Source organism: Drosophila santomea, chromosome 3R (assembly GCF_016746245.2).
Source record: "Drosophila santomea strain STO CAGO 1482 chromosome 3R, Prin_Dsan_1.1, whole genome shotgun sequence".
Lineage (NCBI taxonomy): Eukaryota > Metazoa > Arthropoda > Insecta > Diptera > Drosophilidae > Drosophila > Drosophila santomea.
In genome coordinates, this window is record NC_053019.2 from 8309084 (window position 1) to 8813961 (window position 504878).

At 42.8% G+C, this 504878-nt stretch overlaps 66 protein-coding genes, 3 long non-coding RNA genes and 7 other non-coding genes across 111 annotated transcripts; 37 read left to right on the forward strand and 39 right to left on the reverse strand.

Annotated features, from left to right (window-relative positions):
* The first annotated feature begins 24199 nt into the window (after positions 1-24199).
* On the forward strand, positions 24200-28509 carry LOC120452567. Of its 2 annotated transcripts, none has more exons than XR_005616477.1 (3): positions 24200-24340; positions 24405-24693; positions 27975-28509. It is a non-coding gene; the product is annotated as an uncharacterized LOC120452567 (long non-coding RNA). The 2 variants fall into 2 exon arrangements; XR_005616478.1 differs by having other exon boundaries at positions 28197-28509.
* A 20770-nt stretch (positions 28510-49279) lies between these two features.
* Positions 49280-50914, reverse strand: LOC120453920 (odorant receptor 85b). The gene is made up of 4 exons (XM_039638855.1): positions 49955-50914; positions 49747-49902; positions 49638-49681; positions 49280-49394 (listed from the first exon to the last, which is right to left on the reverse strand). Exons 1-4 carry the CDS (start codon positions 50912-50914, stop codon positions 49280-49282), a joined length of 1275 nt encoding a protein of 424 aa, XP_039494789.1.
* A 425-nt stretch (positions 50915-51339) lies between these two features.
* On the reverse strand, positions 51340-52629 carry LOC120451665 (odorant receptor 85c). The gene is made up of 3 exons (XM_039635539.1): positions 51673-52629; positions 51458-51613; positions 51340-51396 (listed from the first exon to the last, which is right to left on the reverse strand). The coding sequence occupies exons 1-3, from the start codon at positions 52627-52629 to the stop codon at positions 51340-51342; spliced, it is 1170 nt and encodes a 389-aa protein (XP_039491473.1).
* A 4716-nt stretch (positions 52630-57345) lies between these two features.
* On the forward strand, positions 57346-60937 carry LOC120452120 (transmembrane protein 135). Of its 2 annotated transcripts, none has more exons than XM_039636199.2 (5): positions 57346-57893; positions 59146-60089; positions 60144-60284; positions 60350-60516; positions 60577-60937. In XM_039636199.2, exons 2-5 carry the CDS (start codon positions 59160-59162, stop codon positions 60701-60703), a joined length of 1365 nt encoding a protein of 454 aa, XP_039492133.1. In that variant the 5' UTR covers positions 57346-57893; positions 59146-59159; the 3' UTR covers positions 60704-60937. The 2 variants fall into 2 exon arrangements, with proteins under 2 accessions (XP_039492133.1, XP_039492134.1); XM_039636200.2 differs by lacking the exon at positions 57346-57893 and adding an exon at positions 58564-58699.
* Positions 60938-61043: 106 nt separating this feature from the next.
* LOC120452122 (transmembrane protein 135) lies at positions 61044-63090 on the forward strand. Its single transcript, XM_039636204.2, has 3 exons — positions 61044-61759; positions 61822-62598; positions 62653-63090. Exons 1-3 carry the CDS (start codon positions 61607-61609, stop codon positions 63088-63090), a joined length of 1368 nt encoding a protein of 455 aa, XP_039492138.1. The 5' UTR covers positions 61044-61606.
* Positions 63024-68430, reverse strand: LOC120452121. 2 transcript variants are annotated; one of them, XM_039636201.1, is made up of 2 exons: positions 68234-68430; positions 63024-63118 (listed from the first exon to the last, which is right to left on the reverse strand). In XM_039636201.1, exons 1-2 carry the CDS (start codon positions 68418-68420, stop codon positions 63087-63089), a joined length of 219 nt encoding a protein of 72 aa, XP_039492135.1. In that variant the 5' UTR covers positions 68421-68430; the 3' UTR covers positions 63024-63086. The 2 variants fall into 2 exon arrangements, with proteins under 2 accessions (XP_039492135.1, XP_039492137.1); XM_039636203.2 differs by lacking the exon at positions 63024-63118 and adding an exon at positions 65796-66038.
* Positions 63409-65694, forward strand: LOC120452119 (transmembrane protein 135). The gene is made up of 4 exons (XM_039636197.2): positions 63409-63639; positions 63721-64161; positions 64325-65101; positions 65180-65694. The coding sequence occupies exons 2-4, from the start codon at positions 64009-64011 to the stop codon at positions 65615-65617; spliced, it is 1368 nt and encodes a 455-aa protein (XP_039492131.1). The 5' UTR covers positions 63409-63639; positions 63721-64008; the 3' UTR covers positions 65618-65694.
* Positions 68431-93747: 25317 nt separating the features above from the next.
* Positions 93748-95105, forward strand: LOC120451809 (putative odorant receptor 85d). Its single transcript, XM_039635766.1, has 3 exons — positions 93748-94773; positions 94834-94989; positions 95049-95105. Exons 1-3 carry the CDS (start codon positions 93748-93750, stop codon positions 95103-95105), a joined length of 1239 nt encoding a protein of 412 aa, XP_039491700.1.
* Positions 95106-101330: 6225 nt separating this feature from the next.
* On the reverse strand, positions 101331-102996 carry LOC120453099 (pachytene checkpoint protein 2 homolog). The gene is made up of 3 exons (XM_039637633.2): positions 102838-102996; positions 102420-102783; positions 101331-102303 (listed from the first exon to the last, which is right to left on the reverse strand). Exons 1-3 carry the CDS (start codon positions 102897-102899, stop codon positions 101464-101466), a joined length of 1266 nt encoding a protein of 421 aa, XP_039493567.2. The 5' UTR covers positions 102900-102996; the 3' UTR covers positions 101331-101463.
* A 118-nt stretch (positions 102997-103114) lies between these two features.
* On the reverse strand, positions 103115-103794 carry LOC120453100 (28S ribosomal protein S18a, mitochondrial). The gene is made up of 2 exons (XM_039637634.1): positions 103606-103794; positions 103115-103521 (listed from the first exon to the last, which is right to left on the reverse strand). The coding sequence occupies exons 1-2, from the start codon at positions 103700-103702 to the stop codon at positions 103151-103153; spliced, it is 468 nt and encodes a 155-aa protein (XP_039493568.1). The 5' UTR covers positions 103703-103794; the 3' UTR covers positions 103115-103150.
* A 249-nt stretch (positions 103795-104043) lies between these two features.
* Positions 104044-104696, forward strand: LOC120451857 (protein KRTCAP2 homolog). The gene is made up of 2 exons (XM_039635857.1): positions 104044-104127; positions 104184-104696. The coding sequence occupies exons 1-2, from the start codon at positions 104124-104126 to the stop codon at positions 104603-104605; spliced, it is 426 nt and encodes a 141-aa protein (XP_039491791.1). The 5' UTR covers positions 104044-104123; the 3' UTR covers positions 104606-104696.
* A 401-nt stretch (positions 104697-105097) lies between these two features.
* Positions 105098-110054, forward strand: LOC120452196. Of its 2 annotated transcripts, XM_039636313.1 has the most exons (9): positions 105098-105255; positions 105323-105566; positions 105627-105836; positions 105898-107232; positions 107334-108711; positions 108788-109435; positions 109514-109656; positions 109719-109827; positions 109891-110054. In XM_039636313.1, coding segments are annotated over exons 1-9 (4134 nt in total). In that variant the 5' UTR covers positions 105098-105253; the 3' UTR covers positions 109956-110054. The 2 variants fall into 2 exon arrangements, with proteins under 2 accessions (XP_039492247.1, XP_039492245.1); XM_039636311.1 differs by having other exon boundaries at positions 105323-105836.
* Positions 110055-122911: 12857 nt separating this feature from the next.
* LOC120453302 (dopamine D2-like receptor) lies at positions 122912-158315 on the forward strand. The gene is made up of 7 exons (XM_039637935.2): positions 122912-123631; positions 127619-128359; positions 147382-147614; positions 147916-148144; positions 149895-150033; positions 150119-150508; positions 153966-158315. The coding sequence occupies exons 2-7, from the start codon at positions 127951-127953 to the stop codon at positions 155296-155298; spliced, it is 2733 nt and encodes a 910-aa protein (XP_039493869.1). The 5' UTR covers positions 122912-123631; positions 127619-127950; the 3' UTR covers positions 155299-158315.
* Positions 158316-163675: 5360 nt separating this feature from the next.
* LOC120452263 (putative odorant receptor 85e) lies at positions 163676-165971 on the reverse strand. Its single transcript, XM_039636393.1, has 3 exons — positions 165184-165971; positions 163816-164356; positions 163676-163750 (listed from the first exon to the last, which is right to left on the reverse strand). Exons 1-3 carry the CDS (start codon positions 165969-165971, stop codon positions 163676-163678), a joined length of 1404 nt encoding a protein of 467 aa, XP_039492327.1.
* A 6373-nt stretch (positions 165972-172344) lies between these two features.
* On the reverse strand, positions 172345-172437 carry Trnay-gua. Its single transcript has 2 exons — positions 172401-172437; positions 172345-172380 (listed from the first exon to the last, which is right to left on the reverse strand). It is a non-coding gene; the product is annotated as a tRNA-Tyr (tRNA).
* Positions 172438-172709: 272 nt separating this feature from the next.
* On the reverse strand, positions 172710-172802 carry Trnay-gua. Its single transcript has 2 exons — positions 172766-172802; positions 172710-172745 (listed from the first exon to the last, which is right to left on the reverse strand). It is a non-coding gene; the product is annotated as a tRNA-Tyr (tRNA).
* A 166-nt stretch (positions 172803-172968) lies between these two features.
* Positions 172969-175420, reverse strand: LOC120454079 (probable cytochrome P450 313b1). Of its 2 annotated transcripts, XM_039639090.2 has the most exons (7): positions 175173-175420; positions 174728-175117; positions 174604-174673; positions 174426-174552; positions 174194-174373; positions 173531-174143; positions 172969-173475 (listed from the first exon to the last, which is right to left on the reverse strand). In XM_039639090.2, the coding sequence occupies exons 1-6, from the start codon at positions 175324-175326 to the stop codon at positions 173556-173558; spliced, it is 1509 nt and encodes a 502-aa protein (XP_039495024.1). In that variant the 5' UTR covers positions 175327-175420; the 3' UTR covers positions 172969-173475; positions 173531-173555. The 2 variants fall into 2 exon arrangements, with proteins under 2 accessions (XP_039495024.1, XP_039495023.1); XM_039639089.2 differs by having other exon boundaries at positions 172969-174143; positions 175173-175419.
* Positions 175421-178500: 3080 nt separating this feature from the next.
* LOC120450922 (dual specificity mitogen-activated protein kinase kinase 4) lies at positions 178501-181021 on the reverse strand. Its single transcript, XM_039634188.2, has 5 exons — positions 180707-181021; positions 179704-180545; positions 179506-179646; positions 179138-179223; positions 178501-179066 (listed from the first exon to the last, which is right to left on the reverse strand). Exons 1-5 carry the CDS (start codon positions 180735-180737, stop codon positions 178892-178894), a joined length of 1275 nt encoding a protein of 424 aa, XP_039490122.1. The 5' UTR covers positions 180738-181021; the 3' UTR covers positions 178501-178891.
* A 242-nt stretch (positions 181022-181263) lies between these two features.
* LOC120450925 (28 kDa ribonucleoprotein, chloroplastic) lies at positions 181264-181722 on the forward strand. The gene has a single exon (XM_039634191.2). It carries the CDS (start codon positions 181342-181344, stop codon positions 181615-181617), a length of 276 nt encoding a protein of 91 aa, XP_039490125.1. The 5' UTR covers positions 181264-181341; the 3' UTR covers positions 181618-181722.
* On the reverse strand, positions 181615-183162 carry LOC120450923 (dihydroorotate dehydrogenase (quinone), mitochondrial). Its single transcript, XM_039634189.2, has 2 exons — positions 182966-183162; positions 181615-182911 (listed from the first exon to the last, which is right to left on the reverse strand). Exons 1-2 carry the CDS (start codon positions 183011-183013, stop codon positions 181739-181741), a joined length of 1221 nt encoding a protein of 406 aa, XP_039490123.1. The 5' UTR covers positions 183014-183162; the 3' UTR covers positions 181615-181738.
* Positions 183163-183227: 65 nt separating this feature from the next.
* On the forward strand, positions 183228-184124 carry LOC120450924 (protein SYS1 homolog). Its single transcript, XM_039634190.1, has 3 exons — positions 183228-183536; positions 183606-183727; positions 183813-184124. The coding sequence occupies exons 1-3, from the start codon at positions 183372-183374 to the stop codon at positions 184006-184008; spliced, it is 483 nt and encodes a 160-aa protein (XP_039490124.1). The 5' UTR covers positions 183228-183371; the 3' UTR covers positions 184009-184124.
* Positions 184063-184961, reverse strand: LOC120450926. The gene is made up of 2 exons (XM_039634192.1): positions 184845-184961; positions 184063-184401 (listed from the first exon to the last, which is right to left on the reverse strand). Exon 2 carries the CDS (start codon positions 184373-184375, stop codon positions 184139-184141), a length of 237 nt encoding a protein of 78 aa, XP_039490126.1. The 5' UTR covers positions 184376-184401; positions 184845-184961; the 3' UTR covers positions 184063-184138.
* Positions 184962-185200: 239 nt separating this feature from the next.
* LOC120452810 (ATP-dependent RNA helicase bel) lies at positions 185201-190682 on the reverse strand. Of its 2 annotated transcripts, none has more exons than XM_039637213.2 (4): positions 190192-190682; positions 188217-188589; positions 186178-188037; positions 185201-186110 (listed from the first exon to the last, which is right to left on the reverse strand). In XM_039637213.2, the coding sequence occupies exons 1-4, from the start codon at positions 190234-190236 to the stop codon at positions 185992-185994; spliced, it is 2397 nt and encodes a 798-aa protein (XP_039493147.1). In that variant the 5' UTR covers positions 190237-190682; the 3' UTR covers positions 185201-185991. The 2 variants fall into 2 exon arrangements, with proteins under 2 accessions (XP_039493147.1, XP_039493148.1); XM_039637214.2 differs by having other exon boundaries at positions 186187-188037; positions 190192-190672.
* A 469-nt stretch (positions 190683-191151) lies between these two features.
* LOC120452809 (Hermansky-Pudlak syndrome 5 protein homolog) lies at positions 191152-194128 on the reverse strand. Its single transcript, XM_039637212.2, has 3 exons — positions 193864-194128; positions 193281-193781; positions 191152-193222 (listed from the first exon to the last, which is right to left on the reverse strand). Exons 1-3 carry the CDS (start codon positions 193945-193947, stop codon positions 191327-191329), a joined length of 2481 nt encoding a protein of 826 aa, XP_039493146.2. The 5' UTR covers positions 193948-194128; the 3' UTR covers positions 191152-191326.
* Positions 194129-194343: 215 nt separating this feature from the next.
* On the forward strand, positions 194344-197605 carry LOC120452813 (peroxisomal N(1)-acetyl-spermine/spermidine oxidase). Its single transcript, XM_039637216.1, has 5 exons — positions 194344-194958; positions 195686-196091; positions 196154-196928; positions 196986-197106; positions 197166-197605. The coding sequence occupies exons 1-5, from the start codon at positions 194692-194694 to the stop codon at positions 197346-197348; spliced, it is 1752 nt and encodes a 583-aa protein (XP_039493150.1). The 5' UTR covers positions 194344-194691; the 3' UTR covers positions 197349-197605.
* A 753-nt stretch (positions 197606-198358) lies between these two features.
* Trnay-gua lies at positions 198359-198451 on the reverse strand. Its single transcript has 2 exons — positions 198415-198451; positions 198359-198394 (listed from the first exon to the last, which is right to left on the reverse strand). It is a non-coding gene; the product is annotated as a tRNA-Tyr (tRNA).
* A 477-nt stretch (positions 198452-198928) lies between these two features.
* On the reverse strand, positions 198929-199022 carry Trnay-gua. The gene is made up of 2 exons: positions 198986-199022; positions 198929-198964 (listed from the first exon to the last, which is right to left on the reverse strand). It is a non-coding gene; the product is annotated as a tRNA-Tyr (tRNA).
* A 341-nt stretch (positions 199023-199363) lies between these two features.
* Trnay-gua lies at positions 199364-199456 on the reverse strand. Its single transcript has 2 exons — positions 199420-199456; positions 199364-199399 (listed from the first exon to the last, which is right to left on the reverse strand). It is a non-coding gene; the product is annotated as a tRNA-Tyr (tRNA).
* Positions 199457-199890: 434 nt separating this feature from the next.
* Positions 199891-203975, forward strand: LOC120452812 (transketolase-like protein 2). Its single transcript, XM_039637215.2, has 3 exons — positions 199891-200200; positions 201948-203546; positions 203615-203975. Exons 1-3 carry the CDS (start codon positions 200097-200099, stop codon positions 203790-203792), a joined length of 1881 nt encoding a protein of 626 aa, XP_039493149.1. The 5' UTR covers positions 199891-200096; the 3' UTR covers positions 203793-203975.
* A 325-nt stretch (positions 203976-204300) lies between these two features.
* Positions 204301-205422, forward strand: LOC120451698 (39S ribosomal protein L19, mitochondrial). The gene is made up of 2 exons (XM_039635593.1): positions 204301-204443; positions 204496-205422. Exons 1-2 carry the CDS (start codon positions 204380-204382, stop codon positions 205350-205352), a joined length of 921 nt encoding a protein of 306 aa, XP_039491527.1. The 5' UTR covers positions 204301-204379; the 3' UTR covers positions 205353-205422.
* Positions 205423-205474: 52 nt separating this feature from the next.
* LOC120451699 (protein unc-50 homolog) lies at positions 205475-206822 on the reverse strand. The gene is made up of 3 exons (XM_039635594.2): positions 206380-206822; positions 205761-206120; positions 205475-205707 (listed from the first exon to the last, which is right to left on the reverse strand). Exons 1-3 carry the CDS (start codon positions 206708-206710, stop codon positions 205571-205573), a joined length of 828 nt encoding a protein of 275 aa, XP_039491528.1. The 5' UTR covers positions 206711-206822; the 3' UTR covers positions 205475-205570.
* A 300-nt stretch (positions 206823-207122) lies between these two features.
* On the forward strand, positions 207123-208452 carry LOC120451696 (putative transferase CAF17 homolog, mitochondrial). 2 transcript variants are annotated; one of them, XM_039635591.2, is made up of 2 exons: positions 207123-207261; positions 207327-208452. In XM_039635591.2, the coding sequence occupies exon 2, from the start codon at positions 207328-207330 to the stop codon at positions 208372-208374; it is 1047 nt and encodes a 348-aa protein (XP_039491525.1). In that variant the 5' UTR covers positions 207123-207261; position 207327; the 3' UTR covers positions 208375-208452. The 2 variants fall into 2 exon arrangements, with proteins under 2 accessions (XP_039491525.1, XP_039491523.1); XM_039635589.2 differs by having other exon boundaries at positions 207133-207261; positions 207310-208452.
* Positions 208453-208500: 48 nt separating this feature from the next.
* On the forward strand, positions 208501-209166 carry LOC120451700 (cysteine-rich DPF motif domain-containing protein 1). Its single transcript, XM_039635595.2, has one exon. The coding sequence runs from the start codon at positions 208501-208503 to the stop codon at positions 208963-208965; it is 465 nt and encodes a 154-aa protein (XP_039491529.1). The 3' UTR covers positions 208966-209166.
* Positions 209161-210234, reverse strand: LOC120451697. The gene is made up of 3 exons (XM_039635592.1): positions 210157-210234; positions 210069-210094; positions 209161-210014 (listed from the first exon to the last, which is right to left on the reverse strand). Exons 1-3 carry the CDS (start codon positions 210215-210217, stop codon positions 209163-209165), a joined length of 939 nt encoding a protein of 312 aa, XP_039491526.1. The 5' UTR covers positions 210218-210234; the 3' UTR covers positions 209161-209162.
* An 11574-nt stretch (positions 210235-221808) lies between these two features.
* Positions 221809-228286, reverse strand: LOC120452316 (protein hunchback). 2 transcript variants are annotated; one of them, XM_039636467.2, is made up of 2 exons: positions 227788-228286; positions 221809-224491 (listed from the first exon to the last, which is right to left on the reverse strand). In XM_039636467.2, the coding sequence occupies exon 2, from the start codon at positions 224471-224473 to the stop codon at positions 222194-222196; it is 2280 nt and encodes a 759-aa protein (XP_039492401.1). In that variant the 5' UTR covers positions 224474-224491; positions 227788-228286; the 3' UTR covers positions 221809-222193. The 2 variants fall into 2 exon arrangements, with proteins under 2 accessions (XP_039492401.1, XP_039492403.1); XM_039636469.2 differs by lacking the exon at positions 227788-228286 and adding an exon at positions 224741-224875.
* A 12506-nt stretch (positions 228287-240792) lies between these two features.
* Positions 240793-243114, forward strand: LOC120454572 (sterol O-acyltransferase 1). Its single transcript, XM_039639971.2, has 2 exons — positions 240793-241585; positions 241995-243114. Exons 1-2 carry the CDS (start codon positions 240940-240942, stop codon positions 243023-243025), a joined length of 1677 nt encoding a protein of 558 aa, XP_039495905.1. The 5' UTR covers positions 240793-240939; the 3' UTR covers positions 243026-243114.
* On the reverse strand, positions 243045-246491 carry LOC120454576 (cyclin-dependent kinases regulatory subunit). The gene is made up of 3 exons (XM_039639976.2): positions 246259-246491; positions 243593-243668; positions 243045-243522 (listed from the first exon to the last, which is right to left on the reverse strand). The coding sequence occupies exons 2-3, from the start codon at positions 243649-243651 to the stop codon at positions 243291-243293; spliced, it is 291 nt and encodes a 96-aa protein (XP_039495910.1). The 5' UTR covers positions 243652-243668; positions 246259-246491; the 3' UTR covers positions 243045-243290.
* Positions 244084-245959, forward strand: LOC120454575 (transmembrane protein 216). The gene is made up of 3 exons (XM_039639975.2): positions 244084-244470; positions 244802-245248; positions 245759-245959. Exons 2-3 carry the CDS (start codon positions 245032-245034, stop codon positions 245950-245952), a joined length of 411 nt encoding a protein of 136 aa, XP_039495909.1. The 5' UTR covers positions 244084-244470; positions 244802-245031; the 3' UTR covers positions 245953-245959.
* On the forward strand, positions 246143-248374 carry LOC120454574. Of its 2 annotated transcripts, none has more exons than XM_039639974.2 (2): positions 246143-246293; positions 247844-248374. In XM_039639974.2, exons 1-2 carry the CDS (start codon positions 246152-246154, stop codon positions 248035-248037), a joined length of 336 nt encoding a protein of 111 aa, XP_039495908.1. In that variant the 5' UTR covers positions 246143-246151; the 3' UTR covers positions 248038-248374. The 2 variants fall into 2 exon arrangements, with proteins under 2 accessions (XP_039495908.1, XP_039495907.1); XM_039639973.2 differs by lacking the exon at positions 246143-246293 and adding an exon at positions 246893-247614.
* A 1073-nt stretch (positions 248375-249447) lies between these two features.
* LOC120454573 lies at positions 249448-250966 on the forward strand. Its single transcript, XM_039639972.2, has 2 exons — positions 249448-249640; positions 249699-250966. Exons 1-2 carry the CDS (start codon positions 249619-249621, stop codon positions 250835-250837), a joined length of 1161 nt encoding a protein of 386 aa, XP_039495906.1. The 5' UTR covers positions 249448-249618; the 3' UTR covers positions 250838-250966.
* A 150-nt stretch (positions 250967-251116) lies between these two features.
* Positions 251117-253540, forward strand: LOC120453267 (transcription factor Ouib). The gene is made up of 4 exons (XM_039637894.2): positions 251117-251294; positions 251365-251882; positions 252069-252317; positions 252383-253540. Exons 1-4 carry the CDS (start codon positions 251175-251177, stop codon positions 252615-252617), a joined length of 1122 nt encoding a protein of 373 aa, XP_039493828.1. The 5' UTR covers positions 251117-251174; the 3' UTR covers positions 252618-253540.
* LOC120453268 (transcription factor Ouib) lies at positions 253540-254669 on the forward strand. Of its 2 annotated transcripts, none has more exons than XM_039637896.2 (3): positions 253540-253749; positions 253846-254237; positions 254295-254669. In XM_039637896.2, the coding sequence occupies exons 1-3, from the start codon at positions 253540-253542 to the stop codon at positions 254647-254649; spliced, it is 957 nt and encodes a 318-aa protein (XP_039493830.1). In that variant the 3' UTR covers positions 254650-254669. The 2 variants fall into 2 exon arrangements, with proteins under 2 accessions (XP_039493830.1, XP_039493829.1); XM_039637895.2 differs by having other exon boundaries at positions 253540-253737; positions 253798-254237.
* Positions 254670-254873: 204 nt separating this feature from the next.
* Positions 254874-256409, forward strand: LOC120453446 (transcription factor Ouib). Its single transcript, XM_039638154.2, has 4 exons — positions 254874-255088; positions 255146-255693; positions 255762-256007; positions 256061-256409. The coding sequence occupies exons 1-4, from the start codon at positions 254969-254971 to the stop codon at positions 256341-256343; spliced, it is 1197 nt and encodes a 398-aa protein (XP_039494088.1). The 5' UTR covers positions 254874-254968; the 3' UTR covers positions 256344-256409.
* On the reverse strand, positions 256380-257700 carry LOC120453447 (transcription factor Ouib). Its single transcript, XM_039638155.1, has 4 exons — positions 257510-257700; positions 256894-257450; positions 256596-256841; positions 256380-256538 (listed from the first exon to the last, which is right to left on the reverse strand). The coding sequence occupies exons 1-4, from the start codon at positions 257627-257629 to the stop codon at positions 256427-256429; spliced, it is 1035 nt and encodes a 344-aa protein (XP_039494089.1). The 5' UTR covers positions 257630-257700; the 3' UTR covers positions 256380-256426.
* Positions 257701-257763: 63 nt separating this feature from the next.
* On the reverse strand, positions 257764-259496 carry LOC120453355 (transcription factor Ouib). The gene is made up of 4 exons (XM_039638028.1): positions 259259-259496; positions 258487-259190; positions 258184-258429; positions 257764-258080 (listed from the first exon to the last, which is right to left on the reverse strand). The coding sequence occupies exons 1-4, from the start codon at positions 259397-259399 to the stop codon at positions 257915-257917; spliced, it is 1257 nt and encodes a 418-aa protein (XP_039493962.1). The 5' UTR covers positions 259400-259496; the 3' UTR covers positions 257764-257914.
* Positions 259497-259896: 400 nt separating this feature from the next.
* On the forward strand, positions 259897-263694 carry LOC120451326 (VPS35 endosomal protein sorting factor-like). 2 transcript variants are annotated; one of them, XM_039634899.1, is made up of 12 exons: positions 259897-259984; positions 260051-260141; positions 260205-260318; positions 260376-260550; positions 260610-261265; positions 261326-261492; positions 261551-261833; positions 261889-262199; positions 262262-262593; positions 262652-262960; positions 263018-263286; positions 263351-263694. In XM_039634899.1, exons 1-12 carry the CDS (start codon positions 259914-259916, stop codon positions 263456-263458), a joined length of 2886 nt encoding a protein of 961 aa, XP_039490833.1. In that variant the 5' UTR covers positions 259897-259913; the 3' UTR covers positions 263459-263694. The 2 variants fall into 2 exon arrangements, with proteins under 2 accessions (XP_039490833.1, XP_039490835.1); XM_039634901.1 differs by having other exon boundaries at positions 260379-260550.
* Positions 263695-263736: 42 nt separating this feature from the next.
* LOC120451327 (PP2C-like domain-containing protein CG9801) lies at positions 263737-275547 on the reverse strand. Of its 2 annotated transcripts, none has more exons than XM_039634902.2 (3): positions 275217-275547; positions 266644-266957; positions 263737-266573 (listed from the first exon to the last, which is right to left on the reverse strand). In XM_039634902.2, exons 2-3 carry the CDS (start codon positions 266775-266777, stop codon positions 264578-264580), a joined length of 2130 nt encoding a protein of 709 aa, XP_039490836.1. In that variant the 5' UTR covers positions 266778-266957; positions 275217-275547; the 3' UTR covers positions 263737-264577. The 2 variants fall into 2 exon arrangements, with proteins under 2 accessions (XP_039490836.1, XP_039490837.1); XM_039634903.2 differs by lacking the exon at positions 275217-275547 and adding an exon at positions 273363-273553.
* Positions 275548-275775: 228 nt separating this feature from the next.
* LOC120451742 (protein NASP homolog) lies at positions 275776-282209 on the forward strand. 2 transcript variants are annotated; one of them, XM_039635652.2, is made up of 6 exons: positions 275776-275852; positions 275920-275960; positions 280168-280505; positions 280613-281223; positions 281281-281558; positions 281618-282209. In XM_039635652.2, exons 3-6 carry the CDS (start codon positions 280189-280191, stop codon positions 281897-281899), a joined length of 1488 nt encoding a protein of 495 aa, XP_039491586.1. In that variant the 5' UTR covers positions 275776-275852; positions 275920-275960; positions 280168-280188; the 3' UTR covers positions 281900-282209. The 2 variants fall into 2 exon arrangements, with proteins under 2 accessions (XP_039491586.1, XP_039491585.1); XM_039635651.2 differs by having other exon boundaries at positions 275793-275960.
* Positions 277255-283922, reverse strand: LOC120451741. Of its 2 annotated transcripts, XM_039635649.2 has the most exons (4): positions 282591-283922; positions 282263-282502; positions 278843-278980; positions 277255-278776 (listed from the first exon to the last, which is right to left on the reverse strand). In XM_039635649.2, the coding sequence occupies exons 1-4, from the start codon at positions 283768-283770 to the stop codon at positions 278496-278498; spliced, it is 1839 nt and encodes a 612-aa protein (XP_039491583.1). In that variant the 5' UTR covers positions 283771-283922; the 3' UTR covers positions 277255-278495. The 2 variants fall into 2 exon arrangements, 1 of the variants encoding a protein (XP_039491583.1); XR_005616405.2 differs by lacking the exon at positions 277255-278776 and having other exon boundaries at positions 278847-278980; positions 282296-283922.
* A 25-nt stretch (positions 283923-283947) lies between these two features.
* Positions 283948-297003, reverse strand: LOC120451743. The gene is made up of 3 exons (XR_005616406.2): positions 296931-297003; positions 296146-296591; positions 283948-284319 (listed from the first exon to the last, which is right to left on the reverse strand). It is a non-coding gene; the product is annotated as an uncharacterized LOC120451743 (long non-coding RNA).
* Positions 297004-298197: 1194 nt separating this feature from the next.
* On the forward strand, positions 298198-299977 carry LOC120453601. Its single transcript, XM_039638367.2, has 4 exons — positions 298198-298833; positions 298900-299175; positions 299233-299418; positions 299494-299977. Exons 1-4 carry the CDS (start codon positions 298330-298332, stop codon positions 299848-299850), a joined length of 1323 nt encoding a protein of 440 aa, XP_039494301.1. The 5' UTR covers positions 298198-298329; the 3' UTR covers positions 299851-299977.
* On the reverse strand, positions 299967-301499 carry LOC120453602 (phenoloxidase-activating factor 2). Its single transcript, XM_039638368.2, has 4 exons — positions 301311-301499; positions 301047-301249; positions 300734-300990; positions 299967-300673 (listed from the first exon to the last, which is right to left on the reverse strand). The coding sequence occupies exons 1-4, from the start codon at positions 301477-301479 to the stop codon at positions 300085-300087; spliced, it is 1218 nt and encodes a 405-aa protein (XP_039494302.1). The 5' UTR covers positions 301480-301499; the 3' UTR covers positions 299967-300084.
* A 729-nt stretch (positions 301500-302228) lies between these two features.
* Positions 302229-302626, forward strand: LOC120453914. Its single transcript, XM_039638848.2, has 2 exons — positions 302229-302394; positions 302461-302626. The coding sequence occupies exons 1-2, from the start codon at positions 302263-302265 to the stop codon at positions 302584-302586; spliced, it is 258 nt and encodes an 85-aa protein (XP_039494782.1). The 5' UTR covers positions 302229-302262; the 3' UTR covers positions 302587-302626.
* A 487-nt stretch (positions 302627-303113) lies between these two features.
* LOC120453911 lies at positions 303114-308632 on the reverse strand. Its single transcript, XM_039638845.2, has 5 exons — positions 307954-308632; positions 304148-306723; positions 304010-304087; positions 303799-303942; positions 303114-303738 (listed from the first exon to the last, which is right to left on the reverse strand). Exons 1-5 carry the CDS (start codon positions 308534-308536, stop codon positions 303451-303453), a joined length of 3669 nt encoding a protein of 1222 aa, XP_039494779.1. The 5' UTR covers positions 308537-308632; the 3' UTR covers positions 303114-303450.
* On the reverse strand, positions 306591-329402 carry LOC120453910 (intracellular protein transport protein USO1). Of its 3 annotated transcripts, XM_039638844.1 has the most exons (12): positions 328898-329400; positions 326801-327518; positions 325683-325914; positions 322879-322992; positions 322012-322275; positions 315606-315833; positions 315437-315538; positions 314467-314745; positions 313036-313188; positions 311105-312817; positions 310949-311047; positions 306591-306723 (listed from the first exon to the last, which is right to left on the reverse strand). In XM_039638844.1, the coding sequence occupies exons 2-12, from the start codon at positions 327373-327375 to the stop codon at positions 306709-306711; spliced, it is 3774 nt and encodes a 1257-aa protein (XP_039494778.1). In that variant the 5' UTR covers positions 327376-327518; positions 328898-329400; the 3' UTR covers positions 306591-306708. The 3 variants fall into 3 exon arrangements, with proteins under 3 accessions (XP_039494778.1, XP_039494776.1, XP_039494777.1); XM_039638842.2 differs by lacking the exon at positions 306591-306723 and having other exon boundaries at positions 309598-311047; positions 328898-329402; XM_039638843.2 differs by lacking the exons at positions 306591-306723; positions 322879-322992 and having other exon boundaries at positions 309598-311047; positions 328898-329402.
* Positions 308776-309452, reverse strand: LOC120453913. Its single transcript, XM_039638847.2, has one exon. The coding sequence runs from the start codon at positions 309382-309384 to the stop codon at positions 308863-308865; it is 522 nt and encodes a 173-aa protein (XP_039494781.1). The 5' UTR covers positions 309385-309452; the 3' UTR covers positions 308776-308862.
* Positions 323601-325666, forward strand: LOC120453912. Its single transcript, XM_039638846.1, has 3 exons — positions 323601-323848; positions 323966-325126; positions 325188-325666. Exons 1-3 carry the CDS (start codon positions 323601-323603, stop codon positions 325609-325611), a joined length of 1833 nt encoding a protein of 610 aa, XP_039494780.1. The 3' UTR covers positions 325612-325666.
* A 1674-nt stretch (positions 329403-331076) lies between the features above and the next one.
* LOC120452068 (T-complex protein 1 subunit eta) lies at positions 331077-335912 on the forward strand. Its single transcript, XM_039636131.1, has 5 exons — positions 331077-331234; positions 331413-331673; positions 331744-332563; positions 332657-332980; positions 335473-335912. The coding sequence occupies exons 1-5, from the start codon at positions 331232-331234 to the stop codon at positions 335697-335699; spliced, it is 1635 nt and encodes a 544-aa protein (XP_039492065.1). The 5' UTR covers positions 331077-331231; the 3' UTR covers positions 335700-335912.
* LOC120452067 lies at positions 333073-335270 on the reverse strand. The gene is made up of 2 exons (XM_039636130.2): positions 334776-335270; positions 333073-334709 (listed from the first exon to the last, which is right to left on the reverse strand). The coding sequence occupies exons 1-2, from the start codon at positions 335080-335082 to the stop codon at positions 333175-333177; spliced, it is 1842 nt and encodes a 613-aa protein (XP_039492064.1). The 5' UTR covers positions 335083-335270; the 3' UTR covers positions 333073-333174.
* Positions 335913-335973: 61 nt separating the features above from the next.
* LOC120454356 lies at positions 335974-337119 on the forward strand. The gene is made up of 2 exons (XM_039639578.2): positions 335974-336256; positions 336311-337119. The coding sequence occupies exons 1-2, from the start codon at positions 336043-336045 to the stop codon at positions 336859-336861; spliced, it is 765 nt and encodes a 254-aa protein (XP_039495512.1). The 5' UTR covers positions 335974-336042; the 3' UTR covers positions 336862-337119.
* Positions 337120-338651: 1532 nt separating this feature from the next.
* On the reverse strand, positions 338652-339529 carry LOC120454358. Its single transcript, XM_039639579.2, has 2 exons — positions 339354-339529; positions 338652-339293 (listed from the first exon to the last, which is right to left on the reverse strand). Exons 1-2 carry the CDS (start codon positions 339489-339491, stop codon positions 338724-338726), a joined length of 708 nt encoding a protein of 235 aa, XP_039495513.1. The 5' UTR covers positions 339492-339529; the 3' UTR covers positions 338652-338723.
* Positions 339530-344191: 4662 nt separating this feature from the next.
* Positions 344192-350235, reverse strand: LOC120454355. Its single transcript, XM_039639577.2, has 2 exons — positions 349486-350235; positions 344192-348776 (listed from the first exon to the last, which is right to left on the reverse strand). Exon 2 carries the CDS (start codon positions 348213-348215, stop codon positions 347364-347366), a length of 852 nt encoding a protein of 283 aa, XP_039495511.1. The 5' UTR covers positions 348216-348776; positions 349486-350235; the 3' UTR covers positions 344192-347363.
* A 1267-nt stretch (positions 350236-351502) lies between these two features.
* LOC120454108 (vasotab-like) lies at positions 351503-362722 on the forward strand. Of its 2 annotated transcripts, XM_039639137.2 has the most exons (4): positions 351503-351648; positions 351987-352184; positions 352242-352303; positions 362639-362722. In XM_039639137.2, the coding sequence occupies exons 1-3, from the start codon at positions 351621-351623 to the stop codon at positions 352298-352300; spliced, it is 285 nt and encodes a 94-aa protein (XP_039495071.1). In that variant the 5' UTR covers positions 351503-351620; the 3' UTR covers positions 352301-352303; positions 362639-362722. The 2 variants fall into 2 exon arrangements, with proteins under 2 accessions (XP_039495071.1, XP_039495070.1); XM_039639136.2 differs by lacking the exon at positions 362639-362722 and having other exon boundaries at positions 351504-351648; positions 352242-352629.
* Positions 352311-353655, reverse strand: LOC120454105 (iron-sulfur cluster assembly scaffold protein IscU-like). Of its 4 annotated transcripts, none has more exons than XM_039639134.1 (4): positions 353447-353655; positions 352824-353267; positions 352734-352767; positions 352311-352503 (listed from the first exon to the last, which is right to left on the reverse strand). In XM_039639134.1, exons 1-2 carry the CDS (start codon positions 353531-353533, stop codon positions 352890-352892), a joined length of 465 nt encoding a protein of 154 aa, XP_039495068.1. In that variant the 5' UTR covers positions 353534-353655; the 3' UTR covers positions 352311-352503; positions 352734-352767; positions 352824-352889. The 4 variants fall into 4 exon arrangements, with proteins under 4 accessions (XP_039495068.1, XP_039495067.1, XP_039495066.1 ...); XM_039639133.2 differs by having other exon boundaries at positions 352727-352767; XM_039639132.2 differs by having other exon boundaries at positions 352734-353267.
* On the forward strand, positions 353886-357320 carry LOC120454103 (armadillo-like helical domain-containing protein 3). Its single transcript, XM_039639126.2, is given in 6 exon segments — positions 353886-354093; positions 354173-354374; positions 354437-354893; positions 355094-355395; positions 355398-356048; positions 356103-357320. Coding segments are annotated over 6 exon segments (2121 nt in total). The 5' UTR covers positions 353886-354039; the 3' UTR covers positions 356558-357320.
* Positions 358606-360581, reverse strand: LOC120454109. The gene is made up of 2 exons (XR_005616590.2): positions 359819-360581; positions 358606-359104 (listed from the first exon to the last, which is right to left on the reverse strand). It is a non-coding gene; the product is annotated as an uncharacterized LOC120454109 (long non-coding RNA).
* On the forward strand, positions 361840-362722 carry LOC120454107 (vasotab-like). The gene is made up of 3 exons (XM_039639135.1): positions 361840-361983; positions 362322-362519; positions 362577-362722. The coding sequence occupies exons 1-3, from the start codon at positions 361956-361958 to the stop codon at positions 362633-362635; spliced, it is 285 nt and encodes a 94-aa protein (XP_039495069.1). The 5' UTR covers positions 361840-361955; the 3' UTR covers positions 362636-362722.
* Positions 362708-364080, reverse strand: LOC120454104 (iron-sulfur cluster assembly scaffold protein IscU). Of its 2 annotated transcripts, XM_039639129.2 has the most exons (4): positions 363872-364080; positions 363249-363692; positions 363152-363192; positions 362708-362928 (listed from the first exon to the last, which is right to left on the reverse strand). In XM_039639129.2, the coding sequence occupies exons 1-2, from the start codon at positions 363956-363958 to the stop codon at positions 363315-363317; spliced, it is 465 nt and encodes a 154-aa protein (XP_039495063.1). In that variant the 5' UTR covers positions 363959-364080; the 3' UTR covers positions 362708-362928; positions 363152-363192; positions 363249-363314. The 2 variants fall into 2 exon arrangements, with proteins under 2 accessions (XP_039495063.1, XP_039495061.1); XM_039639127.2 differs by having other exon boundaries at positions 363152-363692.
* Positions 364081-364322: 242 nt separating this feature from the next.
* Positions 364323-367169, forward strand: LOC120454102 (armadillo-like helical domain-containing protein 3). Of its 2 annotated transcripts, none has more exons than XM_039639123.2 (5): positions 364323-364518; positions 364598-364799; positions 364862-365318; positions 365519-366474; positions 366529-367169. In XM_039639123.2, exons 1-5 carry the CDS (start codon positions 364465-364467, stop codon positions 366981-366983), a joined length of 2124 nt encoding a protein of 707 aa, XP_039495057.1. In that variant the 5' UTR covers positions 364323-364464; the 3' UTR covers positions 366984-367169. The 2 variants fall into 2 exon arrangements, with proteins under 2 accessions (XP_039495057.1, XP_039495058.1); XM_039639124.2 differs by having other exon boundaries at positions 364865-365318.
* Positions 367170-367527: 358 nt separating this feature from the next.
* LOC120454101 (tight junction protein ZO-1) lies at positions 367528-454326 on the reverse strand. Of its 11 annotated transcripts, XM_039639112.2 has the most exons (15): positions 453150-454326; positions 418770-418845; positions 406136-406649; positions 383520-383689; positions 379801-381363; positions 379141-379738; positions 375982-376215; positions 375090-375676; positions 374879-375027; positions 374715-374814; positions 373495-373735; positions 373129-373420; positions 372916-373048; positions 368965-371147; positions 367528-368406 (listed from the first exon to the last, which is right to left on the reverse strand). In XM_039639112.2, exons 1-15 carry the CDS (start codon positions 453688-453690, stop codon positions 368183-368185), a joined length of 7605 nt encoding a protein of 2534 aa, XP_039495046.1. In that variant the 5' UTR covers positions 453691-454326; the 3' UTR covers positions 367528-368182. The 11 variants fall into 11 exon arrangements, with proteins under 11 accessions (XP_039495046.1, XP_039495047.1, XP_039495048.1 ...); XM_039639113.2 differs by lacking the exon at positions 375982-376215; XM_039639114.2 differs by lacking the exons at positions 418770-418845; positions 453150-454326 and adding an exon at positions 406757-407193.
* Positions 403169-403241, forward strand: Trnar-ucg. Its single transcript has one exon. It is a non-coding gene; the product is annotated as a tRNA-Arg (tRNA).
* Positions 404224-404296, forward strand: Trnar-ucg. Its single transcript has one exon. It is a non-coding gene; the product is annotated as a tRNA-Arg (tRNA).
* Positions 454327-457519: 3193 nt separating the features above from the next.
* LOC120454527 (maternal effect protein oskar) lies at positions 457520-460877 on the forward strand. The gene is made up of 4 exons (XM_039639897.2): positions 457520-458134; positions 458377-458818; positions 458926-459690; positions 459750-460877. Exons 1-4 carry the CDS (start codon positions 457558-457560, stop codon positions 459850-459852), a joined length of 1887 nt encoding a protein of 628 aa, XP_039495831.1. The 5' UTR covers positions 457520-457557; the 3' UTR covers positions 459853-460877.
* A 244-nt stretch (positions 460878-461121) lies between these two features.
* Positions 461122-465645, forward strand: LOC120454531 (succinate--CoA ligase [ADP-forming] subunit beta, mitochondrial). Of its 3 annotated transcripts, XM_039639901.2 has the most exons (10): positions 461122-461219; positions 461282-461356; positions 462235-462338; positions 463093-463245; positions 463311-463473; positions 463536-463803; positions 463922-463924; positions 464023-464447; positions 464508-464677; positions 465284-465645. In XM_039639901.2, exons 2-10 carry the CDS (start codon positions 461288-461290, stop codon positions 465441-465443), a joined length of 1515 nt encoding a protein of 504 aa, XP_039495835.1. In that variant the 5' UTR covers positions 461122-461219; positions 461282-461287; the 3' UTR covers positions 465444-465645. The 3 variants fall into 3 exon arrangements, with proteins under 3 accessions (XP_039495835.1, XP_039495837.1, XP_039495836.1); XM_039639903.2 differs by lacking the exon at positions 463922-463924 and having other exon boundaries at positions 461125-461219; XM_039639902.2 differs by having other exon boundaries at positions 461219-461356.
* Positions 465643-467665, reverse strand: LOC120454529 (beta-catenin-like protein 1). The gene is made up of 4 exons (XM_039639900.1): positions 467564-467665; positions 466073-467506; positions 465824-466019; positions 465643-465762 (listed from the first exon to the last, which is right to left on the reverse strand). Exons 1-4 carry the CDS (start codon positions 467591-467593, stop codon positions 465677-465679), a joined length of 1746 nt encoding a protein of 581 aa, XP_039495834.1. The 5' UTR covers positions 467594-467665; the 3' UTR covers positions 465643-465676.
* A 7001-nt stretch (positions 467666-474666) lies between these two features.
* On the reverse strand, positions 474667-485873 carry LOC120454528 (ichor). Of its 2 annotated transcripts, none has more exons than XM_039639899.1 (2): positions 485854-485873; positions 474667-476769 (listed from the first exon to the last, which is right to left on the reverse strand). In XM_039639899.1, the coding sequence occupies exon 2, from the start codon at positions 476682-476684 to the stop codon at positions 474888-474890; it is 1797 nt and encodes a 598-aa protein (XP_039495833.1). In that variant the 5' UTR covers positions 476685-476769; positions 485854-485873; the 3' UTR covers positions 474667-474887. The 2 variants fall into 2 exon arrangements, with proteins under 2 accessions (XP_039495833.1, XP_039495832.1); XM_039639898.1 differs by lacking the exon at positions 485854-485873 and adding an exon at positions 485512-485643.
* Between the last annotated feature and the right edge of the window lie 19005 nt (positions 485874-504878).

Here is a 504878-nt window from a genome sequence, read left to right on the forward strand (position 1 = left end):
GATTTTGGCCAGCCAAGTCCGCAATTCTCCTCAAATGAAATTACCTTGAATAATGGCCACCCCCAACCAGCGAAGAGGATTCCCGGGTCCGTCCTAAGTATGCCATAAAATGCTACACAAAATGCCTTATGAGAATTTACGTATTTAAATGATTGCTGCAGCAGCAGCAAGGAGGCATTGAGATAAAAGAGAGCAAAAAGGGTCCTGCTTAATTTATGAACATTTTCCAGCTACCGAAATATATTCGAAACATATTCGGGTGCGTGGCACATCGTAAATTAAAGGCTAATTGCAGGCTTTGAAGATGATGAATTTCGGGGCTGGCGGGACCCGGCATATTAAAAATTAATTAACATTTTTTAATTTATTTATTCTGCGTCTTCATGGACAGTGTCCACTTCCACCGGCAAATCGCGAGTGGAAATTAACTTGCTGCTGCCACTGTAGCCTTAGGCGAGGTCAGAGAAAAAGCGCTCGGAAAAGCTGCAGATGAGCAGATGAGCTCTGCGGAAAAGAACTCGAAAGCGGAAAAACAAACAGCAGATATGCGAAAAGCATGTCATGACCTTTAAAACTTAAAGATTATGCGAATTCGTAACTTATCAGCAATATATGTATAAGCTTCATTATTCACAAAGTGAATACCAATAAAAGGACAATTTGTCCAATTCTCAATAGGCGGTTCATATTTACATAAATAACACAAAGCCGTATTACATAACATCAATGTGGGCCATTGTGTGGTACAATTGTGTGGTGCTATTATTGTTTAATTGTTTAATAATAAACAATTATTTATTGCTGGAATAACCATGGGCTCATGTGAAGTATTCAACATCACCGCATAATCTAATTTAAGCTATTTGAAAAATATGTGATCTTATTAGTTGCTTTTGTTTTTGAAAATATGCTGTATATTTCCTTGGGGCATCAACAAAGGAATTTAAATTAAATGAAGATCGAACATAAATATTTGAAATGAAAATGTTGACACATATGCACAATAATTCAGGTTGCTATATTCACAAGTTTATACATGAAGGTTCAGCAATTATATTGACATGTCCATTTATATTTATAATTGCCAGGATATTGAAGCTTCCGCTGACGAGTTTTTTCGTTCTTCCGCGTTTTTAATGGAAAATATATATTTTTTGCAGTGCTCGATTGATTTAAAATAGCGCCGTCGTGACCCCCGGCCACATCCGGATCCACTTCCATCTCCACCACCACCACCACCACCTCCACCAGCAGCTCCAATTTCCCAATCCTCCAGCGCGGGCAGACGAAAAGTTTGGCGTGGCCATGCAGCCAACTTTGACACTTCCCGAAATTAATTACTTTAAACCAAGTTCGCCCAGTGCCACGCCCACGGATACAGGGACACTGGAACACTGGGACACAGCAGCCGCCGCTGTCCGAGCAAAATTAAATAATAAATTATTATTTCTGTGCGAGCCAATGAAGTGTGGCAAATTTAATGGGGCGCCACGGCCCTGCGAGTACATAGTTCGGCTAGTGCGCCACTTCAAAGTAATTGCGAAGGACTCCCATCGTCCCAACGACCAACAATCCTGTCGGGGATCCACACGAGCGCATGGCAACGGCAGAGTACAAAACACAAAAATAAATAAATTATAATAAATGACTTTAATCTTTCAGCATAATTTCAGTGCAGGGCAATTATTGACGCCCGGCTGCCTTGGCTCGCTTTAAATTAGATTTTCATTTTGTTTTATTTATATACTTTCGAGCGTTTCCCCCCATTCAAGATTTATCAGAGCGAGCATCGAGGGTACTGTCGAGTTCTGGCAAAAATTTCCAGCGAAATGTGTCCCTTACTTTTGCTGTTTTGCACTACTTTGCACTACTAGCCTCCCCTCCCATCGTCAACAGGTGCAACGATTTGGCCAGGCTTTACGTTAGAATGCACACCTTGTCAAGCACTTGTGGCATTGTCAGCCTGGGCCTCGGAGGCTTGGAGGCAACTTACCAGAAACCATTGCTGCCTCCTCCAATCGCGATCTATGCGATTCCATCACTTGGCTTACCTGTAAGCAGAAAATGCACTCTGGTTAGTGGGCGAAGATATAAGGAGTGAGGGAGTTGAAAGAAACACAAAAGAGGCAGCCAAATGAGAATTGATTGCAGGCCCAAAAATATACACCACCGTAAACCGTACACCACATCCTATTCCCACTTCCAGGACACCAAGGACAATCCCATTAGACTCGCCCGCGTGTGTCTGTGCGTGTGTCTTCGTGTGGAAAGAAAAAAAAATCGGCTTAGAGCCCCAATAAGAATCAACACAAAATGTGTCAACACCTTTATGTTGCCACACCCCAAAGAAACAACTCCGAAAAATGTGTCCCTCTTCGCCAATGCTTGGCTGCTCCTTCGATTTCGGCTCCCCTGCGTGCCTGGCTTTTAGGGACAACATGTTTTGCGATGGCTCGGGACGCATATTTGTGCCAACGCAGTGGGTGGAAAGGAAAATCTATATTCATGGGGCGCAAACACAAGGGGACAGACACATCTACATACGCATAAGCAAATTATGAGCCATCGCTCCCCAGTTGAGCGAGCAACCGAAGAAAAGCCAAAATTTTGTTTCGGGTTAACGTCCTTCCTTTAAGAGCGCCACACAAAATATGCTTCCGTAATAAAGAAATATTTAAAATCCCAGAAAAATTGTTGGGAAAATTTTGTAAGTTGTATAAATTTGCATTTCCATATCGATTTTTGCATTCAACTATAATCAAGTATAATTTCTATTATGCACTTTGCACAACTGCAAACATTCTTTTAAGTGAAAAGGCGACTCATGAACAAAATATACTTTTTATAAAAAGATTTTCACTTTATAAATACATCTTCATTCCATATGCCATCCCTTAGGTGACGAACCCTTTCGGGAGTGTAATCTGTTGAGCTTCTTCGTTCCACTGCGGCAGTAACAAGTCATCCGTGTGAGTTCCACCTGCTGAACCCTTTGCCCTTTTCCGCTGGCAAAGGTATTTGCATTTAGTGGAAACCAAATTTGCGAGATGGCCTAAAAACAGGTTGCCCTTAGCCCCGTCGATAAGTAGGCGATGGGTAATGGGTGGTGGTGGTGAATGTGGGAGTTGGGTGGTGGGTGGTGGGCAGGAGCCAGGTGGTCCTTAATCCAGCGACTGTCATAATTTGACGTGCACACGGATACTTGGCAACAGGATGTGTGTGCGTGCGTGTGTGCTGCCTTTATGGGTGTGTGGGTGTGTGGGTGCGACCGGCACAGTGAGGCGTAAAATTCTGTTGCCAGATTCATTCGTTCAATCCGCGCCAAGCTTTCTGTCATCCCTTCGACCCCGCAATGTCAATGTCAACTCGTCCACCTCCTCGTTTCCGCCTTTTCCACCTGCTGTCAAGGTGTTTGGCTCTCTTTTATCGCCGCTTTTGTTGTTTTGTTCCAGGACATTTTTTGTTGTTTTGTGTGTGTGTGTGTGTTTGTGTGTGTGGACTCTGTGGCCTGTGCGATTTGCGTAATTTTCAGGTTCATTTAGCGTTTAATGCTTGTAAAGAAATTTTAATTTTATGGCCAACAGCCAAAGGCGCTCGAAAAGCGGCCGTCAGCAGCCAGCAACCAGCAGCCAGAAAGGTGAAAACAAATTTCATAAAGGATTATGTGCGCCTCGCTGGATTTTTATGCCAACCAGCTGGATTTTAAACGAGGATACACTCGTATCCTTGAGCAGCGAAAATGGAAGCCAGCTAAGCGATATCGCATTAGCCGCTTAAAGCTACGGTTCCCACGACAAGTTGACAAATTATTTGGGTAAATATTTGCGTGATTTCGATAATGATGTTAGATTCAGTTCGGTTGGCTTGAGTTTCGCTTGTGTGCGTATGGGCTTGGAATTGTTGTGGTCGCCGCGGTTCCGCTCGCATACATGCGAACACACACATATATGTACATATACACATACGTACGTATGTCTATAAGTTCGAAATTCGAATGTGTGCGAGCAGTCAAGCCAAACACTATTAATTAGCTGATAGTCAGGGGCTTCGGGGGTGCTTCTCACATATTGAATATTAATTACACCACCCCACGGCCCCCGTGGCACCGCCAATTGTCCTAGCATTCAAAAGCTAATTAAGCGACCATTGACAACCACAACAGCCAAATGTGAGCAACGCCAACAATTTAATTCGAAAACACTTAGGGCATTCGCTTCAATCAAGATAGCTTAAGCACGCACGAAATCCTTTTGGGGGTGTGCGGTGTAATTAGCACCTAGATCCCTCCACTGAGATCCTAACTGGCCACTGGCCACGGGAGATTCAATGGGGAAGTTGACCCGCCAACGAAAGAGTAACTTCAAACTCATCCTTGGAAAGAAATAAAAAGAACCCATTGGGTGGTTCGCATAAAGAATGATTGGGAAACAGAGTAAATAGTTAATTGGAAACTATATCACGCTATTTTTGTAGGTACCCAAAATAACTACAAAGACGTTATTGGAAAGGTCAATGTCTAATGCCGGAAATAACCAAATAATTCTTCCAACTCATTGGAGTTGCTTTAATAGAAAAATCTCAATCTCATCTCTCTGTAGCAAGTATGCAATAATATAAAAATCTATACTATATAATATGAGAAATGGAAACCCGTGTGAACTTATCACTATTTTCTAGGTTTTTCTGCCGGTGTATCTTATCCATGACCGTGGCGCAATAGTTAAGCCATTGGTTGTGCACAGCCCCGCATCAGACAAAACACTTTCTAATGAACTTTTCGGAAACAATTCTGCAGAAAATCTAAATCTAAATCTGAATACGAATACAAATGCGAATGTGGCAGGTGAAAAAAAGAAACAGGTAAATTACGTGGCCATAGACCATAAAGCCGCAAACAGAGAAAGGTGTACTACACACCGAGTTATAGACAAGGCGGCAAAGATTGGTTGGAAAGGGGGGATGGGGGTTAAAAGCAGGGACTGGGTGCCTAACAATGGCGAAAACTGTTAGCCAGCCATGACGATGACAACGACAGACGGACGGACAGACGGACTGTGGCGCAAAATTGAATGCAAACTGGTAACAGAAGCGAGTAAAGGGACAGGAGGGCGTGGGTGGGGTGGGGGGTCACGTCACAGAACGAAGGACAAACTTTTGTGCGACCTCAGATATAATTTTTTGGGAAAGTAATATAAAGGGCAAAAGTGCAAATTCCACACCGCATACGACCCCCCCTGTTCCGCATTTCACTTGACTATCTGTGGCCATCTCTGCGATAATGATGACTCTGGTCGAGCTTTTGGAAATTAAAATTGCATAAATTATGCAAAAATGTTTGAAACTCCGGTCGTCGCCGGTCGCCGGTCGCAAGTCGCAACTGCAGCTGCCACAGGTCACACAGATGAGTCGAGCCGAGGATCGGGGATGCGAGTAAATCACTTTGATTGCCCTTGGAGTGGGAGCAGTCCCCGGAGGGAGTGCATTATTTTCTGCTTATTATTCCCGCACACACAAAACGGCCAAGAAGCAAAGCAATCAAGCCACAGGCGGCAAAAATCGGTTAAGGGGTATGGGTATGGATCTGTATATTGGTATGGGTATGATGGGTATGGGTATCGGTTTGGTCATGAAGCGCTGCCAATTGTTGATTCATGCGAGGAGTGGGATCCATCATCGATATTCATGCTCCAGCCGGGCTAACATTTCAACTTGAGCTGACTTCGGTGTGCTCACGAAAAAGTTCATTTAAATTGGTCATACACTCGTTAAAGCATAAGTATACTTATGTATATACAATGCAGCAATTGGGCTTAAAGTGTGACTAACTATGCATATTTCAAAAATGTTTTGTTATAATTAGCTGATTGGCTCATTGTATATGCTTGTTCATTTGTATATGCAAATAATAATAATCGTTGTGCTTACCAAAAGCACACATTTTCACTTGCAATTGCAATTTACAACATTGAACTATAAATTTGAACACTTTTCTCTCTGTGCACTCATAGCGAAAGAATCCATAGGAGCGTCGCGGCCGAATTCGCTGAATTGATAATTGGCAGGCGCCCAGCCTCCGCTTTCCGATTTTCGTCCGATTTTCCGTCTGCCCCGAGGGCATTAATTATTTATAGACAGAGCAAATTGTTTGAACAGGACTCTCGCTATGAATGACAGCGTTTTGTTGGGCAATTGCTGGTCATTACCAGGAGGTGACTCAGGGTCTGTCCCTCTACCTGTGTTTCGCCTGTTATCAGAGGGAGTGGAGTGCATTAAATGTGCATTAGTGCGCCTACCTGAGGTCACACTGTCGTTGGCTGATTGCCCTGCACACTGGGAGAGAAACCCTCAGAGTTTACTGCCCAGGCACAAAATTGATAGGGAACTGATCTGAGTCCCTAGCCTATTTTCTTGAATGTCACAACCATGTGGTATGATTTTCTCGCAGTGCACACACAGTCGCAGCCCGAAGTCAACGGCCCGGCTTATCAGGCTCGCGTTTCCTCAAATTGTCGTGCTGTCATTTCCGGCGCACGTGTGTAATCAGGGAGGCGTAAAGTGTCGGCCGGAATGCTGCCAGCGCATAAATCCCGCTTCCTTTGGCTCCGATGCTCCGTCGATCCGGACGAGGGATCCAGCCCAGTGTTTCGGTGTCCGAAAACCAATCATGACATTCCCTGCGACCGAACAATTAAAGGCATTCACAAAGAAACTAATTTCGCCTGGCAATAACAACAAACTCATCACTCAGCGCTTTTGTTATGTTTATCGAGCGGGGCGCTGGAGGGGGCGGGGCTGCAAAATGAGTCAAGCTGTGCGAACAAGACCGGATTTCATTTTTCATAGCCAAAACAAACGAGCCTCACATCGAGCGGGGCTTTATTTTGTAATTTCGCACTTCATTTAGCGTTAAATTAACAGCAACAAACATTCGAGACATGGACTTCTTTCATTCGAGAAGAAGGCACGAAATAACCATAAAGCGTCGGAGGTTCTTTTCTGCATTCGGATTCTGAATAAGCCAGATGCTCCAGACGGAGCAGATTCACTCGCACGAAATGCCATTTAATCATAACTCAGCAAAAGTCGGCTCCGATTGCAGCTAATCGGAGTAGGAAAACCGGGGGAACGGGGACACAGTGCATCCGGAGCACCGAAGAGCCGGAGAACCTGGAGCGGGACGCTTCTGGAGGGAGTGTGTTGCAGCATAAATAAGAATCAGCACGCGGCTGCAGCAGCGGCACATGAAAAACGGAGGAGAAGGAGGATGGCGAGGGGGAGGGGGAGTCGGCCGTCAGCGGTGATGCGCTTCACTGCAGCGGAACGGCAACAGCAGCAACAACAAATGCAGCTACAAATGCAACAGCAACTGCAACAGCAACAACCACTGAGAGGCATTGCTTTGTGCCATGTTGTACAAGTCGGCAAGAAAGAAACGAAGAACGATAGAAAAAACAATAAATAAAGAGGCTAATTTGTAGGCCGACGATACGGATACCCTTAGTTACACTTAGTCAGAATTGGGGGTTCTACTGAAGTAGATATGGAAACCTATGATAAATCAGCAAACAGAACTTAGAGATTGGGCTTTGCACACTTAACCAGTGTTTCTGTTTGTTTATTGGTAATTTAGGTACTATTAAAGTAACCTTATATAATGTGTAGGCTATTTCGCATTAAGTGCTGAACAGCACCTGTGGGAACTAATGACTACTCATGAATGTAAGCTGTTCCTCCAAAACTTCCTGCTGCAAACTAGCTTGCAATCGATTAAATAATCCCTGCTAAACGCACGTAAGCAAACTTTATGGACTCGCTTGTTATTTAACCCCTTCGCTGGAAAAGGTCGCCATGTGAACCGCCAGCCTGATCTACCTCAGGTAATTCCAGTTTCGCAGTGATCGCCGATCGGTGATCGGTGATCGGGCAGAAGAGCCAAACGAGCGCGACTCGCCAACGACATCTAACATCCAAACAGAGCCTCATAAATGCGCAGTCGCAACAGCAACAGCAGCAGCAACATTTACAAGAGGCAACTGCTACAGCAGCAACATGAATGGATTGTTAAATGCGAAGGCCGCATGCCTCAGCAAAGAAATGCCAAACGATGCCCAGTCGCTGGGAGACGATTCCGAATAGCCAAATGCAGCTGTGCCCGCCGACTACACGGAGAAAAACCAATCATTCGAAATGCGATGTTTAGAATTTACAAAAAATAATGCCTAGACTGGAGGATCAATTGCCTTAAATGGCTCATTACAGTATGACACTAAAAGCTAGAACTTTAATATTTAAATGAACCAGCCATTTCAGTTAAAATATATAATTCATTAAAATATTAATAAATAAACTTGAATACCTAGTAAGTAGAAACTGTTATATATTCATCTGATCGGTTCATAGATTTGTGATAATTGCGGAATATATTTCCCTGTGTGGCAGACACGACGACCCGCGATGAACGACGCTAACGATGCTGGCTCTGCTTTTCCAGTGCTTGTGCTGTGCTGGCTGCGCATTAAACGCTCAGATTTCTTCGGATTGAATAAAGAGTTGCCCATTCTTCTGGCGACTGGGCTACCATTGCTGCTGTGGCTGCTTCTGCTGCTTTGGCTGCTTCTGCTGGCCAGGCAGGCATCCTTTCATAATCGCAAATTGATGTGCCAGCGGAGCAACATCTTCGTCGCTGGCTCGTCTCCGCAGCTTTTTCCCCCACAGCTGTGCAGTGGAGCGTGGGAGCGCTTCGAATGTGGAAACTGGTCAGGGTGGCGGGGTCCATCGGGTGGCAGTGGGGGCAGTGGGTGGTACAGACACCAAAGGGGGGACTTGGGGGGATCATTGGCTAATGCCATCTATAGTGTACTACGGCGATGGCTGCTCTCGGCCAGCTGTGCGTCGGAATTGATAACCGCGAAATAACAAAAGCGTCTACCAACTGAAATTCGCTTCATTCAATTTTTATTTATGACTTCTTTCGGCTTTCATTTCAACCAAGTTTCGCATTGGCATTGGTTTCAATACACTTGCGACGGGGTACATTTCATACAATGTAAGTTAAGGAAATATACATTTTTAAAGTGGCATTATACCTTAAGTTTAAGTATACCTTCCAGTACCTTTTTAAAGTAGCTTTATATCTTAATTTATTCAATAATTTATTAATAATGCGGCTTAGTTACTTTAAGCGATCCATTCTGATATTAAATTTACTGGTATTTAAGTGCAATATATTCCAATTTAACAATATTCTTTAACCATAAAAACTACTAGGGTATACCCAACTTCGGACAGCGATGACTGGCCAGCTTGACTTCTCTGAGATTTTGCTTGTTTTGGCTTTTCGCATTGATTTCTTGTTAATTTTACATTTGCAGTTCGCTGGCTTTCCTTGGGACTTTTCCCCCCAATCTACGCCCCCTTTCCCATTGTGTTTCTCTGCAACTGGCGCCCGCTTTTGTCGGCTTTTGTTTTCGCTTTTCTTTTATGGGGGTTTTCTTTTGCTCATTTTAGTGTTATTCTTCTGCTCGTCCGCCTCGACAGGGGGATGGGTAGTTATTGTTTTAGTTAAGTTGACCATTTGTATACGATTCGCTTATCTGTGGCGCCCCAGCATCCCCCTGCCATTCGGCATTTGCGGCCTCATTTATTTTCATTTTCTTTGTCATAACAATCTTTTTATTCCACTCATTTCTGATGGTGCGGTCCTTCTTTCTGGTTGCTCCGCCTGACCTTAACACATTTTTCGTGTATATTGCTGGCCCGGTTTTTTATTCGGTTCTTGTGCTAATGCAATTGCGGCAACAAATTTTATTTGACCATGGAATGCCCAGCGAAAAAAAGCGAATGTAAATGGCATCAAATCAAATTAACATAATTGCCACAGATTTTGTGACTTCTCAGGGAGATGGATGGAAAATACTTGTGACCAAGCCGCTTTCTTCAGCTGTCCAGGCTCATTAGCAGTCATCTCCGAAGATCCATTCTTCTGGCGATTTTCTGCTGCATTCCCAGGAATCCCATAAGCGGCTTAATTTTGTTCGTTTTTTAGGGGGTAGGTGGCAGGGGGCACGAACGAGGCAAGATAATAATAAAGTTAAATAAACGGACAAACAATAATAACAATTGAAGATTTATGAGGCCCCGAACGAGGGCGAAGAGGTCTTCTCATCTTCTTTTGGGATGAAAAGAAACCAGTTGTGATGAAGCATTTTAGCATTCAGCAGCCGCACGAAGTTGTCGGATCATTACAAGCTGCACGTTGCAAGTTGCAAGTTGCACGTTGCAAGTTGCAAGTTGCCCGTTGCACGCTGCACGTTGCACGTTGCACGTTGCTAATTAGATTGCAGCCAGAAATGTGAACGTTGCCGAGCCGAGGCTCCACTGCTCCTACACATTTGAGACGTGATCGGTGATCACTGTACCACGCGGAAAGGCAAAAGTGTGTCAATGTCTGTGAACTGGAACTGGAGCGTTGAATCGCCGATTTCGACTCTACTCTACTCAACTAAACTCAACTCAGCTCGACTCGCTTCTCTGCTCTCCTCTGGCTGCATTTTCATATAATTTACGGGGAGCAGCAGAAGAAGGCCCTGAAATGGAGCCAACTGAAAGCAGTTAGTCCGTCTGCCGCTCTTTTGTATATTTGCCTGAGATTTGAGAGGGGGCGGTGGGGGTGGCGAGAGTGTGGGGCATTAAATTGCCCACATGTGTGTACCTGGTGTACAGGTGCACATGCAGCAGAGCGGCAAGATCCCAGTTCCGAGCTCCACTCCAAGCTCCACTCCACGCTCGACTCCAGCAGCGTGACCTGCCACTTTAGCCCACTCTGATGGCATTGGAGTCACGTCGTCGCAGCAAATTGCATTCCGAACATCCATTGGCAGACTTTAGCTGAACTTCGGCCATCCTCACATCTCACATCTCACTACTCACAATCCAATCCTATACTACCTCTCAACCGCCCCGCACAGCCCCGCTAATTAATGTGGGCGTGGCGGGCAAACAAAGTGCTAAATTTATCTGCTCGGCTCCTCCTTTAACCAAATGATATGTGCTGTGTCCAAGAGGTCCATTGAGACTCTGCCTCTGCAACTGGCTGCACTCGGAGAATTTGCAGATATCTTATGCTTACCCCCATTCGAATACAAATAGTTCAATTGAGAACTGGAGAGTACTTATTTTTTTACAGCGCACTATGGAGCAGTACTCGGCAGTTCAAGGGTCGAACTGAAGGCGTTTCTGCAACACGTGCCGCAACATTCGCAGTGCGTGGCAAATTGGGCGTGGAAAATGTGAAAGCGTACGACTGAAGATCGGAATCTTGGGAAGCTTAGGCCAAATGATTTTGATAATGGCCACAAATGAGATGACAAACCATGAGCTGGCACAAATGGGGGGGATCGCGGCCCATCAATCAGAGGCAGCGACAAATTATGGAGCTGCTGCAAACGAATGTTCGGCTGCCAAAAGGCATTAAAACCCAATCAGAGACGAGACAACGGAGGGAAAGGGAATGGGAATGGGGTGCGTGGTGCCACCATCAAAGTCATCAGCTAATGAGACTTTGACTGCGCTTAGTTTTCGATTTGCCAGACAAGGCGGCATCGTCCAAACACAAAAAAAAATAGAAAAAACTATGACGGGCCCAACTGTCAACGCGTGTCAAGCGCGGTAGAAACCATTTGGACAGCACACCTCCATCTCCTTGAAGGCGGGGCGGAGTCGCTCAATTAAAGCTTCTTTGGGCCGCTGGCCACTGGCCGCCTCCTCTCGGCCCAAAAAGAAATCAATTAGTGCGAAATTAGCCAGGCGATGCCAGTCAGGGTCAAAACCGGACAAGCCCTCACATCGCTTGGGAGTAAATCGGTTAGGTCTCGTCCAGTGGTCCATTGTGGCTTTGGGGCTTTGAGGCTTTTGATATGGGTCCGGCGATGGGCGATTTGTATCTAATGAATTTTTAAGCTGAAAATTATTAGACATTTGACTCCAACTCGCATTTGATTGCCATCAACGTTGGAAGAGGCAATGCAAATTGAAAGCTCGACTTTACAGATACCTAAATCAATCCGTGTAGCTACAGGTCAGTGTATGACCATGCATATTATTATTTTACTATTAAATGTTATATTTCAATTATCTGCCACACTGAGCTAGTGCCATTAGCTGTTTTGGAAACACTGTTTCCCAAAACATATTATACCCAAGACAGTCAGTCAAAGGCGAGCATCATCATCACAGGCCACAACAACAATAGGGCAGCACAGTGATAAGTTAATCTTAAGTGGATTTGGCTTTTAAATGCCAGACACATGATGGCATCTCATAGTCGGCCGGTGGTGCTCTTCAAGTGGCATTATGCCCAACTCCCCGATATTGCCGCCTAATTGCAGCAGCCACTGTTTTTCCGACATATCTGTCCGGGGTGGAAAACCCCCAACTGAAAACTCCATTCTGCACTCGGGACTGCTCTTATGATCGCATAAATCACAGTCGAGTGCATTTAATTAATTTGCGCCTAGTGGAAAAAGGAAAACAAATATCAAATATATGTGAAATGAAAAGTTGGGGAATGTGAGTGCGCGCGGGGAGGGGTGTGGAAAGTTCGACAAAAATATGAGAAAAATACAAAATAAACTGGAAGCACAATGGAAAAGTTGCGCATGCAGCTGCCACACACAGAAATTTGTTTTTATTTGCATCTGGTTGTTGTGCTGTGTTTTTCTAAATGGAAATTTGAAATTTTAGCCGCAGACGCTGTGGCAGGTGCCATTCTAACGGTTACTGCTCACTTTTTGTTTTCCATTTCCATTTGGCTCTGCTTCTTGTTCTTCGGTATTTTTCTTCTTTTTTTTTTGCCACTTTTCTATTTGGCTGTTAGGTTGTTTGTTTGTTTGATTGTTTGCTTTCGCAATCTTTTCACGGTGGCTAGTTCGGATTTCCAATTATTGGATTTCAACGCCCCCTCAGCGCTGGAGTAGTAGCTCATTAGATCAAGTGCATTTGGCAGGGAAAATCGACTTCGCATTGCCCGTATTGTCCGTATTGCCCGTATTGCCCGTATTCAATATGCAAATTGATGGGGCCAACTAAATCGCATCTAATTGCCACTCTTTTTCCGCGAAGACAAAAGTCAATGCAATCGATTTCGCGGAAAGCACTTTCAAACGTACTTTCAAAGGAAGCGAAAGCGACAGAAATTCACGGGAAATTCGCCAACTAGAGTAGGGCAGTTATTGACTCAAGGACTCGTTGGCGGTTGCAAGTCCGCTGCTCCTGTGCATATCAATAATTCCCATTAATTGCTCTGTCCATGCAAGCGTTTCCCTTCCACTTCTATCCCTCATCACCAAGGCATTTCCGTTTCCGGCGAACTAGAGAACTATGGAGTGGGGGCGGACCACTTGCTGCACTTGGCTAATTCTGTTTTAATATTCAAATTTGGTTAGCACAGACGAGAAAATGCTAGGGGGTGGATCGGGGTTCAAGTTCTGTTCTGCAGCTCCATTTGTTGATGCAACATCGAGCGATTGCAGCATGGAATGCACGGGGGGTGGAAATTTCTGTAGGTTTCCCAAACTTACGCCACATGCACTCGGAAAATTGTATAGTATTTTCTATATATTTTCTATATATTATGCAATAAGCGAAATTCCATTAGGATAATTACATTTTTGGGGTCACATATTTTATGTAGATAAGGAAGATTAGATTTATGACCTATTGAAGCCTTGAAATATGCAAATTTTCGCTGCTTTTCTCGACCAGCAATAGCAAATAATTTTTCCCTGTGCACTAACTGCTGGCTGAAAGTGAACCAAAAGTGGAATAAAATCCAACGCAACGCCGAGGCGTTCTGCTTGGCTAGTTTCCTGCAACAACAAAAGGTAAAATCGGCATGTGAGTGTGTCGGCCGAATACATTCATAAGCGGGCGAGTTTAACGAACTAGGCTTTGTTTTTTTGGTCCACTCTACAGTCGCACTCGCCAAACAAAACTAATTTGGCCCCTTTCCCCCACTTCATGCTCCTCTGCACACACACACACACGCCCGCACACACATGGAATTGTTCTCCATTTTCACAATTTTACAATTTGGCAAGTCTAAACATTTTCATTCGTTTTCATTTGCAGGTAAGTCGTATCTGCGACTTCTACTTGGTATTGTAAAAACCAATTTAATTGCCAAAATTTTTAATTCGATTTGCTGTAAGCCTCCTCCACACTGCGATGTAAAAGGACATTGTAGCAAAGAAATCAAATACACAAATCAAAAATTAAATGTGCCATTTCAGGCAGTTATTTGTTATTTGCCTCAAAGGTCGAATGCCGTGCGAAATAATTTTTGTCCTGCTGTTTGCTTTGCAAAATGCTGATTGGATGTCAGCTCAAGGGGGTAACTAAAATAGGGACGGTGGATAAGGAGAAAGCCTTTCTCTAACTTGCCGCCACATGTGCAAAAGATAAAACCCCCGATATTCGGGCGGTGCTGCAACATTTTTCTTATTTACGAGCCACGTAGCCATAAAAGGCGACATAAATTTCCTAGAACCGCTCCTTCTGCCACCAAAAAAAAAATATTAGGGGATTTTTCGTTTGCGAAAATGCAGGCAAAAGGCAGTCGAAAGCCGTGAGGAATAAAGAAATTGATATAAATGCCAGGAAAAACTCGCACATCCCAGAGGAATAGGAGATGGGGGTCCTCGAATAAGGATGGATCGCACACATTGCGTTGAAATTGCGCGAAATGTCGTCAAAGTTTGTCAAAATATTTAAATGAATGTCTGTTTGAAGGCGCGCGCGTCATGATGATTCAATCTCTGCACCAGCCACTTGCGGGAATCACATTTTCCAAAGAGTCTTTAAGTTTTCCAAGGCGCTTTTCCTAATGGCATAACAATCTTCGATTATAACACCAACCATAGCACTCCTGCCACTCACGGCAATAACCATTAATAAAAATGTTTGGCTTTTAAAATTAAACGACTCCGGCCGCACGTGCCACCAGTATTTTCGGGGCAGACAGAAACTTTGAGGCAATTTCATTTCAATTCCAAGTGTGGAATTTAAGGCCATTTGCATATCAAAACCGAGGGGAAAACTCTGCGGAGCGAGAGTCCTTTTTGCCGCGCAGCTGGCGACGATTGCGAATCGCCTTCTCGACGGAAAACAATTAGCGGAAAATTCTCACAACTTTGGCAGCGGAATTCGCGCCCAACGATTCGACGTAATTGCAGATACTTTTCGGCATCCCAGAGGGGGGGAGGCTGTCCAAATATCATTAACATGAATTTATAAACAATCGCGGAGAGGCTTAATTAAATTTCCCCTTTTCCAGCCGAAGGAGTGGAACTTCATTGCGGTATGCGAGCACTATGGCGATTATACAAAGCGTTCACAGACCATAAATGTGAGCAAACTTCGGCGAATGGCAATTTTTTAAATAATTGTCCATAAATATAAGCGGACATAAAAAGGGCAACCGAGCGTTTAATCCGTTGTCGCATTTAATATATTGGCCATCCCGGCGAACGGCGAATGGCGAATGGAGTAAGTAAAGTGAGCTCAGAATCCTTTGGCTCATAAAATGTCAAGGAAATTTTTATTGATGAGCCAAAGGCGAAACGACGACGACAATGAAAACACAGCGCTCTCGCATCGCCGAGATTTTCTCGTCCTTGCTGGTCCTTTTCCACGCTTACTGGTAGTTGTAACTTTTTTTTCCCCGTTTTCGAGGACACGCCATAACCGATGGCCGGGAGTTGGGCACGATGCGAAAGTGTGTCAAAGTATATCCCGGCACCTCCACACACACACTCATACATATGCACATAGCACTCGGTGGATGCACTTGCTAATAGCAAAACCAACAAAACAATTGAGCTACAAAGTCCACTGTCACGTGTATCCAAAAAACAACACACACTTTTTATTTACCATACATCTTTGGCTATACCTTTTTCAATATCCATGCGATTCGCCGTAAATGCAAAAATTCTCGGGCTGTTACTCGTTCACTGTCTGATTCACTAGTCACTGTTCACCGGTCACGGTTTACTGGTCACTGGTAACTGGTTTCCTGCAGCGTACGAGTCGCGTGAACGCAGCGCCAGACGTTCGATCCGCACGATGTCCCGAAATCTACTGAAACTTGGAACTGAAACTGCGTACTTCAAAGATATGCATTTCAAAGATACGAAATGTTACGCCTCGGCGTTCGCTAACAGAGCTCAAAAATGTTAAGCAGTCGTTCGTGTCTGTGAGCCGAACGAATACGAACGACCTACGGCAACGCGCTCAAACCTGTTGGCCAACTGAGTGTGCGGCCAACATGTTGTGTTTACGTTTTTTCATTGGCCTAAACGGTTTGAGCGTGTTGCTGTCCTCCATCGGCATGTTGCACATCACGGGCTTGGCAACAACTGCACTGGAAAATAAGAAGGTATACGAGGTACCCTTCCTATTTAACTATATTTATGGTTGTACTTTTACTCTCTGTTAAATTGTAAAAGGTTGCCAATAAATATTGCATAAAGAAAAAAATACATAAATTACGTACTTACTAATATTTTCCCGAAGCAAGAACTCAAGATTTTATAAATGTATCAACTCATCTATTCAGCTAAAGCTGCGTTATTCATGGCCTAATTCAAATCAGGCATTGCATCGAAAAAAAAACAAATTCTGTGACAGACACAAGAAAGCTCTGACACGGCAAAAAACTAGGACAAAATCGGTTCAGGAGAGATGGTCATTGTGGGTGGACGCGTACTGCGGGGAGCTGTAACTTTTCTAATTGGCATTTTTCCGCAATGATTGCAGTTGAACACGCTGCGATAAAAGCTAATCGAATTATGCTTTTGGCAAATGCCACAACAGCTGCACGAAACCAGCAAAAACTAACAAACAATTATGGGTTCCTCAAACGGGGAATGGGGGAAAGAATCGGAGTAGGATGGTTGGCTGGTAGGATGGCATATAACTCTGGTTCTTCGCCTGCCATGTGCGGCGTCATGTCAACGCCCAGCCAAGCAAAGCGAGGAGCAAAAGGAGACGCAGCGGTTTGGAGTTTCCGGCAAAAAGTTAGTGGGCAAAGGAAAGAGCCAAAAGGGATTTGTGTATGCGAAAAAATTTTACAAGCCATTAACAAAAATGTTGCGCCTCGGCATATGCCACATAAAATTCACTCAGCAGCAGAAGCAGCAGCAGCACTGGCAACACAATGGAGGAGTACGGCGCCTAAGTCAGGCAAACGCAGATGGAAAGCGAGTGGAACGGTCGGAAAATGCGAGGGATAACCGCATTCCGAATACGCTAGCCCACTTATTATGGCTCTACAAAAGAGTTGCAACCGGTCTTTCATCTTGAGATGATCGTCCATTTTATTTCAGTTTGAGAAAATAAACTTTATCTGTTAATTGCAATACTTTAATAGCTAAACAAAAACACTTTCGAGTCATGTCAACAATTGCTGAACTTTTCTAAAATTTCGCAAAGTTACTTTATTTTATTTCAATTTTAATTCTTCTCTTGAACACGCTCTGGTTGTAAAACGAAATGACTGCTGAAATACTTTCCTTGTGGGCAGTTATGTATATGAATGGAGAAAACTCAATTATCCTTTGTGAGGGTATTGAAAAGAACGAAACAGAGATAGTCTGATGCAAAAGAAGGAGAAGGGACGAAAGCGAGTCCAATGCCAAAATGTGCAATGGAAGCGATCATGGCGCCACTGCGTCCATTGTGGGTGAAAGTCCGAGCATTGGGATGTGGCAGGTGGGTGGATTTGGGTGGTGCATATGGGGCAGGGAGCGGCGAACGCCTGCCGGAAACAGGAAAAACAAACAAGAGAATGTTGTGGAAGGAAGAAAACACTAACAACAACAGAAAAACACATAAAAATAAAGCTGCGATACGAAAAGGCATGTTGGAAACAACAGAATCGGGCAAAAAACAAAACGAACACAGCAACAAGCCAACAAAAATGGCTGGAAAACTCGCGCCTGTCGTGGAAAATGATAAATTTAAACGCAGTGACATGACAAATCGCCGCTCATTTGTATTAATCAGACAAAAAAAGCGAAAAAAAATGGGGGAAAATCGGGGAAATAGTGGCGAAAGCAGAGAAATGGCGGACTAACCCTTTTGGCCCCTAACTGATGTTGCAATTATTGTTTTACGGCTTGCTTGGCTTAGCCTTCTTGCTGCAAGTGAAGCTTCCTTGGGTCCCTAAGTGCATTTTCGGGCGAAGAGTGGTTGGCATTTGCATTGCACAACGTAATAATTTGAGCAGAAGTTAATTTTGCGAGAAATTAAAATTCCTTTTCGCAGTTGCAACTGCAGCTTCGCTCGTTAGGGGGCGGAAATCGGACGTGGGGGAGGGGACTGTTTGGGCGGCTTGAGTGGGCCAAGTTCATTATTTGGGCCAAAAGCATTTACTTCCGAGTGATTTATGCCCCGACTCGAGCCAGTGGAAGCAGCCACAATGTCCGATTCCTTTGCAGTTGCTGCCTACTCTTGTGTCCCGTGTCCCGTGTCCTGTGTCCATGTACTGCTCCAGCTCCTGGCACTCCATTCCATTTGCTCTTATCTGGCTGCTGTCAGCATGTGTCAATTTAATAAATAAACAAACAAGAACAATGATAAAACGACTGGGCGGCCAAGGCAAGTGGGCTTGGGAGCCGGAGAACGGCACAAAGATACGTGTATGTGGAGGAGTTCTCTGAGTGACTTCAAAAATGAAATGAAATAATTCCAAAAACATGAACTGAAAACGGAAACGGAAACGGGCAAGTGTCAAATGAAGAAACATGCCCCGGACAAAAGGACTTACCCACACACTCGCACACCCGCACACAAAAAGAAAATGATGGAGAGAACACACACATGGCGAGAACAGAAATAATGCCAAAAACAAGAACACCTCGACTGCCCCATACCAGTTACCAGTGGATATATGCATATTGTTAGAGGGCGTTGGAGTGGGAGTGGGTGTGGCTTAGTCGCCACTTTCTACCAATTACAGTTCGCGAGATCAATCTTTTTTATTGATTTAAATAGTTTGAAGCTCTTGCAATTGAAATTAAAAGCTGTAGCTCAATGTACTTTGCCCAATTTTGCCAACTCTTGATTCTGAAGCATAATTGTTTCAGAAATACTAGTTAAAAGAATCTATCGTTTCTTCCAGTGGAAGCACAAGTAATATTTGTGATTAATTTGGTTTTCCTTATTGTTGGTTTATTTCTCCCCATATTTTCGTACGTCTGGTCAGCGCGTGCAGCAAAATATTACGCAAACGAAACCAGCAGGAGCGACAGGCAGCGGATCAGGATTTTTGGGCAACGTGGACGTCATCAACATGGTCCGTCGAACGTGAGCTGTCAACAACTTCTGTGTGCCAGCGATGGGTTGGGGGTGGGGGTGGTGGTGGCCATTGTTGTTGCTGTTTCACTGGCGGACTTCACGAAGTCATCAGTCGCAGACACCACCCACTACCCTCTTTTGCGGCGCTGTGTTGACTTTTGGTCGACTGACGAAATTAAATCGATGCCCAGCAAATGTCAATGCAGCTGGCGAAAAGTCCTTAAAGCCGAAACAACTTGTCTAAAATTAAATCCCAACGAAGTTTGCGATAAATTTGCTTACGCTGGCAACTTAATGGCGAGTTTGTCGAGCAGCTTGCACTTTTTTCCGAGACCACAAACGGCAGCCGGAAACCAGAGAACTAAAAGTCAACAGAAAGCCATAAGTAGCCAGCGCCAAGAAGTACACAAAAGCTTAACAGCAAATCACTGAACAGTGTGAAAAGCGAGTGAGACAGACAGGCTAAGACAAGATTTTGCAGTTGTCTAATAAAGCTTAGGGCCAAATCCCAGAATTCAAATGAAACTAAGTCGAAGAATGGAGTCTTAATTGTGGCCCTTGTCTGCTGACTCACTTGAAAAAAAGTACACCAGACGGACGAAGATATTTCAAGCTATTCAATTGCGAGTAAGCTAAGCGACTTTCTGATGGAATAGAATTGATAGATAATTTCCCTGCCCAGAAAACTAAACGCTGCACGATGAACTAGTTTTAAACATTTCCAATTATTCCCCTTAGCTCGTAATAAATACTCACAATGTTAATTCATAATTTTTATAAACTCTACTTTAAAGTATATAAACTCAGTGAAACATTTTCAGCAGCTTGACGAGTAACAAAATACATTTCCTCTAATTTACTTTGAATTAAATGTAACCCTCTTTTCATTCCTCATCCTTAAACACGCCGCTTTCTGCCTGTTGTCCTTTAAATGTGCTTGTGCACGACGCAGAGGCGCAAAACGGGAGTTGCCACGCCCCCCCGGCCCTACCCCTTTTTTTGCGCCCCCCTGTGACCACTTGTAAGCGCACCTGAGCGGCAGGCCAGCCGACAAGCGTCGACTGCCATTTAAATTGTGCACGCCGCAGAATGAGAAAAAAGTTTCAAATACTTCTCGCCACATGTGGACACTTGTGGGGAGTGCAAGAGGTGAAGGGGGGGAGAGCGGAGTGGGGCACCAACACAAGTGCCGCGGCGGAGTGCAACGACTTCTGCCGCTGTGACAGTCCAAAACAATTTGGGGATGAATTAATTTCAGCTAGCGCCCTGCTGAATGCAACACTTTTGAGCGTTTTTTACTTTGCACTGGCGTATGTGTGCAGGTGTGTGTGTTTGCCTGTGTGGACTGTCTAAAGTGAATTTACCATCAGCCTAATCTCAGACAGGCTAGATCCCCCTGCCCCCCACCTGTTCATCCCCTTTCACGAGGGGATGACCCGACCCAACTCCCGTGGGGCCAACGAACGACTTCATCGCACTTAGTTAAATGAGAAAGGGCAGCAAATGAGCAAAAATGTTCGCGCTTCCTGTTGTGCAGCACGTGTGTGTGTGTTTGTAACAGTGTGGGTGAGGGGTGCATTGGTGTGGGTGTGGGGCCGACAGTGGAGCTCGTCTGCCCGACAGGTGGAAAGCACTTAAAGGCATCAGGCTGCATCTCAGTGCTGTCAGAATTCTGCAGAACATCTGAAAAAGATCTATTGCTAAGTGGCCCAAAAATGAGATACCCGCTACGGCGTAGATAAAATAGGCAACTTACCTAGTCCTTTGCAGTTGTCTATTAATAATAAATAAATTTGTTTACAATATCGTGTCCTTTACCACGTCCGGATAACGCTTTTTTGTACATGAAGATAAGTATATTTTTAGAAACTCCTCATATTTTTGCTTTAGCTTGTGCATTAAAAAAGGATAAATAAATGCCCTTTAAAAGTATCAAGCCTTAGAACGCGGATATATTTTATAAATTTTCCCAGGCTGAATAGCTAAAAAAATGCCAAACAAAAATACCAGAACGGCAACCGTGCTGCATGTCTATACAAAAGCGAGTTGCCACGAGTTGCAGGGGCGGGTTAAGCATTCGCGGCTTTCCAAGGGTTGCCCCTTGTTGTTGTCACCGGATGGTTGATTATGCTGCATAATAAAAAGGGAAACGGCACCAGGCCACTTGCCGCCCTTGGTCGCAATTATTTCTATGTTTTTATTGGTAAATTTCGGTTTTCATTGGTTTCAATCGCGCAGTAAAAGCAGAATACATACATTCCCATGCTTTTCCCCGCTCCAACCCTGAACTTTGCTTTGCGGTCACCGAGAAGGGCGCTGTGTGCGGCGGAAAATGGGAAAAGCGGAGAGCGCTAACGGAAAACGTTCGACAGTCGGCGGTTCAGTCGAGCGGACCGGCGAGTCAAAAATCGTAACTGGCCTGGCCGCCTCCCACGTTTCCACCCCCTACGAATGTCCCGCCATTCGGCTTGCACTGAAAATGAAGGCCTAGGTGGTTTTCTTCTTTACCGCTTTGCAAGAGCTCCTCATATGTGACAATACATTACATAGAAATAAATTTCTATTGAGAAAGGCTTTCCAAAGGTATGATTGCTGGATTTTTATTTATTAGGAGGGCCTTTTTAAAGGTGCATCTTTGCTAAAAATTTATTTACAGTGTACAATCCCATATTTTGCCGGTGACGTCGGCAACGGCGCGCAAACGCAAAACCGCTGAGGCGTGAACTTCTGGCGACGAACGACCCGCCGCTTTTGCCCGTCCGTTTATCTAGCCTGTTTACACTGGCGAGGCTTGTCTAGCATAAAGTTACCTTCTTGGCTGCCTCTACCGCTGCCACTGCCGTTTGGAGATTCATTTCGCCAAGTCTTGGATACATATTCAATTTTATGCTTGGCATGTGCCGCCAAGGTAAACTTTGCCCCAGCGTCTGCCGTTGACTCAGATTCGGATTCGCATTCAGATTCAGATTCAGATCCGGGGACTCAGTTGCGGAATCGGACTCAGAGGTAGATTCCAATTGCCGTTCAGAAGCGACTTTGCTTGCTGATTACTTGACATATGTTCAAGGTGTTTGCTTTGTGCGGCGGCGTGTAAAACTGTTTTGGTTACTTCTTCCGGTTCCTCTCGGCTTTTTGGGGGCTGGTCGAAGGTTAATTTCGGCCAAGCTGCGCTCGTAAAGTTTCTTCCGGCCCCCCCATTATTCGCCCCACTCAACTCACCTTCTGGGAGTCACGGTTCTTGGTCTGGCGAAACTTGACAGCTGCGTGATAAATGAAGCGCATGAACGACACAGAATGCAACAGCAGCAGCAGCAGCAACATCGCAAGACGCAGCAGCAACAGCAAGCGACAAAACAGCAAGGCAACCCCATTGACCTAGGCCAAGAGCCCTTCCAGCTGGCCAAGAGCACCCGCCAGACACCCGGCCCCCTTTTGCCATGGCAAGTTTGTAACAAAATTTACTAATTTAATTTTTGCAATTTGGTCGAGTTTTTGCGTGCTCTTTTTGCCGTTCTACCCGCTTCCTTTGCATATAGGGCAACCCAAACACCAGCGACGCCCATCCACCGCCTACCATGCCCCTCCCCAAACAAGGATATTTGCAACGTGCTGCCAGTGGCACTTGCAACATTTCGCGACTGATGCAAGTGGCACGTTTCGTGAGCTGAAAACGCCGAGGCCACCTACATAAACTACACAAGAGAAAAACTGTTACTATGTTTAATATCATTATCAACCATTCGCTATAATTTGATTATTATATATGAATAATCTGTTAGCAATAAGGTACTAACGTTAAGTTGCAGGAGATACCAACTAAAATAATAAAACATTTATCAGTGGATGTATGGCACATCCACCATAACTATAAGTATTCCAAGTAAACGTTATTTGAATTGTTATAAGTATTTAATAGTAATAAGCTGATGATTATACATTTAAGCTGGTAATCCCACTAATATTTCTTTGTGTATGTATATGGCAGCCCCGTCAACGCGGCAACTAATGTTGCATTATTAAGTTTTGAACTTTGTTGTGAGGCGACATCGTGCATCCGCTCGGCAACACCAAAAACAACAACACCAACAACAGCAACTGCAGCAGCAGCAGCAGTAGCAGCAGCAGGAACAACATCCTTTCGCCTCATTGCTGGGAAAATGCAGCTGAAGGTGTCAATGTTGTGTATATACACCCATGTATTTAGATTGTGTGTACCTTGTTAGATCATTAAGAGTCCATTAGTCATTAAGTACGCTGGCGAATGTCAGTGCAGCTGTTGCCACACCCATCCTTAAGCCCAAATGCGCCCTCTACCGGCGAATATATGAAATTCCATTTGATTTTAATGGGAAATTTGTTGGGTAAGCGAGCCAGAGGGAAAGTTTCCTGGCATGATGATGGGTGGTGGGTTGGTGCTGGGTGGTACTGGGTGGTGCTGGGTCGCGATGGCATGCTTCAAAAATCTTGGCAGTTAATAGACACCTGACTGCCTCCGCTCATGTGGAAGGCCCGATAGGCCCTTCTCATGTGAGTTATGTGAGATGCGGCTTATCTGCGCTGGAAAATGGGTTAGCGGGGTGCTCTAGGTGGGTCGTCTACTTGAAATTAGTTTGGAATTGAAAAACAGCAACTAAGACCATAAAAATCCCAGTTACTTTCGGTTACTTTAACGGTTTTACGACCATCGTGCGGGCCCCAAAACGGTTAATTAAACGTTGTCTCCTTAACAACAGGGTGTGTATGGCCGATACGGCGGGTTCGGGGCCTCAGGGTTTCGTGGCAGGGGCAGGGAGAGGGACAGGGGCACAGAGAGCCGCTCGAGCGTGAAAACTAATTGTAGACCAGAGTGAGCCAAGTCGAGAATGTATTCGGATTACCCACTCGAAAGAAGGTTGGCCGCATAGCCAGCCAAGCGTTTAACGTGACAAAAATGATGAGTTGGGGCAACCAACTACAAACATAAAAATCGGAAATATATGACAAGGTGAGTAAGATATAAAATAATAAATTATTTCTTGCATTAAATAATAATATCGTGTATTAAGTAGACTTCTGCTGACATAAAGGTCCAAGAAACTCACTGACAAAGTCCGAAAGACAATTCATTGACTGATAGACATAATCCTTGTTTTTGAACATGATACCACTTGTAGTGTTAAATACCGAACGAGTATCGACGGAAACAACGATGCAATAGCGAACTACGGAGCATTCACCCCACACATATACACAGATTTTTGACAAATTTGTGCACCATAAATTTCAGTTGTAAAGCAGCAGAAGCCACTATGAAAATTGACAGCAGAAACGGCAGGTGGAGGAGGAGTTGAAAGGCAGGTAACTAAAACTATCCTGCAATGCACACCTGGAATAACATGAGCTACCCCACATCCCTCTCATGAAATGATCCCCCGCAGGAGTTGGTCTAAATTAAATTTAGCCGAGTTTCGTTTTCACTTTAATCAAAAACTTTCTGCCACGCCACCGAAATTTGCATTCATTTTCTTTTTACGCAAAATAACTTATTATCTAAGCAGCGCTTAGGTGCGTGTGTGTGCGAGTGTATGGAAGTGTGTGTTGTGTATTGTGCATGGGAACGTGAGGCGTATTTAGCAGTAAAGGATGTTAGGCGAAATGTTGGTGGCTGTGAAAGTTGATGAGCCGAGAAGTGGAGCTTTTGGGAAATGCACTCAAAATACACAAGCTCAAATACATCAAGGGAAAACGATATTAAAATTGTCAGTTGGTTCTGAATTACTTAACACGGTATTCCCAATATATTAGGAAAGTATAGGTTGTATACAGAAAAGAGGTTTTTAAGTGAATAGAATCCTTTATCCTTTAAGTGCAATCCTTTTCTAACGCGAATTGACTGATTTGTGGCTCACATTCGAGACCAATCCCTCGACTTCTTCAAGTCCTGGCAATGACATGAAAACATTTGCCCCAAAAAGAGGTTGCCATTAATAAGCTGCACTTGCAACTTGTGGGCGTGGTTGGCGGAACCCAGTGGATGGATGTGGTAGATGGATCGGGAGTGGAGCAGCTGCCATGTTCGCGTTCCACTTTGACTGGCTGAGATTAGTGCTGCGGAGCGACAAGGAAGGACACATGTTGCCTGATGGCTGAATGCCTTGGCGCTGTTATTAGTGTATCTCTCTGTCATTTAAGTTGCAGATATCCCGCCCAGATCTCGTCCCAGCTCCTTCACAGCCATTTGTTGTGCACTTTCTTCACCCTCTTCATCTCGTCCTGGCACATTTGCGGTTTGGCCCATGGGAGGAGGGGTTGCGGCGGTGGATACTGCTGCGTTTTTGATAACATTTTAATGAAAACTGTCAGTTGCAATGTGCCAGCGAGTTGGCAGTGTTCCGCTGCTCCCTCGCCAACTTCACGCCACGCCCAAACGCCCCCAGGCAGCTGCTTTGTCAAGTGTGAATTCAACACTTGTGACTTGACATTTTTAGGCGAAATGCAGCGGCAACGTAGACCCAACACCCTACACCCAACAGCCAACACCCAACAGCCAACACCCAACAGCCAACACCCAACAGCCAGAAGCCAAGAGGCAACAAAAAGCGGCAAGCAACATCAACAGCCGCGGCAATCTTCATAAGTTGCGCATACGCCCCGTATGCCGGCCGCCCTTCAGACCACAGCTGTGCATTAGGCAAACTCGCCTCCGAAATGACTTAAAATGAATGCGCGAAACAATTCGGCGGGCTGCTTTGTTTGCCCGGACGAGAACTCTCGACTTGAACCGCGGCAGCAGCCTCTGTGTTTCCACTGCCTCATTTTGCCCTGCTGCTCATTTCGGTGGCTAAATTAAAATTGCATCCCAGCAAATGCGCTGAGGTCGTCGAGGGTCTGGTTTGGGTGTGCAGCATGGAAAAGCGTTGGGGGAAAACTCAGGGGAAAAATGGCAGCGGGATGCTTGTCTTATTTAAGTTTTACGCTGCCACCGCCGCAGCCGCATGGCGATATTTGCTTTCGCTTTTTGCGCTCTAGCTGCGAGAATTCGCCTTAATTAACGAAAAATTTAGCTTCATCCTGATGCAATTTGAACTAAAAAAAAAGTGTGTAACAAATGTGGTCGAATGTGGCAATACTCTCGTGGATACTATGGTATGGTAGTGTAGCTACAAACAAGATAACAATGTACATATGCAATGGGCTTAGGACCAACCAGCAAAGTTTAATATTTAAATGCTTGAAAGAGTAATCGCCACTCGGATTTACTATCTCTACTAACGCACCCTTATAGTTACCTTGGGATACTACAAAGAAATGATTAGCATAATCATGTTCTTGTCCACGATGGCTGCCACCTGCATCCGGTGGATTAACATTTTAATTGTAGCACCGGAAATGAGCTTTGGCGCAGTTCGGCTTGCGGTGGAAGGCGTCAAAAAGCGTAGCCAGAAGCCCGAAGCAGGCAATCAACGTGACCGCAGGCAAAAATTGCATTTCCGAGCCCAAAAGAGGATCAGGGCCAGCGCAGCAGTGTACCTGGAGCTGAGTTCGGCTTTTGTTTGCGCATCAAATTGCAATTGCAATTGCTTTGTGTGCATACATAAGCAAAGGCTGCAGGTGCTCGCACATGTATGCAGATGTGTGTGTGCCTGTGTATGTGTGTGTTTGTGAGTAGCCCAAGCGGAAATAAAACCAAAACGGATATGCTTACTAAGTACCCGAACACAGCGGCCACATCCGGCGGCGCTCGATGCACGCTGATATATGAATGTATGCGTATGTGTGCTGTATGCGGCTGTTGGCTTTTGATGTTGTCGATGTGCTGATGTAGACCTCAACGCTCCCCTCCGCCCCCATTCTGCTACACCCCTGGACAGGTGAGCTTCAGGCAGCCGGTGTCTGTTTGCATTCACTGCGGTATTTAGTCCATTGATTTCCCCTCATCGTCCTCGTCGGATTTTATATCTATCAAAATTGATCTGGGATGCGAAGCGAATGGAAGGAGTTTCTCCAGCTCATTGCATTGCCATTGAAGGGCGAAAAACACTGGCTGAGTAAATTTAAATCCACTCAAGCAGCAAGCGCAAGACGTACTCTGGCAAATTGCTGTCGGTTCAGCTCAGTTCGGTTCGGTTCAGTTCGTTTCGGTTTGGTTTGGTTCGGTTCGGTCAATGGAGTCGATGTCGAGGCAGAGTCCTCCAGGGACACTCACAGATTGAATGTCAGAAGGAATATCATATGCGCGACAAAGCAAAGTTTGCACAGCAGATAGTGGGTGTTGTCTGCTCTGGCAAAACTTGCGGTGCCAAAAGTTTTCAGCAAAGCAGAAACTTAGTTTCCCCCCATTCGTTGTCCTTTTTGCAGTTGCATGCGATTTTTGGCTGCCGCTGCATTTGCTATTTTCCCGAAAATATATATCACACCTTTAACGTACACCACCCACAGACTGCCAATTATTCTAAAATAAGGCCATGGCGGCTTAGTTCTCGTTGCGTTGCTAAAATTGCGCTGGCGAACCGTTAAGCACCGCAGAGCTTACCCAAATTAATCCCTTTAAATGAGTTTCCAGCGAGACAGCTGCTGCTGATCCTGCTGCTACTGTTTTTCTGCTCATTTCACGCTGCCTGACCTTCTTCACATTTCAGCAAATAAATTTCATAATTTCGGGCGCCATGGGAAATAAAAGCAAGACCCCCGGGCACATTCCGCAAACTGGATATGGTGAGAACAATAAATTGAATATCATTTGTTTATTCGGTCCAATGCCTTTGTCAACTGACATGGACGCCGTCGCCAATGCCGTCCAAACGCACACAAACGCACACATGAGCTGGCGCATAAAATGTAATAAAATGCGAGCATTGCAGGTGTCAACCCAAAAACCGACGACCAACTGTCCACTGCGAGAAGCCCAGAGATGCAACAACGGGAGATGAAGCGCAGCGTTCCGAAGGCCACACTTTGAGGCCAAAAATATGCAACACAGCACACGCACGATTGCACTGCGAGAAAACTGGTCTGAAACTGCAGCCACACCATAAAGAATGCCATTCACTTTTTGTATTTAAGATTTTTATAGAAAATTCATTGTCTTCACAAGGTGCCTTTCGATTAGCGTTTAAGTTCTGTACTGGAACAAATTTCGGATGTAAATGAAAGTAGAATCTCGTAAGTGACAAAGTTATCTTCATATCTTAATTTTTAATTTATTAGCATGTTTCCAAGAATTTTCCCAGTGCGCTTGGAGCACACACAATGATGTGCTCATATTTATGCAATTTAAAGTAAAACACAAAACTGTTGCCGCTGTTGGTCAACATGGCGTATAAGCAATGTCTGCCATGCAGCCCGTCACACACACACACACACACCAGCCAACACACACGTAGAGTGATGGAAAGAGATAGAGCGAGAAAGGAGGCGAATGGAGGGAATGCGTTTTCAGTGAAAGATACGCAGCGTGATGGCATCCTGCTGCTCTCGCTGTCGTCCTTGCTCCTTATATTTTTTTCAATTCTGTGTAAAAATGTCGAACGCGCTTAGGTCTTGGCTTGGGCGGCCAGCGGCGACGCTTTGACACGAAACAAATTTAACTTTTCATCTCCAGCGCTCGTCACTGCCGGCGTGCACATGTGTGTGTGTGTGTGTTTGGACCGTGTGTGTGTGTGGGGTGTGTGTGTGAGCGTGAGTGAGTGGGCGGCTGTTTGGATTGAAACACCAATCGGTATGCCGCCCTTTTGCATGCTTCACGCTTTGCTGCATACTTTCAGGCGCAAAGCGATTTTGCGTTTTTGGAATAGGACAGTGTGCAATGCGAGTGGGTCAGAAGAAAAAGGATGAGGAACGGCAGCGGTGCAAAAAACGGGGAAAAGCGAAGTGAGCAACGTTGGGAAAAATGCATAAAATATGCGCATATATAATTTGACTAGGCGTGCGTCCAGCTAAAGGTGTGTGTGTGAGTGTGTGTGTGTGGGAGTACGTATACGTACACGAATACGTACAACAAAGGTGTGCGAAAGCCACTGTTGTTGTTGCCTTTGGTTGCATTACTTTCATAAATATGCATGCGGCATGCGGCAGTTTGTGCTTTTAATTAAAATGCAACGCCGCTGCAGCAGCAGCAGCAGAAAAAAAGAAGGGAAACTACAAAAAAGAAGAAAAGCGGAACTGCACACATATTTGAAGTTCGCCTTGCAATTGATTGAATTCCTTGAGCTTGTGGCCCATTTTCTAGTTTCGCCTGGGCAGCATATTTCAATTACGGAGAGTGCGAGGATGGGCGTGGCTCCTTGGTCAGCTAATTTCTGTCACTAGTCCAATGGATTTCCCTTCAAAACTTCCAACTATGAGTTCGGTTCGTTCGGCAACGAAACTTTTCCTAATTAATTCATGCAAATGTCCCCTCTTGCGCAACAACTGTCAAGAGTTTGAGGCTAATTATGCGGAGCATTCTCCAGAAAACCAGTTTCCTCGGCCCGGCGAAAAGCATTGACATTTTGTCAATGTTGTCAGCATAAAATCCCGAGCAAGAGTGTCATAAACTCCGGGAACAGCGCGCTGTTTTGTAAAATTAATTAAACAAAAATGTAAGAAAAGTACAAATAATTTTCCGGCGCTATCACTTGAAAGTCACTGTCAAAAAGGGAAATGGGGTTGGGGGAACAAGGGTAAAGGGAAAACTCGTCGAAAGTCCAACTTAAATGAAATTCGGGTGGGGGCGATGAGATAAAAAGGGGGAAAGCTATTGCAAGGATCTGGAAAATATTTATGGAGCGGGCAGGACGAGATAGCAGTCATATGCCCTGCTTCCTGCTGCAGCAAACTGTTCATTGGCTCTTTGATATTTTTAAACAAACCCCAAACCCTCTGGCACGATCATATTTATGGTGAGATTAGTGCGGGAGCTGTTTGGCTGGCTTGCTGGCTTGCTCGGGAAATGCTGCTCCAGCTCCTGTCTAAGTCGGCCATAATAATAATGTAATTTGCAACAAAAGGTTGTACACGGCAGCGAGAAGAGCTGAGCTGAGCAGAGCAGAGCGGAGCACAACAGCCAAATAAACTCGGGCAAAACAATGGAAATTGCACTTAAGAAAATGAATTGCATGCAAATGAGGTGCAAGGAGGCGGTGGTTCCACGGGCTTCGCGGTTGAGGGGGCGTGCCAGGCAGCCGCAAAACAAGACCACAAGTCAACCAGGGAACAACCAGCAACAACAATCACTAGAGAGGTGTGCACACAGGAGGGGTTTCCCAGGACTTCAGACGGCAGGACGGGGTAAGGGGGACCGGGGGGATTGCGAAAGGGGGGAGAGCTGTGGTCCCAACCAGGCGTTAAAATGGCATTTACAGCGCGGCTCTCGATGCTGCCATTTTGCACCGCTGGCGGAGCGTAATAAATTTTCCATGGAAAATTTCGTACATTTGATTTTCACCAGCTTTAACGACATTTTAATGTGCGTGGAAAACACAAACAGGAAAACAACTTCCACCTCCCCCCACCGTCCACCAATCGCCCCCTTTTCCGTCAATCCCACGTTCGCTGCACTTCCGCTTGGGAAAAAGGAAAAGGCGGAGTGCTGAAACGGGAACTGTAAAGTTTTCCGCGTGTGCTGCTGGGAAATAAAAGTGCGGACTTTTAATCAAATTAATAGTTTTGGGTGCCGGGGCGCAGGTCAAGTATCAACATGTATGCACAGGGAAAAAAGGTCCAAAATCCATGTCACTAGATCATTGGATATTGTTCTGGAATCAATACCATCTTGCACTGACGAAAATAGTTATATAAATTTAGATGAAATATCTAAATATCAAAAAAAGTCTCTATTTTCCATGAGTTTTTAAACCATTATTAAATAGAGATTGGAATCATTGCGGAAATTAAAACTTAAGGTTCGAATGAGCAGATTTATAAACATTTTTTTGTAATAATGCTTATCATTTATTTGTTAATGATTTTCAAGTTTACTGCCTGACACTTATTGGCTTTTTCCGAGTGCATAAGTGTGTGAAACTCTAACTGTAAAAATCGCTTTTGGCAATCAAATGCGAAATCAAAATCCGAATTGAAATACGCAAACAAAATTGTAAAGTGGATTTGATGTCGAAAGTGTTTAAAATTCGTTTGTGCATCCGCCGGCTGCCAAAAGTTGGAAAAACCAGAACTGGGAAGTGGGATGTGGGATGTGGGATCGGTTGATGCTGGTGGTGCCGTGTGAATGTGGCATTAAGTGCTAACTACGGGTGGGAAAACTTTCGGCCAGTGGCAGGGCCGAAACGGGCTACTTTCTGGCTCAAAGATTGAACCGTCGGACAATGCGGGCCTCTAATCAATCAGTGAAAACCGAACGCCAGCAAATACGCAAAAGTCCACCACCGCACTCGATTTATTGGTTAGATGTCCTAATTACTTTAAAAAGCCGCTTTGCCGCGGCAAATGGTCCTTCGACCCAAATTCGCCCTGTCCCCATAACCGTGATTATTTTTGCCAGCTTTGCGTTTTTATTGAATGTTTGCAAATGAGCATAAATAAATAATTTAATTCAATTTGGAATTTCGCTCGTTCTGTGGGCAAGCCCCTCGCCCCCCACCACTTTTCCCACCGCTCTCGACCAATAAATCAGTCATTAAAGAGACCCACAACTAATGCGACAAATGTGCGAGGCGGCCGCATAAATTAAAATTAACATTTGGTCGGCGGCAGTCCTCCGAATACTATACGCATACTATATGTGTGAGCCATCATGTGAATTAGTAAAATTAAACCCCAAAATGCCGACCGCAAGCTGCCGCAACAGCAGTGCACGCAGTTTAATGAGTTCGGTTGCATTTGCAGTTGCAGTTGCTGCTGCTGCAATTCCACGTTCCACTGCAGTTGGGAGGCACCCCTTTCGACAGGACATGCACACACACACTGACCGCAACTGCCGTCATGGCCAAGGATTTCTCTCATCTAAATCGATTTAAATCGCAAAGTGAAGTTCGCACTTCCAATGACTTCAGTCCTTGTTATTGCGCTAAAGTGCCTTTAATTCACATGGCTAGCTGGCCAATTTCTGCTCGCCTGTGTTGTTCTTTCTCTATTTGCCTTAAGCCAGATACTAATTGCAGGACACACTATCGGTGTCATGAATACAGATAAATATTCCGATCCTAATCCTATGCATATCTACATTTAAAACCATAGTTCGTAGTATTTTATTATATGCCTTGTCAATATTAACTTATGCCATTTATCTTACGGCAAAAACCCATTAGCGTGCAATTCAATTTCGGAAAAATATTGATATGAAAATCCTTTCACTGGGTAAACAAGCACTTGTCAAGTTATGCCAAGTTCGTGAAAAATAAAAATAAACCAGCATCAGACCCAAATATTATAAATAATTTATGTTAAACGTTTCAAAGGGACATTTCGTTAGCAAACCGCCTGAGGAAACGAGGGACTCAAGGCTCCAGGCTCCAGGCTCCAGGCCACATAACCCATTCCCCAGTCCCACGTTTTATGTCCCAAATCCCCGGTCTACAAAAAAAAAGGCACCTGACCAAGCGGCAAACTACAGGAACACCAAAACTACGACAAACAAGTTAGCAGCCTCAAGGCGATGAAAATTCTTTGACATGAATAAATTATACAGGAGATACGAGGCTGAGAGGCTAGGAGGGCTCCTTGGGCCACTTTTGAGGACTTTTGTTTATGGCTCTGCTGTTGTTTGCCTCCTTGGCGATCCTTTGCCTTGAGTGAGTTGTTTTTGCCACGCCGGCGGTGCGATTTGAGATGAGTTGCCAAGCCAAACACTTTCAATTTGCGGCAGTACTCGTACGTGTGTTTTCCTAGCCCCCGGAATGCATTTTAACGACTTAATTAGTTGCATTGTTTGCTTTAAATTTGGATTTTCCCATTGCATTGCGTATATTATTACCAATAATAAAACGGCAAATATGCAAATGGAATTGCTTTTTCCGTATACATTTTGAAATGATATATAAACATTATTTATTCGCCAACGCCAACGCCAACTGGCCACTAAAAATGCTCTAATTTATGCCTTATTATGCCGCCGTGTTTCCTTCGTTCGTGTGGGTGTGTGGGTGTGTGTATTTCGAGCGAATGCAATCAATCGCAACAAATGGCTTCTCGTCTTTCATAAAATATTCAATAGCCGGTATATTTTTTGCTCGGCTTGATTTTAATTCCAAATTCATTTCGTCTATAAATGCAATTTTCTAAATTGCATTGATTTGTGTGCCCAAAACACACAACACAGCCAGACGGCAAAGCTGCAAAACCAATGGCAAATACCGAAATTGATTTCTGTGTGCCATCAATAATTCGAAAATTGCGTATTTTTAATGCTAATTTAAGGGAATTTAATTTGAAATTCCATCGACGGCCCTGTTATTAAATTGTAAATTGTGCGCCGCCGAAATGGGCAGTGCAAACAGCCACGGGGGATCGGAGATTAGGCATAAACGAAAAGTTGAAAACATATTGCAACTTTGTGATCCTTTCGGTGCCGGCCAAATCAAGCTGGCTCCAAGCCAAACATCAATCAATCAACAGCCTCGAATTCTGAGACTCGTCCCAGCTGCGGCTTTCGGTGGCCCAGAAAGTATTTACAACATATGCAAGTTGGACGTACAACGGGGCGTATGATGAATACATAAGGCCATAAGGCCAGGAAAAACCAGGGGGAGCATTTCATTATTACACATGGCCAGCACACGCCGCAAAGCTTTGGCAAATTGTCTAGTTGGATAAGTCCAAGGGATCAACTTTTCGGCAAGGGGCAAAACTTTATTTTCTGCCTGGATTCAGGGGTTTCCGAAGTTTTCAGCTCGGATTTTCTGCCTTGGCCCCACTTCTACTATCTACGCTCTACTCTCTACTATCTACAATCATCTTGCAACCAGCCAAAATCCGCCAAGAACTTCCACTACTTATTCTTTCTATTCATGAATAATTAACGGCATTGTTGTTGTTCAATGGCTTTTCTGCGGTTCCGCCTACGAAATGACTTTGAAATTCCCAGCCAAAAAGTAGTTAAAGAATTGCAGACTTCTAAGATGTGTGTGTGTGTGTGTGTGGGGGGGGTAGGTAAACTTTTAACTGAACTGCACCCCTGGGGCAGGCGAAATCGTTCTATGCAAGTTGTAGGGCTTATAAAATTTAATTGGTTTTTCGCCGAGGCAACATCCGTATGAATTGATTGCCCGCTAAGAGGCGGGAAAGTGTTAGTTGCTGCGAATCGAGAAAAAAAGAACCGAGAGGGTGAAAATCTGCTTTTACTTCGGCTTTGGCCAGTGCTCTTGGCCAGCTGGCCACTCATCTGTGAACGCACTTTGGCACAATGCAGCCAGCACTTAGCTAACTGGCGCCTTTTATTGCCCCTTTTCCTCATTCATTGCTGGCCGGCAACAAAACGGTTTAATTTAGTTTCCTGCTCCGATGAAGCTGCCACTGGAACAGCTCGAATGGTGCACGTGATTTTTGATATCCCGGCGAGCTTTTCCGTTGAAAGCAGCACATTCACATCGCTCTGAATGGCTGCGGGGTAGGGGGGAATAGGGTTAGGTCGCTAAACCCACCGATAAAACCCTGAATGCTGCCAACCCCCAGAGCGGCTGCCTTCGTCTATATGGGTAGCATTTACAGAAGCGCGAAATTTAACACCCTGAATTGAGCTGCCTCGCTAATTAAATGAATTCACACAATGTCAGGACTCGCGGATGACAAAGGCAATACCAACACAAACAGCATCAGTAGCAGTAGCAGCAGCAGCCAGCCAACTTCCATATCCGTTTCCGCTACGTTTCTGTCTCAGTTACTGTTACAACTACAATTACAATCGCGCGGCATTAAATAATTCAATTATTTAAAAGTGCGCCCAAATGAACACCGACAATGGCAATCGCAAGCAGGCAGTCTTCAGTTTTCGGTTTTGTAATTATTAAAGAGCACGGCTGTTCGAGGGTTCAAGAGTTTCCCAGGGCCGACAAAATGAAGTCTTAAATCACAGCATGTTATTTCCGCTGCACCATTCCGAGTTCCCCTTTCCGGCTCACCCAAACAAGCATATACCCAACACCCCCACCCATACACACACCCACACAGATCACAATCGCTGGAGAAGAGAGAATTGTTTTCGTGCTGGTGCGATTGCCTTGTTTGCCTTTACGTTTTATCAGCAGCGCCTTTTATGTCATCATAACCGCAGCGGGTCCGAATCCGAATCCGAATCGGACTCCTCGCCGGGATTCAGTGTCCGGCGAATGAGAATGAGAATGTCCGTTTACATAAATTTCCACTGCGCAAAAAGGGAAGAAAACTGTCGAGCGAGCAGAAAAATGAGATGACAAATGAAGTTTGTCGGCTAATGGCAGCGGAAATGCGCGATGGCAACGGGACGTAGAGTAGAGGCAGAAAAAGGGGAAGCGTGCCAGATCGTTTGAGGTATGCGCCATATAGCTTACACTTTTTGCGGCGTGGCAATGAACGGAAGTTGAAACAAACAAGTAAATAAATGGCGCCAATTTGGGGCTTCCATGGCGACAGCGTACCCTCCAATGGATAATCGCTGGACAGAGAGAGAGAGAGAGGGGGAGAGAGGGAGAGGTGGTAGAAGGACCCGATAGCAAGTCTTGTTGTTTTAAAATTGGTCAGGGAATGTGGAAAATTTATTCGGTAAGCCGAGCTGACTCAGGCGAAGCGATTATAACGAGGGTAAACAGAATCCATTTTCGCGTATGATTGGTGGCCTCTCTTTCGGTCCACCATGGCGCTTATGGGCCATCTGATCTGCTCCCTAACGAGCTGGACTGCTTGCTTAGCTCCACTCAAAAGTTGTCCAGACAAACAAGTAACTCAATATTAAAAACCAATATGTCCAACTTCCGCAACACTTTATTACACTAGCCGAGAAAGCAGCAGCTGCAAGTGGAACAGGATAGCCGCTTATTACGTGTGTGTCTGCAAGGGTTTGTGTGTGTGGATCTTTTGAGTGTGCCATATGATAATATGCTCAGGAAGCACATGTAACTACCCACCCTTAGTCACTGGCAAATATAATGGTTGAATCCAGTATAAATGCCACTGGAATACCCTACCAATTCTAAGAATAAAGTTGTAATTCTAGAGAAATAACAAAGTTTGTAGCATACAGAATTGCAAGCATCTAAAGTCAAAATGTACGTCTACTAAAATTCTAGAGGAAATTCGCCCACTTTATTGGTTACGTACACCCTTCAGACAGTTGAAAATGTTATGTCAAGTCAACCATCTAATCGTTGATTGCGATCAAAGTGTACTTCTGCCGAGATATTGGGTTATACATTAAATTCTGAGCTCGACTAGCGACTCCAAGGCGGCCGGACACATTGCCGTCGATGGTCACTAAGTACCATCGGGTTGTCCGCCTTCGTTGTGTCCGCTCGGGCCAACGTTGCGTATACGTAATTTGAGGGGCGTCGTGTGCCATAATGGGCCATCAGGCTGGATATTCGCCGTTCTATGACTGGACATTAAGTATGCCATAAAGTTGACTTTGTGCTTGTGTGTGAGTTCAGCTGGGTGCCAATGAGTGTGTGTGTGCGGATGTCTGTGTGTTTGTGGGAAACCTTTGGGCATTGTAAATATTATTCTTATCATTCCCAATAAATCTACATATGACAATTTTCGCTTTAGTTTGCCAACGGGCAGAGGGAATCAAATCCAGCTGGTGTCCGAACAACATTAAAGCTTTTAAAGCTGCCACATTTTTCTCTCCTCCATTTTAATTAGCTCATCTGAACCGCCAACCTTCAATATTTTCTGCTCGGCTGCTTACCACTCAAGCATTCGTTTTGGCCTTTGATGGCCAGCAAATTTAATTGGTTGCCACCGCCCGACTTTGCTTCAGTTGCAATGCCCTTCATTAAAAAAAAAAAATGAAAATTGTATTCCTCGCAATTCGCTGCTGCACCTGATGGAGATGCAGCACAAAAGCGGCTAACGAAGTGCCACAAGCAGCTGACCATTGCTGACTTTGGCTTTGACTTTTCCCATCCGGCAGCCTCTCCCCATCCAGATCCTGTGGTCCCGACCAACTAACTAACCATCCAGCCAGCCCAGCTGAAGGTTATCTAAAATATTACCAACTGCCGGCCGCCGCAGCAATTCAATGGCTGCTCTGAATGCTGCATCCACAATGCACACAGAAGTCGCTGCAACATGTGTCAGCCTGGCGGAGCGATAACTTATTTTTGCGGTTGCTGACCAAGATGGAGGTGAGCCAGGTGGGCCAGAGTGGGATAGCTTAGGAAACCACGCATTCACAAAAATGTATTCATCGAAATTCATGCATTTTATATATGTACATAGTATATGTATATAGGATTGTGAATACGGGTGGTACTTGTGAGTTGAATCAAGAATCTGTTGAAATCCATCCAGAAAATCCATCTAGGAGGAATTTCACCTTTGAATGGATGTAAAGATTTTAAGATTTTATTATAAAAAAACTCAATAAAACCCTATTATTTAATTTCATATCAAATTCACAGTTTTTTGTCACTAAAATCCATACTGTATTTGACCAGCTTTGAGTTTATGAAATACCTAATATATGTCCATGTATATAGGTACTGACACTTTCCAATTTAATCAAGAAAACATTTTTTTATGACCCATCTCGTCAGTATCTGGGCAGCAAATGCAGCAGAGTTAACAACTGCTGGAACACTGACCTGGTGGCAGCCCCCAAAGCAAAACAAACGAGGCAACCAAAGGTGAAATGGGTGAAAAGGATGAAAGGGGTGGAAGTGGTGAAGGGTGGACCACAATCACATAGACTGGCGGAACAACAAAGTAGATAAAGGTGGTCGCTGATAAGACGTAAAAGCGTTTGGCCTCCCCGTGAGCAGCTGCCTCGTTGATTGCCTGGCGAAAACAAAACAGTATGAAATAGTCAGGGAATAGGAGCAGGTTGGGATGGGGGTGGTGGCACCGCAAAGTCGGGACTCCCTTCATCCACCATCCACACGGTCCCGATTCGTGACTGCCAGTTAACTTTGTCTTGCCTAACGAACGCGCGTTAGTTAGCCAACTTGTGCGTGTGTGCGAGTGTGCGAGTGTGCGATGTTGCCAGTGGGTGTATGCCACCGTTTTGCCTTATCAGCGGTCAACGCAACGTGGCCTTTACAATGCAGGACCTTCGCCACGTCCGGGATTCAGTCGAGTCGGGCTTTTTTCCGCACTCGGCTGGCTGGATGGCTTGGCTGGGCTGGCTTGGCTGGGCTGGCAGGGCAAGTTGTTGACACTTTTATGAACTCCACAGATTGGCCATGTTGCGTGGCTTTTGTTGCGGTCTGTTGGCCCGTTACGGCGACCGCAGGCCAACAACAGCTACAGCTGCAGCTACGGCTAGGGTTTCAGTGCTGCTGCTGCTACCAACAGCAGTTGGCAGTAAATTCTGCAAAGCGCTCGCGCTAATTTGAGGCTTTATTTCGGATTGGTACAGCGATAGCCGTCTAAGGGAGTCCGGCCACGTCACCTGCATCCTTATCAACGATGAAACTGCCTCAGCTGCCCACCTGCGCACCTGAACACCTGCCACCTGCCACCTGCCACATCTGCCACTCCTACGCAACTCCACGCCTCGCCACTTCGACACCTCAATGTCATTGTTTTGGCCCGATGCCATGGGTCCTTAATGCTTAGATGGCCGCTTTTGCCGGTGACACTGTCACTGACCGCGAAGTGTCCTTTCCCCCTCACATCGCACTCTGAATTTCCGGCAGACCAGATGGTGAAGTTACCCAAAGGTTGGTTGGTGGGCATACCTAGGTACTCGAACTCCGTGTTCTGTTAGTGCAAGTATATATTCGAACTTTAACATTGAAGAATATTTTCATGCTAGAGGGGCAAACCCTATAACAAAATTGTAAATAGCCAGTAATTAACATATATCTGAGCACTGATACTTATTACTTGAAGAGAACCACCTCATTCCCATAATTGGTGTTGGAACTGAATGTACTCCCGAAAACATGGACAAGCACACACAATAGCATTGCCTTAAGGCACCCAAGCGGTTGCTGGCCACTAATGAACGAATCCCAGCAGTCTAGGGTACATAATTGCTGTGCTGGCAATGATGATGGCCCATAAAATACGTCAATTTTAATAAATAGCCATAAAAAATCTTCAACACCCCCTGGTAAGCCGCGCTGACATTTTCATTACCCAGTACGGCTGCAGTTTCGCCGATCTCGAATATGCCACCGCTTCTTGTCCTTCGCCAGTCGGTTGTCAAGTGCGCTTTGTTTCCTATGTCTCTGAATGGCATTGACTGTGATTCTCCTTGGCAGGACGAAGCCACGAGCTGCAGGAGCCACACGAAGATGGAACACTGAATAAGACCCAGCCACCCGGGCACTCAGCCCACCAACATTGTGCATAATGTCGTTTGCAATTTTTTAATTAAAAATTTTCCACAACTTGGTTGGCTTCTATTTGGCTGCTCATTTTGTGTTTTCTTTTTTCCCATTGTTTACAATGCATTGCGTACTGAATAGTCAATTTTAAGGGGCAATAGTGGGAGTCAAGTGACAGGATGACAATTGTCACACAAGCACTACTCGAGTACACAAGGCCAAAAGCATTCTCCACTGCCAAGAGCTCAGTACTTTACACTTTACCAGGCAGAAAGAACAAGGCCAGGCAACCGATTTGTCAGGCTTGAGAAATTACCCCGAGCTCACACATGTAATTTGGGAAAACAAAGTCAGTACACCTATCAGTTAAGTTTAAACCAATGCAGTAAGACTTCCATTTAACAACCTCTTTTGAGAATGTGAGGTTCTAATAGTACATCTTTAAAGATTCTTAGCCTGCATTCGACTTGATTGGTAATCGGTAAAGTAAACTTAAATTAGTCTCTAACGAATGTATCCGCTGAAAAACAAATTTCAAAACAGGACGTCGCCTACGCAGTGTGCGTTACTTTAGGCCAAAAACCAGAGCCACGATCGCAGTACAGGCGGCTAGTAACCCACTTACATGACACAACTGACGGCCAACATGGCGTATGCGTGTTGACTGCTGCCAAGTTGCGAATGCTGAAGGGAATCGCAATGGTTGGATGGTTGGGGTATGTGTGCGCGTTTGCTTTATTAATATTTGCCTGTTTTCCGACAAACAGCAATAATGAAAAAGAATTCCACTCTTAATTGCAACACCAACTGAGCGAAACCAGCTGCTAAAAAGTAATTAAAATTTGTCAACATTTCTGCAAGAGGAACTCTGTCGACTAGGCCTAGATGTGTGTGAAGTGCTTAGAACGAAATGGGACAATTTAGGCAGCCTCAAATCTGCCACATAAAAAAAAGCTGAAAGAAAAATTGTTTTTATAACTAAACACAATTTAAGCCGGTCAAAACGCAAGTAGGCGTCAAATGTTAATTTATAATCATTATATGTAAATATTTACCTGGCCCTAATGCTGCCAAAATTATTCCATTTTAGTTCACTACTCGCAAATATTATTATATTGTGGTCGTAAATAAGAGACACTGATTCGAACCGAAAACGGGTTCAACTATAATTAAGTTGATTCGATTCCATAACGCTTCGCAGTCATTTTGCATTGGATTAGTGTAAACATATCATTTGTAAATAAATGTACGAATACAAATACACCAATGTTGGCATAATCGTATGTATATTTTCCAGTTTATCCAACCGTGCGCATAATTTAAATGAGAGTACCAAATTTATTGTGCATAACCGCTGACAGTTGGTGGCCGATTTTGGGCTTATAATTATTTACACGTCCCAAGTTTCAATAAAAAGCTAAAACACCCTAATATCAAGTGTACAAATTGGGGCAATGGGTAATGCTTTGATCCCAGGCATAAGTATGTGAATAAATCATTTTGACAGCTGGTTGCCAATTATCCAAAACGCTGCCTCTTTTATTCCGCAGTTTATTTGAGGAAACATATCCTTTAGAGTACCAGTTTGGACAGCTGCCAGACATGACTGACTAAAGTTTACATAATATTACTTCAAAATGTAATATCACTGAGTTATCCCACCTATGTTTCCCTAAATCGAATGTTTTCTGTGGAATTCATAAGTTCGTCTAATTTCAGTTTGCAATTAAATCGTCTGTTTGCCTGTTTTGCTTGTGCAATCAGACCATCTGCAACTGTATCTGTATCTGTATCTGTATCTGTGAGTGAGTGTGAGTGTTTGTGAATGTGTGTCAGTGTGTCCCTGCAAGCCTAATTTAATTACAATATCCAGGGAGGCAAAAAAATGGTGCTTCGATACTTTTGGCCAATAACTGCGAATTTTAATTAAATTCACATGCGTGCAATGAGTGTGTGTTTGCTTGTGTTTTTGCATTGGTATTGGTGTTGTTGCTTCCGCCGGTCTGAGTGTGTTTTGTGAGTGTGTCTCTGTGTTTACGTGTTAGCCTGTTGGTTATTGCATATTAAATTTGCACAATTTGGGGCTGTTTGATGTTTGCGTGTGACTTTCGACTGGCCACAGCAGCTGAGAGACGGGCGCCCGAAAGTATGCAGCAACATTTTCAAATCAAATTTTTGGCTATTTGATGCAATTATGCATGCAATTGTGGTGTGCTTGTTTGTACTCATGCTGGCACATGTATTTGTATATGTGTGATTGTGTGCGTGTGCGAAGTATGTACATATGTGCGTTCGTATTTGCCGCATTTGATTTGATTTCGTTTGTGGCCATTTTAAATTTCGCAGCAATAACTTTACGGTTTTTTGCTGATGCTGATGCTGATGCTGCCGCTACTTTGGCATCGACCGTCCACAGGCGACCATAAATGCCACTTCAAAGTAAATTATGACACACGCACGCAGAGGGAGATATACAGCTTGTAGCGGCAGCTGCGGTAACACTGCCACCACGACTACACGAAAAATTCGCCTGCTCGCCACTTCGTCCCCTTTGGCGGGTGAAAACATGGAAAAGTCCTTCGCATCCTTCGTACATCAACATCAACGCCTGTTGGGCGCATGTTAAACACTCGAATGCAATTTGTTAGACAAGATATGTGGCAAGCGCGCCACGAATGTTGCATCCTAGTCCGCCGCCCTTCCACCTCCTTCCACTGCCTTTCACCCTCCCATTTTGCCACCCATTTCATTTTCCCAGCTTTTCCCGCCGCTGCTGCTGCATTGCCCGAAGCAATGCTGGCTGGCAGTTGGGAAATTTATGCAAACGCATGCGGCAGCCGAACGCATAATTCACATAATTTGTAGCAGTTGCATTTTTGCGCCAAATGCCTCGTGGTCGTTATTGCTGTTGCTGTTTTTGGTGTTGCACGCTGGCTGTCGCTGAGTTTTTGATGCGTTCTGCCAAGACGATGCTGCAACTGCTGGTGCTGCTGTTGCATCAGCATCAGCATCAGTCGCTGATGCATTGTTGATGGTCCGAAAATTTGCCACAACTTTAGCATAAAATCCAATGCAAATTGCCCCCACAAACACATACACACACACACAAGCGCATCCGAAGAAAGAAGGACATCGGTGAAGATATCTGCCAACCTTTCTGGGGCTCAGCTTGTAATGATTTGTGGCATATATTCCTCATGCTCCACTGACTCACAGACATATAGAAAAATACAGAAAGACACGGGGACTTGCCCCAGGGATGTCACCTGAAATGGAGCAAAACTGTTGGGGAACTCAAAAGAAAATGACACAGATCAGTGAGCAACTTAGAAAAAAGTTCAACCGCACCACTCCGAGTTTCGCTAACTTTTGAGATTTCCACTCAGACGAAACTTTGCAGAGTATTTATAAAAAATGTGGCATATGTGCTATAAATATCTACAGTGTTAACGTACACACGTATTGACTAAATTATTCAAAACTTAAATTAAATGCTTTTTAATAACATTATCTAGCGAGGTTTATTAAAACTAGAACATGTCTTCAGCCTGTTTAGGCTGACTACACATCCAACATCTGATGAAAAGGACATTTCAAAGGAAGGGTCATTTTGGGTTGACACATACATATGTCAGACACACTCACATACACCTGCAGCCTGATCCTGGGCCAGGGATAGCCATAATTTAGGGTAAGCAGTTGACACATGGATCCCAACCGTTATCCCCCATTAATCAATCGACGAGCTGTGAGTCCTTGCCGCAGGATAATTCGGCTCGGCTCTATCAATAATGCAAATTTATGACTCAAGGCTTGCCGTGCCTTTGAGCCGCTCCCAAGTTTTAATTAAAAATCTGCCAATAAATTAGTTCAAAGAAATTACAAGAAGAATCGTTGCCTCGTTAACTGATTATGCAAAACACAAGAGCCACGCCCCTCCGCCCTTGCCGACGACCACCGCCCCCTAGCCGACAAGTGCAATTATTGTCAGGCATTTGCTATGCAAAGTTTTTCTAATTGAAAATGCAAGCTCAAGAAGGCCATGGCAAAGTGGGCGGCATGGGGCGTGGCGCGTGGCGCAGGCTTTGCTGGATTATGGGCGTGGACCGCAACAAAGCGCCTGGAACGACCACAACGGCAAATACAAATAATAAATTTGAAATGGCCGCCAAATGGCTGCGAAGCGGGAAACACAAACGCAGACAAAGGCGAGCGTGAAAGCGCGAAAATACAAAACAACTGGGACAAAATGGGGAATGGGGAATGGGGAAACGGGTGGCGTTTTCCGAAGGGAAGGAAAACCCAAAGAACAAAAGGGGTGGGGCTGGAATGGGATGGGGTGGGAAGTACGACCATGATGCAGCCGCAATGCAAGTGCCTGGCAAGTCAAAGTCTTAAATTGAAAATGAAACTTAAATTAAAATGCCAACTGGAGTGGAACGAAAATGATATTAAAACTGAACCAGCAGCACTGGCTGTAACAACCAACAATAACAACAAAAGGAGCGACAACGCTCGTCCTGTCCGCCTGCATTTTCATTGATAGCTGACAGTGGGCGTGGGCGTGGGTGTGGCCAAGTGGGCATGGTCGTCTTAGTGGCTGGCCACAAAAGCCTCGAGTTTGTCAACAAAAATGAAATTACTCGATGCTTTTGTTGTTGAATATCCTGATATTGTTGTATCTATTGCTGCTGCCAGGCCACAGTTTACTCGAAACACTTTCCTAATTAAACAACAAAAGGTATGCACACCGAGCTGCTTTTCACCAGAACTAAAAGAAAGTGGGTTAAGGAGGCGAGCACCTGCATTCCCGTTCCCGTTGCCGTTCCCGTTCCCGTCCACCAGGCAATAAGTTCCACTCATTTCCGTTGGCCGGGCTCCTTTGGCTCGTTAAATGCATAAATAACCAGGATACAAAGGGGAAAGCGAAACGAGCAGCGGACGAAGGAGGCACGCACTCCTGTGTCTCTGCCACTGAATTATGAATTTTCCTGCACAAATACGAACATTTCTCATATCAAAAGCACTGATAGCAGTCGCTCGGCTACATGGAGAACAATTATTCACTATTTTCGGGGAAATATTCATATATATATATAATCTAACATAGTTGTGTCTTCGTGGTGTATTTTATAATGAATCCAACTGAATGCCAAGTTCTTGCTTAAAAGTTCTTTAAATCGAAACATCAAGGCACTTCACATTTGATTCCTTGCTTCGTTAAATGGGTGAGTTACTCAGTTATGCTGAATTCTTTCACCGTGTACAGTTGGTGTTCCTTGGCTGAAAACAATGGCCTGGCCATCGACTGGGAGGAGCTCGCTTTAAAGCCTTCGACCAAGCCTCTTACGGGGCCACAGACAAACAGTTTAGAGTTGGAGCAAAGGCATTCGATGGAGTTGCGTCCGATGTCTGTGCCTGCAGTGCAGTCAATAAAAATAAATGTCATAAGGAGGAGCTTAGGCGACAAATGCATCAGTGTGCAAATAGACCAGATGCAGCAGGACGAACAGCTCCTGTCCACTTTCAACACATTGAGCCGACAAACAAACAGACAAAGAGCCTTCGAACTGGATGCCGATGAAAAAGCTTTCGCTTGACATTTGCTATTTGGTCAGCTGGCAAGTGGGGCGATGTGCGAGTCCTTCGGATCTGTACAGTCGCAGCGAAGAAGTCAATTTGGTATGCAACGACTAATCAAGCCGTTGCCACTTTAATGCAAACTCAATTTGCTCTGGCTGTAAGAAAGGTGTCGCAGTCGCAGTCTTATGCCGCACCGCCGGCAAAGGGAGCAAAGGAAGAAGCAGTAGCTGCAATCATAATCATCAAGCCTTTCCTGAGGCGCCTCTATACATACTAATGATGTGCATGCCACACGAGGCTGATTTAATTTCCTTTTCACCTGCAACACACTCACACACACACGCACTCGCACTCGCTGCCGTGCAACGGACACCACCGCAAGTCTCAACACTTACAGGAGCCACAAAAGTCAACACGAGGAGCGAACGGAGCGAAACTTTTCCGAGCACATATATCAAGCTACTTACACTGCCAGAAATTATTGCCACCCAATATGTAAAGGTGAGTAAATAAAATAATTAATTTCTTCAATAAATGAAAATTTATAAATATTAAATACTAAATACTAACGAACGTTATATGTTTTTCATTTTTCAGGATGTTAAGTAGTACAATATAAGTCATTGAAATACATGTCAAGTGTAATGGTGTGCGAGTTTGGGAGTTTTGCATCAAACTTTAACATAAACTTGGATGTCGCTTCCGTTTCCGCTGCTAGCGCTGCGGACGATGACAAGCCCCCATTCCACCCACCCACCCACACACACACACGCACACTCTCTCTAAATGCTCTTCTCGCAACTTTCGAGATGGTGGTGTGAGTGCGAGCGTAAGTGATGCGGTTTGTAGATGTGTAGGTGTGTAGGTGCACCTCGTAGGCAGCCGTCATTTTTGTTGCCGCTGTAATCCGGCATAAAAAATGAATTATGTGCACATGCATTTCTTATGTGCCCGCTCACAGCCGCACTCTTATTACTTCCTTTCTGCAGAAAGGCTCATCGCCGCTCCTTGTAAGCCGTTGAGTAATGAGCAAATGAAATCCCCTCGCTTATCTCAGCGCGTCTTTGTGGCCGCTTTGTGCGTGGCTCAGCAGCCTACTTAGAGCCTAAGCTCTGCTTACGCCCCCTATGCCATTGGTATACGCTCATTTTCGCATTTGACGCGTTTTAGTGGTTGGTGAGTATAACTTTTGTATAGATTTCGACTGTCGCTCGCATTTCTGTCACAATTATCCGGATAAAGGCAGACGTCCAATGTCGCCACCCTGACAAATCGTTTCGAACATGAATGCTATTAGTTGGCCAGGACAATCCACTATTAATAGCCTATAAGAAATCAATAAGCCAGCGCTAAATCATCGGCAATCATAGCTCAAAATAGCAGCCACAAAGAAATGAAACCATTAGCAAATGCTATCTCTTTCCTGAAAATCCAGACTGGGGAATGCCTTTCACTCCGATCCGTATTCCGTATTCATGGACTAGAATGCCTTACCATTTGCCTAATGCAAGGCCATAAAAATATCGGTGCGGCCTCACTGCGTATGAGTAATAATGCTGGAAAACTAATTTAGAGGCTTTTAGTCCCCATTTAGAGCGATTCCATTTATACATTCGGCTATTGAAAAAGATTCCCCATATATAAACGTGCGGATTTTCACACATTCAGGCAACGCCAAAAAGCACGATGCCTTTGATGCGAAAACTAAATAAAAACCTAAACTATTTTTATGCAATTTTCGTGTGGCTATCTTTAAATATTTTAGCATTTTTTCTGTGCACATACAATCGTTTGAGCCCCAGTCAACTTTTGACAAGAAAAACTCTTTTCAAAATCAATAAATCACAAATGGTGTGCGCAGAGGAGCTTAGATTGGCGCTAAGCCGAAACTAAAATCCCCCGAGAGGAGGAGAAAAAGTATCGCAGAAATAGCGTCAGGGGCAGCTCGGCAACATATTGTTTCAATATTTGAATTCAATTTAATGGCAGCTAATTGAAAAAAACAGAGCGGCCAGTGGGGCAACAATAATACACTGCCCGAGTTTGTCCATTGGGTCACACAGCTTTTATATTTTGTATATTCCTCTTTTTTTTTGCCTCTGCTTTTCTGCAACAATGGCAGCGATTTTTTGCCAATTGGCCACTGAACACGCTCCACTGGGTCATCAGTTGCCATCACGTGTTTGTCCCTATCCCGGGAGTTGAGTTATTTGCACGTTTTGATAAGTGGACTTAACAACCGCTGGCGCTGGGTGGAAAAGCATTGTGGGCGGCGGTGGAGCGGCATCAGTACGAAAAAGGATACGATTTTTTACAGGCTCGCTCTGCTCTGCTGGTCACGATGCATTTCGCATGGAAAATGTAAATTCATATTTGCCCATAAATGACAAAAATGTTTCTGTTGATAGCCATTCGGCTGTTCATGGCCTTTAAAATGGAAAATGGAGGTAATAAAACAGAAATCACAGTGAAGTTCTCCGTAATGATGATGAAGTAAGGGGATAACTGTTGTATTTCATTGCATGAAGCCCTTGGCTAATGAATTGAAAGCTCAAAAAACAGCTTCTATTGTGAATGTATAACTATACCTTGTTTCATACGAAATAGTACTCTACTCAAAGGATTAGGTTCCATTGGCTTTATCAATAACGCTTAGTATCAAAGCAATAAATCTAAGTGGAAATGATAAAAAAGTTGTAAAAGCAAACAAATTTTTAATGACATTATAATAGCGTTTTGTTATTATTCAATTATTTTCCAATTAAGAGCTACACAATGCATTCACATATTTAGTTATCGGTATACATCGACCGCAAACGCATCACAGTAATTTTGAATAACCGAAAACACGGCACTTATCATCTACCCTGAACTTAGTTACGTTGTTAGGCTATTAGCTAATTTGTTATTGATTTATAATATGAATTTGTTTAATTGTTCTTCGGTTCGCCACAGTTGCATGCTAATTGGCAATGTTTGTTGTTGGTCCCTGTACGATTTGCGTGGCGCCAGGATAACCATGACAGTATCAGTAATTGACTTCACCTGATATGATCTTTATCCTGGGCACGGAGTTGGGATGGACAGATAGGCGGACACATATAAACATGATAATAAACGTGACCATGTTTGGGGCGACTTAAATTATGCAATATGACAGCGTGAGATATTGAAAGACTTTTTCAACCTCATTTACTGTGGTTGCTGTAACTGTTGCTATTTGAAAATCGCCCAGAACGTGACCAGAAATTAAATTGTAGCACATTGGGAGCTTTGTAAAAATTTCAAATGAAAAATAAATCCCCCCAGAAGAGCCAAAGCACACATAGGGCTGGAAAAAAGCACAAAATAAATAAGAATGTAAACCTGGCACATAAAAAATATGTCGCATTTTAGGCAAGGGAAATTGACAGGGTCTTCGCTTCGTTTTGAACTGGGATGGCTGACCAAAAAATACGTTTTCATAAATTTTATGCACACGGCCTTCTCAAACAATAACTATGCAGGTGCTGTCGGATTCCGTCAAAATGAAAATATTATGCGAGAAACTCCCACATCCTGTCCCGTCCTCATTCCCGTCATTCATTTTTGCACAGGACACGCTCCAATGCATAAATTGCTAATATTGTTGAGTGCGTACATACAGCCACACATCATGGGAAAACTGCATTAGATGCCATCAAACGGTTTTGTTGTCCACTGCCTTCGCAAGGAGCTTTCCCCTTTTCTCATTTTCTCGCAACACTTTTCTCCACTTTTCGCCAAACTCAAAGCTGTAAAAAATATCCGTATACCAATGGTAAACCAAGCTGAATCTAGTGTAGAAGCATTGAACACCCTTTGAGGCACAATTATAAGAAATATAAAGTGCAATATATTTAAATAGTTACTTTGTTATCGTTTATTTCGCGCCATCTAAGATGCTGCAACTTGAAAGTATTTCAAAATGAGCCAAGCTTTCATTTTTCAATTCGAAAGGAAATCAAGACGCCTCCAATGTAGAGCGTAACGAGCAGTGAAAACTCATAAGCGCAACTTGTGTGCAGTGAAGTGTAAAATGTACTCTGCAATTTTCTTTTGTAGCAACATATTTTCTCGCTCTCCAGTGGAGCCGTAGAACTGCCTTTTCAGTGGCAGCTCGCTGCGCTAAAAAGATTACTACGTTTTTTGCCTGAGTCGAGGAAGCGATGGACATGCGTGGAGCTCGTGCCTCCGCATAATTAAGTTCGCGTTGAGCCTTTGAAAGCATTGTACGGGGAACATAGATACGGGATTAGGGATTGAAGGATCTTCTCTGGTCATCCCTATTGGGTGTACATGGTGCGCAGCAGGGCGAAGAACTTGTATGATACTTGAAGCAGCTGGAAGAAATACAACCTTTAAATTCAAACTCGGTGACTTTACATAGTGTATATACTTAGCGTACATCGGTCATTGTGGACCTGGTAATATCCAAAAATATAGTGGCCTTCAGAAAAATGACCTTCTGCGATCTAGCTATTATAATGACCAAGGCTCGTTTATAGCGCACGTCGGCTTTATACCAGTTCTGATTATAAGTCGCAACCGCAAATCCATGGCTCTAAAAACACAAAAATAATTAAATCAAGGCGGTTCCATAAAGGTAAACTTACAGCATCGGCCACCAGTTGACCATAGTGACAAATCAAGTAAACCTGACTCATCGAAGAGACAAGGAAGAGGAATAGCTTCACAACTATATCCGGCGGAACTCCTACAGTCATCTGGAATCCCACAAAGCAGATGACGAACGATGATACCATGAAGTTGAGTAGTATTGGTATTCCGAATATATCGTTCATTACATCCGAAAGGCGGAGGATACGTTCGTGATACCGAACAATATCCACCAGGAATCGGGAGTCCTTCTTCCAATGTCCACTCAGTTCGTGGCGTTCCATACTCTTTGAAAGGAAGTCGAAGTGCATTACCAACTGAGTGGCAACAGCGCAGAGCAAGATATCGGTTGAAATTTGTCCAGCTGCAGAAGTAAGTCCTGCGAAATTCTGAATGAATAACAGTGGGTAATACGACCAGTTATCCTGCCATTTCCAAGGAATATACATGAGGTACGGCAACTGTTTGCCCACTTCTCGAACGTTGAGCCACTTGTCGTAGACCCAATACTCCATTACACAGAATAAGTTAAATGTCCAGATCAGAACAGAGTAGAGCGAGGAATATGTTAGGATGATTCTGGAGTAGGTGCCCAGGTACATCGGCAGGTTGTATTTTTCCTCTTGGATTGAACCCCTCGGATAGATCTCCTTCAGTTCATCTATCAGTTTAGTTATAGCCGTTTTCTTCCACCGGATGAAGAACATCTTGCTCAAGCCAACGAAGACGAAGCCAATGTAGGACATTACAGTGACGGCTTCCAGGAACTTATTATCCTTGAAGGCACTGTATGCGTAGATGCTCTCACATATTCCAACGAAGCTCAGGTTGATCACATTGGCCCAAAAAACAATGCGATATCTAAGTCTGTCCATTTTCGACTCTTCACCATTGGTATAGGGCCGTATACCGACTACTGTGTAGAAAAAGCTGGCGTACTTCAATAACTTCTCCATCTTTAGGTCAGTCCGAACCGAGCTAGAGAATTGTCCTTCTTGAGTGAGTGTCCTTTGGAAGGTCCAGGGGTTTTATAGCCATGTGCAAAACAGCTCTGGTGCGATTAGGAATGCGCTAAATATTATATAAGAAAGTAATAACTGACCACCCGTGAAGGTAATGCTTGGGTATTTGCGAATTCTTTTCGCGTGCTTTGTAGATTTAACAGCTGCAACGATTCCAGATGGTTCAAGACCAAAGAATTTCCAAATGATACTAGTTACAATGGGCACGTCATTTTTAAACGATGACATCGTTATCTCTACTTCTTACATTTTCGTTAACAAAAACTTTTTACTTTACAAAACCCAATAAAATTAATACATATAATATATGTTTTATAATTTTACTCAAACTTAATCGCATGTAAACTAAGACCAGATATTTACTTAATGTACATTGTACGAAGCAGAGCGAAAAACTTGTAGGATACCTGAAGAAGCTGAAATCATAAATAGAACATATATTTAGGGTTTAGGCTTCATAATATATCATATTCTTACGTCTGTCATAGTGGACCTTGTTACATTCATGAATACAGTGGCTTTTAGATAGGTTGTCCTTTGAGGTCGAGCTATAAAGAATACCAGAGCCCGACGATATCGGATGTCAGCATTGTGCCAGTTCTGCTTATATGCAGAAATCGATATGCTAGAGCTCTAAAAATATGTATGTTACATATTTACTCCAAACTTATAAAAACGATAAAAGCTCTCACCGCATCGGCAATCAGCTGGCCATAGTGGCATATCAAGTACACCTGCGACAAGGACGAGAACAGGAACAAGGAGAGCTTTATCATGATATCCGGCGGGACACCAACGGTCATTTGGAATCCCACAAAGCAGATGACAAATGTGGAGACCATGAAGTTAAGCAGTAGGGGTATGCCGAATATATCGTTGAGAACGTCCATAAGCCGAAGAATTCGCTGATGATATTGTACAGTTTTCACCAACAATCTTGAGTTTTCGTTCCAATCCTCATTCAACTCTTGGCTCTCCACCACCTTGGCCAGATAATCGAAATGCATGACCACCTGGGTAGCCAAGGCACAGAGCAGAAGATCCGTTGAGATCTGTCCCGATGCCGAAGTATGTCCTGCGAAGTTTTGACAGAACAGCAAAACATAATACGTCCAGTTGTTCTGCACGTTCCAGGGAAGGTACATCAGATATGGTAACGTTTGACCGACCACTCGGATTTTGAGCCACTTTTCATATACGAGGAATTGCATGATACTGAACAAGTTGAACGTCCAGATGAGCACTGAATAGAGCATTGCGTAGGTAATGCTAATACGTGAACATGATCGCAGATAGCTATCCAACCGGTATACCTCCTCCTCAGCTTTACCAGTTGGATAGATGTGCTCCAATTCCTTGACCAAATTGCTAAGATCGGTCTTCTTCCACCAAATGAAAAACATTTTGCTCATGCCCACTATCACGAATCCTATGTAAGACAATACAGTGACGGCATCGATGAACTTTCCATCGGAAAACGCCACTCCCAGATAGAGGACCTCTCCGAAAACAATGACACTCAAATTAATCACATTGGCCCAAAATAGGAGATTTGACCACAGGCTGACTTTTTTGGGCCGAGAGTCACTCGTATACGGCTCAATACCCACGGAGGTGTAAAATAAAACTGCGTACTTCATGAACTTCATTTTCCAACTTGGCAATAATCGAATAAGTTATGGCTGGAACTCCTTTATAGACTTCTGCTCAAGGAACACGCAGCATTTGTTATGCGAAGTAATGACATAATTATAGAACTGTTTACAGTTAATGTATAGACTCGAATTTATAATGCATCTAATTTAGGGCTTCGTTCACAACTTAATTATTGATTTCGCTTACATAAACAGTCGATAATTGTTATGCCTAGGCAAACGCAATCACGATTCCCATCCAAGTCTCCAGTTCCCACACCACCCACGACTCCTTCCTTCTCGTTCGCCATTCTAAGCAACACAATAAATCACTTGAAGATTGAATCCGACGGAAAGCAATTGAAACGTTTGAATAAATGCAATTCGAAAGCGAATCGGTAGCAGCGCATCAAACCCGAGTCTAATCCCACCGAAGTGAAGTCTTTTCCCGCTCTCACTTGAAATAAATTAAATCTTTTCAGATTTCAACAATACTATACAGTTTAGACGGGGTGGGACCATATACACAGAACAGAATGAGATACTTCAACAGAACACGTTACCACAATTATATAGCGCGTCTCAGTTAAACATCCCTAGCAAAACCCATCCAGACAGACAATCTACTAAATTTTCAAAGAATAAAAATTAATACCATTAAATAAAAAAATAAAATTAGTGCCGTATCTTTGCGGTTTTTTTTTTATTTGGTTAATTTTATTGCTTTAGCAGTGGTACGCAGTTTTTACTTAGCTGGTTTTGACTGTACGCAAAAGTCCAGCCGTTGAGATACTAAGTCCAGCTATGTGCGTTGCCCAACTAAACTATGCCATGGAAATGCAAACAGGGCGCTTACAAGTGATGAAGATACAAGTGGGGGCGGTAAATTCCACCACTACTGGCCAAAAGAGATTTTTGGGCCAAATTGAAAGACAAAAGCCCTGAAATGTTGCTTCCACCGCGGACAGCGAAACGCAGTGCTAAAAGCGAACCAACCGGCTCAAAAGCAAACGAACGAATTTTCCATTTTTGCCATTTATCACGCATGGAAATTGAAGGCGCGGGTGGTAAAAAAAAAGTGGGCGAATTGGGGCGGAACAGACAAGTACAACCTGGAACTTGAAATACAATTAAAGCTCTGGGACCCACTGGCCAGTCTGCCGCACCAAACTTTTCTTCTTCCCGGGTGAAGAGCCATGCAGGGTAACAAGATTTCCGGTGGCTGTTCCCACCCACCATATACCCCAAAAACACATCCACCCACCGGCGGCAGACCAAAGTTATTATATGCACACATACCCCCAAAAGTTTACCTGGACTCTCAGGATCGCAGTGGGTGTGGGTGTGGATGTGGGTATGGTATGTGGGCAGCGGAAACTTCGTGGAAAAGTTTTATGAGCAGCAAACTAATTTCGTTTGACTTTGCTTCGGAAATATATCGCACCTTGGGTGGGACAAGGGGAATTGATTTTGGACCTGTTTACGCCGCTGTTGTTCCTCCCATGTAGACACATTTGCATATGGTAGCCACGAAGGGACATCACACTCAATTTTGAACCATCGCTGGCATTGCTCATTGCCTGATTTTAAATTATATATTGCAAATATTGTAAACCGTAAAGTGTAATGAACAGTTAAAGCGCCAAGTTGCCAGATAATCAATGTGGGCATAACAACACGAAAAAGGGTCAAAATATGAAATCTAATAGCTCGATTAGCTCGTAATTACATAAAAGAATGGCACTCAAATAAAAAATTTTTTTTTTTCGATTTTTTGCAACTCCTTATCAAAAATGAAAACAATTTACCGAAAAATTCATTTTTAATGGTAGGGATCGTTAGCATTGGTAATCAGCTCTACAAAACAGTTATTATTTTCAGTTTATGGTAATTTTGTATGGTAAATTTTTGGACCAAAATTATATTTTGAAAAACTTTTAATTCTTAAAAGGCTGTGAGAAGATAATATTCCTCGTTTTGAGCACAATTCTTTTTAATTGGAAACTTCATAATCTTTCCGTTTTCCAGGAAAAACCAGCGGGACAGTTAAACGTAAGAAGCGAACATAATCCATGGTAAATTTTACATTTGCCGACATTTTCCGGCCAACAAGAATATGGCTGGCATTGTGGAAATTGTCTCTCGGTTTTCCATGGCTGTGCGACATTTGACACATTTACTCCCTGGTGAACATGTGTGACTTTTGCGCAAGAAACCAAAATAGGTCCTGGGTTGGGATTGGGTTTTTTTTGGGTGGGATGGAGAATGTCTGTTTTGGCACTCCGTTCGTTAGCAGAAGCCACAACATTTATAATTTGATGTGAAGTCAGTGCGGTCTTGGCCACACTTTTGGTCTTTTTGGTCTGCACAAGTGGAAAATGGGAAATCGAGATGGTTACCACTACCGTTTCGTGCTGACTCTTTGGTCAGAAAGCCAGGTCACATATATTGACGATTCAGAACCATTGTTTTGACGCAGGCTAACACCAATACCACGTTCAGGTTAACCACATTGTGAGCGAGGACGGGGGAAATAAGAAATAAACGAATGAAAGCAATTAATAAAATAACAAGTTTGTGCAAAATTAATTGTGTATTATGCAAAAGGCTTGCTAATGGCAGGATATGCATCAATGTACGCTGCTGGTCCCCATGAAATATTACAGTGACGACAATGTCTCCATCGGCCGTAGATCCTTACCCCCTGATCCTGCTGTTCTCGTAATGGCCGTGCGCACCAATGAGCAAATGAACAATTTATTACCGCTTAATTGAACACATTTGGACGCAACCACACACGTAGAGGGCCTAAACAAATGGCCACATGCAGGCGGCATCCTCGACAGGACCTCCACATTAAGCAGTGCCCGGAGGGGGGTTTTTGGGTCCTCGGCTTGGTTTGCCAGCCAGGATAAATGAGCCCAAGACAAGTCTATAAATGCCGGAGAGACGGCGAGTTTGGGGAACAAGCGAGGGAGTGGGTGAAGTAGTTGGATGGTTGGTGTGGTCAGGCAACTCAATGAGCAATCCAACCCAAACATAATCCCAAGTTGGCTGCGGATTCGGAAAATCCGTTCCTTGGAGCTCGCTGCATATTAAATGCAGGGATCGCTGGACAAATTGATTCCTAAGTGGCTGCCGGATTGACAGTTCACAAGGTCCTTGTGTGTGCGCCTGCCGGCTATTTTCACAATTATCCTGCACTCGACCTGCAACCGGCAACCTGCAACCTGGTCTCGCCTGCACCTGGTGTGTCCTGCAACATGGTCCCTCGTGCAACCGGGCTAATTGCCAATTGAACCCCAAAGAAAGCGGGACAAGCTTAGATTAGCAGCAACAATAGGGTCCTTGCCTTTTAAGTGCTTACTTAGCGGCACGTCAGAAACAAAGATTTATCCGGGGATATCAGGAACGGAGAAGCAACCCCAAAACACCTCCAGTAAATTAAGTGAGTGCCAGGTCCTGACAGAGTCAAGTATATTTGATATACATGGCACTCTACCACCTCCCTCCCCCCAAAAAACAACACCACACTTAAGCCGCAGCAAAAACAGGCAAATCACACAAAGCGGCCGCAATTTCGCTAAGCATTTGAGCGGGAAACGGCAAAAGTGGAGCTACGCAGCGACCACAAAGGTGGAAAGGATCTGAGCCAGGACTCACTCCATCTCCCATCTCAGTTTAGGCCTGAAACCGAATGAACTACTTAAGCGCTTTTGGCTTTTCAAAATAAGCGGTGCCACAGGTAAATGGCAAAAGCAACAGCCAGAGCAAAAGCAGCGCCATGGGAGCAGCCACAAACAATAACGAAATATTTTGTATATCCGCTGAGCATTGTCAACCGCACCGAAAGAGCTTCTCAGCATTGAAAAAAAATGTGTTAAATGAGGTGGAAATTTACGACAAGTTCACAATAAAGAGATGGGTGTGCTCAATAAATTTGATGTTTAGTTTTACAGTATGTCTCTTTACAAAAACGGAAATATTAAATAATTTGTATAAGGATATTCTTTCAGTGCATGCGTAAATGAAAATGAAAATGGGCAGGAGCAGGAGCCAAAGGACGCTGGAATTGAAAGTGGAACAAGAGCTCAGCCAGAGACATGCACAGATACACTTTATGAACTACAACCGAAATCCAATTGATTGCGCAGCCAGAGACTCTTTGCCTGAGTCTACCATTTTGGCAGGCCAAGTGCTTTGGTAGTCGGCAGTCTGAGTTGATTGTGGCACGAATTGTGGCCTCAGATGCCACAGAACTCACAAATGAAAATTCGAGCAACGCGTGGGCGGCAGGCCGCAACTTGGCAGGATAATTCTCAGGCAATTAAATCCAGGTGAAATACATTGCTTAATTAGGAACGAAGAAAACTACTACTATTCATAAACAAAGGAGTTGTTTGTTTCACGTTTCCAATCCCATTCATATTTCTTCACAATTACTATAGACTTTATTCGGCAAATATGAGTATTAAATACCCATTTTTGAAAATTATATAATAATTTTGTGTATTACATTATTCAAGAAGTAACTGTGTGTCGTTTATTCCATTTAATAATAACGTAGCATTTAATTAACACTGACTCGGATTGATACAACCAGTTCCACTAATTCGGATTTAAAACGCGCGCGCTCTTGAAACGATCAAAAGCTGTTTGCTATAGCACTGGCTACTTGTGTCCCGGACTGTCTATCGATAACGCGATAGGCAACGGGCGCAGCCGATAGCAATCAGTTCGTCTTATTATTGTTTACAAAACGCAATTACCGTCAAAATAAAGCTGATAAATTAGTGATTAAAGTCGCGCGGCGACTGGAAAAAATGCAGTCGAAGGCCTGCTAAAAGGCGCAGCATTTGCTGCTCAACGGCAGCGGACTCAGAACGCGTTTACCACTCCGCCCAACCACTTGTTGTTGTTGGACTCTGCCCGCCCCATATAACGCCATCCATTATCCATTATAATACCCCCGGCCGATTTGGCATCCGATGGTGAGGGGTGCGTGGTCCGGAATCGGGGCAGTCAGTGCGATACCCTCACATCTCAATGCGGAACTTCAGTCGGCGTCACTTTGCTGTCACAAAGTCACATATTGTCAAATTCTCAACTCGAAGAGCTGGAACAGCTGCAACTCTCTATAAATCTCAGATCGCACAAGCATCACACAGCTTATTAAATAACCAATATTGGACCATAATAACCAAGGTGTAAACAAATCGGTGAAACGGCGATTAGAGAGTGATCAGTTTTGCCGCCGTCAAGTGTTCAGAAGCTCCAGCGTAAGTGCCCCTCTTCACTTCGACAATGCAGATTAGCTGGCTTTTCTGTTTTGTGTTTTCTTCCAGTTTTGTATTTTACTAGTAGCTCTCTGTAAGATTGCGCAAAGATCACGGGGTTGACCCCGCGGCCAGTGACTTGGCCTGATGCATAGTTTCTCATGCAAATCGCGAGCAAGGAAAGTCGGTTGCTAAGGTCGAGAGATAGCAGCTCGTGGCAGGTGGTTCGATTTTGAGGGCCGATTAAAACATAGTTTTTGTTTATGACTGTAATCTAAAGTGCCTTCGGTTTACGATAATCTTGACCACAAATACTACTAAAAAAAAAAGACCACAGTGCGCAATAATTCAACTAATCTTATCACAGCATAATAACTTTAATGATTCTTTGATTTTTCCTTTAATTGGTATTGATAATAGATGCGTTTTACTCGTGGATATATATTTTAAAAGATATTCCATCATTTTCATTCACTCCTTCATCAACAAATATTACCAAACCCACGTATTTTGTGAAACCTTTGTTCTTGCATTGGGCAAATCCCCCGCAACGACTAATCTGGCGTGTATCTTATCGATTGACAGCAGTAAATTGCCACAGATACCCGACGAACAGCTGTAATCCGCCAATATAACCCAGCGTTCCCGGTTTTGCCTCTAGAAGTAAGTCAGTTCTGGCCAGGCCAGCAGTTGTCGCAGTTCTCCCCCGGGAAATACAATATATATTTGCCAAGCCAAATCGAAATTTGGATCTATTTTCAAGATCAGTGGAACAACCGATAGCGTCGAAAGAAGAACAATAATAGCTTGTACGTTCGAAGCTCGAAGATAAGATTAAAGGTTAAGAAACGGACTCGGACCCGGCCACCTCATATGCAGTGACTAACCATTAAATTTATTCCAACCACTAAAAGTATATGTAAATTTTTATTAAATTTACCATATTAACTATATATTAGAAGCACAGCTTACTACAGCTTCTTATCTATAAGTGTTTTTTTTTGTCGAAAGCAAATGACTATATTATCTTATCTACTACAATTAATGTATTAAGGTGGCAAAATTTTAATTTATAATTGTGAACTGATTTCGAGAGAGGTAATTGGACCTGGCAGGTTCATTGTTGTATCAGTCCAAAAGTGAGCTTATGCATTTTATAATCCAATACAAAGGCTTTAACCAAAAATATTATATTATTTATCTTTTAAATTATGTAATCAGTTATTAAAAATTGAACCACAATTTCTTCACACAGATCTACATTCCAAAATGGCGGGACAAAGCAAGCTGATCGATCCCCTGTGCATCACATGCAAAGAGTTCCAGCACCCATGGACGGACCACTGCGTGAACGCCACCGCTGGTATTCTGCTCTCGGCCACGCCCTACTGCCTGCGAGTCTACACTATAGTCTACGCCCTGTCCTTGCTGATGCGCCACCGCATTCCCAGTCGCGAGGATCTGCGCAAGACGCTGTTGGGGATCATCCAATCGACGGCTTTCCTAGTGACCAATGCCTACACCTTCATCCTGTACAACTGTGCGCTGCGGCACATGCTGGGCAAATATCACTTCTCTACAGTGGCCTTTGTGCCCTGCCTATTTGCCTCGTTTTCGGCCATTTTGGTGGAGAGACCAGCCCGCCGACCACTACTCACTCTCTACGTTGCCAATGTAGCCACTGAAGCGCTGTGGAAAATGGCAGAATCTCGGGGCTGGGTGCGCTCCATTCCTAATGGGCAGACACTCATCTTTGGTGTGAGTATGGCGGCGCTGCTCTACCTCTATCGCACTGGCACTACCAAGGATTCCATCTTCAACATCCTTCGCATATTCGTGGGCAAGGAGGAGGCGGGTCCGGTTGCCAAGTCCGGCCCCGCAGTGCCCGGTGAGCAGCCTGCGCCTGACCGCCGTCGTCCCACCGTTAGTTTTTCTACTGTATCCGACTGGGTGCGCGTGTATAGCAATCTCATTCGCGCAAAACACGACAGCTGTCGGCATCAGCAAAGCTGCATTGCGTACTCCCTGATGGGTGGAATTAAACCCTTTGTGGGCGGAGTGGGTCTTCAGGTTGCGCTTAAACTGGTCATGAACGTCAAACGAATCACGTCTGGAAAAATGCCGTGGAAGAAGCTGGTCTTCAACCGTGGGACTCTTCAACTGGGCATTTTCATGGGCAGCTTTTCATTTCTCTATAAGGTAAGCTCTTTGACATTGGAGATCAACAGTACGTAATTTTGTCGTCCTTGACAGTCGGTGTCCTGTCTGCTGCGACACAGTTTTAACCGGGACGATGCACGGTTCGCAGTTCCTGCGGCGTTAATTGCCTCGGTGTCCTTCACACAGTATCCGGATAACACGGTAGCTTTGTATGTCATGTGGAAGGCACTACAGGTGAGCATGAAGCATTATTGGCATTGTTTAATCAATATCGTTATCAATAACTTTTTCATCTTTAGATTCTTTGCACAAAGGGCCAAGAGCTTGGAATCGTGCCACACATCCCCAACTTTATGCTTTTCTTGTACTCCTTCTTCACGGCTGTGCTTTTCCACGCGGGAATTCTGGAACCCAAAAGTCTGCGCCCCAGTTACTACAAGTTTCTGCAGGCCATTTCGGGCGATCGGTGAGCAAAGTTCGTACGCGCTACGTATGCTGTAGATTAAGAATCCCCTATCATTTGCAGACTGAGCAAGTTTAATCTGAGCGCCTTTGATGTATTCGGCCTGAGCAGTCAGCAACAGGCGCTGGACACCATCAAAGCACTAAACATAGTAGAAAAGTCGATGCCCGCCTACTCCTTTGCCTCCTGAGCCAGCAGTAGTCAATTTGGATTTAGTCAGTCGTCTTCAACAGAGGACCCTCTATATCTCCTAATATCCGCGTTCAACTGCGAGCTGTATATACATACGTCAAGAGTCTCCCTCGCTCAAAGAGCGTCCAACGATTATTAAAATAAGATAGTATTGGTGAATTGTAAAATATGTTGACCTTTTTTATTTCGTGGTATTAATAATTCATAAAATATACATTTTCTTGTTTATATATAGTATAAACTTTAAATTTGTAGTGCTTAAATGCGAAATTCGGATCTACCTTTTTGATTTGAAAGCTTAAATTATTCGGAGTAAGCTCTACAGAAAATTATTCAATAAAGCTCTTTGAAATAGCACACTTTTTGGCCGAGAGCCTTAGGAGAAACCCAAAAATTTTGATGAATCAGCGTAAACAAACCATAAGAAAGCGATCAACCAAAAATTTTGTCTGGCTTGGGTGTGATAAGCATAGGTTTTACTAACACCCTAAGGTAAAGTAGTTCCCCATATCGACGAACTTGACGCCCACCTGTTGATTAGCAAGCATTTGAGATGGAGGTGCGTAAACCACTAAACCGCTCAGAATTTCAGTCAGTTGTACTGACTGGTTGATCCGGTCCAAACTTGCGGTAAAAATCTAAGTTATTGGTTTACCAGTAGCAGTTCAATAGAAATAGGTTCCACTGATAAGCAGTTACCTTTAGATTAATGGTTGGCATATTTGAAGTAACACTAGTGCATATGCATGCAAATAATCAGAGTCAATTCGAGAGTTGAGTATTAGGTTAACTAGATTTGGTTCTCGTTGGCTGGCTTTCTACCGATTAAGTTTATCAGTCGTCTGCATTCGATAAGCAAGTCCAGACGTTTCCAATCCTTTCCGCGTATTCAAATTGGATAATGGCAGCACAGAGCAAACTTGCTGAGATCGCCTTTAAATGCAGCTGCCAGGAGTTCGCCCATCCTTGGACGTCGAGCTGCGCCTGCGCGACGGCTGGCATGCTTTTATCCCTAATCCCTGGCACATTTAAGACTTATAGTATGGTCTACATGGTGAGTTAATCAATGTTTTCCCCTATTCTATGCGTTTTAGTTATATATTGAATAACTTTCAGTTGGCACTTTTAATGCGCAGGCGCATTCCTTCGCTCAAGGACCTACGAAAGACCTTAACCAGTACTCTGCAGTCGACGGCTTTCCTGTCTCTAAATGGAAGCCTCTTCATCCTAGCCATTTGCCTGGTGCGGCAGTATCTCGGTGGTTTCTACTTCGGTACTACAACCTGGTTGCCAGCACTCTTGGTGAGCTCCATATCGCTGGCAGTCGAGCGTCCGGAGCGACGTACTCCACTCGCTTTGTATGTGGCCAACGTGGGCATCGAAACGCTTTGGAAAATGTTAGAGGCCCGTGGTCTGGTGCGATCCATTGCCAACGGCCAGGTGCTCATCATGGGAGCCAGTATTACCGCATTGATGTATCTATATCGTGCCGGACTGCATAGGACTGTTGCCAAGGATGCGACCTTTAAGGGATTGGGTCTGGTCATGGGCAAGGAGGAGGAGGGTCCCCTAATGCCGCCTACGGTTATCACTCCTCAGAGATCTGATCTTGGAAGACAAAACTTCCGCTGCATCACTTCGTACCTTAGGGTCTATGACCACCTGACTACCCTCAAACATCCTTGCTGCCCTCACCAGCTTGGCTGTGCGGCGTATGCCCTCCTTGGTGGAGTTAAGCCTTTTGTGGGCGGAGTGGGTCTTCAAGTGTGTTTGAAACTGCTGCTCAACACTTCAAAGATACTCCAGCAAAAGATGCAGTGGCGCCAGCAGATCTTCAGCAAAGGATCCCTGCAGTTGGGCCTAGCGCTCGGATTATTCTCACTGCTTTTTAAAGTGAGTAACAATTAGAAAATAGATTTCAAACTAAATTAAGAACTAACTTTTTAGATAACTTCTTGTGGCTTGCGTCACTCTTTTGGATATGATAATGCGCTCTTTGCCATTCCATCTGGGTTGATAGGATCATTTGGGCTCCTACACTTTCCCAACACCACGGTGTCTCTGTATCTGATGTTGAAGTCATTACAACTCCTGTACAACTGGGGCGTCGCCGAGGGAAAGGTTCCCGAGGTGCCACAATTCTCCATGGCTATGTATGGATTCTTCACGGCCGTACTTTGTCACTCGACTGTTCTGGAGGCACAATCCATGCGGCCCAGTTACTTTAAGTTTATCGAAAACATCTCGGGAGGTCGTCTTAGCCGGTTCAATCTGAAACCCTTCGAGGCTTTTGGAGTTAAGAGTCAGGATCAGGCTGATTATGTTATCAAAAAACTGGGCATTGTTATGACCTCCGCAAACCCTCTATTTCCACTGGCTGTTTAGCAGGTCTTACCACTGTATCTAATTGTGACTGAGAAATAAAGATTTATTAGTTGGTTTTATAAAAGTCAACGTACTGAAGGTTATAAAATTAAAATGTATCTTAAAGATATTTTTCTTTCGTTCCGCTGCAACTGAGAATGACCCCTTAAGAGAAATTCTTAAGAGAATGCTAAGAACATGCCGGGTGCTTGTGGAAATTGATAAGGAACATTCAACTGAAGATGACGCAGCGACAACAAACCGTTCGCCATTGAGCAAGTAAGCCAACTTTCGGCTCGCGTGTACACGATAAGTAAGTGCCCTCTGCATTCGACGCACTTCAGCCGAACCACTTGCGGTATTGGGAATTTGGGGGAGTGCTGATTACGACGACCTAGGAATGGAGCTCCTAAAGTGCGTCTACACACGGATTGTACTTGGTCGGCGAAATCGTGAATAGTTGTCGGCAGTCAGTTGTATTTGATGGCCGACCAGGCCATAACGTGATTCCCAAGCTGGACAAAATATTATTAAATAACCAACGCGCCATAACAACTACATAAACATCCGGTAAGCATTGTATCTTTGCTGAAGTTTGACTTATTTGCTAGTTGTGATATAATTTTCTACCTTATGGAATCCGATCTTCAGCTGAAACCTAGTGGATCAGCAGCTGCAGCTGATTCGAGAAATGCCCAGCGTAACTTACTGGGAATCGAGCAAGTTGGATCATCGTATTTGTAAAGGCATTTTAAGCTGAAATTGCACTGGATTACAATCGTAAATCCGGGAAATTGAAATTAACTAGGCCATCGGGAACACGGCGTGCCACGTTCGAACTTTTGGCGATAAGCCCCTTCTCGATAAGCTTTATCATCCCCACGGAGCCAATTCGATAATCGCAGACGTCGGAGCATAAGTCAATATTCAAAGTGGATCATGGGCGCCCAAAGCAAACTGGCGGAGATCGCCTTCAACTGCACCTGCTATGAGTATAACCATCCGTGGACAAAGAGCTGTGCCTGTGCTGCGGCAGGTATGATGCTCTCCGAGATCCCTCCCAGTCTGCGCACCTACGCCACTGTTTATGTGGTAAGTTGAACGGGGGAACATAGGCAAAAACTTTAGACCTGCCGGAAGTTCAGCTGATAATTTTTCAGTACAAAGGTTATATTCTAAATAACCCATAAAAGTTTTAATGAAATGATATATAACTTCAATAAATCTTATTGTAACCTTCTATTCCCTGCTCCAGTTTGCTCTGATCATGCGAGGACGCGTTCCATCGCTGAAGGATCTGAGACGCACTGCATCTGGAATTCTGCAGTCGACAGCGTTCCTTTCGATGAACGGAGGCCTCTTCATCTTTGCCGTGTGCTACTTGCGACAGATCTTGGGTGGATTCTACTTCGGCACAGTTGCCTGGTTGCCCTCATTCTTGGCCAGCTTTGCGTGCCTTGCCTTCGAGCGTCCGGAACGACGTGCTCCGCTCGCATTGTATGTGGCCAATGTGGGTATCGAAACGCTGTGGAAGATGATGGAGGCACGAGGCTTGGTTCGATCCATTCCCAATGGACAGGTGCTCCTCATGGGAGCAAGTGTGACCGCCTTGATGTACTTGTATCGCGCCGGATTGCACAAGACTGTGGCCAAGGATGCGACTTTCAAGGCTCTTGCCCTAATTGTGGGCAAAGAAGACGAGGGCCCATTGAAGACGCCGGTGGTCACCACCTCGCAAAGCTCTCGCCAGGCTCCCTTCAACTTCCAAAGCATTCAATCCTACGTGCAGCTCTATGACAGCCTCCTAAATTCCAAGCATCCCAGTTGCCCACACAAGAGGGGTTGTGTTCCCTACGCACTTATTGGAGGACTAAAACCGTTCCTGGGCGGTGTTGGCCTATCGGTGGGTCTGAAGCTGCTGCTCAACATTCCCAAGATCATCAAGTCCAAGATGCAGTGGCGCAAGCAGATCTTCAACAAGGGTTCATTGCAGTTGGGACTGGCACTGGGCATATTCTCACTTCTTTTTAAGGTAAGCAATAGGATTTTATCCATTTAAATGATATTCAATTTTCAAACCAATTAATATATCTTATCACTTCCCATTCAGTCGACTTCCTGCGGACTGCGTCACTCGTTTGGATTCGACAACGCTCTCTTCGCCATTCCGGCTGGCCTCATCGGATCGATTGGCTTCCTCCGTTTCCCGAACACCACGGTGGCCTGCTATCTGATGTGGAAGTCCCTGCATCTGCTCTACAACTGGGGCATCGCGGAGGGCAAGTTACCCGAGGTGCCGCACTTCGCGATGCTCATGTATGGATTCTTCACGGCCGTGCTCTTCCACTCGGCAATCCTGGAAGCTCGTTCGCTGCGGCCCAGCTACTACAAGTTCCTCATGGGCATCTCCGGAAACCGCATCAGTCGCTTCAATGTGAAACCCTTCGAGGTTTACGGTCTGAAGAGCCAGGACCAGGTCAACTATGTGATCAAGAAACTGGGCATCGACATGACCTCACCCTACCCCCTCTTCGCCCTGTCTGTCTAGATGGTGTTCCCCTATCCCTCTTCGCCTACCAACTGTACAATAAAAAACCAGAAACAATAAATGTGTAGCACAACGTTGCAGCAAAACTTTAAATTAAATGCGCGACGCAGAATGGCCATTAAGGACTTTTAAGTGAGGAGCCGCAGAGTGGGCCAACATCAATCACGGAGTCAACAAGCCGCTGGCACCCTTAAAGTCCCCCTCTTGAATCCCCCTCAAAAAAAACCCTCTCAGCCTCTGCCTTTTCCTCACCGCTGTGACAACTCTAGACGGCGGCTCCGCGCCGCTCAATTATTTACATTTATATGTCATATAAATTTATTGCCCACCATAACTCAGCAGGCCCAAAGAGGAGAACTGGGATGAGCGGAGAGTTGAGCTGAGACCAACTCGAGATACCCGAAATGCAGCTACAAAATCACTAAAAATAAAAATAATAATAAAGCACAGAGCCAAATGAATAAAATTGCACAACTTGTTTCAAGAGCCACGAAACAGGGGATACCCTGAAGTTTTTCGAAACTCAATGGGGAAAAGTTTATTTCAGCTGATGTCTGCGGGGTTGGCAATAGCCCTAATACATACAATCTGAATGTAAATTCGTCATTCTGAGCAAAATATATAAAAATATAACATACTTGTAAAGAGCTGAACACCCAGTCCAAATATATGATTGTACAAAATATTAGAAGAGATAATACATAGCAACATATTGGAATTTATAACCGGGCAATGTAATATTCAGTTTTAATGCTTCCAAAGAGTACAGTCCCAACCACATCATCCGTGCGCAGTATCCCATTCAGGATAACACCAGAATACCAGAACAACCAGGCTATAATAAGCTCGACTCGTCCTTGGCCCCCGTCTAATGATCATCTTGGCCAGCAATGGAAGCGGAACCCGAACTGGCAGTGGAACCGAGACCGGGGCGGACTTAACAAATGAATTATAGGCTCGGGTAAATTTAATGTGCCACTTAGTTATCGGTGCGGGATGAGGCGAATTTGGGAGGTCCTGGCCTTTATTGTTATGCGAATCATAATATGGCACGCCAGCTAAGAGACTTCCTTCCGCTTCGCAGCCCCGTGACCCGTAACCCCTGGCTGCAGTCCCGACTCCTGCAATTGCAGGCTCCTTGGCATTTATGAAATTTATATGCATGTCAGTGGGCTCCCGAGGCGAAGGGGGGTGGGGCTGTGTGCTTCAGCCCAGTCAACAGCTCGGAAAATACAAATGAAGCCAGTGACAAATCTCATTAATCACAGCGCCAGATAAGAGGCGTTCGGGAGGGGGGCGTGGCTCTGCCTGAATGGGTGCAGCTGTTGGCGCCTTCAAATCCGGGATTATCAGCTTAGCAGTTGCAGTTGTTTCTGTTGCTTCTGTTGTTGCTTTTGTTTCCGCAGCTCCTACTACTTGTTGGTGCTCCTCGATGGAGCCTCGAGGAGATTGGAGATGCAAGAAGTGCATATAAATTGAATATTATAAATTTTCTTATTTTGCAACTGCTGCTTTCACTTAGCTGCCGCTGTTACTGCTGCTTTTGCTGGTACTGCTGCCAAGTTGTAACTTCATTTAAGTCAATCGCTCTTTTCTGTGGCACACAAATTGTAAACAAGGGAATTATGCAAATGAATAAACTCCCGTCCCATGGCAGCGTAATGAAATATTATTGAGGACTGTAGCCCCAAGCTCTCGGTGCGCAAATCGAACGGAAAATGAACTTTCAACTGTCAAAATAGGTGAAATGGAGAAGGCAAAAAGCAGTGGGGCAAACTGAAGTGGAGGAGCAACTTTTTACTACTCGGCCAAGACTTTCGACTTGCCATAAATTTCGTTTTATATATTTCTATGAACTGACAAGGTATGTCATCGCAAGATAAGCAAACCCAAGCTGTCCGAATTCTGCCCCAAATAAATGACACTTTTTTGTGCGTCCGGAGAAGAAATGAATTTTTAATTAAAATTTGCAGTTGTGCTGTGCGAAGATTGAATGGGAAATTCTACAGTGCCAGATAACCTAGAGATGCATAATAAATAAATGAAATTTCTTTGGCTCGGAATGCATTAACTACTCCGTGCTTCCAGCTGAAATTTGTAAGAACTCGATTTCAAGAAGGTTTTTGGCTTTAAGAAAATGCCCCAACATTGCTCACAATGAGACAATCTACTGATGATTGCATGTATTATCTTAACTCGTTTTCCACTGTTTTCTGTCTTTTCGTTCAGTTTTATCTAGAGTCATCAACCTTTAAGGTTTAAATAAATACGACAAATCTTAAAAAGGTGCATTGTGTAAATATAATATAAAATATCTTATGCTACGCGTTTTACTTGTTTAATTTTCATTCAACTAAGTCTCTGCTTTAACTTCCATAAACCTGCTCGTAAAAACTAGTTTATTTCCATGATACTTTGTATTTGTAGGTAAAAGATAAGATTATAAAAAACGTGCAAGTACAAGCCATACCATTCTTAGAGGTATACAATTATTCAGTGTTTTCATTTCTTTGTTTACATAACTAAGAATTTAGGGTATATTAGAGGTAAAGTGGGTAGTTCTAATGATTTTAAGCAATAATTCAAGATAAATCAGTCTTTAAAAAGCGAACATACGAATGCTGATGGCGCCCAGGGTGCACTCGCCCTCGATTGCCCGCTCCTCGTCCTCGATCTCTCTCAGACGCACCAGGTGAAGGGGTACGAAATCCTTTAGGAACTCCAGGCCAGCATTGATGACAGACAGTTGGATCCAGATCAGTGACAGCCAGAAGCAGGCCACTCCGTCGAAGGGAGACGTCATTCCGGCGACGAGCTTGGGAACCCACTGAGGTGTATACAATCGGTGTGGAATCGGTGGGATCAGGCAGGGCTGAACTCCCCACCATCCCATTGAAAACGTGCCGCCTTCGAGTGATAAGGGGTCGAAACAAAATTGCCGCCAGGGGCGATAGCAAGGCCATTATCTTTTGAGTCTCAACACTCAGCTAGCAACACTGCCATTACAACTTGAGTGGCAACATTTTCGGTTGGTGTTGCGGGGAAATACGCTCAAACTGCTCCATCGAACCTCTGCGACAGCGTTCCAAAGTTCGTTCGTTTCGACGTGTAATCCTTCGGCTCGTGCAATCGTGTGCTTTCGCAACAGGATGCGCATTGTGCCGGGACACATGTGGCCCAGCTCCACACGTCGCACTCTCTGGGGAGATTCCACTGCCACTCGGTCCGCGACTAACTGGGTTAGTGGTACAAGTTCAGTTTGACGCATTCGCCTTATCGATGGTTCCTCTCCCGCACGTTCCGTTCGTCGGGCTCATTCGGCCAGGATGCGTGCATCCCGATGGTGGTGCACATTATCCTTTTGCCAGGCTAACTCTGGTCTAAGTGAATAACCGGCGTGCTGTTATGCACCCGTCTTTCCGTTCTCAAAGGAAACCAACTTCATCAGCAAAGCGACTCCTTATCCCGCTTTCTTGCGCTTCATTGCACGGTGCAGCCGCCATTTTCCCGGCACATCCTTAATTGAAAGTACATCGTTTACCTACTTGTAAGCCATCCTATCAGCAGTTTCTGTGGCGCGGTCTTTGTCCTTATCTCTTTGCCTTTTGGAGCCTTTGTTTGTTTTCCCCCGACATACTCGTACTCGTATAGTCATTGGCGGAGGAGCGCGGATGCAGCTGAGAATGCATCATTGGGCGTTGACAGGGACCACTCCCATCGCTTATTGGCAAAAGACTTCCTGGGATCCATCTCAGTGACGCCTTTGTTCTGTTAATCCTCCTTGCCAGCCCTCCTATTTTTACTACCAAAAAACGATTCCTTTGTTATGCCAGCCGCTCGACGACAATTGCACTTGCTGATTGCCCTCATTTCAGTCTTGAAATAATATTAAAAACTTTTACTCCGTCTCGCCAACGTACTACACTCGGTTCGTCTCTTTCTCTTTCTCAGACCCATCTTCCCTCCCTCTCGCTCGTGTCCTCTATGTGTGCGGTTCTTTTGTCTTTGTCTTTGCCTATGCTGCATGCCGCCTGCTGCCTGCTACTTGCTGCCTGCTGCTTGTTGCAACTGCAGACGCGTGTTGCAGCACAAGTCGGAGCCCCTATCCCCATATCCTTGCATCCCATCGCCGGACTTTGATTCCCGAGCTTGTTCTAGTTCTTGTTCTTGTCCCGTCTTTTATTTACCACATAAATCACATGCCGGCGGATGGGACGGAAGGACATTTCTATATCTATCTACTTAAGGTTTTCACTGCCCATCTAGGAGCACTTTCCTTCGCCGGCACTGAAACAAATTATTTTTGAGAAGTTTAAAGCATTTTCAGGCTCTAATTTGGAAACATAATATTTTCGTTTACGACTATTCCTATCGTCTTTTCTTACCAAATTCAAAGTTCATGTGATGATTCATTTGTGATTCCTTTCCAGAGTGAGGCGTTTATTCTCTTTCTGCTCAGCTTATCTCCTGTTCTCGACTTCGACAAAGTCTCAGTGTGGCCGAGTCCTTTTGGACTGTTAGTTGCTATTTTTACGATTGCCCATTGTCTGGCCGAAGTTCTAAGGTCCTTCCGGCTACTCCTCGTCGACCTCATATCTGTGTTCCTCTCTGCTGCTTTTCGGGATGCGATAGGACACGTATCCGCTTTTGGCGATTTCTTGGCAATTGCAGTTGTTGTAACGGAGCAATGCTCGTGCGTGGGTGGGAGTTGGCTGCTTTTTGTTGGGTAATTGATGATTTACAACTTATTTACGCTTGGATTGTGCAATAATTGAAAATTGCTCTAAAATTATTTGGGCATTCTTTGGGCCATGTCCTGCCTGTTTTGCCAATGGCAACGCAAACGCCAATTGGCTTATGAAGAAATGTGGAAACCAATCTGCCATCTTTTGGACATACAAAAACAGACGTAGTGGTATAAAAAGCGGTTAAATCAAATTATATAGTAATATAAATTATTTAAGTTCACACTTCCCTGGCATATTGACTTATTTATTAAACTCACTTACTAAAGCCTATTAGCCATCCAAATTTATTCTGACACTTTAAATTTAACATGTAACATGGATTTTCGCTGCGTATCCCGTCTTAGAGACTCACATATCCCTTTAGCAGGGTATAATTAATCTAGTTGCCGCATATTAAGCTTCCTAAAACACATGGCTGCCATCGCCCCGATATGCAGCATGGAAAATGGGAAATGCAAAGGGCCAGCGAGCGGATTAAGCCGTTGTAGCACAAAGGAAGCAGGAGCTGCAGCTGCAACAGCTGCGGTAAAAACGTTCAACTCTGCGCTGTCTGGCAAACGGACAAAAGCGAAATGTTGATCCCGGGGCGGACAGAAAGCGGCAGAACGAGATGCTCAGAAGCCGGTGCCCCGAATCTTGGCATTGAGCCACCACCACCGAAACACACACACATACACCCTGAGACTCAGCGATCCTGAATCCTGGCGAGAACACTGACTTTAAATTCAATTTGAAGTAAATGAAGCAGCTCAGGCAAATTTCGCAGGGCTGGCGCTTTAACAGCTTTCGACAAGACTGCGGCTGCCAGCAAAATGTGGCTATAATTTGCGGCAACATATGCCCCAGATTGTGGCAGCTGGTAGCTGGTAGCTGGCAACTGCTACTCTGCACGCCCAATTGGCTGCAAAAATGGTCGCCCGCACAGGGAATCGTAAATTAATTGCAGCCTCAAAGTTTCTTTGTTGCACTTTAAGCTGCACTACGGCCGTCCTCCAATTATGTCATTAGACAAAGTCCAGATGGGCAGCCATAAATTTCCACCGGGGCAACCATAAACAACAGTCAGGTACGACAAATGTTGGCCCGACACGAAAATGTTGACAAATTTTTCCTTCAAAGCCCAATGCTCCAGCCGTCCCATGCGGCGTATACGCAACGTTGACAAACTCAACTGCAATTCGTCGCCAAGGGAAGCCTCATAAATCCACCCAAACCACCCAACTGCACTCCTCTTTCGTGTTGGCCCCTCCAACCAACCAACCAACCAACCAACCAACCAACCTACCTACCTACCTATCAGATCCGTATCTGAATCAATTAATTTACCCGATACGGATGAACCCTGCAATATTTAACTACCACCGCAGTGGGCCTACAATCTGAGCCAGACACTAACAGGTGTTCTAACTAATGGAAAGTATAAAATCGTGGTTTTATTAATTTGAAAATTTACCAAGTTTTATGAAATATTCGTTGGCGATATGAAAGTGCGCTGTGTAAACGGTTTATATGCGAAATAGATATTTAAATTTCTGCCTAAACTCTAATGCAAAAATGGTTTTGCATACATAAAATATGATAACATGATTTTACAGTTATCCAACTGAAATTCTCGTTGAACTTATATTTCACTAAAAACAATACGTTTTAGGCTACGTCAAAATAAAGGAGCATGCATATATTGATGGGGTGGGGTATGAGCAATACAAGTTTTCACTTTTTTTTAATTTCATTTTTATATAAATAATTCTTTCTAAAGAAGGCAGCACAATAGACAAATCATTTTAAGTGAACCTCTCGCAAGCCATAACAATGAAAATTTCATATTTCCAGCTTATGTGCAAACTTTCCACTCCTTTAAAGCCGACTGTGAACTTAACTTTTGCGTGGGGGAAATAGTTTTAAATGCCCGTTCCTTCCCGGTCAATTCTTGTGTCGCCATGGGGCAAAACACACTCCAGGACTCTTCAGGACACTCCTCGTGCGGTCAAAAATAATGCTCGCGGCTCATGTGGCGCGAAGCGAAATGGCTGTGGTGAAAACAGCGGCACTAACAGATGCATTAGCTGCAGAACGGCCAAAGCCTGAACGGCCAGAACGGCCAGAACTGGCCAGAATGCCATCGGATAGGGACCGAAACTCGGCACATGGCTATTAGATTACGATGCGGCCATTGAGCAGGCAGCTGTTGCCGGCGACGTCGAGCGATGGCAGCTTTTCAGGCTGGGCCGGTTCCAAAACTCCACGCACGATTGATCCAACGAATAGGAATCGGTATCGGAATCGGAGTTCGAATAGGAATACGGATGCCATTCGCATAGCTGCTCATGATATGTGAGTTAGTGGCCCCAATCATTCCGACCCCGTCTCACTTGGTATTTCCGCTCTGGTGATTATAGTTGCGCTCCATTTTGAATGCAATAAAGTCGCGGACCGAAATTAACCCAGTTTCTGGATGACTTCGCCTGGACATCGCCATCTGGCATCTACCGTCTGCCATCTGCAGCGGGCACTCGCATCAATCTGTTCGCGCTGTCCTTTCAGTTGAGTTCATTTCAGAAACAGTACCTCATGGCGTATACACGATATTCATAGTGAACTCAAACGTTCAACTGATTGTAAGTGGGTTTTGGGGCGCCACTAACTGGTGATTCCACTCAACATCAAATGAAACGGAATCGTTTGCCCTGCTGTACGTAATTAAATGTTGCACTTCCGTTCGCGGCGGAAGTGGAGGCGGCGATTTACGGCTTAAACAGCGGCTAAGTGCAGCAATCATTGTCGGCCAGCAACAGAAACTGAACGGATCCGAAAAAAAAAGAATAAAAGTCGCCAAACCGGGTGAAAACACAGCAAATTAAAATTGTCGCACACTTGGCCAAACATTTGTCCAGCTCTTATCAATTGCTCTAGTCGGCGTCGCAGTCATCGCAATTTGTAACTAACGAGTTCGAGTCGATTTTACAGCCACTTGATAGACTGCTTCACCATCTACAGTTAAGCCTCTGCAGATGGAAGACATAAAATGTTCTAGAAAAGAACAAAACAAACAATAATAACGCAGTGTTTAGTATTGTATTGGTAAATCCAATAAAAGCACAAGCTTCCATTCAACTTTTTACAACAAATTGTATTAGTTTAAGCATGACTGATAAATATAGTTCAAAAATGCGAACAAATAATTCGATTTATTTTAAAAATGTTTTATTTGTACAGCAAATTATTTCTAACCAATTTCAGCCAATTAGTTGTTGTTAAATCGTTTTCAAAACTTATTTATCATTTTAAATGTACACTTTTTTTTCATAAGCTGATGAGCAATGACTAAATCCAGAGACATTTTTATTCGAAACTATAAAACACATTTATTTATGCAAAAAGAATAATTAAAATTCCGCAATTCTAATTAGTTATTCTTAGCGCCCTGATGTTTTTTGTCAAACGCAAATTATAAATGTAATTAAATCTTATTGTTTGAAAATATTTTTTGCTCCCTCGGGCCATGGTTCAAACAGATAATCAGCACATGACAGATGCGGTAAAAAAAAGCGAATATATGGTACTAAGAGGATCATACATTTCGCTGTCCAACCTGAGCAGGTATGACTATTGAATGCCGTTAGTCGCCATCGCCGCTGCTCGCCCACTAAGTACTTAAAACGGAAACGGAAGTGGCAGTGGAACGGCGAGTGAGCGAGCTGCCATTGTCAAGCTCAGAGGAAAACTCGGACTCGGCCTGGCCGACTTCCATGAGCCATGTGCCATTTACCATTTACCATCTACCATTTTCCATTTCTGCTGTTTTGGCTTCTGATTCTTTCCTATTCTCTCTCTTTTTTAAGCCATCGCCTAAATACTTGGACTAGAGCGTGTTAAAGTACATTTGATTTGATTTGATTTGTTGTCGACGTCATGGCTATCGTTAATGGACATTTGGCCAGACCGAGGCGACACTAATCGCTCACTTACCCAGATCCAACCCCTTCCATCCACCCCGCCGGCCACTCATGTATCTGTCTGTCAACACAGAGACGGCTAAAAGGGGGATGGGTTTTAAAGGGGGGGAGGAGAACTGTTCGAGTGCCATGGAATTTTTAATGCAATTTGTCTGATTTGTTGTTGACGTTGCTGTTGCCTTGTTGGCTTGTCGTGATTTGTTGCTGATTTTGTCAGTCATTTAGTCATTATAGAGTTTTTCTACACCCCGTCCAATGGGGTTGGCAACGGTGGTTTACATTGGCAGCCATCACTAATTGTCATTCAAAATTAAGTGGATTTCTCGTTTTAATTGAAATCTTTTGCTCTCCGGGGGTTGCCTGACCATCCACAGACATCGTCTGCCCATAGTCCTTAAAGCCAAATCAGACTTATTCAAGGGTGTCGCAATTAGGCTCGATGTCAGTTGCATTAAAGCCACCTTATACATTTCGACCAGGACAACAATCAACTGTCTGGAAATTATTTCCGTACAGATTGACCAGCTCCAGCCATAACCACCTGCCACTCGAAACCCGCAGAAATTTCCTTTTGACAGACAAAAGCCAATATGGAGTTTTACTTTAAAGGTCTAAAATGAAAATACTCTAGCAGTTGAAAATTGTATATATAGTCTTAAAATAAAGATATAACAAATTAAAATTGTAAAATGGGTAAATGTTAATTACACGAAAGTAATATCATTTTTATGACCGATGGTTCGAAATTAAGAAACGTCGGTACCTTTTAAATACTTTAAAACATGTTTATATTACAGCTTTAGCCATATAGCCTTATAGCTTTACTCTTTCTGATTGATGCTTATGAGTATTAAAACTCATTATGTGACATGTAAAAGCCAAAATTCCCAGCCAACTGCAACACCCAGTCGACAGGGCATAATGACATGACAGCTTGTCCTCTACTGCCCTGCATTGCAGTGCAAGGACCCAAATATACAGTCGTCGGGAGCTCAGGACTCAGGGCTCATGGCTCATGGCTCATGGCTCATGGCTCTGAGCTCAGAGATGGGGCATTTGGGCCAGGAGCAGACTTCTTCCGGAGCTCTAATGTGGTTCGGTCGGTGCGTGTGCAGCAGACAATTACATGGACGGCAACACCACACCTTCCCGGCTCTAACCGACAGCAATCACGGCTGATGAGGCGAATGGAAAAGCCTGGTCATTTTCTTAAGTCAAGGTATGGCATTATGCCGTGATGAGCCTCATTCAGCCATCAACGCTGTGTGGATTTAAAGCGCAAGCGGAGGCAGAGTAGATAGAGTAATGCTCCATCCGGTGGGCTTCAGGGGAAGACAACTGCACTTTCAGCTGCTTAAATGTCTGTGAAGCAATAAAAACCTCAAAACTTTTTGCCTACTAAACTAAAAACTTGATTGTTGAAGGGCTAGAGAGTTGAGCATGCAGTGAGCGAGCAGGAAATTGTTGACAGGATGTTAGGGGGCGGATGCGATTTAATTTGTATATTCAAGCTATACTGGGATTGTTCTCGAAAACTTTTCGCCCAGCCCAAGGACACTCGGCTGGCGGAAGTGTCTGTGTTGACTTCATTTGTTGCAGTTACAGGAAATTATTTAATTATTCCAACAGCCCGGATAAAGGACCCAATGGAGAGGCGTCGTCATTCATTCGTCACACAACTTAATGAAACTACTGTAGCCAGCATAACGTGGCCAAAAACGAAGTTATGGCTTCATATCGTTCTACTCTGGCCCGATATGTGGCCAACATGCTGGCTTTTCTTTTCCTCGGCCCAGCATGTGGCGGCCTTAGGAACATCAACACCTAATGATGGACACCATCAGCACATCGTGGCTGCCATCTGGCAATTATGGCCGGACTCGAGTCACGTCCTTCTCCAAATGATTTCATCGGAAAGATGACTCCCCATCGTGAATGTGAGTGTGAGTGTGGATGGTACTTTTGAAATTCTTCTAGGCGGTTAATTTAGCTTTTATGACCTTTTAAAGTTTCCCCGGAGCCACTTGTTGGGCTCCAGTTATTAAAGAATCTTTACAAATGGCCTCCCAAATAAATTAAGCAAACGTAGCGTGCTAGATTCTCCTTGTGTCATTAATCAATTGCTGTCAGCAGGGGGAATTTCTCGAGATGGGCCGATGTCCGCCCCAGGTCCAACTACAATAATAGCCCAAAATGCCCATATAAACGGATCCCGAATTCGTCGAGGGGGTCTTGGTCTCCCTATCAGGTAAACAGGCCCAGATTGGACGACAAAGGACGTCTTCTTATCGCAGTCAGCCAGGACATCGTTGTCCTGGCTTCGTCCTTTGCCAGTGCCAATAAATAAAATGTTGTGTGTACGCATAGTAAGGGCGAACGAGTATTTGCACAATGTTTTAAATCAATTTATCAGCAGGAGGCCCATAAAAAGGGAAGCCTGGAAATGGGAACTGGTCTGAAGTGTTTGCTGGTTTACAATGCAATTGTAATAATACACAGTGTAAGCACCGATGAGCAAATGACAACAGAAAGCGAAACGATTTCCATCTCCATTTCCATCCACACAGAGAGGAAAATTGTAGCCAAATGGTGATGGTTTATTAAATAAACTATCTTAAATACTGAGATATGCAGAGGAAAACTAGGAGACGAGGAATTTTTAGCTTGGAATTGAGTTTCGGTTTTATGTTAAAGGACATATTCCTTGGCCGATCTCTGTATTAGTTGGTATAAAGTGCGGATATTCTAATCAATTTTCCAGTGCATTATCCAGAAAGAGTCATTGGCGTTTATTGATACGACTGGCAAAGCCAAACAGTTTTACAGTTATGACTGAACACCCGATTAAATCCTAATATGAATTTTATCGCGATGCCACCTCGGCAGTCAGTTAGTGAAGCTGTCATTAAACGCGTTTATTGTGATTATAAGGCAGCAGAGTGCCGAAATGAGTAATGGTTCGCCTGACTGAGATGGCTGTGAAGGCTGAGATGGAATGGAATGGAATGGAATGGGCAATTCACCGGCGTTTTTATTAACGCCTGGCAAGTGGAAAATATTCGACGATTTGATAGAGATTGATTGATGGCTGCCAGCTCTGTACTCCGGAAAGCGAGTCCTGAAGCCTTGTTGTTTGCCAAGACAAATTGAGTTGTCATAATTTGAATTTCGGCGCCTGGTAAGATTTGGGAAACCTTAATCAGAGCCAGTCATAATGCAGTCCCTGTGCGCCTTATTATCGTCGTATAAGCGAGGCTAGAGCACAATAAATTCACATCCACAAATTACGACTCATGCCAACGGCTGTGGCTGCAGTTAAGCGTTTATTCCACATGCCACGCCCCCCACCGCACCTATCGCCGCCCCCAACAGCAAACACATTAAGTGCGTAAACCGTTCACGGGCTAAATTAAATACTACTGCACAAGCACAGAGCAATGAAATGTAATTTAAACGCAAAAAATACATCGTACTTGTGTACAGGAAATTAAGTATGTGGTGTCGCCACCTGGCGGGGCCATCTCGCAAACAATGTGCAATCACAACGCAACGCAAAGCGGGGCAAAACGCGAATTCTTCAGGCCGAGCGTGACTAGAGAACTCCTGCACTGCTGCACTGAATCCATTCGCCTGAATGAGGCCACTGATTGCCAAGTGCTGGTTGATTAACGCAACTATGTTGAATGACTTCACTTCTCTTAGCTTGCCGCTTGCCGCTTGCCACTTGCCCCCTCCCCACACCACACGTGCAGCAATGGCGACCCACTCCATTTTCAGCGCCCACTCGTGTGTGTGTGGTCACAGGGGTGGACCGCACATGCATTAAAAGCTGAAGGTCAAAGGCGCACAAAGTAGTTCTTTGTTAATGCAAGGTTCATAGTAGTAACTATGTGCCTAGTAAGGCACAAACATAATTACTCTATAATTAAACATGAAATTTGTATAAACTTAGTGCCTTAAGTGTCTGAAAGCGTCTAAATCAAATCTCACCGAATAAAGGTCCACCCCGGTGAACATGCAAATGCATTATGATGTTTTGGGGGAGCTCGCAGCTTCGGGAAATCAAAGGAAAGGCGAACACCGCCTTGCCAAAAGAAAGCAATGTCAGACATTCGCAATTGTTGCCAACTGTCAGGCCACTTGTCGCTGTCGTTGTCGCTTTTGGATGTCCTCTGGATTTTCCTAGTGCTTCTTTTGGTGTTTTGGAGTTTTGCAGAGAAAAGCAAGCGACTGCAGCCGAAATGGTTTATTGTCTCAGCCCGCAGCTCACCCGCTCCTTTGGCATCGCTTTCTGTCTCAGCTGTCAGTCCACTCAGCCCAGTCAGCGCTGGTGAAAAGGAGTTAAAGTGTTAAAGCCCTTTTGGCCCGTATCAGCCGCATCCGAATGTTGGTTCTCATATTGTTTCATATTGGCTCCTGCCCCTGCTAGGCTCCTTTGGCATTAGGCTGACTGTGGGCTGCTATTAGTCCGACCCGAGCTTCTGAACAATCTATGAACTTTTAAGCACCACCCGTAAATGCATTGAATACTTTCATTGGATTTTGGATACCCCGTGTGAGGGCGTTGAATGGGTGTTGGCTTTCGGGCTCATCTTGTGACGACGTGGGAGTTCTGAATAAAAATTAGAAGTTGCAATATCAGGTGGTTAGCTTTAATTGATGGCTAAAAGCTGTCGAAGAGTATGCTACTATATTACTCTTCTTGCGGCCTAGAGTCTTTTAAGGGGTACCACTCATTCAGGAATGTTCCAATGTTTTTGTGGCTGGGTAAGCAAAAGCCGCTTTGGCACCCAGACCAACGCACTTTGCTGCTATTAACAGCAACGGAGATCGTCCAACGAATATGGAAATGGACTTAAGCCTGGCAGTTGTCTTAAAGTTGACCCAGACCATACCACACACACTCACGCACAGGGTCGTTTCTCTGCTCTTGTAAATAAATATATTTAAAATAACTTTTCCCTGTGCTGTGAAGTGCATTTAAGCTTTTGACTCCTGGCCCCGGTGCACTGTTACAAATGCAGAAGTTAGCAAACCACAAGCTCACACACACACACACACACACACACACGTCGAAAATCGTACCTGGAAAAGGAGAGGTTTCTGGCAAAAACCTGCACCTGTTTGCATCAAATTACGAGTTGAGTCCAGCTCCGGCTGCAACTCCACAACTCCTTCGACCAGATTCCCATACGAGTAGCAACCTCAACTTACCGGTGCTGAACTCATCTGGCATTTGTCTCTACAAAACTTGCACAAGACCACCCCATGCACTTTCCTTACTCACTCAGCACAGCACCCAACGCACTTTGCTTCACATTTTGGAGCGCCTCTGTATATATTAAGTTACCTCTGTTCAAATATAAATATTTAACATTTCAGTGCAAATGGTCGAAATTCCGTTTTAAGCTGCAGTCCTGAAATGACCAGAAGGACACGTTTCATGGACAAGTTTGTTGCAAAATATTGTTTTGAATACATGTCAAATAAACGTTTGTCTGTCACACACAAACGTGTGCACACACAAACGCAGAGCTATGGAAAAGGACAAACAGATAATCAAACAAGGCAAATATCTGGCCAAAGTTAAGCAAGCCAAAACTTTGGCATCTCCCAGTTTTCAGTTGCTGTTCTCATTTCTCTGCCAAGTAAGTGCTACCAACTGCAGAAAAATATATCAAAATATATGCAAGCTAAGAGCTTACCGACTTGTTTGACTTCCTTAAAATCCTCAACAATATATTTAGAAACTGAAATAATGGTGGATCCCTTTTAAGCATTATTTGAAGCACACTTCCTAACAGCATTGAAGGTAATATCAAACTACAATTGATTTCATATCCTTTTTTTTAATTATTATAATGAATACTTTGCCAATGATGAATATACCCGACCATCCAAGTATAGGGGCCCACAAAGATACTAGACCAAAAAAGTAAGCACAAACAACTTGGCCACGCTCCAAGGTTGTGGGAGTCAAGTGGGTGGCAAAAAGCTTTTGTTGGTCAGCCGCAGGTGATAAAAAGTTGAGAGGGCGGCGGTGATTCCCCCAACTAATGCTTTTTGGTATGGCATCTGCAAACGTTTACATTATGTTTAACAGCATTTGCGGCTGCAGTTAGCCAAAACAAAAATTCGCAGCAATTCGCCAAATAGTTTCATTCCCGGCGCTTTGTGAACTGGCAACCACTGCCTTTGACCAATCGCCGAAAAATGCTCGGCACCGCAGGAAACCGCAGAATCATAAATATTTTATGCTGCGGCTTCTTTTATTTGATTCAAAGTTCGCCATCTCTGTTAAATGCTTTCGTTTGCCATGAATTGTTTCAGTCGCGCGGCATAAAAAGCGGAAAAGTGCAAAACAAATTATTCAAATTCTATTCTATTCGGCTTTAATTAGAGAGAGTGTTCTGGCCACCGTAATTAGCGCAGTGCAGCAACCAAGCCAGCATTCGTGTCCTAATCCGCGCCACAAAGGGGATGATATGCCCCTTTTTTCTACCCACTCTGATACCCTAGAATTCATTATTTAAAATAGACAATAGAAAATATTTCCCCTCTTAATAACAACTTGAAAATAATAGTTCTTCACAGCAATATGTAGTTGATTAAACATTATGTTATAATTTGTTTTCTTTTCTATGTGATTTGAATGTGAATGGGTAGCCGAGCAGTCGACTTACTACGTAACTTGCCCCTCTTTTAAGGTTTTTTCTTTGAGGTTGCTCATTAAACAAAGAACATTAAGTAATCAGGCTCATTGCACTGGCCAGCGTGGAGATAATCCAAAAAGGATAGCGGAGTAGCATGCAAAGGGGGAATTAGACAGAAGGATAGAACAGCCTGGAGCTCCGGCGAAGTTTCCCGCAGTTTGTCATCTTCTGGCTGCAATTTCGCAGCACAATCATCCAGCCTTTCGACGTTTAAACACCGATTGACCCATCAGCAAGGTGACCCAGAGAGCAGAACATCCTCGTCTGAGGGGCAAACGGGTGGGGGTGGGCAATTGTGACAACGCAGGACAACACGGGACCAAGCATCCTTGGGGGACGCATTCGGGCCCATTGTGCAGCAGCAGCAGCTGCAACTGCAGCTGCATCGCATCCATTGCCATTGTTGCAGCTGCACAGCTGAGACAGTGGAAACTTTGTCCTTGTCGGCCGAAATGCAGCAATTACCATGCACATGGCGTGTCCTTATGGCCAGTGATGAGCCGGATCTTTCAGCTACAACCAGAAAGTCCAGACTAGCATCTAGTTTTCGAAATATCTGTTAGATAGGTAGATGCGAGTAGAAGTAGGCAAGAATAATCATTAGCTTCCGCGATTTTTTTGTATCGATGAGATTGATGTATGATATGTTTTATTTATATATAGTATTCAGCTTTTCTAAGATTTAAATTATTTTTTTGAGTGATCCGTGTCGGGCACATTAACTGATCATCACTGCTTATGACTGTTGGTTTGGTCCCACGAAGAGTTCAATATGTAAATAGGTGGGCGAGCGTGGTGGGGTCTGTCAACACATCGGCAAACGAAAATGAAACAGTCACCTTGGGAGCCATTGCTGCGGCAACTGTGACATGCACATTTTGTGGGTCACTGCCTCGGTGGTTCAGTGGTTCAGTGGATCGTTGAGCCGGGGAATCAGGGAATCGCAGTATGGGGGAGGCATGTCAGCGGGCGGCTCGCAGCTAATGCAGAATTTAAAGAGCTCAACTTGAACTCGAATGCTAAAATCCACTTTGGCACACATGCACCGAATGGCGGTGGCAGGAAATCATGCCTAAAATGTTTAGTACTCGGAAAATTTGCAAGAGTGCGTGGAAATGCACAAAAATTGAGATGCCACATACTCACTCATATTCACAGTCAGAAACAGGCACACACACACACACACATGTTTCACCCACAACTCGCATTAATTAAGCAGCGATGCCACTCAGATATTGTTGCTGCTGGAGCTGCTGTTGCAATTCCTGTTGCTGCTGGCACTGCGTGTTGCAGCAACATGCAACACAGCCATCACTGCGGTATCCACTCCACATGCCGACTTAATTAAAGAAAACTTAATTAAATGATAACACAGCAGCAGCCAAATAAGTTATGCCAACTATTTTCACTCCTCGGGTGGCTCTGTTCACGTCTATCACACAGTCTGCCGATCACATTGTGTTGCAACAACAACCAGTGGCCAGTGGGACAGACATGTCCAAAAATAATTGCGGCCCACCAACAACAGGTGATGGGTTGGAATGGTCCGGCTTGGGCATTTGCTCTCCATTATGGCCACAATTATTGTCTGAATGCCGGTGATTACTCGACCAGCACAATAAAGATGAACGAAAATGGGTGAACTGAATACCCTGAAATAGGAAGGATGTATTCGTATGATAGGTAAGCTATCTTCCTTTCGTTTTTTTAATCTTTATATGCGATATTAAAGCTATATCTATTTTAAAAGTTTATCATTCAAAAGTATTTGTAAATAACTGAATAAGTAAGCTCATTTCTTAATGGTTTTTCCACTTCCTTCCCAGGTTGATTTTCTATTATCCCAATGGAGCTAGTCAATTCACATTAACACAAGATAAAAACATATTTTCCATGATCTTCATCGGTTGAGTTAAATGCTCTGCAGTCGTATGTCTGTCCATTTCATATGCGATGCAGGTTGGGAAATCTGAAAGGGGCTGGCAATCGCTTCCAATTGCCAAAGCCCCGAACAATCCTTTCCACTCCAATCCTTTCGATGCCACAACTCACACACATACACACACACCTCCCTCACATCCGCCCATCCGGCAGAACAAAGAAAACAGATATATTAGCGACCAAATGCATACATGCACTGGAGTATCTGGGAGAACGAGTGGGCCAGGGGCTGTGAATGGCAGCACTTTTAGACGACTATGCCGAAATGGCTCTATAAGTGTTTATGCAACTGTCCTCGATGCCAGTGGGTGCCAGCCTACTGCCCCCCAGCCACCTCCCACTCCAATGCTGGCCAAGAAAACAGTGACACTTTTCTGCCTGTTACGCCTGTTGTTAAAATTGTTTGCATTCGCACACCTACAGTTTTGGCTAAAATTATAGGTACGCCCACATGTGCCTTACAGTTTTAATTATTCAGCTCAAAAAGAGTTGTGAATATTTTTGAAGTCTCTTGCATGATTCACGGCTTTTAACCGATTCTCAGCCTAAATAGGAATCTATTGCAGTTTGTTTATGAGATCCTTCTCTATTCACCTCCCTTTTTCAACTCTTAATGTAATTAAAGATATATTTCATGTTAAAGAACTAGTATTTTGAACGCGACTGTACGGGACTCACAGTGACTCGCATGCAGTAGAGCATCTGCATGCATTATGCCATTGTCTCTGTCAATATTGTTGTTTCGTGGCACTGTCCTCAATTCTACGTCTATGTTTGCGTGTGTGGGTGAGCGTGTGCGCTTGTGTTTGAGTGTAGCACGAGTGTGTGCATTCAAGTAAGCCCCAAAAACATTTGTTGCAGACTTTCAGGTTCCAGGCGCCATTGCTCGTCCTGCTGCTTGCTGGTAATTTGTGGGCCGTTTTAAAGTGCTCATCTCTGCATTTAAATGATGCAGCGATACGGTTACATTTACTTAATGCTATCATTATCCAATTTTTACTAACTTTTACGTTCTGTCAAAGATGTTTTCCATATCTGATTATCAATTTCAGATCCTAGAACCTCGCAAGGCCGCGTTATTGGCACTTACGTTCAGCCAGCGACACAGGACTTCATGTCGACAGCAACCAACATCCGTTTCCGGCGGAATTGTGCTCGGATGCTCGGCGAGCAACTGGCTTCCATCGTTATCCTGACTTTTCCTCGCTCTCTGGTCGCATCCATTGTTATTTATGTGCTGTGACACTAATGCCAATGGCGGCAATAATTCCAAATGGAATTTAAGTACCATCAATAATCTTTAGCAGGGGGAACCACTTGTTTTCCACGAAGTGATCATGCAAATTTAATCAAACATCTGCAGCCAGTAAGCGGCAATAAAATAGCCACCAAAATTCTTTCGACCTTAACTTTTATTCATAGTCAAAACACAGTTTAAACTTTAAAGTTTAAACTTGCTCGTGTGTATTTGAAAGCTGGATGGTATTTCAATATTTTTGTTGCTATACTTTTTCCTTTTTTTTTTTTGGTTTATAAAGCTATGTATGTTTGTGGATATGACTGTGCAGTCGTTTTGTGCAGTTGGTTCAGTTTGGCTTGTAAATTGCAAATGACGATTTGCACTCACCCACTCGTTCTGGCTTTTTCGCTTTCAGTATCGCATTCTGCAACTGTTTTTTATGGCATGTGGAAATTAGAAAATCATTTTGTTTGGCTTGCCGAAGGCAGCTTGTAGTTTTTGTGCTGCATTTGTTGGTGAACTTTCCATAAATAGTTGCAAAATCATCATCACGCACACAGTGCGACGCACAAACTCACACCAGTACAGATGTCAAATTAAACTTCCTGTCTGTCTGTCTGTCTCTCTGTCGCCCGGCCGAATGGAAAAGTTTACACAAATGTGTACACAATTCGCATTTATTTTATTGCATAAATTTGTCGCTCACCTCCCCTCTGTCACTTGCTCCCACTTCGCCGCAACTCAACTTTGGTCCTGCCCAGGACCCTCCATTAAATCGCAAGCAAACATTTCTTTCTGCTCTACTAGTCCAAGTGAATGTGGTACAAATTGATTTTTGATAAGGCAAAACCAAGGAACACAGGCGCCCAGTCCAAGGAGGGCGCAGATGAGTGGGGGGAATCAGATTAAATCCCAATAAACAGCGAAACAAAGCCAGAAAACAAGGCCAAAGTAAGTTCGAGGCGGAAAACCCGGAGAAGATATATGACAGCCACAAAAATATATATTTTGCTGGCAAAGTTTTATAAGCAACATGGCGCTATCGCGTCGAAAAAGCGGTGGCAACCTCATAATGAAAATGCGTTTTCATAGACAACTTTTCGCTGGCGGCGAACGTTGATTGATTTTGCGTTTTGGCCCGGTTGACAGACAGCTGTCAGTTGTGGCAGAGTACGGCGTTTTCAGCAGAAGGCTCAGCTATCACTTATGTATGGCGGTCTCTTTATGGGTCGACGATTACTTAATTAATAGCGAACACGCTGGTATGGACTGGGCAGTACTCATTTGCCAGGACCTACAAAATATTTCAATTAAAGCCATAATTCAGCAGTACATTTAAGTTTTAACAGCAACCTTTTGCAGTAGTAGTAGATTCCAAGAAGTATCACTTTCGATTATGTAAATATTGTTCATAAATCTTCCCTTTTTACCAGGTTACTCACTCGCACAGGTGTGAGCCAGTAACTGAGATAGCCAAGCTAAGGTGAGCAGAAACAAACCGGAAACACTGTTTGTAAGGAAAAAGTTTTTAATGAGTTGCGACAGGGCGATGCCAGCGGTAGTATACATATATAGAGGAGCCACGGGCGGACAGGAGCGTGCTGCTCGCTGGCTGCTGATTTTTTCCAATAATTTAACTCACGTTGCGTATACGCCGCGTAAACGTCGCCCGAAAACGCAACCGCACATGCCACTTGCTGCACAATCCAATCAAAAGTTTACAATTTACGCTCGAAATGCTGCGCCTGGAACGCGGCACACATTGATAGGCGTCGGCAACCACCCACCCACATTACCACCCAACCACCCAAAGACCCACCCCACTTCATCTACTTCGCCATCTGAGTGTGCAGGGCGTAAAAAATGTATTCATCGCTTTAAATATGTGAAGGCCCAAGTTTCGCCGGCAGGCCTACTCCGCACATCCTGCTAGTCCGTTAAAGTGAACCTGTTTGTAATGTAACAAAAAATATTGGTGATCAAATAATACAATTAGGAAAAAATAATGCAAAGTTTATGAATGGATTTAGAAAGAGTTATTTTCTTAATTTCTTTAATAAAAACAGTAAAATCATCGCTTTCAAAAAAGTCCTAAATACATGTGTTAGTTTTGAAAATTTGTAAAAATGCAAAACATGGTCCATCCTAATATCCGCAGAGCGCGACAAATCCGCTTACCGCCCTCCCACTCAACGCGGAAAAACCAAGCTAAGGACAAAAGTCTCAAGAAAAAGAAATATTTGGAAGAACCTAGACAGTCGTTTACACGGCTTATTCATCTTCATTTCAACATCAACGATGATTATGATTTAAGGTAAGTGGCCATGGCCCCTTAAAATACATGCATGAGTATTTATAAGCCCTCAAGTCCGTACACATGTTTTAACACTCAATTACAATTTACTTTTCTCGCATCGTTTGAAGGAAGTTTTATTGTGCAAATGCTACTGAACTGTAAGTCAAAGGTAGCACAAACGCACTTTCACCTCTGACCTGGCTGCCAGTGATTGTGGCCAGTCCTTTGAGCGGCGGCCAAAGGTTATCCAGCCCATAATTAATTACTTACTTTCCTTGCAGGTCATCCACAAAGGCGTCCAGTAATGCTGGTTGCAATGCAATGACAGAGGGGTTGATGAGTGCAATCGAAACGTAATTAGCGTCTTGGGAGACATACGGAATTATAGCAGACAGTTGCTCGACGACCTTTGAACCGACCAATGTGCAAAATTACTTTAAATGATCAAAATCAAGCAAGTATTCTGAAGCCAAGGAATGTGCATTCCTTCTGTACGCTTTGCAGCAAATGCTATTACAGTCAAATAGTAATACAAATAAATTTCATAGCTTTAGAGCTGCAATGACTTACTATCAGCAATGAAATTCAATATTCAATATTTCGATTTTTGCACACTCCAGTTGTAGCCCGTGTGTATAGCGCTGCTTGCAACATTGTGGCAACTGCAACTCTATTAGGATCCATCAATGTCAGCCAATTTATGCGCATATTAAAAATGCGGTCTGCCGATGACAAACACAAGGGGGGCAAGGCTACAAGGAACACGAAGTAGTGCTGCTGCAGGAAGCTGAAAGAGAAGGACGCGACAAGGACTTGGCCAGGACGCACGTGGCGCTTACATTGGCAAACATATGACGATGCGCGAAATGGAGGAACTACTCGCCAACGTGACAGCAGCAGAAGCGCAAAGAAAACCTGAAGCAGCTGGAGCACTCGGTACCGCCATTAAAAAGGGTTCGAAATATACTGGGAAAAATTTAGAGCTAGTTAGTAAGAGAAGGATATAAGAAACCTCTACTTAAGCTTTTAAGAAAATGAGCAACTCTACAATAACATCACATCAATTTATATATTGATAAAAGTAAATAATGAAAAAACCTGAGCTTAACACTTGATTTTTTCATCTTTTCATAATACAAATAAGTAAGATTTGAAAACGATATTCCCGGCGTATAAAGAGTAGTGAACCAGGAACTTTGGCTAGCAGCAGTGCTACTTTAATGCAACTCGGGGATGCAACTCCTGACGCGATTAGTTCGCGTGTGTGCGTTTGTTTACTGGAGGCAGAGGGGAAACGGAAACGGAAATCGGAAGGGGTGGGGTTAGCACACTCAGTTGCCTATTATGACAAATGCATGAAATCGAGTTCAAGCCGAGCATCCCCATCGACGCCATGGGGACACCAGTCGAATGCGGATTTCCCATCTGCTTATCGCAGTGTGCAGGTGTGTCCTTTCGTGTGCGTCCTGAATCGTTGAATCCTTGCAACCCCTTTTTCCTTCCCCTTGAAAATCCTAGAGTAACTAGATATAATTTAATCTTCGTTCGATTTTCTGGCGAGGCTTCCGCTTTAAAGGATTATTAAGTCTAAAAGGCAGCCCAAGGCACCGGAAGCGAAAGGTGCAGAAGGGGTCAAAATTGAGGCGGTAGTCCACAACACATATCAAAATGCAATTCATTAACTTTATAACCTCAGAAACGAGCTGACCACAGACCAATAAAACCAGAATGAAATATTTACAAAAAGGTCTTGTCGCAAGTGCAGCCAATTTCGCAACTGAAGTCAAGCTGTGACACATATACATACATGCATATATCTGTGCTAGTCCTATGTAGACAACTATATGCATATGTATGTATGTGTGGCACGTCTATAAATGTGTTTGTACATACGCGGTGGCCATGGGTGGATGGGAAAATCTTTCAGAATAAATGGGTGGGATGATATCATATCGAATGGGACTGGAAATGACATTGCTGTCAAATGAGCCAGACAATAATGATGATTATGTGCATACCATAGAATAATTATTAATTTGCTTGGCTGCTCAAGCACAAATACGAATATAATATACCCATCCACTTACACACGTATGTATATCACAGATGCATTTAAACTTCAAGTGTGTTTTACAAGGGAATTACCGCAGAAAGGTTACTTTAAATATTTGTTTAAAGGCTTGATGGATTAGCAATATGTAAATAGTACCCTATTGATTGTAAGTCTAGTTTTTCGTATGCATGCAATACGGTCAATTTAGGTCAATTGCTTGAAATATATGTGCCAAAGTTCGGGGTTCCTCTTTAATTTATGCAAATTTGGCCCACAGACAGACGACGGGCTTTGTTTATCTACCCATTGTATTTGCCCCTCAAAATGCATTCTGCAGCCTACATCTGTTTATATATATGTACATGTGTATGTGGTTGTTTAATACCTTGCAGTTCCACATTTCATAGGTACTCGAAAGCATCACAAAATACCCGCAAGTGCAGGGTATTTAAACAATAATTTGCTGCTCGTCTCCAGGGAGAAGCTGCATGTCCATGGACGAATTTGGGTCATGGCGAGCATTTGTTATGATTACTAATAATGCCACTAATGGTGTCGAGTTTTTGTTGTTGTCCCCAATATGGGTATTAGACAAATTCACACTGCATTTGCCGGGCTTTGCACAGCAGTTGCAACAGAATTGAAAATATGCAGATTCTTAGTTTGATGGGGAAATAATTAAAGCCATTAAAGCATTCATCTTTTGCTTGCTTGAGCGCATGGCTCATCGGGTGCACACATAGGGAATTTAATTCCGACTCATTATCTCGTTTGATTTGATTTGCCGCTAGTCAAAACACAAAAAGACTTCAAAACACACACACACATCCGTCTATGTGTCTGCTCCTATTTTGCAAGGACACTCATTGTAAGGAGTCGACAGCTGGCAGACATAACACCACCCACTTATGTGGCGCCTGGCAATTTACACGCCCAGTCAAATTCAGAACGCGTTTGCAAAATATTAACCAAATTAGTTAAATACCAGAAAAATGCATTTAAAATCGAGTTAAGCCCTCAGACGTGAAAGCTCTTTCGCCCACGTAAAAGCCCAATAAACTGGGTGTGCGAAATTTTGTTTCGTCTCTGGAAAAAAGTTTGGATAACTGAAGGCAGCTGAATGGGTTGAAATATGGGGCAACTTGTTTTTGGAGCGTGCCCACGTTAGGATTATTAAATCACACAAGGTGTTGCAGATCTCGCTTGGGGCGAATGGGTCTGGAAACAAGGGAAAGGGCATTAAATATTCATAAGCCAACACAAAGTCAATTATATATTCTGAACCTTAAATGTGTTGAGATCTAGCGCGCGATTATTAATATTATAAATGCATTGCATACGTTAAACTTATGCACTCGGTTACATGAAATTCTTTCAACAAGTTATTTGGATTCTATTCAATAGTTTATAATTTGCAACATCTCAACTCAAATTAGGTTTATTATGCTAGCCACGTGGAGGGAAAAGAAGATACCCCTAGCATGTGTGCCCTGCCACAGAATGTGGCACATTGCCAGCAAGAGGGCAATGGCAGCTAGTCGAAAATAATAGAGGTATGGGGTGGAAAAAACAGCATGGCTATGGTAAAATAAAAACACATCGCGGCCTTATCATTGCACATTTCAGTGTTAGTGTAACAATTACGCCAAAGCCAACAACATTTGGCAAACATTCAAAAACGCCAGAAGCCAAAGCATATACACACACCGCATTTTCCCCCCGATCAGCACAACCCAAAAAAATGCAGCCCTTCGACCAACTCAAACTCATCCAGCTCTGTGTTTTCCTGCTACAAATGTTTTTGATAATATGCAACATTGCAACAAACTAACCAACAACGAGAGTTTCCAGCAAACACACACGAAAATAAATGAAAATGTTTATACTCAATGTAGATGCACGTACACTCGAGGTCACATCAGTGGCACTGCCATTGAATTTTCACAATATTTGAATAGTTAGGACTTTTCAATTTAGCCAAGTATGCTTGTGACTGGCATTTCTTTGGATATACCAGTTAAAACTGTTTTATTTGCACTCCAGTTTTAAGTGCTATAACTTTTAGTTCAATTGTACACATCTGATGGTATGCACGTTGCATATACACATAATTGCTTTGTTTACGGGGGGCTGGGGCACAATGGCAAGGAAATGAAAGGAAAGGGAGCGGAAATAGGCACACGGAGCCCTTTTTTGTCTCTGGCCCTCGCCGTAGATAAACCCGTCCAAAAGGGTCGGCCCCAAAATGCAAACGGAAACTCAAGGACCTTGTTCCACAGCCGAGGGGCGCTATACCACACATATGCTATATGCCATGTGCTATATGCTGTTTGCTATATGCTATATGTATGCAGATTAATCTGCATAAGTATTAGCTGGAAACGGGGTGCCAAAAAAAGGGAAAGCTTGTTTTCCCGAAATGCGAGCAAATGTTTTCCCAACAAACTAAGCTCATAGGAAAATGCATAAATGCAAGTGTGGTATTTATCAGCTTGCTTGTGTAATAATTACATAACTACTGATAGCACTAATTCCAAATAAGTCGGAATATATTTAGACTAGTTTTTTTTTTCATTTTTCTTAATCAAAATAATAGTTTTTCCAACGCACTCACAAAATAATGTGCACCTACTTTGCGGCATTACTTCGGCACGCAAAACCGTACTTTATTAACCTTTTTTGCGTCTGTCAACAACTAGTTAAATAAAAGAATTAAAATCAATAAAATCAGCTGTGAGTGCGTTTTTATTTGAAGTTATTTTTAATCACTTTTTCTATAGAGAAATCGTTAAACATTCGGTAAAAAAGGTTGGTAAAAACATGTTGGCTGCAAAAACTTTAAGTGGCAAATAGAAACGCATTAATATTACATAACTGACAGACGGCAACAACAATTTATTAAATTAATTTTGGTTTAACATTACAAATGCCATTAAGGAGTGAAAAATTGTGCAACGCATGGGATGAATTTAAAATGCTAATTGCATTTGAGAATAAATCTCGTATGGCAAAAAACACATATTCCACATATATTTATATATACGAGTACGTATGTATGTATGTATATGCAAACAGCTGTGTATAAATGCTCTTCATTAACATTGCTGCGGCGCAATAGTCATGTAAATTTCATTAGGAATGCGATACGCAAATGGGGTCAGCTAGTCAGATTCTGATTCTGGAAAGGAATGAGGCTGAGGATGAGGAGATGGATAGTCTGCTGTGAATCGAATTTAATTGCAACATTCCAAGGACTTTTTGCATTAAAAACAAACGAGCGAATAAACATGCAGTGAAAAGAATGCCAGCATATTTTGCATTACTCGAAGGCAGCAAAACAGTTGATCCAGACATAAACTGGGTGTCATCTGGCCAGAAGAAATGGAAATTCCCATATTGTATGTGTACATATGTACATCTTTGTCCAACTGAATGTGTGTAAACAGGATATAGGCAAAAAGCAAGGACTCGTGTCACTGACACACAATATCATCCAGGCAAGTGTGTCAACGAGCAAAAACAAGGACGAAACAAATGCAATGCAGCCGTTAAGAAAACACATAAATGGTTTTCCAAATACAATAGAATCCGGTTATAGCGACTTTCAAGGGACCAACGATTTTACGTCGTTATACCCGGAAGACAACACTAACAGAAAAATGGAAAAAAAATTTGTTTTGATTATTTTATGATTGCCATGTTCGTAATATGTTTTAACATAAAACAAATTAATTTTTTAATCAAACAAAAAATTTAATAAATTTGTATTTAATAACATGGGGTTTTCATAAGAAACAAGAGAGAACGCTATAGTCGAGTTCCCCGACTATCTGATACCCGTTACTCAGCTAGTGGAAGTGCGAAGGAGAGTCTTCAACACTGACAGTTTTTGGCGGTTTGTGGGCGTAGAGTCTATGTCTCTGGAGCATGTATGCTTAATCTAAACATTCTAGCTTTTGTAGTTCCTGAGATCTCGACTTTCATACGGACGGACAGACGGACGGACGGACGGACAGACGGACGGACGGACAGACGGACGGACAGACGGATAGACAGACGGACGAGCGAGATCGGCTATTAATCCTGATCAAGAATATATATGTATACTTTATATGGTCGGAAACGCTTTTCAACAAATCTAGTATACCCTTTTACTCTACGAGTAACGGGTATAAAAAGCAGAAAAAAACTTTATTAGAGGCACAAAACAGTCTTTATTTTAGCTGTGCGGCCAATTTTGGCCAAGTTATGGCGATAACGCCGATTGAAAATATCAGATTTTTTACACCATTTTTTTTTTCGATTTTTTGATAAAGAATAATCGGTTTTTTTTCGGTAGCATTGAAAATAGTTGGAATGCCATACCTCGTTGAATTCGTAACAGAATTTTCTGTCCTGTTTGTCATTTTTTCCTTATTTTGATGATGGTTTGATATTTTTTTTTTACATTTTTTCATTTTGAAATTTAAAAGAGTATGGATAGACATAGTTAGCTATGTTTATTAGCTGTTCGGCCATTTTCGGCCGAGTTATGGCGAAAACACCGATTGAAAGTACATATGTTCCTTTAGATATTTCAAAGAAAAACAAAACACACCAACAATAAATGTCCAAAAGCACAAAATATTCGCTGCCTGCAAGAAAAAAATAAAAGAAACTAATACCGCAGAAATTTAGATAATGAATGAAGTACTGTACTAACGATGGAAAAAATGGTTTAGCCGTGAGATTAGTTTTAATAAATATAACCAATTATAGATTATACAGATGCACAATTCATATACAATACAATAATATAAGGCATTTACAACGCCTTATAATTTAGCTAATTTAGCTTGGGAATTAGACCTTTCAATGCTTAGGCATTTGTCCATGCGATTGTTCACCCGAGGTCGAACTAATCGCTGACATTTGTGAGCAACTGGAAGCCACTTAATCGTAGGAGTCATCGATTTCGAGTTAGGCCCAATTAACCACGCCCCTAGAAGACCAACTGACGGGTTCACAACGCCCTAATTGAGAGATGCTCGCCGTGTACATGCTAATCAAGTGGGCGTGACATTTGTCCAGAGTGTGTGGCAATAGTAAATTATTAAATCATCGACTTCGCTGGGGTCTGGGCTCCACATTAATTTCGGGATATATAAAGCGAGCCAACGGCTCGGTAAATTAACAATTACAACATGACGGCTAAGAAGGATACTCAAAATACTAAGGAGCAGGAAAAATTGAAGACCATTCCATTGGAGAGCTTTCTAAAGTATGCCAATGCGTTCTATTTATCGATTGGAATGCAGGCCTACGATCACAAGTTTGGTGAAAAGTGGAAGATGGTCCTGCTCCGCTGGACTTTCATTGCCCAGATGGTCAACCTGAACGCCGTGCTCGTTTCGGAGCTGATTTATGTTTTCCTGGCTATCGGCAAAGGTAGCAATTTTCTGGAGGCCACGATGAATCTGTCCTTCATTGGATTTGTCATCGTTGGTGACCTCAAAATCTGGTACATTTCACGACAAAAGAAGAGACTCACCCATGTCGTCAACCGATTGGAGCAAATGCATCCGGAAAGCGTGGCTCAACAAAAGCCCTTTAATATGGAGTTTCATCTGCGTGGATATAGCCGATATAGCAAATTTTACTTTGGCATGCATCTGGTGCTGATCTGGACGTACAACCTCTATTGGGCGGTCTACTATCTGGTCTGTGATTTCTGGCTGGGAATACGTCAGTTTGAGAGGATGCTGCCCTACTACTGCTGGGTTCCCTGGGATTGGAGCACCGGATATAGCTACTACTTTATGTACATCTCGCAGAATATCGGTGGTCAGGCCTGTCTGTCCGGTCAGCTAGCAGCGGACATGCTAATGTGCGCCCTGGTCACTCTGGTGGTGATGCACTTCATCCGTCTTTCCGCTCACATCGAGGGTCATGTTGCGGGCATTGCTCCATACCAGCGGGACTTGGAGTTCCTCCAGTCGACGGTGGCCTATCACCAGAGGCTGATCCAGCTCTGTCAGGACATCAATGATATCTTTGGTGTATCGCTGCTGTCCAACTTCGTGTCCTCGTCGTTTATCATCTGCTTTGTGGGATTCCAGATGACCATTGGCAGCAAGATCGACAACCTGGTAATGCTCGTCCTTTTCCTATTTTGTGCAATGGTTCAGGTCTTCATGATAGCCACCCATGCGCAGAGGCTCGTGGATGCCGTAAGTTCTATACTACTACATTTTGTATACTTTGTCTTAAAATATATTTATAATATTCAGAGCGAGCAGATTGGACAGGCGGTGTACAACCATGACTGGTTCCTTGCTGATCTGCGGTATCGTAAGATGCTGATCCTGATTGTTAAGAGGGCCCAGCAGCCGAGTCGACTTAAGGCCACCAGGTTCCTGAACGTCTCACTGGTCACCGTAACGGATGTAAGAAAGAAAAGTTCAGTTTTAATTCGATTTCATTTCGATTAATCCATTTTTGGCAGCTTTTGCAGCTCTCGTACAAATTCTTTGCCCTTCTGCGCACAATGTATGTGAATTAGTTGGCATTTGTGATTATGGCCACAATTTCAATTTAACGGCCAACATCATGTGGCAGTGACATTGTGCCAAAAGGACAAAAGGGGCCAATCATCGCCAGCCAATAACTTACGCCATTTTCAGTACAGAGCTGTGGTTTTTAATTAAAGTAGTTGCTCAAATGATTACCGCGATTCGCAGGTCATGGAGCAAATCGAAGAGCAGTCAACTAACCGCTATAGAAATGATTAATTATCGCCATTTCGCTTGCACAAAGGGCCAGTGCCAGATGCCAGATGCCAGACAAATCACCGCTGCTTTTACAATTAGCCGAAACCCCCCGATTCCCCGAAACCCTTGCAATTCACCTGAGTTTCGCACTTTTGGACCCCTTGAATTAGGGATCTCCCGAATAATTCACTTACCTACAACGCTAGATTTGATCTAGACTAACACCTGAATAATCGTAGTAAAAAAACGAACTTCAAACTTAGGAATTTGTCTGCTAAGCAATTACATTTTCCATTTTCCATTTTCCATCCTTTTTTCAAATCAATCGCATAATCCCCATTTAGACACGCTGCGTGACCTTATGCAGCACTTAAAAGTAATTTCGAAATATCTTTCCGCCCACCGAAGTGGCTGGCAAATTGCATTTTTTATGAATATTTAATTGAAAAGTTGACACAAACAGACAACAGTCGGCGGATTTGCGGGCGGGGGGGTTTGGGCCAGGCTAATTACATTTCTACGGCTGTCGACCGATAAAAGAACGCAGCAGTGGGCCAAGACCAGGACCAACCTGCCAGTCAGATGGATGGCAAAATTGAAGAATTTTTTCAATTAAAATTACTAAAAAAAAAAAAAAAAAAAGAAGGGAAAGGAAAAAGTGGGCTCACGACCAAATGGAAATCAAATTGGGACCTGACTGGGCAGGATGGGATCTAAACAGCAAACAATTGGGCTTAAGAGGTTTCGTATAAAATATAAAGTATCATGTCTCACGTTGTTTGAAGAAAACAAATTCAAAAATAAACATATACAAAAGTTCTTTAAAAATACAAAATTTGGAATATTTTTGATGGTAAGTAATGATTTCTTTAAAAGATTTCGCTGTTACTTTATATAGTAAACAAAAGTGTATATTTTTTCCTCTGTGCAAAAATTACTATAGGTGTGGTCTTTGAGTCCCTGCCCAATATAATTAGAAATAACGCGCGTCACGAACTTGACTTTGCGAGTCCAGTGTGAATGTAAAATCGGTCGAGGATGCCGCATCCTGCCGATGCCTATGGAAATTGGGAGTGGAGGAGTGGATGGGATGACCTATGGAAATCGGGAGTGAATGGGTGGATGGAATGACCCGCCTCATTGCCACGGAAATGCCCAAATAGTTTCGACTAATTTCATTTGCGTTGGCACTTTTCGCCTGGCAGAGTTGAGCGAGTAAAAAGTTTCCTTTCGACTGTCATTGCCAGTTCACTGGTTTCTTATTCACACTATGCAGCAAGTATTTAGAACGGGGCGTGTGATTGGGGTTGGCAACCGCAGGCATTCTTAGTGGGTGCCAAGCCGCCATTAATCAGTGTAATTGCAGCAACTCAAATGGCAGTGACCAGAAAAAGGTGGATCAACCCGGCCACCTCAGCTAATTAGAGGGCAATGCAGGTGGCAATGGCCCACTCTCGGCATCTAAAATTAAGTTTTCAGTAAATATTTCTTGCTATTATATGATGCGGGGTACTTGAAATCTGACAATTAAGTGCATCAAGATACATTTCAGAATAGGGCACTTCTAAAAATTTAAGGGCACTCCTGCCATTAATTTAAACTTTTGCTCTGTTCCAGTTTTTATTCTTCAACTGAATATTCGATTCACCATTCGTGGATGGGCCTCATTCCATTTATATTTATACATTACAGAAGTCAAATAAATTAATCCGTGCAGCCAACTTTGGACGTACTTAGTGTGTGTGTTTCTTCTCCGCGAAAAAAGGGAACCCAATGGGTCTGCAAGTCGGAGAAATATTGGCTTTTAAAAATGTCAATATATAGCGAGCAGCGTGCGCTGATTTGGCAAGAAAATTGCAATTGCAACCAACTTTTTTGCGTTCAGTTGCGTTGCTCGTTGAGAAATTGTATTTCGTTTCATCAAATGAAGAAAAATCGCACATTTTTATAAGGCCAGTAGAATGGGCATGTTGCAGGACCATCGGGACGACGAGCGGTTGTAAGGGGCAACAGAGTTGGCTACCATTGTCCAGAGTTTTGGCGCCAGTCGCTGCTCCATCTTCTCCATCGTCAGATTCATCCTGGACATGGGGGATCCAAGGAGTGCGGACCAGGAAGCACGTCACTTGGCTGTTATTGAATTTGACATATTTCCGCAGTGTGTGTGTTGGTCCAATTGTGGAACACAGTAGGAACATGTTAACTGAAAAAGGACCTATCCAAATTCCAATTTTACATGTGCAGATTAATAGAAAATCAAGCCACAACACTTTTTGTAATACAATAAAATCATTAAAGTGCCCTTAAAGTTTGATCTCAGCATGTGCGATTTGAAAATAGTTGCCAGAAAAATCAAATGCATATAACTGGATAATAAAACCACAAATGTTTCGAGATAGCTGCCCCGAAATCGCATTTCAAAAGTCCAAGCTATGAAAAATGCCAAGCGATTCGAGGTCACCTTTCTGTAGAATTTGAGTTGTAGATAACCGATTTGGACGAGTGCCCACTGTACTTGTGCCAATGCATGTGTATGTATGTGTGTGAGATGCGCCGGCTAAGGGATTAGCGTCATTGCCATTTTTGGCGTATTTCTCATGTGCCCTAAGCTCGCTAGTCGATGTGACCCTGCCACGCCTCCTATACCAGCCGCCCTTGCACTGCATTTAAAGCGTCCCAGTGTGGGTGCCCTCCTATGTGTGTGTGTGTATTTGTCAATTTTCACTCACTTCATTTAAGTAAACACATTTGCTGCATTTCATATTTCCAGTCACGTTCTAAGCATAAATAACACACACCCCAAACGCCGACATACAAATGGGAAAACGCGTTTAGCTAGTTCCTAGTTTTGAATTCGCCAATTAAATATATATTTAAAGGTAAAATGTTCAAAAATGTTTTGTAAGCTTAGTTATATAGCTTAGCTTAGACCTATATTAAGTCGTAATATTTCGGCAGTTTCTGATTTAAATGTTGAAACTGTAACGTTCTGGGAACATTCTTCACGTGCTGGTTGCACTACATACTTGGATTGACTACGTTTTGTTGACGATGGTTGTTAAGGATCAAAAGAAACCGAGCATCTAATACTGAACTTACGTACTTTTTGTGGGCTGAGAAAGTCGATTCTGTTTACAATCCATTTTCAAACTCCCTCCTCCTACAAGTTTTTGTAAAAATGTGAACTTTGAAAATATTGAAACCGCGTTTTGGTGGCGGGGGAAATTTAATTTAAGACGACTTTGTTGCTATTCCTTTTTGAAAATTTTGCGGCTGGCGCGAGCTTTTCGCCATATTTTCCTATTATTTTTTGTTGGCCAAAAGTTGGCAGAGGAAATTCCTGGCCAAAGATACATAATTAACGACCCTTTTTCAATAACTAAACAATTTCGAGTTTCCTTAGCCCGCGAATATTTTTGCAACGGCTGCACTTTGTGGGCAAAAGAGGAATGGAATATTGCTTCGCAATATCGATATTGTCTGGCGCCAGAGCCCACCACAAAAATTTAAATAAATCTAAACTGCATCGAACTTTGGCGGAATAAAGTTGTTATGAACAGCCAAATTTAAGCAATACAAAATGGGATAATTGTATAGCACAAATTACACAATTTTAGTTCTTAAAACCCCTGAATGAGTTACACTTTCTAATTTATAGCTAAACGCATTAAACGATTACCAACTTAAATTAAGTTCCTTAAATTAAGGTAATTACTCCCCTTACAAATTGGAAATGTTACTTGTGATAATTTTCCTGTTGGTCAGGAAGCCAATATTTTCTTTGCATTACAAACATTTTGCCCAAAAATTAATTGCCTTGCAAACAGCAATTTTCTCCCCAATGAAATATTAATCCATACTTACAACAATAAAACATACTGGGTCCAAATGTAAGCTCAGGTATTTTGTGCAAATGTAAATAGCAAATGCATCTGTTTTTCAGTTTTCCAATTGCTGGGGAAAACTCGAGCCAAAATTAAAGCATTTATTGTTGTGTTGCTTGGGTGGAAATTTAAATTTCTTAACGCCGCAAAACGGTAAGCTTACAAATCCAAACAATAAACAAGAAACAATTGCTCCCAAGAAAGAAAAACACGAGGAACAACAATATCGACAGCAGTCGCATTGGATTACAATGGGAATTTTCCATATTGCTGAAATGCAATTGCAAAATGCTGCTTACAGGCTTCCCACACACACACACACACACCATCCACATGCAAACACACAAAAACACACAGAGCAAGGAAAACATAAATAAACGTAACCATCAATGGTTCAATTCTCCATGCAATCGCATGATTGTGCAGGGAAGGAACTTCCGGAGGGGATCCAGGATCCAGGATCCAACTTTCAGGCATTCCAATCGACCGAAAAATATTACACATTTATTTCGAAGTTTACTCAGAACCTGCTCGTACTGCATAGTTATCCAATTTTCGAGACACTGCATTTTCTTTTTTCATTTCAGATACAAACATTTTGAAATGTTTCACTTCTTAATAGGTTTGTATTTTTCAATCCCTTCGAATAGGCATATAATTCGTAACTAACTTTACTTTAAAATCTGCAATATTGTTGGGCTGTTAATATCCTGCGGTGTGGAATTGTAATGCTTTTAGATGCCTGTTTACCCATCTGTACTCGTATTCAATTGTTTGCATAGAGAAAATGGAACCAACATGCCATATTCCAATTATATTCATAGCTGAAATCGTAGTCCTTGCTGCCCAAATAATTCGTTAAACAATAAGTAAAAGTTGCAACACCCGACTGCTGCAGGCAAACAACGCGTTTTGCCATTAAATGTTGGAATCAACAACCGAACCGATGTCATGGTTTCTCTTTTAGGATAAATACGGAAAAACTGTCAAAGATTGAAACTCTCTGAAAATAAAGATATACAGAGAACTTTCATCATTATAAAAATAGAAAATATTGGTTTTCACGTTCCTTTAACTGCTTGCCATTTAGATGCTGATACGAGTTCGTAGCCGTGTGACTAATAAACCCCGTATATTTTATATGTCCTGGCAGGAGGGCAATGGGTGGAATCACACATTTTCATCAACAGGAATCGGGTTTATCGCACTTTCCCATTCCCGAGCACACATCTACATTTTATTAGCCCTGCAGCTATCCGTTCACATAATTCGATGGCGCCTTTTCCCCCGTCTATTTTTACTGTCTTCTGGTTTATTGCCACCACCTGTCCCCCGTAACCACTCTCTGCTTTGCCGTTTCAATGAACAAATAAGGATGGGTATTTGTCCTGATTTAATTAAAGTCACCCTGCTCAAAAACACACCTTTAAAGAGTGAGTAAATGCTGAAAAAACTGCGCCCTCTTTCAGCTTTAATATTTCAATAAATATACAATTAAATATTAAAATAATTGCAAGCAACCATTTTTTCAAACTAACAATGCCATTTTATTTCATTAACACTACTTTACCAACCACACCTCTTCCAAGCTATTATTTATCCTTATCAAGTCAATTAGTAGTTGATGGAGAAACGCAATCTAGCAAATCTGTGTGTTGGTCTACCACTCCACCGTACATATTACAATATTATACGACTCAGGTAATGCAACGACTGCGATTGACTGAGTGGCTTCAAAATGGATGATACGGATCAACAGGCAGCATCAACACAGAATCAAATCGTCAAAAAATTTGATTAGTCGACACTTGGTCCTGCAATAGTTGGGTGTCCTTGGCCCCCCAAACTTACCCCATCCTTCGGCAGCTGGGGCAGCAGCATCCGATAGCTTCGTTGTGTGCCGGACTTGAGAGTACTCATGCACTCCAGTGTGAAGGACAGGCGAGGCAGAAGTGCTGAGATTGCGTAGGGTCCGATGTCCGTGCATATCGATGTGGGTGGTGTAAGGATAGTGGATGTAGGGGCTAGCAAGCAAATAACAAGATTTCACGCTTGATTTTCACATCAAAAGCCGGATAAAGAAATGGGAAAATCTCTGTGTCGTGTGCAAATGAAACGAGGCAGCAAACAGAATGGGTATTGGACCCGTGCCTCTGCACCGGATTGTTTTTCATAGCAGCAAATTGAAGTTTACAAAGTATCGCATTTGATGAACATAGAGTGGGTTTAGTAAATTCATTTTTTCAGTCTGTGTTTCGCTCTTGTTTTATAGCTCCTCCATGGACTCCAGTTTCAGCAGGCGTTGCTCGCCCAAATGCTTCTCCAAAGCCTCCAGCATGGCGTCTAGAAAGTCCGATAGACTGATCTTCTGATCCAACTCGAACAAGGCGCTGCTGGTGTACTGGACATGGGCCAAAAGAGGCAGCTTCCGCAATGTGCGGCCACTTAACCCAATGCTGCGCTCTGCCAATTGGGACAGCAAACCCTCCTCGGCGTCCTCCGCCTCCAGAACCTCGCGTTGCAGAACACCCGAACACATTAGTTCAGCCAGCATGCTCTTGTATATTTCTCGGATAGCGGGAATGCTGGGAAACCCAATGAACAATCGGATATCAGCGCGGTCCACAAAGGCCAGGTCAATGCTTTGAGCCAGGTTAGATGTGGCCAGGATCAGTACATTGGGACAGCTCTTAATGGCATCCAGCTGGGTGAGCACAGCGTTCACTACCCGCATGGCGTCTCTTGGTTCATTACTAGACATGGCACTCCTGGCGTAGGCCAGCGACTCAACCTCGTCAATCAGCACGCAAACCAGGTTGTTCTGATCTGACACTAGCTCTGTTATCTTGTAAAACAGTCGCGCCACCAGCTTGCCGCTCTCTGAGAACCACTTTGAGAACAGGCTGTGGCTGTTAATCTCCACCAGGTGGGTGTAAGAATAGCTCCCTTGGGTACGGATAGCAAATTTCTGGGCGAGGGCCTTGCAGAGGCTCGTCTTTCCTGTTCCAGGTGGTCCGTGGAGCAGTATCAGTCGGTTACAGGCGATCACATTCGTGTCCACACGGTGTAGCGAGAACATCAGTGCCGAAGAGGCAAACTTCAGGAGCTGTAAAGAAAGGTTTCTTTGATTTTAGCTTAGACAATAGAACACGATTGCCCCTATGATAACTACAGCAAGTTAAACGCTATAAGAGGCATGCTTATTGCATTTCCCCCTCTCACCTTCTCCTTGAGTCCTGGCTCGTAGATGAGGTTCTCCCACAGACCCACAAACTGAGCGGCCGGTAGGAGCGCATGACTGGCCGCCACGACGCTATCGATGCCATCTGATCCTTCTTCGTTTGAAAAGAGGCCAAGTTGCGCTTCCTCCGGCTCAGTGGTATAGAAATGGAAGCGATATTTGGTCTCGGCGGGCTTCAGAGGCTGTGCCTCGCCATTGTCACGCTCCAGGAGAACGGAGCGCACAAGTGCTGTGTGCTCATGCGTGAGACCCGGCTGGAATGCCACATTTCGGGGCAAGTTTATTGCCGTCTGAAAATAGCCCTTTAGGGCACTCTCAATATTGTATCGAAGTGCATTTGGGCGACTGAAAATAGAGATAATTAATTTAAATTCCTATCTGACGATAGATGATACTCACGCATCATTACCTCGCAGGCGAACTTCCACATGTATCGTGTCGCTATTGCTCAAAAAACTCATTTTAATGCCGGAGAAGCTTTAAAAAGTCGCGGGAAACAAAGAAATTATAAAAAGCGACGCCAGCGTAGTGTGACCAAACTGGACGAGGAAAAAATACAGCGCCCTAAACCTATGCAAAAAATTAAGCACAAGTACCGTAATATTCGATTTAAAAATTTGTTTTCTGATATTGCCGTCGTGTTTGCTATACAAATTAAAATCAAAAAGCATCTCAATAATTTTTTCTATAACAACATTTATTGTATTTAACTCTAGTATTTAATTGTGGACTCCAGGAAGTACTTGTTAAACTTGCGCCATCCAAAGCGCTTCTTGGGATCTCTTTTGCTCCACTCGGGCGCCAGATTGGGCATCAGTCCTGCCTTCTGGGCCATGGTCACTAGAGTGCCCATCTTCTTCTGCTGTCGGTGGCACAATCCGGTGATCCTTCTGGGCAACATGCAGCCGTCGGAACGGACATATTGCGACAGGATAAGCACATCCGTGTGCTTGATGTCCAGACCCAAAGTGCATTCCGGGCAAAACTTGGTTTGGCAGGCGGATTTGAGCATCAGGTTAGCACGCGGCGATTCCACATTAACGCCCTCGAAGATCTTTACACTGTTCTCCTGCTTCTCCTGAACTGGAAATTATTATTATTTAATTATGGAAATGTACACTTATTAGAGGGGTTATGAAACACGTCTCAGAGGTCTCTGGAACTCACTTTCTTTTATTGGCCTTGGCGTTGTGGTGGCCACGCCACGCACCTGCACCATGGAGCTTCGGACTGTCCTAGTGGCCAATTGCAGCAGGGCGGACATATTAAAGGCGTTTTTATTTACAATTTATTAAAATTGTGCACAAGTGCAATGTTATTACTATGCTAGCCAGTCACCACGAAAGCCGCAGCGTTGCCATATCAAATGACTTAAAATATGTACTTTCGAGGAGGAGTATCGATGTCACTCTTAACATAACGATACCCGTTATTTATTTTTCTATAAAGCTATATGAGCTATATTTTAATTATAATTATTGTAGATATGTATTACTTTTTTTTTTACTTAGTATTTAATAATGACTGAAACTTGTAACGAAGTCTGCAAAAACATATCTAGTTGTTACATCAGGGAATATCCCTATTATAAGCAATAATCGCTTTCGATAGTTCGATGATTATAAAAATCGACAAAAATTATCGCTACACGTATAACAAAGACGCCGGCTGGTAGAAAAATAAATATGTGTAAGAATATGCAAGAAAATTACGGCCAACAGAAACCAAACTCCGAACATTTGCAGCCGCCTCGATGAGCAGCAAGAGCACCCTGGTGTCCTCCATCATCTCGGGCCTCCTGAGCATCGTTCTGTTTGGCACACTGCGTTTCTGCTCGGAATGGTTCAACGACTCGCAGCTGAGAGTTCTTTTGGGCGGATACCTCTTCTCCTGGGTGTTCATTCTGAGCCTTACGTGTATCTCCAATGCGGAAATGGTCGTCTTCGGCCAGGACTTCCAGGCCAAGCTGCTGCCGGAGATCCTATTCTGTCTGTCCCTCACGGTGGCTGCCGCGGGAATCGTGCATCGCGTCTGCGCCACCACCAGTGTCCTCTTTTCCCTGGTAGGGCTTTACTTCCTCAACAGGATTTCCACGAAGTATTACTCTGTTCAAGTGCCCGCCGTGGATGCTCCTGCGACGAGGAAGGGCGGTAAGAAGTTCAAGTGAACCTTTCGCCTGGTCCTTACTTGCTTAACACAACATTCGAATACCTATATTTATCTTTAATAAATAACAAACCCATACAATGAAATTTAAACCAATTGGCCTTATTAAAGACACAATTACTGTTGGTCCGCTTATGAATACTAGTGAGAATGAACTGCTTTTAGTTTTTTTTAAGTTAATTCGACTGGTTTAATATCTTAAAAATCGGGTTAGTTTGCTACAAACATTTTGAATTTGTTTTGTCAACAAGAATTGTGGATATAGTGTGACCAATCGGCGTTTAACGCTTTTAGTATATTTCAGTAGAAAAATGCAGCTGGAAGTTGGCAAATAGTTGAGGCCTTCGACAATATTTTTATTCAATCGTTTTTAATAAAAACTTCTATTACATTTTAAACATATCATGCATTAGGACATTGCACAGTATGTTATTTATATGTGGCACTTTTCTGATATGGTACTATACGCGCATTCTGGCAACACTGTACCTGGGCGCGTCTTCAGAAGTTTCTGGCAACGCCACTTGAATAGCGTCGCGTCTTTTTTGTAGTTTAAAATTTTGTGAAATTTCGGCGAAATAAGTTAGGTTTAATTAAGTAGTGTATATAACACCGGTCAGAAATTGATAGTCAAGTTATTACTGCCAAGATGTAAGTTGCCAAAACGAGTACAAGGAAGAAAACACTGCAAATCCAAGTACACCAAATTGTTTTTTAGGTCGAAGCCCCAGAACAACGACACTCTGGAGCTGGACGACATCCTCAGCCAGCCGGTGAAGGACAAGGAGCGCTTCGCCGCCTTTATGATGCGCAAGCTTGCCGAGAATAAGCCGGCACAGAATGACAACCTCTTTGGAAACTTCAAACTTGACTTTGACCTGGATTTCGAGGTTCCACTGATCAAGAAGTCTCAACCCAAAGCCAAGTCCAAGGCACCAGAAATACAGCCCCTGGGGGAAAAGGTTAGTGCAACCAATACCAATACAGCCACCGAGAAATTCAATGAGCCTCCTGTGGACCAGGCATCCAATGAGAATGCCCCTCCGCGTCGCTCGCCCACTTTGTCGCCAAATCATCGACGTTCCTTGCGGCGCAGTGGAAATGTACCGGGATCTGATAAACTACGCCGACATGCCATACGCCGGCGATCCAGGAGCTGTGGACGCCAACTTCTACCAGAGTTCGAGGAGGCCGTAAATTTGACCCGCAGCATGTCAAGTCCTGTAAACTTCGTAAGTTCAGCACATATTCCAGAAATACTTAACCCTTATGCTTTCAACGTTGCTCTTTTAGTTGCCAGAAATAAGCAGCACACCTTGCGCAGAGAAACCAAAAGAGGATGTTAAGAAAACATTAAAAAATATAACAAAAGAAGAAACTGTCAAAGCAGCGGAAAAACCTAAGAAACTATCAGAAAAAGCAGAGCCAGAAAATCCGCTGCAGAAGTCACCTGCCAGGAACTCCATTCTTGCCACTGAAATTGAACGAATCTGCAGAGAGGGGCAGAACTCTTTTCACAAGAATGTACTGCAGCTTGACTATTCTGGTAGGGCACCGTACTCGCGTCCCACTCCTCCGTCATCACCATCTCCTGCGGGCTTACGACGTACCTACACAATGGAAAAGGGCCCAGCTCCAGGCCAGCTGCTGCTTTCGCCATCACATAGCTTTAATACACCCAGCAAACAGCCAGTGGTAAAGATAAAGCGGTTCAATCATGAGATAATGGTACCCGACACGCCACAACGACCAAGCCACGAGCCTGCCTGGCAATCACAACCACAACTGGAGTTCGTAGTGCCGGAAACCCAGCCGCAGGATCTGGGTGAGTTGGTGCAGACCCTGTCGCGGAACGCCAGCAGTCCAATTGTGGTGATAAACACATCCAATTCGAATCGTAGTGTAAGGAGAGATTCTACCCCTATTAAATCTATTCCGACATCGCCAGTTGCGGCGACTTCTTCACTACCGATTGCGTCTTCTCCTAGGCGATCCGCCGCTGCCCCTCCCCAGAAATCCATTCCACAACCTCCGAGGGTTGAAGAAAATATGGATGCCATAATGACCGACGACGAAAGCGACGAGCAACCCAGCACTGTGCCATTAAATCTAGCTCCTTCAGGTGGGAACACAACCCGCCAGCGACGCTTGCGCAGCAACAATCGGGCTCGAGTTACTATCGAGTCTCAGGAGAGTTCGATGCGCTTGCTTAACCTTCATCAATCGGTCAATGCCAAAAAGTCTAAGCCGCGAAAGACTGCTATACCGCTGAATAAGGCCCCAAGTGCACCCATTAATGGCGAGCAGTTCGCCTACGAGCTAACCCGCATGAGCAACTACGAGATTTTGGATTTGCGCAAGCGCAACTCGTTGAACGAGATATATCCTTTAAACGGGCACAGGAACCGTCGTTCAGAGAAGCTTATCTTAGAAGAAGAGATTCAGAGGGAGCTGCTACGTAGAAATCTGATGGATGAGGCGGAAGGTTTGCCAATAAAACCGTCCTCCGATGATTCGGATGGGGAGTATTTGCCGGTACCGCGCAAAACACGGAGTCTTCAAACTAAAAGCAGTGATCGATCGCAGGGACGAGGGCGACCACGATGTAGGCGCCGTGATATTCCTATGGTAAGTTATCGCATAGCAACATCAGTTTATAACAAAAACTGTTAAGGTCCTTAATTTGCCATAAATGATAAAAAGAAAACTTTTCTTTATTTTGTTTGCAGACAACCGAACTGATAAACTATTTGGGTCTCTCGCAGACTTTAAAAAGTCAACGCAAATCATCAAGGGACGGAAAGCGTAGTCTTTACACAAAAGGGGACTCGGACAGTTCATCATCGCCGGTAAAACTGCCAAGACTTAGCAGAAGCATCCAAATTGTTCCGCCACCTCCAGCTTCTCTGCGCTATTCACAGAATCTGCGGTGCTCCGGCAAATTTGATTTCGATAATGTCGTAATGGCAGCCCCTCCTGATTTCCATGATAGTTTAAATAGGGATACGATCGATATTGCTCCTCCGCCGCCTGAGTACGTTCTAAATACAAGGGACGGAAGCACAAATGGACCAAACAGCAGTAAAAATTACCTGGATTCACCTCCACCGGAGTACGAAGGGGGCCAGGAACAGGATGAACACGATGAGCGACCAAGCAGATCGCGTAGCAGAGCCAAGTCACAATCCACTCCGAAGGTACGAAAGGCGATGGAGAACGAACTGTTACCACCCCCTATCGAATATGTGGAAAAAGAGGATCGAATCGATGAGCGACCAAGGACGTCAAAGAAAAATAGCAATCCTGTTGACATAAATACACATGACACAGTAGAACATTGTGAACCCCCAGAGACTCCAGAGTATGACGATAGTGACCATGATCAACCAAAGATTTTAAGGAGAAGTGGAAAAAAGATCAAGCACTCCAAACAAAAAGTACAAAAGTCCAATAAGGAACCTATTGTTGCACCTGCTTGCGATGAAGAATACGGAAAAGGGTACAATAACAATGAATCTCAAAATAAAAATGAGACTAAAAAAAAGAGCGATAAGGATAATATGGTATCACATACATTAGATTGTATTGAAGAAAACCATACAGATTGTAATTTGTCATCCAACAAACCGAGCAGTAATCACCAGAACGCATCCGAAAGCAAAGGAAATGATCACTTAGCCAATCGTTCATCCAAGTCCCAGGACCTCTCGAATTCCCGTCAGGACGCAGTTGATAAAGAAAAATCCGTATCTCCTGGCAATCGAGGGGAGGAAATAATAGAGAAATCAGATGTTATGGAATCCCTTCGCGTAAACACACCCACTCCGCCGACCAATCAAATGTCAGATGATATTCCCAGTAGAAATCCATCCCCCAGTTCCATACTTCTGTCCGACGATGTGCCCAGCACAAGTAGAGCGGCGTTGGAGGTTTTGCAGCGCAGTCAAAATATGCCAAAGGGTCGGCTCCACGATGCGTCAAGCACGGATGTGGTGTTCAAGAAACCATTGGCCCCAGCTCCACGAGCGAAATCGAAAAAATCTAAGTCTGAGGTAGACAGATTGAAGCTGGCCAAAATTCCGGTGCAGGAAGAGGAACTAAATACAAGTAAGTATATTTTTTGTATTAGGTACTTTATTGAAATGCAAAATATTTATTGTATTATTATTTTATGTTTCTTCAGCCGGTATTCGTCGATCAAAGCGGGGTCAAGTTCCACTTCAAATGAGCTGGTGTCACACCATGGATCCTAACCAGTTTGGCTTTATGCGTGCACAGATTCCTAACAAAACAAACTTAAAGGCGAAAAAGGGAAATCCGAGTAAGACTAAGAAAGCCAGTGACACAAAGCTAAAGTCAACCGTGCAAAAGACCTTACCAAACAACCGGGGGCCACTGTGCAGCAGTACCCCAAGAATTTCTGAAAAGCTGCCGGTGGCAAAACCGCATTCCGAATCGCTTGGCCTAAGTACCTTGACATGGGAAGAAACTGCACTGCCACCGGAGCCGGAGAAAGTTCCCAAGAAAAGGGGACGATCAAAGAAGGGAGTTGTAGTTGTACAAACTGACACGGAGCCTGAGCCTGAGCCTGAATCAGAGCCAGAGCCAGAGCCAATGGTATCTCCGGTTGGTCCACTTCGAAGTGATCAAGAAAAGCCCGAAGTTTCTTGCAAGCAGGCTCCCAGTGCGGGTGTTGCGCCAGATCCCGTGGTATTCTCAACTCCCCTGAGAGACAAGCAGGAGGAAGCCTCGTCTCAACTGATGCATTGGCTGCGAGGCGTTGGAGAGGCACCACCCAGTGCAAGTATGTCGGATGAAAACGCGAGTGTCTGTAAGTCCGAAAACCACAGAAATTTTACAATTATTGCATGTATTTATTAATTTATCAATTGCTCTTTCTCCTTGCCAGCTCCTGCAAACGAATTGATTTTCTGTCAGGTAGATGGTATCGACTACGCTTTTTATAACACGAAGGAGAAAGCAATGCTGGGTTATATGCGATTCAAACCCTACCAGAAGCGTAAGACGAAACTAGCCAAAGTCCATCCTCTTGTAAGTAATAAATGTGTTTCCTTCTTATTCTACTTAATACTTAAAACCAATTCTGTTTTTAGAAACTCCTTGTGCAATTTGGCGAATTTAACGTGCAGACCGTAGCTATGGGCGACGAAGAAGAAGTTCAAGCACTTCTACGCGTTGGTGACATGATCGAGATAGATACGGGTAAGATATTACTTAATTTACATTTTTATTGATTTATAATTGTATTTTTCTTTTCTTCTTCAGGCACTAGATATAGTATTCAAAACGCGATAGATAAAGTCAGTGTGCTGATGTGTATACGCACTTAATAATTGATTTGTAATTTGTACACTAAGTATTGAGCCGAATAATATTTTTTTGGTTTTCATCACAGAAAATAAAAATAATAGTGTTGTTTTGTTAAAATATGTGGTGTTTATATAAAAACGATTTTGTGTTTTCATGTATTTTTAGTAGCAAAGGTGATAGACCTACGCAATGTCTTCGTGAGTGGGCATGCAGTTTGTTTTTTCAACACAAGCTGCTTAGAATTTCAAGTTCATTTAATTTCCATTTTCTTTGAAATTCACAATATACTCGCCGTGATGTGGATGTCATTGGAGACTTCAAAAGCGAAATGGCAAGCAGGCGAAACAACGCCAGAAAGAACAAACAAGCAGGCAACTTTCGAAACAATCTGCACGTCTGCTTTGTATGGCAATTTTACAAAAAACCACACACAAAAATCACACGCAGCAGGAACACAAACATAAATTCGAAAAAAGAAAATTGAATCAACAGAAACTTTTCCGGCAGGTGTGCCTTCCCTGCATTCCCACACGCTGCTGGAAACAGCGTTTAAAATTAACGAAACACCATCTAACATTTTTTACAGCAGTGTCAAGCCTTTGATCATCGCACCCGCCGCACTCCATTGTTAGTTTCCACGAAAATACACTACAATTAAAATGCTTTAATAGAAAAATAATATTTCAAATATATTTTCTTTAGTTTAGCAAAACTTTGGTTTTGTGTGGGATTGAATGATGTTTAAGAAAACATTTCTGTTACGTTTATTTGTTTGGACTTGTTCTTCGTTCACATATTTTTTCCGAGTGTGTAATCATAATAGAATCGGAATTTCCCAGGTCTCGCTCAGCTGTACAGACGGGTTGGAATCGGCAGCTGGACTCCACGCCCACCGCCATGTGCAGCTCATGCATGGCAATCAGCGGGAAACCTGAAGTGTTTCTTTGAAGTCCTGCAATCCCATGGAATGCCTGACAAACCAAAGAGTAGAAAAGAAGACATCCCAGAAGGTGGACAGATATTGGTGCCTGGTTAGCTAGATGTCCGACCAGTTGCTCCATTTGACGTTCAATTTATATTTTCCTGCCGGCAGGAGTCTTCAGCGGTAGGCATGCCAACAGAAAGGACACCGAACCTTCACACATGAAAAAAATGTTGCAAGAAGCAAAGAATATCTTGTTAATATGGATGATACGGACAAATGAGCTGATTCTGCTAAATAAATGTCGTCAATATATTGACAATTTAACACCCACCGCATTAAATTGGAAATGCATTTGTTTAAATGGTTGTCAAGCTACTTCGAGATAAGCACCTAGCATAGTACACAAACAGAATGATTGATGGCCAATAATGAGTATGACCAAAGCTTATTGTCAAGGAAAACAGGTGTGCTTCAACGTACAAGTTGGTAGGCTTTTGTTGGCAACACTGCTGTTTTTGGCCAGAAGGCTGCAATAAATTTTATTTTAAATGGACGAAAAAAGTTGCCCTGCTGAAGTATTTTGGGTCACTGTCTGGTGTATAAAGTGTATACTTACTGACCCCATTCATCTTGCAGCTGGCATTGTTTTTTGTGTGGCGTTGAAGGGAGATATCTGTTATCAAGTATACGCCGGGTATGGCCTGACCATTGGCAAAAAGGTGCTCATGCATATTTAAAAAGTTCTCGGCGTGAGTATGTGGTTTTTTGTTGGGGTGTCAACGAATCCATTTTAAAGGTGGCCAAGAACCCTGTCATTGCTCGGCTAGAACCACATGCATTTGCATTACAGACAAGAGTCACAGAAGTTTTTTTTTATTTTTGTTTTAAAGGCAGCTGCCGAGTGTCTCATGTGACTGCCACATAATAGACCCATATCAAAATTTAATTTTGCTGTGGGTCAGCCGTGTATACTCGTACGCAACTGAATGGACATCTACATCGAAAATATACAAATTTTCCTCTGCTCCGGAATGTATATCTTCATTTATGTGTGCCTTAAAGAGCTGACCGCAGAGAATTGGTTAACCATAAATTCCTATTTAATTGCTTGGCTTGAATTCGATTATGTACAGAAATGTAGTTACGATAATGTTTGCAAAAGATTAAGATATAAAATTATGTCGCCCAACCCAAAAAGAAATAAATGTAAAATTTTAGAGGTTTTTAATCAAGTCCATGGACTTATTACAAAAAACGCTTCTATAACAGCGAACATATGCATTAATAAATAGTTTTATTGACTGGCGTTCAAATTGAATTTAATCAGCATAATCAAGTAGCAATGGTTAATTGAACATTTCATTATTCAATCATTTTTGCTTGATTTGCTCTGCTGACTAAACAGCGAAACATATTTTTTAATTGAAATAAAAGCTTGTTCATATTTCGGTAAAATTGCAGCCGCAGAAGCCACATTCACTAAATCGACCACATAATCTGACTACGTGTGACATTTTCTCCTGCATATTTCGCTTTGATATTGCGTGACTTGCCAGTTCTTTTACACTAACGCTAATTAACAGCAGCAGCTTCGCTCATTGCATTTGCGGCTGATTAAAGCATTGTGTGTGTCCACCATCAGGTCAGCCTCGCAAAAATTCTAAATCTATGACAGCGTCAGTCGGTCAACTGCGGCTATTCCCCAGTGCACACAGTTCAGAGTGCTAACAATTTGTGCAAAATTGTTTGAAATATGAGAAAAAACTTAGACGCTTAGCTGCGGCGAACATTGCGTATACGTAATATAGCTTGAACTCTTGTTGTATCCTTTAAACTACGTAGTTTTTAAATTTTGATATTTAGACAGTTGTGTACGTATTCCTCATCGTATAACTGCTTTGCATGCTTAGAGTTTACTCTGTTGATTACTGGTGAGAAATCATTCAATTTTTCCAGTGTTCCGTGGCCAAATTAGTTTTGCTTTAGAAGTGCAGCCGCGAACCGCTTTTGATGACCACTACGAGTTTGGAATAATGTTAATCAGGAGTACATAAAATTACCATGATAAAACCGACGGCTACATCGTCTGACTAACAGGTTGTTCTACAAGACTCGTGCTTTATTTTTCTGGGGTTTTTGAATTTTTCGCTCCGCCATTCATTTTAATTAATGTTGTTTCTGCTCTTGACGTTGTTGCCGTGTTTGGCGAAAGTATATTATTCAAATTAGTTCTCGCTTTGCATTGAAATGGGTTTGATTTTTGGGGGGAGAGTTTCTCATTTGCGGTCAGCTTGGCGATAGCACTTAAAAACATTTATACATATATATTCAAATGAATTCACATGTGTCCCTTTGGCCTAATGAAAATGCTGAAATTTCAAGAAGCTTTTAAAGTCATTGTGCCCCGCCGCCGAATGCCTGCCAACCCAAGAAGGGTTCAAGGAATTTGGTCAAGGGTTGATGGTGGGGCTTAACAAGAGTGCAGGATGTCAGTCCTTATGCCAGTCTCTTAAGCTATATTTTCGAGAATTCCCTGCACAGCCCACTAGTGTAGCCTACTTATTTGGGCTCGAATAAAAAAGAGTTTCACTTTTATTGCACCTTTTTGGATTCAATTACGAAATCGGTGGAGCATCGATATGCATAGGAATTCTAATGCAATCGGAAGTGCAAATAAAAAGCCGCAGTGCTCGAAAATTGAAATCGAATTCAGGGATTTTGGCACGTGCCCAGATTCGTTTTTTCCAAATTTGCGTCCAGATATAAAGAGTAAATATTTGTAATTTGATTGTGCAGCGGAAATGCATCGATGCATTCGAGTGATTTATGCATGGCAGCATTTCTGTTTCCTGTCGCCGATAAATGCCGCATTAGAGGGGGCGTGGCGTTCAATGGGGCAGGTCAATCGATGAACCGAAACATAAACACACAACTTCAATTTGCCCAAAAATATCGCACTGCCATGGAGCCATGAAAACCTCTTAGCTCGGGCCATTTGGTGCGACAGCAGCGTCGAAAGTGCTAACTCAGCAGCACCGGGAGAAGTCGCCTTTGATGATGACCACGACCTTTGGATGAACCTCGGCGACCAGGTGCTGGTCAAGTGTCCATCCAGAGTGATTTGGTATGTAAGATGCACACGAACGTGTGCAAAAACGCTGCATGCAAATGCCTTGTCCAACTTCCCACAACCAGGATAGTGCCGTAGTGCCGTGGGTGGCCAGGTTCTGCCCACATTCCTATGCACAGGAGCAACAGATAGTTTTCCCGGCTTCCAGGAGGGGAAACCCGGCCATATGTTGGGGAATTCGGCGCAAGCGCAAAGAAAGTTGGAGGGGAAATTCAAAACAGTGGACTAGATTGTTTGAGCAAAGTATTCCTGATATTATTTAGATAATAATAATAAAACGTATGTGCATTTAAAAATAACGAGAAAATATAATATTTTTTAAAAAAGGGAATATTTAATAAATGTTTTTTAAACAGCTAACTCTTCTCTGCAAATGTCTAAAGAGTTCGCGTATAGTGATATCCCTTAGTTTCATTTAAAACAGGACCAAAAAGCAGGAAGTTAACCACTAATGACGACTGACGTGGCGCCCACTTTGAGCCCGCTCATCAGCTGTTTTGGCCCTATCACAGCAGCTGGTGCCGCTGATAAGAAGCCACCTCCCCATGCCACCTGCTCGTTGGAAGCGGTGCTGCAACTGGAAGGTCACGCATCCTCGGCATTTTGTTCAACGGTCGGCCCTTCGTCGGCTGTTGTCGGCTGCCTGCTTTTGGCCACAGTCGCAACAGTTTGGCCAAAACATCCGCACATTTCAGTTCCTGTACGGCGTTGCACGTTGACGGTATTAGCGGCGTTTCAAGCGGAATAAAGTTGGTGGCGGTTGCCAACAAGTGACGTTTACAAATACGATTGGTAATAGTGATCAAATGTGTTAGCAACGATCTGAAAAAAAAATTATTCCAAATTTGTGCTCTGAACAATTTGGAAACTCAATTCGTGTTAGAATGTATTTAATTATTTAAAAAAAAATAGTTTGTTCAAAATTAAACTGCACAAGGTGTCTAGCGTATACGCCGCACGTTATATTAATAAAAAATTTGCCTGCGTCTACACCAGCAACATATGTAATATAAATTGACAGGAAACTAAAGCCGATTGCTTGTAAGTCATGTTTATTTAATTGAATATCTCAACTTAAGTGGGCGATTCAACTAGAGATATTAAATATGTATTTTTGAATATTCAAATAACAGTAATTGTTATGGTGAAGTAATCAAGTCTTGGAAAAGCGACAAAGTTTTTAAAAGCTGTTATTGAAAAATGTATTATAATTTGGAAATAAATTTGGAAATTCTTAATTGATAGTCATTTTATAAAAATGGGGGAAACAATTACCTGTCACAAAAGATCCAACCCACTTTGAAATTAACCTCAGATGTTTTAAGATATTTAGTTCGAGTTAAAGTTTAATTTAATGAAATGCATTATAAAAGTTAGTTAGCTATCACATTTGAATATAATAGTTACTAACGTGAAATTATTCTTATAACCTGTGAATATGTAGTCACTTGCCTTGCATAATCCTGGCTTAGCTGTTCCAATGGCGAACGATGTACGTGGGTGCAAGCCAGAAAAACTGAAGTCGAAGGACTCCGGCAAGGCTAAATAATGCGGAACCACGCCAACAAGTCGCATTGCATCCTTAAGCGCAAAATGCCGTGCCATGTCAACGGGCAAGCAACAACGAACCACAATATTGCGAGACCATTAAGAACCAGCAAACACTAAAAACCCCAAAATAACAATAATAATGGCATAGTCGAGGGCCAAAAAGAAATGGTGGGAATGCAGGAAATTCACTTTCTCCAGCGACAAGCAAAGCAATTTATTCCCTTTATGTGCCGAACTCGTTGAAAAACCACCGAATGAGGAAAGGCAGGGGGCGGAAGGGATGCGGAGATTGGGGAGGTAGCTGGCATCCACAAATGCATTTTCGGCTTTTCCCACCCACTTTCCCAACACCCCACAGCCACACCTTCGTCTCCTTCATGTTTTCTTTTCATTTCGCTCTGCTTGTGCCTGCAATTTGTTTTTCAATGACTTTGTAATTGAGTTAAAAGTTTTGTTCTAATTTCGTCTGCACTTTTGCGGAATTTCAATAACAATAGACTTTTGACAGCAGCCAAATCGATTCAAACCGAAAATCACCGCGATAATATACACAACCATATCTGCGTAAAGCTACCACCCAGTTGATTAAATTATATGACATGAGCTTCATAAAACTCGTTTGTGGCTCAATAAATTAAACAATTAATGGTCCGGCGAAGGACATCAATGAAATTGCAGCATCATTCCTCAAGCGGCGGCCAATGAATCCTCGATTCTGCGTGTCGGCTTATCCATTGCCAGGATAAGGACTATAAGGACTATAAGGACGATGAGGATGGGAACAAGGACGAGTGCGAGCCGATTCCAAATGCGTGGCGGACAATTAAAAAAAGCTCATAAAAGAGAGCGAAAGACGAGTAAACGACCATCGAACAATTTACAGGCGTAACCAAAACGGGCAACGTCATCCGGACAATGGCAGGAAAATCGTTGGCCATCAGAGCTCCATGTCACGTTTTTTTTTTGTTCGCCTTCATCTCCACCCCGCCGCCAGTTTTTCCTCTTGCATTTCCCGACCTTCCATCCAGCAGCTTCACTCGGCCAGTTATTAAGGGTAAAATTTTTAATTAAATTCTCGCTTGAATTAGCCTCGTTTCAGTCACGTGTTAATAATAATAATCAAATGTCCAAGACAACTTCTCGGACGTAATCATCCTCATTCTCATTCTCATTTTTATCCATTGTGGCCATGACGCAAGATCCCTCCTCTTTTGGCCGGGAAAATCCAGCATAACAAGTTAAACTCACTACGGCCAATTGATACTTTTTTTTTTTTTTTGGTGCTTACGTACTTTTTTGGAATTCTGAGCTTTTTGCGGCCTCTATTCGTTTGTTCGAGATTTATGGCCAAAGGTTCGATCGGGCGCAGGGCTACCCTGATTAAAATATTGTTTGACGTTGGCCTGTTGTTGATTAAGGCCAGTTATAATCGCCCATTGCGGCAGGTTTATGGCAACCGAACTGAACAGAACAGAACTGAACTGAACTGGGAACTGGAATAACGCAGACTGGCTTATTTATACGAGCCTTTATTGACAATTGAGGTAGGTGCCGAAAGGCAATATTGTTGTTTACGCCAAAAATATGACTATTTTCGTTTCATTGCAAGGCAAACATTTATCCAGTGCGCTGAGCTGCGGCAAACATAATTAAACCAAAAAAAATGCGTCTGTGTTAAAACCCGTGTTTATCACTTGATTACATTTTTAATTTGTATAAACTTCATATGCCTTTGCTGAATTCCATTTTGGTACTATGGGTACTATTTGTATGGCATATAATATAAAAACTAGCTAGCTACTTGTGTTGCCACTGAAAAACTTTGGCTTAAAATATGTCAGCAATGTGGGCGCCATATATTTGCATATGCTCCAAAGGAAACACGGAATTCTGTCTAGCCGCCCATTCTTTAGACCAAATATTTTATGACAAAATACTGGGAAGTATTCAAAGATGCCGCTGCTTGCTTCGTGGAATTCGTGAATATCCTTTATGCAAATATTTAAGCAGTAATGCTTGACAGCTTAAGGGGGTAGCTGTAGACTTCTGATTAGCAGGGAGACGGGCTCCAACTTTAAAGAGGATCCCGGCAACGCTAAGTACGCACCTAGCCACCTCCACCTCCACCAGCACCATGCAGCATCCACCATCGCTATCACCATCACCAGCTCCATCTTCATAGCCCACGTACCCACATAAGCATCCGTACAGAAGCCGCCACGTCCTTGCCGCCGTGTTTAAATCAATTTACGCGCGCTTTGGCATATTTAGTGGCATAAAACAGCACAACATGCTGGGGCTGCTGTGAAAGGGGCTGCCCTTCCAGCGAAAGTGAAAAGTGCCGTTGACAGATTTTTCTCGTTTTCGGCTGGCTGCCATCTCACATCTACCATCACGCACCATGCTCCGCGGCAAATGGTTGGCGGGAAAAGTGGGTAAAGCTGGGGCACTGACATGCCGCAGACACTGCAAAATTTATGAGCGCCAGGAAAAAATAACACCAAAGTGGCGCGGAATGCGATGCCTCGCAGGTGGAGCTGTGTTGGCCAGAAATCTGAATGATATGCCATACTTGTGTGCATGTGAGACAGCAGTTAATTAGCCGAATTGTATGACACTTTTATTGGCCTGAAAGGTGCTCATTTATTTTAAAGTGGCCTCAAGCATTCAAATTGAAATTTATGAATTCACTTACTGTTAAGATTAAACATTTATAAGGTGGAGAGATATTTTAAAGAAAAAACGCAATATTTTGGATTGTTCACTTAAACTTAAGATAAACTTCTTCATTTTATTGAAGCACGTACCGCAGCTAACAAACTCATAACTGACCAAAGATGAGCAGCCACAAATAAATCCCAAATTCACCATTCCAGTTTTATAGTTTCCGAGAAGAAGAAGTTCGTGCGAAGCTCTGGAACAATATAATTTTCGGGCTTGAGAACTCCAAATTCATATATAAAGCAGCTGCAAACTAAAAATTTAAAGGCAAATTAGAAATATGCGTATCCTATGTGAAGAAAAAAAGCCCAAATAAACACATGGATATTTTATCAGCACATATGCCTATATATATGTACGTACATATTTACATATTGATAGGTTCAATTAAGTGCTTGGACGCTCTTGGGTTCAATTTGCTTAGGCGACCCTTATGCTATACGCCCATACCCCGAAAACTTTTTATTGCCAATTTTTGAGCCTTTTTCTCTTCCGTGTTATTGTTGCCCAGCCTAAGCCACAGCATAAATATTTAAATTTGTTGTAGCCGCCGGGTGAGGAAAATTGATAGGATTTAATGGCATTAGGCAGGAGACAGCCACGCCATCGATGCTGGCGCTGCGATGTTAAGTTCCCGATAAGCCTACGCATAATGCGATACTACCACTGCATATGCTGATGCCTTTGCCGATGTGTTAACTCATACGAACTGCCACCCATTAGAGCCGCCCCCTCATCCAAGGCTTTGATTTATGGCCCGCACATTTTGGGGGCTCATTAAAAAGCCATAAAGTGCTGCCATTAGACAATAACCCAATTTCAACCAATAATAGCCTCATTAGCTTAAGTGTGAAAATGGTCTGAATAAAGATTTGCATGAAATGAAGGGGCCTTCTTAGGTATTCCCTATTAAAGAACATAGTGTCCATTCTTACCGACACCAATAGAAATAACTTTACGTTATCTATTTGAACTATTTGCAAATATCTCAAGTCCAATTCAATCGTGCGCAATCCGGCAACATAAATACTTGTATGGCGATATCACTCTATCTAAATGCAATTTACAGTGTTTGCAACACAAAACGCTGTGCAAATATTTCAAATTGCACTTATCAATATTTGTTGCCATTGCTTTTTATGGCTAAGTACTTGTGTGTGTGTGTGTGTGTGGCAGTTATTATTATCATTTGTACTTTTACCGTGCGCTCACTCGTTCGTTCGTCGATTTCTGACGTAGGTTAAACGGCCAGTCATTCACATACATACATGTAGATATATATATATATATATATATATATATATATATATATATATATATATGGCCAAAACGGGCTAAAGACGAGACTTTCATATATATATATATATATATATATATACATATATGAAAGTCTCGTCTTTAGCCCGTTTTGGCCACGTTCATGGCAGCAAAGAGTCCAGTGGGGAAATCACATGGAGAGCATTTACAACATGCATGCGAATGCCGAGTGCCAGCTATTTGCCGAGCTGGCAACTTAATTAAAAGGCCAAGCCGGACCAAGTACACAGTTCGACAATTATATTTGCCAATGAATATTTGATTTCATTTTAAAACTCTGGGTGTGGGCAAAGTGGTGGCAGAACTTTTAGCAATTGCTACCATGTAACTGCAAATTAGATGGCTTTGGTTTCTCGTATTCTTGGCATAGAAATGCAAAAAATACTTTTAAATATGCATCGCACGGTTTTCGTTGCATATTCGTAGGTCCAAAAGGAAAAGAAAATATTAAAATTTGAATTAAACTGCTGCCATACAGTATCATTTACTTGACTTTTGCTCGTTTTCGCATCGCCTGACAAATCGCCTTGAGAATGTGTACCTCTCTGGAATTTTCAAGTGCCAAGTATAAAAGTATAAAATAAATTCTTTATGGGACACTTAACAAACGAGATGCGTTTGTGCAGATCAATTCATTCGAAAATGCATGACTCCCAAAGTTTCGTTGCACATGAAAAGGGGTCCTGAATGCATATGCTACACGTGTGGTAAGTACACTTTGGATGCATTGTTGTGAATTTATAAGGGTGCATGAGATTTAAATTTAAATGGGTGCACACGAAAAAATTTCAAAGAACAGAAGTTATTTTAGATAGCTTTGATCATAGTAAACTAGTTGTAGTTCTTTTTAATTATGCTCAAATCAGATCTTATAAGTATATACTAAACCTTATTTAACTTACTAAATCCTATTGCTCTCGATTGTGATTGTAACATGTCGCTCAGTGTAAAAATCAGTCTTCACATTGTAGCTGCAGCTAGAAAGTAACAAAACTGTGTGGCACGACTGGCAGGACGTGGTCGCAGGACATCTGACTGTGAAAACTAACCAAATTGTAGCGATACATGTTGCATGTTCGCCAGTGCGGAGTGTGCGAATGGCTGGCTTGCCGCATTATTCATATGTCGGCTGTGGGAAGCAAGACTCACTATGCGGTTGCCACCGATTTCAATTCGTAGTCTCTATGCCGTTGTACGTACTACGTAGGTGGTTGCAACATGCGGGCCACGGATGCATCCACAATTGATTGTCATGATTGCCTGGGAGCCAACATTGTCGGGTGTTTACTGGTGTTTGTGCTCCTGCGATGTCTGCACTTGTTGTGGCCATAATTGAATTTTATGGCCGCTTATTTTTATTGCCATCCCCCCCCACACCACCCACTTCGTTGCACACAGATGCCAATTTATGACACAAATCGAAATTGACACAGGGAGTTGGCGGCGGTGGAGGTGGTGGAGGTTGTGTAGGTGGTGCGAAGGCGTTGTGCCCCACGGGAGTTGTATAAATAATTGATGCACGCAAATAGGTAAATATCCCATCAAAATTTGCTACGAAACTCGTGTTCAGAAACGTAATGAGGAAAATTGGGAAATGCGGTCAACTATTTGATAGCTTATTCACTTCCTGTTCTTCACTAACCGCATGAAATCATTCAAGAGTCCATCGACTTCAACAACTATTAAGACATTATAAGTATAGTAAGCCACTGTTTAAGCCATTTAAGCCGCTGTTGTATAATTGAAGACATTTGTATATGAAAATTGGTTTAGTTGAGTACTCTACAAAATGCATAAACCTATTTGCCATTTCTAAATGTCCATTCGAATACTCAATAAAACACGTTGAAGAAAGGGTATTTAACTGCCATGCCAGATGTACTTCCTGCAAATTTTCTTGTTTTGTCACTGAGCAAATCAATACAATAAATTATACGTGCTGATATAATACTTTCTCCTTTCGACTTGGCCGACGATGAAAACTTTCCCCTATGCGCCGTCCTGGGTTTTTCCACTCCGGCACACTGCCTCCTTCACACCTGCGAGTCCTGGCCAAACAATAATGGAAGACACAACGTGAAAAATTGAAGCCAGCTGTCTGTCCGGCCTAATGGTGAATATGGCTAAAAACAACAACAACTACAACAGCACGGACAGGATCTACAGTGGCAGGACAGAAAAGGACGCGGACTCGGACTCGGAGTGACCTAGGCACACATCAGTGGACTCATAAATCTCAATTTGATTTGGGTTTCCCGTGCTTTGTCTCCGCGTTCCTTCGACTTTGCACATTCAACGATTTTTGTGGCGCCCAGCTCGCCATAATTTATTTGATTTTCCCGGATATGTCTCAGTTTGGCCTTGACTCCTCTCGTCGAAATCCTTATTTCTGGCCGGAGGCTGGGTAAAGGCGGTTTTGTGTTTGTCTGTGTCTGTGTGTGAGTGTTTGCCTTGGCCACGCCCCATTGTGCCCAGAGTGACAGTGTCCTTCTAATTGTTTTGCCATTGTCAATTTCCCGTGTAATTGCCTAGCAATTAGGCGGCTGTTAAATGAGCTTACATAACTCATGTGGGGGAGTAGGGCGTGGGCTCTGTGCGTTTCCTTTACTTTCGTGCAAAGCAATTAAATGGGAAATCCAGGAAGAAAAAAGAGTAATACAACTGGGGCACTTTCAAGAAAGTTCTCTTATAAAACTATAGTAATCACGAAATAAAATACGACAAACATAAGCCTCATTATTACGGATCCTCAGACAAAGTCATTTTATTTATAGTAGTCGTTTTAAAGTACCATGCTATCTTGTTTACATTCTGTGTGATGCAGGCTGACATTAGCCGCAAGTGAAGGGAGTTCCGATGAGCTCGATCCCGGCTTTGGTTAATTAGTTTAGCTCGCTTACTAATTGCATCAGCGAGTGTCGCAGCTCCAGGCACTGCGCCACTGGAAACTTGCGCCTGACAAGCTAATGAAATTGTCAATGGAACCACACGGGTAACCATCGCCAACTTCTCCACTGTCCTGCATCCCGCTCCTTGTCACACATCCGTGCCTTAATTGCCAGCCCTCTCGCATAAGAATTTAATTTATAGCCCAGGACCTAAGCCGTGGAAGAAGCTCAAGGGTCACCGATGTCGTGGGTGGGCGAGATTGCTCCGTGTGCTGTGGGGGAAACTATGACAAGGATACTGAGAAAGATGTCCCTCTAGATTAGCAGCGATTCATTAGCTATTTATAGCGGCAGAGGCCCCATTGAATGCTAGTTATTACTGCATCATTTTACCCATATTAACATTTCATCTTTTTAAACAAACTAGTTTTTTCAAATATTTTTTATATTATATCAAATATTTATAAGTCCAATGAAATCCTTTGCTTTCCCTGTGTAGCTGATGCACATTAAATTGTCCTGGCCAAGCTGCGAACTGTGGTGATCCTCTTTCGTCGCGAAAGAAATGGCTGGGCAACAGTAAAGAAATCAATTAAGTGTGTGCGACCATGTGGGCAGTGGGTGGTTGGTTCCGTGGAAAAGTGGGAGCCGGGAAGTTTCCAAGTTTCCGGCGTTTGCTGCGATGGCGATAGATAATAATGAACGATAAGTGTTAGAGTTGCCGCCTGCCATCAGTCACCACGCCCATTCAGGGCCATTCGGGCCATCCATCCGGATCCAGCCACCGATGGATGGGGTTGGAGGTGAATCCTTGAGCTCTTCGAGAGCATTGTTTGGCATCGCCAGCCCGCCTCTTCATTTGTTGACTTCGAGCTGAGTGCATGTGTAAATTTAGCTAACATTTTAAGTGTCAACTTGCTATGACAACTAGTTGGGCTCCCGCCTCGCCCAGGAAGTCCGTATCCGGAAAACGGCACTGGAGGCAGCTTTGTGTGATTAATGGCACGGCGCAGCGCTTATTACGATGGAAATGGAAATAGCATGGAATATTTCTGAGCATTGAGCCTGAAACTAAAATTTCCCTACCTTGCGGGCATATGAGTCTTTAGTTTTGCATGATTTATGTTAGACAAAATACTTGGAAAGAGGAAACATATGTACGCCGTAAGTTGAGTTGACATTTGGTAAATCATATCCTTTAAAACTGACTTTTTAAGAGATTTCAATATACATTTGTAGATACTTGGAAGTACTAGTTTTTCATAGATATTTTCTTAATAGTAACTATAATTTCCAAGCTTAACTCTTATCTGATTCCACAGCGCAGAGCAACTGCGTGGAAATACCTGCAAAAGTGTTATGCGGTATAGTCACTGTGATTAATCGTTGATGGTTACACCGCAGAGGGTGCGGTTCGCTAAGTTGACGGAGTGAAATTGTTTTCGGCAAGCCGGAAAAGTCTAGTTAACGGAATATTACGCATTACATCAGCGCCCAAAGTAGTCGACATGCATGCACATAATTCTTGGTGACAGAGGGGGGATGGATGGAGATGGGCCAAAATTTTCACATTTTCTGGTGAGGGAGCTGGAAAATTGTTTCCTGGAAACAAAGCTTGATAGTTCTTAAGACGATTTAAGCCCTTTGTCGGCTGCTAATATGACTTTGTGTTTGGTTCACTTTCGAGCGTCATATAAAATTCATTCAATTGCGAATTCGCAATGGAATCTCACAAGGGAGCAAATGTCATCGCTCTCTACCATACTGAGTTTACAAATTCAAATTTCATTGGCCCCGGAAATTTTTGTGGGCTTCAGTTCGCTTTGATCGTTGCAGAAAAAAAAGAACCATAAATAAATAAAGCGAACAGAAATTAAATCAAATTGCGTGCTTAAGCTGCCGGGGCAAATAAAAATACCGAGCGACCGCACCTGTCTCAGTTTTCCATTTTCCGTGTTTCCGAGCGCCCGCGTTTCCCGGAGTTTTCCCTTTCCGCCATTTCCCCCGTGGCCGCTTGTCGCTGACATGTGGAAGATATTTTAAAGCAAATATTTGCGCAGTGTTTGCGGTTCCTCGGATTGTATCTCCTTTTTTTCTTCTTTTTTTATGCCCCATAGGCAGTACACATTCGCAGAGCGACTGAAACAGATATGCGCCCTTGGGCGGGCCGACGTGGCGTATGCGTGATGCGGTGTGTGCGATGTGTGCGCCACCCTGGCAAGCCGGCAGATTACGCTGCGGATAAGCAATGTGAGGGGGAATGGGCGGCAGATGAGCAATGAGCATGCGATTAGTTGCACTCCTGCCCTCGGGAAACCTCAATGGACTTGGAATGGCATTCTCCCGTTGTGGAATTGAGTGGAAACACTGATCGGATTGGGGACTTGAACTTGATTTCCCCGGAAGTAATGTCGATTTCTGGATTTTAAAGTTTTTTTTACTTTTTTATAATAAACGAATATGTCTATGTTTGAATAGCAATTTAGATATAAAAGAAAGTGATTACATTTTTCTAAAGATAACAAAGCAATATAAACTTGTGAATAAATAAAATATTGTATCGATCGTAAATAAGCAGTTGCACTATCTATCATTTATTACAAAACTACAAAAATAGGGAAAAAAACCATTTCCTCCATTTTATTTGCTTTCTGCGCTTTGACCAACTTATGTAAACGCCTAGAACACCTCAAATTAGTGCCATTTACTTATTTATTGACTTTGACGGGGCGGCAAACAGCCGAAATTGACCCACATAGTCGGTTTATGTCCATCAATGAAGTGACAGACAAACAAAAGTCGTCCTGCGTCGCCTCGCCCGAGTTGAGTTTTTTTTGAGTTGTGGACCGGCTGCCTCGCATTTTGGCTCCCTTTCGCTGTTTTACGACTTAATGACTCCACCGGGATTAATATGACTAATGGTGCTCCGCTTTTTTTCGATACCTGCCCACCTGGCCACCTGGCTACCCATAGCCACGGCCATAACCATAGCTCGAGCGCCACAAAAATATGGCTTTTCTGCAATTCATGTCCATTGGTGGTCGGGTGTGGGGAGTGAATAATAATTATGGGCTCTCGGGCTGACTTTGTTGGTTCTGTTATGTGCTGACATGCTATTTTTCGCCTGAAAAGCATTTCACGTTATTTTTACTCTTTAAAGAACGGAATTTGGTGGGATGAGGAGATATTCTTGAAATTTATAAGCATTTCGTGTTGTTGCTGGCGAAATTACAATAAATATCAGTTTTCCAGAAATATATAATTTATACCTTTTCTTAGAGGGTCTATAAACCTTACCCTTTCGGAATACATAATTATATTTATAAGTATTGAACCTTAAAAGGTAATAAGCCACGTAGCCCTTGAGCCGTTCTATCTGTCGCAAATGCCTGTTTCGTGGCCTGTATAACCATAATCTATAAATATAACTGTAGCAGCTGGAAATTTAAACACTTGACACCCACACAAAGGCAAACAAGCACGCACACACCGAGAGGAGTACTCGACACGCACCCGACCTTTGACCCATGTACGAGCCCATTTCAAGTGGCCGTTTGGCTGTCATTAGCTGGCTGCAGTGACAGAGTTAACAGCAGCAGGAGCAGCAACAGCAACTACAACTTGGCCAACAGCGGGGCAAACAAACAGTTTATCAAGTAAAGGGTCAGCCAGAAGCCACAAGTCAGAAACCAGAAGTCCGAATTGCGATGTGGGAGCCCCACTTATCTGGTGGCATGCATCAGTCAGTTAGTCAGTCAGTCACTCAGTCAGTCATTCACTCATTCAGATAGCCAGTCAGTCGGGAAATTAATTAACAACAACATTGACACTTGAGCATTTGGCAGGACGTGCAGACAGGGCCCAGCTCCTTGCAAAGTCAACAAGGTGTTGTCAAGTTGAGGTCCTTGCCGAAGTTTCCTCGACTTGCTGTACAACGCCAGCCCAACCCAATCCACTCCATTTCATTCCTTCGATCTCGGCAAATGTTGTGTATTGTTTTGCAACGTTGAGCCTCCTGTTATGGCAGCACTGAGGGAAAATGCAGCAAATATTTCAAATAAAATGTGTTGTAATAAATGTAATATAATTGTATATGATATATATGCTAAGCTGCATTGCAGAGCTTTAAAAGATTCTTTTGTACATTATTTGTATTTCTTATACGCTGCACTTTTCTCCAAGTGTAGCGTACCTAGCTGTGTGTGTGTCCATCCTGGAACAGCTTCTAAAATAGCCCACTCGTGTCCCTACCCCCCAACGTGACCACTCTAAGTTATGCTTCTGCGGCTGGGGCATTGTGTTATTTGTTTGTTTTGGAAATAAATTCGATGTTAGTGCTGTTTTGGGGCCAGATACTCCACCGCCGACCGTGGTCTCCGTTTGCGGTTTCCTGGGCTTTTAGGGCTGTTTTGAATTCGGATATTGGCCCTGCCATTGTTTCTGTGTTTTTGGGGGTCTGGGGGCCTGGGTCTGTGCCTGTGTCTGTTTCGTGAAATATGTCTCAATTAATTATCCATGTTCGTGACATACGCAGGCGGGGAATTGATTTGATTTCTGTTATTGTTGCTTATCACTATCGATTTCGATTATTCAAAGTCCCTTTTTGCCCTCCGGCCAGTGGCGATTGCCCACAGTTCCTGCAAATCAAATGCAATTATGTCGTTCAATCGCCTGAATGCTGAACGGTAAATCGAGTAAATAACTGTGGGCGGAGGTGGTCTAAATAATTTATGACCGCACATTAATTATTACTCATAGAGCGGTGCTATGACTTATCGACTTTAAGCCAAATTGGGGCGGGGCTTAGGCGCGCAGGCCAACTCGATCAAAGCCAAAAATCAAAGTGTGGGCATTAGTGTGTATTTCGAAAATTAGAAGGCCAATTTGAAAGCAATTCCTGTTTGTGATACAACTGCTGAGCTCCATTGTACTCATAGCGCCTCTAGGAATTCATTAAATGTATCCAATTTGCTGTCAAGGTGATTTACTTGGCGAACAATTAAGTTCGGGTAGTTATGTCTATAAAATAAACTTTGTATAAATTGTATGTTCTATTCTTAATTAAGCGACTAGACTGTAGGTTTTCCTTATGAAGAGCATATTAAAATAGTTTTCATTAATGTTTTCATTCTATCCTTTTCTCGATTGCAGCTCAAACTTCCGGCGCTTTGGTGGCGTAAAATGTTTGCCACCAATATCCGTTCGGTGGCCGTAGAAATCGTCCTGGTGTTGCCGTGAGCGCTAGTCCTTTTTCCTTTCGCGAGTCCTGAATCCGCGTCCCTCGCTCATTTCCGGTTCGCCGTTTTACATTTGCAATTCGAATCGGATTTGAATCGGAATCAGAATCAGAATCGGCGCGAGGACATTTCCATTCCTTTTCATTTTGTTTTTTTTTGCGCTTTGCGTTGCATATGCGAGGGCTAATTAGCATGCTGCATTTCCAGCAATCAGAGTAGAGCGCACCATAGGAATAATAACGCGGAATGGAAGAGGATGTGTATGCCTCGCTAGGTGCCTACAACGACAGCGGTGGCGAGGATTGGACCAGCTCCGAGCACCTGGTCCTCTGGGAGGAGGATGAGGCGCAGCGGGCTACGGTTAATGCCAGCAATCGGCATAATCATTTGCATGTGGCCAGGTGGAATGCCAGCGGCAATGCGAGCATCACCGCGAACTTCGAGGATGTGCCCTTCGATGCGAACAACTACTGGGCCCTGTTGGCCCTCGTCCTCGTCCTGGGAACGGCGGCCGGGAACATCCTTGTCTGCCTGGCCATCGCCTGGGAGCGCCGGCTGCAGAATGTGACCAACTACTTCCTCATGTCGCTGGCCATCACCGATCTTATGGTCGCCGTGCTGGTCATGCCGCTGGGCATCCTTACGCTGGTGAAAGGTGAGTCCTTTGTCCCATTCAATGTTCGGAACAGAGTTATTTTTTTCAACCTTTTGTTGAGGGACTCAATGCGCACTTGAGTAAGTCACTTGTGCGCCAGGATAGGCTTGGGGTTGGCGTCGCTAATCTTAGTTGGAAAAGTTCTTTTTCCATAATTTTATAGTTTACTCTACCGAAAAAGAGTTGGTCGAAAAACTTGTTGAAAATTAATATTAATTATTGGGGCAAGGGAATTAAGAAAGGAGTGAAAAGTTTTGATAGTCGTTAATTTCCAAACGCTTTAAAAGAGTGCATGAGTATACTCAGTAATGATGCCAGAAATGGAAAAAAAAATTTACATCATTATTTTTTTAAAATCTAAACTCAATTTGCTCACCTTGGTTACTATAAGGCAAAGTCTTGCAAATGAGTGGTTTAAAAAAAGTGTCTGCAATTCGTGGTGCATACGAATCAATACGAATTGAATAATGTACACAGAATTGAAGGAAAATATGGATATTTACGGATTCCTTTTGCTGCATCTCAATCCGCATAATAATCTCTCCAAGTGGAAGAGTATAATAATCAAAGCCAGCGACAGGAGCGTGGCAAGGACATTCAGGCCAGGACCTCCTGCGATGTTGGCGACAACACGAGGCAGGAGTTGCATTTAATGAAGCTGCTGGTGGGAATGGCGTTGGCGGTGTGCAGATTGCATTATGTCTCAGATATTTCGATCAAAGCTGGCAAACGTAAGCCCGGATAGAAAAATGGCATCGCTGGCGTGTCCATGGGATGGCAGGGCGAAGTGGAGCTGAGCGGCGTCGTTAGACAATTTAATAAGTGCGCCCGCCTTTGTAGCCTGGCCAGGACGAACCGCTGGCGGAGACAGGGAAGCCCAGAAACAATGCCAACGAGATGGCAACGGAAGCTTCCAAAGCCTTTGCAGGCGACGGAGCAACTGCAGCATAAGAATTGCATTAGGGGCAAACGAGCGCCGGCGAATTTCGCTTCGACTTAGTTCGGTTCTGGAAACTGGGAACATCTGCCGACACTTTTCTATCCTGCAATCACACTGGACAAAACACTTTTAAATGCAGCACTATTTCAATCATTTCTTTACTGCGTTTCATCGTGTGCATACGAATTTGCACTTGAAAGCTTGAAAATATTCAATAGTTTTATTGTTGTTCTTCAGTCTAGAAAGTGGTGTTTTAATTGAGCTTTGAACTATAGTTTATTTATGTTAATACTTTTATTTTAAATCCAAACTCTCAAACTCCCAGCTGGCTACACAAATATCATACCAAACAGAAATTGGAAAAGCTATTGCCGTGACTTTCAAAATGCGTTATTCGATGCTTATTTCGTTGCTGCATTTATGTGAAAGCTGCTTCCGGCGCCAGTTGTACGTTTTTTCTTCGATTTTCGAGAACGAATTGCTGATTTAAGGACTGCATTTATCTGAGTGCTGCTTCCGCCTCCTGTGGCAGTCCTTTTTGTGCCACCCCCTGCAGATGCTGCAACACTGATGACAGTTTTGTTTGTGCGCTTTGGGAGCCATTACAAACACAAACACAGACACGAGCACGGGCCCCAATACAAACAGAAAGGGCGACGCACACACGCACACTCGTACACACACCTGGAGCAATCCTTGGCAAAGTGGGCAATGTAGCAAGGAGGACCAACAAATGGCTGCTTGTTATATCAAGTGTGAAAAATATTGCAGTAGCAGTGGCAGTGGCAGTGGCAGTGGCAGTGGCAGTGGCAGTTGTTGCTGTAGTTGCACGGGCACACGCCCGCCGACTGAAGGCAGAAAAGGACGAAATCGGGATTTGCCTGCTGTCGAGGGCTTTGCAGAGGGTCCTGCGACGGAAGATGAAATCTCCAGCGAACAGCAGGTATTAGATTCCAAGCATTAAGCTCTTTCAATTCAAAGGCACAATGACACAAGGAGCAACTGGATATGAGTAAGCCGTGCAGTACATTAATTGCATCGGTTACGTAAGTTACTTGTGGCACACAATGGCATTGAAACCGACCCGCATTTCTATCTGCTGTTAAAAAGTATGCAAATCCTACTTTCTTTATAGGCCGAAAATTATGCCTATGGCCAATAGGCGTAGGAGTAATATTACAAGTCAAAAGTTTTAAAAGCAATATAATATCAAACATAATTCAACAAATTCATTCAGTGTATGCATTCGGTGTAATAATAATAAATATTAAATTTTTGGCAAAAACAATTTGATTTGTTTAGTATAATCTACTTAAACATAACCAACTATAGAAATGAATGAAATTGTTAAAATAATATCAGCAGTAAAGTTAACTAACAGTTTAGTAGAAATTAAAATTGTATTTTTACTTAGCTACAGAGTAAAATGTTTATGCTATCATGCAAAATTCTCGGGAAAAGCCCAAATGCCTACATCCTTTGATTTTGAACTCTGAACATACTTTCCACTTGATCAATCGACCTCTTGACCACAAGACCAAATCAATTAATCGGCGAGGGCGATGCGTTGATGCCATTTTAAGCGATTGCAGTCGCAGTTCGAACATGTGAATTATGATTACGCAAGAACAACGTAATTAATGCATAATTAATTTCATTTTAAAATCTGCATTAAACGCCAGTTAATTAATAACAGTAAACGCAATTACTGCATAGCCATCAAAAGCCATGAAAAAGACTGTAAATTGAATTACAGCATACCGTCAATGGTCGTGAATATTTAAGTAAACGCGAAAAGCTCGCAAATGTTTGCAACTTAATAAATTATGCTTGGGACGAAAAATGATAAACAAGAGAAGAGCCGCAAATATAAAAAAGAAAAGCCAAGCGAAAAAAGGCGGGAGACGAGAAGCGGGAAAATTAATTGAGCGCAAATTGTTGAAGCTGCGATTTTCGGCGTCAAACACAACACAAAAATAAGGAAAACAAAATAGGCAATGAAATTTTACACAGATATCTTACTGTGCGGAAAATGGAGTTTGGGGCAATGGAAAATGGGCAACTGGGAAATGGGCAAGTGGGATGTCAAATGAAGGGGATTTCTCTGGGAATGGGGGCTGCTAGACGGCGCGTGGCTTACACGAGAAAAACCATCTAAAAACAGTGGGAGGGGGAACGAATTTATCATTCTACCACTGGCATCAGACAGTTGGTTGCTACTATTATTGTTGTTGCTATTCTCGTTGTTATGCTTGCTGTTTTTGTTGTCAAAAAGCATTTTAAGCGCTTAAGCCAGAGCATAAGCTGCGACACGCACAAATCTCGAGAAGAAGGGTGGCCAGGACCCCACTTTAAACCAGTGATGCCAGGGATCCTAAAAAAGTTAAAAATCAAATTTTCCATATTTTACTTCAATGTACTAAAGTATCTATGTAATGTTATTATATCAAAAAAATAATTAGATTATATTATAACTTTTTCCTTGACTTTAAAAATAATTTGAAAAATGTAGAAAATGTAGAAAATGTAGAAATACATAAAAAAATAATCTATAGATCATAATTATTTATATAAGCATATATATCAACTTTTATCTTAGCTAGTACCTTTTCCATCACTGTCAATAGAATACGGAACCGTTCTGCTAGCAAACACAAAAATATGGAAATGCCCCTTCATCGAATTAATGCACAAACTGTCATCAATAAAATACAATCAATTTCTGTGCTATTTGACATTTTAATATTCAGAAAGCTGCATAAATTCAGATAAATCTTCAAGCAAACTTCTCGATATTTCAGTTGAAAGCCCCCACTGGGAATGCTTCGTTTGGCAATCAGATTCCTTCATTTCATAGATAAACGAGCCGCAATGAGCCAATGCCGTAGTTAAGGCCAAAGTTGGCTAAACTTTCTGGGTCACCCCGCCCCCATTTTGGTCCCACTTTCTCCTCACCGAGCCCACTAGTTGGCTTAATCATAAATCTTTAAGCGACCTGGAGGCCCTGGTGGCCAGATGGTGGGTGGTGTTTTTTGGGCGTGGGGAATTGACATGTCTACGCATAGCAAATGGCAGGCACAAAATGGCAGCTGTCGGCCGGCTCACAGCAGCCAATTAATTTTTGGTCAGCTCCCGAAAGAAGGCAGTTCCACCACCCACCCATACACCCAACTTACCCATCGTAACATTCGGATTTGGGGGCCTAATGAAGTCGGCCTCCCAAAATCGGTTGTGTTTAAAGCACCGTTATGGAGTGCGACGTAGGTGAACTGGGGCGTGGCCACGAAACCCTTTTGGCAATCAGTGCGGAATTTGTTTTGTTTTTGCGATCAGCCGGAGTAAAGAGCTCATCCGGCTGGCTGGCGGTTACGATGGGTGTGGGGTGTTGGGTGTTGGGTGTTGGGTGTTGATGGCGGCGAAGGATGATGGAGGATGTCCACTGGAGCAGCTGCTCGCCGCCCGCACATCCATCAAGATGTCATGGAGAGGACTCAGCAACTCACATGTCGTGTCCCGGAAACTATACACTGGAAAAAAGCGAAGCATTTAGAAGTCATTATAGCTAAAACTAAACTCACAGCAAAATTATGAGATAACCCGTTTAAGGAACCACGTATTTAGTGAATAAATTATTCATTGAATGCAGATAGTATAAAATGTTCAACTATTTTTCCCTATGATATTCACTATGATTTTCACTATGACTTTTCTCTCAGTGCAGCACTATCCTTTCGGTGGCCTGAGCGCGTGTGTGCAGCTATGTGTAAAAAGTCAGGGGGATCTCTCGCACTGCTGCGCATCGCTGGCAACGCTTTAGTTTCAGCTTTTGGCCTGGTCCGCCTTCGTCCTGCGTTCAGGATCTTAAAGTCCTCGCTGTGCCGCAGACACATGCATGCAAGGCGGCTGGCGCGGCTCGCCTTCGCTCATTACTTATGCAAAGTCCTTTTTAGCTGTTAAGTGTTTTGTGTCTACTTACAAATGTAGCTGTAAATCAAGCGGAAGTCGTTTTTGCGGGGAAACCCCCTTTTTGGGAAGGGGTGGCGTGCTCCAAATGGGGCGCAATTGACTGCACGGGTTGTGGAGCCATTAAATTTTTCATGCGTTTACTATTTCCGGAGCGGCAAAAGTACAGCTCTTCATGGCCAACTTATAAGAAAAAAGGGCTGAAGAAAGAAACTTTAAAGGTTCCCCCATGGCCCCCATATATGCAAATCTTTTCCTCTTGAGATTGGGCACGAAAATTGATTATAGCTATATACCGCCTGGCGTGAGGACAAAAGTTTTGTTGAGTCCATTAGGCCGATAAGCCCGCCCATTTGTTTCGATGATTTAAAGTCAGGTACTTAAACCATGAAAATCAAATCACTTTTCACTATACGCAAGTTTTCTTGAAATCAGTTGGCCTGCAGAGGAAAAGGGATATGCAAATACTCCAGGTCAAGTGTCTGTATCCATTAAATTCGTCTATTACTCAGTTTTAAATTTTGATAGAAGCCCTTAAATTCTAGGGCACTCATTCATATTATTTTCTTTTTGACAGCGACAATTGTGAAATTACACAATTAATGATTAATTGCACAAGTGGTGCCAAAAAGCATTCCAGAGCAGAGAAAGCGAAACAGCACAGCAGAGCAAATGCTAAAAGCCATTACTCTAATAATATTTGACTTGAATCGATAACTTGTCTAAATTGCAAATAGCCAGAATAAGAGGTGGGGCAAGTCGCAAGGGGATAGACACAAATAAACAAGGAGCTGGCAGGATAAACAGCCGGCAGACAGGGCAGAGTGGAGAATAAACAAGGCAGGCAGGTGCAGTGAGACGAGTCAAGGAAGTGGAACCGAACTAAAAACCAGCTAAAGGTAACCAAGACCCAGACCGAAGCCAAAGCCAAAGCCAAAAACCAAGACCAAGACTCTCTCTCTCACCGGACCGCCTTGACAGTCAATGCCAAAACAATTGAGCTTGGCCCGGCGCAGGAATGGGGCTCTTTGGAGGGTCGGCAGAGAGAGTCAGAAGGACGAAAGGACGTAGGAACGTGTGATGGGAACAGACATTTGGTCGAGGAGCACGTATGTGTGTGCCTTTGTGGCAGTTGCCTCGAGACTAGAGGCCCGCACTGGGACAGGGCCAACGCCATGGAACACCCAGACCAGACCCAGGTCGAGGTCGCCAAGAAACAGACTGACTGGCCGCCAGTCCTCCCACCAAATGAATGACACACTTCCGTAACTTTGGCAAAGCAATGACGTATTTCATTGATTCTATACTAGAAAGACTATTAAGAGTTCTGAACTAATTTAGACAGGATTCAAATCTATTCTGCAGAAATCTTGCTATGATTAGGATCTATTCTGTAGAAATCTGGGCATGATTAAGATCTATTCTGTAGCAAGATAGCAATGATTAAGATCTACTCTGTAGAAATCATTAAGATATTTCCTGTAGAAATCTTGTTATGATTAAGATCTATTCCGTATCAATATAGCAAGGATAACTTGTGAATTGATAATTAGCAAACCGATTTAAGTTCTTAAAGAGCTTGCCATAATGAGCTTGGTGCAGATGCGGAAGTTTGGAATGCACTTTTGCAAATTGCCTGACAGATTGCTGTTGTCGCTCCATCGTCTCCGCATGTGAGCTGCCGAGTAAATTGTGGAAGGATGGAAGGGTGCAAGGACTCTGCCATTATTCATTCATCGATTGTTTGCATGCGATTGTCTGAGTGTCCCGAGGACTCACGAGGTGGGGAGCTGGAGAGAGTGGAATGCTCGTATATTATTTTTAAGTAAATGGCAACGCTAATGGATTAAGAAATGCATTTTTCATAGTCGTCACTGGCTCTGGGGGGCTTTAATATTTAATTCGGGCAATGGTATTGTGAAAGCACTTTTGCACTTTAAGTGGCCGCAGGTTCATTTTGCTGGGCGCAAAGTAAGTGCCATGTAATTTATGTGCCGGCTGGCTGACATTGCGAAAGAGTGCGAAAATTGCCGCAAGTAAGAGCCCCATCGCGCAGTGGCTTTGCCATCCTTTCATGGCGACTTGAATGGCGCCCCCAGTGTCCTTTTGTCGCTTGCTTATTCAGCGGCAGCTTAAAGCGTTCAGGGGATTTTTCTGTTTTCTGCTTCTCGCTTTCTTTTTTCATTTTATTTTGAATGCACGCTTTCACAGAGTGTTTATTTAATTAAGGAGTCAAAGAAGTCGTCGCATGTAAAATAGCCTGCATGCAAAGTAGCCAGCCCGCCAACAGCTGGGGTTGGGGAAATCCATTGGATTCCGGGATTTCCAGGCCCATCATTGGCCACTTCATTTATCAAGCTTTGACACTGACAGGCCGTCCGAGTTTGCATCAAGTTTCGGCTATCCTTTTTCGGGATTTGATTAACGAGCCGTGGCGCCGGACAACTTTTGGCCAGCTCCGTACTAGTTAGCCCAGCCAAAAACAGCAACTGTTGAGCAGCGGCAGTGCGGAATTGTCAAGTCATATTTCATTTTTGGCCAACGCCCACGTCGGACAAATTCGAATGAAACATCATATCGCATTTGTATCTCGCTGCTTGCCACGACTACAAGGGGTTTTTTCAGGTTTCTGGGGTTCGAGTGTCAGGCGACAAACATTTGCGACGCATTTGCGTGACAAGTTCGGCCCTGTCGGCCTACTTCAAGTTGACTGTCAACAAGCGCGACGACCTTGCCGCAAACTTACCTGAACACGGCCAAAAAATAGCTGAACTATAAATAATTTTACATGAATAATCCATCATCGCATCAGTTACCTCAAGTTCACTTCCTTTTATGAGGTATTTAACCTCGTTTGGAACATTTTGGCGTAAGATATATGAAAGATTTGCTTAAAATGTATAATGAAACGGAAAAGTATTACTGGCTAGTAATATTTGAATTATTCTCATCAAACTGTATGCAAAGTAGGCGTAACTATACACCCTTTAAAAAGAGATATTGTTCTCTGTGTATCTGCACACGGCCAGCTAAGCGCACTTAAGAACTGAAAGCCCAATTCAGGCGGCAGCAGCACGTGCTTGCCCTTTGACAACGTGGCGTATGCGTAATGCGGTATAAGAAGCTCGCAATGCGCGTCCTCTGTCGTTCTGCCGGCACTCCTACTGTTTTGGCACGTGAGTTATAAATAATTATAGACAACCGAGCAACCAAAAATTATACCGTTAAGCATGAATAAAATGCCAGGCACGTTTTAGCTGCCTTTGGCTTAACTACGCCTGCGATTCGAATAATTGGAGAGGCCGAGGCTCTCGAGGCAGCCCACTTGTACATATTCAGCGGTCGCGACCGCCACAGGACGTGACAGGCCCAAATTGGAATTATTGCCATCATGTCACTCGATTAGTGGCGTTAAATTGCCAAAGCCACCTCCCATCGCAGGATCTCAGGATTCCAGGATTCCAGGACCCGCGATATGGCATCATTTGCATCTGCTTTGATACGCTCGCTTCGTTCGGTCCAAAAAAAAAAATGCGTCTGCTTCGCATTCTGTTTAGCTGCCGGCTATCATTTAATATCCTGTCACTTAGCGAATGGCTGGACAGACAGGACCTTTTTCGCCTCTGTGCTCAATTTAAAGTTGAAAAATATTTGCAAAGAGTTTAAAGGCACATTAAGGTGCGGTAAAATGAAAGCTTTAAGGTGTCTGTTGCAGCTGTCTGTGCAAATATTATTTAATTGATTTGACATTGGGCTAGTCACGTTTATATTTATTTCAGACTTTGCCCGTAGACCTATTTAAATTATACCACTTACCTCAATGCTATATGAATTTCCGAAAAAGTTCTAAAAGCAATTAAACAACTGTTTACGCATTTGTACGTTACAGTAGTACGTTACATTGTCTACGATATATAAAATATCATTGATGCACATTCTAGCCATGTCAATTTATGTTATGTTACTGGCCTCTGTCTAAATTCGCTTCTGTTTATTTTGGCCTTGTTGAGAATGTGCAGTGGCATTGCTTGTTTTGTGCAACCAAAATCTCCGGTTGCAAACATAAGCAACAATCTCAGGATACCAAAAGCCACAATGGGAAAATGCATATCGTGTAAATTACATCTCCATATGTGCATTGGTCTTTAGCTCTAGAAATTTCCCATTTAATTAAATCACATATCCGATGTGTGGGCAGCATTCTCCCTCTCCGCTTTTCAACATTTCGTTCGACATATTGTTGATTTTTTGCTTGACCATTTTGAGCCTTTCATTAAAATTGTAGAACAAGCTACTATGCAAATATAAACAGAAGCCACCGGCACTTGGGAGTGTCTTTGCACATAAAACTTAATTTTCCTCTAGTATTTCCGGCCTGACTTGCCAAGTCAGCAAGTCAGCAACTTGTGAAGTGCCTCTTTTAAATTGTAATATAGGTAACAAACTGGAAATTTTACCACACACATCCTGCTGCTTGGGTAAATATTGAAACTGACACGTGTCGAAAATCGCCAGGGAATTAAAAAAAGGCAACTATGAATTGTATAAGAGTGTGCCTGGGACATTTTCATGGAGCATGTAGCAAATATAGCTCATGATTTAGGCCAGATTCGACGGTATTAGCTCCGGCAATGTGTAGTATTTTTAGATCAGTGGCTTTGAGTTTATAATACCAAATCGAGCATACAAAGCCAGGGCGTCGGAGCAAAGTCAATTCAAATTATGCATAAATCTTAATATAATTGACATTGAACGACAAACTTTTGCTACTTTGCGTTGAAATTTTCCCGAGACTATTTTTACCATTTGAGAGGGCGTCCTTTGGCCGCAGACGGGCCATTATATCCGAGTCAAGCCCAGTGACTCACAAACAGTGTCGAAAAGTTGGCCAACGTGAATGAAAGGATGAATCTGGCTTACACCCAGCACCCACTGACTTTTCTCATATATGTAGTAAATATATATAAGTCCCTTCGTGTGTACATGTTCATTGTGAAAATTATGCGAAAACTTTTTCGTTTCTCTGAATACGACGGCTGAAAGTGTATTAAATTTTGCATTGCACTTGGCATGGCCAGTTGCACTTTCGCAAAATCTCAGCCATACAAAAGCCTCTAAAATAGCTCAAAAGCATTTTGCGGTTTTGGCTTTCCGGCCTGGAATGAGTGTCCATTGAGACTGCTCTGTGGTTGTCGGGCTGTTTAAAAAAAAAAAGATACGAGAAATGCCTTTTCCCCCAAAGTTTTCGGTACTCTTCCGGTCTTTAAATGGGTGCAATGGGTGAATATGGCTGGCACTTGTGAAATTATGTTTAACGGGCCATCAAAACTTTTTGTTGGAAAATGGTTTTTGGTTGGAAGTTCGAAAATAGTTTAAAGTTTTTATTCCTTTCGAATATTCAACCCAAAGATAACATAAGAAGCCGAGTTGATATGTTCTAGGATGAACGAAATATTCAAAATGACTTTAATTCCAGTTTAAAAATCTGGCAAAAGCCTCGAGAAACCATAAAACTAGTCCTTGTAACATTAAAATGCCTGCTTTTGCAGCCTTTTTGATTAACTGGAAACGTGGGTTGGGGGAAAATGCGAATTAAGCTGTGCCAGGGAAACATCTGCAGATGAAATTCTTGTCATTGTGGTCGTCGCATAAATGTCTCAAAAATATGCTCTTGTGCGGCCGCAAAACAAAACCATAAAGATGAGATATGTGTGTGGGATTCGTGCATTGCTCACATGCTCATATGCTAAATTCGCCCCGGCGTCGACATCTTGTAATTTTATTTTATTATGCCCAAAAAGGACGAACTGTGTGTATGTGTATGTGTGTGTTGGTGTGTTGGTGTGTGTGTGTGTGAGTGTGTGTCTCCTGTGTTTTCGGACCTTTTATATCCGCAAGGAGAAAAGTTTGTAATATCTTGTGATGTTCCGGTTGTCTCAACAAATTGGCAAGGAAACATACTAAATAAACTGCCGGCAGCCGGTATTGATGGCATGGCTAATGACCTTGAAAGTGATATGGTATCCCTTTTCGTACCTTATTGTTTTGGGGTTTGTTTGTGCAAAGTTTGATCATAATTTGATTGAAAACAGTTTGACGACCCTGACCAAATCGCTAGCAGTCTGTGGCGCCGGGGGTTGTCCTTTAAATTATTAAATAGCTTTATTTTCCTTCTGAAAGCTTTGCAACATGTTTTGATTTTGTATATTATTATGAGAATTTTGTTGAAGACAGTTCTTGGAACTTAAAGCCAGCTAAACAAATGCTACAGATGTTCGTGCCCTTTAACAAAACAATAGCAAACTTTTCCAAAACCCTTTAAAGTGATGGCACGGACTTCCGTATAAACTTCGTTTTGTTGTTTGAAAGTTTTCCTAATGATTGGTTTTCTTCATTGATAAATAAAAAGATTGAAGAAAAATACTTTTAGGAAGCCTATAAAGGCAATCCTAAACATTATTTGTTTTTCTCCGTAAAACTTTAGTTATTGGCATGTTTTCCTTACAGATATAAACTAAGGAAAGTTTTCAGTTGGCGCGAGTTGTAACTAATAGATGCTGCTGGTGAAAATGCTGAATGGGTTTTCATTGGGTTTATATATTTAAGCAGAGTTGCAATAACTATGCGATGCACAACGGCAGCGGGGGAAACAAAGGTATTACAAGTGCTTTGTAATCTATTTGAAAACTTTTCCCCCAGTCGGAAAACACACGCAAGCCAGCCAGCCAGCCAGCTAGAACCCAAAACGAGAATAATAAAGCTGAAAATGGAAGAATGAAAGGATGGCAGGATAGGTGGATGGGGTGGAAAAGTGTGCTAAAGAGTCCATAAGAAAAACTCTCGTAATAGACAAACAATGAGTATAATGAAACGTTAAGGCGTCGTGTAATGACGCAACGGAAGCGAAGCAATTTACGCAAGCTTCCACAGCGAGTTAGGAGTTTAATGAATGCCAGGAATAGAGCGCTCAGCGTAATGACGCTGCTGAATGCCGCCGAATGGTGGAAAATCGCTGGGCGGAAAATCGAAGCAGTCGCCACTTTATATGCCACATTAGAGCAATGTCAATAGCAGGAGCAAAAGTTGCGGCCCAAAATGAAAGCCGGAAGGAAGCATCTCACCCAGAGACACCTCAATCTCCGCCATTTTCCCCTCGATTTTTTGCGCCAAGCGAGGTGGAAACAATACAAAAATAAAGCTGTGTAAATACAAAAAGTTGGCAGGAAGGGAATAGAATGGCGGCCAGGGCGAAATGGAGGGCCAATAGCACTCGACGAGACATCGAGAGCCACAACAATTATGGCAAAAGTTAAATGAGTGGGGCTATGCAATGTCGAACTAACAAATACCCTATAATATGGACAATAAGATTTATATTTCTGAAATACCTTTTAATATAGTAACCATATTAATGTAGTAAGTTAAAGAAACTCAAATATAAGGTTTATGCTACATAAGCACTGTAAAATCGTATCTTATTCTTGCTTATTTTATAAAAATTTAAGTTTAAGGTAACATTTTATATCAACCATTACACCGTACTTTATTAATTCCTCCCTAACCAAGCTCCCTCATTAAAGCTGGACAATAAAGGACCTGTTGAGTACACGGCTCGCCCAACATGGGTTCAACTTTTCAGGGTGTCTGAGCTGTCAAAAACGAACAAAAACGCGGACAACATAGATACGTATTAAAAATTCAATACAAAACACGAGGAATGTGCTTAAAAAAAACTTGTTAGAAATTTAATTGAATTTCGTGTCTTGTCCTTTATCTGTCTGTGCTCACCATGTGATTTTCCAACACAAACAAGCATTTATTTATATACATATATTTGCTTGGGGACCCAGACGAGGACCATGGACCCAAAAGGACACCAGCTTCCACTCATATGGATGTATGAAAATTTGTTGTAGTTTCAGTTTTCCGCCCTTGCTAAGCTGGCAGCTGTCAATGGCGCGAGTTTTGGGTAGAGGAAAAGCGGTGAAGGTTTGCTTACTTGCGCTCGGAAAAGTTGAAGACCGTGCCGAGTTTTCCTGAGCATATGGATAAACACTAGCTTCATCTTGAGACATAAGAAAAAGGCGAGAAAGTTGTCAGTGGAAAATTTTGATAAGCCGCTCCTATGGCTCTTGTGGGGTAAGCTGATTTTGTATTTCATTATTCCCAAAAAGGGGAAAACTATTCAAGAATTTGCTGCACACTGAAGGCTTTCGGGGGATTTGATGACCTCGTACAGATAATATTGAACTTTTATAATTGCTTTCTCATATTTTATGTGCTAAAACTGAGGGTCTTTAAATGACATTTAAATGATGTATTCGAATTTGTGGGTCAATTATGAACACAATGAATGAATAACATACAAAATACGAAAACGAATTAAGTTTCTTTGTAAGCGGCTCCATAAATCAATCACGCTATCGACCGCAGTATTTAAAATGCAAATGCAATCAAAAACCATTGCAAATTCATAGCGTTTTCCATATTAAGGATTTAACCATTCGGCTGCCAGCGGGCAGACATCAAAGCAAATCAGGAAGCACTCGGTTCGCTAAAAATAAAAGTGTCAGCGGCACTAGAAAAATTCCCAACAAAGGAATCAAATGGTAGAAGCAAAGGCCAAAGTCAGAGCCAAGCACCTGGCAGCCAGGTGAGGACGAACTTGTGGGTCACACGGAAGGCGAAGCCCAAGCCAAAGCCAAAGCCAAAGCCAAAGCCATTTGCATTATTATTGTCGGCGGACACACTGGTGGTGTGGTGGTTGGGTGGGTGGTACGATGGGAACTTGAAACGAAATCAAAAGTCAAAGAGGGCGACATGGAGGTAGTGGCAGGGTGGCAGGGTGCTGGGGCTGAAAATGAAGATGACTCTGTTAGGGCGAATTGCGTAAGGAAAACGATTTCACCGGGCCTGATAAGAAGGACGTTCGTGGTGGGCCATCCCTAATCGACCTCCAACCACCAGCAGTGGTAACCTCGATTCAGTGAACAGCTTTCGATTTCCGTCCGAGATCCGATGGCCTGGGAAAATGCGTTTATGGCACATCGATGGAAATCGAAAGGCCATTAAATAGTTTACTTTATGCATGGCAGGCAGATTTCTACCCTAAGGTTATTTACTCGCCCATACATCCCAGACTCATCAGCATGATGTTGTTTGCGATGATGATGATGATGATGATGATGGACCCGTCAAGCGCTTTGAGCCAACTTAACATCAACCACATGAACAACTTTTCTTTTCTTATTTTCCACTTTTTTGGCCTAGCACGTAGTTACCGCATGTTCGCTATGAGTTCCTTGCCTTTCCGGATTCCTAAGTGTCCTGGCCAGCAAGTTGTGCGGAAGTGTCTATCATATGCATGCTAATAGCTTCCCCTAAGGCAGTTCCTGGGCCCAACTATATTACGTAGTGATTATGGGTGTATTTTCTATGCATTCAAAGCCATTCACGTTTGTAAAGCGGCTCAGGTGATTCGGATGTGTGTTAGTATTCATAAAAATAAAATGTGTACTTTATAAGGGTTCTTTACCTATTAATTATTGTTCACCACAAATACTTTCATAGATAGAATCCCAACTCGTCGAGTGCATCAACCGCAAGGAAAAAGTCGCATTGTTTGTAACGGGAATCCCTTTGCGGATTTTCCGCATGGCGTTAATGTTTTTGCATGCTGTCAACACAAATATTTGACCACATTACAAAAAAGCTGCGGAAACAATGCAGAACAACTAAAGTTTTTTTTGCAAGCTGACAACAGATTCATATGTGCGACAGTACTCGAATTGTATGTGGCCATCAAACAATAATTGTGGTGAAAAATTGTTGCAATTTCTATTTTATATTATTCAAACATGTTGCATGAGTAAACTCATTGTATTGGTAGTCTATCTATCTGTAAACATTAAATAAATAGACCAGGAATTATGAAGAAGTTTTAAGCAAGTCTTTTATACCCTTTGTTACCTATTCAGTAAGCTACCCAAAGTACAACTCGCAGGGGTCGAAGGTCGCCGATTCAAGCAGACTCAAATATATTCACATGTATTCACATACCCATGCCATACATCTGCGTATGAATAAACATATGCATGACCATGCAAATGTGTCAGCGGGACGCGCGAAATGCAAATGAAAATGATATGTGTTTACATGCTAAGGGCGAAGGGCGAAGGGCGAGGGGCTAAGAGCCAAAAACTGTTGTCAGTCAGCGAAATAAAAAGGGAGCTGCGAAATCCCCGCCGGACTAAAAACAGTCATCTCTGGCCTCTTTTCGCAGCTCCCCATAAATTTGGATGACAGCCGAGGTGACAACGTGTCAACAAGCACCGCGGGCGGCTGCCACGCCTCCTCAATCATAGCGCCCACGCCCATTCACACACACACACACACCCACGCACACACACATCCACGCACATGAGGGGTCATAAAGCGAGCATCAAATGTCTGGCAAATCGGGCAATTAAGTATCAGCTTTAAGAACACGAGTGTGTCGCAGAACAGGCGCTCTCTTTAAATGATTGATTATTCGCGTTCGGAAATCAAGGGGAGCATATCGATGGGGATTCTGGGACTGACCCCCCGCCATCTATGTTCTTTACCTGAGGCGATATCTGGTGAGGAATACAGTGGTGTTGTTAATAAAAAGATGTATACAGATATTGGGAAGTCATTACTGACTTGAGTTTACCCATAACCAACTTTTAAGAGATTTAGTATACAGATGGATATCTAGAAGAGGGCGCATTTAGATAGGTTTTCACGAGATGTTTTATGTAGATCCCCCCTTGGTTAGTTTCCTACGCCCCTGTCAATATTTCTTATCACTGTTATCGTGACTGTTGTAAGTGGCTGTCGCTGTCATCTGCCAGGAGCAGAAAAATAAAGGAAATGGAATCAAATTCGACACTTGGTCCCCTCGCTGCTGGTTCAATTTGTTTTCCTCATCTTTCTGTGATTTGTTATTGAAATTGTTATTGTTGCTGGTTGTTGCCCCCCTCAAATGTGACAGCAGCAACAGCAACAGCAGCAACACGGGCTTATTTTATAATCACAGCAATTTTCAGAGCTTGGCTCAATGATTCTTTTTTTTTTGTTATCTCACATATTTGCATTTTATTATCGCTCGCCCTTTTTATTGACACAAATTATTTGGGCTTGGGTTTATGCACGTTTTACTTTTTGCTCGCGTATGTGTGACTTTTATTTGTCGTCAGGTATTTGATATTTTATTTCTGATTGCCTCGGGATTTACGTTGATGTTTATTTTGTTTGCTTATTTGCCAAATATTTTCAAAGGATTTCCCACGAATTGTAACCAATTTAAAGTGACAAAAATACAAGCACAGATTGAATTATTTCCATTGACATGCGATGTAAATTTTGTGAATGCTATTCTGTAGCTTAAATCTAATTTAATGGAAATAAAACATAATTATTATTTATGCCACACACCTAATGCGGTTAAATGGATTTAAATTGGCAATAAAAAATGTTACAGTTTAAGGGTAATTATAGGATTTATTTTCAACTGCAGATGAGCTCATTATTCCTGTTGTTGCTCGCTGGGAAATACATTATGAAACTTCTCGCAATCGGTTGACCTAAAAAAGAAGAAACGCAAACCCTTTTTGGCCAGTCATTTCCCTGCTATTAAGTCCGTTTGCTGGGCAAACACAATTTTCAGAAGACTTGTATCTAATTGATGACGGGATGCTGTGTTTGAACCAACTGAAACTAAAATTGAAATCGATGCCGCCAGAGAAAGCAAAGTAGGAAAGTCCAACAAAGGCACGTTCACACACACAAATACACACAACAAAACACACACACGTGTGCGAAATCGCCATTCATAAATCATCATATTTTCACCCGATTTTTCCCCATTTTTCCGACCGTTTTCAGACCTCTGCGGGAATTGTTTGCCTTTGGCTCAGCAACGCGGGAAAAAAGTACAAATATTTGTTATGGTAGCTCACACAAAGGCTTATGTTGTCATGGACCGCGTTGTATGCCATACATATATCTTCTATATTGTATTCACTGTTTTCATGGACAGTGGCATGTTTTGTCATTCACTCAATTTGGCAAACAACCGAATCATTAGCCCGACTGGACCCTACTTTCCATTGCCATTCTGCTGCTGCCGCCTCTATATCCACTTAAACTTACAACAAATTAAATAAGTTTCAACTCATTTACCAAGTCATTTTCCTGCCAACTTTGCTCGTCATCAGCTTCGCCGGCTATTTGTGTTTCAGTTTAGTTTTATGACGAGCCCTCCGCCCAATTTTAGCCCCATTTTATCCCCATTTTGGCCCCATGCAAAGCGTATTCTACACAAAAGAAATCAGCTAAAAATGTATTTACCCTGACTTTGGCAGCGGAACTGGAAAACGTGAAAGTTTTGCGCTTTTGTTTGAAATTTGTTTCGCATTTGTAAGTTGAAATGCTTTCCCCAAGAAACGAAGCATCTCAAAAAATAAAAAAAGAAACAAAACACAAAAAACCAAAATAAAGACAGAAACACAAATAAAAGCTTTGTCCTGCTGCTCAAAGGAGAAGTAAGCGACCGGGGCACTGAGGTTCCAGGAAAACCATCCCTCACCAGAAAACCAGACCCCAAATCTCAGGTTCCGTTTGCTGTTTTCCCTGATCAGAATGTTCCCAAAGTTTCCCTTTTTTTTTTTTTTTTTTGCTGGCAAGTACCGGCTTTTATTCAATTTAACTTGCGCCCCCGTTTCCATTCCATTCTTTCAGGTTACGGCTTAAACAAATTTCGTCCATTTTAAAGGTTCGGCTACCGTCTGCTGCCCAAATTGATCTTATTGACACTTTACTTACGGACCAAATGGGCCTGGACGGCCCTATTTTTAGCCAAAACCAATGGCCGTGTCATTTGTAACATTTTCGCTACGGACTCGAGGACTCAGCATTATTGCAATTTGAGGGCTTGATGGGCGCGAAATCGGGGGCTGGAAAATATTGCCTGGCCATAAAGAAATCCTTATGGTTGTTTCCGAAAAGAAAGAATGAGAAAAGCTTCGGCATTCAACAGATGCCAGTGCCTTCTCAAGGGCATTTCGTTAAGAATGAATTCTGAAAAATGAATAAAATGAAATGGACTCGTCATTAGGTCAATTTGTTTGGAATCAAAATTTACAAATAAAATGGTTGTACGATTCGGAAAATGAACCTTAATTTCCGCAATGAATACTTATCGGAATATTGGCCTTAAAGCGACATTAACTTATGAAAGTTATATTGAAATACATACAGTTTCAACTGAAACTGTTCCTACGCCTTATCGATCCATCTTCCCCCAAACTTATCCCACTTTCTGTGGGCTATCTCGTTAAGAAATTCCTTTTCCCAGCGGCAATATGGATTCATGTTGGACCAGATTCTGGACACAAATCCCGCGCCCAAATCTCAGGGCACACGCAACAACAGAGTAAACACAAGTATCACTCACCAAATATGTGGCACACTCAACCTACAAACCTGCAAACTAGCTTCACTCAGAAAAATTAAAAAAGGAAAATGAATGTTGTCTATAAGTTCTATGTAAGATAAGAAGATTTTAGATAATAGTCTAGGAATAGTTTGTATATCATCCTTATATTTCATATAAGTTGGCTGAGAACTTTTTTAATATTATTCTAAGGAGTTTTTTGCAGTGCATGCACAATTGTACTTTTATGGGAATAGGGCGAGAGTGGTGCGCTGAGTTATGACGTCCAACAGCTGTGCAAAACGATGGCCACAGCATCGGGAATAGCCGCTCATATGTGGGCCAGTTGGCCTGAAATATGCTGCATAAGCTCCCCTCGGGAGGAGGGGCAATATCATTTGGCAGCTCACGAATGAACCGTGGCTCCCGGGAAAATATGGCCAACATATAAAAAAACGAAAAAGCCGGACAGTATTAAATAAAAATGGCTAGCCGCCAGTATGTTCTTGCATTGTTCGTCCGACCAACCCAATCGTAAATCGTGTGTACACATACCCGTATAGGTAGAAAATGTATTGCAGCCACTTGATACAGTCATAAGTCGGCCAGGGAACATTTACAAGCTGGCCAAAGAATACAATGCAGAATCTGTTTCCTTTGCAGGCTACTTTCCCTTGGGCTCGGAGCACTGCCTGACCTGGATCTGCCTGGATGTCCTCTTCTGCACGGCCAGCATCATGCACCTGTGCACCATCTCCGTGGACCGCTATTTATCGCTGCGCTATCCAATGCGTTTTGGCCGGAATAAAACACGTCGACGGGTCACTCTCAAAATTGTTTTCGTTTGGCTGTTGAGCATCGCCATGAGCCTGCCCTTGAGCTTGATGTACTCAAAGGTGAGTAATCTAGCTTTTCTTTCATTTACTAATATTTAATTACTTAAATTAACAAATATTTTCTAAATATGCGACCGAAAAATAGTGCCCTTTGGCATTCTATGTTTTACATTAAAATAATAGTGAAAATTCATTAAGAAAATTCATTGTAATTAAAGTGTAGAGTAAAATTGACAAAGACTGTGCCAACGCAATAGTTAAACCCGCAGGGAGACAAATGTCTGAAATATTTTGTGCATATGTCCTTTACTTAGCCAAATTAATTCCGTGCTCGCCCTGCTATCTCCCCGTTTGATTCCAGAATCACGCCTCGGTGCTGGTGAATGGAACTTGCCAGATACCGGATCCGGTGTACAAGCTGGTCGGCTCCATTGTGTGCTTCTACATTCCGCTGGGCGTGATGCTGCTGACATATTGCCTGACCGTCCGCCTTTTGGCCCGGCAGCGCCAGAATCTGGGTGGTGGACAGCAGACGGCGGCGGCCACTCCCGGATGGGCCAGTGGATGGCTTGGCCAGGCACCGGCCTTGGGTAAGGATGCTAGACACCACACTTGTCCGCCCACTTTTAACCCAGAAGAGTCCACGAAGTGCTGCAGCAGCTTAATATGATTTTCAGTTTGCCTAAAATTTGCATTTTGTTCTCCGGGTTGCACTTTTTGCACTGCAGAACTTTACACAACACTCGACAAAAGTAGAGAAAATGGGCGGATCAGAATCCAAATCAGGATCAGGAATGGGAACGGGAACGGGAATGGGAAAGTGCTGAAAGTGGAGGAAGGACAACACTAGACAAACAATGCAGAGACATGTGCCGGATACGCCCTGAATCCGTGTCCCTGGGATTTCTGAGGCCCAAAGTGCGACTAAGCCGCAGCAATGCACACAAAATCGACATTGTCGTCGACATTGAACCGGATGGATGGGGGGCAAACACCGCAGGACAATCACCCAGCACACCCACCACACACCCATTCTTACAAATGGGATGAAAATCGGGCCCACATGTGTAGATAGCTAATTTCCACGTTGCCATGAATCGAGCGAGAGCCAGCAACGTAAATGGCTTGTAATGCTCTAAGAGCTTTTCTATAGTGCTCAACTAGTTTTAAAACCGAAGTTTTGAGCACCAACTTTTCGACGCAGGCTCGTTATAAACTCGTTGCGATGGTAGTTTTTAAAAACTCAAGAGCTAGGCTATACTTGGAGTTATGTTAACCACTTTTTGAAATTTCCATTAAACTTTTCCGCAAATCCAACAAATATAAGGAGATCTATGAACTCGTAGCTAAGACTCGAATTTGAAAGGCTTCTACAGGCAGATCTTTTATATTTAAGGAGTCTTAATTGTTTTGTACATCCCTAATTAGCCGTCTCGTATTTAGCCCAGTTTACTTGAGCTTTTGGCTAAAAACAATTCAAGATTCTTCGCTTCCATTATCCCTTTACAATTCAATAGACCAGATTCAATTTATTTTAAGCATAACTAAGTGGGTCCTAATGCCTTTGTCTGCCCGCAGAATTTATTCAGCGCTCCCATTTCTCCATTTCTCATCCGATTGGATTGCCTTGAGCCCCAAAGGGGACAGAGAGTAATTTTCTGGGGGACAAGCTAGAGCTGTGGATGCCGAAAGTCAATACAGTTGGCGAATATTTAATGGACTGCTGGTGGTGAATGGTAAATGGTGATGCTGATGCTGATGGTGATGGTGACTGCAGCTGAATCGCGTGCACTGCAGGGCATTTTTGCGGTTCGCAGCAATCATTTAGGGGCGCTTCGCAGGACACGGTGTTCCCGATTCGTCTGAGTGGATTTGAAGCCTCAGCTGCAGGCATTAGGGTGTGTATGTGTGGGTGGGTGCGCATCTGTGAGAGCTCGAGTGCGACTGTGTTGGTGCCGTGGATTTTGGCAGTTATTTTAAGCCAAATCTGTGCTGTAAAGCGTCCGCATTTCGGTCAGGCACGTAGTTCGATTTGCCATATTGTACTTTTTACACGGAGAGAAATATCCTGACATCTCTCATACAAAGAATCAATATATTTAATTAATATAACAATGATATTTAACGGAAGTTGGACTAGCGTTAAAAGCTAATTCACAAGAACTGAACTGGGCTAGCGTGAACATTTTTCTCAGTGCATATGTTGAAGGGGCATTTGAGTGTGCTCGTGCGAGTTTATTAGCGAATTTGTGACTTCTCGTAGCGCACTATTGCGCTATTGGACTGAATGCAATTTAATGGAAACCGTAGATCCGTTTAACCCCTGTTCGTGCTCCACAGAACGACGATGCACCTGGCGACGCCTTTTGAAGCCGGGTCCGGGTAACGCCTCCACGGTGCTGCACGCCCACTCGGCCAATTCCACGGATACGGATCTGAGCACTTTGGACAACCACGAGCTCTGGCTGCCCGATTCCAGGTGAGTTATCGAGTGGGCCAATCAGTGTTGTAGTGCAAATTACCATATGCATATATATATATATATATGATTTATGTTTATGTAGCATAAAGGAGCCAACGCCCACGACCATGACGGCCCTGCATCAGTTCGGTGCCGAGATGCTGAAGCTATCCCGTGGCCTGGAGTCGGTGGCCTCGTCATCCACCACCGGTTCACCCACCAAATCCGAATTTTCCCTATCGAACCACCTGCAGCTGCAATACCCCAGCAGCCCCCAGCGATATGCCACCCACCAGCAGACCCACCATCAGCACCATCAGCACCAGCATAACCACCAGCAGCATCCGGCCGGAGTTTACCACCAGCAGGCATCGCCCAAGGGTCGCCACGGAACCACAGTCCTGGGCCTGTCCACCACCACGCTGGGCATCGAACGGGAGAGCACCCGGAATTCCCTGGCCAGCAGTCGCATGGGCGGCGAACAGAGCGATGGGTGAGTCCATAAACAGTAACACTCTGAAATATGAAATACTATTCAATAATGGGCTTTATCCTGCAAGGATGTAAATTACTGAGTACCAATAACTTGTAATACAATATTATTACAAGTCTGGAAAATGGCGTTACTGCAATTATAAACCACGGTTGCACTTTGTTCTTCTAAACCTTTACAACTTCCTAAAGATGTAATGTGATGCGAAAATATACCACTTAACCAAAGCAAGCAGAGTCTCTCTAGTCACAAATAATATTAACACAGACAATTAAATTCATTTAACTTTATCCTGCTTGTGGGTCGCAATTTTCAGTAGTATTGTGGCAAATTCCTCGAAAAGCGTAGACAATTCGGAAAGGTACCTGGGAAAAACGTAAAGTTTTCTTGGTTCTTCACCTGACAAAAGGACAAACAGCTGCGATGGGCAAACCGTTTTGCCAGAGTGATCCTTTCTAGGCGCTTGCAGGACCTTTTGTTGTCGCTGTCTCAGCCGGTTTTCGAGTTGGCCAAGTGTGCTGACCACACCAAAAGCTAAGAAAATGCTCACCTCGAGTCCTTTTTGTGACTCGTTTCTCCTTTTCCATTTATTTAGGTTTTTTCTGTGAGCTCCTTTTTGTGGCATTGCCTTTTATTGTCCTTCCGCCTTCGACTCGTTGTGAAATTTTTCGTAATAATTAATTTTTTTCGCTTTCGTTTTCCTTTTTCATTTTGTCGGTGGAAACTGTTTTTTTCTTTTTTGCCCTAAAGGGAAAGGCACTGCCTTTTTATTTGGCATTCGAGCCGCTCAAGTGATTTTGGCGTCGACTGAGGCCTTTTGCCGAAATGCGTTTTTCATTAATTTTCTAATTTTAGTCGACTGGCTTATGCTGGGATAAGTGATGCGACGAGAAATTCAATTAAAAAACTGAATTCATAGAAAACGAATGTTTTGAAATTCCCAAGAATTTAATAAGACATCAAAAAATGTATATACAAATAGATAAGGCGGTGTATGTTTATGGCCATTCAGGTGGAACTAATAGCAACTATTTAATTGCGTATGATATGAAATTCTATAGAAAAGCCTGAAAAATTTAAAAATTACTTTTCTTGACACTTGTTCACGCATTTATTTTGATTTAATTGGGCATCAGATTCTGTCTGCCAAATGCATCCAATAAAAGATTAAATTTTTCGCAACGAACACCACTGCAAAAACGAACATTGATATCTTTAATTCCCAGCTCGATTTTAAGCTTGAATAAAAGGCAGCTCAACTTACGAAATGACTGCACATTTTATCTCGCTCATATTTTCCCATTTAACCAATCCCTTATTCACGTTTGTATCATACTATAGACTATATTTCATTGTGACTGTGCGCTTTTCAGCCAAATGGGTGGAGTATTGGAAGCACTATGTGCCACATTGTTTGACAGTTGAACGAATTTGCACAATCAATAAAATGGATTTGGCTTTGGCTTCCTTTTGTCCGCAATGGATGGGATGCCAAGAGGGAAAGGACGAAAACAAATGGAACGGGGTCAAAGTCGAGTGGCTTTTAATTGTTGCACAATTTGCCGTCTCATGCGGGAAAGTTGACAAATGATGCTGGCGATATTCTAATTTTTGAACTTGGCTTGGCACTCAAAATCAGCTTAACACTTTGCCACATAAGATTGTATACTATATATATATGTAAATTCTCGTATATGCATGTGGAGTCGGTCCCCTGTGATGTCCTGATGAGCTTGGCGGCTGTTTAATTCCTTTGTGGGGGAAACAATAACAAAGTTGGCATCAGCTTGGCTTTGTTTCACTTGCATAATGAGAGGCTGGCCCCAATCCCCCATCCCCAGTCCCAACTGCTTAGCCCTGTTCCAACGCATCTCAATTTATGCGCACGTCTCGTGCACACAAATCAAAAACGCGAAGGATGCATAATGAGCTGACATCCTTATCCTGCGTCTTGGCAGCACCGAGCATCCCTGCCCTCCGCCGCTCAGCCACCTCCACTTGGCCTTCTGTCTGCTAACGCCTTCATTAGCAGCTAACCACGCCCCCATCGCCACCGCCCCTCCGTCTTGGCCAAATAAAGTTGGCGCGCATTTGCATGCAGGGAAAACGGGCGGCAGGACACAAAACCGCAAAGGCAGCTCGCAAATTTATTCGCTTTATTAAAATGAATGCAAAATGAGCCGGTACAGAGAAAAAGTTCATATATTTATATGCACACACTTTCAAATTAAAGCTACAAATATTTTTTATTAAATATTCAATATTATACCAGACTCTAAATTGCTTTAAAGTACAGTAAAGTTTACAAAATGTTTTTAATTCAATTTTAATGGAAAATTTAAAATATGCCTATAATTCAAACTCCTTAATTGCAGTAAAATAAGCTTAAAAACACAAGAAAAAAAAAAAAAAAAACACTTAACGTGGCAGCTTTGGGCGGTTTGTGGGCGTTAGAGTGGGCGTGGCAAAATTTTTTTGACAAATCGATAGAAATTTACAACACCAATACAAAAATGAAAAAATATCAAAACATTTTCAAAAGTGTGGGCGTGGCAGTTTTGGGCGGTTTGTGGGCGTTAGAGTGGGCGTGGCAGCATGATTCGACAAACTTGCGCTGCGTCTATGTCCCTGGAGTCTGTATGCTTAATCTCAACTTTCTAGCTTTTGTAGTTCCTGAGATCTCGACGTTCATACGGACAGACGGACAGACGGACAGACGGACAGACGGACAGACAGACGGACGGACAGACGGACATGGCCAAATCGACTCGGCTATTGATCCTGATCAAGAATATATATACTTTATATGGTCGGAAACGCTTCCTTCTGCCTGTTACATACTTTTCAACGAATCTAGTATACCCTTTTACTCTACGAGTAACGGGTATAATAATACTGTAGAAAATAATGCATGATTTTTCTAAGTGTAGCGCGAACAACGGCGCAAATGAAAGGAAAACCTCTCAAGAAAAAATGTTAGAAGGCGGTAAACCACAAAGAGCAAACACAAAAAATGTTGCCTACTATTCGCGGCAAAACAGGTGAAAGAAACGAGATGACCGCAAGGCGTGTTGCCTTTTGTTGAATTGCTGTTAGCGAGTGTTCACTGCATTGTTTTAGGCACCTCGCCTTCGAATAGAGTTTTGCCAATTGGCTGCGCAATTTTAATTAAAAATGTACGTCGCCAAAGGGGAGAAGGAGAAAGAAAATGGCTGGATATTGGGTACTAAATCAATAAATCGGTGGGGTATGACATAGACATATTTTTTATATATTTTCGTTATTAAAACCACATGGTGTGCTATGCACCATACAGCTTTCATTTGGAGCGGGGAAATCGTTTAATAAACCACAGTTTTAACAAGAATTTTAAAGACTTTGACTTGATATATGCTATATATTTATATTATATTATATAAAGTTTTGATTATTTAATTAAAAAAGTTGTGTTTTTTAGTACTCTTTCACAGCTTTCTCAGCGATTGCGTGCGTATAAAAAGCGACGAAGAGCTTCGTCAGCTGTTCCAGGACGCGACAGACGTTCGGGGCACGAGGACGCAGACGAGGATGTGGACACGCCCACGTCAACGCTGCGCCGTCACAAGCGCCATAATAGTCTGCCCAAGAATGCACTCTATCCGCGACACACCACTGTACAGGAGAGCCTCGATGATGACGACGACGACGAGGAGGAGGAGAGTCCGCAACAGAAGGAGCAACAGGCGAAGGCGAAGGGCTGCCACTCGGACACTGAGCTAGATCCTCCGCAGAAGGCGAAGCAGTGCCACATCGCTGGCCAGAATCACCAGACGGACTACCTGCAGCTGCCCTCCGTTTGCACCTGTCCGTACTTCGGGGACAGACCACTCCAGAATTGCGTGAAATCGGCGGAGGTCAAGATTATCTCGTCCGCCTTCCGAGTGACCACCACCACGACGGCGGTGAGCAGCTCGCCCAGCGAAATGGAGCTACTCATGTGCAGTGGCGGCAACAAGAAGTCACTGACCTCCAGTGTGAGTGCCGGCACGACTGGTGGACCAGCAGGAGCAGCTCCTGCCACAGTTGGCTCCACCCTGAGTCCACACTCTGCCCACAATCAGGGCAGTTCGCTAACTGTTCAGAGCGATGGTAGTGGGTACTTGGCTGCGCCGGGAACTCCTTGTCCTGGCCGACGAAAGCTGAGCATCTCAAAGACCGCATCGGTGGTTACGTGGGATTCAAGTCGTCATCGGCGGCGGGGCAGCAGTTTTGGTGGAGTGCGCACATCCCTGCTGCTGACGCCCACCAAAACAGCGACCGCCTTCAACTCATCGACACCCTTGAGAAGATCGGCCACCTTGAGGAGTCACCAGAACATGAACTACCAGGGAGCAGGCGATTGTGGGAGCAAGACCAGGACGACCACCTCCTCGCCCTGCATGTTGCAGCGGCAGCAAACGGTGCGATCTCATCACTCGAGGAACTCCAGCGTGATCTCCAGGAACTCCTCGCGCCACGGCCGGATCATCAGGCTGGAGCAGAAGGCCACCAAGGTGCTGGGAGTGGTGTTCTTCACCTTCGTCATCCTGTGGTCGCCATTCTTCGTCCTAAATCTCCTGCCCACTGTGTGCGCGGAATGCGAGGAGCGAATCAGCCACTGGGTCTTCGATGTGGTCACCTGGCTGGGCTACGCCAGCTCCATGGTGAACCCCATCTTCTACACCATCTTCAACAAGGTGTTCCGGCAGGCGTTCAAGAAGGTCCTGTTGTGCCGGTATTCCAGCACGAGTGCCTGGCGACCGAGCAGATAGCAGACGCCCGTTAAACCGGGCAAACTCAAGACGAATACGCACAAGTGCGCCAGTGTGGATTTTCAGGATTCCACTGCTCCGGTGCGGGGCGTTCTGAAAAGAAGTGTGGCAGTGGCAAGTGACATATAAATACGGCAAGGAGCGGTCATTTCGCCTGCGGTCCACCGCACAACGTGCCGTATACGCAATCTCGAAGGGACGATAATGCCCACCCACCCAGCACTCCACACTGCTCACACGTGTGTCCTTGGGGCTTAAATGCTTATGTGCCTCTAATTAATTTCAAATTCAATTTGCATGCCATTGAAAACACATGTCCCAGGCGTAAGAAGTGGAGCTGAGTGAATTAGTTTGAAGTGAATCGGAGTCGGATTCGGATCCCCGCAGGATTGCCAAGGGTTGGGGATTAAACTGGACGCAGACAACAACATAACGAGCTTGGTACTCGCCCCATTGTGGTTCCTTTGCAAACCACCATTTCCCACAGCTTTCAGCCTTCAGCAAAACGGCAAGGATGCAATTAATTGCGGAATGTTTGCTTTCGAATAACGTTGTACCGTCAAACACATTTGCTCTTCGACCAAGTTCTTGCGCACAGAAATTTCGTGTCAATCTGAAGATATATAAAACCACTTACTGCGAATTTTTTTTAGATTCACTACGTACTATAAAAGAGAACTTCTCTTTGAAGAGAGTTTGAAAAGAATTTTGGTAAGTTTAAAGCTTGTCTATAAGGCCAAACTTTAAAAATTCCTAAAATAAAAAAGCGCCAACGTCGCTTTGCAAACTTCGATCGATAAACGCTATTTTGTTCGGCTTTTGGCAATTATACATTAAATTTATGGCAAATTCGCAAGCCGCAAATGCACAAAGAATTTCATCGGTAGCCATTAATGAAACCGACACGTACACAAATCCACGGCAATTTGTGACTTTTGTTGTTTGTTTGTGTGGTTGGACCGGCAGATTGCTATTTTTATTTGAAAAGTTCATTCATTTTGTTTTATTTCTGTGGCCAAATGAAAAATTTCAGCTGGTCACGTAAGAATTTGACGGTCAGGATGTGAATGGCGATTTCGGTGGCCAGAAGGCAGCTGAGAATCCTGTTGGCCGAATCGAAACCGAAGTCGGAGCAGCTGGCTGAATGCTGAAGGACATCAAACAACAAGGGGCCAACTGTAATAACGAAAGCCGGATGAAAGTTTCGAATGTGCTGCCAAGTTTTAAAGTCCCAGATGAGCGGTACGCTTTTTGCTTGGTTTGGGTGGTGGCAAATGATAGGTAATGACGCCATTAGTGACAGCCACTCAAAGCCCCTGTCTCGATGACACCTCACCAAAAAAGAAAAAAAAACAGACGGCAAAATTTGCGCCATTTTTGCTGACAAATTTGTAGCGTCCCCGCACCGAAACTTCGCACAGCAGGCGGCTGTGGAAAATGCTGAGAACAGACATAAGGAAACCCCCGTGGCACTTGGAAATTTATAGCAATTTTATCGCCGGCGGAAATATTTTTTCCACTTCATTGAATCCTTGGCAGGAGCAGGTCGCGACCCAGTCTCAAAGTGTCGCACTCGTGGAACTTCATTGAACTTTAATGGCAGGCCGTCGGGCAAACAACAAAGCCAGGCCATCAGAGACACTCGATGGACCTGGCTGTAACCCAACTTCCGTGTCTCCTATCACCTCGCCTTCCGCTGATTCTGCAACATATGTAAGCCCGTTTGGGCCAAGAAAATAAAAAACTAACTGGGGGCGCACAGCCATTACAGTGGCCCAAATACCTGGGAAAAGTTTTTGGAACTCATTTTAGGGCCGCAAAATGCAAAGAGTGTAAATGGTCGGCTATCAAAAACTTTCTTCGTTGTTTCCTTCGCTGGTACATTTCTTCATTCATAGAACACTTTACCTTTCAAAAGTGATTTCCCTAACAAAAGCATTCTGGGAAAGTCTACCTTCAGGGTTGTTTAAATCATATCAACTATTTTTCCCTGACCACTACCAAAAGTTTTTTCAACTTTATTGGTCTGATTAAAAAGTTGAAGAGCTCTTATAGTTACTAAACGGCAAAATACATACACAATAGACAAGTTTCGATAGTAGAAAATACTCAACAACACATGGCATGAAACCATTGTCTGAAGCACATAAGCCCTAAAACAACTTCACAATAGCATAAGTTTAAAACGAATTTAAAACCAACTCACACAGCACAGTAAATATAACTTGTAATAGATGTTTTGAAAGCGAATTATGTACTACCCACTAAGAAGATAGAACTCTGTAAATTGTAGATTGATTAATCACTGATTTAATAAGATAAATCAGGAAAGGGGAGCATTGTGACAAAACGCTTTTACCAGTAGTTATAAGGAGTGGCACTTAGCAGTTGCCAACTCTGGACCTAAACTGACCTATGGAATAAGTAACTTTTGTATATACTTCAACCAAATAACAATAACACCCTTGGGGCAATCAAGTTGTGTATTATTTGTGTTTAGTCTAACGACCGGATGATTGGAGTAGAAAAACCCGTCAAGCCCTGCCCTGATTAGATTAGATTGTAGTGTAGCTTGATGGGGATGTTTTGTGATTTGTCGACAGATGGAACATGTTTACTATTAAATAACTAACTATCAAAACACCTCCAACAATGGACAATGAAAAGCCGAGCGCATTTTTTGAGGGTTCAAACTTAAGGTTTCCACGAAGCGAAACTTTCGAATTTGTAAAAGAATTTAGTACACCCAAACCGAAACCAAGCTTAAATTGCTTGCGTGTTTTACATGATATTTAACAATAAGCAGCCGATCTAATCAAAATTGCTTTCAATGATACAACAAAGAAAAACATATTAATAAACAATACCAAAAAATCTAAATAGCCCGAAATGACATATCCCCATGTATAAGTGTGTATTTTATGATATAGCCATAGCGTATCCTTCCTAATCTAAGTCAAAGACACTGAAACGTAGATAAAGAAATATGTGAAACATATTAGCTATAATGTTTTATGATTTGTACAAATGTTTTCTGATTGTATTCGGTTTGTATTAAATGTGCATTACATAAATTGCCCGCCACTGCGTTTTATTGGAAAAATATTATTTGCAAAATGAATGAAATGTAAATGGCAATGCTGATTGGGCTGCCAGTCAATCCATCGGAACTACGTTTTATCTCAAAGGAAGCGCTTTTATGCACCTCATAAAACTCCACATTAATATCCATATGAAAATCCACTTAATTAAGCTGCGAATAAGCCACGTTTATTTTGCTACTATATATGTATATTTATTTATATATATTCCACTTTAAACATCGTTCAAGTGGAAAACGTTTTAAAATATAAGTGAGTCTGCAACAAAAGTGTGTAAAATAATGGTAAGTAAGGAACATTTTTTGTCTGAAGTATTCAAATAGCAACTGCGGTAACCCTTTTCTAAGAACCATTCTCGTGGGTAAAACAAAAATAGAACATTTTCCATAGACAGCCTTATGGCACATCTGCAATTCAAACTTAATTTCTGTTGCCCACGTAGTGTCCACTCAACAAATATTGCGTATACGACCAGTTGGTCTGTGTGGACCGCATTCATTTGCAGTGTGGGCGGCACTTAAAAAACAAGCCAAACAGAAACGAGCTTGGTGCATTATCCTCACAAGTTCAATTATGCCCGGCCACTTGACAAATTAATGCACGCTAATGCGGCACAAATTTTGTACTTGAAGAGGCCGTTGAATTTTGCAAAGTGCGCAGGGAAAATTCCCCAAACAAAGTAGCCAGGCTAAACCGACCAAAAAAAAACCCGTAAAAAGTGAGCAAAGTCGAAATTGCGACTACTCAGCGTCTGTTAATTTTATTTGCAGCTTTAAGGGCTCGTAAAGAAGCGCGGAAAAAGCGTAGAGGCCGTTTAATGGATTCCCTTTGGCCCTTCTTCCTCTTCAATCTGGCTTAAAAAAAAGGTACCCTGCTCTTGAGAAAAAGTTACCATAATAAACGGTTTTTGCGCGATGCGACAACGCCGACAACTTGAAATTTTTGTCCAAGAGCGCCTGCGGGTAGGCAGCAAAAAATGCAGAAAGAAATGGAAAGCGTTCCAGAAAATGGGAAGCACTTTCATGCGCTTTCAATCTGCATATGTGTTCGAGCTCAAAGGTGCGGGTGATAATAGTTCTTTTTTTCGCAAATATTTGCGAATGCAAAAGCGGTTTTTGCGAAAAGTGTGGTGAGGGGGTGAGGGGGTGAGGTTGTTGCTGCACTTAAGTCTGCGGGCCTACAACCAAGCGGCGAGCGGAAAAAACCCACTCACATTCTGTTTGTTCATTGGTCGCACATATCAGCGAAACAACAAAGGAAAGTGAAGCCGTAGTTGGTGTTTAAATATTTTTGTTTCCCCAATAAAAAACACCGGTTAAACACAGTTGAGCGACTTATTAATACCCTACTAACGAGAGAAATGCACTAATACTTACATATTTTTAAAAGAAACTGATTGTGCAGCACCATCAATTGACAAAAAATATTATACCCATAAGGACTCACTTTGCATTAAAAGCAGGAACCTGAAATCAGCTTTAGCATACCACTTGGATTTGAGTGACAAGACTGATTGTGTAACAGGATTTCGCAGTGCTTATGTTCAATTGCCAACAAATTGTGTGCACTTTCTGTCGAACTGCAGGGTATGAAAAGCCTCAGTTGTTGCAAATTCCCATTTACCATTGGCTTTCAACCAAATGGACATGCAATCCTACACATATATATAGATATATATATATATATTATATCGCAGCTGGGAAGTGGGGAAACCATGCCACCTGCCATGAAAACTGTATACATTGATTGCATTGATTTATGGCCCAGATGCTGTTCCATGCGGCTTGTTGCGCACTTTATGGCCATTTCGATTGGCTCTTTGCATCAGCAAAAAAGGCTGAATTGCAATGCCGTTCCTTCTGCCAAGTGCCGTGCCATTCTGCAACAATTTAAAGCCGCTTTGTGGCAAAAAGCCAGCCAGAAACCCACGCCCACGCACGGGCCCACAAGAGCCAACTCACAAGGACTATAGTCACATTATGTCGAATCACATTCAAATGGCAAGGCGCTGACAATAGGCGGATGATTTCGAGAGATGCGACTGAATGCCGCATTACACTGTTCTTGATTTTCAACATTTTGGGTGTGCTGAGAACGTGATGAAGTATAAAAGGGCAGTTGCAACCATTTTTGTGAAATTGTTCCAAAAATCTCCCGACTGCTTATAACCTGCAACTATTTTTATTAGACATTTTAACCAGTACCCGCATCTGAGTGTGCGTAACAAATTGCCGAGCTGGTAAAGAAGCCGTTAACAAGGATATCCACTCACCGGCAATCCGTAATGGGAAATTATGGGCGACTTTGTGTTGCTTCAGTCTGCGTGAGTGTGTATGTGTGTGTGCCTTTCGGGGAGGAGGTCCTTTTGTTCCGGCCACAGGCGAATGGCCGTTGGCTGAATCGTTTGCAATTTATGTGACAGCATCAGAGAGGCAAAAGCAAACAGCCACACACAAAACCCTATTTACCTTTATGTGTGCCGTCTGATATTGCGACATGCGACATGTTGCACAATCCGATGGCCATTGGGCTCTGAATTTCACAATTACGCGCCCAGCTGCGGACAGCACGCAAATGTAATATGAAGTAATAATGAAATTAGCAAACAAGGGACGAGCTCTTTGACATCAGCAGGGCTGTCCTGATTAGATTACCTCTCCCCATAATGATGTTGATGGAATGGCAATTTGGCAGGTGCCTGACTGGTCCTTTGCTGAGGTGTGAATGGAATTGGAGTTCATGGGATCACAGCTCAGGTTGGCAGTTATAATGACTTTTAATAATTGCATTTTGCCTTCTAGTAGCTAATGTTTCCTCACAAATTCATTTAAATAGACGTGTTGATGGAGAATGCTTTAAATAAAGCAAGTTTGCGGCGTAAGCACCGAAGATTTTTTATAAATTTGAAGCTAGTCATTAGAATGTTTTGAAATCAAAATAGTCGCCATCCTTGACAGCTGTCGTTTGGTTTCCTCAAGCATAAATTGGAATTTGGTGCTGGCGATAATATTGATTGCTTTCAATTAAAATACCGCCAGCTGACTGCCGAAAAAGTTGACACGGCATGCCTTTGTGTTAATTTAATTTCAGGAACCCTACTACTTCAAAGTTGTCGACTGCGGGGCCAAAGTGCCAGGATATTGACAGCAATGCCTGCGGCTAGATCCTGTCAATTCTATGCGGGCACAGTTTTCAGTCTACACAGTTTTCGTTGGCCCAATGCCAGTCCGCTTACAGGACGACAGTCAGGATCAGAGTGAAAATTCTGTTTTCACTCAACCACTTAACTTTAATTCACTCAGTTGTAGCTACGGCTTAAAATCAAATTATTTTCTTTACACACGCGTTCAAGTTTTTATGTAAAGCTAATGGGTCAAACGAAATTAAAGACCGTTAACGTGCACCCTTAAATCCTTTGCAATTTACAGGCACGCAAATGTAAGCCCCTCTGGTGCATTTTTTATGAATAAATAAAACTGGATATTTTAATGGATATAATTAAAGGCCGTTTTTCCTCATTATTAAAGTATTTGTGTTTAACCAACTTTAATTAAAATGTTTCCCTTTTTAAATAATATTCGTATCAGGAAAGACGATTTTTTATTTATTTATTATTTAATGGATATAATTAAAGGCCGTTTTTCCTTATCATTAAAATATTTGTGTTTAACCAACTTTAATTAAAATTTTTACATTTTTTAATAATATTCGTATCGGGAAAGACAAATTTTCCCAATATTGATATTAATGAATTCCTTTGATTAGCATTTTAATGAGCCACCACCCAGTGAGATAGATCCTTGCTGATGCTTCCAATGATTCCAGATGGCTGGATTTATCCGGGCAATCATAGCGCCAGCTTATGTCTCCATTTACGGACTTTGGTCGATGGGCGATGGGCGATGCAAATGCTCCTGCCATTGAATGCATTATTTTTCCAGCTTATACCATGGAGACCGGCCACTTGGGCAGTGTGCTTGACCTTGGTCCGTTGCCGATGCCACGATGGCCTGCCTCGCTTCCCGTTGCCATGGCATCGAGTGGCTTTTGTGGGGGAAATATGGCAGAACATTTGTCTGCGGACCGGCAAGCAGTGCAGTGCGCTTATCAAATATCGTGTAATATAAATGTCCTGCTGGCTCTGCGCGTAGACACGCATAAAGGTAGTTAGCATGGAGAGGAAGCGGAAGTGGAGAAAGTGAAAGGCATTTCCGCTGACGAAACCGAACCGAGCGAAGCGAGCGAGTCGAGCACAAAAAGCACAATACAAAGCGAACAAAAAGGTAATCATCTAAGCGCTATGGGTGCCCAAAGTAGGCGGCAAAAACTGAAACAAATGAGTCCCTATAAATACACACGTAGCAATGCCCCCCATTCACATGCCTTATACCTCATTCCTCATTCCACATGCCCCATTTCGCATTTCCCACTTTCCCGGCACCGCCAACCATTTATCCACCCGGATCCAAAGTTATAGCAAGTCAGTGAGCAAAGAATGAGAACTTTTTGCTATGTGAGTGTGGGTGTGGGTGTCTGGGTATTTTGTGTCTGTGACACAATGAAAAATGCAAAGCGCAAATGAGTTGAAAACTTTGCCATAAGTTTCCGTGCGTACGACGTGCAATCGCAAAATTAAAGTCGACTTTTAGGCGTCTTACAAAATCTGGGAACTTTGCACAACAGATACTCGTAGGACATTACAACAAGGCCCATTTTAAGTGGGTACATTAGCTGGCACTCAAAATTCTGTCAAACAGAATATTTCTGGAGCCTTTTGCATTTTGGCTTGTTGAAAATACTACAGACTTTAAGCACCAGTGTATGTGTACCATAGGAAAAAAGCTTTTAGTGTTTAAATTGAAAAATCAAAACTAATAAATTTGCATGAATAAATGGTACAATTTCCTTCACTTATTTCTGGCACGCTCTAGAACTTGCGGAGGAAAAAACCCAAGTACACCTTCCTCTAAAGAGCATCTAATTATCGCCTTACAAAGTGCTTAAATTTTCAAAACGTGGAATCTGTCCCGAAAACATTTTTGGGGAATGGGCTGTTTATCAGTGACAAGCCGAGGGCAAAAGAGACATGGGACTTACAGCCGCTTTTCGCGGAGGTTTCCTGCGACCAAAAGTGAGTGGGACCCACAATCTGGTTGTGCTGCAAAATGTTAAGCAAACATTGGTACGCGGAAACGCAAATATTATTTGCATTTTACTCGACTGGTTTTTAATGTGCAAAATAAATATCAACGCCTACGAACAAGTGTGCTACCAGATTAGAGGTCCGATTCCGTCTTCTTGGCAGCCAACTTTTGCAGCAAAGTCAAGAAGCTAAAGGCCTGCGTTATAACCTGAAACCCAAATTGTCCTTTCAAATTAAATGGTTAGTTTATAAAAGAAGAAAGGATTTTCTTACCGATCTTAGGCGATTCACATCCATCACATAAAACTTGCCGGCCGTCACGTGAACTGCCCGTCGACTATTAACCAGGAAGATGAGGATGTCCTGGCGAATGAAGGGGGCGTGCTGCCACCACGCGCCCCTCCAAAAGGCGTCGCCAGATCGAATGCTATGCCGACTGAGGAGTTCGCCGCAATAGGTGAACATCAGGAGCTCGAAGATGGTCAGTCCCAAGTACTGCAGCTGGTTAACAATCCGCAGGACCTCCCGAGTACCCGAAACGCCCACAAAGACCAGCAAGCAAAGCTGGATGGTGATCTGCAGGGACTTGACCAGACAATATGGGCTGAATAGGTTCTCCAGCTCCTGGGCACAGTGCAGGATGAAGCGATGCAAGCGAACGCATTCCACCAAGGCGTTGTGGAATGCATTGCCCTGGCCAGGACATTTTCGTCCTGCCGACATCCTTAGCAGATCCGTCGGGTGCTCCTGCAGCAGAGCGTACTGATTTAATTCCCGGGTCGCGTCTCCCAGCAGCAACTCCTCTTGCAGCAAACTAATATAAACAAGAGAGAACGCTATAGTCGAGTTCCCCGACTATCTGATACCCGTTACTCAGCGGGTGGAAGTGCAATTTCCACACTGACAGGGGTGCGGGGTGTGGTGTAACACTATAAATGCTAAACATAAATAATATGAAAGATAATATTAAAACAATAAATTCTAAACTTAATGCTTTCGTTTGGAAACCAAACAAAATATACCTTAAATAAATAACACTATAGGTACTCTTCAATATAAAATTATAATCATTAGTTTTAATAGTTTAATTAAAACATTGGTCTTGTAAATCAAAAATAAGATTATTTTTTTCAAAACTTCAAGAAATATCGGGTATTGGTACGGGTGGTAAAAATAAATAAAAAAAATAATTTTTTTTTTTATTGATGAAAAATAATCAATATTTTTAATCGATAAATAAAAGTAGTTGTCCGAGGGAGGAATGTCATACCTCGGTGAATTCGTAACCAAAATCCCTATCCTCCCGTGTTAAAAAAGGAAATTCTAATTTTTGACATTTTTTTTAATAAAAAAAAAAAAATAAGATTATTTCTTTTAAAACTTCAAGAGACAAGAAAATTTCGGGTGTGCGGTGCGGGGTGCGGGGGGTTACTCTATGAGTAACGGGTATAAAAAGGCACTGGTATTAACTAACTAAAAGTATGCATCTGGCCACAAAGGTTGCAGCTCAGAAAGTATAAAAAAAGAACAAACAAAAGTTGAATTAATTAATTCACTTAAGGTTGCAGCTGCAACTCGTACACAAAACAAGCTGCAAAAACGGAAAGTTTAGAATTAAATGACTGTCGAACAAATACCAACCTTAGGCCATTTATAGACTCCCCGGCCAGCAGCTTGGAATGGGCATCCAGGTTCTTCAGGCTGCAGTAGAGCACATCGAACTGGCCCAGGAGCAGCAGGCTCAAGGTGACGAAAAGGGAGCCCCCGAATGAAAATGTCATGCCCACGAGGATCTGGCCGAAAAGTTGTGTGGCATACACCGCCGAATATGTGACGGGTCCCAGGGCATCGAAGGGATACCAACAATGGAGCGGCAGCATACGGATGCCCATCATCAATGGCGAAACGCCCCAGAATATCACGCCCAGCAGGCAGGACATCATCCACGCCAGCGTAAAGTTCCTGGACATCCTGTAGGCCGCATGGCCACTCACAAAGGTCACACCAGCCAGCGAATGATGGCGATACTCCCGGTTCATGTGATCCATGTAGGCCAAAAGGCGCCTGGAGCGCAAGCACCAGTAGATGGAGCCGTAGCCCGTAAAAAAGTATATTATGGTCATGGTGAGGGCATCGGTTATGGCCTGCAGCTCCCCCGTCGGCAGGACATCCAGTGTGGTTTTGGTGAACAGGACACCCAAATGCAGCGACGTAAAAATCACCATGGAACAATATGCCTTGGCCAGCACTTGGCCCATCATTTCCAGCCGCTTCGGCCACCATTTGGGCAACCGCGGAGATGGCCGCGTGCCTATCGCCAACTGTTGTCTCATTAGCAGGCGGAAGAGGTTCGATTCCCTAGCCGGATCCAGGCTAATATCATACCTGATGTCCGCATTGACATTGCCGTGGAACTGAAGACTGGCCATCGACTGAAATTCGGGTGCCCAATCGAACTGCTTATGGACTCCCAGAGTCTTTTGGGGCTCCTATTTAAAGGACCCGGAATTTATGCATTAATGAGTTTTTAAAAGTTTTCCCCCACCGAATATGGCAAGGTGTCTGGCTGGGCGTGGCTCATAATTAACAGACTTAATGCCTAATTGCTTCTAAAAGGCAAAGTTGGCGAATATTTCGAAATATATAGCTCAATTTGATCACGAAGTGTTCTTATAAATTATAATTTACAATGGGTTCAAGGATATAGCAAAAATCGATGCTTTCTTCGCTTCTGTTTATACTCAATAATGAATAATGATGTCTAGATAAATCTGGTAAATTAATTTATTTAGGGAAAAGATCGGAAAAGTTTCTCAAATATTTTGAAACGTTATATTTTAGCTCGAAATTCATTTTATATAGAAAATTATACAACTTATTAGAACTATCATTCAACCTTTAATAATACCCATGCAATGTGTAATTTCATTCGTTTTTCCAGCAAATGCCAAGTAGGATCAACAACCATTTAATAACCATATTTACCCTCTTTATACATTGTTTTCTTTAATGCAAACCCGAAACCACAAGCAATTGACTTCTATACATATGCGTCGCTATTTCCAGTGAGCTGTCCTCTCCTACGCATTTTTGCATTACAGACATGCGAAATTGCGGATAACGTCAAACTTGACCTTCGTGACAGAAATATCCCTAAGTATAATTGCCGCGCACTTTGCATTTATTGAATATGAACGTAAAAATCCATAAGTCGTATTACGAATGCCTAATTGCCCCCAGACCTTCGAGGCATGCCACTTTCCACATTCGAGAATCGGCATTGAGGAATCAAGAAAGGAGCTCGGGTGAAATGGCTCATAGAAAATGCTAATTGCCGAGTGAACTTTGCACACCTTGCAGGTGGCAAAAACCAAACCATATGCTAGCGTGTCGTGATCATGTAAATTAGTTCTGCCGTCGAGCTATTTAATTAGCCCCCAGCGACATGCAATTAACTGAACAAAATATTTAGCGAGCGGTTCAGGGTTCAAGTTGAAGTTGACAAGTGTATTTGCAGCTTTTGAGCGACCATGGCCAGATCCAAAACAAATGCGAACTAATTTAATACCCTGCGGGCTTCATTTTTATTTCCAGAAATTGTTACACACTGTTGGCATAATGGTGGTCCGAAATGGTCGTCGTTTTGCAGGCCTGCGGGTTTGGTTTATGTCCGATTTATCTCTGGTGCTTGGCAGCTACTTGGCCAAATTGTTGTCGGGCTGTAAATGGCGAAACTTTAGAGCTCCATCGTCCTGCGGCTCCTGGGCAATACTTTTTATATGTAAGTTGATTTCATTATATATGCATGCCCTCCTGTTCAGCGGCCCCGTTTAGAGTTCCTTTTTCATTTTCCAGTCTGTCAGCGTGTTCTCACGCATGTCGGAGTGCCGTGTTTCGAGTGAATTTCACCTGCTGTGATTTATTCAATCAACTTGGGCGACGTCCTCGAGCTCTCGAGTTGCCTTTATTATTTAGACATCTTTGTTGTCTCTGCCGATGCGCCTTATGCGAGTTTAATGCCACTCGTAGGCCTTCACAAACTTGGCTGCCACATTTAATCTGCATAATTTTTATGAAAATTACAATGCACAACTCGGGGGGAGGACGGCGAATAAGATACAATTTTACTCATAGCAAAAGAGAATTACTTCTAAGATGCTCAGCAATCTTGGTGGCGCTTTAATTGCCGTCACACGCGGCGTATGCTTAATAAAAATGTTCATTTCTGCGTTTTAAGTGGTTTTGGTGTAGCAATTTATTGCTTGTTGCAATCTACGTTAAATGTTTTTATAAATATTTATTGAATTTTTAATTTTCGTGTTCATATACATTATTTATTTAGCTGACTACGTTTTTTTGTAAGCACTCAATACAACAAATGGCCGTTTACCTAGATGTATTTGTATTTTAAAGCCAATACATAATCAGTGTTTAAAAAACTCTTGTAAGAAAATAAATCAACTTTTGAATATCAACGATTCATATCGGATTATTTATATGCATTTGTGTCAAAAATTGATTGAAATAGTTCGCAGCAAATCCTTTTCCATTTTTAAAACTCCCTTTTTTGCACTCATGCACAATTTCAAGTTCGTTTATTTTGTTCATTTCATATTCCCGTAATCCAGTGATAAAATACAATTAACAAAAAAAGAATCCACTCATTTCGCTTTGGAGGCACCTGGCGTATGCACAGTTTTTAATTAAATGTCGCACCGACATATATGAAAATAAAATATATTCCCCACCACCTGAAAAAATATTTTTAGGGCTTTGCGCCACCTACCCTGCAACCTTTCGCAATCCCGTGGATTCGGGATTCCGAGGATCTGGGTGCGATTGCATTGTGCAGCAAACTTTTTAATTAATTGCGCTGGCCAATTTTTCGGCGGGGGCCAAAAGCTGTAATTGCAATTGAGTGTTGCACAGAGCAGATGACCGGATAGCAGAGTGGACCACACGGACATCGCTAATTTGCTGCCATCAGAGGAGCGGGAATAGCGGAAGAGGCGCGGAAACGGCGGGTCAATCAGTTGGCCATTTGGGTGGCCCAGTCGCCCAGTTGGCCAGGTACTAAAGGTTCTCCAGTCACGCGCTCCGCTTGCCTCATGTTTGCTAATTTATGCGGCACTGCAGCCTCAGGGCAACAGTCAACAGCGAGCGGTAAAACTTTCCCAACTGGCACTGAACATGAAGAAACGGTTAATCAGGCAAACCGGTACTTGGAATACCCTTTCCAAAGATGTACCTTGACACTTCGTTCCCAATTTATCACATAGGTTTTCGAAATTTGTATCTCTTTAGGTCTGAACTCACACGTTAGTAGTAGTATTTATAATAAGTTTATTTTATGAATATAAACAATTATTTCCAAATATATTTAGATAAACATAAATATAGCAGAACAAGATCTACTTTAGTGTAACAGGCCGTGAACGTTAGACCTTCAGGGAGGGAATACAAGAGCTACACTGTTGGCAAAGCGGAAAATGAAATGGAAATGAGAAGTGGAAAATGGGAAATGGGTAACAGGAACAGGATCGGAAAAGGTCTGGCTCCTGGCAACGCCTGTCATTGTTTTTGCTGCTCTTGTTCGCGTTTCAAACTTTGCTCACGCCCCGATGCCCCCGCCCACATTCATTACACATTGATGGCCAAGAGGTCCGACCGTTGAGCCACCCAACCCACCCAACCACCCAATCCTGTCCAGGAACTCCGCCCACTCCTCATCCGCTTTACAGTCGAATGTTGCCTTTTATTTCGCTCGGCCGCTGCACAAAACAATTTGTCAAACAACAAGCGAAAAACTTTCTTCACTCCAGGGAGGTTAAGGTTCAACACATTTCCACTTTTATGAGGGCCCCTTAACCCCATACAGAACTAACCATTTTGAATTGATAGAAAAAGTTTTAGTTGCACTCTAGCCAGTTTTCATAATTCATTTCATTTGCATTCAGCACCACTTACGACCATAATTTGCATAACACCATCAATTTGAGGACTACAGCCTGTTTAAATATTGTAGATTTATATTTTATTTATAGGTAGCACATATATATTTGAAATCTTGGCCGTCAACGGGTTAAGTCTGTTTCAGAGGTGAACGGCAATACAGCAGATTCTTTAAACTTTCGTTTAAGTTGGCAACTGATACGATGAACACAAACTGCCGGAGTCCAAATGCTCAACTCGAATAGCTGACATCCCTCGGAGGCTTGACTTAGAATTCGCAGTTTGTTAGGCATTTTGTTCGGCAATTTCGTGCTGCCTGACAAACGGAAAAAAGTTTCTAATGCAATTTTGTTAAATATTTTTGCTCTGATTTTGTTTGGCCCACCTCTCTCCACACAGCAAATAGTTGCGCAGCCCAACGGCAATCAAAATGTACCAACTATAAGCTGTGATGGCGGCAGGCTCTACTTTTATTTTGAGGCAAGTGAAAACTAAACTTTTCGACCTGCCAAATTGAGTTTGGAAGTTGCAAACTGTCTCAACTGGCAGGCCACATATGAGGCTAATTCAATTTGAGGTAAGTGCTGGCACTTTCCCTCCCCCCTCCCCCTTCCACGACCACCCAAGACCATACGAAGTACAATAACAATTAGCATTAACACATTGATGAGGTGCCACCCCGCCACCCCGCCGCCACACCCCACTCCACTCTGCGGTTTGTTGTCCTAGTCAATGTGGCCGGGATTTGCTTTGGCGCGTGTCTCGTAAACGAGAGTAAACTTAATTACAGCCAGGATCTGCAGCAGCAGCAGCAGCACCAGAAGCAGCAGCTGCTTGTTAATGCGGTTTTTGGGGAAATACCCACATATAACTCACACTCTGGGCTTATACATACATAGGTACGTATGTGTGTTTGGTTTATTAGTTACGCCTAACGGCGGCTTCACAAATGTCTTACTGTAATTAACGCCCACGGCTAGGCAAACAAAAGCCGTCTAAACACACGCGACTGGTAGGCGCTGCATTAACAAAACTCAGCCAAGTGTTACCTGCTTTGCTGTTCAACGGAAATCGGGCCAAATTCTTTGCAAGTGTCAAAGGGGAATTCCAATTAATTGTGTATGACTAAAACGCAAAGGCGTTGAATCCACAATGGCGCAACTAAATTGTGAGTTTCTCAAATGCAAATAAATAGGGGGTATCTAATAAAAGTTCGGTTTAATCTTAAAAATTCTCAGTTAATATGACAAAATCAGCTAGTAATACTGTATAAATATTTTATCTGCAGAACTTATTTTACAGCGGTTAGAAATGTCATAGAATTAGGGTAATTGGACAAAACCAACGAAAACTGAAATCTAAAAAAGTAAAAAACGTTTCGCAGTAGTTCACTAGCTCTATCCATCTAATCAGGCTTAGGTGGAATAAGAAATCGTATTTCTGAATGAATCGCCATCCAATTAGGGCACGGAATATGTGCCCATTAAAATCTGATTTCGTATGCAGGCGAACAAAGCCGCCAGTCTGCAAATGAAAGAATCATGTGACGTGGAAATCGGAGGCCTTGACTGCAGCTAGATGGCCAACAGGTGAGCAGGTGAGCTGGTGAACTGGTGAACAGGTGACCAGGTAAATGGAACAGCAGACAGCCAAGCTGTGGCCAGTCTTGGTATTCGGGCACCTGCCTGCCCTAATATTCAATTAATCACATTATGCAGGCTGTCGACTCGGATTAGCAAACCCTGGCCGTGTCCCAAGTGTAACAAAGTAATCAACCGAAACCGAATCCAAATCCGACTCCAAAGTCCCGGCTTGTTATACAAATAACTGGTGGGCAGTCAATTACGGCGACTGGCCAAGGAAATCCAACTAAATATTTTATTATGAGCCAGCGTTTGTCTTGATTATGCGCCGAGTTGCTGGAGGGGAGCGCAACTAATTGAAAACTTGCTAAAGTTTTTCTCATTAATAATAAGCCAGACCGACCGACCGGAGCCACTGGCTACTATTTGCTTACGGCGCGGAGCGACTCCTCGCCATCGTCCTGCTCTCATCCAGTCATTTTGATTTGTTGTAAATGATTTAATTACTTATTGCAAGGCGCTGGGAAAGCTATTATTAAGTTGGATACCCGCCAGGCCGCACTAAACACGCGTATTAGATTAATGTTGTGATTACACAGTCATGCCCAACGATAGATACTTATCCAAATGGTAAGCATTGAGTTTTCGTATATTATTCACTCTGAATAAGTCAAACATTAAGCTAAAACGGAAGTATAAACTTACTTAATCAAGTCTAAAAGTATTTAAAATTTTCCTCGTCGTTAGTAATAGACTCCTATTATTTTGCCCATAGCTGTCTGGCACACCGCACTCCATCTCCCGCTGTATTTTGAAGCGTTAACGAGTCGCAATCGCTTATTGCATACTTTTCAGCTTCCGTCGAGGGGCTTCCCCCTTCTCATTCCGTATTCCGCAGGACTCACGTTGGCAAGGACGCAGCTCCTGCTATTGAATTATGCATATTTCGTTGCAGGCAGTGGAGCTTGAAGTGAAATGGTGGCTGGAGGCGGGCTGCCCAGACAGCAATCTATTCGTTTGTCGTGAGTTGGTGGCGCGGGGAAACGTTAGAAGCGGGATGGGCGGTAAATAGAATTATTACCTCGGCAAAGTGTTGATAAATTGTATTTCCAACAAGTCAATGATTAAGTTATTTAACAACAACTACGAACCCAGCTGACCAGCAGTCTATATTTTTTTTATTCGAGTTTCATAACACACTTTCATAATAGTAACTTTCACTTTTGTAACGTTTTAGTACATAAAAAAAATATTACTGAACAAAAAATCCTTCGAGCCGGATTTGAACCAGCGACCTATGGATATCTATTGCTTGTTTTCCAACTACAGTCCACCGCTCTACCAACTGAGCTATCGAAGGTCGGTGAGGGGCGCCGTGTTGGGGGGATTGATGTGCTTTCGGAACTATACCTCCAACATTTATTCGAACAAATTTCGTGGTCAGCTAAATTCGCTTATCAGTCAGTATAAGCTCACCACCTCTGCTCTGTTTGTTGGAGCCCGGCGGTTTCGTAGTAATGAGAATGCTAAAATGCTAGCTAAACTAAAATCATATCTGTTTTGGTTTCTGAAGTAATTGAACAAATTAAAATAAAACATAAATAAACATAGAATACAAAAAAAAGCAAAAAATCCTTCGAGCCGGATTTGAACCAGCGACCTATGGATTTCTATTGCTCGTTTTCCAACTACAGTCCACCGCTCTACCAACTGAGCTATCGAAGGTTGGAAACTCGGGTGGCCAATGTATGTTTTCTGTATATGTGCGAGCGAGCGAGCGCTGGCTGAAGAAACCACTTCGATCTCAACTAGTGACGTAATATCTTGATCAGCAACAAGTTTATAAATAATGCACACCACGGCCGAAATTTATTATTATTGGATCACTTACTTTTGTTTGTGTAATTTTTCTGTGTTTCTAAGGAAATACTTAATTATGCATTAAAAACCATTTTTGCCACATTTTTTAAAACAATTTTAAAATTCGAACACTATTGTAGGTCTTTTAAAAGTCATAATATTTTATCTCTTACATTTTTCCATGGGGGGTGTATTTCTCAATAACAATACGTAATAGTTTTTCAATTGAGTAATGAAAAGTGATGAATCGGCAGAACGGATCCACCACCTTCGAAATCACCTCCTCAATTTCATTGGGGGCAGGAACTTTGAACAGCCCTCAACTGCAAGAGATAGCCCACTTGCAACAAGCAGTCTTCGAAGGAATTGAATCAATTATGTGCCGTATACGCAACGTGTGCTGCAAAGTTGTGGGTGAGCTGGTACAAGTGCAAACTGAAATCCATTATAGCCATTTGCAAGCTGGCAATTTGTGCAAGGGGGGGAGATGGTCATCGTTAACGAGGTCAACAGCAAAAGATGAAACAAACTCAATTTCCTACGATGGGAAAATGCAACAAAAATGGCACTTTTAATTGGAAAATTACACCGACCAGTTGTGGGGCATGACCCTCTCTGTTATCTCCGTTCCACGCGGCACAGCGGGTAATCCTTAAGCTTGAGGGAGATATTACCCTTGACCAACAGCTCCTCCAAGCGGGCCTCCGTGCTGATTCGATAGCTGCGAAAGATCCTCGCCAGCAGCAGTTTCATCAGCATTTGGGCGTATCGGTAGCCGATGCACATGCGCAATCCCTTTGTGAAGGGGATGAAGGCAAAGGGGTGCCTTTGTGGCGAATCCAATCCGAAATGCGCCTCAGGATTGTAGGTACGCGAAAGTGGTCCCCACACCCGTTCATCCCGCTGCATGTTGTAGATATCGATGCCAATCTGGGTGCCACGTGGAATGAGGAACTCTCCGTCATCGCGCTTGAGCTGAATGTCCTGATCCGCTGATCGCAGTACCATGGGCACTGGTGCAAATAGCCGCATGGCCTCGTTGATGACCATTTCAGTGTACTCCAGTCGTTGAAGCTGCTCCAAGGATATGTCGCCATACGACGGCAGCTCTTTGACCAGTTCTTCGTGCAGCTTCTCCTGGTAGCAGGGATGCATGGCCAGGCAGAGAATGGTAAAGTACAATGCCGTCGATGTGGTCTCGAAAGTCTATAAAATGAGTCATCATACGTTATTCTTACTGTATTTTTTGGACATACCGCTGCTATGGTCACATTCGCCTCATCCCTCACATCCTGCCAACTCAACTGACCGCGCTCCACATGCTCCCGCACCTGCTCGATGAAAATGGCTTTGGACTTGCCTCTCATCTCCAGTTCCGAGCGCTGCTGCTCCAGACTGCCATTGGCGGCCACCACCGAGACTATGGGTTCAAGAAGCTGCCGGAAAAAGAAGCTCACCATGGGTAATCGCATAAGTACATTACCTTACCTGTTCTATAAACCCGAAAAGTATGCCCACGACCTTTTGCTGCAGGCGGAAAAGTCGGGAACGACGATATATTAGGTCCGGATAGAGCCAAGGTGATAGCATTCGTTTCACACACACTTCGGTCAAGCTAAAGAAAAATATTCATATTAACCAGTATTGTCTTATCCTATTAACTAACCCATTATATGCTTTAAATATGGCTATAGATCCGTCGTGCTGGAAGTTCATTTTCTTGCCCATCGTTGTCTCTACAAGTAATGCCGATGAAATATAAACGATTGAAACGACATGTAAATACTCACGGCAAGCTGCCTCCAAAACGATTTTCTTGAGGATTTGGTAAATTTCCAGCCTCTTACCATGCTGCACTCCCTCAAGCTCCAGCTTCTGCAGAAGTACATCGGCTTCGTCATTAAAAATGGGCAAGAAGTTGCTGAGAATCTGGCGTCCAAAGGCGGGATTAATGAGGCGACGATGTTTGTGCCAGCGAGGCGAACTAGACGTGAACAGTCCGTCACCTATGGCCGAACTCATGAATCGGTAGAAATCGCCCTTATTGGTGCAGTGCGTCGAGTTGAGTATCTGTTCAACGCTGGATGGATCGTTTATGTAGAGGAAACAACTGGTGCCCATCCATGAAATGAAAGGCGCTTTAAACTGTCGCGACAGACCATCCATGTACTGCAAAAAGGCTGTCAAAAATGCCAGGTTACCGAAGGCCTCACGAAAATCCTATCCAGCTCTTACTCTCCGGGTTCATCATCTGTAAGCCCATGCCTATTAGGGGCCAGCCAATGGGTCCGCGCAACTGCCATGCGACTTTATAATACCTTCGCCGGCTCCACAGAAAGTATATCCACCCCAATAGCAGCCAGCCTATTAAAATAATGCCGGTCAGCATGCCGATGAATCTGGTAGACTGGGAGGCGACCCGTATCCGTAGTCGAAAATTTAATTGCTCCTCGCACAACGTTAGACGGCAGACTGAGCTAGCAATTCCCAGCTTTAAGATCCATTCAGGTTTCTATATGTTCGAGACACACAATTGTCAATTAATATGCAAAATACACAAAAAAAACGTAAGCCATACTAATTGACAGATTTTATGGAATTATTAGGGAATACACCTTTAAAAAAGCAGCCTTATCGACTGGCTTTTCGAACTGAACTCATCTGCATTTCTGCTCGCCGCCTCGTATTCTGCCAAAAGTCGGTCAAAGAAGGGGGTTGGTACTTATGTACCTATATTTTTCTAGCTGGGGATTACGCATTTGCGGCTTTAATAGCTCGCTTACCATGCTCACCGCGTTGTGGGCCGATTCTCGTTTGGGTGGCGATTTTCATTCGAGTCGCGTAGCTTTCAAAATTATGCCAGCCAATGATAATATGCATCAGGTAACGACAAAATTTCAGATACTCTTACCTTTAAAATAAATAATAAATACTTCTTTGGGATACGTAAAATGTTGTTGTTTTTATTATTTAATTCGAAGTTTAAATAATCAAATTATAAAAACAAGGATGAATATATAATACTAGTAGAATAATTTTAAAGTCAAAATAGAAATTTCAGGAAATTATACCCGTTAGTCGTAACCTAATGTCTGTTTTATCTAGAAGAGACAAGACCCCCACGCCCACAATTATTTTGAATTAATTAGAATTATTTATTTTATTATTTATTTTAACTTTGTTTTTTTTTTTGCCAATTTCTATTGATATGCCAAAGAGAATGTTGAATGTTAGCTAAGTGAAAGAAATTTGATAGTCAAGATTTTTTTAAATATGAGCGCAGACACTTTGCCATTAAAATCGTTCTCATGCTCAGTCATCTTGTGACGAATACCACCAACGTATACGCCAGTTGATTGGGCCACAAGTTACGATGCCCAATCCCAACCCCATTTAAACAGCTATTACGCATTAATTGAGTTTCTGAAATATAATTTGTATTTGCTATTAATATTTTTACAAATTGTTTTATTTGTGGTGTTTAGCCTTTTCAATTTTGTTCAACAGTTCTATGTTATTAATCTGAGTGTATTTTCTTGCCATGACATTGAATAGTTCCCTTTCGGTATTTGGTTATCCTTGTGTAGTTTTAGTTTTGGCTTCTTGGCCGACTTGACGGGATTATTCATATATAGACTGGTATTGGTATTCAGTAAAACTTAGTGCACTAAGTGTTGAGTGAGCGGCTCCCTATTCCGCAATGGGTTTCATTTAGGATCTGGACCCGAATATTAAGGATCCCACAATGTTTCGAAAGTCAGATGTAAGCTAGGTTTAAAAGATTGCAAATATTAATATTGTTGTGGACGTTGCGTTTCCAGTTTTGTCATTGGTTAGATTTAGTTAGATTTAGCTTTAGGTTGTGGCATATTTTAGCAATTTAATATTATTCAAAGGCCTTGGATCATTGGAAGCCAATTATTGGGGGTTCTTGGTGTTAAATTTCACTTGGGAATTTATTCGGCGATTGACAGACATAAGTACCGTACTTGACTTGCAACTAGTTCATAGATAAGTATATATAAATATTTGCCAGTCATATGTCCTTAGTATATCTACCATATATACACAATCCATATGTCCTTGCCGCATCCCCTCGAGGGACGTTTAGTTTTCCTTACTTTACAAATAAATTATACTCCATTTATTGTCAAAAATATTGACGACTCGCGATTGCATTATTCCTGGCATTACACATGAGTTGTATATGATTATTATGTTTATTTCTAGTCTTATCAAAAGTGATCTGCCCAACTACTTAGGTAATTGTTTTCAACTATACCACCTTGTGATTAGGTGATTAAATTCAACATTGCGGTCAGTTAGTTTCAATAGCCACCATTGTCATGTTTTGTCTGCAACTGCAATAGAAACGATTTTATTGGAGCTATAGATGAGTTTTTCGAATGGAATGTTAATTAACTTTTGTCTTACGATGCTCCAATGCAGATATATTTAATATAATTACTTTTCCCTCGGCTCACACCGCACTTTACTTGACAAGTCTATCTGCAAATTCTGGGATGTTCTGTGGGCTTAATAAAAATATATTTCATATTTTTATGTGTATATATGTATGTATGTATATCCGCTCTAACTGCTGCATGCTTTAGGATTTTATTTCGCAAACAAACTTTGAAAAAATAATAGAGAAATGCAGGCCCTTGTTGCTTTTCTTACTCTATATGCAACCCGTGCAAATATATTATGCATGTATATATATGTATACAAAATAAACTTTGCTTTCACATTGACGCTTGCGTAAAAATGTTAATCAAAAAACATTGGTTTCACGTTTTTTGTTGTTTTTACCATTTTTGTTATTTTGAGACGGGGACATAGACGGTGCAATTGTTTGGCTGTGAATAATGGGCGGGAATGGCATGGTATATGCCGTACGGCTATATAAGCGGGGTTTAAAAGCTATTCTAAGGATTATAAATGGCTTATGTGTTTTTGATTAAATTTAAATTGTAGTTCTCTTGGTGAGTGTTTATCATTCGGTTTATACTTAGGCACAATACATTTATTTTGTTTTATTTGTAGTTTTCACATGACTTTTGTTTTTTGTAGCTGTAACTTTTTGCTAAATATTTTCGCTTGGCTTACAACTAATTTCTACGCATAAAAACGTGTGTAATATGTGTGTGTGGTGTGGATGTGTCGGTGTTATGGCTAATTATTTCATATATTATGGGATTAGCTTTGCATTTATCTGCAATAATTTCTACTACAATTTAAACATCTCAGCCGCTTGGCAATTATTTAAAGCTTTTCACAATCATTTTCATATATGCAAATTAAAAAATATAATAGGATTACAAAATCTTTTCAATAAATAATGTAAAATGGTTTTTCTTGATCTATTTATTAACGCATATAAACGCGTATTGGTGTTTCTGTTAGTTTGTATGGGTAGTTAACTCTCGTTATTTCGAGGTTATTTACAAATATTGCTTAAGTTTCGCATGTGGTTGCTTATTAACGCAAAATGCTTTTCCAATTGGTCTGGTATCATAAATTATAACAGAAAAATCACCTGGAATATAAAATGCTCGCATGATTGAGGCTAAATAGGCTTTTGGCTGGGAGTCCGCAGCTGGTCAAGTTATTGGCCAATGTATTCGCCTGTAACCGCCGCTTGCCTGTTGTAAAAACAAATTTATTTTCAACACAAAACTTAACGCACAAAACTGCGAATACAAGAGTTATTGAATTACAATAGGCTTTAGGGACTTTAAACTATACACACATTTTGCTTACTATCAGCTTACACACATTTCGCTTAGTTTTGTTTTTCTGTTTAACAAAATATGCGCTAGGTTTTCTACGAATGCTACAAAGTAGACAACAATTAAAACTTTTTATCTGCTTTCCATCTGTTTAGTTATGCATGTTGTTGTGATCCTCTTGAATCTTAGTTAATTTATGACTTGCATTCATGCTTAGGGTGATTAACTCTCCGCCTGCTGGTTGGCCGTGAACTGTGTTATGCCATCTTTCTCCATTGACTCCAGAATATCGGCCACATAGACGGCAACATCAGTGTGGCTCGTTTCACCACGTCGAATGAAGGGCATCTCCAGCAGCCGGCTATACTTCGGTCGATCGCTCTCCTTTTTAATTAGGCTTAAAAAAAATGTGCATTGTTAGACAATGTTTTGAAGATTCACTAGATTCAATGTTTTATTAGTGCTTACCAAGTATTGACAAAGTCCACAAACTCTTTGGAGAACTCCATGCCGTTATAGGATGTCAAAAGTCGCGGCGGTTCGCCTTGCACAACCTAGAATAGGGTAAATATAAATACAAAAGCCTATTAATTAACAAAACTAGCTACTAATACAATGTTCTAATATTTTGTTATATACAAAAAACGAAACTCGATAAGACCAGCAGCAAACAAAATGAGTCATAAATCAATCTACTTTATCTCTGTAAGATAATTCCTTATGACGAAGGGCACAAGACAGGAACGTTATTTGTATCGCATTTTCAAAAACAACATTCACACATTTAATTAAGAAAACTGTCTTATTGAAATGTTGAACAGACATTTTATGTTTACCTGACACAACTGCTCGAAAACAGAGTCCCATTTGCGATAGGGGAAATTACCGGTCGCCACCTCCATCAAAGTTATGCCCAATGACCAAACATCGCTTCGTACATCGTAGCCCTTGGCACGCTCTGGATCAATGCGCTCCGGCTGCACAAAAACAGACAATTGTGGTAAAAATGTTGTTTAAGTAATAAGTTTCATTACCGCCATATAGGGCCTGCATCCCGCATCCTTGGTCTTGGCAATAGAGTCAACCAGCTGACCGGAAATACCAAAATCACACAGCTTTATGTCTCCGCGACGATGCAATAAAATATTACTCGGCTTCACATCCCGATGGATAATCTTAAGCTCCTCCTTCAAATAGTTCAGTGCATTGACCGTGGCCACTGTTATCTTAGCCAGTATGGACTCTGGAATGTGGCGCTGCTGCTTTTCGTAAATGTACTTGTAGAACTTGTCCAACGAGGTGTCCATCAGCTCCATACAAATCCAGCAGTCACCCTCCTTGAACAGTGCGCCGTAGAACTGAACAATGTAGATGCACTCGTTGGACTTCATGACCACCTCGAGATCCATGAGCAGTTGCTTCTGTTCCTTTTCGTCTACGGTGGATCGAATGCGTTTCACGGCCATTACCTTGTCCAGTTTCTTGAAGATCATCTTGTTGACTGCCCCAAATGCACCGCGTCCAATTTCGCCCTCATCCTCGAGATCGTCTGAAGTAAATGTGTGTGTATTGGCGGCCCCGTCACCAAACTGTAGCTTGCCACAGGCCTGTTGCCGAATACGCTCCCGGTGACGATCGGCAGCGCTGCTGCTCGATGCTGCCGGTACCGGTGGCACATGACTGCTGGCCACCGGCGGGGTCTGCTGTGGCTGCTGGGCGCCAAAACAGCGGGTCACATGGTTGTTCTGTGATGAGGAACTTGAGCCCGAGGATGTGGATCCCGAAGATGTTGACGACGTAGACGAGGGCGGATGGCGTATGCTAAGGTTGTTCAGGCTTAGCTGATCCGGAGGATTGCGGGAGCGACTGGATCCGGCTGGAAGGTGGAGGAAATGGGAGAATTTAGGAGGCTTCATGGACGGCTTATCGCCGCTGCACCCGATTCATGAACTATGCGTCACCCAGCGAGTATGTGTACCTCCTCGCCTGCATATGTATGACCTGCGTGGGCGGCCCGAGACCGAAGGGGTAACTCACTTGCAAACAAATTTTTCGGTCGCTCGGCCATTGTGTGCGGTAGCTAAAAGTATCGATGTGCCTTTGTGTGGCTGTCCTAAGGATGTTTTGTCCGTTTTCTGCAGGCGCCGCGCCCCGAATACAACACGTCGACTGTATGCTCCTTTGGCCCTCCGATCGCCTGGTTACTGGGCCGCCTTTGATGGGCTCTTCGCCGTTTGCAACGCAACTACTTTTTCACCAATCGAGCGCACCGATACGCACTTTTTCCGCAATTTCGCTAAACATTTACATAAATAGCAACCAAAACTTAAAAGAGCTAGAGATGAAACATTGATTATTTGCGTCCAATCGATAGCCATCGATAGGCTGCGGACTAGATAGCGATAGAGATAGCCCTGCAAGGTGCAAAAATGGTGAGGTGGGTAATATAAAGAGTTTAAAAGTGTCATTTAAAACTATTTACTACTTTAATAACATGGGTTATTGATTTGTTTTTTCATATTAATTCCCCTTACGCAAGTGTTTATCTAAAAAACCTCCATTCCGTCATACGTGGGGTGGTCGATGCATAAGAATACCATACTGTGCGCCACCTTAAAATCAGTGCACAATCGCCAGTAGTTTGAAAACAAAAAATTAAAGCCTACATAATCATGTCCAGCGGATTTGTGCGCAGCAGCTACAAATTGTTCGTAGGCAACCTGCCGTGGACGATAGGCAGCAAGGAACTGCGAACCTACTTCTCGAAATACGGGCACGTGGCCAACGCGGAGGTGGTCTTCGACCGGCAACTGGGTCTGTCCAAGCACTATGGCTTCGTGGTGTTCAGCCAGCGGGATGCCTTCAACAGCGCCAGCAACCAGAACACCCACTTCCTGGAGGGACGAGTCCTTACAGTGCAGCAGGCCAATGAAAGCCCCCAGAGCTAATAGATGATGAATTTATTGATTTATTGGTTATACCAAAAGAAAAGCATGAGAAATGGCTGTCGAGCAGCTTAGTTGTACAGAAATGAATGCAGCACTTGTTTCAAATCCTGGCATCTTTGATTCATTTGTTGGGCAAATAGAACTTGCTGTTGGTACCCACAACGTCCGCAACATTGGTGTGACCTAGCCGGGTGATCAGCGCCGACAGCTCCGCCTTTATGTCGTCCACGAGTGCGGGTCCCTCGTACACCAGAGCCGTGTAGAGCTGGACGTACGAGGCCCCAGCTTCGATCTTTTCGTAGGCGTCATAGCCGGAAGCCACACCGCCGACGCCGATGATGGGAATCTTGCCATCGGTGAGCTGGTACATCTGGGCAATCATCTCTGTGGAGCGGGCTTTGAGCGGAAGGCCACTTAATCCGCCAGTTTCCTCGGCCAGCTTGTTGTTTCCGATGTTTTCACGCGACACCGTGGTATTGGACACGATCAGGCCATCCACGCGGCTTCTCTTGCGCTTGATAACCCACACGATGTCCTTCATGTCGTCCAACGATATATCCGGCGAGAGTTTTAGGAGTATGGGCACATTCTTGTTTTTATCCAGGGAGTTTTTTGTGTCGTTGACTTGCTCCAGGAGCTCTCTTAGCTTCTCCTTGCTCTGCATATCTCGCAGGCCCTTGGTGTTTGGACTGCTTACGTTAATGACCAGGTAATCTGCTACGGGCCCAAAGACCCGCACACCCTGTACATAATCGGCTATCGGGCTCATGGTGGTCTTGTTCCGGCCCAGATTGACGCCCACAACTCCGTTGAAGTTCTCCTTTTTGCGAAGCAGGCGCAGTCTTTGGAGCACCGCCTGATGACCCTCGCTATTAAATCCGTACCGATTGATGATGGCCCTGTCGTCGGATAACCGGAAGACCCTTGGTTTTGGATTGCCCTCCTGGGCAGCTGGGGTGACTGTGCCCACCTCTATAAATCCGAATCCTAGATCCTGCAGGCCGTCCACCGCCTCCGCGTTTTTATCGAACCCCGCGGCAATGCCAATGGGATTGCTAAGCATTCTGCCAAAGAACGGGGTGTGCAAGTTCTGGTCATCATGGTACTGTGAAACCGGGCACAGGCGGTACTTGCACGCCAGCACAGCCAGTTGATGACTGGTTTCCGCCGGAAGCAGTCGCACCGCTGGCATCACAAAGGTCCGGAACAACTGGTCCTGCTGCTTGTACGCCGTGATGCCTGCCACCAAGGCAGCTGCTCCGACTGTAACGATGCCCAGCGACCGCAGACGACCCTGTGGGCGGAATCATTCTGTAATCCGCCCCAGTTTAAGCCGTAGTTTACTCACAACTCTCCGCGTGGCGTTTTTGGCATTCTTCAAGTGATCCTGATCCATGACGACTATCGCCGGATATCGATTGTATCCGATAAAGTATTAAAAGTATAATAAGTAAAAAGCATGTGTAGATTCTAATAGACTTTTAACAAAAATTGAATTTGGGAGAAAGTCGTGTCATTTTGAAGGAAAATTCATGCGATGCCGTACTTGAGTAAGAGAACAAATTTATGTTCCCTTTCTAATAGGATTTTGTTTCTTTCTGTGTAGCAAAGGGACCCATTCCGTTCGCCGTCCATGACTTTAGAAAATCGATAGTCCGTCATTGTCATCTCTATTGACTGAGTCAGTTTGTTATGGCCAGCTGAAATTTGGAAATTTCGTTCTCTAAGCGCTGATTTGGCAACCCGTGGCAACCATGAAGGGCGGAACCTTTCGCAACACCCAGTGGGATCCCACGCTGCTGTCCTCCCAGATTGTGTCCATGCAGTTCTGCGTGTACTTCACGCTTGGCCTACTCGTCTTCGTGGCCAACAAGTTGTCCGGGGACAACTATAGTCTGGATCACTTATTCGAATACCATGTATGCCATATAATATATATTTTATGCTGTAAACGTCTTTCCTAACACTCAATTTTTTCTTGCCTAAAGGAGATCCACATCTACGACATGGGCGGTCGACTGGTGATCTGTGCCTTTGTACTAAATGCATTCATAGCTTCCCTGGCACTGTGGTGCATTGTGAGAAGAGCCAAGCTCTGTCTGGACTTCAGGTGGGCATCTTTAATGAGCTTAATAAGGCGGAGAAATAAACGTAATCAATTGCTATCACAACTCACCCTTTCATTTTTACGGCAGTTGCACCTTTCTCGTCCTGCATTTGCTCATCTGCTGGTGGTACAACCGCTCGTTTCCAGCGAACGCATCCTGGTGGCTGCTGAACGTCATCACCGGCACAATAATGTGCATAGGCGGCGAGTTTCTCTGCCTGCAGACCGAGATGAAGGAAATCCCAGTGGGCTATGCGGCCCTCAATCAAAAGTCGGACGTCTGACTGTTAGCCACTAACTTGTGATGCCTGCTACCTAACCATGCCACCCAAAGCAGCTTCTGTGTACATTTAATTTATTGTTAAACTAGCGTAAGAATACATAGCATATAAACACTTCACTATACTGCTTCTTTTAATGTAATATCTGGTAAACGAACGGCGGTCTTTGCCGAAGTTTAAGTTCCTCAGGTACTGCTGACGGCGGCATGAAGTACTTTATTCTAGTTCCACTGTAATTGTTGGATATCATAGACCAAAATGACTCCTCGCGCGGCACAAACATCCAGTAGCTAAAGGCCAGCATAAAAGTGGTGATCAGCGATGCCAGAAGAAGCAACATCCAGCACAAACCTTGATGTGGCTTCTGCATGCTCGTCGTGTTTATTGGTTGGGAGTCTGAAATTGACACAGCTGAGATCCGCGAATACAACAGAGAGTGCACTGAAAATTCCCGTCAGACCGCCAAAATAATAATAAAACGGGGTGTGGCCTAGTCAAGAGTCTACGCTGTTTAAAATTGCAAAATCCAGCGATCAAGAGGCGGAGAGCTTTGCTCTTCAAGCAAATTTATCTGGCAAACAACGAATCGACAAGCTCCCCTCCAGAAAACATCAGAGCAAACTAATCAAGTTGCCCTATCTAATCTAATTAGCAAGCGGGTAGGCATCGCCACGATCGTCACATCCTCGACACGTTGTGATGCATTTTCCGCTTACATTTGCTCCCCACGAATTGAACTTTCAATTATACTGATTGCTTAAATGTGCATAATTGAAGCTTTGCGGCAGGGAAACCGGTGACAAAGCTCTCGTCTGAGGAGCTTCTAAAGGTTCACTAACCTATTCTATAGATATTCCACTCTTTAATTCAACAAATATGGCCAGCAGATCGTCGCAGATAAAAATCCGACTATGTAAGCAATCGTCTTTTGCACTGAAACCGAAACGTAATGGATCGCAAACCCTACTGAACTAAAAACAAAGAACAGGTAACTCGCCATTTCTTATCGATGGAGCTAATTCAACATATGATATCAGTAAGTAAATAAATCTTAATCGAACAAGTTTGGGGAAAGATAATAGGGCACCCAAGGTATTAATAATAAATGTTGTTGCTTCACAAGCGATATCTGACAATCTGGTAACCAAAAAATCTCTGTTACACCAAATCCAGAAAAAATTAAAACAACGATAGATCTTTTTTCCATTTGCTAAATTATTTATTTTAAGTTTAGCAAACTTGTTTTTTTTAATTACTTGTTTGTGTTGGTTTCTTGTTTCATATAGTACATTATATCTCGATATATATATTTATTAATATATATACCATTACTATTTTTATGTTTTCTTCGTTTAAAATCATCAATTGAAGTTCAAGGATTTGCGCATTCATCGTTTCGATTCGATATCGACAATATTTATGTCTATATATATATATGTATTTTAAGAGTTCCAAGAAAAATGATGTGTGAGAATTGTAACTTATGGACAAAAATTCAAAATTGTATCATTTGCTTAAATATTCTTAATATTTGTGGTTGTTTAGCATATTTTAAATATGTATGTTTGCATATCCTTCAACTACGCGCATCGAATCCATAAAATATATGTAATGATGGAGGAGATGGAAATGGAGGGCTCGGGCTTTTTGGGCTGGCTATACATGAATGTAATATACTTTCGCGATGGATTTGCACAGTTTATTATTAACGTTTGCTCCTGGTTTTTGAGGTTGTGAGAGAGGAGTGAATTGCTAAACGAGGGTGGAGGGTGCATCTGTGTATCTTTTCTGTATTTTCGTGTTGCGCTGCGCACAGACAGTTTCTCTTTCACATTTGCTGTTCCTATATAGTATACGTGTGTGCACATATATATATAGTTGTTATCGACTTTGTTTTTCTCCGTTTGGTTAGTTGCGAAAGTGGCTGCGATGCGACTGCTGATGCTGCTGCTGGCCCAGGTCCTTTGCCTGAAGCTGAGGCCTTGCTCATTGAGCCCACCAGTCGGGTGCGTTAGACGAGTGCGAGGCACTACCGCCGTAGGAGCCGCCATAGGAGCCACCACCGGCGCCGCCGCCATAATATCCACCGCCGCCTGAATTGCCGCCTAAAATTAAAATTGTTAAGTATACAAGTTCAAACTGGTAATTTCTGATGGATGGTTCCACACTCACCAAACTTACCGTACGAGTTTCCATTGCTGCGGTAACTGCCACCGCCGCCTCCCGATCCAGAGCCACCGCTGCGTGGTGGTGGTCCACTGCGTCCGCCACCGCCTCCGCCAGAGCTTTGACGGTAATCCCTGGAGCCGAAACCGCCACCATAACGTCCACCACCGCCGCGTCCAGCCCGCTTGGCTCCGCCATGGCCGCGATCCGAGCTCATGTCCTCCATGAAGCTGGGGATCTCCTGCTTCGTTTCGATCAGCAGTTCCAAGAGATCGGAGCAAATGTTGCGGTTCTTCTCGTTGAAGAAGGAGGTGGCCACACCGAGATTACCCATACGTCCGGTACGTCCGATACGGTGGACATACTCCTCCACATCCGAGGGCAGGTCAAAGTTGATAACGTGCTTCACGTGCGGAATGTCCAGGCCACGAGCGGCCACAGCAGTGGCCACCAGGATGGGGCAGTCGCCCGAGCGGAAGCAGCGCAGAGCCTCCTCACGCTCCTTCTGCGTGCGATCACCGTGGATGCTGGTCACGGGATGGTTGCACTGGTACAGGAACTCCTCCAGCGAGTCTGCACCCTTCTTAGTCTCCACAAAGATCAGCGTTAGGCTGTCTTTGGTATATTCGGGGCCATCGCGGATAGACGAGAGCAGATCCAGCAGATACGAGCGCTTATCGGGCTCGTAGACCCACAAGATGGTCTGCGTAATGTTTTCAGAGGTGGAGCCCACACGACCAACGGCCAAGAAAATGTAGTTGCTGAGGAAATCGCTGGCCAGCTCCTGGATCTGCTTGGGGAATGTGGCCGAGAACATAAGCGTCTGGCGCTGCCCGGTTGGCGGCATGTTCAGCTGTTCCACGATACGGCGGATCTGCGGCTCGAAACCCATGTCCAACATACGATCTGCCTCATCCAGAACAAGGAACCGAATGTTTTCCAGTCCCACTTTGCCGCGTGTAATCATATCCTCCAGGCGACCGGGTGTGGCCACAATCAGGTGGCAACCGCGGTCCAGCTCGCGCATCTGCTCACTGGTATTGTTGCCGCCGTACAGCACTGCCGGGCGCATCCGGGAGCGATAGGCGAACTTCTTGGCCTCCTCAAAGATCTGGGTGGCCAGTTCGCGGGTCGGCGCCAGCACCAGACCCAAAGGATACTGCTTGCGCCGGCTGTACTGCCGGGTGCTTTGCGGCGGGGGCACATGCCCCAGCTCGTACATCTGGTTGAGAATCGGCACCAGGAAGGCGGCCGTCTTGCCGGATCCGGTCTGGGCGCAGGCCATTAGATCTCGGCCATTGATAATGATCGGAATGGCGTACTTCTGCACCGGTGTCGGTTTGTCATATCGTGCTAGGGCCACGTTGTTTCGGATAATCTCCGTCAGCTGCACATCATCGAACGATGTGATGTTCGGGGGCACACTCTGGCCCGTCGCTTCCACGGGTATATCCTCGTATTTGTCAAAATTGATTCCCGTATTGCCCACGCCGAATAGCTCCACCTCCAGGCGCTCGTCTCGGGCGCCCAGCTTTGTGTAGTCGACGTTTGAGCCGCCGCCCTCCTTCCAGCGGCTGTTGTAACCGCCGCCTCCGCGCTCGCCACGATTGTTGTAGCTTCTGTTGCCGCCGGCAGGCGGTCCGCCCTCGCTGCCATCGAATCCGGCAGAACGTTCTGGCTCCTGCCAGCGATCGTTGCGTGGCTGCTGCTGCTGTGCCTGGCCATCCTCGGCAGTCTGCTCGTTGAGGTTACTACCGCTTCCGCCGCCACCGCCGCGGTATGATGGTCCGCGACCGAAACCGCGACCTCCTCCGCCTCCGCCGCTGCGATTCCAGTCACCGCCGCGACGCGAGTCGAATTCACCACCTGCAAAAGTAATCAAATATTTTATAATAAGTTTAAAGAACCAGGCAGTATGCTTTTAGCATCATAGAGATAATTACATTACGAAGATAAAAACTACTGAAAATCCAGTATCTCTGTATGGAGAATATACTTTTAAAATTAAGTTTCCTATATACCCGTATACTTATAATAGTACCCACCGTTGTAGTTGTCCTCGAAGCGACCACCACCTCCACGTCGTCCTCCGCCGCCGCCGCCGTTTCCGAAACCGTAGTCGCCGCTCTGGCGATTGAAGCCGCGACCTCCACCGCCGCCGCCTCTGCGGTATTCGCCTCCGCCGCCGCGCGACTGTTGCGGGTCCCTACTCTCCTGGCGCGGATTCCCGGATCTGGAGTCGAAGCCCTGGCCTTGTCCTTGGCCCTGGCTCTCTGCGTCCGCTGCGTTGTTATTGCCACCACCACCACGAAGATGCGGGGGCACATACACACCACCGGTGACCGAGTTAGTGGAAGTCTTGCTTGTTATGGGGCCGCTGTAGTCAGCAGAGCCGCCATTCAAGTCCAGACCAGCAACCTACAAGTGGGAGAGATTGAATTGTTAGTCTTGATCAGAACTTCAGCATAATCACCATTCTGTTTAATATATAACACAATAAATAAAGGAAGTAGAAGTTTCTATTTTCTGCATTTGACACAATTAATTGACACTGATTATGAATCACTAGTTTTCTTTGTTATATATTAATAGTAGTGTAACAAAGTTCATTCAAGATAAGAACTAAAACTAAACTAGGTGCTCCACTAATGTAAATTATGTGTTGTATATGGCTAATTAACATATGTTGACCGTGTCAGCCGGCACCTGTTCAAGTTTCAAGTTCAACAAATTGCCCAAAAGATTCCCCAGGGCAAATCTCCTCTAGAACTCCCAAAATGAATTCGTGCCCGCTTAGCAACATGTGCTATTTACCGCTCTTCCTCTTAGCAACGCAACGTGTATATATACATGGTACATATCTCTGGAATATATATACAAAGATAGAGAGAGGCGCAACTAGTTTAAAGCTTCGAGTTTAGTTCTCTCTCTGTAAGCGTCTCTCTCGCACTCGCAGGCAACCTTTTACACAAAGAGAGACCGCCTGGCCACCCAACAAAAACAACACGTGAGCCACCCACACACACATAGGAAAATAAATCGCACCGTAGTGGCAGAACACTAAGCCCGGTTGTGGAACCCAAGGGAAGAGAATGTGGAATGAGATAGGAGAACTCTTCTAAAAAATACTTTACAAATATGAAATAATTATTATTATCGTATAGCTTGTAATATTAACCAGTATGTGTTTTTTTGTATTAATTAACAAAGACAGCAACAAATTGAAAGCGAATTTCTTAAACGTCTGGAAATATTTTAATTTTTATACGGGGAACCCCACACTTTAATTCCATTGTGGTTGGCACAAATGGTGAAGCATATAAAGCTAAAAGAATAGGATTAAAGCAAATACACTACACTTATTTATTTTAAACTATTATTTTTATATCACATATCTAATACAGTTTCAACTAAAGACCCAACAAACAGTTGTGAAAATAGAGTACATGTAAAAGCTTTCTTTTTTCATTTATATTTTTTTTTTTGCAAAATCACCCTTGAAATTAATCACCAGATCGCTAACTCCTGGCAACCCTGCTTACAACAGCTTCCACATGTGTGCGCAAGCGAGAGAGAACGAGATATGACACACACACACACACCCAGCCTTAGAACAGCGGCACTGCTCACACACACACACGACACACTCAGCATGAGAGTCCGAATGGAAACTTTCATATGTATATAATATACGTCAAATTGGAGGCAAGCGAGCAAAAATTATACAAAAGAAATTACAAATTGGAATGACGAAGAGGAGCCCAGGCGCGCACACACACACACGACGCATGCAAACCATTGACACCGACACGATTCACCGTTGTAAAAAGAGCGATAGAGACATTAGTGTGTTATGAAATCAATAAATTTCTAGGCGAACTTTTTCAAATAGCCGCATGAGCATCACGCACACACACACACACACACGCACTCAAGGTATATACATACACACATATGCATATACCATTCTTATATACATGGTAAATGGTAATTTCACCAGTAAAAAACGCTACTACTTACTTGCTGCTCTAGACCTGTGCCATTTTGGTTAATAGCATTACTCATATTATCCTCCAATCAGTTGCTTTTTTTTTCTTGCTTTCCGTTTAGGAAAATTTTGCAATGGTTACGCTTTGATTTTTTTTAGGTGCACACTTGCAATTTGCGACAAAAAAATGTATACGATCGTTGTGTTGGTGTTGCACTTTGTGTCTATACGTTTTTCCTTAGTTTTTCCGACAAAAACTTCTTACGTTCCACAAGCTACTGCGTTCTCGTGTGAAATTTCAGGGGTCTGTACTTTTTTTTCGGTTCTTTTCGTTCCTCGCACACAATTCCTTTTGTTCGGCTTGAAACTGAGACGTTTCCGTATCGGATTTGGCTGGCCTGCTTGTGCCAACAATTACAATTACAAGCGCTATGGGCTTGGAAAATGCTGCTTTTCCGACGAGTTCACGTTTTTTTCCGCTTTCAGACGCGTGTCTAAAAAAACAGGGCTGCTTAAGCACGTATATCGATGAGGAATCGATAGCAGAATCGGGGAAAGCAGAGACTACAACCTGGGCTCTCGGCGGCGGTCAGTAACGGAGACTCTGGCAAAGGCGTTGCCAGATCGGTTTGCTCGCCTCGCGGTCTACGGAATTCAAATTGTATTTTGTTCACTTTTGCTATTTCGGTGCGTCGATCTCTTCTAGGCTGTTGTTGTTTTTAGAATGGAAGAGAAATAAGGCTGGGCAGTTGAATTTTGTTTTAATAAGGCCAAAAATGTTGTGTTTATGTTCAGGGGTACTTGTTTATAAAGCGTCAGTCGCTGTACCCCGTTTTGTTATTTGAAGCAAAAGTCGAAGAAATTCACATTAAATTTGTGATTTTATATAGGGATTCACTTAAAAAATTAAAGCGGTAAAGAAGGATTTCGAATGTGTGGACAACGACCATATTCAAATTCTCATTAACTCTACCAAAGAAAACTAAAATACAAAGTTTCGAACTCTGGAATATATTCATGCACTTTCGTCTATAGAATATACATATTGTGGGTGTACATGTTTATATAGAATAAATGCTTTTGGTATTGGCCTTAGCTTGAGATAAGTTAGTGGAACAATAAATATGGCTATAATCGTATGTATGTATATATAATATTATCGATCGTTTAGCCCTTGAGCAGGCAGCGGGAGTAGAACTCCCGGTCGATAGCGTCGTTTGGAATGTATGAGCTCCACTTGAAGATCAGCGCCAGCGTGTCCCCGGCGGACATGTGGTCCAGTGCGATGTTGAGGAAACAATTCCAGTTGTAGAAGAAGTGGCGCCCCAACTGCTCCTGCTCCACGCCAGAGATGCACTCGCAATTGGCGCACACCAGTCGCCCGCCGCGTTGCAGTTCCACGAACTGCTCAAAGCAGCGACCCCATGCGCCAACGCTCAGTTGCTTGCCCACGTCCGCCAGAAGTTCTGGTAGTCCATAGTTGAGGACGATGGCCACCACCTTGGTGAGATTCTGTTCGGCCAAGTAGAATTTAGCTAACACGTCTAATAGTGCCGGCACGGACTGAACCACATCGAAGCACTTAAGTTGCTCTCCACGGGACCAGAAATAACGCAGGAGCACTGCTCCAAGCTCATGATACTGGCAGGAGGTATCAAAACGAAGTGGGAACGAACAATGCTCACACTTCACAATCTCTGCATTTTCCGGGGCATTGAGCAGCACAAAGCCTGCAGCTATGTGATCCCGCGTAGCATCGTCCACCTCCCAGATCATCTCCGGATCCAGGTAATCGAAATACATCTCGTAACAGTTACGTTGCGCTTGGTCAGGCGTATCACCATGCTCCACCATCACCTGGGCTAGTTTCTCGAGCAGATTCACCAGCTCTCCAGCAGCATACTCATCGAAGACACCTCGATAGCGATCGACGCACTGCGTCCGGCTAAACTTCGCGCTTTTGGCGATCAGGTAAAGGTTGTAAAGGGTTTTCTCCTCAGGACTGATGTGTGGTGCTTGGGGTGCCGGCTTTTTACAGCGCCTTACAATTTCCTCCTCCTGATCCTCACTTCCCGACTCGTAGCGTGCCTTGATGTCCTTGAAGGGTAGAGAACGCTCGCTGGCTGGAATTAGTTCCCTGACCAACTGCTGCTGTTCCTCGGCGAAAATATTGAACTTGTACTTTATGATGTTCTTGCCGAATTTACCAGTTACCGTCAGCAGGGCATCCTTGAAGTGGCCCGTTTTGAGAGGCTGCTTCAAGTTGTCACAAAATGCGTTTTCCAGAACGTACACTCCCTTTGGCGGAGCTCTCGATGAACTTCCTCCGCTCAAACTGCGTTCAGTGGTGGCCGAACTGCCTCCCGAACTGTGCGTATCCAAGGCACTGCCTGTGCACTGAGTTATGGCATCAAATATCACGGATATATCGTTCAACAGCTCGTACTCCTGCCTCTCGATGAGGTGCTGTTTCAGTGGATTTAACTGCTTCAGCTCGTAATCCTCACGAGCCTTGTCCGCAAAATATCGGACATGCTGGCGGAGTAGATTGGCGCAAGGCAGCAATTTGGATTGTTGTATCAGAGAAACTGCGTGCGATTGCAGCGTCTGCAGCTGGACACTATAAAGTGCGCCGGATTGCGTAAACACAAAGATCTCCGAACCCGAGGAGCGGCAGTCGGCGATTCTCTCGAACTGATTGGACCACAGCACCACCGCCGATCGTCGAACATCAAACACATACAGTCCTAGCTCTGTATAGGCCAGCAGGAAGTCCTCGTTCATCTTTTGGACCTTAGCGAACTGTAGATTCTGCGGCTGATAGTCCAGCAGCTCGGCATTGGCGTCTAGTTCGTCTGTGCCGCTACCCGGTCGCTGTATCCTGGCAGGTGCGGTGGCTAGGGCGCTCTTGAACTGGTGCGTCTGTATCACCTCGCCCTCAAAGTCCACCTCCCACACACGACTGCCTGGTCGGGCGCAGTAGATTCGAGATGGCTGCAAAGACTCCTGCGGAGAGACAAAGAAGCAGGCGCCAAAGGCTCCATCCCGCGGACGGTTACCAATCTGAAAAAAATTTGACATAGGGTAAGAAGGTAATCGATTGGTAAGTATCGGAACGCACTTGTTTGTACTCCTCGTACTCTGTGTTGCACAGAATGCACTTGGAGCAGTTGGACACCAGCAGTAGGGACTCAAAATCGTCGATTTGTACGATGGGAGAGTCCAGGTAGAGCAGCGGATGCACTGTCATGTTGAACAGCAGACTGTGTCCGATGAACGAGGAGAGCAACACGAGGCTGACCTGTCCGCGGGAGTCGCCATAGTAGAACTGCTTCTCATCCTGCGTCCAGTGGATGCATGTCACCTGAACGGACTGGTCCAGATGCGTAAAAATCACTTGCGGCGTTGCCTGGGCGGACAAATTCACGGCGTACACACAGATGAGCGAACGTTGCGTCGCAAAAGCCACATATTTGCTGTTTGCCGAAATGCTGAGGCTGGTGATTGCTCCATGCTTATTCGGTATCAAGAGCAGGAACTTGCCGTTCCGATTGAACAGATACAGCGATCCGGATGAGGCCCCGAATATGATATAGCTGTCGGAGATGTCGAAGCAGGTGTACTGCATTGAGGAAGGAGAGGCATTAGTGAGTGGCCTGCTATCAAATTACTGGTGAGATTCGATTGGAGTGGCTTGCTCTCACCTTGATGCGATTGTGGTGTTTCAGCGGCAGCGACAGCGACAGCGAAAAATCAATAAAGTTTGTCAGGCAGTATGTGTCGGCCATCTTGCGGGTGTTTTCGTAGTCCAAATCGTTGGTTAATCACATCGCTCGCTTTTTAATCGCGATTAAGTCATTGTATTGCACATCTCAAGCAATTATTTACAGGAATTGTGTTTCTTTATCTGTGCCACCAGTAATTTGTGTACACAGGTCGTTGGAACTGTCTGGCAGCTCTGTTAGTGCTGGCAGGTGGTCGATAGTCAGTGGCTTATCGGGCGACCTAAAATGATTACTTAATATTATACTATTCTGGTTGATGCTTAACAAAATGATTTATCATTTCCAAACTATATTTAAAACAAACGTTTTTTGACATCACAGTTCTTGAAGTATCGATACATTCAGTGCTGCAAAATGACAGTTGTCTTGTTTACCTTCACAAACTTCAAGTGTGGCAACATCTTAACCAACAGCTGTGGTTCAACTTTGACCTAAACTTTCAATTAAAATCAGTTTTTCACAAAGAAGCGCTTGTCAAACTGCCATACCCAGAAGTGAAACTGTTATAACACAATGTTTGCCATAAATAATTGCATATTTACAAACCAATCGAACAGCTGTTCTCTGCTACCTCCCCCAACCCATAAACCTGCTGTCAAATAAACGTCAAAACAGTCGCGCGACTCGCCAACCGAAAAAACCAGCAGAAAAAGTGAAATGAGGCGTGATTGACAATAGAAGAAAAATAAATAAACACCGGGGATCCACAATAAAATTGCTTATGTACATAGAAGCCAAAGTGTAGCAATGGGCGACAAGGAGGAGCCCGTAACACCCGCTCCCTCGCCCACGGAGGAGGGAATGGCCACTATTGGGGCTGCTGGAGCCGGGGATCAGCCACAAACTGCAGGGAATAATACCAACGTTAAGATCGTGATCATTGGAGCCGGAATGGCTGGCTTATCGGCTGCCAATCACCTTTTGCAAAACGGCTGTGAGGATTTCCTTATTCTGGAGGCACGAGGCCGGGTGGGCGGACGGATAGTGTCCATACCGCTCAGCAATAATCAGAAGGTACCTATTGTTATATAACGTCCTCAAGTCCAAGAACCAAAACAAACCATCATATGGGACCATATGACGTTAAAAGGAAAACACTTCCGACCACGGAAAAACCACAAGCATGCTGTAACAGATTCATCGCCCCAGCGAGTTGATTATAGATTTTTCCAAGCACTGCGCAGTCGGTCAGCTGTTTACGCTTTTCATTAAAGCTATTTTTATACTTGTTCCTGTTCCCTATTTGCCTATTGTAAGTTTCATTTGTTACATATGCTTACATGAGGGTAATTCATGTAATTGCATACGTCGTGATTTCTACCCACGATTTTCATTGCGTTTATTTGCATAGTTTTGACCGGTTTGGCGGCACTTTATCAAGGAATTTGTTATACAACTTTCTTCGGCAACGTTTGGCAGATAAGATAGGGTTTTTTTCTGAATTAAGCCAATGATGACGTATCCAGTGCAATGCCCTAAAAACTCACGGGCTTGCGGGCTAACGATCACGTAGTCTTAGTTATAGGACAGAAAAATGTAGTATTATTATTCCAGTTTTCTATATTGTCTGCTGCACTTCTTGTTAACTACATACGCCCCTTAAATAATATAATATATGTAGGTCAGTTCTTATCTTTTTATTACTAGAAAGTTAAAATGCTTAACTTTAGCTACTTATCTTAGACATACTTAAAAATTACCTACTTAAATACTTCTAAACAATCTCACTTCAAAATCACAGGTTGAACTTGGCGCCAACTGGATACACGGCGTCTTGGGCAATCCCATCTTCGAGCTGGCCGTGCAACATGGTCTAGTCAGCGTGGTCAACGTACCAAAACCGCACAAGGTGGTGGCCACCACGGAGGACGGGCACCAGGTGCCCTTCAACATACTTCAGGAGATCTACGAGGCGTACGTCTGCTTTCTGAGGCGCTGCGATGAGTATTTCCTGTGCCAGTACAGCCCGCCACCGGATATACACAGCGTGGGCGAGCACATTAACTATGAGATCGAAATCTACCTGAGCGAGGTCCAGGATCCCAAGGAAAAACGCCTCAAGCAATCCATATTTAACTGCCTGCTCAAGCGAGAGACCTGCATTACCGGCTGCAACAACATGAACGAGGTGGATCTCCTCGAACTTGGTAAGGCTAAGTTTAATAATAATCAATTCTATATTACATTAAAAATATATTGTTTAATTTAGGCAGCTACACTGAGCTTCAAGGTGGCAATATAGTGTTGCCATCTGGCTACAGCTCTATTCTGCGACCGCTGGGTGCTCAGATACCCAAGCAGTCCATCCTGACCAAATGTCCGGTGAAGAAAATCCACTGGAAGCGAAAAAAGACCTTCACTGGACTGGAGACGGTCGACGAGAACTCGGAGGACGAGCACTCGGATGACTCTGAACGAACGGTGACGGAAGTGCCGACGGGGGATCTTCGTGGCGCCTCCGTGGAGTCGAACACCAGCAGCAATTGTGATTTTCCTGCAGGCAACGTGCGCATAGATTGTGAGGACGGTCGAGTGTTTCATGCAGCCCATGTGATATGCACCATACCGCTAGGCGTACTGAAAAACACCCATCGCGCTCTTTTCGACCCTGTGTTACCACAGTACAAACAGGAGTCCATCGAGAATCTCATGTTCGGCACCGTCGACAAGATCTTCTTGGAGTACGAGCGACCGTTCCTCAGTGCCGATATATCAGAGATTATGCTTTTGTGGGACGACGATAAGCGGGATATGAACAGCTCCGAGGAGGAGCTAGCCAGCGAAGATTATCTCAGTAAGAATTGGTTCAAGAAGATATATTCGTTTGCCAAGGTGACGGACACGCTGCTCTTGGGTTGGGTTTCGGGCCGGGAGGCGGAATACATGGAGACTCTGGACCATAAGGCAGTGGCGGAAAAGTGCACGGAAATACTTAGGAATTTCCTGCAGGATCCTTACGTGCCCAAGCCAAAGCGATGTGTTTGGTAAGGCAACGAAACATGGTTAAAAATGATGTCTATTAACGGAAAAACTCATTCTAGCACCAGTTGGAAGTCGCAGGACTTTACCGGAGGGGCATATACCTCAATACCGGTGGGGGCAACACAGGAGGACATCGAAAACCTCGCCCAGCCCCTCTATGCCACGCCTCAGGCTATGAAGGTCGGTTCAAAAGTGTTTTTACATCCAAAATTGGTTCTGATTTTATTATGTTTCACCAGCCCGCAATTGTTTTTGCCGGTGAGCACACCCATTCCAGTTTCTACTCTACTGTACACGGCGCCTATTTGAGCGGACGGACGGCAGCGCAGCATTTGCTGGCGAGCGATGAGCCAGACGAAATCATCATGGAGTCGGACGGCAGTGATCTGAGCGCCTGGATACAGGGCATTGCTCTGGACTGAGTCTAGGCTAATCAACGACCACTCATCGATTTTGTATTATAATTTATTATCGTTTTTTGTACGCTCTTGAAACGCTTTTTAGCTAGTGATATTTAATTTGTTTGATTGTAATTTATTTTGCTAGCGTCGTAAAACAATTCAACTTATTTGTGTACATCCCTTGTAAGCATTTGTTTTATTTTGTTGATGCAATTATTTTGTAATTTATTTGGAACCCGCTTGTACAATACTATAAATAAACGTTACCATTTAGCTGAGCTGATCAATGTGCTGCCAACTCGAACAGATCGCGCACCCGCAGCAGCTTTCACTGTACTTGGACGAAAAGTGTGCACAAAGACATAATGTTGTTTAGACCTAATTACCGATTAGCAACCATAAGTGTATGAATACAAATATATTGCCTATTTTTATAAATTCGTATTTAACGTAGAAAAGGTTGCACCAAAAGATTGACACTAAGACGGTCGAACACTGAGTGCAACTAGTGTATATTTGAAAGTAACTATTGTTAACGTTAACTATTTTGCTAACTAAATTATGCATTGGTTGACTCTTTAAGGCGGTAAAACAAAAGTTGATATTCATAAGCCCGTTCTAACAATTGGATCTGCATAATTATTTGTATTTGTGACAAAGATATCGACTTGTACGCATAAATGAATAAAAGAACACGCTAAATTATTGAAGGAAAATGTTTATTTTTGAATAGTAAAGCACATGTAGAAGGCCCTTCTGATCTTTTAACAACGGGGAGTAATTCGTACTATAAAAATCAAGTTGTGCTTTTTGTTTTAGGCCAACAAAGTCTATAATTCAAAATATATCCTAAATTAGTTGAAAATCTTTGGAGTTGCGCTCATAAATTTTTTGTGGATACATTAACACGAATTTAACTGAGGTGTGGTAAAAAATCGTATAAGTATAAGGTAGGTGGAAACGAAATAGATTAACTAAGCTTATTTAAAAAAAACACTCAAAATTCGTTTATAAAAAAATTTAACAAAAAATCCTTCGAGCCGGATTTGAACCAGCGACCTATGGATATCTATTGCGTGTTTTCCAACTACAGTCCACCGCTCTACCAACTGAGCTATCGAAGGGGGCGTGCTGGGTTGTAGGTTATGCACCGGGTATGCGTATAATCGCGACTGTTCAATAAACTTTGGTTGGCCATCGCTTAAATTAATACATATTTTACTTTTTAAAGTCTTTTTAGTGGATTGAGGTCACGGTCAAATTATGTCATGTCTTTTATATGCATTTCTTCCCGATTGTTGCTAAGTCTAAATTTATTTATATTTGATATACATTGTACATACATACAAACAAATTAAATAAGACATGTGCATTTTCACCTGCTCTTAAAATTGCTATATTTTTAAAATAATGATTATTTTTTATTACATAGTGGATTTTAAGCCAGCTATATTTAATTTTCGGTACTTTTTTAAAATGGTTAATGCATTTTCTTATTTTTAATATATAATATATATATATTTTGTACTGGATACGGGTCTTAAAAAATATAAAATATTTAATTCTAATATAAATGGAAAATTAAAAAAATCGACAAAAAATCCTTCGAGCCGGATTTGAACCAGCGACCTATGGATTTCTATTTGCATGTTTTCCAACTACAGTCCACCGCTCTACCAACTGAGCTATCGAAGGTTGAGTTTGAAGTCGGCCAATGCGCGTTTTCTGCATGGGCACAAGCAAAATGTACTATGTTTTGGTATTTCTTTTTCTTTCGCTTGTTACTTATTTGGGTGAAATAAAAGTGGTCAGCTTTCTCCATTCAGTCCATTGCAGTAAGTCTACAGAGGCTAAAGCCAAAGTGTTTGATAGCGCAGGCATCTTACACAAATTGCTTTTTTATATCCTCTATTTAGTTTCTGGCATCTATTTATTTCTTATTTTATTTTTATTAGCTTATAATAATAATTGTATAATAAAATATTAATTATAATTCAAATATAATATATAATATAAAAAAATTTTACATCTTCCGATCCTTCGAGCCGGATTTGAACCAGCGACCTATGGATTTCTATTGCATGTTTTCCAACTACAGTCCACCGCTCTACCAACTGAGCTATCGAAGGTTAATTTCAATGACGGCAAATTCGCCTTTTGTTCAGGAGCGAGAAGGGGAAAGTAATACTGATGGTCAAATAAGTAGGGCCCCAAATTCTCGTAAACTAATTTTAATAGTAATATCATTCTAAATCGTTTCATGGTTTCAGTTCAGGCCAAACTCTTGCATGAAGTTAGAAAGCCAGCTATACACTATTTGACCTTGGTTTCACATCGTACGTAACTAGTTATCCACCCGACGCTGTACCCAGATAAGAGGGTGGGGTGCGAACAAAGCTGATGTCTACATATACATATATCCATCTCGTTCCAGCGCCGACGATTGAAGCGCGACCAGAGCAGTCCGACTCCACATAGACGATAACGATACCGATACTTTGCGAGTCCGCTCCCCAAGATTGAGCCCCCACAGCGTAAAAGCGACCGAGGTGCCGGCGACGAGAGCAGTTCGTTTCCAGAAGCCGGCAGCAGTGGTCCGTTGACAACTCCGATTCCAGCTACTCATCCACCACGTCGATACTCTTGTCTGTCTTTTGCAAACATAGAGGAGTCACCCTTTGGCTAACGAATCCGAAACTTTCGAGTGTTGTTGTGCAACTTATTAAAAACCGCATTTGTTCGGATCCAATTCACATTCGTATTCGCAAGATGTCGTACCACAAGCCCGAAGCCAAGACTGTCCAGGATCTGAAAGATCTGGCCCAGAAGCTGCGTATTCACTCCATCAACGCCACCCAGGCCTCCAAATCGGGGTAAGCTATCGAATATAACTAAGAGCCCATTAGCAAATTAAAGTGTGCATATTTCCATATATTTGTGTGTACATATGTACATAGCTGCGAATTTTAAAAGTTGTGCACCTTGCACTTGTTGCTTCAAAGGTGACCCCCTCCATTTCAAGGGTGGCTGCGAAAAAGTTTTGAAAGGGGGCTAAGAATTAGTTTATTATTATTTATTGTTGAAACTCTTACGCAAATAGTTATGTATCTATGTAAGATGTTAGATATAGGGAGACCGGTTCCTTTAGTAACACCCTTCTGCTCCTGAGATTCAGCTGCCAAGCCACGTGTTGTCCAATAGCTTTAGTGAATTCGCGAATTTGTTGCCCTGTTTGCGTGCTCAGTGATAAGCCGCGTTCACCTACATACCTTAAATTGTGAGCTAATATTTTTTGACCTTAGACAACCTTGAAAAATTAGCTTTTTCTCTTACTGCTTTTTAATTTCTTTTGCTTTAGTTTTGTGCGTGGCGTTCAAAACGCCGAAAACACACACAAAGCCAAATGGCGTACAAACAAACATACTTAGATATCAAAAAGCGGCATTTAATATATGTACATATGTATGTACATGCAAGTGTTGGAAAGCACAGCTTGTGACGGGAATCGAATGAGAGGGATAGGAATAGTAATGAAATGATCCCCTACACTTGAGATTTACGACCTTATGGCTTTTAATGTAATTATATCTCGGATAGACGCGATCAAATTATTACTGCAACAGTAAATAAAAAAGTTAGTATGCTGATAAGGAATACACTTTTATCGCCTCCATTAGTAGTTTTTCCATTTTTTTTTTTTTTTGTAACGTTTCCAGATAAGATCTGTTCTGTTTGCTCTAAATGTGACCTCTGGCGACGAGATAAGCCGCGATTGGTTACTCACTGGCCACGATATGACCGATTAGAGGTGACCAGCTCAAGTGTGTTCCCCGCATGATAATCGAAAATCACTGAAAACTGATAAAATAAGCGGGCCGGGTCACTGCTAACACTCGGTATCACCTTCATTAGTTCTTGATATGGTTGCAGGAAATGGGGACGCTCTTGGGAACTATCTAGAAACACGTGATCAACACAGATCACCATGCAACACCATCGTGTAACCCAAGAATCTCGTTTTGAAGGCTGTTGTTTAGGTTTTTTGGGGATCAGAAAAGTTCAAGGGACAGAAACCGGTGAGGAATTGCGATTTATGTATGTACATACATGTATACTCACATCTGGACAAACATAAAATTCACACCAGTACATGCATAAGTATTTACTTATGTACATACGTGATTTGGTTTATTTATACGTCTGGGGTAAGACGAGCCCCCCTTTTTGTCTAGGGTTGCGTGTTTTTGCGGTTGGAGTTGTGCCAGATCTGCGATTCTGCAGATTTTTTTCGGAATTTTTGTTTTTTGTCGGAACACGATCGCATGGGAACACTGAATTCTGAGAATCCACCCTATCTTATTTACATATACTTTGCAATTGGATACTCCAGAAGTCTTCTTTTAAAAAGGGGGGAATAGGGGCTTTGAAGATAAGCTGTAATAGACAAATGGATTTCATTTATTAAACAAAGTTTTTAGTTATACTTTTCCTTTATACATCGGCCTTCACTTACCTACGTTAAGGTCGACTTCTAGTTTCATAGACACCTACCTTAACCTAGAACTACAAACACAATGTTATTTTACAATCTAATATTTGGCCCACTCTTCCCCTTTATAGCCATCCCACATCATGTGCCTCGATCGCCGAGATCATGTCCGTGCTGTTCTTCCAGCAGCTGCGCCTGAACTTGAAGCACCCGCGCGATCCCTCCAGCGATCGCTTCATCCTGTCCAAGGGACACGCCGCCCCCATTCTGTATGCCGCTTGGGCTGAGGCCGGTCTCTTCCCGATCGAGGATCTGAACAACCTGCGCAAGATCGACAGCGATCTGGAGGGTCACCCGACGCCTCGTCTGAACTTCATCGATGTGGGCACAGGATCCCTGGGACAGGGTGTCGCCGTCGGCGCTGGAATGGCCTATGTGGGCAAGAACTTCGACAAGGCCGACTATCGCACCTACGTGGTCGTTGGTGATGGTGAGTCCGCCGAGGGTTCCATTTGGGAGTCGCTGCACTTTGCCGGCCACTACAAACTGGACAACCTTTGCGTGATCTTCGATGTGAACCGCTTGGGTCAGTCGGAGGCCACCTCCCTGCAGCATAAGCTGGATGTTTACCGGGATCGCCTGGAGGCCTTCGGCTTCAACGCTGTCGTTGTCGATGGTCACGATGTTGAGGAGTTGACTAAGGCCTTCCATTGTGCTGCGATCACCAAGAACAAGCCCACCGCCATCATTGCAAAGACCTTCAAGGGCAAGGACTTCCCCAATATCGAGGATTTGGACAACTGGCACGGCAAGCCACTGGGCGACAAGGCCGCCGAAGTGGTAAAGCATCTGCAGGGACTGATTGTCAACAAGGATGTTAAACTGGCCCCCAAGCCGGTGTCCAAGACTGGTGCTGCTCCCGATGTCGACATCAGCAACATTAAGTTGAGCTCGCCACCCGCCTACAAGCTGGGTGATTCCATTGCCACCCGACTGGCGTATGGTACAGCTCTGGCCAAGATTGGCCAGAATAACCAGCGTGTGGTTGCCCTGGACGGAGACACCAAGAACTCTACTTTCTCCGACAAGCTGAAGAACCTCGACCCGCAGCGCTACATTGAGTGCTTCATCGCCGAGCAGAATCTTGTGGGAGTGGCCGTTGGAGCCGCCTGCCGTCGCCGCACAGTCGCCTTTGTGTCCACCTTTGCCACCTTCTTCACCCGTGCCTTCGATCAGATCCGTATGGGCGCCATCTCACAGACGAACGTTAACTTTGTGGGCTCTCACTGCGGCTGCAGTATCGGTGAGGATGGTCCCTCCCAGATGGGTCTAGAGGACATTGCCATGTTCCGCACCATCCCGGGCAGCACCATCTTCTATCCCTCTGATGCCGTCAGCACGGAGCGTGCCGTCGAACTGGCCGCCAACACCAAGGGTGTCTGCTTCATCCGTACGTCCCGACCCAACACCTGCGTGATCTACGACAACGAGGAACCCTTCACCATTGGCCGCGGAAAGGTGGTGCGCCAAAAGAGCTCCGACGAGGTGCTCCTGATCGGAGCTGGAATCACTTTGTACGAGTGCTTGGCTGCCGCCGATCAGCTGGAGAAGAACTGCATCACCGTCCGTGTGATCGATCCCTTCACCGTGAAGCCATTGGACGCCGAGCTGATTATCGAGCACGGCAAGCAGTGCGGAGGACGTGTGGTCGTCGTGGAGGATCACTACCAGTAAGTGTTCTTTGCAGTCTTTCAATAGTAATCCGTTGCTAACTCGGATTTTATTTGACTCGTTATAGGCAAGGTGGTCTGGGCGAAGCTGTGCTGAGTGCCCTGGCTGGCGAGCGCAACTTCGTGGTCAAGCATTTGTACGTGCCCACAGTTCCACGCTCGGGTCCTCCGTCAGTCCTCATCGATATGTTCGGCATCTCCGCCCGCCACGTCGTCAACGCCGTCAACGAGATCCTCAAGGATTAAGGGACGAGACTCAAACGGTCGTCATCTGGCTACATTCATTTACCGCCTACAGGAATTCCCCCAGTTACTACTTACTTCTACTATTACCCCCACCATTCCCTCTAAGATTGTTAATTACTTTCGCTGATTTGATCCTTAACATCATGAAAATAAAATATCTTTAATAAAAACATATAAGCCGAACTATATTATTTGGTTTTCTGTTTTCGAATCAAGCAAACTTATTTTATAGAGGTGAAATGGCGGGTCGATTTGCTTTTGGTTTGCTGTGGAGTGGCTTTACCCTTGTTTGCTATGGCTTTACTTTTGGTTTGCGTTGGGAACAAAATGTATAGTTATAAGAAGGAATCAAATATATTAGCTGTGGTTTATGCTAAGGCATATTGTTACAATTTTAAAATAAAAAATGTGTTTTAGATTATTATTTAATTTAATTCCGAGGTAAAAACTAACAAGTTGGCAGTTACCTTCCAATTAGAAAAACTATCGATAACTATGCTATCGCCATCGCTGGTGCCAGCTGTTAATCGTGCGGCATGATTATCTAAACATTCATTTGTTTCAGCGAATCCCGAAAGCCATTAAAAATGAACTTAAGCACAAGAGTTATGCTGAATAGATTGACGCAGCAGTGTGTCTACAAGCGGATTGGTAAGGACAGACATTTTACCTAGTGCCACACATTCAGGACACGTATTTTCAGTCACCTTCTCCACCAAAACTGCGGAACATGCAATTGAAAATCAGGAGGAACAGAAAAAAGAGGCTCCGCCAACCACGTCGACTCCACCAGTGAACCGGAAGCCCATCATTCCGGCAAATTATCGGTTTGTTTACCCAGAATTCCTGCCCGATCCGAAGGTGGAGTGGCGCAACCTTGTGCGCGAAAAACTGGAGCGACTGGACATGCTGGATCGTCGCAAACAGATTGATCTGCCCGAGTTCTATGTTGGATCTGTCCTCGCGGTGACCAGTTCCGATCCCCATGCAGCCGGAAAAACCAGTCGATTTGTGGGCATTTGTATCAATAGGGATCGCTGTGGACTGCGCGCTCGATTTATCCTTCGCAACGTGATCGATCACCAAGGCATGGAGGTGGTCTACGAGCTGTACGATCCTACCATTCAGAAGATCGAGGTTTTGCGGCTAGAGAAGCGACTGGATGACAGTCTCCTCTACCTACGGGACGCTCTTCCGGAGTACAGTACTTTCGACGAGAACATGGAAGCAGAACCGCTCGAGGAGGGTGCTCCGGTGCCTGTCAACGACATTAAGGTGGTGCTCCGTCCGCGTCCATGGCTGGAGCGTTGGGAGCGACAGAATCTGCGTGGTGTAGCCAACATCGATGAGTATCTGAAAGACAAGCATCGCCTGTCGGCGGCCAAGATGCAGAAGCCATGGGAGAAGTACGACATGATGAAGGACTACCGCAGCTCGATTCCCGAGGAGGAGCAAACGGAGATCTTCGCCGAGGTGCACACGGAATTGCACACACTGGAGCTGCAGCGAAAACGCAACAAGCGCAAGCGCACTTTCATTAAGCCCAAGCAGCTGGCGTAATTGCATTTGTTGTCCATTTTGTAGAATAAAAATACCGAAAAATGTTGAAAGATAAAGGTTTTAGAGTTTATCACCATTCTATGCCTTCTACTTTATCAAAACGTAAGATTGCAATTATAAGGTTTGGATAACGCTAAATTAATTAGTTTATTAGTCATAAGTGAAATATAGTGGCTTAGCAACTAAACGCAGAATAATTTACAACGCACGTTAAAGTACTAATATACGCGATACTTGTAGAAATTGACAAAGGATATCGTTGCGTTCCAACCAATAATTGTGACGACCAGAAACAGCAGAAAGATGATGGGCAGGGCGATGAGAATGATGCGGGTGTTTTTCAGATGCGGAATGCCTGCAGGAGGAAAACATTATTTAGAGAACTTGTTAATGCATGATATAACTTACAATTGTATCCCAGAAACGTGATGTACACATAGTAGCCCATGCCCATCAACCAAAAGGTGTTGCCCAGAAACCGCGAGATGAACCACGTTTGGCTGATTAGCCAGTTGTAGAAGAACAGCTGGATGAAGTGCAGCAGCATCAGTGGCGGAAAGAAGGCGTTTAGATGGACATCGAAGGCATAGCCCCACTCGATATCCGGCTCCAGACTATTTGTGCGCAGATACCGATTCGTCACCGCCCAGAAGAACGACGCTATTATGATGCCCACGAAAATACAGTCCACAAAGACCACGTAGAAGATGAACGAGATGCTCTGCCAGAAGGACAATCCCAGCACATACGCAAAGCCCAGGGAAGTGACTGTTGAAAGATTAATAAATTATCGGTGTGTCCTTGATTTTTTCAAAGGGTGTATATTGCCATATAAGGCAATAGAAATCTTATTGGACACTGATGAAATAAGTTACTTTTCCCAAACAGAAAACCGTTTGGTATAGACAGTAGAGAAAGAAGTGCTGATCAATTTCCTGTCTGTAGATGTAGAACAAGATGATAACCGATGAAGATGGATGGGATCTCCTCCGCGGAGGTGTGTGAAAGTTTGTGCGTTAGAACTCACCACATAGACAGACGACCAGGAGCACCAGAAAGGCCGGATCGTCGCGGGCAAACTGTGACTTGGTCTGTTTCCGGTAGTTGAAGTTCCGGTACACCTTCTGTGGCGCCACAAATAGATAGAGCATCTGCCACAGGGCAAACTCGAAGTCCATCTGATTGAATTTAAGCAGACGTCGCAGGTATTTGTAGCTCTTAGTGGTCGCCGAGAGGCAGTCCCTCCGGTGGTTGGCGGGCGGCGGAAGAGGTGAATGGAGCCGCGAGGCACTCGAGTAGCCAGAAACCACCGAAGGCGTCGGCGATTGTGTATACTTAACGTGGCTATATTGACTCATTTTGTTTTGTTTAAAACAAAATTTCTTGTGTTTCCAGCAGAGTGGCTGCGCCCTCAGCGCCACGAAATACCGATTTTCCGTGTATAATGTGCTAAAATAGGCCAGGCAAAACAAGATGATGTGGAGTCACGATAAGGAACAGCTGATTGGGGATGGGAGCGTGACACAGTTTTATGGCTACAAGCAAAAGTCGGTAAGTGCCGTGAAATTATTACAGTTAATAAATTTAATATGATTATTAAAAAAGGCATTACAATTGAAACTCTTAAAGTAAATGAAATTTTAAGCATGCACATTACTTAATAATTTTGTTGCACGGGCCACTGTAAGAGCACCAACAATGTGTATTGTGATATATATATTTATTATGCACCTCAATTCGTGTCACGTTTAAAAGTGATCAATCTCTCATCTCCAACGAACTGTCAAATCCAAATGTTATGAACCGGGTGCCAAAAAATCAGTCTCTTGCTCGACTTTGTTTTGAGTACCAAATTTAAGTTTCTGCTGCTAGATCGATCAAATAAATTAAGTCAAATTTCCTGCACAAGGTAAGAGCGATTTCCTTTGGCATTTCCAGTACCAATTGCAGGCAACAGATGCCTCCATTTTGCAGCATGAATAGATGTTCGAATCCGTGGTTTCTGCGCGCCGTGCGCCAGCACATACGTAATATCCACGAGATGAGGATTCCGTACGCCCGTCCGGTGGGCCTAAGTCAGCGCAATTTTACATTGGAGCCACTGGGCAACCGGGAACTCATCCGCGTCCACGGGGCCGAGGTGGTGCCATTCTTGCAGGGTCTCTCGACCAACGATGTGGCCCGGATTCGTTCACCGGGGGGACCTGCCTCAATGTACGCCCACTTCCTCAACAAGGCGGGCAGGCTGCTGTACGACACAATCTTGTACCGCACCAACAACCCGGAAACCATCCTAATTGAGTGCGATCGGGAGGCTTCCTCGGACTTCCGACGCCACCTCCGCACTTACCGCGTTCGCAGGCGCATTGAGGTCGACAGTGTGGACGATGAGTATACCACTTGGGTGATGTTCAACCTTAAGGACGCTTCGGAGGCTGTACCCAATCCACATCCGGACTTATTTGTGTCCCTCGACCCGAGGCTGCCCGTCCTTGGCACACGCATCCTGGCTCCTACCGACATGGACTGGGCCAAGCTGTCGAAATGTTTTGTCGACTTTGGGACCGCCACACCAGCCTCTCCCGATAATAATTATCAGCTTCTTCGCTACAAGCAGGGAGTGGGTGAGGGCTGCTCGGAACTGCCTCCGGGCAAATGTTTTCCTCTCGAAGCAAATGCAGATTACCTACATGGCGTGAGCTTCCAAAAGGGCTGCTATGTCGGCCAGGAGTTGACCGCCCGCGTCCATCATTCGGGAGTGATCCGCAAGAGATACATGCCCATCCGGTTGACGGCTCCTATTGATTTGGGTTCCAACCAGGACGTAACTTCTGTTGCTGGAGCGAAACTAGGACGCGTCTTTGGTTTTGCGCACAAGCATGGTGTTGCACTGTTGCGAATCGAGAAGGTTCTCAACGGCCGTCCGGAGCTTATGATCGATGGCGAGCGTTGTTTTGTGGAACGTCCGGAATGGTGGCCAGAGGATCTGCCTGGAAAGCGTCGCATGGCGTTCGCTGAATGACCTACGAACTGAATTGACCAACTATTTCTTATTATACCATTGTTATAAGTGTAGTAAATGTAACTAGTCTTCGTAAAAGATGCCCAGTTCTATGTTTTTCTATTGGTCTTTTAGAAAATCTCAATCATGGATGACGATGAGGACTTCGTCCTGGACAATGAGGCAGAGGAAATTAAACGATTACAGCTTCCCGAAGAGGAAAAGAAGCCTATTGATCCCGAGGAGGCAGATGAACGAATAGCACGCATCGAGTTCAACTGCTCTGGCTGTGAAATGCACGAGATGGTACATTATTTTGGACGGAAACCGCCTTTTGCTCTAGGAGTTGAGTACCCCGAGGATAACTATGTGATGCGAGATCCCTTCCAGCCACCTCCACCTCGTTGGCAGACACAGCCGGAATACTATATCACACTGGGCACTAAGTGCTCCACCTGCTCCAAGTCAGTGTGCAAGGATCCTGGCTGCAGTTTTTACTACACAGCCTCTTTTTGCTTGCCTTGTGGCAAGGAAGAACTAAAGAACTGGCCAGTTGAGGCGCAAGCTCGCATAAGAAAGCAGTTGTCAGCCAGTCCAGGCAACCAAAAATAAATAAGTCTGTAAATAAAAAATGGTAGTCTGTAAAAATTAACTAGTTACTGAAAGAGTTTTTGGTTAGAACGAAGTCTAAAAATTATATTTTAGTATTGAAACCCGTAAGTTCTTAAGTGTATTGTTTTTAACACACGATTCCTATTTTAAAACTAAGCCAGCACATGTGAAATAAAACGAATCTGAAATCTGCAATGTTAATTCAAAGCATATGTGCCTTTATAAAATTTCCTATTATTATTAAGGCAAGACCTTACATAATTCGATTCGACTAAAATGTCGTGCTTTTTCTTAATGGCTGCAAACATTGCACGTCCTAATTCTTTTTTTAAGCGAATAAGGTGTACCTTGCATGGATTTTTTTCATTCGGTATTTGCTTTGTAAATTCCCCAATGCGGAAGGCCAAAGCTTTGTCCAATATTGCGCGATGTTCGTCATATTTATTGAATGTGGCTAATGCATCCTTTTTAAATTTTTGCTCTTCGCTGTTTATGGCCATAAAAAGGATCCATATTTTTTCGTCGAACTCCTTATATGTCTTATTTCCCCATGGACGCGTATGATATTTGACCAAAGTTTTTACAATGTCTATATCATAGTTATGTGGCTTTGGAGTTGTTGAAGTTGGCACGATGAAAATTCGCTGCAGTTCAATATTTTCACACTCTGGACTCGGATCATGCAATATTTCCAATTTCATTAGGTTCGATTGATAGAAACCTCTGACAAGTAGCGATTGCTGATCCCCAAAAAAGGTACGACACTTTGGTAAAAGGTTTTCCAGCTTTAAAAGTCTCTCCGCCACTTGTATCTTTTTGAATATTTTCCTTTCGAGTTCTACTCGGATTTGATTATAAACTGTAAAATCAGTGTAGATATCAATTTTGGTCGCTATGTCGTACATGCTTAAGTTCAAAGCAATTAAAACGGTTTGGAAATTCTTCTCGAATTCCGCATTTTTCTTTATGTGCGTCGGTCTGTTGTGAAAAGTGGCATTTATCTCTTTCAGTAAGGCAGTGTACTTAGCATCGGTCTTAGCCAGAGATTCCTGTAAATATATATTTAATATTGCAATTAGAATATGTTCTAGGTTTAACCTTACCAGATCTGAAATTTCTCCTTTTCCGTCTTTATCGAGAACAAGATTGTTTAACCATCGCTATAAACATGGATGGATAAGTAGTACGTACCAACTTCGTTAAGAAGTCTTGCTAAAAATATAATTCCAATAATTTTCGTGCTGATCTTCATTGAACTTACCACCAGTAACGTTCGAGTTCTACTAATAACTCACCATATCTGTCAAAGAAAATAAACTTATGGTGTAAAATATAATTTAAATTGACACGAGTAATTAGTTTCACTAGATTTCGTGGGGGTTCTCTAAAGTTTGACAGTGGTGCAATGCGAGATGTTCTAGAAAAGTAAAAATGAGTTACTACTTCTATCAAACCATCGACGAGATTTCTTCTACACACATGCAATAAATTAGGGTGTTACATGTGTAGAAATTATAAGACTACGCCTAAAGTCGCGCAAAACATACGTTAAACACCCACAATTGAGGGTCAGTTCAATGGAACCCGACGGTTCCAGCTGCATGTCCCACAATTAAGGCATCATTCAAGGCATTTCCGTGCAAACCAAAACCTTTAGTCGATGATCAACGATAGCCCAGATCAAAGGTCAGTGATCACCGGTCTACGGGCAATTTATGGCACGGTGTCCAAGCAATTGCACAGAAAGACAAAAAACAATCTTTATCACATTTATTGCAATGCCCCAGCTCTTTTGTCAACGATCCCGAAGGCGAAGGACAAAGGGCAAGCGGGTGCCAAAAAAATAAGGAAAAGGTCAGAAGATGACCCGAAGGATGCGAGCAAAGGACACAAAAGGAGCAACGCGCGCGCTTCCTCAACTCGCATCTTTGAGGTCGTCTTAGAGGTCAAGTTTGGCCCAATGCGGAAAACTCCTGGGGTTTTGAAATCAAAGGAAAAGTATCTCAAAAGATATTCACTCGATCTGCAGCGATCTCAACTCAAAGTGAGTTGAGTTTTAAAATAGGGGTGGATTTATGTTCTTTGAGGATCCAGTTAGCTATAGATTTTCTCTTTTGAGTATAACTCTCTTTTACTCACTTTTTGAGTGGGCAAAGGAAATCCACTTGGGCGATGGCCATCGATCCTTGTCCACGCAGGACATTTCCGGATTGCATTCAATTGTCATCCTGCAACAATTGCGCTTTTCTCTGGATTCTCCATTTGTTTGTCTTCTTCCGATTGCCTGTCACATTTTTGTTACTTCTATTGGTTTTTTAGCTCATGTTACCTTCTTTGTCCAGCTCATTGTTCCAAACTGAATACGGCCAGTATAAATGGCAAAAATTGGCCGGGTATTTCTGTTAGCATCCCAGCAGCAGAGGTCTCCTCTTTTGGCGCCCATAAAAATTAAACAAAAATTAAGCGCAAACATGAGAATTCTGTCACATAAATTGTAAGGCAGCCTGCACCTTGCCACCAACTATTTTTAGTCCTTCGGGCAGCTGTGTTGGGTTTGTCCCTCCTTTATTACCCGACTTACACCAAAATTAGTCCATCTGCAACTGAGTTATGCGCTGCTGAGGCTGCCGCTTGATTAACACATGTCCTGCTAGATGCGGGCGTGGCAAACAAGCACCTCCGACGGCAACCCAGATTCCGAATCCCAATCCCAATCCATAGCCGTGTCGAGGTACGATGTTCGGTAGTCCCACGCCTATATGTTCGTGCTTCGTTTGTTGATGCTCTTAACTCATTCATTATGAATTGGAGGTGCTAAATGTGCCACATGCATCATGTGTTGCCGCTGCTGCAATGTCGTGTGTTCGCGATGGATGCGACAATGAAAATAAGGACATATTTCTCCTAATAATTTTTAAGTTATATAAAATATGCCTTGAAGTTTAATCCAAAATTGAATATACTTCATTATTAGTTTAATTTTTACTTTTTTTGTAAAGAAGGTATATACGTAAATGTTATGTGGTAAATTCGGGGCATTATTCATAATTTTCCATGCATCATTCTAAGACACTTTTTCATTCGCTTCAGCTTTTCTCCGCTTTTCATTCATCCGACCGTTTGCAAGAAAGATGAATTGAGTATTTGTCAAATGGAGGATTCCAAACCAAACGTTACACCCACGAGAATGCATCAAAGATTCATCATGCACCAAACAAAATGCCACAAGATTGTGATCGTGGACGTGGAGAAATCATGCGAACAACAATCGTTACAAAACACTGAATCAATCATAAGACGCGCAAATCCTCAAGGAAATTGAACAATGTCGCTGGGTCGAAGGGAAAGGAATTGAAGGATCAAGGACTCGGGTCGCAGGGTGAGGCAATGTTGCGCGTGCGCAACGCACGCTCCCCTTGAATGTTTACGCCATTAGGCTCAGAGAAAATCAGGAGCCAAAGGAGCAGGCAAGGAAATGAGCCTATTATGATGCCTTGAGTCTCGACCCCCGACCCCCGACCCCCGATCCTTCGGGTGACCCCGATTTTTCCGAGACGCCGAACCCGGAAAACACAAATCTTACGCGCCAACACGCGACATTCAGATTTTTTCAAACGTTCGCACGGCATTTGACTTAGGGTTGATCCCGTGGAGTCCTTCCCCTTCGGCAACAAATGATTTTCTTATGTCTGCTCCTTTGGGATTTGAGGATCGGAATTTGTTTGCTTTCCCGAAAACCGAGAGCCCTCATTCAAATGAGCTGAGCTCCTTGGGCGATATTTGTGTTTAGTGTGATCTTTAGCAGCTTGACATCTGCCCCTGGCTCCCGACTGGCGAGTTATGGAGTCATGCCCTAATTTCTGGTAGTTCTTGCTTAATTTTTCAGCCCGGGGAAATTTGTAATGCCCCCAAAAGGAGGGGGGTACCACATACTCTCTTAGCAGCTGCTGAAATCAAACCGCTGCGCATATGAACTCCATCAAAGGGTTTGAAAGTAGTCATGCTTTTATCAACCAAATAATATGCAGGCCACTTAGAGCCTGCTTAGATTTAAAAATAATCCAAGATCAAAGAAGAAAGTCCTTTCTCTCGACTCCTCAAGCTAAATGTCAGCTCGAATTTAACGCCAATTGCACGCCACTGGAAAAGAAGGCCAGGTAAGAATGGATCTTTAGAGACATGGACGAGATTCAGAGCTGGTCCATCGGATGATCGGACTCTGATTTCATGGCTGTCCGCTTAGAAGGACAATGACTGGAGCGGACCAATTAGCCCAGATAAAAAACAGCACTTCTGCTAATCCTGTCGGCGTGTGATTGGCCTCAGAAATGGCAAAGCTGCAAAAGAATAGATGAATGGGACGCATGGTTGACTGGGAAATCTGAATTCTGAATTCTGATTGAGCACTAAGATTGAGATCGCTGGCAATGTGAAAATGTCACGCTTATCGGCAGGGAAACCTGAACGGACCGATGGGGGATCTGTTGTGGTTTGGCGGAAAGGAAGCGAAGTTGATGCCTCACCCGGCAGTCCGATTTTGTCCTCATCATCGTCGCCTTTGACTGGAGGCTTCAGTGCGGATTGTTTTTGTAGCCGTTGTTGTCGGCCGCTGGCTGTCAGTCAGCTGAGGCCAAACCGGATGGAACTCGAAAATAATAACAATATACGCACATGTATCCTGTGCCAGGATATTGCCGTACACGCAGAGAAACGAAAGCTAAAATGTGAACAGGTATGGGGCTACAGCCACTAAAATGTTCAACTGGCAAGACAAATTAGTAAAATAGTAAAATAATACAAAAATATTTTCAATTTTAATTATAAATTGATAACCTATTATTATTATTTTTTCAATTCCTGCTTCTTTTTTTCAGGTGCATAAAAAAGAAGGAAACAGCAGTGAAGAGATTTGCCGAAGTCCCTAAATGAGATGCAGGCGTGCCTGGTTCCTCTCCCACTCCTCGAATATCCTTCTCAGGACCTCAACCACCTTTCGCCTATATACCATATACTCCGACTCCGACTCCTCCTGCTACTCCTACTCCCACCTCGATCCTGACCGCGTGCGTGGCCATTGTCCTGACAGCCGCTATTTGAATGACATTTGAATTTTGTGCATTTGCGTCCGCTCGCTGCACTTCAATTGTTGGGCTCTCCTCTGTTCGGCAGTTGACGAGTCCTGCGATCGCAGCCAGGATCAGCATTCGATGTGATGAATTCATTATGCGCAGAATTCACAATAGCACAGCCTGCAGATGAGGACCGAAGTATGCCAAGGATCTAGGAATTGCTTACTACTGATTCGTAATAAGGGAAAATTGAATTTCTATAAGATTACTGCTATTCGATTTTCGGTGAGCATTAAAAAGCACCTAAAATGTACATAATAGATATAAGTAATGGACAAATCATATTCAAAAAAAAACTACCTTTAATATATAGCTAAATTTGCATATGAGCTACCATGCAATGTGTGTATATAAGATAATTATTACTCTATTACGAGTGCAAGTAAAACACTACAACAAATCACCAGGTTAATAAAAAATACTCCCTGTGAAAAAAACCGACCTTTCCCACAGTAAACCACGCCCCCCAAAAACTCCCCTCCCCTACAATTTCCGATAAAGTCAATTACATAATAATGGCTTCATTTCGAGCATCCGATACACCAATTACCATGTCAACTTTTTTGTACTGCCTTTGTTTTTTACCCTCCCCAAAAAAGAACTCACCCCATATGCATATCGCAGGGATAAAAAAAAAGTGCCCTTCTGTTAAGTGGCGCTTAAAATCGAATTAAGGGTGTTTACCTAACGACTCCTCGATTACGAAATGGCCTAAAAAATATCCAAGGGGAGCAACAGGCGAGGGATCGAGGATCCGGCGGGGAAAACAATGAAAAAACGGAAGTTGTTTTCCCTTCCCTTTTTTTACATTTTATGAAGTGTTGCCTTTTTATTGGTGGTTAATTTGAGAGCTCGTACTCGATGCTTGACGAGGGTACAATCCAATGGCGGTGGCGATGATGAGGACGATGATGCAACAGGCGAGAGATAAAAAGATACAAAGGGAAAAAGGGTTCCGACGGATGGCGTGAGTATGTTTACTTTATTTTTGGATACACACTCGGGTTATTCATGTCGGATTGCCTAAAATGCGATGAAAGGGTCGCCTCGCCAGTTGTCTGCGGCACGTTTCTCGTTTTCTCGACTCCTCGGCACTTTTTCAAGTTCAATGACAAAGATCTTGCGGTGCCACACGCCCAAAGAGCCTCTAATCCCTTCGCGGTGATTGGCCCCTCTGGATGAAAAGGGGGGAAACGTCCTAGGAGGCATCCAAAAATAAATAAAAACATTTCGGGCACTTTTCAAGGGTGCACTCGCCTTAATTTCATTTTGTTTTTATTACGCCCCCTAAATTGCGCCGAAAGTCGATGAGAGGGGCTAGATTTTGGGGGACTGGAGTGCGACACTTTTAAAAATAAAACCAACAAACGGTTATGAAGTGTGGCTGAGCAAGAGGGATAAAATGGAGGTTGAAGCCAGGAAAGGGGTGAGTTTTCCTCACCAGGAAAAACTTCAAAATGGCGAAGGGCGTCAGGGGGAAAGTTCAGTGAAACGAAAGGGGTGAGTGAGTGGAAAATTTCTAGAAGGCTGTTAAAACGACATTTTTAATTTATATTCTAATTACATGATACATGTACGATTTTAGTATATGCAAGATGTTTTCATATAAGGAAACTAATCGTATGTATTTCTACATATATGATTGATTAGGTATTTTTGTAAATTTTGTCAAATAATATTTCGTTTTGAAATTATTAAATGAAAAGCAGCTGTTCCAATTAGCAACATTTGGAAACCACAGTGTAACCACCATAGAAAAATTCAAATAATGGAAAAGGGTTCACCATTGAAGCAGAAATTTTAACACCTTTTATTCAGATGTTACTCCCTTCGTTTTTGGCAAGAGCAAAAATTATTGCAATTTTTCCGGAGAAAAGCAAGAGGGAAATCAGTTCCCCTCGTTCTGAAAAGCGAAACGACATCCTTTTTGTCAACCACAATGACCAGCTGAAAAATGCAAGTAAACCAAACCCTTGGTAAATCGAAGCAGTAATTTTTGCCTCTTCACTTTGCCACATCTGAAAATTATTGATGGATGTCGGATGAGCACCTGCAGGGAAAAAGGGGGAAATAAACTGGGGGGGAAGGGCAGCTGAAAATGAGAGTGAATCATGCAATGCGATTGCCAGATGTCCTTAATCGAGGACACAAGCCAAATGGGCGGAGGGAGGCCTTTGGGCTGCCAAGAACTTGATTCCTCGGTGGACCAGTAACGGAAACTCGAGACCCATATCCGCCCATCTAGCATCTAGCATATAGCATTCAAGTGCTGACAACTTGCATCGGGAGTATCGTTTAGCACCTGTAGACCTATGATACTCGCCATATCCTTCGTCGTTCGTCGCTCGTCCTGATACTGATACATCATCTTCGGGGTCCTCTAATTGCTCACATTACACTCCATCTCGCTACAGCTGACATTTGCACTTCGAACCCGGCACAAAAGACCAATAAGTCGATTTACCCAAACCAAATAAAGAGGATTCCCAGATCCCAAATCTTTTCATAGGCACACAAAACACATGTTGCTAAAAAAGTATCTCTTACAAAAAGAAAAGTGGGAAAACTATACCTTACCTGTTTTTTATTCACATGTCGAGTTCATCCCTCAACCTCCGCAAAAAAAAAATTGAATATCGATCCATTGAAACTATTTGCCAAATGGTTCTTTCCATTTTTGTTTTCTATTCGTGTTTTTTTTTGCAACCCTCTTTGAGGTGGTGGTGGTTTGCTATCCGTACCCACCCCGCATTTCCATTTCGGGTAGTTTGGGTTTCGATTTTTTGGCTCGTTGTCAAGGAGTGTTTTTTGTGTGATATTTTTATTGGTGGTAATCGCATTTTTTGCGTGAAATTTCCTCTATTTGGATTGTGTAATAGGCGTTGCTTTGACTTCTTGGCCACAATTTGATTGGTTTTGATGGCTCCATTAGGGAGGGTTCCCTTCATTTTCACGGGTAAAATCATGAATAAAAAAGTGAATAGAGGGTCTACGTCAAATACATATGAGTTATGTGTATTTTGATTACTTGTCCATGCTAGGAAATGTGTTTGATTTTTATATCTTTAAGGTGCATTTATATGGAGTTCGTACGCTTTACGAATACAACCTATACCGATCTTTAATTTAACAAATAAGTAGCTTTTAGCGAGTTAGACATTTAATAAGATAGAATTAGCAGAGGTCGCAGAAAACGATTGTTTCCATCAATTAAAGAGTGCCCCCTGATTGAATCTTTTAGTTTACCCTTCCTGGATTTCGGACTCTCCCAGGCATCTATGATTTCACTGTTGACTTGAGGACGATGGCATCTGGTGGATGTGTTTCGAGGGCAAACAGAAAGTAAAGGATGCCAAAATCGGGAATTCAATCGAGTGGCCCGCACGAAAGGCGGCATTGTTTGTAGCAAACTGACCAAACGAGTCCAGCGGCTGGACTTTCTATAGTGCAAATATGGTATGTGGCAGGCAGGGTGCAGGACTCCCAGGACACGCGTATCGTATCTGTGCAACCCCCACACTCACACTCACACTCGCATTCACAGGCATTGAGGCACACGCTGTTGTCAACTTCCTTCTTTTTTTTCGGTCTCTTCATAACGGATGCTGGACATTATCGATGGAGTGGAATGGGATTGGGAATGGAATGGAACTCTGGATGGTATTTGGTATTGGGTATTGAGCATAGGGCATTGGGAAGCCGGAGTCCGCTTGCATATATTTTTAACCTTTTGTTGTTTTTCGTTAACTAAAGTGCCATCAGGGGCAGATGTTTTTTCCATCCCACTCGGAGTTTTTCTCCTATATCTCCTCGTATTTTTTTTGTTCTTTGTTACCCATCCATTTACATGCGGAGTGGACACGATGGACGCATTTTGTTTGCCGAACTGTAAAAATTGTTTTGTTACTTTCGCTGTTTGCTGTCGCGAGTTTTCCTTAGTTATCCGCTTTGTTTATTTCCCTATGGACCGGTGTTTCCTTCATGGATCTCCATTTCTATTCAGTTTATACGATAAACCCCACCACCACCACCAGCACCATCAACATCATTATTATCTTATAGATGTGCTCAACACGGCTTTAATTTTCTACAGTTTTGCATATTCATCAACTGATTCAGTGCAATTAGTTTTGGTTTTTGCCTTTGAATTGCATTTGGAATTTTGTGGCTGAGTGGAATTGTTCTCGACTAGAATGATTAACTATCATGGTGGGCATGCATAATGGCAGTTGAATGGCTGTTTTAGTTGGGGTTGGGCTTGCTTTTAAATGTGCATTCCTTTGAAACGTATTTAAGGATAGAACCAAAATTATAATGCTTTATCAAACTTTACGGACTCAGTAGGTCTCAGATGCATTTAGATCTGAATATCTGGTTATCGTGCACTGCACATAAAATAATATAGACTAATTTTATTAAATGATATTATAACAATAATAATTAAATAAGAACGTATGTATCTTCAGTAGTACTTCCAGTAACTCCAAAAAAGCGGCCACGCGTCTCAAAAGAAGATCTGTCGTAATTCATTGCCTTGCAAACACACATAAATTGGTCGAATGCCAAAACTCAGATGGTCAGCTCATCCTTAGTGCTCGTTAGCGGCGTTGACCACTTAAGGATTCGCTACACCCACCTCAATCTCGCAGGACGAACGCTGGTCAGCTGTTGGACGAGGTGAAAGGATGCGCTCCCTCACACTGCCATACTGGGCACAATTCCAGCGAAATGCTGTTTACAGAAATAAATTATCGGGGGTTCAACAAATCCTTAAGGTGGCTCGCACATGACGTCACGCTTGAGACATCGAAAGGATCGCCGCTCATAATTAACCCACACACAGATGCTGGCTCGGGTCTCTTGATCCGGGTACCCGGCACTGATCCCATCCCGGCCCTGGCGATTTTCATAATTAAAATGCGTAAAGTTGTGGAAAAAAGTAGCCGGAGAGTTTCGATGCCTGAATGTGGGCGCCGGCTTTTACTGATGCAATCAACAGCTCGTCGAAGGATGCTGACTTTGCGGGGGTGGATTGCTGGATTGCTAATCATTGGATCGCATCGGATCCTGCATGTGGCCATTGGACACCCCGGACGCGTTCCAATCAACCAAACACCCACAACATGTTTGTTACCCCCTGAGTAATAACGTATATACTTATATATATTTTTGGGTGAGTGGAAACCCTTGTTAACCCCTTTCCCCTTTTCAATATTTGCTATTTTGGTTTTCTGTTATTTTTAGTGGCACTGCCGCTAAAAATGGCCACCGAATCGTGCACCGTTGGAACCAAAAACTCAATCCGTAACCCACACCAAAATCCGTATCACATCCCCATCCCAAAATGGCGAAGTCGGGGTGGTGGTTAAACATAAATACCCTATTTATGGCGTTGCTTAGCCCTGTGGGATATATGTACATGTGCCCAAGCGACTATTATTTATACATACACTGAGGAAAAATAAATGAAAGTCGTTTAATGTAGCAATACCACTAGGTCACAGACCCTTTAACGTAAAGTAATAATCAAATTTCCAATGAATATTCTAATTTCTAATATATTTAAGCTTCAATTCCTCAAAACTATGTAATCTATGTTTGTCTTAAAAACTTCTTATATATTTATGTTTTTTCTATATATTAAAAAATAATTGTTTTAATTTCCAAGTGCACATAATTCTCTAGACTTAGCTTTCATTGATAATTGCCGATTGAGTTGGGGCAGTGGTAAAAGCCCAAAATATGTATTGTGAAAGCGTGCCATACGCGTGTCCTGCTGATCAATCGGAGTTGGGGGGTCAAAGGTGAGTCAATAGCTGGGAAAGGTGGATGGCGAAGGCAGCTGCTCCGAGAACATATGACAAGGGACCCTAACAGGACCAAAATTACACCTTTCAAATGGTCAGCAGACGGGCAATTGAACTATTTGAAGAACTCCCAGGACACAAAGTGGCCAGGACTCGCCGCTTCACCTCCACCCACACTTCTGCTACATTTTTTTTTTGGCTATTCGCAAACAATGAAACAGAAAGAAAAAAAGATGCTACAAAGCCACAAGCTGAGATAAGAGGCCAGGAACAAAACCAGAAACTAGGGATCGTTAGCTCAGATGAGGACAATGCGGCAGGGACTCCTTCCTCGATAAACATCTTTCGCTTGCGGCGGCCACAAGCCAAGAGTTCATCCGGTACAAAGGGCAAATGGCCAACTTAACTTCGCTCAAATGAGCAAGGATCTGCAGATCCTTCTGGCTCTGGCTTTAATCTAAGGGGATATGCAAAATCTAATTTGCGATAAGATCAGAGGACTTAAATCATCCTCACCCTTGACTCCGATCGAAATTAATTTCAGCCATAAATATCAATTATTGGAAAGTTTTTAATGAGGAAAAACGGCATTTAAATGAAATTTACATGGAATTAATATCAAGAGAAGTGCATTCCTTCGGCATGTACGTATTCAACCACCAATCAGAAGCATCCCGGGGAAAACTATTTTTATAGTACCGAGTTTCCACTCGAGACCCGAAAATCGATGGAATTTCCCCTTGTCCACGCGCCATTTGGCTGAAGTGCGTTCGACGCATGCGCGCCAACCCCAAGACTCCGAAGATCGATCCCAAGTGATCCCAAGTGTTGCCGGATCCCAGAAGGAGACGCCTTGCTGCGTCATCTTCCTGCCACTCCTCCGACTCCTCCAACTCCTCCAGCCTCCAGCGCGTGCTCATGAGTTTTTCATTATTATATAATGCCCCTCTCATATGCAATGCGAATTGTGCGTTTTCACGCAAAACGTCAATAATCCATCAAAATTCTGTGCATAGAAATGTGAAGAAAGAAAGCAGAATATTGTCCAATTTGTTGGGTTGCGCCCGCACACAAATTCTGTTGTATATTATTCCTTTTTCCTTTTCATCTAACAACTTGGGTATTTAGCACATGATGGAGCAGTTCTTCAATTGAAAAGATGAAACATACTTACATTCTTTTCCCAATATATTCAGTTGCTTTTTTGGTGGGGTGATCGGTTGCCATAAATCATGTTTAAAGATCGCGTGTCGACAGTTCCATTGGTCAGTTATTGGGCATATGGTTGGGTCAGGGTTACATTATAATATGCTGGGGTTCAGTATTTATATGCGGAAATGGTCAAAGTTAGAGGAATCCCCAGGATAATGAGTTTTCATAGTAAGCAGATAAGCAGATACCATATCGAAAACACCATATATAATAATATCTTCATCTTTATTATGTTAATGCATAAAAACATTTCGTGGGCAAATCTTAGACTAGTTTAATTCACTTAAAAAGGGATCTATTAAGGATTACACTGGGCGCACATCTTAAGTCTCGAAATTCGTTTCATGAACTCGACTTAGATTTTATGGGTTAAATACTAATTTTGATCCGTTGCTCAGATTTTGTGCATCTCAGCTACTCATTAAAAATCTCTAAATTTGTACTTCTTCGTTCGTCAGTTTCAGTTGCATCGAAAATATTGTCATTATTGCCAAAAGGTTAACAAAATAAAAGTAAAAACTTGCGAAATTATATTGAATAAATTGTATTTATTTGATTTGATTTCGTTCGATTCGAATTCGCTTTCAACTAACAAAATACTGAGAGAATATCAGAGAAAGAACTGAGTGTTATGTGTTATGTATATATAGGTTAAATAAGACTAAATAATTATTTTATAAAACATACTCATTATATATATGTTATAAACTATATTTTATTAATTTGACTTTGGACTGTTGGTATCGTTTGCTCGTTTCGCTTGACTCGACTTACAAATTAGATTTAACTTAGGTTTACGCTTCTCCATGCATTTATGATAGTTTTTAAACCGTTTTCAGGGTTTTTAGTCGATTTCGAAAATACAAGAGAGTTTAGAGACAGATTGAAAGGTGGCTACAGTTCGATACAGTTAGGATAGTTAGATAAACTTAGGTCTAGAATTAGCGGCTTAATTGGCTTATGTACAATTTTCGACAACAAAATAATGTTTGGAAAACTTATGCTACGAATATATACAATTCTGGACAACGATTATGTGATAATAGTGATAAATAATAATAACAAGGTGAATGAGGGGACTTAGGAGTGAGCATTCCTGGCCATGTGGACGAAGAGGCCGACGGGTCCGTCGCACTTCTCGCCGCACATGTTGCACTTGAACACATCGTCGCAGCTGTGGTAGCCCATGTGGATAGTGTAGAGCACGGCGTCCTTGAAGAAGATATCACAGTACTTGCACTCGTAGATGGCGCCCGCCGCCGCCGGCGTTCCGGATGGAGGAGCTGCAGCCGCTGAGGAGGTACCATTGCTGCTGGAATTGCTGCTGCTGTTGCCGTTGCTACTGGCATTGGAGCTGTTCCCTGAGCTGGACGCCGTGGAACTGGCACTGGTATTGGCCTGCGGCACATGGGCCGTCTCCATGGACTCATCCGCCGAGCTGGTTCCCGAGCAGTGATCCTCAGGCATGGGCTTGCGGCCGGCAATGGGCGAGGATGCAGTGGGCATGGGTGTGCTGGGTACTTTGAGTTGCTCGGGAGAGGTCATGGCCTCCGATCGCAGTTGAAGCAGAGTGTCCAGCTTGAGGACGCGTCCCTTGCGCCTCGAGGCATTCGAGCTACTCATCAGTGGCGTGGCCTCCTCCTCCACCTTGAGATTCATGGCGAGCGGTTGCTGCGGTTGTTGCTGCTGCTGGTGCTGGTCATCCTCCTTCACCGGCGTTCCTTGGGACAGATCCATGGCGGAGTCCACCGACTTGCGTTCGTACTCATCGTCCTGCTCCTCCTCTTCATTGTCGCTCTGCTGCTGGTTCTGTTGCTGCAGTTGCTCTCGCATTCGTGGCGACAATTGGGCCAAGACAGCGGCCTGCTGCTGGGCAGCCAGCATCTGGAGATTGAGGTTCCAGTAGGGGAAGAAGGCCATGTTGCGGTTCTGCTGCAGAAGGCTGGCCAGAGGAGGCAGAAGATTGGCTGGACTTGGCAAGCTGGGCGTCTGTTCCACGCTGGCCACACTCTTGGCGGGTGAGGCGGGCAGCGGGAGCACTGGAGATGCCGCCGGAGGAGCAGAGTTGCTTTGAACCAGGGGGAATCCTTGCAGGGCAGCACTCAGCTGAGAAGTGGCTGGTTGAGCTGGCTGGGATTGCTGTTGCTGCGGAGCGACAGCTGCAACATTTGGCTTCCGGCTGCCGCTGCCACTTCCTCCACTGGCAATTGGTCCACCATTCTTGCTCTTCGGCCCACGACGCGTGCCGTAGACATCGATGACCAGCGAGGGATTCGGAGTGCCATCCTCATCCAAAACCATGCCGGGCTTGTGGCCATACTTGCGCAGATGCAGCTTGAAGCTGTGGCAATACTTGGTGGCGTAATCACAATCCGCACAACGGTACTGATACACGGAACTGTGCGACTTGCGGTGCGAGTTCAACATGGATTTGTTGACACACGTGTAGCTGCATTTGTCGCACTGGAAGGGCTTTTGGTTCTTGTGCTTCCGGATGTGGTACTCCAAGTGGTGCTTGAACTCGGTGACAAACGGGCACTTCGGGCACTGCAGGATCTTGTCGGGTTTCATGTGGGTGCGAGTGTGGGCCCAAAAGTCCACCTTGGTGATGGCCACCACGCCGCAAGTCTTGCACTTGTAGTTCTTCATCTTGCCGTGCGAATTGTAGATGGGCATTCGGATGTTGGTATCATCGTCCTCGGACTCGGCCATGTACTTCATGTCCTCGCTGGAGTTGGACATCTGATCGTGCTCCTTCTCGGGCTCAATATTCGATTGACTCGACTTGGCCGGCGACTTGGGCGGTGTGACATCCATGGGCGGTGTAAGCGCCTGCAATTTCTCACTGCTGCCGGTGGCAACTGCAACGGGGGCAACTGTGGAGGCGGATGTGGGCGTGGGCTGCGGACTGGGACGCAGATTTCCGCCATAGAAGTGCTGCATGGGATTGGGCAGACCAGGTGGCGTCAGCGGATTGAAGCCACCCATCAGATGGTGATGGTGATGATGTTGCTGCTGGGCTGCCTGGAAATGCTGCTGGTACTGCTGCTGCTGCAGCAACTGTTGCTGCAAGCTGGCATCGTAGTGCTGCAGGCTGTTCTGATCGTTTTGGCTGGGGGAGGGGGTCATGGCGCATAGGGTATCCATGGGCTGCTGCTGATGCTGCTGCTGTTGCTGCTGCTTAAGGAACTGTTCCAGGTGATTGGTCGAGGGAATGGGCGATTGGCGCGGACTGCTGGCCACGCTATTCCCATCGAGATGATGACCCGGCTCCTGTTTGATATTGGCCGCGAACATGCTGTTGTACCAGGCGTTGTGCTGCTCGTAGTTGGTCGTGGCTGTCGTCTCCCAGTTCTGCATCTTGGCGGCGCTAGACGGCTGTAATGCGAAAAAACAGAGAGAGTGGGGTTAGTGGCTATATTCATTCACTGCGCCTGCGTCGAGTTTTTTCCTCTTTTTTCGCTTGTTTTTCATTTTATTTTTCCTCGTTTTTCTTTTTTTTTGTGCTTGCCACACCACCCCTAACAAAAAATATGCCAGGGGTGGTTGGGCACCCACCCTCTGAAGGGGATTTGAGTGATTTTGTGAACAAAATGGAGACACTGGATAATGGCTACAATATCCTACCGTTTCGTGGCCGCTCAGTGCGTTTGATTGCGATTGTATCGAAGTATATTCCAAATTGGTCGCGTTTTTCGTAAGGACTTGCAAGGATATTGCTGCTGCTGCTACTGATGCTGCTGCTGTGTTTTCGCTGCGGTAACAAACTCGTGACTGACTGAACAATTGCAACAGACATTAGTTTATATATCGCTCAGGTAGACGGGCGCACGCGTCAAGGGATTAGATGGGCAGAGGTGACGGGAAGTCAGGTACAGGTCGCGGATCGGGAATCGAGGATCGCGGATCACGGATCGCGGATTGAGGATTGCGCTCTTGATCCATTCTGGATTAGAGCAGAAACAAAAAATTACGCGCACTTGGATTTGGATGATCCGGGAGCTTAGCGGATGGCCAGCTTAGCAGCGAGCTGCGAATTTTCCCTCGGTTTTCTATGGGGATTAAGTTGGGCTGGAGAAGTAGGCAGCAAACGAGGGCAGTTTCGTAGTTAATAATAAAAAGTGAAAAAGGATTGCGGGATTTAACTAAATTAACGGATCAGAAGTGCTAACACCTGCGGGAAAACTCTAAGGACTAACAAATATGTACCATGACTGACTAAACTATATGCAATATCATAAATTCTTTTTTAGAAATCCATATATAATAATATTTGCTGTATAATTATTACACATTTTTCCACTTAACTTTTTATATAATTCCACCCATTGAAAACAATTTTGAGTGAAAAACATTTTCCTGACAACAATTTTCCGCTAGACAGTTCACTTTGATTTGCGTAGTTCTTCAAATAATTCTCGCATTTAAATTGCTTGTTCTACTGCAGTTGCCTACTTTTTTTGAATTTCCAATTTCACGCTGAAAAATTGTGCAGTTTCTGCATTTTTGGCCAATTGTTTGTGCTTTTAAGTAAATATTATTAAAAACGCAAAACGAGTATGGGGCATATACGGAATATTATTATGGGAATGGGATGGTGCTGTGCTATCTGGCAGCTGAAATATCTACAATACTTGGGCATAATTGATGGTTCAGGAAACAGAAAGTGCACACAAAATGAAGCTTAGCATATTTATTTAAATTCGCTTTTGTGGATATTTTTAAAGAAAGCCAAAATTAATTGCTGTGCCACTGTGTGCGTGTGTGAGTGTGCAAGTGTGTGCAGTATGAAACAAAGAGAATTTTCGCCTTTCGTCTGGGCTTTTTTGTGCCATGCCCAACAACAGCAACAAAGCCAAACTAAAGGCCAAGTGTAAAATTAATATTACGCCGGGCAGGGGCGTGGGCCAAGGGGCGAAGTGGGGAATGTAGTGGAGCAGTGGGGGCTGGTGGGGTCGGCCACAACGAGTGCAGCCAGGCAACCGAAACTGCAAAAGTAAACTAAACATGTGCTAGTCGTTTTTGGTGCGCCCCCCACCACCCCAACACCGCCCCCTTTTTACCCCTCTAAAAATATCATGAAAATGGCAAAAATGGAAAAATTCGCAAACGCAGAAAATGCGCCACACAAAAAATGTTTTTGTTGAAAAATCCGTACAAAAAGCAAGCCAAGAGCAGGATATGCCTGCAAACAAACGAATATATCATTGGTATATAGAATAAACATATGTACATACATACATATATGCATATGAATTTGCAGTCGTTTTGTTGTTGGCTTAGAACAACTTGTTGTTGTGCCTGGTGAAATGCATCTTTTTTTTTGGAGCTGCATTCGTTTAGGGAAAACTGCACTGCTGCTGAAGTGATTCAATGTCATTTGGGGTTTATAAATATATCCCGTATAATATGTGCATATTTATTTTTATGCGCCTAACAAAGCCCCATTTGTTTGATTTGCGCTCGGTTCTTTTTGTCAGCAAACATTAAAACTGTCGGACTGACAATCAATTCTACAAAAGTATCTTGCCCACGATGATGGGGATACTAAAAAAGCCCCGACAACGACCGTCGCATAGGTGTATTTAATATATTCGAAATGCATTTTGGCAAGTGCCAAACTATTTGCCATTAAAAAATTGCCACGTTGACTTTGAATTATAGTTCGATGTCTAAATTTAAATTATTAAAAAAGAAAAGTCGAAAATGCATTTGCCGAAAGAAGAGCGAAAAGAAATGCTAAAAATTGATGGGGTTATTTGGGAGGGGCGGCGCAGGAAGGCGAAAAAAAACAACATGAAAGTCGACATGTAAACAAATAAAATTAGCTGTCAGGCGTATAGGGGGGCGTGGCCAGGGGCGGTGTTTAGGCGGGGTGAATGGAGGTGGTGGGGGGCTTGGGGTTGGATATACGCTGCAGTTCTGGGCAAAAACAGACAGCGCGGGCAAAAAACAAGTTCACCCGAAGATCGGCCAAAAGCCAGACAGATTTTAAAATATTGTTTTAGAATTTTTGCCGTTTGCATTTTTAGCAAATGATTTACCACTGCCTATGTATGTGTGTGTTTGTGCCTGTGAGTGTGTGTGAGCTCTCTTGTTTGTGTTAGACAGTAAAAGAAGCACTCGATTACAAACAACAAGAAGAGAAGGCAGAAGTGCAGAAAGTAGAAGAAAGTTGAGTACTTGGGATTAAAGGTGATTATACTCGTAACCAAGAATAAGCAAAATGCTTATCAGTTATCAGATTAGCCTGAATAAATAAAATAAAATGCATGAAGCAGAGTGCATAATGGCAAATAACAGAACTTTCAAAATCCGTGTCTTTTGTAAGGCAGCTATTTTGAAAAGCTATCGCAAAATCTATAACAACTAATTGAAATAATATTTTATATATTCAGAATGTGTATTCTAAAATTGAGCTTCAAACTGTTTTATTGAAACTGTTATATAAAAGTTTCATAGTACATTTGTAAATCCTCTAGAAAACTGTGTATATTACTGGATACCCCAACAATTTGGCATTTGCTCCCGCAAATGCAATTTGTTGTTCTTGTTTATTTGTTTATCCGCGGAAAGCTTTTGCGAATTCCCACCTCCATGTGTTTTTTACGATTTATTGGAGGTCGAATGCACATGTAAAACTAGGATACTGGATGGTACGCCCATTTACTTACCTTGTAGACAGTCCAAGTGCAATTCTCCGGGAGAATTTGGAAACGGGAACCGGGAACGGAAGTTTTCGCTTTTCGCTCGCGGATTCTCTTTTTCCCACTCTCTCGCTTCACCGCGGCACGGTTACCGTTAGACCAACACGCACAGTGCGTGCGAGGGGGAGCGACGATGTGGGGGCTCCTTGCTCTTCGCTTTTGTCTATTTTTTGGGCCTCGCTTTTTAGCTTGCTTTTGTGCTTTCTTTTTCGCGGAATTCGCGCATGTGCGGGAAGTGGTCTTTGCCAAAAAATATAAGTTTTCGGTACAAGAGTCTTTTTCGCAACTTGTTTTCTTTTGGCACACACACGAAGTTTAATTGTATTTATTGGCAATATTTGTTTTGATAGCAGTTACGTTTCGTCCTTTGGTTGTTTGGTTATTTTTGTGTTTCAGTGGCTGCCTGTCAATGCTGGCGACTTTCGTTTTCGGGACTCGGAGCACTACTAACTAAACTCGCGCTCAGCGGGCTCTTCTAATAGTTGAAAATCTGCTCCTCGCAGCACTGCACTCGCCAAAAAAGAACTCAAATCTAAAATCTCAATTGCAAAGCAAAAACAAATGCCAGAAGTGCAACAACACAAAGGCGCACGAGAGCCGTTACACGGAGCAGCAGAAACTGAATTGAGAGAGCAGGCGGAGAGCATCGTAACGAAACTCACTCAAAACGGACACGGATGCTAGCTGTAAATCTGAGTGACTTTCCCCATCCCCCAAACGGCAGTAAGCAAACAGCATCCCCGTCATGGCATTGGCGTTCGCTCTTTCACTCACTCACCCACTCTCTCTCGCTCATTGTATCCTTTTGCATTTTCTGGCGCTGCATTTTGGCCGATTGCAGCTGCCTTTTTGGCTCTTTGCCGTTTTTTGGCATCTCCGCTTCACTATTGATTATTGATTTCTGGCCCAAAAGTGAGAGAGCGGAAATGGTGGAGGTTGGGTGGTTGGGTGGTTGGGGGCGCCTTCGCCAATTGTTTTTTGGGCAACTTTAAGCCCAGACACATTAACAACTTAGCCAACTGCAATTTGGCCGATGGAAAGTTTGGGCAGAGAAGATTCCTTGTTGCTTTAACACATTTTCCTGTTGCTGTGCGTGTTAACTTAATTTGAGCAAAGCTTTGGCACAATTAGCATCCGAAATTCAAAATCTCCCTTAGGTTGTTTGTGCATAATGGGTGTATTTCGCCTTTTTAAGCTTATTTCGGTAAATGTATCTTTGTTGGCTTGACAAGCATAATGGTTAGCAATCAATGTTTATCATTTATAGTATCACTCGGTTTCGAACCATTATTTACCCAAGCAGAAGGTTCGCTTTAAGCATGATAAATTAGTTGTGATTTAAACATTTGAAACTATTATTGTATATATAGTATACCAAGTATAACATATTATTTGTACGGATCAGCGTTCTTCTAAAGAAAACATATGCATAAGCATATACATACATACAAATTCATAATTAAGTTCGAAATTTATGTGCCGCTGGCTATTTTATTCAAAGTCCTGTTTATGTTTATGTGCGATATTTTGACTAAAACTAAAGTGGAACGGGGGGCAAATTAGGGCGTTGGCAGGGGGTGGGGAAAATGTAAAAGCAATATTTACAAAACAACATAGCAAACAAAACGCCGCCGGAATGCAAATTACACAAGTTGCTCTCACATATCCAGTGGAATATGTGCCAAAAGGACGACACCGGGAACAGGTAGTGCTCGGCATAGAGACCTGCCATTGACGTTGACATGGCAAACCGGATTACGAACTGCAACCGGACTTAGCGGAGAAAGGATTAAAGGACAAGGACGCGAGTGGCTACCTGAATCGGCCCGCCCAGTTCATTAATCCGCGCATCCGAAGAAGTGCGACTCGAACTAGAGTGATGTGGATTTAAAAGCGATTTAAAAGTTGGCCCGCCGTACGGCTGCACAGGACATAATCCAACATTACGCAGTACCCAGGATCACGCAGGATCAGCGCCGTTGATCCGGAGGATCCAGTTAGTCCCGAGCGATTAGCGTTCGCTGATCAGCCCGATTAGCGTTGCTTAGGCGGGCGGGTGTGGATCCTACCCAGGATCCTTACCTTCGGAAAGTTATGTAAAGTTGAAGTTAAGGACATAACAAATAATCCCAAGGACCGTCACGCTTGACCTTTTAATTGATGAGCTGTGATACACATACGAGTATGTACCTATCTGTGATCGGGACAAACACAAACATGCTGATGATCATGATCGTCTAATTGCCGAAAGTCCATGCCACGTATGCAAATGATCCTTATCCTTAACCTTTGGCCTGCCGCTGTCTCAACAGAATATCCTTTGAGGGGAAGATTGGGCAGATCAACAGGGCGGATCCGCACATCTTTATCTCCTGATCTTCGCATCTCACAGATATGCAAATGTATCTCTAAGATGTGCAGCCAAGCGCTTGGGATTTTGTGGTTGACCGATTCGCCCCTCGAGTGCGTATCTCATTAGGATCCCTTTTTTGTGTTTTGATTTGGCGCACTCTTCTGCTGACCTTTGTCCTGGCGGCCTGTTGAGATATCACCTTGAGTTCGTAAGCTGATTTCATGCCAAGGATGATTTGCCATTTTACTTCAGGTTTTTTCCCTTCTGAAGGGGATCCTCTTTTTTCGGCTGTTTTGGTTCGTGTGGTTATTGTACGGCGATTTGGCTCTTTGATCTTAAGTGCAAATTGGTTTGGCCACACAATTACTTAGATTTATGCGCTACTGTTGAGTAGAGTGCACTTCTAGAATAGTTTTGCAAGCTGATTTAAAAAAGGTGCTATTATATATATAATATAAATATTTCTATATCGAAGCAATTTAATACCTATCAACAAGGTCATTATAGTCTCTCAACAAACGACGTGAGTTTTTTTTTTTCAAACATGTGAAAAAGGATAGTTTGGAAAGAAAAGAGAAGTGCGTTTTAAATGAATGTTTGATATTTTTTGAAAACCTATATCCTTCCTAACAAAAACCAAATAGTTCTGCGTCCCTTAGGTAGCAAAAAACACTTGCTTTGTGCAAAATTCGCCGGCGAATGTAGCAGGGATTTGCTACATTCGCTGGCGAATTTTGCACACTTCTAAAGCATGTCGAACCCTTAGGAAGCCGCAAAAATTAGCATTTCGCATAAATCAGATGCGAAAAGTGCTCGCGCGTTACGCCCACGAAAATGGGACGAAAGCGTGAGGGTTGGGTGAAAATTCCGCCGAAATGTTATGGTAAACAGGACGGACTGTGGACGGGCGTTTGGCCAACATCCGTAAATCCTTTTTTAGCACGAAAAACCGAAGGATTAAAAAAGGAAACTAGAGCATAGGTCCCGGGGACAGGGCGAATAGTTGCTCTAATTTTCATTGTCCGCCTTAATGGTTACGCCGTAAAATTGGCTATGCGGCCAAACAAAAGTGCGAAGGACGACGGCAGGACACGCAGGACAATCGTCTGGTGGATTTCCAGTCGACACGCCACGAGATTTTATGAAGGGCGACTCGCTTTGCATGTTGTTCTATAGATTTCGCTTCGGTCCCGTTTGGTTTTGCTCAGGTAAAACCTTCGATTAACAATGAAAGTAGCTGGAAAATCGCGAGAAACTTCTAAACATACACAGGGATACAATATCCATGAGTCTAATGGTCATTAGAGCGGATCGCTCTACATACAATTGTACCAGCAATCGTGTTTGAAGCTTAAAAAACGTCGCAAAAAACACACTTCCGCGTAAGGCATCCCATTTCTGTGGGCGATCGTAAAATATTTAGTTTTTTATGACCAACAGTGGTGTAGGCAGGTAGCTGGCTGCCGTTTTTTGTGCGCGACCTCAACCCTTTCACCCATTAAGAAAAAATCGCATCCTGTGAGTGTCCTTGCCAGTTTCCCTCGAAACGGCCCACAGTTTGTGTGCTTTGCGTTTTCTCTTCTCTTTTTGTTTCCAGCTAATGTCGGCGTCATTGTGTTCTTTATGACGCCTCGGTTGTTTCTTTTTTATGGTGTCCTTTTGTCCTGTGAGCCTCATTGCACGGCCAAATCCCTACTTCCTCAACCCTTTGGCATACGAGAAAGTTGCTCACCGGAGAACGGGTTAAGCGAAAAACTCCATTGCACTTTTTACAAGCCGCGATCTTCTTGGAATTGTTTTTGGTCATTAGGCGAAAGGGTTAAGTTCGATGTTGGCTCGGTGGGTTTATTGGGTGAATTCAATGGGTTAAGGCGAGTGAAGAAGGGTTATACTGTTTTCACATTTTACTACTTGGAAAGTACTGAAAAACTTGTAGAAAATCTTATCCAGTTCGTTTCGAAGCAATATATTAATTTATGAATATGAACGTGAAACCCGAAAGTGACATGTATTCTAAGGTCCTTAAAAATATTCATAGCCTATCAAGTTGTATTAAAAAGAAAAATTTAAGTTTTTATATTACTTTTAAAGTATTTTTATGATTTTTAAACGAGGAAACAAATATTAGTGTTTAAAACCATATTTTAAGTCCGTGAATTACTCATGACATTCTGAATAATGTGAACACAATTTTATAATTCCATTGTCAAACATAAAGGCCGTTTAATAAAATGAAGACTTAGTACAGAAAGAAAAATCATTTTAATGTACAATCCGTTAGTAACGGTCCTGGAAAATTCTTGAAAATCCCACAAATTATATGCGATCCTTATGGCCGAACATTTGGCGCGATTACATTCGTAATTCGCTGGAAATTAAGGCCACTAAGTCGCCAGCGAAATGCATTCGGACATTGGGCATTGGACATTGGACAAATGTAAAAAGGACTTTTCAGCCAGAGCCATGTCCATTGTTGAGCGTCCGGAGGATCTGAAAACCAAACCCAAACCAAATCCCAAGCTTAGGCAATCGGCATTGGGAAATAAGCGCCAAATATTCGAGCACCCACCCCAGAGATCCTTGGACGCAGGACGATGTGCCGTCTAATCAGTCCACATTTTCACACTTTCGTGACCCCTGCGGCGCTACAGATGCGGCGATCGGGGGTTGGCCATTGGCTATTGGCCATTGGTCAGGATAAAACAAAGTAGAGTAAAAATAAAATAAAAATAAAAATATATATAATGAAATTGGGAACGCGCGCCAGCGTTCTGATCCTGACCCCTTGTCAGCGTCAGCCAGAGGTTAAAATTAATGCGAATACTGTGGATATGTGGATGTGCGGATGTGTGGATGTGCGGGGGGAGAAATTGCATCAATTCGGGGTCACGGCTAAGACGCCTTAAGGAGAGCTGCCAGTTCACAGGGCACATAGGGGTGGCTAGGATCAAATTTATGGCTCGACATTGAAAACTGTAACAGTCGAGCGAAGGATTTTTGCAGCTCGCCGAAATTTGCGCTCCATTGTTTAGCATGTTGTGAAAAATGGTTCGATTTGGTACGAAAATTGTTTGGAGGTGGGGTCATTCCGGGTTAGAGCGATTTTAATTGACCATTGGGTGACCCTCACCCGTAACCGGCGGTCGCCTGACCTTTTTCCGTCTTCACATTTGCGAATGCTGGGTCGCTACGCATTTAAATAATTTTTCATTGCCAGCCAGGTTTGTTTTTATTGCAAATGGCATTTAATTGTTGACCCCTGAGTTTCCCACTCGAGCCAACTGCAAAATGTAACGTATTTCTCGTCAACGGCAGCTGGAAAATGCTGCTCATTTTCCTGCCCAACTCGAAGCTTCCACTCCCTCTCTCTTTCTCTTTATATCCATCTTTCTCTGGCCGGACCAAAAAGAATTAGCTAATGGCCGAGGCTCTTTTGCGGAAAATGTTGGTAATGGCCCCGGCAAAACTAAGCCGGAAAACGTACGGCCCAAATGCGAATAAAAAATTGAACTTCTTACGATAAATATGCGAGCCTATTAGTCGCACAGTCAACGCCATGCCAAGCTGCCAAGCCAGAACAGAACCATGGTCAGAACATGGGCAGCAGGCTTTTAGGCCAGGCCAAAAGCCTATGTCAAGCGCTGAATAAGTAATTCTTTTTCTAAGATTGCGGCCATCAGGACGATGGCCAGGACTCGTCGTCTCGGCCAAGGTGTGGGCGCCAAGAACAAAAGGCATAAAACGTTAGCACGGATAAACAGGTTGCGAGAGGACAAAGCAGAATATTTTATTTTCTAATGAATGCGTTGAAATGCCAGTATCCGGATTTATTTTGGCAGCCCCACCGTTCCTTGCTTGAAGGATACCCTGTAATACTTAAGGATACCAAAGCTCAACATGTAAATATTTTATTATACAAATTCAAATTTACACTTAAGTATAACTTATCTTAATTGTGATATATTTGCCATATATGAGATTTATTCTTCTAAGATCTGCTCCCCAGTCTTTTCTCGCATTATTGTTATTTCCCAGCCAACCCCCCAAATAGCTCGTATTTCTGCATCCCCCAAGAAAAAAAAGAGGCTGCATTAACACTAGGACCCATTCCCCACATAATCCCTCAAATGGGGATTTCTCGTATCCCCAGCATTTTCCTGGCTCACCGTTAGAGTGTAAACACCACTGTCATTTATTTTCGTATTATCATAATGAGGAGTCGTATATTTTTATGTGAATTTCTTGCTTTTTGTGCCAGAAACATTCACCAGCAAAAACCAACCACCCAAGGGGGAGTTTGCCACCCCCTCACATGTCACTCACTTTTCGCATGTGTGTTGTGTGTGGCTGTGTGCGCGTGTGTGTGTAAAAAAGGCACCCAAGCAAAAATAAAAGTAAAACACAAAAACAGTTTCGCATTGGCAATTTGGTTTTGTTGTTGTTAAATTATCACCCAGTTCGAAGCCATATAGAAACCATATATCCACCCCAAGTGGCGTGGCTAGACTATTTAAGCATCCACCCACCAAGCAACTCAATCCCAAAATCTTCTGCAGGGGCGTAGGAATTTATATACAGATTCTTTAATCAAATTATGTATGTATATTTAATTTAACAAATTATTTATATAATATTATATGAATACATATTTTATGGTTTATCACGTTAAACAAAATTACGAAAAAGGCATGTTTAATAATTTCAGCAAATACATAAACATCTGATTTAAATATATGTCTTAGATATAATTGAAATTATGACCCCCTTTGCCTGAGACTCTGATGAGTTTTCCGTACAATCTTCGATGTTCGACTTGTAAGAAACTTATTTGTCGTTGTGTTGACTTCATCACGTGTGAAAATTCCTCCATTAGTTGAATAAAACGTAGTAGCTTAAAATATAATTTAATAATACCAATGTTTTTTTTTTCGTTTTATATTCGCAGTTGTATTCGAAATATTCTACGCATCATTTTCCCCGCTTTTTTTCTTTGTTCCATTGCTAATCGCTTATCAGCAAATAAACTTCCAGTCCCCCGTTTAGGAAAATTAAGTTGTGTGGAAAGTGATCAAATAAGCTAAAGATCAATAAATATTTGTTTGAGAATAAAAAATGCAAATATGTGTATGCTGAATTGTGACGGCCTCTGTTTGCTCGCACTGATAAAAATGTTTTGATGTGTTTGCCCAATTGGTCAGTCAACTTTTTGTTCTCAATGGAAAATTTCGGAAAATCAGTGCAGATAGTAAGCAAAAGATGAACTGTAATCTCAAGGAAAATTCTGGTTATCAAACCGTTCATGCATATTTAGTTAAAAGATTGTGCATTGCAAATAATGAAGACCATTATTTATATTTCTGAAGGTAGCGTTTGAATTTTTAACGATGTATATACTTATAGTACCTTTATTCAAAATATGATATTTTACACATGTATTACAACAAAGTTTTAACATTAAAAATGGTTAGGTTTCTAAACATGTAAAACTTAGCCCAATTTACTAACGAAGCCCATGGCTTTAAACATGATTTCCTTTGAAAAGTTAATTTTTTATGGCCAATGAGTTTGGCAAAAATCATTGCATACTTTTTCGGGCTAAATAACAAAGCCTGCGTCAGCCAATAAAATCCCACGAGCATCGCCATTTCTATCAGCAGCCACACAAAAACTAATTCCACATAATGGGCCAATCTACATAAAAAATCGCTCGTTTGCTGGATGGAATCCCCCCACCCTTCCTCCTTCGTCCTCAATGGCCGTCAAAAAATCGATGGGCGGAATGGGAATGAGTCACTGAATCGGCCGCCCCCCGCATAAATTTCCAAATAATGTAATGCTAAAAAAAATCCACACTTGTGTGCGAGCGAGACGGACTGAATGGGCGAAATTGGGGGAGGGAATAGAGTTCGAAATCATGAACCATACAAAATGAAAATCCACCCTCGAAAAAAGTTGCCAACGTTTTTTCCGTTCGTTTTTATTTTGTTTTCTTTGCTTCCCCTTTGTTTTGCTTAAGTGGGCAAAAAAGAAGAGCGCAAAAAGCATTGAGTGGGTGAGTTTCTGCATGCGTGTGTGTGTGAGGGTGGGTGAACGTATTTATCTGTGTGTGTATGTGTGCTTGTGAGTTGGCAATGGTGGTACACAATGAAATAAAATGAAAAAAAAAATTTTTTTTAATTCCTCTTAAACAGTAAGTGATGGTATATATGTATATGTATATATCTAATAAATAAAAGGTAGTTGTTTTAAAACATTCACATTATACAGTTAAATATAACATATTTTTATTAAGGGGTATACATTTGTTTCATTTTCGAAATGCAGTACCCATTTTTCTAGGTGCAGCATTTGGTTGATTCCCAAAGATTGTTTCGCTTTGTTTGCAAAACAATCAAAAGCGAACGTAGTCGCCATGTTCATTCCGAGTTTTCCCCGCTTTCCATCCGCTTTCCCTCCGATTTTCCCCGCCAGTTGACATCGTTGGCGACATTACATATTGCTAAGAGTTCTTTCTTCTCCACCGATTCTCACCGCCTTTCCTTCTGTCCCTTTTTTCCGGCCAAAACCAATTTCAAGCATATTTTTATGAGTCCTGTGTGCTGGCGGTGGGGTCAACAAAAGTCCATTTCGGCTGGCAGGCGCAGCAGCTTTAGTTTATTTTGCAAACGTGTGCCACCGGCCACGCCCCCGTTCGTTCGAACGCCCCCAGGAGCCGAGAACGATGCGAAGCCATGTGTTAGACGCTAATAACGTGGCTGGCCAAAAGGCGGCAGGAAATGGCCAGAGTCCAGCATGGAATCCTGCAGAGGGTTCGGCTGGTTCTGGTTTTGGATTCCGGTTCTCTGTTCGCTTCCATATGGTCGGATTCCCTTGGTCTGGACGTGAGGCTAATGAAGCTGCGAGGAAGTGTTCCGGCGGGATTGGCTAGTGCATTACCAACGGGCAGGTAACTATCTTTGGATCATGGAATATAGCAAGATTTATATTTGATTGGAAAGTTAGCTACTTAGGTAATATTTTCTAACAGTTACCAGGTTTTATTGGGCCAATATTTAAAAACAAATACATTTCTGTGACAGTTATACTTCTTTATAACATGGTATACTTACATATATGTATGTATCTTTATAATGTATAAACTTTGTTGAATTACCACATATAAACGGAAATACAAAATGTAAAACAAAATATATGTTTAATATCTCGGTAAAGTAATTATTTACCCATTTTAAATTCCTACATTCAAGTCAATACTTTTGTATCTACGCTTCATTCAATACTTTTCTTCTATTCCCCATGTTCATTGACTCAGCTAAACTTTCTTTAATATATTTCAAAACCCTATAAATCATAGACATTAGTGTTTCCTTTAAAACTATTCGTGTATGTACATATGTATATTTATCGGCATGGCTTCTATGGATGTTACATCCGCTGAAACTCTAATCATGGCTCATGGCATCATCGCTGTTAATTTCACTGCGTTTTATGTGCCTTTTTGCCAAATTAAAAAAATGCGCCATTTCTAATTTGTGTGTGCTTTTTGCGTTGTTGCTGTTTTGTTGTTGTTTTCATTTTGGGACACACAAAACGGTGCGCCTATAAACCAACAATACAACGACAAATAACGGAAATGACAAAACCTGCACACACACTCGCATATGCGCACACCACCCACAATCCACCGCCCACTTTGGCCGCCCCATTTTTCCACATGCCCAAAAATATGCAACATTTTTTATATGTTTCTGCTTCACAAAACTTTTGCGCAGGCAGGATCATAAAATTTTTTCTGCTGCTGCTGTCACTTTTTTCCTCCTTTATTGTTGCTGTTGTTGGCCCGCTTTTGGTTTGTGGCCAGGCTTTTATGCTGCTCTCTATGTGTGTGTGTGTGTGGCAGTGTGTGTGAGTGCTTTTTATGACCCAATATGGCCGCCACAGAGCAGCGTACGTGTTTGCCTTCCCGTGTTCGTTCTCCGGTCTCCACTCTTCACTCTCCAACTTCCCACTATTTCATTGGGTCAGTGATGCCGCCGATCTATTCCAAAATGCCCATATATCATCCATAATGAGATGTTCACCTCCTCTCAACTAACTAACTAACATTTTCTATATACATTTTCTATATAAATTTATTCACAGCAAAATAAAAACATGAAAGTTTACCCTTGCTTCTACAAAAAGGTTCATGTTTTAAATATTGTGAAATATTTTTTAACAATCCAACATCTGAGGAAATCGCCGCAATGCCATCACTATTCCGAGTGCGGGTTTATGAATTATATAGATTTTTATGCGGTCGCATAATATTTTTGTTGCCTTTTTTGCTTCTCCCTCTTTTTTGTGTTGGCCCCAACTCCACGGTTTTGGCCTCCTTGGCCTCCGTGTTCTCCCTGGAACGGAATGGGGGGCAATAAAAATGTCTTTTTATGTGTACGCTTGTCTCCTAGCCCGGCCAAAGGATCTGGATCTGCCGCCCGTTCGGATGCTCCGTAATGGCCGCCTTTGGGCGGCATCTTTATGAATACGCTGCGACTTTGACTTCGACTTGGTCCTGTTGGTTCTTTTGGGTCGCTGTGCTTTACGAGTGCTGGTAGTGGAGCAGCTTTTATTATTCCTATTTTCATATATATTACACTCTCCGTTTTTGGCTGTTATTTTTTCGCTCTAGCCATCGCACTGGCTGCTGTTGTCATTTTTGCATTAATTTCATATTTGGTTTATGGTTGCGTGTGTGTGCGTTGAGTTTTTCTTGCCGCTGCTGTTTATTTCGCATAAATAATAAATATTTTTGGTTATTGCGTCTGCACAGTATTAATATTATTTCCAGCACACTCACACACTCACACACCCGCACACTCGCACACACACACCGCGTGCATCCTGCGAACCGCAGGACTTATGGCCGTGAGCTTTAATTTCGGCTCATTTTTCGCTATCAAAACACTATGTTTGCGCTCGTATTTGTTTTTATTCCACTCATCGGGACGCGCACATACAAATATACATATGCATATACTTACACTCTCGTAAATATTTGCAATTAAATATGCCGAAATTCACCGAAAATATACAAATACACACACACGCACATTTATCGCAATTTGGGCCATGATTTTGGTGCAGCAAAGCAATACGAGTATACCCATTTTGGTATACTTTTTTGGCTCTGAAAAATGCGCTAATTAAAAATTTCATAATTTACACACAAGACAAGTATTTGTTGAAAAATATTTGAGAACCATTTTTAATGATTCAATGCACTTACTGGAAGCACACAGCGAGAATATAAATTTTGTTTAATTATTGCATTTAGAAATCAGAAGTGAGTTTCAATCGTTAACATTCTGATCTCACCTCATGGTACATAACTTTAACTCTTTACTGAAATAATCTACTTTTGAAACATTCTTGTTGCGTAAGCGTAAGATAAGGATTATAATGAAAAATTAATTATAAGCCTTCAACGCTTAAGTGATTCATGCAATAACTATTTTTCAAGTCAAAACACCAAATACCCTCGGAAGTTTCTTGGCTTCGGTGCTCTTGGGAAATGCCTCAAGTACTCTGTCCTTATAAACCAAGCATTACCCCGACTTTTTCCGTAAGTACATCACGATTACAGGTGCGCTTAGCCGCAAAGTGATTACAAAACTTGCTTATCTTGGTAGTTTATTAGCTGCTATCAATGAAACCTATGAACTTTGTTGGAGATATCTCCGTACAAACAAACTTTATGGATTTAAACTTATAACACCACGCTATATTGCAAGAACAAAGTGTTCATTTAATTATAGTAATAATAAAATGTATTATATATATAATATAATAATAAAATCTAATATGCAGTACATTTTTCTCCTAATCAAGAACCAGTTGCTAGTGCATTTCTTAAGGGGGGGTTTGAGCGAGGCTCCACTGTGCTGCACCCCAATCGGGTCAGCATCATGTAAACAAATCGGGTGCAAGTGCACTCGCATTCGTCTCCTGGGAATGGGAATCAGAAGCCACCACGAGGCCAATGGACAGCGCTTATCGCACTTGTGGCGTAGAATAGGCTGATTAAAGTGCCGTTGACAGCTAGTCAGTCGGCCGTCTTGCTCAAAGTGCGAGTTATTAGTCCAAATGTATTTCAATTACAATTGTAGCGCACTTAAACTTAGCATTAGGGAACTCGAGACCCGGCCCAGTGTCGCGGGCGTTTCGAAGTGGAGCTCGATCCCACAAGAAGAGTGTGACTAAGAGAACTGAGAACTAAAGCTAAGAGAATTGAAAGCAGGGAGGTAGTCTTAGTGTTCATGCTAAGTACGTAGAACTTAACTCAAAAATACTATTATTTTAGAGAATAAATTATAATGACTCTGTTAAAACACCATCTAAGCAATTTAAGAATATATAATAGGATATATAGTATATGAGAAATTTAGAAAAAATTGTATAATTAAAGTTGTTATACTTTGAACAATTAGGAATAGTCAAAAATTTAATTTAATGTTTTTGCTTGATTATTAATTTATTAGGTTAGTAATTTATTTTAATATTTACTTGACCCCCTTTAGCGCCGCCCCTGTCTGCTAAGTCAGCAAGCGCCGTTATCGCCGCGGATTTGAAAACAACACAGCCGGGCCAGCGACGCGTACATTGTGCAAACTGACGTCCCCGGGGGCAGTCGCTGCTGTAAGATCCACCAGCTGGATAGGATTAACACCGAAAGCAAAGGAACAGTTTCAGAATCAGACACACAGCCCAACATTTGAGAAACAGTCATGGCCGCGGAAAGGGTGGAGAAACGAGGCGAGGAGGAGGCGCAGACCAGGTTGCCCGATCTCAGCTTTGTGCACGACAAGCTGCAGAAGTTCCAGTCCAAGATGCTGAGCGACTTCGAGCAGCGCCTGTCCTGCATGGTGGAGGATGTGCTGCAGGATCTGCGACAGCGGGAGCTGCGTGCCCACGAGTTCCCCAACTTCGAGAAATCCGATCGGAAGAGCACCTGGCATAATCGCGTGACCAACCAAGCGCCAGCAGACGTCAGTGACGCCCCAAATGGCCATGCAAATGGCACTCAACCAAGGCCACCGCTCCAAAGCGAAACATCCGTCCGCAAGCGACGACAACTGCCCGAAAAAGTGTTTGTTGCCCGGGAATCGTACCTCACCGCACTGCTGCAGGTGGAGCACATGCGCACCATCTACCACATCTTCTACATTATTCTGGTCATGTTCCTGCTGAACGTGATCTGCTACGATTACTTTGTGGATGGCCGCTTCGATCTGGGACTGGGCACCTTCCGTGGCGGACTGCGCCGGCTGCACTGGGTGCTGGGCGTTTGGCTGCTGGAGCATGTCTTCGTCCTGGCGCTCTACTTCGCCTTCCGCGGATGGGCATTGGTCAGGCACAGGCTGAAACCGCACAGTAAGTGGGCTGGTTCAATTATCGTTAAATAATTAGGTTAAGTTATGGTCACTAAGAGGATGAGTCGTCGTTAAAGAGTCTAATGATCATTTATGATACCATATTGCTTTATTAAAGTGCAGGTAGTTAAACGCTAATAACATAAGCCTTTTGTTGAGCCACTTGACCAGCAAATTGTGACGACATCGCTCTTAACAAAGGAAATTCACTTCACAATTCACCAAGTTACTCATCTCGGTTGAATTGTACAACGTTTATTTGCGCATTTGCTCTGATTGTTAAAAAATGCGCTTTCCATTAAGCTTAATAACTAAGAATAAAGCGATAAATGTAGGAATATAATAGTACTATCAATTGAAGGACCTTATTTCTAGAAACATAATTTCTAATCTGTTTTCCCATCCTGCAGGTTCCCTCCAGCGCTTTTGGTCGCACAGCTGCCTCATCCTGTACATCAGCTCCCAGCTGGTCTTCTGTTTCGTGTCGACGTCGCTGTGCCTCAAGTTCAACCTGCCCTTCGTGAGTGCGTGCGTCCTGTTGCTCGAGAGCACGCGACTGCTGATGAAGATGCACGCCTTTGTGCGGTATAATGCAGAGCGGGTTCTGAACGGCAAGGCCAAGAAGGAAGATGCGCAGGAGGAGAAGGAGGCCAGTGGGCGACCCTTTGTGCCGCCGCTGAGCTGCTACACGTACTTCCTCTTTGCACCCACGCTTATCTACCGAGACAGCTACCCGCGCACCTCCCACATCCGCTGGAAGTTCGCCCTGAACCGCCTCTTGGAGGTGGTGGCCATAGCCTTCCTGTACGCGTTTATCCATGAGCGACACATCCACGAGCACTTCGGACAGTACGGCCTGGAACCAATGGGACCCTCCCAGCTGATCCTCAAGCTGTTCGGCATGATGCTGCCCTGCGCTGTGATCTTCCTGTGCGGCTTCTACCTAATCCTGCACTCGTGGCTGAACTTCACGTCGGAGCTGCTCCGCTTCGGCGATCGAATGTTCTACAAGGATTGGTGGACGTCGCACACGTACGATGGCTACTACAGAAACTGGAATGTCGTCGTGCACGACTGGCTGTACGAGTACGTGTACAAGGATATGTACACTCATGTGTTCCGAGGTTCCAAAGTAGGCGCCTCGCTGGCAGTGTTTATGATCTCAGCTGTGGTCCATGAGCAGGTGCTCGGCTTCGCCCTGCAAATGTTCTTCCCAGTGATGTTCTTCTTATTTGGTGTCGTAGGTGTTGCCTTGGTATTCCTGATGCGGAGTGCTCCCAAAGTGATGGGCAACATCTTTCTGTGGTTCTCTCTGATCCTGGGAAACGCTACGCTGATCTCACTATACGCCATGGAGCATTACGCTCTAAAGAACTGCAGCCTGAGCAACCAAAGCTGGACGGATCGCCTGCTGCCGGCGGCATGGCGCTGCTACAATTAGTCAATTAATTAATCACTACTTTTAAACTGTCTGTACACAGGGCGTACGCTTCGATTTGTATTTTAGGTAAATAAACTTAATGAAATTAACAGAAACGATGTCTTCAGCTCGTTTCGTGTCTTTGAACTTTCCAGCTGAACTGCTCCCTAAAGCTATGGTTTGTAATTTTACATCAGATTTTCTGATGCTAACTTATAAAATAATGCGTGAGCATTGGTGAGTGCGTCCTTGGAAGAGCGATCCTTGGCGATATAAAATTCCCGGCCTAACCACACAGATTCGCTATGGCCTGAGCTGCATTGGCGGCTGCCACCTGTGGAGCGTCCTCAGCCGGAATGCGTTTGCGTCGGAATAGAATCACATGCGGCTCTGGCGCGTGGACCATGTAGTGCACCCAGCCGGGACTCTGCTGCACGCCCAGGTTGCGCCACTCCGTCTCGGTCATCAGATGAGCCTTCGGCACATGTTTGGCCAAATCGGGTGGCAGGATAACATGCCTGCAGGGAGGGAAAGCGGGTTAGTTGTAAACAAACGGTTGACGGGTGCTGAAACGCGCGTCGCACTTACCTGTATTCAAACTTGTCGTCGAAGTACTTCTCCGAGTATTGAATTTGATCGGCCGGCATTGCGAAACGCAAGGAAACTTGAGGTAAATAAAACAATTTAACCAAAATAGGTCAATAAAATCAGATAGAGATGCCGGAACTATTAATCGATTTTAAATACGACTGCTATGGCTGCAGCTATCGAATATAAAGTTATCGTTTGGTTGCCAGCTGTGCAATTTAACAGCACCTTTGGCGGCTAATTCAAATATGCTATTTTTAAACCCTTCAATTGATTACGTTCTAACTGACTTTAATGTATATTTAGAAATGTACGTTCTTTTTGCGTAATATTATTTGTTCGTGTGTTGCCAATTAAAAAAAAGTTATGTACTTGGAGCTTCTATAATAATTGGTAACATATTTAGCGAATGAGAAAACTCAATGGGATAATAATTAATTTCCAGTGTGACCGGAACATGCAGGCTCTCATATTTTCCAATTGGAATCGACAATTTCTCCGTTAGTGGTCCATGGCCACACTTGTGCATGTGCGTTAGAGCGCGGGGAGAGGTTCCTTTCCTCCTGGGCAGAGTTTTTTATATAAGCCCCTCTATGTGCCACTCGTCTCTCGCCAACAAACCAACAACAACAACCAGGCAGGCCAGCGGGCAACAACAACGCACACGCGTATAAATAAACGTGAACGCATGTACTTAATATTAGCATAGAGTTGTCGCCTGCGTGCATTGCATATACATAACATAACATCCATACACTCCCATGACAACGGGAGTTCATCCAGAAGGAGGGCAACAACAGTAACGGCGGAGCAGCCAGAGGAAGAGGAAGAGCAGAGGCGAAGGAGAACGAAAACAAGAAGAAGAAGCAGTGGAAGAGGTAAGGATGACAAGTAAATACAGTCAAACTTCCATAAGTAAAAATGTCATTACTACTGCAATCAAAAGAATCCTTTAGTGACGACGAAAGTGGATTCTAGAACCTAAAAGTACTTTTGTACATATATGTACTCCCCATTGTCGCTAAATGAAATTACCGTTAAATTGGTAATGACCTAAAATGGCGGTCAATCTTATGCTAGTAAATAATTACATATGTATATTCATATGTATATGCACCTATAAAATTCGATTGATTTACGCTAGTTGAGGAAGTTTGACTGTATATATGCATATATACAAGCAGACCGCAATTAGCCAAACTTGTTCAGTCCAACAGGCACCACTCACCACAGACCGCCCAAAAGGTCCCAATGCTGGCGTAAAGAAGCCGAAACACCTGCTGCTGCCAGTGGAAAAGCGGGAGGACCTGCTCCAAACTGCCCAGGTGACATCCAACCGGTTAGAGGCGACGCACCTGCCGCCTTGAGGAACTGGGTGCTACGCAGAAGGACACGGATACGGCAACGGTCACGGACTCGATTCCGCAGTAGCGGCCACCATGAACGCCAGCCTCATCTATGAGATACTTATGTATCTTAACTCGTTCTACTTTGGCATGTACGCCGCCTTCGAAGTGGGCGTGGGCGTTCTAAAGGCCATCAATCTCAACTACGGCGAGAACGCATTGTCCCGGGAGGCCAGCATCCTGCTCTCACTGTGCATCATCGAGACCGTGCGCATTGTCTTCGGCCGGAAGAGCAGTCTAAGCGATCGTGGTGAGTACTACTTACCACACTGGCATTGTAAGGGTGGCAGCGATGATGACTTGGCGAAATTATTTGTTTGCCCGGCCACCGTATCCCCTGCCCATTTTATGCCATCCCCCTGCCACCGCGGTTATAACCCATAAACGTTTGGGCGTACATATGTATATGTATGTAGCCCACACGGCGTATGCGTAATTATGGTCATCATCCCGGATGAAAATACGCGTTTCGTGGTGGCAGGGGAAAGGCGCCCTTCTGGCACATTAAGCAATATGCAAAGGAAATCTATCAAAGCGAATCATCAAAATGAGTTATTGGAAAAGTAATTGGGACTGTAAATATTATCGCAATGCGTTGTGTTGGATAAACATAAAATGATTAGTATTATAGTTTAAAACACTGAATCATTTTCAATCGAATAAACCGAATTAATCAAATGAATTATAAACAAATTAGATGGATTATACGATTTTCCGTGCATCTGTAGCTAACATTTTCCTTGTTTTTCTCTCTTTGCAGGCTGGCAAGCAACCGCATCCGTAATATTAACACTGCCCAGTCTTGCTATTGTTATCTACTTGTGTTGTTTTCAAACCTTTGTTCTCAAACTCGAAATTATTCTGAGTGCCTTAATGATCACCCTACAAGGTGCTGAACTAGTCTACGCCAGCATATTCATTTGTACAATGTGTCGCCCCGTCACATACACCTAGCAGTTGATTAGCTGCGTTGCCGCCGCCACGTCAACGACCAAGATCGAGATCAAGACCAAGCCAGCACTAACACTCCCACCTGGAGGAGATGGAGAAGAAGCATCCACAGCCGAGCGACGACTACGACGAAGACGATACACTTTCCTTTGGCACTTTCACATCAAGCGATTCGCCAAGGCCTCAAAACTAAGCCACTTCAATGCAGACTAAGCCGCTGCACACAAAAACCAAACAAAAAACTACACTAGACCGCCTCGGGATCCACGCTATATCCGATATTGAAGCAAACTGCGTAGCGAAACATACCCAATGGGTGGCAGCTGGGGAGGATTTTCAACAAGGTACGTGGACCTTTATCAAATTATATAATCCGCACAGATCATTCGCGCCCGCGGAAATCACAACTCAACGAAACACGACGCGTCCGATTCTATCAAAAGCAAAGATGCATTTAATTTGCATTTCTTGGTTGCATTCTTTTGTCCGGCCTTTGTGGCGTTGCCTCCCTGCTGGCGCATTTGCTTCTCGTACCCGCTCGGTTCTGGTATTTTTATACGGCTCTGATGGTCTAAAATTATATGCGAACTGCATGGCTCGTGCAACACTGCTGCTGTCCCCTAGGTGCAATGTACACTTCTAATTTGAATGTAATATACACGGCCCACTGCGGCCACGTTGGCCTGGCTGTAATGGCCAGATGAGAGGGCTGTTTATTGTCAACGAGCTCTCCGTTCGGTCTTGGCTGGGCAACATGCCCTGTACGATTTTCAGGAGAGAGCTTCAGCAGACATCAGCGAGACAGAATGAATATAACGCTTTATAAGTTCTTTTTATTATACGAATTTGAAATAACATTTAAACGCCACGGATGCGTGGCTTTTATACACCCAAACCTGCCCTGCACTCCAAGGTAACCATTTAATGGCAGTTCTGTGCTCTGGGAAATACTCCACCTAGGGAGTCTTAATTAGTGTTCTTTCCTAATAGCCTAGTGCTGACCAGTGAAATCATTCGCACCCACATTTCTAGGCAGGCTATCAGCCGGTCAATGCTGACCCAAACACCGAACAGAGAAAACAAATAAAAAAAAAGGCGACAACGACCAGCAGCACATTATTCAAATAAACAGCACATTTCGCAGCGACAAACCGTGAGACCGCCGTACCGATGGCGATGGCGATGCCGCAGCCGCAGGCGCTGCATTGGCCAAGCGAGCAGCACGGCAGGTTCGCGTTATTATTATGGTCAGTCTATAAATACAGTGCCCAACGTGAGCAACGCAGCCGTGTGAGCGATCCGGGAGATCAATTCGGTCCAATTTGCCAGACAATTTGTAGACATCAAGAGGAAGGAAACAGGAGGAAAAGTAGAACCAGCAGAGGAGGAGGTGCTAAGCCGGCAGAAAGATGCCGCCCAAGCGTCCGCCACCGCTCGTGCCGAAGAAGCCCAATCCCAGCATGAACTACGAGGTGTTGATCTACCTCAACTCGTTCTACTTCGGCATGTTCGCCTGTTGCGAGATGGCCATGGGCCTCCTGAAGGCCATCAATCTCAGCTACACGGGACATACTCTGGCCCTGGACACGGGGGTGATGATTAGCTTCATTGTCTTCGAGACGATCCGATTGATAATGGGGCGCATGAGTTCGCTGGCCGATCGAGGTAAAGACTCCCGCCCGCTTGCTGGTCTAATTATAGGATGCTAAAACAATAGCATCACCCTCAATAGCGTTATCAAGCGTTTAGTTTATCAAACTGAACCACTAAACTTAAAAACCCCAATAATGAGCTCATTATCATGTTTATATTAGATTATCTTATTATAGTAGGATAGTATTTTTTTCTTTAAGAATCCTCCAATCTAATCGACACTCTTTGCTTTCGCTTACAGGCTGGTCTGCCATACTGTCGGTCTTCATGACAGCCCCCTGCTTCGTGGGCGTCTCCTATCTGCTGCTGTTGCAGACCTACCGACTGCGCCTGGAGTACTGCCTGTGCACGCTGCAGATCGCCCTTTACCTGACCGAGGTGTGGTATGCCATCGTCTTCGTTTTCTCGCTGTGTCGTCCAGTAACTTATGATTAGCCACATAGACAGAAACACCAGCCAACTAGCAGCAAATATACATGCGAAAGTTTAGCAATCTACACGATCGAGAAAGGATATTGTGCAGTGTAATGAAATGTAATCTAGCTGATTAGCAGTAGGCAGCTGAATTGCTCATGGCCGAGAAGAAAACCAAACAGAAAGAAAACAAAACAAAACAAAACACATATGTAGCATATTAATAATTATGTATAGTAAGGTTTATGATAACATACACACACTCTTATATACATATATTAAACGGTTTTATATACAAAAATTGTTAACATTTAAGCATCAATTGGAACCAATATAAGACAACAAGCAAAACCTAAAACTTGAATAATTTTCACAATTTTAAGATGACAATTTTTTTGTAAAAAAATATCGAAAAGCAGCCGAAAAACAAATTTAATGTGTGGAAATAATAATTTATAATAGTTCGCAGATAGCTCGAATCTTAAAAACAATTGTAAAAAATCTGTAGAATATCTCACAAAATCTAGTCAAAATCAGAATGAGAATCATGAACCAGTTGGCCGAAAGGGCATTCAAATAATTCATTACCACTAAGAGAAGCGTTTAATATTTCATACCAATATTTAAAAGAAGGACAAAGCCACGCATCATGAAGCCCAGTTAAAAGTCTAGACCATGTGTGTACTTTAATGAAACTACTTTATATAAAACTAGCAAATAGCGTAAATAACATGTTCAAGACGGTACTAAAAACAAACCAAACCCAAGCGGGCAAACGTTTACAAAGAAAGCGAAAAACAAATTAGCTAAATCATATTCAACATTGATAGAGTGTTAACAACTAGGCGACAACCCTCCATTTTGGTGCCGCAATATCCTTGCGAAACACTTCTTCTCCCAATCTGCCTATTGGCAACTCAAAACACCCAATAAATCACGCTCAATTATCCCCGCCTGAACCGAGGAACCGAAAAACAGAGGATTGCAGCTCCTCCAATGCTAGTCACTAATGTCCACAAACATTGTCTAAGCTACACCGAAGATTGTGTATAATTCGTAAGAACTTTGTGTGGTTTCATAGCAAAATAACGCACAAACCGCTCACCAAAACTCGCCACAGTCCACAAATCTCATGCTTTTAAAACGAAAGAACAAAGAAGAAACAATTTTACTGAAAGCAAACAGCTAGAAGCTGAAAGAAAACCAAAGCCACAATCCTATGTTGAATAATTTACCTGTATAATATTTATGTAATTTCGTTAAACGCAAAATGTTAACATACTTTTAAAGCGCGTGTAAAACGGATAGTTAATAAACAAAACAACAACAGAATTTAAAAAAACCTATACACTCGATGCAAATGAATATTAAAGATCGAAACAAAGAACCAACATCTGTTATTAGTAGGCCGTGGGTTCAGTAAGATCTTTTCGAGTATGATAGGTGTATTTTATTTCGTGCCTCCAAAATTTCAGATATTCAGCTACACACAGACAGGTCTCCCAAATTAGTAAGCTCTATAAATTCAAAACCAGAACTGCTGCAGGCCAGTGGCAAATTCGAAGATCGGGCAAAGTTGATTGTCAGCGGAAAGTAATCGCCATGGATAGAAACCACAAGTCGGGTGAGTCAACCGAATGTAGCATCCTTAAGCCGTTAAACCCATGTGTTTCCTTCTCCAGAAGAGACCTTTGGACGCTCCATGTCCAGTAGCAGTCGCCGCGTCATGTGGAAGCTCAACGAGGAGGAGGAGACCTTCGACTCCTTGGTCAACTATCGACGCCTTACCTCGCGCAGCCTGAACCGAAGTCAGGCGACCGATGTGCCCACCAAGAGACGCACGGCCTCAGAAAGTTGGCACCTGCCAGCGCAAGAGGTTGAAACAAAGAGCGCCAGCACCGGCGAAAGCGAATTGGGCAAAAAGTCAGTTAGCCTACGGGAATCGACCTGGAATGTTAATCAGTCATCGGCCACCTCGCTGCCGGAGCCCAAGGAGATCAGCTCCAAAGAGCAGGCGATCATCTACTGGCGGCGTCTTTTCGACGGAATCCACAAGCGTCAGCGTGGCGCAATGAAAGCTGCAGCAACACAGCCCGAGGATCCGACAGATATCGTGCTGACGACCAAGCCAAGTCTGGCATTGCGCTACAAGCCCTCCCACGAGTCGCTCAAGAACAAGCGGAGCAAGGACCTGGCTACCGAACGCTGCCCGAGCACTTCCCAGGGATCAACATCCTGCAAACTGGTAGCGGACCTCAAGATGGAGTCGTTCAGCCTGCCGCCGCAGCAGATGTGTGTGGTGCGCGAGGTGGAGCCTCGGTTTGGCCAGCGTCGGCGCATGTCGTTGGCTAACGACACGGACTCATGCTACTCCGGCGAGCTGGAGGTACCCAAAAACAGTCCCGTCCAGCACCAACACCGGGAGGCGGGACCCTATTCGCGCAGCGAACTGATCAGCGTCCATGTCTCGGCGCCCACAACTCGGCGGAGCACATCGCCAATAAGGCGCAGCACTGCGGCGAGCAAGGTGGCCGCCGGGACGAAGGGCGGTTCATCACCAGCAGCACCAGGGGGCACCAAGTGTCCCAGTGTCAGCAGCGGTAGTGCAGGTACCAGCCAGCTGCCCACTTTCCGCCAGCGGCAGCATGAGCTCCATCGCTATCGCGTTAAGATCGAGCAACGGCGCCTTGATCTCCTAGAGCTCAAGATAGCCCGCGAGCGCGAGGAGGCGCTGCACAACGAGGTGTTGTTCCACAAGGAGCTGCAGATCAAGGAGAACATTATGAAGGCGTACGAGGACAACGACTGCTCGAACGCCTAGGACTTTCTTTAATCCTACCTCTTATTCGGCCCAAAATTCATTAAGGTTTCCTACAGTTCGCAATGGCCCTGGCCTCAGTAGTTCAAAGCACTCAGTCAAATAAAACCGAAACTCATTTAGACATCCCAATCTATGTTTCTTATTAACTACTTGACAAAGAAAAATTTCTACAAAATGTTCCAACAAATTCTTGTTGGAATTCCCCCACCTTGGCGCGCAACTTCGAATTAAATGTCCTTGTGCGTTTACAACACTGGCCGTGTGTGCGTTTCGCTGTGAATGGACATTAGCCCAAAACCAACTCTTTTATTTTATTTGTTTAAACCAAAAACGTGAAATGTTAATAAATGTGTGCCGACTTTGCGGCAGGAGCCGGCTGTGCCCCAAAGCCGTGGCGCTCTTCAAGCCCGGCAGACAGGATGTTCTACGCCGCATCCAACTTATAACCGGAATTCATGTGAGTTGAGAAATCAAAATGGATCGCGCAATTTACATATTTATGAGCACTTCCTTTTTTTATTATGCAGCTTCAGCAGATTCCCAATGCTCCGGATATGGTGTGCTTCTGCTGCCAAACCGATCTCCATTCGGCCATGATTTTCCGGAGGCAGTGCATCCTGCAGCAGAAGAAATGGGTGCCCCTACAGCAAGGTGATGAAGTGGGGGCCAACGAGGAGGAGAAGGTAGCACCCAATGATCCCTCACCCAAGAAGAAAACGAACCAGCGGCGGAAGGGGCGAGCCAGGGTGCCACTGGAAAAAGTGGATATTGTCGTAAAGAACGAGAATAAAGCTTCAGCGGATGCACCAGTTGGTGATGACGAATTTGATCAGCCGGTGGAGATCTCCAATGAGCCGGAGGCTACGGATAGCGATGTTAAGCTGGAGGAAGTCGATCTTCCAGATGAGTATGGCTTGGAGTCGGATCACGAGTTGCCCAATGTCCAAATCCACCAGTGCGCCACCTGTGGCATTATCAAAAACAATAAGTCATCCCTGGACAGGCACCAGTTTGAACACTCCGGACTAAGGCCCTTTCCCTGCCAGTAAGTGCAACTCGAAGATAATATACACTTACCTGTGTATATGTACATATATAGGTTGTAACCATCTTCTTTATTATCTAACTTCTTGGTATCTCGTCCGCTATCATGAATCCGATCAGCAAACATTGTACATACATATGTAAATTCATTTTCTCTGTATGCACATTAAGAATCTGACTTTTTCAGGGAGTGTCCAAAGACCTTTCTAGCAGCGAGTGAGCTGAAGGCCCACAATCTCACCCACCACACCGTGGAGCCCCCGTTCGCCTGTCGCTACTGCGATCGTCGCTACTTCTCCGTGGTGGGCAGGAAGAAGCACGAGCGTGTCCACACCAACGAGCGGCCCTTTGTGTGCGAGCAGTGCGGCAAGGCGTTCACCAGGACCTGCATCCTGAAGGCCCACATGGCGTCCCACCAAGTTGTGAGGAAGTATAGGTACTTGATGAAATCAAAGCATTCTCCTTAAGAAACATTCTTTTATCATATGACTTCCTTTTCAGTTGCGATGTCTGCGATCGTTGGTTCAGCCTGAAGAAACACCTGGCCACCCACTACATCTCCAATACCCACAAGCGCAATGCTGAAGCCATCACATCTTCTTCGGAATACATGTCCATGCTCAGTTATGAATCCGATGAAACCTGGTCCCAAGCCACCTCACTGACCCCACTGACTATTTCCATTGACGAAGATCTGGTGCAGACGCAGTTCGACATTTTGTGCCAGGAAGCTTAATTCAGCTCAAGCTGCCATATGATTTATCAATATACCAAAAACAAAAAACATATTTAGGTAAGAGCTAATCCACAAAGACTTAACAGCAGCTAAAACCTCAAAAGACAATATCAAGTATGGGTCTAAAAATATGGATCAAATTTGGAAATTCCTTTAAACCCAGCAACAGTAAGACAGCTTCGGAAAATATATAGCTTTTTATAGTTCGTAGTTTTTCAAATCACCTCTCAATGGCCATGTTTTTAAGACTTTTTGCTATTTTTTGCATAATTTACATGTGCATTGCAATTGGTCGAGTGCTTCCTTAATATCACAAAAGTGCCTATATTGTCTTTTAGAGACATAAATATATATACACACATACTTATTGGGCTAAAAAGCTATTTTTACTGAGAAAATCTCAAAAAATCTTATAAAATTATACAAGGTAATCTCAAAAATTATATTACAGTTATTAAACTTTTACAGTGGTCTTCCAAAAATCGTGACTAACGAATTATTGGTAAATTTCATATTTAAACCAAAAGTACTAACACTAAAGTGGTAGTTATTTAAGATATATTCAAACATCAGGTGTTAACCCAAACGGTACAAAAACGAACAAACATTTTAAAATGAAAACTTTTTCTGAATACATATGACACATTTTTACGTGGTCTATGTGGATTTATCAAAACAATAATATAAAGTTATCTGCTTTGTTTTTAAAAGTTGAACTTGCACATCCTTATCTTGCAGATGTTACTTATTTGAAGTATAATACGCATAAGTTCAGTTTATTGATTTCATTAACATTATTTACACCTATTATTAAGTTTTAACTTTGTAGGCAGTTTCTGTTTTATCAGACTGCTCCAGTTGCTAACAGATCAATACTTATTCAAATAAAGATTCGAGCTTTACGAAATTCCATCTGCCTTGAATGCATAATTTATATCGTTTTTCTCCGAATGAAATCACCACACAATTGCCTGTCTATCAGTCGAGTTTAGTGATCGAGATGCTGAACAACGTCTGTAGAGTCTGCGGAAGGCAGAAGATTTGCGAGAAGAGCCTGAATCTCTTCGATTTGGCCAACCGAAAGTATCTAAAGCACTTGCACATGATAACCGGACTGCGGGTGAGTGGAAAGGTGGCTCAAATCGGTGAGATATAATATCAGTACCTATGTGTATACCAGTTGTTGGAGCTGAACGATGTTCCCGGTTTCATGTGCCTTTGCTGTCAGTCGGAACTCAGATCGGCATTGGCATTCCGCAAACTCTGCATCAAGACCCAACGTAAATGGCTGGCCATCGATGACGACTCTGCGTCGGATGAAGAAGATACCAAGGCCAAATCGCAGCTGAAATCGGATAAATGCGTGCTGGTCGAAGAAACGTTTCAGGTACTGATTGAAGAGGAGTCCACGGACAACAGTCTGATTCGAGATACGGAAGCGGAGCAAGAGGAAGCTGAAATGGATGAGAAGTGGGCACCTTCCCGAAAGGTTCTCAAAGTATCAACCAAACTGAAAGACAAAATCTACATATGCGAGCTGTGCGGAACCCATGCCACATCGAAATCCGTTTTCCAACGCCACATGAGGAAACACACAGGCGAACGACCCTTTGGCTGCAAGTAAGCCTCGCCCACAGATTACAATTGTAGATTGGCATGCTAATTACGCACCTTTAGGGATTGTAAAGCCAGGTTTCTCTCCTCTGGTGAACTACGTGCCCACCACCGTGTCCACACCGGTGAGCAACCGTTTGCCTGTCGCTTCTGCGAGAAGAGGTATGTCAGCTACATGGGCCGCCTGATCCACGAGAGGACTCACACCAACGATCGACCCTATGTCTGCGAAGAGTGTGGCAAGAAGTTCACCACAGCCTACGTCCTGAGGAACCACATGGTCATCCACACGGGCGAGCGCAATTTCCGGTGCGAGCCATGCGATCGCTCCTTCCAGAGAAAGGCGCACCTAATCACGCACTCTCGTTCCATGATGCACCTCCAAAAGGTGAAGAGTCAGAAGAGCAGTGGCAAGTGATCTTGAAGAATAAATTGGCCCCAGCTATTGAATTACTGAGACTAATCTAACATTAAGTGATATAGTAAATATCTTTACTAAATCTAAATGAAATAAATGGGTAATTCTTTTAAGGGTAACTATCTAACTTTGTATAACCAGTTTGATTTAAATTAGTAGCAGCCGTTACTATTTAGTGGTCTTATTAGACGCCAGTGCTGCATAACGTCCCAGGTGGAACACAAAGTACACTGCTTCGTGGCAAATGGCAAATCAGTTTTGGTTGGCTGTCTTGTTTACAATTAGAAATTAACCAATTAGTTTCGAGTAACCTGGTAAAATGCTGCAAAATGTGTGCCGCGTGTGCGCCAGCAGCACGGACAACTCGAAGTCATTGAAACTGTTTAACAATGGTGCCCGGAAAGTGCTGCAACAAATCAATTTGCTCACCGGTGTTCTGGTAAGCCAACGGAATAAAATAATTTCTTCAATTAAAATGTTATATCTAATATGGCAGCTGCAATGTGAACCCGATTTGCCCGACTGGATGTGTGCAACCTGCCAGGCGGATCTGAATAGCGCCATATCCTTCCGCGATCGCTGCCTGAGCAGCCAGAAGATTTTCGAGGAGTCGGTGGTCAGGAGCGAAGAAGCCACATCCCGCTCCTCAGTTCGTCGCAGTGTCCGCTCCCAAAGGCAGCGGCATGAAGACGCCGCTCCAAAGACGCCAGCCAGTCCGCTGGAGGTAATGATTAAGCTGGAGAGTCTGAGCAATGGCGACGAGGAGGACGACGGCATCGATCACCTGGACTCATGCAACGAAGCTGACATGGAGTTGGCCATCAAAGCGATGTCCAGCTCTTCCGAGGATGATGGACCCACCTCACCGGTCAGGTTGAAAAGAACCCGGCGTCGGGGCCTTAAGAAAGGCGGGAAAAGTGAAAATCGTCCCAAGGTTACGCTTCCCGTGTTCTTTTGCGATCAGTGCGGCAACAACATTACGGGAAAGTCCTCCTTCGACCGTCACCTGCGCAAACACAGCGGCATTAGGCCCTTTCAGTGCGAGTAAGCAAGCATTTAGCTATACAATTGTTTGATCTGATGATTAAATGTGTAACTTTGCACCCATGCAGACTCTGCCCCGCCCGCTTCCTCTCCTCTGGTGAGCTGAAAGGACACCAAGTGATGCATACTGGAGATCGCAAGTTCCAGTGTCGATACTGTGACCGCACCTACGTCAACTACAGTGGTCGCCTGCGTCACGAGCGGACCCACACAAATGATCGACCCTTCATTTGTGCGCAGTGTGGCAAGAGCTTTACCAATTCGTACATACTCAAGAACCACATGCTCATCCATACGGGCGAGCGCCTGTTCAGGCTAGTAAACTAAACTTGCTAATGTCAACGATCACTTAGCGTATGCTTTACAGATGTGAGCTGTGCCATCGATCCTTTGCGCGACCCACCCACTTGAAGACTCATTTCCGCTCCAATACTCACAAGCACAACGTGGAGAAATCAAAGGCAGACGCGGGTGTAGTTCAGCTGTCACCATCCCAGTCAGCGGATCAGGTTAAATTCGTGACGGAAAAGGCAGAACCGGTGGCGGATGCCTTTACGATAGAAGTGCCTCTGCCCGCGGAACAGGTGCAAGATGAGTCTTTGGGCCTGGCAGCCCTGGAAACATCCACTCTGATGTACAGTACAAACTAGACCTTAATGAGTTCACCTCAACCTTTTAACGCCAAATATAGTTCACACTTTGTTTATTCCCTACGACATTTTGGTAAAAATAGTTATTTGTTGTACGCAACTGTCGCTTTCTGCATGTTTCGTCTGTGAGCATTTGAACGATAATGGGTAGTAAGGTGCGTATCGCGACTGAATGACTTATCGCACAGGTCGCACCTGCAAAAGGAGAAACTTATTAGATACGTGTAGGTAATGTTTTGATTTCCCGCATACTTAAAAGCCTTTTCGCCGGTATGCACGAGCATGTGGTTCTTAAGAATATAGGATGTTGTGAAGGCATTGTTGCACTCCTTGCAGACAAAGGGCCGTTCGTTCGTGTGAGTCCGCTCGTGCTTCAATCGAGTGCTGTAGTCCGAGAAGCTGCGGGAACAGTGTCTGCACTTAAAGGGTTTCTCCCCGGTGTGCCTGCGAACGTGGCGCTTTAGTTCCGCCGGCGTGCAAAACCGATCCTCACAGAATCTTAAACGAAGGGTACAAATTAGGGCCAACTTCAAGTAGAATAGCCACTTACTCGCATCCAAACTCCTTGACGCCGCGATGTCGCTTACAGTGCAGTATAAATGCAATGCGTCCTTTTATGTGATTTCCGCACTCCTCGCAAACGTAGGTGCCATTGGAGTCGCAGGGTTTCCGACGTTTTCTTCTTTTCTTGGGATTCTCAGAGCCTGATTTGAGGTCCTGCTTTTCATCTACTTCCGGATCGCTTTCGTAAATGAGGTAATCCACTTCACTGAAACCAATATCGTCATCATTATTGGGCTCGTCCTCGTGGATTTCAGATTCACTAAGAATGTCTTCCAATTTAAAACCGGAGCTTTGCATGGGTTCATCATCGAGATCGTCCAACCGCTCAATTTCTATGCTAATTTGTGACGCTTCCAAGTGCTCCTCCCGCTCAAAGCCGCTTTTGGGAGATTCCTGGCAGATTTTAAAGAACTCTTCATCATCCAGGGAATGAAGCAGCTCCCTCTGGACTTCCAAGCAGCGTTCCCGAAAGGATATGGCTTGTTGCACACAAGTTTGGCAGGAGGCACATAATCGATTTGGCAACGTATTACAGTTCTTTAACTTTAAAACAAAATCTTTGGTAAGTTCAAGATGCTGTTTACACATTAACATGCTCTCACCGCAGCGCCAGTTAGTAGTTTAATGTGTTCCAGTGTGGTTTGATTGCGCTTTTCAAATATATTCAATGATCTCTCGGCATTTGTGCGCTTTCCACAAGTGCGACACACTTTCGCTTCCATTTTTTAGCCGCTAAAACAATTGAAATAGAATGCCTTCGAATTTGTTGTAAACAATGCTACTTTCGTTTCGATCAGCTGTTTGGTTTTGCCATTCGCATGGAAGCAAAATCACGAACGAAATGAATATTCAGTACTTGGGATTTGAAGCTTGGATTTATTATTCAAGATTAAGTTCTACATATTACAAATGGTTTTGTTTATTCTTTGCAGAAATGCTCCTTGGCTGTGCGCCATTGTCGTTCTAGCATCGCCTGTAATTGCTATGTATATATAAATGGGCCAGATTTAGATGTGCAGGCTATCCTCCTCCTCCTCCTTGAGTTCCCTCTTCTGCTCCTGCTCAAGGACCTGCTTCATCTCGGCCTTCTCCAGGTGCCGCTTGTGTACGCCAGACCGGAAGTGGGTGCTCAGGTGGGTGGGCAGCATGAAGGACTTGTCGCACAGCTCGCACCTGGAAAGGAAGATTCAGCATTAGATCGGTTTTTAAACATATTAGTGACTGTACTAGTATTAAAAGTTTATGGTAACTAATAATATAATTTCGTATATCGTACCTGTAGGCCCGCTCGCCGGAATGTATCAGCATATGGTTCTTAAGGATGTAGCCGGTGGTGAAGGCCTTGCCGCATGTGCCACAGACGTAGGGCCGCTCATTGGTGTGGGTTCGCTCATGCTTTACACGGGTGGTGTAGTCGGTGAAGCACCGTCCACAGTACTGACATGCAAACGGGCGCTCCCCGGTGTGCTTGCGCATGTGGCGTTTTAGCTCGGATGTTGTGCAGAAGCGCGACTGACAGAGTCTGTGGATAAATCCATTTAGTCTCAATGCATCCAATAAAAAATAGAAAAATACTCACTCGCAGCCAAATTGCTTGTCCCCACGATGGCGACGACAGTGGAGTTCGAAGGCCATGCGTCCCTTTATGTGATTGCCGCACTGTTCGCAGATGTAGACTCCTCCAGTGCCACGACGACGCGGATCATCCGAACGGACCTTCGGTTTCGGCGGCAGACTACACTTCTTGACCACAATGTTTTCATGCTCGTACTCATCATCCAGCACGTTGTCAAGAACGGCCACCTCATCATCCGAATCGTAGACGTAGGCGTCGTTGACATCGCCTACAATGAGCTCGGTGTCTTCGTCCAGCTCCAACGTTTGCTGCTGCTCTTCGTCTTCGGCCATGATGGACTCATAGTCGGCCTCCTCAATCAAGGAGGCTGCGTCGTCCTCGCCGACGTGTCCTTCAGCCACCTCGTAATAGGTATTATCGTACTCCACCTTGGCATCGTCGATCTCTTCCTTAGGCTCCTCCATGACTATTTCCTGATAAGTGGCATAAACCTCGTCATCGTCGGGCGGCTTCACCGTCTGAACAATATCCTCGCCCATGACAGCCGCCCGGTAGAATGCGGAGATGCCCTGGCGCTGCTCATCCGTCAGTCCGATGAGTAGCTCCCGCTGGGCGGCGATGCAGCGCTCCCTCAGCTTAATGGCGGAAGCCAGTTCCATGCTGCAGCACTCACAGATCTGATCCGGCAGGCAACCGTAGTTCTCCAGCTAAGGAAAGCACCAAAAAATTACGCTTTAACTACATAGATGCCATGAAGGTGCAGTGGAAAATTTACCCGAAGGCCTGTGAGCGCCTCAATGTTGTCGATCATCTTTGTGTTGCTCCGCTCGAATATCTTCGGCGATCGCTTGTTGCTTGCGTACTTTGCGCATACGCGGCAGGTGCTCTTTAGGTGTTTCAGCGCCGATTTCGACATTTTTTCATTCGCAATCCGAAATGAAATCGCTTTTAAGATAATTGTGAACACAAAAAATAAACGCGTCGCTTGTCAACTGCATTTGCCATTCACCCGTTGTTTCGATGTTACTATTTGTCAATCGCCCCGAAACAGCACATGTTCAGTGGCGTAGGCAAAAGGGTTTTCTGATGCCAAAATTTCTGTATTTCTTCGGAAAATAATTGTTTTGTTCACTTCAGTAGTTCATATCGTTGATAATTTCCACTATACTTACTGTAATTTGCATATTTATTATAGAAACTATCTTTAGACTATATTCTACTCTTCTTAAAAATACTTATTAAGTAATTAGTAAATGTTATATGTTATATATTACCTATGTAAATTTATATATTATAATTCATTTAACCGCTCATTTAACCGCTATTGAGCGGTAAGCAACAAAAAATGTACCATAAATTGAGCTCCAAAGAGAAATCCGTGGAACAAGTACAGTTTCTTCGAAGAGATGCATCCCTCACGGAGTACGCCCATGCCATGTTGCCGAACAGCTGTCAGGAATGCCGACAACAACAACCACGACGCTATGGCGAACTTGGAATGGTAATTTATTTATTTTCCTTCGTAAATAAACAAATAAACGTTCATAAATATTGCACCCGACTGCAGGGTGTGCGTGCCGCGATGGTACGAAGTCCGGAAGAACCGCCTGGCTGGCCAGACCACGCTGGAGCATCCTCTAAAGCAGCAGACGGTGACGGTAAGTAAATGATACAACGCCCTAATCTCTAAGTGTTTCAAATGGAGGCACAATCTTCACCAGGTGGTGGACAGCAATCCCTTGAGCAGAGCTCTGGAGGGCACAGATCCGCTATCGCAGTTTGCACGCCAAGATGATGAGCTCAACGATCCTCTCAGTCAAATGGTCAGCGTGTTCGTAAGTAGAGTGGTGCACCGGCCAGGAACATGACTAAGCTTTTCACACTCTGATCAGCAGGATCTCAAATCAAAGCGTCGCGAACGGGACCGAACGGAGCCCGAGGACAACACACTGCAGTGGAGCAGCCGACGACTTGGCATCCTCAATCGCTTTACCACCAACGAGAAGCTATCGCTGTCCACCAGCTTTCTGGTTGCATCTGGTAGCCTGGACGGCGGCACCGAAAGCAGTAAGTTCTGGGGTGGGAATTTGTTTGTCCGTTGATAACTCTTAATCACAATCGCGTAGTCAAAGCACAAACAGTTGTGGCCGACAAGACAAAGTTTCGCTTGGAGCAGTTAGATCACTTCGACGATGGCAGCATGCGGCACATGATGGATCTCACTCAGCAGGAGTACATTCAGCGATTTGAGCAGCTCAAGCAGGAGCTTATCCAGTCCTGGCACAACGATCAGCGAGTAAAGGCTCTGAAGATTGCCATACAGTGTGCCAAGATGCTGGCTGACACCACTGTGCTGCAATTCTATCCCAGTCAGTATGTTCTCATCACTGATATACTGGATGTTTTTGGAAAACTGGTATACGATCGACTGCGTGCTAAGGCCTCTGGAGAACCCGCAGCCTCGGCGGCCTCCTTAGAGCGGGAACGAGAAGCTGCCCGGGATACGTGCCAGAATTGGTTTTACAAGATTGCCTCGATTCGGGAGTTGCTGCCGCGTCTTTACTTGGAGCTCTCAATATTCAAGTGCTACGAATTCCTGTCATCCTCTCGCGAGGAGTATGAGCGAATACTGCAACGTTTAACCCATCAATTAAGGGGTATAGCTGATCCCCTGGTCTCGACCTATGCCCGCTGCTACCTTGTGCGCATGGGCGTGACCCTAACGCCCAGTAAGACTTACATAAGGGAGAACTTTAGCGATCTGTTCCTCATATATCCTCAGGTGAGAACGAGGAATATTAAACAAATGAATACTATTTCTACAAAATAAATGCTTTTAAAGATCTTTCGCTTTGTGGCCCGCTTCAATCTACATCCGGAAATCGTCACCGCCAGCTCCTACCTACAGCTATATGCCCCAGCCTTTGACTACATGCTTCTCTGCCTAGTTCACAAAAGCGAACTGCACACGCAGGATATTCTCAATGAGAGCAAGCAGTTGAAAAACAAGTAAGTACTTTTCTTTCAGCAGTTTAACAGAAATAATTCGTATTGCATTTATTTACAGCGGTGCTATTCTGATGTCTATACTAAGTTCCTTCAAATCAGAGTTCATTGCCACGAATGCATTAGAATTTATAGAGCTCATTAATGCTTCCGAAACGCCCGGAATCTCCAAGTCACAGTTACTGCGCTCGCTGGGAAGCTGCGTAAGCAGCTGCGCTCCTCTGCAGGAGCAGCGGGTAACTTTCCTAAAGGTTGCTTTCGAGACGATCAACAAGCTGACTGATCCTAATGAGTATATAAACTGTGTGGAAACATGGGCCGTTTTTGTGTCGCAGTATTTTACGGTCAGTTATGTTTATATATGTATTGTAATCAATGATGCTTACATCTTTAAATTAGGTACACGAGGTAAACAGATTGCTCGGAGAACTGAATGCGCGAATGTGTCTTGGCAAAGCCTATGAAAAGCACTATTCCCAATTGCAAAACATTCTTAGCCGGATAATGCAGAACTATCGCAGCATTGAGCTGCTGCTGATACAGCCCCACTTTCTGCCCTACTTGGATCTCTTCCAAAAGGAGTCGGTGCGTGTCGAGGTATGCAAAAACATTCTCAGTTTCTACAAACAGAATAGCGAGCAATATACCTGCGACGCCGTGGTAACGAACGCATTGATGTATCTCGGAAAGATCCTGAACGATTCAGTGAAGTTAGTGCTGCAATAAGGGCAAAGTAATATTTTATAATCTCATTAAACAACTATTTATTCAGTGCTTTGTCCGTGGATGATGAACGTCGCCAGATATCTCAGCTCATCAATGTGTTTATTCACAAAGTTCACTTTGGAAACGACTTGGAGCAGCAACTAAGTTTTTATGTAGAAGTTCGGGGCACGTTCAGCAATCTGGATGCAGTCTACGTAACATTGGTGCATGCGGCCTGCAAGCTGGCCACCCGAAACCGTTCGAAGTCAACGGGTTTCGTTAAGGCCTGCATCGCCTACTGCTTCATTACCATTCCCAGCATTGAAGCTGTTCAGCAGCAAATGAATTTGTACTTGCTATGCGGACAGCTGGCTCTACAGCATCTCTGTCTGGGGCAAGGCTAGTATAAAATCAATTTTGTTTGACTTTTTTATATAAATTTACTTCTCAACAACAGCTGATGCTTGCTTTGAGGCCGCATTGCAATTGGTTAATGAGCTGCCCGCAGCCACGGTGGACTTCGATGGCAAGCCCCGCAGCTTAGAGCCTTTCCTTGTCTCGTATATGTGTAATATCCTGGCCACATTGATCGTGGTACCTGATAGTCCGGAACAGGGCGTCCTCTATTTTCTTCGCCTTCTGCTAGAAGTGGTTGGCAGACATAAATTCAAAGCGGACAGCTCAGCGCCTAGTATCATCTATCTACATTCCCTCGATATGCTCTATGTGCAAAGTCTGGAAAGGTTTCCCTATCATATAAAAGGAGGTAGGCCTAAGGACTACAATTTGTATGTCGTTATCGCTGACTAATGCTTGCTTTTAGTGGTGTCCAATGACGATTTGTACGGCCACGATCCCAAATTCTTGCAGGAGGTAAACAATATGTGTGCTCAGGTTGTTGATGCCATCCTTATGCAGCTCAAATCATTGGGAGTAGCGCAGCAGCAAAGATCGCAAGCGGAGCTAGCCCTGGAACTTTTTCTACGGATTGTGAGGTACGCTGACCTGGAGAGGGAAACTATCGCTCAATTGGCAGTCAATCTGTGGCTCCTAGCCAACAAGGCGCAATCACAATTGGATGTGAAAACCTTAGTAAGTGCCAGTATATTTATCACCCATGTCGCATTTATTTATAAGGTTTGTTTATCTTTCGTAGCCCCAAACTCTGCGCAGTGTAGAGATCATATATAAACAAATAAAGGATGTATCAATCACAAGAGCTCAGGCTATTGCCAAATTGCTCCTGCGCATGCGCAGCAGCTGAGAATCGAGCTTGTAAATCCTATGGCTATTTGCTGAGATTATATATTCTTATGTGCATGAATCTTTTACGGATTCGTTGCCCGGTTGTCCTGGGTTTTTGCTAATTTATCCTTGACGCGGAACCGATCAATTTTGTATTCAATTTCTGTGCAATTACCAGTATGTTGTAACGTTTAAAGACATAATTAAAATATTACCTGTAATGTCGAGATGGTTTTACACAGGTAATAAAACGAATATATAGTAGATGGTTTCATTCAACTAAAACAACTTTTTTATGGTGTTTGTAAAAGCGCAATTTTCAATGCCTTTACGCAATTATTTATTGCCCAGGCCCGTTTGCCACAGCCCATTTAGCAACTTAAGCTGTGCGTTACCAAGTATATACGCTACCACATTTTAAATTGTATGAGACAGCTGGTGTTACAAAGAGTATATGTTATAAATTCACATCGGAGCACTGGTGTAAAAGTGGCATATACATTGAATTACGAATGAGAGTGTAAAAATACGGTGTACATTTGTGTATTCTTATTATTTTTGGTAGTTTTAAACATTTGAGGCATTTCTGTCGTTTGCAATTTACAAATAAATGGCTAAAAACTATGGCTGACGAATGAGAACACCAAACTAAAATCAACAAACTTAAGCGAAAGCTATATGAATATTGAAGTTACATGTGAGATATATCACCACGTAAATATATGAGTGTTTATGTAAATATATATAAATATGATTTAAAATGGGTACTTCTTTGTCAAAGATAATAACTATTTTCCGAAGGATCCTTAGTAGGTAACCCTTTTATTGGTATCGATATAAACTATTTAAAACGATTTTATTATTAAACTTGTACAAAATAAACAACTTTTTCAAACTAAACAAAGTTTTGGCCAATAATTCAACAAAATGATAACGATATGTTTCTGTACAAAAAAAAAATGAAATTAATTGGCACTTCTCGCATCAATGTATAAATAAAAAGCCAAAACATAACCTTCCAATTTATTAGAGACCCTATAGAGAATTGTTTTTACTTTTGAGTTGGAACTACCCATGCCAGAGATGAGTGAGAAAAATGTATAAAAAGCATAGTCGGCAGTCTAGCGATTCCTCGATTTTAGAAATTCGTCTCCTTAAACTCCTTGGATTGCAGTACAGGCGATATAGCTCCTCCATCGCCGTTTTCATTCCCATTATTGTGCTCGTCTCCGCCGCCCACCGTGTAGGCCATCACAGTGGCATGATCCAGTTTTCCGGGCAACGCTATAAAAGCGCTGCTGTCCACCACACGCTTCCTTGCCGCACGATGCTGCATGCGGTTCAGTTGCACCTCGCGCTTGGCGCCATCTGGTCCCGTAGAGAGTTTATAGAAGAGTTCCCTTTGTTCCAGGGTCTTCCTTCTGGCTGACGTAATCATCCTTACAAAATCGATGAGCAAATGGCAAAGCCTGCGGGCCGATACGCAGGGCGAGAACGTGCCGTTGATGCCGTAGCTGAGCAGATCCTCCAAGCGGTACAGGGTAAGCGCATGCCGCTGAGGACCGGTAACAAGGGGCAGTCCTGAGATGGACTTTGGAATGCGTTGGGGCACCACCGATGGCGGTGGCGGTGATGCCAATCCTTGGCGTGGTTCAATGACCGTTTGGGAGCGCATATACTTCGGCCGACTAGGCGCATTATTAGGCGGACTACCCGCCTTGGACTGACGAGCTGGCCGCGTGGGTGGAGTCGAAGGATGCAGACGGGCATAGATAGCGGATGCACTCTTGTTCTGTCGTTTGGGTGCCAAGTTGGCAGGCTTGCCATGTCCCGACGTCTGGAGCTTGACATCCGGCGTCCAGGCTTCGGCAAACTTGCCCACCACGGGATCGAAATTATCGCTGATTCCATCCGAGGTTAGAAACACTATGTCTCCGCTTTCAATGCAGGTCATCGAGAATGTTAGATTGCTCAGCTCCGGCTTGTTGCCATCAGCTGGTCCAAGGGCGCCCAACGCATCGCGCATGTCTCGCATGGAACTGATGTCGTGGGAGGCCTGTGTCAGTTCCCGTACTCCGTGCTTCTTGGAGTACACATAGCCCAGGGAATCGCCAACGTTACACGAGCACACGACATATTTTCCTGGCGCTCCGTCCAGTGGCAGCACCACGGCTATGGTCAGAGTGGACAGGGCTCCTCCCACTTCCAGGATACATCCGTGTCCCTCCCAAAGACTACGCAGCAAACTCACAAAAACCTCCTGGGTTGTGGTGGCCCGGCACTCCAGCGCCTGGCCGAAGACCGCCCGGTCCAGATAGTCCAGGCAACCGTGAACAGCTGAACGGGCGGCCAGGCGAGCGCCATCACCCCAGTTGACACCATCTGCCATGGCCATGGCAGCTGAGTCTCCGCGCACGACCATTCCGTAGCAGTCGGCGATGGGATTGCCCATGGGTTCTTTAGTCAGCATGTTGGTCTCGTAAAGGGACACCGAGATTCCGTATGCGAAGTCGCACTCCATGCGCCAGTTCTCCACGCCAGCGATCAAAGCAGCTGGAGCAGAGCCACCCTGGTTGCTCACAGCTTCGCGGAGCAGGCGTTCTCGCTCCGAATTGGGATCCCCATCCGTCGAGACCTCAGTCTTGGCATTTAACACATTCCTGTTGTTCTGATCGCTGTTGGCTTTTCCAGCATCCGTGCCAGCAGTCGCCGCGGCAAGATTGGCTATGCTGCTCTTGGAATTCTTGCGGGAACGCATCCCCGACGCGGGAGCTGATCCGGATGGCTGCTCCGCACTGCTCTGTCTCCGAGGTCCCGCCGGCGGCCGTCCAAATTTGCTGGTAAGTCGTGTTGAGTTCTGTGTGGCCACCTGGACTGGCTGTGTACTCTTTCGGACGCCATAGCAATCATCGTTCTCCTGCTGCGTATCTATGAAGTCAATGTCATCCGCGAAGCTGGTGCTCAAGTGCAGTTTGGAGCGCTTGATGCCGGTGAGCCCTTCGTCAGGACCTGTGCATGCGGCTGTTATGGAGCAGTTTCCAGCTTCGTATGCATCCAACTTGAGAACGGGCATGTCCGTGGGATTCTGGCCATTGTAAATCTCCGGCCCGTCAACAAATTGTCTCTGCATTCGGCTGTCGGTGAAGATAGACGGGTAAATATTTTAGCAACTTTTCTAGGCTTCCCGCTTTTCTATTTACTTACCCCTCCAGATATTTGGTTATGAAGCTACCATCATCATCCTCGTGCTCGCTGGCCCGCCGGCGACCCTCGCGTGGCTCCGCGATGAAGCTCAACTGGCGGAAGTAAGTGGTGACCTTCTGGCGCAGCGAAGGCATCTTTAGCCGAGTTGCTCCCTCCTTCTCGCCAGCAGCAGTCTCCCTCCAATTAGGGTTCTCTTAATTGCCAGAGATGGAGGGGCTAACAAATGGATGCTGGGATGCTGACCAGTTCGTTCACCTCATCAGTGGCAATTGTTGTGGGAGTCGCGTCACTCCAAACGAATCCAGCCGCCGACCCTGCAAAGAGAGTTTAATTTAGAGCTTCATTTAATTATCAATAAATTATGCAATTAAACGGGGCAGGGCCGACACGACAGAATTACAAGCAAATTGCAGAGGCAGCCGCATAACTGACATCACTCCCTCCTATGAACAGCGTGCTCCTAATGACAGGATGTGCTTTTTAGTTGCCGCAGGCCCTGCATCCTTTCCCTGGCCACAGAGAACCCTTCGCTCATCAGGAGCAGGATGTCAGGGGAGGAAACCAACCCTGTGAATGGGCTTTCACCCAACTCAGTGCGAATGCAGTAGACACTGAACTGATGCGGACACAGAAATCCCATCCTTCCTACAGGCTTCAGATGACATAGCTTTTAGCAGGGTGCTCCTCTGCATGTGTGCTGAGCTAGAGATGCCCATCTGATTCTGTGCTGAATCTATTTAAACTGTTTTTGGATTAACCATGCACCGAACTCTTTGCTTTCCAAGAATAATATTAATGTAAGCGAAAACAATACTTTTGGGACTTGATTTATCAGAACATTTATTGATATTCAGATGTGAAAGACATGTATATTAAACACTTTTCAGGATCAAAACTTAAAATAGTCGTCATCACTGGTGTGTTGATGATTAATGAATGGACAAACCAACTGCCTGGGGCGACCTGCAACTCCAGCAGATGTTGGGTTTTCAAATTCTGACAGCTTCAAGTTCGGCTTCAACGGAAAGATGATATCATATAGGGGTAAAATAAAGAGAAGTTGGCTGACAAGAAACACACCGAGGTCTTCTGTACAATTATCTAACTCACCGCCGCTATCGCAGACGACTTTTAATTGCCGTGTTAGGACATTTAACTACCTGATCCATTCTCGTAGACAATGCAACACCAAAGCAGCCTTCATCTCGGCGAGATTACAATGGATTGCATACACAATAAATGCTAATCTTCAGCAGCAATTGCCGTGGCGATGCTTTTCCTTAGACGCTGTACACAAAACGATTTGTATAAATGATAAACAACAACAACGAAAAAGTCGGCACGGAAAGTAGTTTCGTTGATGGGGGCAATTATTCAAGAGGCCCCCTTGTTTTTGCTGAAATTTTCACAAATGCTTCAAAGAAATAAATAAAAATAAAAAACGCACAAGTACTTGAAGTGACAAATGAGTGGTCCATTAGAAACTACGTCGATTAACGGTGAATAGTGTGGGACGTAACGCCTTTCTATGCGCTTCTCATAAAAGGCAGTTAAAGGCACGCGAAAATCGCATGAGCCCTGAACTAATTGTTCGAATTTCGATGAACTTGAACCGTACGAATCACATATCAATCAGCGAGTAATGTAATTAAATTTCAATCTGATGGCCACAAGATGCGCGATTTCTTGGCAATTGCTGGGCACTGATCTGATTGCCACCACACCCGCATTCCTTGTGGCAAGGCATTAAAATCAAATTAACCCACATAACCATTAAGTGCAGGAGTGGGAGATTTCCCATTACCATATCCACATCTCCCAGATACAAATCAAAAGAATTGAAAAGTCAGAGCCGCAAGACAAAGTCGATCGTTGGACCAAAGGGATGGATATCTGAGTGCCCATGTGGTTACATAGATATAGATATACTTTCTGTGGATGCATTGAGACGCAGCCAGCTGTGTGCACTCTATGCCGGTCCAGGCCAATCAATCCGGATGATTGAAAAGGCGGAGGTGGGTACCTCAACAACGCCGCAAAACAATTCAATTTGGCCGCAACAATGTGCAGCCTGCGATTAAATGTGCAGCCAAAGAGATTACAACTGCACCACCACAATAGCCAACATCGAAGCTCAGCCACAAGCGTTTTGTAGTTCCCATCTGGAACTGCTCCCATTTCTGTACGCCAGCACTCTAGATCCGCTCATCCACGTCAATCAGAGTCGTCATCACTTGACACACAAAGGGCAGCTGACTGTGACTTACTGGCCTCTCAATTCCCTGAGCTTTTTCGCTTATAAGTACCCATTGTGGGTGCTCACAAATTATTTAAGATCTGGCTTTTGTCCACCTGACGGCACGTGCTGAGAATTTGTATAGGTTTAATAGAGATGGAAAATCTTCGTATTAAGAAGTGAACTCATGTGAGATTTATTCATTGCTGATGTATCGTTAACATGTACATATATTACTTTTATATTCTTTAATTGCATTTTACGTATATATGAAATGACACTCCCCCAAAACCAACAATGCTCTAATTCGTGTGCCGCAATCAATCGACACTTTGATTGGATTTCGGGACCATCGAAATTTTCAACACTTGAAACTAATCAAGCGTGGAAATGGGGAAATAGTAACGAATTGTTGTGAGATTATTGTGCAAGATCTGGGTGGGGCGATCCACAGTGTATAAAAGCAACTGAGTAAATATTATCGGATGTGGCACAGATCTCGTGAGTCTTTCGAACTTTGTTTATGCCCCAAAACCAAAATAAACCATTTGCGCTTCCTCCAACTATAAATAGTTGTGTTGGCCTGTATTAATAGCTGCCACCCGTCAAAACAAAATGACTGGGAGCACTTTTCGCTTGAAAAACTCATTTGGCAGGGCATTGAAATGCATTTCCCGGCGACTCCGAGCACAGCTAACTTTTCTGAGTTAATCAGATGCGCGGAATTTCTGTTTACACACTGGGTTAATTAGATGTGGAGATTGGTTGCTCTGCTCCGCATCGAGATTCTTTTGTGCTCTTTCGGCTTTGTGCATACCTAAAATTTGTGTGGATTTACGAGGGAAAAGTGCTAAAACCCAACGCAAACAAGACTTCTTTGGGGATCTGAGCTTCAACCAAATGCAAACACACCCGTGACATTCAGGGACTGGATGCACTTGAGGCACGTTGAAAGCGACGACCAAGTGACAGCGAGTTGTCTGCAGATTATGTGCCATGTATATGCTGCATATTGTGGAATCTCAAGGTGCAGTTGGTGGGCCAAAGCCACAGTCAAAGAAAAAGTCTTAGCACAAGTCAAGTGCAGCTGCTCAAAGCCGTTTTTGTGTGTTTCTGTTTGGGCCAGACAACAAACAACAAGAAGCTATAAAAGCAGAGACACGAAAGTGAAAATTCGTTGCATTCATTGCGTGTTTCTTCGAAAGAAAGTTGAAGGCCGCTAAGCAGACGATATATAGAGCTGTCTGCTTGATTACGAGCTCCCAAATATTTCAATCATTTGAAGCGACCCACTTATCTCACTTTTGAGGCCAATTTCCTCTTAATTACTTGATCATTTGACGTATAAGTTGTGGAGATTTAGGTAGCGAAGCACTATTAAAAGACTTCCCTTATGGAAATAACTATAAATGGAACCAAAACCGGTTGCATTGACCACAGGCACGAGTCAAGTGCCGATTCAACCGCAGTAAAGGCAATTCTGGATAAGAAGTACATGCCTCATTTTCATTTCCTCATTTGCTATTTTTTTCCATTCGAGTTCAGGCTTATCAGACCGCATAAAAATAAAATATTAAGAAGCAAATGCATTAAGCTGAATAAATAGGTTCCCCAACTCAGCGTTCCAACCGTTCTATACAGCAAACTGAAAAGCTTTTGGCATTAACCTTCCCCCAATATTTGACCATGTGTTGACTCATTGGACAAGCCGTCAGCTGCATAAATAATGCATTAGACCAGGCCCCAGGACAAAAAATACCCCCATCGGGCCAGAGTGGAAGCAACATGGCCTGGGGCTTCATTAAAATCTGGCAATTAAAACGTTTTACATAATGTAAACCGCACGAAAACAATCACTGGAGAGTTCCTTCACCTCGTGATGGCGTCGTGAATATGAATATAACGCGATATGTGGGGAAACAAAGGAGGAGTTAAGGAGTCTCGCTTTCCGGTTTCCAAAACATTTCTTATAAATTGCCACCTAATTGGCGTGTTCAACATTGTGACTGTGCGTGGTACGCCTCATTTCCTGTTGCAACAATTTGCATTAATGGGGTCTCATTCCACAGATTCACTTCGGGATCTCCCCATTCGAATACGAATCTATTCCAGTGACTGCATCTCGGTGTCATTCAATTGACGGCGCGATGAAATGGAAAGTTAAAATCCCATGTGTGTCAAAAGTTGAGAAACATCCTTTGTTTTATGTGCCTTCCATGTGCATTCACACTTAACGCCAATGCCAGGACCCAAGACCACCCCAAACCCACCCAGTTTTCCTCCACTGCATTTCCGCTTGCATGTTTTCCCTTGTTTTTCCGCTATTGGGGTCGCGCCACTTGGCCCGCTTTTCAGCCACGAAAAACTATACTTGAAGAACTTGCCACAAGCCGAATACAATAAACTAAAACTGGGGCAAGGCGATAGAATTCGGGCCTAGAGAAGCAATATCAAAGGAGTGCCGGGCTTATGTGTGGTATTAAGGGTAAATTACCTCTTGGACTTGCTGGTACAGTATCGAACCACCCTCACACAAAACACTAAGTATGATTGTTTTTAAAGCCATATAATTACGGAGTAGAAAAGCCATTTCTATACCATTCGACTAATTGGTTGATTTTTTTGTTTTTTTTTTTGGATTTCGCAAACATCTGGCGGAAAGTTTAACTCCACACACATTTGGCAAGCCCACAAGATAATTTGCATAAATTGAATTGAAGTCTTTACATGTTGGCCAGGTAGCGACAGCTGTCGTCGACTTATGTAGGACTTATATGCGACTAATCCTGCATGAATAAATTAAATGGGAAGCCTCAACTAAGTCTGTCTGACGGCGGATGGGTCTTGGGTTTGGCCTCCGGTGCAGACTTCTTGTCAAGCATACAAATAAGTGGAATCCAAACTCCTGCGCGCTGTCACTCTATGCAAATCTAGCGAAATCAGTAACCAGTTGATGTAGGATGAAGAAGGGACGGTGGACGACGGACGGTGGAGGGACTTTCGGGGCACTCAACTCACATATTAAATTAAATGTGGATGGCAACAAAGACAATTCAAACGGAGTCAAGGCCCGGGCCAAAGAACTGCCGCAAACAAAGAAACAAACACCAACTTCTCGACTGCCCCGCAGCAATTGAGCAACCAACGAGCCACTTTGTCCGCCCCAGATACCCCGCCCACATCCCAGCCCCTGTCCACCCGTGAAATCGGTTCCCCACCTCCACCTCCAGCTCCAGATAATATTGCAGTGTTCGGTGTCAAATGGCTGCCCACTGACGGACTTCTCGGTTTGTCAGGTGCCATGGTTGTTCACCTACAGTGGAAGTTCTTGAAAGTGGAACTTCTTCGTCTAATAAAGAATTTGCCGAGATACTTTTCGTTAAGTGCTCAAGAGAAAGAAGATACTTATGGCATTCACTTACTATAGTTTGCTTAAAAATACCAAAAATCATATGAAGAATGTCAGATTGTCGTCAGAAAGGAGCTTTTACTGTACAAGACCTTGCAGCGGGTTAAGTGACCGATTGGCTGTCAGTCCGCGACCAACCACCCTCACCTCTCCGACTTCTAGTTTTAATTTGAATTTTATTCCGTCTCGTGTGGTGGCCAAGCGCTTTGGTGGCTCGCTTAGTCATATCACTCGGCTGACTAATCATTGGAAGCGGAGCGTGCCTGGCGAGAAACCTTAAACCCCAGATACACCCCTTCTAATTCCAATCCATTTACCGAAATCTCCAAGCCGAAACCCCACACAGCTGCAAATTCAATGAACTTTTGCTGCTGTTGACTGTGCTGATTAATTGGAAATTGGCAAAATGTTATTTATTTTCATGCGGCTGGTCTAGCCGAGAAATGGATGCTTTTCATCAAAGGCACAACGTTCTATAAATGTTCCCAGGCAAATTGGTTTTAATGAGGCGGAAACTTTTTCGGTTGAGCTCGGATTTTTGCGGGTTTTGTGGGACAGAAGGAGCAGCTACTTATTGTACCCGATTGGCTTCAAACAAACATGGACATACTATACTGAGACAACTTCTTCAGTGGCTCGCTAATGCATTATAGAAGAATGAACTCCTTTGCCGGCACGGCCGAGCAAACAAACTTCAACTTTCCCGGACCAACTGCGTCATAAAAGAGCCAACGGCAGCGCCATTCGCCGTTCTCCATCTCCGTTTCCAGTGAGACAACAAAAGAATGGTGGACGCCGGGACGCAGGAGGAGCGGGGAGAGCAGGACCTGGAAAACCCGCCAGTTGTGGATGGAGCGCAGACAGAACAACTTCATGCAACCCCATCCCCTGGGAAAGAACCAGACGGCAGCCAGGAGTCTGTGTGCTCGCAATGAAAAGAAGCCGGCGAAAAATATAATATATATATAAAATGGAGAAACAAATATTTTCCCAATGTGCATGCATAGTTCAAAGTTAGTTTCAGGCATCTTTACCACCACAAAACTATACCACACTCCCCACTACTTTACTTACAAGAGGAATTGTGAAAATTTTCTGGTTGCCAAGCGAAAGTGATTGAATTCCTAGGGATTTTGTCGGGCGCCAGTTGAAAAGGAATTTTCAATATGTTTAAGGGCCGAAGTTTCCCCAAAAAAAGTTTTGTCTTGATATGGGGTTGGTATGGGGTGTATTAAAAAAGAGAAATCTTGAAAGTTTTTGAAAAAAGAGCTTAACAATGATGTGTGATACTATGAATTTGTGTTTTGCTCTGGAAAAGTTAAGACTCAATATAAAACTTAATAACCTATAATAATGAGGGTGACGATGTTTATATTATGCAAAATAGTGTTTGGTTTCCGTGCAATGCGGTTCCCACTTTCCAATTGAAAGCTCTGATAAAACTTAAGATTACTTATCTAATGAACCAATTTGTTTACTACTGCGACTGGTCTACAGCACAATGGTGAGCATACTGATGCAATCGCTTTGGAAGTGTGGTAGGTAATCCCCGTTCTCAGCCGGAAATCACCCTCAATAAGAAGTTTAGATAATCTTAGATTCGGTATCTGCTTGTTGTTTGCCACATGCAACTACACCCTGGATTCTAAACTTGGTTCCCCCAAAATATCTGACCGCGTTGTCCCCTTAAATTTACAGCTTATATCCGGCATGTTGTTCCCCCGTTTATTTTTGCCGCAGTTTGCGCCAGAAGTTGTCAAAAGGGCAGACCAGAACGAGTTGAAAGTTCCCATTGGCATGCCCAATCCAAGCCATCCTGTTCCCTTATTCCGTGGCCTCTTTTTTCCATTTTCTATTTTCCGTAATTCCCAGCCAGGCGCCATCACGTGTCGGGTTTTCTCCAAGGTATTGGGCTTCGTGGGGAATCGATTTTGTGGCCTGACGAGCCTGTTATCCTTGGAGCGAGTGCTTTCGGCTTGTTTCAGTACATAGCAATTGCCTGCTGCATGTCCAAAAGTCTCAAATTATGCTAGCTACATACACTGAAAGCCAATTTAAACTACAGTTCAAGGAACTACCCAGAGATTAGGTACCACTCAGAAAATCAAGTTCAAAAATATTATGGTATTCAATTCTTACTCTATATGAATATGTATTTTGGTTTGATAAAAATTAAAGTTATCCCGCATTTCTCTCAGTGCACGAGTAGTGGTGATTGCGCAAAGGAGAAGGAGGAAGCATCCATCATATGCAACTGAAGTTGGCAGGTAAAAATGGTATAAAAAATGAAACTGACTATAAGTGGAAAAGTTTTTGCCATTTTGCCAAAATTTTTGTATTGTGTCGAAATCAACTACCTGCCAATGCTACTGGAACCCAATAAATTAGCAAGTGCTCCCCATTTGAAAATTATTGCCACTTCTTACAGTCATTACTATTAGTTAGTTTATAATTATGTGGGTAACAAAGCGCTAAAATACGCCAAACGAAAAACAACACCAGCTATTAGCACAGTTTCGAAATACGATAAAGCTTGAAAACCGGTTATTGCACCAACGAAAGCTGACTTTTGTTGTTCTTTTTTCGGTTGTTGTTGTTGTTGGTGGAGCAGCTGAGATTTTGCAGCTGCCCGTGAAGTTGAAAACGAAAATAAGAGAAAAAACAAACGACAGGTGAATCAACAGCGCTTCAAGCGCCCAACCCACCCACAATTTGATGTGAGGACGGGGGGGAAACAAAAAACAGGAGAATAAAGACGTAAACCCAGTTGAATGGAAAACTCAAGGCGAACGAACACACACGGAAGCAAAAGCACAAAACAAAAGGCGACAAAAACACATCGAAGGCGGCAAAAAACGTTGAAGAACCCAAAAATCAATAGAACTTCGATATGTCCATAGCCATGTAACACAGTGCATATTCACTTACAATAAGTGTGCTTTCCTCTTCTGGGTTGTTTTCTTTCTTATCGCTGCTTTACATATGTTGGCGCCACTCGGAATGGGATGTATGTAAGTGCGTGCGTTCCGTTGGTGGTGTGTATAAATATTTAACAATTGCCGGAGGGTGGTTCCACCGCCCAGAAATATGCTCTTCTGAATGGAATTCGGCCCGAATTCTAACTTTAGTCGCGCTGCACAGTTCAATTTAGTGTGTTGCACTTCAAGTCTGATTTGGTTACCAATTAATGTCACTACGAAATGGAACTGCTAACGTCTGTTTCGTTCGCTCTGCCGCGGACCGAACGTTTCTGCTCCGATTTGAAATTCGAAGTGAGAATGGCCCAAAGAGATAGAGCTGAGTTAACCACTCTCGATAGCATTGCTTATCGAGTAGTCGATAAAAAACGTTTTCCACATTAAATCTTAAAGCTTATGCCAGCATTTACACTGTCAGTGTAAACACACCATTATTTGTGAAACCAAGTTGGCAGGTCCAGGGCCAATTTTCAGTATGTTTTCCAGTATATTAATTTCGCCAAGTGGCTTTTTAAAGCGCCCCCAGTGCGTTCACATTGTCGCTATTTTCGCAGCATTTCGCGGGATCTGTAATTTTTATTGGCGAGTACTGTCATTTTAATGGTCTAACATTGATAATAGTTCTATATTTACCGACAATCAATTGGTTTTAGTGTCTATTGCTTTGAAAGCAATACAAATAATCGAGGATCAAGTAAGTTTAAGCACAGTTTTTACAGTTAAATGCCGATGCAGGCACACACGCACACAAACGCAGCCAAAACAGCGACACGCGAATTTGCGAATTTCGTTTTGGCCCGTTGTTTGTGTGTTGTTGCTGTTGTTACTACGGTGTTTGTGCTAAACATTAATTAATTGTCGCAATTTCTGTTTCGCTATAAATATGCGAAACGTGCCGTTGTTATTTGCGCGAAACTAAATGGCCAATTGCGCTTTACCGGTGTTAGTGTAGGTGTATGTGTATTGTCTGTGTGTTTGTGGTTGTTGGCGCGGGCGAATGGCGGGCAATCCCCATACACTCGCACTTATTTTTTGCAAAGGGTTTATGCGACATTTCGTTTTGATCACGTTTTTGAAAGCTCAAAAAGTTTACAATTGTGAAAAGAATTAGGCTTCGGATACATCTCTGCATAAAAAAATCAATTCATTTAGATCTTGCCCTAAAATAAGTTAAGAAACAAAAGTAGAACATTAATTTTTTAGTAATTAACTAAATTTTTATCTAAATAGTATTCTATATTATTACTCGTAAACTCATCCAAAAACTAACAGAATTGGTGAAATGATCCTTAAAATAAATGTACATACAAATTGACCTATGCATGTAGTTTGCATTCAGAGACATTTTATCTTCGGCTAACGCATAAACACGTAAAAGCGCGAAACAGACACAACGCATACAGGTGAATGAACCTTTTTACGTTGTTTTGTAATCGCAATTTGTTGCTGGGCCGCCGCGCAGTGTGTGAATTTTGTAATTGCTTTGAGCGCGCGAAAACAAAACACACATGATGCGATTTCCCCTACATTTTCCTTTTGCCAGCTGTTTTCTTATCTCTGATAATTGTCCTGCATCGTTCTGTTCTACGTGGTGCCTCCGTTTCTCGTGCAAAAGCTCGCGAAAGTGTCAAGTTTTCTTGCCAATTTTTTGCGAGTTCATTTGCATGTTTGCTTAATTTGTTTCCACAGCAGCTCCGCAAATGTTAATGAACCTTCCAGGCCGACAGAAATTCGCAATACAATTTTTACAGAATTGACTGCTAAATGGAATTTCATAAATGTGTGCCGGTTATTTATAGACCACATTGCTTCATAAACAAAAGACGGTTTAATTTAATGTAAATAAAACATGGTATACTTGCCTGTAAGCTGTAAATTTACAAAAATTCCTAGCTATGCTAAGTATCCAAACTGCCATTAAAAGATAAAAACACATCTTGTAAACTTTTTAAAAGAAATTGTCTTTTGTATTTAAATAAGTTGCTCTTGTTTGTTTGTTTTGTTTTTTTTTTAAGGCAAAGCGTTTGCATAAAAATACATTTTTATACTTTTAGCATTTTGTTTGGTTTGTGGTGGCTTCTATACAAGTACAATACGTTTTGTAAACCATTTGTCCTAAAGCACTAAATGATCTCATAACAATGTGCTTCGTGTACAACTGTTCCCCTCGAGCTCTATAAGTACTCGCCAAGTTCTACAATTCATTATGCTTCCATGACAAGCCCTAGAATTCTACTAAACCAACTGGATGGAGGGCAATGAAACGGGGAAAGTAAGTTTTTGTTGAGGCGTCTCATCATTTAATGCGGGCCAAAAAGCAAACTGTTTTATGAATATCGCAAGCAATTCTACCTGATTTTTTTGTTAGTCGTATCTTATCCCTCCCCAGTCAGTTTTTCTAATTTGAAGCAACTGTCACACCCAATTAACTATTTTTGGGCTGGGCTCAAGCTATGCAGGCGAACTGTTACTAGAAAGCACTTTAAAGCCAAAGCCTCACCTGGAATTCCTTTTCCTATTCCCATACCCACTTCGCTCGGCACGTGTAAATAAATGTCTCACATTTTAGCAAGGATTAGTGGGGTGTTTAGAGGTTTAGAGGTGTGTAGGATTAGAGCCAAATCGAGTGTATACAAAAAGGTTTACTTGTAAATAGAGAGTGTAAATTGAATTTACAATACACAAGTACACCGTATAATAAGAATAAGTATAAGATTAAGTTGTATAAGTTGTGTGTGTATATATAAAGAACAAGGCAATTGAGTTTTTAGTTTGGTACATTTCCAACATACATAGCTAACTAATATGGGGTTTACATAGGGATGAGTGGGTGCACTTCCGAAGAGGTTCAACTTATGGTTTTGGTATTAATTTGCCAAAGTAGTATATTATAGCCAAAATGAACCTTAACAAGGTGAAATTACTCAAAAGTTGTACAAGTACTATAATCATAAAACCCTCGGAAGCCTATCCCAAATAAGTTGAGTAAGGGCTACTATCCGGATCATTAGACAGTTAGATTGGGACAGGGCATTGCCTACAGAATATACTTTCCCTTGCCCCTGTGCTCTGCTTGCCGCGTCGACGAGACCGCCGCCAGAAGGAAACTGGAGCTGCCGCCACTACTGGTGCCGCTGTGGGTGTGGGTGCTCCCGTAGCTGCCGTAGCTCTCACAGCTGCCCAGACTCCCGTAGCTGGCTCCGTAGACGCCGAGCGGCAAGGCGTTTAGCTAAATCATGAGCGCCGAGAAGGGGTTGTACCGCATGATCTTGGAGAGCAGGATCCACAGTACCGAGGTGATGGCGCACAGCACCACACCGCCCCATCCCAAGTCAAGGCTCCACGAGGTGAGAAAGATGCGCGCTCCCAGCAGCGGCTTGGCCATGATTGCCACGCCTCCTGGTCGCGCCACTATTCCGTCCACCGTTCCATCGTAGTCGCTGTCCAGCATGGGACGTCCCTGCTGCCGCTTGAAGTGAATGATCATGAGCGTGAAGAGGGCAAATAGAGCTGTTGGGTTGTAAAAGTTCGGTTGGTTAAGCAACTAAAGTAGTAGTTTAGTTTACTTATGATTACCTGCTAGTAAATACATCACTCCTGTGATCAGAATGGCGCTGATTTGGCGCTGGCAGACTCCAAAGGCACCCACGAGGGCAGCACTGCCCAAAATGATGAGGCAGACCAATGAGCAGGATATGGAGAGGTTTTGCATTCCTATCGCAGATTAACATTTGATTAGAAAAGGTTTCTAGATGTGTGAATACCGAAACTTGGTCCTTTTTACACAGTGTTGGGATGAGAAGCGAAAGCGTAGTTAAATATGTGTTGGCATTGTGAAAATGTGTTTATGAATAAGCAAAGGATTAGGATTACAACTGGTGCTACAAATGCATCCTTTTGTTAAGATTTCGGTTGATCTTCTAGTGGGGGACTTTCATGTACATGTCAAACCTAATTGCATTTGCAAATTCATTGTGGCCCAGCTCAGTTCTCCCATTTCCGCTCACAATCTAGGCAACTGTAAAACCAATTACCCAATAGCACCATAGCAATTAAATCGCATGTGGGTGGATGTGTTTGGTTGCAATGAGGAACACAATAAAAACTACAGCAAAAAGTTCCAAAGTGGCAATTGCGATTTTTAGAACGCAGGCGGGAGAGGATGAGGCAAACCAAGCCACACGGTGACCCATATTGGAAACACCCAAACCCGTTCCCCCGACTTTAGCTAAACAAAGTCATTGGCAAGGACCTCTCGACACGGACATGTTTCATCTTCGGGGAGCGGGAGACCGACCGACCAGTATTGACAATATAGAAAACCGATTGCAAGCTCGGTTAGCTGCTGTGGTAATTACTTTATATAGACGCTACAAGGACATTCATTGTTCCTGTCCATGTTCCCGCTCCCGGCCATTGTTGGTCCCTAACTTTTGCTATTGTTTTTCTATCTGATGTGCTCCGGGGATACGTTGGAACCCACATCTTTGAGCTGCTGCAAATGGGATTTGCGGTAATGACTTGTGAAATGTGCGCTGGCTTGGAGCTAAAATTTTAAGCCAAGTGAAATGAATCTGTGTGAATCATGTGGCGGTTGGTGCCCAAAGCTTGTGTGCTGGTGCGTATTAATAGAATTTACATGAATTTGTAGTAAACAAAATGAATATTGGTGGTCTTCTACATACATCGAAAGTGACGTCTAGGGCTCAACCTACGAGGAATATTGGAGTGTGGAATAAGGGGATAATTGAAAGATACATAAACTAAAGCAGTTGGGATGGCGAAGATTAAATAAATTAAAGCTTGTAAACACCACAAAGTTCAAGAAAATATGTTCAAAACTGGAATATAAACTGCTTAAATAACAGAGCTATTCGTTGTTCTCCCCTCCTTTTTTTTAGTTATTTATTTAACCACTTAAAATGTCTGCTGAAGCCGAAGCAATCGTCACAACGGCCGCTGCCGATGCATCATCACCAAGCAAGACAGTGGCTGTGGAGCCTGTTGCTGCAGATACAACGCCGGACAATGTGCCAGCTGTGTCCACCGAGGGAAGCGGAAAGGCAGAGCAGGAGCGCGCAGAGAAAATACTTAAAGGCAAGGAGCTGTTCAGCCAGGGATCGCGGAACTTCCTGGTCAAGAGCTACGACGAGGCAGCTGACGAGCTGAGCCAGGTGTGCCAACTGTACGAGGAAGTCTACGGGGAACTGGCCGATGAGCTCGGCCAGCCCCTATTGCTGTGAGTACGACGAAACTTTTGGACTAAAAGTCCCCTACCCTTTATACATATTCTGCAAGGCATGAAACTTGTATAAAACCCTCCCTAATCCTTTTCTCTCAATGCAGCTATGCAAAGGCTTTAATTGCAATGGCCTTGGACGAGAACAAAGTGATCGATGTGCCTGACGAGGCTGCCGATGACGATGACGAGGATGTGGAAGACGACGAGGAAGAAAATGCAGAGGATGGAGCGGCCAAGAAGGAGGAAAAGAAAGTCACCAAGGAGGCCGAAAATGGTGCAAGCAGCTCGAACGGCAAAGAACTAGACACCATCAAGGAGGGGTCCGATGAGGCCGATTCTACCGGAGAAGCCGAGCAAGCTCAGAGTGAAGAAAAGCCCTCCAAGAAGGTACCAACAGGCGTGGATGAGGTCAGCAGCAGCAATGGCGGTGGCGGTGGCGGAGCTGCCGTCAACGATGACGAGCGACCTAGCACATCGAATGGTGAAGTCACAGCTAGTTGTTCCAATGGTGCAGCAGCTGCTGGAGAGGAGGAACCAGAAGAAGAGGAAGGAGTAAGCGGAAGTCTGCAGTTGGCCTGGGAAATACTGGAAGCTGCTGCTCAGATCTTCACGCGCCAGGGCCTCAGTGGTCTCCCCTACTTGGCTGAAGTTCAGACTGAGCTGGCCAACATTGAGTTTGAGAATGGAATACTGGAGGCGGCACGCGAAGATTATGGTGAGTTTAGACAGTGTTGTGGTCGGTAGCATAACTAATGTAAATCTGACATTGTAGAGAAAGCACTAAAGATCCACGGGGAGCTGCCCACAAGAAACCGACGTGCTTTGGCCGAGTTGCATTACAAGATCGGTCTGACCTATTTGATGCAGCAACTCAACAAGGAAGGAGCGACAGCTCTGCGGCACTCCAGCGTGTTGATCGAGGAGGAAATTGCCGAGATCAAGGGCAAGGACGAACCAAGCGAGCGCGACAGGAACAATATGTTGGATTTGGAGGAAACGAAGCAGGAGATTTTGGCCAAGATACAGGAAATCGAGGAGATGCAGGCCCAGGTAAATAAATATATAACTTAATTGTGACATTATCTATAAAAACTCGTTCATTCTCTTAGACCATTGCTGAGGTGAGAGCTGCCCTGGATAGCTACATCAAGCCAATGAGCAGTGGCGATGCAGCTGCCGCCTCCTCCTCGTCGTCTTCGTCAGCCAATGGAGCCGCCAGCTCTTCGTCGTCCTCCTCCAAAGGTGCTGCGGCGGCCTCCTCATCATCGACCATTAGCAGCAGTTCGGCCAAGCCCACAGACATCACACATTTGATCAAGCGCAAGAAGCCGGAGGATCCCAGCTCGGAGGCTGAGGCCCTGTGCTCGCCGGCCAAGCGTGCCGCCGTCTAGGGGAATCATTCCAGTTGCCCAGTGGCACACCTACACCCACTCACAACCAAGCCCTTAAAATACACCACACTCATCGGCTACTTAAACCAACCCACACGCATTAAACACCATTCAACTGTCCTATACCTCGAACCTATTTATGCTATTTGTTTGCTGTTTTCTACCAAAATTCTCTGTAAGTCTGTAAGTTTACAATCACAATTAGTGCTAAGTGCGTACATAAAATAATGTTTTGTATTAAACGAAAAACTAAGTAGGAAGGCAAAAAGTGTACACAATAAATACGGGAGACTTCCCCCAGAAAGTTAGAGCGGATGTGGATCTGGACTGGGATTTACATACGGGTTGCCCCTGGATACGTACTCAGATGCGGCTGCAGAGTGACCTGTGACTCACTGTGCTGCCAGTCGTTGCGCTGCTCCTCGCCGCGTGCGTTTTCCATTGAGCCGGCCAGGTAGTTGACACACGGCGGAGCACCGCGTGGGAACTTGGGATTGCGCCGCAGTTCCTGCAGCTGCTGAATGGGCAGATCAATGCACAGCGTCCAGATGCCACCGTGCATGGGCACCAGGAAAACGGAGTCGCGCCGGAAGCGATGATCGGCTGGAAAAGGAGAAACACACCGCAAGATTTAATATTATTCTTATGGGTGGATACAATCAAGAAGATACAGTAAAGCTTTTCGGCTCACCCCTTTTGTCCGGCTTGAGCATAGCCACCTGGTCGTCTAGAAGCCACTCCAGATGCAGTCCCGACCGATTGGAGTAGCGATCAAGGCTGTTGCGGTCCCATGTGACGTGCTCCCAGTGATCAGTCATGATGGCGGCGCACAGCATGGCTGTGGCGCTTGTGGTCATCAGCAGCGTGACGAATAGGAAGAGCACCGGCGGCGGGCCCATGCAGCAGCTGGAGCAACAGGCGCTGCCAGCGCCCCTTCCGCCCATGCCCAGTCCCTCCATCTGGGAGCCCAGGGAGTTGGGTGAACCACTACCGCTCCCGCGACGCTGAATCACCTTGGCGCAGCTGTTCTGGCGCAACAGGATGCTGTTGCTCCGCCTCAAACTCTCGACTGCCGCTGCCGCTGCTGCTGTGGTCGTTGGATTATCGAACTGCAGGGATCCCCCAACCACCGAGGAGGGGTGCTCATAAATGCTGTTGTGCCGGCTGGGTGCAAAGTAGTAGCACGTGGTCTGGCGGTTATCGGCGGAACTCGAGGCTACCGGTTCGCCGCCGGGCAACTCCTCATTGCTGCTGGAGTAGACGATGGACTGCTTAAACTGATTCGAGTAGCAGTTCTGCTTGAAGCTCTGCTGTTGCTGCTGCTGCTGTTGCACGTACAATGCCTCGTAGTCGCAGTGATGTGGATTGCGGTAGATGACGGGCCAGGAGCGCGTGGTCTTGGAATTGTGGCTATAACGCTGGCTCGAAGTGGTTGGCGCTACAGAGCCGGGCTCCTCCACCAACGGCGTTAGCTCATTGGGCGGTTCCGCCGGCTCGGACAACTTGCTGTGCGGCTCCTGTGCGCAATGCTCCAGATCCGGATCCTCCTGCTGAACGGTGGTGGCCAGCTGGCGCTGAAGCACGTTCTTGGCGGCTGCACCACTGCCGCTAGCCAAGCTGAAATCCTCCTCCTCGACCAAAGTGGCCCCGCCTGGCGTGGAGAAAAGGATGTTAGACGTCGGCGGCGAAGGTTGCGAGCGACTGCGGAGCAGGGCAAAGTGCTTGGGCTGGATGGAGCCGCTTGCTGTCGTCGGCGACGTGATGTTCACTTCGGGCACACAGCGGGCCGTCACCTTGTACCGGCTGCCGCTGCCAACGGCGACGCCGACGTTGACCCCGACGCCGACGCCGACGTTGCCCTTGGAGCGCATCAGTCATAAGTCGCTCGCGTCCCGCTTCTTGATCTTGTTCAGGCTCATGTGGTTCGTGGTGGTGGCGATGGTGGATTGTTGGATGTTTGCGGTTTCGGATGGATGTTGTATGTTGCTCTGGTTGCTGATGTTGCAGATGTTGCTGTTGTGTTCTTGGGTTGTTTTTGTGTGCGACGCCTAAGAGTCTACGTTGCAAGATATTACTTTGCTTGGGTGCCTCGGCAAAAAATGTAAGTTTTACATAAATATTGTACGGTTTTTGTTTTGCTTATAAGGATTTTTTTATCTACTAGCAGCGGTTGTTGTTGCTGTTCTTGTTGCAGTAACTCTGTTCTTGTTTCTTGTTGTTGCTGTTGATGTTATTGTTGTATTTATTGTTGCTGTTGTATTTGTTTAATCTGTAGCTGTTGTTGTTGTTGCATTGGCAATTATGTTTAGTTTATCTGCATACCAATATACATTTATGTTTGTCTTGTTTTGATTTGGACTTTTGATTTTTGATACTATTTTTTCGTTTGTTCAGTTACTACGTTTTTGCTTAGCTTGAAGCTATAAAAAGAAAGTAGAAGAAAACAAATGTACAACATGAGTTTGAAGAATAGAGAGTCGAGAACTAAGACGGGATAGGAAGAATTCTTCTACGAAAAGTGCAGTCTATTGCGATTATCACAAACAGTAATCTCTAGTGTGCAAGAGCAACTACACATAGTAAGGTGCAGATTACTACTAAAACAATATTGTAATACAGTGTAGAATATAGAGATGTGGTTATGAGGTATTTTTATCATTTAATTTACAAAAAGCGTTTTTTTTTAAAGACACTTGGGTAACGAAAAACAAATTGAAATTATATTTTAATTTCATTTCGAATGGCTTGCCTTTTCTGGCCAAAAACAACGAGTTTGCACTTAATAAACCCAAATTGCATTTAAAATTCCTTGTAAACATCACACCCCCCTAGTCTAATCTAATCAGACTTCATAGTTGGCAACTGCTGGTGCCAAATATTCAGCTGAATTTGAATTTGGCGCTGTTTGAAATGGCCAAGGATTCAATTGTGTGCGCTGCGACCTGAATCCGGCCGCATAACCGGCGAACGGAAGAACAGTACGGCGGAAAAGTCCGGAGGTTTGGGCTGAATGGCTGTTGCATATTGCATGAGAAGGCCATGGCGCCCAGCGGATATCCGGTGGACCGGACTGCTGGCCAGCTACCATGCCTCGCCACCCACATTACGTATCCGCCCCGTGGCAAATTCAATTTGCTCCTTGCGCCCGGCCACTTACCAAAGTGCAGCAGGTGTACCAGAGGTTAGATGCGGGCTAGCACCGCCAGTCATATGCGGATGTTTATGCGGCCCGAAACCGACCGCATTTCCACCCATTTTCCCAACTGGCCACATCTGGCATGGTACTCCTCTTTTTTGTGGCCAGCACGTGGGATTGTCTTTGCCTTGCGGTCGACGGGAATTTTAATTTTAATTCAACATTTTCATTTGCTTTGTGCCGTGGAATTAGGACTATGTAGGCCAAGTTTGGATTGCGCATATTGCTTTTGGAAACTAATTAAATAACATTAATTGCTTTATTGTTATTCGCTAACGTTTTCAGCATTTAAGTGATTTCAGTTAGCAGTGTTGGGGACTTAGCTAGCCCCCAGTATTCAGATGAGAAAAATTTGTGTATTTCCTTTAAATCTTGTTTTAATCCTGTGAGAGACAAATACTTTTCAAATAAGTCAGCAGTCATCTGCACGTCGTTGGCTGGATCCCAGATCACCTTGCCTGATTTTAGTCGCCAGGCACGTGCCGCTGCCGTCATTCCAACTCACATTTGCACTAGTTTGTTTAATTTTTAATGCAAATGAAATGAGGGAGATGGGCTGCGAGACTACCCAACGTTAGCATAATTGATCGGCAGACACACACGTGCCTCCCGATGTCGGTTTGGTCAGTAGGTCAGAGAGCAGCGGCAGGAGCATCTGGAATTAATTAACACGCATGATGACCCGGTGAGCCGGAAGCCCATGAATCGGTTTGGTTTGGCGGCGCAGGCACAAGAATAATTTGATTACGCCATGAGTTGGCACTTGTCAGTCGGTTCAGCACTTCTTTTCAAAAGTCTTTCCTACTAAAAGCAGTGAAAAAATCTGAGCGAGTAGTAGACTATCATAATACTATTTTATCTTAAATTAAGAAGTTTTTGGTTGAATACATCACTATCACATCTCTATATAAGGGATTCACAAATTGTAAGAAATTGCCCGGTATTGGCATTATTTTCTCTCAGTGCATTGTCCCCAATGCTGCACACTTACGCAATACAATTGGCATCCAGCACGTTCCACAGGCACACATGCAACGTAGCGGGACGTGAGTGCCTTACAAAAGTTGGCTAAAAGTGCATCAGCCGAATGCGAATACTTGAAGCGGGTGAAAGGATGCTGAAAATAGGGGGTGTGTGTGTGTGTGTATGAGTAAGTCAAGAGTTCGCCACAAAAGCGGGATATAGGATATAGTTTCTATAGTCGCTATAGTAGCTATAGTGGCGGGGCAACTGAGGCACTGTTTACACTCCTAACGACTGAAAGACGAACAAGAAGAGCTGCAAAAGTTGGCAAATGTTTGCCCAGTGTCGAAAGTTTTCCATAAAACGGGTATTGGCTTTAAAGTTCCCTGTGCCTTATAGGCAACACACACACACACACACACACACACACACACACAGAGGCGAACTCAAATGGCGGAAGATGCAAGAAAGAAGAAGAGAGTGATGGGTCTTTAGGGTTTTATTAAAATTCTTGGAGAATATATTTGACCATTTTATAATCACACCGTTTAACTAAAAGTGTTAAAGAACGGAGAGCTCTCACGAGAAAAACCACGTATACTTTTCAGACCTTATTTCTAGACCAACCATTAAAGTTTCCATCGCAATTGCAACTTTAGCACCGCTTTTGCGAGCAACAATTGGACTGGAAACGTCTTTATTTTTTATGCCACCAATTAAAAGCAGCACTCGATTGAAGGTGGAATGTACATACATATACTATAGGTATGTGGCAGCTTTAAGTCGGAATTGTTAGTGTTGTTGCCCGGGCAACGTTTTGCGGTCGCCTTGGCAATCAACTGCGGCGGACGGAGGGCAACGACGGCCACAGCTGGAGGAACTCCGCAGGACCAAGGGCTTCTCCCCAAAGGGGTCAACATAAATTACCAGAGCGAGCAGTCGGAGTGGCTCCTGGCCAAGCGCTGCTCCTCCTTTAGTGGCTCCATTGTACAAATGACGCAATGCAAATGAAAAATAATGCGCGAACATTTGGAGCCAGAGCGAAGGAGGAGGTCCTCGCCGTGTCCTTTGAGCGGAGAGATGCGAGTTTCCTCGAAGGACTGTGTTTTGGTTTTAGTTTTTACATTTTTGATATATGATATGATAATATGTTTCGAAGAGATAGAAAACTGGTTTTTTGGGTTTCTAATATAGGGTGTTTTTTTTAGAGGTATAGAACTTTAAATTGCAATAAAACAACGATGGATTATTCGATTGACATGAATTTTATTGACATGAAAGATAATCTTGTGGCATTACATTTTAAATATGATTTCTGGCATATGACCGCCACGGCTGGCTCGGATGTAGTCCAATCTGGACGTCCAATTTGCAATGACTTTTTCCAATATTTGGCCGTATATCGGCAATAACACGGCGAATGTTGTCTTCCAAATGGTTTAGCGTTTGTGGCTTATCCGCATAGACCAATGACTTTACATAGCCCCACAAAAAGTAGTCTAGCGGTGTTAAATCACAAGATCTTGGAGGCTTATGAAAAATCGGGAACAACAGCAATCTCGTTTTGGGCCCATTCGACGAATCTACGCCTTGCTTGATGATCGTTTGGTTTCAATTCTTGCACGAGTTGGATTTTGTAAGCACGCATGACGAATTGCCAAACCAAACTGAGAATAAATCACTTGACAGCTGTTAAATCGGTCGCCATCTTGAACAGTAATGCCAACTTAAAGTTCTATACCTCTAAAAAAAACACCCGTTATATATGTTCAACATTTTCTTAAAAATTCAATTGTACAATATTTCCCCCTTTGGAAATAAACAGTAAGAGAATTTCGCAATAAGTTTCAGTCACCTCCGCTGAAAGTACAACCGCGAGTATGGAACTGTGGCCTGCTTTTTCGGGCGTCGAGTGGAAAAGTTTTTGTTTATTTTCTTTGCAGGCTGCTCCTTGCATTTTCGCCGGAGGGTGGAGAGTAATCCGTGCTGTTCGCGCAACGGATCCGGACCCGGATGAGGATGAGGATGCGGCGTCATCCTCAGAAGTTTCTTGGCTTCTGGCTGAACTGCAGGCCACTTATTTATTTAGGATTTCGGGCCGAGGCTGCTGTTCTCCGCTTTCCGCTTTCCCCAAAAGTTTCTTCAACTAATTAAAACTAATCTTATGCAATTTCTGGCTAATTATGCACATAAATCACACTACGGGGATCCCAGCATCTTTTTGCGGAAGCATACGAGGCGAAAAGTGCCGAAAATTTAGTTAATTGAAAAAGATCCCGGAGGAATTCCCTGAGGAGTTGTTTGTATGATGAAAACTTAAGTTTCAGAAATGAGAGTTTAACGAAACAATTGTAGCAGATGGAAAATTAATGAATGCGATTAAGAGTGTTTGCAACGAAAATGATATGTGATTCAAAATTTATTTGCACTTTAGTATCTTTAAAATCAAAAAGAAGAGGGAAACTCTTAGCCATTTTAATGAAATCCTGTTTAATAATGGAAATTCCATTTCAATTCATTGCACTGCAGACCGAAAGCATTTATGTAATTATAGGGGTGGCCTAGCACTTAGATATCTTAATGTCAGGCATTGTCATTAAATTATTCCTTGCCGCAGATACATATAGTATATGTAGCCACTACCAGTTGGTGAGCGTTGGTTGGCCGACATCTGTTCGTGTACGTTGGGGCTCAAATGACACAGAAACCCAACTCTGCCGGCAAGTTAATGGGTTGTCAGGCTGGAGAAAAACTAGATAAAGGCAGTTAATTTTGTGAAATGCCCACATGCAGCAAAAACGCAAATGCGGACACACATGATACCACCCACCCCCCCTACATTAATGTGAAATTTCATGCATGGCACCATAAACAGTGTCTGTATGCGAAAATGGTCAGCGTTTAATTTATTCAAGTGGTTGCAGAGGTGGAAAAGTGCGGGTGGCTATGAAATCCCTCACTTATTGCACGCTGCATTATTGCGAATTATATGTACGTATAGTATGTCAGTTGGCGGGATTAGTTCCGGCAATTCCCAACTCACTATGGCCCAGTTTTTCTGGCCGAGATTTGGCCAATTGCCCGTGGCTCTTTAGCTCCACTTTCACTGCCATTGTATTTGGCCAACGCGGCGTATGCGCGATACGGATGGTAAGTGCATTCAAGGGCGCAGCCTGCCGGCAATCTGACACATTTTCCCCCCGTTTCCCCCCGGTTATTTATAACTTTCGGGGCGCCTGCTAGATTACATTTTCCCGGCGATTTTTCACTGTCTGTCTGGTTGGTGCCGGCAGCCTCAAGGCCAAAGTCGTAAAGTTTGCCAAACTTTGTTTAACGAGAACATTTTTATGAGCGGCGAAAATGCATAAATTGAATTCTTATGATTTTCCCAGTCTGATTTCGCTTTGCGCTCCCCAACCTTCGAGTGTGATGGCCAACTTAAGCTGATAAGGAGCTCAGGACTCGGCGGCAATGCCAAGCTCATTACACTTTAGGGCAGGTCGGGTCGAGTTGGGTCAAGGTGTGAGCCACCCCAATCGAATGCTAACTTTTCTCCTTGTCCTCAACTTTCTTCTTTGCCCAACTTCTGCCGGAAAATAGTTTTGTCAATACGGGCGGGGGGATGATATGAAATGCCGGGAAAAGCGTGTGCCAGCGATGATGTCAAAGGCTTCTGCTATTCGGGTCAATCTAAAAAATTTATGGGGCAATCGTCAGGACATGCCAAGACAGCCAGGCAGCGGCATCATCATGTCGCCACCCGCACTCTCCTCCATAAAAAACTTCTGAAGAGTGGGCGCGGCTAGGAACCGCCCCTGGGGGCGTGTCCTCCAACTTGTTGTTGCTGGCACCTAGTCGCCAGTGATGCCAACGACCTAGTTCAAGTGTTAACGAAGAAAATATATCTATATACTGTTCTTTAAATATTTTTCATTTCCTATTTCCTTAAGAATTTAATTGAAATGTATGCCTTTTTTTTAGTAGATTTCTGAAATAGACAGATCTGAATTACAACTGTGATCTCTATGTTAAACTCTGGACAGGATTAGATGGTGCCCAGCTGCTTTGCTTGCACTGAACAGCAAGTTTCCAGGCCGTTTTTTGTCCAAGGCCAAGCACTCGAAAATATCAAATTGAATATAAATATTTCAGCCAGTAAATGATGCAGCAGAAATTTTGTTTTCCTTCTTGGGTTTTCCTCATTTTCATCGTCAGAAAATCGATGGCGGCAAGCAATTTCGCAGTTGACTTAGGACCTTAATCCTATGAAATATGAATTGTCCTGCGACAACGCCCATGGCAACCTCTTGTCGTCATTCCCACTTTTGCAAGTACTCTAAGTATGTGGTTAGCCACTTAGCATTTTCAGTTCCTCTTTCCATTAGGACTTTCCCCTTCTACCAGCAAACCATAATCTATAACATAGTGCTTATAAGAATTTAAAATCCAAACATAAATTTATCCTCGAATGGCATCGCTTTACGGAATCATAAAGCTATGAAGCCCAGCGTTGAAATTGCGCATACGCCATGTTGCCCTCTTTATCGTAATTGCGTTTGACTTGAATCACTTTTCTCCCTATTTTTTCCATCGCAACTGGCTTTGAATATGAAAATGTGGGTGTACGTGTCGAACATGAATATGAATGGCTTACCATGTTTATTGAACGAGTGAAAACGCATTAATATTCATATTTTTCCCGTTTTTCCGTCATGATACAAGGAAAAACCATCGTTTGGTCCTATACGTGTGTACCTCACAAGGAAATACATGTATGGTGTACGTACTTCATTTCGTATTCCAAACTATATCGCTTTACAGCAGATTTAACAATTCCAATTTTCCATTCTAACCCCGTTGTATAACAATTGTAGCAGATATATATGTGAGATTACTGTATAAAGTCCATTTAATTTGGCTTATAGTTTTTTGCTTGTCTTATTTTTTTGTGAAATGCCTGGTCTTTGGGCTTTGTTCGGTCAAGGAAAGTACTCTTCAGCCAAATTGTTTGGCAGCAGCCGTGTGGGTTTAATCCATATTGGCAGCTCTAAAGTAAGGAGAAATTACTTGTAATCGCCAAATATCGATCTATCCACAAGTTGCAATTTCCATTTCTAACTTTCGCATGTCCGATGGCCGTAAAGCAAATCAAAGTTGCAATTGAAAGTTTGCCTCTTGGCGGCGAGACAACAATTAAACGGCTCCATGGGCTGAATAAATTTGCATAATTTCTCAACTTGTTGAGGCACAAGTCATAACTCGAAGTCATGTCCTGACATCTCACCCTGACATTTGCGTGCGCCCGAGTGCATTTCGAAAATTGCGAAATTCCCCAAACATTTTGGGGCAGATCCTAAAGATGTGGCATGTTCTGCTGCGTGTGTCATTTAGATGTTGTGCTGTTTCCTTTTCGTAGTTACTCGTTTTCCGTTCGCCGTTTTGCAGCAAATCAGGTGGAAACATCAGCGAAATGTTTGCATGTCCCATGGGTCTGTATATGTCCTCTATAAGGACGGGTTGTGCGAGTGTGCGTGAGCACTGCATTGACGTCAAGCCTTAATTATTTAATAGCCAGGAGTTGCGGTTTGCCAGGTGGAACAAATCGATGGACTTGTCCATATGAAAAAAGCTTAATTGAACACTCTGGGGAGAAAGGTCGGGATTTTTTGTGCACACTTTTTGCATGTAATAACCCATTTTCATTTGAATAAAATTATACGATGGAGAGGAAAGTTGAATGGAATGCTTAAGAGAACTCTGCGTTTTGCAATCAAAATGGTTTAATTTTAGGAAAATTCCGTTCAATACCTTTTATGTTCAACAATGTGCAGTTCAATCAGCTAAACGCTGGAATTTATTATATGCCTTGTTATATAAAAAGTAAAGTGAATTTATGAAAGTTTACTAATGACACATTTAACACATTAAATTTTTCCCAGAGTAGATGTGCACACCTCAATGTAATCGCTTTGGCTTTTGCTGGCATGCTTGGTCATTATAAATAGCCATTAACCTTTGTGGGAAGCAATTTAATTTTAACCTGTATACCATTTGCAACAATTAGCTCATTCCGCACGAAAGCCAAACGAAATTTAATTAAATATTTTAGCCATTGGGCTGGCAAAAGTGCCAATTGGCCCGCTAACGGGGCGTATACGCACTGACTTCATATGCGTGTATATTTGTTATTTGGTCTGGATGCATTATTCAATAGGTTGAAGCAGCCGAGGGAAATGGTGCGAGTAGCGTGAAATACAAGCTCGAGAAAAGCCATTGGCAGGCGGGCAGTATTTTCAATCAATTTCCAAAGCACTTGTAGCATTTAAGATAACCAACTGGTCGCCTTCACGAGTGTTTGTTTGTCCCCCAAGTGGGTGTGAGTATATGTGTGTGCGCGGGTGTCGGTGTGTTTGTGTTTACGAGTCGAAAGTCAAATCAGCCCATTTATCAAGTCCTGGAAACCCTTGGCCGGCCAATATCGCCACGCAGCTCGGGAGCTGTTTGTGCTCATTTTTCAAGCTGGCTGGCGGATGGAAAGTTGCCCTCTGCCACACAATATATATTTAATATATATATATTATTGAATTTCAGTCACTTGTTTTTGCCAATTTTCCAAATGCGCATTTCGATTGAGCATTGCCCGTAAGTTTTCATTTTCGACCAAAAAAAAAACAGAAAAACCATTTACACAAAAATACAAAGAAAAATACCATTTCAGTGTTTGTGGGGAAAGGTCGGAAAAGTTTTCTTTGAGTTCAAGATTCCATGGAAAAATCTGCTAAATAAGTTTCGCAGCAATAAAGTAAGTTGATAACGAGCTGAGTTTGCCGAAAATGTGGTTCGCTACAAGTGCTAAAATCAGCCACAATATTTGAATAACTTTTTTGTCAAAAAGATTTGTAGCTACTATAAAATTGTCCTGCATAATATAATAAAATATTTTTCAATTGCCCAAAAATTGTTTTAAAATATTTATAGGGTATTCTAAACTTGGACTTCAAGTTGATATCCATTAAGGCATTAAGAAGGCCACACCCACTGCGCTGAGTGGCCATAATTTGATATAGCAATGGATAGTAATATATACATGTATGTATGTTTATATATATAAACGACCTTATCTCTGGCATTGCTTGTTTCTCAATTTTCTTATTTTTACCGGAATTATTAATGCCACTTTGCTCACTTTGCATAATGAAAAGTTCAACATTGTTATCATCATCAGTGAGTGCTCTCAAATTAGGGCTAAAAATGTCGCATGTCTTGCCAAATTTTTAATACGTATACATTCTAAGAACGTGTAGAAAAAAGTTTGCCTCAAAAGTCTGGGAGAATAAAAGGAAGAGCGGCCACATTTTGTTGACTTGGCCATGGCCTAAACCACCACCCACCGAAAAGTCACCCGCTGACAGCAATTACAGGCCATGTTTTCGGTGCTTTGTTACTGTCTTACTGTTTTCATGTCATATAACAACGTTGTGCAATAAATCAAAAGTTGCCAACATGAAATTATTGTTTATGCTGCCTATACTTAGCATACCATTCTTAAACGTAGCGATTTGTGGCTAATTTATTTATTGCGCGCCCCACATAAAACCAACCAAAGCCAACACTTTGCCACACAAAGCCAACTTATGACAATGAACAATAAGCGCCAACAGCAAAGGGAAACACACCATAACTATAAAATATTGTGACGTGCCACTTGACTGTGTGAAATGGAGCACAAGGCCGCCCAGTCAAACAATGGCTGACAAAGGAGGCCGAGACCGTCAGCAAATAGTGCCAGTCTTCAGTTTTCGGCACCCAGTTCTCCATTCTTGGTCCTGGCGCCACAATGCAGGACTCGCACTCCCCCAGAAATGCAGCAGTGCCGATGGCTATACGAGTATGGGGGTATCCATATGAAGATTCTCTTTAATCCTTAAAGGATTCATGTATTTTAAGAAACTTTCAGCTGCACAGAGGAAAACTGCTTAACAGGAACTGCAAGAGCTTAATGAATATGACATTGAAGATCCATAGATTCTAGCTTACATTTTCCGTCGGCAAAAATGTAATGTACGTATTGAACCTAGAATAGATAAAAGCGTCTTGTTTTCCGATTTTGGCAAGTGGCGCATATGAAAAATGCTTGGCTTCATGTATAAGGTGCCACTCCACCTGGCTGGCTGTCTGGTTGCATTCAATCCATACCTTGCACACGCCGCGTGGCGAGAACACACAAGAATGGAGAATGGGAACTCCCCTGACATGTTGGTCACATGTCAAACGCTTCGATTTTTTTGCCCTCTTCCTGGAAAACTTTCAGCCAGCAGCAAAAGAGGTAGGAGCAGAAGGCCGGTGGCGATGTGCCATCCTTGCCAGATTGACATTGCCTGTTCTGCTCAATGGATCGAAGTGCTGGTGTGCGGGGATTGCATTGTAGTCCTTGCACCTGATCGGAATTTTCCGCCCTCCGCGTTCGTTGAAGTGCTCAACGTGGAAATGTTGAGATTCCCAATCAAAGTTATCACCATTCGAGGAACATATCTGTGACACGGGCTAACCTTCCGGCAATAGAATAGCAACATTTATTGGATACCTCTCAGATGATTACCATGAGTGGGTAAATAACTTGCGACCTCAAAGGCCATTAAGCATATGTCTGCATGCATCAGTCTTATGCTTATGCTATCGGAAAAAAACTAATTATTTGTTTCAAAATAATAACAAAATAATTGTTGTCAAAAACATGATTATTTCACTCGGCGTTTTTACCATAACTTGGCCAAAAACGGTGACAGAGCTGAAATGAAGACACATTTCACTCGAATGCATCTCATTGGTCATATAAGGAATCCGTCGCACAAGTGTGAAAACCTCGCTTGTCAGCGCCATCACTCATCATTTCAAGATACTCTTCAAAGGACACTAATGTAAGGGAAAACCAAAAAAAGTGCAGCTCTATTTTTTGACAGGATTGTCTGAGCATCAGTTTTTCTAGCAAACGGATTTTTAATTTAAATTTGGTTCATCTAGCACTCAGATGCAATTCCTTTTTTATTGGCTTAAGGCTTAGTCCTATTTCCTTAGTATATTTTTTTTCCACAATTGCACATATTTTGAAAGATTTTTAAAAATTATTCATTTTTCCATTACATTTTCAGGGCATTGACCACATCGGCTTGTTGCCACAACGCAGTTTTCCTTGTTCTATTAAGAGCTTGTCGCTCGGCTGGTGGAAAATGCATGCATTTGACGCGTTGCTTAGCTGATTGCGGTCCTTGTGTCCTGCGGCGTGGAAAAGTGGAGGATCGGGTGACGGTAGGGGACACCACGCGTACCCATATCTCTTGGCCACACGCACAGCGGGAAAGTCCACAGAAGAGAGTACATGGCACAACAAAAAGCGAATTATATTTTCATATTAAACGACGTATGAGTAATCCCTCGTTCGTGGAGGGTCAGCAGGGCATGCAGGACATGGATATGCCATCGCAACAGCTCCTCCACCCGCGCTACACTCTCATCCACCTCCCCACAATTCTCATTTATTTATAGAGTTCTCTAGAGTCGAGAGCTAATGTCGCTGCCATCGCTTGCAGATTGACAGGAAGCGGAAAAGGCCAAATCGAAATCGAGATTTAGGGGATATCGCCGTAAGTGCGAGCGGAAATCTTTTAAATATTCATGCTTATAAATAGGTGAAGGAAATTACACTTAAGTTTGGCATTCGATCTAAAAAGCAAATGGCACATTCAAGAAATAAAGTAGAAGAAATCAAGCAAAATTAAAGTTTCAGGCAAAAAATAGGTATTGTATTAATTTAAAAACGGCCTTACGTAATTTAAAATATGCAATAGATACACATGCATTTCATTTCAGCATTTCTCAATTGAGCTAGAGTGTCGAAAACTGTATTTGAGTGGTGGACATGAGCTGGATTCGAAAGATGTGTTTGGTTAACGAACGAAGACATGGCTTTGGTTTGACTAGTAGACGGCACAGAGACAATGCAAGGCACTTAGTTAAAGCGGAGTGTGTGATATTTATAATTAATTGAGTACTTATGGAGGAATGCATGTGGATGTGGGAGGACACTTACGTAAAACGGCACAAGGACCTGCTACCTGCAGCTAATTAGCCCAGGAGGACAAAAGCAATGCACGATGTTTGGACAGTCGATGATTCAGGTTTCAGGGCTCAGGACTCTGGATTGAGGACTCTGATTCTGATTCTGATACTGATTGGCATGCATTCTGGCACACAGACACCAATGCAAACACAAACACAGGCACAGAGACAGGCACGAATACAGGCGACATAATGGTGTGCGTGTTTGTGTGCGAACTCAAGCACACAAGCACAAATGGCGGTTCGCGTAGACAAACATGACGTAAACCCAAAAAAGTATGCTACAAAACTTGGTTCGCCTTTCGCTTACTATTCGTTTTCGGACTCTTAATACGGTCGTTCATTTGGGGCTCTCTTTTTATATCTGTTTAATAATTGTATTTTTGATTTCGCTGGCATTCGGTTTCGTCTTTCATTCTGCAAAGGAAACATCAAAGAGCAAACAATTTAATTGGCATTAAATGTTTGTGGGAGGGGCGTAAGCGCCGTCGGCTTGTCACTGCGACTTAATGGCGACATGAAGGCCATTAGGCCAAGTCAACTAACAACACTAGCAAAGTGTGTCACATGGAAGCACGGCCAATAATGAGGAAATTATACTCCGTTTGATGACTATAGATAGTATTCATCTTCACTGGGTTACACAACACTGCTTCTGGCCTCTGGCCTCTGGCTTCTGACTTGGCTGAAATCAAGCGAAACAGCACTAACACTTTCTAGCATTGGCTATAATATTGAGGCATTTGTTGTTGGTACCACTTTGAACGCTCTGCACTCGCCCAGTGTCCTTTTTGATCCGAACTCGCGACTGTAACGCTCGAAAGCCGAGGACGGACTAAAGGAACTCCGTCTAAGGACTCGCCGTTCGGTTTCGGTTTCACTCGGCTTTTCGAGTGAGTTGCAGTTGGCAGTCGGCTGTTTGAGTGGGTTTCGGTATTACCATGACTGCCTTTATGGCTGAATTGTTGCTTTGCCTTCCTGTCGTTTGCCGCTTGCATTTTTTACGCGCTTACTCGGTTCGCCGCTTATTTTTATATCCTTTTTGGATTCTCAGTTTTTTGTGCGACGTGATTCATTTCCGGTTTGCAGCGGAAGCGACTCGAGGTGAGTCGGATGCCACATTAAATCATTGGAATTTCCGCAGACAAATTTTAGTTATGCAAAATACATTTTTAAAAGTTTTTCAAAGTATGTTATATGAGTTAGCATGTTTTCCAAACAAATGATTATTGGTAGGCTACATTTATTTTGCATAACCTAGTATTATTCGAATCAAATATTTAAATATATCTAGCAATTATGATTTATGATTTAAATCAGAAGGCTGAACATTTTTCGTCTGTACCACTGGTTTTCTTAAATTGGACCGAAATTCATAAAATATGCATGCCAATTTCACGCCGTGAATAAGGGAAATCGGGGGGATTAACCCCTTGGGCATTGACTGCAAATGAGTGGCTTGTTTATGAGTGGGACGCAGTTAAGTGAGCATCAAATGGCCAGAGGTGTCTGCCTTTGGGATTGTGTGTGTGTGTGTGTGTGAGTGTCTGTGGTGTGGTGTCTGTCTGCCCATCCGTGAGTTTGCACACACTGAAAGCAAAGGAAACAGATGGCTCGGGCAACCTGTTGGCTTTTGGGTATAAATTTAACCCGACTCCGCTTGTTTTACCTATGTTTTCCTGCCTGTGTGAGCCGCTCTGGTTTTTTACCACCCGTCGGACATTCTTTATGTTCGCAGCGCAGCAACGGGTCGTATGCGCAATTATTGCCATAATGGCTTCACTTAAATCGTTGGCCCAGTAGGGCCTGGCGCCTTTAAGCCTGCAAAGTGGGCGGGTAACTTAAAGTGACTCGCTACGCAAGTGAAATCACTAAGATTACTTAGCCCCCAGCAGACCTTGACCTTTCTGAATGGTCCCATGTAGTAACTTTCTTTACGGAAATAAGTATTTGACCATATGCATTAAAGAACAACAGCAAGTCTACTAAGTTTGTAAATTGTACATTTCAGCTGGTGTGTTACACTAGCCTACAAGCGCTGGTTGTCATAGAACGATACTCGAATGTGTATTGAACAAACAAACTGAACGGAAATTCCGATACTCCACCGGTGGCAGTTTCGTTGTATATTTGTTTGTACACACCAGTCGCAGTCATGTCCTTCAGAAGGGACCACCAGTATGGATCGATTGTGCGGAACACGATTGTGGCGCGGTCCAATCGGCCAGTTATCAACCGAATGTTGCGCTCCGCTCGACTGGACTCCACGATTGGCCAGAAACCAGCCAAGGCAGCTAAGGCCAAGCGGATGGAGACGAAGGCGCAGCTCATGCAGAAGGAGCGATCATCCAGCACGGGGATGAGCGGCTTCTCCAAGCTGACAAGTCGTGATGGACTGGTGGGCAAGGATTACTGGAACGCGGCCATTGAGGATGTGGAGTTCAGTGCCGCCTGCCGCTTCCAGCCGCGCATTCCCGTCATTGACTATTCCCTTGTGCTGCCGCCTCGATTGCGCGAGCGGGTCAAGCGCATCCAGAACTACGACTACTCCAAGTCGGATGAGGATATCTACATCAGGGACGAAATGCAGGAGGTGCGACCCGAGGACTACATGAGCGCCGAGAGTTCCGAAAAGAGTGACGAGGAGGATGACCACGTGGTAGATATGGAGTAGCTTAGAGCCTTTTCCTCAAGACCTTATTGAAAAGATAATTTGATAATTTAGCTGCTTGAAATTGGTCGCAAGAAGGTGGAGGAGTACTTCAACGAGAGTGACCACTCGGATATTGTGCGCATGGAGCACGAGTTCGAGAAGTTCGATCTGAAGCTGGATGAGCCGGTGGGACACACCCATCGTGTCGTGGACAAGTCCAGTTGGTACGCGAAGTTCCTGTGCGCCCCGCGCGATAAGAGAGTCAGCTGGCAGAGTCGCGTGGAACATCCTGGCCAGAACTACTCCTTGGTCACGCTGGACGAACAGGCTGAGAACCTCATGGATGCGGTTAGCATACTTACTCTGTTCCTTACCATAATATACTAATGAATCTCATCTCAACAGTCAGCGGAACGTTTTGTCGAGTGGCTGAACTCCTTTGGCACCTTGGAAAGCAACTTGACCCCGGAGAAGGTGAAGAACCTTTTTTCCATCAAGGGGGATAGAACTCTGTTGGCCTCCGTGAAGACAGATCCCAAGGAGGTGAACGCCATTGCTCAGACTGTGGCCGATAAATGGAACAAGCCCCATGTGGGTAACCAATGGAAAATTCCCTTATAATCAATATGTAACGTACCCAAATTATTCATCTTAATCCATTTCTAGATGGCCATTGAGCTGAAGTACGAGAAGCACATCAATGACCAAGCTTCCCGAGTGAACCAGAAGCCCCTGCTAAGTGCTTTTGGACGCACTGTCCCGCTGAAGGATCGTCCCTGGCTGAAACGACCCGGAGACACCGCCATTAAGACGGTCTATCCGGAGGATCTGCTGACCCGCGAGAAGATCTTCAAGGGCATCACTCACCTGCGAAGCACCACTGCCCTCATCGACTTCTATCTGGCCCATCCGGAACTTGAGCGGCCACAGTATCTCCTGCAGAGCGGTGACTTCGAGGAGTCCAGCGCCAGTGAATCCGTGGCTGAGGTGCCGCTTTACGAACTCCTGGGATTGCGTTATTAAACCATTGATTGCCAATAAGTTTATTAGTTAAATTACCAGTTGTCTGTATTCAATGGTAGCAGTCCAATACGAACTCATTTAGAGAAATATGTACAAATTAAATCCCATTGAATGAATGTGTTGAAAATTAATGTTTATATTCAATCGGTATAAAATTTTGAATGTTATATTAAAATCTATGAACTAAGAAGAGAATATGCAGCAGGTCGTAAACTTTATTGCTCAAAATTGGATCTATAAAGTCAGCGTGGTTTGGATCCAGGGCAGATAGGTACCCACATTCACATAGACACCCGGAACTCCTGCCTGGGCGCATCCAATGCCCCACGCCACCAAACCCACCACGTACCAGACGCCGTTGCTGGTGCAGACCAGCGGAGAACCCCCATCCCCGGTGCACGCATCCTTGCCAGCTTCTCCGCCGGCACAAATGAAGCTGGTGGGACTGAGGACGAAGGAGGAGCCCAGGCGGGTGGCCTGCAGCGCCGCTTGGCAATTGGCATTGGGAATCAGGGGCACGTCCACCTGCCGCTCAATGGCCTGGTACGCACCTGTGGCACCGAAGTCATTCTTGCCCCACCCAGCCACCCAGCACCGCTGACCCACAAAACTGGTGGTGGGCAGACAGACTGTGCCCACCGTGGATTTGCTGGTCAGCGAAACGGGTGTGGACAACTTCAGGATGGCCACGTCGTTCTGCAGATTGGTGGGATTGAAGGACGGATTGACGTACACATTCGAGATGTACACATCCTGGGCGGGAATCGGTTCGCTCGTACTGCTGGCGTCCCATTCCCCCAGACGAACCTTAAACGAAGTGAGCCTGCACGATGAAGTTGAAAAGTTGGACAGGGATCTTGGGAAAAAATGGAATCGAACTTACGCCAGATTGTAAACTTTGTGGGCGGCGGTCAGAACATGTTGTGCGGTGATCAGTGCTCCACCACCCAGATATACATCTGCGGTGGTCAGCAGTGCGGCCTGCCAAGGATATGCTCCGAAACTGGCCTGTCCAGGTCCTGCGGCCGTGGATCCCGGTGGAGGTGGAAACCTGCGCCCACACTGATAGCTTCCCGCCTGGCAGCAGGCCACCAGACCATAGCTACAGGTCAGCGTGGAGGATGTGGTTGGAGCAGTGGGCTAAACAGGGGTAGTAGCGGAATTACCCAATTGTTATATCATTATCTATCCCTTACATAGCCTCCATTGTTCACAATCCTGATGTCTATCTGGCCACTGCCATCGCTGGGTGCGGTGGGCAGTGGATTGGCGCAGGATCCGGGTGGAACGCACTGACAGTAGCTGGTTCCGGGATTCACGATAGAGGGCACCGGTGGCCAGGTGCCCGGCGCAACCTGCGGTGGCAGCAAGGTGCCCACAATCAGCTGCCTGGCGAGTACTGATGGGCCATAAAATCGCATAAAATAGCACAAGGCTATTCGTTGATTGGATCCACTTACTTGTGTGATTCGCTGTGCTCGCCACATCGCTGGGTTGGGGCACTCGACTTGTATCCTGGCTGGCGTCCGATTGAACTGGTCCAAAGCTCCAAGCACGCACACCTAATCCTGATCCGATGTTGAGCCACTGCAGCAGTGGCAGCCACCACAAGCGACCGAACTGAGTCATAGCCAATGACAACTAAATCGAGACGACAAAATTGTGGTCGGCTATATAGCGATGGCCCGTCCATAACTCCCCCTATTAAATTGACTGACGAATGGCCTCCTCTGCTCAGGGATTTTCCCCAATGCATAGAAGCAACAAAAAGGCAATCATAAAAAGCAAATTACGGGAGTAGTAACTGCACCACGAAGTGGGGTTACTCTTTTCGGTATCTGTCCATATGTAGTATGTTTTTACTATATCTATCTATGTTTATTCCACTTTTACTGAACTATATTACTATGTGTTTATATTGCACAAGTAATCATCTATTAAGACTTAACTTAACAAAAGGGTATTTCGGGAGGTACCACATAAATAAAGTCTAGATGCGCCGTGTTGACAACTCTCTGGTTCGATACTGTTTTTCAGCTGAATACTTTCATTGTTCAAAAACAATTTTGTAGCTGCTCCACATATTTGAGCCATTAAATTTGATTCTAATAACTTAATAGTTTAATTGCGACAAATTTGGCGTCGATTCATGTTTGACACTTTCCGCTTGAAATGCAATCGCATTTCCCCCAACGCCCCGGAAAACTGTTAACAACTTGGCACCAGAATTTGTTTAATGATTCACGGCCCACAACATTCCGCTCGATCTAACACTAATCCCCTTCTAGAGCTGTTAAACTGGGCGAATGTTAAGTCCGCGATAGGAAAAGCTTTCGAGCTTTCGTATCAGGTGTACCTAACTATGTGTAACTTGGTCAGGTTTAATCAGTTCGTGCGGCAAAGTGGAACGAAATGGGTCACCTGCAGTTGGATTTCCATGCCATACCCAAGCTCCATGGTCGGGAGAACTATTGGCAGTGGCGCATCCTCCTGAAGACCTATCTGGAGGCCAACGATCTGTGGAAGCACAACGAGCCCAAGGAGGTAGCTATCCTAATCTCACATTCCAAGTATGAGTTATTTTTAACCTTACTACCAACTAATTTCCAGAGCCTAGAAACCAAATTCCTGATTTTGGCCAGCATTACGGCTGATAAGATTGAGCCATCCTACGATGAACAAAGCTGTTCGTACATTTTCCAAAACATGGAGGGTCGATTCGGGCCTTTTAGTTAGACTTTGAATATATAAATATATTTATGCATTGATCATTGAACCGGTTTATTTGTTTTCTTCTTTACCGCCTCCTTTACCTCCAGTTTTGCCACCTCCATCGCCACCACGTCCAGATCCTCCGTCCTTACCATCCCTTGGATTCTTCTTGCCTTCATTAGATTTCTCATCTGTTCGCTTTTCACTTTCGGGATTTCCTGATTTTTCGGCTCCACTTCTTCCGCCTCCATTTCCACCACTCCCACAAGCTCGACCACCACCGCCACCTCCTCCTCCACCTCCTCCTCCATTTCCTGATCCCCCTTTTCCGCCAGACATTTCTAGCTCTTAAACTTACTGATAGAGAAAGTTGGCTACAAAAAGTGAATTATTTATACATTTTCCAACTGCTAAAGCAATGAGTTGTGATCAAATTTCTTTACACATTTGCTAATTCAGAAATATTTTCAACAGTAATATTTAAGCCTATAAGTCTACCAAACATTGGGTAACTCCCAGTGCCAGTTTAAACTTGGAAATATAATTAAACATTTTAACTTTTTCATCTCTAACAATGAGATTCATTTATTCAAAGTGATTTTGGTTTTTGTGAACTTAAACATGCCATCTGAATGGAGTTATCCGCTTTCAATTCCTTTACAATGCATTGATCTTTGCTTACGATCTAGGATTACGTTTTAAGGCACTATGCAAAGCACTACGTACAGATAATTTCAATTGGTATCCTCCAGGTAATGAACTCTTAACAAACACTACATATAAATACGCTATATGTACAAGCTAAAAAGTGAGGGAGCATTCAGCTCCTTTGTTCCGATAACGGTGATATCCAACGATATATATTCGACATATGATTCTTGACTAGCACTATTGCACGCCCTCCGACGGCGGCATTTGATTGGGATCATAATAGAAGAGACTGGGCGACCACGGCCTCTGAGCTCCCGCCTTCAATTCGGGATGTGAAACTGCCATCTCCTGGCAGCCGCAGTCCTGGCCCCCATCCTTACCGGGACCCTCGCCGGGGAATTCCTGACCCACCGCAAGGGCACGCAGAACAATCAGGTGCGGATTGGTCACATCCACATTGGTAATAACTCCGGCCTCGTGACGAAAACTGTAGAATCGGTTCTTCAAATGCCCATCCATGTAAATCTGGAAAGCAGAGAATCGTTTAAGAAGCGTTTTCTTAAATTTACAGGACTTTTTCATTACCTCATATCCTGCTATAGCGCGACAGTCCTCCACATTCCATCGGACGTAGAGAGCTGTGTCACCCAAACCGCAAACACCTGTGATTTTGACGGGAAAACTATCGCCCGGTCCACCTTTGTAATTCGCTGTTTTTGCCTTAATGTGCTATGGTATTTAAATGAGTGAAGATTATTAGGGAAATGGATATTATCGAAGGCAATGGGTGTCTAACCTTTGGTTTGGCTTGCTTGTTGCCGAGCACACAGTCCATGGCATGCATATCAACGATGATCGAGTCTATAAAGTATTTCTGCAAAAAGATATATAAGATAAGATATACAAGATAACTTGTAAGCTCATGGTCTCTCACCATTTCGCACAGTGGATCACACATTGCGGAGCGCAGGGTATTGGAAACCGTCTTGCACTCCTCGTCGCATATGAGAGCGCGACAGTGGCAGCACAGGCATCCTTGTTCTTCCTGGGGACACTCGTCATCGCATTCCTCGCACTTTTCCAACGGACAATCTTCCGGGCATTCCTCACAGTCGAGCGCGCACTCTTCGCATACATCATCCTCGCAGGAGTACAGACTTCCATCGTCACCGCATAGCCCACAATCCTTGAGAGCTTTCCGGAGGAGCTGCTCGCAGAGGTTTCTCACATCGGGTGGCAGAGGTCCTTCGGGCAACAGTCCAGTACGTGGACCCTTGGGCGGCGGGCTAGGTGACTCCTTTTGGGCACAGGGATCTAAGTTGTAGGGGAAGTCTGCCCAGTCCGTTTGCTGTGTGGTCCAAGGAGGACAGGACACCATTCCTAAATATGGACACTCAATCTTTTCGGATTTCTCCTCTTCTTCCGGTGGCGCCGCGACTGTAGGTCTCTCACAGATTTCCTTCAGTACTGTGGTGGGTGTTTTTGGTTCTTCGCCTTCATCGACTTCCTTGTTGATCTCCTCCGCAAGAATTTCTTGCAGTTCCTTGTCGATGAATGCTTTAAGAGATTGACACAGATCCGGCTCTCCAGTTGCTTTATCATCGTCCTTACAGTCGCACTTTTTAGCATCCTCGTCGTCCTCACAGTCGCGAAAGAAGTCATCATCCAAGCCATCACCCGAACAGGTTAGTGCATTTCCAATGTCAAAGAAAGGCTCCGGGCACTGACAAGGTTTCATTTTGTCCTTTTCCTCCGGAGATTTTGGCGGTTCGGGATCTGGTGGAAAATCCGGATCCAGTTCGAAAGCATAGATGTCGGTTTCAGGGATCTGAGGTTCCGCCGGCGGCAGGAAGCACTTGCAGAGGTATTCCTCCAGCTGATGGAAGCACTCGACTCGTTGGAGCTCCCTCTTCGACATGGGTTTTTCGTCTGGTTCCTCTTCCCCATTGCGATCATGTTGCGTGGCACAGCACTCATCTAAGGTCAGAGGTGGTGGGCTTGGCTCATCCGCTGGAGCAACTGCATCCTCTTTTTCCGATCTCAGGAGTAGTGTCAGTTCCCGGAAAAGCTGTTGGGTCACGCAGGAACGAGACACGCCGCAATCGCACGATGGACTGGTGAGTTTCTCCATCAGGATCATGATGCGCTCTTTACGCGAACAGCAGGCCATCCCGCATAGATCCTCTGGTGTCTGATAGCCAGTGCCATCCTGGGCACTTTGCATCCCCCGAAGGTCGTCCTTCGAAGAGCACTGACATTGCTTGCTGACACACGTTAGCTTTGCGGGTTCCTCCGGTGGAGTGTCATCGCCTTTGCACAGGCAACTAGCGCCAGAAAGACTCCTGTGCGTATGAAGACTGGTCTGGATGGGATCGGACAATTCGGAGTCGTTATCAGAAGCATCACAGTCGCAAAACTCATCGCGACCCTTAGCGCTCACTTGCCTAGAACGGGAAGAGGGACTGGGGTCGAACTGAGAGGTCTGACAATCGTTGAACTGGGCAAACCCGGATGGATGCTGTATTCTTGTGGAGGGGCATGGCACAATCTGAATCTGTTCTGCGCCCTCGGTGCACTCCCGATCGGCCAGGCTCGACACAAAGCCCTTGGCGGTCTGATGCTCCGATCCGCATAGGCAGGTGACCTTGCCGACAATCGACTGGGATCGTGTGGTGGCCGAGGTCTCCTCGCCTACCCCAAAGGAGAGTTGATTGCGCGGGCTTATCACCCTGGAAGCACTTGATTTGGATGTCATACTGCGATAGTTTGGGTGGCTCTGAGGATGTGAACTCATTGAAGGCTCCTGATCAGTCTGGGTAGCGGTGTAGGTACATGGAGGACTTTTCTCTTCTTTGGCAGGGCAGCCTTCACTCTCCGGATCCTTTAAGGCGGACAACCAAGTGACGCCACTCTGGGTTGGAGGATAGGGTTTACTGGACAGACTGGCTAAACTCTTGGAACGACCAAGGCTGGCTCCTGGTTTATGCAAGGGAGCGATAGTGTTCGAACTCTTAAAGGATTTGGTGGGGTCCATTGCCCTACTGTAGGATGGACCGGTTACCAAGTTGCTTTGGCCAGCCCAGTATGGTGGGTTGGTGCCACAAGAGCAGGGATCGAGCAACTCCTTGGTACAAGCTGTTATAGCACTCTTGAAGGAAGCGGGCTCTGACTTCTGGGAGCAGGGCTTCTTTGAGCTGGGTTTCTCCTGATGACCCAGCCCACATGGGTGGCCTTTAACCGCTGGTGGATCGGCGGACTTGGACCTCTTCAGCGAGCATGAGCAGGACGGCCCATTATCCGGGTTCGTGGGCGTGTGGTGTTTCCGGAGAAAGGAGTCCTCCGTCTGCGAAGGCTTGGCACGTGGGTCTTCACAGTCAGATTGTTGCGACCGTTGGGTGTTCGAGGGCTTCCAGTGATCTCTCAGGTGGGATAGCTCGGTTTGTTGGTGGCGGGAGTTGGGGTCGCTGTTGGAATGTCGCTCATGGTGCATGTACATCAGAGCCGGGCATTCTACGGATGAAATGAATGGGAAAGAAATACTTAACAAAGACATTAAACATCAATTATAGAACAAAAAGTTTCCCTAAGTGTCCCCCATATTTGTTTTCGAATCACAACCGATTGAATAAGGTAAGCGACAAAATAAAACTCCCAAAATCGTACCACTGTTTTCAAAATGCGTGAAAACGATTTCAAGGGTCAAGCCCGGGAAGGAAACTTCATTACAGAAAGTTATCAGGGAAAGTTAGCACGCATACGTTATTGTGGCTATTAAGGCTCGAAAAGATGAGCGCTCTTAACCGATACCGAACCGATACCGATACCGAAAACCGTTTCGGCTCGATTCCCCGGCTAGAACACACATGATTCGATTCGATTAGATTCGATGAGCAAACACATTTTATTCGTTTGGATGGCTCGGGGGTACGAGCAGTTCCTTGATCTCCGAAAGTCGGATCTCGCGACCCCGCGTAATGTCCGGACGGGACCACATTTCGGCGTGGTACAACTCTAGGAACTTGGCCTCCGCCTTTTCGCGGCACGGACAAAAATCGAATTGGGAGGTCTGGCTGCAGACCTCCCGATCCTCGAACTTCGTGAAGATTGTGCCGCGCTGTACGCATCGGCAAACCTTGACATTGGTGTGCTGCTTGTTATTGTCGAAGGAGCGTTTCTTCCACGGACACATGCAGCAGCCACAGTTGCCGGGGCAAAACACATTGCCATCCTCGTCCATAATGGGACTGGGATCGAAGCGGCAGGGCGAACAGTTGGAGAACTCCTTGTTTTGGGGCAGTGCAAGGTAGTACCGCTTGCTACCCGGCGGCCGTTCTTGCGGCGGCGGTCCCATCTCTTCCTCCGGTTGCGGCTCCAACAACTCCTCCTCGCTGGACAACAGCTCATCGGACTCCTCCGACTCGCTGGTCGGGGGTTCCGGCTCTGGGGCAGAGATTACAAGGTGCTCCTGCGGGGCCGGTGGCTCTAGCTCCGCCACTGATTCTTCAATTGGCAGTGGCTCTGGTATGAAAATGGGCTCTGGTTCGATTTCCGGCACGGCCAGGTAGCAAATCGAGATCACCTCCCGTGCCCCCGGGTCGAGCCAGCTGCGACACGTGGCCGGAGTGCAACGGTTACAATGAGATGTTGAATCCCCACAGCTTCCTATGTAGACCGTACTGGCTGACCTATCGGTCAGCTGGCGCGATTCACATGGACGAAAGTGTTCGCTGGCGGATTTACCTGAGCTGGGCTTTGGACCCCTTGGAGCGGGACGCGAACGCTGCTGCAAGCGGCACTGACACATGGTCTCCTTGCGTTGCCTGCCGACCGGCGGCTTCTTTTGCTGGCACCTGGCCACCTTGCCGCTCTGCGGATTGAACTCCAGCGGCATCTGGACGGTGACGGGTTTCCCGTGCAGCGGACAACCGGCGCGACCCTTCTTGGGGTCAACCAACCGAGCGGTCAACTCCAGGGTGACGGCGCACGGCTGATTCCAGCCGGTCGTGTCAAAGTTCTTGAGTAGCATCTGAGTGGCGTTGGCCGCCCGTTCCAGGGCCTCTCGTATCGCTGCCGGATCATCCAGCTTGCACCGGCTGGTGACACTACGGCCCTCCTTCGGCGAATCCTCCCCCGGGCCCTGGCAGTCGAAGAAGAAGTCCTGTTCGCTGCGCGTCTGCTGGAAGTTTTCGCCCTTGAAAAGCAGTCGGGTGGAGTCATATCCGCGAGTCAATGTCATGGAGCTTTGGTTCATTAACCGACCACGCGAGTAGTCACTTTGAGCGATGCTCGGATCGAAGGGCGGATTGGAGCGTTCCTCGTCCATCACGCTAAAAGTGCTAGAACTGTTTTCCCCAAATCAAGCTCTGAACTCACATTAAATTTTTAAGTGTGTGTTGCCTGCTCGATTGTGTCTAAAATACTGACTCCGAAGGGACCGAAAAAGTGACAGGAGCGAAAAATTGACTTCACTGCCTGCTAGTCTCTTGTATGAATTTATAAAGTTTCAATGGTTTATGAACATTTCAACCTCTTGGTGTGTAGCCAAAACAAAGCGAACGCTTATTGAGTTACATAATCCAATTTAGTCACCAATGAATTTCGAAAAAAAAAAACAAATGCCGTTGATAATTTCACAATTCACGAGTTTTGTTAAGGTTCCTGGCAATCGGGACATACTTCGTCCTTGTTGGACCATTTTACACTCGATCTCCTGCTCTTCGAAGTGTTCTGATTTCCATGTGCATTGCATCCACAGAAGGTGCCAATCGACTTGGGCTGGAAGATGTTGACTTTGACCTGGCCGCTCTCCGGATTCAGTTCGATTGGCAGCTTCAGGGTCACTGGATCGCCTATCAGCTTGCACTGCCTGTCCTTCGGGCAAGGACACTTGTCGTCCGTGTGTAGACGGGCACTGACCTCCAGGGTGGCCGGATAGAAACGTGTCATCAAAGGACGAGTTGGCACGCAATCAGTGCCTCCATAGCACCTCAACAACCGCTGTGTGGCGGTGGCTGCCCGCTCCAAAACGGCTCGAATCTGGACGGGATCGTCAAACCGAGGCGCTTGCTTGCAGATCACTTCATCACCACCGCCCACTTCCATCTCTGGAGTCTCCTCATCGTCACTACGGCAGTCATGGAAGATGTCTGCGTCTTCAAATTCGCCAATCATAATGCTCACGTTCAAATAATTTTGAGTAATCTGATACCTATATGAGTCTGCCGCTCAAACTACTGTCTACTCTATACAGAGAAAATAATCTCAGGGCACTATTGATGTAATTCCCCTACTGTTACTCATACCTAGATCCCTCGAGATGTCTCAATCCATCATCTAAAGATCTTGCATATGGTATCCCCCATAGAGACCAAAAACAAGGGACAGTCAGTGGTAATTTACATTTATGTATGGAGTATTTACATCGAAATAAAGGCTATTTGGCACCCCTGAACAACGTCGAATTGCTCCTCTCCACAGGAATGTAGACAGTGCAGCAGAACTCCGATTCCGCCTTCTGGTTGTGGAAGAGCAGCAGCCTTGTGTGGATTCGCCTCTCGATCTGCTCGAGAAGCGCCGAAGATGCGGGCTTAAGGGCCAACTTCAAGTTTTGCACACAGTCCAGAGCGGCCACAAATCCTTCATAGCTATCCTGCGACTTCTCATGACTCTTTTCTGTCCACATGTCCTGCAGGAGTTCGAGGCGCTCCCGGAAGTCCTCTCCGTCCTCCCATAAGTGAAGAAGACGCCTCCGGAAGGCGGATACATCAAAGAATCCGTCTACGGCGCCCTGAAGCAGATCCACGAAGCACCTGGTCCTCAGTGGCATCAGGAGCAGTCGTTGCTCCACACCCACATCGGCCTGTGTTCCACTCTCCACGGTTTCTGGTTTAACTTGGACCTCCTGCTCATTGCACTCCGCCGTGACCTGTACCTCCTCTTCCAGGCTTTTTAGCTCCTCCGTTTGTACAATTGACACGCTACCTAGAGATTCCCAATCAAGATTAACAACTTCGGCGTGAAGGGATTGCCGGGATATTCCCGATCTGGCCGAGTGAGCCGAGTGAACTGACAACAGCGAGTGGAAACTACCGCAGGAGAGGCTCTGCTGAAGCTGGAAACCCAGAGTTCGATGTGATTGGCGCATATGCGCGGGGTAAATGCGACGGAAGAGGAAACGCCGCATTTTTCGCTGGCGATTGTGAGTACTTGAATGCTTCTCCTTCTTTGCCCGCCTTTTGCTTTTCTTATTGGGCTCTGGTTCTTGCTTGTGATCCACAGGATCAACCTCGTCGAACAGCTGCATCATGGAAGAGGGCACCTCGCTAATATTCTTCGCCTGCTCATCCGCTGCTTGAATTACCTTCAGATCCGCCGGGCTATCCAATCCACCAAGGTGTAGTTCTAATTTTTGGGCTGATTGGCCAGCTAATTCCCGGCCCTTTGGATGGCATGTGGATGTCTGGACACTAACATAACTGGATTTCTTGCTGCTAACGAGATCCCTTACTTGACATTCCAGACTTTCCAAGTCGACCTGACCTTCTAGACTTCCTCGACATTCTTCAACAACCTGATTATCTTGACTCTCTTCAATTCCCTGGCTTTCTATACTAGTCACAGTCGATAGTCCTGTCTCACATAATCTTTCTGAAGAGTCATCCTGGACCGTAGCCCAACTGATGCCTTCTGGTTCCGGAGCAGCTGGCTTGACCGGCTTTTTGGCTTGTAGACTCACCTCGGACGGACTCTGTGAGAGGAGGGTATCGGCCAGCTGCTTCACACTGGACGCAATCGCTTGGAAGTCCTTGTGTAGGGGTAGACCAAAATCACGACCCTGTAAAGGCATTTAGTAATAAGGTTTCAGTAATATTGGAAATAGTTTGAGACTCACCTCTAGATCAAGTAGTGCCACGCCCAGTCCCTGGCTAGCGGCCTGGAGGTTCGGCACCTCATCCTTCTTGGCCCGCTTTGCGGGACTATCATGGAGTTCATCGGCCAGGCTGTAGCCCTCGGGGATAACACCCAGCTTGCGTTCCAGCAGCTGGCATTGTTCGTCCTTGGTGCGCAGCTCGTCCTCCAGGCAGCGTGCCCGCTCCTCCGAATCCTTCATCTGGGTCTCCATCTGGCGGATTTTGTTCTCCAGCGTGCCCACCTCCTCTTTCAGCTCGCTGTTGGTGACCTCGATGTGCAGGTACTCCTTCTTGATGTTGAAGATCTGAGTGCGCAGTGCATCCGTCTCCTGTCTCAACTGATCTTCGGTGTTCTGCTGCACTTTCTTGGCAAAGGTGAGGTCATCCATCAATGCCTGGCTCTTGCGCCTCTCGTTCTCCAGAGCCTCCGTCAGGGGCATCTTGTTCTCCGCCTCCACTTCCATTTTGGCCATCAGACTCTCCAGGCTGCACTGTAGTGTGCGATTCTCGGTGAGCAGGTCACGGTGCTCCTTGGTCATGCGGACCAGGCAGGTCTTCAGTGCCAGTTCCCCCTCCTCCAGCTGCTGGATCTTTTCGGTCGCTGCTCGGGAATCCTCGCGGAGGCAATCCTGCAGTTGGGCTATCTTCTGCTTGAGGCTGGCCTCCTTGGCTTGGTGGGCCTCCTCGCGCTCCTTGTACTGCTGCTCCAAATCCACCCAGTGGGAGTCTGCCGTTTCCATTGCCTCATAGTGCCGGGCATTTAGCTCTTTCAGTTGGCCACGCAGGCTCTTGACCTCTTCCTTTAGGTAAACGATCTCCCGACCCTCGCCGGAGTCGGTAAATCCCGCTTGACCGAGGCCAAACTCCGCTGTTTGGATCTTGGCACTGGAGTCTCGATCCTGGTGCATAGAAGAGGTGTAGCCCGAGGAGAGGCGGGGGCTGGCTTCCGAAGAGGACATCTCGTTGCCCATTTTGGCAAGTGATAACAAGCGGAAGATCAGGAGTAAGGGCAGCGATCTTCGCAGATCCTGAAGCTCCTTTCTGGCCTGCTTTCTTTCGGCCTGCAGGTGCTCCAGTTGGGTTTCAGCTGCTGCAAGGTCCTCGCGAAGGATTAGTACCTCCGCCCTGCAATCCTGGTACTTGGCGCCCAGTGCTTCCTTGCCAAACTCCAACTCCACGTTGCGCTGACGAAGAATTTCCAATTCCACCTCGTTACGCTGCAAATGGAGTCGTGTATCGTTCTCGGCCTCCTCGAACTCACACTTGGCCTCCTCCAACTGTGCGTTTTGCTCGATCAGCAATTCCACGCGGTCCGCAAGCTCCTTGAGATCCTTCTCCAGCTGCAGTTCCCGCTGCAGTCTCTGGGCCAAGTGCCGTGCCTGGGTCTCGCCACTGCTCTCGTAGATCAGCAGCTTGCCCTCCAACTGCTCCAATCTCTCCTGGTAGAACTGCAGGTGCGGATGGGCAACGGGGTTCGAGGGCAGATCGCACTCCACGAACACTCCGCTCTCGCTGAGGCTGCTGCTCTGCCACGAGCTCACCTGGCTGCAGTGCCTCTTGCTGGGCGTGGGCGGCGCTGTGGGCGTGGCACAGTTGCTATACGGCTGAACTGTGGCTACGATCCTATGGTTGTGACCTTGACTGTGGCTGTGACTATGCGCTGGATTGTGCCTTCTGGGAGTTTCCGTCCGGTTCTGTGTGGATAGGATGAAAATAAGACTTGAATTTTAGCGACCTCGTTGTTCTCGTTGTAAACAAGTAAGGGTAATGCAAATAGTGAGTTGGGACTCAATAAATATAATATATGACAACAACGTCTGAAAGGTTTTCCACGAATAACTGACAAACATTAATGTGCTAGCTATGCTGTGGAGTTTCTGAATATGTATAGGGGCTTAGGGGCGTTACACACCTGATCGCCTGGCATCATGGCATCCAGATCCAGTTGCTGGACGCACTGCAGCAATTGTTGCAAGCAGCGCTTGTCCCGATCCTCCAGCTGCTGGGCAGACTGCTCCAGCAGATCCTGCAGACTCTGGCAGTGGCCCTCGCAGGTGCTCTCCATCTAGATCGAAACAGATCGGATTGGGAATGATGCGATTAGATATAACCCGCTGATTAACAGTTACTTAGGCAAATTAACACTGGCTTAATGCTCCACTGCCACCACTGACACACTCTCATGTGCACACCAATCTGCGTCTAATTTCACTTTGCTGGCTGCTCGAATAATTACTTTTGGTTGGTTATTGCAATTAGACGAGTGAATTGGATTTTTCAAGCTGAACGACTTCACTGCTGCTTGCTGTTGGCTGTTGGCTGCCAGCTGAAACTGTTCGGCTCTAGAAATTAAGCGTACCGAAACTGAAAAGCAGCAGAAATGATTGACGGCTTAGGGCATCGAACTGCGGATACCTCTTAGGAAAGTTTATAGATAAATAAGCAATACCGCTCTAAATGCATTATTAGCCCCGAAAAGTATTTCATTGAATGAAGTTCAGCTTTTTGTAACCACAAAATATATCATATTGTTTTACTCCTATTCTTAGGGTTTATAAACGAACTAAACGTTCATTAGTTAGTTAGTTCAAGGAAGGTGTTTTAAGCTAAAACTTCAAATTTCAACAGAAATTACATTATTTCTGAGCTTCCCTTATCTCCGATATACCTTTATTTGCTCCACTTAATGGTCACCACAAAGGTGCGGAGCCAACAAAGCCTTTTGCTCGATTTGGTTGTCTATGAGTAATGACAAAACACTCATAAGTATAACAAGATTCGTAGATGGCATCCACTTAGGGCGCTACCCTTATAAGTAGCGTTTTAAGCGCTTCAACACTGATTTGGCTAAAACAACTCTTAGACCAAAGCATCTACATGGCCAAGAAGCAATACTAGCATGGAGAAAATGGTAGGCGTTGATCACAGATCGCGGTAGTGACATAAATTCAATGTGCAGATGGAGTCACTTACGATTGGAAAGTTTAACCACAGTTTTCAATTCCTGAATATTTTATAACACAGGCTAATGAGTTAGCCATCAACTGCGGCAGCTCCAGTGAAACAATTTCAATTGGAAAATAGAAAGATTGTTGTTGCCGTTAAACCAAAACAATTTCCGTGCTGGCTTAGATGCCAAACAAAACTAAATGAGACTCCAGCACACCAAGTTGGCCAACAACGCTAGCTTTGCTCTGAGCCAACTCAAGTCGGGTTCGAATGAATGGCTCAATTCATTCATAAAACAACCGCCAAGTGAGCCAAGTGAGTCACTCGTTCGAGTGGATTCGCAAACTGGTCTTCGAGTGAATCGTGCTCTGTGGTGGGGGTGCCGTTTGCCTACCTTATCGCTATCATCTTCCAGCTCGAGTATGCGAAACTCAAGGAGTTCATTCTGCTCCCTCAGTTCGCTGGCCTCGTCCTCCAAGCTCGACTGCTTCTCCTCCAGCTCCTTGATGCGCTGCATCAGCTCCCCGATCTGAGCCTGCTTCTTGCCACTGCTCATGGCCGCCTTCTCCGCGGCATCCAGCTCCTGTTTCATCAGCTGCACCTCCGTCTGCAGGCGCTCGTTCTCCTTCTGGTACATTTCCGCTTCCTTTTGCAGCTTGTCCAGGTCCTGCAGCTGCAAGAGAACGGGGGTGGATTCGGATAAGATCTAAAGGAAACGGTTCTGCAAACGGTGGGAAAACTATCTAGGAAACTATCTTCAATTCTGCGAAACGTTCTTTAATATGGGGATTTGGTCCTGAAACCCTTTGTTTAACTATCCCACAACATCCAAACTCAATAAATATTTACTTTTCACATATTATCCTTTTATGAGTATATCTCATATAGCAATCTAAAAAACACAAAGATCGTTTACTTTATCTATAGGTAATATCAGCGTGCCGTCTATATAAAGTACACAGCAATTGTAAACCATTATAAATATTTTATAGACATATTTATATGAACTCAAATTGAGTTAAATAAAATATTACATTTATTACATAAAAGATTTTTTGTAACTTGTAAAGTATTGAAAATTCCAATAACTAAAAATCCAAGTCAACATAAATAATCTCGTGTTTATTTTGGAAGCAACCGAAATATTTCTAAAGAGTTCAAGAGTTATTAAGAAGAAAACATAAGTATATTAACTGAGAGATCTAGCGTTGGTTGTCTAGTTAAAATAACTCATTAGCCATGGGCTATCATTAATCATTCGATTTAAAGCCAACTTCTCATGCCCGAAATCTGATGGACTTGTGATGCATTTTTAAAAACCAACTGTATGTATGGGTATCTCTTGGCTAAGACCCGGTACTTACTGTCTGCCAAATCACGCCGCTGTCGGATCCGCTGGAGGGCGGCTGCGGGCTAATGGAGGGCGGGGCCGAGGACAAGGCCGAGTCCGTGTCCGAATTGGGATCCTTGGGAGGCAGGGAGGGAAAGCGGGGTTAATCGAATGCCAGAATTTCTATGTTATGACTCACTCACCTTCGACTTGGCTGCTGCCGGATGGCTGTGAGTGTGGCTGTGGCTATGGCTGCCTAGCAGCGTCGTCATCCAAGTGGTGGCCCTCATCTCGTCGGGGGCCCTCATCCGTGTAGGAGCATCATCCAATCCATTCGGCTGACTGCTCTTCATTGTTGTGCGCATCTCGAGCGCTGATTTATGTGCATTTTTCGTATTGTTGATTAGCTCAATGTTCTTGAGTTGGGTTATCTGCGGGAAATGGATGGGGAAAAATTAGAAAATGTCGTGCCATAGTTACATTTATTCACCACTCCATCACTCTCTATCACTCCATTTACCCACGTTTTCTTCGGGCGACCTGGCCCAGAATGGACAAAGCAATTAACAAAAGAATCTGTTTTTTATCTGCTGTTCGTGGCGCGTACATATGTGTGTGCGTGTGTTTTATGCTATATAAAGAGGTGGGGGATTGGGGGGCCACCAAGAACCAAGAACTTTGAAAAGAACGCTCCGCTTTGCGGTGTGCTCTTTACATGTGTGTTAACAGTTATGACTTGATTTCTTGCCACAGACACACTTTTCGCCTAAAAAGCGCCCGATCATTATTATGGACAGGTACAGGTTGTTTTGATCCGGACAATGGGTACCACAGTGGGTCCCAAAAGTGGGTTCAATGACACGCTCGAGAGATCGGAGCAGAGCGGTGGGGAAAGGTGCGTTTCAATCGCAGATTAGCTGGGCCAAGGCACCCGGCCTTATCCACTGTATCCACTGTATCCACTGCACCAACCATGATCCTGGTCGTGAATCACGAAACTCAACGCACTATTGAATTTACCATTCAAAAGATTTCGCTTTATCGCCGGGTCGCATCACGACTTTCATGGTCACGATGCCATCCATCAGGCCATCCAGCTGTCAGCTAATTAGCCTCTAAGTCCAACGCCAACTTACAAACTCAAAAATCAAGCAATTCAAGCCGAGCCCACGAACGCAGTTCAAAAAGCCAAATCACTTTCCAATCAAGCAACGCCCAGTTATGTTTTACTTTCATGTCAATCGCATGTTTTATATAACACCCATAATAGCAGTGTTATTATACGCATAATGCAGCATTATGCTAATTTGTGGGTAAGTATGTACACATGTGTGTGTTTGGGGCCGGAGAAATCATTAATCAATTGTGAAACGAGCTATAGGCACGTATATTCCGTATAGCCAAAGGTTTCCAGAGAGCCAAGTGCGTTCAGTGCAATGACCAACCGTACATCGCTTCATTTCACAACTGACCGCACTGGGAAAAATTTGTGTACTTCAGCAACATTGAGTTGATCTTTAGATCATATAGTCTTGACTGCACTAATAAAGGTTTAAAGTCTTTAATAACTATCTTGAGATCTTCACACTTATCCATATATTGCATGGGAGATTGAACGATGTCACTTTCGTCCTACTAAGAATCAAGTTATTGGCTTAGAGAAAGTGTTGATCAGTTATGCTACTCTTAGAAAGGTATTAAAGGCAACTCCGTCGATTAGTTGCTTCCAGTGCAGAGAGACACTTATATGATACGTGAATATCCAGGGTCTGGGCCCAAAATGGAGTTGCCTTTGCTGAAGCATTGCTGCTGGCGTTGGTGTCGCATGCCTGCACGTCTTCGATTGAAATTATCGGCTGGCGTGGAGAGCCGGGCTCCGAGATTGCCCACCGATAATGGCCACCAGACTGAGCCAACCGTTATGGTAATTTCTTGGATCGATTCCAAAAGAACTTTTTGCATAACGGCCGGTTAACGAACTCGATCAACGTGCTCGGGGCGATTAAGCAAGTGTCTGAAGCTCCGGGACCCAATCACAGAGACCCATTCCCCCGCTTCCAATCCACTCACCTCGCCTGAGTTTCAAGTCGGATTATTCCGGGGGACTTTTTGATGGCTCTATTGATGCCATATGCAGATTGCGCTAAATGCAGCGTCGACGTTGCGAGACGGAGATGCGCCATCGGGTCGATTTCAAACGCTCGATGGATTGTTTGTAAATCTGTCGGCAGACAGCCAACCTGCTGAGCCATATACGATGCGGACCCAGATACAGAGATACCCCAGACACTCAGATACTCAGATACATAGCAGACTCGGAGACTCGGATGCACATGGGTGTGTTTATGTCTCGCTGTCGGTTTGTTTGCACAAGCCGCGGGCCAAGTGATTGTGATTGTGTGAAATGATTTTCCTTTCCGCAGACAGGTTTCACTTCGATCGGTGCAACTGCCACTGCAACGCCATCCACTCCATCTGCAGCTCCAACGTTCCGGGTTCGACTCCCCCGGTCCGTGGACGTGGACGTGGACGATTACGTGTAACAGCATCAAAAGGCATCGCCGGTGTCTTACAAACAGCCATGGCCACACTAACAGCATCGGGATGCCTTCGACCTGAATTCTGGATCGATCTAAGCAATTGACCGTATGCAATGACATTTTTCACTTTATCTTGAAAATGAAATTATTTTTATCGTCGCTAACCATTTTATGCAATTCTAGAGCTATTCGATTGACCCTAATTGTGTGTACCAACTAGTAGGCATGTATATTTTCTTATATTTGCATTTGGCATTGTAATTCAGGTTTGGCTCTGCACAAAGGCACTGCTTTGATTTGATCTTGCGAAAGCGAAAGTTTATATGCGCTAATGAATTATATTGTATTGCAGATGGTATTTGGTGTATAGGGTATATGGTATATGGTACATATATGGTAAATGGTATCGGCAGGGCCAGCCAAGCGCAACTGCCCGCCGATGGGATAAGTTAATTGAACTAATGAATGGACTTGCGGGGCCCTGTTGACATATATGCATTGTGTCCGTTAATTTGCATCGATATCGCCCATCGAACCCATGGATTATCCGGGGTTTCCAACTGTGGCGATAGCCGACTTCCTCAAAGTCCGACTGCGAAGTCCGACTTCAAGTCGAAGGCGAATGCGAAGTCGAAGCCTTTCCCTTTCGATCTGAGATACCACAGAGAGGTAATTATTCATCCGTCGCGGCCTCAACTGTTTTTGATGATGCCCCCTTTTGTGCTCAAAAATTTGCAAGATTTTATAGACGCTGTGTGGCAGAAATGTCAGGCAGAAACCACTTTTGATATAGCCGATTGATAGTTAATCACCCGAGATGATCTTTTAATGGTTTTTGAAAGTGGATTGAATTGGGGCCGATAAGCTCCAGTTTTCGCTTTTCGGGCAGCTTACTACGCATTATAATTTATAATTTAATAAGTGTGTTTTGCGATTGGTGCCAGCTTTCGTAATGAAGTTTTATATCAATACTTGTAAACAAGTTCGGCTTCGAAAAATAACCAAGTTTTACAAGCAATTTGCTTTACAGAGAAAAGTTGTTAACAAAGATATTGAAGTTACCGAATCTCTTATTGTATCCAGTGTACAAATAAAGTTTAAATTGGCTTGAAAAACCGCCGAAAATCATTAGTATTAACTAGCGTTCATTTCGAAGAGCGGAAACACCAATCTAAACAGTGAATAATGTCTCACTTGATTCCTTTCCCTTTTTAAATGGAACATCTTCGCTGGGTGAATTCTCGAGTCATAATCAATAAATTAGGCGCCAATTTGAGAGCTGTATAAGCAATACGCCCCACCATTCCATTCCCATAAATCAGATTTCCCACACGAAACTAATTGTCTATGGAGTACGCGTCGTATGAGCAATACCCGTGAAATGTGAAATGAGTAACAAGTGCTACCAGAAATAGGAATCACTTAATGGCTTAAACTATATAGTATGTATGTTTGTACGAGTATATATTTGCTCTGGCTTTGGCAGTGGTCAATTACCTTGACATCCCTCCGGTTGTAGTAGTAATCCATTGTCAGGCGTATTTATGCATTATTCCCACATATGAAGGTGTGGATTTTGGCTGACAAAAAACAATTAACCGCAATTTTCAAGTTTTCGTCTCTTTGATGGCGAATAGTTTTCACCGTGGTAATTTCACTAAAACATCGAAATTTATAGACACATTCCGGCAAACGATCCGCGATTTGCATATGGTTCACATTTCCATTTCACACACCCCTTTTTTTCTCTCTCATGTCGTTTACTTTTCTAGTTTTTGTTGTCTGCACAGTTTTTGTGTTGTGATTACTTTGCATATTGGTCGACTAGCGTCTTGTTTTAGCAACATCATCATCACAATCATCATTACCATCCCATCCCATCCAATTCCATCCCATAGCTTTTACTGTCGTTTGGCGATGGCAAAGGCGATGGCGATGGCGATGGGAAGTTGGGGATGACTAAATTTTTGCAGGCGGCCGCGGCGTAGTCATACTCGTAGCAACGTATCGTATTTAAAATAGCGTTAACATTTTAAAAGCTTTTCACTGACCCCAATTGGTGGTGTGCACACACACTCCCCACAACCACACACTTTTTCCTTAAAGACTCTTAACTTGCAGGCGAGAGTGGTGGCTAGGTGGCTACTACACAGGCGAAAACATCAATCAATAAGGTGAAAAGATCAATATGCATTCAGCAAATAATGGCACAACGTCTTATTCACTACAACACTTTGGCTAATGCAAAGCTATTCTGTTTATAATGTAAAAGCATAGTAATTGTCTGTTTTTAGCTCTTAAAGGTACACCTTTCTTCAGCCACTGAAATTTTACCTCTGCACTTTTCTTTATTTATTACTCACAATAGTTTTTAGCCACATTTTAAACTGTGCAGTTCCTAACTGTTTGCCTCTCGTAATAACTACATTTGCAAAGTGTCAATTTAACGTTCATTTTGTCACTAATTATAACTATTTTTTTATTTTAAGGTTACCAGCAATGTGACTTTTCATTTCAAATGGTGCCCCTTTTGGGAGTCGTTAAATAAATAAAATCTTTTATGGGGCAGTTAATTGCGCACACACTTGAATGTCTTCCCAGGTTGTTACCCTTAAAAAGGCGCTAATTTAACGCTGTTGGGGTACACTTTTTATCTGAGTGTATTTATCAATGCCGCATTTAGTTCTTGCTGCTGCTGGATGACATCGTTGACCGATTGTTGATGATGTTGCTGCTGCAATTTGCTATTTTGCTATGCAAATGACTGCTGACTGCTAGGAACTGGCGCACTGGCCGACATCCGATCGCGGATTAAAGAGATCTAGCAGATGCGAGCCCCGATTTCGATTGCGAATCCGATCCACACCCATTCCAGATGATACGGCTCGGTGATCTCGGGATCTTGGCTCTGCGACGTAACCAATTCTCGACTACTTTGGCGGCAATAAAACAATTACGAGATATAAAACAGGCGAGATTAATGAACTGTAAAATCGAATTCGATCACTGGAACGTAGTGCGGCTATATGGCCACAAATTGCACGTTGTTCGCAGAGAGAGAGAGGAAAGAAGGGGGCAACGGTGTGAATGGCAATTAATTTTGATCGTTTTTGGCATGTTTCACTAAACTATTATAGTGTAAAGTCGGTGAAATTATGGTTTCGTGTGCGTTAAACAATGCCAAAGAGAAAGACAAACTGCGAATCGGTTGTCCTATTCAAAAGGGAACGATTGTTTGTGGCGGCATGTATACACATCAATGTGTGGCATTTGGTTCCTTCATTTTCGGCATAGAAAATCAGACAATGCACCCCGATACACTGCGATTTTCATTAGCGCCTCTTTCAAAAACCACGCCGATTCTGGGCCGCGAATTTCACCTGATTATACACCGCTTGAACTCGGATATATACCCATTTGATTTGTGCACTTCACTGGCTGTATGCCTATAGGATTTTGGTACTATATAGGGGCTCATATATTACTGAGACACCTGCGACACCTGCGACCGCTGCGAACTTAAAAACCGAACTGACGGCCATTCATGCGAGCGGTAAACTCTCGAGCGGCGGGAGAGAAAGTGAGTGAGTGAGTGGTGCGAGAAACCGGCTTGAAACCGACCGCTCCACTCTCTTTATCGCTCTTTCTCTCTCGCTCCCGCCAGCGATCCACTTGCAACACTTGCGCTGCTGCAACTGCAACGCTGCAACTGCCACAGCAGGTTTTTTCTCACTTTTTTCCCTTTTTTCGTTTTACTTTTTTTATGCCCACCGCTTATCGACGCGGCGATTGTTGTCTTTGCCATTCTCATAACTAACGCAAAATTATATCATAGATCATGCCAATAGTGCATAACCACCGGGGTAAAGGATACAGATACTCGGGCACCAGACACCAGACAGAGACAGCAGACAGATACATAGATACACTTGCATCCCGAGATACAGATACTGTATCTGGCCGAGCTCTTAACTTTTAACCCGACTCTCCGGCAAGTTCAAGTGCTCCCACTGCCCCCACTCCAAAAAGCTAAAATAAAAAAGGCCAAAGAAACTAAATACAGACTCACCTCAGGTGTAACTTGAGCCTGGCGTATGGGATTTTGCTCGGATATATCTGTATCTGTATCTGGTTCGGTTTTAGCTTTTGTTTCTCCCGCTGGCTTCGTAGTGGGTTTCTTTGGCTTTTGGCTCGTTTCGTTGGGGTTCGTTTTGGGTTTCGTCGTCGCTGGCACTTTGGCTTCATTCTGCTTCAGCTTCTTGGGACTCTGCAGTGCCAGCAAGTCCTTCCTCAGTTGTCCTATATTACGTTCTTTGGTCTTTATTTCCTCTAGCTGGAACAGTAAGATGCAGAGATTAGTTAGCACCACACTGCACATATGCAGTTTAGAGATATACAATTATATGAGCAATACGTTTTCATCCATCTGCAATACTGCTGTATCAACCACAATTGGTCCCATATTTCTACAATCCAATGAGGGGTTTCTCATTTCCACCAAATTTAACTTGAAATCAATGTGTATACCTTTGCCGGGACTAAACAACTTGCTGTGAATGTTTTTATGTTTGATGGCGAATAAATGGCAGGTAACCTAAGTGCCTAAAGAAATGTATATGGGTTCGCCAATTTAAACTGAACACTCTTAGTAATAACGAGAAATGGAAGTGTTTATATATGATCGGTAAATCAAAACGATATAAAGCTGATAATATGAGTACTTTATAACTGCTAGTTGAATATGACCTGTTTTCTTGCTGTGCAAATTCAAAATGCACGTATGGATTTCAATGGTGGTATGAAAAGTTGCCCGTCCGCTTCTGAACCGCCGGGTTCCGTTCCGTACCGCTTACCCCTCCCCCTTCCCCTTCCCCTACCTCTACTTCTTTCGAGCCAAGTTTTGGTGACCCGTTAGCAGCCGCTACGCACAACTTACCAAACGTGTTATTTCAATTTTGGCTGATTTCTGTATGTGAGTCAATCGGTTTTCGTACGCGTTCTTCAATTGCCGCATATCGGCAGCCTTGAGTCTATCAGCCTGCCCCATAATCTGCAAGAAATGGTCGAATCATACATGTTTGCGTGTTGCCAACTTTTAAGGCTCTTTTTACGGGGCTCCAAGCAGCGGGAGATTCCAGAAGCAAGTTAATCCATGCTGTTAGTTTGCACTTTGCGATTAGGTCGCACACGTCCATTAACCAAACGAGACACAAAAACACACAAAATGCTACAAACAAAAACGGGAAAGGAAAGTTCTTGCCACAGTCGAAGAATCGCATACCCTTTGCAGCATAGCAATTTAGAAACAGAAGAGAAGTAGAATATTAAAAATAGCAAACACCCAAAGACTTTCACTTTATGGAGTTATGTATATGCCTATTTAAAATTCAACGCATATTCTGCGAAATTTTGAAGGGTACTAAAACCTGAAGTTAAAACAGTAAAGCAAAGAATATTTCTCTGGTAATCAGGTAATGCTAACTGAAGGCAGAGACTCTAAAAGGTCCTTAAAGGGTATGAAAGTGCAGAAGATATAGCATAATATTTGCTTAACGCCCTTTGCCGATATGGCAGGCATTAAGGAAATTGCTATATCAAAATTGGCTCTGGGTATAAAAACAAAAGTGACATCCTGCTGCTCAAACAGTTGGCATTGCAATGTTCATCCAGTGGCAAAAACACCTCCTGCTCCTAACCATCCTGGTCAATTTGGCCGGTGCAAGGGAGAATCACATTTCGTTGGATATGAAGGAGAGCTCCAACCTGATGGTCAAGATGAGCGAGGTCCTCTGCAAGGCTCGAATCAAAGTCCTGTTCGTCTACTTTGAGAATAAAACCTTCCACGAGCATACGGGTCAGATACTCAGAGAGGTGACCAAGTGCGACATATCATACATAGCTCTGAGGTGTGTTGATTATTTATTATCTTAATAATACTGAAAGGCGTTTACTAAACGAAATAACTACACCGCACTATAGATTTCATTACATTTTCTATAAGTATCTGCAAATTTTACTTTCAGGAATCAAAATAGTCCACTGGAGGCGGTCAAGGATGATGGCATACTCATGTACATGGTGATGATCATCACAAACATATCACAACCATTGGAGCTTTCACTTATCCGGAAGAAATCGGCTGCCAAGCACCGATCGCATGTTTTCCTCTTGGTCAGAGACTCGGATACCGTTTCCGATGCTTGGATGCGGGCCAGCTTCCGTCAATTCTGGAAGCTATGGCTACTGAACATCGTGATCCTCTACTGGCGAGATGGACGACTAAATGCGTATCGGTACAACCCGTTTATGGACAACTATCTGATACCAGTGGACAATAGGCCAAATGATGTTCCAACTTTAGAGCAGCTTTTTCCAAAGGCCATACCCAATATGCAGCGGAAGCCCCTGAGGATGTGCATCTACAAGGACGATGTGAGGGCCATCTTCTCCAGGCAGGGAATTATCCTTGGGACCGATGGCCTGCTGGCGGCCTATGTGGCTGAGCGACTGAACGCGACCATGATGATAACGCGTCCGCACTCGTATAACAACCACAATCTCAGTTCGGACATATGTTTCCTTGAGGTGGCCAAGGAGTACGTGGATGTGTCCATGAACATCCGTTTCTTGGTTCCGGACACCTTCAAGAAACTGGCGGAGAGCACGGTATCCCACATGCGTGATGATCTCTGCGTGATTGTCCCGAAAGCCAAGACTGCTCCCACTTTCTGGAACATATTTCGTTCGTTTGGCTCATTAGTTTGGATTTTAATTCTGTTTTCGGTTCTGGTGGCGAATGTATTCTGCTACATCCTAAAAACTGAAGTGGGTAGGGTTCCCATGGAACTTTTCGCCGGAGCCTTGACGATGCCCATGACCCGGATTCCGCTAAACCACGCGCTTCGGTTGTTCCTGATATTCTGGCTTTACTTTGGACTGCTCATTTGCTCGGCATTCAGGGGAAATCTGACCAGCATGATGGTGTTCCAGCCTTATCTGCCGGATATAAACCAATTGGGTGCGTTGGCCAGGTCCCACTATCACATCATCATTCGTCCGAAGCACGTGAAACACATCCAGCACTTCCTGTCCCTGGGACACCAGCACGAGTCCAGAATTCGGGAACAAATGCTAGAAGTTTCCGACACCCAGATGTACGAAATGATGAGGAACAATGACATAAGGTACGGTGGCGCATGTGGATCAATTTCAGTTATTTCCATTCCATAATATCTTCTTTCCCAGATTTGCCTATTTGGAGAAGTATCACATCGCCCGCTTCCAGGTGAACAGTCGTGTGCACATGCACCTGGGTCGTCCGTTTTTCCACCTGATGAACAGCTGCCTGGTGCCGTTTCATGCCGTTTATATCGTTCCCTACGGCTCACCCTACTTGGGTTTCCTGGACTCGCTGATCCGGAGTTCGCATGAGTTTGGTTTCGAGCGATACTGGGATCGCATCATGAACTCCGCATTTATTAAGTCGGGAATAAAGGTGGTAAACCGTCGACGCGGGAGTGGCAATGATGAGCCAGTGGTCCTCAAACTGCAGCATTTCCACGCCGTATTCGCTCTGTGGCTGGTGGGGATCGGGATGGCATGCATTGTGCTGGCCTGGGAGCACTTGACCCACAACTACAATTTGGCGGTAACAAAGCGGCGGCACTAACTATCGCATGCAACATGCAATGTGATGTGGATGTGGATGTGGATGATTGTGATGATGGGGCGTCCACTTACCTGGGTCTTCTCCTCCTTGTTTCGATTCGCTTCCTTCAGCACGGCAATCTCGTTAGTCAGTCTTTGGATTTCATAGTTGATGAGGCCATCGGCGGTCACATGTGTACCACTCGATTCTGGGCCCGATTCGATGGCCTTCTTTATACCGTTGCTCTTCTTGGCCATTTCCAGCGTGTGCTGCAGCTTCTTCACTTCACTCTTCCACCGACGACTATCTGCGTCATTTTGGGCCCTGGGTTAAAAAGGAGCAATCAGCTATTTTATATACTCTTCCATATATACTATCATTCTATATATTCTATCATATTTTAAGATGTTCAAATGACACCACCAATAATATTTGAATGCACTGTTCAATATTAAAATAAATAAACTGCTTGCATGTATACAAAGCGATATCTGTAAGCTTTAATATGCATTGATTACTTTGAATATATATTTCTTGGTTGACAGATTAAATTTCTGAGTTTACTGATTGTCAATCGTCACTTTCATGAAAGGTCAATTATGGTTTCCATGCACAACTACATTTAAGAAGAATGTATTGATAACTCAATTTAAAACGATTCAAAACATTTTGCAATATAAAATCGCACGATTAAGGTAAAATTCACTTCACTCTTCCACCGACGACTATCTGCGTCATTTTGAGCCCTGGGTTAAAAAGGAGCAATCAGCTATTTTATATACTCTTCCATATATACTATCATTCTATATATTCTATCATATTTTAAGATGTTCAAATGACATCATATTTTAAGATGTTCAAATGACACCACCAATAATATTTGAATGCACTGTTCAATATTAAAATAAATAAACTGCTTGCATGTATACAAAGCGATATCTGTAAGCTTTAATATGCATTGATTACTTTGAATATATATTTCTTGGTTGACAGATTAAATTTCTGAGTTTACTGATTGTCAATCGTCACTTTCATGAAAGGTCAATTATGGTTTCCATGCACAACTACATTTAAGAAGAATGTATTGATAACTCAATTTAAAACGATTCAAAACATTTTGCAATATAAAATCGCACGATTAAGGTAAAATACTGTAACACTTTTGAAATGGAGTTTCATGTCTATTTTAGTTATATATCAATGGAATTACCTTAAGGCCCTCACTGCACCGCGTTCTGTGATCAGACTGGACTTCAGTTCATTCACCTCCAGACGCAGTTGCTCCGTGAGGGCGTTTAGCTTCTGGATGGTGTCCATGTTCTCCTGCAGTTTCCTCTTGATCCTCTGTGGAGGTGCTGCTATCACATTTGTGGTAGTCACGCCACCAATTATTACGGGTCGTTCTCGATCCTTTTCTGACTTTCCCATTAGCTTCTGGGATCCTGTAGTTGGGCCCTTGTCGGCCTCGAAGGATTGAGTATCCTTGGGTCGCAATTTGCCGCGACAATGGAGCTGTATGCCCTCGATGCGGGTGCGCTTCTCCTGATTCACCGTATCCCCCACGGAAGTCAGGGAGCTGCTCAGTTTCTTCTTGCGTTTCAACTTATTCTTGGCCATCGTTTGCCAGTCTTCGATATCGTGCTTTCCCGTCTGGAAGCTCTCTTTGAGTTTGGAGCCGGGATCCGTCCGGCGGCCCACAGTCCCATTGTGGGGCGCCAGGATATGGGCGGTCCTGCTCATATTACATCCCTTGCTAGAGGTCGTTTGTGTTTGGTTTTCAGCCATTTTTATGTAACTTTAGTATATAAAAATGTTGCCGTCGTTTTTTTTGGGTTTCTGCTTTTTCAAGTACTGCATATGCGGTGCACTCCGAGCCTGCCGAAAGTCCCTGCTATACTTCACCTGGTCATCGTTGGATTCTCCTCAATCTGTAAACGAAATGTTAAAAATAAAGTATTCAATAATGTTGCAGACATCAGAATCACGTAAAAATAACCTATTATAAAGTGTATGCCTTGAAAAAGTATACAGAATTCCGAGTCTTTGCCCGCAAGGAGGTTGTTTCTTCAGAATCGCAAAGATTCCCCTTTGTCTGTCAGCATTTCAATGGCTTCTGTTTAGCCGTTGACTCTTCCACGCTTTTCTTCACTGGGTTGAACTAATCAACAAGTTTCCCCCATTATTGATTTCAGCGGAAAAGCTTTTTCCTTCATTTCGCCACAACGGGTCGGGCCACACATGAATGAAAAACGAAACATATAGGCACCCTGGGACTGGGAAATAGTTTACAACGCCAATTGCGTTGGTCTTTCCAAATAAACGGGTCCCGAATGGCCTTTCTTAATGACGTCATGTGGCGCGCCTTTTGGAATAGAACGGAATATGTACATGTGTTTTTTGAGGTTCCCCTCTGGGGCCTCTTTACACGCAATAAAACCGCTTTTCATTACTTTTTCTGTTCTAGAGCAGAATTCTTTGCATTGCTCCCACATCCGCCGCAAAGATTATAACAAAGCATCTATATATAATGTATGAGGTGCACACACGACACGAGAAGGCCCTCAGTTCATATGTTCATAGAATGCTCTCCGAGATTTCTGTCCGATCATCTTTATCAAGGCCACGATCTATATACACATATAGAGCGACAGATGTGTGTACTTAGCAACCTTCTGGCGCTTAATTGGAATTTGATTTGTTTTTCCAGCTCGATCCATTAGGTGTTAATAGGGAGGGATTTTAAGTAGGTGGTGCCCAAGTTTATTACTTCTTGGTTATCAATAGGGAAATATTTTTAGGCGCATGTTTGTGTGAACTTTACTATATAAGAGAATGACTCTTGGAATCATAAAACAAAAACGTGATCCATTTAAAAACCCATATTTCTGTAGAAATATTTATTTTGCGGTGTAAGTATACGATTTCATGATTCGTATTCCTATAGGCTGAAGCACTGGGGCTAATGATGGCTCTCATGTTGCATTTAATTTAATTAAATTTAAAACCACTACCCCCAGTCCACTCGTTAATAAAGTGTTTTTGGGTCGACATACACGCCATGGTGACATCACAGCCTCGGTGTCACCGGCTTGGATGGGATTGGTTTTTGTTCGAGCGAAGCCACCCACTCGATTTCCATCCACAGCCATCCACATGGGCAGATGAAAGTCTCTTTTTTGCTCTTTAAGTATGTATATTTTCAGTCATATATCAATTTGAAAATATTGCCAAACGATGAGTCGGACAGCCGTTGAGTGTACAGTCTTTTGCTCTTTCGGCTGATTCACTGAAGATCACGTATACGCACCATTAGCTTTGAAATCCTTGGGCGTCGTAGACCAACAGTTGGCGTGCCTCAAACTTCTATATGTGTTTATTTACTCACTCACTCACTCACTCGCCCGACGATGTTGTAATGTAAACAGTTTATTTACTGCCTGCTTGCCACTGTTTCTTGCAGTGTAATGACGTCAATACGTTAATTTTCAATCAACTTTTTTTTCGCGCACACACCAAATAGAATATCGTCGGTATGTGGAGCACTTCTTCGGCAATTGTTTAGCAAAGTATCCTATATTTTAGTTCAAATATTAACACAGTTCGTACAGGAAGTTCACAATAAGTTACACAGTAGTTACACAAGTTCGTCGGAATAGAAGTGAGTTAAGTTCGGTTCGTTTGGGGAGTATCCTAATTAGTTGCAATCAATTTAAATTGTAAATTAAAAGAAGTGTTCTATACTAGGTAAATTTCGTTTGCTCGGCGATAGCAGAGATCTTTCGTTTCGGCCGGACACCGATTGACTAACTCGGCCTCTCGAGCTTTCGCAAGCTCTTTCACATTTGCCTCCATTTCCATTTAATTAAAAGGAGCTTTGCCATTTACTCATGCACTTCTTGGGGTTACGAAGGGTGGGTGGCAAAGCTCAGTTCTATGTGCGTGCCCCAAAGAATGAACGGCACAAAGCCGGAAGAGTCAATCTTTTGAAAGCCGAAGATGTTTTCCTCCCGGTTCCCGTATTCGTAACAAAAACAAACCAATCGCGTGTTTATTAATAACCAAAATATGCACACAACCCGCCACGAATTTGGTCAAAATAACGAAACACTGAAATAAAAGGTGGCGCAAGTTGAGATTGATTGGATATTAATTCGGTATATGTATGATAGAGATATGATATGGCATTGATAACTCGAAGAAAACTTTCATGATAAAAAATTCATTTAAATTGTTATCTTTGTATAGACATTGTTATTAGTACTTCCGTATGATTTAAACGGATTTCTAAAAGTTATATCAGCACAAAGCATTTGTGCTAGTTTAGGTTAAAGTGCAATCTAAAGACGTGACATTAAAGCTGTTCAAGCGTGTCTATGATTGTTGGCTTAAAACCAGAACTAAATACGTTTGATAATGAATATAATAGCAAAACATTTCAGATGATTTAAATAATCTTATTTTTAAGGTGATGAAAACTGAAAGTTTTAGTTGTTAAATTCCCTTTAAATGCCTTACGTATTGCATATTAATATTTTCATATTTATGAACCCGGACAGCTGAAACTTCACAAATCACATAAAAATTTGACAATCGCCTCAACGACGCGATGAATGATGGATGGACACAATTAGAACACATTTCGATTCCAGTCTGTCAACAGAGGGGAAATCTAAATAATGGCACAAAAGGGGAACAAACTTTGCACTTTGCTTTGAGTGCCTTATCATGTGGGAGCCACAATTTACATATTTCTTATTCTTACTCACTATTTGCATTTCTCTTAGTCGGTTCAGCATCCTGATTTGTTTCGTAATCATTCGGCGATTGTCTAGTATCCGGTTAGTATCCGTTGGCATCCATTGTGATTCGATGTCGTCGTTAAGAGGAGTCTTGGGCAACTAAAATTCCAATTCCACATGACCGAATTAGATTTAGACTGCGTGCTTTCATTTGAACCTATTTTCGGTTGAATGTTCTAGCGTTTTGGCCTTTAATTGACTCTTTTTTATTTTCCATTTAATTGCTGCTCGGTGCACAACTCACTCAAGTTGAGCAGTAGGAACAAACTGAAGATGCGGCGCACTTTCTAAAATGGAATAAGCGACATGCGTGCGTGCATCGCCAAAATTTTATAAATAGAAAGAATCACAAATCTATATTTGAAGTTGGGAGCAATTTCGAAAAACCGCTCACAGGTCAACAGTGACGTCATGAAGCCACCGATTACTTTTTCGATAACTACAACCATTTGCATCTTATATGTTGTAAATATTAAATGTTTTAAACGCTCGACATTCGACTCCTTTAAAATATTTGTAGTCCATTTAAAAACGTTGTAAGTTAAAAATTATAAATACTTTATAGTACAAGTTTAAGGAACTTCCCAAGATACAAAAAAGATAACAAAAAATTATTCCTATTAAGTTAAGATTTCAAATTTCGCCTAAAAGTGCGCCTAAGACCCGCGCGAACGTTCACACTGGTTGCAAACATCGATTAAAACCGAAATAACATCGATTAATCGATTGGCCCATTACTCATCGCGGAAAACGTGAACGAAAAGCAAGTTGCCGCCTGTCTGCTAGGAACTTTATTGTTTTAAACTGTAATACGTGCTAAAGGCCAACCCCATCACATAAATATGGTAAGTCCTGCCGCAAATAATCCAAGGATAACGAGGGGAACGCCAATCATGGACTCCTCTGCCAGCGGCATGCGATTGTAAACATAACCTGCAAAGAAGCTTCTCGCAAGCCGACGACATCTGCTGACTAATTGGAGACTTTAACTATATATTTTTGCTATATCCTTATGATCCACAGCAACCGCAAATTGTGCTCCTCAAAGAAGGCACTGACACGTCGCAGGGCAAGCCGCAATTGGTGTCCAACATCAATGCCTGCCAGTCGATCGTGGACGCGGTGCGGACCACTTTGGGTCCCCGCGGTATGGACAAGCTGATTGTGGATGCCCACGGCAAGGCGACGATCTCCAACGATGGAGCCACCATCATGAAGCTGCTGGAAATCATCCACCCGGCGGCCAAGACCCTAGTGGATATTGCCAAGTCACAAGACGCCGAGGTAAGCGATTGGCCCCCTGAGAAGCCAAGCACGTGACACAGCTAAAGCTTTGTTTCGCCTTTTCCTTCAGGTGGGTGATGGCACCACATCTGTGGTTCTGCTGGCCGGCGAGTTCCTTAAGCAGGTGAAACCGTTCGTGGAGGAGGGCGTTCACCCGCGAGTCATCATTAAGGCCATCCGCAAGGCCCTGCAGCTCTGCATGGAGAAGATCAACGACATGGCTGTCCAGATTGTCGAACAGTCCAAGGACCAGCAGCGTGCTCTCCTCGAGAAGTGCGCAGCCACTGCCATGTCCTCCAAGTTGATTCACCAGCAGAAGGACTTCTTCTCCCGCATTGTAGTCGATGCTGTGCTGTCTCTGGATGAGCTGCTGCCCCTGAACATGATTGGCATTAAGAAAGTGACCGGGGGCTCGCTGGAGGAGTCGCAGTTGGTGTCGGGCGTGGCTTTCAAGAAGACCTTTTCTTATGCCGGCTTTGAAATGGCCCCCAAATCCTATGACAACTGCAAAATTGCCCTGCTCAACATCGAATTGGAGCTGAAGGCTGAGCGCGATAACGCAGAGATCCGCGTGGACAACGTCAAGGAGTACCAGAAGGTGGTCGACGCCGAGTGGCAGATCCTCTACAACAAGCTGGCCAAGATCCACGAGTCAGGCGCCAATGTGGTGCTCTCCAAGCTGCCCATCGGTGATGTGGCCACACAGTATTTCGCCGACCGCGACATATTCTGCGCTGGCCGCGTTCCCGAAGAAGATCTTAAGCGCACCATGAAGGCTTGCGGTGGTGCCGTCATGACGACGGCCAACGACATTAAGCCCAATGTCCTCGGTCTGTGCAAACACTTCGAGGAGCGACAGGTGGGCGGCGAACGTTTCAACCTCTTCCAAGGTAAGAGTCGTATTCGTATACTTAATTGTTTGCCTTTGTAGAGGACTCAATTAAACAAGCACATATTTTCGATTTGATTTTTATTTTTAATAGGCTGTCCCAATGCCAAGACGAGCACCCTTATCCTGCGTGGCGGTGCCGAGCAGTTTCTGGAGGAGACTGAGCGATCTCTACACGACGCAATCATGATCGTGCGTCGCACCATCAAGCACGATTCCGTGGTGGCCGGCGGCGGTGCCATTGAGATGGAGTTGTCCAAGCTGCTGCGCGATTACTCGCGCACCATTGCCGGCAAGGAGCAGCTGCTGATCGCCGCCATCGCCAAGGGCCTGGAGATCATTCCTCGCCAGCTGTGCGACAACGCCGGTTTCGATGCCACCAACATTCTCAACAAGTTGCGCCAGAAGCACGCCCAGGGTGAGTGTCCCAAAATATTTACCCGTACAGAGCCACCTTAACAATGAGTGAATTTGAAATTTATATTTAAAATGCGGGGAAAGATAAGTTTTTATTTTAAAGAACTTGTGTATGAAACTTTAAAAAAAAAACATTTGTTCCTCCGTAACAAATTGTAATATATTCTTATTTCCTTCGGCCAATTGTCTGTCCGATTACTTCTTGAGCTGCTCATGCCAGAGCAGGAAGCAGGGTTCCTGGCATAGACCTGGCTTATCCGGACAGGTGTTGCACATAAACTTGCTGAACTGCAGCATTCCACCCTTGTGGCAATAGCGGCAGTTTTTCTTAGCCGGCTTTCCGTTCTGCTGGATAAGCACGGGCTCGTGAAGAATGGTCTTCATCCTGGACTCGGGCACCGGTTTGTTCTTTGACCGCTCATATGCATCCGGTTTCTGGGGACTAACTGTTAGCGGTTCGTTCGTCACTTCTTCTCTTAGAAGAGACTTTATTATGATCACCCGGAACTCAGAGTAACTTTTTAGATGTCCGACTCGCGCATTCTGGCCATTGGCGAAGTAAAGCAAATAGGAATTGTACACGAGAATGTTGAGTAGAAAAATGGTCAGCTTCTTGTCCGCCGGCAGCTCCTGGCAGGCAGCTTGGTAGTGGATCAGGTGGTGGCGACCATCGTTTCCAGGTCGCAGTTGAAATTCGAGTTCCTGGATCAACTTGGGTTTGGCATTCGTTTTCTGCATGGCCATCTCCTTGGAATAAATGGCCAAGCAGTCGGAGCTGAAGAAGTACAAGCTCTTTGCCCTTCGTCGCCACTTGGCCATCATCAGAGAAGTGGCATAGCTGGTGGAGATACTGTTGGAATCCAATCGTTGGTGCACCAGTGCCTTACTGTTGCCGTACCTATTCCTGTCCAGCAGACCAGTGCAATAGGTGCTCTTCTTAGCCAACTCCTGGGCCAGACCGTAGCTTCCATAGAACTTTGATGCGTACACAGTGCGTCCTCCCTGGAATCCCTCCATTAGTTTGAGGGCAACTTTGTTACGGTGCTCCACCAACTGCCGGGAATTGCGTACCCATGCCGGTGCGTCTTCCTTCCGCACAATCTCCGGCAGAAGCTTCACCACCAGTCCGCTCTGCTCAGTTAGCATATGCAGCAGTAGTGAGTTGGTGCGGAATTTGTTGGGAAGATCCTCCTGGGAGCTCAAAGCTCCTTTCCACAGAGTGATAGGTTCATTGAGCACCAGTTGCTGGCCACAAATGTATATCTCTTCCATGCGCTCGTTGATAAAGTCTAGCAGTGGAAAGTTCTTCAGCTTGGTTTTACCCGTTTGTAGCTGCGGTGCATCAAAGTTTAGGCAGTGCAGCAGCTGCTGATACCGCTCCAGGGACATCTTCCCAGAGAATCCGACGAGACCGTAAAACATGTTAGTGCTCCAGTAATCCGAGAGGTGCTCCAGCTTTAGGTCACACATAAGCAGGGAAAGGCCCATAAAGATTTCCATTTCTTCGGCAGTTGTGGGCTTGGACTTGAGCTCTCCTCCCTTTAGGTTGCAGCTTTGGGCCAGGGAAGAGAAGAACTTGGAGCGGTTTCCCAGCAATTGGTTGAAGTAGTGCTGCGGTCCCTGGAAGCGTTGTCCGAATTTCAGGCCAGTTTGCTGGATGGGAAATTTGAAGAGTAATCTGGAGCCCGCCTGCTGGCTGCTCCAATCTGGATCGTAGTCATCCGCCTCGTCTGGTTTGTAAAAAGGGAAATTATGTAAGTTAGGGATTGAGCGGAGGGGAGGGGCACCTAACTAACCCTGACAGAAGACATCTGCCGCTTGGTAATCAAGCTCCGAGTAGCCATCCTCGTCGGAATCGCTCTCTTGCTGATCCAATTCCAAGCGAACGGTAGTGGTGGTCACCTGCTGCTCCGCTACCAGCTGCAGTTGGAGTTCAGTGAGATCCGGCTTTATATCGGCCGTACTTAAATCGTAGTCTGCGAGCGCCGGATAGCCGTCCAATGGTTCCGTTTTGATGTCCACACTGCGCCGCTTGACCGGCGACCGGTGATCATCCTGGCGCGGCTTCAGTTGCTGTTTGCGTTTTCTCCCGGAGCTGGACATTTTGCCCGTTGTGTTTTTTCCAAATAATGCAAAAACAGCGGAAATTTCAGCCGCAGCAACGCGTGTTTTTCTTCGACCTCTCTGTCACTCGTCCTCTCTCACTCGAGTCACATGTGCTGTATGGTGTGCTCTTTCGCACCTTCTCAATTCGTTTATTGCGCGGGCTGTATGCGGCGTTGCCACCTGAGCGGAGTGTTGCCTGCGAAAATCGTTGGCAAATTCAAATCGGTAGTCTAATTTTGAACTTTAATTAGTATTTTAATAGACTGCATTAATTTGATAAAATTATTCGTGATCATGTAACGTTATAGTATAGTAAAGTTTAGATTTTATATTCAAAGTAACAGTGTTTTAAAACTAAACTATACCTTTTATTTACCTTTTTTGCAGGAGGCCAGTGGTTCGGCGTCGACATCAACAAGGAAGACATTTCTGACAACTACGAACAGTGCGTCTGGGAGCCGTCTATCATCAAGATCAATGCGCTGACGGCGGCCGCTGAGGCAGCCTGCATGATCCTTTCCGTCGACGAGACAATAAAGAGTCCCAAGGCCGGAGAACCACCGATGGCCGGCGGTGGCATGGGAATGGGCCGCGGAATGGGCAGGCCCATGTAAATAGAATCATTCAGAAATCCCGAGAACACTACACCCTAATCATCAAAACTCACTTGCATTTCTCTCCTAATTTAACACGTACACGTATTACTCGGTCATACCTTCGCATTTCGCACGCTTCGAAGCAAGAACAACAGCAACAATAATCCACTGACCTATCTGTATATGTTTAATAATAAAACACGAAATTGAAAATTGTATTTTCATAACATACAAAACGTTTTTAATTTGAATCCAGGGCGAGGTGGCAACTCTGCGGGGAGTGCTGTTAAGCGGTTGACGTGCTGTTAAGCGCAAGCAACATATTGTTATTCCAATCCATCCCGAAAATAAACAATAAATAATGGGCAATCATAAAGTTCTCCGCTCGGCGGGAAATAATTTGCGTTATTCCATGTACGAGTTTATTGACGCGGTACACAAACGATCTATTATATGGGAACGAAGCCACCGGAACTTCCACAATCGTGAACTCAGAGATGAGGCCTGGCAGCAAATTGGCCACGAGCTTTGCGCGAATTTTGACGACTCCAGCGAGCGGGAGAGGCAGGAAATAGGTGGGTGCTGCTCTAAACATTATAATCAATATCATACATAGCTTCCAATTCCAGTGAAAACCCTGCTTAAACGTTGGAAAAATACGAGGGACAGCTACTTACGGGTAAACCGGCTACGCCAAAGTGGCGAGGAGGTGGCCAGGGCTTCCTACATCTACGAAAAGGAACTAAGTTTCCTTCTAAACGTTAAAGCAGAGTCGGAGGACGATGTGGAATCCTTGAAGGAGCAGCCCAAGTCACAGGGCAAACGGAAGCGAGGGAGCACCGCTGCACAGAGATCTGCAAAGACTCCACGAAAGAGAAACTCCGACCAGGAATCGAATCTGGAGCCCGCAATTTGCCACCCAGCCATTCCAGACAACCTAAATACGGTTCTGGAAGATCTGGCCTGCACAAAGGAGGACACCGCTACTCCGGAGATCGCATATATTCCGCAGTTACCACCAGATCCACCCTGCAGTACAAATAACGCCTACTTGTCCGCCGATCCGGATCAGGCCTTCTTCGACACCATTAAGCCGCACATGCAACAGATGTGCGCCGATCGCAAGCTCGACTTTCAGATAGAGGTTCTGAAAATCCTACGCAATTTCAAGCCGAATTAAATATTTGCAACAAAAGTCATATCATTTTTTGTTTTGCATTTACATTGAGAGCAGATATATTTAACAGCAAGTTAACATAGGCAATAAGAACATAGTTAATCGTTATCGTTCATCGTCTAATGCTTAGGGCGCCAAATTTGTACTGTAATTTGTAATTTAAAATACAAACAAAAATTTTCACAAACTTTTTAATGGAACCAATGATTCAATATTTTTTTTTTAGATTTAAATAACAGACAATAAATTTTTTCATAGTTACATTTGTTTTGTGTGCAATGTATATATTACATGTTTACTTTTTTAGATATTATAATTACTATAGTTGTAAAGTTAGTTAAGACAATGGAATATTCTTAAGAAATACATATATTAACTAAAATATAAAAAGGCATATTTTAATTTGTTTTACACAATAGCAACTCCTCAGTAAAAGACTTGCACCAAGGTTATTTTATAAAAATGTATATGACTATACAAGTGTGTATTCATATTCGAGTACATTTGTACTATGCAAGCATGCACATTGTCCACATGTGGAATTGATATCTTGACACAAATCCTCTGTTCTGTTTTTCATCCCCCTAGCCACTACTTTCTTGGGCCGGATGCTGTCTCAATACATATTTATCGCCTGCAGCGAAATTTTAGTACAAACATAAACTGTCAAAAACATACATAAGCCATCGGATGGCCGATGTTCCAAAGCCGTTCGACCAGTTTCGGCTGATGTTGATTAAAAAAAAAGAGCTTAAACCTGTATTCAAACAGCTTGTCCCTCTTATGCCAATCGAGTTTTCATTATGTATACCGATTTCTTCATGGTTTTTGCTCAACACAAAGACAAATTTATGGATTGTACGAGTGTATTTATAAGTCGACACTCCAGACGACACCCCTAAAAAAGAAATCGCTGAAAACCGTTAAGGAAGCCATAGGGGTAACTCAGAGATTTGGAATCGGTGTCGCCTTTCAAGCGTTCCACACTGCTGGGAATTCCCTGAGTACCTCCTATGGGGGGTACGAAATCGTTACCCCGAATACCCGCCCCCACACTTCACTCGACAAATGGTACTCGTAACGTCCTGATAATGCTGTTCTCCTCGGGATCGCCCCATTCCATTTCCCACTTAACTGCATATGGTATTTGTTAGTGGTTGTTTCGGGTTTCGGAAATTTCTGTCTGCGATCGGGACCCTGGCCGTACCCTCCACTTCACCCATTAGCAACGGCTCTGGCAGCTGTTGTGCCCTATTAAATGCTCCCTTAGATCCTCGAATCCGGCTACCTGCATCTGCTGAATGGAAGTGCACTGAGAACTTTTTTTTAGATTTTCGCCATAAATGTTTTTGCCATCAATCCATACCTTACAAAAATGAACGGAAGTGCATTTTTCAGGGAGCTTAAGCTAGGAGATATAATTTTTTGGAAATAAAACAAATAAAAATTAAAACGAATTTTTAGTTTGAGTGAAATACTTATTTATCAAGATCTCTTACGCTTCTCTAGCGTATATCTATATCTATATATATTTATCGCAGTGTACAAAGGCATTCGCAGCGTTTGTAACGTACTTTTCAGCCCAAACGAAACCGGGCACCGAAGGGGATTTACGGTCTTCTACCCCTGGAATTGGTACTCCCCTCGCATACCTGTAGCAATTCTGGGCATTGCAGTGAAATCGAATAATAGACAGGAAGTCCCTTCGATGGCTTTTATTCCTTTCAAGGGCCGAGCCGCTCTAGTAGATCATGGTGCAGCGATTGTCTCGCCAAATGATGGTGGTCTTTGTCCTGTCTTATCCTAAAACTATATTCCTAATATGGTCGGCAGGAATAAGAGAGCCCTAGGTAACTGAGCCCGACTCAGGTGGAGTTATCCAGTAGAACCACCTGCGTGTTTTGGTATCTTCGCCAGGCACTCTCCGCCCTTTCCAAGTATTCACCGATCTCTTGTCGCTTGTTGGGAAGGTCGTACTTCTCCAGAGCTAGCTTGAGGAGTACGTACTCCAGGCTACGGATACCTCCGAGATTGTTTGGATCCCTTAGGTTATCTACTAGGGTAACGAATTTCTTGAGCAGCTCCACCAACTGCCCAAAGTTGGTCAAATCTTCCAGGCCAGCATCCACCCCGTTGACGTATCGCATACTCTGTTTAATTCTCCTGGCCAAATCGGTGCTTCTGCCAGCCAAGGGTGATAGCTCCGTATTTAGCTGTTGCACCGATCTGCGCGTATCGATCACCTTCTGCAAAGCGTCCTGGTTATACTGATCCTGATCCGTCCACTGGGTCATCGGAGCCTTAGTAGTCGTCCCTTCGTTGTCCACCATGGATATCCGATTGTTCTCCACAATAATGGTCTTGTCGATGGTGTCGGTCGCATTCGGGGGCTGCATTACGTGGAAATCCAGGGTGAAATGAAACCGCATGCTACCCTGTAAGGATTAGGAGTTGTTTAGGACCCATCTCGAAAACTTGCACAGTCAAAAACATGCCTGGACTAAAGTAGACGCTGCTAAGAAAACCAAAATATTCGTAGAGAACCACATCTTGCCGGCGAACTGGGAAATGTTTGACTGACTCCAAGCTGAAATCTCACGATCAGACCACTTCATGCAATCCAAGCTCGACATCGCGGCATATCAAGCCACAGGGTTATCACACATCGTCCCCACTTGACCGATAACAGATCCATTCAATGAGTTTTCTAGCTATAGAAACCAGACAGGGAGCCCTCGGTGGGGGGAGAATTTTCCATAGCCAGACAAAGAGCAAGTCACGTGGTCGCCGAGATGAATAGTCAATACCGTGAGGTGAGCGATTGCCAACCTAAAACCATTTCAAGGTGCTTGGAATAGCAAGTATTTCAATTTGTTGAGAGGTTCGCATCCAATATGACCTCTCTGAAAATAGTAAGTTCTTTGAACCTGTCGAGGGTACACAGAAATCTGAATAATGTCAAACTGACTGAATGTCATATATGCTTATTAATATTAATTACAGTGCTAATATCTGGATGCAGTTAATATCAATTGTTCCCTTTTCGAATAAAAATTCAAACAATTTAGGCAGAAAATGTGCGCAATATACATATACATATGTGTATATTATTCACTTAATACATGTGATATAAAAGATTCGATGGACTGGTTAATAGCCCGCATGGTTATTTGGAGTGCGTGAATCATCCACCTTTTTTGGGAACTCATTTCACAGAGTCATTTCCGTTACGAACTCAGCCGAACTGGCGAATTTCTAAGGGCCAACATCTGCTTGAATACTACTACGCTTATCATCCGTCTGAGGTAACAACAACCACTCTTATCACCATACATATATAGTTTGCTGTTTACGCGTGCAATAATAATTATAATGTACACAGAGGCACTACAGCGATAAGGTGCGAATGCTATCGCAAGTCCGCAAGTACCCCACATATAGTATAGCCCACAAAGTCGGATGTTTGTTTGTGCGAATGTATGCCTTAATTTAGAAAATGGTATCAAAGCAAAAGCAAACGCAAAGCAAAGCAGGGCAGTTCATGGAAGCGAAGCCATGGCGATAGGGGCAGGCCAAAGAAAAGCATAAAGTGTGGGAATAGCAATGGGAATCAATAGTAGAAATTGCGCAGCAGAATGAAATTATTCCACTGCCTGAAAATAACAAAAATCCACAGGGAAGAAAAAACAAAATAACCGTTGACACACACTCACATGATTGCCCATAATATATTCACAATTTTTACACATAAAAAAACTGTTGATATCTTTAAGAGAACAAAAAAAAAGCAAAAGTTCAAAAGGAGTTGCTCAGCTGGTAATTTTCTTAAACAGTTTCGATAAGAAAACGTTCTCATAGATAACACAGTTCTCCAACGAAACAGCAGCAATAAATGAAGCCCCAATATATCAAATTTTTATAGCCCATAACTACAATAAAATACAGTCCAACGTTCACTTGAGATAAATATTTTTCTCTTGTGTGTTTAACTTATTTTTATATTTAAATGTTCTTATATTCATCCTCGCCATTTGCGTACTTTGCACGCATATGTACATACATACATATGGCTGTACAAAAATACAGGGGAGTGGGGATTGGGGGCTGGGGCCAGGGGGACGTAGGAGGTGGGAGGCCAAGGGGTCGTCAGAGACCAACGCACAAAACTTGTAAATACGAACGTAACCCATCTCGCTCCGCCAGTATCTCCATCCCGCTCGGCATCCAGCGCGTGTGGCGGCACAACGTGAGCGTTTGGATGTGTGTGTATCTTACAGATACCAATTGCGTAGATACAGATACATCTACGGGCCCAGTTCGAGACCAGTGCACGCAACTTTTTGTTTTGCCTCATCTCGTTTTGGATACCCCGCATAGGCCGTTCGCCAAGATAGGGTATATTGGGCGAAAGTATACCCGTTTGTATTTAGAAAGATTTTGTAATTAGCTAAGTTACTTATATTACATTCAGAAATTCAAAGTTATAACCAATGTAAACTGAAATGCAGTCAAAATGCCAATCAAGGGGTATGAACCTTTCCATTAAGTCACGTTTCCCCATGATTTATGTATATGTTTTTTCTCTAGCTCTGGGCTTTTGTTATTATGTTTGCAATCGCCAATTCGAACGGACGTGAAAGAAAGAGGCGAAGTATACCCCTTTACCGGCCAACCTCTCTGAAATCCACTATCGCCGCCGCCATTTATCGTTTGCAATTAGCTTAGGCAAAGCGCCATAAAAATAAAAGAGTAGCGACCAAAAGCAACATAAAAACAAAATTGTTTACGCTTTTGATTTGCCTTAAGTTTGAGTGTAGTCATACAGACATACACACAGATACACATCTTGACGAGTTTGAAAACAACAACGCACGAGTGCCTCGACTACCGGATACCCATAAATATTAAAGTTATATCCAAATATTGAACGGTTTAATTCGAGTTTTGAGTTTTAACACCAATTCTGTTGAAATATATGTTACACGGCTACATATTTCTTCGGTGCTATTCGTCACTACGTAGACAGATTTACATAGTACGTACATGCACATATATAGGAACGTGTGCATATATTTCTCGAGTGTGGCTTGGAAATCGTTGAGAGCACAACAAAAAAATTAAAGAGTGCGAGCTTCAGCATAAAACGAAATCAACGGGGGGAAAACGCTTTCGATGCTCAAAAATGGACAACCCGTACAGTTATTGTCTTGTATTCGTTTTCATTGGACTCGATCGGATATAGTACATATAAAGTACAAGCATAATGGTACGTACATATGTATGTACTATGTACTGCATAGGTAGCGAAGCGGTAAACAACGACACCGAATTCAAAACCCATGCCCATTGCCAGCCAACATAGTGTGTTGTCTGTGAATCCAGTTTTCTTTTGCGACATCGTTTATAAAGAAACCCCAAAGCGGCGAGGTAAAAAAACCGAAACATCAAATGCAGAGAAACAAAAGACAACAATTGGGTGGATGATTCATGTCAGCCAAAAATGAAAACATTTTCGATGTTTATCAAAGCACGTTAAAATAGATGTAAATGGGACTTGGCAAAAAAGTATACAAATTTCACACATATTTTTTAGAAAACCGATATTGAAACGTGTAAAGTTGCAGCATATTTGTTTCTCTGTGGAGCGGTAGGTGCGAGATGTGCGAGAGCTGATTCCGAAGCACGTTCACCACTCGCAGCTCGGCGTCTGTTTTTTCTTCGAGCAACCTCTAGAGAAATCCACCTAGATAATACTAGTTTGTACTGCCAGTGAGTCACATTCGTGTTTTGCCCACTTACCTCTGAACTGAACTGAACTGAACTGATCCAACAGCTCTCTCCACTGTCCTCCTTCTGGGATCGCCACTTTCGGGGTTCCATCGAAGACACGGACACTTACTTCTCGCCCAACTCGAAGTATCCAAAAATGCATCCATATTCACTTCAACTCAATTGCAATTTTCCAATCAGCCAAGCTCTATTTTTGGACAACTAATAGCAATTCATAATCATATGTAAATGGGTTTCTAAAATGGAAATTCCCTACTAATCGCTGTTGACATTCATTCACTTTGGCTTTATAAGCAGTTTTCAGTTTGAAAAAGTTTAAAAAGCAAGGGCGAAGCCAATGGATTATAAGCTTATTTCTGGTCCAAGAGTAAACTGAAAACTTCAAGTTAGCACAAATAGGAGCTGGGCTGAAAAAATCCAATTATTTGTATGGCATGCGGATTTTCGGACCGGAGAAGTTGGGCGGCATCTGTTTGGGGGATCTCTTTGGGGGGTTTCCATTGAAAATTTTTGTATCTCTTTGTTCACTTTTTAGGGGATTTGGGGAAGTGGATGGGGTGGGAATGGGGAATGGCAAATGGCAAGTGGGGATCTATCAAGTGGCTGGGATGTTTTTTGGGAGGGGATTTACACATTGATTGTTTGATCGTTAGGCAATTGTTTGGTATGCTTGAGTTTTAACTTGACTTTGATGCTGGCTGAGCTCTGCGTAAGATCTTATCGGTCTCATATCAATATATATAAACTTTTTATACATTTATGTATCTATTTTGTGTAGTGGTGTGATAAAACCTTTAAACATTTATCGTTATCACGCTGACTGCTGTGTAAGAATCTATAAAATGCTGTTGCTGTTAGATGTTGCGTATATAAATTTCCTCAACTCACAATGACAATTCGCACTTATCGCATAGCTATAGATGTTTATGGACTCGCCGATCCGATTGCGATTACACAAATACTAGGCATCTATTCAGAACTAACATAGGAACAATCAGGATAGTTTTTCACATCGAAACGGAGCTGGAAATGGTTCTATTATGCCCTTCGGCTCTGTAAACATGCTTATCGTTTTATTATTTTACTTTGTGTGTGTGTCGCAATATCTGGGTGTTTGTGAAATCGCAGCGCAAATGCAGCTGCATTTATTTATATTTATATGCATATGTACTATATGCGCATTTTCCTTTGTTTCGATCTCCTAGCAAAGCGCTTTTTATATTTCAATTTTATTCTGATTTGGTTTTTTTTTATATATTTTGTGTGGTTTCTCGCTTAGATATCGTGCTGAAAACAAAAACATGTGAGAACCTCGGTAGTGGAATTTTTCGGAGCACATGTTGCCCGACTATTCTGGAATGTGGAGGGGGTTATAGTACGGGGGATTTGCCGATTAGCTCTGGAATTAAAATTGCCAACGAAAAACTGTACGTGATAACGCAAATGAAAACACAAATTTGAGGATTTTTTTTTGGTTAATTATACAAAGCTTTAATAAATTACTTTACGAAAGCCATGTACAATTGTTTATTTGTTTTTTTTCTTCTATTGTTTTGTTGTTGTTTGGTTTGACGGGTTTTTCTTTCTTTTTTCTCAAAATTTAAAAGTTGACTTGGATTTAACACATTTCCAATATTGCTTTACAATTCTTCTCAGATTTTTATTCACAATCGTTTCTATAATTAAAATATTGAATGGCGAGTTTGCTCTTCATATTCGCATTCATCTTAATGGTCCATTTAAGGTAATGGTGTGGGTATTTATTTAATCGTTTTCTCTTCAGTTGTATTAATTTGTATATATACCAGGTTTAAAAATATAGCAAAGTATCACAAAAAATTGCAAATTAAATTGTAAATTAGATCAATGGAGAAATTAAAAAAAATACGTAGTGCTTGGTTGCTTTCTTTTCATTGTTTTTTAGAACGACGAATCATGGTTTCGGCTTAAATAAAAGAGGTTAAAAATAATATTCGAACTTGGTCGAATCGTCGTCGTTACGCTTTAAGTTTAAATTAAAAAATTGAATTTGAATCATAATTTCAGGGGCCTTGGACTCGCAGTTGCCTTGGGTGGGGGACACAAACGCCTTGGACTCGCACGGAGAGCTCCGCGAGCGATCTTGTTTCGGGCTCCCAACTTTGAAATGGAAATTAATTTGTACTGATTGGTGTTGAAAAAGTCAGCGGGCCGGAACGTTTGTGCCCACAAGTCCAAGGCAGAGCAGGCGAGTCTGGGGCTGTTTTGGTCTGTTTTAAATGGTTTTCTCTTTTTTTGAATTTTACAAATAGGCTTTGTATCTATCCTGCTTCAATGACATCTAAGCTGTTCTCTGCTTAAACTGACGTCCAGTAAGTAACAAACGTTTTGCTTACACTTAAAAAAAAATGCAAAATTCTGCGCGACAAGTTTTGAGTTCTTCTCTGTGGGGTGTGTAGTGTGTACTTCGTATGGGGCGGGGGGAAATGGGGGTGAGCTGGGGATTCCCCGAGCACTGCTCGAGTGACCCTCGCTCGGTTCAATACTCTAAGTAGTGGGTATGTGGATGGGGTGTACTTGTAGTGTAACTTGAAGATACAAGCTTTAAAGCTACCAATATATGACAACTTGCTCAGTAAACCTAAACAGTACTTGACTTTTTTGGCTTTTCAACATTTTTAAAACTATCATCGAGTGTTTTGTTATAGTTTCATATCTTTTCATCTCTCTTTCTCGTTTCATAATTTAGCTGGTTCAGGAAGTTAAACAATATGCGTAAACAAAACTCAAGTGCGTTCTTATTTCTGGGGTTTTCCTCTATCAATTACGTTTTGGGGTTCTTTTTGTTTTTGGCTTATCACTTCGGTGCCAATTCAGTTGGCAAAAACACATAACAAAACTCACGCTGCCTCTTTCTACGCAAAATACAAATAACTTTGGATTGGCTGGGGATCGGGAAGTGTGGGAGGGGGTGTAGCTTAAATAATTTACATACATATTAATGTTAACAATTAATAAGTAATGCTAATAATGAAAATAAGGTACTGGGTTCAAGTGTTTCAGTATTGAGCATCAACGAATAGTTTACATAAAGTAGTTTCATTTCTTCCTCATCTCGCGATATCTATATCTTTTCCTCTCTCGTAAAGCCATCGCTTTTGGGGATTGCAACTTATATAGTTTTTAGTTGTTTTCACAATTGTTTCCGCTCGGCGCAAGATCAAACATATTTTGGAATAAATAAAATCTTGCTTGCGCCAATTGCGTGCTAACACATTTACAAGTGCTCATCTTATGATGATCTTATTCTTATTGTTTATCGATTTCTCGTTTTTAGAAAATTTTATTTGAACATTTTAGCGTTGTTCCCTTCTATGTACAATTCAAGAATGTTTAAATTAGAATTTTTTAAAGCCATTTTGCAATTACACATTAAGAATAATTAAACATGTTCGCAGTGCGCATATGTAGCTCAGTATTTTTGGGCAATTGCTTCTCTCTCGCGCGACGTAAAACTAAAAGTAATGGAAGTATCTAGGTTGGTCAAAATTACAATACAATAGTGGATCAATTTATCTTAAGGTAGAGGAGAGTTACAGATGTTGATTTGCTTTTCATAGGCAAGTTGAATGCATTTTGCGCTGCGGCTCTGCTGCTGCTCTGCTGCGGCGGCTGCGTTGAGTTGTTGTCGTTGAGTTTTTGTTTGAATTAGTCTTTGTGATTTGGTGGGTATACGATTTATAGTAGTTGCATTATTATTATTATCAGTTAGTAGGTATTATCGTGTCTCTTGAATATACTCTGATAGCTTTTTTTGCCCTTTGCATTTATTCTTTATCAACATTTAAGGTACGTTGCACATTTTGTCCGCTTTTCGGGGGATAAACATAAACTGTACGTTATGTTGCGCTTCTAGCGTCCATTTTTGAATTACTCATAAATATTATTATATTTATAATTTTACTTATTAATTAATTTTCAAGTCTATTTGCGTATCACGTTTAAAACAATGTTCAGTTGTGAAGTATCCGTTGTTAGACATATAAAGTTCTCCTTCCTCTGCTCGGTTTTTCCTCCGTTTAGTTTAAGTCCTCTTTCCATTTGGTTTTCCTTGTATTTTAGCCAGGCTTCCATTGGGTGTTGTACTGGTTGCAGTTTGTCGATTGGCTGTCTCAATAAAGTTTGCGCATTGAAGTTGACAGTGGAGATTGGGGGGTTTGTCTATATAGCGGGGAATTTTGCATCTTTTTCGCTGTGTTTATTTGTTCTCATTGTCGTTGTTGATGTTCATTTGTCGGTCGGTTGTGAGGACAGTTGTTTGTGTGTTTGTAGTCTGTTTACTTTCAGTTTTCCTTGAAACAGTTTTTCTTTTCTCCCTTTATAGCTTCTCAAATTGGTTTAATTGTTTTATGATACACACTTGAGATCACAAACATTACTCTTGTTTTTTTTTTTTTGTTTTTGTTTAAAAAAGTTCAAATTTCCAGTTGAAATGTTTTCGCTTTTTTTGTAAAGGTTTTTTCATTTTCCATTTTTTGTTTTATGTTTTTGTTAATTTTTTTTTGTTGGTTTTATGTTCATTTCGATTTTTTTGCAACTCATTGACGGGTTCGGGGTCCACCGGGTGTTTTAGCCATTCATGTCGGTCCTCCAGATCCATCTTCAGATCCAGCTCTAGATCCAGATACTCTTCCTGCCTCCCTGCTCCAGACACTGATCCTCCAGCACCAGTGTGGTTACGACTGCACATTGAGCAGCAGCTTCAGGTTGTGCGTGTCGAAGTCATCGAGGAGATTCCGCTTCGAGCGGCCCGTCTGCATCGGCACCTGGAACTTGGGCATCGACGGCATCGTCATGGGAAGCTTACCCTCCGACCTGGACAGTGTCCAGTGCTGGGGAGGCTTGGGCAGCGCCGTTGGAGCTGGTGCATCGAAGCACTTGCTGCCCGCGAAATGCGTCAGTGCGGTGGGTATGAGTGGGTGCGGCTGCTGCTGCATCTGGTGCTGAGGCGATATCTTTCCGCCCAACGAGGGGCTCTTCCTCTGCTTGCGAGCCGATCCTCCGACGATTCCCGGCGAGAAGCCTCCACCCAAAATGGTGGCCGGTGACTGTCGCACCTGCATAGCTCCTTGGGGCGAACGACCTCCTCCGTTCCTCCGGTTGTTGTTGGCAAAGAAGAAGCCTCCACCGCCCTGCTGCTGCGGCGACTGGCGCTGCTGCGACTGCTGATGCTTGTTCTTGGATCCGGTCGACTGGGATTGGGACTGGAGTTGCCGCTGCCTCTGGTTGGGGGGCGTGGCAAGGGCGGATAGACCCAGGCCAAGACCGAGACTCGTGGGCGAGGAGCTCAGGAAAGGGGCGTTATTTGTACTGCTGGCAATACTGTTGGAATGTGCAGTTACCAAGGGCGTTGCTGGTGCGGATGCGGATACGGATGTGGGGGAGACGGGTGCGGATGTGGGCGAGGGGGTGGATGAGTTGGATGCGGAGGTCGCTGATGCTGCTCCCTTTTTTAATCGTATGGACTTGGTGGCCGATGCGGTTGTCATTCTGATGTTGTTCCTAACGCTATTGTGCGAGTATGTCATAGTAATTTCGTCGCTTTACGATCTCTGGATCGATATCTCTGCTCTGCTCTCCTCTTCTCTTAATCTCTCTGGATCACTTTCCTCTTATTAAAATTTCTGCTGTTTTGCCTTTTTGTTTTTGGTTAATTCGCTAAATTAATGCTTAACGTTAAATATCACACGCACTTAAATCAATTCTTTATAAATCGAAACCAAACGCCTTCTGCTTCTGCTACTATTGCTATTGAGATGTTGATCTAGCTGCGCCGCTCTGTTTTCTTTGGTTGCTGATAGTCGCCGAAGTTGAGATGACCTCCAAAATGGAAACGAAAAGGGCGACGGGCGGCCGAGCACGTAGCTGCTTTTCCACTTCTCCTGGTTCTGGGTCTCGCCTTTATGTTTTATGTACAGCTGCTGTTTACTTTACTTTATTTAGTTTTACTTGTAACGTTATGTATTGTTTATCAGTCTGTTGATTTATCTCTTTACTCCGGTTAAGCTATCCTTAGCTATAATTTCGCAAACTCTTCTCTGTTCTTAGCTGATTTAACTGCTGCTTTCGCATTCCAAGCCGTGCTGATCCTGTTTTTTTGGAGAAAAGCGAAAGAAACCATTGAAAAATTGAAGCGATACATGTTGGGTTATGTTAATAGGGGTGCCGTTGAAGTAAGTCCTATTTCTTATAAAATCAGCCATCAAACCATATTTAATACAAAAGCCTAACAAAATGATCGTAAACTAGCGAAAAAACTATTTAGATTGTTAAAATATATTCCGAAGTGAAAATGTCTATATATCAATTTAGGTTTAGTAAAAAAAGGTAGTTGTGTACACTTGGGGAAAACCTCATTATACATCTGAATACCTTTTTTACCTGTGTACGAAATGTAACATTTCAAAGGTAAAACAAAGCAGTTATATTTCGATGGCCGTGCGTGTGTGTGTATAATAAGAAACGGGAACCCAAAAAGGGGAAATAAGATGTAACGATTACATTTCCAGGTAGCAACAACCTGTAACGTAGTGCTAACTACGTAACGGCTGCATTATCGTCCCTGCGTTTGAGTGTGTGCAGTCTGTGTGTGCTATTTACGTCAACAAAAGGTGTTTGTTTGGCTATTCAAGCAAACTTGGGACGTCAGAGGGACGGACCCACATGCACATATAAACATACGTACACACATTTGTACATATGTACATTTATTTTGCGAGAATACCTGAATTAATGAATCAACACACACACACGCATACATGCACACACGCAGCGATAACCAACACAATTGCGACTTACTTTTTTGCCGTAGACCTTCTCACACCAACGAGCGTGCGTACGTGTGTGTGTCGCAGTTTTCTCAGCCACTTCGTTATACAGATTCCGATATTTCGACAAGCGTTATATACAAAATGGGTTGAGTTTGGGTTAAAAGTTGCTTTGATCTAGATGTTTCACTTTAAAATGTTGCGGGAATTGGTTTGTTTTGCGTTTTTTATACTCTTTACTTCGGATTTTATATGGGGTTATATGTGTATGTGTTCGCAGCTGTGTATATACGTGTGTGTGTGTATTGTAAAATCACTTTCAAAATGGCGACGGGCTGGCTTCGTATTTATATATTTATATATATATAGATGTAATTCCGCTTAAAGCTTTCTCTTCACTTACAGACAAAGGCTCAAAAAAATCACACTTTCAACTGATTCTGATTCGGATTTTGTTAAACTCTTATGTACACCACCGTCTATTGCGCAGCGTTTATTTCGAATTCGATTTCCGTTATTTTCGCTCGCCAAGTACTTCACTTTAGTGTGTGCTTTTCTGTAGCCTCACTCGTTGTACTTCGACGCGTATTAAAATATTAAACTTTACACAAATATTTGATTTATATCACTTAACTTAGGACATTTACAATATGCGTTACATATATATTTATTTTTGTAGCAGAAATTTTAATCGATATCTTTATCTTCTTCGCTTATGCTTGTTCTTTGCGCATCGGTACGCTTGCCTCGAATTTTCCACCATGACTCACACAATCGCACGGCTGCGCGGGCTTATATATGCCCGATGGCCGCCGACGCAGGGTACATATATTTGTATTTATCGACCCATTTTTGGGCAACTCTGGGTTCGTGACATGGCTGGACCAGCGAATACTCAAACCGACTTAAGGCCTGTTCAGACCTGCGGCGACTGCGATTAGGAAATTAATGATCTTTTTTTTTTTAGAAAACCATTGTTTTTACTACACATAGTAAATATTGTGGATCATGGGAAATACTGTTAAAAGTTGGAAATAAATGAAATCTCGCTACCTGCAATCGATTGCTACCTATTAGAGTTGTCACATCTGCCGTTTGAGATACAAAATGCGCGGTATATTTGAAATTGATTATGAAACGACAGCTGGCCTTTTGGAGCTGCATTATGCCTAATTCCGGACTATAGCTAACATTTGTAGAAAAATATTCGTATTTTTTTTTGAGGTATATCATTGTATAATAAGGTCTATGTATAAAATCAAAAGTTTGAGTGCACGTAAAATGAGAGCGGCACGTTTGCAATTGAAAATTAAGGCATTAAAACACGAAATTGACCCAATTAAAGATTGCCATCTTCTCCAAATTGGGTATACTATCTTAATTTGAATGGTTTAAGCTCAAATTGAATGCAACGCCCATGCCATTTTATTGTTTTAGGTATAAACATCAGTATTACACAATCTTTTTAACGCAGAATATTAATGTGTCATTACATGTCATTTAACATTATCATTAAAATCTCTGATACTAGGTAGATACTGCACAAATTCAAAACATTAGAAATTAGACACAAATTTTGTGTTCCGCGTTAAAAAGTGCCCGATGGGGTATTATGACATATATTTTTCAGGATGTCATCGTGGGATGCCCCTTAAGTGGATAAGTAAAATGAAATAAAATAATATGATGAGAACCGCTTACAACCGGCGACGCGTGTCACTCAAAACCCGCCCATGCTCAGATCCAGCCTGATCAAACCCATTATCTATCCAAATTGCTGCGACAGCATCATCATTATCATCTCGTTGACCCACCATTGTTATCCCCCGACGGGGTACCCATATAAACAAGTGCACTTTATGTTTACTTGCCTGTTTTTAATACACATCAATCCGCGATTGTGTGGGTTGAGGTGAGAGATACGATTCCTATAGTACCCACATACATATATACTATATGTGTCGCCGGTTTGTCCATCTATTTATTCTGCAGCTGTATCTGTGCTGGTTTTCTATTGTTCATGAGCCGGGCTTTGTATATAAAGGTGATCAATCTCGCAGTCTAAAATTCAGTTCACTTCAAACGCGACTCGAAGCCGGTTTTTGCGAAAGTCGAACCTTTTTTATTCTACTTGTGATTTCGTGGAAATTTTGATTGTTATTCAAAATGCGTTTCGCTCTGTTTGCTTTTCTAGGTACATAATAACATTTGTTCCTTTTATTATCTACAAAAAGTAAAAAAGGGTGTAACCTAGGGATCCAAAATAAAATATAAATTGAAGACAATTATACATCTTTGGATTGATACAAGCCACTTAAATTTTACAATTGAAAAGTGAAAAAGTAATCAGATATCCATAAAGACCAAAAACCCAAATTAATGATCTCACTGACAGCATTGTATTGTGATCTAGAAAATTAGAAGTAACTTTGAACGGAGAAGTAATTAAATTTGTATTATATTAGTGTAAACACTTTCATTTTGAATCTGAGCGGCCTTAACATAGCCATCTTATTTTTTAAACTCATTCAGCGCTCTGCTTGCTGGCATTCGTCCTGGCTACTCCGGCCAAGGACACCAAGAAGCCGGCCACCAACAGCTGCCAGCAAAACTGCGGTGAAGTCTACGAGCCCGTTTGCGCCAAGGCCAAAAACAGCAGCAAGGATCGTCTCATCACCTTTGGCAGCCCGTGCGTCATGGCCAACTACAATTGCCAGCACGCCGACGATCGTAAGAGATCCTCCGTAATATCCCTATGAAATGAAATATGATTTTACCCATTCACAGCATTCGAGCAGAAGTCCAAGGGAGAGTGCGGTGGCGGAGTGAGCGTTCGTCTTTCTTAAGAACTGGAAGTTTGTTTTCGAAGCAAGCTTGTATTTCGCATAACAGAACAAAAAATTTAATTAGCTCTCGGGATTACTTAGAATTCCCCTTTAAAATACACACGTGCATATGCATTCATACAAGATCAGTTCCAGCTATCCTTTAGTATCAATGAAATCGTTTTCTAAACTCCTATGCACTTATCAGCAGTCACGCGGCCAATCTGCAATCAAAATCAAAGCGTTAATCAGTTGGCACGAGTGTTATTGTTATTATTGCAGTAAAAGCAAGTTAAGAGCAACTAGCCAATTGGCAATAAACGGATATAGTCATACATAGAAATACCAAATCACCCTATTTTCTTTTATCACATTTTAAGTTATTTATATTATAAACAAATAGTTCCTCTTAACTGCAATTCACTGTACTAACACCATTTGACTCACCACTCACAGAGCTCTAGCGAACAATAATCGCATACTACGACCTAATGCCAAGTAATATATAGTATGTGGTATTGTATTGTATTGTATGGTAGAGTACTTATAGTTGTTTTTAGTAGTTGTTCAGAGATACGCTCCACTACATTCACAGATTCCGTTCCGCGCCTCAGTTGGCCACCTTCTTCTGCTGCTTGACCTTGTAGTCAGCCAGGGCCGCCTTGATGGCATCCTCGGCCAGCATGGAGCAGTGCAGCTTGACGGGCGGCAGACGGAGCTCCTTGGCGATGTCCGTGTTCTTCAGCTTTCCGGCCTCGTCGATGGACTTTCCCTTAACCCACTCGGTGGCCAGGGAGCTGCTGGCAATGGCCGATCCGCAGCCAAAGGTCTTGAACTTGGCGTCTATTATCTTGCCGTTCTCGTCCACCTTGATCTGCAGTTTCATCACATCGCCGCAGGCGGGAGCTCCGACCAGGCCGGTACCCACTGTAGCATCCTTCTTGTCCAGAGACCCCACGTTGCGCGGGTTTTCGTAGTGTTCAACGACCTGTGGGTGGAAATAGGTGGGTTAGTCACTTGGGGGTTCTGCTATCGCGCTTATCACTGTGCGTGCCGCCTGAAACGCTGTCTATCAGAACGACAACAAAGTCGTTTCTTATCTATATTATACAGCTTCTAGATATTACGAAAGAACCTTCCGCGCGGCAATTCCGAGTCCAAACTTACATTTTCATGATACAATGCCACCGGGACACTCTGCACGCGCTTCAACTGCGAACGCAGCAACCGGGAGGAGTTTCGCACCAAGGACATATTTAAGAAGTATTTGTCAAGTAAATAAATCAATTTATTGAACAATTGTTGTGAAATTCGAAGAGAACGGAAAAACACAGGCAACTGCGTGTTAGAAACAGCTGTTGGACAGTGTGCCCGTTCTAGGTCAGATGTGAAAGGCCAGCAAATGTCGTTGTCGATATGTTATCGATTTTCAACAGATTTCTTATATTATTATTTACCCCTTCTAAATAATAATTTACTCCTTCTAAGAAAAAACAAAGTACGGCCCATCAAATTACTTAAATTAAAAATAAATAATACGATTAAAGATTAATAAAGAAAGTGCCCTCTTGCATTTTAAATTACACTCTGAGTTGGCAGCTTCTCAGGTATTTTGATTACTCACTCCTATGGTCACTCCCCAATCACAAAGTTTACTATTGCCCACCCACAATTTCTGCCAACTTCCGATATATTTTTACAGCAGCAGACTATGAGTTTCTGAAACCAATCCCCTAGGTCAATAATATCCACATCCAGTCATGACCTCACGCAAGCGAAGTGGCAGCGGCTCCACCAAGCGGCCCAAGGAGAAGGTTCGCCCCGAGCACCGAATTTGTCGAGCTCCGCCCTTGATGATTTGTGATTTGCCTGACTAATTGGACTCTATTGCAGGTGGTCTACATATACGAGCTGTTGTGCCGGGGCGAGGATCCCAGCAGCGAGAGTCCCGAGTTCTGGAACGAGTTCTTCCTGCTGCAGCCGAACTTCGAGGCACTGGAGAATGAGATTGGCAAACTCAACAACGAGCAGCTGCAGCTGGTGAAACCGAATCTAAACAACCTCTTCCAGAGGTGCATCGAAATGCTTGACACGGGTAGACCAGTTAGACATGTTTATATATATCTCAAGCCATCTATAATCCTTGATTTTCCCCAGAAGATCATCCCAAGCGCCTGTGCAACAGTCTACAAACGCTATGCTCCTTGTTCTACGGGATCTTTAAGAAGTCCAACGCAGATCCCACGTTTAACATATTGAACGAGATCTTCGGCCACGAGAAGATGGACGAATGGCTGAAGCTACTCATGCAGTACTGCAATCGCATCCTCCTGGGTGATGTGCCCGAGAACACTCGCTTTATGTGCCTCAAACTGCTCCAGGTTCTGGTCACGGGCACGGATAACGTCAACCAGAACTCCCTCTTCGAGCACCTGATGATGCACAGCATGTTCGACGCCTTTGTCCGGCTACTCAGCGATCCCACGTTCCGCAGTCAGCATGGACACGACATCGTTATCCTACTTACGATTCTGGTCAACTATCGCAAGCATGAAGCCACGAATCCCTATGTGGTGCAGCTCTCCATACTCGCTGATGAGCTGGCTTTAAATGGGTAAGTCCATCTAGTCAATGCATGAATTTGTGTACTTTCCTCGGAAACCTCTATTATGAATGTTAATCAAATATTTAAACTGATGGAATCACCAAGTTCTTTTATGTGCAGCAGCTGGTGACTGACTCATCAAGCAGATAACTTGCCACGAGCTCGCATATCTTATTTCGATAGTAACCCAAACTTTATCTTCATTCCAGCTACGGCCAAATGATATCGCAATCGCTAATTGACTTCTGTCGCCAGTACATTCAGAGTCTTAACAATGTGCAATCCTCTTCCTGGTTTTCGTCGCTGTCGAATATCGTGGGCAACATGTTTGTGTCGGATGAAGGATGCGAACGGGTGCAGCAGATCAAGGCGAATAATGGCCTTTTGCTTGCCCTATATGAGGCAGTGCACCTGAATCGGAACTTCATCACAACTCTGGCTCACACACAGGCAGAGTCCAGTGCCCCGCCCTCGCCCAGTAATACCTTGAGTTTGGCCCAACCTGTGCCGGATTATCCAATGCACCCATCATTGATATTACACAGTATCCCACCAATCTGCTGGTGGCCGTATTTCAGTACTGTTCCATTGTGATGCAGGACAATAAGAACGAGTCGAGCATTGCTAATCTGAAGCTGTGTTTCCTCATCCTCACCTGCATTTCAGAGGACCAGTATGCCAACTCGATGATGCACGACAGCAACCTTACCTTCAAGGTTATGCTGCATCGGGCGCAGATGCGTCATCGCAAGCTGAATGTGGATCGGGTAGGCAAATCTCAGCCATTGGCAGCCACTTTACTGGACCTCCTGGTAGAGTTCATTGTATCGCATTTGATGAAAAAGTTCCCGATGGAGCTGTATCTGCTGTGCATTGGTGTTATACATCGAATCTTGTGCTACCAAAAGCGATGTAGAGTGCGCCTCAACTATCCGTGGAAGGAACTTTGGTCGGCTCTAATTGGCCTTCTGCGGTTTTTGGTCAACCAAGAACAGACACTGGTGAAAAAGTGCAACATATTCCATTTGTCGCTACAGGTGGTGAATATATTTAATCTGTTTATTACGTATGGTGATACTTTCCTGGCCACAACAAATAGCTATGATGAGCTCTACTACGAACTGAACCGCGAAGAAAAGGTATTTACGGAAATACATGCCATGGGTAAGAATGATAAGATTCTATCTGTAAAAACTAAACTAATCATATTCAATTTAGTTCTTCGCTATACAACGATGCCGGACTGCGAATACAAAGACGATGTAATCAAACTCTTAAACGCTTTGGTTAATATCCTGGCCATTGTTAAACACTTCCAGAACAAGATCAAGGAATGGCTGGCAGAGCAAGGCCTCTCTACGCCCACGGAGGAGCAGATACTCGATGTGGTGCGCAAGAACTACGATCTGACGCTCAAACTGCAGGACTCCCTGGATCAATACGAACGTTACACAGAAACGCCGCTGCACACCAACTTCTTTAAGCTGATGGTTCGCGACGTTGTCAATGATACGCGCAAGCACATTTACGGCTATGTGAAGGAGGCCGTATCTGTTATTCCGGACCAGGAAATACTCCTCACCTCCTCTATGACATCCGTTTCGGCCGGTACAGCCACTCCGGCTTCAGCAACAGCAGTGCCAGAAGCAAAAGGGTTGCCTTCTTTTGCGTAGTTTTGTAATTGTATTTTAATATAAATCAAATCTCTGGATGCGTAAACTCGATGTAATCTATAAGATTTAAAGTGCTTTGCGAGACTTTATAGCTAAAACAGTGCACTTAAAGCAAAAACATATTCTGTGCAAGTTTTTTACATAAGTATACAAAATATATAAATATTACGTGTATATAAAATCAAACACAATCACCTCCTTACCACTCCTATTTTCTATTAAAGCATGCCGAATGAGTAAACTTACCTGGCAATTTTTTCGAGCTGTTTAAATGTTAATTTGGAAAAGTCGCCACCTAATCTTTGTTGAAAACTATTTTAAAGGGAGCACCGGATTTCAAAAAAGGATATTTCATTTGACGCAAATTTTAACGCTGGCCCAACTAGTCAATTTTCTTACATATCTACTTTTACATTTCCAATTTTGTTTACTTTATATATAATATAATAGTCGCCAAACTCTTCCGGTGCGATTCGTCACTACGTGGTATGTCGTCCACTGTGACAAATTTGCATTGATTTGCAAAATGATTTAGACAGTGTGATTATTATTGTTGCTCTTTTATTTATTCCCAAACTTTCCACGTGTGTATAATCTTTAATTCAAAAATGCGTATAAATATTTGTAAAGTATTTCTTCTGGTTATACAGGCGTGTGTATTGGCTCTAATTATATCGCTACGATTTATAAATGGTATATGTTTAACTTTAGCATGCAATATTTGCACGCATTTAACAATTGAATGCATTAAAATTGATCATGGGTCGAAGCAGTATGCGAATATCTAAAAAAATGTCAAATATATCATTTAAAATGCGTTAAAGATATGAATACATTTAAAATACATAGTAATTGGATGATTTAAAATATACAAAATAATTTGTGTACGAGGGTCGTTTGATAAGTCCGTGACTTTTTGAATAAAATATATTTTTTTCGTCAAAGAAGCGTTTTATTTCTCAACATAATCTCCTTTTAGCTCTATACATTTAGTCCAGCGTTTTTCCAATTTTTTTATTCCTTCCAAATAATAGGTTTTCTCAAGGCCCTCAAAATAGTCGTTTGTTTCTGTGATGACCTCTTCATTTGACCCGAATCTCTTACCGCCGAGCCATTTCTTCATGTTTGGAAACAAAAAATAGTCACAGGGGGCTAAATCTGGAGAATATGCTGGATGGGGTAGCAGTTCGTAGCCCAATTTATGAAATTTTGCCATGCTGACTACACACGTGTGCACCCGTGAATTGTCCTGATGGAACAGCACTTTTTTTTTCGCCAAATGCGGTCGTTTCTGCTTCAAATCAATATCGAATCTGTCCAAAAGCTCTGAATAATATTCGCCGGTGATCGTTTTACCCTTTTCAAGGTAATCGATGTGAATGATACCTTGTGCATCCCAAAAAACTGTGGCCATGACCTTGTTGGCCGACAGACCCACCTTGGCCTTCTTTGGTGCACGTGGTGTGGTGTGGTGGATCCATGTTTCGTCTACGGTAACGAAACGGCGCAAAAATTCGTTTGGATTGCGGTTGAACATCGCCAAACACTCCTTTGAAATGGTCACACGGTTGCGCTTATGGTCGTGTGTGAGCAATCGCGGCACCCATTGCGCGGAAAGCTTTTTCATGTCCAAATATTCATGTAAAATGTGATGTACCCGTTCAGTTGAGATGCCTACAGCCTCAGCTACCTCACGCACTTTCATTCTCCGATCATCCAATATCATTCCATGGATTTTGTCGACGATTTCTGGCATGACGACCTCTTTTGGGCGACCTGAACGTTCGGCATCACTTGTACTGGTACGACCACAACGGAACTCAGTAAACCATTTCTTAACCATTGAAATTGATGGTGCAGAGTCCCCATAATATTTATCAAGTCTTTCCTTGGTTTCGGTGATGGATTTTTTACGCAAAAAATAATGCTTAATTAGCACACGAAATTCACTTTTTTCCATTTTCGTTAAAATTCACGAGATCGTCTGCTTTCAATGCCTATAAAACGCAAACCAAAAAACGCAGCTTTCTCAAAATTTTACAGTCAGCTGTTAATCGATAACTGCTGACAGGAGCAGTGTTGTATTTAGAGCAGGTGCGCGGCAAATACAAAAAGTCACGGACTTATCAAACGACCCTCGTAAATATCACACGCACTTAAATCAATTCTTTATAAATCGAAACCAAACGCCTTCTGCTACTATTGCTATTGAGATGTTGATCTAGCTGCGCCGCTCTGTTTTCTTTGGTTGCTGATAGTCGCCGAAGTTGAGATGACCTCCAAAATGGAAACGAAAAGGGCGACGGGCGGCCGAGCACGTAGCTGCTTTTCCACTTCTCCTGGTTCTGGGTCTCGCCTTTATGTTTTATGTACAGCTGCTGTTTACTTTACTTTATTTAGTTTTACTTGTAACGTTATGTATTGTTTATCAGTCTGTTGATTTATCTCTTTTACTCCGGTTAAGCTATCCTTAGCTATAATTTCGCAAACTCTTCTCTGTTCTTAGCTGATTTAGCTGCTGCTTTCGCATTCCAAGCCGTGCTGATCCTGTTTTTTTGGAAAAAAGCGAAAGAAACCATTGAAAAATTGAAGCGATACATGTTGGGTTATGTTAATAGGGGTGCCGTTGAAGTAAGTCCTATTTCTTATAAAATCAGCCATCAAACCATATTTAATACAAAAGCCTAACAAAATGATCGTAAACTAGCGAAAAAGCTATTTAGATTGTTAAAATATATTCTGAAGTGAAAATGTCTATATATCAATTTAGGTTTAGTAAAAACAGGTAGTTGTGTACATATTCATTTGGGGAAAACCTCATTATACATCTGAATACCTTTTTTTCCCTGTGTACGAAATGTAACGTTTCAAAGGTAAAACAAAGCAGTTATATTTCGATGGACGTGTGTGTGTGTGTGTGTATAATAAGAAACGGGAACCCAAAAAGGGGAAAAAATACATGTAACGATTACATTTCCAGGTAGCAACAACCTGTAACGTAGTGCTAACTACGTAACGGCTGCATTATCGTCTCTGCGTTTGAGTGTGTGCAGTCTGTGTGTGCTATTTACGTTAACAAAAGGTGTTTGTTTGGCTATTCAAGCAAACTTGGGACGTCAGAGGGACGGACCCACATGCACATATAAACATACGTACACACATTTATACATTTATTTTGCGAGAATACCTGAATTAATGGATCAACACACACACACGCATACATGCACACACGCAGCGATAACCAACACTATTGCGACTTACTTTATTGCCGTAGACCTTCTCACACCAACGAGCGTGCGTGCGTGTGTGTGTCGCAGTTTTCTCAGCCACTTCGTTATACAGATTCCGATATTTCGACAAGCGTTATATACAAAATGGGTTGAGTTTGGGTTAAAAGTTGCCTTGATCTAGATGTTTCACTTTAAAATGTTGCGGTAATTGGTTTGTTTTGCGTTTTTTTATGCTCTTTACTTCGGATTTTATATGAGGTTATATGTGTATGTGTTCGCAGCTGTGTATATACGTGTGTGTGTGTATTGTAAAATCACTTTCAAAATGGCGACGGGCTGGCTTCGTATTTATATATTTATATATATATAGATGTAATTCCGCTTAAAGCTTTCTCTTCACTTACAGACAAAGGCTCAAAAAAATCACACTTTCAACTGATTCTGATTCGGATTTTGTTAAACTCTTATGTACACCACCGTCTATTGCGCAGCGTTTATTTCGAATTCGATTTCCGTTATTTTTCGCTCGCCAAGTACTTCACTTTAGTGTGTGCTTTTCTGTAGCCTCACTCGTTGTACTTCGACGCGTATTAAAATATTAAACTTTACACAAATATTTGATTTATATCACTTAACTTAGGACATTTACAATATGCGTTACATATATATTTATTTTTGTAGCAGAAATTTTAATCGATATCTTTATCTTCTTCGCTTATGCTTGTTCTTTGCGTATCGGTACGCTTGCCTCGAATTTTCCACCATGACTCACACAATCGCACGGCTGCGCGGGCTTATATACGCCCGATGGCCGCCGACGCAGGGTACATATATTTGTATTTATCGACCCATTTTTGGGCAACTCTGGGTTCGTGACATGGCTGCACCAGCGAATACTCAAACCGACTTAAGGCCTGTTCAGACCTGCGGCGACTGCGATTAGGAAATTAATGATCTTTTTTTTTTTAGAAAACCATTGTTTTTACTGCACAGTAAATGTTGTGGCTCATGGCAAAAATACTGTTAAAAGTTGGAAATAAATGAAATCTCGCTACCTGCAATCGATTGCTACCTACTAGAGTTGTCACATCTGCCGTTTGAGATACAAAATGCGCGGTATATTTGAAATTGATTATGAAACGACAGCTGGCCTTTTGGAGCTGCATTTTGCCTAATTCCGGACTATAGCTAACATTTGTAGAAAAATATTCGTATTTTTTTTTGAGGTATATCATTGTATAATAAGGTCTATGTATAAAATCAAAAGTTTGAGTGCACGTAAAATGAGAGCGGCACGTTTGCAATTGAAAATTAAGGCATTAAAACACGAAATTGACCCAATTAAAGATTGCCATCTTCTCCAAATTGGGTATACTATCTTAATTTGAATGGTTTAAGCTCAAATTGAATGCAACGCCCATGCCATTTTATTGTATTAGGTATAAACATCAGTATTACACAATCTTTTTAACGCAGAATATTAATGTGTCATTACATGTCATTTAACATTATCATTAAAATCTCTGATACTAGGTAGATACTGCACAAATTCAAAACATTAGAAATTAGACACAAATTTTGTGTTCCGCGTTAAAAAGTGCCCGATGGGGTATTATGACATATATTTTTCAGGATGTCATCGTGGGATGCCCCTTAAGTGGATAAGTAAAATGAAATAAAATAATATGATGAGAACCGCTTACAACCGGCGACGCGTGTCACTCAAAACCCGCCCATGCTCAGATCCAGCCTGATCAAACCCATTATCTATCCAAATTGCTGCGACAGCATCATCATTATCATCTCGTTGACCCACCATTGTTATCCCCCGACGGGGTACCCATATAAACAAGTGCACTTTATGTTTACTTGCCTGTTTTTAATACACATCAATCCGCGATTGTGTGGGTTGAGGTGAGAGATACGATTCCTATAGTACCCACATACATATATACTATATGTGTCGCCGGTTTGTCCATCTATTTATTCTGCAGCTGTATCTGTGCTGGTTTTCTATTGTTCATGAGCCGGGCTTTGTATATAAAGGTGATCAATCTCGCAGTCTAAAATTCAGTTCACTTCAAACGCGACTTGAAGCCGGTTTTTGCGAAAGTCGAACCTTTTTTATTCTACTTGTGATTTCGTGGAAATTTTGATTGTTATTCAAAATGCGTTTCGCTCTGTTTGCTTTTCTAGGTACATAATAACATTTGTTCCTTTTATTATCTACAAAAAGTAAAAAAGGGTGTAACCTAGGGATCCAAAATAAAATATAAATTGAAGACAATTATACATCTTTGGATTGATACAAGCCACTTAAATTTTACAATTGAAAAGTGAAAAAGTAATCAGATATCCATAAAGACCAAAAACCCAAATTAATGATCTCACTGACAGCATTGTATTGTGATCTAGAAAATTAGAAGTAACTTTGAACGGAGAAGTAATTAAATTTGTATTATATTAGTGTAAACACTTTCATTTTGAATCTGAGCGGCCTTAACATAGCCATCTTATTTTTTAAACTCATTCAGCGCTCTGCTTGCTGGCATTCGTCCTGGCTACTCCGGCCAAGGACACCAAGAAGCCGGCCACCAACAGCTGCCAGCAAAACTGCGGTGAAGTCTACGAGCCCGTTTGCGCCAAGGCCAAAAACAGCAGCAAGGAGCGTCTCATCACCTTTGGCAGCCCGTGCGTCATGGCCAACTACAATTGCCAGCACGCCGACGATCGTAAGAGATCCTCCGTAATATCCCTATGAAATGAAATATGATTTTACCCATTCACAGCATTCGAGCAGAAGTCCAAGGGAGAGTGCGGTGGCGGAGTGAGCGTTCGTCTTTCTTAAGAACTGGAAGTCCAATTTCAAAAACTTTTTCAATTGAACATCTTTCACTAATGGTGCAATAAAATATTCATGTATTTTTTATTCCAACGGGAACGTTTTATTTGTTTTCGAAGCAAGCTTGTATTTCGCATAACAGAACAAAAAATTTAATTAGCTCTCGGGATTACTTAGAATTCCCCTTTAAAATACACACGTGCATATGCATTCATACAAGATCAGTTCCAGCTATCCTTTAGTATCAATGAAATCGTTTTCTAAACTCCTATGCACTTATCAGCAGTCACGCGGCTAATCTGCAATCAAAATCAAAGCGTTAATCAGTTGGCACGAGTGTTATTGTTATTATTGCAGTAAAAGCAAGTTAAGAGCAACTAGCCAATTGGCAATAAACGGATATAGTCATACATAGAAATACCAAATCACCCTATTTTCTTTTATCACATTTTAAGTTATTTATATTATAAACAAATAGTTCCTCTTAACTGCAATTCACTGTACTAACACCATTTGACTCACCACTCACAGAGCTCTAGCGAACAATAATCGCATACTACGACCTAATGCCAAGTAATATATAGTATGTGGTATTGTATTGTATTGTATGGTAGAGTACTTATAGTTGTTTTTAGTAGTTGTTCAGAGATACGCTCCACTACATTCACAGATTCCGTTCCGCGCCTCAGTTGGCCACCTTCTTCTGCTGCTTGACCTTGTAGTCAGCCAGGGCCGCCTTGATGGCATCCTCGGCCAGCATGGAGCAGTGCAGCTTGACGGGCGGCAGACGGAGCTCCTTGGCGATGTCCGTGTTCTTCAGCTTTCCGGCCTCGTCGATGGACTTTCCCTTAACCCACTCGGTGGCCAGGGAGCTGCTGGCAATGGCCGATCCGCAGCCAAAGGTCTTGAACTTGGCGTCTATTATCTTGCCGTTCTCGTCCACCTTGATCTGCAGTTTCATCACATCGCCGCAGGCGGGAGCTCCGACCAGGCCGGTACCCACTGTAGCATCCTTCTTGTCCAGAGACCCCACGTTGCGCGGGTTTTCGTAGTGTTCAACGACCTGTGGGTGGAAATAGGTGGGTTAGTCACTTGGGGGTTCTGCTATCGCGCTTATCACTGTGCGTGCCGCCTGAAACGCTGTCTATCAGAACGACAACAAAGTCGTTTCTTATCTATATTATACAGCTTCTAGATATTACGAAAGAACCTTCCGCGCGGCAATTCCGAGTCCAAACTTACATTTTCATGATACAATGCCACCGGGACACTCTGCACGCGCTTCAACTGCGAACGCAGCAACCGGGAGGAGTTTCGCACCAAGGACATATTTAAGAAGTATTTGTCAAGTAAATAAATCAATTTATTGAACAATTGTTGTGAAATTCGAAGAGAACGGAAAAACACAGGCAACTGCGTGTTAGAAACAGCTGTTGGACAGTGTGCCCGTTCTAGGTCAGATGTGAAAGGCCAGCAAATGTCGTTGTCGATATGTTATCGATTTTCAACAGATTTCTTATATTATTATTTACCCCTTCTAAATAATAATTTACTCCTTCTAAGAAAAAACAAAGTACGGCCCATCAAATTACTTAAATTAAAAATAAATAATACGATTAAAGATTAATAAAGAAAGTGCCCTCTTGCATTTTAAATTACACTCTGAGTTGGCAGCTTCTCAGGTATTTTGATTACTCACTCCTATGGTCACTCCCCAATCACAAAGTTTACTATTGCCCACCCACAATTTCTGCCAACTTCCGATATATTTTTACAGCAGCAGACTATGAGTTTCTGAAACCAATCCCCTAGGTCAATAATATCCACATCCAGTCATGACCTCACGCAAGCGAAGTGGCAGCGGCTCCACCAAGCGGCCCAAGGAGAAGGTTCGCCCCGAGCACCGAATTTGTCGAGCTCCGCCCTTGATGATTTGTGATTTGCCTGACTAATTGGACTCTATTGCAGGTGGTCTACATATACGAGCTGTTGTGCCGGGGCGAGGATCCCAGCAGCGAGAGTCCCGAGTTCTGGAACGAGTTCTTCCTGCTGCAGCCGAACTTCGAGGCACTGGAGAATGAGATTGGCAAACTCAACAACGAGCAGCTGCAGCTGGTGAAACCGAATCTAAACAACCTCTTCCAGAGGTGCATCGAAATGCTTGACACGGGTAGACCAGTTAGACATGTTTATATATATCTCAAGCCATCTATAATCCTTGATTTTCCCCAGAAGATCATCCCAAGCGCCTGTGCAACAGTCTACAAACGCTATGCTCCTTGTTCTACGGGATCTTTAAGAAGTCCAACGCAGATCCCACGTTTAACATATTGAACGAGATCTTCGGCCACGAGAAGATGGACGAATGGCTGAAGCTACTCATGCAGTACTGCAATCGCATCCTCCTGGGTGATGTGCCCGAGAACACTCGCTTTATGTGCCTCAAACTGCTCCAGGTTCTGGTCACGGGCACGGATAACGTCAACCAGAACTCCCTCTTCGAGCACCTGATGATGCACAGCATGTTCGACGCCTTTGTCCGGCTACTCAGCGATCCCACGTTCCGCAGTCAGCATGGACACGACATCGTTATCCTACTTACGATTCTGGTCAACTATCGCAAGCATGAAGCCACGAATCCCTATGTGGTGCAGCTCTCCATACTCGCTGATGAGCTGGCTTTAAATGGGTAAGTCCATCTAGTCAATGCATGAATTTGTGTACTTTCCTCGGAAACCTCTATTATGAATGTTAATCAAATATTTAAACTGATGGAATCACCAAGTTCTTTTATGTGCAGCAGCTGGTGACTGACTCATCAAGCAGATAACTTGCCACGAGCTCGCATATCTTATTTCGATAGTAACCCAAACTTTATCTTCATTCCAGCTACGGCCAAATGATATCGCAATCGCTAATTGACTTCTGTCGCCAGTACATTCAGAGTCTTAACAATGTGCAATCCTCTTCCTGGTTTTCGTCGCTGTCGAATATCGTGGGCAACATGTTTGTGTCGGATGAAGGATGCGAACGGGTGCAGCAGATCAAGGCGAATAATGGCCTTTTGCTTGCCCTATATGAGGCAGTGCACCTGAATCGGAACTTCATCACAACTCTGGCTCACACACAGGCAGAGTCCAGTGCCCCGCCCTCGCCCAGTAATACCTTGAGTTTGGCCCAACCTGTGCCGGATTTATCCAATGCACCCATCATTGATATTACACAGTATCCCACCAATCTGCTGGTGGCCGTATTTCAGTACTGTTCCATTGTGATGCAGGACAATAAGAACGAGTCGAGCATTGCTAATCTGAAGCTGTGTTTCCTCATCCTCACCTGCATTTCAGAGGACCAGTATGCCAACTCGATGATGCACGACAGCAACCTTACCTTCAAGGTTATGCTGCATCGGGCGCAGATGCGTCATCGCAAGCTGAATGTGGATCGGGTAGGCAAATCTCAGCCATTGGCAGCCACTTTACTGGACCTCCTGGTAGAGTTCATTGTATCGCATTTGATGAAAAAGTTCCCGATGGAGCTGTATCTGCTGTGCATTGGTGTTATACATCGAATCTTGTGCTACCAAAAGCGATGTAGAGTGCGCCTCAACTATCCGTGGAAGGAACTTTGGTCGGCTCTAATTGGCCTTCTGCGGTTTTTGGTCAACCAAGAACAGACACTGGTGAAAAAGTGCAACATATTCCATTTGTCGCTACAGGTGGTGAATATATTTAATCTGTTTATTACGTATGGTGATACTTTCCTGGCCACAACAAATAGCTATGATGAGCTCTACTACGAACTGAACCGCGAAGAAAAGGTATTTACGGAAATACATGCCATGGGTAAGAATGATAAGATTCTATCTGTAAAAACTAAACTAATCATATTCAATTTAGTTCTTCGCTATACAACGATGCCGGACTGCGAATACAAAGACGATGTAATCAAACTCTTAAACGCTTTGGTTAATATCCTGGCCATTGTTAAACACTTCCAGAACAAGATCAAGGAATGGCTGGCAGAGCAAGGCCTCTCTACGCCCACGGAGGAGCAGATACTCGATGTGGTGCGCAAGAACTACGATCTGACGCTCAAACTGCAGGACTCCCTGGATCAATACGAACGTTACACAGAAACGCCGCTGCACACCAACTTCTTTAAGCTGATGGTTCGCGACGTTGTCAATGATACGCGCAAGCACATTTACGGCTATGTGAAGGAGGCCGTATCTGTTATTCCGGACCAGGAAATACTCCTCACCTCCTCTATGACATCCGTTTCGGCCGGTACAGCCACTCCGGCTTCAGCAACAGCAGTGCCAGAAGCAAAAGGGTTGCCTTCTTTTGCGTAGTTTTGTAATTGTATTTTAATATAAATCAAATCTCTGGATGCGTAAACTCGATGTAATCTATAAGATTTAAAGTGCTTTGCGAGACTTTATAGCTAAAACAGTGCACTTAAAGCAAAAACATATTCTGTGCAAGTTTTTTACATAAGTATACAAAATATATAAATATTACGTGTATATAAAATCAAACACAATCACCTCCTTACCACTCCTATTTTCTATTAAAGCATGCCGAATGAGTAAACTTACCTGGCAATTTTTTCGAGCTGTTTAAATGTTAATTTGGAAAAGTCGCCACCTAATCTTTGTTGAAAACTATTTTAAAGGGAGCACCGGATTTCAAAAAAGGATATTTCATTTGACGCAAATTTTAACGCTGGCCCAACTAGTCAATTTTCTTACATATCTACTTTTACATTTCCAATTTTGTTTACTTTATATATAATATAATAGTCGCCAAACTCTTCCGGTGCGATTCGTCACTACGTGGTATGTCGTCCACTGTGACAAATTTGCATTGATTTGCAAAATGATTTAGACAGTGTGATTATTATTGTTGCTCTTTTATTTATTCCCAAACTTTCCACGTGTGTATAATCTTTAATTCAAAAATGCGTATAAATATTTGTAAAGTATTTCTTCTGGTTATACAGGCGTGTGTATTGGCTCTAATTATATCGCTACGATTTATAAATGGTATATGTTTAACTTTAGCATGCAATATTTGCACGCATTTAACAATTGAATGCATTAAAATTGATCATGGGTCGAAGCAGTATGCGAATATCTAAAAAAATGTCAAATATATCATTTAAAATGCGTTAAAGATATGAATACATTTAAAATACATAGTAATTGGATGATTTAAAATATACAAAATAATTTGTGTATGAAATTAAATTCTAGTCGCTTTATACAAGTATCCATTGCATTCGATTGATTAATTTCTAGCTCGATATAATAGTTCAGAGGCAGAGCCAAACGATCACTTAAAGGCACAATTAACAGACAATATCGAATTAAATTAATAATATTATATAAGCAATGCCTATATATACCTCTTTGCTGAGCTCATTTCGTTTGCCCTGGAATTGCGGCCCTAAGGTTACATATATGATAGTACGGATCTATTTACAATTTCGCATATCGTTCAAGTTAGCTGGTGAAGCTGGTGGTAGGAGTAGTGCTATGAATCTTAATGATTAGAAGTGATCCACCTTGACGGAGACCGTGTGGGCGGCGGCATTGCTGGGCAGGTCGATGTTGTCCCACTCGGTGTGCAGGTTCTTCTCGCTATCGGTCGCCTTGAGGGCCAGTCCCAGTGATGCAGTTCGTCCGGCGCAGTGCGGTATATTGAGTGTAACCGGTACCAGGAACTCAAGGCCCTGCGGCCCGCACATCACCAGCGGTGACAGCATTGTTTCACCTACGAAGGCAAACAACAAGGCCATTAGTATGAGAAATTAATCATTTCCTGGGGTTTTCTAAATGCAATTATAGTTGTGTTTAATAGAGTGTGGTAAGTCGTGTAGGGTTACAGGCATAGACTCCATTCGGTTGGAAACACAAACGAATCGTGCAAGCTTTTAAGTCTTCGGATAGAGAATTGAAAGTATTTTAGGGGTATAGAGGTAAGAAATAAAGCAGCTTTTTCCTAAGAAGTAAGTACAGAGTGTTCAGTATAGATTTAGGTTTCACTAAAAATGTATATGATATTACATGCAAAAAGCAAACTACAAGTTAGTATACATAGCACTGAATCTAAAACTAATGTTTAGACTACATCAAATCACCAGCCACCATTAATAAAGGTTAAGTACGTAAGTCATAATGTTAAATAACAAAAACACAAAACAATGCTGTAATAAAAACAAAATCGAAGAACATGTGTTTAATTTCAAAAAAGGTTTGTGGTAGTGGCGGTGGTTTTGGTGGATGTATACAATACGAAGTAGAGTGGGTTTTTGTGTTAAGTGGGACCAACCATTTTCCATGTCCAGCGGAGGACCGCCGACGGCTTGTCCCATTCGCGGATCGCTCACTGTGAAGTAGATCTCTTGTCGTACTCCGGCCGGAATGGCTCCCGGTGGTATTTGCAGTGAGACGTGCCACAGCTTATCCGCCAGAGTGCCGCCATTGGAGTCAAAGAATCCGCGCGAGGTGCTGGGCTCACGGGGCAGAGTGGGGAAGGGTCCGTTGGCAGGAGGTTGGTTATTTACGGGTCCGGCGATGGGCAGTGACATGCTGCTACTAAAGGGCGTACTGGTGGCATTTGGTGGGCCCACTGGCAAGCTGGCTTGAGATGTGTACTGGGTTTCGATGGAGGTGCAGCTATCGCCCATTGGGGAACTCGGAGGAGGTGCCGTTCGCTTTAGGATATTCGAAATGTGGAAGGGAGCTCGACCGGATCGCGGGGTTGGCGGTTGAACAGGACCTGGAGGAGGAGCCAGGGGAGAAACCTTATCGGCTGCTTCGAATACGTCATCCGACTCATTCTGTGCTTGTTCCACCATTCCCTCGTTGTGTAGATTATTTTCAATGGCCGTTGGCAGCTCTGTCTGATCCACAGAGCTCTCAGCGGGATCATTCTGATCCTGAACCTCCTCCTCTTGGTCGTCATCATCTACCTCATTCTGCACAAGAGGAGCTCTCGCTGGATTTTCTATCACCGTGTCCGAAGATTTCTGCAAGTCCGAACGACTCAAGGTCGAGTCTTCCACCTGTTCTTCCGGTTGAGCGTTAATCTCCACCTGAATCTGCTCGGTTTTGCACTCCTTTTCCTTCTTTTCATCGGTTTCATTTTCTCGCGACTGCAGGATGCTCTCTTCCCGGGTCTCATAGATAGGAGCCGGTCGGCCCATATCCCTTTTGGACACATAGATCGGTTCCGCCATGCTGTCCAGGGCTTCCCGTCTAGTCTGATAGATCTGATCCCTCAGTTGTGCCCGCGTTTTCAGAGCACTTTCCTTGGCCTCCCGGCGACTCTGGTATATGGCCTCAGGGTTGGAGGCCTCCGACTGGCTGCTGCTGCTCTGGGGACTAAACTCTCGCTCCATATCCCTCTTGCCCTGGCTAATCCTCTCCTGCATTTCGCGTTTCGATTGGTACAGATGATTCCTCTGCATTTCACGCTGCATTTCGCGACGGGACTGGTAGAGGGGCTCCTCCTCAGTTTGCTCATTGGCAGCGCCCGGATAGAATCTCCTACGGGTCATCACCTCGGAACTGGGCGCCCTTCGCTGATCGGGCAGCATGTAGGCTCCGTTGCGGGTCTGGTAGATCTCTTGCGGATCCTGCTCATAACCAGGACTGATCATGGGCCGCCTGGGCGGTCCCGGATTTCCTCCTCGATCCGCAGTGGTGGTGCTGTGCCGCCTCACAATTCTCCTTCCATTTCTTCCGCCAGAAGCTGCAGCAGCCTCGGCTTGTCTTCTTTCGAGATCGATGCACGCTCGATTCGCATAGAGATCATATTGGTCATAGCCGTAACCATTGTCCTGGTGATGTGGCATTCTAGGCACTGTGTTGCCGATATTCCCATAGATATCCTCACCCTCCAGATTCTGGTAGGTGCTGTTCATCATCTCCTGCTGCTGCGACGTGTAGTGACCACCCCTTTGATAGTAAGCCTCTTGCGGGTGAGGTTGCATCATGCCTTGCCCGCCATGGGCACGCTCCTCAAAGCCAGCTGGATAGGTTGGATACTCATCCGGATAGTAGGGTCTTTGCACACCCCTCTCCAGCATCGACTGCTGGCGTCGAAGTCCCTTCGGTTTCCTCTCCGGTTCCACCATGCTGTTCATCCTCCTCAGGGGCCGCGTACTCTTAAGCAGCGCATTCTTTAGAGCCACCAGTGGGCTCTTTAACACCGATTTCTTCTTCTTATGTGGTGGCAGTGGCGGTGGACCCATCTCCATGCCATGTTCATCGTAATACTGCTGCTGGTGATGCTGGGGATGCTGGGGATATTGCTGGCGCGGCTGACTATGTCCCCTAGACGTTCCATAGTGGCCGTAGTAATTGGGATCTTGGGTGTGCGGAGGTCGCTCGTGGGGATAACGAGGAGCTGAGCGGGATCGCTGCATATGGTGCCCTTGGGATGGGTGGGCGGCAGGGGGTGGCATGTTATAGTAATCATCGTATCGCTCATCGTACGGCTCCATTTCGCTAAAGATTTGTTATATGATTCGAGATTTGTGTGTGCAATTAGCAAGGAGTTTTCAGTGTATTCGAAGGAATTGTATTTTTATACCCGTTACTCGTAGAGTAAAAGGGTATACTAGATTCGTTGAAAAGTATGTAACAGGCAGAAGGAAGCGTTTCCGACCATATAAAGTATATATATTCTTGATCAGGATCAATAGTCGAGTCGATCTGGCCATGTCCGTCTGTCCGTCCGTCTGTCTGTCCGTCTGTCCGTCTGTCCGTCTGTCCGTCTGTCTGTCTGTCCGTCCGTATGAACGCTGAGATCTCAGGAACTACAAAAGCTAGAAAGTTTAGATTGGGCATACAGACTCCAGAGACATAGACGCAGCGCAAGTTTGTCGATTCATGTTGCCACGCCCACTCTAACGCCCACAAACCGCCCAATACTGCCACGCCCACACTTTTGAAAAATGTTTTGATATTTTTTCATTTTTGTATTGGTCTTGTAAATTTCTATCAATTTGCCAAAAACCGTTTTGCCACGCCCACTCTAACGCCCACAAACCGCCCAAAGCTGCCACGCCCACACTTTTGAAAAATGTTTAGATATTTTTTCATTTTTGTATTAGTCGTCTAAATTTCTATCGATTTGCCAAAAAACTTTTTGCCACGCCCACTCTAACGCCCACAAACCTGCACTTCTACTAGCTGAGTAACGGGTATCAGATAGTCGGGGAACTCGACTATAGCGTTCTCTCTTGTTAATTCTGGGTTTTTATGCAATTAAAGAAAAGTCCACCAGAATATGTTTTCATTCGAGGCGATACATTTCATTTAAGAAAGGGAGGTAAAAATATTGAACGAACTCGTCTAACTGGCAATTTATTCCTGCAAAACTTTCGCTTAAGACACACAAGAAGCGCACACGTAAAATATATTCATAATTTATAGGAAATACTTTGCATATTAACCAAAACTGTAGAATAAACACCATTTACCAAAGTTTTAAACTTTATTTTAAAGTAGTTTGTTAGTTATCGTTTTTAATTAAAAGGCTCATTTTACCCAAAACCATAGTTAGATTCAAGATTAACTTTCAAATACCCGAGAAATGTATTGAGAGTAGTTATATATTGAAAGAACCAGCTAAAAGCATGATCATATTCAAAATAGTATTACGAGTTTGAGTTTCAGTTTGAGAATAGAGAAATGTGGATACGAATCTGTACTGTAAACTAAAATAGCAAGTAGAAGTTAACCCGAAAAATGTTTTATTTCCGTTTTCATTTTGCATGTGCGTGAAGCGCTCAACTCAAAAGCCTTAACTTTCGTTGTTTTTACAAATTTGTTAAGTTTTAATTTATGGTTTGGTTAATAATTTTGGTTATTGCAAAATACAATAATTATTAAATTTATGTAATATATGCGATCTGTTTTCGTTGTGCGTTTTTCGTGAAATTTTGCATCGAATAATTTGTAATGACCATCAACCGCATGAAAGTATGAATAGATTGGCATAATGATTGACTGATTGATTGATTGATTGGCTGATTGTTTTGGCTGACTGAATGTTTGATATTTGATATAAAGTACAAAAATGGCATTTAACAAGAATATAAAACATTTTTCGTTAACACAAATGTTGAAAATTGGGGGGAATCAATAAGAGTTCTGTATGTTTATCGTGTGTTTGATTTCTTTTTCGTTTTACTGGTGGAAAGGAAAACATCCTTTTGGGAGAGCAATGGATTTAATCAGGGAGCTACGGGTATCTGACGGATGGACTCACCTCATGTTGTGATGGTGCCCGGCGGTTGCTCCGATTTGCGGTTTACGATACAGTTCGAAGGCCGAACCACGCTGCTCCCGACTTCCGGCCAAGTCCAGGGCATGCCGTTCGGGCGTGTGGGGCGGTAGGTTTCCTATGGGTAGCATTATGTTAGATATAATGGGGATTCTTGGCTTAGAAGACTGAACCCCTGAGGATGGGGGTACCACGCACCTATTGGCGGTGGCATGCCGCGATGTGGTGCTATATAGGGTCCTGTGCCGCTGCCTCCGTTGTAGTGATGGCCATTCCCATTGTAGCCATTGGCCTGCGGATAGGGTTGAGGTGGTGGTGCCTGTCCATAGGTGCCATTACTTCCGCCGTAGGTGGGCTGCTGCTGCTGCGGCGGCGGTGGCTGCATGTGGCCATTGCTGGGTGAACCGGGAGTCGCCTGCTGGCCGTAGTGATGATGCGAAGGCGTTGGTGGATAATAAAAGCCGTTTGGAGAACGTGGCGAGCCAGAGTCCTGCAATTTAGGAAGTTTACGATGAGTGAAAGGTCTAAGAAAGCGAGGATTGGATGTCGAAGGATAAAACTTACCCCATTCTCCCAAGGAGTGGTGCCACCGCTGCCACTGCTGCCACCACTTTGCACCGGTGGCCTATAGTTTTTGGGCTTTGGTGGCGGCACCGGCTTGAAGGGTCCACTGCCATTGCTGCTGGGCGTTCCACTGCCATTCATCTGGCTTTGGCCGTTGCTCACATTCGGCGGAGGAACAACTCCATGTGGCGCTGTCTTCGGCAGCTTTGTGTAATCCGCTTGTGAGACGGAGTTGTTGCGACTGGTGGTTTGTTGATTCATATGGTTTAGGGGATGGTGGATTGCGTGATATAAATTGCGTTATGGGTGGCAGTGGTTTTGGGTGTGTGAGATTGAGTTTTGTTTTGGGGACAAACAGTTGATGATGGCGAGCACAATACATAAGCAAAAAAGAGAAAAAAGTTTATGTAATTATAAGGACATGTGTGGTAGAAATATGATAAATATTTATGGTGCTTAGACGGCATACAAAAATCTGGAGCAATTGGGTTTCAATCAGTATCGTTTATTGCACTTTGGGTTGGAGCTCTCGAAAGAGTTTACTATTTACATTGTCGAAGGTTTCAATACAGATCATTGAGAACACTAAAGGCTTTAACCATCAACTTGAAGGTAAAAGGTGAAATAAGACAAAGTATGTACTAAGGGAATGTTTCCAGTGCAGTATCGCATACAAAAAGTCGTAGTTAATCTATAAAATAAGTTCGATTTCGAGTTCGTTGCTTAGACGAGTGTATCGTAGGCCGAGGCACTGGACATCAGTGCTGGAGGTGGCAGTGGTGCCATCAGGGCATGCAGACGTGGTGCAGCAATGGGTCGGCGATCGAAGCCGCTGGTGGAGAGGCGGAGCAGCTGCTGCTGCGTCAGCTGGAGGCCGCAGGACATGTGAAGGGGCAAGGACGAGGGCGAAGGTGAGAGCGACAACGAGGACGAAGGTGAGAGCGAGTGCATCATATGCAAGTGCTGCAAATGGGGCGCATGTAAATGATAGCGTCTATTGGGCCAGGGACACATTTAGATACAAATTATTCAGAACGATACAAAGGAATATTTACAACACAGTCGATACAGAGGCATGCGAGTGAGTTGACACAATAACGACGGCGCAGGAGAAAAAGAAAGTAAGAAGTATGTTTTTTAATTTTGACTGAGCCTTGCGATTTATACAGTATTTTGAGGGCATTTCCAAAGCTATGCATTTTCATCACGCCTATTCATACCTGTATTTGCCGTAATCCGTTTTCGTCTCCACCAAAGGCTTGCGTGGGCTGCTTTCTAGGCCCAGATTCGAAGGACGCTGTGGAGTGCCATTGCGTGGATCTGTCGAATGATATCAAGTACGTTTGTTAGCTGTGAATAGGCCATAGAGCATAGCGTTACCTACCGATATTACGGGATGCATTCATGTCGTGGTAGTGCGGTCTGCCCGGACTGCTCTGTCGGTTCAGATCGTTGGGTCCTCCGAAACTGCGATGATCGTGCGGAGTGCGGCCGTAGTCGTGCGACTGACCCGTCGGCGGCAAGGGGCGTCCACTGAGACAATTCGGGAAAACAAATAAATAATAAAGTACATAAGCTATAATTTATAAACTCACCTTGCATTTGGCACTGATTTGAGATCGTCGGGTGCATTGGGACCCAGTCGGCCCAGGTTTTGCATGGCCATTTGTGTATTGTTGTACGAGTCGTAGCTGGACACACTGTCGTAGGTGGATGCACCACCTCCGGCGCCTCCTCCGTTGGCCTTCAGCTGCGCATTCAAACGAGCCTGTCGCTCCAAGGATGCGTGGGTTTGCTGCTGCTGCTGCTGGCGATCCAGGGTTTCAGCTGCCCCGGAGCCGACCAGAGCATTGCGGGTTATGTACTCCGCCTGGACATCGTCCTGCACCACAGCCTTGCCGAACAGACGCTCCTGGGCACTGCGACCCAGGGTGCCATTTCGCGATGACGAGCCCGAGGTGTTCAGCGGTATATCCCCCGGCTTCGACTGACGATCGATGCGGGGCGGCAGATCGGGCGCATTAATCCCGTACAGGGACTGCGGCCTCACTGCAGCCGGATCTCCTCCTACGCCGGGCTGTTGCGGCTGCGGGGGCACATTGGTGCCGTAGATGCTGTACTTGCTGGAGTCCATGGTCTGGCGGCGATTGGGATTCGCGGGGACACCATGGTCGTAGGGTACCTGCGGCAGGTGCATTGCAAGGGGTTCGTGAGTGGGTGGTGAAATAGATTAGCACACTAGTTGAGCTGGTCAGCAAAAATAATTGCAAATATTGAGTTTAAGATCTCATTAAATATTTGTTTTATTTTGGCTGACCCTTGTTATTGTGATGAGAATTGGATGGACGCTTAGAAACTTCCCAAGTTCTGGTTGTGATTTCTCTTTTTCAGTTTAGTGTAAGCGCATGCCATTTCTTAGTTTTGTTTTGTTTTGTATGCTTGTTTGGTTGTTTGTTTGGTTGGTTGGTTGGTTTTTCGACCTCTTACCGTATATGGAGGTGGTAGTCCTTCACCAATTATGTCTCTATCCCTATCCAAGTTATCCTGATTAGTGGCAATCGATGGATCTGAGCTCGCTTTAACCAACTGCGGCAAATTGCCAAGCGACAATGATGCGGATGGGCCGGGACTCAGTTCCAAATCGGATTCGGGACTTGATGCATACGAGAGTCGGGATGTGGTCATGGGGAATAGGAAATCGTCGGAGAGGGATTCTACTGGCTGGGTTTTGGTAGTTTGGAAGTTTGCAGGTTTGAAGGTTTTGGGCGCAAATTGTTGGCAAAAGTTAATTGAATTTAGCGATAGTAATAATGTTGGTTTTTTCGAATTTAGTCAAATTTAGCACCAACGTTTGGTTTTCGTTGTCAATTAAAACGCAAGAACAGCAACAAGAAACGTTGATGAAACATTGAAAAGTATATGATTGATTCGATTCGATTGATTGAGAGGCGTTCGATTGCGAAGCATTTGGATACGTAATGTGTGGACGAACACAAGATATTTGGCATTTTGAGTATATTTTGTTGTTTTTTTTTTTGGTTTTTTTTGTTTGTTTTTAGTTTTGGACAAGGACATTTTGATTATTTTTGGTGGTGTTTGTTTAATTATATGCATTGGGTTTTACGGGTGATTAAGCGGGGAATGACCATGATGATGTATATTTGGTTTTTGTTTTTGGTTTTGGTATGTAAATAAAAGAAACAAATGAAACGAAAAACATTTAGTTAGCAACTTTATAAAAATATTGGCAAAAATTTGCCGATTTTTGCGTAAATACTTAAGCCTAAATATGTATGTCAAATTGGTTCGATAAAAGTGGTTTATTGATAATGAGTTCGTTTGGAGTGGGAAAACTGTCATTCACTGGGAGTACAAAGTGGAAATGTGAGAAGATAAGTATTCAAATTCGTATAAATGCAGATCCTAGATCTCTTGAGATTAAATAGTGTACTTCATACATTCCCTGGAATGACAATTTGCTTTGCTTTGTAGGATTATGTGGTACTCATGATTTTAGCTACACGATTACACACATTTATATGTACATATTCAACGAATAGCGGGCTACACGCAGTATTATTGTTCTTGGTCATGCTACATGAGGAGTTTCGGGTCTTATGAATAATTTAGTACGAACAACTACATGCGATAATTACACAGAGAAGGGCTTGATAGGAAGGATAGAGGAGATTCAGTTGAAAAGTCTTGTGCCCCCAGCGAATTGATCTATATAAATCAGATCTCGCTTCTTTCGGACCTTTTCCACTTTTCAACTAAATTAACACCGATTCTCATGCAATGCATTCGTTAGTTTGGCCAACATTGTTGTTGGAATCAGCATTATTAACATGGCTATTATTATTATGGCTATGGCTGTTGCTGTTGCTGTTGTTGTTGATGCTCCTGCTGTTGCTACAATTATTGTTATTGTTGTTCAGGCTACTTGAATTATTGAGACTGGCTATTTGACTGGTGAGATTATTGAAGGCCAGCGTAAAGCTGCCCTCATCCGCCAAAGTGCCATCACTGCTCTCGTGTCCATTGCTCAACCCATTGCCATTGCCATGGCCATTGGCCAGAAGATTGCTCAGTGATCCCGAGGAGGAGGAGTAGTTGCTTCTGCCCTGACCATTGCTAATCAATCGCTGCTGTGGCTTGGCCATCGGTGCCCTTTTGGAAGCATTCGATGCATCTGCAGCAAGATGCTGTTTCTGCTGTTGCTGCTGCTGCTGCTGCTGCTGCTCCAGCTGCAGATTGCTGTTCTTGCTCTTGGCCAGATCCGGCTGCTGCTGCTGCTGCTGCTGGGGCAGAAGATTCAGACTGGAATCGAAGAGATTCTTCTGCAGCAGCAGCTCGTGGTAGTAGTAGGGCGTGGTCCTACGTTCCACCTGGGCATTGGACCGCAATCCATAGCGGCTGACTGCCGATGGTCCGGGCTGAAAGGGCCTCATGGCGGCGTTTGAGTGATTCGATTGATTCACGGCACTCGTACTGCCGCCATTCGAATTCGAGTTCAAATAGCTCTGACTCATTAGATTTGGCTGAGAACTGTGATACTGGGAGTTGGATCCCTGGCCATCCATGGCCAGAACACTATCATCCAGTGGCATCATGGGAGCGGGCTCAACGGGCGGTGCCAGGCCACTGGGCATCGAGGAAGCGGGCTTTATGATCGGCACCATCGTATAGGACCTGCGATCTCGGGGCTTTTCAGCCAAACTCTGGCTGTGGGCGTAGCCCACGGGCGGTGGGCGTGGCGGCGGAGGAGTGTGTGCCTGGTTTTGGATAAGCGAATAGGATTTGCTCGGATTCTGGCTCAGATTGAGATTCAGATTCAGATCCTGCGAGTAGCGTGGCACTGAGGTAGATGAAATGGGGCGGCAACAAGCTAGCTGGCATGGCTGGGCGATGTAGGGGGGGGGAATAACATTTCGGTGGGGGAATCGGGGAACTGTTAATATGTTTTTTTTTGTTTTTTTGAATACGGTACGTTGACAACAATCATGGGCATGTTTGTAAGTGTGTGTGGTTGTGTGTGTTTTAAAAAACGAATAAGAAAAAGTATCGAAAGTAAAAATTAGAATATTGACCATAACCATTTGTAGAAATTATAGAGTTATAGGGGTTTCAAATTAGTTGGAGGAGTCCATTCGGTAAATAAGATTATATAAGATTGGAAAAAACTATTGGACTGGGATATCATCATTATAACTGAAACTATATCAAATAAACTGTAAAAAACATTCCTTTCTTAAATATTGTTGTCTAAAGTTTTTATGTATACGTATTATGGTAGTTACTAGTGTGGACATGTTAATTGACCTCTAATCGTGCTAAATCGTTCTTAGTTTTGTTGGAAGGGAAAGAGAAAGCCAAACTGGTTTTCTATCTATTCAGAATGCAGTTCCTAGGTTTTTGTGTTAAATATTTAGACCTCCTAAAACCTACATTTCTACATACATTAATCCATCACCGGCTGGGACAGTTAGGTCATCGTTAAGTTAGAGATTACAAAGTTATCAAATGGAGCCACGACATCCAGTAGATGCTTGGTTTTTAATTAGACTTAAGGACTAGCTACATTGGACAATACTCAGACGACGACTAGGATGGACTTGAGATCCGAACGGGAAGCAAAAGACTCACCTTGGACTCGGACATCCACACGGCGCCGCTCTGCTGCAGATCGATCGAATCGCGCAACTTTCGGTACCAGGACTCCTCGTCGCTCAGCGCGATCTGGGTGCTGAAGATGTGCGACCAGACGCGCTCCAGTTTCTGGCACTGCTCTAGCAGCTTCTTGGAGCTCTTGTGGGCCGCCTTGGGTAGTCCGTGGCGCAGCTGCTTGATCACGTGCTTGCTGTCTGTCTTCAGGAAGATCACCACCGGATAGAACTGGGCGTAGTTGAGACGATCCACGGCATTTGGCGTTATATCCAGCAGGGCGTGCTTGCCACGATCCATCACATCGCGTATATTCGAGAGCCTGACGATGCGGCACTTTCCACTAGTTGCAGCCGACTTGTCGTCATCCTGCAGTGGAGTCGAAAACTTGTCGGGGAAATCCTTGGCCAAACGCTCGCGGGCCAGATCGGATACGGGTCCGAACAGCACTACGGGTCGCACGAAGCCAGGATGGCGGAGAACGACACGCTCGTAGGCGGGGAATTTGGAAATGCTGTCGGAGAAGACCACATCGTCCCAGTTTTCGCGGGACAGACTCTTCGAGCGTCGGTGCGTCGAACTGTTGGTTAACAAATAAATGTTATTAAAGATTCAATTTATTAAGAAGACCAATAAACTCACCGTCGTCGCCGGAAGAAGTTGCCTCTCGATTCGTTGGCATTCATCTCCTTCTTGGTGGCATTGAACTGGGCAGTGGCCAGTTCTTCGGCCCGCGACTTGTTCGGTATAACGCCGCGCTGCATCTCCTGGTGACCGCGTCCGATCTTCAGCACCTGCCAGGAGCCGACAACGCCATTGTGCAGGGTGTCGATCACCCGGAACACATCGCCCGCCTTGAAGGCCATCTCGCCTTTGGAAGGATTATCGCAGTGGAAATGTGTCTTGATGTGGAAGGAGTCGCCACGTTGGTTGGTCACCACCTCGTCGTACTCCTCCTTGCAGTACTGCACAATCAGATCGATGCGATCCTGCAGGCTCAACAGAAAGAGCACAGCCTCCTCGCGCGTCACTCCGTTCATGTCCATGTCGTTGACCTTGAGGATCTTATCTCCGGGCATTAGACCCTGCAGCGAGGCTGGAGATCCCGGCTGTACGGCAGTCACAAAAATACCGGCTTCATTGCCGCCGGTTAAGCGGATGCCCACGCTTCCCTCCTTCTGGAAGGAAATGAATCTCGGCTCGGCACTCTGGCGCTCCTCGTACAATTGCCTGCGAGAGCTGTAGAAATCCTCTTGAGCTGCTCCTCCGCTGGATCCTCTTGGTGGTGGTGGACGTGGCGGCTCGTCGATGGCTGCACTCCTGCCACGCGTCGGTGTTACGGGTCTGTCCAGCTGCTGCAGAGATACCCCATCCATGATGGGCCCCCGGGAGCGACCTCGCGGTGTGAGATTGCTCTTTTCGTCGTTCAGCCCATTGCCATTGAGATTGGGACCATTGGAGGTGCGTGTGGGTGGCTGCACGTACAGATTCTGCGAGGAGTAACTGGCTCCGCCCGGCAGATATGGATCTTCGAGATTGTTGTTGCTGCCGCTGCATCCGGATACCTGAGGCTGATGGGTGGCGTATATATTCGCCGACGCCTGGTGGCTGGCTGAGTTGTTCAGATTCAGTTGGCTAACAGCTGCTTGATTGGTGATGTCCCGTAGAACCACTAGATTCAAGCGCTCCTTGCAGCCGTCGATGATCTTCTTCGCCTCCTTGAGACTCATCGTGTCCCCGCAATTGGTGTTGTGGATGCGGGTGATGATGTCACCCTCTTGCAAACTATAACCATTCGCATTCAGTTGCTCGCGAGCCTTGGAGGAGATCTCCTTAACAAACAGCCGGCAGCCGAGCACCACACCGTAGTCATCTTTCTTTCCGCCCTTCGTGAGGGTCACCTTGATGGGCTGACCACTGCTGGCATTCTGCACCAGGGAGGAGTTCAGGGAATTGGGTTGACTCAGACTCGTCAGGGGGGTGGGTGCAACTCCTCCACTTCCGTTGGCCATTAGACCAACCGAACTAAGACTGTGCGAGTGCTGATGCTGCACTGCACCTGCAGCATTAATGGGATTGAGGGGCACGCGACGCTTGACCACCAATTGGACCGTGTTGCCACTGTCGCGCAACACCTGCACCGCGGTGGCGTACTCCACGTTCTCCAGGGAGACGCCGTTCACCGAGATTATCCGATCGTTGACTCTGCAATGTGGAATAGAAATGGCTTTAGTGTCGGGCGCAATAATATGGATCACTTGGCTTGGTTAAGTAATTGTCGGTCGCGTAGCTCGTAAACCCTGCCCTAATGACCGAATCGTGACGAAACTGGGAGAACAGAGGTTTCTGTTTCTGTTTCTGTTTATATGCAGGTCATTAGAAGCGACCTTGTCCATTTCTACACAGTCATTAGACCTGCAGCCATAATAAAGGAAACATTTTGGGATAGTCGCAACTTGGAAATACTCAGGAAATATATTGGCCTCTATTGAAATTGGTACGAAGGTGACTATAGTAATCATATCAGCTAGTTTATTATTTAAAAATCACACTGACCTAAATGAATAGTATATGAATTTAATTCATAATGTTATCTGCCTGAATATATATTTTCCAGTGGTTTACTATCACATGCTTGCATTTGCTCAATGTCACAACTGAGTACAGGGTATTGAAAACAGTAGCACACATGATATTCAGCTACAGATGCAAAGATACAATTTGTTTCGGATCATTGAGTGCAATGCGATCGGACAGGTAGAGATCAGACTTCTCACTCTCAATCCCCCAGCAACTTGAAGTGAAATCAGGTTAGTTTCGGATTGAAGACATACGCTAATAAACCGGCAATTGTCTGAGCTCTTCAGCATGACTAGACCAGACTGGAAGTAATGGAGAATACCGAGGCGTCTGCCATAAGCGGCTTCCATGGATTTCTGAGGAATACGAGTACCGCTGGCGGTACTTGGTTTGTTTGTACAGGCCTGAACAATTACGGTACGTTCTTGGAACGGAACACAGAAGTGGCATTAAGTGGAGGAATGAAAAGTAAAAATGTAATAGTAAATAGCACATGACGAATTAACGACAAGAATGTTATACTTTAGATACAGATACAGATACAGATACAGATACAGATACAATAGGTGTGTGTTGCTCTCGGCGCGGCAGACAAAGTGCCTAATGATACAAATTATATTGCATGTCTGAGGCGAAACATAGCCATAATTAAGTTGTCTACGAGTGCAGAAAGAAGCGGCAACCGAACCAAGTCAACCTGAGCCGCGTTTTACTTTCGGTTCGACATGGCTGGAACCATTCGCTCTGTTCGGAGCGGCTTAGCTATTAAGCTGGCCAAAAATGCGGAAAATGCGCCTTGGAATGCCTTGAGTTTGGTTGGAAAAACTCAGTTGTGTGCTGAGAAAACTGTGTTACACAAGTCTACAAAATATATAGATTACCTTCATTTAATACAAATAATAATTGGGTTGGTAAGTAGTTTGTGAAGCAAGCTAGGATGGCTATGCATAAAAAATCGTATTTTCGGTATATTTATCATTTCCAAGTGATTAATTTTTCTTAGTGAATACTAGTTGCAGCGAAACTTTGGCCATAGTGAACCCACATGCTCTTAGCCAGCTTTTCAAAGACATGTGCTGGGCTGCAGCTAATTTCCACTTGTCTCCGCGCACTTGGCCAACAATTTTCCAGCCTCGGCAGCGGGATTTTCCTTTTGAAATCCTCCGGCAGTCGCAGGTAAGGGACAACGTGAAAATAGTTCTCTGCATGTCTGGGCCAGGGTAAATAGTTTCTTGGGAAAAAAGATTATGACAAGTCTACAATCACTAGAGCCTCTTCGCTGTCTATTGAAAAACGCTTTGGAATTTTTATTATCGCCAAGAGAAACAGCTTCAGAGGCACCGAGTTCGAGTTGTCGAGGCGTTGGTTTAATTAAATACCTTCTTATTTTTTTTGGGGACCGACTCTACGTGAGTTTGAAGTATTGAAGTGTGCGCATTTCGGGTTTTATATTTGAAGGAGTGGGTATACGAAAAAGAAGAAAAAAAGAAGTTCTAAGCCCAAGATTAACGATGTCAATTGTCAGCAGCATGTCGGGAATTTATAATGCCCGTTTTCGTTTGGAGTAGAGAACAACTAGTTCTGGGCAACTAGAAGCCTTCTATACTGTATTTGATCAGCCTGCATGGGGGTCTATTCAGCATGTCGGACTTATTCCGAACAACAATTAGTTTCCTGCCAGATAATAGTTCAAAATGCATTGAAAAGGTCTGCTTCCCTGCTTCCTAAGGGGTCAGTAACTTCTGTTGAGTCATCCCGCGGTCGTCGTATCGAATACTCACTGCAATCGATCCTCGGCGGGGCCACCTTTCAGCACATCGCTAACTGCTATCGAGGGATCGCCGTTGGCGAAGTGCGGATTATCACGTCCACCGGAAACGGCGATGCCGAATCCATAACCCGGCACCCGAGTCACTGCCACCGTGTGGTACTCCCAAGTGGTTCGATCACCCTGCAAAATCGAGAAATAATATAGAATATGTTAGATGCTTTCAAATTTTAAACAAAAAGTACATATAGAATATAGAAAAAAACCTAAAAAATTACTATAAATTTGTAGTAAAAATTGGTGGGTAAAATCTCCTCTCTTTGCTGCCTTTCCCAATTTATTTCAATATAGTTTAATTGAAATTTGTTAAGGACGGCTGCCAGGCGGAAATGCACATGTGACTTCCGCACTTCCATTATTTCTACACACTCTTGTATGCGACCTGTTGCCCATTCCCTTGAACGACCCATGAATGTTTAGCCACTCGGACACGATTCAATTTTATGCACTAGAGGTTCCAGCAGAAGTGCGTAAAGGGGGGTAGTGGTGGTGAGTTGTAAAAATAATAGTACAAATAATGAAGGAAATAGGACTTGTTGGGTGTGCACTCGCTGTGACTGAATGGGAATTTGTGGAGCTTTTGCTTTTCATTTGTTGTTTTTCTGACTGAGACACACCTGACACAAGAGCGGAACTAAATAAAGCTGAAAACGATTTGTGTACGAATGAATTCTATTTGGAAATGCCACGAATGCAGTCGAATCTGCATACAAAAAGTCAGCAGAGATAGAAATATTTCATTTTCTTTAGCACAAAAGTAGTTTGGAATGAAGGATGAACAAGAAATGGGAGTTATAAACATGTAAATGTACTTTTTAATGGCTAGCGTAAATATTTCTTTTCTCATCTCAAGTTTTCTATTTTAATTATGAGCAGTGGACACAAAGAATCGTTATATGCCTGCATTTGTGATTCTATTTACAGTGTAATGCTGGGAAAATCAAATACATTTAGTTCGCCAGTCAACAACTCAATTAAATTAATGATTTCAATCGGCTGGCACGCACTTCCTCACCCAATTTACCACCTGCAATTACAAAATCATTTTAGTTTGACTTCATTTACCCTCACAGCAGGTGCTCCTCCGCCCAGCCAAAATCGCAATTCGACACACTTCCCCCATATGGGGACCAACTCAATTGAGAGTTCCAGATCCAGTCATTACACAAATCCAATATACAATGAAGATAAATCAATTAAAGTCAAATCCCATCAAGCTGTTGCCCAATCCCGTTTGCATTCAATTCACCGTGATTCACTCGACAAAACTCCACAAAAACCATTCGAAAATGCAATCAATTTGGGATCTGTCGTTCAGCGAGCCAGCCAATCCCCTAAAACAACAAAATTTAAGCGAAATTTTCATGCCTGTCTCAGGTGGGCGCCACAAACCAAAAAGAAAATAAAAATATATATAATTTTAACAGACAGACGAAACACGACGCATCCAATTACAAAAAGTCGGAATAACATACCACGTGTGGGCTGGTATAAATAATAAACGAAATTAACTAACAAAAATACAAATTTGTGCAGTCGCGTGGGCCAAGCTGAAGCTAATAAATATTTATAAAGTTATAAGTCTGCTGCAGGTGTAGTAGCTTCATAGCTATGTATACATATATATGGATTTGCATCGGACTTCAGTGCACATCCACATCTGCCCAGAAATCTTTGGTTATGCTTGGCTAGCATAAAACAAAAATAAAACGCGAGGGAGCCGAAAACATGAAAGAAGATTTATGAATACGTTTGCTGGATTTTTGACCGACTTTGTGCATTTTGATGGGGGCGGTAAAATTATAATTAACTTAATTGCAAGTGAAATTAGTTGGAAATTTAATGGTGTGCAGCAGAAGTAAGGCGTGGGTTAAAGACTTTCTTTATAGAATGGATATGGCTCATAATTAATCAAGTCGTGTGTGCGTTGCCAAGATTTTTCCAATGAAGTTTGGTTGCCACATAAGTTTCCCCGATTCTAAGCTGTAACCGTAACCTTCATCTTCATCAGATTGTTTATCTAGCTGGTTCTGAGACCCTAACCATTCTCTTTAGTCATAATTTAAGTCGCAACCACTTGATTTATGGCCCAGTTACACACACTACACTTTTGTCTTAATCACTTTAATTATAGGGAAAGAACTGAGATGTTTGCCCCTGGTTTTTGCTTACCACCAACATGTTGTTTGGAACATAATCCGGAAACTTCATCGTGTTTGCTTTTATTTGGTTTCGTTTGGCCGCAAATTGAATTGTATCTCAAACACTGCACTTTGAGCGAATCAAAGCAATTAATTTGACTATTTAATTGGTGTCGTATGACATGTTTATAGGGAGTGTAATCTCACTTGTTTGCTTTGCGATATGAATGCACGTAATTTGGCCACTTGAAGCACACACACACAGACACAGAAAATAAATATATATTTTTTAACAAATGAAAATAATAAGGCACAGAAAAATAAATAAAATGCAAAAGTTGAGGAATTTTGCGATAATAAACTTTCGCAGCTGATGTCACTTTCAATTGTTGTTAACACACACGAAATGGGTAGTAGAATATGTCAATTCATTCGTGGAAAATCCCAGCTTATTGAGGTAATGATTTATAAATAAACTTTTACTTATTTGCTGCAACTTCACGCCATTCAAAGTTTGGTTTCGATTTCGGTTTCGAACTCGATTCTATTCGATTATATTGGCAGTAGTTTTGCATATGCTAATGTCTGGTTGGCAAGAAATATCTGAACGAGGCGTCATCGAGTGACTCTCGGAGATACTTTACACTCCCATATAGTTTCGGTGCAAATTAGCATGAATAGTCACCAACACCGAGACAATCGCTACGTGGATAGCAAAAGTAGTTCATAGATACACTGAATATATCTCTCTCTTTATAGAGACATTTGCATCGTGCAAAAGGTTTCTTGCCGTCAAGAGGCAAAAGCCAATGACCAGCAAACTTTGCGTTGCAAATTTGGAGCGGCGTGCAACAATCGCTCGTATCTGTCGGATGCACCGAAAGTGAAATGTTCACAGCTGCGCTCCGCTGAGCATTACGGATTGCCTTTTAGGTCTTGGATTGCGGATTGCACTGGGCCACGGTTTCTGGTTGCCGGTTGTTAGAAGCCCCTAGTGATTCCTTTTTCTCTATAAGGTATTTATTAAGGGTTTGCAAATATACCGATTTTGGACTTGATTTATCTAATTAGGAAGGTTTGTTGCATAAAACCGTTGCGTAATCATCGAAAATAACATATGCACTTTTGGTTTGAATTGTTTATCTTTGTTGTCTTGTTAATTTTTATATATATCGTAAAATATCCTTAGATTGAGCAGACGAAGTGTGAGTGTACTTAAATAAAGTCGTGCTCTAAGTGATATTTTTTCCTAACATCTTTTGCGAGTATCTGTTGATTATAATGCCACCGCGCACTTGAATAAGCTGAGCCAACTTATTAACATTAACACTTTCGTAATGAACCAACACAACACACACAGCAGATGGAAGATGAAGAGGGGTGCAGATAGATAGACAGATATTCGTATCTCTCGGATACGGCGCGCCGTCGCAGTTGTCCGCTGGCGGCAACCGTTGACGTTGACGGCTTGAAACACGCTTCGAAACTGTTTTTACCTACGATTGTGGACTCGTCGATGTGGATGCCAAATGCCAGCCAGCAGCAGGCAACGCGATCCAACGAACGAAGGCGCAGCGCAAAACAAGCACGAGAATAAATACCGGAATGTGTGTGTGCGGTGTGTGGTGTGTGCTGTGTGCTGTGTGCTGTTGTATCTGTGAGATACGAACGTATCTGGGTGGATGGTGTTGGCGGACATGGGTTCCACTTTTAAATTAAAAGGCCGGAAAGGCGAACACGTAAATGTAAACAAACCAAGAAAGAAAGAGAGCCAGGCGAATAGAAAATATTTGATAAAATTGTGTATGAAAGAGATTTTCGGATTCGAGTTTCTTTTCACAAAGTGCGGGTCTACAAAGAGTGCCTTCGTGTGTGTGTGTGTGTATGGGTGTGGAACGTATATGTGGATTAAAAGAAAAGGGCTGTGAGGAAGGGAGTTTGAAAGAAAATGATCCGGTTTGATGTCTGGAACTTCTGCCGAGGATCAAAGGAGATGTGCCACATCAAACAAAGGGCGGAATTTCACCATGAATTGAAAGTAAATGCGAATAAATATTAAATTTCATCATACAAATACAACTGAATAAACTAAAAAACCTCTGCAATCGCTGCACAGAATCTAAAACTTCCTCAAGCGATGCAACAAATCTCCATCTATTCAAAGATTTTTCACTTTCTTTGCCGCGCCACTTGAGAAGTGCTGAAAAGTTGAAAAGTTCATAACTTGAGAAAGGCAACTTCAATTCAATTAACTCTCTCTCTCTCTCTTTCGTTCTGCCCGTCTTGAAAGCAATCCGAAAGAACATATGCAACCGGTCAACAATGGCATATTAATTCAATCAAGAGGTCGCTTATTAAACGTTTAAACGTTTAAAGTGACAAACATGAGACTCCGGAGCGAAGGAGCCACAGAGATCACTCCATTATGCGACTACTGAACTAAGCTGAACAGAAATGATATGAACTGAAGTCGCGAGTGACAGCAGAATATTCCGTGAATTAAATTCTGCACATTGAAGTGCAAGCGATGCAGAAATTGCTGCATTCATGAATTTTAGAGGCAGCGAAAAGCTGAAAGTCAGCTTTAAAGAGTGCCACGGGTGGAGGGTTTCATATGCAGATAAACACTCACAGTGGAGCTTCTGTATGGACAACTATGAATGAGATGCTATAACTCAGCCCTTCTATTACTTTAAAGTCTACTTCCTACTGAAATTCACTACCTTGATTCTTGGTTTAAGTCGTCAAAAGTTATTTATTCCAGTTGCGCTTATACAAGCTGCACTGTGGGTAGTTATTCATACATGTAGATGGGTAGTTGTGTAGAGCAAAGTAATCCACCATCCAGACTGTCAGCAACTGAGACAGACTGCAACCGACTGCAGCATCCCCCCGCCTTCTCCCCCGCCCTAAGAATCGCGCATATTTATGCAAAATTAAAAGCAAATCAACAAGGCAGTACGATTTCCATTTGCACACGCCATCAGCATAGTTTTTCCCCCACAGTTCCCCCCGGTTCGTTGGCAAAAAAAAATATGTAAACGACTCTGACGCCATTGCCAATACCACAAAAAGCGGCCAAACAATAGAGCTCCAGTCTGGAATTCCTATAAAGTAGAATTTCTTGTTGGCGGCGAGTGAACTTGGTGCCAAAATAGTGGGGAATAAAAGAAAAGCCCGCCGTCTCACACTCGGTCAGCAACAAGCCAACTAAAACAAAGGCAAATATTGTTGGCCACCGATGATATTGAATTGCTTAGTTGGGGTCAAGCGGGCAGCAGTGATATACCATTGCATACCATTGCAGATACATAAATCATAGAGTGCCCCAGGTCAGATCGCATCTAAATGATCGCTTAGATTGGTTCAACACCTACTGAGATTCGAGAAAAGGGACTAAACCTTTTTTGAAGACTGGGCTCTCACGCAATTTATCAACGATTTAATGAATTTTTAATCTATTTCTATTTCTTCTGGTCTATTGGCCGTGTTGTACAGTCTGTTTCTGGGATCCAGTGAGATCGGTCAGGTAGGAATCTCTATTGCTAGCGGCATTTCAGGTACCTAGGAGGCAGAAAACATGTCGGGACACGACCTATGTGGATGCTATTCCGGTTCCTGACACAAGTTCCACGCAAAGAACCCCTCTTTGTGTTTTGTGTACCTCAATTGATAAACAATTGACTCTTGTGCATCGCACACATATATGTATATACAGGCACATACAGGCTCAAAAATGCAATCAGCCATGACAATTTTAATTTAAGTACTCCCTTGATCCCCTTTCCCTCTATTTATTCTGGGTTTCTGTTTTTTGTGTGTTTTTTTTTTCTCGGCGCAGGATAAAGTTTTGTATATAAAACTTGGCAGGGCGGTTGAATTTTGCCAGCCAAAAAGTTGTGTTTTTCCCGTTTTTGCCTACTTCTTTTAAGCTGCATTTCATTTGTCGAAGAGGCACGAACGCGAGTAAATAAGTTGGCGAGCAAAGGATTTTTATCGAGTTCTGTTCTTGTTTAATGATACACCAGTCTGTTTGTGTTTTTAGTTGGCCTGTTTGCAATAGGGTGGCTCAGCAGATGTTGAAGTTTTTGTTTTTGTTCTTTCATTCAATGAAAAGTATATACACATGTTGGAGGAATTACTGGGAATTTCAGCGATTTACTGGCGAAATATATTTGTGGATTATCGAATTTCTCAATAACATAAATCAGTTGTCGGATGAGTTCTTAAAATGATTGTCACTTGTTTGGGATATGTGAAAACTCGATAGTGTATCTAAGGTTTTTAAATTCTGTGGAATATTTTGCATAATATTTGTAACGCTCTTCACTTGTTTACCCGTTTCCAATAAATTTTAAATTCGACCATGAGCCACCATATTGCCACATTGACACTGCATGTGAGGCAGCTGTGACTCTTCTACTCGGCAACTGATTCGCATGCATGGCAGAGGTCCTTGGACGTGTTCCTGTGCCCAAGTTGGCCACTTGTCTGCTGGGTGTTAAGCGACATCAAACAGTGCTTTTACCCCTTCGCCGCCTTACGCCTCTGTGGTTGGTTGCACAGGAAGCGGGGACTGTCGGGATTGTGGGGCATGATTGGAGGACACCACAGGCGTATCCAACTGGTCGAGGTGGCGTTATCCTGGCGGCCACGTAGATGACATACGACTTGTCTGCGGCGATTACCAAAACGGAAGGACGATGGCCCGGTGGTAATGGCAATGTGACAAGGTGGGTGGAAGGATAATGGGTACAGTGGGGCTGAGCAGCCCACCCACTTGACATGTCGAGGCCATTTTGGGCAAGAGCTTTTCAATAACAAAATTTGCATATTGCCTGTGCAGGCACTGGAAATAATCGTGGCAGATACTATTTTACATTTAACTAGAATGTGTTTAACAATTACTTTACATCCAGTTGAAATAGTTTTTTAACTCTTAGAATATGATACATTTGAACATACATAAGTTAAACCCCTTGCGGCACTGATCTACTTTTTTTCCAGTGCATTTGCGTCAGACCAAATAACGCGTCTGAGTGTTTGTCCTTTGGGGAGCATTTAACTGGTTTTATGCCGTCGCGACGTGTTAATGTTTTGCAGTCAGCTTAAAGCTTAAAGTGCGACAATCGAAAAGCGAGGCCCAGCATGAATTTGAGTCGAGAATATCTATATATGTAAGTGTATGAAAACTTTCGAACCAAACTCGGTGCGCACTCATGGGCATTTTTTTGTTCGAAAGAATTTCTATCTGTGCCCATTTATCGAGTGTTTTCTATTGTTCTTTAGTTTTTCGCTTTGCGCGTGGTACGTGCTTGAACTACAAAACTCTAGATTTCATTTCATATATATAAATTAGGCACCCCTCACCCCCCTCGCGTTGCAATTGAGTTTCCAGCAAAGTGCGTTCATGTGTTTGAGTTATGGTGCGCATGCGTGCCACTTGGAAAATGGGAAATGGAAAATGGAAATGCCCTCGGGAGTGCATTCATGTCTATAGATAGATTTTAGCTGTCTAATGGAAATGACCTTAGGTAACTTATTTGGGTCAGCCGAGCAGGATGGATTAAACTCGGGGGCAGACTCAACCAGAATTTGGTGTTTCTTGAAATTGGATATCTCGAGATCAAACCCTTATAATCCAAGGTAACAATGGAGAAATGTGGCAAACGATAATGGGATGTTAAGCCAAAAAGGGAGTAAAGTAAGATCTTTTGACTGAAAGTAAGATCTTTGACCAAAATGAAAACCTTTGCTTCAAAGCACAATATTATTATATTCTTGTGATAAACGTTTGAACGAAATTTTGGAGTTTTTTATATCCTCTTATATAAGAAAAACTCAGATTAATACCCATGAATAAGAAGATGATCATGATTTCTTTGATTTATCTACAACCTTTTTAGTGTTTTAAGGAGATTACTTTACTTAGTCGATATCTTAAAGGCCTCCAAATCCTTAAAGCTTCACACTTTGACTCCTCGCCATTGTTATGGGCCGCATAAAAAACATTCGAGCATCCTTTCACTTGTCAGGACGTGTTGTCCTCAACACACAATGAGGCTCTCTCTATGTGTGCCTTTCTATGGCCCAGAGCAAACACCTACTCCATTTTCACTTCTTTTTGTATAAGAACGATGTGTAAACAGGAAATGGGATACAACAGGATACAACAGGATACAGGCTACGGAATACATTCTACATGGCTCTTACATCTTGCTACTATCTGTTCTTGCCGTATGCAAAAAGTAAACACTCTGAAAATGAGTGTGTAATTTTCCAAGGCAAACAAGGAGTGAGGGGACTGAACACGAAGGAAACATGAAGTGCCAAAGGAACTTGGAAAATGCCGACTGACACGTCTCCGGTTTGAAATCATTGTGTCACATTCTAATCACTGTGTGCATTCCGACTGGCAAAAGTGGAGCAAAGGTGAAGTTTCCTTGAGATCCCTGACATCGGAAAATTATGTGAGGCTGGCTGGAAAACGTGGCATGGAAATGTGAAAAGCAAATCGAGTCAATCGAATTGAAAGGAAGAAACGAATATAATCAAGGAATGTAAATATGATTTAGACTTCAATCAGCTATCTGAAATTCTCTTTTATATTCCCATAACAATGTGTAATCAAGCTCGAACTTTTGAAAGATTCAAATGTTTTCAGAAATTAATGAAATTAATCATCATGAGCATATGTACTTTTCATTAATTTGCCTAACAAAACGATCCATAAAAAACAAATTCCATAGCAATTAGTGTAACTGATTTTAGTATGCACTCAAGACTATACATTAAATTGAGCATTTAATTTTTTAATCCTTTGCCAAAGCAATTCTCCACTCAGCAATTAAATCGCACATACGAGTGTTCGACTTAAAACAGATCACAAAACCCACGCGAAGGCATGGCATTCAAGTATCTCTTTGAAAAAAAACAGACTGGAAATGTCCATAATAGTTAATGTTACTCGTTTGTAATATGTATATGCAAACTATGTGGTAACCATCAACACCGCAACAAAAAAAAAAGAAGGAACCACCACAGACGATTATCGATACCCACGCAATCGATTTAAGTGCAATTTGCATGGCTGCGGTGTCACTTTAGTTAAACGCCATGAAAATAATTGATATGGCTTTTGGGGTGCAGTGTTTGGAAAATGCATTCATAATAGATCGAATTTTCCTCACAAAGAAATACTCAAATATTCTGCTGAAAGGCTGTGTAATACACAGTGTAGGCTTGATGTCCACACCTTTGATGCATCAATGATTCGTTTGGGCCACCAAGCCGATCGCAATGAAGTGCAATCCCATGGAATCTCGTTTCTGCCTGGGGAAGTCAAGTGGAAAATGTATGAAAAACTGAACCCAAATGACCCGTCGCCCCAGCGCACCAATAAACTAGCTTACAATGCATGGGAGAGTTTGGACCCAAAGTCCATCCATCATGTGAGGCCATAATGAGCCCGCAGCGAATCATTCACTAGTCGGGAGAAGGTTCTTCCTTAATTATGCTGAAATTATTCATACTCACGAAAATGCCCAATGGGCATGCAAATTGTTTTAAAAGAACGTTTAACTCACCTGAAAAGAGAGGGAGAGAAAACAGAAGCAAAATGTTAAATAATTATTTAATTATAAGCATTATAACTAATAGTAAAAGGGCCCTGCGAAAAAATCCCACATATCATGCATATCAAATTGGTTATATATTTCCCAAACCCAAATAAACAGATTATACTCTATTTTGTTTACCAATGAGCACATTGTCGATTTTCAGGTTTTTTTTCCAATGATTCATAGGTTGCTGAATCCATCAATCTTTGGCTTTATCTTTGTATTCAAATTTCGATTGAGAAGACGGTCAAAAGCGAATCAACATAAAATGCGTACGTATATCTGATAAACACTTTCAGATAGCGTCCAATAAAAGTTGAAATTAAAAGTTAAATTTCGCAAAAATGCGAAACAAATCTGCTCACAGAGTTTGTGGTTCTTTTTTGGCTCAGTTGGAGTCTTCGTTTTGCTTTACCCTTCGATGTCTAATGTTTTATTCAGCCGGCTATTGATTTGCATATAAAATTGCTCGTTTGCATGTCTCGCCTGCTTCTGTTTTATCCGGGTTAAATATTATCCACGAAAGTAACTTTCACATGTAATTCTCTTAATTTGCGCGAGACAGAGACCTAAATATTCAAATTTAACTTTGACATTTAAGTAGGCGACTGGGAAATCGCAGACTGTGAAATTAAATGAGCCGCATATGGGCAAGAAAATAACCAAATAAATGTATTAAATTCATATTTATTAAATTCATCATCAACTCCAAATGGAAATTCAATTATTTCATTAAATATTCATATTCTGTGTCATCGTGGAACCCCTCTTATGAAAATGCAATGCAAACAGCGAAAAAGCCAATTACTTTTATCAGGTTTCGACAGCTTTTCAATTGTATAAACAAAAAAAAAGCTGGCAGACCAACTGCCAGACCAAAAATATTATTTATGACGAAAAATCAAACGAATAAATACTTGGCATAAATCGAAACAAAGGAAATTTATTGCAAACCAAACCGAAAATGGAACAGGAGAAGAAAGAGCTCTTCAATGGACATCGAGAGGCGTATGCATCACAGAGTGGCCTCATGAAAAGGGAATTAATTGAATGCAAATGAGGAAAGCCTCATGAAACCCCAGGTATTGAGCCAGGTGTGTCGGATTATGCATGGAATTCGCTGGATACAGCGGTTCTGCCTGAGTGATGTGAATAGATTGAAGTTATGTCGACGTATGGGAGAGTTACTTATAAATGCACAAAAAGTAAAACTTCCTCAAAAGGAGTTAAAGTAAAGGAGTTAAAATTTTGCCAGCACTCCTTTAATATATTTATTGTAATTTATTTAAGTAATTATTTTCCAGTGTATGCAGAATGTGTGTCTTTGCTTTAGAACAGGTTTTTTCCTTATAATTATGAATCAGTCGACAAGAATTTGAGACTGGGTGCGGTGTGTGTGCGGTTTGGGGCAGCGTGTCAAGTGAAGTTGTCTTTGGTTTTGTACTCGTACATATATCCACCAACTGCAGACACAACTACAAATTGTGACCATTCATTTCCCAATCAATGCTGCTACTACCTCAAAGCTCAGTGTTTGTTTCTGAGTTTCCATCGAGTTGGTTTCGTAAGGGGCCAAATCAAAAACGAGAAAAAAAACTAAACAAGTCTTGGCCACCACAAAATGCAGCTTTCAACGCATTTTACATGTTTTATTGTGCATTTTTTCTAGTCTTTAAAACTATGCAACTCTTTGCAGAATGAACCACACATATCTTGGCCTGATGGGGTTTTGTTTTGGGGTTTTGCACCAGTCGCAGTCTGAAAATCCAGTTTAATGTGCTGCATCTAGATTGTCGCTTTTGATTGCAGATTTCCACTTCAAAATGCTAATAAATCTTGGCTCTTAATAAGATCGTTTTGCGTAAATGTTGTGAGAAATGTTTTTTTTTTTTTTTTTTTGCCATGGCTCTGAGAAGTGGAGCAGGTGGAACGAGTTAAGTATTGGAAGGCGAAATCAGATATATTTATTTGTATTAACATAAATGAAGAGTTTTCACTTTCAAGGGTAATGTTCAGTAAAACATCATGTTCGCTAAAAGTCTTTTGATAACATAAGCCGAGAGGCTAATATCTTGCTTATATGCCAACATGATGAAAAGAAAACCCACTCCCCTGCCAAAATCCTGTTGTTTTCAATCAAATTTTCACATGAAGCCCTACCCAACCCAACCAGGGAATTACAAAGGAATGACTTCATCAAAGTGCAGCCAACGAAAAAAAAAACTAAAGTTAATTTGAAGCTCACGTGACTAACACAAGACAGAAGCTAAATTAACAATTTTACAGCTGCAGTTGGCGGGCGGGGAAAGTGGAAAAGGGTTTTCCCCGATTGCAGGCCCAAACAAATTGGCGGCCCAACATGGCAGCATGGCAACCAACTGGGCGGAGATACATAGACATGGATACAGATACATAGATACAGATACAAACGGATTTCCAGGGTGCTGGGTAATTGCCTGAACATGGGAAGGGCCCGTAGCCCCAGCGAGTATAAAAATCACTCAATTGGCCCCATCCGAGATCAATTCAATGCAATGCAGTTCATGGCCTCATGACTAGATAACTTTCCAAAGTTCGACTGACTGGCAGCTGCAGCATAATGGCGTTAAATTACCAATATAAATCAATGGGTTAAACATAACGAAAACCAACACCCGCATCGCACCACACACACACACACACACGGAAAAAGAGATATAATATTAGGGAGCGGTTTTTCTGGGGGGGTGGGAGTATCGAAATCTCAGAGTCTCCAAAGGGCACCGGCTATCGTTTACTTAGCCAGCAAAAACCAGTTCAACAACTTGACTTGGATGCTGGCCAAAGACTTTTTCTTTCTTTTGAAGCGAGTTTATTTTTATCTGAGTGGAACTATGGACATACATACGAGTATGTATGTATGTACGTGTATAAGACCCGGCTCACTCAATCCTTTGAGAGTTCTCGAGTCTTAGGGCCACGAATCGTGTTTCTGGTTCTTGGCTCTCTTATTTTATTTCCAGATCGAACACCAAGATCGCTTTTTTCCTTTTCTTCATTTTTTTTTACCATTTTTATGGTCGTGTGAAACTGGTTTGTGCTCGATGTGGTGGTAGAGATTCTTTATGGGCCTGCTGTATTTGCTTTTCCAGAAATCGGTTTAAAGGATTTCACAAACTTGAGCAGCGGCGAGCATAAATTGCGGTTTAAGGTGCTCGAAAATGTCTTCATAAATATGGGATATCTGAACTTGGCAATGGGGTATATGATAGAAATGAACATCTTGTTTATGAGGGGATTAGAACTTGGGCCAACGGATTTTTCATAAGTTATACTTATATTTCCCATGACTGATCATTGGACTTCCACTTTCTATGGCATCCGCATATCGAAGATTCTCATAACTAGTCATTAGCATTGGCATCTAAACGCCATCGCTGAAAGCTCATAAAAACAAGAGTTGAATCCACGGAATGTGGCCAAGTCAAGTCGGTTAACTATAATCAATACTATATTTTTATTATTATTTGCAGTCATGAATTATGCATTCCAAGCGGCGCTTACAGATTGCTGCAGGTCTTGAGTTCAACTCAAAAAGTGAATGTCATTTTATGTCTAGTCTAAGCAATGTCAAGTTTTTTAAGCTGGCTGGCTGATCTTGATGGGAAATATTTTGAGTAACACAAATAAAATTAACCATCGCTTAAGAATCCAATAAAAATATATTTACAAAAGAGTTTAAAAAACCACCTGCTTTTGTTGACTTTCTTTCACGAAATTTCCCTATCTGCCTGGCCTATCTGAAATATTTAAAAGCTGTTTCCACATTCATTTTCAGAAAACACACGAAAACCTGAATCAAAGTTTCACTTTCGAAATATTCATTAACTTAACGACTACAAGTTTTTGGGTTGGCAATTTCTTGGCCCATGTTTATTACACTGCTGACGGGTTGAGGTCCTCGACTCACGAGGTGGTAGTCCTCTCACTCATCAACTGCAACAATTTGTGGTTTTGTTAATTATTTCATAGCAGAGCTGGTCATATGGAATTACACACTTTATGTTAATCAACAGTTTCCTTGGACTTCCGTTTGTTTTTCGCGTTTTCCTTCGATTTTATCATTGGCAATTTTTGTGATTGAACTATTCCGGTGAAAATAAAGGGGCTTCGCAGTGTTATCAAACTTTTGGCATCGCTCTAACCATCAATTTGTGCAGTTGAAACCTCAAACTTTGTTCGTGTTTTTTTTTATTTTTGTTGCCTTTTCTTTATAACCTTTGTGGCTGGGGGTTGTCTGTTCATAAAAAGTTTCCTCGTCGTGTTTTTCAATGCATTTTCACTTACTGCAAACTTGGCACTTTTTTCCCCATTTGGCCTGGCTTTTTGCTGATGAGGTGAGAGTTTTCAAGCAAATAAAGAGTGTAAACAGATTTTGCCTTACTAATGAGCGGCAAAGCGGGGAGGGAGAAAAGGATGGTCTTAAACACACTTTACATGTGTTTCTTCAAGTTAATTAATTAAATTGTTTTCAGAGTTGTCCATTTTGAGTTTTCTTGTTAATTAATTAAATTGTTTTCAGAGTTGTCTATCTTGTCCATATTGAACTTTTCTGTTAATTAATTAAATTGTTTTCCATTTTAAATTTTCCTGTTTGGTGATATCTTATGATGAACTAAAAATCTTATGATTTAAGATCTATAATTTTTAATATTGATTTGATTTAAATTTTTATTTTAAGTGTTTCTATTGGTCATCGCTCTATTTCCTAGCTTAAGGTGTCCATTTTGTTCTATTTAATTAGTCTGTTTATTGCTAATGATGACATTTAATTACACAAATAAAAATGGCTTTTGGGCATTTGTCCGTCAATTAAACTATTAAAGTTGATTTTAGCAGTTCAACAGCTAACATCTTTTAAAGAACATCTACCTAATAACATCCAAAATAACACAAATATGTGCACATTTTTTGCAAATATGCATACAAATATCCATAGAAACTCCAAAAACCCTCAGAAAATTCGTTGGAATTCCGGTCTTTACCTGTTGCTGAAATGATTCATGGCGAAAATGATTGTTTGGCAGGACGAGCTGGTTGCCCGATGCCGATCCGCTGACTATATCCATTTTGAATTGATTAATTTGCGCGTCTAATGGAGGTTACTGTGGTTGCTGCAATCGCTGTTGCTGTTGCTATTGCTATTGCAATTGCTAGTGCCACATGTTGCACATTTGAAATCTCGCTGGCAGAAATGTAAATGCAAGATATTCACAGAAACTGGTTTCAAAGCACTTGGTTAAAACATTTAACTGGCAAAGCACACGAATGACACTTGAATTACATTATTTCTTTGGGGTTATTTTCGTGTAATTTTCGCTTTAGGTATTATTATTCGTGTGGTTTCCTACATATCTTATTTCTTTGTTTTTTTCTGCTTAATTAATTGCAGTCGCGAGACGCGCGCGTGACAAACGAAAATCATCGGCAAAGTTCGAAACGACAAAAAAGTACAGGCGCCCCCAACGAAAACGGACAAATCAAAAGAATCGAGAGTGGTGTGGTTGGGGTGCAAGGGGGGGCCAATACAAAAATATTGAAGAAATCGCCGCGATATTTGGTAGAAAAATTCGTCCGTTAATCGCGTCCACTCGCCAGCAAACGTTGGCCACTTTTGAAATAGACTCAAGAAAGCAAAAGCCGACCGACGTACGTGGAAAACGTTCAGTTCGAAATATGCTCAAAAATGCCCACTCACCAATACCCCCACAGGTTTGTGCGTGCATGTGAGACAGGTAAGCACACATATATAGACACACTCACACACCTGCACACAGGTAGACGACAGAGACACGTAAACTTGTTGCTGGCAACATGAACGAAAAATGTTGCCCGGCAACTTTTCGCTGGCAACCCGGTTTGAACCTTATTTTATGGGACACGTTTGCCACTGTGTGTGTGCGCTTGTGTGTGTGTGTACAGGTGAGTTGTGTAGAGTTTCGGCTCACTCAAAACGCTCGAATGTGTGGTCAGGCGACAAAGCTACAAAATCTGAATGAAAATGGGCAGCACTGGCAACGGGTTTCGCCTTGATTCGAGACTCCTTTCGTTAACCCTAAAAGTTTCGACATTTCAATCCTTTGAATATGATTTATAATACAATTTATAATATATTTATATATTTATGGGAATTCAATTAAGTTTCGACATGAAATCTTGTTCTTTTAAAACATACTATTTATATATTTTCAGTTTTTTTTTTTAAATTAATAATATTGTAATAATGTACTGTAGGTCCACCCATTTTGGATGTATATCAAAGGGTTAAGCAGGAACTTATCCCGGCATATGTTCTCTCTTTTTTTTTTATTTGCCCCCCTTTTTGTGCGAAGGAGTTACGCAGTTGTTGTTGCTGTTCAAGTTTGCAATCAAAGATAAAAGAAAAACTTGGCAAAATTCTGATGATGTTGTTGTTGGTTTTTTGCTGCTGGCAATGCAGCAGTGTGAAGTTGGTATTTATAGGAATGCTGGTTGCTATTGTTGTTGGCCGAGCTGCTGTGAATTTGCAATGAGCGAAATGGTTAAGGAACTTAAAAAACAGGTAAAAAGGGAGCTCAACAGATGGCTGCTGAAGTGCAGTAAAAATGCAATGAGTCAATGGCTGTAAGGGCGTTATTCCACATAAATATATATGTTTTCGATTCGCAGATATACCACGAAATTCCATAATCTTAATAATTGAAGGGCAAGGAGGGAAAGGAATTTCAATTGACTAGATGAAGAAAAACTTTAAAGTATTTTACTAAAAACAAGGTAAATAGAGGAAGTACAAACATTTTCTTTGACTTTCAATTTGTAAGATAGTTTTAGCTCAAATTATTTAATTTTAACCCCTCTAATGCATTCCAAAAAGTGCTTGATATTTTCTTTTTATAGTCCCATGTCCTAACAATAACAAAAGAAAATAACTTTTCATTTTGCTCAAGTGGCTGCAGTGAGTAGGCAAAAATTCCAGAGAAATGGTAAAGGAAAAGCGGAAAACCCAAAGACCAATGGGTCAAATAGTTGAGTATTAACCTAGGTCATGCTGCAACTACATACATATATACAAATACGTTGCAATAATGAGTTTCAGAAAATGGGAAGTCAGTAAACGTATTTCAATTAAGTTTTTGATTAGTTCTGCCCGATAACGTCCGTCTAGTTTAGATGTTTTTGTTTTTATTTCCCAAATTCAATTACCTCAAACTGCTTTTTGGAGGCGCTGATTTTTATCTAGTAGACGGGACTTCGTTAATGACCTGGCTTATGTGAAGCAATTACCTAAAAACTTAATGCACTGCCATTACTTTATATCCCCGTGTTGTTTTTGTCTTCCTATTTGTATTTTCTTTGAGCGGTTGAGCACGTGCAACATTTCAAATGGTCGGTGTGTCTTTATAATTTTGTTCGTTGTCATTTTTTTGTTGTATTTTGACACAATTGTTGCTCTTACGAAAAAGCTGAAGTCGGTGACTTCGCCACCTGGTGGCTACTGGCGGGCATTACGAATTTTGGGGCGGGGGGAGTGGCAAATGGGGCTTTATACACAATAGTCTTGCAATTGGATAATTTGATTTGTACACGAGAGCGCTCTGCACTGCAACTACACTTTTCGAAACTTCTGCCAAGTTTTAAAACTCCCTTTTCTATAAGAATTTACTAAATTTAAAACCTTTATTTGATATGTTATATTAATAAGTAAGCGATAGTATATACCGAATGTAACATGACTAAATAATATTTGGTTTAAATGCAATTTATATTCTGGTAAGTGTAATCAAATTGGTATTATTATTATAGCTGCGCATGCATAAAGTTTCATGGCCCGTAATTTTTTGGCCAAAATTATTTAGACCTGAGGGACCTAAACAAAATTGTGCAATAATTGTATCCGTAGGCTTAAAGCATTTTAAATATTATACTTTAAATGTTTTTCTTTATCTGAACATATATTTTATTTTTCTCTTTAACTGTAACCCTACTAAAATTATTTCGACATATAACTAGTAAGCTGCCAGACTTTAATAAGATCTCACACAGTTTTCCCCCTTCTTTCTTGATTGAGTTTATTCTGCCTTGCATTTTCAATAAGCTGCAGCAATTCGTCTACAAAAATATCTTGGCACGTGACTGCCTTGGAATACAAAATTAAGACAAAAAAAAACGGTCGGCAAAGGAAAATCTGTAAAATGTTTTAAACAAGTTACTGGCACAACTTTCTTCGCTTCCCCAGCGGAACCACAGAAAGATACCACAAAGTAGGGGAATGGGTGACGAAGTCGTGTGCTTCATTCGATTTACGAGGCACTGCAGCCAAAGGGGAAGTCCCCAGGCAGACTTGAGCTGCATCGCAATTGTTTTTACTTGTTGTTTGCTTTGCATATGGAAGTTATCCCCGGCAAATGAATTTATTCGCCGGTATTTTGGCTTAACCCTTTTGACCTGCGTCTGAAGCTAGAATTGAAAGAGATATATGTATGTATGCTCATTTCCCATAAGTTCCCAACAGCAATTTATTTCGTTTTCATTCGAGTTCTAAATGGATTTATACACACGGCGGAAGTTGAAACATGGGCGGAGGCGAAGTACATTGGGTTTGTGTTGGAGATGATTTTTGAACAAATTATTGAATACAGTATAATTTTAAATTTTTTTTCCTATCTACATATAATTATAAAATAAAATATTATTATTTTGTTGTACCTTTTCACCCATTTTCTAAATACTACTTGTTAGCAATCTTCTCCCACTGTTTTGACCATGTTTAAAGGCACAATCAACGAAACCAATTTCTCAAACTCAAGTGCTCCTTAGAGTCCGAATCTGGACTCGAAACAGAAGCGCATAAATTGTGCCCCAGGCGAACGTAGAATTAAGCCAAAGCAAAAACTATATACATATATATCCACTAATGACGATTGCGAATAAGAACCAAAAAAAACAAAAGAACAAAATCAAACCGATAAAAAGACTAAATCGTCATGGAAGCCTGAGCAGCAGCGGGTTAAAAATGCATAAAATGGTCACAAAAGAAAAAAGGGCCTAAAATGAAAGAGGTAAAAGGAACCACAGCTGAGCTTTGACTTTGAAACCTTTTGGGAAATTGAAAGGCCGAAGTGAATATATTTTTGGGGCAGGTGTGTTTGAGGATGCCAAATTAGCAGCTACCGTCTGTCCAGCTCCTCTCCTCTCCTCCCCTCCATGTCCAACTCCCTTTCGCCTTTGCCAATCTCTCACCTCGTTTATTTCTTCATCCCATTTCCATTAAAGGCCCCAGGCAAAATTTTGAACATCATTAATTTTAATTTTTGCGCAGACGCACCCAAGGGGCGGTAGGCTTCACTGCCTCCATTCTGGACACTGCAGACAAGCCACGAGTGATGACTGATGATGACCTGGCGGAACGAGCCACAGCACCTCCATACATCCACGAATGTAATTAAGGTGGCCACATGGAAAAAAGGTGCCACGGCGACAATTGAAAGTGTTGCAACGCGTGTTGACAAATTTCGATGTTATTGAGCAACGCAATGCAATGTGGTGATTGATTGCTGAGGTGATGGTATGCAGTGGCGTGAAGAATTTTGAAACTTGGAAATCAAGGAATTTTCCTTAAATTTATCTGGTATCTGCAGTGAAATACCCAAGTAACGAACGACATGTGCCACTCGAAGTCCCGTCATAGTCATAAATCTCTTTTCTGCTTAATTAACGAAGAGAGTTAAAGTCTTATAAACGAAATAACAAATATTTACTGTAAAGAATTAAATAATTTGTAAAGCCTGTCTCTATGTCAGTCCTTTTTTTCAGAGTTGACAACTGACCGTGTGGCCTAATGGATAAGGCGTCGGACTTCGGATCCGAAGATTGCAGGTTCGAGTCCTGTCACGGTCGAAAAATAATCTTTTTTTTTTGTACTTAAATTCAATCTACATTGATATTTAAGGGCATTTGGTCGCATTTATCATGCTTTGTAAGTCTGTAGCTCACCTTTTTGAAGCGCCTTCGCTGCGATGAAGAGTGCGTCGATGCAGTTTCGAGCAGATTGCTGTTGTGATCCCCATCCCTTTTGCCCAGTGCCTGAAGAAGATCGTCAACGTTGCGTATATAGGGACGATCTCGATCCCCGGCGCGTTCCCTTTCCTTATCGCCACCCCCTCCACCGCCTCCCATGCAGCTGGTTATGCTCCGATTGCCCACACTATTGCTGCGGGATCGGGATCTGGTCTTTTGCTTGCCCAGCCAGTAAACCTGATTTGCCAAATTTATTTCAGCGGCAGCCGCGGCTTTTCTTCTGCCCAATTGTTGTTGCTCCTGCACCTGCTGATGCTGCTGCTGTTGCTGCTGCTGTTCATTGGCCAGATATTCGCCGGCTATATGCACCTTGGGTGTACTAACCAACTGCAGGCCAGTGGCGCCGAATTGCTGAGGGAATTCGTGCAACTCGAGGGGGAAACGGGGATCCATGGTTTGACCCGGTTGACGCGGATACATATAACCGTCGCGCAGAAACATCTTGCTGGTGGTATAGACCCTGTCGTTGATTTGGTACACACCACTGGAGCCGGGACCCTCGCCGCCGCCAATAATTCCGTTTCGGACATAGGCCGTTGGGCGATAGCGAACCAGCGGGTTATAAACATTCGATTTGGGGGGTTTCGTCTTGAAACTCCGACGTCGCGTGCTGCTGGGCTTCATATTTTTGTTGTATTTAATAATTCGTTTTTGTTCGTTTGTATTTTTTGTTTGTATTTTCGTTTGTATTTTCACCCCTCGATAACAGTATGTGTTTGCTTTACAGAAAATCCACCCTTGTGCTGTGGGTTGCGTGCGCACGTATCAAATGTTTTCGAGTTTAAGCCTGCTTGAAACAAGCGACCGTGTGGCCTAATGGATAAGGCGTCGGACTTCGGATCCGAAGATTGCAGGTTCGAGTCCTGTCACGGTCGACACTAAAGTAATATTTTTTTCTTTTTTTATTTTTTTGTAGGAAATTTCTGTTTCTTTTTTTCAAAAAACTAATTATGCTGCACATTGAAATCGTAAAGTATATCCACACAGGCCAAAATAGATTACAAGATACTCTTGAATAATTTTACAAAAAATGTACATGGTGCGTAGACTGACGCTTACTTCAATGTGGAATGCTTTATGACTCGTACAAATAGTTAAAATAAAATGTTTCGAGTTTTTCGTAAAGATTATTAAATATAACAAATAGGCAATATTTATTAAGTAAGCGATTTTGTAAGGGGCTGACAGTTTTTGTTCTGTCAAATGTAATTTCTGGCCGCTCAAAATTATGCTACAATTATGGTTGCCTTAGTGATCACAGACTTCTTTATTAAAAGCGCACAAGGGTAGGCAGCAATTGTATTTTTTAAAAACGCCTAAGAGATGCCAGAAAAAAATAGATATGCCCTATATTGAAAATAACCGATTTTTTGAGGTTTTTACGCGACCAACACGTTCGGCACACTGCACGTTCGATTTTCCACTGCAATTGTTTGATTTTATTGCAACAACTTTTTCTGCTTTTCTGTTGTTTGCTGGAAGGCACGCACTGCCAATCCAATTAGACGGGGTTCACCTTTCGAGCCGTCGTCTTTGCGCAAGGTAAATTGTTTTTCGAACCCAAAGTATTGACACAGTTTTCGAGTCACTTGTTTTGTTAGACACATTCGTCTTCCTGAACTGTCACCGAGCTGTCATATGGACAGAATGGGCAGAATGGAGAATATAAAGAGAGAGCCATGCTAATCTGTCAACTCTGAGTTGGTTAATTAAAGACTGATTTGGCAAATAATTGTGGCTTAGCCCTGCTCGACCCCAATACCAATTTACAAGCTAAAAACATTGCGAAAAAAATTCAAAGGTACCCCGATTGGGTCAATGAATGTGCGGTCTATTGAACTTTTGATAGTATTATTGACGCCCCTTTTTCGCTTAATGATTGCGAATTGAGTTCAGCCGTCGGAAAATACTTTCAAGGTTACATTATAGGGATCGATTTTTAAAACATAATATGTTTCTCTATAATATTCAAATTAATAAAATATGTGTTCAAATAAAAGTCACTCTGTCTAAGTGGACATTTCTCTTTTTATATATATCCAATTTACCCTTTATTTTATCAACTCTGACACTCCACTTGATCGAAAAGCCCTTCTCCGTTTCAATCGGTCAACTTTGTATTAATTTCACCTTATCTATTTTGGGTTTGTCTTTCTAACACTTCCGCCCACGAAAAGCGTTTATTTTTTGTGTGATTTCTTTTCGTTCGAAACGCGACGAGGTTCAAATACGAACTAAACTGAAATGAATTCAATGAATTTGAAGAGCCTATCGGCCACGAGCACATTTTCCAATGGATAGCGCTTCCAGCTGGAGGAGAATGCAAGAATACAAGAACAAAAGCGATTGCGATAAAGCTTGGACTGAGCTGAGCAGAGCCCAAGTGAAATGAGACGAAATGAAGGGCTTAAGCCAAACAAATACACCCCCTAAAAGCGTTCATTGTGGACTGGGGCAGATGTTTAGGGGCGAAAACAAAGAATGGAAAAGTTGAAATGATGCGCCTGCAGTTAATTAAAAACCACACCCAAATATTTAATATATTAAAATTCACCAAATATGCACAGGATTTATGTTATGACAAAAAACAAAATCTATTTGTTTTTGGAAATGATTTGAGAAAGTAGCTTTCAGTTTGAGAGATCCCAAATAGTTGTATTTTCCCAAGTGACTGGAAATATATATTTTTTCCTTGCTTCAATTATTGTACTTACAAAGAATTCATCCTCGATGACGGGATCGGCGAGCATCTCAATAGCCTCCGTCATGGATCTGCAGGTGCGATTCGTGTTCTTCTTCTTCTTGAGCTTCCGGCCCAAGGTGGCGGCATCGCTGAAGCGATGGAGCAGTTTGTCCCGCTTCCGGACCGCCAGCGGACTGGTCGTCGAACTGGCGTGACACAACAGCGAACCATAGCCATTCGTGGAGGATATGGTTCCAGTATTCGCGTAGAAATTCTGCGGTTGATATTGCGCCGGAGCAGTGAGCGTGCTGTTCGAGTCGATTTTCTGTATGAGATTGTACTCGGATTGGGGATATTTGCTGGCCAAATGCGATATGGAATCCGCTTTGCTGCCCAATTGCGGCTTGGGTGGCGGCGGTGGCGGTGGATCCTTCATCAAGGCCACTCGACGGGGAGCGGCGCGGGGTATGGTCGCCGAATGGGGGGAGGAGGTGACGTCACCGCCATAACTAACAGCCCGACGGTTGCGATCGTTTTCCTTTTCCCTGGAAAGAAAGGATATTAAAATTGCATTAATAATTATCATTGTAGGTTTTACTAGATTATAAAAGGTCGAAATAAGTTTTAAACACTAAACACTGTGTAAATCTACCTATAACGCCTCCTCTGCATCGGTGGACTAAAGAAGCAGTTGGGAGACAGGGGTACAAAGTAACCCCATCGAGGATCTCGATCCGGTCCTTCATGATACATTCCCAACTGGGGCGTCATCTCCCTGGATTGACTGGTTCTGAGAATGGGCATGGAAACCCTTTGGGGACCAAAGCTCCTGTTGGAGCGATACCGATTGCGATATATATGACGTTCCAGTGAAGATGTGGTGGTCGTAGCATCCGATTCCAGGGTGCAATCCGAGTGATCCTTGTTCTCCAGCGTGACATTGCTGCCCAGCTCATCGTCATCATCATCCGTGGAGCCCTCGGGCACTGTGTAGCAGGTATAGTCGTATTGCGACATTTTACAATCTCTTTTTGGTGTCTTTATTTGTTTGCTTTTTCGTTTGCACACACATCTAGTTCTTTGGCATTGTCTTTGCGACTCCCACGTCAAATGTATCAATTATTTAATTAGTCTGCAACTTGTTGCTGTTTTTATTTAAGTGTTTTACTTTTAGTTTCCCCTGGCAAACGTTAAATGACAATTTCAGTTGGACTGGCACCTAATTGCTCCACTCGAGTTTGGCTGTGTCTTGGATATTTTCTGGTGGCAAGAGAACATTAGACAGGCCAAGGCATTTATCATGTTCACCCTCTGGACAATCGTGCTTCCTGCCACAAAAAAAAAGAAGTCGGGGGTTGTGTATGTCCAGTGGGCACAATTAAAAGTCGTTTTCGGCCTTTGTCGAAAAGTTGGCCTAATGAGGTGTTGAACGGAAGACGTTCTAGTTATGATATTTAACTTGGCCACGACTTTTCACAGACAATTTACGTTGGTCCAAACACAAACGAAATTGGTGGGAAAGCTTAAAAGGCTTTTTACGAAAGTAATTATTAAAAAATGGTTAAAGAAGAACTTGTTCTCATTTTTAATGTACTATATATATTTACACGAACAGAACATTTTACTTTCGTTGAAGTCCACTGGCTAGAAAATTTGCAGGCTGAAAGTTCATTACCAATTAATGGGGTGAAAAAGAAAAGTGTCAACAGTGAAATCCATCAACATTGCAATTAAAATGTCAAACAAGGAAACGACTGAGAAGCAGACTCCGCTTTAAACCGCACTTTCTATTTACCAAACCAAACCAACCCCCCAAAAAGCTCCACATTATGTGCCTGGCATACGCAGCTCTCTTTAAAGAGGCTCCATCGTAATGATGATGCAAAATGTGATCCCGGAGGGGAAAATGGGTGACTGGGGTCCAACTGCAGAATTCGCAGACAGCGACACACCGGATATGAAGATTACAACGGATTCGGGTTGCTACTTCTGCAGTTGTTTATATTTATTTTATTGTCGTAATTATTGTCCTCTTCACAGCATAGAGCTGCATATTGGCGAAATAAAATATGATTGATGGCAAACGAGAGAAATGGGGGAGCAACCAGATAGGCGAACTACTAAAAATATTGCTCAAAGAAAAATTAGCAATTGAGGCGCCAGTGTTTTTGGAAATGGGGAAACCAGTCAGAAAAAGGGAGCAAATCTTTCATTCTATTAATAGATAATTGGTAAAAGCAATTACTTTAATTATTGCACATTAACTTTAATAATTATTTCTTTTATTTTTTATCACAATATTTACATATATTGTTTTCTTTGCTCATTTGTTTATGGCGAGTCCATTGTCCACACTGCTCACAGACTCGCTCATAAATTATTCTAAAAATACTTTGATTGGGTCAGCGAATTTCCCAGTAATTTTTCAGAAAATATGCCAGTTTTCCTTTACTATATTATTTACAATTTTTGTTAACAAAATACGAGCACGAGCACACACGAAAAAGTTCGTAGACATAAACTAAGGCCGATAGAAAAGTTCAAATAAAACATGATTTTTTCTTTCCGAATAGAACTCTTCACTTCACGCCGCGGCTGTTCAAAGTAAATGTGCTGACCGCCGGCAATTTCCGAACTGATTTCGAATAGAGCCACGGAAATCTCGTAGCCGCCGTGGGGCATCAGCAACAAATACAACCCTCTCGGACGGAAACATGCGCGACAGACTCGAAAATCGTCGAAAACACTGAGAAAATTGGGAGAGTGCGTTGTTGGGCGGGTGGAGAAGTGCGGGGCGGGGGGCGGTTGGCGGAAGACGTCAAGCGGAAGAGAGTGCGCCAAATAAGAACAAACATTGTGTTTGACTAAATTGCTTAATATCGGGGGACCAAAATAAAAGCATCAACGAAGAGTGGCAGACAAAGGGAAAAGAAACAAACCAGAGGAAAATATTAGCTTGGATAAGAGACCTGACACTGTAAAATACCCTTTAATATTTAATGTAAACAAATATATAAAAATATTTTTATTTATAAACCTCTATGAATATAAAATCTATTAAGAATTATATACTTACATATATAACATTTTAATATTAGAAAATAGACAAGAAATAATTTGATTTATTATATCATATTTATGGTAGGATTTGTTATGCCATTATTAATTCTCAAAGTGAACTCTCGTGTCAGCCAAGTTCTGGCCCTAGTGCATATACCATTTCCAAGGGTATGCGAGAACCGAAAGCATTCTCTGTGGAGACAATTCCCTGGATAACGAGGTGCAACACCCAAAGTTCCCATATGCCTGCGAGTCTTCGTGTGTGAAATGTCATGCAAAATAAATGTCAGCCGCTTAAAAATTAGTCCCTCTCTCTTTCTTTCGCCTTCTGCAGCTTGTCTTCTCGTTCAGAGCAGCATTAAATTGCCGTGACTCTTCAGAAAAATTGAAAAATAAAAAAAAACTTTAAACTGTTTCTGTTGTTATTGGTGTTATTAAAAATAAACATGGATGAAGTGTTGGTGTTGCTGGGGTGCCACCAAGTAAACGCAACATTTTCACTTGTCACGCATTCATTTCCCCATTTTCCATGTCCGAAATGTGTGTCATTTGGGCCAAGACAACGCGTCGTCTGCGGCTTTTATAGACATCTGCCTGTTCACTTGTTCACTTTTGTGGCAATTGGTAAGATTTGATGAAAGGGAGCAGAGCACCCGGTTCGATTGAAAGTTCTATCAATTACACTTGTTAATTAAAGTTGGGTGTGGATTAGCCCGCATTGCAAGTACTTCCCCGGGGGTGTGTGCGAGTGTGACTGTGAGTGTGTGGCGGTGTTTTCATAACAATTGCATGACTGCCGCACAAATGCAATTAAATCAGTTCTAAAACGGGCGTGCTGGCTACATGGAACTTAAGTCCAATTGCCCGAGAGCGTTAAATTAACAATGCAGGCAGCAAATGGAACCAAATGGAATGGCATCGATCGACCACTCTATACTCGTATATATATATATATATATTATTTTATAAATGTGCATGTGGGTTGCGAACGGCGCAGAATTAATTAAAGCACTGCAGGAGGGGCGAAAAAAGTAGATCTTTAAGATAACAGAGCGGGAATTCGTGCTATAAATAAATGCAACCAAAGACAGTTGCATAAATCAGAGATATATTTTTTTTTGGGCTATAGCTTAGATAAATGTGTGGAAAAAGAATGCGGCAACAAACTATTTGTAAATAACACAAATTCGTTTGTATGATATGTATATTGCATGGTAAATAATATCAACATTTTGTTTCTGATGCGAGCCAATGTCGGAATGATTAATCACAAATTTCTAGTTTATTTATAAAGCTCAGAGAAATATAATGTTAATGTTGTCCCCTTCTAATCGCAGTATTTAAACCACTTGACATCGTTTACCTTTCTCGACCCCAACCAAACCAACTGAAGTCGGGCGGCAATTTTAAAATGTGTTTAATCGATTCGATTAGTGTCACTCGGGGATTAATTGAATTAAACTGCACGTCGCGGTCGCAGACGTTGCACTATGAAAGCTATGTTAAGTGTAATTACAATGCACAAGATGTCAAATGATTTTAACCTCTTAGCTCACAAAAAAAGGGGAAAAATAAAGTGAGAGGCAGCTGCAATTTTCCGGGAGCTTCAAGACAAAGAGAAATGTTAAAATGTTAAATATATGGCCAAGACTCAGATAGTGCGATTAAGTAGCGCTGACAGTTCATGTGATAGATACTGGCACGTGGTCTTAATTTAATTTCTGACCGAGAAAAATGATAATTAATTATGAAAATGTAGTGGACATTTGTAACGTGGAGTACATATGGATATGCAAACAGGTTTCTTTACAAGACAGAAGGCTGAACAATTTGTACATATATACATAAATATACCTACAGAACTGGTTCAGCTCTAGTGAAAAGTTTATATTCTTTTTGATCCGCAGAAGTGTTGTACTTTCCATTAGTACAAACATATCTCAGAGATTTATAGCCTATAACTCATCGCCAACATAAATCGTGAATCAGGTCCGTAAGCTTGCCTGGGGAATAATGTTTCATGGCAATACCACAAACTCTAAAAGATTTCAAAACTTTAAAATAGCGACGTTAAAATGTAGACGAAAGGTGGAGCAACACAAACAATGCCCTGCATTTGTCGCTATAAATAACAGCCACAGCCAAAATAATAATCAAAGAAAACAAATATACACACATAAAACTTGGCAACCCTTTTAGCCAGCTGCTGTGTGAGAAAATAATTTAGGAGACAATGAGGCATCTATTCGATAGAATCGTAAAAATAAATATTACAGTTGGGCAACTCGAGAAGAAAGAAAACGTCAATTGAATTGCATTTTTCCTTGCCGCATTTAATTTCAGGTCATAAATCAGGGGCAGCACAACTTAACTGGTTTCGTTTTTGCCAAATGCAAAGCGCGGCAAAATAACCAAACAACTTGAAATGAAAACTTATTATGGGAACTGCTTAAAAATTTGTTACTCTATTATTTTCCTCTCCCATTTAAGCCAGCCTCATCATTAAATCTCATCCATAAAAAATCTCCTTAAATGCTGGTATTGATTTCACATAATGAGTAAAATGTAAGGGCCATGTCGGCAGGGGTCCACCCACTTTAAATAGCTTTTCGATGAAAGGTCTACGTCGAAGTGGAAGACCTCCCGTTGCGGACTGGAGATCTGGTTCCGGTTTAACTGTTAAGTAGCGCCTTAATTCCCATGATATGTGAAAAATGTACTGTGTAATTAAGGAAGGCGTGTGAAAACCATGAACGTAATTTGGCATACTTATACAGTAAATGAAGCGGGAATTATGGCGATTAAATTGCACATAAAGTGGTACCAAAGTATGAGAAAAAATATTTTTCAATTAGCGCTTAAACTTATTTTAAAAGCATTAAATATTTAATATAAGTATATGCAATTTTTAATTGCAAATAAATCGTAAAAAAACACAATTACTGGAAAGACACAACTTTTGCTTTGGCTAATCATAATTTAAGCCCATTAAGGCCAAAGCAAAAATCCAAGGTTATTTTTTTATTATTTCTAAACTGCAAGCAACCACACTCAATCTCATAAGTCAAAACAAGTTTCCAAAGTGTTTTTGGTGTATGCATAATTTTTCATACATCACTTTGGTTATTTATTTTCTAATTTTGTTTGGGATTACCACATCACCTAAACGCTCTAAAGCAACCAGTACCAAGCAGAACAAAAAACAGGTAGGTTTTAAATTTAAGACGGGAACCCAAAAGGCAGTTAAAACAACGCTGAAAGGTGTTGAAAACATTGGTCACGCAAAGCCTTCAAAGTGATTGACACATGTTCGATTCCTGTAAAAAGAAATAATAACCCCACCCAGAAAAACAGACGAAAAAATCACGAAAATGTGCAGAAAATTTAAGCAAATTATAGCCGCAAACAAAAACATGAAACTAAATCAAAGCACACACACATAAAAAGGTTGCACTAATTTGCTTTGGGCCAATTTGTAACTACAATTGCTCGGATTTTGGGGTGTAGTTGCCAAATTGCAATTGGCCAAAAGGATTGATTGAGTCATAAATTGGAAGAGAAGCAATCAATTCCTTTTCGTCGACATCACGAACTCAGCCAACGGCCACAGCTACGGATGCAAAACCAGTGGCCAGTGAATTCGGTCTATTATTATCATTTGTATCCATTAGCCCCGAGTGGAATCCTTTTGCCATTCAGCTCTATTTCTCTGTCGAAAGTTAATAAATCTATGCAAAATTAACCGTAGAGAGCCTCAGCAAAGACATCAATTAGAGAACACAAGCCGAGCTCCACAAAAACTGAAACTAAATCATGAACAGCTGCCGGAGAAGGGGTTTCATTTCTTTCATTTCGGACTTGGCCAGAAACAGAGAGAGTTGGCGCAAAGGCGGGGGATCGGGATTGGGATCGGAATCGGGTTTGGGATCCACAGAGCCATCTGCGACGCGTGTTGCCAATTTATCTTTGAGCGAGTGACCCAGCTGGGGATTTGCTCGAGCATGACTCATTCACCGGGGATAAGAGATAATCCTGTTTTTTTTCTTGTCCAAGTCCGACTCCAGTCGACTGAAGGCGGAGTACGCTGCTCTAATGGAGGCTGGCAATGTTTGTCCACCACTTGAAACTGGGGAGCAAACTTTACCTCAGGATGAGAAAGCAAGACTCAAGAACACTACAAAAAAGATTACCTTAAAACAATTTGCTTCTAAAACAATTATAGAAAAACCTTTATTTTGGGCTTCGAAATTCAAAAAATAATTGAATGTTATCAGTTATAGAATTTAAGCTAGTTGGACTTAAGTAAACAAAATGTCAGTACTCTGAAGCCTTGAATTAGTCAGCTCTCCAGCTGTCCCATCCATTGTGATATAATAACCCGGATCAACATTCAATATGCCTAGACCTATCCAGCGATAAAAAAAGACCCTCACTTGGCCATAATAAACCCATGTGCAGTAGTCAATTGTTGACGGGTGCAAGGCATACAAATTTCGCCATAACTCACAAGGCTCACGGGAGACGCTTTTGTTTACGGCCTGTTAGGTTAGCCCGGCTTTGTTTATAAACTGGTTCAAAATTTGCACGTCTTTGGCATATAAATTCAAGAAAAATAACCGAAACTGCAGAAAAGAAAAGGCTGCCACGCCAACTTGTTTATCTGTCGTTTTCAGCTGGCTGAAAGCTGACTGGCCAAACGAAGTCCGTCTGCAAGTCCTGGCTGTCTCCCCCCTCCAACGTATTCCTCTAACATATCCCTCCTATTCCCCAGTCCCCAGTCCCCAAAATCCCCCCGTCCTCCTTCATCCATCCGGATGATTGTCAGAGCAACGCCAACAGCTGTCGTGCAAGTTTGTTTCCATCTCGTGGAGCCCGAGTGTTCATAAGCCCCCTTTGAAAGTCTGGCTTAAAGCTGCAATTGAAGTTGAACGATGATCAGATCGCTGCTTGCATGCCAAGACCAGTGTTATATGGCCAAACAGTTTTTAGTTATGTTTTATTGTTGTCTGACCAAGCAGGGGGCAAACTATGGTATGTTAGATTTCATGAGCTACTCACGTGTGCTACCTTCTTCTGCGCTCCTCACCTTATGCTAATTTCCCACATGGCCAACGTTTTCTGAATTTTAACTTTTACTTTACTCGGTTCTAGTGGCGCCCTAACGGAGTTGTCGGAAACTTCCTTCGCCGGGAAAGGTACAAATTTTGACTGGGCAATTGCAGTTCATTTTTCTTACTCAGCGGCAATCTGCATAATCAACAGCTTTGAATGGACGACAAGCAATTTAGGTGCCAAGAAAGTTGAAATTTTTGTACAGCTCGCCGCCCAGAGTTGTTAATAACTAAAATGTGCAGGGCTGGGAATGGTATATATGTTTTTCTAATATCTTATCATATTTACTTTAAAATTCTACGTCAATATAAACGCGCCTTAATACATCTAAGAGGTAAATACAAGACTCTCATTAGAATTATAATATAGCTCCTATTACAATCTTGATCTTGATGTAATGAATAACACCCATTTTGGGTTAATCATTTCCTCGTGTATTCATTTCGTTTTCCATTAGCCAGTTGAGAAACATAACTCCGACACCGCCAAAAAAGGCACAACCCGGTCTCCACCTCGTAATTTACTTGTCTGTCTTTCGGTTTTTGCATTTCAACTTGGCCAAGGCTCGTGCCATATGCCCCCGGCCTGCGGGGGGCACGTATTTTTATGTATACTTTTTCTCTTTTATTGTTGTGAAAGCGTTTTGCACCAAGGTGTGCATAGAATAAAAACATGGAAAATAAAAAATAATCAAAAGATTTGGCAGCTTCGACCTGTGCGCTGTGTCTGTTGTCTGTGTTCCAATAAAAATGCTGCATTTAATAATGCATCATAATATTTGTAGGTGGTCCAAGCCACAGATATATACAGAAGACAAAAACATTAGCCTCAACAACAAAAATTGGGGCACTGGCAAAACGCCCACAAGTTGTGCAAGGTATATATACGGTTGCATTTTAACCATTTTCCATCATCCATTAAAACGCCATAAAATATTTCGTTTCAGGTCTTTGATTGCATTTCAGGCGTAGCCGGATGATGTGTTGCAATGGCAAATCCGATAAAGGATAAATGTTTAATTAGAGCGTTAAATGTTTGCCGCCCCTTTCCTCCTCACTTCGCAAAAACAATAACTTGATTGTCTTTTTTTCACATATTAATTTATCATTACAAACAGATTTATTGTCTATTCGGCTGCATGACAAAACAAAAGACTTAGGCGACAAACTCGTTTCTTTGTGCTTCAGCCAGATACATTACTGATTTGCATAGATTGCTATGGTATCTGGGTGGGAATTTGGCTTTGATGGATCATCGACGAGTGCAGTAACAGTAATATTTTTAATAAATTCAACAGAAACCAGCTTCGGTAAAATATAAAATGCAACGTAAAGTAAAGTTTTTTTGAAGGCGCACGGATAGCCAAACTGCATTCAATAATTATTTATAATTTTATGCTGAGTGTAGTAATTACATCTTTTATAGCTCTGCGTGAAAGCTTAACAAATTAGCTTATCGTTTATATCTGATCATTATTTCGAATAAGTAAATCCCCCAATTTGTATCTGCTCCTAACATTGCCCTAAACCTTCGACCCTTTAAAAGCTGCTTTTAAATCGTATTTATTGTTTCGATCTCGAATTTCTGTTGTGATTCCGTTTGCAGGGGGCTTTGCTTTTGTTATGCTAAAACCAATTGGTGGCAACCTTTTGGTATTTAAACTTGACTTTAGCCAGCGGCAGCTAAAACAAACTTCTCTTTATAGCATTAAATGCTGGTTTGTTGTTGCTGCCGTGTTTTGTGTTTTATTTGTGCCTTTTCGTTGTTATTGTTATTATAATCTGACTGCTCGGCGTCTCCCATCAAGACGTCACGTAATAGACGATCGGTCGGTCACTGGTTACACCTGTTTTAGCGCCGTCTTTTGGGGGTTTTCTTTCCGTAAGAAATCGTGTAATGATATGCCAGCAGCAGGGTTTACGGTTACACGTTTTCCGACTCAATGAAAAGTTCATCAAACGCATCGGCATGCCACAAGTGGCAATTGGCTGCTCAAACTATAATCTGCAAAAGTCTTTGACTTTCGGTTGAGGAAAATCACGGAAAACATACGGAAGAGCTCTTAAATTAAGGGGGATACCCAAATAACAGCAGCCATCCTTAAAACTCCTCCTTCTTTTTGAAAACCCAAATCGGCAATTAAAAACGACAAGTGAAAGTTTCCATCCATCTTTTCGCAAACGAAATGTCGTAATCGAACTTCCAATAAAACTTGCTTTGATATTCGCACGTTTTTGTGGTTTTCTTTAGTTTTTTTCCTCCCAAAATGCTAATTTAAATGCGTTTAGTTGGGGCGACAAATTGCCAGTTGGAATCGTGCGTTTGTTGAACTTCATTTGCATACGTGAGCTGAACCAGTTTCATGTTTTTGTTAACGATTTAGCCCAATCCAAAGGTCTTTGATTTCTCGAGTGGAAAGTGAAACGTATCCCAAAAGAAAGTGTTGCCTCCCGCACTGAAGAAGCTGAAGAAGGCCTTTTTTATATTTGTATTATACGACGATGGTGCCTCATTAAGTTGTAGGAGTTTAAATTGACTGGGCTGCTTGTTCAATTTGTTTATTTATCTAAATTCAAATGCATTTGATTAGCCAACCGAGATAATATTCTAATTATGGGTCAGATCCACGCTAATGATGACGATTTAATTTATGGCTAAGTGGTCGCGATGACTTTTAACCTACGCCAAGTCGAATAATTATGTGAACACCGATGCGAATGGATAACGTTTTAGGGTTTGGCCTGAAATTTGTTTATGGCCAAAGGAAATGTCCCGCCTCCGCAAAAGGTGTAAGTAAAGTTGAGCTTTAAGTTCGGTTTTTATATGTTCAAAAAATGAATAAATATACTTTTGGCAACGTCAACAAAGCAAGGTTTTTAACTTTCTGTTGTGTAATCTCTTAATATGCTGTATTTTATTAGTCCAATCGTTGAGCTTCTTTTACAAAGCTTGATTATTGCAAAAACCTTTTATTTTCAGTTCATTTTGTCGCCCCGATCTCGTTATGTTTTTTCTCGTTTTATGTTGACTCTTTCCAACAACTTCCAATTGGGCCTTCAATCTCAGAGTGAAATTGATATAGTATGGGAAGTTAATTAAGAAGAAGTCGCCAAAGAAGTGGCAGACATGGGAACTTGTTTCTGATATTGCATCAATTGGAAACCAGAAACCAAAAAAGTGCCGCACACAGGCATCAATAATGTTCAGCAAACTCCGGCTACCTGACTGAATATCATAATTATTTTAAGTCATTAAACTTCACAAAATCAAATCTCAACTACATATCAAAAGTTAACCAAGCAATGGCCAAAGAAAAAAAGCCGAAACAAGAAAATCCCGCAACGATAAGGAAATTATGTATTAAACACATTGACGATTGGACAGCCCGCCACCGCCCGTAAAACAACATGATCTCGGGACAGTTAAAAAGACTGCAAAAAAAGAGTTAACAAGTTGCCACAGAGCGAAGTACGAAAAAAAATGAAGAAAATCTCGCCACACCAACCGATTTTGGCGGCTGTTTAAGTGAATTAAATATTGCGCAACATCTGGGGGAATACGCTGAATAAGAAAAAAAAAAAAAAAACTACTTCTGCAGAAACTTGCCCGTGTTCATTGGCCATATAAACGGTAACAACTTCGACGATCCAAATCTCTCCGATGTTGTTGCATTTGTGGTCAAGCTGTCGCTCAATTGCAGTCCGCAAATGGCTTAAATGCGCGCTCATGACCGCAGGCAATAAAATAATTAAGACGAACATAAAAAAGCGGACAAAAAATGGCTGCATAATTCACACTTTGAGCTTGTTCCAATGCTTCGTTCAGACCAAATCGGAACGTGGTCTCATACAAAAGTTTAATGAGCCTTTTTGGTGGTGAGAAGTTGGCCATTTGTACAAGGGAAATTGATTTGGCTTACAAGCCCTTATTAGTTTTATTTCTTGCAAATTACAGTGTTTTGATTACTATCTATGGTTTTTTTTGTTCGAATTTATTTTATAATTTTCCAACCAAATATCTGCTGAATATAAACAGAGATTTTTACAATCGAAAGCAATAAAGTTTCATCGCACAATCGGCAAATTGTAGAGCAATCAAGCAAAACAACGATAATAACACCCAACTGTCGTCGCAGTGTTTTGTCAATTTTGAGGATTGGTCAACGTGTCGTATACACAATTTGCACAATCGAACGCGAACGTAAACATTGCAGCACAGCAGCCAGCAAATGAATAGAAACAGCCGACAGCAGCCAAGGAAACTTTAAGTGCGGCACACTGAGATTAGTAAACAATTATGGTTTTCGCGAAAATTGCAACAAGTTAATTCTCCTCCACCCAGCAATTGGCGGCGAATAAATTTACTCGTAGGGCGTTAACCAGACAGAAAACAGGAAAATTGCACAAGTTCAGGCCGAGACCTGGTAATTGTCCACTTCACTGACATGGTAATTCATTTCTTGCAATAAATCCAACTTATTTGTGACCACTTACTTGTCAATGTAATCGATCGTTTCGATTTCCTTTTGCATTTTTTCCCCCTCGCGACTGTCATCCAAATTGGCGGCATCTGAAACATGAAAACAAAAGCGCCATAATTAGTTTACACTTCTAGATAGGTTTTCGTATATATGGTAGAACTTTGCCATTGCATAAATTATAGTTGCACAAAATTTATGAGTTGCATTCTCCGTAAAATGGTAAACACATGTCACATCTAACATGACCAACATAAATTATAATTAGCGTGGCAAAAAGTCGCAGACAAAACAAGAACTCTAATAATGTAGGCAAATGGCAAACAGACAAAACTCACGCACCACACTCGAAACCCGAAAAGAAAAAGGTGTACAAATAATCCTGTTTAACCTTAGAGTCACATGTTGGGTATACAAACTATATACGAGTATGTTCATATACCGTCTGTGCAGACATATAAATCGTTGTTCGTGGCATGATTTACGAGACAGCAGCCACAGCTGAGCGAAGCATATAGATCACTTCAAATGCCGGCCAAATGTCAATCAACACTGAACACACATATGTACGTAGTAGAGCGGTATAATGAAATCGGATGGGGTAATGTGTAGATATATGCGTTATAAAGACACCCGGAGTTGAACTCCCCGCCAAAGTAAGTGAGATCAAAGTGATAGCATTCATTTATGGCGCAAAGAATAAATATAAAACACACGCAAGACAAGGTAAGTAATGAACACAAATAAAATCGAACAAAAGATACCCTAAGCTGAACTTATGTGCACACTATCAATACTATTATTTTATCACTTATTGAATCTTGCCTACAAGTACTAACAGTTGAGCTATTCATAATATTCATACTATTCATATTGCTTAATCTTTCTATTTCTAAGGTAGCTTACTATGTAGCTTTAATTCGCTGAAACGCACTGTATTTGCCATACACTTATCCAGCGACTTGTCCAAATCTAGGCAAGTCTTTTTCGGTCTTTGAAGTCAGGGGAGCGTCACTCCAAGACAGACACTTCAAGTTCAATTGAAAACTGTGAAATGAGTATAACGACCAACCGCATTGCCAGACACAATGGAAAATCGCACACTCGGATATAAGTAAACAGATCGAGGCTAGGCTTGATCTGATCTGATCTGCGCCAGCTGCTGCTATAGTTTTGGACAAGTTTCTGATTATTCTTGCAGCTCTACAGACACATAAATGTATGTATGTCCGTATATATGACTGTGTCTCGATCGTGTCTGAAAACTAAAAACTGAAAACTCCAGCCGAGAACTTCAGACAAGTCAAGTCAGCTGAACTCGCAGTGCAATTTCATGCATGCAAATTAGTTTTTCAACCTGTTGCAATTTGTTGCAACCCCCCTGCAAAATATATATATATCCGTATGTATGTTCTGTTCCCAAGCGGAATGCTAATTGGAGAGCAGAAAAGCTGGAGAGACTCCTCGCGTCTGGAATGAACTCATAAAAAAATAGTTCACAAAATTATAATAAGTCCCCGTGTTGGTAGTAGATAGTATGTAGGTACCAGTACAAGTTCAAGAAGCTCACTCGTGCATATCCTAGAGACATGCGTGAGAAAATCATCGCAGAACTTCTCACGGCAGCAGCAACTGCAAATTTATGCAATGCCAGAAGCTTCAGCGGTTGAAAATGGGCTACATACTAGACACCAGAGTTTAGACCACAAATGAAACTGCAGCTCCTGATGGCCATCGTCATTTCGGCCGATTTCATACTTGTAAATTACGCAGACGAGATGAAGATGCTCGGCCGCAAGGAAAATGTGAGTATGTGTGGCATACGATGTTTTGCATATGACTGCAGGGCAAGTTTGGCACGTTTTTAGGTTGTTGCCTCTGTCAGCGATGTGGATTGATCACCCTGGAATAATGTTCTAAAATGTTACGATCGGAAAATGTGTTGCAATTGCGCCGGCAGCTCTTTGAAGGTTAAGTGCAGCGATTTTTATACGTAGCATAAAGGCAAAATGCATTCAAACTGATACGCGATTTCCATGGAGAACAGTGTTGGGTTGACCTGGCTTAGTTTATTATTATTATTTCGATCTCCATGGAGTTTTGTTAGCCAACATCCTATACCTTCTGCGCTAGTACATTACAGTGAACTCGCCGTAGATGGATCAACATTTTATTGCCAAAACACTCGAGTGAAAAACTCTTTCTGCGGTTGGTCTGAGGTGTTAATAAAATCGAAACTTAAGCAGACAATGAACTTCTCGCAACTACCAAGTTGCCAGTAATTTCTCCGCAAAAACTGCGTAGATAAAAGCAGAATTCCTGTCGCAAATGAATGCAAATCTAACCGCAAGAGAACATAGATTAATGTTAGAATATGAACTGGTAGCTAAAGAAGGGCCAAAAACGAAAGGAAGACAAATGATGCCGCAGCGGGCCAAGCGGAAGCGGATATATCTTTAGCCAAGTTACAGCAATTTGTGGTTTTTAGAGCTGCTCTCCCAGCGGTTTTATGGGTTCTGTAATTGAGAAGCCAGAACTCGGGATCCGACACCTCATGCCGGGTGACAAATTGCGGGGAACAGAAGAAAGTCACCTCCTATTTCTCCGCCTTATAGCGAAATACTTTTCCCATCTCCTGCAACGTGACGAATGTTGGCCGATAAAATATGCAAAGTATTTTTAGCGAAGTAGTTGCGGTGGCTGCACAAATTACAGAAGGGGGAAAAAACAGAAGAAGTTTACAATTACTGCAAGTGAAAAACTGTTTCCAATGACTAAATAAATCAGCGTGGGAAACTGGCAAAGGAAAAAAGGCAAAAATCATGGGAGAGAAGACCCAAAACAATAATCATAAATTTTATTCAACAAATTTAAAGCAATTGGCAGCCAATATGGTATTTAAGGAAACATGAAACGGCAAAAAGTCAAATACACAAGCACTTCAGTTTAAACTCCACAACCTTCCCCCAAAAGTCTTTGCAGCTACCACAAAGTAAACCCACCCAAACCAAAACAGAGTGAAAAAGCCAAACAATTGTCGCGACAGTTTTACTTCGAGTATCAAGTTACCCCAGACAGTTTTATGCACAATGCAAGGAAATTAAGAGAAATAAATACATATATCTATATATATACGTGCATATATAGTCGACAACAATTACAATGTTTAGGGCTCAGAGAAAAGCCGCAAGTGACACAATTACTTATGTTTTTCTTTGAAAGAGCTAAGGCGATTCAAACAGACACTCAAGCCGAGAAATAAATTTATGCGGATGATTTTCAATTAAATAAAAATTGTGTAATGTCTGCGGAGAGTGGAAGGGAAGCGAAAATGAAAGTGGGGATTAAGTGCGTGTGATATATGATATGTGATATTGGGGCTGGGGCTATGCATATGGGAAAAAAAGGTCTGGGAACTCTTTAGCGAAATGAAAATATGGGAAGAAATGTAAATGCACAGCCGTAAAGGTGAGAAAGGTATTTTATAAGCAAACATCTTAAAATTGTAGTTTTAAAAGTTTTACGATGGGACAGCAAAGCACAATGCACTTTCGGCCTTAAACGCTGACATTTAATTGATCAATTAAATATTAATCAAAGCATAATTATCTCATTAATGTGACAAAATGGAATGCACACCCGATATCTGTGGAATGTCGGCACATGGAAAATCGCTTAGCATCAAACATTTTCCACATAACGCTCGAAAATGAAAAAATGATTAAAGCGATGCTTGAGGTTGGCTATGTAAATACTTTTGAAAGCGGAAAACGCACGCTTCGGCGATTTATCAATGAAATAATGACCCCCTCAACGCTGTCAGTCAAAATTTAATTTTTATCCCCAGCTTAACATAAAATTTCACAGAGATTACCCCTCGGCGGCCAGAAGTGTTGCAATGTCAGAGTTGTGCCACCGAAATTGTTTAAAATAAACTGCGGATTAGACATGTGAATTACAAATCGATCTGCGTTGGCTGCTGCGTTGGCTGACAATTAATATAAACTTTTCTATACACAAAAAACAATTAGCTTATTTAGAGCTTTTTCTGTTAAATTTAATAATATTCGACTTGATTTGTAAAATAAAAGTGTTATTTTAAATCCTCTTTTAAACTCACACCAAGACAATAAATTCAATTTGTAACGGGTTGCCAAGAGAAGAAACATTTTCTTTAAGTGCAGAAATCCAGATAGGAATTTAAGCTTGGTACTGAGAGCGTGGCAGACTTGGCCCTGACAGTCATCAATCTGCGTCATGGCAATCAATTTTATTAGCATTAGATTCAAATTTTGTTCATATCTCGCTTTTACAATTTTTTCAGCTTCCTATTTAACTGTTGGTGGCGGGGATTCTGGTTCCGTCTATCGGCCTGGAAGTGTTCGAGTGTTGTAGCACTTTTTTTCAAGTACAATTCAAATGTACATAAAAACGCACCAAAACAAAAAAAAACACATCAAAAGTCAATGGTGAAGTGCGCTCAAGTGCGGCAACTTATCAAAGTAACGAATGGAATTATGAATGAGCTGGCAAACTGACGGATTGTACGAGTATCTTCTAGATCTGCGTGAATGACAATGCCGTTTTCTCGTATCTCTATTTATAGTCGGCTGCGATCTGAAGGTCAGCAGACATAGGCCTAGGATACCCATAATGGATCTTCCAAATCGAAAACGAAAACAAAGAGGTAAACGCAAAGTGGCGATTAATTCGATGGCACTTCCATATTTGTAGGCATATAATTTTGAAGAGGCACAAAAAAAAAAAAACAACAAAAAGCCATCTACTGAAATTAAAATTAAATATATACGCAGGCATAATAAATTATAAACAAACTGAGCTTGAGCTTTAATCATCGTGTGGGATTCAGCAACTGGTGACTGTAACATATTGCTTTTGGCTTACTTTAAAGGAAATCAACTTATTATTTTTGTGCCATTTTCATTTTTAAGTTTCACAATGCCAAATTTGTGACTGATACATACGATAATCTATAATTAACTTAATTACGCCGCCTCACTTAACACATTCAGAAAATATAAGATCATTCCGTTTCCTTTTGAAAAGCAGTAATAAAATCTGTGAAAATCAGAAAAGCTTAAAATTATAAAAGAAACACATCCGGTTAAATAAGTTAAAGATGTATATTGCACTGCTAGCTTAACTAAAAATGAACGCAATCAACACATTTATTAATTTTATATATTTTCATAAATGCTTTCGAAGCAAAAACAGACAGTTAAACGGAATTGAATTTATGCAGAAATGATTAAAACAGTAAAAAGAAAACTCTGGCATAAGCGTTTCGAATTTTTTTCGACGACATCCTTCCTTGGCGTGGGTTTAAGCAGAATGAAATTCGACTGGGACGCAAATGCACTGAACCGAGTGCATTTTGGGGGGGAATACGTCGGGAAAAAAAGGAAATACTTGGGGAACGGACAGCAGGCCAACAGCTGCAGACGACAAATTTCGCATATTTGACTAGAATTTGCAACAAAATTCGCCCAAACTTTAATGTTGCAGGAGCAAAAACGAGGGGTGGATGTGCAGGTCGCTGAGTGCGCAAAATGGGTTGGCAAAAGCATCCAAGGGTTGCAGATTGTGCACTGCACGAAATTCTATATTATATATACAACCTGAACACTTCCAAATAAAATCATAAATTAAGCTTTTACTAAACGTTTGTTTTTGTTGTAAGGCCAATAAATGTTTCTGCTTGCAATTTTTTCTTCAACAGAACGATCGAATTTTTTCAAGTGCACTGGGAGTGACATCCATGTGCAGAGGATGTCGGGGGAGTATCAAATTTCCCTCAAAATCATAATGAAAAAACGCTATTTGCCTTTGGGCTGATCTGAGGGGCTGAAAGAGAGAGGCACCTGCCATATGGCCTTTCGTCATGGAGTGTGCGTGTCATGATGTCCCGTCCCTTCACCTCCTTTTTTGGCCTCGAAATCAACCCTTTCTGAACCCTTTCCATGCGAAAAGCAAAGCATTTACAAGCACAAACACAAGCCAAGACCAGGATACAAAACACTTGTTGTAATGTCAGCTGTCAATAGCACGAGTCGCCTCGAATTGGGTTCCATTTCAAAGGAAGAGCTGGAGATTTCCTTCCAGATTTCTACGCCAATTGGGGAGATTTTTATCCAGCCCTAAGCGTTTGCAGTCTGCAGCTGTCGAACGTGAATAAAATGGGGGAAAATTATTGGATTTCGAATGGGCAAAGCGGTGCTGGATTAAGCTACTAGAATAAATCAGCAGATCAAGATAATAGAACCAGATTTAATTGAAAGTTAATGAATCTGGTATATAAATCATACATAAGTAAGTTTCTTCATTTAAACCTTAATAGGATCATGTTAAATGACCATCATCTCTTATATTCAAGGCCCTCTGATAAAGATCTTCACGTTGTTAAACATAGTCCCCCCCTGGGACCTATTAGCAATTGTTATAAAGAAATCATGTTGCACTTACTTAACCCGACTTCTCACGCAATTATCTCGTTCCCCTTTCTCTGTGTTAAATGAACTCCATTAAGTGGTAGCTTTAGAATTGCAATATCTCTATTGCGAATAAAAAAGAATTCGCAAGGCAGGGAAAAAACAGCAAAACAATTATGACAATTCTTAACCCACTTTCAGTGCAGTTCCGTTCGGTTCCCCTTTCGTTCAACGATTTCTACGCAATTTACGCGCACAACCTCAAAAAGCGAATTCCATCTCCAACTTGGTGCCATCATGTCATTAAAAGCAAATTTCCCCAACTAATTGCATTGTGTAGGCTAATTTGTATGTTTTTTTTTTACTCTTCAAAGTTTTCTCAATTGCATTTGAACGGGCAAACTGGAACGTGCGAAGGTCTGTGATATGTAGAATAGGGAAAACATTGCGATAGAGAGTCGAAAACATATATAGTCCATAGTGTAGACCAAGTTTCATTGATCTCGGGTTCAAGTTTCCCCCTATGAGCTACTGATTGTAATTAAATCAACTGCAAAGTGCCGCCAAAAGTTGCACACGATTCGTGCGGAGCAACGAAATAAACAAAGCGAAAAAAGGAGAAGTAGGTTAACTTAGTTAAGTCGATTTTTTATATACCCTTTAAGCCTGATACAGACATCAAGGTCTTATAAAAAAAATATATAACCTACAGATATCGCAATACTCACTGAGAATATTAAGCAAATAAAGCTGTATTTTATTGGTAGTACTGTAAAAATGTTTTTCTTTGAAATGATATATACCCCTCACTTAAGAGCACCAAAGCAAATCCCAATTCAAAGCGAAACATTTACGGGTACAGCAATTATGATGGCTGCAACTTTGGCGGCGGCTTCGGTGACTTTTGGGCCTGACTTTGGTGACTTGGTAATTGTTTGAATTAATTGCACTTGGCCGCTTAATTGCAATTCAATTGTCATGCCACCACATCGAAGTTTCTGCGTGTGTGTGTGAGGGAAAATCGTGTGCTGTAAGATGACTGCCACCCAATTGAAGGTTAAAATGAAAATCGACATCATGACAAGTGTCTCCTCCGTATGTGACTTTGATGCATCGTTTTTCCATTGAATATCGAGTGCCTCACAAGTGCGGGCCATAAATATGTATCGCCTGATTTAAGCATATACTTATATACTCATATATAAACATATATACATGTAGTCAGACACAAAGGCATCGTTACATGCTGGCTGTCTAATCGAGTCCCAGCGGTATTGATTTTTTATTCGAATTGTTGTACTTGCACATTACGATTGTTTACTGCAATCACATGGCGAATTTTATTAGAATTCCATTGTTCAATTAGCTGAACTAATGTGAATTGATTTCGTGTTCATTTTTCCCCTGTTGCAATGAGAATATTGCAAAATTAAATCAATACGAATCATTTCGTACTTTAGAGAATTAGAGAATATAATTTTTATTTTGAATTATTAAAACTTCCTAGCTCATTAGTCATTTTTCTACTGACTTACGCTTCGAGTTATAATTTATCACCGCTATCAGATCCCAATTTCTCTAACACGATGCCAAACATCTTAATGACAACAATCTTTTCGCCGACATTCAGTTCAAATCACAAATCTGTGTCACTGTTTGCACTACAAAAATTCCGCCGATTCAATCACGAACATCGAACACTTGTCAAGTGATTGTGACAAAGTGAGTGAAAAGCCCGTCCGATTTTCCTCATTTCAGGTTGTCATTCGTTTTGCAGGTCAGCGATTGAGTCGAGGCGAAATCAAAGTGTAACCAATTACCAAGTGACTAACCAACTTTAGTCGGAAGAAGTCGTCTGGGGATGGGAAGATGCAGCTGGGGAGACTGGAAAACCAGTTGGTGGTGCAGTCCGAGGCGATTCCTTGGAAAATCATTAACGTGTCTTAGGCATAAATAATTAAAAAATCAAGCAGCTCCGTGGACGACTGTACCCGTCAAGTCAACGTCTTGTTTGTTGGCCAGCACATCCTGGTGCTGCACGCTGAAAGCCTTTCAGCAGATACAAAGATACAAATGTATCTGCAGCTTGTTGTTGCTCCCATTGCAGCAATTACACATAGGAGATAGATGGATGGGTCGTTGCAGGCAGTACGCTTGTCAATATGATGGCTATGTGTTTGAAAGTGACATCCCGTACACAGAGAAAAATTAATATGAATACGATATAACAAAAGACGTTGCTAACTTCATTTTAAATGGGTCAATGTAAGGCTTCAGATATTTTTCTTTCGTGTACTCAAAACCCTGGGAGCTCGGCTTGCCATTTGTGCGGTCTGCCACGAGAAAGTTAACCTCGGAGACGGGCATTCAAGAGAGAGAGCCTCTCGACAATCGGTTGATATCGCATTTCCGGTGCGGTTATTGTGGCAATCATTTGGGAAAATAAAAAGGAAATACGAGGGTCGTTTGATAAGTCCGTGACTTTTTGAATAAAATATATTTTTTTCGTCAAAGAAGCGTTTTATTTCTCAACATAATCTCCTTTTAGCTCTATACATTTAGTCCAGCGTTTTTCCAATTTTTTTATTCCTTCCAAATAATAGGTTTTCTCAAGGCCCTCAAATAGTCGTTTGTTTCTGTGATGACCTCTTCATTTGACCCGAATCTCTTACCGCCGAGCCATTTCTTCATGTTTGGAAACAAAAAATAGTCACAGGGGGCTAAATCTGGAGAATATGCTGGATGGGGTAGCAGTTCGTAGCCCAATTTATGAAATTTTGCCATGCTGACTACACACGTGTGCACCCGTGCATTGTCCTGATGGAACAGCACTTTTTTTTTCGCCAAATGCGGTCGTTTCTGCTTCAAATCAATATCGAATCTGTCCAAAAGCTCTGAATAATATTCGCCGGTGATCGTTTTACCCTTTTCAAGGTAATCGATGTGAATGATACCTTGTGCATCCCAAAAAACTGTGGCCATGACCTTGTTGGCCGACAGACCCACCTTGGCCTTCTTTGGTGCACGTTCACCCGGAGAAACCCACTGTCTTGATTGTTCTTTGGTCTCTGGTGTGGTGTGGTGGATCCATGTTTCGTCTACGGTAACGAAACGGCGCAAAAATTCGTTTGGATTGCGGTTGAACATCGCCAAACACTCCTTTGAAATGGTCACACGGTTGCGCTTATGGTCGTGTGTGAGCAATCGCGGCACCCATCGCGCGGAAAGCTTTTTCATGTCCAAATATTCATGTAAAATGTGATGTACCCGTTCAGTTGAGATGCCTACAGCCTCAGCTACCTCACGCACTTTCATTCTCCGATCATCCAATATCATTCCATGGATTTTGTCGACGATTTCTGGCATGACGACCTCTTTTGGGCGACCTGAACGTTCGGCATCACTTGTACTGGTACGACCACAACGGAACTCAGTAAACCATTTCTTAACCATTGAAATTGATGGTGCAGAGTCCCCATAATATTTATCAAGTCTTTCCTTGGTTTCGGTGATGGATTTTTTACGCAAAAAATAATGCTTAATTAGCACACGAAATTCACTTTTTTCCATTTTCGTTAAAATTCACGAGATCGTCTGCTTTCAATGCCTATAAAACGCAAACCAAAAAACGCAGCTTTCTCAAAATTTTACAGTCAGCTGTTAATCGATAACTGCTGACAGGAGCAGTGTTGTATTTAGAGCAGGTGCGCGGCAAATACAAAAAGTCACGGACTTATCAAACGACCCTCGTAATATCATATGCAGGAAAGAGCGAAACTGAATTAATGACACTGCAGATTAACATCTCATAGTCAGCTACCGATTTAGACGGCAAACATTTGAAAACAATAAATCGTACACACATCAACAATTTATCTATTCTGGTAGGGAGAGACTTGTTCCAAATATTTATAATACCACTTAGTGCCACTGTCTAATGCACCAAATAAATCAATGCAAATATTTAGCATTCATTTAGCACTCGCATACAAACATACGAGTATACACGAGTAAAGCCAACCACCAACAACCAGACATTCTAAGCTGACTCACAAACTTGTATTTGCACGCTCCCACATTTAATAAATATTTAAGCGTTTTTAATCTCAACCGACTGGGCCACTCCAACACATACGAGTATAGGCGAACATGGCTAACATATATGAACACAAACCAAACCCAACAAGATCTGCACGCAATACCGACTGCTACTGTGTTCAGCTCGGCACAGCTCCACTGATTGGTCACATTTACAATAGTCTATAGGGTATAGAGTACACACTATATCTGTGCCTGATCATCTTAAAGTCTGCTGAAAAGTCGAAGGAGCGCTTGCACAAATATTTTCCTTTCGTGAGTGCGCATGTGAGTCGAGACAATAACGCAGTCTACGTACACAAATGACTAAAGTTAAGTCAAATAAATGCTCAGTGGAGTCAATAGATAGGAAATCTTTTAAAATTCAAGCAGGTTAACAAGCCGGTCTGCCAAAAGTCTACAGTCATCTAACTATTTTATTTAGATCATAAAAATCGTATTATTTATTACAATTGAAAGCAAACTTGTGCTAATAAAAGCTACACAACATTAAAGTGCTTTTAAAATATATAAAATCCAACAAATATATTTCTTAAAGTTACAAGCTTTGCGAGTTAGCCAACCAACCTTGAATATCTTGTTTTTTTTTTTTTCAATAAAATTAAAAAAAAAAACAACTTGGAAAACAACTAAAAATTATTTATGTGGGTGAAGTTCTGTGACAGCCTGCTGGCCACTGGCGTTGTGTTAGTTGTCAGACGGTGTGCGATGGCCAAAAGTGATTTTCGAATTGAAAACCAAAAAACCGACACAAGACACAAGAAAAATAAAAGAACTGCTGTGTTCAGACAGCGGCACGTTTTGCCTTATAACGTCGGTATAAAAAATAACAATAAAAAAGAACCAAATCAGAGGACTTCTCATATGGCGGCAAACCGAGTCATTCAAATGAAGTTGAAATAAAAGCCATGAAAAGGCAAACAAAAAAAAAGTTGTAAAACTTTTGCTCTGAGTCTTTGGGCTTGGTTTTTAAGGGATTTGCCTCTGGATTTTGGTTTTTCTTTTTTTCTGCCTTGGCTTTGGGTTTCTGTTGCTAATGAGTGGAGTTTTAGTTTGCTTTTTGGTCCGTGTCGGCGGGAGTAATAAAATTTATTAGGTGTTTTGTTATGTGTTAAAAAATATTCTGTTCCTCCGTCTTTCATTCGATGTGGAAGCGTGCTCAAAGCTTTGCATGTGGCTGGACCAAATGAAGATTCATTAGACCGGGCTTAGGCAAATTATATGATCGATGTCGGGCTGATTCCCTGGAAGTCACGTAATCCCCATTAAGTAATCGCCGCAAAAACAGGATTGACAAGTTTTAAATTTTGCTGTTTGAGCTCATAGTTAAGATAGAGCTTTTGCTTGAAGTGTACCAACCATCCGAGTGTCAAATTTTTTTGTTTATTTCACTTGCTATGCCCTTCACAATTTACAATAATTTGTTGGAATTTTAAAGGCGCCGCCAGAGATTTCAATGGGTCATCATAATTTATGGCCAGTTAAGAGAAGACGAGCCCCCATTTCAGAAAAGGTTATGGGTTATGGGAGAGTAAGTGAGTCCCACCTGAATGCAAAAGGTAGTTTCAGTGAAAGTTTTCAATTTGTATGCATAAGGCTTACTTAAGTAGAAGGTATATGATTCAATTGAAATTGAGATTAAGTCGTTAAAAAGATAGCTAATTTGAAAGAAAGAGTCTCCAAAATATGCAATTAAATTTAGCACGTGCGATCCATAAATCTAAAATTATAAATCTCTTTCAGTAGCTGACTGAGAACGTGAGCTGAAATCGCATTATGCGCCACTTCGCAAGTGGAATTCGTAAATTGTAAGGTAGCTGACCAATTCATAAACAATACCGGGAGGTAGCTGAATATCAACTTAGTGCCCCGCAGAACTCGGCACCTCTCGTAACTCAGAATCTGAACCTGAATCTGAATTGATATATCAGAAACGGTTCCAGCCACACCTGACATCTTACACACATCTTGTGTGTCGCCTGTAATATAATACGCGAAGATAACGTGGCCAACAAATAATAATAAAAAGTGATTTTGTATGCCAAGAGCGTGGCGTAATAATATTATTTAGCTGTTTCGATGCTTTTTTTTTTTCGTTTTTGCATTATAAAGCCCGAGGCGGCAAATTGCAAAGCAATTATTCGAATCACACGTTTGGCGGCGGAGGTGGCGTTAAAAAAAAATGTTTTGCATCGTTGCACCTGAAAAGGCGTCACAAATATTTACAGAAACCCCAACAGAAAAAAGCGATGAAGATTATTCTGATGATGTCATTCGCACCATTCATTAGGGCTATAATGAAGATAAATTCGATTTTCTATTTTTCGTCGCCTTTGTCTTAAGCTATACTCGGCTATTTGCCAAATCTTTGGCTCCGGTTTGCGACAGCCACTACATACATATGTGAATATAAATCTGATTTTGGCTCCAGTTGCTTAAGCGCTTTGCGAGTTCAGAAACTGCAGAGATATTAGTACCCTTGAGCTTACAACGAAAAGTATATTTATTCGATGAATAGTTGATTTAAGTAAATGTTACAAGAAAAAAAAGCTACATATATTCGAGTTTTATTCCTTAAATAATAATATTTAACCTCTCCAATCGAACAAAAATGTAGTTGCCTATTATTTTGATTAATGGGTATCTTAATGCCCTTACTAGTTTATAGCTTATGCTCTTATCTTTTTTTCCTTCTGACCAATATACTTTTTGGCAAGACTCTGTGGCGCCGGTTATTTTTTGTTTATTTGTTTTGCTTTTATCTTATTTTTTTCCTTTCAATTATTTTGCGGTGATCAACAATATAAACATAAAATTGGCGCAGTGTAAATACGCAGTGTAAATACCAACATATAAATAAATTGACTCGCATGAGCGGAAAATCAAAATCTGCAAAGTTGTCAATATATTTACAAATTTTTTTTCATCCATTGGTTTTTCTGTTGATTTTGCGCAATGGCGCAAAAAGGCGAAATATTTATAATTTTGGCGTTTTTGTGTTTCTCTGTCTAATTTTGCCACCTGCATTTTGACATATTTGGTGGGTTTGGTTTCTTGGCTTGGATTGGGTTGGTTGGCTGTTTGGCTGGCTGGCTCTGGCCAAGATTTTGGGCAATTGATGAATTGGTTTTGACCAAATGCGTTAGCAGCCAACAGCCAACCCAATGGCAGTCGGCCGAAAGGGTGTCTCAAATTGGTCAAAAATGATTTATTAACGTGCTCAGTTGTTTATGTCGACTTAGGCTAACCGCTTTTGGTCAAAAGCAAATTTGTTATTTAACAATTTGCAATTTCCAATGCAATGCGATCCATTGCAATGCGATGCGTGTAAATGTTAGAGGCCAATTTGACAATTTTCTTGTTCAATTTGTAATTCCAATTTTACAAGCTGAACAACTTACATTTTGATATAGTTATTAGATATGGTTGCGGATTGTCTGATCATTTAATTGTTCGACTTTTATATGGCCTGGTTGAAAAAACGGTTGATAATTTAGACATGGTTGGAGTTTTCATGATTTTTTAATTTGCTGATGTTTTTGTTTTGTTTGGAAAATCAAGTAATTTGTTAGGTGCAATAAACCTTGACAAATCTGGCCACCAGTCAACTTAATTTTCTTTGAGCCAAAACCATCATAATTAAAGCTTCAAAAATAGACAATTGGTTATATCCTTCTTTGCTCATTTTTCCCATTATATTTTTTCCATTTCTATTCTCACATAAAACACGTGCAAAAGAACACAAAACGAACCTAAAACCACAAAGCAAGAGCATAACAATAAGAATCATTATAAAATAGAGGAGGAAAGGAAAAGCAGCGGCAGAAAATCAACCAAAATATCATAAATAAATGTTCAAATAAAATGGATACAATAACACAGCCATGGTAATCAGCAAGACAACAAACAATGGAAGGCAAAAAAAAATCATAGGAAAATAAAACGATTGCTTGGCAAAGGTTTTTGACATCAGAACGCCGGATAGCTTAACGATTATAATAAAACCATTTTGGAGGCATTCAGATTGACTTCTGAATTTGGCTTGCGAGCATTGTAAAGCAATTTGCAAAGGCGTTTCGATAAATTGCTCGGTAGCAATGAAAATCCATAAAGATGCAAATTTGAAAGTGCTGATTTATAATTGAGTTATTCAGCAGTAGAGATGATTTATTAAGGATGTTTAAAATTATACACATACAAATGTATGTTGAAGTTTAATCAAACAAATTACCACTGCAGAGTGTATCTTTTAAGAACGTACAGATAATTTATTGGTATTTGTAGGATATGCATGTTTGTGGAAAATTATAATGGTGAAAAATATCACTACCAATTACCTGCAGAGACATATGTACATAAAAGCCAGTCAAAATTCAGCTATTACCAATAACCTTACAAAGAAGAGCAACGCTGCATGTTTGGGAACTAATATTACGCTTCTGTATTCATACAATAAAGCCAGCCAAGATCCGTGTTATAATGCCATCGTAAACCGTACAAACAATCAATGCTTTGTTAACGACTTAATCACCTGACCGTGATGAGTATCCATAAAAATGCAAATCTAGGCCTTCACAATATAACGACGAAGAATTTCAAATAGATCTTCCACTTTACAAGACATTAACTTAAATGGGATTGCCAAGAAGATATTTTAAGTATAGCCACCAGTTTCAATTATCTATTGTAGAAAAACATGTGATTACTTATATGAAAGGCCCATCACTTAGTTTTATAGAGACATAAAGGATAAGCATTTCGAACAGGCTTTAAAGATTTATACTGTCATTTCAGCGTACACAAAAACTTGTTATATTCTGTGCACGCCATTGTAATTATCGTTTTAATGAAATTATAACAGTTAACGGATACGAACTAAATACTCTGCCAGTCAAGTTTTGCGTAATGGAAAAAAAAAAACTGTTTCTGAGTGATTGGAGATTGGCATGATCTCGAGTTTTCCTTCTCCCGGGGCACACGTGCTGTTTTGGACTTGGTACCCAATTGGCCTCCATCGCCAACTCCCCCCCTTAAAACTTATTCAATCTTAGCTCGATTGTCTGCCTTCTTCAGCTCCAACTCCGGCCAAAAATCTCGGGGAGTATTCAAAGCACGCGCGTTTACAAATTGAAAACTTGTTAAGTGCCAGGCCCGACTTGGCCAAGACAACAGGTGAGCCGGGCTTGAATGACTGCACTCCGAAAAAAAATAAATCAATATCAACTGGTCTAGTTAAAACAAAGACAAATAGAAAATCGACTAATAGTAGAATACAAAAAGAGTCCTATCCAAAAGTTACATTTAAATGGAAGTATAGGTTTACTGTAATCCGATTTGGTAAGAATTTCGATGATCTAATAATTCTTTCTTTGAACCCTAAGAACACATTTTTTCTGGCAGTGTGCCTGTTGTTTGAATGTTTGCTTGGCAAGTTTGGCCATCTCCCGGCCCGTTGACAGATTTGTGTTGCCAATTTGCGTTGAAGTTGACGTTAGAGGATTTCTGAAATTCGCTACCAAAAGATTGCGGGCTCCGTATCTTTCTGGCTGATAGAGTTGTTGACATTTGGCCGCTTTGCTTGTGGCCCAAAGTTTATGCAAATTTCGACGAAGTCAAAGCCAAAGGGGCACAGCGCACACCCACAACATAATGGTCAAATACGTTTGAATACATACCTGCAACGAAAAAGAACAAATAAAATACATTAGAATGTAATAGATACTTTTAATGATTGTTTTTTTTTTTTCTGTGGCATGGAAATTGGGTTAACGCATTCTTGTCGGCTCTCAGTTTTTGGTAAACAATTATCGAGCGTTGAGTGTTGCCCGGTCGGTCTACCTGTGTGCAATTGCTTTGATTCTTGGGGAAACATAAACATAATTCTTCGGTTTCCCTTGCAGCGCAATTGACCCAGTTCTCTAATCGCTCAGCTCTTTGGGGCACACATTTCCACAGTCGATTAAATGGCCCTGCACTTTGCTCCCCAATGCAATCACAGTCGGCGTTTGGAGTTAGAAATCGAATCGAATTTGGAGCTGGGGAAAATGCAGTTTGCACTTGAGCAACACTTGAGTTGCGTCTAAACAAAACGTTCGCTCCACAAAAATATTTTAAGTGCATCGGAAATGTTTTCCTTTTGAGTGGGAGAAGTGATTGTGGTCGAAATCATATGGCCCATTCAATTGGAGTAATGAAAACAATTAGAAAGCCAGCATCTTAATGGCAAGATAATATTATTCCAAATGGGTATTCTGTATATTTTAGGTTATTTTAAAATGAAAGAAAAGAGATATTCTAGCTAGAAAGCTGGTAAGCAAACACATTTCTTCAAATATTTTATGCTAAACAATTATTTTATAAATCCTTTTTGCATTTTTCCTAACCGCAGGAAATCTATTGCGTATTCAGTTACTACAACTTCCACCGCAATCTGCAAATCACAATTCATCATTATGGCGACTTCAGCTTATCCAATTACACAAACAACGAGCAGAAGGAGAGTTCTACAACAAAGCCACTCGAAGGCGGCATTTACATTGATGTGATAGCATTTACATACATACATATATGTATACGGGTGTATATAAAGGGAATATATGTTTAAGGGCAGCGAGTACAGTGTGCCGTCGACAAAGTGGCCTGTAAGTAAGCCCAATTGACACTTGAACATCGTCGGTAGCCGGCGGTCCCGGCCATCAACGTGGTGGGTTTGGGTTCTCCACGGATTGCGACCATGTTGGTGGTGGTTCCTCATCGCAATCCTCCGCACTCCCATTCCCATTCTCATCCTCAGACGCTGCCCTTCCTCCCACTCGTGTCCATTTTGGGTTGACGTTTTATTTGATTTTACGCTTGGTTGCATTTTTTTGCACTCGTCTCGACTCGACTCGAAATGGAATGGAATGATGAGGAGGGGAGTGGAGTGGATTGGATTGGACACTCGATATGCATGGGCCTTGGCCATCGATTTTCAAGAGTGCTCTATGCTGTGCACTTTAAAAAGTAATCAATCACTTGAAATACAACATACAACATAGAAGGTGCCTATCATTTATTCTTTTCCATAAATCGTAGAAGATGAAATATTAAATTTCAAACTTCTGATAACATTACTTATAATTTATGTTAGCAAATAGCAAAAGTTTTCCTAAGTGCAAGCCCTCTCTTATCCATATTGCCATCTCGATTCCTAACTCAACTGCTGCATAATTTATAACTATGACACTAGCCGGAGCTAGAACAATGCCCAAGATTAATGGTCAAGGGATGGCGTATGCATATTGTGAGGTGAACAGGATGTGTTTGAGTGGATGACACTTGGCTTGCACTTCTGCCATTTGGAAAATTCGTAGGAAATTGCCTGCAATAGCTGACCGAAAAGTATCCGTCTCATTCAACTTTAAATGACTTGAATATTTCAGGGGCATAGGGATTGGATTGGATGGCATGACGGATAAACAACCAGGGAGCATCACTTAGTTGGACATGTAATTTACGGCTTGGGTATTCGTATGACTTCATTAGGACGACCATCATCATTCCGTTCCAACACCTCACTGCAGTGGCATTGTCTACGATTGTCTGTCAGATGGTTCAGAGGAGCCCCACCGCGAAACCCACTCCGTAATGCTTCATTCTGCACTTGACATTGTGTGCTCTGTGGTGCAAAATAAACTAACAGGATTATTGCGGCAACTGCTGCTGGCCTTTTGTAATCCTTTAATGCCATGCCAGGACTACCAACCAGTTCCCTTTACCCCCTCCACGTCACCTCCATCCCCCATCCCGGGTGCCTCCTTGTGGCAATTGTTCGCCAGCGACTCCATGTGTATGCAAATTTATTTACATTTTGTGCTAAAAATATACTTTTTTTTACCATATGTAAAGGCAGCTAGGAGAAACAAAAGAGTGAGCGGTGGGCTAAAACGGGGGGAACTTGCAACACGCCACCGTGCACAAGGACAATGACACCAACGGCAGGTAAGTCCTTCTTGGGTAAAGTTCAAATTGCTTTCAGGCTTTCAGGCTTTTTAACGAGGAAAATGTTAGCTTTGGAGCGGAAAAACATTGAAAGAACAATTAAATCCTTTATTGCTTTTGTTATATAAGAAGTGACCTCACAAAGAATTAATAGCCTTTATAGCTTACACTTAATGCTATAATTATTAATAGTAATGTTATATCAACCATCCACTTGTGCCATTAATCTTTGTATCTAATTTCGAGTATTCAAAATGCCCGATCAAATTCGATTAGGAAATGTGCAATTATATATTAAATTGATGTCAGATTACAGTTCATTACATCAGATTATCTAGTAAATTCGCAGCATGTGATCTCAAATCCCAGTCAAAAATCTTCGACTTCAAAAGCCATCAGATGAAATAAAAGAAAAACCGGAATAAAAGCGGAACGGTTGCCAACAAAATCAAAAAAAAAATGAAACTTAGTTGCTCCCAATTGCATTTGGATTTTTCATTCAGGAAAGAGTCAAGGAAAAATATTGTCTACTCATGGCGAAAAGTAAAAATCGAACAAAGCTGACAGCACAAAATGCAGAAATACACAACTAAAATACAAATAAAAAATGCAACCGCACAAGAAATCAACGAAAAAATGTAAATGTGCCACGATTTCGAAATGTGCACAAATGCATTTAATGGATGGAGCATGCTGGATGTAAAAATAGAGGAGCTTACAAAAGGGAGCACTGCTCTACAGAGCGTATATTTATATACAAATTCGGTCGGGAAGTCTGGGGCACTTGTTTTAATTTTATTTTCCAACGGATTGTTGATTTGCATTCGAAGTTCTCAACTCGAATTGCTCCGATTCGGTCGGCGGGCTTTCCATGGAAATGTGGCACGTGGCACCAAACCAAACCGAATAAAAATAAATTCATTTCATGGAACATATCTACATATCCACATAGCCCGCATGTGCATATGCTCGTTTTCCCTTATTTGGTCGGTTTTTTCAACCGAGCATCTGTTTTACATTCTTGACAAATTAATAATAATTACGCTTTCCAATTTCACATTAAGTAAATTCTTTACACCCGCCTGAAATTCCATTAAATTCAAGTTTTTTCGGTTAATTTTGATGGATTTGTCTACAGTTTTCTGACAGTTTTCGGATAGCGTGATGTGGGAATAAAAACTGAGGAATCTAACCAACAAGAAAAGGGTTTTGTAGTTTAGAGATTAGGCCTGCATGGTGGCTCAGATTGGCTATGCTTCGTAATTTGTTAAACACGAAATGTGCATTTAAGAGGTAGAATTTTAACAAATTAGGATTCAACTATGCACATTTGTATTTCTTTAAAAAACTTTAATATACAACATTTTACAGAGTTCTTCATGCCCGAAGACCTATTTTCTCAAGTTGAACATTGGGTACTTAAAATTAACATACTTCTTAATCCTTACAAGCGATTCACAGACCGCCTTTGGTTACTTTAGTTTCTGCAAAGTTATAAATTACGTACGTAAGAGGTAGACAAAACGCGATTTCAATAGAACCAAACGAAATGGAGGAGGGAGAAAGTAGGTATCCCCTGGGCTTTTTGGGGTCTAAAGCGCTTCCATGAAGTTCTGGCTTCGATATGCATCTCTGCCAAAACCGAAGCGAAACGTACTGAACTGAACAGAACTGTGCAAATGCAAGAAGTGCAAGTGCAACTGCAACTGCAATTTATACCACTTAAGCACTAAAGTTGCACCATTAAAGCCAAAAAGGCGTTAACCTGACTCCTTCTGCACTGTATAAAAAATGCAAACGAGGCTGCTGCAAATGTTTTATGGGCTTCTGTTTCGCTGCTACTCGGCCACAACCGCAAAATGCAGAAGCAAAATAAAGTATAAAAAAAAGGCAGAAGGACGAACCGAAACCGGAGAAACAAAAACGTTCTGACCAAGATAAACCGATGGGGGATGTGCCCTTATTCCAGCCAAAAACGCTATCCTCCATTTTTGCCGACATGCAAAATGTTAATTCATTTCAGTGGTCCTGAACCGGATTTTTATCAGGACGAACCGGAGCTGTACGTAGTGCAAGAATAGCTGAGCAATTTGTTGTCTATGTCAGGACTAAAATAAGTGCAGAAAAAAAGCACTTCCGTTTCCTCTTTCGACAAAATGCGGCTTTTAGTCTCAAAAGACTGTTAGTTCAGTTTCGGACTACTGTTTAACTTTTTCCCATGTGCACATATCACATATGTATGTATATTATTAAAGACCCTGCATGAACTGCTTCACTTCACATGTTTAAAATCTCATCTATCATCTGGGGTGCTCAACTTTATAATAACTGAATTTCCGTCATTTAACTTCATTGCAGTGAAAAATATTGACTTTTAATAACTTTGTAACCTGGGGCAGTGCGCTTCACTGTGGGCGCCGGACTTGTTGAAAAGCTGGCTTAAATTAAATTATATATGTTTTTACAAAATATATACGATGCTTGGCTCCTCAACCAGGCGAACAGAAGGCGAAAGCTAATTGACAATAATGAAATTCGACAGAAATTAAATTTCAGCTGGGAAGTCATCAGTTTGGGCACTTAATGAGCGGAATTGCTAATAACACGAGTTACTTATGCCTGGTTAACCACCAAAATTATTGGCTGAGCTAATTAAATAACATTTAAAAGTAAGTAATCCCACCCACTTGATTGGAATCCAAAGTGTTTTAAGCAAATTAGGAGTACGTAATATTGTAATAAATTCGCCATATATTTTTTTATATACAAAATATCTTCTCCATAAACTTTTATCATACAGAATCGTTCACCATTTTCAAAACCAGATCAATGTCTTAGTGTTTGTTATTCATAAATCCTCAACAAGTGATTCAAGCTATCTATCGCTAAATACCTCTTTGCTCACTTAAGCCCAAGTTCGACTACGAAACATTAACCTTTGACTAAGCGTCATTTGCCACCCAAGCACAAGCGACCTTTTCGCCAACACCCGGCCCACTGTACAGTGAGTACTGGCTAACTTTATTTGGTGGTGTATGCTGAGTGCTTTGCCATTGGGAGTTACAAACTGCGAGTATGCAAAAATGGAAGACCAATGGGGCTGCGGATAGCGACTAGCAAGTGTGGGTGCCAAACTACATGTGTATGGCCCCCCAACTGAACAACAAAGTCAGAAACAGCCACAACGACAAAATCAGCAACAACATCGAGGTAAAACTACTTCGACATCGATGTTTGTCGATACTCGTAATGGTTTAGTTTGGCGCCCACTCGGCTATCAAAATGCGGATGGAGAAATGGATAGGAATACAAGCTTGCACTGAAAAATAAAATCGATTTAAACTGGTTAATAATTGTATCGTTATTTATAGAAGTATCACGTATTAAAATTTTAGCACCAAATACTTTTTAGTCAAAACATATCCAAATTAAAAAGTTTTAAATATTATATTATTTTTTTCTCTATGTAGGGCTTGGGGATTGGAAAGAGTTTCCATACGTGGACAGCATGGGCTGACCAAACTGACGTCCTAACTATATAGCGAGCGTGGTCGTCGAAGGTTTCTGGTGATTCCAGGGGAACTTCGGGGGACAGGTGAGAGCACATTTACATGACGCGGCGAAAGTGAAACGCGCCCGGAGCTGTGATTAGATGCAGATGCAGATGCAGGTTCCTGCTCCTCAATGGCGGGCATGTGGACATGCGGCGACAGGCAACATCAGCGGCATTTGACATGTGTTTGATTGGGCGGACAAAGGAGCAGGATCGGGGGGATGCGGAACTGGGGGCCACGTCGGAGCGGGCACTATTATATCGAGGCAGCAGCGGTGGAGCAAGCAAATGGAAAAGATAGCTGCATATCGAATCAGCAAATATCCTGTAATGCACAAGTATTCCCATGGTAGCAAAAGATTTCGATAAAATTTAAAAACTTTAGAGAAAATAGATACTTCATAACAAGGTGTGAATTTCCAGATGTAAGAGGTTAATTAAAATAGCCAAAGACAAATAATTTTACAAAGTTAAAGGGTATATCTAGGGTGGTACATATTCTAACCAAATGCAACTCTGTTGACTGCCATTTTTACAGTGGGAGTCGTAAAATGTCTGACTGGCGGGCACAAATTAATGCTCATGGCAGAGCTGCCGCCGAAGTCAGGAAGGTGGAACTTCCAAGTCAAGTAGCACGGGTTTGGGTGCCCCAAGTCCCCCCTATTTCACTCGATTTTTTGAGCGATGAGCCGAAAAGGCGGGTCCGACAGCAGTCGAAAGACCAGCGTTGCACTGATGAGGTTGCTGCTGCTGCGGTGTTGCAGTTGATGCTGCAAATGCAGCTAATGTTGCTGCTGCTGCTGATGATGATGGCGGCAGTCGCTCAATCAGCTCAAACATCTGTTGCCATCAGCTAACGTGACAGCAGTGACATGAAGGCGGTCAAGAGCGGCATTTTCAGTTGGCCTTATAATTTGCTTAAAAGAATAGGCAGAATTGATAGTAAAAGAATCGGATGTCTGATATATCTGATCTGATCTGTATATCTGATTTTTGAATTGTCTTAATAGTTCCATGGATTCTCCCACCCCCACACTTAAAAACAACTCATAGTTTAATGGAAAACCTACTCTTCAGATGCAATCAATTCACTTAGGTCTATTTTAGTGGCATGTATTTTCGTTATTCGGAAAACCAACTGAGCCATGAAAATGCATTACGATGCATTGTAATTTATAGCAACTTCCTTCTCGCTGTGACTGCAGTTTTCGTGTTTGGCTCTCTGATATGGAAATTTTATACGGCCAAGGAAAATTTATTAATTTATGCAACACTTGGTCTTATATTTATTTGTTGTTGTTCTTGTTGCTGGCCAGCTAGATGTTGATGTTTCGGTATGATTTTACGCTACATTTGGCCGTTGCGAGCAGAACAATTTATTAAGTCTTCGATGTGGTTGAGTTCGCTGAGTTCGGTTGGCTATGCAGTGAATTAATTTAATGATGGAGGCAAGGAAACGACACGACAGCCAACCACGCACTCTGCCCCCTTCGCATGTCATCTAATTGCTCTTGGATTTTGGTTTCTTTACTTGGAATTTGCTCTTGTTTAGTTGCCACCACTTGGGGACACGCCCACCGCCCCCATTTAGATATGTGTGAGAGGGCACTGAGAAAAATAACCAAGTTTTCTGTTGTAACATATAGAGTTCTTGTTAGCTGCAATCGAAAACCTTTAGCTTAAAGTAAACATATTGTTTTGGTAATTAAAAATTACCTACTTTTTCATGTGAAACATGTTTTTTCAGTGCATTTGCATTTGTAGGCGTACGTTTCCTGCTGCACGCAACGCACACAACTGCACTAATTTCCATGTAGGGCGTCGTGTATTTTCCATGATTTCTGTTTTCCATCTTTGTTGCAGTGGCAGCTTTTTTTCGAGACTGTTACATATCTTGTTATTAGCGCTCTAATGAACCTCTTTCCAGCTGCCAATCATCGGATGAGGAGCTTGCGGGGGCAGTAGAAGCAAACACTTTTATTTATCGGGGCTAGTTAACATCAAAAAATAAAAAAGGTTGGCGCAGACTCAAGTTCACATAATCGGTGTCCAAACGATATGCATCCGAGTTCACAAGTGTGCAAGTTTGTGTGGGAGGCGTGAAAAGTGGTTTTTCTTCGCCTCTTCAGTATTTTTGTTTCTTGGTTTCTTTTTGTATTTTTCTACATCACTCATTTAAATTGGGATTGACACTGGACAATTGGCAGGGGAAAAAGGGCGTAGGTAAATGGTTTATAGAGGAAATACTTGAAAGTTATTAGGCCCATAGATGAGTCGATAAATACGGTATAATGATCAGACAAAGGGCACATAAAAATGCATAATTCCCCAATGTTGTTATTGGATTATTACTATTTGTTATATTTTCCTTGTCAAAAGTCATTTGAGCTGTATTAACCCTGAACTTCTTATCACATCAAGACGGTCGCATTGATTAACTTAATCTCGCAATGCAATTCATAATTGAAAGGCTTCATCAGTCAACAAATCGCAGATGAATACCCACATTGTTGTTCAATCATTATACATAAATTCCCCAGTTAATAAAATTCCAGTCCCTGGACAGAGAAGTGCAATAAAAGCTGATCCACTAGTGTTCCCTGTGGTCGAGGATCAGCAGACGCATAATAAATAACAATAATTGTGCGAAATTAAATTATCAATTGCAGACAGAAGCCATAAATAAATGATGAGTGCAAGTTCTGACTGTGTGAACCAAAAATGTTGCAGACAGCTAAAGGGAAATTGCATTTTCCCACAGGACAAACGCAATGTGCTTCGATGTTGAGGGGTGAGGGTTAAGGGGCGAGGGAATGGTGGAAAATTGCATGCAATAATTGCACAGCGAGTGGTTTTGTGGCCAGCCAGCGGAAGGGAAGTTTCCCATTTCCGTTTCAGGGTTTTGTGATCCTGGGGCACGTGCAAGGAAAATATTTACACACCCGCTGTTGTTTCGATTCGCCGCCTCCCTTTTCATTTATTTTCCCCTAATTTTTCCTGCAAAATGTATGGAAATGTGCGCATATTGCTGGCCATATATCACGCCCCCTAAGCTGCATTCGTTTGCCAAAAATTACGCATCCCATAAAGCCGAGAATCCATGGAGCTTCAAAGGAAAAGGTAAATGGTATTCGTTTCAATTAAAAATTCATTAAAAACTATGTTGTAGAACTGAATACCTTTACAAGAGAGAACAGTTTTCAAATATTTATTTACTGTTCCGTTTTTTACTAGTATTAACTTCCGATGGACTACTGTATTGCCGTCTAAAGTAGGCATTGTAATGACAGTTACAGTCAACGCGTTACAGTCAACGCCAACACATACCCACAATTTGAAATTTAGTGATGTTTTCGAGTTGCGTTGAATTGTGGAGCTGCAGGGCAACCACGCCTCGTCATCAAAAGCTGCTCTAATTTGGCATTGTATTGCATTTTGTATTGAATTTATTACGTTTGTCCACACATGTGTGTCACATGGTGGCCCCAAACTAATGGCTTCCAATCAGCGATGTTTGTTCAATGTTGTTGCGGTGGCCGCGACAGGTGCGATATAGTATAGTATTCAAAAGCGAGGGAAGTACGCGGTATTGGGCAGAAGTAGATAAATAAACAGGGGTTAGGCATTCATTACGCCCACCTGGTGTAGCATTTATTTCGAGCTCGAATTAAAGCCAGTGAAATTTGCATTCAATGAAGTCGAAAATTAATTAAATCAGCCGAAATCAAAGTGGCCAATTGAATTTTTTATTTAATTTATGTATCAATTAATTGGCCGCGAGTGCTTTTCATTCAATGTACTGCCCAAAAAGCGATACAAAGAATAAAATCTGAAGTGGTTGAGAAAATATATTAAAAAGTGGGTCCGAACAACAAAGAACCAAAAATAAACAAACTCCTGAGTTATTTAAATAAATAAAATCGCTATAAATTTGCATAACTTAGGGTCTTAAATAAGCATTCCAAATCTGAGATAATTCAATCAAAAGCAGAGTGATCTTCCCATAAAAATGTGTACATACTTAGTGACGCCAGCCTGGATCTTGATTAATATAGATCAAATCACGGCAGAACAACCAGAACAAGTCTACTGTGGCGTCTGACGACCAGTCCAGCTGCTTCAATTAAGAAATTTCATTAAAGGCACGAAGAAAATAAAGGAAAAAAAAAGAAAAGAAAAGAAACCGGCCACCGAAAGGGAGAGTGGAAGAACGAAGAAGGCATAGAGTCTTCTGAAGGGGAGAAGACTCGAGGAGGAGATCCCCTGAACTTGGAACGACCGTCGATGATTGAGATAAACAACGCAGGTCCAGGTCCATCGCAACCATCCAACTCTCGATTCGCCGGAAGCTGCCTGCACTCGCGCACATAAAAATCATAGTGGCGCCCCCTAGCCCCTCTATAAAGTGCTTACAGACCTATCCCGAGCACTGCAAAAAAGATTGTTATCTGAAGAATATTATTTACTGGCTCTTGAAGAGGTCAGGCTATGCAGTTCTTCAATGTTAAAGCCACTGCTCATTATATTCAACACCTTACTAACTCACACAAGTAAAAAAATTCTACTACAAAGGTAAATCGTTTTCATTTTTAACAGTGCACAAAATTCGCTTTGCTATAATTTAGAAAAAATCTTCATTTTTATAGCTTGCATATTAGTTTTTGAAGAATATTTATGGCCCGAGCTGTTGAGTCGACGCCTCCCCAGAATAATGATAAATGCGCCTAGATCCTCAGTTCCGATTAACATCTCACAGCTAGTTAGTGCAGCCCAAGACGATTCAACTTATTTTTCCAACTTAATGGTGATTGATAATCATATAAAAAATCCATTTTACGCTGATTTATGTTCGACACAACATAGCAGCAACTCAAATTGAACGATATATTGGAAAGGGAAAACCAATTTACGCGTACATATTCATTAAGTATTATTTTAATATTAAAAACAGTTCCTATTCGTTCCTATTTTATTATGTTTCCTAGAATAATTATTTATTTATCGTCATCCAAAAACCCAATAACTTTAAATCATTGTCTATCGGACACTCGAATAACGGAAGAATTTTTAATCTTTTGATAATAACCGATCAATTTATCTCCCGCTTAGTTTCATTCAAAGCCACATGTGAAAGTCATGAAAAATTGCATTAATTTGAATTGAAATCGATTAATTGACTGACTATTCATAACCAATTTCAAAATCATTTCGAAACACCCAAGTGAGACTTTTTTGCTTTGGCTTGGCCAAAATGCATAAATCGGGTTTCTTTTTCGCATTGCCTTTATATTGTTTTGTTGGAAGCGTTTCAACAATTTAACGCCATAAACAAAATTTTGTTGGTTTGCCAATAGTCAGCAAAAAATGTTGTTCGATTTGTTTATTTGTTAAAGAGCTGCCGTTGATTTTTGGGGCCATCTTCCCGGGAAGTTCAACATCAAAGTTTGTCTGGATCTTTGCCATGGATTACATATGTATGTGCATATGAAGTTCTCGGGGAATTTGACCCACTGGGGCCATAAAGTTTGTATTACCATTTCCGCCTGAGGCGGCATAAAATGCTGTCACTCAAGCCGCATGCTGACCACACAGCGAGAAAAAAGAGGGGGGAGGACAGCTGGCTATTGGCACACTCCTCTGTGGTGTCTCTGTCAATTAAAGTTGAACTCCAGATGACCCTCTAAAACCTCATAACCGAATAAATAGAAGGCGCAAGGGAAAAGAAAAACACACAAAAAATAAAATCGTGTTCATTTTCTGTCTTTGGTTTGATTAAAAGTAAATAAATTATCGATAACCATATCACATTACTGTTTGATGATACTCATTCCCTTCTCAGTTTTTATTTTTTTAATTTTATGGCATTTTCAGGGTCTCTGAGTTAATGGAGTGTTTAATTGTATTTTAAAAGCATGTTGTTTGCAGCTTGCTAAAGTGACTTTTTATCGAATAATCCACCCAAAGATAAAAACGTAAAAATATTAATCAGAACATTTTATTTTATGATTATTTAACAAGTCATTTGTATTAAAAACCTTCCAATTCTCCGTCGTTCAAAAACTGAAATGAGATATCAGATCTTGTTTCTTTTACTAATCAAGGTAATTCATATGCCATATTTCCTTTTTCAATGTCAAATTTTCGCTTTGATTTAATTGAATTATTAACCGAGTTTGGGCGTATTTTATTTAGCCTTGAAATTAATGGTTTATTCAAATTAATTGGATTTATCTGGCTTACAGTAGCTACCAAGCGTAGCGAATTTCATTTGGACTTGTTGACATCGCTTGAACTCCCCCTTCTACCTCTGGTTTTTATTATTCCCCCATTTAGTTGTCATCGTCATCATTATTAGGGGGATATCTAAACAAAGGCCAACATCGCAATAACAATAACAACAGAAAAAACTACAATACAGGCGCTTTTTGTGCAATTGAAAAAAAGAAAGTTTTGCGAAATTAGACTTTGTTTTGGACTGAAAATTGCTTAAATAACAAAACAAAAAGCTGAAAAGCGAAAAAAAACATTGTGGTCATTGTTTCTGCGTTGTCCAACTGCGAAACTCATTTTAAATGGTCCCCCAAAAGGTTAAAAAAAAATCAGCAAATAATAGTCTTAATACTGATGAGTGGGGGGAAAGTGCTTGTAATTTGAAAATAATTGAATCAGGCAAAGAACTGAAAATGGGTCAACTGTATTACATATGCTATAAATCATTTATGTTTTGTTTGATTACTTGCTGCAGCATACAAATATTAAATTCATTATATTAGTTTAATAACCATTAATTAAACAAATAATTTCAATTGCTATACATGTTTTGAAATCTGCCAACCGAATCTAAGAAAACTCCATTAGTCGAAGGGTATTTATACACTCGGGATCAACGAAGCGTTAAATCAAACATTTGCCCAGTCAAACAACTCGATCACACTAATTAATCATAATTTTGATCAACACAAAAAGACACCAATGAACATCGAAAATAATGATTGCAAACGAACTTCAAGGGATTGAGTGTTGTGGGATCAATGGCCCACCAAGATTGAACTTTCAATCGGAAAAAAGAGAATCATAAAAAAGACTTTAAATGGGTTGGGCAGAATGCAATGGAGCGGCAAAACAGATCGATCTCGTTGATGCGTTTCCCAATGCCAAGAAAATGAGGAAAACCATTTAGGGTGCTCTTATTGAGCAGCACACGAACTATGAATGAAACTAACCATGTGCTTGATCTTCGTATTTGTAAATTAAAGCTAATGACTTGTACAAAAACCATAGAAAAAGAGTAGAAATTGAAAAAAGATGGGAAGAAAATCCCCAGGGAACGAAGATGATTCTGCATTCGACTTTTTTGTGGCTGCTGCCGGTATGAAAGCAGCGGGTCAAAATGCAGTAAACACAACGGCTCTCCTGTTTTTTCTCACCTTTTCCAACCATCTCGAGTACAGTGGTAACTCGAGAAGATTTACTTGAGAGAAGTTTGCAATTTTTGGTCTAAAATGTGTAAATTTCGAAGGGGTCATTGGGTTCTTATACGTTAATGACCCAATGCAGCGTGTATAAGTATCATATGGTTCGTTTATATCGAAAGACCCCTATAGCGATATCCAGTGGGAACAGAGACGGCCAGCGGTGAAACAGTTAAAGCGGCTTCCAGCTGCAACAACTGCAACTAGCAACTTGCAACTTGCAGCAGACGCCAGCAGTCTGGAACCGATGGAGCGGTGCCAGTTTTTGGAGAATGGCTTTATGGCCCCGGTGAGTCATAGCTTTTTTACCCATTTTCGTTCTTTGAGTCCAGAACGAGCGTGGAAACGGCGAGAATGGCCGAAAGAGAGGTAAACAAGTTACCTGCAGGGGCAAGGAAATGAGGATCGCGGGCTGATTGCGTGACAGTTGTATGGGTAAGCGGCTTAGCAGACTGTCCCAGACTCAACAGATCCATGGAGTTCGGGATGGAAAACCCCCGTATCATGGAGCATAACTTGCGATCAGCTACCGAAATGAATAATGATTTCATAGGGCAGACTGCAGACCCGAAGGAAATTAAATTGTAATCACTGGAATCACCATTAATTGTCAGGTCGTCTTAATCATCAGCATATGCCACCCAGGAGATCTAATTCGACTTAGATTTAGTGCTGTACCAGTTTGTGTTCCAGTTCGAGTTGAACAAACTAGTTGGTTTGGACTTCCAATTAAAAAATTAACACATTCGCTTGGGATCTTACGAGATTCAAGTCAATGATCGGAAAACGACTACAACTTTGTTGCAACCGATGGGCTAAGATAAAGCGAAATTGAAAAAGCGTCAAAGCGAAAAAAAAGGTTGGTATCTCGCAGTTTAGACAACTGTGCAGCAATTTGCTTGCAATGATATAATTAAAGTTTATAATAATTGAATTTGACTCATTTGAAGATGTAAAAACATTTATATAAAAAATATATACAAATGTAACTAGCTTTATAGAATCAAACATCATTCACCCAGAAAAAACTGTTGTAATACTGGCTCAAGATGCATAAATTTAAGTAATTTACGATTGGTGTCGACCCATTTTGCACTTTTCCTCCACTATTCTAGGCACTATTTTTGAAAATTAAATGACGACAAGTCTTCAGATCCTGAACCGCAAAATCAAGTAAGTTTCCCTCCTCGGGCTAAGTGGAACGGAAGAGAAGAGAGGCTGGAAAATCAAAACGCAGAAGGCAACAAACATAACAACAACAAACCTCAAGACCTACTTCAACCGAGAGAATGAGATGGCAGTAGAAGTAGGACAAAAGTGGAAAACAAAGACGATCGAAAACAGGATGCGCATGCGCAGTAGAAACGAAACGAAATGGAAAGAAACTAAAGGTGAACATCATTATCATCAGAAGTAAAAAAAAAAAGGAAGAAGAAGAAAAAGCGAAATCAAAGAAATCAACAAATAAAACATAAAAGGAAACGATTCTCAGGGGCAGTGCAAACAGACACAAAAGATGAAGCAGAACGCGATAAGGCAGCCCAAAAAGGAAATGGGGGAGGAAGGGAGAGGATGGAAAACAAGGGAGCAAAGATACCGAACGGAGGGGACAAATGGGAATGGCAAACGATAAACGTCATCGGCCAGATTATGCTGCATAAATTATCAAATGCAAAAAGACACTACCAAAAGGGAGCGCCGCACAAAGTGGGAAGAAATCCGAATGCGAAGAGAGCAGCATTGCGCGCTGTAAATAATTGTAATTTACGTGGAGAAGGGTACCGACTCTACCCTAGCATTAACGATTGTGTTCACAATATTAGTAACGGTTGCATGCGTTTAAAAATAAGCAATTTTGCGTATCAATTATTTTCCATATCAATGTTCACTCTGTAATAGCGGTATTGATTACAGAACTCTTAAGATAGATTTATTTGTAATAATAACGATAATAAACCCAACTTTTTTTTGACTGTTGGCAAATACTACTTATGTACATCCATCATATTTTTTACCAACAAATTGATAAGAAGCAAGTTCTATTATTTGCACCTGTGCTGTGTGTTCTACCTACCTGAGACGCCGCGGCAAAGGTAAAGAAAACCTGAGGATGAGGATAAAGAAAGAGGGAGGAGGAGTAGGCAAGAGCAAAGCCAGAACAGCACGTACAAGAAATTAGCAAACACAGAACGAACTAAAGAAGCAGAGAGCCAAAGAGAGTGTGGAGGAAGAGGAGGAGCTCCAAGAGTCGTAAAGAAGTAAAAGCGAAACGGCTGCGCAACGGATTATGATGTTCCCCAACCTGATCATGATGATGATGAATGGATTGGTCTACGACTCGCATAGACGGCCGGAAAATAGAGGAAAGGGGGCATAGTCCAATGAGAGGGGTCAGGGAAACCGCCTGCGGGGGCAGTTGGGCAAATGGAGTTACTAAAAAAAAACACACACCAACACAGATACGACAAGAGCATGGACATGGACCACGCGCTCTCCTTCACTCCCCACTCCTCAGTCATATGTCTCTTTCTTTTTTTCTGTAATCGTGGCCGGAATCGTAAAACGTGATCGAGGGCTTTATGTGTACAGTACGTTTTGCCATGGGTTTGTTTTTGTTGTTATGTGTTCTTGTTTTTCAGATGATATGTATGTTCTTGTTGTTGGCACTTTTCGATGCCCTACAAAAAATCTAACTTATGATTCATAGGTAATGTTTCTAGAAATCTTGAAGAAGGATTTAAACGTAAATCAAATGATGGTATCATGTTGTGTTAAGAATCGGCACTTGTACACTGCAATCTTAAATTTGTGTCCTCTAATATCAGTAGAAATATTTATCTGTTAGTATTTTTTCCTATGTTCCTATAAAGAGCGTTTAATTTGCATCTGTGGCTCCTCTCTTAAGCCCAAATGTTACTTTCTTGGCCACTTTATTTAGAATCATTTTAGTTTTCCTACCTTTTACTTTTTTTTCTACTTCTCTAACCAATGTTGTGTGGATCTTGTATCTCAATGTATGATTATTTTGTTTTCTACTCCCTCCGGCCGGCAACTTTTTCATTAAAGCGGAATAAAACAAGCGAAATCAAAGAACAACAAGGGTTATTTTTTCGTGTTGCTTTTGTTATTTTAGCTGCTTTCAGTTGTAATCTCAATTTTCGGTTTTAGCCCTTCAGATTGCCACCAACTCCCTCTACTTTTCCTGTCTTCTGCCTTTTGGTGGGTAATTTACAAGTCTGGGCAGCAAAATTTACATGTCGACACTGTGTTGTTCTTCTTGAAATGTTGCTGTTGTTGTCGTTGTAGAGCTGTTGTTGATGTTCTTGTTGATTTGTTGTTGTAGACCACTGGATGGGCTTGGCTACAACTGCTGAACTTGTGGGTCAATGAATCAGCGCGTGGATCCGCAACAGCTGTGCGAACTTTTGACGGATCGTTTGGAGGAAGTTCGTTTGAGTAGGAGAAATGGGAGTGGATATAGCAAAGATGCTCAAGGTATGACCTCAGAAAAAATCACTTAGCAAAAATGAATAACAAATTTGAAATGGAATGTGGGAGAAGTTAAATTGATCGATACTCCCATATAAACTGCATTCTTTCTCATTTTGGTCTAATAACTAATGATTCACTAACTGGAACGAGGAAGATGTCTTGCTATCTTGGTTGGGAAATCTTTAATTTTGTCTATCTAAAGAGATTCTGTTTATAGGAAATGATTCGATCAAAATACGTATGCGCTTATCACAGTTGAGATAAAAAAATAATAAGACCTAATGAAATGCCAGAGATGAGAACTTACAGATACAGATACATTGTTTTAGAACGTTAAGAAGTGTGTTTCAAATTCAAGGGGATGATAATGTAGCAGCAATTGGATGAAATGTAAGAAGAGAAGATTATATGCTTCCTCATCCCTCGGCTGTACTTCATTTTGATCACCACTTAATTTTTTGACGAAAAGCAAACAAGAATTTTCTTATCAGGCAGAAATAAAAGGAAAATGTCTTGAATTGCTCGTTTTTCAGTTGTTGACTCTGTTTTCTATTCACTCTTTTATTTGAATTTCTAACACATCAGCAAGCGTCTCCCTTTCGATAACAGTTTCTTCACAGAAAACTGGTGTTAAGTTCCAAGTATGTATAGAACATTTATAAAGTGTGATATGGTTCGAAACACGCTTGAAATGGCACCTGCCATCTCATAAAAAGTATTTGCATAAATATTAAGACTCCGTAATCAGCACCATAATCTCAAATAATGCCAATTATTATTAACGCGCCACTGTAAATGGTAGGTGTTCCGCCCACTAGCACACCTTCTAGACCAACTCCCACGTACCCATGGTAAAAAAAGCTTTAGCGACGAAAAGAAACTCGAAGAACTACACAGTAATCCCTCCCAAATTGGTATTCGTAATATATTATTTGTAGCTTGATTTATTTTCACATATTTTGCCACCTATGTACATAATTACAACCTTCATTCTTCTCTGTTAAATTTAGAAATTGGACAATGTATAAATTATACTTAACGAGTGCTCCCTGTACTGCAAAACCAATTAGCAGAGATGAGAAATTCGAGAACCGATCGCGAACAATTACGTGAATAATTTACAGCTGAGATATGGGCTACTAAAGCTGCCAACGCATTGTGGGTTCAGGTAGATCATACAGAACCGGTTAAGAGAAGGTGTTTTCGTGTTTTTAAATCGAAAGGTGGTTTCTACACAAGAAATGTACTATATTGGTTATATGTACCAATAATACTATTATATTTCGATAGAAACAAATACCCCGCGATTGTGATATTTTCTCACCGTGTACGCGATTAAGCCAGGTACTTACCGGTCTTGAGACGATCGTTAATTAGATCCTCGATGAGCTGCGGACACTCGCACTCGATGGCGTAGCAGAACTGCTTGAACTTCTCGAATCCATTCTTGGCAATGATTTCGATGAGATTGGAGCACTGGACTCGCAGGATTTCGGCGTCGTTTAGCCCCGAGCATGGGCCCCCGCCAGAGGGCGTTAGTGAGCGACTATCGCAGTTGGCGTCGCCGTTTACACTGGCGCACCTGGAGGATCCACTGCCCCCGCTGCCGGCACTCCCCCCACTGGCCGTACTCCCACTACTGGCGACGGCACTCAGTTTCCTTTTGGTAAGCGAGGGTGCACTGCCGGGAGGCTCCACTGTGGCAGAGGCGGCGGCAGAGGGCGTTGGCGTAACTGCGTTGTAGGGTTTCAATAGAAGATCCTCTTCCGATTGACTGAGCACCGAATTCTTGACCAGAACGGCCAACAGATCGGTACTCCCCAGGTCTAGCATAATCCGCTCCTGGTGACGGGAGAGCAGGGAGCGCACCTCTTCCTCTTCCTCGCGCGTCATCTTGGCTTCCTCCGTTGTTTACTGTTACTTCTTACTGTTATTTATTGCACTCTCTCCAGCTACACAAACAAATCACATTGCCACTTTTGCGGCATTTTCTTATGAGACATCAAATTTATACGAACTAGATCCACTTTTATATTTTCTCTATATAAGCTTTTTGTTGATTATTTCAATGGGTTGTACGGATATATATTCGATCACTAGTAGTTTAAATATGTTTAACTTAAAAATTTCTTCACTGGCACTTCTATGTTTCTTGTTCGCTAAACAAAAAACACTAGCTGTGGTTTCTAACTATTTGATGTTAATAGTTTTATTTTAACGGTTATTAGTTTAAGCTTTGTTTAATCCTTTTTCTTAAAAATTTCCTCACTTTAAGACGAATAACATGTAAAATCGCGCGCCATTTATTTTCCTTCGCTTCTTATTAGTTGATCGTTAATTCGTGTGCTGGTTAAAAATAATATATATTTCCGAGATCAAACAATTATATTTCTACCGGCACTTTGTCGCATTCGTATTTGTTTGTTTATATTTTAAAACGCCTATATGGATTTCAAGTTCACTACTCGGCCATTTCAACTCTTCCGCTCCGAACAACCGCACAAGCGCGATAATTTGAACCGAATGAGAGGCAGAAACAGAGACCGAATTCGAGTGAAGCAGCTGCAAAGCAAACGCAATTGTCAGAGATGCGCCGTTGCGGCAGAAACCAGTTTTTGACGGGAAAATGTACAAGCAATATAGCTAAGGCATAAACCACAGACCTATGTCTGCTTTTCGAAGATTATATTATTACATTGTAATGTTATTAGTAAATGTTTTCATTATTCTTTTAAAATTTTTAATCTGTACTATTTTCCTTTTGCCCTTGAAATGAAATAAATAAGTGCACTTCATCTGGCTATTTTGAGTTGTTGATAGCATTTTAGCTGGTTACCGCTAAAGAATCGTCATTACTGGTGAGTAACAAGAAATGTTTAATCGAAAAGTTATCGAAAACTTAAAACGGCCAACCGTTATTGACTATGCATTTTAAACATTTTAACAAGAAAATTAATCTAAATTAATATAAAAAGTTATTTCTCAAAAGTGAAAACTCACGTGGAAAGCGGATGTTGAGACACTTTAGAATTGACAAAAGCTTTTATATATTTTTTTAAAGTGTCTAACCTTTGTATTTGCAAATTGTGTTTGCATTGACTTTGAGTTTGTCTTTGCCAGTTGCCTTTTGTTTTTGGCTTGGCTGAATTTATACGAAAACGTAAGAGTTAAATAAATGTCATTTGTATTAGAGTAAAAACCTCGAAAATATAATTAATTTTGAAAATTTTTTTTAAAAATCATAAAATAATAAGTATTTTACGTTCTACCGAACACTTGAAATCTCTTTCAGGTGTTTATTATTTTCGAAAATAAATATTCAAAGTGACTGGCAGCCTTCCGTCAAGACAGCTTCGAATTACCATATCGTGTGGGCATAATGAGGACTTTCTTGGGGTCCAAAAACCGGAATCGGAAGCAGTCTTACGGTCTGCGACACCTAGCCTTGATTAATTGCCAACCGGCCACACACTCAGCCAGATGCTTAGCCGTTTATCTCGAGTGTTTTGCCATTTTACAATCTGTTGGCAAACTTGTAACCGGTCATCATAAAGGAGGTAGCCATGCACTGTTCAAAAATCCAATGAAAAACAGGAACTTTAATCTACTTACGCTCGAAATAAGTGATATTTCTTGATACCTCCCATGATATTTCACTGGCTTACTTATTATCTAAACTCGAACTGGATTGATATGGCATTACACAATGGTTCTGCATAATTTGTAAAGTTTTTTTTCCACTGTATTCCACATCCACAGAATTACAGCAGGGCTCTAATTACGTGTGTTTGAATTGCGGCGCCCTGATTAAGGCCCTTTTGCAGGGCAATCAATCGATTTGCTGCGGAGTAATAATAACAGATGTTAAGCCAGACTCTGGAAACGGATAAGGATAATTACTGGAAATTAGTGATGAAGCTGGGCTGCCGACGAATGGCGCTCAGATTCAGATTCCAATGGGGTGAACTTCTGGTTAATCGAGTGCAACGCAATCAGCATTCCTGAGATTTTCCGCCTGTCAGCAGATTAACAGGTGTCTCCGCCCCCAAAAAGTGAGGCAATAGCTAAATTGTTCGCATAAATTGATTACAATAATTTGCCTATCTCCCAACTTTTAGCCGCCCTCAACGACATAACCTCGTTGCTGGTGCAAAATTCTAAAACAGCAGTTAGAATAACAACAAGTTGCGCGGTTGGCTGCTATAATTTATGCAGAAATGCAGTCGAACCCAATGAGAAGTGTCGTTCACAAATCTAGGCGGTAAATTGCTTCTTGCGATTTCAAATGCACTCCCACCTCACGCAAATGCAAAAGTTGTCAATCAAAAAGGTCTTCAATCATGGGAAAATGAGCGAAAAAAAAAAAGCAGAGAGTAGGAAAATGTATTATTCACTTGCTATTTCCTACAACCACGCTTACAAAAATACAAGGAAGCTTACAAAACAACATAGATACATATTTATTTGCCACACAATCGAGTGACCACTGTAGTTCTTAGGTGGGAATAGGGAGAATAGGAGAAGGCCTGGAATGCAAATTACTATTATTACCGGACAATGGCCATGTGCTGTGCGAGTGAGTGCATTCAAAATATTTGTAACACCACCCGAAAGGGAAAACTGAATGGCACACAAATCTGGCTGATTCATCATCCCACTCTAAATTATTGGGCTTACACATTCAGCAAACAGAAGGGGAAGAGGGGGCGAGATTTATCAATTGGACCACATGTTCTTGCCCAGTTTTTCTATATTGTATTGCTCGTCACGTCTCCGCAGCTTCCTCTGCAATTAAGACAGAGGTGGGGGAGAAAGTATACAGTCAAGCATCTATAGGGAAGTACTTCTCTGAACTATAGATATGCTGGTTGGAATTACTGACGCTTGACTATATCAAGTTGCCAAAGCTAAGAGGCCATAATCCTCCTTCCGATTGTCTGAGCTTCTTCCGGGGTGCCGGAATCAACCCGAGATGTAAGAAAGCCCCTGAGTCATCCATCAATCGCTGGACTAACCCCCAGACCCAGACGCAGAGCAAGTGCGTCCATTACCCTTCTCGGAGTTTCAGGTGCACTTGCTGGATGGATAATCATCTCCTGGGGAATTGCTCCATTTGCCGATTAGCAGACAGACCACCAGACCACCAGAGCACCGCACGTGGTAACGCTCGTCGGCAGCATTTGAGTTATTGTGGAATTTATATGCTACTTCGTAATTACTTATCAAGCAATGCAGTGCAGACACAGACCCACTGGCGTGCTGTTTTCTAATCTGGACCAGGAGAAAGGCCATTAAAACGAATGTCCAGCTGGAACGGAGTGCAAACTGCTTTGTGTAATGGTCGTCAAACGGCTATGCAGGTGGTAATATAGTTTAATTGTTTTTACTGGCTTCGTTGCCCGCTTTGAATGCTAACGTAATGGTGGTTAAATGGGAATAATATTCCCAATAAAAGCAAGATAAAAAATTAAAGATTATTATAACTTTAGCACCAATAATAGTTGTTTGAGTTTATTTTTTTTTTTATTTTTGCTACCTTTTTGGTTATACCACCCTAATGTATTTTTGCCCGTTCTTTTGATCTGGAAACATTATCTCTGCTAACTGCAAGCACCGTTACTTCTGCTGCACCTGCTCTTTCGCCTTCCAGTACGAAAAGCCCCGTAAGTCTCCAAAAGTCTCCAAAATCCAGATGAATGGAGAAGTGCAAAGAGATGGCGAGGCATCCAGGAACTGGATCGGATCACTTTCCACCAAGCGATGGCCGCAGTCACAAGTGAATTCCCCAGCAAACCGATCAGTTATACCAGCACCAATACTTCCGCCAAAACCTATTATCTTAAGTCCGTGAAAAAGCGGGTGACCACGTGTTTCCAGCAGCTGCGCGAAAAACTCCAGGCATCCGGTTCCTTTCGCAAGAGCTCCACCAGCCGCCTCTACAAGATCTTCGTAAAGGCCGATTTCGCCGCCTGCGGTGAACGCTTTCAGAGGATCTTCAAATCGGCGCGAAAAACCGAATCGCCGGAGTTGTGGAAGGTGCCATTGGCCCATGACCTCACCACCACCAGCCGGCAGAGCAGCCAGCAGTTGCGAATCGTAGCCAGACTCTTCTCATCCACTCAGATTTCCACCAGGGAAATCACCTACACCAACAGCAACAGCAACAACAGCAGCTATAGCTTCAGGAGGCGGAAAAGCGAGAGCCACCGGAGCAATATGACCATCATCGAGAGCAACTATATAGGCGTGCGCGAGGATTATCCCGATATAGATACCGAGGTGCGCGCCATATTGCTGAGCCACGCCCAGAATGGAATCACGATATCGAACATCAAGAGTGAGTAGTTTTATGTTTTCTCAAGCACTCTTTAAGAGCTTTTCTCTTGGAAAAATCTTTCTAGAAGTTTCGACTTCATAAAGTACTTTAGAACATTCTCTAAATGAGTAAGAATACTGAAATTATCAAATTTAAAATATTTTCAATTTAATGCTTAAGTAAACACGTGTTATGGAATGCATTTTGAAATAACCCTGTTTTCTGTATACCCTTTAATAAATTCTCCAATTGAAATCTTCCAGGTGAATATCGAAAACTGACGGGCAATACATTTCCACTGCACGACAACGTGACGGACTTCCTGCTGACCATTCCCAATGTGACCGCCGAGTGCAGCGAGTCCGGGAAGCGGATCTTCAACCTGAAGGCGAACCTGAAGAACCGTCACCTCCTGGACATGGTTCTCAACCAGAAGCAGCGCACCGGCACCGCCAACGGCACCAGCGACTACAGCAGCGGAGCTCAGTCCGTGGAGAACATGCCCCGGGCACCACCACGCTACTGGAAGAATTCCTTCAAGCGTAGGCCTCTGTCCCAGCTGAACGACAACCTGAACACCGTGCCCAAGCTTACGGATGATGAACAGACCAAGGAGAGCGCCACCAGACCACCGGATTCGCTGCACCAAATGGCCAATGAGGCAGCGGAGTCGAACTGGTGCTACCAGGATAATTGGAAGCATCTGTAAGTACTAAATAAGTTTTTTTGTGTGATATAGCGATATAATACCAAATTTAAATCTAAAATAACTTTACTAAATCTGAGTGTTTTTTATTTTACTAAATTTCTAGAAACAACTTCTACCAGCAATCCAGCGTAAATGCGCCCAAAATGCCAGTACCCGTTAACATCTACAGCGATGCCCCGGAGGAACGAATCCATTTGGATGCACCTGGGCATCAGCCAAGCTGCAGAACCCAAAACCAGAAAACCCAACAGACGACTGAGAACCGCCACTTGGGCATCTTTGTGCATCCATTCAACGATATGAACGTAATGAAGAGACGCCACGAAATGACGCCCACGCCCACGATTTTAACCAGTGGAACCTACAGCGATTCTCTGCTGACGATTAACTCCGATTACGATGCCTATCTGTTGGACTTTCCGCTTATGGGCGATGATTTTATGCTATATCTCGCCCGAATGGAGCTAAAGTGCCGATTTAGACGGCACGAGCGAGTCCTTCAATCAGGACTTTGTGTATCCGGACTGACGATCAATGGTGCCCGAAATCGTTTGAAAAGAGTGCAACTACCGGAGGGTACGCAGATCATCGTCAATATCGGATCGGTGGACATTATGCGTGGCAAGCCTTTGGTTCAGATCGAACACGATTTTCGGCTGCTGATCAAGGAGATGCACAATATGCGACTTGTGCCGATCCTCACAAATCTGGCACCGCTGGCCAACTATTGCCACGATAAGGTATTGTGTGATAAGATCCACCGATTCAACAAGTTTATCCGAAGCGAGTGCTGCCACCTAAAAGTCATCGACATACACTCCTGCCTGATTAACGAACGGGGTGTTGTGCGATTTGATTGTTTTCAGAGGTAGGACTGTATGTCATATAAGTACCTCATAACAATTTACAATTTGTACCATTTCTCAGCTCACCACGCCAAGTCAGCGGTTCCAAGGAACCCTATCTGTTCTGGAACAAAATCGGTCGGCAGCGCGTGCTGCAAGTTATTGAAACGAGTCTGGAGTATTAGGTTGGGTTCTTAATCAAGATATATACACATTTTGACTGGGCTGGCTCCGGAACCAACGATTAGGAACTTTGATGATTTTACCATTTACGCTGATGGATCGCTTACGCTTTTACGGAATTCGCTTAGTTTTAATATGTTTTATATGTATGTCCCCTGTCTTCGTTTAAATGTTCGTGCGCTTGTCCTAGTCCATTATTGTATATTACTGTGTGTTTTGTGTTCTTTGTTAGCTTTTAACTCCTTTAATTTTTCGCTGCCTGTGATTTATTTTGCCAATGCCATTGATTTTCTGCACACTTTTTGCTGCTATCCCAAAATCTGTGTAAAATAATCAATGCAAAATAAGTGCAAGCAGCTTAAAACTTTTCCTAAAACTTTTCCGCTTTTCCCAAAACCATTTTGCCTTGAGATCTGCTTTCACCAAATCAGATTACAATGCGAAATGGAATTTAAATGCAAATCATTGCAATGCTTATAAGCTGTTTTTTGTTCTATATACTTTTTGTGGGCCAAAATGCGTCATGCTCCTGTATCGCAACCTGCCACTTCCTACTTGAGTTTGAGGGCGGAGTGGGCGTGGTCCGTATACATATGAGCCATGCTGCATTTTGGCCGTAATGAAAATGCACTTGCTTTACTTGGAAAATTCGCTTGCACAGAATCAACGCCGCGGCTGATTTATTATTAATGTGCTCAAGCAAATTCAAGTGAAGCATTTGCGCGATTTTCGTCTTCCTGTTTCCGTTTGCAAAAAAGTTTATAAAATGCTTACACTCTGCTGCAGACACGCCACCGGAAGTGCGCACTAAGCGCTTGTTTGTAGCACAGTGTAGAATTCTGATGTAATTTACAGCTCTACTTTAAAGTCTTCTAGATAGCTATCTACTATTTATAAACTTATTTATTGTCTTGAATGTATGTTAATTGTATGTATTGATGGTGATCACGTTTTTTTTGTCCTATAACAAGCTGCAATGTAAAATCCAAAAAAAAAATGAAAAAATAATAAATCAAAGGGAAAACCACGATTTTTTGTTTTAACACAAATTACAAGATATTGGGAACTAATGGAAGAAGTTTCGCAATAAATAAATAATTGTCTAAAATACAAATTTTTAAAAAACATAAAGGATTATAAAACACAGCATATTATGAAACAACGTTAGATGAAAGCCAATTTAATTCCCGTGCAATTTCAAAGTTCCCGCCAAATTGGTTTGAATCATTGCTAATCCATCACAGTTTCCCACCTGCAGTTAAGTTTGCGATAGTTTTGCGGCCTTTTCGATTGTAAAAGCATAAAAAAGTCCATGCTATCGAAGCTCTACCACCTCCATCAGCAGGCGACGGCAAAAAAATCTTGAAATGTAAGCAGTAACGTCAAAATTCGCTTTGAAATCACTAAACTTACGTTTCCAATCGATTTCAGAACAAAATGGCTTCATTCTTGGCACGAACTGGCGGCCCCCTAATCGAAACCGTTAGGCCAGCGGCCGTGAAAAAGGTGAGTTCGCCAATTAGTGGTCATATCTGTGTGTAAAAATGCAAAAATCCGTTGCTTTACATAATAAGGCGAAAAGAGAGAGGTGAACCCCTACGCTCTTCCTTTTTCACTCTCTCTCTCTTACTCACACATGCGATATGCACGATCGTTTATCGGTAAAAAAAAAGTGTTCAACTATCGCGCTAATTTAAGTTCACAGTAAATTGTTAACTAAATAATTCGCCAGAGAAACGGTGAGAATGTGAGATTAAAAGAGAGTCACGATCGGCAAAGACACCTGACTTTTTGATTGTATCAGTGTGACGCAACTCTGCGCTTTTCGTACGCATGTGTGTGTGTGTGTGAGGGGACCTTGAATTCCCCTACTTAATTTAGTTTATTTTTTTATCAATGAGCGGCTGACAACTGTTGCTTATCGTTTGTGGTTGTTGTTGCTGCTGTTGCCTGTCGCCTGTCGCCAGGCCCTCTAATTAAATTCTTAATCTGTGAATTAGTTTTGGTTATTGCCGGGAAACGCCGTTAGCCGGACGAACTTGCTCTTAACCCAGATTTCGTCTCTTTTCCTCTTTTTTTGTTTATGTTTTGTTTTCGGATGAATCACCGCGAACCAGTTTTCTTTATGTTTAATTTTTGCTTGGCAATGACCTCGTGACTGGAATTAAGGTTTCATTTTTAGGATTATAAGATAGAGTAATCAGTTCTAAAATCGTATTTATTTGTATTTTTAAATATATTTTGAATTCATTTTTTAAAATTATATAAATTTATGAAAATCGTAGCAAATGAAAGATTAATACCCATTTTACAAATGCAACTTCTCATCCTTAATAAGTATATAATTTCCTCATACTAACATTCCAAAACTTCGATATTTTCAGATTCTTGGCCTGGCTCCCATCGCCGTCCAGCAGCTGAGGAACCTCAATGTCCAGGAACACGTTTCTTACAGTCTCCTGAATGAGGCCAAGATCCCAACACCCCGGTGAGTAAACCCAATCGAAATTATCAAAATCGCGGGCAAACAAGCCACAATTTGCGTCAAAGTCGCGGTCCAAAGTTCAATGAAAGTGCCGCGTTGTGGTTGCGTCGACTGTTTCTTTGGTTAGTGTGTTCGTATTGGACTTTGTCTGAACTTAATAATTTGCATTGGCTACTCAACTGGACTACGGGTAAACAAACCAGAGAAACGCAGCCGCCGATGATAAGGGTGATAACAAGTTTAATACTATACCACACTTTGAACGGCGTAAAGTGACAGGGGTCAGTGACGTGGGTTTTTTATAATATGGATGTGGAGAGATTGTCGGCATTGGTTTACGTCTTATCATAATTACAAAAGCTAGATGTTTAGTTTCGGTTTAAAAGCATATATTTTAATGGTAAATATACCTGTAAATTTAACAACTGTTAGTGAACGTATAACAAAATGTATGGAAAAGGTGCTATAAACCTAATGAATTTGATTTTAATTTTGTTTTTTTAATTTTTATTGATTGAGCCAATAGATACGAGTAACATTTGCGATTATTCAAGTAAAATCATACGACTGTTTTATTTTTTAAAAGTGGGCTTGTCATCTCTCGAATGACCGAATAACCTTGTCTCAATTTGTAAGCTTTGTGGGTCTACTGATAACAGAATTTACGTGAAATGTTCCTATCAATAATTAGTCAGGGGCATCGTAAAGAGAACCCCCGAAATAATTTACCCTACTAAGTGATTCATTACTTTTGCAGTTTCGCTGTTGCCAAGAACGGCAAGGAGGCCAACGATATTGCCACCAAGCTGAAGACCGATAACCTGGTGCTGAAGGCTCAAGTTTTGGCCGGAGGTCGAGGCAAGGGAACCTTCAAGAATGGCCTGAAGGGAGGTGTGCGTGTGGTCTACGAGTAAGTTGTGATATATTTCTAATATCTATAGTAAAACATAAATAACAACCAATCTTATTCTGCAGCCCCCAGACCGCCGAGGAACTTTCCAGCAAGATGATCGACCAGCTTCTGGTCACCAAGCAAACAGGAGCAGCTGGTCGTATCTGCAAGAAGGTGATGGTGGCCGAGCGGAAGTTCCCCCGTCGTGAGTTCTACTTCGCCGTGATGATGGAGCGTGCCTTTAACGTGAGTCCAATAACTATGCACATATTCATATGTGAAGCTATTAAAGACGATTGATTTTCTAGGGTCCCGTCCTGATCGCCTCCAAGGAGGGTGGTGTTGATATCGAGGAGGTGGCTGCCAGCAGTCCCGATGCCATTCTGTACGAACCCATCGATATTGGCACTGGTTTGACCAGTGAACAGGCCGAAAAGATCATCAAGAAGGTTGGTCTGGGCGGTGATGGCGAGGACACACATGTCCAGATGCTGTTGAATCTGTATGACCTGTTCGTCAAGAAGGATGCCCTCCTGGTTGAGATCAACCCCTATGCCGAGGATGCCATGTCCGGCTGTAAGTTTGGTTATTCTCCTACGTGGTGTATTGTGGTCTAATTCTAATGTCTGTCTCATCCTAACAAATTAACTCATTTGTGAATGTCATTGCACTGGATTTCATGTTTTCTGTTCAGGCTGTAAGTATATTTCACCCAAGTCAAGCTTATTAACCCTGCTCATTCATTTAACTATGTTTAAACCATCTTTAATGATTATAAACAATGCTTTTCCGTAGTCTTCGCATTGGATGCCAAGCTGCGTTTCGATGACAACGCCGAGTTCCGTCAGAAGGAGCTGTTTGCGCTCCGCGATTGGACCCAGGAGGATCCCAAGGAAGTCGAGGCTGCCAAGTACAATCTGAACTACATTGCCCTGGACGGCACCATCGGCTGCATGGTGAACGGCGCCGGTCTCGCCATGGCCACCATGGATATCATTAAGTTGTACGGTGGTGAACCGGCCAATTTCCTGGATGTCGGTGGTGGTGCCACTGCCGAGGCGGTCAAGGCCGCCTTTAAGATTATCACCTCCGACCCGAAGGTGCTTTGCATTCTGGTCAACATCTTCGGTGGCATTATGCGATGTGATGTCATTGCCGAGGGTATCATTTCCGCCACCAAGGATCTGAATCTGAACATGCCCGTGGTTGTGCGTCTTCAAGTGAGTTTAGAAAAATACATTTATCGGAGTCTATGAGTTATAATACTGTTTGCCTTGCAGGGAACTAAAGTCAAGGAAGCTCGCGAACTGATTCGCACATCCGGACTGAAGATTCTGGCCCGCGATGATCTGGACAAGGCTGCTGATCTGGCCGTGCACTTGGCGCAAATCGTCAAACTAGCCCGCGAAATGAAGATGGATGTGAACTTCGAGATTCCCGATGCCCAAAAGTAGATAGCTCCTTCAGTTACCGGCTAAGTCAACACTCATAAGCACACGCAGACACAAATGAAAGTCGACAACAAAGTAGAACCAAAACCTAACATTTACTCTAGCCACACGTAAACTACTCAATGAAACTATGCCATCGGTTCGTAGTTAGAGCATTATGTATTCGTAACGATCGGTCGAACAATTGATGAATTAATTTTGCAAAAATGTTAAGTTTAAAGCAGTTTAAAGTCCTAAGGATATGTCATAGATAATTCGAATAATCGAGCAAGTTGAGTGTTCTCTTTGCACCTAAACAATTTCTATATTGTATCTTAGTCAACAATAATTGCACGTGAATAATAGAAAATGGAAATGAAAATACGTTTTAATTGTGATTTTTGCAAAAAGTTCATTTTAATTTTATTTATTGAAATGCGAGTCTGCTTCCAAAGCAGATCCATCATCTTGTGTATTATGCTATTTAGTTTGCTTTAAATTAAAACACCAAACAATCTTAATCCGAACCTGACTTTTACGTTATTCAAACTATGCTTTAAACAGTACCTTTTTTAGTTATTTGTAATTAATTTTTTTTTTTACTAACTTTAATTACTGCACCTTAGGGGTAAGGGCGATTGCAAGAAAGATCAGAAAAAGGCGGACAGCAAGAAGTCAGAAAAGAAAGATGACAAGAAATCTGATTGCACAAAGAAAGAGGAAAAGAAAAAGGAAGAGAAGAAAGACATTTGCGCAAAGAAAGAATCGTCTGACAAGAAAAAATAGAGGGATACAAGTTTTGAAATAAACAATGCAGAATCGAGCCGGATGTGTTTAAAAGTTGAACCATCAATGAGAAGGAAGCCATTGTTTAAATTCAAATTCCAGACTTGCCACTCAAGTTTCATTGTTCAAAAGTATACTCTCAAATTTCAGATGTAAATTTTTGACCAAATTATTCCCACTACATTTTCAAAGATGTTCGTAATTGTTATGTTTTGTTTATTGTGTGTGGAGCCTTAGAAACGATCGACTAGAGATAGTATGTGGGTCTGCTCCTGTTCCCGCCAGTCGGTGTCTCCATCGCCAAGGTTGCCAGCGTATTCTGTGAATGAATTTGGCATTTAATATTTGATTTTTACTGTGCATTCACACTTGTGTTATACCCCTCATGATGCTGCGAATGGTCTTCATGGATGCGCCGCGCAAGTTAAGTATCTGCAGAACACGCTGCTTGACGGTATCGCCAGTGGCGCTGACCTCCAGCAGGATGTAGTCGATGCGCTGCAGCGTGAACAGACCGCCAGTCAGTCGTTTTATGTAGTTATTCTCCGCCTCCTCGTCTTCGTCAATGCTGGGATCCTGTGTTATGATATTGATTAGTTTTTAATTACAAATAATGCTTCATTTCGTACCTTAGCCTGCTGATCGATCTCCTTGTCGATGGCCTCCACCTTGGCCAAATACTTGAGGTGCAGCTCCAGCAGGCGATCCACCTTCTCGTGATCGTTCTCGGTGAACTTGGCCAACATTCGCTGACGGTGTGTGCCCTTGCAGTTTCGCAGCATCGACGCAATTACGGAGGTCACATGCTCCTCGTGCTCGTCGGCGGAGATCAGACGCTGCTTGTTGCGCTTGGGCGTCTTCATGAAGAGTGGGAAAATGGTGCGCAAGCCGAGGATCTCGACAAACTTGTTGCAGTTGTCTCTGCCATCCTGGCCGGCCATGGCATGGTCCAAAACCTTGAGCGATCCATTTCTGGACATTTTCTTCTCGCGCAGCATTAGGTTCATCAGCTGCAGACCCTCGCCGCTGAGGAAACGATCGCGATTCTCGCGGGCCATCAAGGCGGAACAAAGGCAATTGAAGAGGTTTTGCATGTACTCCTGCTCCTCGTTGCTGGCGGGATCGTGTCTTTTGTAGACAGCCAGCTGTTGGAGCAGCACATCCACTCCATCCAGAGAGCCCAGCAGTAGTCGGTTCTCATTCTCCGTTTGTATAAGTATGGAAAGTATCTCGCTGCAGTACAATTTGTTGGGATCGAAGGGCGACTTGCCGCGCAGGCGTTTCAGCAGCCAGGCGAGTAGCCCCTGTTCAGCGGCTTCCTTAACGAACTCCGAATCGATTTCGGTGAGGTTCTCCACAATGGCAAGGGTATTATGCACGCCATCGGCTTCCTCCTTAACCTGTTCGTTCAGTCGCTCCAGATTCTGGACTAGCAGCGCACAGATTTGCTCTTTTCTCAGGGCTTCTATCAAAGATTCGGCGCCCTCTTGACTTTCGCCCAGAATATCAACATCGGTAACTTCCTGCAGTAGATCCACAACGGCCACGGCTATGTCTGTGTTCTGATGTGCCAGCAGTTCCAGCAAGCTGTGCAAGCCGTGCAGTTCCACGAGGATTGGATACAGATCGGGCACCGTGGCCACGCCCTTCAGCTCCTGGATTACCGTGTGCAGCTCCACCTCCGAGTCCATGAACTTCTCGGGACTGTCGGCGAACTTGATGCGCATCTCTTGGTTCTTCAAGTTACGTTTCTCGAACACCAGTATCAGTTTCTTGAGACTCTGCTCATCCAGCACATCGCCATCGGCCTCCTCGTTCTCCACGTACTTCAGGATGTTCAGGCGCTCCTCCTCCGTCAGTTCTGGATCGAATTCGAAGGCGGAGGCGCCGCTGGCACCGGTGGAGCCTCCACTTTGCTTGCCATAGTGTGCCGACTCCTTGGCTTCGGCGATGCGCCGCATGCGTTTGATTTTCTCATCGCCACCGCCCCGTTTTCCGTGCGAGCTCTCCAAATCAAAGTCGTCGTCCTCGTCCTCGTGCGGACGCTTTGGCGTCTGTTCCGGCTACAGTTTGCAATGGTCCAGATGCGTGAATATTATTGGTATCACTTCTATATTTACCTTAAACGCCAGCAGTTCGCCGATGTCCATTTTTGCGGGCCTTAAAAAACAATTAGTGCTGGCACGTACGGCGATTCCCAAGCGATACTATCGAAAGTGAGCCACACGTGAATGTGAGTGCGCCGAAATAGGTGCAGAACCGTGATAAGCATGACTTAGCGGAGACACCAGCCCTTTAACCCTTACACGGTGTCATTTGCATTTTGTTTCATGCATATTCATATTCATATGCATATGCATATTCATATTCAACTATAAATTAATTCATAATTGCGATTTAGAAAAATTAAGCTTTGGCTTATATTATTATTACATACTGAGAGTAGATTGTGCAATATCAAATTTAGATCATAGATGTTTTTAAATTTCGAGTCACAAGACAATTACAAATAATATAATTACAATAGTTACAAATATATTTTCTGCTGCACAAGTAATAATTCTAAAAGTGTTTATTTTATTTTATTATTTTATTTATTTAAATTTATAAACCTAAATTATAGCCTATTATTTTTGTAATAGTTAATAATACTTATAGTTGTGCCTACTTGCGTCCATTAACTATTTCTTGCGCCTCAGACCATGCCCACCCAGCCTCCCGAAAAAGGGGCTTTTAACTGTTTTAGCCCTGCGCCTGCGACTATGACGACGAGTTTACATAAATTCCTAAAGGCCAAGCCCCAAAAATAAATTTACAACTGCTTTAAGCTCTGGCAATTCAACAAGTTGTTTGGCTCCATGGATGTGTGTGTGTGTGTTTGCCTGTGTGTCTGTGCGAGTGAGTGTGCGCTGGTGTGTGTGCTTTCTTCGAGCCAGTCTGTTTTTTAAGTCAGTTCGTCAGCGTGATTTGGCGTTGTTGTTGCTGCCTTTGCAGTTGCCAATGGTATTGGTATTGGTATTGGTATTAGTATTGTTGCTGTGGCTGCTGCCTTTTTTTATATTTTTTTCTGGTTTGTTTCATGCTGACCCACTTTTGGTGGCAATACGTGAGCTCGAACAGTGGGTCAAAACCTTAGAGAAAGCTGCGTTCTTAAAGAGCTTTTAAAATGGGAAATTTATTTATAAAATAATTGCAAATATTTCTAAAATTAATTAAATGATTTTTCTTTACAGTTGTAGAAAACATTTAATACAAAACTTATTAAAATTGCTTCTGCTCTGGTTGAAGTTGATGCGTGTTGGCCACACGGTGCCGGGCAAAAAAGTCATAAACTGAATTGCCAACAGGTTATGGCGACTACCACGAAGACGACGGATGGCTTGGTTGCTGTTTTTGTTGCTGCAACTCGACGGCGCGGCGGAGTAGTAAAAAGGGCCATGACAGTGACACTTTGAAGTTTGAGGTTAAATCGTCAATGTTGTTGCCTTGGTCTTGCTCTCTGGCTGCATTGGTTGCTGTGGATGGGGCTGTCTCTTGGGGAATATAACCCAGCATATTTCGTGCGGCATTATTGTGTTGTGCCTGGCCTCCTCTGATGCTGATCATTTTGGTATTATTGTACATCGTATGCTGCCTGGCACTGCACTCCATTCAAAAGACTTAGGCAGCGAACTTGCCAAGAAATTACTTTGAACTCACGCATGCTCGCACGTTTTTTATGTTTTTCTTATTAATTATTTTTTTTTTTGTTTTTTGCCTGCTTGCCCGCATCTACTCACACACGAGCTGGGATTTGAAAAGTGAAATTTCAAAGTAGAACAAGCGGCAGCGGCAGCAACAACGCACGTTTAGAGGTTCCAATAAAAATGGGGTCACTTGTCGTTGGCCAGTCGGTTGAAATGGAGCCCCCCTCCCGATGGCCCCCCGAGCAACCCCAACTCGGAACCCCACTGACCATTGATCGCATAGATCACGCGCCGTCTACTCATGTTGTTGTTGCTGTAGTTGTTGCCGTTGTGCATTGTAAATTAATTGCAGTCGCGTCGCGTCTGTTTTGGATTTTTTGGCTTGAACCGTTCTCAACCAGTTTTAGGCCATCCATCGTGTGTGCCATTAAAATGCAACACGAACTTGACAACGAAACGGAATAAATGGTGAAATATTTCTCTTCGAGCTTAAAGACTTTCCCTGTGACTAGAAATATGCACTAAGTTCTGTAAAGTGCTTTTTGGGCACCTCGTTTGCCAAACTGACTTAAGCCATTGCACTGCATATTTAAAACTATCAAATATCCCTTATGATTTTATATCCGGCTTATTCTTGCCTTTGATCTTGTTACAATAATTTCAGAACCAGTAGCCTTCTACATTTTTGGATCGTAACAATAATCAAGTTTAATTGCGTATTTCATAAGATTTTCGTTGTGCACTGTTTGCTTTTGCTGCTAATTAAAGTTTTCTGCAGAGCTGCAAGGAGAAAAAAAAAATAATAAAACCAGAACAACACTTAAATATTAATAATTGATTATAGTGTTATTACAGACATGATTTATTCTCGTTAGAATCTTGGTCAGCGGATCGGCGAGGCGTGAATAAAAGCAGCGATTGTTGCAAAATCAAAAGTTGCACTTCGGTTATGAATTACATTTTTTAATTGCCGAAAATGAGCGAGTGCATAAATTATGAAAATTGCGAAATTTCAAGCCAAAAAAGTCCATGTATGGATCTTCAGCTCCTCCACTTCCGGCACGCGATCCATTTCCGTTCTGCTTTGCAGCTCTGCTGCTTCCTGCCCCACCCCCCACCTACCACCCTCGCCCGTCCGTCCACCTTGCATCAATCAAAGTCTCAATCAAGAGCAAAAGTAATCAAAACTAATAGCAGCAACGGGGGGGTTGGGGAGGGGGGAAAAACACAATCCGAACAAATAAAGCCAAGCACACACAAATCATGGCCGTAAACAAAAAGGGAAGAAGTCGGGGCGCGACAAGAGCAAATAAGGCAAAATCGTTAGAAATAACAATATGTATGTGTGTAAAAAATGGCATGGCAGAGGCGACAGAAACAGCAACAGCAACAGCAACAACCCCATCGAATGGGCCACGAAACACAAAAAATAACAAACAAACAACAATACACACTCACACACACACATAAAAATAGAAATGGAGAGCAACTTTCACCCAAGGTCATTGTGTCTTTAACTGCGCCACAGCACAAAACAACAAGGCAGCAGCAAAAGCAACAACAGCAGCAGCAACAACAACAGCAGCAGCAACAACAGCAACTACAGCAACAGCAACTAGCTACTTGCAACTACTGGACAATATGAATATGCGACGGCGACTCGACACGATGGTCTAAACGACCGACGCCCGATTTGATACTTTGCTCAAAAGCCAAGCAAGCCTGTTTACTTAACCTTTGCCTATTGCAAAAGCCAAAAAAAAAAAATTAGCATAATCTAATATAAGTATACTGCAAAAACAATCTAAATTACTATATCCAAAACTCCTTTTAACTAAAATATATATATTTGTATTTAATTTTGATTAGTGAAGAAGAGCACATGCTTGAGCAGTATATCAAAAGTTTAATAAATATAAAAAGTATTTATTAAAGATATTATTGCGAAAAACTTCCAATAGTCTGTACACCCTTTCGAAGAGTATATAAGCACCAGCTAGCCTGATTGTCTGTCAAGAGGAGCAGTGATTCAGCGAAGGAACTGGAGAGTTCGAGGGGCAAGAAAAAGAGTTTTCTGTTGCATTTGCTACTGCATGTGCCAAAAATAAAACGAAGCAACTTGCAGACTGAAGTTGCAATTGCTGATCGCCGTTTTCTGGGAAAGGTCGAGTTGAATCTGGCTGATCATTTGCCACATGGTTTTCGTGACCATCTTATTGGCAGATAATCGAGCAATGAGCTGTGTAGCATTCCCTTCAGATTATCCTAAAACTTGTTCACAATCATTTTGAAATTTCCCTAGTATAACTAGTCCTAATCATTCTGTGAGGCATCTTCTTCACTCTCCATCCTCATCAATCAAAGACTTCCATGCTGCTTAAGCCAACCTAAATGTCTGCTTAGGCATCGCAATCTTGGGCACTTCAATCTTAGGATTCCCCCATCGTTCGTGTTATCTACGCCGACACCTTAATCTGGGTCATGCTTAGCCACATTGTTAGCTGAATGCAATTAAGTGGCCGAAAACTTTGGGATGAGAGTGGAAAATTACTTTTAATTGACATAAAGATCAATTAAAAATGGAGAAGAAACCAGATATCTGAAATTCCACACAAATGTTTGTCTTTTAAGTTTCTAATGCATTTAAAATTACTTCGTTTAGTGACTTTTTTGCAAAAATCTGAAAAGTAGTGAGCTGTAGATAAGCAGAGAAATACTTGCAATAAAATAGCTAAAATAAGAGCTAGTGGATTTTTTCTCAGTGCCTGTATAACAAAGTAACAAAAGCTTAACCCATGACAGGCGGCGCGTCGCAACACGTAGCACAGTTTGATTAGAACAAAACGAAGCCGCAGCAAAGGCAACAGAAGAGCAACAGCAACAGCAGCAGCAGCAGCCATGATGTTGCATAAATTTAAGTGCCACAGATACAAGGCGCAAGATACAGAAACGAGTTACAGATACATCAAGCAGAAGAAGCAGAAGCAGGCGCGCCACAAGATGAGGTCTCTCCTCGCAGCTAAAGTCAAAGTCGCACTCGGAGTCGGCGGCATAGAAATGCGGATGCGAACTGGAGACCCCACTTCGCATATACACACACACACACACACACACACAATGTATAGTATATATATGTATGGGTATATATTGGTGTGTACCTCCAGACGGGCTGCGGTGAAAGAGCAAAGTATCTTAGTATCTTAACATTTCAAATCCGCTGCGGTTCTGTGTGGAAACGAGTCTGGAAATTGGGTCAGTGGCACAGTATGCATGGCATTCTCTGGCTCTGGCTCCGTCTTCGTAAATGTATCTGTATCTTTAGCTTTTTCTGTAGACGTACCCGTAGCTGTGAGGTATACTATATATATCCATACCGACATACGTACACTCGTATTGTATATCCCCTACAACCGTGTGGGCTTCATTTCTTCGCCACTTCGGCTCTTTCTTTGGCTCTTTCTTCTTTGGCTGGCTTTCTTTGTGGTCAATATAATGATTCTGCCCGACTGGCTGGTTCGGTTTAGTTTGGTATGGTTTGGTTTCTTGGTTTCTTGGTTTCTTGGTTTCTTGATCGCAACTTGACTTGGCTGCTCGCATATTTGTGTGGCTACTACTCCATTTTATGCCTTTTTTCTTTACTTTTGTGGCCGAACGTGCCTCAATGCTACGCCGTCAGGTTGGTAATGGGACCTTAAAAGAGGCTCCGTGGGGCGTGTGGGGCATAAGCAATGGGGCAACACCCAAATGTCACTCGCTTACCTTTGAGATTCCATCTAATGCTAATTTCCATACATTACGCATACGACATGTGATCCGCGGAAGCTCAGTAATATATATATCAATAAAAACACTTCGGTAATTCGTAGGCTTAGTTTGTTTTGCACATTTTGAATGACATTTGAATTTATTTAAATATAATTAATTAAATATTAGGCATTATAGTTACGAAATAAATATTTACAAATCGAAATGTGTTGAACAAAATTCAAGTTTGCTTTTGTAAAAATAAATAAAATTGCACGATAACTAAAATAACACAATTAATATTGTCTTTTGTTTATAGAAATTATACATACATATAAATTATAATTAAACTATTTTAGGGTTGCTGTTTAATTGCAGGGTTTGATTTCGGGTGCTGAGTGTGTCCAAGGATGAAGTATAAATAATTTCGGGTATATCGAATATAATTTAAGTTTAAGATTAACGTTAAAACTTTAGTAACAAACTTTTTAAAAAACAAATTAACAACGCATTACGATATTGGCTAAATTAAATCGAGTTTATTACTTGAGTACATTGCTAAAACGATTTTCATCATTTCCATCGATTTCGGTTTAGATTTTTCTCCATTAACTTTCGCATATTTCGCAAATTGATTATTATGAATAATATTTTGCCAAGCCCGCTACAAATTCTTAGACCTATACATGTTTATAAATAACGATTTTCCATTGGTTTGTACATTTTAAGAATAATTTAATTTAAAATTGTTATTGCTTCTGCTGGATTAGTGTTAATTTAAAATGTAATTTGTATGCGACACTTTTTCAGTTTTCAACATGATGAGGTACAGACAACATTCAGAACTTTATACAACTTCCGCTCAATCACCCTCCTTAATTGGTATTATTGTCTAGATTGTTATTAAATATGATTTACCTGTGCCAGGACCTTGGTTGCTCGAAGTTCGCGTCCCTGCATCAAAACAGAACAACAGTTGCAGAATGACAATTGGACGCTTCGTTGTTCTTACATTGCTTGTGGTCTCTTGGGATTTTCGCTAACTCTTCAGCCAAAAAACTATGTCAATCTCCTAAAACATGTTCTTTTTTCTTGATTAGAGGTAGTAGGTTGATGTCAAGCTAACCTGTCCAAAGTATGCTATTCGAATTGCAAATGAGCAAAGGCTAAACTAAACTGAACTGAATGGCTTAAGCTGCCTATCAAATACTATTTTTAAGTAAATTTAGCTTTATTCTTCTAGATGTTTTTAATTTTGAATGTGTTTAAAAGTCATTGATCTAAGCATTTGTTCTTTTTCTAATTTTTAATATTCACTAACTACGAATAAGCGAAGAGATCAAAAGCAACCAACAACAACGAATAACAAAAGGTGTGTGTATGTCACTGCGTGGCCCATTAAGTATTGCTCTATATATACCACTAATATATAGACTGGAAAATCTCCGAGTTCTGAACGATACTCGGACATTATCCTGGCCCAGCACTGACTCACACACACACAGAGAACGCAGGGAGAGACCATTCAACAGACTATTTAGATCCTTGGAGAAACCAAATGACAGAAAAATATAAGAGTATTGACACTAAATAACAAGAATTTTCATATCACTTGAAAACAATATTTAAGGCTTTTAGTGATTTGAAATCACTTGAAAAGCTGCATAGTATGTAATACACTAAGGCACATTTTCAAGAGTTTTTAAATCCTAGAGACTTCTGTGGCTTTCCCCACTTTTGAAACCCGACCTTATTGTTTTTAGATCTACAAAGTTTTCTAGCATTACTCCTTCTTAAAACTAGGCGGTTTTGGTAAGTATAATGCACTTTTCAAAAAGTCCACAATGTCAAACTCTTGAGAATGTCATTGTGTGGTTTTTGAAAAGTTGGGATTATACCGATTCCGGTTTCGCCAAATCAGTGTGTGATCTTATTTTTCTGTGCTGGGAATGGAATTTCTCCCTGGGAGATGCTACTGGTTGTTCGGCTATAACATAAAGCTCGTGGAGGAGCGTCAGTCACGCCCAATTCTCTTGTGTATCTGTTGATGTTTGAGCAGGTGCGCCTTCTGGCGAAAGGCCTTGGCGCAGACGTCGCAGCGGAAGGGCTTCTCGCCCGTGTGGGTGCGCAAATGCACCTTGATGTTGGACTTGTTGAGGAAGCCCCGATTGCAGATGCTGCACCTGTGCACGGGCTTCTCCTTGCCGAGCAGGCCACTCAGATCGCTGGCACTGAAGCCGCTGGGCGAAATGGCGCTCATTTGGGGCGTGGTGGGTGCTCCACCGCCCTCCCCCTGCTGCTGCTGCTGTTGTTGCTGTTGCTGTTGCTGCTGTTGCTGGTTGGACTTCTTCTGGGATCGGGATCTCTTGGCCTTGGGCGCTCCAGTCCGCATCTCCGAGCCCGTCGTGCTGGCCGTTGTCGTATGCGGATAGTTACCGAGGAGATCCGGCGAACAGAGGCCATTATCCTTGAGGGAGAGGCCCGATACTTGCATGGAATAGCCACCCTGCTGGTGGAGATTCCCCGTCGCCTGATTGTTGGTCGGATTACTCAAGTAGCGCGGATTGATCATCAGACCATTTGGATTGTCCGTGGTGCTGACCACCGAACCGGGTGGACTGCAACTGCTGCTGGTGGCCGCCGCCAGTTCATTGCAGTACGAGGTAGATGTGGGCGCCTGTGGATCTCCCTTGATCCCCGCTCCTTGATTCGCTCCTCCTCCTCCTCCGCCGCCGCCGCCCGAGGAATTGCCGTTTGGCGGGCCATTCTGGAGGCGATTCTGCAGCAGGGGCATGTAGCCGTGGCTCAGTAAACTCTGGAGCGTGGAACTACTGGCATGCATGGGCAGTGGACTGTGTGGCAGGATAAAGTCACCCAGAGAATCCTGCTGTGATACGAGAACCTTGGCCGACTCCTGCTGTATGCAATTCCCGTCGATCCAGGCATCCAGATCCATCCAGCTATCCCGTGTGTCATTGTTGTCATCCTTGTCCAGTTGATTGGGCACCGTGGTGTCCGCAATGGCGGAACCAATGATGGCGGCAATGTCATCAATGGAGTTCATGTCCACATACTCGGTCAGATCTTTGTAGATGCGGACGCCGGAATTGTGCAGGGAATCGGCCACCTGGTCGATGGGCGTTAAGGTGGCTATGCTGGGACCGGCTCCATTGCCATTAGCTCCGGATCCCGAACCGGATCCGTTCATCACACAGCTATCGGCCACGGAGTAAAGCTTAGAATCTAGTTGACTATCGGCGAAGAGCTTCACGTCCGCCAGGCAGGCATCGTTGCCACCACCTCCGCCGCCGCTCCCGCTGAGGACACTTTCTGGTAAGCAGGTGGAGGAGGATACTATGTTGTGCTCATTGGAGTTGTTGGAGTTGCTATTGCTGCCCCCGTTCGATTGCGTGGTGGATGTGGGATTCGATTGGTTCTGCGGGTGATAGGCACTCTGCATGTAGTTATTATTGCTCTCATCCGGCAGCCTCTGGGCAATGGCATGGTAATGGTGGCCGGAGATCCCATTGATGGACAGGTGGCCCGTGTAGCCTGTGAAGGGCGGCAGTGGCTTCAGATCCGACAGCGCATTCAGCGACGAACCGTTCAGCAGCAGATTGTCGAGCACGTCCAGCGAGTTCTTCTGATCCGCATCGCTGGGCAGGGAGTCCAGGTCGTGCTCCAGCAACAGCTTGTGCCCATCGAGCAGATACTGATCCTGGGCGGAGGTCTGGGGCGGTCCCCAGCAGGGACTCATCAGCAGGCTCTCAACTTCCGATTCACTTGGGCCGTTCATGCTGCAAAACTTCATTGTCAGTGGACCCAGGAGATCGAGGCGAATCTTCCGGCGATCCGAGGGTTATCAGATCCTACGCTATCCAAGGGCCAAGTTTTAACTGGAAAGGGGTTAGAGCAAAAATGTAATCTTTAAGTTATATGTGGTATAATTGATTGATAATTAAGATATATAGCTAGGAAATAAGTTATTCGGCTAACAAATAATAACAATGCTAAATATTTTATAGAAACGTGAAAATAATTAATTAGTCTTAATTACGGATGTATCCCAAATTCCTGTGACTACCATTTCAAGTGGAACTTCATTCATCAAAATAAAGCTTGCCCCACTGATTCATTCTTAGATAAAACATCTACCAAATTTCTTTAAGACAAAGAATAATCTTGGATAATAATTAAGCTCATACTAGCTTTCCACTGTGCTGACCCCACCTCTGTATAATTAATATCAGGTTCTTTCCGACTCACCTTCACCTCACCTGCACTTGCTGACAACCTGACCCATCGACCCATCGATCCCGATCCACTGATAGCCCTCACTAATGATTCTTTAATATGAAAATATTAAACAAAAGTCGGGCCCGCCCGTTGACCAAAAATATATCGTTCCACGGGGCTTTCCCACTCCCGCCACTCTTCCAGCCAAATAGAGATTAAGTTAAGACATTCGATAAGCCTTAATGTCCGTAAACTGAAGAAAGAAGCGGCAGTCACATGGGATGCATAGGAAACGAAGAAGAAACGAAAATCGATACCAGAATCGGCCAATAATAATTTCCAACCGGTATTTGGGTCAAAACATTAATAATCAGTTAAATTAGCATATAAATTGGTGGCGAGCGAGTGAGATGGCTATGCCAAGTGGAAAAGAGAACGCATTTGGCTACGAATGTGCGATCGTATTCGATATTTGTATTGCGACGGTGCACGCTTGATTGGAATTGGAACCCAAGTGGAAGTTCTTCAACGGAGCGACATCATATAAAAGACCGACAACGAAAGCACTACAAAAACACACAGGTGTAGACCCAAAAAACTACGAGAAGAAGAAGCAAAATCGGCCCACACTGGCCATCAACAATTAAATACACTGAAAAAATTTTAGGTACGGAAATAATATACTGCTAATTTAAATCGATAGTAAAATAAAATAATGGATAAATTTATATAAATATCAAATTATAAATTTATAAATAAACACTACAGTGAAGACTCAGTAACGCAAAATTTATTTTAAATAATATCAAGTTATAAACCCTTAAGATTTTTTTTAAAGTGTATAAGTTCATTTGGTTAACTAGTTGGAACACAAAACGAAATGAAATGAAAGAAACGGTAAAGCAGCAACACCCCCCTCTTTCTTTTCCCTCCCTCTCTATCAGTCCACCGCCTTTTGTGCATAAACAGTTAACTTGATTTCGAGGCTTGGCCACGAAAAAAGAAGACGAGGGCGAAGAAGAGGCAGAAATCAAAGCTAGACACTGTCCAGCTGCAAAGAGAAAATTTCGCTTTCAACAGGTTGGCGCTGGCAACATTTATAGCCCCATATTGCCGGATCTACAGCAACATGTTGCCAGTTCAGCTAGCATGCGGAAAGAAGAAGACGAAGAAGAAGCAGCAGCAGCAACAACAACAGCGGCTTAGTCGGCGTCGGCGTCAAGCCAGCTAAGCAGGCGCAGCTAAGCGTGGCGGCAGAGAAGCGGCAGAAAAAACTACCGTTACCCGAGAGACGAGAAGAAGAGACCTGCTGACATACTTCCGCGATCGGCAAAACCCGAACGGCATTTGCCGAAGCCCGGCTTCGTTGTCTCCCCCTCTCTATCTCTCCCGCTCTCTCCCTCTCTTTTTGAACTCCCTCTCTCGCTCTGGCACTGTAATAATTGTGGAGTTTTTGGATGCTCACGCTCATTCTCATTACCAACTTTTTGTTGGCACAGTTTCGGGGATTTTCGTTGTTGTTTTTTTAAGCTCGTCTTTGATTTTATGAATTTAAGATTGCAAGCAAGTACACTCAGAATAAAATAATGCACTCACGTTTTCTGAACAACTATGTATTACTTATCAATTTCTCTGAAAATATTTTAAAATTTTTAGAAAATGTAACAAAAATTGTAAATTGCTATTCAAAAGTAATAAAATCTTTTAAAGAAATCAAAATATATTAAATCTTTTTGGGTTTAGTTGCCGAATAATTCAAACTTAAGACTTTAAAAACGGATTTATGATTTATGAAACCAATTGAAACATTGAAAATAATCCCAATAGTGTACTTTGGGGGCGCTAAAAGCCTGAGTGAGCGGGTATTGAAATTGGCGTGAAATATTTTATGGCAAACAAAAACGCCACTCATCCCCATTCCCATTCCGATTCAGATGCCGCATTCTGAATCTGAATCTGAATCAGAGTCTTCTATTGTTATTGTTTGACTGCGCGTCGGATTTTACACATTTTTGTTTGGCCGGCGTTTTATTGTGGCTGCTACATGAGCATTTTGCTTTTAATGAGCCACATTGTAACGGTGTTGTGCTGGTCCGTTTGCATTTGAATGCCCACCATCCCACACTAACGCACACTCACACACACACACACACTTGTTAGACCCCAACACCATCACACGACTTGCGGGGGCGCGCCGCACAATGGGCCCCTATTGTAATTTAGGCTTGTAAATGGTCAGAAGCCCCCACAATGGACAATGTCAGCCAGATGGACAGACAGAGATCGGCTGTGGGGGCATTATAATTACTGCTATGTCAGTCAACCGGGCTAAAAACCTTTAACGGTTATTCCGAACGAATTAGTGCGAATTTTTGACAGCCGAGTGATTTTATGACCTCTCAGCTGTTTTTTATATCCCGTTTAATGTGTTGATGATACTGGGGTTAGATTTCGGGCAATGGCTTAATTATAACTGACAGCTATCTTTTAAATTGTTTCTTAATAAATTAGATAAAATGCGTGTGAAAATAGATTTATTTCTAAAGTACACTTCAGTTTACGGTGAGCAAAATACTAAATAAAACAAAAGACTTAAGACACGAACTTTACATTAGAATAGATAGCAAACAAAATCGAACTACCATACAAAGTAATGCGATTACCATTAAAGAATGAATATGGAAAATAGTTCAGAATGAGTTGGAAAACTATCCACCATTAGCTAAACGATCTGCTTATTCAATATGGTGTAAAATAGCCACAGATAAGCCAGCAAAATTCCTTCACAAATTCCCTGGACAATTGATCGGCCAACTATCTCAGGTCGAAGACAAAAAAATAACTTACTTAACGATCTAACAGGCAACTAAATGTCTGACCCAAGCAATTGACCAGCGAAATGAACTCTAAACTGCATCAACAACACGAACCGAGCAACAGCTGCTGATCAGATGGAAATTGAGTTCTTAACGTTTCCTAGAAAACTCGAACGGAAATTGGTCTTAACCTTTGGCGGCAATCAACTTCCGTTTAAATGTTCGAACACGATGCGGCGTCAAAGGTCAAAACGTTTTGGCCAAAGTCAAGCTGCAAACACTTTCCCCCCTCCCCCCTTCCACGGACCCGAAAATGAAAAGAAAAATCAGGTCGGCATTGGTGTTTTCCGCGGGGCTGCCGCAAGGCGGATCGCTGGAAAAAGCGAATGAAAAATTATTTGATTGCAAAATTTACAACCGCAAGAACAAGAAAAAAATAAACAAAAACAAAAAAAACCGCACGTACCAGCTTCCACCATGAAGGAGAAAAACAAGAGAGAACGCTATAGTCGAGCTCCCCGACTATCTGATACCCGTTACTCAGCTAGTGGAAGGGAGAAGGAGAGTCTTAAACACAGTTTTTGGCGGTTTGTAGGCGTTATAGTGGGCGTGGCAGAAAGTTTTTTGGCAAATCGGTAGAAATTTACAAGACTAATACAAAAATGAAAAAATATCAAAACATTTTTCAAAAGTGTGGGCGTGGCAGTTTTGGGCGGTTTGTGGGCGTTAGAGTGGGCGTGGCAACATGAATCGACCAACTTGCGCTGCTTCTATGTCTCTGGAGTCTGTATGCTTAATCTCAACTTTCTAGCTTTTGTAGTTCCTGAGATCACAGCGTTCATACGGACGGACAGACAGACGGACAGACGGACAGACGGACAGACGGACATGGTCATATCGACTCGGCTATTGGTCCTGATCAAGAATATATATACTTTATATGGTCGGAAACGCTTCCTTCTGCCTGTTACATACTTTTCAACGAATCTAGTATACCCTTTTACTCTACGAGTAACGGGTATAAAAACTTTGACCAAGACCGAGAAGCCGAAAAAAAGCCACGGAAACGTGTGGTCTGCATTGAGGTCGCCATCAGTCATTGAAGGTTTGCGATGCTGTGAGCTTGCCACCGTGCCTCATGCCTCATGCCCCTGCCCCATCTATCTTGGCCCACTCGGATGTGGATGCAACAATTTGCTGGCAGTGAAAAACGAACGAGCCGAGAAGCGAAAGACTCCAGTTGGCTAGTCGGCCGTCTGAATACTCTTGTGCGCTCCTACTTAAGCCATAATAAGCCGATTTAAATTCTATTGGCAGTGCCTGTCTGGGTTATCAACTAGAAATTGGGAGTAAGCTGGTGCTTTTATTTAACATTCTTCAGATAACTGACCTATTTTCCGATAGACAACTGTTCTATGTCGAATTTTTTATTGATATTTACAGCAATACCCATTAAGAAACATCTAACAAAATATACTTTTCTATCAAGGGTGTTTCGGTTAGCAAGAACTGGACTCGGAAAACAGAAAACTGGAAAACCGACTGGCCAAGGCAGCGGTGGGAAACGTGCTTGGTTCTCAATACTCGATGCTGTGCTCTTGGTTCCAGTTCTTCATCTCCTTGGCAGCTGCGCACTTGACCGCACATGTGGCACGTGTGCCATGGTGGGGAATGGCCTAGCTGTGTGAATTGTGGCATGCCCCTTGCGGACCCCGCCGGAATGACTAACTAACCCACAGACAGACGGGGAGCCAATGCCAAGCCCATCTGCAGACTGGTCAGCAAATAGGCGCAGCACTTCGCCACAGACGCTATCAAAATCTTGTTTTCTCAAGTGGACAGAGAAAGAAATTTGGAGTTGAACTAAAGTTCACTGTTACTCATATTTCAGCATTTAGTTGTAATGGAAAAATACAATTTTATAAATTTTTTTCCAACTCCCCAAGGTTTTGAGCAGACCACTTTAGTCCTTTTTTTGTCAGTGCATATGGAGGAGCATGGCCGAGAGACTTGAGGACTTTAGCAAATGGGTGGGCGTTGTTGCCTGATAGCTGTCTATCTGCACAAGAATTATGTTGTTCGAAGTGTAAATTAGGTTTAAATTAACTACTCTCGATGAGATGGAGAAAATGAGAAATTGATGTTGTGGCTTGCTCTACATAATTTTTCGAAAACCCGTTTGAGATAACAAAATGTTTTTCAATTTTATAAATGTTCGAAATTCTTTGTCGATATAAACAGGTTCTTCGTTCTGCTTTACCCCTACTCCAGATATTCTTGCATCTCTCGTTCCACACATCTGTTTAATCTTTCATTAAACTGTTGTGGTTTTATCGTTGGCTGTTTGTTTGGGCCATGAATGAACTTGTGGCACACCAATTTGCTCTGGTCGGCACTTGACTCGCCTCGACATAACTTCCCGGGCATCCAGGTCTGGTCTGGTCGGGAACTACAACTGCCGTTAGCTTCCACGGGCTCCACTCCCTTTTTGTGGCCAACATGTGTCCAACAAGCCAGATGACAAGTTGGCGATGGCGATAGCGATGGCGATGGCAATGGCCACGACGATGGCGATAAGGCCGCTCTGAAAGGCCAGCAGGAAGGCTTGGCTTGGCTTGGCTTGGCTTGGCTTGGCATGGCCTGACTTGGCGATAATTTAATGACCGAGGCTGTATACGAGTACGAGATGTACTGGAACTGGCACTCTGCATTGGTAGAGTGGACCCTCCACGCAGCGGATCCAAATCCACTCCCTGGAGGCCCAGCAACAACTATGCAAATTTTTGTGTAGTTTTTATGATGCTTAACTATTTTTAGTCGCCGCTCTTTTTGTTGTTATTTAAATGCGAACCGCCGCAGTGTGTGTGCGTGTCCGAGACTCTATTATTATTATTATTATTTTTTGTTCGTGGGTTCGCTGTGGTCATCCGAGAGCAGCTGAAGGCAACAACCATAACAACAACCACATGGACAGCATGTCTGGCAAGTCCCAAAAAGCATTGCCCAGGTCAGCGAACTTTTTTCTCTCCGCTGGCTTTTGTGAATAATATTTGCGTAGTTTATTCCATTTGTAGTTGTATTCCTTTTCGATCTGCAGCTAAATGTGCAAATTAAACATAAAAGTATTGGGATGGGGAGACTCCTTGGCAGTTAGCGGGTTAAAAATATTTCTGAACTCATACATATGTACATACATATTCGCCAAATTATTTGATCATCTTTAGATGTTTAGTAATGATCGCCTAATGACTGAAGTTGATTGGGCGGTTTAAGCTGAGAAATATTCGCAGACAAAAGTCCCCTTTTTTTATACAGTTCATAATATGTTGATAAATGTATTATAAATCTTTTAAATTCATAACTCACGTAACCTTTCGTGTCATCTTAATATATAATATATTTTAGTTCTCTTCATCTGAGATGGTGGAAAATTTAAAATAACCCCAAACAACAATTAAGCAAACCCCAAATACTTTAGTTCCACCTAAAAAAATTCTCATTTCCCGAATCAGTGCATCAAGTTAAAGCGATACCTTAATTATAAGAAAGCTCATGGCTAAGCCAAGCTCAAAAACTTAATTTCGTTACAATTCTTGTAATTGATATGTTATGCTCGCCTTCTCATTTTCTGGCTTCACGGGAAAAGGCTTCCCTAACTCAGCCAGCACACCTCTTAATTAAAGATCGAATCGCAGCCGATTGTGAGCTCAATTTTGAAATTCAATTAAAACCGAATAAGAAAAAGAGGAAAATCTGAGCGAGAAAGATATGGAAGCAGCAACGAAAATCTTTAACCCAAAATGCAACTTAATGCTCAGCGAATTTGTTACGCTCATTGACGACGGCAGACAGCTGAAAGAGTTGGTGTTGATCTTCGTGTTGTTGCCGGGCCTATTCCATGTACCAGATCACTCTGGCTTACACTGAGAAGAAATCGGGAAACAACTATAAGTGATGTGGTATCAACCGGATATCCGACAATACAGTTGTTTTTAATATACATATATGAAATAAATTGATGTGAAGATTTAGGAAGAATAAAACAATAACGCTAAACTTGAATATTTTCCAAGTCATTTTGTATATTTACCTAAAAAAAAAAGAAAAGTTTGGCTGCTTAAAGATATAAATCATATTAATATAGCTATTCTGTTTAAACACCAAACATTATTTGGTCTTCACAACTTGTGCCACAATATTTTCCGCAGTGCATCTCTATCTCGCCCGCTTTGCTTTGTTTTTGGGGGAACTGCCGCTTGCCGAATGAGTAAGCGTAATTTTGCGTCATCTAACGGTACAAACAGCCGCTACTGTTGTTGTTGCTGGTGTTTTTTAATTTTTTTTTTTTTTTTGGCTGGCATTGCCATTCCGTTCTTACCAGCCGATTGTTGTTGTATTTTAGACCATTTTTGTCAGACAAACAAACGGTTGTATGGTTTATTTTTAGCCCGTCCAACGGCTTGGCAACAGTAGCCGTCTTCCCTCCCCCCGCTGCCGTGACCCCCCGAAAGCTTCCCCTTCCCTTTTACCAAAAATATAAAAAACGCTTAAGTGCTAGCTGTAAAACGAAGAGGGAAGAGGAGGAGCACTGCTTCTTACTTCCGACTGCAGTGGGGAAGTTCGTTTTGAGGTCGCCTAAAGACGCTTAATTGTTTTGGGATCATTATTTTTTCCAGCTTGTGAATTTTGGCTGCACATTGCGCATACGTCACGTGGGAAGAACCGGATTGAATGCGGAAAAAGCGTAAAATCCAATCAACCTAAAGGTTTGTGGTGGAATCTTGGAAGAGCAGACTACTTCTTTATGTTTTCTAATAATAACAAGTAAAATTTTAAATTGTTTAAAAAAAAGTAAGTAACTAAAGAATTAAATAATGCAGAGTTTCTCAAAGTTTGTTAAATCAACAGGCAGAGTTTCTCAAAGTTTGCTAAATTATTTTTCAGTGCCAAATCCTATTGTTTACAAAAGAAGTTCATAAATCTTAAACTTTTATTCATCATGAGATCACAATGTGCTTATTCACCTGAATGGCATGGAACAATCCAGGCCTATAAAAACTCGTACCTAACACATTTGTATGAACATTGAATTTAAGTATTGAGGCTGTTCCTTAGCCAAGAATTTAGTATCTTAGTTAGAGAGTTAGTTAATGAGAACATACTTCTGCAATAGTTTCTTCACCTCAAAGAACGAACTCAGCGCCAAAATCCGTTCCCACTTCTAATTAGCATTGTATCCATCTCGGGATGCCTTGTCACTGCCCATTAGTGGGATGTGAATTTCACAATTGTCATAAGTGGAGCCCTACGGGTGCTACCCCTCGTTCCTTAGCCCCCCGCCCCCTCACGATCCACCTGCCCGTCTATAGGCCGTCTATTTGTATTTCATAACAGGTGAGTAATATACGAACATATCGGAAACGAATTCGGTCAATGACTTTTGCCTGATTTGTTTATAAGCCAGAACTGAGAATATTCTTCTTATTTGCGGGGCCGTTGACTTGAGGAATTTCGGTTTGTTTGGTTTTGCATTGGCTTTGGCTTTGGCTTTGGTATATTGGGGTAGAATATTCATTGCTTACTTACTGTTACGAAATTGCAGCTTCAGCTGATAGACATTTTGAAAAATATACTCAAAAAATGATCAACGTTCTGTGTTTGTTGTTTTCTGGAGCTTTCTGCTTAAGTTTTGCTTTGCGGTAATCCGTGTTCAATTATATAATAATCCTTGGGGGTTGTAATTTAAAAATCCTTATTAGGTTGTCGTTTATATATTAAATTTTAATCATTTATGTTTAATATTTAGATAGATTCAAAGCATTTAAGATAGTGGAAGATGGCAAACACCAAATAAGGATAAATAATAAAAGCCAACACCGAAAAATAAATTGAGGGTAAAAAATAAAAATAATATTTTTGTATACTCACAAAAACAATGGGAGGAAGACATAAAACTATGCAAAAAATGCAAAAAATGCAAAAAATAATGAACGGGTAGTAGTACGAGTAGATTGTTTATTATGTGTGGGATATAGATATGAATTGCAGCACTGCAATCTGGGATGATAGTTCCGTAGTGGATAGTGGTTTAATTTAGATTGCTTTCCAATATTCTTGGTTTTTATTTGATCTTTTGCAGTATGTACAATGAACCAGCGCAACAATTTCCGGGTTAAAATATTTACAACAGTGTTTTTTTAGAAGGATTTTGCATATGTATTTCGTGTTTTTTGTTTTGAATTTTAACTTTTTGTTTGGCGTATTTCCTTTTTATTGCACTGTTTTCTTTTTATTCACTTTTAGCACTTTGTTGGGGATTTTAGTAGTTGGATTTGTAATGTATTTGACAATTTCTTTAGCTCTTTGTCAACCATTTTCACAATTTATTAGCCGCATTTTAGCTCAATTAAAATTTTGCGTTTTTATTCACTTCTCTTTGCGAATTTTCTTTCTTTTGTATTTTTGCTGTGCGTTTGTTCTAATTTCTGTTGCTTGCTCTTTCCATTATTGCCACTTCACATGTTCGCCACTGTATCTGTATCTCAATCTGTATCTCTATCTGTGTGGATGTCTGCGAAGAGATGGAAGAAGTCCACGTCCACAATCAAATCGAACCGAACCGCGAAAAAACGCAGACACTGGGTGCGCACAAATCCGCAGACGTCAACGGTAGAAAGCCAACTGTGCGCAGGCGCAACACGAAAAGAAATTTCCAAGCCGTTGCCGTTGCCGTTGCCGCAGATACAAAGATACAAATCACGTTCGGGTTTGAGTCGGGTTTGAGAGAATCGCAACATGTTCGAAGCGCGAGCCTCGGCTCCAACGCGAGTTCAAAGTCAGGGCTAAGTTTGTTTATGTTGCTTAAATGTCGGCAAAAGCGGCAGATTTTTTGTGTTTTAGGAATTGTATCAGTTGCTATGAAACTTTTAATGCTTGACTATTGTAAAAATCTTAAATCAAGAGCTTGATTTATAAGTTTCATTGCTTAAAATATGTTTTATTTCTGTCTCATCATTTTATTTTGAAATATTTTTCAATTAATTAATTTTTAAGTTGCATCTAATAAATACATTTATTTTGTTGTTATCTCTACTTATCTTAACATTTATTTTATTCTTAAATTTCATTTGCTGCTCCATGCTCATACCTGTTTGAAGCTCTCATGCAACATGACCTACTTAGTAAAAATTTAAACATTTTTTCCTGTTATTCCGCCTTGTAAACATGTTGCCAGCAATTTACAGTTTGCCGGGGCCAGCAACATGTTGCCAACGTACCTTTTGCTCAAGAAATGTTCAATTTTTATTACCACTCTTTATTATTTATTTCTATTAAAAATAAATCAGTTAAAAATCAATAATAATTAAGTAGACTTTCTTAGTATATTTCTTTACAATAAAAAATACACATGCATGTTTTTTTCTCGTATTTTAAAGTAAATACTTATTACATAGACATATGTATGTATGTATGAATTATTTATATGGAATTCAGCTGCGGTTGCATTTCCTTCTTGGCACTTGCCATTGTTGTTCTTTACCCTGATTGTTGTTATTGTTGCCACTGACACTGCTGCTAATATTGTTGTTTTTCTTGTTTTTGATTTTGCAGTGCCTGTGCAGTTAACGGTATTGCTTCGAAAATGAAAGCTCCGAGCAGCGCTTACAGGTTGCAAAGTTTTGTGTGGATTTTTGTGTGTTTGCTCACGACTTTTTTGCCACAACAGCCGTTGCTGTGATTTTGTTTGTTGATTCACTACCCTGCCAAATTGGTATTATTATAATTTCTGAGAGAGATTGTAGTGATTATGAGGATTTTGCTTAGTTTTCCATATATTAATATCTAAAATGCATTATGTTCTGAAATATTTCTTTAAAATAACTGTAAGAGTTCCGAGTTCATTAGACGACTATCAGGGTATCTGACTTGTCGGCTTGCGGTGCTACCAATCCCCTTTGCAAGTTAGTATCGCTGTTGGTTGGCACTGGCATTAGCATAAACAAGAGCCGCCTCATCACCGTGTTGACCAAAATGCAACTGCGTCACTACGGACTTGGTCGCTGTGGGTACTTTCCCCGTCGCCTCCGCCGCACCCGTCTGAATTGTTGGTCATGTTTATGCCTCATGATTTGTTTTTCATCTGCCGCCACATCTTCTTCCCCCTTTTGCAGCCACAGTCAATGGTTCGTATTTGTGATGTCTGATTTTTCTTCGCTGGAATTAACTTGCATTTTTTATTTCGCAAAAGTATTTTATTTGCATGCTGGCCGCTTTTTTTTTATATCAAATATTTTTGGTTTCTTTCCATGCGTGACTCATGTCAGTTAATAAAACTTTATGTTGGGATTGTCTTGAACTTTGTCACCTACTTCGAAGGGAAGGTTTCATGGCCAAGTTTGCTGCACAAGTCTTTTGTTTGGCTCGGTGCCGGGTGTATGATTAATAATTGCCAGCAAAAGAATGGTCTTGCATATAATGGTTTCTTTAATTGCATACTTGGGAAGCATCTGTGTAATTAATTTTAACTGCAGCATTATAAAAATAAATATTAAAATATATGTGTAAAATAAGTAGGTTCTGCATAATGATTTATAATCCGTTTAGAATGAGTACCATTTTAATACTATTGCATTACATTCAGATACATTTTTGCGTAAAACAATTGGTAAATCAATCAAAAGATTGACACAAAACAAAACGAAATTCAGTAATTGCTAGCCCCAGAACAAAAACGAAGTTCAATTAAAATTATGATCTTCATGCGAAGCGCCCGCCAAGTTCTGAGTTCCAACATCAATAATTTTTATGGCAAAAGCCGAGACAAGAGGCAAACATTCTGGCAAAGGGAAAAATACAGTTAGACAAATTCTATGCACGTCAAATGTCAATCTGCATACACATATGTACATACACAGCCTCAGCTTCAGACGGAATCAATCTTGGCATTAAAGAAGTTCGGCAAAACTTGTGAGGAGCGCATACAAAACTAATTGAACTTGGACAGCGTGACACTTCACCCAAAAAAAAAATTGAAAAAAGGAGAACCAAACCGAACAATATGGGTAAGTGCCTCTGGAGTCAAGCCATCAGTCAAAGCATTTTGTTCCAGGCAAATAAAGGCAAGCAATCAAATTCAGGCAAACGCCAAAGACTTTGAAAACACATTGAGGGGCGGCCGGGGGGAGAGGTCAATGGGGCAACGGTAAAAAAGTAAAAGAAAATAAAACTCAACCGCACATTGTGTAAATATTGACACGAGGGTCAGGCCCTCAGAACAAGATTTGTGCATTTGTCAGGAGAATCAGCTTCAGTGCTTCAGTGCTTCCCTCACACACACACACACACACATTTGGGTTAGACAAACTGAACCGAAAATAAATGCGCCGAAAACAAAATGAAGATCTTCCGGAGATCGCACTCCATGGGGGGTTCAGTTCGCTTGACCGCAAAATATCTGTAAATTAAGGTGCAAATAACAAATTGCGCAGAAGTCAAAGCAATTTGCAACGCCTGCGAACTGCACCTTTCTATTTACCCAAAATAAGACCGAAAACGAACTGCAAATGTGACGGAATGCGGAGATGGCACATCAGGGGAACACGTACTCAAGGGGTGGTCAAGCATCGATTCTACAGGTAGAATTTATGTACCTTTAAGTGTCTCAAATTGAATTGCTAGTTGTTTGACTACTGAAAAACTGTTGTGATCCAGTCGGCTCTACAAAGGAAACTATCTATTTTCCTTCACTTTCCATTCAGTTTGTCGCTTAAGTCTTTTGTATTGATTGGCGTAACTTAAATGCATTTGATTTTGAGTTCAGCTAGTTCTTTTTACACATTCCACTCCTATTCCGTTTGCATAAATATAAAAAAATACAACATATTTCGCCCTCATGCCTACTACTTTCACATTAAAAAGGAATATATTCTTTGGTACAAAAATTTTGCTTTGCCATACATTCCCATTTTTAGATTTTGTATATCCTTCTCTTACCATATCCATTTCCAAATCTCGTGTATCTTTTTGCCTAACCAAAACTGCGAATTGATGTCAAACGTTGCATAAATTTCGCATCATATCTAACAGCCACAACAGCAGCAATAACAAGAACAAACATCAATAATAATGCAAATTTGGCATGCATAATTTTGTACTCTTCAGCCACTTCTACCTTCTACCACTTTTTTTTCTTTACTTTGTTTGTGAGCCAAGGTGCGGGCGTCAGTTAGCCCAGAAAGAGGCAGACAAAGAGATGGCGATAGAACATTTCTATGTGGATATCCGCGATGGAGTCGCTGTCGATGTGGAGGCTTATCAACGTTAATAACACGCAAAAGACAACAAAACAAACCGAACCGAGCAATAAAGGAAAAGGAGAGCAGGAACGAGAACAACAAAACGAGGCGGCAATAAAAATGGTAAATAAATGGCTACATGTGTGCGACTGAGGAAGCGAAGAAATGGATCTGGGAGAAATATGAATGTAGTGCAAAGTGTGGGAGGCCTTTCGGGTGGGTGACAGCATACAGAAACAAAAAAATCTACAAATAAGTTTAAATGCTCCATAAAAGGTATATTAGTTTAGCCATATGAACAGGCACGTTTGGGCCATGAATACAAATATGAATACCTTACAACTAGTATATAAACATTCAAACACTTGTGGTTGAATCTCAAACAAACCCATTGATTTTCTTCTGTGTTGGTTTTTCGGTGGGTGGCTTGTGTGGCTGGGTTGCGTGGGTGGCTCTGCAGCTAGGCAAAGGTCAAGACGAAACGCAATTGACAGCGCGGCAGGCGCATTCACAGCCTCGTGCAACTGCAACTGGCAGCACCGGAAGTGGGTCAACGAAAACCGGATCCGCTTCAAACGCAGCTGTGTGTGGAAAGAGATAAACAACGAATGGCAACAGCAACAGCAATAGCAACAGCACAGGCAACACCAACAACCACAACCGAACAAACAACACAAAACAAACAACAGACAATGCAAAATGCAATTGAGATGCAAATGCAAATTGCATTTGCCACATGTTGCAGATGCCGTGTGCTGTGCCATGCCGTGTGTGCCAGCAACATAAATAAACATGAAAATAATGCACACCATTAACATTGCCAATGGCCCCCAAAGAGCAAAGGGTGCGGGGCCCACGGGGAAGGTCTGCTGGATGGTGGACCCAAGAAGGCAATGTTGGCCAGATAGACGAGCGGCCAAAAAGCTCTACGTCTGCGTGCCGAGTGGAGTGTGTAGTGTCATGGGCATGGCTTTGGCTGACTTTGCTCTTGACAAACTCACTGCTGCATCTAATGAAGTTCCATTCGACGAAGAAAAGGTGAACTCTGAGACCCATAAACATTGTCATCTATTTTAGGGCTGATAGGCTCTGAAGAAAAGTTTGCAACATTTTCTTTTTGGGAGTTTGTCTGTTTTTTGCACTGGTTTTTATGAATAATAAATAACGTTTTTAATTTTCTCCTAATGTTTAGGGTCCCCTCTCTTGTATCAAAATGTAAATAAAATAGACTCAGCTATACGCTCCACCCTTTGGGCTCTACGCTCTAGGTTATACGCTCGATCCTCTGTGGTCCCCAGCTCAGATCCCCCACAGATCCCGCCAGAGATCATGCCACATCCCGCCCTGCTTCGCCATATAGCCATTAGTTTAAAGGGTAGGGCGTAGAGTGCAAAGACACACTGCACAGAAAGGCAAAGACTCAGGCAACGAGCTTTGGCGGTTAACATAACTGGAAAAGGGCAACCAAGCTTAAAGAATACTAACACCAACAATCATAACGGCACGGCAAAGTCCCAAAATGTTGAATAAAGAAGCGCATCGCATCATTTGGACCGACAAACGACAACGGAACCTATTCCACTTTCCTCGTATCTACAAGATACTAAGGGGCCTGCACCTGCTCAAATGCATTGCGACCATCCCAATGACTGGGCCAAATCCAAGCCGATGTCCGCTCATCTTTTGACTGGCTTTTTAATTGAATTTTCCTCTACTTGTGCAGCGGGAAATGCTTTTTGGAGTGAATACCGTTTAAGCGGCTCAACTGCTTAATTGTCATCAGATAGGGCGCATTATAAATTTACCTCCAAAATTTCCGTTCCCGCTGCTTCAAGCCTCAGCGTAGCAAATTAATCAATTTGCACCGAATCCAACGCAATGGTACCAACTTTTTCTGGCCCAACTGCATCCATATCCAGCGAACATCTTTGCTCTCGTTTGGTTCACTCCTCTGTTAGTTTTTAGCATATCGGCGGGTGTCAGTTGTGTCTCTTTCCGTGTCACTTTGCAATCAGTTTGTCATTAAATTGAGCGCGCCTCGGGCCAACTCTACATTGTATCTGCCAGATACTTTGCCTGGCACTGCTGTGTGGTAGAAAAGAAATTCTGCGCCAGCTGGTGCTGCAACGCCAGTAGCCTAGATGCAACCGATAGCCAAGCCAAGCAGCCGATGTTCGTTATATGTAATATATATCTATATACATATTCAATAATATGGAAACGTTTTATTTTCTATATTCGACAGTAGTAAAGATTTAAAAAGATTTTAATTTCATTGAATTTTTCTTTCTAAATAATGTTGGTAACTGAAACCAAGTTCGCTGCCTAAGTCTTTTGATTTCCTAGAGATATTTGCTAGCTTTCCACCCAGAAAGTTAAATGCATAAAGTGCACAGATGTAGCCTTTCTTTCATCAGTCCCAAAAGCCCATCTGAATCTTTTCGAATTCTCATTAATTTTTTACATTATGTTGCACGCGTCACGGCTGTCAAACGCCAGGAAAGCGATGAAGCAGTGGAAGCAGTCGCAGATGAACTCAGCGCGAATTTTTCGCTGTTCACCTTTAACCACAACGCCGCAGAAATCTTGGCCAAAACTTAACGCCTGTCAGGCGCTGTCGAAAAAACGAGAAAATATAAAAAAAAATAAATAAAAGAAATGGCGAGATGGTAGGGAAAAATGAAGCGAATTACTGTCCGCTCGATGGTGCCACACGAAATTAACCCAATTATGAGAGGCGCAACATAATCAAAGCGGACAAAGGATGCTACAGTATCCTTCTCATTTCAAGTCACTCTCTTTAACCCTGCTTGTTGTAACCAAATAAAAGGGTAAGGGTAATGAAAACACGCAAACATATTCTTAAATATCCAAAAAATAACTTATATATTTATAGTTACTTTGAAGATTATTGCTATTAGCTCACACGTTTGAACTTATTATATATAAGCATAATTTGTTTTTATGTATTTAATTCAGTTTTGAAAATTATATGTTTAGTATGGAAAACCACGTTCAGAAAACATGTAGTAACTTACTGTTCAATCGTATTTTTCTCTGTGTACAATAAGAACCATCACAAATTGGGTCACGTGCTTGGATCTGACATTTTTCCGTTGCTGGGCCGTTCGTGATCCGAAGAGGCTGCCTGAGGCTGGGTGTGCGTAAGGTAGGGTGTCCACCGCACTCTACCGCACACCATCCACCTCATACAGCTACAGCTACAGCACCCCACCCCACCCCCTTCGAACAAGTGCAGTGCGTTTGTCTTCCCGGCGTCCGCATCTTCTTGGCCGCCGTCTGCGGTCCTCTGTTCTTCGCGTTGCGCCCATAAATTAAATGCACAAACAAGTTTCGCATCGCATTCGGAAGATAAACTGAAAAAGGGGGACAACAACAACGACTATCTGTTATGGTGTGGCGGTGGTGAGAAAGGGGGCGGGGGGTGTGTAGCAGCAAGGGGTGGTGGGTAGTTGCTTTCGCATATAATTCAGCTTTGGGCTACATAATTAATTCCGCCAAGCGGCGGCGTTCCAACTTTTTATGTGGCTCCCAAGGAGGAGCTGGAGCTGGAGCTGGAAATGGGGTGCGGTGGGATGGCGGATTGGCGGGGTGGCGGGAAGGCGGCCAGAAGGTACGTGATATGGGCCAACTGGTTTCGGTTTTGGATTTTGTATGGTCAGTCGGCGCACTTGTTGCCATCGACCAAATATAAGAAATGGAGAAAAAAAATTCATATGCGTCTCGTTTTGTCGTTTCGTGGGTTTTTTGGTCAAGTGGCGAGGGGGACCAAGACCCAAAAAAACGATCCGTAGCCCAAAAGCAAAAACAAAAATAAAACCAAACCCACAGCGATTCCACTTGATTTGATTTTGGTATGCACCATGAACCGTTATTCAAAATATTCGAAAAACGTTTTCAGTGCAAGTGTATGGGTGCGTGTGTGTGTAGCGGCCACCTTTTGAGTTGCAACTTGCAATATACTTTATACTGGTATGCCGCTGCAGCACAGTGGAACCAAATTGGCAGTACATCCTGCTTCCTTAAACTGCCGATTACTAATTAGTTGTGAATTTATTTCTTTTTTGCTTCCGGGCAGTTCCTATACTCAGAAATAAGATGATTAAGTCTATTCTATATTGTATTTATATGGTTTTAACTTGTAATTAACTTACTTATAGACCTAATCATCAAAGCGAATGTACATTCGAAGCTGTTCGTTTTTATAATTATACTATTTATTCAAATGTTTCTTTGCACTCCATGTAATTCAATGTATTTTGAAAACCATAATTAAAATAAACTATATTTGTGTAAGGTAATTGTGACCAACTACTACTCTATTTGTTATAAATATTTACAAATATGATATAATTTTAGGACAACAAAGAATGATTACATATTTATATTACTTAAATGTTTTTTTTACACTTAACAACATATTAAAAATTGCCATTTAAAATAGCGTATTAACATTTTTTCTATAAAGGAAAAGAATTTGTTATTGCCCATTAGCAAAGATATGTAAATGTAATTCCTTAACCACCGTTTTTATAGGATCCACGGCTTGGGGCAATAATTTTAATTACCCAAATTATTGGCACATCAGGAAACAGCTCCCCAGTGGACGCCACCAATCTCAGAGAACTTGTATTTTTTATTTCTTTTTAAAGTGTTTTTGTTTTACTTCATTTTGGATGTGAGAGAAGTCGGCGGGTAAAATGCCGGCAGCTCGACCGCATTTGCAAAGAAAATGGAAATGGAAAATTGTGCGGGCTCAGACTAGACCAGGCCAAGTGTGGAAACTAGTTAAAGTCGGTATAATAATTGTTATTGTTACTATCGTTGCTGCGTTTTGTTGTAGTTGTTTTTGCTGTGGCTCGGCATGGTAATGAGCTGAGCAGCCAAGAAACAGAAACAGAGTCTGATTATCATGAGTAAGCATGATTATGCTTATGAGCCGAGAGTAAAAGTGAAAGAGGCGGAGAGTGTGTGTAAAGAATGCCTTGAGTGTCTGAGTGCCTCGTATGTAGGCCAAGTCTATTATGCGGCTAGTGGTGGATAGTATGCCGTGTCTACAGCGGCTCAAAGTCTGGCCAGAAGCGGGGGAAATATTGGAAAATTGCTGGAAAAAAACCGAGGTGCTGAGCCTGTGAGAAATTGTTTTAAAAGTGCTACATCTATCAGAAAGATTTATTATAATATCGCAGCCTAGCGTTTGCATATGGAGGCTGATTTAAATAAAGCCTAGAGTTGGCTTTTATAACTTTTATATATTGAGACTATAAATAACGACATAATTTATTGTGATAGCCGGGCTGTTACCAATTTACAACTATTCTTACCGTTTTTATCACATTTAATAAGGACATAACCCGTGAAATCCAAAGTTTTCTTTCCCACCCATGTATATTTAACCCACTCGTGATCGATTAATGGTAAATTCCGCTGCCCAAAGTCTTCCTTTGCTTTCACTTTACGAAAAACTCCAACTGGGAAACTCCTCGTGCCCCAAGGAAATTTCCCATCGCCACATGAAAAAGCAAAACCCAAGACGCCCGCACTTTGACTTCAACCTGCTGTTTTGACCAGACCCATACCCAGATTCAGACGGAAAACTGAGACGGAGACTGCGCCCGGGACGATTCAGGTCCACAAAAAATGTCATTAGCTAACACGACTAGAAAGCAAAGTGGAGTGCGGGGCGGGGGCGGAGGCGGAGATGGGGTAAATCATGAGGTGGAGTCAAGTCTGCAGACTTCCTTGTACATGCACACAATTTGGTCAAGTTTAGTGACGCATACAGGTCCGGCTGCGAGCTGGCCGAGTCATTCATGGCAAGTTTACCCCTGGCCCCCCGCCTGTAAGCCGCCTTGTTTGCCAATTATGGTGTCCTCTTTTAGATTCGCTACCATGCCCGCTGGCTGGCCGTCTCTTTCTGCGCGGCAAGTGTTGTCTCTATCGCGCGCTCTAGCGTCGCTAGTCATATTTGTCTGCATCGCGTTCGTTGCCTGAGTCTTTCGTTTTTTCCTCTGCTTCTTTCTTTTTTCTTTTTGATACCTCTTTTTTTTGCGTCGTTCGCTTGCCAAGTGGGTCACTTGCGATTTCATGACCGAGTTTTTGTTGTTGGCTCTTCTCTGCACACATTTCTTCGTTTCGTTTCCTTTCCTTTTATGTTGCTAACTTCTGGCTTATTGTTATTTTGCTTAAGTTATTTATGATTGGTCAGAGAATTTCTTTCTTCGAGCCAAAGGTTTTCGATAGCTATTCGGTTGTGTTTTTGTGTTTTTCCTAGAAATGCAAATATGGCAAATATGTGAGAAAAAAAAGCATCAAAATTAGCATCTTTAAAAGCCACTCTTTTCTTATCAATTGATTAAAAAGTGACAGTTACAGTCTTATAAATATGTATAATGTTAGTAAGTTTATTTTTTCGCCAACTAATTCTATTCTTTTCAATTTTTCTTTTGTCGTTCTGTTGCCGCATTCATGCTTCAATTGCCAAACAGAAGATGATATATATAGTAATATATCAATTTGGCCAATTAGGCTTCCCCTTGGGCCATGACCAATACATGGTCATTATACCCCGTACCTGACCCCTCCCCTTGCCAGCCGTGCATTTCATGCTGCTACGTGATTTACCGTACAAATATAACTCACAATTAAATTTAAACAAAATTATTATCTCAGTGTTTGGCCATAACTGTTCCTGGTACATCACACAGCCCCTCTACATTCTGGCTCTTTCTTTCTTCTCTTTCTACTCTTTCTCATCTTTATTGGCCACAAAATTGAATTTAATTGTCGTATCTCAACTTGATATTTTTTTTTTGCTTTATGGTTGGAGTTTTTTATGGATGTGCTGAAATTGTTGCTCAATTCTATAATTATTTATGCATTCTGTGACTGCAAACGCGGTTAACATGTCTCGTTATATCTTTATTGAATATTAAAAGGGGGCATGGCTCGGCTTTACATTCTGCTCGGCAAAGAAAAGAATGAATCTCAGCGGCTTGTGTGACTTATTTTCCGGCTGTTTCGGTTCTTCTTATACAGAATTTATGCGATTATAATGGCTGCAACACGTAAATCTTCCTGTATAAATGCGGTAGTTAATAAAGTAGGGCCACTGCATTACATTAAATCATTACAAAATTACTTAGCCATAAAAAAGATCGTGCTTTTGGAAGACAACGTTTTATATGAGCTATAGTCGAAAAATGTCGAATACTTTTGACACATTTCCTATTTGACTGAACGTCAACTGTAAGAATATTATTGGTTCTTTAAATTGAGCAAGAGCAATTAGTATAATCTTCTATTCGAAGCTATAAGAATCTCCCTTTATATTTTGTTACGATCTCGATGATCTGATAGTAAATGATAGGCAGTCAAGAGGCGATCTAGCCAAGCTAATAATGCACAAAATGAGCCATGGCACTAAAGTAGCCGCACCAACTATAACAATAACAAATAATAACAACAATCAAGAAAGCAAGCAACGCGCTGGGGAAAAGTAAAGAATCTGTGACAGTCGACGGCTCGACGCTCTAAACGACAATCATCATTTGAGTGCTTCAGGTGGTGGAACATCAACGCGGCAATCAAAAACGATTAACAAGATCGCACCACTCCACTACCAGCACCACTTGCCCCACCAGCTGACCCACTTGGCCGCTTTGACAGATGTGTGTCAACTGCAGCAGTCGGAGAATTTTACAAGTTGTTAAGTGTTTTTGATACAACAACTAGGAACAACCTCAGCCTGGAACAACTTCAGCTGCGTGTTGAGTTCAGTGTTGGCTAAAAATAGCTGATAACAAGTTTTCATTTCTTTAGCTTCAAATAATAATATATTCGATAGATAAGATATAACACGGATTAAACTCGATTTAGGTATAAGAAACAACTTATATAAAATTTCCATTTTCATAAACATTAAGTGGTTGAACTATTATACAGGTTGTAATAACTTTGAGGAATTAAGCTAGCCAGAACGCGCTAAAATATAGCCACCTTGGCGACTCCAAACTGTCTTCAGTTTCCCCTCAATAAAGCTGACTAGTATCCGACATGTGCAACAAGTTTGGCAACTGCGGCGATGACGATGCCAAGCTGAGCTCCAGCGTCGACTCCGGTTTGAAATCCGGGTGCAGGAGCCACAACAGCTAAATGTAGTGCAACATTTGGCTGCTTGTTTGTTGGTTTTTGGGATGTCTGCCACCGATCCCCGCCAGCCCTCGAGTCTACGCACTTTGGCAACCCGTTTGCTGTCAATGGGAGCAAGCCAAGTCAAGACGCAACTAAGCCAACCATGACTTGGCCCGGCCCCCAAAAACAGGCACACAAAGTTCCTAAAGTGGCCAACATAAAACAAAAAAAAGAAATATATATTTTTAATTACCAATCATAAAGTGCGGCCGCCCAAAATAGTTTTTGGAACAGAACCAAAAGTTTAATAAGCATGACAAACCTGAGGCTATATTCCTCGATCTCAACTCAAGACCTGGGTTCAATTACGGTAATACACCTACCTGGGGCTGTTCCTCCAACTACTTCCATACTCATCCACGGGTGAGAGGAGCCGAAAGCATAATTATTTTGGGGCTTCTTTATAATTACACTATCTGTGATGTACCAAATGTTTGCAGCCATATACAACAGATTTAGAATAATATAACTTAAAATAGGGTAATACATTAAACGTAACGCAGCAGAAGGCATGAATATCAAGTCAGATAATTTGGAAACATAAATTCACTTCACCTCTTACAATATTTTTCGAGGTAAAATAATAATCAGTATTATTTGGCTGAATAGCATAATATATTTTCTGATGTCCTCGATTTCCTTATTTATTTCAGCCACAACAATTACCCACCTTCTTGAGTAAACACACGCACATACAAGACTGCAACAATTTAGGGCTCCGTGAGCAAGTTGAACAACTTTCATTTAAGTGCTCACCTTTTTGTGCACTACCCCCAAAAAGTGGCAGCAACACCACGAAATTCCGAATCCCATTGAAATCAACGTCTCAAAAATAAATAACGAAAAAACTGCGGCAACAAAAACAGTTTATAACGACGTGATTCTTTTGCATTGTCTGCGAGTTCCCTCATTCCGTCCGCTTTTGGCCGAAAGTGTGCTCATAATTAGCCCTTTTTGTTGACGTTTTTTTATTTTTGGGGCCAGGGCAATGCACAAAATTAGCAACTATTACGCTTCTATTATTCTGTTGTAGTTGTTGCTGCTGCTGACTATAATCTCGGCCTTTAGCTGATGTGAAAGTAACAGTTTTCCTTCCACCATTATGTATCCGTTTGTTATTTTTTAGTCTTTCTGCTGGCTGCCATTGAAAACTCTCCCATTTCGAGCAATCATAATTTGAGTCATTACACAAAGTGCGGTTTGTTGTGGATCTGATTGTGCTGAAAATATCTGATGATTCGTATTTGCAAATATTTAACATTTACTTAATTTAGTGCTTTAGTTGTGAATAAAACAATATTGTTTTCAAGTTCGCTTTCCAAGTCTTTGGTTTCGTTAAAACTATATTTCGATAAAGAATTCCATTTGAACAAATATTTAAAAGATTATATAGGAATTTGGTGATTTAGCAGGACAAAGAACATTTTTCCCTCATTCATGCACAATCAGTTAACTAATTTGTTTGAAGGTTGCGCAATGTTACCACCCATGCTTCCTGCGCCTCACATGTGTGTAAGTCGTGTGCCGCACAAAAGGCATAATGGGCACACTCCAGACTTGGCTGGCATATTACATAACCATTGAAAACACATTCCTTGATCTAGGAACATTGCACCATTTGAAGGTCAGTTGTCACACAGAGAAAAATGTTGCTCATTGATGTGGTTATAACAACAAAATCATTCTGTAATTGCTTGTAATATTATATTTTTGCGTTTAAATACACTCAGATATATCATATCTACGGATTTAATAAATATTATTTAACTTTCTTTAAAATACTTCATCGATATTCCAGAAGTTCTGTTTACCTGCCCCTTACAAAGGCGTTTGTTTGTACACAAATATCTTCGAGAAGGGTTTTCGGCAGTGGCCAGACTGAGGAAATCGAGATCGGATACGCTGCGGATTAGTCTGGGAAATTGGGTCAATCTCTTGTCACTCGGTCTGTGTCACATGCAAAACATTGCCGCATGATTTACGACTTGGCGAGGGAATGAGCAACTACCATTGCAGATTTTCAGTTGAACACATCGGTGCAAGAGTGACTGCTGCTGGTGGTGCTGATGCTGCTGCAATGCGGATGCAACATTTGTCGCCGCTGTCTTTTGTCATGGCCATAAAACCTCTGTTTCTGCCTCTGACTGACTGTTTGCCGTTTTCCACTTAAAGTCCGCCATTAAATTGTAAATTTCACCGTTTGCCGTCCTTTGACATTGTGCTGGCCCTCTTACCTGCCCGCCGAATGATGCAAAATTCATGACATGGATATTTACTTAATGACGTCCTCGCGCGAAGGGTTAAGAATGCTTTTACTATTCCCCTTGAACTATAAAAAATTCTTTCGCCGTGTAATGCTGAGCTCATGCGTGAATAAACAAAGGCAAGGTAGCAAAAGACTGAGAGGAGAAAAAAAATACAAATAATATTAAAATTGGGTCATGGCACACCCCTTTATAGCCAACGGCTGACGGCAACGCCGGATTCTTGTCCATCTCATATGTATAACTCATAATAAGGTACGCCCACAGCAAACCGAATCTGTTTTCTTGCTTTATTATTTTTTTCACAAATCGACACCAAAAGTTGCCCACGGAATGAGAGATTACACAAAGAATGTAAACAGCACATCTGGACATTTGAGTATTTGCCTAAAGAATTTTGAATTCCAATTTCTGAGAACTTTTACAAGTCTGTTGTGAATAACTTAAGTACCATTTTATCCGTTTCAGCGGCAAATTTATTGTTTAAGCTTAAAGCCCAAAGACAAGTTTTTTGCTAAGCTAATTATTTAAATTTATATTTTATTCATATTATTTCTATTAAATCTCCTTCTGGGCTCATTCTTTTATGCGATACTTAAGATAACATTCTCTTTTAGCTACCATACTTTTAGTAAACTTGAATACAAATATTGGCTACATCGGCTTCTTTCTTTTTGGCAACACGAAAAAATTCGTTAAAAAAGAAGCGGAATAAGTAGGGTTGACGTATTCAGGTTAAAGAGATGCGACAAAAGCCCACTTTTGATCTCATTTGTTTTGCAAAGAACGGCTAAAACATTCTGATTCACTTTCATGCGCCGAACCATCTCCGATTGTTCGGGCCCAAAACAAGAGGAAGACAAAACAGCTATCAAAAGTGGCCAGAAGGAAATGCAACAACAAGCCAAAGAGCTTGGAAGATTTTATTTGCTTAGCCAACGCTGTGAATATTTAATTTGCGCACTCACACACCAGAATACATATTTATATACATACATCCATACATACATATGTATGTATGTAAAAGACGAAGAGTGGCTTTAACGACACTGGTGACCCAGATTTTAGGGGCAAGCTTAAGCTTAAAAGCTACAACGCTAATAAGAACAGCAATGCCGCCGCCATTACCCACACAAGCACACATAAAAATACAACAAAATTAACACACAAAAATACAACTTAAACGCCAAAAGCATTGTTGTTGTTTTCTTATTTGTGCGTGCTGAGGAAAGATACTCACTAATTAACCCAAAGCCAAAGTCAGAGCCAAAAGAATCAACCAAAACCCATTTGCAAATTGTGTCTGAAAGAGATAGGCACACACAAAATGAAAGAGACAGCCAATTGGGGGCTAAGAAGAATGAGGTATGGCAGAATCCGGAGACTTTCGGGAGGAGGTAACACCCAAATATAAATTATGCTTAGGAAACCCGAAAAAAAGAAATGTAGAAGTGTGCACGTCTGTGTATTCGTAAGTTGGCCAAGACAAATACATATGACATCATATCGAAGGCCTTATTGTTGAGGTAGAAACAGAATAGCTTAAGAATACAACGCAAAGAAATTATAAATTGATGTGGGCATTTGTTCTTCTGAGAAATTATCAAATCCTAACAAGATGGCTACAAAAAGCATGGGATGCATGCCAAATTAGAGCGAGCGAGCTAAAAATAAATAATTGAAAAAATAGTGATTATTTTTCATCAAAACAATACAAAAAAAATTTCGAACAAAAACGTGATATTTTTAATTGGGATTTTTTGGCAGAAATTTTTGATAAGTACAATCATCAAAATTTGCGAAAAATGGCCAAAAATGTGAATTTCCCTTTTTGAGCACAGGAGTATAGGTAATTTTGTTACGAATTCAATGAGGTATGACATTTCACTATAATATTTTTACTTAATTTTTCATTATTTAATCATTGTGATTTGGCAGCGATAAGCGCTTTTAACTTTAGTTCGATATTATTCGAATGACTCACCGCGGGTTAAGCCCTTTGGCACCTGCATACCCCTTTTTCTTTCTTCGGGTTTCTGATTTCACAACACCCACAATAACTTTTTAGGCACCCACACACACAAAAATCCCGCACACACACACACGTGCACATTTGGAGCTCATTTATTGTTCAACATTGTTAAGTAACCATCATCATCAGTGGAGTTTTTTTCCGTTTTATTTTCTCAATGTTTACATTTGGCGCTTTGGCCCAAATATTCTGAAAAAAAAAAAAATAAAACCGACAGCGGTTCCCAACTCGAGTCTTTCAATCTTCGAGTGCAAGTGGGATGGCGAGTGCTGCGGGCCGTGTCTTTCCTTATATATTTTCTTCTTTTTAGTTTGGCTTACAGTAATCATTGTCATGCAGGCGATTCTGCTTCATTATTTCGCCTGCCGTACCCACGCTTCTTGCCATCCGCAACTCCCCCAAAACCCCTCCACTTGATAACCATCGTAATGAGCTTGAAGTTAAGGTTCTGATCATCATCTCATGGCGGTTTTTTCTGTAAGGGAGTTTTTTTTTTGGGGAACGAGATGAAGATGCTGCTGGCGCATCACCATCGTCATTTGTTGGTCACGCCGAGACTTTTGTTTTATATTAACTTTCTGTCCGTTGATTTTCAAAAATGCTTTGACATGGCATCCTAAATCTGTAAGGTGTAAATAAAGATATATGCAAATATAAATAAAATATATCCAAATATTTTCTTAGTTGTTAACCAAAGTATAACCATAGATCAATTGATAATTATGTGTATATCAAAATCAAAAATTGTAGTTATTATTCTAGAGCTATAACTATTATTCTTAGAGCATCTAACCTTCGCCTTGTGACTCCCATTCGAAAATGCTATTTCTTTCGATTTCATTGCCTCTGCCTTGCTTGCTTAACCAATATTTTGCCGCTCGATAATGAAAGGAAAGCAAAACGGGCGACTGGAACTGGAACTGGGGGAGCCGGGGGTTGTGGGGGATGGGATGCGCTGCGATATGGTGGGATGGAATGGAGACGGTCAGTCAAGTTCCCAATCCCAACAGCCAAAAACCACAAGGCCCACTACACACAGCAAAAGCTTATAATCATCAAGAGTGAATCTGCTGGTGAAATGGGCCTGGTTGTTGTTATGGATTTTGCTTTTCGGCGGCGACACACAGTCAGTGGTGTTTGTGGTTTAGACTTTGCTTTCTTTCGCGGCGGTGGGGATTTCATAATATTTGCATTGGTGTTGGCCTTTTTGCCGCACAGGTGTTTGTGTGACCCACTTTCGGAGGCATCATCCCGGCCGAGATGCCTGAGAAGTTCTGACAATGCCCGAAAATCAGCAAAAATGCGCTCACCAAATGATGCGGTGGGCACTTCTCGGAAAGGCTAATATTACACTGACTAAGAGCCCATTTCATTCGAATGGGGTACGTGATGCTCCCAGGCAATAAAAACCCGCTGTGAGTTGCAAGAATTCCAGTGTCGTTACCAATATTTATTTTAATGGATCCGAATTATTAACAAAAATAGCTTGCGTGTTGTTTCGAAATAGATTAGTATTTGACACTCCAGAGTGACACTTAACTTAAGAACCATATAGACCAAAAATAAATGAATGATTTTATACTGATTAGGCAATATAATTGAAAAGAAGTCCTCACGAAACAACTAACAGTTTAGCCAACAATAAAAACCGATAATAACATTATTTATTTTACATTAAATCAAAACGGAATGGCATTTAAAAAAAAATATTCTAAATAGATAACAAATGAAATTATAAAAATATATTATATGTACATATTTTTCTACAATTACACAGTAAGTGGCGCCGCCATCGGCCAACATTGGAACTTGTACTTACCATGTAGAAACGATGTAGAAATATTTATTGGCGGACTTTTTCAAATGGGAGCTAGCGATAAGCTTTTTTATAATTTGTACAATTTTGATAATACGCTTAGTAGTTTCACTGAAAGAAGAGACAGTAAACTTTATATTTCCGCTTAGGCTAAATTAAATAACTACATATATTAAGGAATAAAACATATTGAACTGACATTGACTTCCAGAGATCAGGAAGTCATCAGAAAGTTCCATCGAAATATTGATTAGGAAAGGCTACAGCAAAATAAGTACAAAACGTGGAAGCCATAATATCAACATCATCAGCTCTTCGAGTCGTTTCCCACT

Excerpts from the sequence above, each read along its gene's own strand:
- LOC120453920 (XM_039638855.1), bottom strand. The coding sequence starts at position 50,914 with ATGGAGAAGTTATTGAAGTACGCCAGCTTTTTCTACACAGTAGTCGGT. Across the intron at positions 49,903-49,954 it reads GTCAACTGGTGGCCGATGCT|AGCCATGGATTTGCGGTTGC; the intron begins GTAAGTTTACCT and ends TTGTGTTTTTAG. Across the intron at positions 49,682-49,746 it reads CCAGGTCCACAATGACCGAT|CTGCTTCAAGTATCATACAA; the intron begins GTACGCTAAGTA and ends TATTTCTTCCAG.
- LOC120451665 (XM_039635539.1), bottom strand. The coding sequence starts at position 52,629 with ATGAAGTTCATGAAGTACGCAGTTTTATTTTACACCTCCGTGGGTATT. Across the intron at positions 51,614-51,672 it reads GCCAGCTGATTGCCGATGCG|AGCTCTAGCATATCGATTTC; the intron begins GTGAGAGCTTTT and ends ACATATTTTTAG. Across the intron at positions 51,397-51,457 it reads CAAGGTCCACTATGACAGAC|CTTCTTCAGGTATCCTACAA; the intron begins GTAAGAATATGA and ends TTATGATTTCAG.
- LOC120452120 (XM_039636199.2), top strand. The coding sequence starts at position 59,160 with ATGGCGGGACAAAGCAAGCTGATCGATCCCCTGTGCATCACATGCAAA. Across the intron at positions 60,090-60,143 it reads GCTTTTCATTTCTCTATAAG|TCGGTGTCCTGTCTGCTGCG; the intron begins GTAAGCTCTTTG and ends CGTCCTTGACAG. Across the intron at positions 60,285-60,349 it reads TCATGTGGAAGGCACTACAG|ATTCTTTGCACAAAGGGCCA; the intron begins GTGAGCATGAAG and ends TTTCATCTTTAG.
- LOC120452122 (XM_039636204.2), top strand. The coding sequence starts at position 61,607 with ATGGCAGCACAGAGCAAACTTGCTGAGATCGCCTTTAAATGCAGCTGC. Across the intron at positions 61,760-61,821 it reads CTTATAGTATGGTCTACATG|TTGGCACTTTTAATGCGCAG; the intron begins GTGAGTTAATCA and ends AATAACTTTCAG. Across the intron at positions 62,599-62,652 it reads TATTCTCACTGCTTTTTAAA|ATAACTTCTTGTGGCTTGCG; the intron begins GTGAGTAACAAT and ends CTAACTTTTTAG.
- LOC120452119 (XM_039636197.2), top strand. The coding sequence starts at position 64,009 with ATGGGCGCCCAAAGCAAACTGGCGGAGATCGCCTTCAACTGCACCTGC. Across the intron at positions 64,162-64,324 it reads CCTACGCCACTGTTTATGTG|TTTGCTCTGATCATGCGAGG; the intron begins GTAAGTTGAACG and ends TCCCTGCTCCAG. Across the intron at positions 65,102-65,179 it reads TATTCTCACTTCTTTTTAAG|TCGACTTCCTGCGGACTGCG; the intron begins GTAAGCAATAGG and ends CTTCCCATTCAG.
- LOC120452121 (XM_039636201.1), bottom strand. The coding sequence starts at position 68,420 with ATGACGTCTCCCTTCGACGGAGTGGCCTGCTTCTGGCTGTCACTGATC. Across the intron at positions 63,119-68,233 it reads CCTGGGCGCCATCAGCATTC|TCACAATTAGATACAGTGGT; the intron begins GTATGTTCGCTT and ends TTTATTTCTCAG.
- LOC120451809 (XM_039635766.1), top strand. The coding sequence starts at position 93,748 with ATGACGGCTAAGAAGGATACTCAAAATACTAAGGAGCAGGAAAAATTG. Across the intron at positions 94,774-94,833 it reads CGCAGAGGCTCGTGGATGCC|AGCGAGCAGATTGGACAGGC; the intron begins GTAAGTTCTATA and ends TATAATATTCAG. Across the intron at positions 94,990-95,048 it reads CACTGGTCACCGTAACGGAT|CTTTTGCAGCTCTCGTACAA; the intron begins GTAAGAAAGAAA and ends CATTTTTGGCAG.
- LOC120453099 (XM_039637633.2), bottom strand. The coding sequence starts at position 102,899 with ATGAGTTTTTTGAGCAATAGCGACACGATACATGTGGAAGTTCGCCTG. Across the intron at positions 102,784-102,837 it reads CGCCTGCGAGGTAATGATGC|TCGCCCAAATGCACTTCGAT; the intron begins GTGAGTATCATC and ends CTCTATTTTCAG. Across the intron at positions 102,304-102,419 it reads AGCCAGGACTCAAGGAGAAG|CTCCTGAAGTTTGCCTCTTC; the intron begins GTGAGAGGGGGA and ends CTTTCTTTACAG.
- LOC120453100 (XM_039637634.1), bottom strand. The coding sequence starts at position 103,702 with ATGTCCGCCCTGCTGCAATTGGCCACTAGGACAGTCCGAAGCTCCATG. Across the intron at positions 103,522-103,605 it reads GCCAAGGCCAATAAAAGAAA|TTCAGGAGAAGCAGGAGAAC; the intron begins GTGAGTTCCAGA and ends AATAATTTCCAG.
- LOC120452196 (XM_039636311.1), top strand. Across the intron at positions 105,837-105,897 it reads TGTCAAGTCCTGTAAACTTC|TTGCCAGAAATAAGCAGCAC; the intron begins GTAAGTTCAGCA and ends TTGCTCTTTTAG. Across the intron at positions 109,436-109,513 it reads GGATGAAAACGCGAGTGTCT|CTCCTGCAAACGAATTGATT; the intron begins GTAAGTCCGAAA and ends TCTCCTTGCCAG.
- LOC120453302 (XM_039637935.2), top strand. The coding sequence starts at position 127,951 with ATGGAAGAGGATGTGTATGCCTCGCTAGGTGCCTACAACGACAGCGGT. Across the intron at positions 147,615-147,915 it reads TGAGCTTGATGTACTCAAAG|AATCACGCCTCGGTGCTGGT; the intron begins GTGAGTAATCTA and ends GTTTGATTCCAG. Across the intron at positions 150,034-150,118 it reads CTCTGGCTGCCCGATTCCAG|CATAAAGGAGCCAACGCCCA; the intron begins GTGAGTTATCGA and ends ATGTTTATGTAG.
- LOC120452263 (XM_039636393.1), bottom strand. The coding sequence starts at position 165,971 with ATGGCCAGTCTTCAGTTCCACGGCAATGTCAATGCGGACATCAGGTAT. Across the intron at positions 164,357-165,183 it reads GAGTCTATAAATGGCCTAAG|TTTGCTGCAAGAGGAGTTGC; the intron begins GTTGGTATTTGT and ends TGTTTATATTAG. Across the intron at positions 163,751-163,815 it reads ATGTGAATCGCCTAAGATCG|GTTATAACGCAGGCCTTTAG; the intron begins GTAAGAAAATCC and ends TTTGGGTTTCAG.
- LOC120454079 (XM_039639090.2), bottom strand. The coding sequence starts at position 175,326 with ATGCTGACCGGCATTATTTTAATAGGCTGGCTGCTATTGGGGTGGATA. Across the intron at positions 175,118-175,172 it reads ACAGATGATGAACCCGGAGA|CCTTTTTGCAGTACATGGAT; the intron begins GTAAGAGCTGGA and ends CATTTTTGACAG. Across the intron at positions 174,553-174,603 it reads ATATTTAAAGCATATAATGG|CTTGACCGAAGTGTGTGTGA; the intron begins GTTAGTTAATAG and ends ATTTTTCTTTAG.
- LOC120450922 (XM_039634188.2), bottom strand. The coding sequence starts at position 180,737 with ATGGCCGAGCGACCGAAAAATTTGTTTGCAA. Across the intron at positions 180,546-180,706 it reads ACCGAAAAATTTGTTTGCAA|CCGGATCCAGTCGCTCCCGC; the intron begins GTGAGTTACCCC and ends TCCACCTTCCAG. Across the intron at positions 179,647-179,703 it reads GATGCAGGCCCTATATGGCG|CCGGAGCGCATTGATCCAGA; the intron begins GTAATGAAACTT and ends GTTTTTGTGCAG.
- LOC120450925 (XM_039634191.2), top strand. The coding sequence starts at position 181,342 with ATGTCCAGCGGATTTGTGCGCAGCAGCTACAAATTGTTCGTAGGCAAC.
- LOC120450923 (XM_039634189.2), bottom strand. The coding sequence starts at position 183,013 with ATGGATCAGGATCACTTGAAGAATGCCAAAAACGCCACGCGGAGAGTT. Across the intron at positions 182,912-182,965 it reads AAAACGCCACGCGGAGAGTT|GGTCGTCTGCGGTCGCTGGG; the intron begins GTGAGTAAACTA and ends TTCCGCCCACAG.
- LOC120450924 (XM_039634190.1), top strand. The coding sequence starts at position 183,372 with ATGAAGGGCGGAACCTTTCGCAACACCCAGTGGGATCCCACGCTGCTG. Across the intron at positions 183,537-183,605 it reads ATCACTTATTCGAATACCAT|GAGATCCACATCTACGACAT; the intron begins GTATGCCATATA and ends TCTTGCCTAAAG. Across the intron at positions 183,728-183,812 it reads AAGCTCTGTCTGGACTTCAG|TTGCACCTTTCTCGTCCTGC; the intron begins GTGGGCATCTTT and ends TTTTTACGGCAG.
- LOC120450926 (XM_039634192.1), bottom strand. The coding sequence starts at position 184,375 with ATGCAGAAGCCACATCAAGGTTTGTGCTGGATGTTGCTTCTTCTGGCA.
- LOC120452810 (XM_039637213.2), bottom strand. The coding sequence starts at position 190,236 with ATGAGTAATGCTATTAACCAAAATGGCACAGGTCTAGAGCAGCAA. Across the intron at positions 188,590-190,191 it reads GCACAGGTCTAGAGCAGCAA|GTTGCTGGTCTGGACTTGAA; the intron begins GTAAGTAGTAGC and ends TCCCACTTGTAG. Across the intron at positions 188,038-188,216 it reads CTTCGAGGACAACTACAACG|GTGGTGAATTCGACTCGCGT; the intron begins GTGGGTACTATT and ends TTACTTTTGCAG.
- LOC120452809 (XM_039637212.2), bottom strand. The coding sequence starts at position 193,947 with ATGGCCGACACATACTGCCTGACAAACTTTATTGATTTTTCGCTGTCG. Across the intron at positions 193,782-193,863 it reads AACACCACAATCGCATCAAG|TACACCTGCTTCGACATCTC; the intron begins GTGAGAGCAAGC and ends TCCTCAATGCAG. Across the intron at positions 193,223-193,280 it reads AGTACGAGGAGTACAAACAA|ATTGGTAACCGTCCGCGGGA; the intron begins GTGCGTTCCGAT and ends AATTTTTTTCAG.
- LOC120452813 (XM_039637216.1), top strand. The coding sequence starts at position 194,692 with ATGGGCGACAAGGAGGAGCCCGTAACACCCGCTCCCTCGCCCACGGAG. Across the intron at positions 194,959-195,685 it reads CGCTCAGCAATAATCAGAAG|GTTGAACTTGGCGCCAACTG; the intron begins GTACCTATTGTT and ends TCAAAATCACAG. Across the intron at positions 196,092-196,153 it reads GGTGGATCTCCTCGAACTTG|GCAGCTACACTGAGCTTCAA; the intron begins GTAAGGCTAAGT and ends TGTTTAATTTAG.
- LOC120452812 (XM_039637215.2), top strand. The coding sequence starts at position 200,097 with ATGTCGTACCACAAGCCCGAAGCCAAGACTGTCCAGGATCTGAAAGAT. Across the intron at positions 200,201-201,947 it reads ACCCAGGCCTCCAAATCGGG|CCATCCCACATCATGTGCCT; the intron begins GTAAGCTATCGA and ends TCCCCTTTATAG. Across the intron at positions 203,547-203,614 it reads GTCGTGGAGGATCACTACCA|GCAAGGTGGTCTGGGCGAAG; the intron begins GTAAGTGTTCTT and ends GACTCGTTATAG.
- LOC120451698 (XM_039635593.1), top strand. The coding sequence starts at position 204,380 with ATGAACTTAAGCACAAGAGTTATGCTGAATAGATTGACGCAGCAGTGT. Across the intron at positions 204,444-204,495 it reads GTGTGTCTACAAGCGGATTG|TCACCTTCTCCACCAAAACT; the intron begins GTAAGGACAGAC and ends ACGTATTTTCAG.
- LOC120451699 (XM_039635594.2), bottom strand. The coding sequence starts at position 206,710 with ATGAGTCAATATAGCCACGTTAAGTATACACAATCGCCGACGCCTTCG. Across the intron at positions 206,121-206,379 it reads CCTGGTCGTCTGTCTATGTG|TCACTTCCCTGGGCTTTGCG; the intron begins GTGAGTTCTAAC and ends ATCTTTCAACAG. Across the intron at positions 205,708-205,760 it reads CACGTTTCTGGGATACAATT|GCATTCCGCATCTGAAAAAC; the intron begins GTAAGTTATATC and ends TTCCTCCTGCAG.
- LOC120451696 (XM_039635589.2), top strand. The coding sequence starts at position 207,310 with ATGCCTCCATTTTGCAGCATGAATAGATGTTCGAATCCGTGGTTTCTG.
- LOC120451700 (XM_039635595.2), top strand. The coding sequence starts at position 208,501 with ATGGATGACGATGAGGACTTCGTCCTGGACAATGAGGCAGAGGAAATT.
- LOC120451697 (XM_039635592.1), bottom strand. The coding sequence starts at position 210,217 with ATGAAGATCAGCACGAAAATTATTGGAATTATATTTTTAGCAAGACTT. Across the intron at positions 210,095-210,156 it reads AAGACTTCTTAACGAAGTTG|ACGGAAAAGGAGAAATTTCA; the intron begins GTACGTACTACT and ends TTCTCGATAAAG. Across the intron at positions 210,015-210,068 it reads AAGGAGAAATTTCAGATCTG|GAATCTCTGGCTAAGACCGA; the intron begins GTAAGGTTAAAC and ends ATATATTTACAG.
- LOC120452316 (XM_039636467.2), bottom strand. The coding sequence starts at position 224,473 with ATGCAGAACTGGGAGACGACAGCCACGACCAACTACGAGCAGCACAAC.
- LOC120454572 (XM_039639971.2), top strand. The coding sequence starts at position 240,940 with ATGGCCGCGGAAAGGGTGGAGAAACGAGGCGAGGAGGAGGCGCAGACC. Across the intron at positions 241,586-241,994 it reads GCACAGGCTGAAACCGCACA|GTTCCCTCCAGCGCTTTTGG; the intron begins GTAAGTGGGCTG and ends CCCATCCTGCAG.
- LOC120454576 (XM_039639976.2), bottom strand. The coding sequence starts at position 243,651 with ATGCCGGCCGATCAAATTCAATACTCGGAGAAGTACTTCGACGACAAG. Across the intron at positions 243,523-243,592 it reads GACGACAAGTTTGAATACAG|GCATGTTATCCTGCCACCCG; the intron begins GTAAGTGCGACG and ends CCCTCCCTGCAG.
- LOC120454575 (XM_039639975.2), top strand. The coding sequence starts at position 245,032 with ATGAACGCCAGCCTCATCTATGAGATACTTATGTATCTTAACTCGTTC. Across the intron at positions 245,249-245,758 it reads GAGCAGTCTAAGCGATCGTG|GCTGGCAAGCAACCGCATCC; the intron begins GTGAGTACTACT and ends CTCTCTTTGCAG.
- LOC120454574 (XM_039639973.2), top strand. The coding sequence starts at position 247,359 with ATGCCGCCCAAGCGTCCGCCACCGCTCGTGCCGAAGAAGCCCAATCCC. Across the intron at positions 247,615-247,843 it reads GAGTTCGCTGGCCGATCGAG|GCTGGTCTGCCATACTGTCG; the intron begins GTAAAGACTCCC and ends TTTCGCTTACAG.
- LOC120454573 (XM_039639972.2), top strand. The coding sequence starts at position 249,619 with ATGGATAGAAACCACAAGTCGG. Across the intron at positions 249,641-249,698 it reads GGATAGAAACCACAAGTCGG|AAGAGACCTTTGGACGCTCC; the intron begins GTGAGTCAACCG and ends TTCCTTCTCCAG.
- LOC120453267 (XM_039637894.2), top strand. The coding sequence starts at position 251,175 with ATGTTAATAAATGTGTGCCGACTTTGCGGCAGGAGCCGGCTGTGCCCC. Across the intron at positions 251,295-251,364 it reads AACTTATAACCGGAATTCAT|CTTCAGCAGATTCCCAATGC; the intron begins GTGAGTTGAGAA and ends TTTATTATGCAG. Across the intron at positions 252,318-252,382 it reads CAAGTTGTGAGGAAGTATAG|TTGCGATGTCTGCGATCGTT; the intron begins GTACTTGATGAA and ends CTTCCTTTTCAG.
- LOC120453268 (XM_039637895.2), top strand. The coding sequence starts at position 253,540 with ATGCATAATTTATATCGTTTTTCTCCGAATGAAATCACCACACAATTG. Across the intron at positions 253,738-253,797 it reads ACATGATAACCGGACTGCGG|TTGTTGGAGCTGAACGATGT; the intron begins GTGAGTGGAAAG and ends TGTGTATACCAG. Across the intron at positions 254,238-254,294 it reads GAACGACCCTTTGGCTGCAA|GGATTGTAAAGCCAGGTTTC; the intron begins GTAAGCCTCGCC and ends ACGCACCTTTAG.
- LOC120453446 (XM_039638154.2), top strand. The coding sequence starts at position 254,969 with ATGCTGCAAAATGTGTGCCGCGTGTGCGCCAGCAGCACGGACAACTCG. Across the intron at positions 255,694-255,761 it reads ATTAGGCCCTTTCAGTGCGA|ACTCTGCCCCGCCCGCTTCC; the intron begins GTAAGCAAGCAT and ends GCACCCATGCAG. Across the intron at positions 256,008-256,060 it reads ACGGGCGAGCGCCTGTTCAG|ATGTGAGCTGTGCCATCGAT; the intron begins GCTAGTAAACTA and ends TATGCTTTACAG.
- LOC120453447 (XM_039638155.1), bottom strand. The coding sequence starts at position 257,629 with ATGGAAGCGAAAGTGTGTCGCACTTGTGGAAAGCGCACAAATGCCGAG. Across the intron at positions 256,842-256,893 it reads GTCAAGGAGTTTGGATGCGA|ATTCTGTGAGGATCGGTTTT; the intron begins GTAAGTGGCTAT and ends CCTTCGTTTAAG. Across the intron at positions 256,539-256,595 it reads ACCGGCGAAAAGGCTTTTAA|GTGCGACCTGTGCGATAAGT; the intron begins GTATGCGGGAAA and ends CTCCTTTTGCAG.
- LOC120453355 (XM_039638028.1), bottom strand. The coding sequence starts at position 259,399 with ATGTCGAAATCGGCGCTGAAACACCTAAAGAGCACCTGCCGCGTATGC. Across the intron at positions 259,191-259,258 it reads AGGCGCTCACAGGCCTTCGG|CTGGAGAACTACGGTTGCCT; the intron begins GTAAATTTTCCA and ends TGCTTTCCTTAG. Across the intron at positions 258,081-258,183 it reads TCCGGCGAGCGGGCCTACAG|GTGCGAGCTGTGCGACAAGT; the intron begins GTACGATATACG and ends CTTCCTTTCCAG.
- LOC120451326 (XM_039634899.1), top strand. The coding sequence starts at position 259,914 with ATGCCATGTTGCCGAACAGCTGTCAGGAATGCCGACAACAACAACCAC. Across the intron at positions 259,985-260,050 it reads GCTATGGCGAACTTGGAATG|GGTGTGCGTGCCGCGATGGT; the intron begins GTAATTTATTTA and ends ACCCGACTGCAG. Across the intron at positions 262,594-262,651 it reads GCATCTCTGTCTGGGGCAAG|CTGATGCTTGCTTTGAGGCC; the intron begins GCTAGTATAAAA and ends TCTCAACAACAG.
- LOC120451327 (XM_039634902.2), bottom strand. The coding sequence starts at position 266,777 with ATGCCTTCGCTGCGCCAGAAGGTCACCACTTACTTCCGCCAGTTGAGC. Across the intron at positions 266,574-266,643 it reads ATAACCAAATATCTGGAGGG|CCGAATGCAGAGACAATTTG; the intron begins GTAAGTAAATAG and ends CTTCACCGACAG.
- LOC120451742 (XM_039635652.2), top strand. The coding sequence starts at position 280,189 with ATGTCTGCTGAAGCCGAAGCAATCGTCACAACGGCCGCTGCCGATGCA. Across the intron at positions 280,506-280,612 it reads CTCGGCCAGCCCCTATTGCT|CTATGCAAAGGCTTTAATTG; the intron begins GTGAGTACGACG and ends CTCTCAATGCAG. Across the intron at positions 281,559-281,617 it reads TCGAGGAGATGCAGGCCCAG|ACCATTGCTGAGGTGAGAGC; the intron begins GTAAATAAATAT and ends TCATTCTCTTAG.
- LOC120451741 (XM_039635649.2), bottom strand. The coding sequence starts at position 283,770 with ATGCGCTCCAAGGGCAACGTCGGCGTCGGCGTCGGGGTCAACGTCGGC. Across the intron at positions 282,503-282,590 it reads GCTCAAGCCGGACAAAAGGG|CCGATCATCGCTTCCGGCGC; the intron begins GTGAGCCGAAAA and ends CTCCTTTTCCAG. Across the intron at positions 278,777-278,842 it reads AGTGATGTATTTACTAGCAG|CTCTATTTGCCCTCTTCACG; the intron begins GTAATCATAAGT and ends ACAACCCAACAG.
- LOC120453601 (XM_039638367.2), top strand. The coding sequence starts at position 298,330 with ATGTCCTTCAGAAGGGACCACCAGTATGGATCGATTGTGCGGAACACG. Across the intron at positions 298,834-298,899 it reads ACGAGGAGGATGACCACGTG|CTGCTTGAAATTGGTCGCAA; the intron begins GTAGATATGGAG and ends TTGATAATTTAG. Across the intron at positions 299,419-299,493 it reads ATAAATGGAACAAGCCCCAT|ATGGCCATTGAGCTGAAGTA; the intron begins GTGGGTAACCAA and ends ATCCATTTCTAG.
- LOC120453602 (XM_039638368.2), bottom strand. The coding sequence starts at position 301,479 with ATGACTCAGTTCGGTCGCTTGTGGTGGCTGCCACTGCTGCAGTGGCTC. Across the intron at positions 300,991-301,046 it reads TTGTGAACAATGGAGGCTAT|CCCACTGCTCCAACCACATC; the intron begins GTAAGGGATAGA and ends ACCCCTGTTTAG. Across the intron at positions 300,674-300,733 it reads CACAAAGTTTACAATCTGGC|GCTCACTTCGTTTAAGGTTC; the intron begins GTAAGTTCGATT and ends TTCATCGTGCAG.
- LOC120453914 (XM_039638848.2), top strand. The coding sequence starts at position 302,263 with ATGGGTCACCTGCAGTTGGATTTCCATGCCATACCCAAGCTCCATGGT. Across the intron at positions 302,395-302,460 it reads AGCACAACGAGCCCAAGGAG|AGCCTAGAAACCAAATTCCT; the intron begins GTAGCTATCCTA and ends ACTAATTTCCAG.
- LOC120453911 (XM_039638845.2), bottom strand. The coding sequence starts at position 308,536 with ATGGACGAGGAACGCTCCAATCCGCCCTTCGATCCGAGCATCGCTCAA. Across the intron at positions 306,724-307,953 it reads GGGTCCAAAGCCCAGCTCAG|AATGCCCGGCTCTGATGTAC; the intron begins GTAAATCCGCCA and ends TTTCATCCGTAG. Across the intron at positions 303,943-304,009 it reads ACAAGCAAGCCAAACCAAAG|CACATTAAGGCAAAAACAGC; the intron begins GTTAGACACCCA and ends TAAATACCATAG.
- LOC120453913 (XM_039638847.2), bottom strand. The coding sequence starts at position 309,384 with ATGATTGGCGAATTTGAAGACGCAGACATCTTCCATGACTGCCGTAGT.
- LOC120453912 (XM_039638846.1), top strand. The coding sequence starts at position 323,601 with ATGTTCATCCAGTGGCAAAAACACCTCCTGCTCCTAACCATCCTGGTC. Across the intron at positions 323,849-323,965 it reads ATATCATACATAGCTCTGAG|GAATCAAAATAGTCCACTGG; the intron begins GTGTGTTGATTA and ends TTTTACTTTCAG. Across the intron at positions 325,127-325,187 it reads ATGAGGAACAATGACATAAG|ATTTGCCTATTTGGAGAAGT; the intron begins GTACGGTGGCGC and ends CTTCTTTCCCAG.
- LOC120453910 (XM_039638842.2), bottom strand. The coding sequence starts at position 327,375 with ATGGCTGAAAACCAAACACAAACGACCTCTAGCAAGGGATGTAATATG. Across the intron at positions 315,539-315,605 it reads CGGCAGCAGCCAAGTCGAAG|GATCCCAATTCGGACACGGA; the intron begins GTGAGTGAGTCA and ends CTGCCTCCCAAG. Across the intron at positions 311,048-311,104 it reads TGGCACTACTTGATCTAGAG|GGTCGTGATTTTGGTCTACC; the intron begins GTGAGTCTCAAA and ends ATGCCTTTACAG.
- LOC120452068 (XM_039636131.1), top strand. Across the intron at positions 331,674-331,743 it reads CCAAGTCACAAGACGCCGAG|GTGGGTGATGGCACCACATC; the intron begins GTAAGCGATTGG and ends CTTTTCCTTCAG. Across the intron at positions 332,981-335,472 it reads GCGCCAGAAGCACGCCCAGG|GAGGCCAGTGGTTCGGCGTC; the intron begins GTGAGTGTCCCA and ends CCTTTTTTGCAG.
- LOC120452067 (XM_039636130.2), bottom strand. The coding sequence starts at position 335,082 with ATGTCCAGCTCCGGGAGAAAACGCAAACAGCAACTGAAGCCGCGCCAG. Across the intron at positions 334,710-334,775 it reads GGCAGATGTCTTCTGTCAGG|ACGAGGCGGATGACTACGAT; the intron begins GTTAGTTAGGTG and ends TTTACAAACCAG.
- LOC120454356 (XM_039639578.2), top strand. The coding sequence starts at position 336,043 with ATGGGCAATCATAAAGTTCTCCGCTCGGCGGGAAATAATTTGCGTTAT. Across the intron at positions 336,257-336,310 it reads GCGGGAGAGGCAGGAAATAG|TGAAAACCCTGCTTAAACGT; the intron begins GTGGGTGCTGCT and ends TTCCAATTCCAG.
- LOC120454358 (XM_039639579.2), bottom strand. The coding sequence starts at position 339,491 with ATGTCGAGCTTGGATTGCATGAAGTGGTCTGATCGTGAGATTTCAGCT. Across the intron at positions 339,294-339,353 it reads CAGCGTCTACTTTAGTCCAG|GGTAGCATGCGGTTTCATTT; the intron begins GCATGTTTTTGA and ends TAATCCTTACAG.
- LOC120454355 (XM_039639577.2), bottom strand. The coding sequence starts at position 348,215 with ATGACATACTCGCACAATAGCGTTAGGAACAACATCAGAATGACAACC.
- LOC120454108 (XM_039639137.2), top strand. The coding sequence starts at position 351,621 with ATGCGTTTCGCTCTGTTTGCTTTTCTAG. Across the intron at positions 351,649-351,986 it reads CGCTCTGTTTGCTTTTCTAG|CGCTCTGCTTGCTGGCATTC; the intron begins GTACATAATAAC and ends AAACTCATTCAG. Across the intron at positions 352,185-352,241 it reads TTGCCAGCACGCCGACGATC|CATTCGAGCAGAAGTCCAAG; the intron begins GTAAGAGATCCT and ends ACCCATTCACAG.
- LOC120454105 (XM_039639134.1), bottom strand. The coding sequence starts at position 353,533 with ATGTCCTTGGTGCGAAACTCCTCCCGGTTGCTGCGTTCGCAGTTGAAG. Across the intron at positions 353,268-353,446 it reads TGGCATTGTATCATGAAAAT|GTCGTTGAACACTACGAAAA; the intron begins GTAAGTTTGGAC and ends TTCCACCCACAG.
- LOC120454107 (XM_039639135.1), top strand. The coding sequence starts at position 361,956 with ATGCGTTTCGCTCTGTTTGCTTTTCTAG. Across the intron at positions 361,984-362,321 it reads CGCTCTGTTTGCTTTTCTAG|CGCTCTGCTTGCTGGCATTC; the intron begins GTACATAATAAC and ends AAACTCATTCAG. Across the intron at positions 362,520-362,576 it reads TTGCCAGCACGCCGACGATC|CATTCGAGCAGAAGTCCAAG; the intron begins GTAAGAGATCCT and ends ACCCATTCACAG.
- LOC120454104 (XM_039639129.2), bottom strand. The coding sequence starts at position 363,958 with ATGTCCTTGGTGCGAAACTCCTCCCGGTTGCTGCGTTCGCAGTTGAAG. Across the intron at positions 363,693-363,871 it reads TGGCATTGTATCATGAAAAT|GTCGTTGAACACTACGAAAA; the intron begins GTAAGTTTGGAC and ends TTCCACCCACAG.
- LOC120454102 (XM_039639123.2), top strand. The coding sequence starts at position 364,465 with ATGACCTCACGCAAGCGAAGTGGCAGCGGCTCCACCAAGCGGCCCAAG. Across the intron at positions 365,319-365,518 it reads GATGAGCTGGCTTTAAATGG|CTACGGCCAAATGATATCGC; the intron begins GTAAGTCCATCT and ends TCTTCATTCCAG. Across the intron at positions 366,475-366,528 it reads TACGGAAATACATGCCATGG|TTCTTCGCTATACAACGATG; the intron begins GTAAGAATGATA and ends TATTCAATTTAG.
- LOC120454101 (XM_039639112.2), bottom strand. The coding sequence starts at position 453,690 with ATGACGCGCGAGGAAGAGGAAGAGGTGCGCTCCCTGCTCTCCCGTCAC. Across the intron at positions 381,364-383,519 it reads CCCGCCGAGGATCGATTGCA|AGTCAACGATCGGATAATCT; the intron begins GTGAGTATTCGA and ends TCCACATTGCAG. Across the intron at positions 373,421-373,494 it reads CCACTCCTTGGGAGAATGGG|GACTCTGGCTCGCCACGTTC; the intron begins GTAAGTTTTATC and ends CCTAAATTGCAG.
- LOC120454527 (XM_039639897.2), top strand. The coding sequence starts at position 457,558 with ATGGCCGCAGTCACAAGTGAATTCCCCAGCAAACCGATCAGTTATACC. Across the intron at positions 458,135-458,376 it reads CACGATATCGAACATCAAGA|GTGAATATCGAAAACTGACG; the intron begins GTGAGTAGTTTT and ends GAAATCTTCCAG. Across the intron at positions 458,819-458,925 it reads CAGGATAATTGGAAGCATCT|AAACAACTTCTACCAGCAAT; the intron begins GTAAGTACTAAA and ends CTAAATTTCTAG.
- LOC120454531 (XM_039639901.2), top strand. The coding sequence starts at position 461,288 with ATGGCTTCATTCTTGGCACGAACTGGCGGCCCCCTAATCGAAACCGTT. Across the intron at positions 463,246-463,310 it reads GGTGTGCGTGTGGTCTACGA|CCCCCAGACCGCCGAGGAAC; the intron begins GTAAGTTGTGAT and ends CTTATTCTGCAG. Across the intron at positions 464,448-464,507 it reads CCGTGGTTGTGCGTCTTCAA|GGAACTAAAGTCAAGGAAGC; the intron begins GTGAGTTTAGAA and ends TTTGCCTTGCAG.
- LOC120454529 (XM_039639900.1), bottom strand. The coding sequence starts at position 467,593 with ATGGACATCGGCGAACTGCTGGCGTTTAAG. Across the intron at positions 467,507-467,563 it reads GCGAACTGCTGGCGTTTAAG|CCGGAACAGACGCCAAAGCG; the intron begins GTAAATATAGAA and ends TGCAAACTGTAG. Across the intron at positions 465,763-465,823 it reads CATTCGCAGCATCATGAGGG|AATACGCTGGCAACCTTGGC; the intron begins GTATAACACAAG and ends ATTCATTCACAG.
- LOC120454528 (XM_039639899.1), bottom strand. The coding sequence starts at position 476,684 with ATGAAGTTTTGCAGCATGAACGGCCCAAGTGAATCGGAAGTTGAGAGC.